Source organism: Harpia harpyja, chromosome 10 (assembly GCF_026419915.1).
Source record: "Harpia harpyja isolate bHarHar1 chromosome 10, bHarHar1 primary haplotype, whole genome shotgun sequence".
NCBI classification, from domain to species: domain Eukaryota; kingdom Metazoa; phylum Chordata; class Aves; order Accipitriformes; family Accipitridae; genus Harpia; species Harpia harpyja.
Window position 1 is genome coordinate 22,047,042 of NC_068949.1, and position 518,759 is coordinate 22,565,800.

At 38.1% G+C, this 518,759-nt stretch overlaps 4 protein-coding genes and 1 long non-coding RNA gene across 14 annotated transcripts; 2 read left to right on the forward strand and 3 right to left on the reverse strand.

Annotated features, from left to right (window-relative positions):
- Positions 1–15,858: 15,858 nt before the first annotated feature.
- On the reverse strand, positions 15,859–314,593 carry ADK (adenosine kinase). Of its 4 annotated transcripts, none has more exons than XM_052799042.1 (11): positions 314,307–314,432; positions 298,344–298,418; positions 277,892–277,945; positions 232,604–232,682; positions 173,524–173,696; positions 166,977–167,085; positions 97,831–98,001; positions 63,701–63,736; positions 56,963–57,077; positions 33,696–33,782; positions 15,859–16,431 (listed from the first exon to the last, which is right to left on the reverse strand). In XM_052799042.1, exons 1-11 carry the CDS (start codon positions 314,360–314,362, stop codon positions 16,307–16,309), a joined length of 1,080 nt encoding a protein of 359 aa, XP_052655002.1. In that variant the 5' UTR covers positions 314,363–314,432; the 3' UTR covers positions 15,859–16,306. The 4 variants fall into 4 exon arrangements, with proteins under 4 accessions (XP_052655002.1, XP_052655003.1, XP_052655004.1 ...); XM_052799043.1 differs by lacking the exon at positions 314,307–314,432 and adding an exon at positions 305,285–305,417; XM_052799044.1 differs by lacking the exon at positions 277,892–277,945 and having other exon boundaries at positions 314,307–314,593.
- Positions 314,594–314,706: 113 nt separating this feature from the next.
- On the forward strand, positions 314,707–334,467 carry AP3M1 (adaptor related protein complex 3 subunit mu 1). 6 transcript variants are annotated; one of them, XM_052799038.1, is made up of 10 exons: positions 314,707–314,841; positions 322,096–322,325; positions 323,538–323,813; positions 324,532–324,703; positions 327,037–327,174; positions 329,147–329,232; positions 329,539–329,672; positions 330,352–330,559; positions 331,962–332,106; positions 333,425–334,467. In XM_052799038.1, exons 3-10 carry the CDS (start codon positions 323,541–323,543, stop codon positions 333,523–333,525), a joined length of 1,257 nt encoding a protein of 418 aa, XP_052654998.1. In that variant the 5' UTR covers positions 314,707–314,841; positions 322,096–322,325; positions 323,538–323,540; the 3' UTR covers positions 333,526–334,467. The 6 variants fall into 6 exon arrangements, with proteins under 6 accessions (XP_052654998.1, XP_052654996.1, XP_052654999.1 ...); XM_052799036.1 differs by having other exon boundaries at positions 314,711–314,841; positions 322,132–322,325; XM_052799039.1 differs by lacking the exon at positions 322,096–322,325 and having other exon boundaries at positions 314,729–314,841.
- Positions 334,468–336,672: 2,205 nt separating this feature from the next.
- Positions 336,673–401,860, reverse strand: VCL (vinculin). 2 transcript variants are annotated; one of them, XM_052799046.1, is made up of 22 exons: positions 401,426–401,860; positions 378,377–378,447; positions 371,922–372,072; positions 369,867–369,975; positions 367,247–367,369; positions 366,812–366,972; positions 360,715–360,805; positions 359,321–359,468; positions 356,760–356,913; positions 355,537–355,712; positions 354,175–354,365; positions 351,279–351,478; positions 350,663–350,791; positions 349,512–349,661; positions 348,797–348,905; positions 347,449–347,751; positions 346,735–346,859; positions 346,243–346,428; positions 343,154–343,363; positions 340,770–340,973; positions 340,007–340,111; positions 336,673–339,285 (listed from the first exon to the last, which is right to left on the reverse strand). In XM_052799046.1, exons 1-22 carry the CDS (start codon positions 401,591–401,593, stop codon positions 339,139–339,141), a joined length of 3,411 nt encoding a protein of 1,136 aa, XP_052655006.1. In that variant the 5' UTR covers positions 401,594–401,860; the 3' UTR covers positions 336,673–339,138. The 2 variants fall into 2 exon arrangements, with proteins under 2 accessions (XP_052655006.1, XP_052655007.1); XM_052799047.1 differs by lacking the exon at positions 343,154–343,363 and having other exon boundaries at positions 401,426–401,857.
- Positions 401,861–402,790: 930 nt separating this feature from the next.
- LOC128146971 (uncharacterized) lies at positions 402,791–451,261 on the forward strand. The gene is made up of 3 exons (XR_008236901.1): positions 402,791–402,889; positions 404,733–404,781; positions 451,159–451,261. It is a non-coding gene; the product is annotated as an uncharacterized LOC128146971 (long non-coding RNA).
- Positions 451,262–455,794: 4,533 nt separating this feature from the next.
- PLAU (plasminogen activator, urokinase) lies at positions 455,795–464,794 on the reverse strand. Its single transcript, XM_052799034.1, has 11 exons — positions 464,718–464,794; positions 463,052–463,163; positions 461,849–461,903; positions 461,566–461,670; positions 460,848–461,013; positions 460,416–460,501; positions 460,092–460,281; positions 459,306–459,460; positions 458,176–458,316; positions 457,445–457,590; positions 455,795–457,012 (listed from the first exon to the last, which is right to left on the reverse strand). Exons 2-11 carry the CDS (start codon positions 463,109–463,111, stop codon positions 456,818–456,820), a joined length of 1,299 nt encoding a protein of 432 aa, XP_052654994.1. The 5' UTR covers positions 463,112–463,163; positions 464,718–464,794; the 3' UTR covers positions 455,795–456,817.
- Positions 464,795–518,759: the final 53,965 nt, after the last annotated feature.

A 518,759-nucleotide genomic window follows, 5' to 3' on the forward strand; every position in this document is an offset into this window, starting at 1 on the left:
AAGAAGCCTGTAGACATTACATGATCCATGTGGATTTAAACGACAGTTGATTTCAGCAGCATCTTACATTTTTCAACACAGCTTTATGAACTGTTGAGGCTTAGTACAAGATTTTTTTTTTTTTTTTTAGATCAAAAGATCAGGACACAAAATGTGCAATGAAGAAACAAAACCATCCCTCATATACCCCAAGAAGCACCACTACATACCAGATTCCCCTGACAAAGGTGTCTTTAGCATGAGTCCAGAAAATGGACACTCCAAACTGCGCATATACTTCAAGACAGGCAGGCATCTGCCAGGGACAAAAGTCTGTCTTCTCTCATGATGAATTGCAATGGAGCACAGCAGTCATTGCAAGTTCAGTGAAAAGGGAGGCTGCATGTGAAGTGCTGCTCAATGGAGGGGCATCAGAAAGACTGAGAACGAGCTAAAGCTGGCAGGTTCCTCAGGGCTTGTGCCTCCAGCCCATGGTTCTGCTTCTGCTCTACCTAGTTCCCTGCTGCAATGCTGGGCAGAAGCAGCTCATCAACTGTTTTAGGTACAAGGCTTCTCTTGTACACAGGGAGCCTTACAGCTGTATTTAAGAAGGCAGAATTATTATCTCCCATTGCTAGACAGATTTAAAACCCCCAAAAGACTGAGGTTCTCAGAACCACATGTATAATTTTAAAATCCCTAATGACGGAGAATCTGAAATTCAGGAGGCCCCGAGTCCAATTCCAAGACAAATTCGAGCCCTTGTGACAGAGACAGATGAGTTACATCCATTCATGGAAAGAAAAACAATTTTATGATCATGCAACTGAATTGTTTCTAATTAATTCATGATCTATATTTCATACTGCTGAAGCAGGGTCTGAGACACACTAGAAAAAATCCTTCACATGGCACATGCTAATGGTGGCAAGGGTACCAAGTCATTGATTCCATCATTAACAAGTTTTCTTGAGTTTGTAACTCATCTCTTAATGTCATTCTCTTGTTCCTGGACACACGTAATGAGTTGTTAGTACAGCATCAGGGAGCAGCAAGGGTCAGGTGCCCTCCGCAGCCCAGGAGCTGAGGGGTATCCCAGGGCTGGCAGTGAGGGAGCAGGGTAGGGCAGACCCTGAGATCAGGGCCAGGTTTAACCAAAGGTCAAGCTCACCAGGCAAGTTTGTGGTGATGAGGCAGGTCCGAGGTCAAGCAGGGCAGTCGATCCGCAAGTCAGCATCTGTATTGGGTACAGTGATGAACAGGCAGGTCTGTGGTGATGAGGCAGGGCCAAAGTTAAGGTCAAGCTGGAAAGTTAGCCTGTGGTCTGGATAAACAGGGCCCATGGCCAGGCACGGGCATGGCTGCAGCTGGGCTAGAAACCAGCACTCCTACTACACAGCCTAGGGTTGAGCTGAAATGGGGCTCCTGGACAGGGGTGGGGTGGTGGGGAGGCCCCAGGTGAGGCCGGTCAGGGCCATTAATGCTTATATGCCCTCATATATAGATGCACTGTGTTTTCAAGTTTTCTTTGTAAATAAATGCCATGAAGAGTGCCATACATTTGCCTGCCACATAGAGCAGGACTTTAATGTTACATAAATAATAACCTGATGCTACAAACCCTTGTATATGTCATTGAGATCTTATTACAGCCTGGGTAAAGGATGCTGGGTGTTTGCACTGATGAGGCTATTTCAATATGATAAGCTGCACTAAGTGGGCTCAGATTTGCATCAGTGGAGTGTATTTGCATATTGCACTGCCAGGGAAAAGAAAACCTTCCATATTGCAAGAGTTTGCCACACACAGAAATGCCGCTGCAAACATCTGAGTATGTGAGCAGTTCCAATGAAGGCAATACTCTGTGAAAGTGCTGTGTTGGTGCTAGCAAGGCTAAATTAAAGGGCCGGTGACATTTCCAGTTTCTTAGATGCTCACTGGACAACTTGTCCGTATACTTTCAGGACTTTTTGCAATATCCATTGCCTTTTGATTTATAAAATTGCACATGGAAAAAGAGTGGCAGATATTTATGGCTGTGAGAATTCAAATAATCCTTTGGAAGAACTGTTATTAGAACCAACCTTAACTACAGCCAAATATTCCCATTCTCTTTCACTTCAATCTTTGATATATGCTTTCTTGTTGAAAGGCAGCCTGGAAGAGTTGTCCATATTTCCATTCTATACAACAACACTTTTTTCTATCAGCTGCCGATTTCTGATATTTTTTTTCATTTCAGATTTTTTCCATTTCATATGTTTTTAAAAAGGACAGAAGAAGCCAAAAATGTATCTTATTTTCCGTTCTATGTTGCATTTTGCAGTTGTGTCTTAAAATTCTTCCGTAAGTCCAACACAATCTTATTCCTAAATTAATACAATTATTTGAGGCCAGGACCTTGAAAAGCTGGCACCACATTTAAAATTCTAAGATGACAACTTTTATATTAAAAACCAAATGACTTCATATCTACATAAAACTGTAGACACATGCTCATACATGCATATGCACACATACTTTTAGTGTAGTGATATGTTATAATGGGTTTACATATAGGCTATTAAAATAATGTAAATGAACAACACAAAGCAGATTACTAGCAAAAAGTGTAGTAACAAGATTAAGACCAAAATTATAATCCCCAAGTAAATTGAGAAGAGAGTCATAACATGAACAATTTCATTCTGCTCCTATGATATTTGTGTTCACTAATTTATCTACAAAAGCTATTTGGGGGAGCAGGGAGAGATCCTAAGGGTCCAAGATTTTTTCTCCAACCAGATTCAGGCTGGGTCTTGTTTGATTGAAGTGGAAATGCACCTTTTGCAACAAGTGCCAAGTCTGAACAAGAGACTCACCATGTCCGTTCAAACAGCAACTCTGACAGAGATACCAATGGGGGAAAGTCCTTCAGGGATTATGTCATGCCCTGGAATTTAAGCAGAACCTCCAATAGACACTGATAGCCCAGTACAACTGCTCAGCTCTCCCTAGGCCATCCTGCAAATAGAGCTAACAGTATGAACCTTCTTCAGAGAAGCACGATGCAGTTTAGCAGGGCAGTGCTGGTGCACAACAAAGCATTACCTTCAGGCAAGTTAGTGGGAAGGAATTAATAAAAAAAGTTAATCATGAAGTGAGAATGCAACAGTAACAAAAATGAAAGTGATTGTAAACTGTGTTAATGCATGGATAATTCATGTAGTAAATAGAACAGAAGAGAAGGCATGCAAAACATTGCTTTGGTGAATGGTGTAGGAAAACCTGTCAGCAATAGATGTCAAATATATCCTTTGTAGCTTCACTGAGGTATTTTGCAGCGAAACAATTGAAACAAATATGCAGATCCTAATTATGGGACAAGAATCTTTTTGTAGTTTGGTGCTAGGAGTTCCCTGGCAGTTTGCTTTGCGACACTCAATTTTTGTGCTGTGCTGGGACTGGCTGAGAGCTCAGAGCCCAAGATCCCAGTTCAGTTGCTAGGTGAGTTTATGTAGCTCAGAGTACAGGAGCAGCTCAGTACCCCTGCTACACAGATGCAGTGAAATTGCTTTCCTACTTACACTGTGCACATACAGAAAGAATTTGGTGTTTTGGGTTTTTTTTTAATTCTTGTTCAGCTGTAACAATGTGCTTCATTTCTGGCTGTTCAGCTTCTGTGGTTTAATATTTATGACTCTGCACCTTGGACTTCCCAGGTGGTCATCCCTCTCACATTGTGCTTAGGGCCAGGGTCCTCTCCATGCTGTGTCAACCAGTATGTTCACCAGCAGGTGCTGAGTAGCCTCATGATTTCCTCAGGCTCCATAGGGTTGGAAAAACCATTTGCTGGACCACCAGGCAACAAGCAGCAGTTATATCTGGCAAGTCTACATCCAAAAGGGAAGATTATGGGTTTTAAAGCCATCAGGGACCACTCCACGTCACATAGCAACTTTCCAACTTATTCCTCCATGCTTCAGCAAGAGCAAACACAGAGAGACACAAGGGCTGTCAAAGGGCCCTGAGAGCATCCCCCCTCCCGGCTGTTTGGCTGCCTGGGCTCAGGGCCAACTTGGAGCTGGCGCAGCTGAGAGCTGCCCCCCCTCCTTTGCTGGCCTTGGAGACAGCGCTGCAGGGAGGAGGCCTCAGCCAGGGCTGATACCACTTCCTGCGGGACCTGCTTTTAAGCTAAGCCCCTTCCATTTGGCCCCCATCTGAGCTAAAGCTCCTGCTATGTCACAGCCATGCCTGTCCCTGGCTTTGGGCCTATTGCTCTGGACAGAGACCCTGAACTGCAGCTGACTCCCAGCCCGATCTCAGACTGGCCTTATCACCATGATCCTGCCTGGTGCTCGCTGGGCTGTGCCTGGACCTCGTTACCCTCACTGGACCTGCCTTGCTCGCCTCACTTGGGGGCTGTGGGACTGGTGAGACTCCTGCCCTGCCAGCTGTGTTGCTGTGCTCAGCTCCCAGCTCACTTTCCCTTGCAGAGAGCCAGCTCTCGCTGCTCCCTGACAGGCTGTTCCTCTCAAAATCTCCACAGTTTTTAAAGACTGATGATCTCGGCAAAAACGTCAACCCTTTTTCCTTCACAGAAGAACAGAAATGGTGGATTCAGCCAGGAATCAAACCTACCACTTACACTACTGAACCACAGCAGGAGCAAAATTAATAGTCTTGCATTGTTACCCCTCTCTCAGCGATAAGATGACAGGGCTAGAAACTTTGGGAACTCTTTTTCTTAGTCCTCTAGCCTTTCTATACCCAAAGCATAGAGACATCCTGGAAATAAATGCCATTAATTCACAAGTAGAAGAAAACAACTTGTGTGAGCAGTGGCACTTACAACTCTTGGAGTCCAGTGGATCTTCCAGTTATGTGCCTTTCCGACCTCAGCTGCAACCTGTATCACACTGGCACCACAAAGAGAATCACTGCACCAGCAAGTGTCATGAGACTAAAAAAAGATATATAAAAAAAAAAATCCTCTTTGAACAGTAGGTCAGAGGGAGTCCAGGGAAGCCGTGGTCAACATGTCAGGATGCTCTTTTCTTCTTCCCCTGTATTCTTCTCCTGCCTTCCTCCCCCTGCCCCAGCTGATTTTGCTGAAGGCGTGGGCCCTGCTCCTGGAAGAAGTCTTTTTGTGCCTATTGCTAAACTCCTGCAGCAGCTGCTCAGACCTTTTCCTACCAATGTGTTGTGATGCAGTCATGATTTTACCACAAAAGTGGTGTTTGCCTGCCATGAACTCCGAGGAGTTCAACACTGATTAGGAAGGAAGGAAGGCTGGCTGGCAGGCAGGCAGCATTACTGACTAAGCCTGGTTTCCTTAGGAACCCAGCCTAAAAGAGCAAGAAAGTAAGAGCATGTGTGTTCTGGTAGGCAGTGAATAATCCATTAAAACTCTTAATTAAAAATTTAAACATGTGTCTGCTAATTACATCACCCTTCTCCTGCCCTCAAAAAGCAGCAAATGAGCATAGCTGCACACCTGCCTGTGTGTTTATTTCCTTAGGATGCTGCTCACTTGCTCAGCAACCCAAATACCAGCTCAGGTAGCAGCTGCCATTGTAAAAACATTCTGGGGAAGAGTGATGACAAATATTTTCTTTTTGGTAATGAATGGCAAAACTGCTCACAGAAATCCTGCTCACTGTTGCTGCATGCCCTGAATTTGTTGATGTTTTTCATATATCAATCCTGATACTATTAGTTCTCATCTCTCAGACAGGGCTATTTAATGCCAGCATTGCACATTCTGCTGGCCAGCCACCAGAAGACCTGTGAAAAGAGGTGGGGTAAATGGTTTAAAAAGTAGGCTGTAAGGATGTGAAAATGAACATGGACATTGTAAACTCAAAAACAGCAGAGAAGGATCTGCCAAGGCTCTAGACCCTCTGGAGATTCTCAGTCCTGCAGGGATAGTGTGGTGCTCCACATTTCAAGCACACATGGGGTAAGGAGCCTCAGCATGGTAAAGGGACAGCTCAGATTAACTGTTGTCCATGCAAATGAGCACTCATAGCAAATGAAACTTGCTTCTCCCGCTGTAAGTTACCCTGCAGTGAATTTCCTCCAGTATACGTAGCCTCCTCAGCTGCTCTGAGTTGGCTGCATTGCAGCCACTTGACATAGGGCCACTTGACATTGGGCCACAGCCTCTGAGTTGGGAAGGCTGTTTTATTCACTGCCTAGAGGAGTAGCATCATGTTCAACATTGCTGTTGCTATTTATTATAGTCATTAATTTGGCAGGAATTAACCAAATTCTGGCAGGTAGCGTATGTCTCTGTAAATTAGCATAACTGTGCTGAGCTATAGTAGGTACACTGGGTGAAAAATCAATTCCCTGATTTTTGGCTCCTGGCAAAACAGGCAGAGGCCAGAGCAGGAGGGCATGTGTGTCCACTGGCACATATATGGTCACTCTCACCAGATGTTCATCCAATATGCTCTCCCTGAGACCTGCCTTTACACTGTGGTCCTACCACAGCCTGCTGAACCTCTTGGGAAAGGGTCCAGCTGGGATGTGGGTTTGTTTCCTTGGGGGCACTGAGAGCCACACTGGTACTGCTCAAGGCCTTCTCCAACTCGACCTAGAAAAGACTCAACAGACAGTAAGAAACTCTGAACCCCTAAGCCCCTGTGGCACTGTGCATCACTAACAAAGCATTGCCTCAAGACTGTGAATGACCCTATAAAATTATCTTTAAAGTGATATTTTAATGCATTCGCTGACTGTTTTAAAGCTTCACAGGTGATGTCTTGAGATGACATACTGGAGAAGGCTTCATTATCCTCAGGGGTACAGCCAAGGAGACAGCTGCCCTACTGCTGAGTTTCCCCATGTTGAGGTCACATCCATCTAAGATGGCTGGAGTCGGGCAACTCAGCTCAGGGGCTGCCAGAATCACTGAATGATTTTTCATGTCAGGTGAAGCATCTGTTATCGCAGGGTAAAGAAACTAACTGGTCCTTCCTTAAAAAAAAAATGGTTATTTGTTAAAATCTGAGGTATATGTAGATTTAGGATGCCATATGGCAAACCTAGGGGCATATGAAATCCCAAGCAAGGCCATGAAGTTAATTGGCTCTAGTCAGAAATATTGGGCCCGGCAGGCCTGGGCTCTCGTCACAGAGGAGGGAGCCCAGGCCTGAAATTCAAAAATTGGCCTGTCTTTATAGGGTGTCAGCTCCCAGTCCCAGGGCTTGGTCACTCCCTGAAATCCCGAGCTTGTCTCTGCTCCTTTTGCCTTTTCCTAACTTGCCAGGAGGGTGACATGAGCATCTGTGTAGTTCAGTGGCAGGACCCTGCTGTATTGCGCTGCCCTGCTACATGGGGGTCATGGTAAGAGTGCTGGGAGGAGAGAGTGGTTCATGCTGAGGTGGCTGTTTGACGTGGACTCATCTGCTCCAGTAAATGATTACAGGTCATTCTCATGGGTAATGTTCACTCTGCTGACCAGGTGCCAGGCTGAGCTTTCTATATTGTTTTTGCCCCCCCCGGAAGACTGTAGTGGCAGAGCCGTTGAGGACCCGCTGTTGCATTTACCTGGTATGTAATCTCCAGCCCAGACTGGATGGCACGGAGTGAAGCAGTGTGGTGGGGTGAGCCAGGGCACGTAGTCACAGGGTCTGGGTTTCTGTGGGTCAGTGTCACTACCCTTTGTGCTGCAGTGGTGGAGGAGAAGCACCCAAGGCTTACACCAAAACCTGTTCAAACTGGGAGTGGGAGGATGTGTCTGCAGTTGGGCTCCCCAAACAAGGCTCAATTACTTTCCATTTGTGTAGAGAATGGGTGCATTTAATCCAGAAACAGTAACAACCAAAAAGTCATTTCACTAAGTAGCAAGATCATGTTTTCATACTTCAGCAAGGAAGAGGCTGCATATTTCTGACTGGAGCAGAAGGCAATCCTATAATAATGCCTCATCTTTACCAATCATTCCAAATTATTCACATGAAAGATCCTGCTTTCTCCCTTGGACTTTAATGAAGCTCCTGTTGAACCAATTATTCACTAGCTATTCATATATTGTCAGAAAGGAAATCGCAGAAGCTTTGTCATTAGGAATAAGACTTGATTGGCAAGGCACATGGCTTTGGGGTGGGTTTTCTTCGCTTTTTTGCTCTAAAGCCATAGGTTTTAGCTGGCAATTTCCACTGCTATAATCTGATGGAAAGTGATAAAACGCATCAGACTGCAGTACTCAAATGAGAAAACACTGCAGATTAGTACGAATATAATTATGTTTTTCATGACATTTTTTATTTTCTAACTGATAAAAGTAAACAACTGGGGGGGGTGGTGGTGCCAAAAAACAACATTTAGACTTTAGTGAGATAATTAACTCAGCAATTAAACATATTTTGTATTCAGCATTTGTCCTCCATAGCACACAGCATATGTGACGTTTGTCCTTTATTCAAATCTTGCTTCTTGCAGTCTTTTTTGTCAGCAGGAGTGGCAGTCGGCAAGAGTCCTGTATGAAGGCCCACTTCTATGGTGCTTTACTTTGGAAGATTAATATTCACAGCTATGGTTTGAAGGGAAGAGGCAGTGAAAAAATCATTAAGCTGAGCTAAAGGAGCAGAACTGAGAAGCAAGAGACCTGTGCAACAGGCATTTGTGTCTGTTTTCTTTTTGCCAGTAGTGTTTAGAGGGGAAGTAAGCCAAGCCCCTTGTGATCCTGGCTGCTCTGTGTACTACTCAACTCTATCCAGCAGCAATATGGGGCTGCAATGTCAAATGCCCTGTGCTCTGATCCCATTCGATATCACAGCATCAGGATGGGCTAGCACATGGGCAGGATATGTCCAAGGAAAATTAAAGGACAAGAATTGAAGACAATTAAAGAGGCTAGTCCTTTGGTAGGGCTGCCTGCTGGTTCAACAGAGTTGATTTCTCACTACAGCATGAAACATGGGAAGAGGCATAAGCAACAATGGATCATTAGAAATCTCACTGGCCTTTTTAGCACAGAGTAGTTATTCCATCATCAGTTCAGCAAGGCGTGAGTGAGTCTTCAGGGAAGCTGATTGTCTCAGAAGGTATGAACTATGATACAGGAAAGAAGTCCTCCACATCACTGCCCCATCTTCATCTCTTTTAGAAAAATGAGGTCATTAGGAAAAAGTTACAAGTCTAGGATAAATAAAACATGCTACTTGAGACTTTATAGGCAGGATCAAGAGGGACAAGCAAACACTGTGTCAGGCAGAGGTGTGCAGATATGTCATGCAAAGGATGACACAGTACTTCTGCATGTCAGCCCAAACTGCAAAGCTGTAGCTGATACTGTGCAAGTTAATACCCAAGCACACTACAGTTTATCTTTTTCCTTTGAGACAACAATATGTGAGGCTTCTTTTCAGGGCAGAACTCTGAGCCTCAGGGAAACTCAAATATCTTCCTACTCTGTGAGATTCCCATGGCCCAATTTAAGCTGCTGCTGCTGCTGCTGGGGGGTAGAAGGGCTAACTTCTGAGCTGGCATAAATTTCTAAAGTAAACATACTATGACAAGTCATTCCAAACTAATTTCTTCCTTTCCCAAGCTGAATTTGTCAGGTTACGTGGTAAAATCTTGTTTCTTGCTTTGTCCTAAGACACTGTGGTGCATAGTAAACATCAAGCCTCAAGAGGCTGTCTCACTGCTAATTTTAGGTAATGAAATGTATCATGTATGTATTCATGATACATACAAATCACCATGTATCTGGAGCACAGCCTTCCCTAAATCCAGGGTGTTCATCTTGTGAAATCTTGTGGCCATTTACAGAATGCAAAAGTTGCACTGATAAATGCTTTTCACTATCAGACATAAAATGTGTTTGTTATTGTACTGACCTTGGGAGATGAATAGGAAAGTGCTTTGTCCTTACCCTGCAAGACAGCCACAGCAGCTGGCTATGCTTTAGGACAGGCCAGACTAAAATAGGTCTGTCCGTGTAATAGGTTGATAGAAGAACCCTGGAAATTCTGCAAGTTATTTGAGTGCGATTAATAGTCCCACCAATAGGTGATATCCCTGAAAATGAATCCCAAAGCTGGATCAATGATTTCATTCATAATTTACTGATCCACAGATATGACAACAATCTAATTTTTTGGAAAACCTATTGTGATTGGTAACTGCTTCAGCCCTTAAAAAACCCCAAACCTATTCTTTTTATGAAGCTAACTGGGACAGGAGGTGTCTTTGTGGGGAAATATTTCAGAAGAGAGATAAATCCTATGGAAACAAAAAGTTGTGTAGGAAGTACTGCCCAAACAGCAGATGAGCAATGGGGTTTTGTGCAATATCTGCCACAAGTATTAATATGAAGAGATTAGAAGAATCATCATTAACTTGCAATCCAAATAATTTTAAGAAACTGAGATCAAGGTAATTTAAACATCATTTTGTTGATGGTTATAGATTTTGCTGCTTTATTTGCCTGTCTGTTATTTATTTTCCCTCCTCTTGCCTTCCTGTGAAAAGTGCAATACCAACAAAGGGAAAAGGCCAGGGAAGAGCAGTCCCCCTCTCTGCTCCCACTTTAGATGGCTAACAGCCTTCGAGTAGTTAGGTCCCATCCTACCTTGTCTCTAGAGCCAGCAGAGGTGCCTGCAGAGCATTTCAGGAGTTGTTGCTCAGCTCCCTGCTCTAACTTGTCCTCTGGAGGCACACTCTCCAGTGGCTACACAGGGAGCCTGGAGAGCATGGCCTTCTAATCGCTTACATTTGGTACTTACCATCACATAAGAACAGCCAGCAAATATATAGGGAAGAGGGAACGTGACTATTCCCAAGGACTTAAAAGTAGGTACGTTCAAAATAGAGCAATTTTTAAGTACAGTGAAGTGTTACTTCTAGAATGAACAGGAAAAATAATATGTAGAATGAGAGGTGATTTTCAAACCGAATCTATTTCTTGAAATAGTCTCTCATATGCTGTTATTGTTCGACAGTAATGCTTCTTTTAGGGCAGTATTTTACACCAGTGTTAACATCTCCATGGCACCATAGACAGGAAGGACTTCTAAGCACACAATTTCTCTAACACTCAGTTTAGGAGCTCTTCCATTTTTCTATGCATTTATGCTGCACCACTGACTTGAGATATTTGATCCAGAATAACGATAATGCTTTGCTTTTCTTCATTCCATCCTTTCCTCAATCTCCTTTACAAACATCAATAGGGAGTAACAGGGCCTCGGGAGGCAGAAAGCCCAGCCAAAGCTTGCCTCTGAGTACCTGGCAAAGCTAGGACTAGAAGACAGACATACTCGATCCTTCTCTCATTTGAGAAGCAGCTCAGGTCAACATGGCTCTAAACTTTGGAGATGATCTGCCTGCTAAGCTATAGCACATTTATGATTTGCGGGTTTCTAATCTGACTTGGCTTCATTTTTTAACTTTTCATTTTCTTTTTAGGGAACCAAACTTTTCACTGGGCTTGGCAGCTGACGGCTATTAACTGTCACACTCCAATAACCAAGGGATAGTTAGAACAGCGTTAAATATTTGCACTGTGCAGCAAGGCTATACTTCATCTCAGTACACATGAATCCCATGCTCTTTTCACACTGGAAGAAAACCCACCTTATTGCTATTCAAATCTATCTGTCTGTCTCTCTTCCCATACTGTCATTACGCATGCAAGGCCTGTCAGTGCCATTGACACAAAACCCCCCTCTCGCTTTATGCCAACACCAGTGACACCTGAAAAAAACCCAAGACACAAAAGAATTACTGCTTTTAAAAATTTTATTTGGCCTTCATTTTCTGATAAAGTCGCTTATTCCATATCTTTATAGAAGTATTTCTCCTGCCCTGCAAGGGTGCATTGTTTTCTCTCACAGGAACATCTTATAGATAATTCTATATGAAAAGTGGGTTTTGATAACTGAGGTTTGTCCATTTTGTATGTCCCTGGTTAAATTGTGAAGCTTTGTTTTGAGCACAGTTTTTTTCCCCTCATCATCTTAACTGCCATTTTGAGTCTAATCTTTTAGGAAGTATCCTACATAGGCACTCCTTGTGGTCTGCTTTTAAAAAGCAAAATTTATTTTGGCCTCTGCAGGAAGCATTTAAAGCACATAATGAATAATGTTTGACACAGGAGTCAGTTAGCAGTCATTTTAGATTAACAACACTGCTCAGAAAAAAACCTTGCAGGGGATTAGACCAAGGGAAAGATGCTTAGGCAATAACCTATGAGCCAGTTGGTTGCTGAACTATTCACAGTAGACATAACTATCTCCGAAGGTCTTAAGTGTGAGAATTATCTCCGGGAAGAGAACAATGAGTTAGTGAGATATAAAACAATAGGCTCATGCTCTAATACAAGCAGTTAGCACCGCACTTGTTCACTTCTCATTTAATCTGCAAGACTTTCAGACAGTAGCAGTTGGTGCCCAAATTAAAACTTCCTCTCTCCCTTTGATCTTATGTAAAAACTAATGAATTGTGTAATCTCCAACACCTCTGAAATCCCGCTGGTTAAAGGGAAACTATCCCTACCTTTCCCATGCTTGTCTCAATTCACTAAATGGGAGCTATATTTAACAGCAGGCCAATCACATGATCGCTGAAAAGGAACAGCACAAGGATCTGTAATCCTAATACTCTAGAGCTGTGATTGCTATAAATCCTTTGCAGAATGATTTCCTTTAAATCCCAAACATGTCATCACACTTTTAATTAACATTTCTTTATGAAAACTGTGGATAAGACCCTTTAAATTAAAGATTGTTCCCAGACTTGTCATCTTCAAACAGTGCGCATTTCTATTGTCATTTTCATGTAGCATATTTTACTTCACTTTATAAGTAAAGCTTTTTTTCTTTCCTTTCCCCTCCCTTGCCTTCCCTTCCTTAACCCTCAAACAAGTAGTAACAGCTAGCACCATTTTTTAAGGGTAAACAAATAGCTTTAAATTAGTTCATGTACAAAAGGGAAAATTCAAATAATCAAAAGACCAGCAAGGAGTACAGGCAGAGATGTGGCTGATACTGCCCTACATGAATTCTTACCACCTTCATCTCTTGAGTTTACCATCTAATTGAGCTTACTATCTTCTTTACAGAGAGAAAGAGATTGAGAGAGGAAAGTGATCTGTCCAAAGTAACAAAGTGGATCACCTGAAGAAATGGAAACACAACCTTTATTTCCTGATTCCCAGCTCTTAATTTTTCTCAGCTATTTAGCATGTGGCTTTCTGAATACCAGGCCTATTTCCTTGCCTGCTGATCTCAGCAGTATTGCTACCCACTTAGGTGGTACTAAAACAAGCCTAAAATGCAGGATGCTGGGCACAGGTTATGCAGTCTTATTTCCAGCAAAAGGGAAGAGTTTTATCTGAGTGAGGGTGATATGCTTTGGCTGGTGGCTAGTGGGAAATGGATTTCCAATATTTGTTTTCCTGAAAGTAACCCAGGTAAGAACTCTGGGTTTGAATGATGACTCAAGCTCAGTGACAGACTCACTTCAGTTAACCCATCTGGGATTTGAGACAGTGTCACATGTTGCTGGCAGACAACTCTTTCAACGATGTTTTTCAGGAAGCCCAGTTTTGTAATGTGCCTCTGTGTGGAATAAGCTGGTAGAGGACCAAAGAGAGAGGAAGAATATTTGTGAGAGAGAATATTAAGGATGGCACCATTATCCATCATATAGATAAAAAACCCCTTCAGCAGTGAGAAGCAGGGAAGAAATACAGATCCTGAAAATAATCCAGAATGAAATCGTCAGGCAATTCGACAGCACAAATTGAAATTATTTAGCATGATTTGGCAATACGTTTCTAAGTAGCTACATATCATGCAAGAATATCCATTGACAGATATTGGAGAAATAATGAATGGCTAAATAGAGCAGGTCAGACTCTGATGCCCTTCCATGAATTGGGTAGTAGTTTTTTCCTTAGCTGCTCACACCGGCTTCAAATTATGCTTTGTAGCTGACACTCAGAGCCAAATGTCAGGAGCCCAAGCTCACCAAGCACGTCAGCGGAGAAGCTCAGAACAGAACCTCTGACTTGACTTTCTTCCAGCTTGAACTGAAAACAAGGAATAGCCTAGAGAAAGAAAGAACGAACCCCCGCTATGACTACCTTCCCTTATATATCCTCCCTTCCTTTACAGTAGTTATGCTGTCTTGTAGTTTCATTGATACAGTAAAGCATGTTTACATATTTATATTCTGTTTTAAATGGGCCATAATTATCTGGCCAGGACATTGATAAAGTTGTTTCAAAAGGAATGGAAACTGTGACAGATGCAGAGCAAAGGGAACAGTAAATTTAACCACTAGACCATTGGGTTTTTCCTTACTGACAGCCAAATTCATGCAGTAAGCATGGTGTGGCATATGTGACCATACATTAAAAGCAGGGATTGCAACACATCCTTCCTCGGACTGTCAGCTTCCCTTGATTAAAATATATTGCATGGAAACATCAATTAATGATTAACCATGAGATGTAAAAAATAACATTCTTCTGATCAACCCATAAAGCCTGAAGACCACGCAAACTGTAGCCTCTTTCAGTTTTGTTTGCAGTTCCATTTTCACTCCAATATATTCATTCCTGTTCCTCTCTCCTGTGCTAGAACATGAGAAATGTAAAGTGCAAAGCTCTTTCAAGAGTAGCACTACGAAGAAACCAGACAATTCATATCTGCACAAAGCTGTTCATGAGTAGGTCCACACATAGACAAGGCCTGTACATGCAACCTTTTTCAGATAGAAACTGTGAGCCTGAGTCCTTGAAGAACAGATGGTACTTACGACGCGGTGACCTGTGCTTGCGACAATGGAGTTTCATGGCCCCATGAGGATTTTCAGAAGTGGCTGGTATGAAGCTCCTGGATGTACTTGCAGGGATCCCACCAGTTGACCCCTAAGACGACAGAGCCTGTTGTCCAATGTATCAAACTGGATACTGGGCCAAACAAAGGAATCGGGGTCATATCCTTGATTTTTCCCCTTGCTCTTTGCAATACACAAACTGTAATAACAACATTCAGTCTCTGTGCATCCCTTGTTCCATGCAATGCAGTGAAGTGCAAAGCCCGCACTGACTTAACATTCTTTGATGAACCCTAGCCATTAATTTTTCAACTCTCCTGTGGTATAAACGCCAAACTGTTGTTCCTTCCCTTCCTTACTGCTGAGATCACCCTTGAACACCCACCTGCACACTGAAAGTCACATAGAAATTGCTGAGATCTAGCATGTACTGTGCATTAAGCACCCATTTCCTGTTCCCATTTCAGTATGATATGTGGAGGAAAGCTGGACACATACCAATACAAAACTGGGAGTTACTGTATGACAATTTTTTATTTATCAGTATCAAATTACATAGCAAAGTAATGAATGCAGTGTCAGATCACCTCTTTGAATACTGTAAATACAAACAAAATCCACCATATTGCTTAGTTAGCCAAAGTAAATTAAAAGTTTAAAAATGTGCGTTTCAGAGATTCTGTTTGGTATATCCTGTCAATATAACCTGCATAAATATTTCTGTACCTCATTTTCACTATGTGTACTTTAATTAAATACAGCCTCTAGAAAGCTCACATGGAGGAGATAGGCTCTATCTGTATGTTTATGATCATCATCAACTCATGCATCTGCCCTGAAATCACTGAAAGTACCTATCTGCCGGCTCACCTGACAGATGAATGTGACTGTACGTAGAGTGGCCAGACCCAAAGCTACTGGCATCAGTGCAAGACGACTGAATGCATGACATCAGCTTTGCATCAGGTCCTTAAATTACTGACAACATAGCTATTCACTTTCATGGAAGCTGGGCTGGATGTGATGGCCAGATCTTGTACACTCAAGTATGTAAGGAAATTCTTGGGACATTTACACCGCTCTTTACACTAGTGTGACTCCACTATATAGAAAGAACAATTCCTGGTTTATAACGTTAAGTGACAAATAAAGTCAGGTCTGTTGATTTCACGTAAGTTGAGTAGGATTTGGCCATAGCTGGATACAAACTAGATAATTCAACAGAAGTATTATAATGGTGTTAATCAGCAGTGTCATTTACATGGGACTTCCATATAAACTGTGTAAATAGAACAATTTTTCCTGATGGATGAGAGAATAAGCTTCACTTAGCACTGGTTCCAAAAGGTAAGACTACTGAGACAGTGTAGTGGTATGAAAAGGAAAACACCATAGAAATATATATTTTGTTTAGAATACAATGAGCAGAAGTACAGAAGCGTTGATGCAGGTAATTGGAAAGGTGAGGAAAGGGAAGGAGGAAAAATTTAGGCAGCAATCCCATGGCAACATGGGAGTTACTCTTGATCCCTCCAATTCACCAGTATCAGTGGAAGTCAGGCTTCTCTGGGAAGGTGCAACCTGAACGCTTGATAATTACGCTGGCTGCATAATGTCCAGCCCGGATGCACTCGGTCACTGGCCGGTCATAGACGAGCTGCGAGAGAAAGCCTGCGGAACAAAGTGGGAGAGAAAGAGATGGAAGAAAATGGTTAGACTAGTTTTTCTGAGTGTATCAGTTTGTCACAGGGCAAAGCACTGAAATACTGGCCCAACTGTATGTACACAGGTAGCCTGGCTAGTTTAAATATAGTATTGCGCTTGAGTGACCTGCTGAGTTGGAGTGCTGCTGCTGTTATTTCTACCTGAAGTCTCCATTTGGTAGCTTCAAGTAAATTAAATGTTATCAAGACTGATCTCTATTAGTGCCCTCAAAATGATTTTACCAGAGTTCTTGCTCTTTTTTCCAGAGAGAACCCCTAATTCCTCAAATACCATTTTAAAAACAAAGAAGCAGTTTTCCCTGCTGAAGAGAGCTCCTTTCGTTTATACTGGCTACAGCTACAGCCCCACACAACTGTCCCTCTGCAAGCTTTTCTCAAAAAAAGAGAAAGGCATATAACAATTAAACTTTATCTATATTTACAGTTACAGGCGTTCACAATGAAAAGCAGGTGAGATATTTTTACCTGATGAGGAAAGGTAGATGACATCTGTTGCCCTTGATTACAGGAAATTTAACCTAAGACTTCGGAAACAGAGGGTACCTCTTAGCATGTGTAGACACCTACGTAAACAGCAAACTGTATGGAGAACCAAGCAGCTCTCAGAATCAGGGCACTTGGTTAACTGCTTTAGCTAACAAAGCCCTGGCTTAGAAAACCAGAAATCACTGGGAGCTGAGTGTTTTGAAAACCAGAGCACCTCTTTAAATGAATATAAGCAGAGAGTCCTAAAAAGGAGATTATTCATAGGTACTTGAAAAAGTTAAGTACAAGTGGCATCAGAAATTTTATGGATTGAGTCCCTCATTTCTGAAACATTTTGTCTTGGCTGAAACTATTGTGATCGAAAGCATGACAGAACTTACGGCAGAGGTGAAATGTGTATTTTAAATTTGGAAGAGGTTTTCAAGATGTGAAAAGTAAACTTAGTATCTTATAATTTAAAACTCCACTCTGTCATTCTAGAGGTAATATTTTATTCACTTTTATCCTGGTTTTAATATGTTTCAGGTGTATCTCTCTTCCTCATCCAATCACAGAAGGAAAGTGAGACTTGCCCAGGAAAATCAGAATTCTAGCAAGCTGAAACACGTTTTTTTTAAAGCTTTCATCCACCATTTCAAGTTCCTGTGTCACACTCTGACAGGCCTTGGGCCTTGACAGTACAAATCTAGTCTTGAAACCATGTCTCTCGTAAGTACTATGTAGCTCATAGGTACCAATTTCTGACATATTACAAATTTTGATTCAAAGATTATATGTTTTGCTACCTGGCTTTCAAATACACTTTCTCTGTTCAGCTTGGTTACTATTGAAACAAAGACTCTACATCATATTGTGATGCTCTCATTTAACCTGTGCTCCGTTTCTAAGTACTTCCTTCTGCGGCACATTAGAGCATATTTTTTAGAAGATGATAAAAGTATTTTATCCTTTGCAATAATGTCTGCTCCTTGAAGATTAAAAATCATGTAAAACATGAAAAATAAGGATAATACTGGTGAGCAAAAGACCCCGTTTTCATGAATTGAAAAGAAGCCTAGTTGATGTATAGTTTTCTCTAAACTGCACTGAATGGGGGAAGAGTTTGAAACTACTAAATCTATAAATCAAGTCCTTTTCATTGGAATAGGGAGGCCATAAAAAGTAGGCATTTTAGTTGACAATGAGTAGAAAACTCGTGTATCTCTGACATCAATACTTTTCTATAGAACTACCAGTTATCTGGAATTTCACAGATATTGACTGACACTAGCTAGGAAAAAATGACTGCTTCACCAACAAAAGTTAAGCACAAGTGGAGAAGACAGGAGTTTTCAGTATACAAAGATGAGAATCTGAAACAGGAAGAATTTGTGCTGTGAGCGCTATCACCGATGGCAGTCAGAGGATGACAGACAACACAACTGAGGCAGGACGGTCCAGCTGTAAAAGTTGGGTAACAGTTGAGAAATTCAAACAGCATGCCTGGCAGAAATCAGACCATTTCTGAATAACGAGATGAAAATGGTCTGCTCTCCGTTAAATTAACATGCATTCTTCGGAGAAACTTTCTTGGATATGTGGAGAATGTCAATCATTAAATTCAAACTGCCTGGGAGGCAGGAGCTTGCCAGTGTGCTTCTGGGTGGTTAAAACTTGAAAGCAAGTTGTAACTGTATGTAAAACGAGGCTGTTAAGACAGTCCATTTCTGACTCAGTAAGTATCGAAGATGCACTGGGCAGGCCTCCAAAGGCAAACACGAGGCTAGGTTTTGTGCAGAGCATGAATTCAGAGAGGGATTTATACAAAAAAGAACAACTGTCCTCTATGTTTATGATCAAGGCATCAAACATAAATGAAGATGAGAAAATCCAAGGAGCAAAGGACCATAAAACTGAATTATTTTTCAATACCAACTAGACTGAGAGAGACTGTCATCACCTCCCGGGCTCACTGTAGTTTCAAGCTAGTATGTATCTTTTGTCTTCAGTGAAGCTACTTCTTAATTTATTCTGATCTAAGTGAAAGCAGAATCAGGTGAAAAAACATCCTGTTCTAATTGGTGATAGAAATGAGAGATCTGTGTGATTTCAGAGTGGTGGAGAAATGACATTAAGTACAGCTGTCATATATGAGATATGTAGAAATGGCAGTGGGGAGTTTGCCCTCAAACCATTCTCTTGTCTGTTGAGTTTCTCTTAAAAGGTATGTGTTTCATAGATGAAATAGAAATAGCAGTATCTGACACAATACCACATCGAATGACAATACAAACACACATATCACAAACACAGAACTACATCGCGTACTAAGACTAGGCAGTTGGCAAAGCAGACCCCGAGGGAACACCAGAAAGCACTGTTGTTTGAGCAGAGAAACAAAGACCTCTATCAGGTTGGCTGCTGTGCTGCAGAATGTTCTTTTTAGTTAATGCAGTAAAGTTTGCCTTCTCCAGTGTATAAGGTACTGTGATGCAAACCCCATGAGTCATACTCTCAAGGCATGGACTCAAATCTTGGAGTTCCAGCTGAAGAAGTTACTGCCCCATCTGTTTTTCACCATTCTTCTTTGCTGCTTGTATAACCTGATACACTGTCAAAATGAGCCAGATTAGTTTAAAGAGTAAGCTGTCGAATAGTAGATCTTTGCTAACCCAGCTGATTTAAACTGAAGTGGGTTAGTGAGTACTCAAACAGCTCTACCAGCGAGCAAGGTGGTGGAGGGAAGATGATAAGCAGTTGAAGGCTGTAATCTCTTTAAGGTGCCATGACTGGAAATGCAAGAAGATAAGTGAACATGGCTTCAGACTTCACACTCCTCCTACAATTTCACAGACAGAAAAGCCAGGATTGAACTCTGATCCTGTATCATGGGCCTGGGATCACAGAATTAGATCATCCCGGCACATACTAAAGTAGCTCAGCAACTATTTTAACTTCTGCCATGGCCTGAACTGGCTCCTGGCTATCACTGGAATGGAGCACCGAAAGCAGTAGTATATTTTGGCCACACAAGGCAACCTCACTTCAAATATTCCACCAAAACAACTTCAGGCAATACTGTCTAGCATCTTCTAATTGCAGCTATTCTGCACTAGCATTTCTACACTGCTGAAGCTGTGGATGGTGTTACATGCATTGTGTACCACTCTCTTAACACTAGAACACAAAGGCAAGAACCAAACTCAAGGCTTTCCTACTTGTCTGCCTCCTGCCCTGACATCCAAAGCATTTATCGCTTGTGGAGTAAGAGAAATGGCAGCTGCAGGATATCTAGTAGGCCACCTTACTGTAATTAGCCATCTCGGTAAGCTTTCAGAGTAGATTGGGATGCCTTTTGTCCCTCACAGGCATGGACAGCCAAGTAACCACGTTGTACCTAGTCAGGATAAGAACTTGTTTGGAACTGTGTCCAGTTCATCCCACTTATTCAGCATCTTCCTAGAAAGCAAAGACAACTTTGCTTCAAAAGCTGCTTTAAACCTTAGAGTGGTACAAAATGTATTTGCATTCCCAGATGATAGAAGTGATTGTAAGACACCAATAGCTATTTTTGGCCCATAATTATTTCTTTTCTGCTCAGTAGAGAAAAGTGTCTCTGACATCACTTCGCTCTGAAAAGTGTGCCTGAAATAATTGAGCGTTAATCCTTATTATCTCCAGCCTCCTTACTACATATGCTCAAAGACAATGTTTATAATTGCTAGGTCTGCAAACAGAATGAGGGATGGAAAAGTCAAGTTGCTTTCTTCCTTTTTGTGGTCACTGCTAAATGATAAGTTCTGTAAGCCAAGTGCCAGAAGTGGTCCTTGAGCCTCAAAATCCAGACCCAAACCAAAGCCCTCACTGAAATCAGCTCAAATCTCTTTGGGGATGTCAATATAAGTCTGAAAAGACCAGCAAGACAGTCCACTGACTGACACAAAAGTTGTTGTCTTTACTTCGTTACTTCTAAGAGCTGAGTAGCACTTAAAAAACATTAAAGGAGAACCAAGTTCATTTTCTTGTGGCCAGCAAAATAGACATTTCAGAGGCAATTTAACTGAAATCAGTAATTTCTTTGAAAGTTTTGTTTCCAGATTATCAGTGGTAGTTCTGAATGAACACCTAGCGCTAGTGCAGTTGGATAGGAATGTGGGAGTCTGATAGCGGAGATTTAAAAACAGTTCTGGTCTGCTTCAGTAATGGTTTAACAACACTTAAAAACAGCTCATATTGAAGCCAAATGTTTCATTTCAAATTGTACACTTGACAATTAATTTTAATGACTGTTAATTACTAATGCTGGCTGGAAATCCGTTTATAGCCTCCGACACCCAGCTCCCCCACTACTCGTCTTTCTGCAGTTTCTCTCACACTTCCAACCTTTATAAAAAGCCCAAGGCAAAATTAATGTATTTTTTTAAATGCAAGAGAGAAAAGCAGAAAAAAAGCAATTATCAAATGCATTAATTATAAACAATTACAAGCTGACCCTGAGTCAGAGCCCCTCAAAACCTTTTTGCTATGTGATGTTCCCAGACAATCCTCCTCTTCCAGCTGAACCCTGAAGCACCTAATATAATCCACACTAGCCAGGCCATTCACCAGCAAAATTGTCCCAGCCACAGAAAGGATCATGAACAGCTGAACTGCCTCGTCTTTTTTGTATTTAAAGTTTCTACAGCTTAATTTGTGAACTGCCTTTTTAAAAATGGTGTTATTCCACCATGGGGGACAGTTGCAAGCACCTTTTCACGCTCTCGTTCATATACAGCATTTATCACAGTTGCTCAAACGCTCATCTATTTTTATGTGATCCCACTAGCTTTCCAGGCCAGCAGTGTGGGAAGATGCAGTTTTCAAGAAACATTACCCTAGCAATTTAAAGCCTTGTAGTTGATATGACTGAGGCTTTTTTGGATGTCTTTTAGCGCTGTTGGAGTGGGTTAATGTTGTGGTAGCACCAGTCTGGTCACTTGTAATCAGGTGGTTAGCAATGCTGGTGCCAAGAGCCAGCCAGCCAACCTAGATTTTGCAAAAGATGTTGGCATCAGATGATTCTGCAATATAGTCACTGAACGACCGTACGTCAACATACTGAGGTTTCTCCTGTTTTAATTTTGTGGCAGATGGTGGATATTACAGCCAAGAACTGTGGTAAGCCAGAGGCCCTGCCCGTTGCTATCAAACTGAATGTTGGCTATTCTAAATGGAAACGTTTTTGATTAAGGGTGGGATTTGGCTTCTATTTTCATGTATTTTGGCACTGTGGTCTGACACATTAGACTTACAGTATATAAGGCAAATTAAATGTAAGCATCTTCAAATACACTATACTTCTTTCAACCTTCACACACCTTAGCACTTTCTCTCTCAAAATATATAGAGAAAATATGTGTGCATCATTCCACACATGCACATATATGTTATTATCTACAAATGTATATGTGTACAAACAAGTTTTTTTCCCTCTCTTTTAAATGAAATGGCTCTGTGCTTCTACAGAACTGTAGTGCCAGGCTAATTACAAGTGAGAGAAAAAAGGTTACCAACCGTTTCAGAAAAACAGTCATTTAAGATGTATATCTAACAAGTGGCAACCTTGAAATCTCACTCTCACTGAAAAGAACATTAGAAAACCCTTCCTGACTATACCACTGGAGGAAAGTTTCAATAAAAACTAATTAAACTACAAAAATCTCAAGTGGTTAACTGATTTTAGGGGCTAAATTTCTGGCAATTCTAATTATCCTCTTGTGGCTTCACTTAGTGTTTCACAACCATGACAGATGACAATGAAAAACTGCAGTTAAATTCATCCTCCCTGACACCATGCTAAGCACTAGCTTCTCCCTCTCCAAGTAAAATCAATACCATGTTTGAGTAAACACATTTACAGCTTTATTAGGATGTCTTGCTTGTTCTGTAACAGCTCCTTGAAGCTGTGGTAACAAATCGACTCAACTCAGTTAAACCCAGAGAGCTGAGTAAGAGGCTCATCGATAAGGTTGTTATAAAAATAAACTGCAGGAGATCAGAAAGCTGGAACAAACAGCCTGGTAAATGTCAATATTTTTACTTCCAGAGAATGACAAAACCATGAGATCATGAATAAAATGTTTCGGAAGTCTATATTTACTTTATTTATAAAATGGTCACATGCTAAATGCATTTCACTGTCTATGTACAACTCTCTTACACAAACTTTTTATTTTCTAATCACCAGCATGAATACTAAACCAAGCATGTCTTCAAGAAAAGCAGTGAGTATTGGTATTGTTGTCCCTATCCCTCTTGTTTTCTTTATATTTATGGACACATTTTGAATGCATTGAATTTCTGTAAGGATCACTCAGATGGGTGTATGTCTTCCTTAGCCTGAGGTTATACAGTCATTTATGGACACATGCAAATAATACAACTTTGCGTTTACTAGACAACTATGAATAAGAGAAAGGAGTGTTTTCAGTTTAGCAGCCTTTTCCTGGAATGGAGAGGAGGTGTTGAATACACAAAGCAAAAAAGAGTTCAGACTCTAATGCTTTAAACCATTACCTGTGGAAAAAGTTAATGAAAGATTCCTGCAAAAATGTGACAATAAAAAAAGAAATAAAACTCCACTATATTCCTGTTATTCCATTAGGAATTAGTTACTCAAGGCTGAATAATTTTATTGCATTGCATATATGATTACCACTGTTTGGACCTACTGGGCCAGCTCACTGCAGCTTATAGAATAAGGTGTCATCGTACTTCCCAAGACCTGTATAGATGCTTGAGGTCATCAGAGACTCTCTCTAAGGAAAATTAGCAGACTTGTTTCTTTGATGCCTTTGTGCAAGTAGGAACGGTGGTTGTAACTCTATAGTGGTTTGGTCCTGAAGGCTGTGCAATGGATGGAGAAAACTTAAATCCTGATTTGAAGCCTACTGAGATTGATGGGAGTTTTCGTATCACTGGCCTATGCTGGTCTATGCCTTGACTGAGTACTGTCCATCCTTTGAAGAGGGAGCAGCCCAAAGCTGGAGGAGAGGCTTAAGTATTTTATATTGTGACACCCTCCACATTAATTATCCGCAGTGGACTCTATTTATAACCTGTTGCATATCACCTCTGTTAAACTCCCCAGCACATCTTATTGTTCAAGAAAAAAATCACTGCAGACTACAATATGCTCCAAGAAAGATGTGATGGAGGAAACTGATAACAAAGTTATAACTTCTGATGGTTTGGTCCTATTTTGTGTTTTTAAGTCCACATGATGAACTTTGGGAAATTCCCTTTCGGATGAGAATCTGGTGGCTTTGGGCTTGTCTCCAACAGCCAGGATCGGGGGGAAACATTTGATTAAAAAAACCCACCCTCCAAGCTTACAAGGAATATTCAAGGCACTGTATATGCCAAACCAAATACAAGTATTTTCATTGAAAGCATCTTCTCTAACTATCTGAAAAAAAATACTTTCCAGGTTGATGTTTCTCTTTGTTTTTTCTAAAAACATTGCCTAGAAGGTTGCCTAGAAGTGTTCTTCAAAAGCTAAAATTCTCCTTACCCATTTTTGAGACAGCAGAATGAAATAAGCTTTCTGTTGTTGGTACCTGAGGAAATTTTCTGAGCCTCAAAACAGATCTGTTGTATTGACATTAAATGGTGCTGATTACTACACCTACTGCTTGGGATAAAAGGAAGAGAATTTCACTAAGTTAATGTAGAAATAATGAAATTCTAAGCATAACAAAATGGAATACTATGTACTATCCTCTATTCAGTTTTTAACATTTTCAAGTACAAAAAAGGCTATGTGAATGTAACTTCATAGATGAGATTCACATGCACAAAAGCTAGGAGACTTGAAGTTGTGTTTGCGGAGCGACCATCTCTCGGTAAGGTTTTTTTTGCAGGTATACTTCCACACAATCAAAACAGCAGTATGCAAAGAGAATCAAAAAGCAACACCCAAGGCAGTGGGAATACGGTAGCTAGACAGCCTATGAATTTCTTGACTTTTGTGGGCTGAAATAGCCTACCCTGGCATTTTATTCATAATGCTCCTATTTTAATACAGTGGCATTTGATATCTTTTGCCTCTTTAAATATCTGTTACAGTCCTGGATTGATACTAATAATTTACTGATCACCAGTAACAGTAATGTCCCTTTAAGTAGAGTCGGAGATCAGCATCAAACCAACCTACAAGCACCGCTACTACCACTGCTTTCAACTGGGACCATGTTTTTTCTTTTATTTCTCTTTTTTATTGCAACCTTGCCATCTTCCCACTTCAAGCACGAGCCCATTTCAGTGTGGGGGAAGTGAACAAATTACGGGAGATGTTACCATCCTATTATATAACAGAGGCAGCTGCAAGTGAGTGAGGATCCTGCTAGCTAATCCCACAGCCTGAGAAGTACCTTTATGGTCATTGTGTCAATCTCCATAGCACCACACTAAGTCATATTAGACGTGAATTAGATAACATATTTCAGTGTATTTTTACATTTCATTGTGTGTTGTTGTATGTCCTGCAAATATAGCATCAGCTTAATCTGACGTATCGTTTCTTAGGGGCCTATATCCTGCCCTGATTCCCAGGGGAATGTTCTTGATGATGCAATCTGACTACTGCCTCTGTCTCTACTCAGAATACATTAAAATAACACAAAAATATTACCAACAGTCTGCGAGCAAGGTAATAATAACTCATTAAAGTAATTTCTAACCTTCCACATGAACATTTTCTTTATCATTACATGATTTTCTAACACATGACACATTAACATAAAATGAAATGTTATGAAGATAGGGATAGTAGGCATGACAAAGTATTTTAAACGGTGATGATTTGCTTTGAGGCGTTAAGTCAATTTGTAATTGTCCCATAGCTATTACAGCAAAAATGGGAACTTTATAATTGGTTTTGAAAATCTATTTTTAACACAGTGGGTTTGTTTTTTAAAAAGTACGCACCTATTCGACGTTTATTTCTCACAAAGCCTGTCCAGAATGTCACTGAATTTATCGTGAGGTAAATGAGGCCTTTTAAAACCCAATTTTGCAAAATATTAATCCTCTTGCTGTGTACTGAGGCTCCCTTCACACTGATGGTGTCACTGACAGGAAAAGAGACACAGCAGCTAGAAGGATCAGGTCTTGCTTCAGTCTAATTAGAAACTTCCGAGGGTTTTTAACTCCATACACTGATCCATCCTGGTGATGGATCTCTCACTTCTACATGTTATTTAAAAAATGACAGCAAGTATACTAATGTTTTGCCTTACATTAATTCTACTATGTATTTTTCTGGATTGCCTTTAAATTGCATAGGTGCAAATGTGAACTACCATATTCAATTTACTCTATTTTGATGAAAACCACATATGTAATAAAATTAAGATGAACAGTTAGAAACCAAGAGGAGGGTAGCAATTAAGACAAAACAATTAAACCAGATTGGGTCACAATTAAATTATACTTGGACAACACTTGCTACCAGTTTTAAGTATAATGCCAGCATAGAAGAGCATATTATTTCCAAAGAAATAATTTTGAATGGAAATTGGTTGAAAGTAAAGAAGGGAATTAAAAAGAAAACAGGAATATTCCATATTTTTCCTGAGTGATATCTATTTTTATGGTTTTGTTTAAGTAGCTGCAATTTAAACTGTGGCAAATTTCTAAATTGTGCCAGTACTAATGTTGAAATTACTAGCGACTGGCTACACTATTGATCAGAATAATGATGTGCCTCTAGCTGAAACTGAGAAAAATCAACTAGGAACACATAATCTGGTAATTTTCTAGTTTGTAGAAGGTCGGTTACAGAGATAATGTGGCCATCTAATAGCCTAGGTTTAGATGTGATGTTTATCTGAGAGAGTTACAAATGCCATCAGAACACATGGGCGGTAAGTCATGAACATGTTGACAGGTTATCCCCTAGCAAGCAAAGATTGATGCCCTATCTGCAGCTCAGCTATTATACTCATGTATGCTGTTTATAAAACAGGAGTATTAAAGATGGGCAAAACAGGCTGTCAGTCAAATGCTGATGACATTAAGAAGGTATTTTTATTTCAAAGCTTCGTATCTCATCAGCCATGATCTCAGTAACAACAGGATTGCTCAGAGGCAATTAGCCACCCATGTTGTATAAATGAAGACTAAGAGAGTGCTGATTTCTGTTATAACATTTATCTTTACTTCAAAGAAAAGACAGAACAATTCAAAGCAGTATCCCCTTGTCTCTTCGCTCGTGAAGTTAAATTTTGTAGCAAAAATCAGGCATAACAAGTTACATGCACATGCATATGTAATTGATATCAGCAAAAAAAAATGATGACAACTTCCCAAGGTATCTTGAACAAGTATAAAAACCTTATGCAAATTAAAGACCACTGTAAGTGGATTAAGTAGCTTCTGATATCTACTCCTGCTGTTCGGTAAAGAACCATTCCTAGTTCCTTGAGCTCCTATTTCAACAAATCTAGAATGTTTTAGGGGTGGCGAGTACTGGAAGGAGGGCAGCTCTTACAACAGAGATTCGTACAGAGATGAAAATACAACAAATAAGAGGAATATTTCATTTCTCTGCGATGTTTTTAGTGAAAACAGATTCTTCTACAATCTTAAAGAGCCCTATAAATCCATTAAGGAAATTTCTTTTTAATATAGTCACAAGCTCACTCATAATTTAGCATTCTGACAAACCATTCAAATCATCTGTCTCTGCTGAAGGCATTATCAGATCTTTTTGGCACGTTTAGCACTCCTGGTATAGCCATATACCAACTATCCATAAGAACTTATTTCACTTCTCACACATGTACATGCCTCCATCCACACAATTCCTTCACATGAAATACATAAGGGACTTAGACAAAGTCATGAATACAGTCTAGCTTTGCCCTGTATCAGATGTATTGTGTGAAGATGGAATTCCCATTGTATAAGCTTCATTTTTTAATTCAGTCAGCTTCTACTCTTTAGCCACCAACACTGCCCTTTGAAGATGGCTGAGGCTGGATTTTTGGAGGAGCAGGAAATGGCACCTGTGAACCTAATTCCTATAGGATTAGAACTCATAGGACCATAACGCAATTTAGGTTGGAAGGGACCTCTGAAGGTCACTTGCTCCAGCCCCTGGCTTAAAGCAGGGCCAACTCAGATCATGTTAAATCCCACCTAGATGATTTTTTATTTTAAAGATTCTTGGATTCCTTCCATAAATGACAGATTCTGCAGAACAACAGCATAAGAATTATTATACTGGATTCAATTCTGTTTCCATTTTTATCAATAGTATACTTGTTTAAATCCACTGGCTTCAGTCAAGGTATTCCAAAGTTATACTAGTGGGTTTGGAAAACAGAACCAGACCTTTTTTAAAAAAGGTTTCTGAACCGAACTTTTAATAGTGGAGGAGTAATGATGAGTAATTATTCTGTGCACTATGGGTTCTTTGCAAACCTATATTTATATTTCTTGTGCTGTATCTTTAGAAACATACATGTATGTATATGTATAATATATTTAAAGAATGTTTCACATTAAGGATAATATTTTAACATTTCAATAATGTAGAAGTACACCAAATATTACTTAGCTCTGAAATCAAAGCTGGATATCACTCTATAGAAAATAATTTGCATTTACCTCATGAAAACAGGCTAAAATTTGAAGATGTGATGAACCTTAGGCAAACTCTTAGGAGTCCAAGGTCTTTATCTAATTTGTAGAGGCATTTAGATTAAGATGGAAAAATAATGTTTAGAATTAACCTCTATATTAAGGATGAGGGAACAGCTTTATTGAGCCAGTTTGGCAACAGAAACAGAAACAAAAGGAGGGAAGTATCTCCACTAAGCCCTGTGGTCTCTAAAGAAAAGATAAGGATGCCATGAGGCACACTATGCAAGGACACGTATAAAGGATGACAATTCTTCTTTTGTTGCTGTCCCTGTCTTCTATCAGAGTAGTTCTCTGATAGCTGAGACAGTAGTTGGTCATCTCATAAGAAGATTCATGCTAGGTTTCACGAGAGAGAGAGAGAGAACTTATTCTGTAAGCATGTGCACCAAAAAAATTCTGAATGTAGCTTTCAAACTATAGCTAGCAGCTTTATGAGATTCCTCGGTACATGGAAGCTGGCAATGAAATTTTTAAATTGACAGGTGGTTTGAGCCGTTCACCTCAGCTTTGATACCAACAGAGGCAAATTGCTATCGGCTTGTATTTGGCACCGCACAATGCTTAATGAAGAGCTCCTTCTATCTTGGGATTTCTTTTCCTTGAGAATGATATAACAACTTTATAGCATGGTGATAAGTAATATACACTTGCTGTGATCATTCTGTCACTGCTTCATCATGCTACTTTAAAATGATTTGTAGTTACATTTCATACTCCAGTACTTTTCATGCAGTATATGACTAAATCATAGTAGATTACTAAGTCAATATATTTATATTGACAGAACCTGAAGAAACATTGATTTTACACCTTCTCCTATTCATTTATTATGAACTCTCTACCCACTTCCACTGAGTAGACAGATTCCAGGAGAGAGATTTAGCAGGGAACAATGGCAGTAACTATCAGAAAAGATGCTTATTGTTTTCATTAGTTACGGTGGCAATGACAAAGGGGAGTCCAAACAGAAGGCAGACCTACTCTGGCTAAAGAGAGCAGGATGGCATAAAGGAAAGCATATGATGTTAAAACTGTCCATATTTCAATCTATTTATTGCCATTAAATATGCTTTGATTATCATTATTGCAAAGGTTCAAACTGGGGCTGACTAGTAATAAATAAATGTTAATTTAACGAGTAATAGAATGTTCCCCAAACTCTACAAACAAAGGCTGTAATTCCATTAAGAGGACTCTTGTGACATAAGCCATGTCAGCAAAGCTCAAGTGATTTGTCAATGTCATCAGAAGCCAGAGATGGAATTGCAACTTTAATTTATGGGTATTTCAGGGATTTATAACTGAAAATCTGGTACCCCTGAAACCCACAAGAGGTGCTGAGATGCTACAAAGTAAATAATTACTGCTTTAACTTCTAAAACATAGCAGTGTTGCTGGAAAGCAGTAAAAGCAGAACTCTGTTGGTGTTGTCTAGACAAGTGTTTTTAGCATAAAGATACCTGCAGCAACTTTAAAAGCCAGTTTCTTATTCATGCATTGCACCCGCCTGAGTGGCAGATGACTTGATGCCTGCAGTAAGAGGCAAGAAAATCAGAGGTATTCCTGGTGCTAACTTAATAAAAACACACTTCAGCTGAAGAATGCAGTTTATTTCTTGTTGCTAGCTGTTGGACTGAGCTAGTTCTCCTTGGAGGCCAGCAGCTTCGTGTTCAGAAATGCTGAACTCATGAATCAACTCACAGACTTACAAGTGCCCAGAAACTTTGTGTCTTTAAACTATTTCATGACTTTAAGGTTTCAAGACCTTCACTACTTAGATAGGATCTAGAAAAAAAAAAAACCAACAGATTTCTTATTTTCCACTTTCACATGGAGAAACACATGAGGAGTGATTTGCCAAGTTGGCATAATGATCGAGAAGGAATTTCCTTACAATCTGCGAGTTATACCTCTGGAAGAGAGTGCCTCCATGAAAGACCTTTCAAAATATGATCGAGTCTAACAAACCTGACCTCCTAATGTAAAATAAATCCTGCTTGATGGGGTTAGTTCTCATTATATCCCACGTTCCCCTCAGCCAAGATATTTGCTCCAACAAAACCACTGTTCAGTCATGTTAATATACCAGTCCCAGAGAAGTATGGGAAGCTTTGCCATGGGAGTCTTATTCTCTGCTGTTTGAATAAAGAAACTACGTTTCCAGAAGAGAGTATTACAACACTGAGTGCATTTTTTAGTTAAGGGATGAATTTTGAAACATTTTACTACAAGGACACTAAGATAAAAATATTACATGTACTGTTGCAACCTGATAAAAACCTCAATCAAAGAAAGAAGCTAGAAAAAACACTGAAGAGAATATAACCTTCCCATTATAAAAATTCTGTCAGGACAATAACACTGCATCTGGCTCAATGCTAGAATCAACAGAGGATACATATGTTGAGTAGTATTACCAACATTACTGCATAGGACTTTCTAGTAAGGAGACAATAAAGAACTTTTCCTGTTGCAAATACGTACTTTGAAAACACATGAAAAGTGTGATATAGATAAAATACAGACATTTCCGCCAAATAAAACACAGACCAAATCAAAGCCTATCCAGTCCAGTATCCTATTTCCTACATATGGGAAGGAAAATGAAATGACTGCATGAAGAACGAGACCACAGTATGTAAGACTAGAATCAGGTGTGTATCTAGACTGTTATGACTCCCAAATCTCCCATCTGGACTAAACTCAGGAAAATCTCTTCCCTGACGAGAATAAATGACCAATTTATTATTTATGGGGTGACAGAGGAGAACTAAGATATCTCAGAAGCTAATGGAAGAACTATGGATATTCTAAGGCTCATGTTGCTTTGAGTCATAGCAGAGAGAACTATGGTGCAACAAGAACCTAAGCTCACGTACTCAGGTAAGTGTCCAACCGCAATGAGATTTCAGACAGATTTGCAACTGCTGACCCAACTTCCATTACAGAGGGGAAAACAGCTGTGGTCCTTTCTTTCCCTGGTATCAAGGGAGAACTGTACAGTGCCATGCTGAACTGCATTGCACTTGTGCTCCATACAAAAAACATCTGATGCCTCAGTGCTATTTGTGGGGGAAGAGAGGAAAATAATGTATGTCCATAAACAGTGATATAGGACCTTTGTTAAGATTACCCCAAATACAGTGAAGCTTGCTGTATCCAGACACATTTATCTCAGCAGACATAGAATGACAAAGGGGAATTGATCTTTTAGAAGACCTATTTTCTTTTCTTCCTTCCCAATGGAGTTTAGCATTTTCCACATCACTTTTCCCCTTGGAGAAAGGAATCTCACAACTGATCCAAGACCAGCCTGACAGGATGTGCCTGAACAACTTGCACTGCTGGTGGAAGGTAGCAGTCTGGAATTGAGTATGATGTGGTTTATATCAGCCTTTCCATTCAGGATGTTCTGAATAATTACTGAAGTCAACGTTTTAGCCCTTCTACAGAAAAACAGCAGCTATGGCAGTACCAGGGAAAAGGATATAATTTAAAGAGGAAGGGTTATGAGAGACCAGGCAGTTCTTAAAGCCTGATTATTTAGTTGCAATAGTCTTCCTGCAGCTAAACTAGGAAAGAACAGAAGTATGATTATTAAAAAAAAAAAAAAAAAAAAAGAGTCCTGATTTCAAAAAAATCTGAAAACCAAGAATAAATACAACCTGAGATAAACATGGCAGACACATGAAAAGCTGCTTCTTGCTGAGGCAAAGCTTGGTTGGTGTCTACCATATTGCCCACCTGGGCCCTATCCAGTATTATTTGATTTTCAGGATCTGAAAACAAAATAGGCAAGACCTTTTATCTTCATCGCCCCCCCCCCCCCCGAACAGCAGCTTACTGGCACAGCTGATACACAGAGCACATGTATATAAGAACAAGCACTTGAAGAAGACCTTATTTATGTTACAGTCACTGTTACTTACTGGTTCAAATTTAGTCTTGTTTGTGATTTAGGAACAATAGAGAGTGACAAGTGTACACTAAAAGGTGTATGAATAACATGTCCCAACATGTTTCCCTCTATTTCTGTCCTTTTTGATTCACGAAAGCACCAAAGCAATGAGTAATAACATTCCTATTTTCAGCCTGATTTAAGCATATACTGAAAATTTATCATTGGTTTAAGTGATGTATTAAGTAAGGAAGGGAATTACTCATATGCTTAAGATTAAGCTTATGTTGAATACTTTCTTGAAGCGGGACACAATTCTGAAGCTTTAATTTGTTAACACACTGCTTGTTATCCTCTTCATAGCTACAACACTGAGCCCTGCGATTCTGTTTATAAAGTCTCTTTGGTAATGTTTCCAGTAAATTAGTGACTAATGGAGCCCCTTACAGCTACTACGTATTGGATATTAGAGCCTTCAGGATGCAATAGTGCATCACAGAACTACATGTATGAAGGTTACAATGAATGACAGAACTTTTGGATTAGATTGGGTTTTGGCTTATATTGAATCATTTTTTAAAACAGGCATAGACATAACATCCTCTTTTTTCCTTAGAGCTTGTGCCAAAAAAAATAGTAAGTTTGCAAATGGATATTAAGCAATGCCAGATATTTTCTGGGTTTGTTTTAACAAATTAACCCTTTGTGTTCTTTTCTGATGTCCAAATAATTGTATTGGAAGCAGATGTTCTACCAAAATTGACATGATCAGAAGACATTATGCTCACTTATTAACATACTGTTTAATATTCACTACAACCTGTTTTAAAGAGCAACAATGTGTTAACATTTAAGCCAGGAGGGATTTCTGTACACTATATAGTACTTTATGCAGCTTGTTTATGCAACAATCTGACAGATACAATTAATCTCATGAAAACGACCAGAGTACAGCATAATGGCATATTATTTTTAAAGTAATAGAATACACTTTCCCTTTGAAAATCAGAATGTAATTAAATCATATAACTTCAGGATGCAGAGAAAAGCTCTAAAAGAGTGAAGCTCATTCTGAAGGACAGTTGAATGAAAAAATGGTAGATTTTATACAGAGAGAATAATAGGATAATCTCCAAACAAGAGAAAGAGGTAAGAAATACCTCCAACAAATGCATCTCCAGCTCCATTGGTATCCACAATTTCACTCTGATCACTCACCAACACAGGGAAAGTAGTCACTTCATTTTCTGTAGTGAAAGGGAAGAATAAAACATGAGTTACTTGGAAATATGACTTTGAAAAGCACAATGAACAGTGAAAATCAAAACAATTCAAAACTGGAGCTCTGACCTTTAACACAATAATTTGGATAAAAATATATTTGGTTTATAGTGCTGTCTGTATTCACTGCATAGGGATATGGGAACACATTTGATCAAGCTATTTGTTGTGGACATTTTCATTAATTACTTCCAGCCTCATTTCTTTTCTTTATCTCCTAATATTAAGGGCAAGAGAAAAAAAGTAAACCAGGAGGAACGACATAAAACACCTGGGCATATGAACAAGACTAAGAAGAGTCCATCCTGCCAAAACCAGTGCTTCCTATTAGTTGCAGAGAGATGATGTAGCCTCCAGAATGGCCAGTCCAAGCCTCCAAAAGTTCAACAGAAACTGCTGCATTGTAAGAACCAAAATGCATGTGAACTACCTAAAATAAAGCCCTGAAATAAAAAGCAGGAACTAGTGTAAATCAGAGTGCTCCCAAATTACATCTTTTTAAACAACACATATATGTAAGAAGCCCTGCAACTTGCCATCTGACTAGATTTGGTTTCAAGATTTCAATGACTTCACCCTCTTCCTTAGCATTTCTTTTTAAAAAAAAACCTTCCTTCTCTGCAACTCCCTGCCCTCTACTGGCACTTGTTAAACCTATTGCAATAGGTGGATACTCAGCATCTTCACCTCCAATTCACTGCCACACCACAGTTCAACATAATTACACCACTTAGGTATGATAACTTTAGAGTTCTAGGGTTATAAATTTAATATATGCCACTAATTAATCAGCTATGCCTTTCCAGGTGGTAATGTCATAATGACGTGATAAAAATATAATTACCACCTTGTCACAATACCTTGTTAAAGTGTAAATTACCCCTGTAACAGAGCCAATGGAAGTTCTGCCTCTGGTAGTCAGTATGCATTAAACTGTCTCAGAGCAAACAGATTGTCCTTTGGCAGACAGCAGGAATTAGAAAAAGGGGAGGGGGAAGAAAAGCCTGTCAACCAGTGAAAATGAAAACCATCAGAGCTGTTTTCTTTTAATTTTTGGTAAAAATAGAAATAAAATGGGAAATAGATCCTCCAGTAGCTGAAAGCTGGAGATGAGTGGTTTCTTCACTGTCCAGCAACAGAGCAGATCATAAAAATCACTCTTACACTGACATACACAGTAGCAAACAAGGAAACCTAGTTTGGGAGGCATATAAAGAATTCACAGTCTCAAATCAGGCAAGTCTGTGTATGCTGCAGAGGTACCAGAAGGATCCTGGTTTCTGTGAAATGCAGTGTATCAGCTCTACTGCTCTTCACCATCTGCTACTAAGTGAACCAGGCAGATATAATGATGCTGCCTCCAGAGGGAACTGTTGGCTGGCCCACCAGGAGGGGAGGGGAGGGGAAGGGAGGGGAGCATTAGCAACAGCCATCCATGAGAGGCAAAGGAAAAAGGGTAACGAAAAACATAAGATGAATATTCCAATTAAAGAACAGGTTTCAGTCAGTTCTCAGTGCATCCTACTCTCTATCCTGTTAAGAAAGCTATTTAGAAACATGATTCAATGCTGTGTTGTGCTCTTAAGATAGTCTTCAAGAGCAATGTTTTTTAGTAATCTTAACAGCATTCATTTGAATTGGAAATCAAGAAAGAAGAGGTCTTACATTAAACTCTGCCAGATGAGCAGAGTGTATGCATCCATTTCATAAGAAGGTATATATGACTTGCTCTAGATAATACTAAAACAATGAACAAATTGATAACTCTGTTGAAGACACATTGTAATAAACTAACCTGCTTCGTTCCCAAGTGTGCATGGGCACACTCAGATGTTCTACGTTAAATACACAGTAGACACTTGCATATGCATACAAATGTATGTGGTTGGGCACAGAGAGTGAATAATGCACAGACATTATATTTTGAATGCTGTAAGTGGGACTTGGCATCAAATGAGACTCTATTCACGCAAACTAACACAAGTGAAAGCTCTCACCATCATCTTTCTCCCTTCTTTTCCTCCTCTCTCTTGATTCCTTCCCTCAGCTCCCTCTAGTACTTGCAGGTAAGTATTGCACTATGAGCTTTATTCTATTCCTTCTGCAGTAGGTGTAATTGTAACTGAATTAGTCCAAAACTCCCCAATACATCAAGAAATTAGGCTGATAAGAGAATAATCTTTTTTTTCTGATCACAGTTTTCCTTCTGTATCTGGGTCATACATTCTGTCTCTATAACTTTATATATTTTCAAGAGGAGCAATAATCTCATCTTTTGAAGTACTGAAGTTTCAGAAGGAGCCAGCATGGCTTTGGAGCATATACTACATTACAAAGATATTACCATCTGCACACATCTAATAGGCAAATTATCTTTCTTTAACCTTAGGAGAACTTCTACTAGCATAGTAGAGTCTACTAAACTACAGTTAATGATAATACATATTGAAAGATACAACAAAGTAACACTGAGGTGTTGGGTTTTTTTTCTTTCCTCCACAATAACTGAAGTCAGTTAGAATTAAAACTGCCATTAAATTACCTTGCTATGTCTGTGTAATAGCATAAAAATAGCTAACATCTCTTACTGATCTGTGTAACAACTAGGCACAACAGGGTAAATTAAGATGAAGCAGAAGTTTCCATTCTGAATATCCTTGCTTTTGTGACTTTACTGTTGCTTTAACTTCATTTTTGTGTGTGATCTATTATGTTATAAAACTCCCAAATCCATCATAGCAAACATAGAGACACCTTGGCTAAGTGCACTGGTCATCAGTGGCCTTGCTTTTCAAAGTCAGTTCTGATTTCATTTATCATTCTGAGAGCTTATGAAATAAGGAATAATTACATAAGTGTTTTGAAGTCCAAGTGCTGCTCCTCGGGGCATAAAATCCAGTGTACTATTTTTAAGCAACAAATATCTTCTATGGTAAACACCCTGGGATACAACACATTCCACTTGGATATCCTTTCCTGGAAGCCCAGAATTATGAGTGCAAATTGCAACAAGGTATCTATAATTAAGGCAGTTTTAGTAACAAGCATTCATGAAATCTAAAATGTTGGGACTTTGTTTCAACTCTCAATGATTTTACATTAGTGAGGTACTCAACTGTTTTAGAATGGTATAGAAATAATCAAAAGCAAACATTGATGTGGTGATTTCATAGGCTGAAGACAATATTCACAGACAAATCAGAAGGAATTAGCTCATTGGTAAATTTAGTTATTGTTAATTTGTTGCACTATGTACATAAAGATGTGAAATCTTAATTTTCTTCAGGCACAAATATGTGCTAGCATATCTAGCTTAAGATATTTTCATAGGTAAAACAGTCTGGAGAGATAATAATTGGAGAGCAATATTAAGTGAAAAAACAGTGCTCCTTCCATTCTACTACATTTAAGCTCCCAAATGAACACAAGCCTATTTCATGATGTTAACTGAAACAATCGAACTCTGATGATAGCTGCAAATACTACAGGTCTGTCTTCAAACCAAATTAGAATCACAGACTACACGTCTACTCTTAGTACAGTAATAAACACCAGCAAGCAATCATTACATCCAATTAGGCTGAGTACTTTCCTTAACTGGGTCATTTACCAGTCTCTCTTGCTCTTAAAAGTAGATTAAATGTGTAAACTTACATTTAATTACCTGTAACAGAACTCTTATGGGCAACATGTTGGAGTGTCCTTAATTTTGTATTAAAATAAAATAAAAGGAAGAAGGGAGCCCTAAAGTATATACAAAAATGTCTAGCTATTTCCTCAAATAATCTTTTGATCCGTGGGCTGGTAGTGGTAGTACAGATGCTTACAAGATGGAGACACATTCAGGTTTCTTTTCTGAGCTTTAACTTGTAAAAAAAGGAACAACTGTGAAACAGAATTCTGTCCCATCTCCTCCCCACCTCCATCCCCTCTAATTTTCTTCAGATCGGGGGCCAAAAACAGATAAAAAGAAAGGAGGAAAAAAAAAAAAAAGAGACAGGAAGAACTTAACAGAACATAGAAACCTGAACTCAAAACCTATAAATGTCTCTGGGCAGCTGTAAGGTAAGAAGTAACGAGAAAAGTATTTGAAACAAGCCCATGTCAGTCAGGATGATTCTGAGCTCTTGCCTCTCTCCAGAAGGTAAAACCTGGAAGCCTACAGTTTCTAAGTCTCTGCGCCTTCTTCAGCACATTAATACAGCTTTAAAAATCATTAGTATAACAACACCTTCTCTTGTTTTTTCTACAGTAAAAAATACTGTTGTTGCTGTACTTCATACAAAGATACCACACTTGATAACATAAATCAAACAGATACCGCAACTCTCCCACTGTATCAGCACAGCACTGTCCAAAGTTATAAGGCAACGTGGGGCAGGGCACTGTGCACTGAACCCCTGGTTAGAAATCCTTAAGACTTCCAGTGATGATGTATTTCAAACCTGGCAGTCCTGATCCAACCTGTCATTTCTAAGCAAACAGAATGAGATCCTGCATTTTCAGGCTGGGACTTTCAGATAGCTGTACTGGATGAACACTCCAGCCCGCCGGCACTTCTGTGCGCATGGTAAGTTTGCCTTGTTTTGCATGCCAACATCTCCTCTCTCCTCCATTTAGTTCCGTGCATTGTTTGGCCTGGTGCTGTAACCATGTAGGGCTTGTCAGAAAAATACGGAATTTATTTGTGCAAGTCAGTGGAGTTAAATAGTATAACAAGTGAGATGCAAGTCAGCCACATGCTTTGGGATCTTTCTAATCAAATATTCTAATAATACACAACAAATGATGCTGTATTCTAATGAATTCAACACGTAGCCAAGAAAACTTTATAGCTAGTAGCGTAGAAGAAGTTAAGCTTTTATTGCTATAATAAACAATGTTACGCTAAAAAAGTTATAGAGTAGTTGTCATTTACAATGCATTTATATGTCTATGGCATGGTACAATTAATATAAATATTAATTTATTTCCATAATAAAAGACCCAAATAGTGCAATCAGGCTAAAATTCTCTTTGCAGCTTGCTAAGCAAAAGTAAGGCCATATAGCTGTGCTAGCAAGGATGCAAAGTACTGTCCCTCAGAGGCAGCTAGTTAATTTTCAGTAGAAACAGAGAAGGAATATGATGCCAAAGACCTTGAATAATCTGTGGCTCTACTCATGGTCCTACAGGTATCTGTAGGGGAAATGACGGTGTGCAGACCCCCTCTTCCCTCTCTCTTAGGAGATAACATTAATCCAAAGATGTTCAGTGAGACTTGTCTTCTCTTTATAGCTCTCCTCAGACATACACATTGTCCCATTATCTAGTCAAAAGTATTTTTATTCAGACGTCATATTCATAGCATCTCACTAAAGTGTGATTCATAGGATTAGAGTTAACAGGGGAAAGAAGGTTCCTCCAAAGGAACTCGTGCACTCATACACATCAACTATTAGCACTGATGTAAAATTAAACACTATTCTTGCACCCAGCATATATCCTTTGAACCTATGTCTGATTCTGTCTGCACTCCTGTTAATTCAACACCACTCCTTTGAAATAACTCTTGATTTATACCAGCATGAGATCAGACTCAGAACTCTGTATCTAGTTACAACAATTGTAAAAAATGTAACAGCATCAACTAATGACTCATGAATAGCTTCTATAGGCCAAAATGTGTTTTGTTTACTTTATAGAAGGTGTGGGAGCCACTTAAATGTCAGTATTTTCTGTATCATCACTGCCAGTGCCATGAGTTGAAGCTCTACTTTATTTCTCATATTAAATAATTCTTTATTTGCACAAGTAAACAAAACACTGTGACTGTGTGTAAAAGACAGGGAAGCAAGAGGTCAACAGAAAATGCCTGTTTTGCTTCAGTTTGGTGCTAATATAATATTTAAAAAAATATATATATGCATACGTATATGGAAAAACTGCCCTAAAGAACAAGCCGCTGATTTTTTCTGGCATGTGTCACAATGTTTAAAGTTTAGAATGGCAATGAACTCTGTTGAAAAAGCCTTTCCGAGCACACAAGAGCATTGCCATTTGCCCGCTAGGCACAGATTTCAGAGGGAGCTGAAACTGCGCCCAGTGAACTGCCAGAAAACGCACTCCTCTAACTCGGTATGGCTGCTGAAGACATAAGGTAGTGTTCAGAGCTAAATCCTTTTCCTGTGATCTCTGTCCAGACCAGGAATGGGGTTGAGGACTCAGAAAAGGCAAAGGGTGTGAAGTCATAGGCACCAAAATTAAGAAAAGCTTCTGCAGATGTTTCACTGATACAACACAACAACAGTCTTGGAGTTACTATGAAGAGTTCAGATCAAAATCAGTCCTGAAGACATAAGAGATAGGTTACAACAAATGAAACCCATGAACTGTATGATCCTCATCTCTATCAAGACCATGGTCTACTGCAGTCAGCCAAGCAACACCAGTGAAATTACAGGGTGACACAAAACCAGATCTGGCCTTGGATATCAGCAAATACAAATATCTCTTCCTGCACTGTAAATCCTATGTGTATCAGTTTGGCCACTGTACATCTTATTTGATCCTTACATGTAAAAAACCAAGCCAACCCCCCCCGCCCCAGCACCAAACTATTATTTTTTGAGCTGTATATGGGAATGGGAAATACAAACAAATCTATTTCTATCTGTAAATAGGTAGCTCAAGAATTGAAAACACACACAAATGATGACAGTTGGAATGTCAATGTCTGATGTAAAGAATAAATCAAAAATGTACATCCAAGTTATGCCGACACATACGTTCTAGCTCACACATGCTCTTCAACCTTCTGAGACTTGGCTATGGGGACTGTGCAAAAATGAAGCGTCTTTCAGTTCAGAAAGCAGACTGTGCACTTCACTTACTGTTTGCACTGACCCACACACTAGCAGGAATGCATGTGTGTTTGTACTCCATTTCATGGTATTCTACAGACGTATTTAAACCACTGCATAGCTGGACCATCACACACTGTCCTATGGGAGAATTTTCTGACAAATATCAACCTATAATCAGGTCAAAGCAATTCCTACTGGAAAGCCTATCAGGGCATTGGCTAAAAAAAAAAAAAAATTATAAGAACATGTTATAATTTGATTTTGAGCAGGACAAAAACTGTATTATGCCTCACATTTTTTATACATTAAGCATATTGCCCTAGCGGGGCAAATGCACCTGTCAAAACTTGCAAGGTTTCTTAGCTATACCTCAGTTTCAGAGTGGTGAACACAGAAATCACATCATTTAAATAAATGCCATGTTACATGACAGCTTTGTTTATGCTACGTGATAATCTGAGAAGCATGAGTTGTCAGTGGAGGCAGAAATGGGCCCAAGGCACTTCTATTTTACTTGAGCATCGGTAAGACTGAAAAGAGAAGGAATGAACATTAGGTCACTACAGAGCAGTTCTGAAGGAGCTTTTTCTTCTGGGAGAATTTATACTTAGTTTCATAAATAAAATCTGTCCATTGGAATGAAGGAGACAGCTTTCCCTAGAAACATTACTAAAAATAAGTTAATGTGTATATATATTTCTCCTTTAAAAAAAATAATTAATTGGATACTAGTTGGACACTGGTGAGGTAGATATACCAAGAAATTCTACAGCATTGCCTTTGAAGATTGAAATTACTTGTCAAAATTTTAATTTTTCATCCTTTTAACTCAGAGCTCAGCTCTAGAACTTTTACAATTATCTTTTTCTTCTCATTTGTAAATTCTGTGTTGCCTTTAATTAAGATCTGCCTAGACTACTTATTTATTTTTGAAGAATGAAACATGCTTGCTAAATGAATTTCCTCAGGATTTTGCAGGTTTTAAATCTATTAGAAGATGTCACTGCAGTGGAGGCTGAAATTTGTTCTAATCCCAATGGGAAAATAGTCTGCTCTTAAAATGCCAGTTAAAACCAGAGCAACTCCACTGTTTTTAATGGAATTCTTTAAGCGTTATGCCAGTCTAGAAAGAGAATTCAGCCCAAAATGAAGGAGTTTATTTTTCCCCTACGTTAGTTGCAGGTAATTTCTTAGATAATTAAATACCCCAAACTATGATCTCTGTAGTATCTCTTCATCAGTTTAAAAGTATTACCTAACAAGCAGGACAATCTACCACCTTTTAAAATAATGTCAAATACATTTTAATGTAAATTTTGCAACCCTGAATTTATACAATTATACTTTTATACAATTTACATAGTGAATTAAATTCATTTGGATACAGTTATTATAATAGCAGTTTTGACAAACAGTTTCTGGCAAGAGCTTTTGAATTGTATATTTGTGTAACAAGCCCTTTAAAGCATGGCAGTAACATATAGGCATTCATAAAGGTAACACAACAGGCTTTACGGTGCACCTGCTGTCATTTAAAGGAAACCCCAACACTATAAAACCAGGCTGCTTGACAAAACCAAGATAACTAACTTAGCAGACAAATTAAAAATTTCCAGCCTCTATCTCTGCAGAACCTTGTCGAACTCCTACTGTTGCCTGTCACTCTGTTACCTTTCTTTAAAGTTTTATTTCTGTAGTGATAAATTGCTGAATCATTCAGTTTTAAGTTATTTCAACCTAAAACCCAAAACAACTCATTGCTCTTCTTTTTAGAAGCAATAAAACATTTTAAAATTAATCAAACTTTAGTTGGTACGTATAGCCAAGTTCAGCTTGTGATCTTTTAAACCTAATTTGTATTCTTGTATTGTCAAGGTGACCACCAAGATACGTATTAGAAGGAAAAAAAAAAAGTTTCCTGCTCTGAAGAGTTTCCAATCTGAAAAGCAAGGTTGGTAAGCAAGTAAATAGATATGTATAAATAAAATGTGGACACTCTGCTGATATAATTAAGTTATGAAAAGTTATGAAGAAAGGCAAGAAGCAGACACTGCTTTAAAAACCAGATAAATATGCAGGAAAAAACTCTTGGTTAGCCTACAGAATGAGATCATTTGAACTGTAACTTAAAAATGTGGAAAAAAAATTGGAAAATGCTTGTTACTTGTTCCTTTTAGAACCATTTCAGTATAAAACATATACTCAATGGTTATTTAGACATACTGCCTGCTTTTTTGCTGTCTTTTCCTAGAGGAAATAAACACAGATAAAAAAAAATAAAAATTAAGATTTTCAATTTAACATTTTTGAAGAAAAACTTTCCTTTTTTATGGAAGCAAAATTAACTTCTGTAACTCTCAACTTGCCAAATTTATACTTGTACCAAGCTTTTACTCATCTTTGCTGCTTACTGTCTTTTCATTCACCCTCTTTCCCCCCTTCCTTTTCTGTTGCCTGTTGATTCCTACTGATTAATGACCGAGGTGTCTACTGGCTATCTGGTGGCTGATTGTAGCCAACGATCCTAGTACAATTTGGATTTTTACACCAATAAAAACTTACAAGGATTCATTCTTTTTCCAGATAAATACGAATCTGATCCGATAGCTGCTACTCAGCAGCAGGAGAGGCGGGAGCAGAGGGTGCCAGGAAGGAACAAAGCTGCTTGGAGCAGGTTTTTCTGCTGAATGCACTTGTCAAACTCAACCTTAGAGCCTGTATTGTTTTACTCATCCAGTCTCTTATTTCCTTGTTCTGATTTTATTCTTAAATGCCTGTACATTTTGCATGTTCAGGCTGAAATCGGAAGAGCGGTGCTTTCCTTCTGTAGCTCCAACCTTTTAAGAGTAGACCTCCAGTTCCCTGTTTACAAAAAACAGGGAATCCACCAGTGTCCCATCTCCAAGGAGAGGAGGGCTGTCACTCCCCACCATTTTATCCGATTCCAGCAAAGGGTGTGCTCCAGCCTAGCCTATCCCTAGCAGTTTGGCTTGGCCTTGAAGAACCAAACCTCATTTCTCTTTATCATCAATTTCTAACATATTTTAATTTCTGTATTCATTTCCCTAAGCCATCTGAGATCACAGCTTCATGTGCTCTCATCTTCTAGACCAGTGCAGTGACTATTCCAGAAGCCAATACACAATACATATCTGGTGTGAACATCTAACATGCTTTACTTTGTTTCTCCAAACTTCTGTTTTGGTTGCACACACAAAGACCATTTTATGGTTTCTGTATTCTACTTTTCACAACAAAACAACTGTGCCTTGATTTTTGAAACATTTAAGCTCTCTAGTTAAGCAGGAAATCCAAAAACAATCTTTACATTTTTTATATTTGGTTTTAGCCAAATATAAAAATGTCAGTTCAAAAACCAGATACTCGTATTCCACAATGCACCAGAGATTAAAGGAAAATTGCATTTTTAGCACTCTAGTAACTACAGTGTTCAACTGCTCACAAACAGATTTTCATATTTTTGTAGTAATTTACAGTGTGCAATAGGTATTGTAATCTAATCCACCACAACTGCGTAATTTTTGATCAACTTGCTGTTGATAAATAATGCAAGTATTAGGTTATTAAATTTTTTACAATTAAGTGACTAAGAAAGCTGTTTATTGCCTTCCGTTATACCCTCTGTTAATAAGATCGTTGTTGCAGATGTTCATGTATGCTGCATTGGTGTTTAATGGTGCATGATGCTCTAGGTGGTTCCCATAACCTTGCTTTGTCTACTATGAGCTGACTCAATTGATATGATAATAAAGAAAAGAGGTCTGAAACAAGCTGGGCTGTACTGGCACAATTTGCATAACCTTTAAATTTGCCATCATTTGATAGCCAACTGCTCCTAAAAATTCTTATTCAGTTGTCAGCAACAACAATATACTGTACAAACAGCATTCTGCAATTGGACAGGTGGGGAGGAAAGAGAGGGCATGCATAGTCTATTGTGCTTTTATATTCTATCAAGAAATGTACTTCTTATCAAATTTATAAAGCCAACAATTTGGAAGAGAGTTCTGCAGTTTCATTTGTGATCAATTGCTATTAGCCACAATGCATGGTCTGGCATCTTTTCAGGTTCACAGTACAATATCACAGTGTCGGATTACAAGGGACATAAATATTTGGTTCCATGGACTCCTCTCTGATTTAGTTTTGACTGCTAATCACTGGGGCAGGCAGAAGAATCAGGATGGATTAGGAGGGCAGTGGGGGGCACAGGGTAGCGGACTACAGCAAACAAAATCAATGTAAGCAGCCTTCCAAACTTTAAATCTGGTTTCCAACGACTCTGTGTATTCTTTTTAAACAAACACTAGTATTATATCATTCAGTAGGTATAGCCAAAACCTAACAATATAAAAATAGTTCATGTTTACTGTATTCACTACATCTGCTGTCTGTATATACTTTGTCAGGTCTGCTTACTTCACTGACTTTATTATTCATGACAAAGAAAACAGCTATGGTGAAAGTAAGCCCGAACCTACTTTTATTCAAAGGGGATCAACTATTTAAACGTTATTTTTGTGGTGTCCAGAGATTTATATCTAAACTGCCACTTCATATTCTATATTATGCTCAGGTGTGTCAAGGCCAGGTCATTGGTATACGAGTAATGTGCACAGCCTATTTTTCAGATATGGCATTTAAACAATTTCCACTTTGGTTTATCTGTAAAACCTACTGTGGAAATCACTGAGCCAAACTGATCATAAAATCTCACAATTCCACTTTTAGACAATTAACTATTTCTGAGAACTCCAATTACCTCCCCCCCCAAATTAACTCTAGATGTTTTGTTGTCTTACACAAAATGAATCCTAAATCCCCAAAGTCAGGCGAAGCAAGACCCATTCAAACCTCCCATTTGTCCACTCTTTCCACTAGCCAGGATCTCTGCTCTGTCCCTCCTGGAGCTAAGGATTTGTCTTCCATTCAGACACCTATTTCCCACAACTTCTATTGCCTGCAACTGGATGCTACAGCAAAGAAACTTCTAATCAAAAGGTCAGTTCCTGCAGTTAATTTTCATCCAGGGTCACCACACATATGCACATTTTAGTCTCCTTCCATTCTGTGCAATTATTTTACAGTGACTATTTGAGCAGGTGAAGATTAGAGGCTTGAAAATGTAAGTTCCATCATTTATGGCAAAAGCATGACATGGATAGCTACAATTTAAACTTTTCTACAATGTTCATTCAACTGTCATCACAAGATGGGAAATAAAATCTCTAAATTAAAGATGATAGGCTATCAGAGTCTGTAGGGCACCTTCTGAGTAGAGATTCTGCTGTTCAAACTCCTCTGTGATGATTTGTTATGAAGTGAACTGCTGCCTAATAAAAAAAGGCTAACACTGCCAAAATAATGGAAAAAAAGATCTTCTACAGAAGATATTCTGCCTAGGTGCCAGTGGTCAAAGGGCCCAGTTCTTTATGCACCACATTTGTAACAGACAACAAAGAAGATACCTTAAGGTAAAATGTGTTATCAAATCTTTCAGCATACATTCGCTTTTCGTATAACCTCTAGGTAGACTACAAAAATTGAATCGGAGATTGCAGACAGGGTACAACACACAAAAAGACACATGGATCAGTATAAACCATTAATATTCATGAATGTTTTAAGTTCTCCATGGCCATAATCGATATCCAATGAAGTTAATGAGATCTTTCCATTGATTTCAAAAGACGCTGCGTCGAGCCTCACAGACAATAATATCACATTCTCTGCAAGCACTCCAGCTGACAACACATACTTTGATAAGTTGCTACCCTCCCATCCAGAATTTCAGCAATGAACAAAAGATACATTATCTTATTTCAAACTGGTTTTGCAAAATGAGCAATATACCATTATAAAACTCAATATGGAGAATTTAATATCTTTAATTGAAGAGCAGTCAAGGCCACAGTAGTAACTTGAGATGTTAATGCCAATATGTGATCCATAAATAAGACAATTGTTATTTATTTAAGAAGGAAATGAAAAAAACCCCTTAATGTGTCATCCTCCCCAAAGGTTGAGATGTTGTTTTGTTTTAACTTTGAGCCTCTAGAAAGCGGTGCTTCAAACTCTTATGTCTTCTAACACATCTAAGCCCATCCAATAGATTTAATTGCTGATAAGTAGAGTTATAAGTTCAAACTGGCCTTGACCTTGGGCAGTATGACATTATCTGAAAACCATTAATGGTCTGAAACTAAAGGAAAAGCTCATTAATAAAAGCAAAACCGTACAAAGGTACAAAGGCAAAAAAAAAAAAAAGAAGAAGAAGAAAAAAGGAAGTTTTATTAAAAGTATTGATCATGACCTAGGGCACTACAGACATTGATCTTGCCACATCTCCACAGGAAAAAAAAAGTTAAGCCAACAAATAATTGATCTATTATGAAACCTGCTGAACAAGCCATACATTTAATTTCTTACAATCTAAAAAATAATCACACCAAATTAGGGTAAAGAGAAAATATATTTCTCTAAAATTTATTGGTAAAAAAAATTACTATCTGATTAATTTCATAGAACAGCCACCCTGTTAGTATGATTTGAACCTAAGTGTTGGGAGGTGAGAAGGATATGCACCGTAAACCTTTAAAGCATGGGTTTCAGATTTCAACTCATTAAAGCATATGCTTTTAAGGAGAAAAGGGTAGAGTCCAATACTGAATATTGCAGCAACGCAGAATGCATGTATAGAAAAGGCCAATGCTGAACATTAAACTTAAAGCATACATTTAATGAAAGGTTTATAGGATAATTATTTTATATAAAACAGAATACTGTAGTTTTGGATTTTCTTCAGTTTGTTCAAAAAGTCAGAAAGATATCTTTAGACTGACATAACACTGTAGCTGCAAAAACAGTTGCTGAAAAACTAAAAGTCACCAGAATTGCATGTTTCGTGTACATGGAGAGGGGTAGGTGTCATTTTCAGAAAACAGGATAACCTTGACAAAGTTGCATCAATTACATGTACGTGTGAAAAGCACAAATTAAACTTGGAAGGCTATCATTAGTTCCAGTGCTTCCCAATTACTGAATGAGCGATTCTGCTGTCTCACCATTCTTTTAATATAGTTCTATGATAAAATTGGTGGTTTTCGGCATATGAGATGTCAAAGAGATCGTTTCCCTTCTGATAGTACATTCATGGCTCTGTCCCCTTATTCTTTGATCATTGCTTTGCAGACATAATTCTACAACATTACCAGCTGATCCTGGAGCAACTTTCCTTCCAACTTTGGAACTACAGTCTTTCCTGCTAGATAGAAGTTCAAAATAAAACATCATGTTTTATGCCTCAGAGTGAGGCTCCACAGCAACTTCAGCCACTACAGTTTGCAGATACTATAGTCTCATCCTTGTCTCCTTCTACTGCAAATGCTGCATTCTCTCCTCCCATGCTGGCACTAGTACTCATCTGGACCCGGCAACGAGCTGGTTCAGAGAGCTCACTACCCTACCAGGCTAGGTTTCTGCCAGTCTGTGCAGACTGCTGAACTGGTTCCCCATGTGGGTGGAGAAGTGCTGGCAGGGTGGGGGAAGAGTAGGGGATGGAAACGTGTGTCCTAGGAGATGCCAGCGATTTCTGATTTTTCTATCAGTTTAAAACTGCCAGGGACCGGAGTCTCAGTCTCTTGTGCTCCGAGGACTGCGTAGCCATAGAACGAATAAGGTGAATCCTCATTCCTTCCATGACTGCCCACAACAGTAGGGGCCTGCCTTGGTAACCAGAAGGCTTAATGACTTCAATTCTGTCTTCTCCGGATTTCTGGTAGGTAGTTCTGTTGCTTCGTGGTTTGAGCAAACAGAACAATATTGTGCCGTTGTAGTTTTTTCTTTACAACCCCCCTCACAACTCACTCAGGTCACCAGTAAAATGGTAACTGTTTTAAAGTATTAGAGCCATGTATACAGGAGGCATCAGGAATTTATGATAAATTAATTCTATGTCGATGCTCTAATTGAGGAATAGGATCACAGGGAAGGCCTCATTTCTCAATAAATAAATAAATAAAGCTACAGTGTGCTAAGGTACTTTCCTTCCTGAACAAGAGTGTTCATTTTGTATTTAATGGCACCTGAATTGGCATCTTACTGTAAATTCATTCAACTTTGCTCTCCAGAGTCAAGCGAGACAGGCCTCAAGTGGTTTAAGAGGTGGCCTTATTGAAATCCCCCTGCCCAAGTCCAGTCTTGATGTTAACTGTGCATACCTGTTATGGGTAGCACCTCCAGGCTATATATACCATTTCTGTGGGGACCCCTTCAGTGTAGTGTGTGCCATCCTCTTGTGATACGTTTAGACTCATTTCGGATAGTAAAAACCAAAGTTGAGTGTGAAGAATTGCAAAAGTGTCTCACACTAATGGGCTATAAAGTTCTTTGTCAATCAATGTAAAAAAGGTGCACATACAAAAAACAATTCTAGCTTTAAATACACAATGATGGGCTCTAAACCACCTATTACCACACCATAATGAAAATTTGAAGTTACAACAGATAATTCTATGAAAATGTCAGATCAACCATCAATGGCAGCCAGAAAAGCAAATAAAATGTTAGGAATTATTAAGAAAGGAATACAGAACAAAGGCAACAACAAAATTAAACCACTTTGTAAACTTCTCAGGCCCTGGCAAGTTGCACATTCTGGTCCCCCATTCACAAACAGTACAGCAGACCTGAGAAAAAGTGCAGTGAAGGGTGGCCCAGGGTGTCAGAATTACGGAGCAAACAAAGAACAAGTAAACAGAACAGGAAAAGAGTCTGGAAAAAAGACTAGTGAAGGGGAGATAAGCAAGAGTTCCGCAAAATCAAAAGTAACAAGACATTGTATATGGAATGATTACAGATTGGCCGTGCAATACAAGCAGGAAGAGATAGCCAGTAACATTCTTAAGTGGCTGAATCCAAACAAATAAGGGGAGGTATTTCTTTACATAACACACAGTCTGTGACACTCATTATCGCAAGACATTATGGATGGTAAAATCCTATTTTGGACTATTAAGCACAAAGACAACATCTCTAGTTCAGAAATCCCCAAGCTACAGATCGCTGGAAGCTAGGAGAGTGTAACATGCAAGTATCACTAGAGATTTGCTCTGGTTTTATCCTTTTTTACAAGCACCCACTACTGTACACTGTTGCAGATACCAGGTTAGACAGACCTTTGGTCTGCTTCAGTCCTGCTCCCACTCTTTCACTCTATATTGCCTCTCCAACATCATATAATTTCTACTACCTAAGCAGTGGATTTGTGTATTAACAGTTATGCCTCTAAAAATCCTTTTTAGAATTATGGTACAAAACCTGAATTCCCAAATCTATATATTTGTACCTGAGAAACAAATACAGAAACTCTTCTGTGTAAGAGGAAGTACTGCCTAGTCCTAAGGAATGGGATAGGGGCCCGTATTTATTGTCCTTCAACAAACATGCATTTTTCGCAGCTTAAAGGGGTAATTTTTCCTCAGAATGCGAGAATGTAAATTCATTGTAGCACCTGAAGTTCCAGCTAGGTTTAATAAGAGGCACAGTTTTGCCTTGAAAATTCCTTATCACTAGTGATTATACACGAAACGGGGATTTCCCAGCTTCACTCTCAATTTCTGGGCTAAACTGGAGCATTAACACATTAGACTAGAAAAGACATTCTTTTCTTAAATTGATATGAAATTACTGAAACACACACACATTCCATATATACATGTATCTATTTACATACATGTATATGCATTCTTTGAGATGCAGCAGTTGATACACTTTTAAGTCCAGTCAAGATACCAGTATCCAGGAACTTAGGTTTTAATAATGTGTTTCAGCTGTCTAATAAAATGCTCAGACCTCCTCTCCCACACAGCATGAAAGCATGAATGGTCTCAGTTACAAAAAGGTATTGCCAGCTTTGCTATTCATTAATCCTTATCAACAACTGCTCATTATTAATTTAGGTTTTGTGGTTTCCTAAGTCACAACTAAACTAAAACTAATTCTGTTGGGCTTTCTGGCTCATTTGTTATGCCATTAGCGGACTAAAATTTCCTTTTTTCCTAAATCCATTTTTGTTTTCTAAACTTTTCTTTCTATTTGTGAATATAAATGGATAGGGAAGAGTGAAAGTGTGTAATCCTGTGAAAAAGAGAGCACACTGTAATATAACCCAACTACTATTTCCCCAGGTCCAAGACACTACTTTTGTTTGTGTAAACACATAGGAAGGCTGGCTGATAGAAAGAGCTAGTCAGGGTTTTCCTGTCTGGAAGGCTAAGCACGAAAGCTGTAAGTAAGGGAAAAAATAACACTTTTTCTTGCTTCTTAGAGGAGAACACACAATACTCAGTAACTTACAGAAAGAGGAGCTGCAAACAGGCCCACCGTAAAATGTCAGCAGTGTCAATAGTAATAAATACTTCTATGTTTTATAGACAGGCTTACAAGGTAACATGCTGGTCTATGATTGCAGCACAACCTGACAAAGAAAACCTACTGACCTCTGTTTAGAGTAAGTTATATGCTTGAACATCAGTCCTTTTTATTCCCCCCAAAAGCATATAGCATCATGCCATTATGATTTAAGAACAGCTCTTAAAATCTCTCTGGTTTCCACAATTTTGACAACCCTTCTAAAACAAATGGTTTAAAAAGTCTCCTAAAATATTTAAGATCTAACATATCCTTACACAGTAAAAGAAGCTTCATCATTCATAAAAACATACTATCCATACCTTTGTCATTATTTTCATTTAGATCAGGTTTGGGTTCTATCCAAACATATAAACTTTTAATTTATGAACATATCTGCATATATTACCTTAACAATGGTTGTACTGGGTGACACCAACAGCCATTTAGCAGATAACAGGTAGAGGCAAAAGCCTAGTATTACTCCAACATCAAAAGCTTAGTACGCAGGCTCTAAAATTTGGTAATGTTGCAAGTTTTATTGCAACATTAATTTGGCTATACTGCACATGCTGTTTAATTTACGGAACAGATTAAATAACAATAATAACAAGTAGAAACTCACAAAACTATTTCAGTATGTACTATGTGGTAGGTGCACTAAGAAATTTTTAAGATGGACCTTTCTCATTTTACCACATTCGCCAGCAATGCTAATACCTTTCCTGAAATATCTCAAGTAATGTATCCCAAAAACTGAAGAAGATGTAAGTGGTTAGTAAGCCCTAACTGAGGTGGCTTTAATGCTTGAATCCTTAAAAAATCAATTTTTACTGCCATATTCTAACAAATGAGGTTATTATAAATGTGCCCTTAACAGAGGTGGTCTTGCAAACATTGGGGGGAAAAAAGAATGGAAAATTCTAGGTTCATGCCCGAACATACCAGATTTCATCATTCATAACTTGAAAAATGCTGAAGTGATTTTCTTTAAATTTGGATTGTTTTTCTTTCCTCTATTAAAGCTATAAAACAAGCCAAGTTTAAAGTTTGTAGCTTCAGCTGTTTCTGAATTATGCAAATATTTCAATATAAAAGTATGTTTTTCCATTGCTGAACTGATTTTGCTCAGACTTTCCGAAGATTTCCCTTTGGGCCAAGACCAGTCATAAAATGTATCTGACTAAAAGTAATTTGTTTAAAAATGTTACGAGCAACTCTGTAAAAGGGATAGCTTTCACAGCATTTGATTCTGACAAATGTTATAGCACACATATAGATATGACATATATGTTCTTGCCAGAGCTTGTGATTTTTGGTGCATTTCTTAAAAGCTCCAGCTGCTGAAATCAGGAGATTGCATGTGTTCATTAACTCTCCCTGCTTTCCCCACATATGTATTTTTTGTGGTTACAGAAAAAAATATTGAAACATGAAATGAATGTATCCCATAAGCTCAGGAACCCTCAGTCAAATCCAGAATCTCAGGCCTGGGAAGAGGGATATAATTGAACAAGGTTGTGGTAGCAGGACAAGAGTCTCAATAGCCAAGTAATTCCCAGTATGGACGAGGAGCATCCACACAAAGAATTAGCCCAATACTGTTCCTCAAATAAACTTTTCTGGTAAGCAAGTCCATAGATCCTATTTTCAGTTAACAGTACATTTCCCAAAGCATAATCCTCTGTACTGAAAAGTTTTGTCACAGGTGTCTCTCACAGGCTACTTTTTTTCAAGAGAGTTTTATCAAAATTCAGTCATGTTGGGGACCGATGCTAGAGAAAATTAAAGCGTTTTTGTCAACGCTAATTCTTAGGGTTACTGAGAAATCCAATGCCTTCATGTTCTTCAATAAAAAGATAACATTTGACATCATCGAAAAATGCACCTCAGGTTGCCCAGAGAGGTGGTAGATGCCCCATCCCTGGAAACATTCAAGGTCAGGTTGGACAGGGCTCTGAGCAGCCTGAACTAGTTGAAGATGTCCCTGCTCAGTGCAGGGGGGGTTGGACTAGATGGCCTTTAAAGGTCCCTTCCAACCCAAACTATTCTGTGATTCTATGACATGAAGAGGAAAACTTGAGACAATGATCATTTGCACATGCTCTGTGGAGTCTTATTAGAAGCTGACAGTTAATTCAGTCAACATTTCATCTGCTGCAGCTCCTGTGTGCCAAGCCTAAACACTCCTTTCCTTCTCTATAAAACACACTGATCACACTCAGCTTGAATTTGAGCTTGCCTCTTCCTTGCAATTATTCCTACTGACAGAGAACAGGAAGGAAGGGGAGAGAAGAGGGGCCTTGGGGCTGGACTACTGTGACAGAGGAGATAGGAACAGACTGTAGAAAGACCCAATGCGCTCCATGATAGAGGTAGAATTTCTTCCTCTGAAAACAGAAATAATTCAGACAGCCAAAGAAAGCAGACTGACAAATGGGAATGGCTTCTAACCGTTTTCATGATCTGCTCCATGTCTATTGCATGGACCTCTAAGTTGCTTGTCAATCCATGCCTGAGTGCCTACAGCTTGTGGTCTGTTTGAGGTGAGCCACCAGTGTTTTTGGTGGGCATTAAACCAATGTTGTGTAAACTGCAGCAATTCGTAAGATGACTAAACATCTCTGCAGTATGGCTGGGCTAGATTTTTGGAGGAAGTAGACGTTTTAGCTGTCTCAGTCTAACCTCTCTCCCTTGTCTGTAAGAGCTATATTCTCAGAACTTTTTGGTCAATCTTTCCTTTTGGTAACAAAATGCGCCTTTCTGCCCTATGCTCTGCTCCTCAAATGCCTGTTGATACTTCCATTCTCTGGAATGTCCAGGAATCAACAACTGTTGGCACAGTCCCTTCCACATGTAATGATTACCTGTATCTGGCCCTCTTCATCCTGCCCCCCCCCCAAAAGAAAATTTCCACATCTAATTTCCAGCACGTATATATCTGTGCCCTTTCATGAATGAGCTGGCAACCTGCAACAACCCCTTTTATCCATCTTATTTCCTCTCCTTCCAGCCAGAGCTGTATCAAAGTGTATCCCCTCATTATTTCCACGACCTGATCCCCCATTCAACCTACACATAACTCATCGAAGAGGTGCACTCCTTCTCTCGTAACCCAGCCCCTCTCAACCTGGCCCCATGGCTGCCTTGTCCTGGACAGGATGCAGAGTCTTTGATAGAGGAAACAGAGCTCTGTTAGGGATGCTCTTACAGCCTCAGTGTTGCCTATCTCATCTTGCCATGCGTGGGCAGGAGGAATGAAAGAAGCAGGGGGTGGCCATCCGGCTGTGTCTCTTCACAGCATGCAGCCCAATCCAAGCCGTTCACTTCTACTCCCATGGCTCACAGTAATGCTGCTCTGCGCTGGTGCTGGAGAGCAGAGACCTTTCCAGGGGGAAAATGGGGAAGCGGAGGAGGAACAAAAGGTAGAAAACCCACAAAGGCCAAATTCACCTTGGAGTCTTTTACTCTCACACTTGCAAGCTCCAGCTCTATCCTGTGCTCTTTCAGACATAATCTAAGACCACTGGAATATGTGATCTGCCCAACAGCTGATGAAGGCTGGTTAAAGGCAGTAGTAGAAGGGAAGAAAGAGTAGAGTCCTTTGCCTGGATATCGACCCCCTCTGGTTGAGTCACTACTGCCAGAAATGCCTTCCAGCTAATAAACATGTTGTTCCTATTATTATTAACCTGGACAAAATATAGAGCAGAAGATACCAAAAAGCATATTCAAATCCATAGCTGACTTTGCAAATACTATTTTAATATAGGCACAAACTCTTTGAGACTATATAGTTTCCTCAGAAAGGCAGGATAAACAACTAAACGCAGCCCGCTTTTTCAAAAAATGTACTCCTCTTCTGTGCATTAGGAAATTAATTTTATACTGATAACCACTCCTAAATGCAGTAATTCTTCCAAAGATAATTTAGAAACTTTTTACACTTTCCACTGCAGGTTTCAAAGCACAACTAGACCTAATTAGTGTAGAAATAAGTGTGTTAGCAGTATTCTATGCCATTCTGTGGTATCATCGTATGCTAAATTAAGGGACACATTTTCCTTCTTTCATTATTATTTTAATGTGAGGAGGTGGGAAAAAGATGATCCACACCAAAGGAAGGAAAAATGGGGAAAACAATAACAAATTGGTATCTCTTTCGAGAATTGCCCCACAGGCCAAACATTTTTATGTTCTTAATCATTATTAAATGACTTAACATGACACACAGAGCCTGGCGAATGATTGCATCCTGACATGAGAACGAATTACAAATGAAATGAAAGATCAAGCTGTATTAGAGGACTGCCTCTGGGAAATGAAAATCTTTAATTCTCTTTTATTATTGACATTTATTTGGCTGCCATGAATAACAACATAGCAAAGAGATTCAGCTATGCTTGTGCACTGAATAGCTTATCCCACGGCTCAAAACTGCCTTAACATTTATCATGTTTGCTTTTGTAGCTGACACCATTGCATACACTCTCTATCCATCTTGCATTTATCATGCATATAAAGTGCATTCTCTAATTTAAGTTCATTTCATAGCGAACAAACAGCTAAGATTAGCAAGTGTCAGTCCCCAAATAAGCTCCCAGTTGTAAAAATATCAAAGAAAGGATTAATGGATTTGTTAACAACTCCAGTTTGAAGAATAAAATAAGTACACAGTGAAAATTAAATAAGAGCACAGGAGGGTTACATATAAGATTTAGGTTTACTACCGTTATTACTAGCTCATGTATAAAAACATTTTTATACTGCTATTTTTCAGCCAAGTGTACAATACTCAAGTGGAGTGCATCCATATGGGCCATTCACGTAATGCAGTAACTTTCTGGAAGCAACACTTCCATCATTATTCAGTGAGATACACATACCCAACTCTCAATGACTGCTTTCTATTGCCTTTAAACCAGTTTGTAGCTAACAAAATAGGGGAAGAAGCAAACTATTGGAGAAATCATTCAAACGGCTGCTAAGAATGATCTATATAGCAGTGACATACCTACTTAGTGCCTAGCCCTGCAGCCACAGTCTGAAGCCAATTCTGATTTTTGGGCAAATATCGTATGAGTAAGCACCAGTCCCTCAGGTGCAAAGCTTCCTCAACTTCACTTCATTTCCAAAGGAGGAATTCAGCCCTGACTAATAACTTACCTTGTGAAGGAATGAATGACTAAAATGGCTTGCCACAGCACATGTTTTTAATAGCTTTATTTAGTCTAGAAGCATAGGTGGACAGAATTAAAGAGACTGTCAAAAGGTAGGCAGTCATGTTTATAACGCTTAAATCTGTGTGTCGTACATCAATTTAGACAGCACAAACTACTTGTATCCCTGCTAGAACACCTTTTTCCCACGTAATCCTTTGAGACTAGAAGAGCAGACGGCTGAGAAAAGCTAAAGTGAGACTTTCTGCTCAAAGCAAAAAAGCCTGGAAATTCACTTAGTACTGGATTTCACTTCCTCCTCTTCACAAATGTTTAAATATACTATACTGTTGCACAGCTGTTCTCAGCAGGCATAGTGTGTTCTTGTTTGCAGCAAAGATGGCTACACAGATAAAATCTCAAGTCATAAAAATCTGAGTAAAAGCAACTGGATCAATATTTTAGATCTATGTTATAAAAAAAGAACTTAAGAAGTTCAGAACTAAATTCTCAGGCATTCTTGTGAAATATTAACTTCTTAAATTCAGAATCTTAAAACAATTAAAAGCATAACAGATGAGAAACATGGGCTAACATCAAAAGGCAAATGCTCTGACTACCATTTAACACTCATAATTTGTAAAACCACAATTTGTAATTGATTAACTAGAGTATTTACTGTGAGCGACAACGGATATTTGAAAAATATACCTGTAGCCATTACAGTGTCATCTTTCCCCTGGGTAAAGACTACGATTCGTTGCCTTTTAGTGTTCACCTTTGGCAGGGCTTGTGTCTTCCGGGCTATCTCTTTAATGTCTTCAGTCTATTCATGGACAGAAAGAAAATTTTTGTTACCAGCATACTAAAGTGGTGAAAGATTAGAACTTTATTAGCAGATCAAAGATTTATTTTCTTATGGCTAGGTATAAAATAGACTTTATTGTCAGTAGAGGAAGATTTTTAAAAGGAGGAATACTTCATTCTCCTAAGGGTTTATGTATTACTATGAGACTATTGTTTTTAATCTTGATAATGATAGTTCAGCTATTCCAATTGCTGCAAAACTGCAAAGCTAACAAAGGAATTACAGAGCATTTCCTAATGAGCAATTAGTGGGTTTCTTTGCTGCTGACTGGATTCTAACCTTACCTATCATAAAATTAGAAATAAAATTGGTAAGAGAATACTTTGGATAAACTCTAAGCCTGATTTTCATTCAATTTAGCCAGGTTTTTTAGTACTATAATCCCTCTGATTTCAGCAGGATTACAAATACTGTTTCTCTAACTTCCCTGCAGCAACTGATCTCAGCAAGCAAACTGACTGTAGACTGCAGCACCTTAGGGGGTGTAGAGCCCAGGTGAATATGCTCTCTGCTCACTGGCTGGTTGCATAATTGAGATGCAGGGAAGCAAAGGGTGAAAGCTATATTCAGTGGGGCACAGAACATCCCCGATTTTCTGCAGTAAGGCTAAGATGCAAAAAATTTCAGGAATCTTTTCTTTGAAGGGACTTTGTACACCATAGTGCATATAGCTGGGAACAGAGGAATTGGCATACTGAACCAAACCTCTCATCTGCCCAATGTCTTTGACAGCAACAAGTCTGAAAGGTTTAACTTGATGCAAGAAACTCTAATAGCACAACTTCTCATTAGACTATTACCCTTCCTATTCTCATAGTTGCCCTATGATCTGAAACACAAGGATTTCAATTTCTAATTTATTCAGTTTTCAATCTAATCTAAATATAGGTATTCCTGTTATTTGCATAAGCATCAAATCCTTTTATAACGCTATGTGGGAAGCTTTTGTTCTCAGATTTATTGTGAGTCAGTAAGTTCTACAAATTAACTCTGGTATATGTAAACTTATTTCTTGCCATCATTTATATGTTTTTTCTCTTTTTGTTGTATTTTTTTAACATTAGGAAAAGTAAGAAAGACTACGATTATTCTCTGTGCTACTTACTATGACCCACTTTATTCATATCTGTGTTAAATAACACCATACTTTCTTCCCAGTTTGCTCTTGCATACAAGCAACTGTAGTGAAACATAGCTGATGTGGTGAGGGCCTAGCATTGAATAGATGAAAACATAACAATACTTTCTGCATTGTTTTGTGTCCTCTTCATTATGAATCCAAACTCATTTTTTAACACAATTATATAATGAATGGAGTCCATTTATAAAGCTATCCAGAGTGGTTTCAAGTCATTTATCAGAGATGTTACAATTAATTTATATTATTAATAAATTGATTTTTATCTTCCAAAATCAGCATACAGTGTTATTTTGAAACGCAGGTACAGTATGTGCCATTTTGACTGCAGCTGTGGATCTTACCAAGAGATTGATTATTTTTTATCAGCAGGTCAGCTAAACACTTCAAGAACTATCATCTGCATACCATTCAGTCCTGGTTACTTGCTGATTTTTGGTAATCTTGTTGATCTTCAAGCACCACCTTTCTTATGGACAGAGAATATGCCTCGGCTATATATTTACCAGTATCTATTTATGTGAAAATTATCTAGCTCTTTTGCAATACTCTTAGCCTCCCTTTAATTTCTCCCCTGACTCTGGTAGTCAGTGAGCCCATTGATTTATACACATTTACCAAACATGAAAATAATTTCCCCTTACCTATTGGTCTCTTTACCTCTTTTTAAAATTCTCTCATACTTTTCATTTCCATACAGTACGCTATCATTTGTGTTATTTCTTCCTTCCTCCTGCTTAGACTGTTAATATAGCTTTTAGAAGGCAACATCTTCCGCCAGAGGAGAACCTCAAACCCCTCTGTGTGGACTGAGGACAGTGAACAGGGGCCATCTTTCCCCTAATTCTCTAAAGGCGAGGAGTCCCTTAAAGGTGCCAGAGAAAAAAATTGAAATTGCTTCTCTTCTGTTTTGAAATGCCTTTTTAAGAGATTTGTGAAGAGAGGGTATCAGCTGGTGGCACAAGCTGTTGAATAGGGGACGGATGGAGAAATACAGCCCTCCAGCTTGGTAATATGTAGGCTTCTGAAGGTTCACCTGAATTCTGAACTATTTCAGGCCTTGATAATTAAGAGATCCATGAACTAGAAAATGCAATAAAGCATCGTGGAGATCAAACAGGAGAGAGGTGTTTAGCTTTTGCTAAGTAGGAAGTGGCTACTAGTGACTTTATTAAGCACATTTACAGTGGAGCAAAGCAGGCACAGAAATCAAAGAGCTTGAAGGTATTCGTGCAATGTATTTACATGCACTTTGGATTTTAAAAGGAAAACGAGGAAGTTAAAATAGGAGAAAATGGCACAATCAAGAGATGATTTCTCCAGTTTAAGGAAGAATAAAGATGAACTTATATGAGGGAAAGAGGACCCTGAGGAAAAAGATTAGTTAAGAATGATGGTAAAGGATGAAATAAAGTAGACAGTGAAAGAAAGTAAAAAGCACACATGTTTTCAGGAAGAATTAAATATATAATAAGCATGTAACAGTAGAAGAAAGGTATTTAGGGGAAAAAAGGCAGTTTTTTAAAATGCAGAAATTTCAAAACAGAGTGGTTTGGAGATGTGTCTGATTGTGCAGACTTTAACAGTAACTGAATAGCATCTTCTGTGAGAATTAACTTGGCCATTTTTAGCCAAAATCACTTTCTATACTAAAATTTTTAAAAGGAAGAGAATAAAATAGAGCTTATATAGTGGAAAAGCTGCAATCTCAGTGTTGAGGAGGTTTTAACTTTTCCACAATATACGTGAATATTTACAGCATAAGACTGAAGAGGTACTGTGCCCCTCATTTCATTGTCAGGCAAACATCATGAAATGTCGTCTTCTATTTCTGTTCAGAATATACATAATATTTTCAAATAGCTGAAATGAATAATACTTGTTTTGCACTGACTCATACTTGCACACTTATCAAGACTTTCTTATACATCCTGTATCTACAGACATGGCTGAATGGTAAGACTGTACTGGTTTGTGGTCCTAAAGCCTCTATAACATGTCCCAAATTCACAGGATATTCACACATATCCAATTATACACTTGAATCTGATTTAACAAAGCTGACATACAAATCTCACAAAAGCGTGATTTGCCTATTGATGCTGCACCTGAAAAACCTTGCATGTGGCATTTGTTCCAGCAAGCAAGTGGAATATATGCATGTAAAGAAAGTACATCAGATATCCCAGGATCAGATAAAAGTATGAGAAAAACTGCATACAGTTAAAACTGCTTGTCAAACTACGTCTTCTGATCTTTGCCTCTGAACAGATACACAATAGCTGGGACTACCATAGCCCTGACCTAAACAGGCATAAATCCATTGAAAACAGTGGACCTGTGCCGTGTACCTCATTAACTTGAAGACCTAAATTTGGTCCAGGGTACCAAAACTCTTTAATTTAGTTCTCCAACCAATACCTACTTAGGAGGAGACCTCTGCCTCTAACAGGAAAAATTATTTTGCATGGCAGCTGCTACTAACCCCTTAGATACCTACTGTTCCATTCACTTCATTTTACTTCTTGGGTTGACAGACAGAATTGAACCCTAAGTTTTATGTTAAAGTAGGACTTTGTTTTCCTAATTCCTACATAGAATAAACAGCAAGTTACCATTTTGTAAAAACAAAACCTCATAAACCTTTGTCCTGGCAATTTTGTTATTTGAAACATATTACAAACATCCAGTTAAAATATACTGACATTCTACCACTTCAAGGGGAACCAAGTCCAAGACCTTCCCTGGGATAAAAATTGTGACTATTACAATGGATTACTGAGATGACTGCAACTTACAATTAGCATGAAGCACTGTCTTCACAGATAGTGAATTTACTATCTATTTAATAGTTTTAAAATGTCATAGACAAGACATGAAATTCACAAAAAAAGAAAACAGTGATGCACTCCAGGAAGAGACTGCATCAGAAGTAATGTTCTGCTTTTGATTATTACAGGTAAGTGTTGGTCAGGAGATAAAATGAAGGAAATAATAGTCTTCAAATATTGTGATTGATTTTACAAGAATAACTTGTATTTCAGCAAAGTACAATGAAAACTAACTCTTCGTAAGGTGAAGCATAAAAATAAAAATTCTTTTGAATGCAGTTTTTCTTGCAAATAAAAAACCAGATTTGTGTAATGGAATTTTTTTCTCCTGCCTATGACAAGGTTTTATTTCTTCAGAAAAGGTGTATTTTTTCCTGAAGTTGACTTGATTGTACTTCTTTTTTTTCAAAAATTGTTTCAGATATACTTAACTCAATCCATGTTTAAAAGATGCATTTAGTCCACACAAACTATTTAAATTACTGGGAGGTAGAAAAGGAGACAATTAAAAAAAAAGAAGCTAGTCACAACTGATTCTCTATGCTAAAAGATTTCTGATTATTTTTGTTAAAAAATAAAATGCTTTCCAGGCTGCAATTCAAATTCAGCTACCAGCAACTTTTCATCAATTCTATGATAAAAATCCTCTTGATTTTTGCCCTGGTCACTCAAGTCCTTTCCTTTAGTTTTCCATGTTTCAGCAGTTTTCTATTCTCAATATAAATCACAGAATCAAGTTTACAAGCTTTTGAGAGTTGCTGGAAATTTTTCTTGGTTTTAATTGAAAGGCTAATTGAAGCTCTTTAAGTTTTTCCTAAGATACTTTATTAGTAGTGTGATTTTTTTTTTGTTGTTTGTTTTTTTTTTTCCTCCACAGCACAATGGGAAAACAAGACTGTGGATACTTATCAAGTTTTACACATCTCTGTCAGTAAACTTGACATGTGAGTTGCTACCAAGCAAGGGGGTAATAAGAGATAAGATCATAATCATTGTGCACTTTACTGATACGCTGTAATCAAATGTGGCAGATTTAGGATGTTCAGAAGGAACTGTGCTAAAATCTCTAAGCAAGCACTAATGGAAAGGTTAATATGATGGTACTTAGCAGACACCAGCAAAAGCAGTTTGTCACTAGAACTGAATTTAAACCAGGCACATTCAAAGTCTTTAGCTCAAGGGGGCAATAAAAATATAGAATGGGTAGACTTAATACACTACTTCCTTTCTTTTTTATTGTCTAGCTACCAGAGGGTACCAATAATTTGTTATGCTTCATATTATATTTGGAGGCATCTGTGAAATTCATTCATTTGATAGAATAAACCCAAAGTGTATTTTTATGCTAATAATACAGATTATACAAATGAAAATTGACAGTGATAAAAAGTCTTGATTTCTACAAAGCAGCCAGATGAATTTGGCAAACATAAAATGAAATGGGACAGCCCACAGTTTTAATATCTAAACCACCGATGGCATTGATGTACCTGCTGGTGTATGGTTCTAAAGAAGTCTAAATTGTAGAACAAAAGCTGTGAGTCTTTCCCTCTTTTTTTATATGCAACCATCCACACACAAAAGTGGCACATTCTTAAAGCGATGCAGTTTGAATTGCGCGGCTTCTCTCATTTATGCAAAATGGGTGTTGAGCAGTCAAACTCCTAGCTATTCTTTTACACTGCAAACAAATCAATTAAGGTGGGTCTTATTCCAGTGAAAAAACATGTAAAAGGATTTATGTCTGTTCAGTTCTGTAATTTAGATTTCAGTAAGATCACTCACTATCTGCAAAATTAGCACAACTGTTGTCACATTAATTATAGTATTTAAAACCTGCCTATTTGAATTCAGCATTAGAGACCAATAGTCAATAGCTCTCCAGACTAAGTTATCTGAATTTAGCCAATGGGAGATACTGTTCAAATAAATACCTCAAGGAGATGAAATCAAAAGCTCTGAAAATCACTGTAAAATCAACTGTGTTTACTTCAAGAAAGTAGAGGATCATACATTTTTAGAGCACAGATGGAAAACACCAACTCGAATATGTTTTGAAACACAAATTCCACACTACCCCTTCTAAAAGAAGCTGTTTGTAGAAGCACGGTTTACATTAATCAGTACCTAACAATTTTATATACAACCTTTCTAAAATTCATTTGCATAATGATAATCCGCATATGGCAGGGTTTAAGTTATTTAAGCGGTGTTATATTTCACTATTTAGTCTTGCTTCATCACTGCTTTAGCAGTGAATCCTTATGGAGTGTAATGCAGCTAATGAGGTAGCTTTTTAACTGAACAAACTGACAGGTCCCATATCTGCAGAGGCAGCTTGAAACTGTGCCCAACCTCTCGGCTTCCCAAGAGGCTTTTCAAAATTCAATAAATAACATCTGTAGGCGATGTTGGGTGCAGACCTAGCAGAGTGCGTCATAACACTGAGCTGGCAGAACAAAGAAACCATGACGACTGCCAAGTTTCCATGGCAACCGCTGCGAGGCTTGGAGAGTATAATAGCACATCAATCATTGTCCAAAAGAACTTCATTATCAGCAAGAAAAAAAACCTTTAGGATCTGTTTAGTGTGCAATTGTGGGTTAACTCACCTCAAAGCCTTGCTCTCTAGCAAAAGTGGCAGCTTCCTGAAATAATAAAAAAAGAACAGTTAATTATAAAGCGCTAGATAATGAAGAAATAACACATTTTGAAACTCATTCAGCCAGTTTTCCTTTTACACGATTATCAGTGTAAACCCATATACAGTTGTTCAATTCTGATAGTCGCACCAAAAGCTTCCCCTTCCTTCCCTCAAGCCCAACAACAGTACAATGTCAACACATTTTACAAGTTCAAATAAAGAAGGTACAATACGTTTTTTTCCAGGCGAGGGAAGTTACTTCTGGAGATAGGGCTTTGACTAGGAAACCACTACTTCAAATCCAGACAAACATCCTTCAGACATATTTTTAATTGAAATTGTATCATATCTCTATCTGTGCCACTTCATGGGATACAGGTTATCAAGCCATTTTAAAAAAATCATTTGTCATCTACAGTGCATTAAAAAAAAAGGATCACAAAATGTGTTCAAACCCTTGTGGTAGAATCAGATGAGCATTTTAAAATACTCTGATGTCTTAATCACTGCTTTAGGCAATTTAACTATGTTCTTTTCCTGCAAGAACAGAGGAAACATCAGGGTATCAGAATGTCCTCATTTCTTATTTATATTAATTGGAGCAATTAAAATCTGTTTTGAAATAAAAGCAAGGAGACAGAAGACAATAGCAATGTTTTTCCCTTACTCACTTTCTACCTTAACATTGCAAATATTGCAGAAAACCCTCAAAGTCTTTATGTTTTAACTTGCAGTCTTCCAGATTATCTTTTCCAAGTGATATTAATAGAGGGATAAGTCTTGAGCCAAAATGGTGAGTTGATCCAACTAAACAAAAATAACTACCATACCAAACCATTTAAGTCCAGTGTCCCTACAACAGCTTTCAGTGCTGCAGAAAATACATACTTGTGGACCTATATGATCTGCCAATTTGGGGGCAATATAAGAATTTGAAGTGGGTACAATTGATTATAACAACAGTAAGTTGAGGTTAATAAAATGTGATAAGCTGAAAAGCACAACTCCTCAGGCTGCTTCACTGCAGAAACATAAGGCTGACCGGGTTAGCCTTAGCTGATGTTGACAGAAAAACTGAATCATGGTCCTGACAATTGGGTGCGGGCAAGGTTAGCCACTTTGACAATTTACTTACAATTGAATTCCTTCTTGTACATCACACAGTCAATGACATTTGCTAGCCTGGCTGTCAAGAAGGAGTGTAGGGTTCAAAGATATCATGCAGTGTTTTCCTAAACCAGCGTATGATTAACAAAGCCTATGCTCATATGAAAAAAGGAGCCTGCAAGCTTCCACTCTAAAGTGATGCACTTACAAGGAACTGCAACACAATCAAGAAAGCCTCAGAAGGGACCAGGACACAGAAAAAAACCACCCCAAAATAAGGGAGTGATAAGGGGGCAGAGAATAAGAAAACAGACTAAAAATTATGTACTGTAGCCAAATTACTTCTTTAACCTCAGGTTTTTGGTCATGCAATTGAAATCGGAAGTTACACTGATCTGTCCTAAGGGGATTTCTTTCATGTCCCAATGCAGCAGGACATTAACATCTGTGTTAAACTATTGTTTGGCCAGGAAACTGGACACCAGTACATTCTTACATCTGTGAAATAAAAACTATTCTAGTTAAGTAGTGTTTCCTTATGTGGGAGACTTTGAGAGAATTCATCTTAATTTTCTGTACTGGGGCACCCATGCATAGCACATGTGGTTTGAAAGACCTGGCCCTTCCACAAGAAAGGATAAATGATTGCACATTTGTTAAAAAGTATCTCATCTTCGGATTTTCCTGTTAGAGCGTCATCTTTTAGCCTGGTCTGCTGCCCGGCTACATGAATAATGGTAGCCAGCCTACAATCATAGATTTTCCTGCAGTTGACCTCTAATCTAAGGGTGTCTGAACGTGCCAAAGAACAACAGCTATATTAATTTTCTTCTCTCCTATCAACCGAACCTCAGAATAACTCCCGAGCAGCTTCTTTCAGTAAGGACTGTGCCTACAGCCCCCTAAGAATCAGCCTCTCTCAGAATGACATCCCTTTAAGAATTAAGGCCCTTCCAGTAAAAAAGATAATAAAGCTCAAAACACACGTTTGGAGACTACAGTTTGGTGCTTGCAAAATGGTGAGAAATGTGAGGCAGGCCCTGAATGCCAGGGACAGTTCAAAGTAAATTAACCAGATAAAAGCGATGAGAACCTTTTAGTATCTATTCACAATAACAGTGAGAACAGGAAACAAGCAGAACCCATCTGTGCAGCCCTAGGGCACCTCATACTGAGCTTCACGTCTCTAATAAAGTAGTCAGGTTAAAATCTAAGTGGCTGTAACATGTGGAGGCTGCTAGGGTTACAACGGCCAGCCAGGGCGTTCCCTGATGCAGGTGATAATCAGTATGATAATCACTATATTTACAGGCTTTCCATTTTATATCTGACATTGGAAATCACGAAGAAGGAGGGATTAAGGAAATAAACAACCTACACAGAAGCTTTACCGCTCCCCAGAGAATGCAGCATTTTCATTCATGCGTGACATGCGACAACAGCAAAGCAAAACAGCCACAGAACAGAATTTTCTTAGGAGGCTTCATTTCACATCAGGAGTTCTTTCAGTTTTGATGAACTTTAGACATTATTCATTCATTACTCCAACTCAGCATTTTCAGAGCTATTTTCCATTATTGTCTACAACAGAACATCTCATTTCATAAAACCCTCTCCCCCACCTTTTTACTCTTTCATACCAAATATATTAAAAACTCACACTGCTTTTTCTATACAATCTTTTTACTAACCACGACAGCAAATTTATTGCTGTACCACCTAAAGTAGAAATGGGATTTGTTATTAGTTATGAAACATTACTTGGCTTATGCAGTTTGGGGCAAAAAAAAAAAAATCCTAAGTACAGTCACGCTGAAAAAAACTGCACACTGCGTTACTTAATGGGAGTAACACAATGTCACCGAAGTTAACACACACCCTCTCTTTGCACAATAGTGAGCAGTTTACACAGGAAAGTGAGATAAATTAAAGAGATAACAATAAAAAAGACAACTTCCGTTAGTACTGGCCTTGCTGTTACGTTAGAACTTGCTTGCTAGCTGAAAACTATTTCCATTCTTCCCTGTATTTTATTGCTGTTGGAGTCCCAGCATTTAGTAAGTTCAGCTGTCTATAATCTACACTGGGGCTATTTGTAACAGGACTTGTTAAAGTTCTGAGTCCTTTTATCACCAGCAATACAAACTATTTTTTTTATAAGTAAACAGAAACATACCCTCCAAACACAGAATCCATTAGCATCTGCATTCCTAGGAGTATGTTAGCTCCCTGTATTAGAAGAATTTTATGATTCTAAAGTTAAGATGGCTCAACTTCAATAATTGTATGTTCGGTTTGCCATAACACACAGAAGGCACACTATGTATTAAATATTCTTGACACATCCAATTTTTTTTTTTTTTTGGTACCAAGGTTTTATGATGACTTGATCGAATTATAGCCAAAATGGTAACAACATGCACGTTGGGTTAAAATTAATTCATGTAGGCCAACACGAAACTCATGCAGTTGCATTGAACAGCATTTAAAACCATGTATCGCCAAAATTAGCTGACAAAGACTGTTTCAAAAGCACCACCAACAGTATTATCTACAATATGCATTTTAACCTTTATATGGAGAAAAGGAGCACTGTAAACTAAATTTGCATTTCATTGCTGAAATCAACATTATCTCATAAAGAAATGATAAAACAGCAGGACAGCAATGATACCCTTGCACACTGAATGCATTTCCCATAATTACACAAGAAAGAAAATGCAGGGGACACTGAGGCTAATCCCTCCCCTGCCATCCTTCTTGGTAGAGGAAACATCTCACAGAAAAACCTAAACTCATATATTACAGTACTACCCTGTGCAGCTCTCTCTAATTCTCTATTTTTCCATGGGGGAAAAGAAAAAGTAAAAAAACCCCAAACCTAGATTTGATTTACTTTTTTTTAATTGGGAGGTTACTGGCAGGTTTTGAGGGAGTTCCTATTGCAGTAACTGTAAACTTCCTGACTTACCCAAAACAAGCCCAATTCACATTTTCAGGAATATCATCCTCTTCCCCTGCATAACAAATCTGTGACTTGGAGACTTCAGCCTGGCCCATAAATCAATGTAATCTTAAGCCCGCACACACACGTACAGCATGTGTAACTGCAGAGGAAGATCCTTGCAATGCAGTGCAGTGCAGAGTGCGTAACAACAAAAAGAAATAAAAAAGCAAACTTGAGTGGAGTCACTCAATGAGAAACAGTAAATGACTATGAGGACCATCCACCTAGTGCCTGTATTTGATGGAACCATTCCTACTGGTACCAACCATGTTTGATTATAACTTGAATAGTACTTCCACCACTACACCTTACAAGACTTTTTAAACTGCTAAAATCTTCTAAAAATCAATCTTAAACATTTCCTTCCTTTCACACATTTCAGAAGTATGAATTGTTAGTTTTCTTCCATTTACACTGTTTCCTTGAACACATTAAAAGCTATGATTATCTCGCTTAGATAATTCCCTTTTTTTCCAGCATAATCAGTACTCTCCATCCCACTCATGAGTTCACCTCCAATCCTGGTATAACTTTGTGTTCTTTGTATCACCTCTTGCTTTTCTACAGATTGCCTTGTTTGCAGCAACAAAGTTAATTTCACAAATCTTCTCTAACATTAAAACCCTGTCATCTAAATGAAATGCATGACAACAAAGTAAAATAAGCAAATGGGGATATAGGGAAGACTTTCATGCAAGTGATGCACACTGATATCTACAACTTAATTCTGTAGAAGACTGACTCAATCAAAGTTGTTCTATATTGACAACCTCCTTTCTTAGAGATAGGTGCTGAAGATTTGTATTTCTGAAGTAGAAATATTAACGATTTCCTAATGGACAGGAACTTGTAAACTACTTGTAAAAAAAAGTACTTGTAAAACTTTGTAGAACAAAACAAAAAAACCACCAACCAACCAATCAAAAATTCATGTATTATTTGTCTCACTGCACTATAGAGACACGAAAGTCTTCTGCTTTATTATAATGTAATTACTAACACTTGTAGTTCAGCTTTCCTTAGGTAGGCACATTTGTCCTTCCTATCTGCCTGTCTCTTCTGTCATCTTTCCCTGTCCCTAACAAAGAGCTTTCTTATAAAATTCTGTGCTTTCAGAGCTATACCCTTAGTTTCATATACTCCATCGGTACTGAGAACATCTGATTTCAGCAGTATCTGTTGTGCCCAGTAATTCTGAATACGGGCCAATAAAAGACATCTTATTTTGTTAAAATCTCCCTCCTTTTTTTGTCAGAAGGTAAGTCATGAAGAATGACTTCTCAAGATCACCATGTGCCCTCCTTTTGGTATTTCCTTGATAAAACACTTGTCACAGTGCAGGAGCTAAGCTAGTTTTTTACGAAGGGGGCTAGTGAGTGGTGCCATGCCATGTTTTCCACTCTTCCAGCTCCAGGCCAGTTTACACTAAATATGACCCTGGAAATGTGGCTTAAGGCACAGACAGGACAATGGATTTTCAGTTGCTGCCTCTGAATTGTAACAAAGATGTCATACGAACACCCACTAACTTCATGACACAGTTGGTGGGGTGTTCTTATATCAAATCCAGGTATTTAATGCAGTCCATAAACATGCAGTAATATGACCTGTCTTTATACCACTCTTTCCTGTGTATGCTACACAAAGGCAAACTAAGTTATACCTGATTTTACTGCCCATCCCAATTTTAAGTGAGAAAATAATAGATGCATATATATACACACATATATATAATAGCAGATCCACAGTTCTTAACATGATGAATTAACAGCATGCAAGAACTATGATTACTTTCATGCTATGCAAACAGGGGTGTTGTCAAAGCTGCGGTAATGCTAATCATGACCTACCTAAGGAATCAGAGGTAGATACTGCTGAAGACTATCCGTTGATCAGTTGAAAACATGATTTCAACAAATGGCCACTATTATTCTGTTATTTAAAATGAATGGATGGAAAGTCTACAGGACATAGTTCCAGCTGGTTTACTAACCTTTAGTGCCAACAGTACATTTATTGTGGTTAGTGGCAAGATACAGATGTTCCTCTTTAATTCAGCACTAAGTAGTTATCAACAGTTACTCAGAACACTAGATTGTCTTATCCAGCCTTTTATGTCATTGTAGTCTGATTTAGACAGGCATTACTTTAAGGTCAACTATTACTACATTTCACTGTGTAAAAGCAATAAAAGCTCATACGCCTTTATTAAAAATAGCCATTTATAAAGGCATTTAGGGCTCGGGAGGCGAATATGATTTTATCCTTCTTCTTTTTTCTTTTCTTTCCCCCAGAGACAGTTGCTTTAATATGGGTCATACGAGAGTTTGAGAAACATAAGTCAAAAGAACCACCCAGCATATTTTCTGAAACAAATGTCTATCTGGTGAAATTCTGCTACAGCTGATAAAGTTTGAGCTATACTTGGGGATGTGTTACATGGGTGTAATGCTTCAGTATTATTTTTGTTTGACAAGCACAGAAGACTAATCCTTGATTTGGTCAGCCAAGTACACCTGTTCACGTTTCAGAGAAGATCAATAAAAGTGGTCACAGAACAGACAGACCCCGCACACAGCTTGAGAATCAACACTGAGTATAAGCAGTATCTGAGCAAGTATCTACCCCTCACTAGTTATTACTGAAGAAAGCACAGCTGGCATCAATTGGATGGACAGATTATCATAAAGGGACACTGTGATGTTTTTTTCCCCTCTTTACTTTTCCCATGAGTACTGCCAGACCCCAAAATTGCTTTTCTTCATAAAGGATAGCAAGAGTTGGTATCATATCCTAAAATATTATTTCAGCTTGCTCCAGTAGTACTAAAGATACTGGTAAATATATCTACACTGCCTTCACCCAGTAGCTGAAAATACAAAATACTAATAATCAGTTCAAGTGAATAATCAGAACAAGTACAAATACCATATAGGGTTAAAGTTGTAATGTTCAGAGGCAGTTCTGGCAGAGTACCAGAGGGTTTTGTCTGAAAAAGCCTAGTGTGAAAAGAATTGAGAAAGAAACATATTTTCTGTCCTGCTCGGGTTCACCCTGGAGCGTCTGTATGACGTACAATTCATTAATATTCAAGTTATTTATTCTCCTATTCAGGTTATTACCAGAACTATAGTTCCTGCTAGAATCTTCTATGGAAAAAATCACCCTGAGTCAGAGCTTAATGCCATTACAGGGTCTGCAACAACTGCAGCAGTGATATGCCTCTGAGCCATTTTGAAATTTTATGATGGATAAAGTGCTATTACTTGTATCTTTGCCTTACATCCTTACCTAAAGAACTGAACTACCTATGACTCTGTATGTGTGTCTCTCCTCACATTTTATAACCATCAAATTAGTGAATGATACTTCCTTACACCGCCTCCCTATACAAATGTGTCTGTATCTTAAAAATAGACGCATCATGATCAGAAGAGAGGGAGAAGAAAAAAAAGACCCCTTCCTTAATAATCACTGAAGCAGGAGAACAGAATAAAAATGAAAACAAATACCTTAAAATTAATTTAATAGCTAGAAGATAAGAGTTTTATATGCATATAAAAAATAAAGAGATGTGCAGGGTCTTTTGAAGTCTGCTTGTTGGATGCTCTTAGTGCTAACTTTCTGGCTGAAGGATGACAAACAGAAATAAAAGATTGCATCATTTTCAACAAGGCCTTCTATGATTGCAACCACTCAAGACTAGCCTGAAATCACTGACAAGATATTCTCATCTAGCAATTTCAGATGAAAAGAATAATCAGATACTATGCTAAAAGTGCTGGGATGCAGCAGGACTTGTCTCTAGTCCAGCTAAAAGGTTAACACATTTTTAGCAGTGAAATTGAGTTGTTTTATACACTTTGTTTGGTATGTCACGCACAGCCATTTAGAATTATAACTAAGGCTATGGTATTTGGAACCCTGTAAAGAGCAATCATCGCGTAACTCTCTACATGTGCTAGGCTTGCACTGCTTGTTAACTCTAGCAAGAAAATAAAATTGCTCTCTGCAACCTCCAGCAATAATGCTAACTTTTAAACTGATCTTAATATTACATGTTTTATTCTTTCAATGAAGTTTTGAACCCAGCTGACTTAAAGATTCTTATTGGAGTTTATTGTGCTATTTAATGCTAATTCGATGATGCATTTATCTGTGTTCAAGACATGAATATTCAAGATAAATTTTTTTTCTTGTATTTTCAGTTTTAGCTACTGCAGCTACTTCATGGAAGGAAAAACCTAGTTCTCAGTCTGTACTAGTGGCGCTCTCTCACAACATGGTCATTGCATGGAAAAACAAAATTTCAATCTGACCACAGTTAGTTCACTGTGGTTCTGACTGAAGAACATGAGCTCTAATTCCAGATGTGACTAAGGCGCTATTTATCATCTTGGACAAGTTGTTAATTTCTTGCACCGATTTTCTTTAAATCAATAAAAATTAGAATTTTCCTGCTTCTGACCATTAAGTATTTGAGGATGAGTGGGTTTTGGTATGTTTGTTCCTTTTCTAAGGGAAGCCAACCTGAACCTGAGATGGGCTAAGACAGAGCAGAAGCTGAAAGAAAAGTCAGGTAACGAAATTAGAGAGATCACAAACTCCAACATATTTTAAAGAGATATTACAGAAATCACAGAGGGGTTGAGGTTGGAAGGGGCCTCTGAACATCATCTAGTCCAACCCCACTCCTCAAGCAGGGTCAGCTAGAGCAGGTTGCCCAGGACCATTGGGTTTTGAATGGAGAACTCCACAGCCTCTCTGGCAAATCTGTTCCAGCATTTAATCACCCTCAGAGTAAAGGGTTTTTCTTATGCTTAAGTGGAATTTCCTGTAGTTGAATTTGTGTCTGTTGCCTCTTGTTCTGTCACTGGACAGTGCTGTGAAGAGCCTGGCTCCATCTTATTTACTACCTCTCATTAGGTATTTATATCTATTGATAAGATCTCCCTGAGCCTCTTCTTGAGGCTCTCAGTCTCCTCTCCTCATACGACAGATGCTCCAAACCTTCAATCACCTTTGTGGCCCTTCGCTGGTATCACTCCAGTAAGTCTATGTCCTTCTTGTGCTGGGGAGCCCAGAACTGGACCCAGCACTCCAGGTGCGTCTCACCAGTTCTGAGCAGAGGGGAAGGATCACCACCCTCCACCTGCTGGCAATGCTCTTCCTAACGCAGCCCAGGATGCTGTTGGCTGCCTTTGCTGTGAGGGCATGTTGCCGGCTCAAATCCATTTTTTTTCCTGAGGTCCTTTTTTGCAAAGCTGCTTTCTACCCAGCTGTTTGCCAGCCCGTCCTGGGACCAACATTCCTCCCCAGGTAAGAGGACCTTCCATTTTTTTTTTGTTGAACTTCATGAGATTCCCATCGGCCCATTTCTCCAGTCTGTCAAAGTCTTTGAAATTTGATATTATTCTTTGCGTTAAGATAGTAGCTACTGACTGCAAGCACGGGACAAAATCCGTGCTGGGGCTAGGCAGACAGGGAAAGACTTTATCAAAGACTTACTGATATACGCAGAAAAGTCAGATGACTGTTAGGATGGAAAAGAAACAGCTAAAGAAACCAAGCAACTAACCACAGCCACGCAGCAGGTGAGGGTAGTCAAGATCTACAAATGAATAAGAACAAGCTTCTCTGACAAATAAGCAGTATTTCTCAGAGACTCAGAAAAACCCTCCATCCAGCTTCTGCTGGCCAAAGGACTGCTAGCATCAGTACAGCACACCAAAGATGAAGAAAACATGGAAGTCAATTAATGTCTTGACCACTGAACTTCACCTAACTATTTCATGTGGGTTATAATATGCTTGGCAGCAGACATTCAAATTATCTATAACCAATTGCTTCAAGCATTCAAATCACTCTCATTTCATTATAATTGCTTTTTCCTTTAAAAATTGGCTTAGGTAAAACGATCATGACTATCCTATTGGTTGCTTTTGTTCCTATGCTTTCAAACACGAAAGTGAGTTTTTCCCAAGAAGTGGGGTTCAGAATTCCTGTGATAGAAAGCAAACCATAAGCTTTTTCAGCACTCCTTTCTATTTTTAAGATACCACACATCAAAAAAAAAAAAGGAAAATGATAGAGTGAGATGCAAAAAAGAATATAAAATGATGTATGAATATGCATGAATACCTATAGAAAAAAATTAAATGATGTAATTATGGAAAATTATATTTCTGCATCAAAGATCAGTAATCTTTCACCTAATACATAACAGCATAATTATGACAACAAGTTATTTGTTAAAAATGCATAGTTTAGCAATGCATTATTACATAGATAACTGTATGCAACCCCCCTTCTTTCAATGTGATCATTTACTCTAAGATGCACTGGATATGTAGCAGTAATACTGATAAGAAGCTGAATCCATAGTGGTTTTGTCTGTCAGGCGTTTGCCTTCCCTGTTAAATCAACTTCATGTACACATATATACACACACACACATATACAAGACTCTCCCAAATGCATATACAGCTCACGACAATACAAAGGTGATCTCCCTCTCTGAAACCTTCTCTATTTCAGTCTTCTACGTGCACCCATTCTCCAAACCGTTCCTGGTTAAATCAATGGTTTTCACAAGCATTCTTATTCACTAGACCTCTAACTAGGGAAAAAATATGTGCCTGCAGTGGCATCACAGCCACTAAAGTACCACAACTGATCGGCACTTTCAAGTTTTCTGAGCACTTGAAGATTATTAACACCTACAGCTGTTGTTTGAGATATACTGGTTACATCACCATTCATGTTAAATAGTACTGATGTATCTTTTTGTTACTATGAAGTAATTTTACCTTGTTAATATAGTTGCAATGAATTATTATCTATTCTCTCTCAAAAATATTATTAGATACATTCACTAGTGTCCTGGTTTCAGCTGGGATAGAGTTAACTGTCTTCCTAGTAGCTGGTACGGTGCTACGTTTTGAGTTCAGTATGCGAAGAATGTTGATAACACTGATGTTTTCAGTTGTTGCTCAGTAGTGTTTAGACTAAAGTCAAGGATTTTTCAGCTTCTCATGCCCAGCCAGCGAGAAAGCTGGAGGGGCACAAGAAGTTGGCACAGGACACAGCCAGGGCACCTGACCCGAACTGGCCAATGGGGTATTCCATACCGTGTGACGTCCCATCCAGTATAGGAACGGGGAAGTGGGGGTGGGGAATCGCCGCTCAGGGACTGGCTGGGTGTCGGTTGGTGGGTGGTGAGCAATTGCACTGCACATCATTTGTACATTCCAATCCTTTCATTATTACTGTTGTCATTTTATTAGTGTTATCATTATCATTATTAGTTTCTTCTTTTCTGTTCTATTAAACCGTTCTTATCTCAACCCGCGGGTTTTGCTTCTTTTTTCCCCGATTTTCTCCCCCATCCCACTGGGTGGGGGGGAGTGAGTGAGCAGCTGCGTGGTGTTTAGTTGCTGGCTGGGGTTAAACCACGACAACTAGTTATATCAAAATGTAAATACATTTCTCTTACAGCGTAATGACTGAGGTTGTTGTACAATTTGCTACGTCCTATTATTCTTCAGTTCATAAATTCACACAGATAACTTTTAAAGCCAAGCTGAAAAGTAAAATTTGGACTCAGACCAAACAGAAGAGAAATGAAAGATTTGGTCTACATTTGAATAAAAGAAAACTTTGAGTTTCAATTGTGCTCTTTTTACAAGAACAGTTCTCTCAATCTCTGCTAAGCAAGGACACTCTCATAGTGGCACCAGTTGTATATTCTAAAGGATCATAAAAATGTATCATAGTTTTCAAGCAGTAACATTTTATAAATTTTGTACATAGGCATACAAAAACCCTACCATCCTGATTCTACCATATGCACATTCTCCACATACTCCCAGACTCAAAGAACATTTTTTAATCCTCACCTATACTTCATAAGAGTTACCATTTTAACCTCTACTTCTGTGTCCTTAAAATGCTACATTTATTTTAGGATTTGTCTCACAACTATTTTTTAATTACTGAGATTACAGACTGACATATTTTAATATACATTTATATATTTGTTAACCATTACTATATGCTTAGTATGTGTTAGCATATTGCAAATGAACCTGAAATTGCACCTGATATTTCTTCTTTTATTACATGACAAATGTAAGACTGCAAATTATTCTGAAGCTGAAATTAGTAGTTGTAGTAATAGTAGTAGTAATTCAGTTTTGGACAGGTTATTTTTAGCTAAGTACTTGCTCAAGCCCTTCACTACAGATTTCTCACACCTCCTGAGTGCTCAGAAGTGTAAATAATCTTTTTTTTTTTTCTCTGCCTGTAGCATTATATTTGTGTTTAAATATAACAGAAGTTATTTCAATCTATTTAGTTTGCCTCACACTTTCCAACACAAAGAATTCCTGTGATTTCTTCCAAGATGCTGTGTCTCTTCCATTTTATGCAAAATTTGAAAAGAGCTGTAGGGTCAAAGCAGTGCTGTTCTTTTGTTCAGATTGCATTCCAATTTGGGCTCCTGACAATTTACTTCTTTCTCTTATATTAGAAATAAATTTTTTGGCCAAACACCAGACAACAAATGAAAGGGAACATTCTAAAACAGTAGTTCTATGCTTTCAGAGCAAAAGTAGTGGCAATAACAGCACACCAGATGCTGCACTGGAAGTTTTTTTAAAAGACAGCTATTTAGGGATTTAGGGAAAAGAAGAAAAAAATAGGCTAGGACCTCTGAAAAGTGGCCCTAATTTGTAGAATCTCTTTAGTTTGAGGTTTGTTTTTCCTAAAAGAGCTAGGAGGAATGTAGTGCTCATATAATATAGTAAAATCTAATTATGTTGTAAACAACAAGCCAGAACAGATATTCAGCACTAACAGATACGTATACATCTTCCTAATTCCTTGTCCCTTGTCAGATTTTTATATCATACACTCCCCTCTTTCACTCAAGTTAATCAAGTCTTCTGAATTATGCTTTGAAAGTCACATATGACATCTACCACACCATGTTTTGAAAATCGCCATGCTCTAAAAGGCACTTTGATCTTAGGTTTAGACCATGAAAACAAACAGTTTATTTGGAGCCTGGCTGGCTTACATGGCAAGCAGTGAACAGTTTGCAGAGGATACTGTGCTAAAAGTGTCACTTTTAAAAAATAATATTGAAACAGTTCTTTACAAACATGGCACTTGTCCAAAGCACATATGGAACATTAAATATAACCATAAAATTTTATGCACCAGATTTGACCAAGGTCTTGAGCTCTAATTTATATTTTCTCTGTTTTCCTGGAAGACTAGCTGCATTTGATAAAGCTACTTCATAAGGACTCTGTTCTCCTAACATTTACACATCACACATCTGGACTTGGAAAAGGATTCTGAGTAAAAGAGCCAACAAATGCAGATCTTGTTTACATTATGTGCAATTACTCTTGTGTCATGAATCTCCCTGGGATATCAGAATGTGCTGAAGACACCCAAAGAATATGTACTTCCAATGAAAGTGCAAAAGCCTGGCTGTTTCTGTCACTATCAATGAGCTCAGTACACATGATCATGTAAGAAAATGAATGGTATTTGTATTTACTAATAATATTGCATTTCATTTTTATTAATTATTTGTATGTAATTAGAGCTGCCCTCAGTGTCTGAAGATCTCTGTTTGGATTGTTTTTCTCTCACAACTTGCTCACTGCAGCCAAGGGAACTAAGTGATGGCAGTTGCAACACTCAATTCAGTTACATAAACACATCTTCCTTGCCAGATTCCCCTGCGGTGTTCCCATTTCATGAAATAAGTCTCTAGCATTTAGTAATGTACTGTACCAGCAAGTTTCTTTTCATGTGATGAAAAATTAGGTCCTCTAATCCTGGCAGCAGAGCAGCATGTGTGTGAGCATCACACACATGGAATCCACCCCAGAGCGGGTGGCTGCACCAGCAAGAGGACAGAGAAGAAATACAACACTCGAGTAGCTACAGAACAAGAATTGGATGTCAGATTTTAGTAGAAGAAAGACAGCCTTCATCCAGAAATTGAGGCAGATTTATTTCTAAGTCTGTTGCAGCGCCAACAAATGTGAGTGTACGTTACACCTTCAATGGTATACAAGATGCACGTGCTTCCATATTGAGTGTATTTGCCAGTAACGATAAAAAACACTCTGGCCAGACTATTCCTGTAGGTGTAAATGGAGCTATACTTTTTAACATCACAGCTAGAACAAACACACTCTTGACAATGAAAGCAGTACGTGGTAAAAGTAGAGACACAGAGTGACCTGATCTATCACACAGCCGATCAGCTGCAGAGAGAGGGGGCTTTCTGGACAAAGTTTCCCACCACACCTGCCCATCAGCGTGAAGCTGGGTGGTCATACTCCATTGACTTGCTGGAGCTTACCCTTACAATGGATAGGTCACTGTTGAAGGCTGTCTGGTAAATTATATAGGGACTAGTACCTGTATGTCTGTGCAAAGGTCAGAGACAATATAAGTCTTTGGGCATGTTTATATCAGGCAGTGGAGCATCACAGAGATCTCAGAACCACCTGAGCCAGCAGCCTGAGCCGGTAATTCATGCAGAGTCACACAGCTTAAGGTACTCCTGAAGCACAGCACTCGCACCAGCAAATTGTATCGTCTAGTTTTGCAGGTCACCTGTCCACGGTCAGTTCAAATGTCTGGCTGAAGAGAAAACCTATGCTCTTAAAGGATTATTTGCGAATTCCACTCGCTGTCTAGATAAGCATAAAAATACTGAAGTTGTGTTCTGAGAAAGAAATATAGGAGAACAGAGAGAATCCAAATAAAAACTGAAGTAGTTAGAATTATTTATTAATGATTACTAATTGTAACACAATGAAAGAGGGGTTTTTTTGATCCTTTTACACAATTTGCAGTCATGTAAACATGGAAGCTGTGAAAAAAAGTTGCCTTCTTTCTAATTTAAGACTTCATTTTCCTTTGGGGGCCTCTGATCAGATTTGGAGAGTCTAAATGGTGGCATTGCTACATAAAGCTGGAATCTGAACCACTCAGTCTCCACCTCCAGTTCAAGGACTTAGGGAGGCTGGATCAAACTTCCCAGCTGAAGTAATTTCCTAACTCTTCCCTACAACTCATACAGATAAACTTAACACCGAACAGCACCATGTCCACTTCCCTACCCAGCCAAGTGAGATTCCTTCTTTGTGGGAAGAATTCTGACACTCCATGATGCGAGGAAGAGGAGATCAACCATTACATGAATGTGGATCAATTTTACTTTTGCATCTTCACGTGGAATTGCTAATGGCTGACTCCATGTGTGGACATGTTTGTTCAATAATTCATGTGCCCTGCTCCTCTTTAGTTAAACACATTTTCAAAGTAAGTTAAACAGGAACAAACCACTCCTATTCCAGTATAAGATTGTCCACAAATGGACACAATACAAATCTGAGTTAAAGATGTTGTGCTTAAAATAATGTGCTCTCTCAGTTCAGATTAATCTTCCTGTGTAGACAAGTCTTTATTAAAGGAGAAGGACTGAAGTGGTGGATTAAGTCTACAGTCCTGCAAATGGCTTTTCTTTAAATACCTGTATTCACAATTGTTATATGTATTCAGGTTATCTCAGACTGTCTACACGTGAGAAAACATAAGTCAGCTATAAGAAGGAGAAGTCTAGATCTGTGGCAAAAGAGTTTTCACCTTTTACTTGCTCACTGTCACAAGTCACATCGGGGTAGCCTGCCACTGCCCTGGTGGTTAATGCTGATTTGGGAAATCCAGTACTTGGCTCCTCAATTCTATTGGTGTTAGTGAGCTGCACCCCAAAGTATAGAAGGTCACTACCAAAATTCTTCATAAATTTGCCATTTCTAAAGTAGAAGAAGCAGCAGGGAAAAAATGCACCACTTCCTGTGATGCCATTTTATATAACATTACCAAGCCGTAAATAGCCGAAAGATGGCTTTGTTTATGAGTTCACACTTCAAATCAGAGAAAATGTCTTCCTGAATACCACACATTATTTTCCTGGAATACTGCATGTAAGTACCAATATTCCACAGAAGACTAAAGGTTAAGTGTATACTAGTGGAGTCTCTGCTGATAGGAGCCAGTGAAGCTTTTCTTTCAGCTTAGTGGCAAAGGATTTACAATACCAGAGATACTAGCGACCGGAGATCCACTTACACCAATTGCTTTTCACCATAAAATGTTCCATAAATCAATGTGTTACTGTTTGTTTAGAGAAGTGTGTGACACTCTCAACTTCTACTTTCAGTACTTTTGCAGAAAATAATCACAGTTCAGGTGGCATATGGGTATTTTGTATTTCAGAACTCACAAAGAAATCTGGTGACATGGTCATTGCTATGGTTACTATACTTTTGTAGTGAACATTGAAGTAAATAGGTACATAAAACATGTATAAGTTGTCACTATGTAAGTTACTGCTGCCCTGGAGCTGCAATAATTTGCTTCCTTTAAAATTGTTAAATCTAGCCATAAATACTTGGTATCTTGCAACGTCCTATTATTTCAATAAGATGACAAGGCTCCTCTTACATAATACTGTGCAAACACACGAGCAGATTGATTTATCAAGAAAGGAACTTTTTGGAGGAGTAATTTATTGGCCTGTAAGTAGCAAAGTATGGACAGGCTTCTGGCCTGCATGAAGAAAACCACTCCCAAGCCCTGATGCACTGAGGCAAGGTTGAGCCGTTGTGGAAAGTTTGAAAGGCTAAGGAAGTTTCTCCATCTCTGGGAAATACAGAACCATTTTCAGGTACAGCTCCATCTGATCTTCTCAAGTCTTCCCCTTATTCTTTGTCTCCTCCTCTCCTCAAATAATCCACCAACGGCTGAGATGTGGAATTAGAAAAGAACAGGCTGGACCCTGCCTCCTTTAGCAAACAGCAGTAATGTGCAGAAAGAGGTTTTGGTCTCCTTTCATGTGCTGCTCTTCATCACAGAGAATGTTTGGCTTAAGGAGGTCCTCCTTTTGTCCCAGCTGAGCAATATAACACAATTGTTAGGTCCTTCATACACAAACTTGTTTTGGAACAGTTAAGTGCAAGCTTAACACATAGCTTAATGCAAGCTTCTCACACATAGTGATGATGAACTGATGCTCAGAGAAGGAAAGCATAGTTTTTTCCAATTTAGACAGGGACTGTAATCCTGCTGAGCAGATAACTGAAGGGACCGGTGTACCCACAGCACAAAATGAAGGAAGACACTGATAGGTCAAGTGGATCCCTTGGGATTGTTTCCTTGGGTTAGATTACATGTATGGCTTGGAAGTCTTATGTTTCTGAAAGAAAGGAGATAGTGTTTTGTGACAGCTGCATTATATCATCATATCAAATGGATTAGGGCGGCCGTGGAGACTGGAAGGCCTACAGAGTTATCACTGATGAGGGAGGTACAGCTGAATAAGTCTTTCACAGAACATATACCAATGTATGTCCAGTGATTGGACGAACATCAACAGATACCGTTTTAAATTAGAGAATCCAGCTGCTGCAAGAAAAAAAAAAAAAAAGGTGGTAATTATATTTTATGTATGAGGAGAAAGCAGCCACCTTAATGTATCATTGATCTTCTGGTCATGTCTCTAACACCAATATTAAGCTCCGTTTTCCACTTAAAGCAGAGATTTGACTTCTGTTTACTATGAGAAATATTGTATCCAGACCTTGCATGCTTTGAATGTACTTTCTGAGAGCATACAAGAACTTTATTTGTGAATCCATTGGCAGCTAGGTCCTTTACCACAGATACCAACATTGGCTGTATCCCAACAAACATGTCATAAGTAACCATCATTTAAAATTTGACATTCAGGCTATATTTAAAGATAGAAATTTAAACAAACTATCAATGATTGTTTTATCTAATTATATCTAGAGGGACTGCAGCAGTGCAGGTAGGTCTAATATGGGATTACTAAAATGCTAGTTACCTGTCAGTCCTTGTCTAATCATTTTATAGATTGCAACAATTTAGCAGCGGGGAAGAAGCTCAGGGACTGTGTTTTGGTTTCTTACTTTTAGATTGACTGTCTCTAATTACATCCCTGTTTAAAAATCATGTGGCTACACCTCCATGGGCCTTTCTTTTAAAATATCCCCCATGCTTCTGCTGCGTTAGCTCCACTGCGCAGAGGGAACCTGAGACAGAAGCTACAAGTCTGAAAAGGGGGAGAACAGGGAGTAAAATCTCCATCTTTCTCTGGCAGTAAACTCCTATATCAACTCAGGCTGCAATATGCAACTTCACATTAATATAACTCAGCAAATCACCACCTTAAGGGTCTGATTCATCAGTAACGCTCTCATTTCATTATGCTGCTCTGCTGATAGAAAAGGTACACAAGTATAGGTTAACAGGTTGGTGCACTGTGGCTGTTTTTCTTATGCTGTTATATTTGTAAATCTGTTCTTAAGAGTCAACATCAATACAAAATGATTTAAGGTTGATACTATTGGAAAGAGATGGGCATGGCTGTGTAATCCTTGGGTTTCTTGTTTGGAGTCCATGTATGATGCTTTAAAAAAAGCCCTAATAATAATCAAGATCCAGGACTAAAATTTATATCAGGTCAATATAGAGTTAAAATCAGGGTACGAACCAATAACTTCAGTATTAAGAACTGCAGGTATGTTGTAAGAATTCTGAAATCCATAAGCATGAATATAAACTCAGGGTTAAGTTTATATTGAAAAAAATCCAATCACAGTAAGATAAAAGCTAGACAAGCAAGTTACTCATACATTAACTCCTACCTGTCATAATAGTATGAACAAAAACATACATGAAAAAAGTCCAATGTCCTGAACACATACTTCCCAGCTAATCTAGTACCACAAACACTAAAATATTTGAGTCATAACAATGGTTACATAGTTTTACTACAGGGTACCCTATCATTACTATTCTCAATAGTAGGACTGAGAAGACACCTCCCTGCGACACAGCTCTTCCATGGCTCTTTTGTGCTGACAGAGGACCAAGTTAACAAAGAGCAACCTACTTCTTACAAATCTTGCAATACACAATCCCTGCTGCCATGTTAAAGTCTAATGTGACAATACAGGGAAGCCCAACCTCCTTTCGCTTGGCTCTCCTGCATAAGACTTAGGCATAATACAGTTAATAATGAGAATGCATTCTTAGCCCACCATCTTTTACTCTGTTCTGCTAGAATCCAACAGTTGTTTTAAAACATGTGTACTACTATTAAAAGTTGCTGGAAGTATTCATGCAGTAAGCTGAAAAGATTGACAGTGAATTTTTTTACTTATATAGCAAAGACTAATTTGTATTTTACGCTGTTTCAGCAATCTTTGACTGTTTTCTCCAAAATCACTGCTCAGTGGCACCATATGGAGCATGTTGAACTTAAGATACCAAGAATGTGTCCAAGATATATCTCACTCCAGTGTGTTAAAACATTCCACCCTGCAGCTGTCATTATAGGAATATAATTCATACCCTAAAGTTTAAAGAAAAACAGTGTAGCTTACTATGCTTACAAAAATACAAGATTTTTTTGGTTCCAAGTAATGGTCAGTAAATGGAGAGCAGTTAATCTTAAATACTGCCTTCTTAAATATTTTAAATTTTAACTGATCATGAACTGCTTTAATTCTGCATATTTAAGACTGCAAACAAAAAAAAAAACCCATGCAAAAGAAATACCAGAAAAATCTATAGTGAACGGACTTGTATATCTAGAGTTAGCATAGCCCATCATTACTTTTTTCTTTTCCGTTGGTTGTATTTCTTTTAAAAATTGATGTATGAGATTATGGGGCAAAACCCTGAGCTACACTTTTGGTAATGGCACTGAGCAAGCATATGATCACTGTTATGACATTTCACCTCTCTCTGGTTGTTACTTCCCCATTCTTTTGTTTGTTATCTCTGTTTAAAATTAAGTTTCTCAGGACAGGACATGTCTCTTACTCTGTTTTGTACAGCGTATAGTACTCCAAACACCTTCTATAAAGTTAACTGCTGTAATAATAAGGGTAGGAGATAGGCAAGAAAAAAGAACACATGATGGTTTCTTAGAAAAGCTGTCTTGGGATGGACACATTACTCAAATGGTCAATTTGCAAGCTAGTAAGGCAAGTTGCCTTAGAAAAGGATCCACAAAACCATTTTAACATGCCAACTCATCATATATTCTGTATATGACATGTTTCAGAGGAAAACTATTTTAGAAAATTTGAAAATTTTATTGATACAATTTTTCATATGCCTTTGTAAAGTCAGGAAGTTGTATGAGGCTCAAGGGAAAATGTTTTAGAAACCTTCTAAGGTTATCCCATAATACCTTATTGATAAATAAACTCGTATGAAAGGCTTAATATCCTGGAGACCTTCAAGGGCAGGCAGTAAGTTCTGTGTGTCTTGCTGGCAAGCTGGGGATCTCCCCTCTACAATATTGTCAATCTTCCATTTACAGCCATCCAAGGACCAAGGGTATTGATGCAGGCCTGAACATTGCATGCCTTATGTCTCTAGCCAGTATAATATTAGGGAGGCATTTCGTATTTGCAGGGAGATTACTGGGAGCAGGAACACAGAAAGGGTTTTCAAGGGGTGGTTTATTATAGAAAGATGGCTAGTTCAGAGCATAGAAACTCGCTCTGTTGAGAGAGAACAGTAACTATGCTCAGTAGTAAGTAGTACTGAAGACCTTGTTACACTTTCCACGTAGCTGAGACAGGCAACATAAGATCCATAGAAGTGTTTGTAAAATGTGGAATTAAAATAGGAAAACATTGCACAGTTATACCAAATTTGCACCCCAGGCTGTTGCTGAGTATGATGTGTTTGATTCCAGAAAAATGGAATGCAAGAAATATACAAGAAAAAAAATGTAGTTAAGGAAATGTTATGAAAAGGTAAGCATCGTAACTTGTTAAGATCTTGATTTAAATCAGTAACATGGTTTGGACAGATTAGTATAGACAAAATTAGTTACATTTCAAACAGTTTGCAGGATGAGTTGGATATATTTCAAATCTACTTTTGGGAATTCTATCTACATGAAGTACAATTTTTCTTACTCATTATCCTGAACTAGGATTTATTGCAAGAGGTCTTGTTAACAGATGAACAAAACAGTACCACTGAAAACAGTTGTTCAACTCTAATTAAAAAGAATTCATTAGAAAACTTTCCACATGTATAAATTGTAAAATGAGAGAGTTCTAATTATCTGGCTAATCTTTTCTTGAAAGAAATATCTTTGTTCAAGGACCACAGAACTGGCCATAATGGACCAGATCAGCTATCTATCTAGTCCAGGGCCCTGTCTGTGGAAAACTGTTATACAGAAAACCGCAGGAAACCGAAAGTTTATAGAGCAGTCTGGTTTCCTGTAAACTCTCATTGAAGAGTTGGCTTTTACCCTGAAAAACAAGTGTTAAAGGATATTAACTATGGATAGTCATATTGTCTAATTATCCAATTCTCCTCATCTACCTAACACTCAAAATCATTACTGTATCATTGAACATACAGATTTTGAAATAGAAAAATTAGGGGGTTTGCTTTGTGTTTCATTACATGAGATAACAATTCTAAAAATTGTTACCTTGAACAATAGCCACAAGAAAGAATGTCTGCATAATTTACTCCTGAATTAAGCATCCTCCTGGTGTGATAACATTCCTTGTTAACCTATCACATATTATTCTCTCAGTCTAGATCTACCCAAATGCCCCCCAAAGTAACCAACTTCTGTGAATTTATGTTGCAGTATTCTATACAGTGCACTTTTAAGTTCCAAATAACAAGAAAGAGAAACTCTAATTTAAGAATAGTAGAGGTGAAGGTTGATTAAAAAAAGATAATTGACATTTAACTTTGTAAAAAAACCAGCTCCAGTGGAAGAGGTGCAAAACGAATAGGTATGCTTTGAATGAAGTCTGTTACAAGGAAGATCCCCCCTAAAATACTTAATATCTTTACCATAAATGACAAGATAACTTTGGGATGACTTACATTGTCAATTCCATGCCAGATTAAAAATTATCCCAAGAACACAGCTGAAGATGATGTTACACTAAATGCTTTGATCTTGATTTTAGCTTGCTCTACCTGAAATATATACATGCACCACTCATCCTGGGACACAAAGTTCTTGTATGAAATATGAAAGAAACTCACCTGCAAGTAGAGTTAATACGGACTCCTGAAACGTATGGTTTCCACGGTGTACTCTGCATAATGGGTCCCCCTCCCACCAGTGCTACCCTTTAGAATGCTCATACGTGTGTCTACCCACCTCTCAGATAATGCATGTTCAGAGATGGGCTACAACTGGCCAGCATAAGGCTATGTGCTTCTTCAGTTCTTGTCACCAGTTTAGATTCTAGAAGAAATGAATTTGGTTCCAGATGATAAGTGTTCTTTTTTGAGCAGTTAGATTCAGTAGTTTGACTCATTATCCTAATTCATATATACCAAGATGCAGCTCCATCCAAATCTGGCATTTACTTTGATGTTCAAATCAAATGCATAGTGTTTGGCAACTATATGTGCAGAATTTAAATTGACTGATCCATTTATCTGAAACTGGTATGTGTCCAAGACCACTCACAGATGTATCTACTGGTCTAGTAGAAATTCCAACGAGAGGAAAAAGACATGTTAATTATAGCTGCTCCAAAATGACATATATATTAAATATTGCGTGCATTGAGACCAACTGACTGCCCATACACAGAGGTCATACATGTTTCAAAAAAAGTTAAGAAAAAACTTCAGGTGAACCGATGGTGAAAGATACCTGCAATTCCATGAAATTTCAGATATTTTTCCAGTTGCAGGAAGGTCTTCCTTTCAGAGCAATCAGAACTGCCCCAACAACACAATTTATGGCTACAACTTCATTTCTCCTGAAAATTCTGGTTCTTTTAAAAAAGAAAGAATGTTGTACAACCTGGAGAGGTCAGTAGTCTGACTAGACAAGATAAAAATGCCCTGGTCTCTCAGAGGAATTCCAGAGCAGAAACACCTTTTGTTAAAAGAGATCCTGAAGAGGACCTAATTCTGAGAGGTCTCTTACCTGCCAGGAACCAAAGATACTGATAATAGCTTGGCCTCTCAGAATTACAAAAATAGTATCCTTCAGAACGACAGCCACAGAGAAAGTAAAATAAGCATGCTGTTGATTGGCACCTGCAGACTGGCTTAGACTCAAAGGATGATAACATCAAGATGAAGAAGCAGAATTTCTCAGTAAAAACTATGTGTTTCCCCTGAATCAATCCATCAATCTTCAGCATCAGAAAAATTTGAAATAAAACTCCTAACTCCAGGAATATTTGGAACATCCTCAGATAGCCTGTTCAACTAGTAAGGCTTGAAAAGTATCACTAAGAACAGATTAGCTGGGGATCCTAAGGATCTTCCATTGGAATGTGTACCACTTTCCCATTGCTTTCAAGTATGCTTCTCAAATGCTAAAGGTTTTTGCTTACTGACAAGGAAAGCCCGTGGCCTTATGGAGCAGGGAGAACCAGCTGGCTCCGAGCTCTGAGGCTCGGACCAGAAGGAGTTGCTGATGGCTGCTTCCTTTGTAAGGGTGGTGAGGAAGTCCTTCTCCTTAGCTGCGGTTGGGAAGAAGAAACTTGTGAAACTGCTGCCTCTGAATGAAATAACTTGAGGATGATGAATACAATTGTTTGTTGAATTCCAAATTCAGAGTAGTGGGTCCCCCTCTACACAGCTAGAAACAACCAAGATACAGACAGGTTTATATATTTCAAAATTTCTACCGTCCCAGCCATTAGACTGCTACAATTCTTTCCTTTAGAGGAAAGCTCCTTCACCTGGAAACTACTTTAGCATGGGAAGCAAACTGACTCATATATGCATGTTTCCCTAATGTCACTGCGTATGTTGCTGGTTTTGACATGGAATTTAAGGTGGCAGATGAGGGTCTGAGGACTTAATGAGCAACATTTTGGCATTGTTACTTATCACGTTTGTGCTGGCAGTACTTTTACTACAGTAAAGGTTTAGTAGATCATTTCTGTGGAGAATTAAAAAAAAAAAAAGTATAGTGACTAGGACAGATGAGTTCTGTTAACTTAGAACAAAAACCTAAGCAAAGCAATTTCTCCACCTTGCTTCCCTGGGAGGTCAATATTTAAACAAATGGTATTGTAAGTCAGAATATGACCACTAAACCTCAAAATATAGCTTAAGGAGACACTTTCATGTGACTGCAAAATTATCACCCAAAGGCTGTTGTAAATGGGGTGGCTTATGTTTATAAATAAGGCAAGGTTTTAGGGATCAATTAATACCTTTGGGAAAACCATGGATGCTTTTATGTATCTTTCACGTACTTTAGGTATGCTGCAACTGTATTCTTTTCTACTCCTTTTCCAAGCTCCTTTCCTAAGTTTCTGACAACTCTTTGAAAAACTATTTAGAAATTAATAAAATATTTTTGCAACCCTTACATATATTTATGACCCATTGCATATGCTTCACAATATAGTGCACACTTAGCTTTCCTTTTAATGCCATTTATAGGAGGGACAAATTATGTTTTAATTGTATAATTAGTAAATTTAATCCATGAAAATGCCCAGTATTATCAGGTCTAATGTCTTAACTCTAAATTCTAATTAAAAATTAAAATACAGATTTTAATCAATAACAGTTTAGCAGAAGTCAGTTCTAAATACCTTCAACATATCTGCCAATGCATGAAGGAAAAATCTTTTTGCATTGTTTACTTACACATAGCACCTTTTTAGTAGTCTTAAGAAAACATCAGTGGGTTACATTTATTCTTATAAAATCTACAAACAGTAGGAATCCCAGTGACAGAAGATTATATAACTAGTTGGAAAGAAGAAAGGGTTCAAATGCCTAGTTTTGCTCTTCTTTGTTGAAGAAAGGCAGAAAAATGAGACTACTTAATAGATTTGTAATCAGATGTGAAACTCTCTTGAAGGAATAAAAATATTATTTGAGCTATATAAACAGGGTGAAGGAAGGTGTTGATAGAGAAAGATAACATGAGAAAAGAAACAGGGTTGAAACTATAGTTTTGAAAAAATAGTGCTATATAATAGTACAGAAAAATATGTTAACATAATAAAGATGTTGCCAATTCTATGCCAAACCCCCCAAACTATGCTTTCAAACTGCCTCCTTATAAAACAGTCTTAAAAACAAAAATCAAAAGCCGTTCTAATGCACTTTCAACGTACTTTTGTACAACTTCACATTTGCATTTTGTACATATTTTTCTTAAGCAGCTTCAGTATTAAAAACTAAAACATTTGCACTCATACAGACAGAAAAACACATCTACTTTTAGTTTCTGCTTTCGTTATGGTATACTGCGTATTTTCTTGAAAAGTTTAGTTTAGAGTAGTTTAGAGCAGCCTCCAGACCTACAATACATGATCACAGGGTTTTGACCACCATCACAGACTTACTACTGGCTCCTTGACTATCCTTCCCTTTTCTTCTCTTTCAAGTACCCTTTATTCAGACTCAAATTTGTAAACACAGGAAGCACCAATACATACTTCTTAGGCAAATACAAGCTCTTCTATAGAAAAACCTCTGTCCAAGAACTTTACAACATAATAACATTCATCTAAATACCTGCAGATAAAACTATATCAAGTGGCTGCATATATAATGTAAGTCAAGATTAAAAAGGATATTGCTGTAAATACTATACAACAGAAATAAAATTTTTAAGTCAGACAATGTCCCCAGCTGTGTTTCTTTCCTGTATTGCTTGGGAGACCCAAACAATATAGACTGGTTAGATCAGATGAAACAGAGAGGTTATCAGGCCTTCTTTTTCAAAGTCCTCTGTATGACCATGTATTACCCTCTCATCTAGTCAGATCTAGTGATCATGTTGCCCGGTGTCCTGGTTTCAGCTGGGATAGAGTTAATTTTCTTCCTAGAAGCTGGTATAGTGTTATGTCTTGGATTCAGTATGAGAAGAATGTTGATAACACACTCATGTTTTCAGTTGTTGCTAAGTAGTGTTTAGAATGAGTCAAGGATTTTTCAGCTTCTCATGCCCAGCCAGCAAGAAGGCTGGAGGGGCACAAGAAGTTGGGAGGGGACACAGCCAGGACAGCTGAACCAAACTGGCCAAAGGAGTATTCCATACCATGTGACATCATGTCCAGTATATAAACTGGGGGGAGCTGGCTGGGGGAGGGGATCGCTGCTCAGGAACTAACTGGGCATCAGTTGGCGAGTGGTCAGCAACTGCATTGTGCATCACTTGTTTTGAATATTCCAATCTTTTATTATTATTATTGTCATTTTATTATTACTATCATTATTAGTTTCTTCCTTTCTGTCTTATTAAACCGTTCTTATCTCAACCCACAAGTTTTACTTTTTTTTTTTTTCCCCAATTCTCTCCCCCATCCCACTGGGTGGAGGGGAATGAGTGAGCGGCTGTGTGGAGCTTAGTTACCAGCTGGGGTTAAACCACGACACCTGGGAAAGCTGGACTACCTCAGTGATTCAATAGTAACCTAGCCCACAGAACTCATTCTTGCTATGGACATAAAATTTGCTTAATCTGACTAAAGGGGGCAGATGAGACTATGTGATGAAGGCAGGTGAGAGAAGTCTGCATCAGCTCATATTTAGATGTTATCCATGGGGATAACATGGCACTGCAGCCTTACAATTCACTGTAAGGACTGTAACAGGAGGAGAATTGCCAGTGTGTTTTGGCCTAAAAGGCTTTAGCATGATCTAACAATGCTCTGAATCAGAAACTGGCTACATCCGCCCCAAATAGGGCTTGAAATGTGGAGTCAGTTGAATAGACCTTAGCTAGACTGGAAAACAAAACCTTTATTGAAACCTGTGTATTTTACCTGCATTGTTATCTGCAAATAGCTCTGTGAAATTAAATTATTCTGGATTTACACTGTTTTAAATAAGTTTTTGTGAACATTTCTGCCTTCATTCTTCTAGTTCTTATCAACTGTGTAACTAAATTTTATTCATACTCCTATTTTCGCAGCTCTTACATTATATATTTGTATTATATTATATGTTTTTGCCATAGGACTCTGATTATTGAAAATGCGTATGCAGTTCACCTTTAAAAGGCTTTCAGAGACATATATTAATATTACACTAAAAACTGAACACCAAATTCTGCAGGTCTTTTCCTCCAGACAGCTGAGTTTTGTCCTAGATGTATCTAGCGGCTGACAACATTTCAGGACACTAACTGAAGAAAAAAGGTAGAACTTGATTTTGCTTGTTCCTGGCTCTACTCTTGCCGTATGACCTTGGGCAAATAACCTCTCAATTGTCCACCTGTAAAACAGAGACAAGATTACACACCCACCTTATTGGTTTATTCTGAGCTTTAATGTTTATGAAGTGTTATGAGACGCTCTGGGAAGTGCTACAAAGTGAAAAGGTTATCAATCATCGTCAGTAAAACACAAGCTGCTGAAATACAGTGAAATCTGCCTTCCCTTCTTGCAGGACATGTTCTGTCTTGTGCTATGCTCTCTCCAGTATTCACAATCTTAAAAGTATCTCAACACTGCATAGCATAAGAAAGGATAAATATCCCTAAGCATTCTGAGAGACTACCACAAAATATTTTTAGCTTTAAGAAGTGAACAATGTTGGAAAATATAAGCTTCTCTTCTAAATACCTGCTTGTTTTCTGTAACAGGAAAAAAGAAAGCCATTTTTGAGATAGAATTCTGAAATTGCTTAAATAACTAGACATTAGCTGAAAGCAGCACTAAATATAAATTTAAACACTTGGCTCTTGATTTTCCTTTCATTCATAATGTACTAGGTAAACTCTACCAAAATAATTACTTGCTTATTACTCATGAATTTCAGTGCAGCAGCTGAGACAATGTAGATAAATAAGATGATTAATTGAAACAGAATGAATCACAACAAAATATGTTGTTGTATAAGGTATGATTAACTCCACAGTGATTCATATCATTTCAGATAACAGGGCTTTTATCAAAGACGGCTGCAAGGTTGGGAAATGATTTAAAAGCATTTTATCTTAGAGAGCCACTGTAGTTCACAAGGGGGGGGGAGTAGAGATACAGAGAGGCACATTCAGTGTCTGCAGCTGAAATAGCCTTGGGCTGTTTCAGCATCCTTCCCACAGCACATCTTTACAACATGCCATTGACATTATCAACCTCCCTTGTGCTAGAGACCCTCTCATTCTTCAGTTGGCCACAATTTATTAGATATTCCAATACTGAGAAAGTTAATTCTATGAATTAAGCAGCAATATTACAATGCCATAGCTTTCCCATAATTGAAACCACAACACCTGCACCGGGAAATAAGTGTCAAAATTCTACAAAGAGATCAAAGAAAAATAATATTTATTTTTCCTCTATTCAGAATTACAATTTTTAATTCCCAGGCTCCCTCCAAAGACTTTGCAGAAATCTTAAATGTAGGATTTATAAAAAGAAATTGCTATCTGTTTACTGCAGTTTAGAAAAGCAAACACCAGCAGCTGCTGACCTTAAAACCTCTACCTGTTAAAATAGAAGAGAAGATGAGATGTCTCCTTACAAAATTTTTTCCCATGTGTATTTAATAAACTGGGTCAGAATATCTGACTATGATTTTTAACTTAACTGCAGACTCCCTGCAGGGGACTGTGCAAACCTCAGTCTCTCACTCAGCCTGCGAAATGAAGATAATTACCCTCACCTGTGGGGCAAGTTTCTGAGAACTGAAAGCATAAGGAAAAGGAAAATACTGGCATATAAATTGAAATGCAAAACACTGACACCCAACTTAATTTCATTTAAGATGATTAATGTTTCTGAAAACTTAATTCAAAATGAGTAAAGATGTAGAGCTGAAGGTAAAGGTTGAACTCATACGGAAGATAGCTTGCAAACAACCACTGACTGAAAATAACCCCTCAATATGGACCAGTTCCAGTAAGCTAAAAAGCAAGAATCAACGTCTCTTAAGGGCTCTTTATATAACATACATGCAAGTTAGCAGTACAGTAAAATGAGCCTCTTCAAGATACTCAGTTTCAAATATGATCTAGTATTTACTTTCTACTAATAATTCCAAACATTCAAAAATAATTTTAAATGCTTACTTGAAAATACTTCAAACATAAACATAAATTTGGTGATATTTATGGCATGACCAGCCATCCTTTGCTATGTTCCTTACTTCTTGGCCCCATGTGATACAGAGGAACAGGCTGAAATGTTTGTCTCCCTTTCATTATTTATTGAAAGTCAAACTGTATGTCCCTTCCTCCACACACCAAATTACATTTGCCACCCGATCTTCTCCTGTTCCCTACCTCTTAATCGTTTCCTCAGAATCAGACAATTCACTAGTGTGAAAGGACATTCAGGTAGTGTAGAAAACTACCTGCTAGGTCTATAAACAGTAGCAACTACACTGGTGTAAATTCAGATCAATTCAGTTATGCCATTATGAATGCACACTAGTTTAAAAAGAATCACCATGAGGCTCATTTATCTTACAAAAGTGATTATGTCTCATTCAAGATTCTTGTGAGCTGCGGGCAGGTTCCTAAGCCTGCAGGTATCAGTCGGGTCCCAGGTGATAATCCAGTGGAGGAAATTTGCAGGCAGGACTGAAGGTTGTCCATAGTGTCATATCTTAATGTAATACATCAAAGTACATAGAGTGAAAGTTGTTTACAAACATGCATTATAGGTTACAGAAAGGGAATAGACCAATTTGTTTGGAAACTGTCATTTAGGTGTTGAACACGGTTTTAAGCCAGAAAAATTAGCAGCATTTCCATTCGCTTCCCTAGTTAAAATAAGCACAAAACTACAGACAGACTGCAAGTTCAAAATCAGGAGCATGTTAACCACTGTTATCGATTTTAGATTTATTTTTTTTCCTTGCCATTAAAGAGAATTTTCCATGTCATTAAAGAGACTTGCCTTTATATAGGCTTATATAGGTTCTTAAATGCTGTGTCCAAACCACATATATTTGCAGGGATGCTTCTGTTAGTATTTGATAACTCACTTGAAAATATTTTAAATTAAGGAGGCACAATATACCATTTTGGTATAATTGTAAGATGAAATGATTACAAGACCCGTTTGATATCTTATTGCATACAAAGGCACCTGTCTTTTTAAAAGCTCAGGATTCATAACTCCAGAACCACCACTAAAGATACTGTCATTGCTTTTTAAAACATAGAAGTCTTGCATGCAACCATCTTTCTTTTCAGCACATTTGCTGTCACACCAGCATCAATTTCCCGATGAGCTTGCAGAAGCATCTGTCTTTGCAGAACTTCAGCTTACAATCCTGTAATTAATTTGTTCAGAGACTGGGTGTTTAGAAGTAACAGCTCTTTACACTAGAGAGGAAGAGGATCTAATTTCCAAGAATAATTGTTTTCTTAGTTTTCTTTGTTATATTCGTGCTTTAGAAAAATCCACGATTTCTCTTCTATATAGCCTCCTCAACTTCTACTGATCGCTGTATACTGCAAGCTATATTCTTTGGTTACATTTCTTGTTGTAAAGCAATAGATGAGGAGCTCAGCATGTGTGTAAATCTAAAGTTTCTAAATTCTAAAATTTCTCAGCCATGTCCTGCCTACATGTAGGAAGAGAACCCAGAAGATCTTTACAACATCAATATCTTAATAAATATTCCTCTGAGTCATGAATGACTGCCATATGCAGGGATGAATCATGTGAAAGCTTTGTAGCATCCCTTGAATTCTGAAAACCTCCACAGAAAAGAAACTGCTATCCAGCTGCACGTCCCAAAATACACAGACCGTTCCCCCCAGAAGTAGTTCCTTCCCTGAGGAGATGCCATTGTAACACACATCTTTTGGGGAGACTGGAAATTGAGTTCAGATTCCTGTGCCCATTATCGACTTTGATGGGTCAAGTATATCAGAGACATCAAGCTTTAGCCCTAATTGGGAAAGCGGAAAGAGGTCTGGGAAAGAAATACATGCAAATTTAGGCTCCTTTACTTGCCTAGTATAATTGTTGAGTAGGAAACATTCCACAACACTGTGTAGAGGGGTAATTTTAAAAGCTTTCACTCCTTTGACCATTCTGTTACTGAAAGTTACTTTGAGTTGCAAAATATGTACTCTAAGGTGAGCTTTTACAGATGAATTAAGCAGCAACTTGTGACAAAGCAGTTATCATCAGGAGATAATTGACCTTATTTGAGAGTTAAGCATCCTGAGGCAAAGTAGAGTGTGCTTAATCCTGGCAGGTTAATTATCCAGTGATTATGGTAGCTTGGAAGGTATTATTGCTAAGAACCATTTGCAAAATGACACTATTAAAAAAACCTTAATTTAATAAAAATTAAAAGCAATGACAATAATCAAGTTCTCCAGTCATGTGTTGCTAGATAATGACTGCAGAATGGCGCTAATTGGTTAGCAGCAATGAACATATAATTATTCCTATTCTGAATGTTCTGTACTAAATTTATTATGTGAAGTACAGTTAATAAGTATCAAAAATCCCAGGCAAGATGTTTGGCTAGTTATAAAAGGGATTTAAACAAATGATCAAAACACCAGTGGTCACTGAGGAAATGCTGAAACTGATACATGTACTGAGTAGTTATCCCAGCATTCGGTGTCTCCACTGCTGTTAAGGGTGTGCTGGCATTTACATTCTAAACTAGAACATTTATTCTGAGAGGTTTATAACTTGCCCATTTTAATTACCATCTGGATGAAACTTGAAATAACCAATCTCCATTCAGATGTAAATTTTTAAGTAGAAGATGTAATTTAAAATCAATTTGCCAATTGTTTTTAGTTTAGGAATGGCAGCAATTTGGAATTTTGCTGTTCTTGGACGTTTTTGCATTACTCAAAAAATAAACAGCTCTGCTTAACAATAAAATTGTATCGGTCTATAATGTGGAGCGAAGATAAATATAGGGAAGAATAAAAATTATGTCTAAGAGTTATTGTTTGTACTAATAAATTAACAACCACACCACTTAGTATGCCTTGCTTATATGTTAACATATGCACTTTCAGTATTTAACTAAACTAGCAAAACTGATGGAAAATGTAGCAAAAAGCAAAAGGAAGTCACAGTAAATGGGCAAAAATTTGGTGTTGGCTAGCTGAAGTGATTCATTGCCCATCAAAGCATATATAAACACAAAGAAGTCCTGAATGTACTTGTAGATGAAATGAATACAGGAGAAAAAAAACAAAAGCAATAACAAAGAAGGAAGCTACTAGAAGGCAGCACATGCCAGAATGAGATTCTCTTGAGTTTTGCAACTACTCTTTACCACAAACCATATGCAGAGAGCAGAAATACTGACAATCACGAGATACAGCAGCTACTAAAAATTAGAAGCACACCATGCCAAGAGCGTAGTTTCAAGTCACACAGAAAGACAAGAGAATAAACCACTGCAAACAGCATTTCAACAACTCAAAAGCAGCAATGGCCAGCTTATCTATCAGAAAGCGAAGACTAAAAAATGACCAGGGTTTCAACTGACTAGTATAAGTAACAAATCATAAGTGGCTGGTACTCTGAATATATGTATGTCCTACCGCCAAGTTTAAGGATGATCTTACCCTGAAAGATACTAAAATGCTTCAGAATTTATACACAGAAAATGCAGGGTGTCTTTCAACTTTAATACACACAACAGTCCTATACAATATTTTATGAATAATACCATAGCAAACTGAAACGGCAGGGGAAATTAAGGTAGTCTGAATATAATTTCTAAAATTGGAATGTTGCCAGTACAGTGGACTATTGCTTATAAAGAGCACAAATATACAAAAAGTAACAACCTATGTTTTATCTTCTGAAAAACAGCGTCTAATGAACCACTGTGATCTGAATTCTCCTAATAGGTCAATGGGGCAATATTTATATAAAAGAGCAGCAAGGTTTAAGCCCAGAAGTTTCTATGAAGCCCTTCCACCCAAACATTGACTAGACTTGGTATTACTTAATTTGTGAAATCTGACAAGATTTTTTTGTTGAGATTATACTGCTATTTAATCAAAATATTCAGTAGCATCTTTGTGAGGACTGTATAGATAAAGACAGAACCAAGGTAACAATTGGCAATAGCAGCAAAATGTCTGGAAAATACTTCTTCTGTATCATTAACTATAGTTAAAAAGGTTTTCCTTATCCTACTGCATCTAAAAACATAGCAATTTTCTTCATTTTAAAAATACTATTTTGGTTTAGAAGTCCTGTATCTGTAACAATGCTAGCCCCTAATGTGGACAACAGTGTAAAAACTGACTTGTGTTGGTGTCACAATCAGGAATAACCACTGACAGGAATAAGTCGCTTTTCCAGAATTTTCCTGTACTAATGTAGTTACCTTGAGAGACAAGCCCACGCTCCATTTAGGTGTGTCACACTTTCCAAGGCTTTTTTAAACTTTTTTCTGCTGAGCAAACTAATAAATATTTAAAAGCACTTTCTGAAGTGGAAAAAAAAAATCAAAAAGTGATAGCACTACCATGAGTGAAATTTGAATTCATTTGGTCTACCACCATGGACTTCCAGGCAGAATTGGTCCATCTATCATAAAATCATTGAGAACCTTCTAAACCAATTAACTGTTTCTTAGTTTTCTCCTCAAAGAGTCTTCTTCATCATGCACATGGACAGTTATTACAAAGCAGCCAATGTGTTGGATATTTTCTCTTTTAACCTAGAGTAAATTGTTCATGTGTCTCTACACTAGAATGAGCAAGTTGTAAACCTCTAACAGGCCAAGTGACATCTCTGGCATCTACTGAAATATCACAGTCCTGTGACTGTGGATTTCATTTTCTAGTGACACTTCACGTGGTCAGTCTCTCTCCATAAATAACGGAGAACCAAGAAGCAGGCTCCTAGACACAAACAGCTAGATGCAAGAGATATAAATACTTCAATGGCTTTTGTAAGACTCACCGTCTCATTTCCAAAAAGGACGTCAACATAAGGCATGACTTTCATCATAGGCTCTTTGTAGAACTGGCTAATAAATGGTGCAGAAAGATTCAAGCTGAAGATCTTGTTGTTTGCAGAAGCCTGAGCAGCCACTTTTAATACTGCTTCTGGTGACACCGTCAGGAAGAATCCCTGCAAGCATCCAAACAAATCAATGTATGTTACTAATTTCATACTAGGAACCACATGAAGTATGCTGCTTCCAGGTCTCCTTCAACCCACCTTTGCCACACCCATGCACAGATAAAAACTTCTGGATAATACTGCCTTTCCATTAAGGTATTATGGAGGTGACAAAGATTCTGCATATGCCTAGAATCACAGCCCTCCAAAATTAAACATAACTCCCTACCTCTGCATTCCATGTAGTACACTTTCCCATGGCAGCTGAGACTAATGTTAGTATTTTAAAAGGTGATATAATTCTAAACACCCCTTTTTAGTAACAGAGTCAATCAGACTGTGCTGCTTAATTCCAAAGTCCAGTACGATGGCTCTATACACAGCTAGGGGATTACTGAAATCCCTTGCCTGAAAAATTATTACCTTGTTTATAATAAATATGTTGAGTGTGCTGTCATTGTAGTAGTTGTTACTGTTTTGCAGGAAAAATCTAGGTGTTTTCACCTTTCTGTACATGTAATTTATTTCCCCCCTTCCCAAAAGTATTGTTCTTTATTCTGAATATGAACATTCAAGTATCAATTGTGAAACCAAATAAACAGAACTCAACCAGAAATTACTATGTGTCTACTAAATTGTGGATGCTGATTTCAACCCTGTAGGAAGCACAGTTCAAGGCTGCCATTTTGAGTTTAGCATTGCAGATGGTTACCTCAACCGCATGTGTTCCAGGATTTGTGTAAAGATCCCCTACAGTTTCATTAATCTACTAATTAGACAAAGGCTTAGTCTTTACACTAATTAAACAAATTTTGTATGTTTCACTTTTATAATCCTAAAAGCAATTTTACTAACTGTTCTCAAAACTCAGTGAGTAATTGTAATTTTCAAGCAAGAGCAGCAAGTGTTAAATTTAAGGCCGGAGATAATGTCTAAGGCACAGTAACAAACAACTTTGAGGAGGGTCTGATAAATAAGACACCATCTCAGTCCTATCTGTAACATCACCACCATGACACTCTAAAACGTGTAATAGTGATACAGTCTTATTTTCCAGTTTTTATCCATATTATTATGTCGTTGGATCATGGAATATCTGTATTTTCATCCTGCATGCTTCAGCTAACAGATCATCTTACGCATTCTACTCACTAGAAAAAATAATGTAATGAAGAGTCTACAGATTAAAAATGACTTAGAAAGTCTTTCTATTTATTTCTCCTTACTCCACGCTCTCCAGTCTAACAAATACATGATCGATTTCAAAATCTGGGCACGATTCGCTACATGACAATAGAAGTCCAAAGGGTGCAAGGATGCCTTGCATCTTGTGGAGTTACTCAGTACCTTGAACGACTGGAAGCCTATAAACATTCAAGCTTCTTTGCTAATTTTACATTCTGAAGAATTAAAATGAACAGTTTATATAACATCTCGTCTCCATAGCAATCTCTACCATCTTTTAGTTTTTCATTTAATGAACAGAGTTGGATTTTTTAAAAACTGTTCCAAACACAAAATAAAAACCTTTCAAGGCTAACATGTTGCCAGCTGTGGATAAATCACAGATTGCTATACAGTGGTCTACGTAAATAGTAACCTGGTCAAATAATTAGGCTTCTTACCAATTTTAGGCTGAAAACTTCATCTGAACTAAAATACATCTGATTGTAATTTAAGGTACAAAACACTATCCCCGTGAGATCTAACTCAGGCCTGCATCCAACTCCCTTTTCCTTGGAAAGGCAAGATAAAATTACTGACATGCAGATAGGAGAGCTTGCTTTTCAGATCCTGCAAAGTAAAGGCCGGGAACTCTCAAAGACTACAGCTCTGTCTTCTGGGTTTCCTAAAAATCACTTCTGCCATTTAATTGCATTCTTCCAAGAGTTTTTTATATTTTTATTTAAATAACTATTTGACATTAAAACATCTAGAAATTAAGAGTTGTGTGTATGAGAACTCTTTGCCAAGTATAACATTTCTTTGCAAAAAAAAGTTATAGCAATACAAAAAAAGGTTGTAGCAGTACAATTCACACAGTGGAATTAAAGTAGGAAGAAAATGTATAAAATATGAACTGAACAGATTTGGGTTTAAAGAAACCTAATTAGACCCCCCCTCCTTAAGTATTTAAGTTGAGATTGTCTCTATTTTTAGTGGAATTCCAATTACAGCTATGGCCAGTATAGTTACAGGAACCCAGCTTCCTAAGTTTGAATTACAACTAGATAAGCCACAGACCATGCTACTGGAGCATGCTACAATTTTGTACAGGAATAAACTCCACTAAAACAAACAGGTTTTCTTATATCTCACTGGGATTCACAGCAAAGTCACTCTGTGGCTTCCTTAGAAGCACAGCCTGCATGCTCTTGCGGCTGCCACTGCTTTTCCTCCAGACAGATGTATACAAAGGAATGCCTAAGTCAACTACTCCTCCTACTCTAACAATTAACTGTTAGCCAACATCGGCGCTGAGTGTGAGAATAAGTGTATCTCGGTATCACTGGTATAAAAGACTGTATTTCACTAGCAAGAAGTCCTATTCCCACTAACAAGAAAGTTAAGAGGCCCCTCAGAAGATATTCTATACACACCCACAAACCTCAGTCTACTTCTGAGAGTTTTGAGAACCTTTTTACCCTCAAAACCCAAAGGTACCTTAAAACCATGAGGAAAATATCTGTAATCAAAGGATGAGACACTTACTTAATATACAGAAATTCCAAAAGCCTGGGAAACTTATGTTGCATATGAAACGAAATTACTGTGTATGTATCTATCTTTGTGAAAGAATGTTGTACACACAAGGACATATGGTAATTGGTCAGTGCAGCCAAAGTAAGTGAAAGGCAGCAATATTGTACTAAGAAAACCTATTAAACATTAAAGGCTATCGTACATACTAGCAGCACACAGTATTCCTTTGGCATGCACTGAGACTGACTATACCAGATGCTACCGCTTCATGATATGCCACTATTTTCTGCTGCTCAAAATGTAATGAGCCTCTTTCCTATGCCAGGAGGAAGGTACCATTGTACCACAAGCCAGTGAGCAAGGCTGAACTAATACATACACCAGGAAAATGGGATGATAGACTGAATTATTTATATGCATGTTTGTATGTATACATGCCCAAAACACAACAATATTTTTCTTATGCACTATAAGCAGTCCTTCTGTTTAGATAAAGTCCTTTGGTGGAGAAAAACATTTTCCTTGTGGGAGAAAGAGAAACAAGAAGGAAGAAATAAGAAAACCCCATTTGTGTATTGCAGACACATGGCTATGGGAGATACAGTAGCTCGTTTGTAACTTAAGAGCTTTTAAAATTCAATATTAAGATGCACATGACAGCAGTAGACAAAGTCAAGAGAGAAAATCATATTAATCTCACTTTTACAATATTCAGGAATTCTTTGATGCACCTTTTAAAATATGCCAGGGTACTGTGAATATAGGGTAGTCTTTTACACTCAAGTCTTTTTTTTATAGACACTAGCATTACTGGAAGGATTTGGTGGGTTTACACACAAGCGATTTGTCTTTGCAAGTCATCTCTCTCATTTTTATCACACGCAGACCCAAAAGGTTTCTTCTGACCTACACTAAGCTCATACAGCACTAGCTATAGCAGATGTGAGGGCAGCAAATTAAGCGTGTCAAAAGTGTCAGCAGCACAGAATCAGAGAGTGTTGAAGCACCTCATGAAGCAAGAACAACTCTGGCTTTGGCAGAAATAGTTCTGTATAAGGTGTTCTGTCCAAACTGAGAAGTCTTGCCATCATTTGTTCACACGAAATAACGTGCTTGCACTGAATTCGTCTGGATTACATACATGCAAAGTTTGCACAATGAGGATCAAGATTAATATTTTTTTTTAAGCCAGTGAGTATTCCCTTAAAGCCAAAACTGAAATCTGTGATCTAGTGTACATTTAGACAAATCCAGGCTGAGATGATAACAAACAGCTTTGCAATTTCAGATTTCTTATTGTTTAACAGCACAGAAGCAATGTTTGCATAAGAACACACAGAGATAATAAAAATTAGGATTGTTTTCAAACCTACTACCCACTAAAATGCATCTGCCCTCTCTTCTTTCTAGTTCTTCCTCTTTCCTTGCCACTCCCATTTGCCGAGTGGGTTACATGAAAATAACTTTATCATATGAGTGACAGGATTTTGAACCATGGTATTCTGAGCTGATTTTGAAATGCCATTTGGTAACAATGTAAAATCAATAAATTGCAAGTGTGAATCAAAATATTTAACTTTCAGAAACACATATGCAACAGTCTGCTGCCATTTAAGACAAATTATATTCTGCCAATATGAAAGGAACACATCATTTAATCCAAAATTATTTTATAGCAAGCATTTACATAAAAATGCAATTATGATGACATCACACTCTCATCCGTCTAAAGGGTGGAATTTTTCAGGCACATAGAAAGTTTGACAATTACGTAGTGACAGTCCTGATAAATACTGTGATTCAGTAAAGCCCTACGGAAAGCATCTAACTTCAAGTATGCTGGCAGTTCCAGTAAAAGAGTGAGACTGCTAAGGTGCCAAAAGAACTTGCTCTGCTAAATGACAGACATAACCAAGTCAGAGTTTTTGGACCTGGTTAAGTTTCCTATATTCTGTACACAAAGAGAACTTCAAGCCATGCACGTGGGCAGAAGAGACTTGCCTCAGCTCTGCTCTGCCATCAGCCTCATCTGCTGCAGTCTAGCAGAAATATCAGGGCTTGGAAGGAGTGAAGCTGCAACACATGGCAATTCTTGGGATGGAGAATGAACCACTAGGTAACTGCTCCAGACAGAAGAACTTACACAAGGCTTCCAGGTGCCTCTACAACCAGAAGAGACTGAAAGACTCTTGCCGTCTAGCCTCTGAACTGCACGGAGCACAGACTGGGTGCAGTCCATGTCCCACCCACTGTGAGACAAGGCAATGAAATCATCTTCGTTCAGAACAGAAACCAGAAGGAATCTTCCTGGAACATTAGAGCAAAAGCTCTTCATCTGTCTTAGTATTTATGTGAGTTTGAAAGAGCAGGGAGCAATTCAAAAACAATCTTTAACACTGAGCTATCTGAGCACGATACTTGGAATGTGCAACACCGTCGAGTTAGCAGACATGCTGACCCCTGACCTCTTCCGCTGAGTTTTGAGCATTTATACTTGCAACCTGTTCCTGCTTGAAATTATTTGTTACATTATTTTCCTTACTGAGATATGACAGAATGGTATCACATGATAGAGATATTAAAATACTCCATGTGGAAAAAAAACCCAGAAATTTTAACAAAACACCACAAATTAAATAAACAACATGACCCTTATTAATGAAGGTGCTTGTGCTTTAAGTAATTTTTTACTTTCTCTAGGAAGGACAAAACCTCTATATAACTATCCACTTGGGAAATGTTCAGTCTGTAAATTAGTGAAATATATCTACGTTATTTTAATCTATGTACCAGTTCTTCATGTAATAGGTCATTTAGTAACGTAGAAAGCACCTACACAGTATCAATTGCATTTTGGAACTATGTTTTATCTTGTAGTGATCAGCAAGTAGGTTACTTAATAAAACAAAACCCACTGCTTTTTGTCCAGTTCCTACTGGAGACAGTTGTTTTAAATCAGGAAGCAAGGACAGCAAGAATGCAACAATTTCTCTGAGTAATTGTTTTGGCTTGTTCCTGTATGCATTGTTTATTTTTATGAAAGTATTGCTTTATAACTGGAAAATGACTAAGCTGTAAGCTATTGTTTTATCATTCTGAGTGGCCAGTGTTTCTGTTTTTGATAAAAGCCAAGTTTCAAACAGTTTTCAGTAACATAGGAAAAAACCTAACTGTCAGTAAATGTGCTTATATTGACCGTGACATTTTCCTCTGTGATGGTGCCAACATGTCAGAAGGAGAGGATTGCTTTCAGACTTGAACAGCTTCTTTGTTGCTGAAGTGAACTCTGATTGCTGCCATATTAGTATCTATCAGATTACAACAGTAGCAGAAAACCTCCAATATATATGTTAAAGAAAATAATTATTTTATGCATATATTAGCAATTTCTTTTTAATTTTAAACAAGTTGGAAATCTTTTTCAATTCTGATTACTATTGATTAAATTAAACACACTCCAAGAAGTTCTTCCAAGCCATATTTAGCACAAAATAATTGTGTGACTTTACTTATGAGATGTATGCTCGCAGAGTGTAGAGATTAGAACTTTAACAATGAGGTGGAGGTGTACACACATATGCGAGAGAGCAGTAATATACTTAGTTTTAGTGTAGGGAAATGTCATCCCAAATAACAAATTCTCTTATTTCCCTGGAAACTACAAAGTTAGTTAAGCTCATTTTGGCAAGATGAATTAACATCTTAAGATGATGGTTTGACATAGCTCTCTAAAGTCTGCCCCTCTGTGAGGGAGCAAAATATCTCTATATTCTCTCTAAAGTTCAGCATACGGTTTTATGTGAGTTTATTAAGCTCAGGGAGGGAGATGTCTATTTTTATTTATACTGAATTTATAACAAAATTTTGGAGGAAGTATTAAACATCATCTGGGAGACAGGAACCTAGAGGTTTTATTACTTTGATTAATAATTCAACCTTTTTTGCCTCTGTTTACCCACTTGCAAAATAGTTATAATGATAAATACACCTCCATTGGCAGAACCAGTGGGAGGTTTAATTACTTAACATTACTGAAAAGACTGAAATTCTGTGTTGAAAGGTGTTACAAAGTATAGGGTATTACCATCAATAAAATATAAGCTGCAAATCAAACAAGCTATGATAAAGAGCAAGCCACTTTTCTTCTTTTCTCCTAGTACCCCAAAAACACCTTGCCACACTTTTTCTTCACTGAAAACCAGTTTAATCCTTACTGAGAAAGCAATGCATCTTAAAATATTTGTTAAATTGTTGATTAAAGAGAGAAACTGTTTCTTTCACCTTTCATCCTTCTAAAATAACTCTTTATCAAAATTAGGTTTGCCTAACCCATCTATTAATATGAGGATAACACTGTGTTTGGACCAAAAAGTAGACTCAGACATACCAATTACTCTTTAATGAAACACTGACCAGAAGTCTAAAAAGTGGTAATTATATTATTTATGATGTTTGGAACGATGAGATAATTGATCTTCAATCTTAATTTCCACCCTTTTGAGCACAACCCTAGGGTCCCTGTCCTGGCAAATAAGCATTTCAGGAAGTATAGAATAAGGTATAGTTAATTTAGGCCCTTGATGATTGTGCAACATTTACTTTTTTGTGTATGGCTAGTTACATTAATATAATTTGGCATCTCATTAATTATGTAAACATCAACCATATGTTGAATTCATTCAAGTTTGGTGTGTACATAATATTTATGGTATATTAGTAAATTGAGAGAATCTATATAACTACAAATGCATAGAGAATTTCTAATTCTCTAGACAGTTAATCCTGTTTGAAAGCGCTATAAGCAAACATTTAAAACAAGCCTATTCCTTGCTTACTCAAATAGCCTTCAACAAGAAGAGAAAAAAGAGAGTATCTTTTTAATTAAATGTGCTTATATCAGCACAATGGTTTATTTTATAAATACAGGAAGAACACTCAAAGACTGAAACAATGACTGACCACTGGTATATTAGTAGATAATCACTGTTGACTGACTGGGTGTCAAAAGGTCCTGTAAAAATGCAGATTATTTGATATGGTTGTACAAAGTCTGTGGAGAACCGTTCAAAGCTTGCATATCGGTACTGCTGACTTAAGAATTTTAATATTCCATGGCCCGAAAATCATAAAAATTCTTCTGCTGTGTACATGCAAGAGACTTTGCACACAAATATTGTGACTTTTGGAGTGGAGGGGGAAACTAGTTTGGGCTTGCCCTGTTGTATTTATAAATATTAGTTCCCCTGCTCACAAGAAAAGGAAAAAAAATCCTCACCAACCTCTTGCTCCATACTAGTATACACTGCTATACCCGTGCCCTCAGAGTGTCAGGATTCCCAGGTGATGCAGAGGAATGCAACTGTTACATAATATAAACAAATACAGGAATAAGCCCACTGCCATGAAAAATAAGTCAACTCCAGCATGACTTCTATACCTTACGGATTTCCCTGTCAACAACGTTGTCATAAAAGGTTTCACTTAAATTCAGGTTAGGAAACAGATATAAGGTATAATAAAACATAGGTATGTTTTTCCCTAAGCACTCTCATACTGAAACACTTAAGCAGAAACCTTTCTTCCCTACCTCCAAGTACCTTTGAGATCTTGTAAATTATAAGAACATAGCAGCATGGGGATTAAATATTAATCAAAGTCATTACCATCATTGTTAGAATATATTTCAAGAGCCCCAAGAAAGAGCATATTATTTCACTAATAAAGATCATATCATCAGAAAGACTACACTGATACTGTAGCATGGTAGGTATGAAGAGAAAAAAGAAATGATCAAGAGGTAACACAAAAGATTTCTGAAGCTTATTGCACTATTCAAATGCTAACTCATCCTTTAACTGAGTCCTTGTTTAAGTAAAGCACACTCACCATGGACAAAACAGAGCTCTATATAGAACCACAGAAGCATACAGTGTATTTACAAAATGTAATTTTGCTGGGGAAAAAATAACACAACAAAAACCCAACGAGCCAAACTCCATAAATTGTATCAGTGAAAATCCAGAGCAGCTCTAAAGCTTCTGTGGCGATCTGAATTCATTTGGTGTGCAACAGGGCTACGCAAAGCGCAACCAATGCACCTGAAACTAACATTGTTCACGGGATCACTTATTCTTTGCATTAAAGTAATGACAAGTTTTATGGAATAATAGGACTTTCGCTATTTGCAAATTAAGGTGTAAATCATGAATAAAACAAATACCCTCTCCCACTCCCTAAGGTATTTCCTAGCTGAATTTAAACAGCCTACATATCCTTATGATATATTTAATTTAATGTAAGCACCACTACTACATAAAATTAAGTGCATAGTAAAATAAAATGCTCAAAAGAACTAAAAAAGTAATTGGTAAAATAATGAAGGAAGTATTTCTTTCAATTTCTGGCTTACCAAGTTTAAAAGTAAGTGTGTTAACACTTCCTTTTAAATATCACTTTTCTCGCAACTCTAGCCCCAGAACCACAATTCCAAAGAAACTTCTTTCACAGCAAATATAACATTTACTATGAACATGCAACTAGGTCCTAATCACTTGGATTAATTACCACATCAGGGTTTACAAGAAAACATTTATTGCTCACACTTCCACACATTAAAATTAATTATTTAAAAGAACATTAATGTTATTGCTTGGCCTTTTAATTTTCATTATATAAAGACTGTTGCATGACTTCGTTTCTGAACACACAAATAAATGAAGGTCAGGACCTATGCTATTCTAATAATTATTAAGAAATATAGTTGAAATGTGGACAGTTGCTAAACTCTAAACAAAGATATTTTCACTTAAATTAATTTGGGTAATAATAATTGTCTGTAGAACACTTTGAATACAATGAGCTATGTAAGTGCTTAGCATTAATTATTATAGTCTGAATGAGTACTTTCTTCAAATTCAAAGGGGTGGGGGGAATACCCCTATTAGCTTTTTAGAGACAAATAATACTTACATTAAGTTCCTGTTTCTAATGAACTCATGAGCTCACACCTCAGAAACCCACTTTTAATAGCAGGACCACTACTGTAATCAAGGAAAGCAGTGTTAGTCTTTTACTCCCAGGTCTTACAACCTGAGGGGAAACTTGTCTGCTGAGACACTATTTTCTGCAATGTCATATTATTGTGGGAGCAGCAGGTTTCAGGCGCTTCAATTTGCACTGCTATTCAAGATGCTTGAATACTCTAAATTAAAGTTCTAGTTTTCTACTGAATATTTTCCATCCTGTCACATTATCTGCCCACCTTTATAGAAAATCAGACTACAGATACATGAACTAAGACTGAGCAAACATTTTTTTCCATTTAATTAAAATGTGTGGTATTTTTAAAAACAATAAAAGATCAAGTTAGGTGGTCAGCCTATGGCAAAGAACTAACCTTTCTTGATGCAGAATACCTCTGAGTTTTCAAGTAAAATGATTCTGAGAACAGGAAACCCCTGAAACTTAGTGAGCAAATACCTATTTATTCCCTAAGAATGTGTGGCCTGTGACAACACCCCTTTAGCCACCTTAGAAGTATAATGCACCCATGCAGCTTCTCAGTCTTCCTAAGTAGGTATCCAAGTTCAATGGGGTACAGGTCCCTTCTGCGAATGTTACGGTGTGTTTAGTGCTGAATGTTCACATGACGTACAGCTTCTGATAGGAACACTTGCAAATCACAGATATTCCATTAAAAACACTAGTGTCTGGCAACATGCAATTCAGGAAATACTGAATGAGGCTGCTCACATATATACATTGTGATGCAATTTTTGATGGTAGGATTACATGCTACTGATGTTAAAAATACTGTGTAATGTTATACCTTTTTTCTGCAACAATATAAACATATGGGCAGTATTTTCTACTTAATGTATGACAGACAAATGGATTTCATGAACTGTTATGTAAGTGAGAATTTCTAGTTCCAAATCAATTTACAGATAAAGAACAACAAAGCAGAATACAAATAACAATTAAGAAAATCACCGGTAACTGGTAATTAGTGACTTCTTAGGACACACTTAAGCCTCCAAAACTGTTACTTTATGGAAAAAAGTTACATTCAAGGAGATATTTCCAACATGGCAAGTCTAGTTTTGGAAGATAGGCCTAACCCCCTGAACCAACTCTCTCTTATTTGTTAGTGCCCAAATTAGTTTATCTGGTTTAATTAAATTTGCTTATTCTTGAAATGTTGAAGTGTACAGGAAAAAAGAAGATAGATTTATATGAGTTTATGCTCTTAAAAAATTGTATTTGAAATCATATAATGCAAACTGCTTTTGAAACTCACGTGAATTTTATAGAAATAGAATATAGAACTTGAAGAAATTTCACACGGAAAAATAATTTTCACAATAGGGGTCAAACATTAGAATATCCTTAGAAATAGTCAAAACGACTGAACATAAATCAACTGTGTAAACTTTGAATTTGCTCTAACAAACCTCTGGTTGTCCATTCCAACCTGAATTATTCTAGAAGTCTATGATATACTAGATCTGTGCATATTTGAAAAATACAGACAAAAAAATATGTGGACAAAGCATATATCCTCCCATGTTCTATCAGCTTCTAAGAGAGTATTTCAGAGCAGAGCATCCCAGATACTGCAGATACCTCTAACAATCATGTAAGACATTAGCTATTTTACCCTGAAATAAACACACAAAAATGTATACACTTTGCAAATGAACCATGTAAATGCATTAGGAGTAGAATAATACCTTAGAGGTTAAGGTCCTCCTGCAGCCCTTCAACTTCACATGGAGCTTCCTTGAATTCCAAATTATGAGGTCAATGAGATCTTAATAATGCCTACAGCCCTATATGTAGACAGTCCTTTGGACAGGAATGAGCTCTGCTACAAGAATATTAATGATGAAAAAATGTTCCCTGCTCTTTTTTGCCCTTTACTTGAATCTCTGCCCATCTAATTTGTGTCCTTGAAAACAGAGAGAATAAGAAAAATATATACTAAAGCTATCATAATGTATTTAATAGTGTTAACTTGTGTGCTAATTTATACACTATAACCATGATTTTCTGTATCAAAATATCAATGAATAGCTTTGACATACTGGACACATAAATAAAGACAAATGAAAAAATACTCCTTTTTAAATCAGCATTTAAGCTCATGTGCTTTTATAAGAAAAGGAAGTTGGGATCTCTCAAAATCACCTCCTCAGTTCTGAGAGTTTAAATCCATTCCTTATGCTAAATAAACATAATTTCTACTTTTTAAACAGCCAAACTAGAACATTTTGGAACTGTATAATAAATAACCTCATTTTAGGGAATGAAAATTATTGGTCCATGTCGAAGTAAAATGCAGCATGCACTCCTCAAAGCAAACATGGAAAGTCTCTGTCTCAATTTTTTTATATATTTTTATTTATCTGTATCAATGACATGCCTTCATTTACAGGAAAGCCTGATGATTCAGTATTTATTGAAGCTTGCTCTCTCTTCAAAACAGCTAACCATGGAAATCAAGGATTGCCTCTCTACTCCTGCTCCTGCAATGCCTCCTCATAAACATCTATGGTCCAACCCAGTCAGGAGTCTAGTAAGAAACCAAACGCTGGCAGAGTGGTATCAAAACACTTCTACAAATAACAGGAAAAGAAAGCGATGATGGTACCTCCAAACCAGAGTTCCAAAGCCATGGATAAATATTTTACATTTCTTCAACTTTCTGATACTCAGAGCTCTAATTTTCTTCAGAAAGGGCAGTGGAGACACACACAAGCTATTTTCACAAAATTTTCCCCGAGAGCAATATCTGTATGACGCTACTTAGAACACCTTCTGCAAAACAAAACTAAACTTAAGAAGCTCGCTTCTGAAACAGATGTTTCAATACTGCTATAAATCACAGGACAACATATTCCCCTCTCCAGTAATCTCATTTATCCATAGTAATAATTGTTGTTAATCAAAGGGTTAAGTAGTTGGTAATGACATGAGCAACAAAAAAAATTACTTGACAAAATTCCACCCTCATTCCAATCTCTACTAAAGCGTCAAATGTAATTATAAATTTTCACCAAAGATGTCAGATTCTTATGTTAATCTTTGCACAATCTGACATTGCCATTCTTCAACTTTTATAGATGTGAACAGTTATCACTTTGTTTGTATGTCACCACAGACAACATAATCAATAGTTTTCATATCTTTCTGTTCATGCTTCTTGTTAAAATGAATTTTGTGAGTGCTGCTTACTTTTGTTCCACTATGAAACTTGTTACTGCTTGAATAGAGAGTACTTAATCTCAACAATAAACATTATAATGTCTGATAAAGCAGTCAGGAAAAAAAAAGGTTCAACATTTTTTTCCAGTCCCCATTTTAACATACTCTGTCCTTATCAAATTAATATCTAGCAACAGTGACACGAAAGCAGCACAATGGATGGCTTTGTTCACTTTAGATGTACTAATTTGAAGCACAAACTGCCTTTCACTCCTTTTCCTTTCATGCTCTATATTTCTGTAGTAAGGAAATCTTACTCCATGAAACTCAATGCAAAAAATTTACAACTGGAAATAACTGGTTTTTAAAATATTATCTGCCCTCATCAATAATTTAAACAGATGGATAGCTTGTTTATTTTTTCGATACCCAAATAGCCACCAGGCAGGCTGGAGAGGTATACTTTCTGACCTGTCACTCAGGTGAAAGTACCACGCAGGCACATTCAGCTCCTCCTGCAGTTCTACAGCAAAACTCCTCTAGCTCTCAGCACAATCAGCACAGTTGCTCTGTACTGGAAATGGACACTGATAGATTTTCATAAAAGTTGCAAATGACACTTGTTGAAAAATTGTTTATTGTAGGATAGTGGCTCCTGTGAAGGTAAATTTGATCCTTAATGTGCCTACCCATATACTTATTCTTCATGGATGCTATGAAGCACCAAGACTTAAAAAAAAGGTAATTTTTTTAATCAGTCACTAGGGCACAAAACCGAAATGTAAAGAGAATAAATTTCTTGCTGGTATAGGCTTTACATTAGCTTTTACAAATGAGCACCACTGTGCCAACAGTGAAACTGGTCCTGATTTTGTAAAGTTTGCTGAACTTGAGTTTAGAAATTTACTTTCTTGACATGCAGTCTGATGGGAAGTTTCCCTTCTGGGCACCAAAACAGACAAAACTGCTCCCAACAGAGAGAACTTACTCTGAATATGATGATTTAGCTTAGGTTTTAGGCTCTAGCTTGACCACATGAGTACTTCAGACACTTAATACCCAATGAAGAGAGTCAAGATTTTCTATTGCCAGCAACCAACTGATTTCTTCCAGTGCGAACTAGAACCAGTTAAGAGTCGGCTTCATCCACACCTTCCTAGCTTAAAATTGATACACATAATCATAGGAGAATATGTTTATGTCACCTAACTGCTAGGGTTAGCCAGAGGTAACTACTGTTACTTACTAGAAACTGCAGCCCTGGCCTTGTCTAGAAGCAGAGAAAGTACATGACTCCTCCTTGAATGAGAGCCTCAGATCTGTGAAGCTATGCACTTAACTCTGTAAATCCAACACTACTGCAATCTAGTCCAATGCACATCCATAACCGCTGAGTAATAATACTGTGGTCTGGTTCAGGCTGCTGAAAAAGCAGACTTGAGACTGGCTTGCAGCACAGCAGCACTTCGGCATACGTGTAAGAAACAGAGTCTGAGGTGTCTTCTGACCCTACTTACTCCTGACAAATTGCATTCAGATGCGCAAGAGTTGCAGAAGTCTTCCTGTGAAGTTGCTTTTCTGGCATGTACTCTCTGCAACGATGACTGCTTGTATCTCACGTACCCTGCCATATCCCTGTCCACTCTAATCTCAGAGCAAAGAAACTTTAGAATATTCACTGTGAATAATAGTCCTTGGAAAATATTCAACAATTTCAAGACTGTATGATACATGTTAGAATTTAGATATTTAACAGCACTGATGACTAGCACTTTTCCACAATTACCATCATAATCATTCTATGTTCTGAGAAGAGGATACGGATGACAAGGAGCTGTTTGAAAAACTAAACTTTTATAAAACATCTTCTGCATGTATGGCATTTTGGTACAGTAATACTTTGTCTGCTTTTCTGACTGCCTGTTACAAATTTGTATTTGCCTTTGGATATTCTTCTTATGGCAAAAGAGTCTGTTCTGAGGAGATTTGTACCTTGATTTTACTACAGTGAATTATGTATCTATTCAGAGATCATGCTCTCCCAAATGAACATCCCGGCCTGTTAAAATAGTCCGCCAACATACTGTGAAGATCTGGGAAATGGCACACCCTCACAAATGCCAGATGTAATTCTGCCCACAAGAAAAGTCAGATGGATTCCTCCAATAAATTCCTACTTCTTTTGTCTGCCTCTTGGTTGATATATGATACCACTGCAGATGTATCCAATTTTATTAAAATTTCTCCCATCAGCTCCGTTCTGAAAGGAGAATTTTCAAATTTACCCTGAGTTTGTGCATGTTTTGTGATAAGATGTTCCTAAGCTGAAACCCAAGCATTAAGTTTTATTTCATTTAGTTCAGCAAGGTCCATTTCTGGTCAGACAATCTTCTGTGTTTGTGACTGTAAAAGACAGCTATATTTCACTACAAGTGCCTGGATATTTGGACTCCCATTTCAGTAAATTTTTCAGTTAGCACTAAAACTGGAATTATTATATCCACTTTGGCTGAGTTTGAAAATCTTCATAACTAGCAGTGGAGTTCAAACACCAAAACCTCCCACAGGACTACATGCAAGACACAAAGATCTCATCACAGCTAGCTCTTCAAATCCTAGCAGCAGAAGCTTTGCTAAAGAACTGAATTGTAAGAATAACATTCTTTAGTGTTTATAGCTTTATATTGCAAGTTTTTCCTAAATGAGTGGCTAATAATGTACTTCAAACTATGGAGATACTGGTAAATCTGTACTTAGAGATGTCACTTAATTCCTCCATTCCAAAGACATACCTAATGTTAAAAAGCATATAGGAAACTCACACAGTTGAAAGCCAATGCAGTTGTCTATGGTCTTTGCTGAATTTCATACTAATAAAATTCTGAACTATTCTGAAAACCTCACATCCTAAAAATCACCACATAGTAGAAAAGTGTCCACTAGAAAGTTAACAAAAAGTAGCAATTCAAAGTAATTTTTTAAAAGGCTTTTTGAGTGAATATTTACTATGAATTTAAGCATCATAACTTACAAGTAGTTATATACACTGGGAGTACAACTGCAGTTGTTACACATTCTAGATTTTCCTAAGGAGACATACTGAGGAGGCTAGGTCAAAATTTTTTGAATTGGGAAGTATGAAGACTTGATATTGAGCTAATATTGAACAATTTTGCACTGAATTACTCATACATTTAAAGACTGATGAAGTAACTCCATATAAATAAGTCCATGAAACAAAACACAGGTGTACAAACATGCTGTTTGTTCTGCACGGCTTCACATATAGAAACTAAGCTTCTAATTCAACTTGTCTCTGTGTAGTATTACCATCCTGCAGAAAAGAGGGTATTTTGTTTCTAAAAATGACATTTTTTGCATTATGCGCAAATTACTTCGAATTCTGAAGATATTGCCCAACAGTCATCCTTCCACTCCCAGTCATTCATTTTGTTATGAGTGTTTGCGGAGACTGATGATCTAGAATGTCCTTTCCGTTAAGTTTTTGCATTCCACTTTCTTCCTTCTCAACTGAGAATATTATAGTTCGATTCTATTCACATTTAAGGGAGCACAGAATGTGAAAGTTAGTGATGCTCACTGGGAGATACTTTTCTGCTTGGAGATACAGAAGGGAAAAAAATATTGTGTGAGAAACAGGGAGATAAATTTTAACACAAGTGTGAAAACGAATTGGGGTAACTATTTTTGTCACTGTGGTGTCACAGCTGGCCCTGTGATAGATGAGTCTTAGTCTGCATATGAAATGAATATACACTAAAAACTTTATTAATAGGAAGTATTAATTACTTCAAGATGATAACATACCTTGGATCTAAATCAGATGCTGCTCAAGGGCACACTGGGGATAACTAAGTATTGTTATACGTGTGTCTTTCTCACATGAGAAAAATATAGTAAAGATTCTATACATTTCAGTTCTTGCACAAAACTATCCAAAAGCATATTGAGGCTTCCCGTAGAAACAGAAAACCTCTAAAAGGGGCCTTTAAAGTCGGCAAAATCAGCAAATTTAATCTATCCACTTTCTTTTGACCTTTAAACCTGACCTGAAAAAAGTGTTCAGCAACATAAATTTGATCTCTAAAGGCCTGCTGCAGATCTCATTTTCTGCTGTTTTTCCATTAGGCATTTACGGGACTTGCTGGTGTTACAGGGGACTAGTAAAATGTCGAAGTAATCCTGCAGTTCCTGTGTATGAATTCAGCTTTTCCCTATGAGATGATAACATTTTTTTTTTCCCTGCCAAGGCTTTTTCAGATACTGGAGTATAAGACTAATACTGTAGGTGTGATGTTATTTTTTTTTCATTTGGTAACATTAACCAGATCTAGCAGTTCAAGTGTTGAAACAAAAGAATTCTTTTCTGAGCCAATAAGGTGGCTTGGTGCACATCTGCACTAATTGAAATCACAGCATGGCTTTTCAGGATAGGAATTGTATCCAAAGCATACAGAGGATTTGAAGATCTTGGTTGTGTGTTTGTACATTCTCTTAAGTGCAGAGGAAACCAGCTGCTTCCATTTATGAACTGTGCTGATACATGTGCCTCAATGTACCAATGACATAATGTGCAACTTAGCAAGCTAAAGATTTGCCAACTGTTTTAACAAGGAAAAGGAAAGGATGGGTATAGAAGGCAAGACAACAGAAGAGAATTTATTATAAAGATATCTTAATTTTCAAGTAGCACATTTTATAATTTATGCTATAATTCATAGGATTAGAGTTAGATGATAAAAATACAATAAAAATAACAGGTTATTACATCATCCTGCCCTTTCATCCACTGATAATGGCCCTTGATTCTTTCCAAGTTCCCCTCTCCTATCTTTTTGGCTATTGCACTGTTTTTCCATAATACGGCCATCAACTTCCAACTCAAATTCACTTTCCACTCCTTTTATGCTATAGTAAATCTTTGATGCAAGTTTCTATCACCAAGGCATAATCGAAGTCTCTAAAAAATTCTTCCCAACTCTGAAAACCTGAGTGCCTGTTTTCTCTTCATTAATCATCTTACAGTAGAATTGACCACATTCTTCTTTCTGAAGCATTCTTTTTCTCTTGACTTTCATAACTTTTCTTTTTTTGATGCTCTTATCTCTCTAACAACTCCTTCAGCACATCTTTTGAAAGATCCTCCTAAATGTTACTGAACATGGTTCTACAGGTTGGTTTAAGACATCTTTACCTCTAGCTCTAGCCTATTTCCAGGTAATCATTACCAAACACATATTTAAGCTGATGGTGGAAGGACCTTTCTTTTTCCCCCTCACTCTCTGAGTCCTGACTTATTCTGTCCAAGCTGAGACCTACACTTTCAAACCACTTTCTCAATTCAGATCTTTTTTTAGGACTTCACTTTAATTCTTCTAATAGTTTCTGCATAACATTTCCTTTATTTTTTAGTCACACAGCTTAAACTGAGCAGACGTCACCTTATTCCAGTCGACCTTGAAAAAGAAATCATTTCCAGTTCATATCTAATCAGATCACTCTTGCTTCATCTCCTTGACTGCCTCAAGTACTTGATACTTGGCTCCTCTTCTAGCCTTTCATACCCATCTTAAACCAGGTTATCTGTGAGCATTCACCACTTGCTACTTCACTTTTGAAACAATTAGCTATTTGTTTTTATCCCATTCCATCCCACAAGCAGGTGAAGTGCTTCCCATAAGCCTCTCCTTTTCCAGGCCTACTATAAAACTTCTAGCGCTGCAGATTCTAGGATACTCAGACCAACATCACCACTATGCTTATTTCTATGTGCTTTCCCTACTGCATGCTCTACAACAGGAAATATTTCTTTGAGTAGCACCCCAACAGGGCTTGGATCTGTCATTAAGGCTCCAAGGCACTACGATAATAGGATGAAAAAAGAAAAAGTTAAGTTTGAGTGACAGGTTATAGAGAAGGTTCCAGGGACAGACAGGAGAGAGAGAAGGGTTTTGATTGTGGTTTTACTTCATGCATACTCACATAATACTGACCAAAGTCAGCCCTGTCCACAGTCTGCACTTGTAGTAAAACAACAAAAGAATTCGAGAGGGGGACAGTTCTAATCCTTTTGTTAAACAGCAAAAATAAAATCAATCATTATTGATTGATAATTTGATCCTGGAAAATCATGAATGCATTTCCATTCAAGAATTAAATACTGCACAGAAGAGGGATGTATAACAAAGACAATTAGGATCCTGACATTCTCACAAGAGAAGTAAAATTTGGTTCAATCAATGACCGAATTTCAGTGTCAACACAAGAAAATTAAGATTGTGGCCACATACGATCATAAGCATTCCTCTGAAAAAAATTTCATATAATTAAAGGTGCTAGTTTCCACATCAAATTCCACTTTAGATGTGGTTAAATTCCAGCTTGGTTAAGTATTTCCTGTCTATTTCATTTCATCTTGTAGATCCAGCTGCACATAGTTATTCTACACTTCCTGTCCTAAACTGTCTTATAGTGCTGTTGTAAGTCATTGAGTGGTTTCATTCTTTTTGATTCTTTATATGATGTATTAATTATGTCATCTAGATAGTGCTTTGAGACTGCCTAAGAAGTTATCAGAGATGTCAGATCATATCCCTAACAAATAACATGTAGTGCAAACTTTAAAAACCCCCAACTTTTAAAAGGTAATATAAGTCAACTAAGAATTGGTAGATTTTGGCAAATTATGCAGAGTCCAATAAAAAATAAAAGCCAAATAAAAATTAACTCCAGAACACAGTTTTCAGAAAAGTTACTTCAATTTCCTCATAATTAGGCTGCAGTTTCTATGGTGGCACTAGAAAAAAAAAAAAAACCAACCAAGGAGATTTAGAAATAATTATACAAAACTAAAAAACTGATAAATGTATTTTTCTGTATTTCCTCTCTCTCACTTCTTTGCATTAAATAAAAAGTAGGTGACAAAAACAGAAGTATGCCCTGTCAATCACTCAGTAATACCCTAGCACTCTAACAGCTCACAAAGGACCAGAGAAACTGACTCCTCAAATAACACCTGGTCTAAAAGCCTTAAAAGCATTTAAAAAACACTGATCAATATATAAAACTGAACCATATACAATCCCCAAAGGGAACCAAGTCACTTTTATTCTACAGTCAGAGGTAGAAATAGAAGTCCTTGACTGTCAAAGGACTTCTTGCCAGCTCCCACAGACTTGGTAAACCTAGGTTGTTGCTATTTACATTTTAAAATTTGTGATTCAGTCAAATAATCCAGTACCAACTGTTCATATTATTCTTCTATTCCCTCAGTTAGTCATGACACCTAAGGCCTCTGTGAACCGAACTTAGACACCAGGATTCTTTGACAAGCAGAATGGCATAAGTCGTCCTTTAAAATCATCTATTGTTACATGCTGGGGAAAGAAAAAGAAATCGTGCTCTAGCCATGAACAGGTAACACTCAAGACCATGATCAGAATTACTGGTGTTTCTAAGTGTTCTCGCCAGGGGCCTCCAACATGCAGTACCTCCCCGGTCACAGGCCCTGAGTCTACGCATGAAACAAGAAAAACGTTTTTGGAGGACAAGAGCGTATTGTCAGTGTGGGTAATAGACGATGAGTAAAACATGCATCCACATGGGACCTGTTCCATAACTCTTTTGTTGTCTACAGCCTGAATAACCAATAGGAAAGTTTACCTAAAGATGGCCCCAATTCCCATCACTTTAAACCCCCATTTCTGATTTTACATCTGGGTGTTAGGCCCAAACTCCTGAAGCATGTTTGTTCCGGCCAGGCACATAAGGAAGTGATGTCCATTCTTGTACTGAACCTGCATCACCCGAGCCTCTGTGTTACAACCGTGACTGGATGGACTCAAAAGAGCTCAATTACCAACGATGCAACTTCAGCAACAAAAATCCTCTGTTGACTGTACCGCACTGATGAATAAATTCTACTATACCTGCATCAATCAGCTGCCTCAATCTCCCCCTTTCCAAAGGCTGTCAGAGCTTTTACAGTGAAGTCCTCAGTGTACATCATCTATAGCCACACAATCTGCCGACTGGCACATGGTTCTTGTGGGGAAGTAAAAATGGATGTAACTTTGGCAGAACGATTCCTCCTGACATTGATTGTTTATTAAAAGGAATAAACTCTTCTTAGTATATATACAAACAATTATGAATTTAGCTCTAGTTAAGACAGGCCCCTGGACACCACTGTAAGAATTCTGCATGAAAGTTTTATATAAATGAAGACTAGTTCGTAGTTACCTTTTTCCCTTGTTAACTGACAGATGAACTTCTATTCTAGTTTCATCCTACAAAACTTACACAAAGTCCATCTACACAGTATTGCCATTTTCTCAAGAAACCTAGTTATACCACTGCTTTTCTTTGACATTGTTAACAAACCAAGATGTCATCATTCAAATGGTTTTGACCAAATTTATGTTCTTAAACAAGTCGGTGCTCACTGTGTCTCAAAACCAAGATAAACACACAAGATCAACATATGCTGCCTACGATATACCATGTTTCACAAGGCATCAGATGGACTGACCCATTTTCTACCAACACCAGGGACAACATGTTAGTAAGACAAATTGCATTCATGCTACAGAGCACTTAAAGTCTGCAAAGACTTGTTATAATTCCTTCAGCACGTTTCAGACTAATGACCCACAACAGTGAAAGCGCTATTAGTTTTACAATGCAGATCAATGCTTATATGCAGTGAACAGCTTTCCTTGACTTTTTTTATACAAATTACAAGTTGCTCTGGAGAAATGGTAACAGCAAACTAAGTAAATGTAATTTCTCTTTCATTTACTCTTCTGTGGATCACAGTACTTGATTACCAATAAAGTTTCTCCACTCTTGAGTGAGAAGAAATAAGAGAGCTTACTAACATCAAAAGTTGCAAACATGTAAATACATGCAAATGAATTCATGAATGTGAAAAAATCCGGACACACTGAAACACAAACAGGGAGACACCAGTTAAGCTATTTTCACATTCAACCTCAAATCACTTTTACTGTAACATACACATAATGCTTTACATCAGTGTAACTTGAAATAAAGTTTACTTTATTCTTACTAAATGTATTTGCTGATGTAGGGAAACATGACAAAACAATGAGTCTCCATTTAGCAGTGGAAACACACAATGATATTTGCTTTTTTATTAAAATAACATGTGAAAGATGTATTACAGATTGAACTTCCTTTTGGAAACTTTAGCTGCCCTGGGAGACAACACAGCCTATAATATTTCTTACTAAGAATATCCATAATAGTTTTGGAAAGGTCTTAAAATAAAATCTAAAATATGCATGAAATATATGTTTTTCAAGAGTTTTTTTTCCCCTGTCTTTTTCTCATAAGCTCTAAAATGCCAATTTTAATGTTTTAATATTTAATTCAATTCAGTTAGTCTTTTCACCCTTTGCCTTGTAGAACTTAGGAGAGAAAGGTTGAAAAGTTAAAGAAAGAGGGAATTTATCTAATTAAAATGAAATCTTTTAATGATGTTATGAAACCACTCAGAGCAATGTTTTAGATTTGCTCCTGCTGTTGTTTGAAGCTGTGGTGTTAAAAATGCCCTGGTTAGAGTTACAGACTGTTCTAAAAAACTGTGAGGAATTTATGTAGGATTTAAAACAGACACATGCTTTTAAAGTCAAGAACCTTCAAATACTACAGCTAATCCACACAATAATTCAACAACCAACCCATGCTCAAATTCCTAACAGATACCATATGCAACCTGTAATAAAAACTGCATCAAGGTATTTCAAGCAATGGGATAATTTCATTTTCCACTTAAGAGACCTATTTACTTTTAATTAACAAACTATTATAAGGTGCATGAAAGCTATTCCACCACTTTGTAGACAATGCTTACACTGAAATGCGTCCTGAAAATATTTTATTGTCTAAAGAGATTGGATTATTAATTAGATGCATTATGATAAAATTAGCTATCGTTTATCTAAATATACTCGAAAACCATATACCACAATGATACTTTCTGCGTCTGCCTTTTCATAACTACAACAAAAAAGGAAGGACAAAGTGACCCATCTGGTTCAGACATAGCATAGGTGTAAGTTAAAAAGCAAGAAGAAAAGCAACCTCCAGAGTTCAATGCCATGTATCTTGTAACAGAGAATGGTGCTTTGACAATATAGGAACAAAATGTAAGGATACACCAAATTTAATGGTTTAGCCTTCACATTTTCCTATCCACTTTTTCATTCTAACATCCCCTCTCTCAACATCCTCCTCTTCCCTGAGGATTACACGTCTTCTGGATTTGGACTTTCTCACAGGAATAACTGTGGTAATAAAGCTGGACCCAAACTCTTGTAGTAGTTGAAAAAATGCACTTCATACAAATAACAGGATGTAATTCCTCTTTTGACTGTTTCCTTGGTTAAGCAATATATTTAGCTGGCTAAATAATTAGGCCATTACTAAAGATTTTTTAAATGTGAATCTAATTAGCCGAAGTAAAGAAGGTATTTCATGGGAAATTATTTTTTTGCCTTCAAGGAGATGATTCTACACTCAGTGAAACTGTGCCATCTTATTAACACTTAGCTTGTCTGGTATAGGTCCTGAATGATTTACTCTTGTATTCTGTTCCAAATTACAGATTCAGTAGCTCCCGAATACTAGCAATCTTTATGAAGATTCTCAGGATTTGTATTAAAATGCTTTCCATTGTAGAAGCAAAAATTTGACAGTGTTAATATAAAAAAAAGGTTCAATAAACCATCTTATTACATCAAATGAAAATTTTCTTCAAATGAATTAATTAATTGTTTAATATCATGATGGGAACATGACACTCTTGAGTGAGGAGATTCAACTTCAGAACAATGAAGTCTGTAACTGCTGACAGCCACAAGCTATCACAATACCATGGAAGAAAGACTTTCTTCCCCCATTTCCTTAAATATTTAGGGAATATCTGACCACTGTCAGATACAGGGTATGTGGCTAGATGGATTTTTGCCCTGATCTACTGTGATAGATCTTGTTTTGCAGGAATGAGCAGTTGGAAAGATTTTAACGTATCCTTGGGCATAGCAGCCTTTTACTCTATGAACAGATTATAATTCAACACAGTGTATCTATTTAAGAAACACAGCATGTACTAAACAAAGTATTTAAACTCTTCCATGAACCACCAAGAGCTTAGCAGTAATTACTGAAGAGAAAATAAAAAGATGATGATACAACTCCAGATAGCAAAAAATCTTGCATTGTCCACCCGAGGTAATCCTAGTATTTTTCAACAACATAGATTCCCACTCAACAGTGCATGGGAAAAAAGCAAGGAAACAACATCAGTAAATAAACCACATGACAAAAAAGAATTTATCCTGATTACATCACTTCATTCCATGGCCTGAATTTCGGGTGCTCACTAGTTCTACTTCTGCCCTGCCACATTCCACAATTCACAAAGCCTTTTTGGACTGTTGAGTATCATTTTCGTTGTACTAACACTTCCACAAACTTCAACAACTTATTAGTGTTCACTGAGTGGAAGCATGATCAGTCCATCTTGACAAGTCTGGTGTTCACACCTAACATATCTTAAACAAATTATTTGGCACATAACACTATTTAGCTGCGACTTTCCAATGAGTTTGCTGCTTTCAGGTTTGCATTAATCCATTCTGAAATGGTGAATACAAGTATCAACAAGAAAGCATGGTATGCCATCATAAACTGATATGGAGATACTTCTGTTTGTTACAGTTAAATTGACTTGTTTAGATTTACAGTATTTTCAACAGTCTTTTATAGGCAGATGCACGTTTACGATTTGGGCGAACTGGCTGCAAGAACAGTCAAAAATCAAGAGTTGGGAAAGTTATGTTAGTGCAGCGCCTAAGTTAATAAGTGTATCTCAGCAAAAAGGTACGTTAAGACAGGCTCTGCGCTGTATAGAATATGGCCTTTGGACACATCAGAACATGGCATAATAAACTTGCATCTGCCTGGAGTACAAAGAGTGAACATGTGTCTGCTTACTTGGGCAGATAATCCTTTTGTTCACTGGAGATTATGGATAAGGGATGATAATGATGATAACTGGTAGTTTATAGTGCACATTTTGCATTTTTTCACTATTATGCACTCAGCTTCCCCACCCCTTAACACCCTCTGCAATCAAAGAATCTTCCTCAAGCTGCAGAATGCAAAGCTTCCAAGATGAGGAAAGCCACCATCAAAACCATCCCACATAACCTTGATTCTGTTCTTTTTGCATATTCAACATTATCATCATTACCACATGTCAAAGCTTTCTGAGAAAGCTTTGTGTGAAACAACCACTTACTTCACAGGATCACTTCCTAATTTAGTGTAGAAAATTAAGCAGCATGGGGAATTTTGTACGTAGTTTCTGTTGTGATTTTGGGGTATAAAATTCAAATAACTTTTTGCATAATTTCAAACATCGTCAGCTATAGTTAATTTACTTTTATGAATGTCATTGCTTCCTTTATCAAATGTAAGATATCTTAGTATTCCACTAAATCCTTGCAAGGTGAAGCTGTCTGAAATCTTAGCATATGCTCATCTGTCAGCAAAAAAATCCACCATTTTCTGTCACTCAGGCATCATTAGAATCTCTAAAGAATTGTTTGACTTATTTTCACCATAGAACTCAATCTTTATTCTGCATCTGACTGACAACATATTTACCCGTGTAACAGCTACAAGAAGTTCAAAGTAAATATCCTCAGAACATTCACTCCAAAATGACCGATGGTGTCCCTCCCTGTCTTCCACAAACGGATGTTGAAGTTCCAGCTCTATGCGACCATTACTTTCTTGGTTTCCCCCCACAAATCCCGTTTTCTTTCCAAGGAAACTAGATTCCTTACCTAGGTGTCAAAAGAAGTTCAATAACTCCCTCTTTGCATGAGATTGTAAAATGAGATATCTTGTATTTTGAACTCAGATGACACTACACATAAATCCTAAAATATCTCTGGAACAGTCTAGTAAGAAAAAACCTCTCTGAACCACAATTATTCAAAACAAAATGCACAAATCAACCCCCACCTCAACACTGGATTCCCTTCATACCTTAAATGACATAAATGTATTTAGAAAGTTTCCATAACTATTGTTAAATTTCATCAAGCTTCATTATCTTTGTATTAAAAGAAAGAGAATTACTTTTCAGAGTCCAAAATAGAATTAAAAATTTCTTATTCTTACAAGTTAAACATTCCAATTAAAGTATTTCTAAATTGTTGCTTAATTCTAAGTTTGAACGCCATGTCTTTTATGTATATATAAACCACTCAATAAAATGGTGCTTTGTCTTTCTTCTGGAGTTTTTTTATGAACAGAGGAAGCAAAGATGATCATAAAATGATGAAGTAATTTCTAAAAGCAAAATTATTGACTTCAACTGAAATGCTTTCTAAAGGTTTTTAATTGCCCTAAATTTGCAAAAACCAACTCAGGAGATCAACAAATTCATATCAATGAACTGCATTATACTATTGAGAGAACCCTTGGCCTCAAGCCAGGGAGAACAAATAGAAAGGACCATTTTCACTCGGCTGCAAATTATCAAAAAGCTAAGAGAAAGCTATGGAGTTAAAGTGACATGTTTGTATGGTGGGAAAAAGATCAAATATTGATCGTCCAAGCTGAGGTAATTAGAGCGGTTGTCAAGGAGATGGGATGCATGTCGTTAGCCCTACAGAAATGCATCTTTGTTTTATATTGAGTGAATTAGCTGTTCAGCAGTTGGCAGTGATTTTTTCTTTTCTTTCTTTAAAAGGCTATACACCATTCAGTAGTAACATATTCCTGTAATTCAATTTTTAAAAAAATAAACATAGACGAATACGTTTTAAAAGCTTATTCTAAATATTGAAAGTTTTTCTACATAGACTTTTATGGCTATTTTGTAAAATGGAGTTGTAAAACATGCATCTTCCTATGCTTTAAGGCTTATACCAGTGTAAAACACCAGACTGTAAATGGAGAGAAAGACGCATGGCATGGAACTGAATTGCCTGCTGTTTTATTAAAACTCTTCAATCTCGCCCTAGGTAGTATGTCTTTGCAGATTAATGTCAGTCCACTGGGGACTGGAAGCTCACACCACTACGGACACCACAGAGACCCATCTGCTGGACCTGGTGCCACTCATGCATTTCATTCAGAAGCTAACTGCTGCCGCTTCCCTAACAGCTCAGCCTGTAATGCTGAGATCTCACAGTGTGGCTCCCCTCTCCTCCAGCAACTGGAGCTGAGAAGACCTTAGGCTGACAGCAGCATCTTCTGCTGTGGGTCCCGCGTTGTCAGTGATCTGCCTGGGACACTGAGCAAATGAACGTCAGAACAGAACATGGCATCTTCTAGAAATATGTGACTGTGCAATGTTACCAGACTCCCCAGAAAGACACGGACCAAACCACTAACAGTTTCACCCCGTAAACTGGATATACCTCAATCATAAAATCTACATCTCTAACAACAAGCAAAATCATTACTGATAGGACACGTAACTTTTGTGACAACTAGGAACGCGGGGACTGCATGTGTCAAGTCTGATCTCCTCACACAAAGAAGTGGTGTTTCTGATAGACATTTACCAGGTATATTTACCTACTAGACTAGTGGCAAAAAAACCCCCACCCCCAAAAAACCAAATCAGCTCCCCAAATGCTAACATAAAGGTGAGATGTAAAAGACCTCAATCCACAATTGTAAAATGCCCCCAGGAAAAACAACCCATCTGATACCTAAGAACTCATATCAGGAACTTTATTTCGTATCTCAGAGATTCCCCTTCAGTGTCATACAACTATCTAACTGGTTTCATACTTCCAATTGTAAGACTGTTGTCAATTGTGTATAGTTTTGTCAGACTTCCCATTTGGGCCAAAATTTGTCAGCGCTGGATGTCTTCTTTAAGCTAAGATAATAATCTTTTCAGGAAGTTTTAAGCAGAGGAAATGAATGGAAGGCATGCAGTAGCTCTGACTTGAATTCAGTTCTCCATTAGGACAACAAACACAGGAGGACTATGCTTTATCCTAATGTGCTGCTAAAATATTTTTTTAAAATAGCAAAACCTGAGAGAAATGAATTTTGATCAAGTCCAGCAAATTTTTTTCCCAGAGAAAGTCACCTCTACAATGCTATCTTGCAGACATTTCTCTCACAAAAATCTGGCCCAAAAACTGTCTGAAGAGAGTACATCAGCCACCTTTCAGCAGAACACTGAACAAAGCTGTGTTTCCTTACCTTGATGATCCCAGATTATTTATTTTTTTAATACTTATCACCATTTTAAAGCTTCAATAGTAAGCACTAATGATAGATTTTTTTTCTCTTATAGCAGAACATTTTCATACTGTTTTCAAAAATTCTGGTAATTTTTTATAAAGAAAAAACAAAACACAGCTGCTCAATTCACCAATAAAAAACCTCAGCATATTAAAATATGTAATGAAATAGCCTGTCTTTACTGCTCTGCCATGTGTTTAGTTTATTCCAGGTAATACAATAAAAAGAACTAGCTTTAAAAGAAGCAGGCCAGGTACTGGAGTTGATACTTTTTCACAAGTCTCTGTTCCTTTTAAGTAGAGCTGTACAGAATGCACAAACCTTTTGTTTCCTTTGGTCATTTACTCTTCCCTACATACAAGCTGACGCCTGGAATTCCTATTTGCTGGAAAAGGAACTCATTATAACCACTTAGTTCGAATACTACCTTTCTTATGAAAGACAAACTAAAGAAAAAACCTGAGCCAAGTGCAATATTCCATCAGTCTAGATGCCATGGGACTCCATAACATGGCAATGCTTTATAAAGACCTACTAAGCAATTAGACCTGAGACTGAGGGACTAGCAGCCATCGGACTGCATATTCTCTCTGAAATACTTAAGTATCTATTTCACATTTGCATTCCTGTCATATCCAAACTGAGAAAATAGTCTTTTTCATTCTTTCATTACAATTTGGTTGAAAACACAATGGTATCAAAATAAAAGCTATCCTTCCGATTATGAAAAATTGCCCAGAAGAACATGTTCAGATCGTTATAGAATTTTATTCCCTTACTGCATATAGAAAGAAAAGAGATATTTCTCATTTGTCATTAGAGTAACAACTTCTCCAGTTTCTCTTAATGGAACCTCAAATCTGATATACCATGAAAATTGAAAGAAAAACAACCCAAAAGACCAAGCAAACTACTAACCCAATAACCATTGAGCTCAGCGCTGATATTCCACTTTCTTAAATCACATATTTGGACAATACTTGTCATATATAGCAGCGCAATGACTCAAGGGAATCTTGTCCTGCTAAGACAATGTTTTTATGCAGTATACTATAAGGTGGTAGTTATCCTTAAAAAAAGACATCCAACAGGTCCAACAGGTGCCACGTAGTGGTAAAAGAGCCATATCACAAAGAATATTGTATGGATTCTCTTAGCTAAATGTTGAAAGATGCTGAATTTTTAATGTGAGCAACTGCGTATTTACTATATTGCCTTCTTGATCAATAATTAAAGTATACTTGTCAGAATACATGAATAAGAGACACAATTTCAAATATCTTCATTTATTATGGTTGTTTACTTGCTTAATCCACAACCTGATCATATTTACTTATTAGTAAAGCTAAGAGTTTCAATTGCACAGTAAATACCACACATTGTGTTTGGCATAATCAGGCCCTTAGATCTGCACACTATTTCTGTTTCAGTACCAATACTGAAATACGATTCCTCTTAACAACATAAGCCAAATTTTGGCTAACAAAAATGTTTCAATAACAAGCAGCTCTTTTACTTACTACGGGCACATGGCAGCTGGCCTCTGAATAGGAACAAGAAAAGGGTAGAATTTTCTTCTTCATGTCCTGCTCACAGTAGTAGACCTTTAATCTTAAGTGTTAAAAACTGCATCAAGCTCACAAATCTCTCAAAAAAGAAAGCCCAGCAATGGGCTCTATCTCAATCTGCTTAACAGCAAGGACAGTTCAACAGCTGCAGAAGAGAAATTATAAGATGGCATGCACTGCCCTTTAGTGGTTGTAGAAAACCTCACCCATAAAGTACACAACTGCTAGTTTATCACAAAGAGGAACATACCTTACTTTACTTTTCTGGAAAAATCCTGATACATTTTCCCCAAAGCTAAAGGTAACAGTAGCTTGCGTACCTCAACAGCATGAAAACTGTTAGTCTCATTTCAACATAACAAATACTTCAACAGGAATGGAGTTTCCTGGGTATGTTGTCTAAATGTGCCATGGTTTCTGACTGATCAAACTGCAAAGCAGGATAAGAAAGGAGCAGGCTTGAGAAGACAGGAGAAGAGAAAAGCTGAAATTAAAGAGAAGAACAAACTTTTTTGTTCATCCTTGTAATACTGGACACACTCTTAAGGATTTTTTAAAAAGAACCTATGCAGGGCTGGCATGTAAGATACTAACTACTTTTGAAACTACTATTGGTGACCATCAGTATTACCAGATAAACAAGTAGCTTTGAGTACTGAACCCTTAAACTTTTCTTTCAGTTTACTGAAATTTTCATTTAGGTAACTTCACATTTGTTTTCCCTCTCATGCCTTTAGAAGGCCAGTGATAACTGTTATCTGACTTCAACAGAATATGTAATGTTTCATTATTGTTCCACAGTTATTTCTTGTACCACTCACAGTTCCAAGATTGCAGCTACTGCAGAAAACAGCAGCATGACCTCTCAAAGACCTGATCTACACTGGCTTTAATATTGTCTGCAGGTCAATGGTTGTCATTGAATTCCTTAGGTTACTGTGAAAATTTGGAAGTTTTAATAGAAGTTTAAAGCTCATTTTAGGAAAACACTGCCATTTCTAGGCTAGTAATAGTGTGAAATAAATTGGGTTTAATTTTAAGGTCTGCTATAGATTAGCTGGCCAGTCATGACTGTCAGGTAAGTTTCGTCTTCTATGTGTTCGCAATATTTCAAAAGTGTACTGAAATGTTCTAACAGAAGGGCTATATTTATTATTATTACTTAAATGATGTATCATGCATAGCAAAGTTTCTGCTCTGAAAAGAAGGGCTTTTATATTAGTTTTGCAACAAATTAATCCACAGGACTGCAGAATTTTTGTCTAAAGTCTCTCATTAACCTTGCACGTGATGAATGAATGAATGCCATCCTGTATTTTCCTTAAAGCTTCAATGAAATAATTTTTACTGTGAAAATCCTAGGTACACATTCAGAACTACAGAAGATGGTCTGTTGGCCCCAGAGATACCAAAATTAGCACCAGTTCCAAACTTCAAGTATGTTGCAGATATGGAACATGAAACTGCTGCATCTTCCTGGTGATTCTTGTATTTCAATAATGACCACTTGGTCTCAGTACATTTCTTCTGCCTTTATCTTACCAGTAAAAACACTCAGCAATTCCCAGAACACAAAGAAAGGTGATGAAAATACAAGTGTATCACATGCAATTTTTCACTGGAAAAAAAGAGGACTGGAAAAGGACCATGTGTGTCAGATTCTAAGTTACTGCTTGACAGTAAATATTTATTTATTATATTATTAGGATGGCACGCAGTTAAAAAAATTGTCACTTTCTAAAAAATTTTATTATTTCTTATTGTGTAAATAGGAGCAGATCAGCACTCAAAGTCTTTGCAAAAACATTTCTTGCTCACTCTGTGACTATGTGAACTATAACACAAACTCTTATTCCCTGTAAGGGACTTGTCACCTGATTTCTTTTGGTATTTCAACACATTTACCCAGATTCTTATTACATAGTGATTTTATAATTTTGAATACAGGATGACTTTCTATGGTATTTATTATGAATTTGGTAAAAAATGGTATACACTGAGAATCCAGTGGCAATTATTATGAATTTGGTAAAAAATGGTATACACTGAGAATCCAGTGGCAACTGAAAATGATGGCAGCTGTACTAGTCATAGTTACATGTCCTGCCAGGAAAAGACCAAGTAATAAGAAAGCTTTCAAATTAGTCTTGCATCCTGTATGTGACTGGAATACTAGAAAATGTTTTAACTTCATTATGTTAAAAATTCTGTTCTAAACCTACATTGCCACAGTACTTTTCTTGGGTATCAAATGTATGCTACCAAAATGAAAGGCAGTTTTACAGTGTTTTCCCAAGGGAAGAAGACGCACCTCTTGTTTACAAAGAAAAATCTTAGATTTTTACAAAACTTGGATTTTCTCTAGTTCTCTCCTGTACCAAAACAACCTTTTAGATGTTACAGAGAAGGGACTGAGACTTTGTTAACAGCATAGCCTTGTTCAACGATGGAATGGAAGCTTGGTTGCTTTTTCCTCTTTCAACATCTTCAAAAAGATAATTAGGAGAAGCAGCATAGTGGGAAGTAGAACAATCTTCATGCATTAACAGGCCATTGACAGGCAGATGAGGTAAGATAGCATGGCTAATTAGTCTTTAAAACATGCATCTTGAAAAACATTATTACTTAAAATAGATATTTGTACTTTTAAAAAAAAAGTTACATGTTCAGTTATTTTGACTATTTTCTCAGAGGTAGTAGTATAGTGAGGCTGGATTCATCTGTTTAAACTCTGCAAAACCCTGCGTTCACTGTGTCCTATTGGATGAGGCACTTGTGAAACAGAGGCAGTCAGCTGGGAACACTAGGCAGAAGGTCTTTGGCAGAACTTAGTTAATGACTCTGGGCCATGATGTCCAGGTGAGAACTTGGAGCATCTAAAGAATACCAAAGAGTTAAAATTATATAAGCTTTAAGTTATTACGGGCTGCTTTCCAAAAAGCATGACTTCCAATACTTGAGCATGCAAGCCAGATTTCATTTCTGGCTCTATCTTGCAATGCTGTAATAGTTTAATTCCGTTGAACTAGAGATTCTCATCTGCTATTAAGAGCAAGAGCTAGAACAATACAAGTGTTTTATAAACTGCAGCAAAATTAATTTGCAATTGATGAGAGTAAAATCAATAGAGTCCTGCAGCAATTCTGCATCTCTGCTGGCTTTTTGCAAGTTCTGCTGGCTGCTGAAAAAAACGAGGTATTGATAAGAGATGCATTTTTTTGTTAATAACATATTATATATTACTATGACTTTTATTATCTTTATCTAACATATGTGTTAAGGCTAGTTGTGTGACCAGGAAACAAAGTTTGCACTTACTTTCTCTCTATGAGTACTTTAAAGTCTGGGAATGCCAAATCTAACCTTCTCTAGAGTAAACGTATCCTGAGATAAAAATGACTGTTATTTCTCATGTCTGAAAAATTATTTTTAAAATTTCAGTCACACTTCTATCATAATAAAGAAAAAATTGAAATGACAGGCAAAACAAATTGTGAACTATGTAATGTAAATACAAGTGTGGTATCTTTAGAAAAAATAAAGTTTGAGACTGTGAGGGATTCCAGCCAGAACAGAAAGAGAGATATATCTGTGTACATGCATGTAATACATCTATACTCTTGCTCATATGGCTGATACTTCCTGAATACGACATCTGTCATACAATCATCTCCTCTTTGAAGCATTGCTCAATGAACGAGTCTTAGTCTTAGGACAGTAAGGCTGAATTTTGATTTTTAATAATGTTACCTATAATTGGATTCATACAGAACATTTTCTTGGAAGATGCCCCTAATTTCTTCAGAAACATAATTCATAGTTTCCTTTCTGAGCACATCACAATCATAACAGGGACCGACAGGACCCACGGGTATATCATATGTCTAACTACCAGTGAATACAAATGGAAATACTTGGCTGATGCAGTTATCCCTGGGCCAAATTGTCAACAACAAGGCAAATAATACTAATACTTTGTGCTTATAACAGAAGCTGAGAAGATTTCACAAGTGTTATTGAATTAAACCAAACAGCAAGCTTCCAAGTCAAGGTTCTGCGAAAAATTCAAACTGCACAACCAGGAATCTAGGCCTTTTTCATGGCTCCAGATTCAGTATCTTCATCTCAAAGACAGCCTTTCTCTCATTCCCTCTCTTCCTCCAAATAGTCCTGGACAGAACAGTTACATTTTGCAATTAAGAGAAGACTCACGTTAATTACATGCTTCCAGCTTTGTCACCTTTCTCATCTTTCTCACAATCTGTCACTGAATATTCAGTCATATTAAAAGTATCAATATCACACCAGTACTGTTCTGTGAAAACTTTGCATATGCATTGAGAAATGCAGTGAAATAATTCTCTTTTTGGTAACAGTGGATCATAAACTTTACTATTAAGGAGTGATGGCTATCCTGAAGAGGCAATGCATTTTATTTAAATTTTTAGAGGTCTCAAATATCATAATGGGCTTGTGCAAATACATTACTTTATGACATAATTTAGAAAAGTAGGGTTTAGAACCATAAAAATGACCTATTTCTAGCCCTCATGGTTCCAGTGATAACTTTAAAAATAAGAACTGTTAAATAATGCAGTAGTAATCTCTTGAGTCAGCAAAGAGCCTTGGCCACCAGCTCTACTCAGAAAACTTCCATCTTCATTGAGAGCTGCCTGAAATGTCATTACTGTAGCTAATGTCATTCCTGATCCTTTTAGATGAAAAAGTGAGAATGTGCTTGAATTTAAAGAACACATGTGAAATAGAAATTATTCTTGTTCACTTTGGGAGGTTTTGTTCCTCTCAACAAAAACCACCTTATTCTTTCTCAATTTACTTATTAAGTGATGTTAACACAGCACTTCTATTCTAGAAAAGCGTTCAAACAAGCAGACAATCAAGTTTAGTAATTCCATTGAAATTCACATCCATCCACAAAGTAACTTAGTGATAATTTATGGAGGAAGGGAAACGAACTGCAATATCCTTTTGCATTCCAAGACCACTGTGTGCCTTAATTTCCCTGAATGGTCCAGACAAGGCCATGCCTAGACAGCTCTTTCTATACTGTTATGACGACACATGGGAAAAACTGAAACTAGTCAGATGGACAAGCTATCAACAGGAAAGCCCATCTGTTATGACAGTGGCAATAACAGCAAACCTTTCATGAATGTTGGGATGTCGTTAGCATCCAGAAATGGAAAGCTGATAAACAGAAAGTCTTCTACTTAAGCCAGCATTATTTTTTCATAAGAGAAACCTAAGAGTATACTAATAAGCTAAGCTTTTTAGTGATGAGGTAAGAGGTAGAGCAGAAGCAAGTGTGGGTGAAATATCTTTCTATTGCTTTTTCAATTACATGGCATTTTCTGATACCTACTATATGAAATGAGCCCAGAGATATTAACCGAAAACAACTGAAGAACATGTATTGAAAGAAACCTGTTGAATAAGAATGAAACTGCTTGACGTTCTCAGAAAACTGAATAGGAGAAAAAAAATATAGAAAGGACCAGACTTTTTTTTTTCCTTTTTAAAAAACTAGTGGGCACTTAAGTCATCTTGCCTCTAAAGGATGAAGAATTTAATTTATAGTTCTAAGAAACTGCAGTTTTTTCAATTGCATTTTAGTAGCTTAAGCCACTAAACCAGTTCCTTATGTGTAGAACAATAATGGTCTGATTTTGCTGAAGTTAAATAAGACTTTGTCCAACTTTCGATGGGACAGAAACAGACCGTAAGGCACATTTTGTATAATCATTTTTAGCACGAAGATGAAATGCACATAGCTTTTTTCTATTCTCTTAAGGAACTGTACACAAATAGACAACATTTTGCCAAATACACACAAGGATTACTTTTTTCTTATTCATTTAGAAACATACTAAATAGCAAAAAGAATCTATTAACGTACTTATGAGCAAACAGTATTATCTACCTTTGCTAAAAACGGGCTGTTGTTTCTGAATCTGGTTTACATTATCTTTCTTAACCTGAAAATACACAGGAGGAATTACAGCACAGAATTTTCTCATGCAAATACGCAAATAAGGTGGGAAATCTTCCCCTCCCCATCCCCAACTACAAGTTTCTTTCATTCTTCTTTTCTTCATTCTTAGAGTGAAAAGAACAGGTTACAGTGACACAGTTAACAATTCATTTTAGTCAATTTAACGATAATTACTCCGCAATCATCATTTATTTACAAACATGTAAATGCTTGCTTTAGTTATGGAATTAATCATAAAACACATAAGGTATTTAATATTGTAATTAAGTATAGATTTATTAATGACACATAACACTTGTAACTAATTAATGCACACAGTTAATCATTAAGTATCTTGCTAAGTGCTTATTAGGGTGTCTCTATCCATGGACAGCTGATATTTCCCTTTGTCATCTGCCTGACATCTTTACATTTCAAGACAGCAAGGAAGGTAAGACCTTTGAGTAAATTATTTTGTGTCATGAGTATTACTTCAGATTTCATTGCGCTACTGCTTTACAATTAGAAAACCACCCAACAGCTCCTGTCTTGGAATGCTTGCAATCTAATAATTTAAAATCTCAAAAGCAGGAAGTTCTGCTAGACCCAGATAACGTGTACTTTGTGTTAGAATATACATGTTTTTTCTTTCAACAGGCATTTGCATACAAAAGTAGTTCTTTCTTAATGACGAAGCCTTTTATTAAGGACATTTCCTCTACACCGGAAATGTGCACTACCTCAAGAAACCTAAAGTTTGCAACTCATCTAAACTTGACATATATTGAATTTAGCGTGGTTGTGCATCCTGTGCAGATGGGCTGCTGTTTCTTATTAATATCATTTTATTATTTATTCATGTTGTGGTAATGTTCAAAGTCTCTGATCTACATCACAACTTCATTATAGTACAGGTGATCTGTACCTAAAGGCTGACTGAATTCCTACCCTAAAATACTAACTTTAGAAAAAATACAAGTGAATAAGATATGAGCTACAAGCAAAGTAATTAAGATCACAGACAAACTTCCTATTAGTTACCTGCTATTTTTATATCCTCCATAAATTTCCTATTGCCTTTCCATTTCCTCCTCAGCCACTGTAAATAACTGAACAATTATGCCTCTCTCTTGATTTCATGTTTTAGCTACAAGAAAAAAGAAAAAAGAAACATACTGCACCAAATGAGAGCTGCTCAGCGCACTTGGTATAGCATTCCTCCCACGCATAGCTGTACAAATCTCCCACAGATTTTTAGTGGCTCCAGCTACCTCCCCCTGTTCAAGAAGTGATGGCTATTGTCATGTATGCTGTGATCAGTCCTACAAAACCATGGAGTTAAGCCAGCTGTTGCTCCTGGTATCTTCTGAATATAGTCCTACCCAAAGAACATTCCTCTGCCTTGCCCCTGTGGAGCACATCCTCCTCCCTAGTTGCTGTTTAGGAGTTATACTTCTTTCTTATACAATGGGGTTTTTTTAATGGTTTGTAAGTGTCAGCTTCATCACTATGAATATTTTCAGTGTGATTTCATATTTAAAGTTGAAAATGTACCCTCTGTATTGCTCGCTTCCTCATCTTTCCCCCTCTCCTTCCTCCTGATCCCTGTCTGCAAGTCTCCTCTTTCTACCTTTGCTATTAAATAATTAGCCAACATTTATAAAACAGTACAAATGTCTGGAAACAGAAAACAAAGTTCAAGGATTGGGAATACAAAAATACCCCAACATAATTGGATACATACATTGATATTTCCATTGGCTCTGAAACCTGCATACATGATAGGGCTTTGTTTAAACAAGCTTTTCTGTAATAGCCATATGAAAGTAACAAATGTCCTCATGAGCTAATTTCACTAGTTAGGGAAATCTTCACTAATATCTTAAAATACCAGTCAGAAATTTATAACCGATGGATCACATATCCTTTACCAACTGCAGAAGACTGGATTCTAGCCTATTAAAATGATTTTATCTTATTTATGAAATGAATACTTCTGTAAGGTTTCCAAATGTTTCAATCAAATCAGTGATATGTTTTTATCAGAAAGCTGAATGGGATGTAGCTGCTTAGTATGTTTAGGTAGGTAGCTTTTTTTTTTAAAAATTAAATTTCCAGTAAAATGGTACATATCCTATAATATTTTTAATACTTTGTCATGAAGGGAAGTTTCACTACTGCAAATGCTGGAATAAATCTTAGTGATATTAATGTGTAATTTATATGACAGTAGCTACATGACTGATGTCCAGAGCATCTGAGATCAAAACACTGAATCAGTCATGAGCACATGCATGTCATTATCTTAAGAGAAACAGTATGCTCCTTTTCTACTTCTGAAGAAATGATTCAAATTTCAATCCAACAATGCAAAATTTTACTTGAAAATAATTAAGTTGCTTTCTCACTATGAGAGAAAACAAGCATCATGAATATCAAACATTAATTTCTATGGTATTGGGTTTTTTAGTGTTTGTTTTTTAATTTAAAAAAAAAACAAACCCTCATGATGAGCAAAGGCTAACAGATGACTAAAATGATTGTGTTCAAATTGTCCAGAGGAGTTTGCCTTGACCTAAGACCTTGCAGAAATAAATACATATATACTTATCTCCCTCTTAGAAAACAGGACATAAATGGATTGTGAGCAGTGCAACACAAGCACACATACAATAATAAAGGCACTGGAGACAAAAACATGTTAAAACTTTCTAATAGAAACCAGTGAATGTGTGAAGCACAAAAGATAATTTTTTTTTTTTTTTAAGGAAGAAATGCATACTTGTGAGACTAGCACACTGATCTCTCTCACCATCTGCAATATCCCCGGCCAACCGCAACATAAGATAGCACCAGATGAGTAACAGGCACTCATCAAGACTCTTTGCCATGCCCACATGATCTGGAATCCCTGAGCTGAGACAGGACAATTAATGAAATAGAGTTAGAATTACATGGTTGATGGTAAAAGACACTAGGACTGGTAAAAATGGCAAGCCCAGCAAGTAATGATAGCTTCACATATACAGACAATTCTACCAGAGAAACACACTTTAAAACATGCCTTACTCACTGTTTCAGGGATGCTGTCTCACTTTGAGCTATTGTAGATATCTTTCAAAAGAACATACGTAAAGTCAAGCCACAGGCAGATGCTCACCCAGGGACTTTACCTGTATTCTTGCAAACTTTTCAAAATGAGTCCAGGGTACCCCAGATAATTTTTAGTTCAATAACAGTTGTGGTGCAATGAAAGAAGAATGCTAGTAATAATAAAGAAAAAGAAATTATTTTTTGCATAACCCACTCAAAGCTGAGTGATACGTTGACGTTAGAGTGAAACATCTGAAGTTCATTTCAGATTTTAGCTTTCTTGTGCTAAAGATTTTTCCAATCATCTTTTTTGGCAAGAGCTGATGGGCAATATATACTGCTTGAATTAGTGTTACTAATTGTACTTACTCTGCAAAAATAGATATTCCACTCCAGCTGAAGCTCTGCTGGATGAAATAATGGGGCTCACATAAAGGCCAGTTTGCAGCTCTTTGTTTGTTCTTATGTAAGCTGTTGGTTTGTATTTTCCCACATCATCTGAGCATCAGGTGTTCACATCCATATTATTCTGCCAGAACTTGTCCTTCCCATAGCTCTGTCTTAGCAAACTTATTAATTCTACCAAAACCAAAGGCAAAAGTAGCAAATGGAAACAAGGAGCACCACAGTTACTCCCGTCAGCTCTATACCCAAGAAAAGTCTCTCTGTGGCATAGCAATTTGTTATAAATCTTTTAATGTTTCAGTACATTCTGGAAACCAAGTCACAACTTCCAATACTGAGCATAAGAATAGCTATACTTGTTCAACTGAAGACCCATTCAGTCCAGTGTCCTGCCTCTAATAATGGCCATGAGTGGACACACATAGGGAAAACTAAGAACAAGGCATGCATTTATCACACTTTCCCCGTGTAATCTTTCAGCATCCAATTGTTGCCAGCTCAAAAAATTTCCTGAGCATGCTGTAGTTTGTGTTATAAGGCACTAGTCAGTGGATCCATCTTCCAAGAACTTGTCTTGGAAGCGAACATTGTGCATATGGAACCACCTTTGGCAAGATGTGCCACATGTCGACTACCTGTATTTATTTCGAATCCGGCTTCTACTAGCTTGACTAAGTAACACTTCAGTTTCACCTTGGAAGAGACAGTGAACAGCTGATCCTAATGTATCCTCTCACACCGTAACTGATTATTTCAGCTTCTGTCATTTCGTTCCTTCAACTGTTTCTTTTCCAAGCAAGAGTCCTATGTTCCTCATACAGAAGCGATTCTTTATAAATCTTTGCTTCTCTTATTGCCTTTTGGAATTGACAGAACCAGAACTATGAGCATTATCCAAGGTGTGGATTTCTTTGATGACTTAATGTTTTGTCTTTTGTGCCTTGTTCTCTAGTTCTTGCTTTATAATTCCTAACATTTGGGTTGCTTTGGGTTGGTTTTTGTTTTGTTTGGTTTTGTTTTTGTTTTGTGGTCCATCCAGCCAGATGAGAACTAGTCCCTGTGCCCTCTGCTTCCCCCGCACCAAACATACCATGAGTGTCTAGTCCTCTGCATTGTTTTGCTTTGAAGATTGCTCCTGTTGTATGGCATTCTTTCCTAATGTAGACATAGCTGTATTACTTGGATAACGCTTACCCACGTTTGTTCAGTCCTTCAAACACCACAAGTCGGATTTCCCTTTGCAGAAGCCATACTGACTTCTCCCAAGTGGACTATATTCAGCCAGGCATTCATTAATTCTATTTTATTATAGCCTCTACTAAATTTGCCTGGTAAAATCCTCCAGCTTACATGCCTATAATTCCCTAGAAACTTCAGGGATTGCTTAAGCAACAGGATTATCTCTAATAATCTAAAACAAAATGTTTAAATACTTACTAGGGAAAATATTAATTCAGAGATTCCTTTGTGTATGATTAGAATCCTCAGACAATGTTTTCTAAAAGACAAAAATACTCCCTTTCTCAAGGAAAGGAAATTATAGAGATGTTTCTATCTTGGCCTTAGATAAGGTGGTAATAGATACAGTTGCCAATCAAACCAACAGAAAATATTTTTGTACCTTAAGCATATTTTCCCTTTCAGCTTTCTGCCCCCCAAAATTACTTTTTAAATTTATTTTTAAAGTAGGCATAGGACTGAATGAATACAAACATTCGCTACAGATGTGAACAGAGACATGTATGCTTCTTCTACGTCAACATTCAGGAAGGGAACGATTTATCTCTGTTCTTCAGCTACCACACTACATACTAAACTTGCATTTTCTGGTAGAAGGATGAAATACAATTGCATCATCTCTGCCACAAAGCTGCAGCTTGAAGGCATGTGGTATTTATTAAACACAGCCAAAGCTACTGAGAAAGTCAGAAGCAAATATATCTGACCAGGATAACATTTATCAATATTTAAGGAAAAAAGACCTAAAGGCATATTTAAAAACAGTTCTGAAAAATCAATTCAGTAGTTCATAGAAGGCCTTTTCCAATAAATACTCCCTTACTCACAAGAACAAGGTATTTGTTGCTTCTAAAATGTTGTTCCCAGCAGTTCTGTGCTACTCACGATCATCCATAGTTAAGAGTGTCTGATTAAGCCTGGTTTGGTTGGAGAGCTGGCTATGTACAGGAGTGACACAGTTGTGCTAGTTCTTTGCTGCAACATAAGCATCTATCTGCTTCCATGTGTCTAACTGGATGAGATCTTCTGTGTGCACCAACTGTTATCATAGGACTTTTATTTCCATTAAGCTCTCAATGAAGGCTCTTGCAATCTAATTTTACATATGTTTTGTGTTAGTCACATTTGCAATTACCCAGGTTATCCCCACCTCCTCATTACTCCTCATTACATTATTATAATTGAGAGTTGACTAATTGAAACCATAGGTGCAGTTTTAGAGCAAGACATACTTTTCCTGTAATAATATACAACTCCTCCCTCCTTCCTCTAAGGAAACCATAGGAAATTCACAGCCAACACTCTTCAGCAGAAAGCTTTACATATTGATCATATGCAAAAAATCTACTGATAAGTAGAGGAATCATCATTTTCCTACCCTTCAATTCCCCATTCCCCAAAATATCAAAAGACAGAAATTTGGCAAATAGACACAATACCTTCTCAGGAAGGCATCATAGAGGAGATACAGTGGAGAAGGGACATCTACCTTTGCACCTCACATAATTTTTCACTTCCCTGGGGGATGGGTGAGAGCATTTCAACATATGCCAGAGCAGTGCTAATTGCTGCTCTAACGCATGGTGGTTACCTTCTTTCAACAGCTGTTCTACAGCACAGAAAACAGAGTTGAAAGTGCTCCATCCTTTCAGGCCCAGATGCTCCCATCCCCTCCCCCAGCAGACTTCCAGGCTGCAGTTTGGGAAAGCCATAGGGGAAAGTGGCTCGAGGGGCTTGTTACGTTGCCTTTGAAGCTGAAAATATACTGCAAAATGAATGCTCCACTACAGACCTGCCCTAACAGACACTGCATAAATAAAGGCAAGACCAATTTTATAAGTAATTAAAAAAACCCCAACAATAATGTGTAATTTTTTATCTCATTATGCCAAATAGCAAAAAGGAAAAAATATAATAGGTGCATTTCTTTGAAATCTTTCAAATTTAAATCTCTCTGTATATACCAGTTTTTACTCAGCTACTACAACAGCATCTACCCACATTTAAATAAAAAGATATTTTTAAAACCAAGCAGTACATTAATGTCTTGGAAGTCCAAAATAATGAAATACAAGCATAATGGTATGAGAAGTGGGGGTCAATAAATATGCCTCACATGCATCCTTTTTTCTTTACTAAAAATGTAAATGTGATATACACAGAGTTAGGCCACAACTACTTGCACACTTTTATTATCAGCAGTGCTAGGGCAAGTAATCCCTAACCTCCGCCTTGCACAATTGATCATTAATATACCTATACCATGGCCAGTTTTATGGGAGAACTGTTTGTGGGGTTGCTAGGAGACTGGCTAAAAAAAAAAAACCCCCAAAAAACCCCCACAACCTTTTTTTTTTTTCCTTTCTTTCACTTAGCTCAGTTCCCTGCTTCAATTCAGAGTGCAGCCCAATAGGTTATAATACTAGACAAGTGAAGACACGAAGTAAGATGTCCTGGTTGGATCAGGCTGGGAGAACACGCCTGAAATTTTTTCAGAAACAGAGATTTGAAAACACTGCTGTCTTATTATCTTTAAGACTATATTGTCTGTCATGGAAATGTAGTAAGCACTTTTTTAAAATAATGAATTTGCACATAGTTAATACAATCACACTCAACCATTCAGCAATTTTTTTTCCAAATGACAAAATGAATAGGGGCAGAATTCATAGCTTAAGAACTGAAGGTGTAAGAGAATTAGCCCAGGTAGGCCCAGACGGTTTTCTGGAGCAAACCACCTGTCACATTTGGTGACAGACACAGAAGCAAAGCAAGTGCACACTGCAGTGGTATCCCCTCATCCTGGCTCGGCCTCACGATGTTTGCGCATCCCCTTCAGCTAGCAGACTTTCAAGCCCAGTGGATCCTCAGGACAATCCAGCTGCCCTAGTTGGACTCTGGTCCTTCACACCAGCCGTGGGCTCAAGGCTTTGCTGCCCCTGAAAATGGTTCAGACTCAGGATGATGTTTCCTTCTGTGCCTGCTTCTTAACAGTGTTTCTTTCAAGCCTCAAGTCACTCTTGGGGACTCCTGTAACCTTGAGTATTTATGGCTTATTTGGCCCATGCACCCCTAGTTTTTAATATGCTAGCAGAAATCTGTTTCAGCTGCCATTGCATAGAGCTGCCTTTGGCATGCCCCTCCCTGCTGGCTGGGCCAATTTAGGTTCCTACCTCCCCAGGCAAACCGAAGGCAACGCTTCCCAAGAGGTCGGTGAGGAAAAAATGCATCACTTCCTAGTCCTCAGGAGCTCACATACCAAAACCTATTAATTACACATGAAGTAAGAATTACTATTATATTAATATTCACAAGACCAGTGAATACAGTTTATCCCTAGCTCTAAAGTGACAGCAAACAAATATGGAGATGAACGTTAATTTGGGGAGATGACACCTAAATATGGACACTGGAACTGGAGTGGGGAAGAAGTGCACTGTGAGATTTCTTATAGCTCCCATAGCCTGAAACAGATTTGCATCTGTAGGTTGTACAGGTACACACTTGGGATACAGTCAAACCTTTAAGCTGGCACTAGTTTTTTATGAACAAGTGTAAGTATTGTCTTCAAACTATCTCTTTATAACATAAATACTAATAAAGTCTTAAACACTGTAGAAGGCAGTCTTACAAATAAGGAATAAGGTATAAGATGTTGCACATTTCTAGGTAAACGCAGAGTGCTTTAAGCATTGTTAGAAACATAAAGGTGACATCATTTTAGCCACCAGAAGAGGTGTGAAACTTGTTCTCATCTACAGTATCTGAGTGCTACTATGTAATATATTTTCGAACATCCTTAAAATGAGGCAGATCAGATTAACTGCACTCACGGCAGCACTGAAGCCATAAAGAAAACAGCAGTTCCAGCCAGAGCTCTAAAATTATTTTATAATTCTGAAATTAGCACTATCACGTACTTAGGACATACTTGCCCACTATATTTTAATTTTACAACTAGTTTTCCCTGTTCCCCCAGGTACTGGTAGCTTTCCAGATAAATTCACTTATAATATGTTATGGGAACATTGTTATTTCAGGTCAACATTTTCAATATGAACTCATTGTCTCCATGAAGCAAAGAAATATTAGAATCCATTAATATCTCTTTCAACAAAAAGGATGAAATCTTCCCCTGGTTAGGCTGATAAACACTTTGGTGTCAAAACTAAGCCTCTTTATCGTGATAACCCAGAGTAATGGTCTGCTGCTCCAGGCACTTTATCTACTTTACAGATGAAAAATCAGTTCTACTTTCATGGAATTAGATTAATGCCATAACAGGAAATACTTCTGGGGCTGAACTTGCTTCATGCCTTCAAAGCTGGCTGTAAATTTAAAATACTTCCTGAACTCAAAAGATAAGACAGGAGAGAAGGAAAAACAGTGGAGTGACCCTCTTTCTGAAGAAAAATATTGCTTCCTGAAAAAGCTGTCAAAAGCTACTTGCTAAGGGCATTGTGCTCCAGAAGGCCCAGGGCAAGTCTGGTTTAGTTGAACATGAGGATTCTGGGTATATATCAGACACTTGCCATAAATCTGTTCCTTCTGTAATCCCCTCTGATAAACTTTTCTTTTTTTAGTCATCTTCCTTGGCAAAAGCCGAAGTAATAACTTTCTCAGCTTTTAGCAAATACAAAACAGCTTGCTATTTTATGTACAATATTTTTCAAGGATTACAGTTTTGCAAACTTTGAAAAATGCTGACCCCAAGCCTTAAAAATGAATTTCAACTCTGAAAATGGACAACGAACAGCAAATTCAGTAACACCTGTATATATAAATAGCCTTACAATAAAATGTGTAAGGCCTTCTTAAGAGTAATTTCACATTTATAGTAACAGAACCTGAAGACTGATACAAAATATTACTATAAAGGCAGACCCTAGGGAATTCTGTGTAAAGTTTGTCAGGATAGGGAAGGTTTTCTTTAGTTCCCTTTTCCATCAAACAGTATATACTAAAGAGTCACTTGTTTTTCCATGTGGTATGCATTTAAACACATGGAATATCACATCACTAAAAACTCAGGATCAAATATCTCAGTAAATTTTACAATTAAGTACTGAATAACAATAACATTTACATACTCAGAACTTTGAGACAGAATCTGAGGAAGATAATATATGTGATTTCCACCCATTCATCTTTTGATTAGATCAACAGTTGTGCCCACTTGGGCCAACATTTTTATGGATCATGTAATCCCTTTTGCCTTTTATGTTTGTTGCACTCAGTACATTCCTGCAGCTGGAGAAAAAAAGCACTTACTGTCTTGCCTCCCTGTTCAAACTTCACCTCTGTAATACTACTAGACGCATGGGCTAGTAATGTAGTATCACACCTGCATATTTACCTGGGCAGCCTTATGGAGCAGAACATAATCTTGTCCACTAACTTCTATGGAAATATTTTATACTGATGTATATTTAAGCATTTATTCCTGTGCCAAGGCACTCTTCACTTGATCATGAAGCAAAATTGTTACTGTGAAACAGTAAACAGGAAAGGAAGTTTATTGACCAGCACGAATCTAAAACCAGCACAAAAGGGATGGTCAGCTATCTTCTTGTAAGCATCCATGTTCAGGCTTCCATGCTACATGTCAAGAGCTGCATGCTATTTCTGAATGTCAACTTACTCCCAGGTTTGAACAGGTAAATAAAAAGCCCATCCACAAAATCACCATCAGTCTTCAAAGATCACATCAGATCCACAAGATGCATAGCCTGCAGCGCTCTACTCTCTACTCATCTCTAAGCACCAATTTAATCAGTAGGAATAACTACAGAGGTTTGCTAAAGATGAGTGGGAAGTGAGAGAATGCTGTGAAAAGGGCATGTAAGTAATGCAACCAACTGAATTTTATGACAGAATTGTGTAAAGCATGCATTTACACATTTTTGAGAGATCAGCTTGAAGCTGAAACACGCACACAGTTGTTTAAATGTTCAAGAAGACTGTAACAAACCAGATGCTTTTCTTAGTAGATTTTAACTGAGCTTCTCACAAATTATAATTGGATACATTATTCTGCTAGTTCTTTCTGTAATACAAGACTGCATGCTGAAATAAACAAGCACCGTGCAGGTTCTACCATCTAGACAACAATTCCACCTTTGACTTTAGAGTACGCTCAAAAGTCCAGGAAATAGAAAGAAAAAAACCCTCAAAAATTTGTTTTAAGATCCCCTCACTATGAATTGTACCCTAAATGCCCGTTATTTCGCCTACCTATGAAATCCATTCATAATAGGCAGTTCTCAGATTTTTTGGAAGGATTGCAATATTGCTACCAGTATTCTTTTTGCTTATAAGTCTTCAGGATCAAGTGCTTTTTCCTGAACAGCTTACACTATGGCAGAAACATACTGCCATTCAGGGACAAACAAGCTTAGCACCAGGTAAATGCAGTATTTCAGACTAGCCTTACTCAAGTAAGATAGTACTTTTAAAAACTACATTTAAATTCATGTACTAAAATTGTCCTGTGCACCAACTGCCCTGTAAGGAACTGTACGTACAGGGGACCAGTTAATGCAACGATAGGACTACCTGCTTCTAGGATGAAGCAATCTTGCTAAACAACACATCACTGGCATTTAACTCCTTTAATGGCTATACTGACTGATGAAGATGGTTAGACAGACAGAACTAGAGTTTTAGTCCTGTATGCGTTTTTCCTGTCAATGTTTTATTTACTCATAAGACACATGGAAACCACAAGATTCAAAGGGAAAATGTAATAACACACCTGCATATTTATCTGGGCAGCCTAATGGAGCAGAATATAATCTTGTCCACTAACTTCTATGGAAATATTTTATACTGATGTATTATTAAATAATAATAAGAGCATTGACCTCACTAGACAGTTAAATTAAGACAAATTAACAGTGTTTTCTTCTATGAAGCAGCAAATATATGAAAAAGCTAGTCACTATTAAAAAAAAAAAAGGTAGAATATTACAGTAACAAAAACCAAAAAAGGAAAGCCATAGTAAGAAATAGAAACTAATCGGTAAACTAATTGTCTTTGGTGTTTTTTTCTGTGGGTTTTGGGTTTGTTTTTTTCTGAGGGATGGTTTTGTTTTGTTTTATGGAAGACACACTGAATCTGAGACCTTGCATTTTCTACAAATAAGTATGTTAGCTTTGATGTTGGGATTGCTGACAAATAGGGTTCCCACAATAGGCAGCCATCGTGCTCTGAGACACTGGTACGGGACACCAGCACTCCAGAAGTGTCAAGTTTCCATAGAACTCTCTACAAAGTTACAGATAGCATTGCACCCTATCTCTACTTCCACAACACTTCCTTGCATTCACAGACATCTGTTAGTTTTCTCTTTCTTTCCACAGCACAGACATTGATCTTGCTGCTATGTGCTGAAGACCACACATGAAAATACTGAGACTACACAGGCCATAGGTCACTTGAATGAAGAACCATTTGGATTTTTGTATGCAAAAATATGAATGAAAGATACCGCAATGCTAAATGGCACATTTCAAGAATCCACTCATTTGTTTTTATCAGAGTGAAAAGCATCATTATGAAAGAATTAATCTCCTTTGTGAAATGGATCCGTCATGTAGAAACTTCAGTGGGAGACTTTAGCCTTATCAATTATTCACATGTGAAGGAAATTTTTATAAATTAACATTGCTCCTGTCAGAATGTTGTTATATTTGCATGTGTTTAACAAAATGCTGCCTTCTTCCACCTACACTCACTAGAAATAGAGCAAACATTTCAGTGTTTTCATAAAAAAACCCACAGAAATGCTGCTCTCCTAAACTTCAAACCCTCAATTTAATAAAGGGAGGCATTTCAAATCTGTGTAGAAGCTGTATCTTTAACTTCTTGAACCTTTCACTGTGAAGTTTATTACTTCAATTATTGTAATACATCAAGTCTAGAGTAAGACAAGATCCATAAGCAGAACATGTGATCACGACAGGCACCAGCTGTAACACTCATTCATCTACTGGTGTCTGTATTTGTTACAAAAGGGGTGGAAGACTTCACTTGAGTGAGCTCAAACAATCCTCTTCTGTCCCACATGGATACCACATCAATATCCACTTTTGTGAGAGACTAGTCTCCCAGAAAATATTTGTTTTAAGAGAACTGGAATACTCAATTTGTTTGGCATATTTAAGAAAATATTCTTCAGATTTTTCCCCTGAGAACATACACTTGGTATTTATGAGCAGGCTTGCTGTACTATGAACAATGATTCCGAGGAAAAAACAATTCTTGAGGTGGCAACAACGTTACTGCTAATCATTGGCCCTTTCTATGGATGGAGTTTTTTTACATTTCAGAGTTCATTTCAAAGTATGGACATTATCTTTTGGAGTGTTGTCCTGTGGGTGGTAACCTACAAGGAAGGAGAAGACTGTCACCTGGATGCATTTTGCCACAGCAGAAACTGTTATGACACAATATACAATAAAATTCAAGCTAGAACAACTCATTTCCTGCTAACTTAACTACTCTGAATGTGGATGCTGACAAGCTCCACGGCAAGACTTCTAATTCTTTGCCACATACAATTCTGTGCCCCAAAAGGATCAATTAGCTTCAACATAACTACTTAGAAAAACATATGGGATAGTGATTTAGCTTACTGATTTAGCTAACACTAGGATGAGCCCCAGGAACCTCTGTGTCACACACAAGATACAGTAATGATAGGGCATGCATAGTAACTGAAGTGCTATTTTGCACATTATGTGTCCACCGTCACTCAGGATAAGCAAACTTCAGTCCATCAACTTGAGCTTAGAAAACCTGACCTAGCTTCGTAGTGCAAATGTACATGATGTCCTTGCGTAGTAACGCAAAGCCCTTTTAGGGAGCACTCTCAGCCTAAGTGCAAAAATTCTACTTTAAAATTTATTACTACCACGCTGTGTGTGTAAAGTTACTACCAGGTTATACTGACAAATGTATTCCTGTAATTCAAGAAGAGACATAAAGAAGGTGGAAATGTTTTTGGGGGCCAAAACAGATTAGCAAATCTGTACAGAAAAAATCCTAGAAAAGGATCTCAGAGCAGCCAGCCAGGGTAAAACACCTGGACTGTTTTATACTGTGGTGCCACAAAGACCATATCCAAAGAAAAAGAAATGAAATTAGATGGTATCTGAAGGCACACATGCTCTTCCAAGGCCAGGGCAGAAATACAGCGCACTCACACTTCATAAAAGCCATGCTCAGACTATTTAAGAAACCAGCAATACTGCAAAAAAGGCATGCCACAAGGTACCACTGCATGCCCATGATGTTCTCCTCCACTTGCCACTATTTTCTTTTTAATGTATTTGTTGATTACTTTGTTATTTATCTATAAAACTAACCTTACAAATCATAAGCATTCTGCACAACGGCCTGTATGAGTAAGAATATTTGCTTCTGTGAAAACATAGAATGGTTTCTAAGGTTGATTTTATATCCTCATTTTGAGCAAAGCTACAGGCAATTGTGAGGGTTAGGTGTAGGAGGGCATCACTGTGATAAAATTCTTTTCAGGGTATTACCGATTCTTTGCAAATCACTGACTTCTGGCATTAAGCCATGTGTAGCAGCCCACATTTTATAATTACCAAGTTGTGTTTTGTTGCTGGTTTGGGGGGGGCGGGGGGGGAAGTTGTGTGTTTGGTTATTTGTTGTTTGGGTTTTTTTTAAGTTACTGCTACTGGATATACAATAATCTTAGGTTTTTAAAGCAGCACAAGTTTACACTCTTGGGAGAAAGTATACATACCCATGTACGCAACTCTGAGTTGCCTAAACAATGTAAAACAAAACCACAAAACAACAACTTCTGTTTTAAAAGAAACAATTTGCATGCCAATTCAAAAATGGGATAAAACAATGTAAGCAACATTGATTTTTCTTTTTTCATGTGGGATTTTCAACTTCACAAAACCTGATCTATCTAGATACCACTTACAAAACAGCAAACTGATTTTTGGGAAGCATACAGTCTTTCTTCAGCTTGCCCTCTTCTTCACCAGCAGCACCAAACCAGACATACAGAATCAGGCCTCAAGACAGGTAGTATTCTCACACGTTGTCAATTGTTTAATTCCTTTTGTCTTTACCCTCCCAAAATCTAGATGACTGGTTTTTTTTTTTTCTTGTATCTTTTAATCTCCAATTCTCCATCACTAGAATATTTATACAATTGTATCCTAGGTCTTCCACAGCCATTCAAATGAGTAAAGAAAGGTTTTCTGTTTTAGTATCAGGGCCTTGAACTAGAAAAAAAAAAAAAGACACTCCCTCAGGTTTTACCTACTTTAGAGAAACTCATTGCTCAGCAACTACAAAAAAAGCAAAGAAAGAGTCTATATTAAGTTTAGGAAATAACGCTGAGTAACTTACAATCATACATCCTCATCTGAAACAGAGTATTCAGCTCTTGGGAGCCAGAAGCAGGTCTCCATGATTGCAGGCAGACCCAGTGTACGAAAAGAGACCAAGAAAACTAGGACCATGAAATCTAGAGCCAGGATGCCACAAACATGTGAAAACCAAATATTACTCACAAAATTAAGAGACACTATTTAATATGAGTGAAAAAAAGGAAGAATAAAGTTACTATGAGAAAATAGAAATCTATGCACAAATGCTGTATTTGGGCTTGTCCACACTGGATAAGCTGGAAAATAAACATACAGTAGGCCAGATTGTAATACAGTATGTACTCCACAGTAACTTCTGGAAAGGCTATACTTAGAGCTTGTCTGTGTTTTTAGTATGAAAGTACATCTTCCAACACCTTCAGTGTGGTGTGCATTCAGAGTACTCATGTAATAGTAGAGCGACTACCATGCTGTAAACTCACACTCAAACTCACTGTTTCCTAGTTTCTGCAGGCAAGCCTTAGGACTCTGAAGCCTTTGCACACATTAGCCTATTCCACTTCAAAAGTTAGATGCGTTTCCTCACAACCTACCCACACTAACGAGATCCATATGGCGTCAGCCTGGCATTCTACATTCGTATCACTGCTCAATCCATGTCGACCATCCCATATGAACAGACCCTTTCTAGAACAAACAGCTAGCTTCTAGTGTCAGGAAGGGCACAGAGAACAATTGCTCAGTGTCTTTCATACTATGGGGACTAAAGGACATCAAATAAAACTACCAGGTGGCAAGTTCAAAACAAAAAAATATACTTCATACATATACTACTGAAGTGTATGACTTATTATTCCAGTATGCCACAAATGCAGAAGTTCAAAACAACTATTATTTACATTTACTTGGGAAAAAGTCATAAACCTCAAGAACTCTTGAGCAACATGCTACCACCTTTACCTGAGGAAGACCTTGGCCATGATCTCCGACTCTTCCCTTAGAACTTGTCTCACTCTATCAACTCACTCTCTCATGAGTTGTAAACGTCGCTCTTGTTTTGTCCCACAGTTTTATTTCTCATTTATATTTCTCTTTGTTATTCTGTTGAAAAAAATATTGTAAAGAAAATAAACAGTATCTAAATCCCAGTTTTATGTATGTTTAAATATCTAAGGAGAGTGACATAAGAGGAAGGGAAAAAAAGGAGTTTATTTAATCATCATTGATTTAAAGCAAATAGAGGGGATGAGGTTAATTCTTATTTTTGGACTTAAAAGAAAAATCAATGACAATAACTTTGTACAACCTATGCCTGAACAGTTGTATTAAACAACCTCCCCATAACTTTGGAGAGTACCTTAGACTACCAAGATAAATCAAAGCACAAAGTACTCCTAAACAAAGCATTGCTCAAAGTAGCTCAACTCCCATTCAGCTAAAACCAACTGTCAATACTCCTGCTATGTCACAGCGGGAGCAGCATGGCCATCTCTCAAAGCAGACTTACCCAACTGCTTTCAAGCCAGTCGTAAACTGCTACAAATGCATGCAGTATCAGCTTTGAAAGTGATAATAAATGTTGTGCATTTCATAGCAAGTTAAGTAGTTTTCTTCATTTCTCTCACGTACACCACTTCCTGGGAGAATTCACTTAAATCCACAGGAATTTCCCTAAATCTAAATCCATTTTGACAAAGCAGCAACTTGAAAGTGTGCTTAATTTTGCATTTGACTTGCTAGTATCTGAAAATTTATTTTCTGTTTTTCTTTTTTTTTTTTTTAAGATTAGCTTGCTGAAGTCAGATGACAAGCTGTCCTTTTATTGAAAGAGGAACCCACTGTAACATTTATATTAAAAATTCAAATACCCATTATGAACATATGACACAGTGTTTAATAAAATTTTAACAAAACTTTAACTATTAAGTATACAGTATAGTCAACATAATGCATCAAATATTTAATTCTAAACTCATCAGGTGGTCTTACTAGCATATAACAAAATCTGTGAGGTATATAACAAAAATATGAGCAAAATATGAGAAAAATTACACCTGGATTTACTGCTACATTTGAACCACCAACCATATGCACTCACATTAACGCAAGGCAAATCAACCACCGCTAGTCTGGGGCTCTTAACAGCCAACAGTCACTGAATGTCAACCACACACGTCTGGAGAGAATGATTTGTTTGGTTTATTGTGCTTAACCAATGCTACCCTTTCAGGAAAACCACACTGTAAACCAAACGGGGTATCCCACATCCTAACAAAGTATCTTAAATATGTTGAATAAAAACACGAGCAGCATTACCTACAGTGTACTAAACTCCTTTATAACATGCTCTTTGCCCCCTCTCATTTAATTGCCTTCCCTATTGTGAAAAAAAGTCACACCTCCTACATAGGACAACAGCTGCAGATTGTACTGTTACTGCTTTTTAGACGATTTATGAGGTCCATGACTCAGTTTTAAAGGCCCACATGACTGTGGGCTACCGACCTGCAGCTCATCAGCAGGAGAGATTCTGAGAATGACAAGACGAATTTTTATATTTTACATCAAATTACAGTAAGCAACAGAAATCTTCCATGTGGCACAAGCAAATTAAAACTACAAAATAAAAGACAAAGTATAGAGAACATTGTCATGAAGAAGGTTGAGGTCTAAGGAGATTAAAAAAAAGCATCTCTCTCTGGAGTTTAAACCAATCACCTTTGCAGCCTAAGTCCTCTGCTTCCATACACTTGAAATCCAGGATTTTATCGTCAACATGGCAGTAATCTTTTTAATGTGGCAAGTTAGAGCGAACAAAGATGACAGAAGAATAAAATCCAATTTTTCTGACCCATTATTACCAAAACAGCAGACAATATTTTGAGGCTGAAGGATCTGTGGTGTTCCATTATTTGAAACATTATGCCAAACAAGGCTATACAAAATAAAACAAAGACAGATCAAGCATAGATGTGTCCTTTCATAATGCATTTTAGACAAAAAAAAATACTTGATATCAGACATTAGAAGCTAAGAGCTTTTAGGAAATAAACAAACTATAAAGTTCAATATAAAAACCAGTGTACTGAGAAATCTTGGGAAAGCTGTCTTCTCATCAGAGGTTTTGGTAATGAAAAAACTGTATGGCAATTACACAGCAAAATGAGTAATTAATAAAAAATCTTTAATGTCTGGGTAGAAGGGTAGTTTATTACAATATATTCTCAAACATTTGTGGCTCTTGTGGCAATAAACACTACTGACATGGAAGATGAACCCACAATGTTTCACAGGGTTTCTAAAAGCTTTTCATTCTTTTTAAACAAGAGAGTTTAATTTGAGAACTGCTTTTACGCCTGCTCTAAAACTTCTTACTCATTTGTTGTACCAGGCAAATATTAACTCCTTCTAATTCTCATAGGGCTTATTTTTGAACCATCACCCATTTCAGGGCAATCATCATTTCTGAGTACCGCTAGGCAAACTTATCAGTGAAGGCAAACAGAACTCCAAAGCAAATATTACTCACATAGAATTTACAGCTAACATGCTTTACGTATTTCATCAAAACTTCCATATTTAGCCAGAGCTCTTCAACTTGAACGGACTATAGACACATTCTAGATTCAGCCCAAAAATCTGTACAGAACTGTCTCTAAGATTTTGCCTAATTCATAATGCAAATTTTGGGGTTATTGATGTCATAATAAGTATTTAATCTTACATCAATTAAAAAACTAAGGCACATATGCAAAAATAAGAGCACACACAATGTAACTGATTTTTTTTATTTAGCTGTGGGCTACTGTTGCCCTTCTGGTATAGATGAGTCACTCTGCAACACTGATTTTTTTGCCAGCGGCTGTATCAACAAACCAAGGTTCTTTTTACCTCAATCCCCCTCTTCTTGTTGTACTAAAAACAGAAATTGATTTCCATTGGACATTTTGAATTGGCAAAACCAAGAACACACATATGCTACCTAAAGGGCACATACACTTAATAATATTAAGACTTTTGGGGGTTTGTTTTTCTTGTTTTAAGAGTCTTCCAGCTACCAGTGGAAGTAGCTTCCATGAGTTCCAAATAAAGCTATGTATTTCCTATTCATTTAAAACTAAAGCCTACCTACTGTTAAAATCATAAAAATTTAAAACTTAGCTGAATTGTAACAAGACAACAATACAGTATTGTAAAACTGATGCAATATTAAATAGTATCTATTTACAATAAAATGTAGGTGACTACTTTTAGCATTAAAATATATATGGTACTAATAAGAACAAAAAGACAAGATGATGACTGAACTTTGTTTTTTGGAAAAAACCTCTTACTGACTGTAACAATATCGCTCAATTATTGTTAGGAGGAGAAGATGACTTTCCAAATCCCAACTGATGCATCAGTTGCATATGCACAAATACATTTATGTTATGAGTAGAAAGGAGGAAGCAAGAGCAAAGTCTAAGGTTCACTACTCTCTAATCTAACTGGGCTGAAATGAGGAGAATGGGGGGAAATGTGGCAGTGCTCTTCCTTTCTGACAATATGTCACTCAGCACCAAAATATCCCGTACTCTGTCAGTTGGTATGAATTATTCTCCCAAATGGGGAAACAAGAGGAGGCAAGAATGACTCTGACTCCAGGTTAAATATATATTGACTGTGATTCAATGATAGCTTTTTAGCTATTACAGCCATGCATAGCCTTCAGCTTAGAAAATGGAATTCAGGCCCCGGGTAGCCTGCTAGGTGTTGCCTTCTACATGTGAGTCTAAACCCACCCTTGAATTTTTGACTGACTTACATATTATTACATTGTACAGTCAGAATTAAAAATTTTGCCTTCAAGGCAGATATTAACTGTTGAGTCTCTTTCTAGTTGGTAACACAGACTTAAGACAATTAATGGCTTAACAAAATCTATTTTCAAATCTAAAACCAATAGCTTGAACACTGTGGAAAAAACAGTAAATGCTCTGCCATGGTTCACAAATGTGTGAGCTGTGCTCTATTGTATTACTATTATCACAGTTTTTCTGAAAACAAAACATTAAAGTATGTGTATTCTTGTTATGCAAAAGAGTAACAGACACAATCTTATAACATGCCCAGGAGCATTTTCATTTAACATCTAAAGATTTATACTTTCCTTGTTCGCCTCTAACACTTTTGTCTTACTTTTCATTATTGTTCACGTTTTTCTTCTCTCACTAGGTCAAAAATCAAGAATGAGAGGTGCAAGCCATGAACCTTTTGAACTTAAAAGCTGCCATAGTAAATTAACAGCTCAAAGTTCCTCCTAGTACAGTATTGCATCCCAACAGCAGCCACAAGTGGATGTCTAGACAAGAGTAAAACAAGAGAAGGACATAAAATACTCTTCCAGCTGCCAACTCATTTCAACTCAGAGGATATCCTACAGAGATCTGCAGTTGCAGAAAGACTCAAGTACTCTTCTTTGTCAGGTCAGTGGTGACATGACTGCTAGTGATATGAAAATTAGCAGATGCAATCAGATTATCTATTCATTGGTAAGCTAACCTCCAGAGTTGTATCAGTCTCAGGTTCCTCAGTTACACAAGTTCTACACATCATTCTAAAGTGTTTTTGCTGCAGTACCCCTACCCTCCAACTCATGATACCACTTCATCAACAGAGCAGCCAGTAATAGCTTATTTTAAAACCAAAATTGAAATTAAAGATGAGATCAATTCAACTAAGTGCTGGGGGAAAATAAAAAAGATTATTCTAGCAAAGAGATATCCAAAAGGCAGCAGCATGTCTGTAATTCTACATTCTATAAAATAGCATATTTGGTTAGGGAGCATGACTGAAGTTTAATATAAAATTGATGTGCTAGAAGGACTGAATAAAGCAGAGAATGTGCCTCCAATTACAGGCTTTTTTAATACCCTTTTCTGATACTTATCTACTAAATGATAATATTGAATGTTTTCTGTTGTTCCTTTTACCACTGTACAACGCTTGGTACCAACTCTGCAATTGGGCAGATTACTATGTGGACATTTTTGCTCAAAAGAAAAGAAAGATGACACCTGCTTTCAATTCTACTGACATAATTTTATCCATATATTGATAAAACTAGGAACTTATTAAATTCATATTCTGAAGGTTTGGGGGCTTTGTAATAGAAAGAAGTTCAATGTTTTCAAAATAATTAGAATCTGATGGTTTTATTTAACATATTTACAGTACAAACATTCAAACATTTGATTCTGCTGCAATACAAACCTCACAGTATTCCATACAGGAGGCCATTCTAAAAAATTTTAACATTTTCTGTTCCCCTTCCATGAACTACATTTTACACTGCTGCTGTTACTGAGAAATGCATTAAAGGCGGGTCACATGATTTCCCTCATGTCAACAAATGATGGCTCAATTAGGCAGATAAGAATCTACAGCCCTCAGCAGAAACTCTCTTCAGCCCATTCTCAGCAGTATAAAGAAGCACTTAGGGACAGCAGTAGTTCTGGGGAATGAATACTTGCTATCCTTTACACACATACTCATTGAAAATTTCTCTTTTTCTTCAAAGAAAATTGGATCCTTCGTGTTGTTGAAAATTTTCAATCACTTATAGTTTGTAAATTTTTTTTCTACATTCAGCTACAGTTCATGATTAAAAATCAATAAAATGGTGAGGAATTTTAATTTTAGCACATAGCTGTACTAATTCTAAATTGCCTCTTGGAAAAAAGATACCTTAATAAGTAAATGAATAAAAACTGTTAAATTTTGACTCCAGTCCTCAAAGGACAGGGGAAATTCATATTTAAGGATGAAATTCATTCTTGCCTTACTTTGCTGTGATCAAGTGCCTTAAGAACTCCATATACAAAAAGTGCCAATGATAGTAAGCCCAGCTATAAATGCCAATATTCTCCTGGGTGCTCTCAATAGATGATAAGGTTGTTTCTGCTTCATTCCAATTGCTTCCATGCCCACTACCTGCCATTGTTTTGCTGAATTTCTTAATTTTAACCCTACTGTGAAGAGACATCTATTAAAAATACCATGGTCTCTCACTTCAGGTTATGCAGAGAGAGCAAGACAGAATATTCAGTACCTCCCTTCTTTCTCCCATTTCTTCCATTTGTCTCATTCTTTAAGGTTTTATGACTCTCTAATGCTTAGCCTTTACTTTTCACAAAACACCTCAATGTTGTTCAGCACCAATTATACTCCATATGGTCTTAAAAAGACATGTTCAGAGGCATATGCTCAGGCATATTTCATGCTAAATACTGTTAACTGCTGTTCCCCACCACTTTCAAAATTGCAGGAAAGTATTGTTATATTGCATCTGGCAATAGCATAGTTGGCAAAAAACTATTAGGAGCAGTGGCATTCTGCAAAACAACTTCAGTAACTTTAGCATAAAAACTGGTAACAAGACAGATCTTCTCATCTACAGATCTTCAAGGGCTAGAAATTATTAGCCGCATACTACATGTGGGAAATCTTGTGATTTAGAAAGGGCTTTGCAATATCTACAGATTATGAGGTCTGAGTACGCTGATATTTATGGTGAATATTATGGCCAGGTATTTATTAAATGATTTTGCCCAAGCAGCTACATTATTCAGAAACATGAAAAAAACACATTGTCCTCAACGAACATAGTCCTGCCATTAAAAACTTTGGTGCAAGTATGATTAGTCTGGGAAGGTGAGAGCATTTCTGCTGGTATAGCAGCTGTTATAAACTGTCTCCACATTAGGGTGCTTATGCCAGAGAGAAGTGTAAATCCCCAGGAGAGTTTTCCACAGCAGCTGCATCATCAAAATCCTTCTATTGTGGACAAAATCTAAGTGCCCTTAGTTTTTGTTTGTCGAACCTTTGCAACTATTAGTACTGGCGTTTTTATCTTGTTCATAATGCTAAAATGATATTTCATCAGTTAAGCCCTACCTGCTACCATGATGGTCTGGATATGCCTTAGAAAGAAACAGTGCCTACATCTATTTCTCCAATGTGGAAATTTCTTCTAAAACAGCACTCATTACTTATTCAGAGAAGTTTGTATTTCCTTAAGTATTCTATCCTTAATTAAAGGAAGAAGAAAAGAAAAAAGGAGCATCTTTCTATTGACCAAACCAGACAGCCTGAAGCACATTTACCAAGCAGGTGACCCAGCACACTGCTGATTGAGCATTAGCCCCACGACTAGAAGGATTAAAGCCACACCACAAAACCTGCTCAGCCCTATCTTTAAGGCACAGTTCTATTCTTTAAAAAGAAAACTCAGAAAACACCACAAAGAACTCAACTAAAGCAGATGTCCCCTGAGAAAGAGGAAAGGTCTTTTCCTCTGTTGCACCAAGGCCAATCCAGGATCTGTCTTACGTCCCGTAGCCTCTTTCAAATGAACCTCCAGAGCCTGTTTTTGGCATTAGTCAATTCCTGTTTCAAATAAACCCAATAACAAACAAGGATGGCAGGACTCAGCCCTTCTGCCTCCTAAAGGGCTGAAGAATCTATCAAAAAGTTGTAAAAAGCCCAATCTGGAAGGAGTACTATTAATGTGTTTAGTATGTTACCACTGAAAATGCAGAAGCGTTTTTGCAAAATACTTTTTTACTCTAAGTACACAATTGCTAAGCACAATGTAGCACACAAATTTACTTGACACAGATTTTTGGATATTGATTAGCTATGTTGTAAAAACATTTTTACTTTTTTAAATGATAATTGTTACTTATAGAATCAAAAAGTAGCCTTCAGGTTCCCATCCTGCTTGCAACCCCTGCTATTTCAAAATGCCTGTAGTCTACAGTGTAGATCAATGCCATTCAGTACAGTTCAGTTTTCGAGCTAAGAGGAAGCATATAGGAATCCCCTTGTACTATGTATACATATTCTAACATTCTATAATTTTAGTGCAAAAGTTACTGGCTTTGAAATAACAATCACAAATGTGATCATTTCAGAGTGCTCATTTCAAAGCAAATAATTAATCGTAACTTTTTGCAAGAAAAAAAAAGTTTTGTATTTAATCAACTGCACTGTCCCTATTACACACGTAAACAATAAATGAAACTACAATTTCAACTTCACACCAAGTAGTGGGCTACCATAAATAGCTTAACTCAGCCCTCAAGTAACACACATGCACATAGTTTTTGCTGTTAAAAAATTAACCTTCTTGATGTAAACCAGAGCACAACTGCTGTAGTATTTATACGCAGTTTTTAATGCAGCAGTTGATGACACAGACACAAAGAATACATATTCCAGGGTTATGCAGACTATGACATCACGTGTTAATGAGATCAACTCCTTTGGAAGAAAGGTGGAACCCCAAATTTCAATCAACTGTACACAGAGTGGTGACTACCAATTTATTATAAATTTTGGTAGTCAGTATCCAAAATAAGCAAGTTACCTCAAATTAGAAAAATTCACAAATTTCAAGTTTTACTCTTTAGCACAGTCTTAAATTAATGATTCTTTTTAAACCTTATCAGAGAAGTACTGAAACAAAAAATAATTCAAGATAGAACCAATACTGTTTCAGTCAGAGCTTCTAACTCCTCAATTTGCTGGTGCTTTAGTTTTGAGATTTTGCTCTAACAAAGTTGACATGGTAACAGACAAAATTATTGTGCTGTTATAGAGCGAGCATCTAATAAAGACTGACATGCAAGAGGACCTGCAATAAAAATTTCCCTTCAAAATGACTCACCTCACCCCTTAGAGTATGAAGGCTTCCCTTTTTAATTTACATTTAAATAGTGTGTTAAATCTGCCCAGACTTTACATATGATTTGAGACTCAGTGTCCCTAAAGGCAGAGGCATCTGGGAGCAGAGGTCTCTGCTGTGGTCTGCGGGCGGCACGGCGGGTCTGTGTCCCTGGTGGCAGAGCTGGCCCTCGTGAACACCTCTTCTCACTGCTCTCCAGCCTGCTCCAAAGCCCAATTCAGCCTTTGCAGACAAGTAGCTTGTAACCAAGAGACTGATTTGGTAGTATTTCAACAGATTTACAAATTCTACTAATGAAATAAAAGCATGCCCTTTCCCCTCTTTTTTTTTCGCCCCCCTAAAAAGCAGTATATTTTTAAAAGGGTAATGCAATCACAATCATTATGTCAATGAAAATTACATGCTGGGTTTATCTCTGTAGGTATCTGTCAAATGCAAAAAGCACACAACATCTTTGGAGTAATAATGATGTTTTATCATTTTAATTACAAACACTTTGAAAAAAATCCCTAAAGTGTACCAATTGGGGTGGTCTGAATTAACAGTAGCTTGATAGCCCAAGGGTAGCAAAAATAGATTGAGCTACCAAATTTCATAGTAGTTAGAGCAGCTGTCTTCTTGCCTCAGGGAACCTGGGTATTTAACAAAGCAGACAGCTTGGCATTGGCATCTGATTAGTGATGTGGGTATTGTTGGACAGAATACTCATAGTTCTATTGTTTCACTGTTTGATTAGGAATTTGGAGAGCTATGGCATCATTTAGCTTTTATAGTTAGCTTCTGTATGTTCACTTACAGGTACTGTAAAAGGGTATTTTCTCACTTATCACTTGCTGCAAGTAGGGAATATTGTCTTGAACATGATCAATGAAACATGACAGGATTTAAATGTTAGGATCAGTTGCCTCCCCATCTCTGTGCCAAAATTTTGTTGAACCAGCTGCATAAGTTTTTCTAATTGGGGAGAAAAGTGAATAAAGTGAAAGCCTGTTCTTCTCTTACAACAGGATATAAATTATTTGGAATTTAAAATCATTTTAAAGCATCATTTATTCCAGTTTAACTTTACAAAGGAAAATTTCTCTTCACAAAAGGAGTCTCAGAGGAAAAATCCAACTGTTGGTGTTTCTGGGAGAGGGGGATTGATTTTTATTTTTCTGAGCCCGCAGTAGCCTAACAGTTTGGATAACCACTGGGGGTAAAAGAATCTCCGGTTCAAAACCGATCTGCTTAATGGTAAAAATCTTAGTTAACATGCTTTATCTAAAAAGGCATGATCTCGTGGAATAACCTTAGCACAAACAACAATATTACTCTGAGATTTGCGTTTGAACTTCGTACAGCCGAAAAGACCCCCCACGTGGCTCTTCTCTCTTTTGTTCTTTAAGTATACATCACAAATTATTGGTGCTTGTTGGCAGAGTTCAAATCACTGAACTCATTGCAAATAGTCTACTTCAGCTAGAAGTACATTCTTTTACTCTATCAAATCCATCTGAGGTAATAAGACTTGATGTTTTATTCAACAGAGCTGAGGAAAATTGTTGCACAATAGGTTAATTCAAAATGGCAGCATAGAAAATGCATCTGTCAGTGGGGATCAAATTACAGGGCAAGCTCCTCTCAATGCTTAGAAAAACAAGTCTGCAGTTCTACAGATTATGTGCATGTGTGTGTTTAAAGGGGTGGGAAAGGAGCTAAATATCTGAGCTAACCTCCAATTAAAGTCAATCATAAAAACAGCCAATTTAATGAGTACGGATTTCTTTGGGTAATTATAACACCAACTACTTTTTTTCTCCCTCTCTTTTAAATCTGTAATTCTGCCTTCTTGTTATTGCTTGCTTTGTCATTAATCGCCTCAGGAACTTGATTTCCTAGCAACAGACTCTGCCACCAAACATTTGGCTCCTGTTCAACATTTTCTTTGTGAAAAATGGCACTGCTATTGCCGCCTGGCTGTTGCAGCTAGACTGGCTGTTAAGTGCTCTAATAATGCATTCTTCTGAAAAACACCCAAAAATCACATGATAAAAGGAGCGATGACTGAGCTTCACTAATTACTGTGGTGAAGAAGCGTATCTGCAATTTAAAGGCTACTGGGGTAGGAGGAGAATGACAGGAAAGGAAATGTGTATATTCTTCATATAAATAAATATAATTAATAACATAGAGGTGAACATTTAGAAATAAATATTTTTGCAATGTTAGACAGATTCTCATTAATTTTCTATTATGGAAAAAGGAGGTACAATCTTTCTTATAAGTTGATGATGCATTTTTCTGCATAAAGTACAAAGCATTCATCTTCAAAGAATGACATCTTGAGGATCAAACTTCGTAAAAAATAAGAAAAAAAAGTTTCTAATTCACTTTTCCACATAAGTTGAGAAAACACTGGCAAAATTGTCTATGCACGAGAAGTTATACCTGAAATGGTAGCATAATGCACACAACATCCTAAATACATCACAGAATGACATAACACATGCTGGTGCTGATTTAGACAAAGCTCTTTTTTGCATTTTGATCAAAGAAATAAAGCTGTGAATGTCTGTATTTATGAGAGAGAAAGTATTTTTCCCATATTTGTTTTGGAAGCCAGTAAATGGCAGATTTGCTTCCTGGTTAGATACAGAGTCCATCATCTCTCCACAATGAATGCATCACACTCCAGCTATAACTTCCAGAAAACACAATATCTCAAGATGGTGGGTTTCAGGAAGGCGATGTTATCCCAGGCCAGCAAAACAGGCCACAACTAACTGTTGCTAGCTGCAGCCTCTTTATGGTTAAGACATTCAGAATGGTGTTTTCCTGGCCATAAAACCTATTCATTATTGTGAGAAATAGTTTTGCATGTCAAATGGCATACATACTGATGCCAGAACACTATGGCAAAAGTTATCAATGGGAAAAAAAGCTATTGTGGAGTTATTCAAACAAATGTCTTTTTTCGGGGGTATTTTGATTCCTGTCAGTGTCTACGTCTCTCGCTTCCCAAGAAGTGCATACAGACCTAGCACATCTCAAAGAAAAAAACCTATCACAATCCATTGTAAATTATCATAGTCATCATAGCAGTAAATTACAATAAAAATGCCTTCATTGAATATGACTCTGAAAGGAGGAGACAGCACAAAAGAAATTTCATTTATACTTACATTGTTATAATAATCAGCATTTTTTCTCAAGTAGAATAGCCAAACCCCATGTAAAATACTGTAGAACGTTATTTAAGCTTCACTACACATTGCTGACATCAAGCTTATGTTTTGACAGACTCATGTTGAAACCAGATAATTCTGCCATCAAGCCCACTACGCCACTACAGTATCTCTCTGCTTAGACAAGCACTTAGGCATTAAACAAAATAAATACAAAAATACCACAGTATTTGTTGAAATATACCAGGGTGCTGGAGCTTTAAAAACTTCTCCTCCAGCAGATAGGTATGTTACATTGGGTTCGTTATGACATGCTGCAACATGAGATTTCCTACTTGAAACTCAGCCTAAGACCAGAATACCTGGTCTTGATCAGAATGTCATTAACATCAAAATAAACTACACTTACCATTAACTTTGTAAACACAGAAGAGATGCTGAAGGTGGCGAATGAAATTTAACTGTGGGCTAACAAATCTAAGCAGTATTAGAAAGCTTTATACTGAATGTGGTACAACTGAAGGGCATCACCATTGAGAAATTTCTATTATTTGCTGCATGGAAGGAGGAGAAAGGAATGGTTTAAACTTTTACAGATGGTGAAATAACAACAGCCCATGCAAAGCTGACTAGGTGAAAGTGTTATCTTCTCTGAATAAAAGGTTATATGGCAATACTAAAAGCGAGCAACCCAAAATTCAGCTGCATAGAAATAAGTCTTAGAGCTACAAAAAAGCTTCATTCCTCCTCTACTCTACCTACAACAGGTAGCACAGGAGCTGAAGCTTTCAGGCACTGTAAATTCAAAAAGCAAAGACAAGAGATCATAATGCATAAAGTATGGTGTAAAAATGGGCCCACGTCTCTTTAACGAACACAGATAAGCACGAGCATCAGCAATGCCATACCTATATGAAATGGCTAGGCAAGGAATCTATGTAGATATTAATGAGAAAAGCTTTGAGAGACATCACTTATAACACCAGCTTTTTAAGCACACAAACTATACCCACAAAATACAAATTCAAATGCAGTCCCAAAACAACAATCTGCTATTTTCCTTTGTACAGAAGGGAGACAAGCATTTTATTAAAGGAAGATCTGTTTGGGTTTTGGGAGCTACTTAACTGATCCATTCTAAGCAAAGACTCAAGTTACTACAGATGGGGAACCTAAGTGCAGTCAATACTGCCATTTCATATGCTTAGTAAAGGAAAATATGTAAGTTAAAAAAAAAAAAAAAAAGAAAACCTGAAGCACAGAAGTAACTTTCAAGAACCCATTTATTACTTTAGCACCAAGATAATATTAGCATCAAATGACAGTGTTTCACCCACCTAATGCCTCCAACTGCAAACATTAAATGAATGCAGGTGTTGGACTGAAGAACAAATTGAGTAAAGCTAAATAACTGGCAGAAATAAGGATGGCTAACTGGAATAAGAGAAAACACACATCTGGGAAGCACCACACTTGTGGCAATAATGTTCAGGTAGAAATTTAAAACTCAGCTGTCTATATGAGCAAGCAGTATCAGTCGTCACAGAGTTAAGATTTCAGAAGGTTAAGTGCAGCTTTCAATGAAGGAAAGCATTTTCTCCTCTTCCATTTTTCCTCCTGTTATGCAAGTGCAAAATTCCTTACTCACATACAGTAACACAGAGGTGCTCTCTGGAGTCAAATGACAACTAAAATTCTCCTCAAGTTTTCTGCTCTCCTAAGTAGCTCTTATCAGCAGATTATTTTTTAAATCAAAAACATTGATAATAAAAATATCTTTGCATTCCAGGCCTTTGTAAGATATGAAAATTAATAGCTATATACTGCAAGTTGTATTAAAAATGTTAAAATGTTTGTGTGCAATGTCAAAGAAACTGAGTACCAGCAACTCCCATAGATTTCAGTTGGCACTAAAGACGTTGATGATCTTAAAAAAAAAAAACAAAACAAAACACACCACCACAACACAAAAAACCCACAACACAACACATGTTATAGAATTCTTATAGATGCCTACCTAAATATAGTACTACCATCAGTTTATTAAATGCCTCTGAAAATAAGACAAATAAGGTGCCCAAATATAGAGTTTTATCACCCAAGTTTGTAAGATGCAACTCTAACACATAAGAATTCTAAAATGCAAGTCCTGACAGAAAGCATAGATTCACAGAAAGAAAGAAAAAAATGAACACCCCCCCACCCTCCCAACACAATTTAAGATCATTTTCATGTCATCAGGTTGTGTCCCATTCACAATTTCAGAGGCAGAATGACAATGTTTAGTGTTATCATAACTCTCAGCTTATTCTGAAATAAGGGAAATGTCTGAGGAAGGAGCATTTTCTAGCCCCAGTAGGAACCAAATAAAATCCCTCACAGTGAATTCTAATCAGACACCAGCAGCACAGCTAGCTGATCCACAGTGAAATGAATATGACAGACTGGAAGATATGATGTCAATGGTAGAAATTACTGCAAGTATATGAATTATATCTGGAGAAGGGAAAGAAATTGCATAGCATTTGACAGTACACATAATCTATCTTAAATCATACAAAGTAGAGTAATTTTTAAGGATTAAAATACACCTTTAAAGTTTACCATCTTTGAGAAAGCTGGGGCAGCCTCAGTGTTTTGCTTCTATTTGTGATTTACAGGGTCCTATTCTTTGCTAGTCTTTCTCCAATTTGTCTGCTGGATCTGATTACCAGATGGCTAAAATAAATGTATTGTGTTCATTCATAGTAACAGAAGTTGTCTTTAAGGGTTCTGTCATGGCTTCACTATCTTTTCCTTTGTACCTACTCCTCCCTCTGTGAATTGATTAGATTTCAGAGCTAAGTTTCATCTGAGGGCCATTCTGCTGAATGCTGCATTGAAAAGCATATTATCTATTCTAGGAAGCACATACAGATGACCACAGGATATCACAGACCTGTCCTAAAGCAACAACTGCCCTACTCTGCCAAGAAAATAGATTGTTTGAGAATCTCAGGACACGCACTTCCAGAATAAGTATCTGTCACTAACATACATTCTAATGCAATCCAAGAAATAGGTGAAAGTTGGATAGAAAGACGGAAATGAAAAGCAACATATGCACAGTGCAAAGCCAAGAAAGGTAACAAGACTAAAGTGAAGACAGAAAACAGTAGACAAATTAATGACTCTGAGAGCTACCCTATACCTCAGGAGTGGTAATTTTTTACTACGTGGTTTTGTTTAATCTGGTAAACCGCCACAAACCTATAAGTAAAGAAGTTAAATGAAAGAAAAGGGCATGAATGCACTGTAGCATGAGGGAACGTGTACAGTTCTACACATTGTCTCCTTTCCTTAAGTAAAGTTCCACACGCAATCTGTAATCTGAAGTGATAACACTGTCCTAGAAATCTCTTAGATGAACCCATCCACGAGTGCTTTTGCTACAGGTGTGAACCAGGTTCTTTACGCAACAGATCTCCTCCTGCAATCAGATGTTTCCCTAATCTGACTTCCATTTTGCAAATATCTCATACAATTTATCAGCACTTCAGTGTTATTTATTTATCCATTAACATATGCGCATCTTGGGTTTTATTTTCAGTTTAGTACAATAATTCTCTGTCTTTTAGTCAAAGCTTGGATGTCACAGAACTGGCATCTGAAGAACAGCTTTTAATATATATGAAAATCAGTGTAGTGAATCACCTAGTCAAAACTTAAGTGATCAAACTGACTCAACACAGAAGAGTGGCTTCGGAACTAAAATAAGATGAAGGCTATATTTTAAAAAACCCAAACCTTTTTTTCACCTCATGTAACATTTTCCACTTTTCCTGAAGCAGCTCCACTAAGTTTAATTTTTCTAAATTGTATATTGGAAACTTAATTGGTAATTATATATAAGCATGGTTAAACATAAAAACATTTAGTGCAGTATAGCTTTTGGTAACATTTGTCATTCTTTTTCTTTATTTAAACTATACTCTTAGCCTTTCAACATTTTTTTAGCCAATAGCATTAATTCCTAAGCATGCCATTTGGAACAGACTGAGGTATAATTATTGGGAAATAAACTCAGAACACTTGAAAAACAGAAATAAAAAATGAGTAGACAATACACAGATGTATTTTTTTTAACTGCAGCACAAACATATGGTCATATCAGTGGGATGTATTTTCTTTGTATACTGAGAAGGTTATAAGTATTTTTTGACAGTTATAAAGGGGCAGTCTTGGCCATACACAAGAATCAATAACAACCATGTAAAGCCTACAGCAGTGCACACTAACAGGCTGTAGGAGACATTAACACTAGCTAAAAGAAGTAAGTGTATTTTCAATGAACTTGCTCCTCCTGGATAATCAATTTTTTACACTTCTTACCAGCTGTTCCCACATAGCTCAGGTAGCGGAATGGAAGCAGCTGTCATACAGAATCCATACATTACATGCATGTTATGAGGTTTTAATCTGTCATAGTTGTTTTATGTTTGCTAATTTTGATCAGTCATATTAACTTGAGAGCAAGATGAAAAAAAATTCACCACTTCTATGTAGGCAAGATGTAATCTACACAAATACACTAATCTGGCTTGATTCATTCTGGATGGTAAAAAAAGAATACTAATTGTGAATCTACTAATGCCCCATCCTCAAAACCCCTTCATTCCAGAAGTAAGATTTCATCATTAAAATCAGTCTGCCCCACCGCCCACATTCAAGAGATTTGTCACAATCATTGTTTCTGAAATATTGAGTTATAAGGTGCCGTAGTAATTACTATGGAATAAATAGCAATTAAGATTGTTCACACAAATAAGCTCAAACTGTTTGCAGTGAATAATTATGCTAATAGTGTTTTTCTACATAATTTGTGCATCCTTCACAACAATTTACTAGAAAATGTGAAATGTAAATTTGATGCACTACTACAAAAGCTCTGAAAATATGTTTAGTTCTTATGATTTTTCCCACTAATTTAAGAAGGCACACAACTAAAACATACTTCTATATTTGTACATTTAAATTCAAAGAAATCAAACTATGCTGAAATTGAAGCAGTCATTTTCTTTCATTGTATTCCTACGAAATCATCCTAAATCGTATGCAACAGACGTGCTCACTGCTTAAACCTCACAATGTTGTAACACAAATTTTACCAATTTGAAAGAAGCTGAACTTACTGCTATATAATAAACTTTGGCCTTTTCCACCAACTTCCAGTTCTTCTCCAGATCAAGATGCTTTTCCTTCTTATAGCAATTAGCAGCAGCAAGGTTAGCTACAAGAGACCTGAAAGTGATTAAAAACCAGGCATTAGATCCTCTTTAACTAACACTACTGCAAACTTCTCACAAAGAACAACATTCCTCAAAGATAATCAAAGATCCTAAGGAACATAAAAGCAATTAACAAAGAGCACCATAAAACACATATACTTTATTTGACCATTTCATAATATTTAAATAATATCTTTTAAATCATATATTAAATACAATTTAAATGTAAACCATTTACTAAATAATGTATTTTAAATCCAGCTACATAGTTTATGTAACCTTTCACTATTATGCTGTTCACGTGCCTTCATTTGCTTATAATCAACCTGTGTTGCATTTTGTGATCAACTCCCTCTGTATGGTATAGCATCTGCAGATTTTCATTAAAACTTTTCTAGTACTGTCCTGGTTTCAGCTGGGATAGAGTTAACTGTCTTCCTAGTAGCTGGTACAGTGCTATGTTTTGAGTTCAGTATGCGAAGAATGTTGATAACACTGATGTTTTCAGTTGTTGCTCAGTAGTGTTTAGTCTAAAGTCAAGGATTTTTCAGCTTCTCATGCCCAGCCAGCGAGAAAGTTGGAGGGGCACAAGAAGTTAGCACAGGACACAGCCAGGGCACCTGACCCAAACTGGCCAATGGGGTATTCCATACCATGGGACGTCCCATCCAGTATAGGAACGGGGAAGTGGGGGTGGGGAATCGCCGCTCGGGGACTGGCTGGGTGTCGGTCGGCGGGTGGTGAGCAATTGCACTGCGCATCATTTGTACATTCCAATCCTTTCATTATTACTGTTATCATTTTATTAGTGTTATCATTATCATTATTAGTTTCTTCTTTTCTGTTCTATTAAACCGTTCTTATCTCAACCCACGGGTTTTGCTTCTTTTCCCGATTTTCTCCCCCATCCCACTGGGTGGGGGGGAGTGAGTGAGCGGCTGCGTGGTGTTTAGTTGCTGGCTGGGGTTAAACCATGACAGTACCTAACACAAAAAGGAAAGTAGCTACTCCAGTTTATCTTCTGAAAACTATTATACCTCACTAGAACCAAAAAGTTGATGGATATGTATGTCTTGCCTTTATCATTTTCCAATGAATAGTTATATTATTTAAAAAGAGGTTTGTTTGCGTTTTTTCCCCCGTTACGTTCATATTTTCCTTTAGCAAATGAAAAAGGGTCACATTGCTACTTTTAGATGATGAACTGTTTAAAAAACCCTTGGCTTAGCTGTGCATTACTGGAAAACTACCAAAAACTCATTTGTACTTCATTCTTTCCTAACAAGTTATAACACAAGCCATGGGACACAACTTCCATCAGCAAGAACAAAAAGTATCATATTTACTTTGTTACATGTAAGATACATTCTATTTTAAATCCTCCTTTTCAGACATTCAATTCAGCCTTATGAAACACACAAAACTTACAGATGTACTCCTAAAAACAGGTCATAAAAAGATGGTTATGCACTGGCTCTCCACTCTGGCTACCATGACCAAATCCTTCTGTGCAATTTTACTATGAGAATGTTCAATAACACCCAATATTTAGAGAAGAGGAGTTGGGGAAACAGGCACTTCCATGTTGGCATACAGAGTTTTAAATTTAATTTTCAAGATTTAATAGTCATAGGATGCATCTTTAACATTAACCCATCACTGTTTTGTGTTAAGGATATTAGCCAGATAAATAATGTCTAATTACACATACAACATATGGCTATTGCAAACTTTTGCCTTCTCCACCGTGCATGCAACTGATGTTGTATGTATCACCCTTTTCCATATAAATGCTAGTACAATCCAGAGACAGTGGGTCAGAGTGAATTGCTCATCTGCGAGTTATGCTTTTGCCCCCAGACTGAGTACCATCTACAGCCATTAGGAGGCAAGTAAACTAGGAATTCTTAAAAATTTATTCCACCTCAAAACAGCATCTTTACACTATCACCATTTCTCTTTGTCCTATTCAATAAAAAACAAACAAAAGCCCAAAAGAATCTTATGAAGACAGCAACCAAGTCTCCCTGTAAACTTCCTGAAGCACTCATCAATGACAATCCCTGTAAGTTAAACATAAACATAAATAAAAATCAAACCAAAAATTTAGATTAACTTTTTTCTAAATGGATCAAAATACATAGCAGAGTTCTGTGTCATTTCATCCCAGGAATATGCTTGGGGCATGTCTCTTTAATTCTAAAGCCTAAAGGTGACGAGAAGTAATGTGAATTTGGAAAATTTAAAAAAAAAAATTATAAACAAATAAACCAAGCCTCTGTAGCAGTACACGTAACAGGGCAAGAAGTTTCATTCTTGACGAATATTATCATTGCAATGACAAGAAGTCCACCGGAGAACCACATAAAACCAAGACAGACATGTGCATAACTGTAGTAATTTTCTGTAAACCAAATTTAAAAAGCACATTAAATCTTTCAGTTTTGTCAAACCCATCAAGGACCTAGCCGGAAAAATCTTGTCTGTCTACGTATGTTGCTAAGTAAAAAGCAGTTATGTTCCAGAAAACTAAGCAAAGACTCTCTGTATGTTTCCTTTCACTTACCACATGCCCCTGAAACTGTAAACCTAGCTCTCTGTGGCTACATCCAACTGTAGAGATGCTCTGCACATGATGTGTAATAAAAGATTTACACTGAAGACAAAGCACCAAGATTTTCCAAATTAAAACTGTAAGTCTAACAGCATTAAGTTCAACATGTGGGACACAGAGAAGGTAGATGTTTTTTCAATGAAATATGGTAACTGGATACAGCCAGAGTGCTTCAAACCAAACAGCTTAATGGAGACTCTGTGCATGTGGGTATTTCTGAGCAGAATGCACAAATCAAAGTCACAGATTATGAGGGAGTGTAGGTAATACTTCAGAGTTTAATCACGTGTTAGGATTTTCTTGAAAAGCTCTGAGAAAATGTCGTGGTTTAACCCCAGCCAGCAACTAAGCACCACACATTCTCCCCCACCCAGTGGGATGGCAGAGAGAATCGGAAGGAAAAAGGTCAAACTCGTGGGTTGAGATAAGAACAGTTTAATAGAACAGAAAGGAAGAAACTAACAATGATAACAATAACAGTAATAAAATTACATTAACAATAAAAGGATTGGAATACACAAAACAAGTGATGCACAATGCAAATGCTCACCACTCGCCAACTGATGCCCAGTTAGTTCCCGAGCAGCAATGCCCCCCAGGCCAACTCCCCCCAGTTTATATACTGGGCATGACATTACATGATAAGGAATACCCCTTTGGCCAGTTTGGTTCAGCTGTCCTGGCTGTGTCCCCTCCCAACTTCTTGTGCCCCTCCAGCCTTCTTGCTGGCTGGGCATGAGAAGCTGAAAAATCCTTGACTTATTCTAAACACTACTTAGCAACAACTGAAAACATGAGTGTGTTATCAACATTCTTCTCATACTGAATCCAAAACATAACACTATACTAGCTCCCAGAAAGAAAACTAACTCTATCCCAGCTGAAACCAGGACAGAAAACAAAGCGTATTAGTATTGCTAAGCTAGAGAATTCAGAGGGGTAATCACAAATTAGGTCAGAACCCTTTCCTGCAAACAGCTAGACAGAGTTAGCAGAAACAAGGAACATTCACATCAGGGCATCTGGAACATAAATATACACAGCCACTTACTGGGAAAACCAGAGTGCTATTAGCCAGCTCCTCCAGAAGAGACAAGAAAGCTGAATTACCTGAAGGAGGAAGTTAGCATGTACCTCAACTGGAACAAGAGATTAATCAGTAAGTAGAGTTATCAACTGGGGCCAGGTTGAAGTGATTCTTACAAATATAGAAAATGCTGGAAACCAAGAAACAATCAGAGGGTAATTAAAGATTGAGAATAAACTTGCTCTCACTAGAAGAGGTGGGGTTGCACAATGAAGTCTTTAGCAGCAACCATCGGCCATTTTTTTCTATCTCCCATGGAAGGAAATAAGTCTCTTTTACTCCCTGCACACTCTCAAGCACGCTCTATAACAAGTGATTGAGATTAAGCCACTGTCTCTAGTATTTGAGCAAATGTTTGATATTAAGAGAAAAAAGTGTTTTATGTTAGCAAATCAAAAATATGGCTTAATAAATTAAAGAAGTACTTGTGGACATTTTTATGAATAAATTTACCTAAACTTTTAAATTCCATTGAGATGCACGGCAAAAGATGCACATATTTTTCCTGAATTTATGATGTATGTCTATTGACAGTCTGACTTCAGTTTCCCATCATGTCATCTAGGAAATGGTGATTGCTACAGGATGCATACACAGACACTATGTGACTGAAGAGAGAGAGAATCATAGAGCAGAAAAATCTTTATTGCTTTCTTTTCTTTGAAAAACTGAATATGGATCCTGGAGATGAAGGGGGAAGTCTGCAGACATAATTAATGTCAAAACTCCAGATGAAGATGAATGAACTTCCTTCCTCCACTGAGTATGTACATTCATTCCTGAGAGTAAGACATTATGTATGACATTAAATTGGGAAGGACAGGTTGATAAGCTGGAGGACAGGGCTGCTGTCATTCAGTGGATCTTCAATAGCCTGGAGAATTGGGCTGGCAGAAACTTGAAGGCAAATGCAAAGTCAAGCAACTAGGATGGAATAACTCCCACGCAACAACATAGGCTGAATGTTGACAGGGTACAACGCAGCTTTGCAGAAAAGGAGCTGGAGGTGCTGGTGGACCACGCTTGAAACACGAGTCAGCAGTGCACCTGCACAGAGAAGGATAATCGCATTCTGGCTTATATGAGCAAGCACGCAGCCAGCAGGACAAAGGAAGTTATATATTCAGAACAGAGGAAAACCTCTGTTCTGGTCTGCAGACCTCATCTGGAGTTCCGTCTCCACCTTTGAGCTTTCCATTACAAGGAAGACACTGACACAATGCAGTGAGTCCAGCAGTGGGCCATCAAGATTATGAGGGGGCTGGAACACTTAAACGAAGAAAGGCTTGGCTGAGCCTTAAGAAGAGGTACCTAACGGGTGACCTTCCTGCCATCTTCAAATATCTAATGAAAGTTTACAGAGAAGATGGAGCCAGACTATTCTTGGACACAAGAAAGAACAGACACAAGCTGGAAGAAGGAACATTCCAGCTGGCTATCATCAAAAGAATTTCTCCCATGAAGAGTGGTCAAACACTGGAACAGCTTGCCCAGAATATCCTTGGAGATATTAAAAACCCAGCTGGACATGGCCCTGAAAAACCTGACCTAACTTCAAAGCTGGCCCTGCTTTCTGCAGGGGTTTGGACCAGATGTTCACTCTAACTAAAATTGTTCTAGTGTTCTACATGTTATATGGAAAATTCTCCCTCCTCTGACTCTCAGTTCAGTTCATGTTGCTGCCTATTGCCTTTGCTAATTCTGCCCAAAACATTCACCAAGAAGTTTGGTGTGGATTTTAATTACGGGACTGCTATCTTACCTTAATAAATTCTGCTAACTCCTGATACTGCTTTGAAAGGGAAAGAGCAGTTCCTCAGGATCAATGGCACTGAAAGCCACAGAGGTAAATCACAAAGGATAGTGACAGATATTTTGCTCTTATTCAGAGCCCAAAAGAAAATATTCTTCAGGGTAACCAATAACATTTTCATTATTGTTTCAATATCTAGTATCAGAAAATTTAGATATTGGCAGAAATCAGGAAAGGTTCGCGTGTGCTGGTAACATCTCAAGGTTAAGGCAGACCTGACTGGCTGGTTTTGAAACCTTTAAAAAGTCATGAGGAGGTAATCAGTAAAGAAGTAATACATAAGTTCAAGTGTTGTGGGTGGAGGGAGAAAGAAGAAAGCAAAGGGCCATGCTCAAGATAAAAAAGTAGCAAATGAAAACATGAAAGACAAAATTCAGAAGAAATTGTTAAGATGTAGACATACAGAGTTACAGCTATTAGATGAACATCTCAACAACTGAAACAGAAAAAAAAAAATCACTTTTTTCTTCCTCTTGTATAAAATCAAATGAACTTTTTCAATCAGGCTATATGCTGACACCTATCCTCTTTAAACACATTATCACCTGAAGTATATTCCTCATTTGCCAATCAAGTATATGCCTTACATGCCAATCAGCTTTCCCATATGCTGCATAAACATACTTGTTAACCAGTTTTTGTCTCCCACATATTTTCTCACTCCAGAGCAACTGGAAACTATAAAGTTCAGAAAGAAGTAGTATATTATTATCTCACACTTTTCTGCCGTAATAGAACTGCTGTTCTCTAAAAGTATATTAATACCACCCAGCCCCAACCTATGAGCCAGGCAGTCCTGTGTTGTCTCAAACCAGTGCTAATACTTCCTTTATCATTCAAATAACAATTTTTCAAGGCCAAATATTCCAAACAAATTAGGCTCCACATACTATGCTGAATGCATTTATATCTTCAGAAAATATCAAAGGCCCCTGACCTGTTATCACTAGTGATGCAGGCAGCACAGGTTCCTGTTGGTTCTTCACTCTGCTCATAGTAATGGGCATCCACATGAGCTTCCTCAGCCTTCTTCTTTAAGATCTCTCCAAATTTATCTTTGCCAATGCACCCAAAGAAAGTTGCAGCTTTGTAAGGGCTCTGAATCATCCACTGCAGATTGACAGGGAAAACAAACAAACAAACAAAACCAGATACAAAGTTAGCATGCCTGGTATATTATTTTTTGCCATTTTTTTCTCTCCACTTTCCATATTTAATTCTGTGCTTACAGAGCACTGTGACATACAGAACACTTCTATGCCTGAAGTAAAAAAAATCTGGTACATCAAGGAAGGGAAGGTCCAGCAAAGAATAAAAAATTTACCCTTAATGATCCCGCTAAGTGTTTAATACCTAATGTAAAACTTAAATACATATAGTTCACTATCAAATAAAGTAGATTAGTATGTTTTTACAAGGTATTTCAAAAGAAGTCCCTTGCTCAAAGGAGATGCCCCTACACTTACATTTAATCAAGCAACGTATGGTATCTTTAAAGAAAATTTGTAGAAAAGAAAAGACAAAAGAAACACCCCCCCACTCCACCCCCAAAAAACCCAGAGAGATAGCACGTAAGGAAAACAATACATTTGAGAAACCTAAGAGGAAACATTGTGCAACATTCACAATATATATAAAAATTAAATGGTACTGAAAATAACTATTTGTGTCTACCATTTAATTATATGCAAAAAAGGAAATGTTCCCCATTTACATTGTTAAACCACGCATGAAAATAGCTACCTCCAATTTTATTAAGAGCAGTTCTGTCACTTGAATTGTAAAGAAAGAGTGTAGCTGCACAGTGTTGCTAAGGTGCCAGATTATTTCATAAAGCTCCTCTTTTATTAATACAAAATATGTATCACTCAACTGTAAATGCAACTCCACTTTGTACTAAGTTAAAAAATAGCATTTAGCAGCACTGTAAATCAAAAGTGAACTAAAAAATCGTGAAGAACCAATCATAGGCCCTACTCTGCTGGTAGTGAGTCAACCAACTGAAGTGATTATAATTCACTCTAATTACAGTCAGAAAGCTTATCCACTCAATCTATAGTATGAATTAAAGGCTACATCAATTTACTGCTATACTAAAACCCTACTTATAATTGTTTCCTAATCAAGATTTAAATAAACGATAATGTCTCCATTACAAAGCAGCATTAATGGTAGCTGTGGGTTGTAGAAAAGTCAAGTAACTGAGTTGGAAATACATGCTTAGTCACATCTTTATTACTTCCAGCTCCAGAGGAGAGAAAAAAAAAAAAAAGAAAAAATCTTTAGTCATGTAAAAGTCTTCATTAATAAGGCAAAGGTGGACAAAAGTTGCAAGGCCTCTTTCCTGCAGTAATTTAATATATATAAAGTTTAAGTACAAAAAAGACTCTGTCGTCAGATGGTGGCAGCGTTCAATCTGTCATTCATGAAATGCACGCTACATATGCTCTGCTAATGTATTCCATATCACTCTAAATTAATATAAATTAAGAAAACCCCTAACAAGAGAATTCTCTATGATGTCCTTGTATTTTACATACATTTGCACATACATAATATGCATTTGCACAGTGTTCATTCAGGATGTCTTAGGAACAGTAGTCTTTTATATTTTGAGGTATGGTTAAGTAGAACAGATTATTTAACAAGACTAAAGATGTTGTGACTTACTGTAAGCAAATATGGAACCAATTTCCACACTGATAAGAACAGAAGTACCTGAAGCCTTGTGTCCCATGTTGAAAAGCATGCTTTACTCTCACAAATAACAAGAATTGATAGAGATCACTATGAACAGCATTTATCAAAGCATCAAACCCCAACAATTCTTCAAAAAACATAAGACTTCAAACTGCACCTTAGGCTTACAACATTTTATCAAATGACATAACTTTTCCATCCTTTATATATAAAGTCTGACAACATTTGGAGCAACAGTAAATAATATTTCACATCCACCTCGGGAAAAAGAATTTCTGTTCAAGTATCACAGTTTTGGCTATTGGCAGCAGCTCAGTTTGAATTCAGATGTGATACATGCCGTATATAACTGTCACAATCCTTACTTGAAATGTAAGTAAAGTTATTCTTGAGAATCAGGGGTCACGAGCTAGGATTTCTTGAGGTGAACTTCTGTACATTGTGCAGACTACTTCTATAAGCAATGGTTCTGCTCACACTCGTGATTATTTGAAACACAGGTTTATATGGTGGCGGAATACTCCCACTATATAGATATTCTTTTCATTTGAACATCTGAGCTAAGTTAGCCAACACTGAGGAAGATGGAAAAGTAGTTCAGCAGTGTTTCTGGAAAGATCCTCTCATCACAGATCTCCAGTTACAAATACTCCTAGCTTCTTGGAACTATCTCCCACATATTCCCACAATAATGGTGGTGAGGTGTTGCTAGTTGCAGAACTCCTCCAAACTGTTCCTCTTTTCCTCAGCTAAAAGGCTACATATTAGTAAAGGCAAAAAATGGACACCACATCACAAACCTGAAACTGAACTATAGAAATATCTCTGTGGTATCGCATTGAAGTTGCACCTAGTGGAATGAGTCACAGCAGACATTTTTTGCATACATGTGAAAAAGCAAGAGACAAAATAACATCTTCAAGGTAGACTCTGAAGTACTATTTAAAAAATTTCACCCTGGATTCGAGTTTAATTTTGAATAACCTGATATGGAAAAAACAGGCTTCTATGGGCTATTTCACACACCGTTGTTATTGTTGTTATTAGCAACATTTTGGCTAAAACACTCTAAATGGGAATGGGGGTCAGTCATCACAAGACATTTATCACCATGAAACAGTCATGCAGCATTATATCCAATATTAAATGAAGGCCAATAACAAACTGCACACATAAATGCAAATTCATTTTATAGATTTATGTGGAATACAAGATTTAATTGAATGAAAAAGACTCTAGACAGAAACGGAAAATGACCCAGCTCAGCAGGGACTAGCATAATGAGTTAATTATCTAGGGTTTGGCTAGGCAGTGAGGCAGCTATTAACTAACTGTATTGACAGTCTGGTCAGGAGAGGCTGGCACCTGGCCACACCATGAATCCTCATCATCACCCAAGGGAATCTGAGGCTGTTAATGGCCCAAAGACAAAAGTGTCAAAAGTAGGAACCTATCATGAAGGAGCAAGACAGCCTCAAGAGTGGGATACCACAAAGGAAACTCAAAATCTAGAGTGGTTTATGAAATCTAATGTGTTTCTCCATCCTAAAGTTTTCTTCTGTCAACGCAGCTTGGATATCAGTACACACAAGGACAAGCCCTGACCTTTTCAGCTAGGATAAGCATCCATGACAGAGGAAGGAGCATGGGAAATAGAACACTTTTCAGATGTTCTCGAGTTAAACAGATTGCATTTGCCTTACATTTTGCTGTACACAGCCTGGTAAACTAAATGTGTTTCTTGCCTTTAGTATAACTCTGTCTTAAAATTAGGCTGATTTCAAACTAAGCATCATCTACTATCAGATTACCCTATCCCTACAGGCACATTATTCCTTATGATCAAATACTGAAGCCAGCACTTCTAAAAGAGGCCAGCACCTTGGCCACTCAAGGATATATTAGAAGGTGACAGAACACTTCTCTCCTTATTTCCATGAGGCTAACTTGGGCTCACAGTAGTATCTGTTCAAGTGTTTTTTCATGATCAGAGTTAACAGGGTGAACTCTTTGGCATGCTTTAGCTATCAGAGAAACATAAGAACCTTTGTTCCAGGGAGTGGGTGGCAATTGCAGAGAATGGCATTGTCTTTTCTTGCAAGATGTTGGGACGCCAAGAAAACTTGGTAACAAGTAAAACTTCTGAAGACTCAATTGTGACTTTGTGAGACTGCTTGGAGTTAACTATGTTGAACTCTTTCACATCCGCAGGCTCACCTATCTCCTGCTGGTTAGCAAACGGCCTTGGAAACAACCTTTCCTCTGAGTTACAGAAGCACTTCTTCCAACACTAGAAGGGACTTGACTGATTGGCTACTCAATGCTGTCTTTTGAGAACAATATTCAAGATGAGATGACAGAGTTACCTGAATGGTACCTTACACCCAAAAAATAAAAAAATGCCCCTTCATACTATGTGAAAGAAAACTGGTGGTCTTAAAGAATTAAAGAAAGAAAGGGAGAGAACTGAGTTCTTTGCTTTGTATTTCCCAAGCTTATCCTATTTAGCTTGAGAATGCCATGCTTCTGCCACAGGGGCAGAGTCCAGTACCCCATATCACAACACTTGATCTGCATTCAAAGCTTTTCTTTGCTGTTCCTGCAAAGTTCAAAGGAGGACCTCTACTTGAAAGGCAAAAAGCAGCAAAACTAAACAGTTGATCTCATTTACTTTACTATTTCCAGTTGCAAAGATACTTCCCCTGCAAAAGAAGAGTTTGCTACTGCTGGGTCTCAGTACACAATCCTGTAAGACTTAAAAAGAAACTTCATACTAATGAAGCTTAAGACAGCTTTATAGCCCTCTGACTAAAACAAAAATCATTCAGGAATTATTTCATTTTATTCCAACTCTATGCTTTGTTGTAAGTGCCACTGTTAACTAGACAACGTCGATAATCAGAACAAGGAGTCTGACAAAGACTCTTGCTATCGGTCCCACATTGTTCTCCATCTGAACTCCTTAGCTCCCGAATTCTTTTTTAAAGCTGCAGCCAGTAGTGCATTTCCACATCTGTCAGTTGTCTTAAACTAACAATGCCAAAGCGTATGAAGCTTTGCTTAGACTGACATACCTTCTGCACATAGGAGTTTTCAGCTGTAGACTTGAATCCTAAATGCCTAGGAACTGACAACACAACAGGAAGCATTATGCCCCTTCACAGTGAAGGATCTTCAAAACTCATTAACACTGAATACAGACATCTGAAGTGCATCTGAAGTGCATTATTTGAAGCTGGACTCTTCTCTGCATGATCTGTCAAATCCGATCTTATTTTAAATTGCAGCTCACAGAGGAGAGGACTCCAAAGACCTAAAATTAGCTAAGACTTAACATGCTTGCTAAAATCTAAACAATGTTAGCAACTACTCATGAAGCACTCTTTTTTAGTAAATCAGAACAGAAACGGCTTCTTTTTATACAGTGCTATTTGGATTATCTCTTATTTTTATATTCTGGATTTTAAAATGAGTCCATTCACTTTTCAGAAGGTTTCACCAGTCTCTTGTACCCCTAGGACATGTTCCATCACCAATTATATACACAGTCCATTAAAAAGCTCTTACAAATATTTTTAGAAATATTTTAGATGCTAGAAGAAAATAAATCACATCTCATCTTAGAAAACCAGATAAAATGAGAAAAAGTGGGATCAAAAACTAAATCATTATATATACCTTAAAAACATGAGAACCTGACAATATGCAAAACAATCCTAAAAAAAGACATTAGTGCCACTGTTCCAAGTGAGCTTACTTATTTCTTGTGAATGATGTGATACACCTCAAGTACAACTAGAATGCAATATTCTGTTACCACTACATATATTATATCATTTAAAATTCCTACCATGGTGGGTTAACCCCAACCAGCAGCTAAGCCACCACCCAGTCACTCTCTCAATTCTCCCTCCTGGGGGCATGGGGGAGAGAATTGGAAGTGCAACAGTGAGAAAAAAAATGCATGCATCAAGATGAAATGATGCAAAGGCAATCATTCACCACCTCCCACCAGCAGACTGATGCCCAGCCAGTCTCCAAGCCATGGCTACCTTGGAAAAACTCCCCCTCCCTCCCTGCCCCCACCAGTTTTATTGCTGACCATATTCCATACGGTCTGGACTATCTCTTTGGTCAGTTGGGGTCAGCTGTCCCGGCTGCGTCCCTTCCCAACCTCTTTCCCACCCCGCAGCCTACTTGCTGGGGCAGCAGAATGAAAAAACAGAAGCGGCCTTGATGCTGTGCAAGCACTGTTCAGCAATAGCTACACATGCTGTGTTAAACAACACTGTTTTGGTGACAAACCTAAAACACAGCACCATACAGGCGGCCATGAAGCAATTTAACTCTGTCCCAAGCAGACCCAGCATACCTACTACAGAATCACTGTTATGAGAACACAGCATCAAGACCCTGGAAAACAGATGAGATACTACAGTTTTGTTCCAACATCTTTGGTATCTTTTTTCCTTTTCCTTTTTTTCATTGATCAACATTTAAAGATTGCAACAGCTATTATCACATAATGGCCATGTAAGAAAAAAATAGAAAAGGAAAAAATAAGCTTATCTTTATAAAAGCAGGCTTGCAAAAAGGAGCCCCATGTCCTGTACAGTAATTCTTCCACCATTAGCTGAAGCTGCCAAATCTTGCGTGAGGAAGCGATATTGTTAAAATATATTACAACACCCTCAAGCAACTTCCAGTCAAATGAGATAAAAGTGATAATATTTTTTAAAGGAAAAGACTAGCTAAAGCCTTGCACTGAGACCAATATCTAAATCTTATCGGGATTTGGTTCAACATGTACTATCCAAATCTCTGCACAGGAATATCTATTAGCTTTAGTGTGGCGCCACAAGTTACATTTTGCTATAGCTTTTCAAATTAAGATGTCTATCAAAACGTTAATCATCCAGGAGCAGTACTTCATTCACTTCTACATTTAAAAACACAAAGCTAACAAACTGCCTCTTAACAAAATCTGTAATACAAATAACTATTTTCAGTGCTGCTATTCTTTTGTATTCCATTTCCTATTCTTTACCTCTTGCTCTTCAATTGCTTTTCCGCTGTTTTATTTTTAATCTCGTTTGTAAGCTTCTTGCTGTACAAGGAAATACAAGCATATTTTCTGTAATTAAACATGTATTAGCCGTATTCCAAAGTTTCAGTGTGGCCAAAACCTAGCTCTCTCTTTTATTGCACCCCTTAAATGTTGGCCAGTCTAGGCACCTAATTCTAATATTCCTTACTCCATCACCCTATTATCCTGTATTTATAATGCTACAGTTTTGCCTCAAATACCTGAAGTGCTGCAGCCTCTCTTCTGAAGCTCAATATATGTTTCTGAGGCCAAAGGCAGAATGTCTCCTGCAAGATCTTACAAGGCACATAACTGAGACTGCAGCTGGCCTTGCATCCCTTCCCCATTTGAAGCACAGAACCTGAGACATTAACTACCTCCTCGTTGTTTGATCTGATGTGTCACTCCCTTTCCCTTTCCACAACATTAATGTGGTCCCTGCTCAAAACCAGGTAAAAGATGATACACCTACAAAACAGGGCTGGTCATGCCCGTTCTTTATCACTCAGATGACAGTTACATGAAGGGTATCACAACAGTAAGAATTCCAGGTTTACTTGGGAGTCTTCTGCAGCTGTTTCAGTGTATATAATTATTTATGAAGAAATTTGCTAATATTACAAAGCTATGTATGAGGTAAGGTTTAAGAGTATCTGTATCAGTAAAAGAACTCAAAGATAGTAACTTCCTTGCTGAACACTGTGTGTGAAACATAGCAAAGTGGCAAACAAAGTACAACACAAAAAAGTCTTGTTACACTCTGTCTAGAAGCTGTAGTGTTAAGCTGTTAATGGAAGCATATTAACAACATGAAAATGGAACATCATACTTGGGTACAGTTAGACAAACTCATCGGGCAACTATACGCTACTGTTAACCCTGCCTCAGCTTTCTCTACCTGTAAAGAATTAGCACTCGCTTCCTAGAGATATAGGGAAGACTGATAAGCATTTTAAAAATGCCTTAATGTGAAACACCGTATATGTATTTAAGTACTAACCTGTACGTGAAGTTGATATTGTTGCAAAGTGACATTTTAGGATATTTTGCATGTGCTTTTGCATATCTATAACCTCAAAACAAATCTTCCTTTTCAAAATGCATGCATATGTCACTCTCAGTCCCCAGCTAGATGATGTGCAGTCTCAATGAATACACCCACACTCAGAATGACAGCAAAAATTCCACAAGTGAAGAGACTTCTTTCATTGTCTGGCAGCACAGAATTCATAAAGCGCAAACTGTAAACAGCTGCCTATCAGCTTCTATCAGCAATAGTATCAAAAACAGATGGCAAAGGTCAAGTCAAAGTTTATTGACAATGATGAACTTTGACAGCCTCTATTAAATTACTTCTTCCTTTAAGGTGTATGTGATCAAAGCAGCAGAGAGATTTTCACTCAGTCACATAACAAGCTATTTGTTGAGATTGAAACATCTGGTCAATATCTTCTAACACTGCAATTTCATGCACAGTTAGCAATAGGGTACATTTCTTCTCTTCTTCTTACAGGGTCCATAAGGGTGGCACATATGGCCGATCATTTCATTCAAAAAGGTTTCAATTCCAGGCATTACATACAATTGTCTCTATGCTTTATAGTATTTTAAGTCTACCTACCATCGTTTTCCATCATCACTGCTGTCTGCTCTACTTGTTGCTATAAAAGCCCACAGATATGACAGAGCACTTAAAGCTTAACAGCTTTTGACTACTGGAGTTAGAAGGCAGTTAAGGCAAGGGAGTTTTTAAAGTGGCAGGTCTTCAACTATCTGTTGACAAGAATTCCCAATGCATTAAACTATTTACCAAAGCTCTAGTAACACAGATTATAATTTTTGTTGTAATAGCAAACCCTTCATTTATGAGGCATTCCCAAGCAATTAGAGATCGCCCTTTTTTCTAATTTATAAATTACTATACATTTTACACACATAACATACAACATACATTTCAAGTGAACGTGTGAAAATTATAAGAATTTGATGAACCATAATCCTATTTCTCAATCTGAAATAGCAAGAAGACACAAAATGTTATCTATCCCAAATGCTGAGAAATGCTTGCCTTTAAAATTATGCATCTGTGTTGCCACAGCAACAAGTAGGGGGTAATGTAAAATGTACTTCATCCTTCCATTTCTAAATCCCAATCTTTTTGGTCAAAAGAGAAAGAAGGGCTAGTTGCAAACATGCCTACAGAAAGTACATTCCAAAGAATTTTCAGTTAGTATTAAATAATCTCCATTTTTATTCAGTTAACAGTTGATTTCCACATCTCATTCCCATACTGGCTGACTCCAAATAGTATCTGAACCTTAAAATTTACCTAGCAGTTGTAGGAAGACATTGACTCTAAAACTCCGCAATATAATTATGCATCTTGCCCAGATGCTGCACCAAAGGCAAAACAGAGGGGTGGGCAGAGAAGGGAGAAGGTAGATAATCTCCATGTGGGAAAATCTACAAAGTGCTTGAACAGAGACATCCCTCAGAGATGTCACTGAAGATGCCTGGGCATCTGGAGAGTGTGCTGACTTTCAGCACTATGGCATTTATACAGTATTATCTCATTGTTCTGAAGGAATGGGGTATGTAACCTAGACTTTAAAAAAAAAAAAAAAATCAGAATTGTCCACTAGAAACTGATGGGTTTCATATAAATGTCAGGATATGGCTTACAGGTAACAGAACATGTTTACAGGTTGTAAACATGAGCCTAAATAAGAGCCTGTCACACCATGCCACAAAGGCAGACAATCAAGTCAGGAAAGCAACTAATTAGCTGTCACTTAGCACTAACAGCATTGGTGTAGAAATTAAGTAGTTAGCTGGATTCTAACTGTTTTCTCATAGGAGTGCAAAGGAGGAAATGTTCCAGGAGCTCCAAACAAGTTCAGAAGTGACAGGATTAGCACTATTAAATTGCAATCTTTTTTCAAAGAAACCCGCAACAACCCCACCCAGTTGCAAAGGGTGTAAATTCAGCCTAAACTTTATTGTATAGGTACAGCAAGGCTTATAGCATTGTGGTGGAGCATTCCACGTAAGCTGGTAAGGAGTTTATTTCTTCCAGAGTTAATAAAGAAGTTTCTCCAGACAAGATTAAGAGAAAGAAATTAAAAAAAAAAATAAATCTGGTGTCTCTCCTTTAACTTCACTTTCTCTCACTAGACTAGGAGCCCTCTGAATGACCAAGACGAAACTTTGGAAAGGTGATATTAGGCTTTGAGTTGACCCCATTAGGAATTAATATTTCAGGATTGGCCTCTCCTAAGTGTTATCCCGTATACTCCATCCACAGTTGCACGTGGAAATGCCCTCCCTCCAAGGTTCAATATTCTTAAGGAATGATCCCTCTTCTAAGGAAGAAAAATGTGAACGAACCGAAAAATTACTGCCTTAGGACAGGCAAGTCTCAGAAAAGTCTCTGGATTCCTCACGTGTGACTTCCCACCACATTTAGTTGGAAATGCTCTATGCTCACCAAAGACTGTGACCGGCACACAGACCAGGCCGAGATTCCAGCGGAATACTGGATCCACAGCGTGCATCTGAACAATGATTTGGAGGAGAACTGACACATGCTCTCGCAAAATAATAAAAGTAATTGTCATAGTATTCCCAATAGAAGTACTCACTTCCTCAAAATCATAATGTTTTATGTTACTGAAACAAATCCATTATTATGTTTATTGCTATGTGTACAAACATTGGTGCCCTACCTTTAACAGTTCAGAAAGGAACAAGAAACTTTGGATGAAGTATATACTTCCACATTTCTAAATTACCTTTCAGCTTCTTATTCCAGTACCAACTAGATACAGGATCAATACAGAATATTAGCTGCAAAAGAAGTATTTATTTCTTATTGTTTCTTGCTTACTGACATCAAGAAGTCTGGACAAACTGCTGTTGCACGTAACACTCCGTTTGGTCAGTTCTTCTGCAGAGATGATTCAACAGGTCTCAAAGTTCTCGGTCCCTGCGCCCATACCCTGGAATCCCCCTGCTCACCCACGGAAAGCCGGACGCAGTCGGAGCACCCGGGACTGCCCACGCACACACCAGCCACCCGTGCGGTGCATAGGCAGGAAGCAGGTGTGCTGTACCGGGCACCCTCTGTGCGCGCTGCACGGCTCTGGCTCCCTTCTCCTCCCCAGGACTTCTGGGATGAAAATTTTGTAGCCCAGTGCAGAGAACTTCTTCAAGCCTCTGTGTCAGATGCTTTTGCTAACCACTTAGGGGGGAGAGAGTATGCTGTTCCTCTACAGTAGTTAATATTATCCACCCATGCAAATAGATGGTTTTTATTCTATTCGCCAATAACTGAATGGCAACGATCTTATTTTTCCTGTTTCTTCATTTCTTAAGCATATAAATACTGTATCGTATTTGCCCCAGCTCACAAGAATCACTTTTCCCCTTGCCAGTTTCATCTGTAACGCCTTTAGATTTGCTGTGGTGGGATGAAAATACCTTTGTCAAAATAATTTAAGAAGGCTTCTATTTGCCATAAACTCTAAAGACACTCCATTCTGATTCCCAAGATATCAAACAAAATATTATAACTTTTGATTACTTTTAAACTGATGTACTCCTTCCTTCATGGTAATTTTTATATTCGATAGTAACAAATGTTAACTTTTTTTTTTTCTTAAATTTTAACAAAATGTATGACAGAAGTCACGTAAAATTATGTGCAGTTGAAAGCAGCGTTTGGCACTACCTGAATTTCTTGGCACATAGCTCAAACGCTCTAGTAAGTTCAAATAATTTTCACAGAAGAGATAATTTAGTCACCAAATCCTGTGTACTTCTCAAAAAGAACTGCAAATTGCTCTTAAATTTGTTTTCTCCTGAATTCAGTCATGGTTAAGACACTCGACACTTGACTCCCATGATCAGCTCAGCCTCAGCACTAACTCCCAGACCTAATTTGGCAGAAGTGGAAGGCAAAGGAAACCTTACGTTTACTAGAATGCTGGGTTTGATTCAAAAAAGAGTCAACTCTTTTACTGTTGGCTTCAAAAAATCACAGGGCCTGATGAACTTCACTTTCTCTTTTGTACAACAGGAATTTTTTTTTTCAAACTCTAAAATCAAAATTAACAGAAAGAAGAAATATGTACACGAAACACTAAGGAGAAGATGCTTTGCTGACAACTGTACAGCCTTGATCCACTTAATATTCTTTGAGTAAGGTGTATTTTGAAGTTAATGATTTCCTTTTCCAGTTTCCTCTGAGAAGCTGGAAAGCCCAGAACCAATTGTGATCTCAATTAATCCAGTTTTATATTGATGTAAATTTATTCACTTCAATAGTTGTGTATGATTTATGCAGATGCAAATGAAATAAAATCAAATCCATACCTAGTATGACTCTGTATATATTATCCTTTCATTTGGTAATTAATTTTTTATTTTACCTAAAGAAGCATCTGCAAGTATGCGTGTATAGCTTCATTATTTCAATGTTTTAAAAACCCCTCCAATATCATCGTCTAAAATGCATGTATTGACCACTGTTAAACTATAATAGTTAAGATAAGAAGATCTATGTCAGGGATTGACATCCAGTGCAGGAGACACTTAAAGAGTACCACTTGAATTGCTTCAAGTAAAATAAGGAAAGAATGTCTTATCTGCATCAAAGCATGTGCAACAATAAAATGCCAAATTTTGAAAACCAACAATTTATGAAACAGAATATGGAGTATTGTCTCTTTCCTTTTTTTCCATGAACATGGCAAACCAAGAATAAATTATAACTGCAATTCCTGTAAGGTTAAGAAACTATAGTAATTTGTTTTTAAAAATAGTAAATAGAACTTCACTTTAAAAATATGTTTTCAATACAGCCACCATCCCAAAATATTCAAGTTGCAGGAACGGCTCCCTAAGCATCTTACTTGTGTATTCAGATTTGCTGAAGATCAGGTGAATCGCCTGTCAAATCACTCAAATACCATAAACCACTAAGTGACCACAAGTGACTCTCACAAAAACTTAGTGATAGGCATTTCAGTTCAGTCTTATGATCCTACTGGTAACAAGAACCTTTAGATATGGACAAAAAAAGCATCTCTGCAAATGTGCTTATCTTCTATCCCCCAAATTCACATATTTAGGATCTTCTCATTTAATTTTTTTCTGTATTTTGGAATGCTTGCTATTGATGAACGTTGTACTGTCAGGATGAAATGCCAATTCACAACTTAATTTCAAAAGGCAAGAGCTGGAATAGCTACCACTGAAGAAAGGAAAAAAAAGAATCAAAGAACAGCCAGAAGGAACTGCTTTCCAAAACATACTCTAGGACCTTTTTGTTCCTACTAGCATCATAACCAATAACTGTTAAAAAAATATGTATAAAACTAAATGAAAAATCTTGTGGCCAAAATTTGGTGTGATACACTCTTGGCCTGTACGTGTCATAGAGGATAGTCAATGCTATTAAATGAGACAGAAATCTTTAGCTGATGCATTAGGAATACAGTAACTTTATTAATTGTTATAAACTTGGATTTTTTTCCCTCATGGGCAATTCCAAACATCCAGAATTATCTGCTCTTCTTTATAATAAATCTGTCATAAAATATCTCCATCTGAGCACATACAATAGTCCATTTACTTTTTAAAGAGATATTTTTATGTATGTTTTATAGAAGAAGACAACGTAAAATAGTCTAAACAATGTAATTCAACAATCTCTGTTGTTTTCTGCTCAGGGGCATTTACTGCTTTCAGCAGCATCAGGCAAGCCAACAATCCCCTATCTTGCTTGCACTGGCTGCAGGATATGCTAATTGTGAACCCTGAAGATCCAACGTATTAGACAGCATGTACTTAATCTGAAACCCTAACTGCATATCTGCTAATTAACGTGGATCTAAAATTATCATATTATTACTTTGGTATTTTGTATAATCATTTTCTGTACAGCACAAAATCTATCATATTGAAAGTGCACAAGTATAAATGTATTTAACTTAACATCTAAGGAAAACTAAAATCAAGTGTTTTCAAACTATAAATATCTTGGGATATTTTCCTTCTCAGAAAGATAAAAACTGCAACATAATTTTAGGGATTCTTTCTGGAGTTTTTGGATATTGTCATTATTGTTAGCTGTTCTACTAATGTTAATTACATCATTACATGATTTCCAATAGATAACAACTTGTAATTCCATCTACTTATTCTCTATAGAGGCAGAGGAACACAGTAGATTAGGAGGCTGTCAAGATGATAAAATGACATCGAATGCAAATTTGTATTTGTAATACAGCATGCAAGATTTGGAAATGCTACTTAAAACAGAAGCAGCAAACTAGCTTCAGGCACTAAATGTATGCTTCAGGCAGCGAATGTATGAAAAAATGCTAATACATTAGAATATCTGAAGCAACAACAACAAAAGATTCTATCTACAATAAGAAGAGAATCTGTCAATAAATCAACTGAAAGATAAGGACAAGTATCAATATTAAAACACTCACCAGTTATAACTGGTATAACACCGTTTCTCTTGACGCAAAAGCTAACAAGTAATGATATAAAAGGTTAACTCATTAGTCCTTACTTTTAATTTTCCAGAACAAATTCCTAAGCCTTTCAGATACTTTTAATCTAAAAGCCAATTTTCTGCACATATTTATATTGATGGAACCTGACTGATATCAGTGGGATTACACCAGTATGGATTAAAAGAGAATTTGGTCCTATTATCTTAATTCTGGTAAGTTGTTAGTTGTTGTACACAGTATATGACTATTCAAGACTAAGTCCTCAGGATACAAATACATTGCTCTATTAGTGGGCTGTGAGGCCATTTATTAACTGTGAAGCAATTTGAAACTGAACAGACCAGATCAATGCTAGACACTGTTATGAAAGTACGGCCTCCGCATATGATTTTAAAGCCAGCATCAATACTTGTTATTCCTAAAACACAAACACATTTCTTTTTACCAGTTTAGGTATAAAAACTACTTCTATAAAACCAAAGCAATTTAATATTAAAAAGAGCAAGCTGAAATAAAGTTAGAATGTCCAGGTGTTAACAAAAATTATTTCTGCAGATCCATTATTTTAACAATGTTAAAAGCATTCATCCCTTTATTAACATGACATAACCCACACTCTGGGAAATGCTGTAGAGTTTTGACAAGTTATCCCAATTCTTTTTTTTTTGTATTGAAACTAGAGAGGGGGTTGGTTTGTTTTTTAATATTCTTATTAATATGGCAATGTGATTACTCTTATTTCAAGACAGCCTAAAACAGGACTGGACAAATTGTTACTGAAGGCTAAAAGCAGCCTACTACTGGCCAGTGGCAGCAAGCCATCTTTGTAGATATCCAGGTTTATAACACATATATTCCCATACTTACACTTTATTGTACCACATATCAATGTACAGGGGTTGCCCTGTGGACATGTATTAAGAGATGGCCAGGATGGGCTCTCTCTCTAGGGTCTCACTCTCTAGGGAGAAGGTATGGATTGTGTACTGCCACTTCATCACATCATCTGACTAGGGGCTAGTTACTATCACCGCCATTGCTTCTATTTTTATAATTTTTATTTACCCTTTCTTTTGCCTTTTTTAATTTTACTATTATTTTCCAGAAAACAAATGTAGCTGTCACATAAGGATAGACTGATTTTTGAGAGGCTGAAATCTGTTATGCTCTAGGTTTCACATTGCAAGAAATTTCAGAGGAGCAAGACCACAAGCATCAACTTCTCAGAGGGCCTGAGGCGTATTTACAACATTTAAATTTAGCCTAACAAAGCTAATATTTCTCCTGATGAGATGCAACATGGTGATGAAGATTCTTCATTTTCAGACCTCTCCAGTTTTCTCCTGAAAGTGCACATCCACTTAGATTTTCGTATACAGATTCCATATAGCAGACAAGAATTTTCTTTCCTCATTCTATTTTATGGACCACTTAACAAATCCATGATTACTTTTAGATCACTTGAATACCCATAGACAAACAGGAGGCAAATACTAAGCAATAGACTCCTTCAAAGGGTAGGTTAGAAATGAACCCAAATTCAGTTCAAGTTGGCATCTTCAGTAGCTGCTCCTATTCCACCACCACCCCAAACACAACAGAAAGTTACAAAGGAAACTAGCATTACCAGCATACAGCTAACCTTTGTTAACAGACCAGTGTGTCATGCCCGGTGTGTCTAAATCCAGATTTATCAATTCTCCAGGTTGCTCCCTCAAAAAAGAGAAATAATTGCCATAGTGAGGATTCCATCTAGATTTAGCGATACTAAAAGCTTGCCCTTTGGCAGCAATGATTTTGATGAGTTACCTCTCTACAACTGAGCCCCAGCACCAGCATACTGTCTTCTAGAGATTTTTACACACAAGCCAAAATAAACACTTTATTTTCCAAAATGTATTTGTTAAAATCCCAGTCTAACACAGTATTTTAACATTTTGGAAAGTTTATGGCGACAAATGTAGGAAAACAATGTTGTTACAGTCATTCCTGCAATTAAATATGACTTACAGTATAATCCTGTCAACTTTTTCTTTTTAAAAAAAAATTTTCCTCCCCTAAAAGCCAAAAGTAGCATTCCTAAGTCAGGGAACTGTATCTAATTTCCTTGCTAATCCATTACCCATTTTAACAATTGCTGAAGTCTGAACAAAAGATAGCAATGTTAAAAAAAGAGAGCTAGAAATACATCAAAACGATTATCTTGGACTGTTTCAGAATTAGGTTTTAAAAAGACAACAACTTTACAGTTGTGTAGGCTGCACATCCAGAAGATATTAACGTAGAAAGCTGTAAAAATCCTTTCAACCCTGACCTTACCAGAGATCACAGACATAGCAAACTCCAGGTGTTACAACATTAAGCTAACCCCCCACCCCCCAAAAAAACCCCCCAAACCCTCAACAACAAAAAACCCACAACACTGATACAGAAGTCTAAGCTTATTTCTCAAATGCTTTAGACTCCTTAAAAAACAAAACAAAACAAAAAAACCTCAAACACAAACCCCTTCTTAAATTGTTACTAAACTGTCAGTCCACACCACTGCCAGTTCGTACATACCATGTTTAGGATTAGCAGATTGCATTCCTGTACACTGAGAAAGAACTAAAACAGAGAAAAGAAAATTCAGAGAAAATTCTACAGCACAGCAATGAATTCTGACAACTGGCAGTGTGCAATGATGGATCCCACTTAGAGAGTATTAAGAAGTTCTATCAAGTATGTAGAAATCAGCCGATTCATGGAATTCAGAGTTTAACACTGCACATGAAATTTCTGTTAAGAGAAAAATCCAGTGTTTTGGTAAGATGTAAACTACCTTAAAATAAGGAAGCAATTATAACTACACTGCACATATGACTGAGCATTATACAGTCATTCAATATTTTATTTTGTCACTTTCTTTATTGTAACATACAGCTATCGTACAACAAACTTTTTATGGCAGGAGAGTACTTTTTGCTCACTTACAAGCATGTTACCAGAAGATGACATTCACTTAGCTGATCTCCGCAGTAAAAATCTTATTTTTCTGTCTGGGAGAGCACATCACCCCAAAACTTCCTACTGTATCTACTTGGAAAGCGATCACAAATTGTTCTCCCTTGAACAACCTATTATTCCAAAACAAGGTCTCCTTGAACTGTAGTAATGAAACAAATGTACCTGGAAGAAAATCAAGCTACTGTTACTAGTACATGGGTAAAATTTGTTCAGTCAATCACAATAAATTGTTCCCAGGTATGCGTATAAAACCTTGCTGCTTCCATCAGAATACATAAAATCATTGTCTTCAGCATACCCCTAGAAATTTAAATGAAAGGTAAGTGTTGATAAGCAATTATGAAGCAATTTTCCATTTGTATATTTTGTACCAAACTCCAGTGAAAGCCTAAAATTTGGTTCAGAAAAGATGGCAGATAATAAACTACTTTAACATTTACTTCACTATCCTGTAAAGTGTCATACCAAAAAGAAAAAAGATTCTGCTTACTCAAAATTGGCTAAAATAATATTCACCTAAACCAAACAATAAATACTATATATGCAACCAGTATTATCTGTAATATTTATTGTGTTCTCAAGGCAATGTCTACCACAAGGCTCAGTAAAGATGGAATTGCACCTTGTATTTGGAAAACAAAATTACTTCTTCCAAATACGCAGTCTGAGAGCTGGATCACTCAGTGAAACCTTCTACATTCACACTAACAGGAGCTCCAGTTATCTGCAGTCTTCTGCACAAATTGTAGGGTGTTGTATCATATTGTGGTTTGTTTGTTTGTGGTTTTTTTTTTTTTTAAAAAGCCGCTCTATCTACAAGCCCAATTTTTTCAGATCATCACAGCTGCACTCAAGGCAGCATTGACATTTTTTTCAGACACTACTTAAAGTAGCAGATGCATGGTGGAGAGAAGAGCAGGTTACAAAATCTTCAGAACAACCAAAATAAGTTTCTGTTTCATAGTCAGGCCTAGAATAGAGCCAAACAGAATAGAGCTTAAGAACTCTAACTATCCATAACTATCCGACTCAACATACAGAGAACAGAAAAAATGAACACAACACTATTAACACCAAATGGAGCAGCAGAAGAGGTTTGAGTATATAACTCAGTGGTTCTCTTTAATTAAAGTTCTCAAACTATTTCAATGAGTAATTCTTCATGAGGTTACTATAATCACGTTAGATGTCAAAATGGCTGGCAGAAGCAAGTCAGATTTTTCTTTATAAGTGAACTTCAATAAAGCTCTCATTTCACCTTATTTAATTGCACAAATAAAATATGCTCCTTTTACACCTCACAGAATCAGTAATGGAATTCTGCTTTTTTGTCATGCTATACATTCACCATAATTGTACAGCAAATATCCAAAAATTAACTGATCTAATAGCTCTGCCTTGGCAAATCAATAGGGTTTTGCACAGTACAAAGTAAACTAGTACATCACTCAAATACTTTTTTTCCTTTGAGTCTAATGATCACATTTCAGTAACCAATGAACCAAACACAGCTCAATTAATTCCTTTACTGCATTAAGAAGTTATTCTTCTCTTGACATTCAGGCATAACTGCCATTAATATTAATGGGAGTTATGCATGTTTATCACAGTGACAACAAACTCTTTCAGATACACAGTATAGAGTCTGCAGGCAAGTGTGAAGATCCTTTGATAATATACCATACTTCCCGACTCCAACACAGAAAAGCTGTATGCTTCAGAAGCTGAACTATTTAGTCACATCAGAGACAACTCTAAGTGGGGATAGTCATTGTAACTGCTAGAAACTACTTCTGTTTGCTTGTTTTAAACAGCTTACTTCTTTAATTTGAGGGTCATACAGAAAAACACTGAAGAGGAGAAATTCTTTCTTAACTTTGAATGTGTTAAGCAAATGCAACTTGTAACTTTAAAGAATAGGAAACAATCATATAATGGGACAAAAGTTCCAGGTGGGTGGATCTGTAGTTCTGAGGAACAAATAAACAGTGCAATGTACCAACAGAATAAGGTCTTGGGGAAGAGGTGGAAGTGGTGTTGGGGGGAAGAAGCCACAACGGTCTACAATATGAAAAGAACATTGCGTAGATGAAGATGTTATAATGTTCTACACACTAAAATAATGAAATTCACAAGTTTGTCACTGAATTTAACTTGGCTAACGGACAAGCTTATCTGCAACTACCCCATTTTTTTTAATCTGTAATTTATGCTGTCTTTTTCTGAATTTATTATTTCTTCAATCTAGAATACTGGGCAGAGTAAAACAAAGTTATATAGAGGGTGAAAAACTGTGGCTTTAGATTTCTTGAATTTAAGTTTTCAGAATAAATTAAACCTAATAAATTTTTAAATACTTCATAAATACTGTGATACTCATGTTCAATTTTAGCACTACAGTTTGTATTATCTAAACTTAAGTTATTTTTAAAACACTGAATAGAAGACTGGATTCTTTCAGCTACAAAAGAAAAGTTTCTTTGAAAGACTGCCAAAAATACTTTTATAGCTGATATGTAGCTGACACGTTAACTTGCTAAATGTTTGTGGAAGTACTAATGACTAAGCAAGGGATATCAAAGACAGTGAATAAAAGAACAAACAGCTGCCAGTACTTGGCATTCCATTCTGGTATCATAGCTAATATGATTGGCAAAGGAAGTTACACCTACTTTATAATAATAATAATACTACATTTGGCAAAGACTTCTTAGATGGAAGTATTCCAGCACTCAATTTTCCGAAAGGTGTTGTATGATTCATTAGAAAGATCAAAATAAAATATACTACTACTGTAACTGCAATACTGCAGAGAATTATAAAAATAATGCATCCAGATCAGCAGTCTGCTAAGATATATAATTAGTATTATTTTCACACTGATATACTTTTTACTATCATCACATTGTGACGTGGTTGAAAGCATTCAGTTAAATACATACGAATGTCCAATTGACTTGGTGCTGAACATTTTACTGAAGAGTGTCTTTTTGGATACTATGATAGCATAAGAGTCCAATTTTAAATAACCCATTCTACATTAGTAATGATAGGAAATATTAAAAATTTCAGTTGACTATCCACTGAAAAAGCATGGAAATTAACATTTAAGAGCCACTTACAGCTTTGAAAATCCCCTGAAAGATCGTAAGTTTCATTTAAAGCCAATAAAACTTGGAGTTTCTAACTTACTTTTACTATTGGTCTAGTAATTATTCTACTATACTCAGTGTAAAATGGAACTCTACATGTTTATGATGATCAATATTTATCTTATGTTAATTCTTCCCCAGTATGTTAAACTTTAATATATCTTTGCTTATACCTTCAATATTTAACAGATTTCAAGTACTGATTCTAAACTGTTACAGTAAGTGATTTTTTTAAAAAATACTGGTTTCAGAATATGTAGAAAGTTGTTGCAAAACAGTTGCTTACAGAATCATTATTATGCAAGTATCGTCATAAAACAGAAAAGATTATGCAAAAATTGACCTTAAATCAGGGTTACCAAAGATATTAAATTAGTCAGATATAATTGGTTTAAGAGAGTAGGATAATGTAAGTACAAATGATATAAAATGACCACTTTCAGATAATACAAGGAGTTTGTTTTCAGCAGGTAAACACATATACTAAAAATTATTCACATAAAAATCATATTTTAAAAATTAAACTTTTAAATTTTGAAAGTATTACTTTAAAAATCTGAAAACTGTAGTTTAATACGCTGTCGTAAAGTTCACAAAATAATGCTTCCTTAAATCCTTCTTTGTGGAACTTATAATGCGGATGAGCATTTGGAAACACTGTCTTTAGTGGTTTTGTCTAACTTACAATATAAATAGAATCACAATATCATAAATATTTCAGTAAATGCACAAACTAAAATTCCCAGGGCAAAACATTGTTTCGTGTACTTAATTGTCAATACCTTCCTGTTAGGAAGCAAGAGTCTAGGGATCTATTACCCACAAAAGCACTATCGTCCCAATGTGCTTAATTAGCTTTTGATTGGGACCAGACAGGACAGTAATAATGAGCTATGTATATTTATTCTACTTCAGTGTTTGTACCATGCATGTTTACTAATGTAAGAATTGATAAAATGATAATTCATATTCAAACACAAGGCACCAAAGGAAATGGGAGACAGCTTTACTCCTTGTTGAACACACATAAGGAAACAAGTCAATCCCTCTTTTCATTAAGAAAAATGGCCAGGCTCCCTCTTGGATAAGGAAAAAGCATAGTGAGTTTACAGCAAAGGACTTGACTTGGTGTCTCTGGAAGACTTTGCAGGGTACACTAACTCTAATAATGACTCACCTTCACGGAAAAAGTTGGCTAAGGGGAATCTGATGTGCAGCTCTATGCGATGCAGTGAGGGGTTGTCAGCAGCTCCCCATCACTCACCCTATCTTACTCCGATCTTAGCTGCACACTCCCATGTGCCTATCTCCTGCCAGATCCAGCAAGAGCTTCCTGGGCTTCTCCCACAGAAGCAGCAACCACCTTATGGACATGTATTTACATAATACTGTGCCCAACAGCTGCCTGAACTTTGCTTTCCTGCTAGTTTTCACCTACACTTCACATACCTTGTTTTCCAGCTTTATTCCAAAACTGCAGCACAGCATTATAAGCATTTTGGGTAGGAAGGCACATAATTTCAAGTGGCTGCTTTATAATGAGCATTCTAAAATAAAAGCCATGTTCACCTGCTCCACCAACTTCTTGACCACCATCCCATACCCTCAAAAATCAGAGTATTTTCTGAGGTAATTTCTTTAACTTTTAATTTTTTCTTAAAATTTGTCTTAAATAAACCAGTAAAGATTTTACACCACACACTACCAAGTTTTCATCTCTGCACTTAGGAAAGCTTTGGAAGTGTTTGCCTCCAAAACAGATACATAACAACTCATTACAGGATAAAAATTATGTTTCAGATCGAAAACTTAAAAAAGAGCAGAATTCTACTAGGGAAAACAATCAATCTCTCATTTAATTAAAACTACTACAAATTTACATAGTTGATGAAGTAAGGGCATGGAAAATATGCACAAAGAATTTTTAGCATAGCTATTGGAAACATGATCAAGTACCTCAAGTACCATTTCTTATAGAAAATGTCTGCTTCAGAGACTTACAGCTTTTTGCCTGCAGGTATTAATTGCCATCTATAAAAAATTATAGGATACAATAGATTGACTACTGAAACACCATGTATTGCAAACATGGGGATCAAGAAAGAGTTCTTACATTTAAGAAAAGGGAAAACATGATATAGATAACTGAAGATGTGCAATGTGACCTCAACATCATGCAAGATTTTAGGCACTCTTCTTGAATAGTTGAATGAAACATATGGAGGTAAAAGTGGGGAAAATGCCACATGGACTTCTGAAGGGTAGATTATGCCAGACAAATCTGACATTTTTCTTTGATATTTAATATATCTGGACTTGAGTGAAGTATTTGATTTAATGCTGTAGAGGAAACTATTAATGAAGCTGCAGAAATGGAAATTAGTAGTACACAAATCCCAGGAAAGTAATAGGCAATGGTGCCTGGCAATGGGTTATGCTGAAATAGGGATCATCAGGCTTCAAGCAAGTTAACGCTGGAGCTCCTCCAGGATCAGCCCTAGGACAGATCTTATAAAACACTAATGACAGACAGCACAGAACAGTGCTAATGAGATTTGCTTACAAAGAAGCTCAATAGAGAGGAAAAGCAGAAAACCTTACAGAGGAACCAAATTACTTCAAGAACTATTCAACTGTGAAAATGAAAATAGTATGAAATGCTTTAGCATGAAATGCAAGATCACATATTCAATGCCCGATAAGTTGTTTGGGTTTTTTTTTTTAATATAAAGATAGGGGCTTATTTGTTGGAGAAAGATCTGGACGTGATAATTGATCACAACCTGACTTAACATGAGATGCCTTAAAAGACACTATTTTTTTAATTAAGAAAAAACAAAAAGCATTTCCCATATAGACAGTGAAACATTAAGTCCATTGTAAGAATCTTTGTTATGACCACAACCAGAACACCTTTTGCAGCCTGGTCACTGGTTTCAGAACAGAAAAATAAAAATTGAACAGAACAGTAAGATCATGAGAATGAAGAGAGTATAAAGGGATCCTAAAATAGTTCAGCTTTGTATAGCTTAATAAAACAAAGGATGACAAAGATTGTATACATTAGACTATACATCCTTCTACAATGAGATTACTAGCTCAGTGAATGAAGGCAGAGCAAAGGATGTTGTTCATCTTGACTTCAGCAAGGCTTTTGACAGTTTCTCTCAGAACATTCTCAAACGATGATGTATGGCCTACATAAATGGACAATGAAGTGGACTGAAAACCACCTGAACTGCTGGGCTCAAAGGGTTGCGATCAGCCCAGTAAATCCAGCTGGAGACCAGTCACTGGTGGTGTACCCCAGGGACTGATCCTGAGGACAATACATCTTCATTAATGACCTAGATGATGGGACAGATTGCACCCTCAGCATACTCGCAGATAATACAGAACTGTGAGGACTGGTTGATAGACCAGATGGTTGTGGGGGACTTCGACAGGCTGGAGAAATGGGCCGAAAGGAATCTCATGAAGTTCAACAATGGTAACTGGAAAGCCCTGCACCTGGGGAGGAATAACCCCATTCACCAGGACAGGTTGGTTGGAAAGCAGTTTTGCAAAAAAAGACATGAGGTCCTAGTGGACAAGAAGTCAAACATGACCCAGTAACGCACCCTTGCAAGAAAGATTACTAGTGGCATCCTGGGGCTGCATTAGGAAGAACACTGCCAGCAGGTCAAGGGAGGTGACTGCTCCCCTGTACTCAGCGGGACACACTGGACTGAGTCCAGTGAAGGGCCACTAAAATGATTAGGGCATTGGCACACCTGTCATGAGTAGAGGTTGAGAGAGCCAAGACTGTTAAGCCAGGAGAAGGTTCAGTGGAGGTCTTCCCAAGGTGTATAAGTATGTGATGTGAGGGAGCATGGAAGTCAGAGCCAAGCTCTTCACAGTGCTGCCCAGTGACAGGACAGGAGGCAATGGATACAAATTGAAATACAGAAAATTCCATTTAAGCACAAGGAAAACACTTTTTACTGTGAGGGTGGTGGAAAGCTGACACAGGTTCTCCAGAGAGGCTATGGAGACTCCATCCTTGGAGATATTAAAAACCTGACGGTCCACAGCAACCTGCTTTAGCTGACCCTGCTTTGAGAAGGGGGGTTGGACTGTACAGTCTTTCCAACCTCAGCAATGCTGCAATTCTGCATTGAATTGTAAACACCAAAATGGCTACTTGGAGGAGATTCTTGACACAAACATGGAAGCAAATTACCCAGGAAAAACAGGACAGAAATTACAATATTATTTACTTTGGAACAGCTTTTCAGAAAAAGCAGAGGAGGGTAGAAAACAAATCAGATGGTTTTTAGATGAAGCTGAAAAATTTGTGAAGGAGAGTACAAGACATAATTGCCTGTGGTATCTAGACAACTTCACGTCTTTCTCTTCAAAGAGAAAGATAACTTCATACCTCACATCTGCAGCTACCATGAAATAATACATCACTGGATATGTACACAATTGAGCATTCATTATTTCAGTCTCCACAGATGTGCAACAATCTTTCAGCAGCCCCAACTTTAGTGAATCCTGTCCTGTATTAAACGAAATATCGTCTTCAGGCAATTACAAGTTTTACATTTAAATAGCATGCTAAGTTCTGTTTCTTTAAGCAAAATTAACCACAAAATTTTAACTAATTAATATTTCCAAAACAAAGAGCAAATCGTACATAGTCTGTGTCTCACATGACATCTTTGACATTCACAGAGAATGACAGGATCTCAGTCTGACAACTTACAAAGCCTCCAGAAGCCAAATTACTTTTAAGTGCTGATATTAATATAATACTTAATATTAAGTAACTGTGACTGGGGCCACTAAAGTACCTTAGTCCTTACTTTATTTACCTTAGAAATATTTTAACTAACATACCTTGCGAAGAACTGGAATTGTTAATGACTTCTACCAGCTTCAAAGAAACCAAAACCAACCAAGTCCTCCCCCCAACCCCAACAACAACTCAAAAAAATGAACAAAACCCCCAAAACACCACAGTCCAAAATTTCTATTAGGATTTTTTAAATGTCTTCCTTTAGTATGATTTCTGCAACTAAAGAGAAAACTCTGAACTAATAAGCAAGAGCTAAAAGATGTTAATTTTCAAACCTAAACCTGCAAAAGTTGAAACATTCAGAGCAGGCTATGTCACCTCTCCTTCTTGACCTCTGGGTCTCAAGATCATTGTATGCAAGAAGTCTATCTTTTGTTTCATCTATTTTCCTCCAAAGCAACTTCCGTGCCCTCCCTACCAACCATGGTATATCACATAACTTCTGAGCAACTGATTTCATGGCAACAAGCAATAAAACATACTACTAAATAAACATTCAAAACCTACATCAGTTGAGGTTTTATTTTATTTTTTTATTTGTAGCAGATTACCAAGTTATCTATCTAATGTATGACTGTAATAAAGGATGTATCAAACAATTTATTGCATGGAATAATAACTACTAGTCATTATAAAAAATGTTTCATGCACAAGAAAACAATTTTCTATGTACCACAATTTAAAACTCTATGTCTACTGAAATACCTTCAAATATAGTAGTCTATCAAGTTATCCTGCCTTCTCATTTGGCAGTTTTAAACTGCTATCACTAGATTTCCTCTCCTGTAAACAGCAGCTGTCCACACAATACACAAAATTGCATTGTAATTATTTTGAAATGGCAGGATTTTCTTACACATGACTTAAAAATTTGACCTATGTTGGCATTCAACATATGCTCTTTGTTGGCTTTTAGAAGTTACCCTACTTCAAGCAGCGTAAATGGACCACTACAAAGTTAAGTAAGAATTTGCAGTTACTACTTTATCACAGTGCCCTCCTAGCAAGCTTTTACTATCCCCTGATCTTACAAAATGTAAACACCACACAAAAAAATCCCCCTTCCCAAGCCTCATAACACTTACGGATTCTGTTCTATCTCAGCCATAAACTACAAGTAACCATGAAATGCCTGCTGTGGCATTTCCATGCTTATTGTATCTGAATTTAAACTTTGATAAAACACTTCAAAAAAATGCTGAAGTATCTACCACAATGTATGTTTCCAAGGAGAATAAATGGATACTCTAGTTACAGATGATGTGTTATTTATTCTTGCTAAATCAGAGCAGTACTTCTGCCAAATACTTCATTTGATAACATCCTGCATGGAAATATGTCAAAAAAGCAAATATATAATAGATATAAGCTAAACCCGACTGCAAGTCAGAAAAAAAAGGACCTTGGGGAAAAAGAGGTATATTTAACTGCTAAGAAGCCATGGGACAACTATATTTCACTTGAACTGATAACACCAGAAACATCTTTTTTTGACAACTAACATTTAGAAACTGTCAGTTCATGTGTCTAGTAATCTTTCATCTCTGTAACAATTCTTTGTAGCCATATTTTCAATCCTTAAAAGAAGGAAGCAACTTAACTTTTAAGAATGCTTTTCTTCACTAGAAATAGTTTCTGTCAGCATTTCTTCAGCGTGAATAAAGACTCATGAAAATTTTCAAGTCTACATGCCTAAATCACTGAAGTTAGGTATTAAATATACTGGCTTCCATGTTCAAAAGTATTAGATAACTCCAACTTCTATTGATATTGATTACAGATAAAATATTGAATGTCTACTGTGAAAGCAAGGTGCTCAGTGGCTCTGAGTATTTCTGTGTGAACATTTAACAGGAAGAGAATATGAAATCTTTCATAAGAAGTTCCTGTTCTCATGTATGGTATAACCAATGCTCTTCTCTGACACAGCTGAAATTGGCTATATCAATCTCCCATTTGCCAGCAGGATAGAGGATTTAAAGAACTGGGATCGTGAAATTTGATTCTCATTTAAATAGATTCAGGTTCTTCCAGCTTCACTGTTAAAGAGTGGAGTCATAGGGGCATGCAAGAATCATTTTATACCCAAAATATATATAAAATTCCAAATACAACTTCAGATGTTTTCTCAGCTCTACAGAGGCCTGAATGGTTCAGAAGATAGTAGTCAAAAATTAAGACAGGAAGAAGGGTTAAACGGCAGAAATCCCCTTGTACACCGGTGTGGATGCTTAAAAAACCTACCAAACAAATAAAAAGCCCCAGATATGCAAGAATGCTACTTCAGCCACAATCTGGAAAGACCAAGAGAAAAGACAAGGGAAGCCAGGGAAGCGCTAGCCAGCAGGCTGCCTATTTGTCAGATACCTGTTGTGCAGAAATGTGCATCTCCATGACTTCTCAGGCCTTTTCCTACACACGTCTTAAGTTGAATCTAGCAAAGATGTCCAGCATGAAGATTTCTGGGGTATGCCACCCAGCCTTATTCTTTTAAATTATAATAATCATTATTTCTCCAGAACAGGTGGTCAGTATTCTTCATAAAAAATCACAAAACTACTCAAAAAAGTTCCTAAGTCAATTTGGCTACCATCTACTGTGAATCTAAATTCCTTTTTACTTAGTCAAAGAACTGAAATCAGCAAGCCCACTAAAACTGTACTTTAATAATTTTCTGTGACATAAGGTAAATACAAGCAGAATTAATACTGAAAAACCATTTCTTTAACAATCTTCAGAGTTAGTTCCTATTCTGGCAAACGAACAGTGTTAAAACCACAGTGCCTCTTTTAGTAGCACTGTGGACTCCCTACTCTTCACATTTTAATGTTCGGTGCAAAGTTAAGAGAGACATGATCCTAGGCTCACTTCGGTTCCTTCTGCACTGCAAGTATATCAATAAGCTACTTCTTATAATCCATTCTGTGCACTTCTAACATTTAAGACAAAAGTACTTAAAAACAAAATGAAGACATTAAATATAATGCACTTAATCACTTTGATCTGTAATATGGCCCTCCTAGAAGACAGCTTTCCTGTATGCATAAACAGGTATACCAGTATTTTTTTTAAATTGGGACATGAAATCATTGGTTTTGGAAAAATGGAAGAAATAAGATTTACCCTGACCTGTATGCAATGCTCTCAAATAATATGTAATTTTATTGCTTTTTGAAAACGTTAGTTAAGAAACAAAATTGATAAAAAGCAAGTAAAAACTGCACGCCACTGTCATAGTTTTTTACTGAATTACCAATAACACACACACTGAGAAAGACTGGTGTTGAAAAATTACTGCCTGCTAAAATGGATTTAGTACAAACCAGAATGCATAGTATAAAAGAAAATTGATCACTACTTACAGAGTGCTATAAATGAACACGGTGCTTTACAGATAAACATTAACAGGGTTCCTTCCCCTTAAGAGCGTATAATTGAACTCAAATGGGATACTCTGAATGACAATTAAGGTTTGTGAAAATGAGCAGAGGCATTGTAATTGCAAAGATGAATATAGAAAGAAACAACAGAGACTTGCATACTCCCTGCTTGATTTCCTGCAAAACCTGTAATTCACACACTGCTATTGTTCTGATGGCTGTATGGATTTGTTCGAAGGAAAGACTACATACCTGTAATTTAAAAGGTGGCAATTGACTATTAGAACTATCAGATTTGATATTCCTTTTATTGATACAGAACATTTAAAGAAAATATAAGAATTCTATAATTGATGTGGTTCACTGCTTAGAGTGTGACATTATTTTTCATCTCAGGACAAATGAACATAGCTATAGCATGCATTTTGTTCAGCTTCTGGTTGTGGTGGAACAGACTGAAAGCTGTCTGACATAGCCAAGGAGATCAAAATAGATGAGATGACAAATGACCACCAGCTGTGTAGAGTACAACACAAATGCAATAGACAAAAACCAGAAGAGAAACAATCAGAAATAAATGACATGAAGTAGGAAACTGAAAAAGTCTTTGTCAAAAGACAGTCTTAATATAGTTCTCTCAAGGGTCCTGAGACAGTTCACAGAATGGAACTATATGTGAAAGTTTAAAAGTAACCCATAATAGGACAGCTGGGCATATTCCTCTGTCGCTGGCAGCACTGTAAAATTAACATAATCACGAGCCAGGTGAGTGAGGTAATAGGCACTCTAAAAGACAAGCTAGGAACATTTTGATGCAGATGCTGCAGTTGAGAAAAATCGCATCAGATATTTTTTATAGCTTTAGTAACTTAAAGCTACTCCCTATTCCAGCATCTATTCAGAATGCATCTGAGCACAAAGAATAGAGAAGATGATCAGAGACCTTCTGATAAATTACATAAGAAGGGATAAATTCAAAGATTTCTTGAAGAGTTCCAATACTAGACTGGGAAGAAAACTTTGAGGGAGCAAATGGCCTGCTTGTTAATATGCATGATCACACCTAAAGAAAACCCCCAAAACATTGTAAGATATGAGAAAAGAAATGTAAAGCGTAGGTAAATGTAGAACCATCACACCAACAAAGCAGGCCTGAGCGATGAAGTAGTCAAGTTGTTTGAGAAATACTCGAATAAAAGCTGGTTTGGGGTTGGTTTGGGGTTTGTTGGGGTTTTTTTTGACAAACAGGAAAACCACTTGAAATAATTAAGCAAGAAAAGAAATATTGAAAAAGCAACAGAAAATACTACTTCTTTTCCAGTCAAATCAATTTAATTTACAAGCTAATGTTTAGGTACCCACAGAGACAAGAGAGATGTATGAGTATCTGAAAATTTTTCAAACAATCAATAAATATAAAGTATTCTTAACCACACATTAAGATGTTGAGTTTCAAACATTATTCTTTGACACAAGGGGAAAAAAGCCTATTTTTAAATGTCCTCTTTTCTTGTCTGTGAGATCTGAGAAAAGGAGTCCACCCACATCTAACAATGTACAAGCGTACAAGAACAATCCGACCACTGAAAAAAGAACATTGCTGTGGGATCATCCAAAAATCTGCAGTGTCGTCACTTATGACACAGAAGGCAAAAATTAAGGTGAAAATTATGTATACAGTTGTAAAAGTTAATATACCTCTTGTTAATTGTTTATAGAACTTCACTAGACAAATTCACTTTTCCTCCTTAATATCAAAAAGAAAAGTATTGCAAATTTCTTGGCCGAAAGTGGAAAATACATATGTATGAAGAGAACAAAAATTCATCAATAGTTATCTTAGAGGTAAACTAAAATACAAATAGCATTCCATATTTCATCTGTCAGAACAAAGGAACATCTGAAAGGGGTGGCAAGGGAGAAACACAAACCCATAAGATTAGGCAGCTGATGTTTTTACAGTGCACCTTCACACGCATTTATTCTGTTAGTGATAGCTCATCTGTTTCTGTAAGTGCTTCTGGTTTTGCAACTAGGAATTCAACACCATGAGATGCATATTTAACTATATAGATGGGCAAAATAAAGCTGTAAAGCAGAAGCAAATCTGCATTATTGAAACATGAGACTACAAGTAAGAGTAATGCTCTCAACTTTTGCATTATCATAACATTCAGTACAGCATCTATACATCAAATCTCATTAGTGCTGTTGCTTTAAGCCTTTTCATCTAAAGTAGGTCCTGAAATAATACAAAACTTGAGGAAAAGCTGGAGCGCTATTTTAATAGGAATTTCAGTAACCCAGATTATACATAACAGAAAGTAGACGTTACAAGAAGGGGCTCAGAGGTGCCAATATACCAGTACTATTATTCATTTACTTGAGAGGAAAACAAATTTTTTGGTCTATGATTCCAGATTGTCTAATCTCACCACAGAATTTCAACCGTAACCTGAAATAATTCCTTCAATGTACAACTGCAGCGTAGCCTTTAAAAAAAAAATTGAAGCAGGTAAGAACAATTTGTTCTTTTAGTAAAATGCAGTGGCAGGCTGGTAGAAATTTAACCATTTGGGGATTAAAAACTAGTTAATACATAACAGAAAGCAGTGCTGGCATTTGCAATGTTTTTATACTCTATCGCTGTTTCTTTTTGAAAATAAAACAGAAATGTGAGCAAGTTTTCACTGAGTTTTACACACAATAATTGAACCGAAGACAATACTTTTGCTAGAAGCAAATCACTGAGACAAAGAACTGCATTGAAATTAACCACTGGGAACAATATATATATTTAGACGGATGTGCACTGAAAATGTCATTTCCTTATGCTATTTAAACATGTAATAAAAGCAGGCTAAACATTCCAGCTTCATTCATAGAATCCGTTTTACAACACATTACATAAAGTGAATCTAAATCTATCTCTTAATTGTAGCAGATGCAAAATTAGTGAAAGCTCATCCTTTACTTATTACAGGACTGCCCTCATGTTCATAAATACTGGCTTCAAGTGACAGTTATATTATGCAAAACTCTCAGTTGTAAGAATCCTGATAGAAGCCTCACTGTTTTTATTGGGTAATAAAATGCAAGTCACTCTAGTAGAACCTTTAGAAGAAATTTCTTTAATATGTCATTAACATTACCTCATAAACTAAATTGTTGATTTGAAAAGGGTACCAGTAAAACTATATGCATTTCATGCTGGACAATTTACACCTAAGAATGCAGAAATAAGAATTAATCAATATTTTTTAACGTAAGATATTTCAGAAAATAATATTCCAAATTGAAAGGCAAAAATAACAGAAGCAAAAGTCATTTTATCATGAAAACTTAAAGACATTGATGCTAGAAAATGATGATTGTTTCTAAACCTGAGAACACACAATGGAAGAAACCTAGTATCAGTTCATTAATATTACACTGTGAGGTTATGCAAATAGAAATAAGCAGAGTGTAATGAGAGTCCAAGATAGTGGAGAAAAGCTGGAATCTAAACAGCCTCCTGCAAAGTTTAGATCAGCTTCACAATTTTTTCCAATTGCATTATACCCAGAAGAATTCTTGCAAGAGTAAGTGGCAGCTGGAGAGTCCTTGCCTGCTCCAGGTAAGCTCCTGAGACATTGGGGAATGCACAATGAAGTATTTATAAATTCACTGGAATCATGATGGACTCTGAACCATGCTTGCCATAAGTATAGCTCTGAAAGCAATCCAATACTCCTATGGTTTAAAACTGGGATGTTACTTAACACAAGGATCTCACTCTGACATTTTGAATACGAAAAGTATAGCACATCCATTTCAATTCAAGAACAATTTTCTCAATATAAAAATAGTCTTTTAAAATAGCTACACAAATATCCATATCTACATTTCATTGGAAGTAAATAATCTTAAAAATTAAATCAATGCAGAGCATTTTAATCTCTTAGCAACTGGATTTGTATACTATTCAGAAAATTGGTATTTGAATCTCAAAAAACAAATTATTTTGTTATTTTCTCCCCAAAACATATCAGTCATACTTTTATCTGTATGATGCACATACACACAAAGAAGGCCAGAAGCTCCATTTGGACTTCTAACTTCCAATTTTTGAAACACCTCCAATACTTCTTAAATGATTTACTGAATGTAAGAGTCCACTCAATACATTCAGTTTGATATATCACTTATTATATGTATTTACTTGTTTTATGCTGGTTGTGAATCATTAAAACAGAGTCTTTATTCCTGTTTATGTGCAGCTCTTAGGTTCTACTGTGGCTATTTTAGTATACTATGTCATGGCCATGATAGCTTAATGATTTTAAATCATTTTCCCAGCTGGATGCCACAGACTTTTCGCCTTCCTCATAAAAAAAAGTGTATTGCATACCCATTTAATGCACACTGGTAAACATGCATTAAATCTGGAAGTCTTCCTCTATTTGTCAGTATTAATATTGAGTTTAATATATGGAAAAAATATCCTCTGAATAACTACGTGATTCCTGAAAACAAACATAAAACCAAAATAGCTTAAAGGTGATGGAGACAGTGTTCCATTCCAAGTATACCTTAACATTTTTATGGCCCAGATCCCACCATTTTGCAATTCTTGCCACTAATACAGCTGGTTACGGTAACTTAAAATATTTTTCCATCTTGCAATTAAGAAACTATTAAATATTGGGACATGTTAATAACTCTCTCTCATTACCACATTAGAAATCATTATTGTCACCACCCAGTATAATGTAATGCTGGATTAATATAGTGGAAAATTGCTAATCATATAATAACATTTCAATGTGTTTACTACATTAGCAAAACTGATTAAGAATAAAGTGTAAACAGTAAATAAGACACAATTTTACAAGCAAGGAGAGAACTACAAGCAAAATGACAACACTGAGAATGCTGCTATACCCGATAATATAAATATCAATTATGTTATGCTTCTGGCTAGAATTTAAAATACTTCAGAGTTGCTGATACACAGCATTTCTGGAAATCAGATCTACTCTTCTATATCTTAAATAAAACTAAAAATCGTTATGGTCTTTTCTGATTGCAATGGAATTTGCAACCAAATGGGAATTATTTTAAAGGTTGGAAACCTACTATTTTAAATTCTGTTAAATTGTACACATTTTTAACCACTACATTATAGTAAGAAAGCTAGCAGGTAATTTCAAGTTTTGGCTAAAAAAAAAAACCTGTATAATTTTAATAATCCCCTGTAGCATATTTAGATATTACACTTTTGACTTACTATGCATGAAATGGAAAATACCAACAGGATTCAATTTCTGTTAATACCCAAGTAGTTTTTTCTAAGGACTTTCAAGCATCCACAAACACTAATTTTAAACATCCTTATTGTAGCATACAAGTTCCAAAAAGCATGATGAAATATGAGATTACAATACAAAAGCCTATACCTTTTATCAAGCTTCATTTTGCATACTCTTACAAAATATGAGAGAATTATTATAAATGGATTCACTAGTTTTTAAATATTCTAAACAGCACGTCACTTCAAAACCAGTTAACAGCATATAATCAGATGCATCTGTAATTTCTTTTGACATAAAGAATGCAAAACAGAATTGTAAACACAACTTTTACTAATTCTAGCAAGTCTACTGTAATTCAGTTTACAGACTTGCAAAATGAGTTTGAACTAATCCGAATTAAGTATAACTAATCTGACTTAAGTATAAACATAATTTTAACAAATATTTAAAGATAATCACAGAATGCTGCTTTAGACTTTTATTCATTTCAGTAAAGATGTTTTTAAAATATTGAAAAGAAGAAAACATTGCAAAATGTTTTCTTTTCTAACTCACAGACAATAATACTAAGTTAATGAAAGTGAAATTTTGATGTCCCCTTGCTTACAGAGCTTCTCTGCTAGATTGATAATAAATTACAGTACAAATGAGGTATGTTTCCACTTACAGTACTATACCGAACTTCACTATGCACCTCAGTCTCGGAGTCCAGACAAGTTTTTGGCACTCAATTACCGTCAGAAGTTAACTCAAGTTCCACAGAATGCCAATATCCATTGCATATTGCTCCCCATTGTTAAAGAACCCTCTCTTCTCACTTGGTTTTAAATTAGAGAAGAAAGTGGATCATGAATGCAGTAGACTGGGAGTTTCATTTAATTCCATTTAAGACTTCTCATTAAGAAAGTACTGTCTCCCTGAAACCAAGGCATACTGCAGAAAGGTATCTTTATTTGACAAGACTTTTGTCAGGAAGATTGCCTATGATGAAAATGCATTTCCTCATCAGAGACACAGACCTGAGCACACCCAAGACTTTTGTTGCAGATCACCTAGCTAGGGTGCTGAGAAATGGCAAAGCACATTCTGAATACAGGTTTTCTGCATCCCAGTGACTGCATGGACTACTTCAGTATTCCTGGGATTGACTATTGCTTATACTTTTATCAATTTTTTTCTTACCCTGTCAAATTTGGCTCAGTTGGTAAAGGCTCTTGAAAAAGTTAAAGATTTCAAGAGCCAAGTGTTTCACAGGAAGGAAAGAGTATTTGCTGACAAAAGCATATCTGAGAGCATGAACAGTCACAAAATACCAGTGAAACTTCATTTTATGACAGAGGAAAAGAAAAAGTTTCTCTATATTTTCTTCCTCAAATCCATAGACATACCAGTCTTCCTCTAGTAAATAGCAACACTAGGTACTTCAGAGTCTGAATATATTTGTGATTCTTACACCCATGTCAGACAGTACTAAGTTTAATACTGATAGAAAACCCTGAGAAATACAGAGGGAGGAGTAACAGGAAGACAATTCTCTGAAGAATCAAACCCTGTATTTGCCAGTTCTTAGCTTACAACTTTGAAGTTCCAGTCTTGTAATGCTTAAATTAATGAGATTGAAATACATAAAAAGTTACCTAAAAACAGCTTCTGAAGTAAACCTAATTTCAAATTTCATTGCTATTAGGAGATGATATTTAAAATTTTATCTTCCAGTTCATTTTCAGAATGAGATATTTAAATACTCATCTATCCTACATTTCACTTTCATCACCATGCTCATTCAACTCTTATTCAAGAAAAAAAACCCTAAAGCCACAAAACTGAAAAAACTTGCCCTGACATTCATCATGTTAAGTTACATTACTAGCAGAAGTGCAGTATCTGCTGACTAGGACACATTACTTCCTTCATGAAAGACTGGAGTAATGAAATTAAATCAGTAGCTGACCAAGGTGGCTTGTATTTCGGCATAGGGTTTTACAGTTTATGGATTTTTATCTCAAGTACAATCTCAAAACAATGTTTTTGTGAAGAACGAGGTAATACTTCCTGAAATTCACAGGAACAAGGGAAGACTTGATAGCAGGTACATAACAACTCCTTTATTCTTACAACACATATTTGTAAACCAATCATTTTCTATTTATTCAGATAAAAACAACCACTTAAAGTATTGACATAATAAAATTCCTTCCATCCTGAAAAATAATTTTCCTTTTTTATTATATTGGTCCAAGTGGCAATTGAAGAGGTTATGCAGATGCTGACTTGCTGTAATTCAAAAACATTGCCTCGAATCTAGCTTACCTATATAATCTCCAAAACATCACTGATTTTAAATTAGAGGTTTAATAGATCCCTAAATGATTTTGTCATACAAAAGATTGGGTTTTCAACTTACACAGAGAAAATATGACACAAAAAAGCCCCGACTCGGAACAGGCATTAAAGGCCTGAGTTTACCAACAAAAGCAAAGGTATCCTAGCTGGAAACCTCACCTTAATTGTGTGGTGTCTAGGTAATGCACCACATTGCCATACATAAGATCAGTCACAGATGTAGAACTGTTACAACACCTAGACACAACACACTAGACTGAGGAGAGCAAGTAGGTCCACATTGAAAATCTGTTACATGTGTTCTCAAGATGTTTTACTGTATTTCCTATTAAAGAAACACCAACAGTTTTGAAAGTGAAGATAGCAATAGATTTGAATAAAAACATGCAACTGTTTTGTTCCATTACCTAAGAAACCTTAACCTATGAGTACAGGCAAGTAAAGCTGCTACTATGATTAAATAATTATGCTCTAGTACCACAAATTATGTCAGTCAATGTTGTTATGCCTGCTTAAGTAAGGAGAATGTCAAGCCCAGGCATGTTTTTGAGAAATTTTGCAGTATTGTGGACCAATTCCACCTGTAAATCTTTTTATTCCTCTCTAAGAAGTTACTGGAAGTCTTTGAAAGAGATGTTATTTCTACAGTAAATGCTCACTTTTCTCATCTAGTACTTCCCCTCCCACCATCACCTTGATCAGAAATTGATGGATGCACATGCAACTTGATTTACTGAGACACATGTACGGAATGAGACTAAAAAAGGTCAAAGAGAAAGTAGGTAAAATACAACTGCCTGACAACATTCTACCAAAGACACTCCACTTCCCTAGGAACAACTATTTTTACCTTCTAGCCCAACTATAGAGCTAAATATTTCTAAAGGTACCAAAAAAAAAAAATCTTTATTTTCCCCTCAGTTGTCTTCCACAGTCTTGTCTGAACTCTTAACTATGTTTATCTTGCTTTACGCTTAAATCTGTTGTTATTTTACTCCACAGAAAGCAAGAAATGAAATGGCCATTATCATAAATAGTTACTGAAAAGGCATCAACATTCATGAAAGTGGAAGAGTAAAAAAAGATCATAGAAGTCTGGAATTCAAAACAGCATGATAAAAACAGTTGAAAGAAACACAAAGGTATAATAATGGATTATCATTTTTCATAGAATCATTTAGGTTGGAAAAGACCTTTAAGATCATCCAGTTCAACCATTAACCTAGCACTGCCAAGTCCACCACTAAACTATGTCCCTAAGTGCCACATCTATTTTAACTACCTCCAGGGATGGTGACTCCAACACTTCCCTGGGCGGCCTGTTCCAATGCTTGACAATCCTTTTGGTGAAGAAATTTTTCCTAATATCCAGTCTTCAGCAAGGCCTTTGACACTGTCTCTCATGGCATACTCCTTGAGAAGCTGGCGTCTCGTGGCCTGGATAAGTGCACTATTCACTGGGTGAAAAACTGGCTGGATGGCCGAGCCCAGAGGGTGGTGGTGAATGGGGTGAAATCCAGTTGGCGGCGGGTCACGAGTGGTGTTCCCCAGGGCTCGGTGTTGGGCCCTGTTCTGTTTAATATCTTTATCAATGACCTGGATGAGGGGATCGAGTGCACCCTCAGCAAGTTTGCAGATGACACCAAGTTGGGAGGCAGGGTCGATCTGCTTGAGGGTAGGGAGGCTCTACAGAGAGATCTGGACAGGCTGGATCGATGGGCTGAGGCCAGTCGTATGAAGTTTAACAAGGCCAAGTGCCAGGTCCTGCACTTCGGTCACGGCAGCCCCATGCAGCGCTACAGGCTTGGGGAAGAGTGGCTGGAAAGCTGCCCGGCAGAGAAAGACCTGGGGGTGCTGGTTGACAGCCGGCTGAATATGAGCCAGCAGTGTGCCCAGGTGGCCAAGAAGGCCAACGGCATCCTGGCCTGTATCAGGAACAGTGTGGCCAGCAGGAACAGGGAGGTGGTTGTTCCCCTGTACTCGGCACTGGTGAGGCCGCACCTCGAGTCCTGTGTTCAGTTTTGGGCCCCTCACTACAGGAAAGACATTGAGCTGCTGGAGCGTGTCCAGAGGAGAGCAACCAAGTTGGTGAGGGGCCTTGAGCACAAGTCTTATGAGGAGCGGCTGAGGGAACTGGGGTTGTTCAGTCTAGAAAAGAGGCAGCTGAGGGGAGACCTTATTGCTCTCTACAACTACCTGAAAGGGGGTTGTAGTGAGGTGGGTGTTGGTCTCTTCTGTCAGGTGGCTGGAGATAAGACAAGAGGAAATGGCCTCAAGTTGAGGCAAGGGAGATTTAGGTTAGATATTAGGAAAAATTTTTTTACTGAGAGGGTTGTCAAACATTGGAATGGGCTGCCCAGGGAAGTGGTTGAGTCACCATCCCTGGAGGTATTCAAAAAGCGAGTGGACAGGGTACTCCAGGGCATGGTTTAGGGGGCATGGTTAATGGTTGGACTCGATGATCTTGAAGGTCTTTTCCAACCGAAATGATTCTATGATTCTAAACTTACCCTGGTACAATGTGAGGCCATTTCCTCTTGTCCTATCACTTGTTACTTGGAAGGAGACACCGACACGCACCTCCTCACAACCTCCTTGCAGGTAGGTGTAGAGAGTGATAGGGTCTCCCCTCAGCCTCCTTTTTTCTCCAGGCTAAACAATGCCAGTTCCCTCAGCCGCTCCTCATAAGACTTGTTCTCCAGGCCCCTCACCAGTTTCACTGCCCTTCTCTGGCCATGCTCCAGCAACTCAATGTCTGTCTTGTAGTGAGGGGCCCAAAACTGAACACAGGACTCGAGGTGCGGCCTCACCAGTGCCAAGTACAGGGGAACAACCACCTCCCTGTTCCTGCTGGCCACACTGTTCCTGATGCAGGCCAGGATGCTATTGGCCTTCTTAGCCACCTGGGCACACTGCTGGCTCATATTCTGCTGGTTGTCAACCAGCACACCCAGGTCTTTTTCTGCTGGGCAGCTTTCTGGCCACTCTTCCCCAAGCCTGTAGCATTGCATGGGATTGTTGTGACCCAAGTGCAGGAGGTGGCACTTAGCTTTGTTGAACCTCATACAATTGGCCTCAGCCCATCGATCCAGCCTGTCCAGATTCCTCTGTAGAGCCTTCCTACCCTCGAGCAGACCAACAGTCTCACCCAGCTTACTGTTGTCTCCAAACGTACTGAGCATGCACTCAATCCCCTCGTCCAGATCATTGATAAAGATATTAAACAGAATTGGCCCCAATACTGAGCCCTGGGGAACACCACTTGTGACCAGCCACCAACTGGATTTAACTCCATTCACCACAACTCTTTGGGCTCGGCCATGCAGCCAGTTTTTTACCCAGCAAAGAGTACACCCGTCCAAGTCATGAACAGCCAGTTTCTCCAGGAGAATGCTGTCCGAAACAGTGTCAAAAGCTTTACTAAAGTCTAGGTAGATAACATCCACAGCCTTTCCCTCATCCACTAAGTGGGTCACCTTGTCATAGAAGGAGATCAGATTAGTCAAGCAGGACCTGCCTTTCATAAAGCCATGCTGACTGGGCCTGATCACCTGGTTGTCCTGTACATGCCGTGTGATGGCACTCAAGATGATCTGCTCCATAACCTTCCCCAGCACTGAGGTCAGACTGACAGGCCTGTAGTTCCCCAGATCCTCCTTCCAGCCCTTCTTGTAGATGGGCATCACATTTGCTAACTTCCAGTCAATTGGGACCCCCCTGGTTAGCCAGGACTGCTGGTAAATGATTGAAAGTGGCTTGCTGAGCACTTCCACCAGCTCCCTCAGTACCTTTGGGTGGATCCCATCTGGCCCCATAGACTTGTGCATGTCTAAGTGGTGTAGCAGGTCGCTAACTATTTCCCCTTGGATTACAGGGGCTTCGTTCTGCTCCCCATCTCTGTCTTCCAGCTCAGGGAGCTGGATACCTGGACAACAACTGGTCTTACTATTAAAGACTGAGGCAAAAAAGGTGTTAAGTACCTCAGCCTTTTCTTCATCGTTTGTCACTATGTTTCCCCCCACATCCAGTAAAGGATGGAGATTCTCCTTAGCCCTCCTTTTGTTGCTAAAATATTTATAGAAACATTTTATTTTGCATACTGCTTCCTCCTATTCAGCCACTATTTGTGAAAGCAAAAGAGCACACTGCTGCTTTTTTCATCCCCATACTTTTTAATATACTCCTTCCTGCAAATTAAAACCTGAGCATAACTAGTAGCAATAATTATGCTAGTAGTTACATATACATACACGTGCTTCAGTACAACTCTAAGTTGGCTGAAGTCACCACCACTGAAGGTTTTGCACCAGAAGTTTCTAATGCATAGCATCTGGTTATCTCCTCCTTTTAGATCCCCCAGAACTTCAGAGAAATATATTTCACTGAAATGAAATTAAAATATTTAATAATTAAGGCAGTCATTAACTGTATCATATACTTCAATCTACAAATTCAGGCTGAAAGATGCCACTGACTGATTCAGAAAAGAAAGATCCTAGAATGTGCCTTTATCAATGAAGACCATCTATGCACTGCCACTCAGTGCTCTTAGGAGCAGTAATTTCCATCAGATACTGATACACTGCAATAGGATAGGAGAGGGAATCAGGAAGCATTTGTCTCATTCTTATTTCTGATACAATTTTGAACAAAGGCCACAGGCCAAAGCAAGGCAAGCAACTACTTTAGACCCTGAAGACTTGTGCCAGCTCGGTAACTCAGAGCTCTCCTCTGGTAGAGTGCTGTACGTGAAAATAATCTCTCTTTCCAATTCAAGTATTTATGGCCACATGTAACTATGGTATATCCATACAAACTAAAGCAGTCAACAGAAATCACACATTCTTTCATCCATCGTGGATTTATTGGAACCATTGAAAGTTTACAGGTGCATCAGAAGGCAGTAAGATCTGAGGTCACTAATCTCCCTTGCAAGAAAATTTCTGTAGGCTGATCATCGGGAGAAAAATCTAGGCCACATTCAGAAATGATATAAAATGCTCATAAAATATATTGCTTTACATTGACTTGACTCAGTTGTCCTCTGTTAGAATGTGTAAGTTAGAGATCATACCTATAAATTACCTTCTTCTATCTCCAAATTTGACTATTTCTTTCCAGATTTTGCAGCTGTTATTTTTAATAGCTCCTCTGTTTCTGAAGAAGACAGCCGTTGTGAGAGAGATGTTTACTGCTAAAGGAGACACAGTCCCCTAGGTAGTCCAGTCAGCTTTGATATTTAGTACCATGCTCTGGAGCCAGTTTCAGTATGTAATGGAGAGCAACTGTAGTTTAGAACTGAAGCTTTCAGCTCAACCATTGCCGTATTCTGGACCAGATAGCATTATTTTAATCCTTCGGTATTTTTCAGGTACATGATTGTTAGAGTAAATGAGCATGCAAGCCTCAAAGGTAAGATCTGTATCTGTCAGAATGACAGCACAGACTTGTAGTCAATAAAAAGCAACTTTTAAAGCTCTCTCCTAAACTGAAGACGATCCTAAGCCCCACATCATTTTTAACGAAGTCCAATAACTTAAGCACTAACTTCTAGCAAAGGTTTCATCTTTCCATTGGTATCACTTCTACACTAAGTTCAGTCCCGATATATTGCTTTTCATTTATGTTCAGATTTCTCAGCAACTTAGAGATGATGCTCCTTGCACTGACTTAAAGGAAACATACAATTATTTCATGTCTGCATACCAGCAACATTTGATAACCCCCTGGGGTTTCATGTAAATTCTAACTACCATGGAAAAGAAAACAGAGGTCTGGAAGACTCCGTACAAGACAGCTCATGGAACAAAGACGTCAGTTCCATAATATGTAGTTACCAAACAGTTTGGTATCACTGCTAATGACAGTAGCAGCAACATTTGGATCTCTGAGCTGTGAGCCAAATAAATAATGAACATGACTGTGGAAAGGCTGTCTCCATCTCTTCTTTCCTTACTCCTCTGATTACACCCCTAATATTAGTTCTGTTAAAATGAATGCTTACCCACATTCAAAGCAACCTAATGGAAGGGCCAAGTGAAATAGATCCACAACAATGGCAGAAGATGGGCATTTTTTTGAATTGTCCTTCAATCTGTTTCTGAAACAAATTCCTCATAACTGAAAAGCTATTGTACAAAGAGAAAGATACAGAAGCATCAAGTGCTTTTCTTTTTAATAGTCCTTTAAATTTAAATTATATTTTGTAATTGTATGTTATCAAAAATTGGCACTGCTGGTGTCCTTAAAAGAGATACAGATGTCTACAATTCAAGCATGATCCTACAGGACAGGTTGGACCCTATGTCTTACCACAACACTCCCAAAAATACTCCAAAACCAAAGCAATAAAGCAACAGTTTTGGAATGAATTGTAAGGTACTCCTTCCATAAGGACAGTGGGTCATGACACTTGGCAGAGAAAGCAGCACCTGACAAATTCCGCATTAATGAAATACCTAGTACTATTCAAAGAGCCATCAGCTCTTCCTAAGCAGACTGTCAAAATAAAAAGGAAAGCTTCTAGTATATGACATCCTTCCACTGCACTATGAGTCCCCTCTGTTAGAAGAGGAGGGGTATTTCTACTTTCCTGACAATAACGTGGAGCAGCTCGCTTGGAAAAAGAGATGCTCCCTTCTTAAGTTCCAAATGGGGAAAACAGAAAGGAAAAACAAGAAAGCTGGAGAACAAGGAAAGACTACAGACTCCCAAGAGGTACAGTGAGTTTGTATTAGAGAACAAATCCAAAGCAAACACTTGCAGAGATCTAGGGGTGAAGAGGAAATCACACAGACTTCGTCTAGTGTCAGAAGCCATTTGAAGTTCCCAAACTAGCAAGCAAAACCATTAAAAAAGCCCTATAAAAATGGAACAGGGTGGGATTTGTTTTTAAACTTTTTATTTAATCTGCCTCACCAATATCATTTTAAATCATAGCTTTAGAACTGGGAACATTTGGCATCTTTCAAAAGCTCACAAAAAAAGTCAAGGAAGGGGATTGTGGAAAGCGGAAGAGGTTAATTTCTTGTTAAGTCAGACACACCATAAAAGAGAAGTTCAACTTCAGTGGTCAGACAGTAGTTCAGAGCATGAGCTAGAAACAAAGTTTTTGTGTCTTTGGTTGAACATAAGATTTATTTTATGGTAGTCAAAACCCTGCTTTCAGCTGTCTAAAAGCATCCTAAAGACTAGACACTTCTCATGATGCTAGTAAAATGAGAAAAATCTGACAAGAACACAGGTCAGATGATGGTCAAATTCTTCCCCTCCTTCTACACCTTCTGGAAAAGATGAAAGAATAATTAAAACTCACCTTGATAGGACTAACAAAATAGTTCATCAATATGTTTCAAAGAATGGATGGGAAAAATGAGAAGTTCTAAAACAAAAACCAAGAACCCCAAATGCCATCTCACTCCATCATGTTGCAATTAAAAAATAATTAGTTGATACATGTTCTTTCTTGCTTGACTTGGAACATACTCAACTACTATACCTCGATATTTTTAACAAAGCTTGCCATGTTATTGTCTATTTTGTAAGTGAAGCTGCTTTGGAATTTAATTATTAATATTTAAATTGATTCTAAAATTTAACTTGCCCAGGATATTTACCAAAAGGAAACCTGCATATCAAGCCAGTGCTGCCTCACTAATTGCTGCATCCAGCTTCTTTTATTTGTAAAAAATACTAGAGCCATTGACATAGGGGTCTCTTGACAGGTAGCTTCATATGACCAGGTCAGTTACCTTTTCTTTTAAGTACCTTAGTTCTCAGGATCTTTAAACCTTTGAACTGTATGTCAGAGTTAAATAAAATACCATCAAAAATCTGTCATACACAGAAGCCCACTTTTTTTTTATTAGCATATATATTCTGTATGTGTACAGCTCAGACTTTAAAACAGAAACCTGTTTTGTTTTTAGCAGGGCAGCTTTGAGTCATCTAGTCTAAAATTCTAGCACAGTTAGATTGTCACAGAAAATCACACTTGGTCTACTTCACAGCAGTATTCCCAGCATAAAGCCCAAATTTACATTATGTATGTAAATTTAAAAACTGTCATTGCTACAGTTTTTTAAATCATGTTAGTTCTTCTGAAAAAATTATATTTGTCATACCTAAAGCCATTATCCATCCATACCAGAAATAGGGTAGGAGAAAGAGAATATTTTCTTTTCATTCCTGCCAACTTGCCCTTATTTTGTGATCCACCAGACCTGGCTCTTGCTACGTCACGCTCTGGATCCTAAAGCATGCTTAGTGGCCAAACAAGGCATGCAGTTTCTTACAGGTCTACTGCAAAGCATTTGAAAAGTAGATATATCTTCATCAATAGCGATGGCAAAACTTGATAAATTGCCCAGTTTAGAAGGTCAAGGACTAGCTTGTAATAAAATAAAAAAAAATAAAAGAATTTTTTCATTAAAAATGAGTCTGAAGAAACAATGTAACTAAATATTCAAATACTTGGACAAATGCTTATTTGAGACTAATTATTTGAGAATAATTCCTTTGCCTTTAGTAGATGTGCTTTTCCTCAATTTCATATATTAAGACTCCCTCAAAAGAATGAGTGCCACTTCCTTTTGCTCTCCAGAACTGGTTCCTTCTGAAAAGGGAACAGAATGTAAAGCTGACAGAAACGAGCTTTCAGTTCCATGACTCCAAAACATCACAAAGACCTGTTTCCTATGGCCAACTAACATTGGACAAGAGAAAACACAAAAAAATTTTAAAACAATTTCGAAAAACAGATTTTTAACGTATTCTAAAGCACGTGACTGTTTAAAAAAATTCAATTAATGATATAATTCAGTTTAGTGTTAAGGTATAATTGTAACCTAAGTGTATTCCTGCAGTGCTAACTTCTGTGTATTTTGAATATTTCAATTCAATCAAGTTTTGAAAATAATATTTGAAAAACTTCACAGTGAGTTAAATAGGCAATCCCTAAACTTCTAGATTTGGTTAATCAGATACATTACCATTTTATCTCATTTATAAAAAAGGGGGGGATTGTTATAAGCAGCAGTATTTAGCAACTTTTCACAGCAATTTTAAAAGGTAATACATATCACCATGTTATCAAGATATCTGCATTTCACATATGACAACCGTTCGTAAAATTAATTTGTGGAACAAAATTCTTCAGTTATTGTAATTAGACTAATGGTGAATTTTGGACTACCTTGCAATTATTATTAGCTATATCCATAAACTGAAGATCCAATAATCTGAGATCAAATTCCCTTTCATAATAGGGTAGGGGCCTTTACAGACGTAGCTGGACACCACTGATAATGATCCAGACAGATTCCTGTAATGTGTATCCTCTACATAGGAAGAGCTAATTTTCTGGGCTCTCATGTAGGCGTAGAGCTCTGACTTACGAGCAGGAACAGATTTCCATAGGAGACCTTAGTGGTATTTAACCAGCAGACTACCGATCCCTTTCCCAGGAACCCTTGCCCTCACTGCAGGAACAATTCAGTTGCTCGTGACATATCTACTGAGCTACTGCAGCTGACAGCCTGGTAAATTAAAATAAACCAGTACCTATTTTCTCTTAGTATTCAGCCTGCAGGTTGCAGCAATTCAGCAGCTGTTACAGAATAAGCTGACCCATCTTGAGATCATAGGTGAGAACCGCTGAGGCTGCACAAAAGTTAGCTTTTTTGATCAATCACACCCACTGTAGTCTCAACCCGTATACAAAGTATTTTAAAAACTTGAACAATGAATAATAACAATATTAAACATTTATGTCAACAAGTTTCCTTCTTTATTTAATAACCATCTACTGTACACTATGGAATTAATCTACAGTCATGCAGAATTTCTTCCACATAAGATGCATGAAAAAGGCAGAAAAATCCCAGCTCATCTCAAGAGTCCAAGTGAGCTCTGGAACGTTGCCTTAAAAAAAATCCTTTTATTTATTTTATTTACAAACTAAGAATATGACATCACTGTGATTTCAGGTTGTATTTTTAAAAGACAAACCAACCAGCTTAATTTATCTTACAGCACATTTGTACCATTATAATGACAGGGAAAGAAGGACTTATGTTCTTAGGCTTTACAGATATATCTCAATGCATTAATGCTACCATTGACAGCCTAAGAGTAAATAAATTTCTTGAATTAATTCATTTATTTGTCAGACTGTAATGTCATGAAGAAATTCAGTGTAATTGGGCGTAGTAATTTCACTTTACTAGGATATCTAAAATTACCTTTTCTTACACAGACTAGTATGTAATATAAAGTATATCTTTCATAAGTAAATACTACTCAATTCTAAAATGCACGCATGTAACTCCTAAAGATGTCTTAGTAAATCAGAGTGGTCTTCTCCTTAGAAAAATGGAAAATATAAAACCCTGTGTAGAAGCAAACAAGTTTACTTATTTTGTTTCCTAGGGCAAATGTATAGTGATTTGGGAAAAATAAATGCAAAAATACTTGAAACATTGTTCAGTTAGTCCCAATACTGTGACAGGTGTGAGGATAGGGAAAGAGTCTAAGGTAGATATTGTGAATAGCTAGGGAAAGCATGCAGAATCTAGCTATTATGCCTACAGGACCCTTCCTTCACTCACAGGTGAAAAAAAAGGGTTGAAAGCAGAACAAAAGAACAGGATTTGAAGTGAATACAACACCATCAACTTTCAATGCTTTACTTTACTAGGTACAACATAACAAGAAACTAAGTGGAGCTGCTGCATATGTGTTTGCGCTTTAACAAATTCAGGGTATACAAGAAGCGTACTTTTCCTTTAAGGTCTTGTGACCGTTTTGAACAGAACCCCAGCAAAATGGGCTAAATATTCTGGTAAATATTCTCCTACAGTTGTTTAAGATGATAATAGGCCAAATCCATCCAAATACTGTTTTGCAGCAAGAATAATTAAACTGTGAAACTCAACACATATCAATGAGGTCAAATTTTAGAAAGTTCTTTTTTAAAAAAGACTAGACATATATAACAATAATGAGAATACCTACAGGCCAACTCTAATGGGTCAGGCTGTAAGTTAATTACTGGTAGAGTAGTCCTAGGATAAGACTTCCCTATTAGAAGTTCATTGCATTATTCCATATCCTTTCTTTGAACAGAACAGCACATAATGCTAGTCACTGCAAAAGCCAGTGAAACACAGATTGCTGATGTGATTGGTAAGGCGATCCTACATGTTCCTTTAAAATAATGCTCAGGGTCCTAAAATAAAAAGCACTACTGTAACTCCTGATGAACCAATCAAATTACCAGTCCTTATCCCTTTGCATTATTAAAAAGACTAGGTAAATTCCTACATTAAATTTCTATTCTGATAAACCACTATCTCCATCATATACATAAGAAAGAGAAAGGTATACTAATCTACTATATGGTCACAATGCAAGTTAGCAGCGAAGTCAAATTCAGAACTCAAAAGTACAAAACCAGACATACATACACTTGGATTGAGCACAAGTTATTGAAAGAGAGAGAAGAATGGGTTTAGGCAAAAAAACTGTGAATATATCTAATAAATGTGCAAAGAAACTAATACATTTAAACTGAGGAAAGCACTAGGTCTCCAGGAATAGTATATTATAAAACCTGCACAGAGTTGTTACCTAACAGCAAGATTTTCAGTGTCCTTGTTCAGGAAAAAGAAAAAAAAGTACATTCAACAGGAAGTATTCTAGAGATATGCAAGAAACCCCTGTAACTTAGCATTTCAGATTTCCAGAGCAATTAACTCCCCACTGTATCACATCACTTAACATTAATTAATTGCTAAAGATGTAGTTATGTAACTTATTGAGCTGCTAAGGATAAAACACTTCCCGAGCTCCCAAGACTTGAGTGGCATGCCAAATTAGTATCAGTGAAGCACAGGGATTTACCCTCTCTTCTGAGATTGCCAAATCAAGCAGTCATTCTCCTTCCAGTAACAACTAACGGGAACAAGTCAAGTAAATGTCAGTCAACTATTAGAGTGCCATCAGCCCACCACTGCATGGACAGCCACATGGAGCGAAAGGTTCTGAGAAAGCCCCATTGTCACTCTGCGTACAAAAAATGTTGGAGGGTTCACAGCATGGCACCCCTGGAACCAGGTACCCTAAATGTGGCTCACTGATACTTCCAGCTGTTTATTTCTTCAGGATATGTCCCAGCCTACATCAATTATTGTGCTACCTGGAAACATCTTTATTTTCAGAATAAGCATAAATTAGGGAATGTGCTAGTTACTCTAATATACAGCATGGTTTACAAGTTAGAGGTGGCATTGCCTCAGGGGAAAACAAAACCAAAAAACAATGCAGTTTGAGTCCACTCACTCAGCTAGATATTAGCTTCTGGACAGAGCTGAAATTCCTTCATTCCTTTTGAAAAAAACTGACAAATTTTTACAGCTCAAAAACATGGTACTAACATAGCTAAACAGGCATAGAAGCTGAGTCAAGTAGAAGGCAGCTGAATTGCACTCCCAGGAAGAGCCAACTGCTACCACTTATATTGTGCCTTCTGATTCCATGTGGGTGACTGATGTTTGATTACTCTGGAATATGGAAACAGTTTTTAATCATTTAAATAAATTACAATTTTGGAGAGATGAACAGAGGCTGCATATGTACTCTGAAGCTCACTCAAACACAATGAGAAGGAGAGTTTCAAGGTTTTATTTGAATGGATTTAAGGGGAATGTGATTTGTACAACTCTTCTTACTGTTTTTCTAAAGTGATGTTGGATGTGATGTATTTCAAAGACATTCTTCCCACAATCCTATTGAGGTTGCTGGCCAGTGACAAGGCCTGAAGAAGTAAGTGGATATGGTTCTGGTGCATCAAACAGGCAAGTCCAGGAAGCCAGCAGCCAGCCACTCAATTCCATGCCAAAGCGATGCACATAAGGACATTTGTCTTGCAATGCTTAACAGTTACCATCTGTCTCATAACAAAGTCTGTTGTAGAGTGACGATGGTGTAACTGAAACTGCCTCATTTTCAAGAGAACAAATTTAGGGACATGGCATTGCAATCTGAAAAAAAAAAAAAAAAAAATGCCACAGGCTCTTTGGAGCTTCATTTTCTGACCAACCTGGTATTTCTTGAAACTATATTCCCAGGCCTATGAATATACAACAGAGAGGTTGTACACAGTTACTCCCGGTATGCAAATCAGTACCAGAGTGCAGAAAAAAGCCTCACTATCAGTAACTTTGAAAAGTTAGGTCCTCCAGCACACTGCTGCATCATTTACTTTCAACATCTGACCCATAACCATAGAAACAATGTATGGGCTTCCTTCACAAGCACAAAAAGGCTTGAGAAGTACCCAGCTTTATAACCTGGGGGAAATTTGCTTAGAATTTTGCAGTTTGCCATAATGATAAAGTGATTTTGTTGCTTTTCTGAACTGTTCCAGGTAGCTCTGAATAAGGCTTTGAAATTGATCTTAGGTACAGCGGAATAAAAGGTCTAGCAATCTTCTCTAAACCTTTAAAAAAAAAAAAACAAAACAAAAACATAAGCAGCTCTCAAATATTACAGAATTTCTTTGATATCTGTAACAATCAGCTTCAGCATTACACCAGTTTCCCAAGCTGCATGTTATAATTCTGAAGAGGAAAGGCTGTCTGTTCTGTCAGAAGTAGAGACACGTTACTGTGGTGTTTGATATGGGCTAATTTGGAAACATACATGAATGACAGAGTGCAGTTGAAAGAATAAATAACCTAGGAAATTGATGTCACTGGCACATGACACTGTCCACCATGACGCTATCAATAGGACATCATCTTTGCAATAGTGGGAATAGCCATTGTTGTATTTCCAGAGAGACAAACTTAAACAACAATTTTTGTCAGCACTGAGGCATGTTTTGCTATTCCTTCACCAAGTACAAGTCTCACTCATTAGGACTGGCTACAGCACTGGGGATAGATGTTTAAGAGATTCAGTTTACTGGCTAGTAGCATATAAAATTCAGGAAGTTATAAATAAGAAAAATTTAGCTGTAAGTCCTAACTCTTTCTCTGTCTTATCTTCTATGTTGAATAGGCTTGAGAAGCAGGTACATGCACTTGCAGAACAGCACAGGGTGCCAGCGTTGTTGCTGACAGGAGATCACACTGGTGGAATGCTACACTGGTGCAGCACAGCAGAAACACACAGGTGCTGGCATAGAAAGGAACACATGCCTCAGGATTGTTGTCTGGCAGAGAAAGTAAGGCTATACCCCTAAGTTTATTAAGCCATACCAAACAGAAAATGGTTTAGAGAGCTTTTTCATAGTTTTTCTTGAAAGCTGGATTGAACTATTGAAAATATTGGAAACACATGTTTGCTGGGGCCACCAAGCCCATCTGAGTAGGGGGATGTAATGAAGCTGCTTAAGGAATATCAAGCATAAGGCCAAAACTAACTCTGAGGAATTTAAGATTCTGACCCAAATGGTTCAGAAAGCACAGAGCCTACCTCTCTCGGAAAATGTGGTGGGTTGACCCTGGCTGGATGCCAGGTGCCCAACGCTGATCTATCACTCCCCCTCCTCCTTAGCTGTACAGGGGAGAGAAAACATAACGAAAGGCTCACAGGTCGAGATAAGGACAGGGAGAGATCACTCACCAAGTACTGTCACGAGCAAGACAGACTCGACTTGGGGAAATTAATTAATTTATTACCAGTCAAATCAGAGTAGGATAATGAGAAATAAAACCAAATCTTAACACCACCTTCTGGCCCACCCCTCCCTTCTTCCTGGGCTTAACTTTACTCCTGAGTTCTCCACCTCCTCCCCACCAGTGGCACAGGGGGATGGGGAAATGGAGGTTGCAGTCAGTTCATCACACGTTGTTTCTGCTGCTCCTTCCTCCTCAGGGGCAGGCCTCCTCACACTCTTCCCCTGCTCCAGCATGGGGTCCCTCCCATGGGAGGGAAGTCCTCCATGAACTCTCCAACATAAGTCCTTCCTACAGGCTGCAGTTCTTCATGAACTGCTCCAGCTTGGGTCCCTTCCACAGGGTGCAGTCCTTCAGGCACAGACTGCTCCAGCGTGGGTCCCCCATGGGGTCACAAGTCCTGCCAGCAAACCTGCTCCAGCGTGGGCTCCTCTCTCCACAGATCCGCAGGTCCTGCCAGGAGCCTGCTCCAATGCAGGCTTCCCACAGGGTCACAGCCTCCTTCGGGCATCCCCCTGCTCCGGTGTGGGGTCCTCCACGGGCTGCAGGTAGATATCTGCTCTACTGTGGACCTCCCTGGGCTGCACGGCGACAGCCTGCCTCACCACGGTCTTCCCCACAGGCTGCAGGGGAATCTCTGCGCCGGCACCTGGAGCACCTCCTCCTCCTCCTTCTTCACTGACCTGGGGGTCTGCAGGGTTGTTTCCCTCACATATTCTCACTCCTCTCTCCAGCTGCAGTATCCATGCCCCAGCAACTTTTTTCCCTTCTTAAATCTGTTATCCCAGAGGCACTACCACTGTCACTGATGGGCTCGGGCTCAGCCAGCGGCGGGTCCATCTTGGAGCCAGCTGGCATTGGCTCTGTCGGACATAGGTGAAGCTTCCAGCAGCTTCTCACAGAAGCCAGCCCTGTAGCCCCCCTGCTACCAAAACCTTGTCACGCAGACCCAATACAGAAAAAAATGACCTATTTCCATCTGGTCAACAGAAACATACAGACCTAAATGTTCTCTGCTTCACCAAGTAGGAGGAAAAAGTTGTTTGGCAGACTTGCTTGCACTTTCTGGCAGTGCTATTCCAGAAAGAGTTTTTGGAAAAAGGTATTTGTGGCATAAGTGAATTTAAGCACACAATAAGCAGAACAGAGAACACTTCTAGTTGATGGCATGATGGATTCCATAAAATGATGATACATACTGCAAAGCTGCATCAACATAAAAAAATATAGAGTATGCTTGGGGTGACCTCCCTGATAACTTTTCCATTACTTCTCTTCCACTTATGCATATTCAATACATTTTGAGGCCTGCTCCCGAGCCAAACCTTTCTTCCTGCAATGCCTCAGTCTAATCAATTGTCTAGAAGTAATCCAGAAATTTTTTACAAGTGAGGAAAAGATTAAATTTATTAGTTATAGGCCCATTTATATAGAATGACAGGGCAGTGAAGAGGAAATCACTAAATGACTGAACACTGAAGAGCTAGTATGCGATGGACTTTGTAGATTTCATACAATAAGTAATGTTTAGCCAAGGGTACTACTTTGCAAATACATACAAACTTAGTTTTAAAAGCATGGAACCAGTTGCAATGAAACTAGTTATATGTTTACAAGACTACAGCTTATATTCTTTAAAAAATGCAGTTCTGCCTGCAAGTATTTTTCATAGATAGATTTTTAATTTTACCGACTGTTTTTTGATTAAGCATGACATGACCCAGCAGACACATATGTTTAATATAAATCCAAGGTTTGGCTAATTACTCACATAACAAATAGTAAAAAATTAAAACACATCTAAGCCTTCAGCACATACAGTTTTTTATAAAAAAGCATGAATCTGTTCATTTTTCAAAATTAAATTCTCAAACTCATCAGTTTATTAGGATGCTAAAAAGCACAATCACTTTAAATTAACAGATCAAGTTAATCATCATTGAAGAATAAAAATTGGGATGAAGTTACAAGCTCTTGAAATACAGGCTGATACTGGGAAAGTGTCATACTTCCCTGACGTACAGAAGACGGTGGGACTCAAATCTCAACATAATTTAGCATCAGATTATTCTCTCTTAGTGTTATCCCTCATTTAAAAGTCATTCCAATCAACACATTATTAAAAGTAAATAAACACATACACTAGTTTTAAGCCAAGCTTCTTTAAAGTATCTAACAACAGTATGTAGGCTTTTTGCAAAGATACTGCACAACCACAAAAACCCAAAAGCTTATGATTAGATAGCAAGAGGTTGTGCAGAAAAAAAACAGGGAGTCATTACGATTTTCTGAGTTATGTATTTTAAAAACATTATTGTGAAGTGTCAAGCGTATCTATATGAAAGCTTCCCGAGAATTGTAACTTATGTTTTCCCCTTATCTGTCAGTCCTACAAATTCAACGTGAAATGTGTCAAGCTATGTTCTTCCAAGGTCACATGGCATCACTCATAATAAAACTCGTGTAATGAGAATTTCACAATTCTTCTGAGGATGAATAAATGGTAGAATATAGCGTTCTCTAACTGCTAAGTTAGATCCACAGCAATAGCAGGATTCTTAGAATGAAAATAAGCCATGAAGAAATTGAGCATAAACCAAGAGCACTCATTCTGAGGATAAAGAATATGGCATTCTTTATATGAACTTCCAGAAAAACAAGAATGAATATGTGCTGTTTGATGCCAAGGTTGTGTTGTTTAAAATCCCAGTTATAAAATTCTATCAAGTTAGACTTGAAATCCAGCACTTGAGTTAGAAAGATAAAACGTCAAAGAGTACTTCTTGCAGTTTTAACCTCACCACTCCAAAGTCAAAATAAACACTGATAAAAATCATGCAAATATGGCCTGGTCAGCAATACTTGCCCTGTCTGCACATGTAAGCTATCCATTTTAGATACTTTAAAGTCACAAGCCCTATTAAAAGATTCAGATTTTTTTTCCCTTCCAGATCAACGTCTGTTGTTAGACAGGCAAAGTCTTAATTAAAATTACAGAAGGAAGCTGAGAAGTAGTAAAATACTGTCTTCACAAACCAGAATTTAGTTTGTTGGCAGAACTCTAAAACAATACATTATTTATGAACTGCATGCAGTTACATGTATGCATATTTTATAGATTTAATATAATGGATCCAGTCATTTGGAGGGATTGCAAGAGCTCAGATTAAAGCAAGATGTCACATATCATATTAGATATAAAAGCCAAAATTTAATGAGACAAGTAAAGGTCAGAGCAGCACACTGCAGTTTCAATTTGATACCCCCACTCTCCTCCTTGTTCTTAAGCATGCATCATAACTTTAACTTTAAACACAAAGCAAAACTAAAAGTTAGTATAAAGGGATAATTCTAATGCCAAGATCACTAAAGCAGACAGAAAAGTTAAACTTTAGTTTCTATTCTAGAAACCAAATGACTGCAATTCAGTTCATCATCTCTAGTCCTCATTTTCCAAAGTACTATCAAGCAATTTTCAGTGAATGACACCTGATTAATTAAAGCTTGATCCAGCAAAGTTATTAACGTTCCCTACTGGTGGGTTAAGGAAAAAAAAAAAATCCCAACAACTGTGTCTAATAGTAACACAGCACCGCTAGAAGTACATTACCTGCATTTTTACTGATAATCTGGATTCCAACTGCTTTCTGTATTGTACTGCACTCAGGAAAGCCCTTTATCATTATTCCTCTTCCCCTCTCCCCATTCTTTACAGTCTGTCTCTATATTTCCACTCAGTACTAAAGTCTTAAACAAAAAGATATTTATTTCAATAAGACTTCTCCTTAAGGCCTTAGAAGTACTCAATCTGTTCTGGTTAGCCATCTTTTCTTTTCCAGGTGAACAAATTTACACCCAAGAAAGATCAGAGTGGACAATGAAAAGCAGATTGGTAAGGAGGAAACAAGGATGGGACAGTGAGGGACACAGAATCAGAGCAACATTGGGATTTTTATGCTGTTTTTCCAGATTACTTATTTCATATCCTCTCAAACAGTTTTGTCTTTTCCCTCACACACTTTTCTGCCTCTACCTTCTTCACTTCCTCCTGTCACTATTCCTTTCCTGATATGAATTAGTATTTCCAAGACATAACTTGCTGTGAATTTAAACTCATTAAGGAATGACTAACCTGTAATCTCATTTACTTTATCTTTTCCATTTTTATACCTGTTCCTGTTATTTCTGGAATACATCAATCACTTCCCCCCCCCCCCCCCCCCGCGCCTCTCCTTATTCATAACATGAGTTAGGTCAAGCCAAAATAATTTTGGCTTCCTTGCTCTTTCCAAGATCAGTATATGTTCAAACAACTTTAATATCCCAGAGAACCTGAACATAAACATCCCATCTCACTGGCTTTCATACTGCTCTTCATTACTTTTATATTGCTCTTGGTACTCCCTTTCACAATTTTCAGATATTTTTAAAAAATAATATTGTACTTATAAAAACGCTTATATAATACACTTCTGAAAAGTAAGACTGTGATATTTCTAGGTTTCTGCCCCTTTACCATTTATCTTCCATCCTCTCAATTTTTAATCCAACAGTCTTCTGTATTTCTTTTGCAACAGAATAATTTTTCATTTGCTCCTTTCTTTCCTTTTAAAGAGCTTTCACTCTAATGTATGTTTTGACTCTGCTTCCGCATTTCATTTTTTAAAAATCTGTCTTTTCCATCATATATTAGAAGCATTTCTACAAAATAAATCCTTTCTGTTGTCCCTGATACATCCAGACCTTTTTCTTTTCCTGACCCTGCTAAGATACTCTGTCCACCTAATGCCCACTTTGGGCAGTCAACATTCAGTTTTTTGATTCTCACAATGCTCTCCAACCATCCCTCACTCCTGCAGTGTGCCACACGCTCTACTTCTGCTCTGCTGCAAGTCAATATTAAAAAAATACCAAGATTCCCTTTAGTACCTTACCTGCCAAATTCTTTCTTCAAGGCTGCACTTCAGATCTTTCCTTTCTGTTAACGTGCTAGGAAAAAAAAATAATCTAATTCTAGTCTTCACAGCTTGACTGTAATTTTGGTTAATTCTTTGTAAACTTCTAAAATCTTCATTTCCATTATAGTTGCTGCTGCCTTAAATTTTAGTCGCAAACCCCATGATTTAAGCCTTATTTTCTTCCCAGTTTTCTTCATAATTCAGAGCTTCTTCCTATTGCCTCTTTCTGTGATTTCCATCTCAAGTTTCTCACACATGATAAATACAGTATTTCTAAGACTTTTTCTCGCCCCCCCCGCCTTTTCTTTTTTTTTTTTTTAAGAAGAAGTTGGCTTATCCTTTTCAGGAACAGAGAGTCTTTCTTGAGTAGCTCTGACTATCTTTACAAATACGAAAAAAATATCCAAAAATGTATGAACATGTATAACAGAAGTGAGGATCATCATACACCATGTAAGCAAGCATATGACAGTTTCATTTTTCCTTTTTAAACACATTATATACTGTAAGTTTCCCCATTCATTTTGCCTTTAGGTATTTTTGTTACAATATACTGTTGCTTTTCTGACCCTTAAAGCAGCAGACTATTTGAAACAAACAATTCAATGACCCTATTTGAGTTGCTTCTTAAATTTTTCCTTTTTTTATTCCAATCATTTTATTAATGGCTCTGCAATTTTCTCAGTTTTTAGCATACTTTTTCAAGCTTTTGCCATAAAGCAACAGAAGTTGAGAAATTAATAAGAGCTTTATTCCTAGGATTTCTTCCCCACATATCTTCTCACAGAGAATCCACATTCACTTAGAATGTGGCTACCTCAGAGCTCTGAAATTATTTATTGGTCCTTTACTTCTCAACCACCAGTCAGGCTTCCTGAATCAGGCTCTGCTTTCTCCTATTACTTTCAACAAATAAAAATATATTTAAGTTATTCAGATCTAACATTACTTACACACTCATTCTCTCCAATATGCCAATAAATATTGCTGCAAAAATTCTTCCAGAATTTCTAGTTTAATTTTTGGTTTACATTTAAACTACTTTTTTTCTATCCTCACATTTTTTTCTTCTGCTAAAGCTTACAGAGTAACAGCTCCTTTCAAGATTTCCCGAATTCTGTTTTTCTCTCGCTCATCCTCCCATCCCTCTTTTTAAAGCCTCTTAGTGATGTTATGTTATTCATGCACAACTGTCTGAAGTTTCAATCTTATTTGAAACAAAAACTAGGAGATGACAACCCTTCTGGAAGGAAATACAATTCCAGATGGCAACTGGAACTGAATGAAGCACCCAACTCAGAGCCAAGGTAAAGGAAAAGTTCACTGACAAAACTTGATCAGTATAAGAAAGCAGCATTGACATAGAAACTCCTACATTTCATTGATTTAAATTTCACCTATTTCATTGACTCTGTATAGGTTCTGTGTACTTCATAGTATAATTATTGAGCAACACCTGGACTGATAAAAAGACAGTTAAGTATGAGACATAGTTTACTAATAAATTAGCTGATGCCAAAAAGGTCACTTCAGGGAGAGACAGAAGTAAAATCCTGGGCTCTTTGAACACTTCAGAGTTTAGAAACTCTGGGTCTACCACATGCACTTGCTTCTAAACCTCCTCAATCTAGATGCAGGAATGGAAACAAGAGTTTCATGCCTCAGAACTAATAAACAGTTGCAGAACTCCCTCCAAAAAGTTGACCTCTAATCAGCTGTCATGGAAGAGGCACCACCTCTACACCATCTCCATAGGTCAAGCAACAGTCATACTGACACAGAATGAATCCAACAACTTGAGCTCTCCTGATCAAGAGGGTTTTTTAAAGTATAAGAAGCAAAAAATTGGCTTGACCACATAGTAAACGCCCCCCCAAACCACAAAACCAAAAAAGCTCTGAAAGTTGTCTGTATTTTAAAAACATAACTATTTCAGAATTACAATGCTATATACAATAAAACACATGCAACTTGGGTTTTTCCCTGTTGTGAAATATTTTTATCACAAATATTTTCAAGACATTTGGGGTTTCAGAAAATGAAAACCTTAGTAAAGAAGCAACTATTCTGTACAAAGGAGCAGTGATCATTACTATAACGAATTTTTTCTTTTCATCTGCAGGGGCAACCTTTGTTAAATTTTAACTTAATTTCTTCCAAATGTGCATTTAATGCTATCTGGCAGTACGTTTTAATTATATAGGAAATCTGGAAGTTAATAAGCCAGGATCATTAACAAAAAGGTTATAAATACAGTTTATATATTTTTATTTATAGGATTTGTACATCTATCACAATCTAAAAGTATACATACAGGTATATGCTTAAGAGTATTGTGACAAAAGGCATACTTTAGTTACAGAAAAGCTAACATACCTGAAACCCAATTCATCATTACTGTTATTCATCATACCCATAGACAGAAACATTATCTTTGTATAAAAAAAAAAGTTTTACATTTCAATCTTTTATGGACAAACTTTCAAGTTCTTACAGGATAAACATGGTTAGAATTACAAAATGATGCAGGCTAGAAGGGACCTCTGCAGGTCTCTAGTCCAACCCACCACTCAGAGCAGGGCCAACCTCAAATTTAGATCTGGTTGTCCAAGGACTCATCCTGGTAAGTTATGAAAATCTCCAAGCACATAGATTCAACAACTTCTCTATATAACTATTCCCATTGTGACTTTTTTCTACTCATTGGAAGATTCCTAACTGCAGCTAGGGACCTTGTCCTTGCCTCTTACCCTTTCACTGTACACCTTTGACAAATGCCTGCCTCAATCTTCCTTAATACCCCTCCCTTCCACTCCTAGGTACATTGTAGTTGTAACTATAACATTAACAGAAAGTGTGTGAAAAGAATAAAAGAGCACAACTACAAAATAAATCATGTCAAAAAATACAAGCATAGTCTGAGCAACAAAATCACAAGCACCCACTCAACAGTACTCATGACGAACACACACAATACAGAGCATCAAGTTGATTCAAACCCAACACTTCAAATTATCAATAATTCTTTTTTAAGAAAGAACAAACCTGGGCCACTTTAACGGAATTTTGAGTAGAACCACCAGCATGATATTCTACTTTGAACTTTTTCACAAGTTCTTCAAATCTGTTAAAAAAAAAAAAAGGTGGAAAAAAGTTAAACTCTATAATTTTTTTTTTTCTTTTCAGAAGAAGACTTGAAGATTAGAAGTAGATGATGTGTTATTTGAAAATAAGAAATTCAGATACATTAGCTGTTACACATGATGCAAGGTAGGGACTTGTATTTAAATTTTTTCTAAATTACAAAGCAAAGAGTGACATCAACTTGAAACCTTCACCTTAAAGTTGTGAGTGAACTAAATAACTGAAATAAAACATTATCTGAAGCATAAGCTCGATTGCAGTGAACTGTTAGACTGATGAAATATATGCTTGAAGAAACATAACTGAAGACATTCAGATACTTAATTCCACCTCATTAAAGCTAGACACAGAATGTAAAATTAAGTGAGAAGATAGAGATCTGGTGTCTATTTCAAAATTAACTTGACCCAAACAACGGTGCTATGGTTTAAGTTTTCATATGAAATAGTACATTTTGACAGGTGAAGAACTTTTATGAACACATCTACTAGTATGTGAGAAAATCTGATAACAGAAAAGCCAAGTGTTTCCAGATGAGCTTTCAAATCCTTCAAGTCATACTACTATGAAAATATAGCATTCTCTGGTAACATTCAGTAGTATATTATTAGGTTTGAACATTAAAACAAATATTTAAACTTTTAACAGAAATATCTACCCTCACATTTCAGATCAAACCTTAGGGTTAAGACCCAGATAGAGTTCTATAAGACACTCTTCCTTGTCTAGGATATATTTTGCATCTCTGATTATAGTACACCACAGCTTAAGAACCAGCCTTCTCTCTAGTCACAGGCTATAGAAAAGGGAAATAAAGTGTCACAGAAAAGGGAACTAGAAAGAGGGAGTTGTGGGGACTGCAGGGAGGCTATGCACAAATATTGCATCATGCTTTTAAGTTCTAAGCACACTTCAAAATGAGTGGATTAAACAGCAGGATTAACAACCTCAGAAGATATTAAGACTCAGAAGGAAGTACTCCTGCAGGCAAGTTAAAATGTTTACTGTAAAATTTGTTTGCACATTTGAGGTTCAAAATGACCTTAAGGTCAACCCTAATTAATAGCATAGATTTGCCCTTAAGGTCTATTAACTTCAGATGTTTACCTTTAACAAATGAAGCTTGCCCAGTTAGATGTATTTCAACATGTTTTACTGTATTCACCTTTAGCATCTTTTAGAACAGTGACACATCTTTATTTCAGACACAGTGAAAAATGAACACTATCTACCAACCCTACCCTTCCTCTCCCCCTCACAACACCAATCTCCTTATAGTATGTGAAACAATGGCTTTGGGGATAGATTTGTCAAATAATGACTTGTTTGTTTAAAAGGTCCTGATTTTCAATACCATGTTACTAATAAGAGCATTTTTATTTCTATAGTACTTTGCATTTAAAATGTTTGAATAATGAGCTACTCACCCTAGCAAACTACCGATGGGCAGACAATTAGAAAGAACCAAGAACTAAATTACTACATATGCTTTTCACAGTTATCTACACTACTAATTATCCACCAATTTTATGTCAAGCAATTGAAACCTCAAATGATATAGCAAGTAGCTCAAAGTGGGGAAAAAAAAAAAACCCACACAAAACAACAGGTCTTCTAACAACAGCTTCTCAAGCAGACATACAAACCATCATGAACTAATTCAGTATTTTGGCAATATTTTTTCTTTAATTGACATTTTACCTTTTCAATCAATTTCAGTGTGTACTGCCCAAATCATATAGTTATTTTTGTATTCTTGTATATCTACAGGCATGCCAACTGGTATTTTAGCAGCTCTAAATCTAGATGAGTATGTATTTAAATACTTATCTTGTAGTTTGAATGAATAAAATAGGTGGTATCTGAATTTGGGGAAAAAAATTAGAAGCAGCCTTAAAATACTATATTATGAAGATTTCAAGGTGACAGCTATGTAATCTAAGAAATAATCTGAACAAATTATTTACAATTACTTAATAGAATAAGACAAACAGTGACTGTCTTTCACTACTTCAGATTGAACATTAAAAGACTTAACTCCTGTTCTTCAAATTAAGATAGTAAACTCAACACCTCTGAAGGTCTGTTGTATAAAACATAATGAGTTTGTATACATGCAAGAAAAGTAATTTTTGCTCGTCATTTTCCATGACACATCAAAAGGACAATATAAATTGTGTTGTTTTAATCCACAAGAGCCTGATAACCAAGTTGTATCAAGAATGACGTCAAAATTAAGAATGCCAATAGCTTTTTATCTTAAGATGAACAGTTAGGTGGACATTTTTCAAAATGTCAGCAGATGGCACAGGCAGCGTGGGAACACTGACTTTGTCACTGTCTGCTGTATGTCTGACCTGCAGAGAGAAGACTCTCTCATTCCAGCATGCCTCAGAAACACGGTATTTGCTTTTATAAAACTCTCCATTTTAAGGAAGGAAGTTCAACTGTAGAAACTGCTCTGAGCCCCAGGAATGCTAAACAGAGCTTCTGTGTGTGCTTCAGGACTAAGCTGTTATCACACTTAGGATAATTCAAGAAAATTAGAACCTTATGAGCAAGACTAAATAATATTTTTGTTTCACATTCTGCACTTGTTGGTCTTTCTGAGTATTTCTTAAGGCTGTGCTATATCTGAGAACTGTGACCTTTCTCCTGACCTAGCAACATACCATTACCTTAAATAACAGAATAATAAATCCCACAATCAGCACCATATAGAGGGGCCCCTATTTTTGGTACCACGAATTTGTTCACCACATTACAGCATATTTTAACAAAAACAAGTTTGCATTTGCAGCAGCATATGTTTTCAGCTGTGATACTGCTGATCAACTCTAGCACTGACCAAAGAGGATATGTTAATGTTTTGCTCAATTATACTAAAGGCAAAAGCACTTCTGTCAGTTCCTTTTTTTCCCCTCCCCTTTTTTAAAAAGGATTGACTCCTAATTGAACTTGATACAGAAAGGTGAGCCTTTTCAGTAGCTTCACTTTTGACAGAATTAATGGGTATTAAAAAAAAAGTGTAAGAAGGTAATGGAAGAAGCTATTTTATAAAAGAATACAAACAAGAATGAGAATAAAATTTTTACACTTTTTTTTTTTTTAAAAAACCCAAAATACACCCCCTTACATTACAGGAGGCAGAGGCTTATTTTTAAAAGGCACAGACTCCTCTTACATATGCCATACCATTACCTCAAACTGGAGGCAGCTGTAAGAATTTCCTCCCAGTAAGTATCACTGCTGACAATTTCACTACCCTGTTTGTCACTCAAACCATTCATAACCTGATCATTACTATCCATCTTCTCTGTGTCCTTTTACCAAACTATGTTTAAACCTTACACTATTCCTTCATAGCACCTCTTAAAAAGCACGATTTCCAGTACTATACTGATAAATGCACTCATCTTAATATCCAATCCATGCATACAGCTGCAAAGATCATCTGTTTCAGCTATCCCTCTGACTGGCTAGCCTCTCTCCATGCCCCTCTTCTAGCCCCTTCTCAGTCATTTCAAGCAGAAGCCACTTCTCTACATTGTCAAGGCCCTGCAAAGTGTTATGGCACTGAACATACACACTATCCTTCATTCGGTATATTCAGATTTACAACAAGCCTCCGGGCACAAAGCGGTCAACAAAAATACCTTTTCTCTCACTAACCCATGATATCATCCAACGTCTAGTTACTAGAATTTTCTGTGAATATTAGCAAATCTACCTTAAATCTTCTTTCAAACTATCTTTCACTGTAATGTCTAAAGAAAGTCATCAGTAAGGCTGTGTGATTTCCCGAGGCTATTCTCCAGCCTAATGACTGGCAATCCTCTCCTGGATCAATACCCATCTCTCATAACTCATTTTATACACAAAATCTGAAGCTTTTTGGAGCTGGAACTATCTTCTTCTTCTATGTTACACAGCAACAAATACAGTCATGTTTGTCTCACCATGGTTTCAAACCCAAACTGACAACAAAAATAAGCACATAAAACATTCCCTACAACTGAAGGCAGACAACATAAGGCAATGGAGCTACAGTAGGGAAAATTAAAGCAATTCAAGTAATGCTGTTAAGTTTTTGGACACAATTTATATTAGACTACAAGAAACTCTTTTTGAAGAGTAAAACGGCCATAGAATACCAACATTTAACTGTCTTTATACAGAGACAGCACCAGGAAAAAACACTTCTGATGATATGTCAGAAGATACTTACCAGCAAGAAGTAGAGAAAAGTAATCCTTGTTTTTCAGCAGGGTGTATTGCCCTGGACATCTTTTGATATATCTGCTTATTACCTAAGATGTACTCAAAAGCATACATCAGCATAGAGCTACGTGCTAAAAAAAAAAAAAAAAACAAAAAAAAAAAACCAGCTACCAGAAACTGCTAGAGAGGAGAAAAAAATAATTTTTGCCCTTTTTGCTTTTGTACGCCAGATAATGACAGCCTGAACCTAAGACAAAAATCTGGTTATTTTATATAATAATAATAATATATTTCCAGTGGATTGTACATTTTTGTTTGGTGTTATAAAAACCTTCAAAGACACCAAGATGGAAACGTCTTAAATAATCAATAAAGGGTTACAAGTTACACATAAATCTGTAACTTCTTTTTCTTTGGAGGTAAATTGGGGCTGCGGAGGCAGCCTTTGTTGATACCTCTAGAGAGGAAGGCAGACTAGGATTTGGTATGTTTTCAAGCTATTGGATGAATTTTAATTAGATTCTAATTAAAAATCATAATTAATGGTGATTCTGACACCTTTCCCAGATATTTATTCTTAGTTGCAAGAAGTAGTCATATTAAGACATGGCAATAGCTTAGATGTTCAGCTGTGAGAAGAACCAGACCAATACACTGACAGTTAGATGTTTGATCCTTTTAATTACATTTTTTAAAATCTACTTAAATCTTCAAATTAAGTAACCTGTGTCAGAATGTCTATGAAATCACTCCATAAATTAAAGAAAAAAAATGTGAGAGAGTGAACATATTATACAACCTGTTTTAATAATACTAAAAGCTCAGTAAAACTACAAAAAAGTACCAAATATTATTTCAATTTTTTACGAAAACCCTCAAGGAATAAATCAACACAAACAACTAAATAATGCCAAACCCGCATCCTGATTGTTTTGCAGGGCATGGCAGAAGTAGTTATGCATACATCTGGACAAGCCTGTCATCTGTCACATTCTCAGTTTCATCACAGCCTGGGCCAATGCCAGAACGATGCAGGCAGCCACACCACCAGGCAGATGGGGCACACGTTGTAGAAAGACAACCTTCCCTGGTCAGTGTTAGCAGGCAAGCTGAAGCCCTCACAATTTGATCCTAAGCAAAATCTAATTCAGATTTTAGGAAAAGGTCTAGTCTTGAGAACCAAACATTATAATTAAACCACAACGTGTTATTTTTAAACAGAAGTAAAAGGCAGAATACTTCAGGACAAGTGCTGTGGGTAAAGAGAAAAGTAATCTTAATAATCTTAACTCTAAAGAGTGTACCTAATTTCTCTATCTAAATTTTACAACTCAGTGTTCAAAGTTCAAACCCTAGAAAGGATAGTTATATGAACTATTTCATCCTTAGTCTTTGACATATAACCAATTAAGATTGAGATGCAGATATAATTGGTTGTTCTTACTTAAAATTGGACCGGAAAGAGCAAAAATATTGCCTTTTAGAAATGAGGTACAATCACAGAGGTACATGAGAAAACTTTATAACAGCTGCTTGGCAGTGACTAACTTTACCCAGAGCTAGTTCTTCTCCTTATTAGCTTGGCACAGAATTAAAGAGCTTGGGAATGGGTAGGGGAGTAGAGGGGAAGAATAAAACATGCTAAAAAGGAAGTATTGGAGACAGGTTAGCACCATGGACATATAATACAACAGAAAGTTAAATGTGTTAGGAATACGATTGCTACAATTGAATCTAGCAGATTATTGTATTTTTCTCCTTTATTTACTTAAGTTCAGAAAACAGTGACTCTTCATGGAACTATTTACTGTTGCAAACTAGAATTTCACATAAAGTATTTTCCTAATCACCTCATCAAAACAAACAGCAAATGAAAAAAACCCAGTAATTCCAACCAGGTTAGGATTATGAGTACCAAATGTTAATATATGAAAGATGAAAAAAAAAATGCATAGGCAAATTGCAAGATTCATAGCTTTGAAATATTTTACCACAAATGTTAGCGAGGTTGAAAAAAATGCACTTAAATGTCAGTTTGATAAAAGCCAAAAGAACATTTTCCACATGTGTTTGCATTTAGGCATATTGAAACAAGATGGGAAAAGTAACAGTCATTCAAATGTAAGGTTAAAACATCAGCTCTTAAGGATCATGATTTAAAGTCATTTCTCAAAGTAATTTTTTTTTTCTTTTCTCAGCAAAGAGTCAGGCAAATTTATGCAAGTGTTCTTGAACCCCCCCCTTATTCCAGATTATCTGGATATCTTCCTCCTGTACATTATCTCAAAAATGTACATGATTATACTTAGAAGCATCGGCCACCACAAGGCAAGTTTTTCTGTTGATATTCTGAATGCTGTAGGAAAATGAAAAGAACTATACCACTAGATTATTAAAAGATTACACTTCTGATTCTATCACTAAACACTACATATACATACACACATTCTATATACACGGAGTACCTTCACGAACCTTAAAATATGTGTATTATATGATTACTATAGTATAGGTCAAGAAGACTAAAATTTCTCTCCCTCTATTAAATTTCTAATAAAAACATTTTTAAAAATAAGTTTCATCTAGGATAGATAATCAGAAATACTAATTAAAGAATTTTCCTCAGTTCAGTAACTCACTACAAGTTTATGCTTTCCTCCCACTGTCTTTTTGGAAGATGTTCAAAAAGATCAGCCAAGACTCAAAAACTTTGCGGATACATCTAGGGATTTGCACCATAGTATTTGTTGCAAAACACTGTAGCCAGAAATAGCTCCCTGCCCTCATGCATAGCCAATAAGGATCAAAAGACATTGCAGGCAGGGAAAAGTATGTAGCATTTACCTTCTTCATCCTTGGATGTGCCAAAGTATGTTCTGGAGCACTAAGGAACAAGGTCATTTCCTTTGTTATTTCTCAGCAGTATTACAAAAACATTTACACTTGCTCCTGATGTTCCCAGTATACATTTGGCAGCTTGTATATAAGAATACAACTTCCAAAAAAACAGTGTCATTTTCTGTTTGCTTCTCATAAGTAGCATGGGAAAAATACATGCTTTGAGACCTACCAGTAAATTTTACATCCAAATTTCCTTGCTAGCTAACCAATGAAAGGGCAACTCGTTTGTCATATTAGAAAATAGTGTACTACTTAATCCTTTTAACATCAATAACTTTGTCTATCCTAGAACAAAAATGCAGGAACACAAGTAACACTGACTGGTTTTGAAAATAAGACTAGATTTACAAAATTAAAAGCAAATTAGAGATCATAATCCTAATTATGCAACAATCATATAAAACTGCAATAGATGCTTCCCACTTGGCACAGTAGAGACCAGGTGTTAACTGTCAATAAACCTTTAGTGAATGCTAATTGAAACTGCTGTTTCACAAGCATCAACTTACTACAGCTCACATCAAAGTGAAAATTTGTTTAACTTAATAGAATATTTGCCAAGAATATTTTAATATTAGAAGTATTCAGTCATCAAGAGTTCCTAAACCTTATCTTTGCTACAATTTAAATTATCTAAAGCTGTAGTACTTACTAATCATATTAAGCTGCCTGTAAAGAGCTGACAAAAAAAAAAAAAAAAAAGAAAGAGACATATGCACACTCACACCTGGCAGAGAGAAATATTTTACTATAGTAACTTTACAATTTGTACTTTTACCTATAAATACATCAAAACAGTAAAACAGTAAAAAATAAATTAATCAAGTTGCAAAGTTTGGGTTCCGATTCAGAGTCGATAAAGTATTAGAAAGTTTTGCAGAGCTATTCCAAAACCAAATCATAAACTGATTGTTTCCATACATCACTCAGATTAAGCAGCATTTTATCTGAGTAATATTCTCTATTAACATGAAGTCCAAAACAACGGTGACAGTTGTTAACCACAAACTAAATAAATTTTTGCTCTTTACAGTAATAAAAATGGTTCATGTCAATTCAGCTACACTGCTAAAACACCTATTTTTCTTCACCCCTAGTGCTATTTTAATTTCTTTTAAGTCAGTAACCAGTCAGTAAATTTAAACCAAGAAAACATTAAAAATACATCAGGATATTTAAGTAGACCAAGAAGACAGTATACGTCCACTCTAAGGTCCTATTAACACACTGTGAACTATAATAATTTTCCTCATGAATGGAGAATGAGCACAGAAAACCCCGCTTTGAGCACAACCAACAGTAAATATCAAGTAAGATTTCTATTTTAGCTCTCTTTAACCTCCCTGTTTCTCAATACAGCTTTGTTTTGAATATCCCTTAAGATAGTCACCTACTGATAGTGGGTAATAACATGAATTTCTGTAGCTCAAAAACACAGGCAATATATATTTACAAAAGCACATACGCATACTCCCAAATATATTTCTTTTTTGTAAGTTTTTGGTAAGTACGTAATCACGTGTCCACATCTTTATTTTCATTAGGTGGCACTGGAAACTACAGAAGGAATCAACTGTTTACTATCAACATCTTAGGATACTCAGGGGGAAAAAAAAAAAAAGGATTTAAGAACGAAGGAACCAAAACCATTCAGAAGGGATAACATGGAAATACATTGCTTTCACTTCCATAAAAGACAAAAATCTGACTCTCCTAGAAGGAGGACAACTTACACTGGTGGGATGATATCCAAGGACTGGATACATAGAATAGACTGCTACCTGCGAAGATGCATGATTTGCCTACCAGGGAGACAATTACAGGACAACCTATAGAGTGAGCATACTGTGCTCAAATGAGCTATAAACAAATGAGATTGGGATTTGGAAGCAGCCTAGGCACAGCAGCCTGATGTTTAGGAAAAGTTAATTCTTTCTGCTAAAACACAGCGTAAGTTTTCCCATGCAAATTTCCATGCTACTGCAGTTAAGTTGATTCTTATACTTACATCAGCTTATTTATATGTTTCTCAAGTGTTTTGACCACAACGCTATCGTCTGCAACGTAGATATATGCCAAATTTCTAAAATGTAAAATATTAATCTTGACTAACCCAGTCTAAGCCCTGTGGGTTATTTAGGAGCTGCACACACTGGTAATATCAGAATCATTAAACTTGACTGGTTTAAACCATTTTGTACCACAACCACAGCAATATGAGAAGATGGGTTAAAACAGTATAGGTTGAAAGGTCAACAGGTGCTAATAATGCAAAAATATTTATCTGAATGAGGCAAGATAAAATGTTCTCTCTCTATATTCCATTGATAATTGAAAAAAGCAAACCCAAATGGCTAAATAGTCAACAGAGAGTAAAAATTATTAGCTCTAAAGAAAACATCCTCTTGCCACCAAAACAGAAAGGCCTCTTCAGACTTGTGATATGCTTTGCAAGAGGAAGATGTGTAAACAAAAGAAGGTAAACATACATATTGTAAGTGGCATTAGAAGTAGCAGAGGTGACAAAAAGACTTGACACTGATGCTATTCTTTAATTCATTTACTTTATAGAATAGAGTTTGGGGGTCTGTCTTCCCCTGTCTTTCATACAGTTCTCCCTAAATCTTTGCAAAGGTTTTTTATAAATGAATTGTTTACACTACCGAATTCTGGAATTTCAATAATACAAAAATGAAGCAACCAGATTAACAACTTTGATTAATTAGTCTTACATTAAGGTTTTTACTTCAGCAGCGATATTTTCAGCTGCAAAACAAAGCCTCCTGCATTGTATCAGCACAAAACCTTCAAACCTTGAGGGAAGAGGTCAAAGGAAAGACTATGAATTACGCACAGAAATAAAAAATTAAAAAAAAAAAAAATTAAAATATAGTCTTCAGTAGGGACCAAAATAAAGATGCTGGATAATCCTTAAAAATAATAAACTGAATGTTGATGAATTTGGGATTCTCTCAAGGACACAAGCCTTATATATGGCTTATCTAGTTAGGAATCTTTGCAGAAGATTCCTAGAACTCGATAAGATATTCAGATTCCAGGAAGTGAACCATGCTCTGAATTAGGAAGCAACTATGTATTCTTCTTTACTTGTAAAAGGTGACTATCTTCAATTAACCTTCTTTCTCAGAAATGTTTCACTATTATAGCATTACTAGGCTCTTAATCAGTCTTCCAGGTTTTGAGATTTTAATATACATCATAATACAATAATAATAACAACAGTGAGTGCATGCTTATTCTTACAGAGAGATGATAACTCTCTATTTCACCAAATTTTCTAGTTGAAGCTGTAGTTACTTGACAGAATATCTCCTGCAGAGATTAGCCTATTATTATTTGCTACAGACCCTCTCTGAAAGCAAGCAGCCCATTTTCTCCAGATGACTCATTAACAAGCACGACAGAATGAAGTGTTCCAGCCTGAAATGCCAACAGCTAAAAATAACTCATCCCACAGCCTATGACAATTCAGTCCATCTCTTCACTCCATAGGCACAATCTCAGAAGGTCACCTTTTGGGGAAAAAAATTAGTATATGCCATGAATGGGGGAGGGGAGGGGAACACCCCAAGATCACAAGTTACAGAAAAGCTGCAAGGGAATAGTACTGCATAAATCATTTCAAAAAGCAACGTTCAAAGCAACACTAAAAGGCTAATTCCACAGCAGAACAACAATACATGGATTGAAAGGAAAAATCCAAACATTTGACCCAAATATGACAACACTGAGACACCCCCTCTGATAAACCGGTCATTTTGACTTCCCCTGTCTGTGTACAGCCTGCCACTACAACACTAACAAGACATGTTCAGTGATACCCTGCGCCAGTCTTCATGCTATTATTAAGAAGCTTATGGTCAGCTGTTAAATTTCACAGAATCACACCAGCTCTTTTGCTGAACAGTATTTCTAAAAAGCAGCATTTTCTCACAGGAGTTGCACACAAAGGAATTTATCTCCTCTCCCAGGAAGGCTGGAATGAAGGAGGAAGAAACTTACTTACCCTCAGCCTTGCAAAAACTAGGGAAGAAAAAAAAAAAAGAAGCAGCTGTCTTTATGAAGCACAGAAACACATCATTGACTGGGAAATCATAGAATCGTAGAATAATTTGGGTTGGTAGATCAGGTTGCTCAGAGCCCCATCCAACCTGACCTTGAACGTTTGCAGGGATGGGCCATCTACCACCTCTCTGGACAACCTGTTCCAGTGTTTCAGCACCTGCATCGTCAAAAATTTCTTCCTTATATCTAGTCTATATCTACCCTCTTTTAGTTTAAAACCATTGCCCCTTATCCTGTTGCAACAGGCCCTCCTAAAAAGTTTGTCCCCACCTTTCTTATAAGCCTCCCTTATACACAAGGGGAAGGTGCCTGAAGGTAACGGAGGATCAAAAATGTAAATATCAGTCAGCAGTGTAACTCCATTGCGGCAGCTAGGGGACTTGTCGGGAGGAGGAGGGCATATATTTTTCTAGAATATAGTAGTAAAGATGACAAATGTTAGATGCAAGGAAAATGTACTCTTTTCTACTCAATAGTAATGAAGGCCCCAACTGTCAAGTCCAATTTTGGTAGCCTACTTTGAGATGAAAAGCAGTCTGGAGAATTACTTGGAAGGCAAGTAGAGTAAGAGGTATTAAAACATGATGTATAAGAAAAGATTGAAGAAATTGAGTTTAGTCAAGAAAAGAAATGTCTAGAAACAAGATGGACAGTTGAATAATGACTCTTACAAAGAAATCAAACAACATTTCTTCATATCCCTTGCAGGCAAGAAGAAACAAGCTTAACTAAGACTTAGACTATACATTACAGAAAGCTAACCACATGTAGTGAGACACCCTACACAGAGGGGGGGGAAAGTCTCCTTCACTCATATTTTGAGAACACTTAGGCAAACTTTTAGGTATTCCAGCTACATATGTTTAGCTTGCTGCTATACAATGGATTTGAGGCTCATACCAGCCCTCTGTATCTATTAATTAAAAGTGCAGGAGAAAACTGAATGACATTTTCTAAGTTTTCTTATTTCTAGGTTGAACAATCCTTTAATCTTCTACACATAACAAAAAAGCTCCCACAGGAGAGAAACCAACATACAAGGAGATTGCAAAGGAGCTCACCACACACTTTTTGGAGAAAATGAAAGTCAACAACTCATTTCATTTCAAACATAATCTTTCACATTAAGGTCACAGAAGATAAAGAATACCCAGCTGCTCAAGAAATCAGGCAACTGTAATGAAGTTCCATGGAAACCCAAAGCAATCACAACCACTTCACCAAGTGGTAGAAACATTTCTTTAACTTTCCCTTTCACAAATAAAGAACAATATTATAAAAATAATAATAAAACACCCCCTCAAAACTGTACCTAAATCTCCTGTTGAGGAGAGGGAAAAAGGAAAACACATGTAAGAATACAACCCTCCCCGCCCACAAAACAACAACAAAAAAACCACCACTACACACATCTTTTTGTAGTATCTGTAGACATTCCAGTAGTAAGCATGATGAGAATGATGCAAGAGCCCACAAAGACTAGAAAAATAGCTCAAAGAACAATTTTGAATACCAAGACAAGACCAGAATGAGAGAGTTTCCATGGGCAAATCTGAATGTCCTGAGGTTGATATGAGAGACTAATTTTAGAAAGTGTATTTTTTAAGAGGACATCAAGACTGAGTGGTGTACAGGTGTGAATGAAGTAAAAATAGTCCTAAAACAATGAAGGACCCTGACATAAATACTACTGCTCATGTATAAGATCAACCAGGTTGAAAAATCTCAATGTTATGATTGTTCTCCGCTCCTCCTAATGAAAATGGAGGCCATCATCATGCCAGAGTGGGAAATCAACAGTATGAACACCATAAGCAGTTTTGGTCCTCATCATCTTAAAAGGGAAACAGCGAGAGACTGAAACGTGTACAGAGAAGATCAACAGGCATAATCAAAGTAATAGAAATACTTTCACATTAATGAAGACAACCAGGACATGGTCTAGAAGAGTTAACTATGGAGAGAAACAATCAAGATGTATAAATTCATCAGTGGAATAGGTTGTGATTATTCACATCATCTCATAATACAAGAGATAAAGGGCATAAATGAACCAAGCTAGTGACAGATTCCAAAGATGGCAAAGAATATACTCCTACAAGATGTACAGTGAAGCTATGGCACTCTTTCCTTAGCAGACCATGAATGTCAGAAGCATACTGGATTCAAGAAATGGCTGGATAAATGAATGGACAAAATATCTAGCAAAATGTATTTGTTAAGACAGACAACTGCCCCTTGTCCCCCCAGTTCAATTTCAAAAACTGTCTAAATATTATTTCTTGTAAGCTGGGAGAATATTCAATACAAATATAGAAATTCAGTCATGCTTGCTATTTTTCACAGTCCTTCCCTCCAGTCTCAAATACTAGTAATTGAGCCTTTGAACTGACTAGATGTGACCATAACTATGTTCTTACATAATACCAAGCAGAGGTACATGAGACATTTCAGCTGGTTTAAGTAGCCTTTGTCACTATGACACACTGCTTTGTTATTGCAAAGACGTGGGCAGAGCATTACATTTATGTCAGTGCGGCTGAACCACTTGCAAAAACAAAAACCAACAAAACAAACAAACAAACAAAAAAAACCCCAAAAAACAACCCCCCAAAAAACCAAAAAAAACCCCCAAAAAACCCCAAACCAAAAAACATTTGGCCCTTATGCCAAAGGCTGGCCAGTGATGTTCGCCACATTACAGCAATGCTACCCATTCAAACACACTTCAAGTATATTTTCTGCAGCGCATGTAATCTTGTGGGATGATCCAGAGACCATTATTGAGTGGACAGCTTAAAGAAAGTGTCTCTACCTGACAGAAGATGGTGGGTGACTCCCCTGTAAGTTTGAATATGCCACTCTGCAGAGGAACACCTCTGCAAGAGCTTGACTTTTTTCACAGACAAAGCCTATCTTTTTCTAGCAGGAGCTCCTGACTTAGTCTCACCATAGGAAAAAAGTCTCAAATTTTGTAAAATTATTTCCCTCTCCAACATTTACTCACTACTTATACTATAAAAATACTAAAAGTATAAAAAAAGGCCTCCCTCCAAAACCTTTCTGAGATTAGAAAAGGCAAAAAAAAAAAAAGGAGGTTGGAAACATATTCATCCTGACTCTCTCTAGCTAAGAATGACTAGTGGTAGTGAGAAAATTAAACTTTATAAATGAAACATGCCTGAAAGTTTTCTGTTATAGAGCTGTTATTTGTATCAAGACCATACAGAAGTCAGTAGGAATGGAAATGCATCTGATCCAAGAACAAGTTGAACTGAAGCAACTTGCAACATTTTCTCTTTTTGTATGCCATGTAATTCTTTGAGTACAAAATTTTGACCAAGGTGGATTAAGACCAACAATTAAACCAATTTTATATCTTTTATATCAATCCCTAAAGATTTAGGCTTTTAAAAAATATGTTCCAAGTACATTATTATAAAAGTCACAGTGAAATAATAAATTCAAAATTAGAGTTTTCAATTTTAATAAATAGTTTGATATCATGGTGAATTCTAATTTGTTTGCTCGAACAGGATCTTTTCCTAGTGGGTAGGAACAAAGCAGCTTTGAATTACAAACAATGCCCTGCAGTCAGTAAAACTCATGAGGTATTAATTTACAGTTTCATCTGTGATCAGTTAAACTGTATGTGAAATCTTAAACATCCTTTTAAAGAAACACCGCAAATAGCTCAATAAGATATTTTTTCAACAGTGCTTTAACAAAAACCATACAATATTAACTACTATTGTCAAAACAAATCCAAATGCAAGTTGTGTTTAAAGCCTGCATACTAGTAACCAAACAATACTGAGATGTTATCCTTAAATAATATCTAAGGAGCTGATACAGAAGTAATAAATATGGTCTCCAAAACCACTTTACTCTGCTTTTTGACTCATACAAGAATAATATTAAAAACAAAAGTAATAATAAAAACAAAAAACCAAGTACCAGGAAAAAAATTATATATGTGTACGTATCTATAAAATATATCACATATAGCAAAATAAATCCAGTTTTTTGCTATAGTGTATATATCTATCTATATATAACAATAGATGGCAGTTTAACCAGTCTAGAATCAGAGTATTGTCAGCTTACACTCTTATGTCCCCGATCTCTTCTTCCTCTGGTTTAAAAGTGATTGTGTTGCGGCTTTGTGCCATGCTTGAAGGATATTTGCAGAACTTGGTTTTGAGGGAGACAATTTAGCAGTGCTATGTAATTGAGGTCAACTGTGAATACTGGAAACATCTGGAACATTTATACTCCTCTAAAAACATATTTATATTGCTAATATGCATTTATTTCTAAAAAGCAACTTTTCATAACTGTTGAATTAACTTTCCATAATTGTTGAAGACTGTGTCCATTTTACAAAACTTTGTCTTTAACAAAGACTTTTATTAATAGGTTCTCATTCATTATAGAGGGAAATTATAAAGTTAAGCTTGAAATAGAAGTCCATTATGAACAATGTACATTAATATAAAATACTTGAAAACATAAAGAAACTTCTGCAGCAGTCTCAGAAGTAGCTAACATTCTTCACACATTTAGAAATGTTTTGAAAATATAAGACTTTAAGCCATCAGTCACAAAGGTGATTTAAAACAAAGTTTTCACAAAAGTTTTTACTTCCCACTAGAATTAGGGACATAAGTACATACACTTTTTACTGCATAAACATAGATGCTAGGAAGTTAGCATAGATCATTACTTAACTATTGCCTTTATATCACACAGATCTAAACTCCTACTGTGGAAGTGACATTATCACTTGTTACTTTTCAATGACTTGCAGTGAGAGCTACTGGAATGCTATACAGAATATTCTTATGCACAGTGGCACATACCTAAGAGCGTCAGTAAGTTATGCATGTGTGCATGCTTTTTTTAAAAAATGAACTCCTGAAACAACTAGTTATATACTGTGAACATAATTATACCATTATAAATTATCACCTCAATAAAATAATTTGATTTTCCATTCATGAGGTTTTTTCTCCACTTGTAACTGTTCTCCTTTACTAATTAGTAGCAGAGTTGAAGTCATTCATTAAAATATAATATATAATATGTATTTTGAGATAACAGGTAACGTTACATAATTATTAGATGTCTCACAATTCAAATTACATATATGTAACTACAATTTAAAAAAAAGGAAAAAATGAACTGTCAACACATTTCAGCTAATTTCTATTTCCTGGATTTAAGGCTGTGGATTTCTCAGTTGACTGATCTATTCTAATGCGGAAACAGTTGAACTTCAAGCAAAATTGCTACAGTTTCAAATTACAACAAAATGCAAAATGGGTTTATACCCAAAAGAGAGCTATACAAAACATATGAAACTGTATTAATGATGCACAAAATCCTTATGTTAAAATCACTCAAGTTCCAAGTCAAACACTTAAAGTTAGGAAAAGCTGGAAATAAGACTTTGGCTCATTCTTGTGTGTGTTGCTTTCTATTTCATCTCCCTATTCAGCTTGTGGCCCTACACCTTCTGTATACACCACTTAAGAAGATAGAATTATTGGCTTTCTCAGCAGGATTTTGTGACATAAATTTCTACAGTGAAGCACTTATATTGAAGTATAAACAAATATATTTTCATAGCATCCCACCGAGATTAAAGGTATAATTATCCTTTTTCTGTGGGAGCAAAGGTAAAAATATATGCTAATTTTGAGTGCTCAACTTGTTATGCTTAGGACCTATTTTATTCTGTAACCAGGTTTATCTAGTACCTAACATGTTTGAAGTATATCTTCCATTCATCTACTTACAGTCATATGTACTCAGCACATTACGATCACAAGTCAAACACTTTGGGGGGGGGGGGGTGGAATCACCTGTGAAAGTCAGAAAACTTACACAGAAGACTAGAATACAATCTTCCAGGAGATTATTAAATTCTGCTGGAAAGGAACCCTGTCTTCCCTTTCCACTATGTCTCTTCTCATTCATCTTCACATATCCCATCTTCCACAGCATAGGATGCTCTACAGACAAGGGCATCTTTTCATTACACAATCACCATTCTTTTCATATTGTGCTCTGAACAGTTGTACGTAAAAAATAGTGTATGATCATATTGCCAGAGACCACCGGCATAGAGATGCACGCTTGTTATCAAGACTGCAGAATTTAAGACAATCACACAGCTAACGGTTACTGTCACCTTAGTGGAGATGGCAATAACTGCTTGTATAAATGTTGTTGGTTAGTTTTAACGTAAAACAAGGCAGATTACTTTAAATTACTTTCAGAGATAATGATTAGGCACAGTCACACTAAAAATACTCCCAAAAGTAAACTCCTATGTTTCACGAACAATCATCACATTGTTATTGGAACTGATGTTTGACTGCACATTTGTTAGCTTAATTTGTAGAAAGGACAAATATTTCCTCAAAATGTAAATACAAGATATCACTGGACAAAGATAAATCCTGATGACATAAAATGAAATATACAATATCCAGAGAAATTTCAAAGACCTTTTTTTCCTCCACAGTTCAGTTTCACATCCTGTAACAGAAAAGTCAAACTTGGCTGGCAAAGGTTATTAAGCTATATCAAGCCTTTACAAATTAAAGAGCTCTAAAAGGCTACCTTGCAAATCTCCTGGAAAAGTGAACTGAAGTTGCTGTTCATCTTCTGAACGCATGATTTTTTTAATATGCTTTGTAGATTTAGGACAGGAATGTGACAGCAATGGCAATGACAGACAATCATCAATGCATCACATACAAGCCTCAAATTAAGATTCTGGAAAACAAATAAGTGTATTTTCCAAAGCCTTTATTGCAAGCCATCTAGATTTAGGAATTTTTAAATACACATTTTATCAGAAGGGATCTTAAATATGGACAGACCAAGAGCATATATAACAAAAGAAATAAATCCTGGTCATGGGTTTTTTGTACCTGAACAGGCAGAAAAACAAAAAGTTCTTTTTCAGTTCCCTTTGTTTGTAAAGATGCATGTTATCCAGAACAGCAGGACTGAGGATAATGACCATTATCCGTGTTTTCTCCTATTCCTGTTTTCCAATAATGGTTTCCAAAATTTTTTTCCCCAACCTAACTGTCCTCCTGCATTTTCTCTGGCAAAGATATCTGAAAACTTATCATACTTTCCTCTGAGTAAAAAAAATTTAACTTCATTTATTATTCAATTTAGGTTTTGCCTACTATCTTACCTTATGAAATACCTATTGAAGTCCCTTATTCCCCTTCAACCCTTTTTTAGTTAAACTAAACTACTTGTGAGAGGAACAGGGGTTTTGAAGTGACCTCATCTGCAGACCTTGTCTCCTTTTGTTTGCTGGGCTGTTTCTTTTCTAAGAATTTTCTCTTTGTCTGGTTAATGTCTTCATTTGTGAGCACTTTTGGAAACCATATTAGCTTTGTGTGACATCTGTATTTTTCGAGTGAACTCCACCCTGCAACTCACAAACTTTTAGAGAGTCTCCAGGTGGCAGATTTCAGTCATTCCTAGGCCATGCAAAGGGAGAGGGAAAACACAGCATGTAAGACAGCCTTCTTGCCCGTGTGGCTACCTACATAAGAGCCCATCAAAACAGCAGTCGCACTGGTAAGAGCAGCAGATAAGTTAACTTCTACAAAGAGTTACATATGGGTAAAGCTTTTAGAAGTCTGAACAGAACAACATCTGCTTGGCCACTAGCTTTTACTGTTCTACCACCAAGGGCATTGCAACTTGTGGCAAATTTAATTTACAACTAATCATTTAAATAACATTAGAAGTGAGACAATTGCCTATATTAGATAATTAGCTAGAGCATTCAGAACAACCACCATGATCTGCTTAAGTGTATTATATTATCAGTGGTTTCAGCTCACACCAATAATCTGCTCACAAAGAAAGAACCAGTTTCAGTTACACTTCCCTAAGGAAAAATGAAATCTTTTGTAACACATTATTGATAAGAAAGTATTTATGTACGCTGTTTGGCATCATGACTTCTTTTATTTCTGCCTACTTGAATGCACCAATTTTTTGGTTAATACAGTAAATCTGTTGTATTAAATCTGAACCTGATTAATGATGCTCTGTATCAAGCTAAGTAGAATTAAATTAGTGTATAATTGATTAGTGTGTAATTGGAGCAGAGCTGTAGATTTACCAACTTTAATTAGGATGGCTTATTACAGATAATTTACATTATCATAATATAAAACAGAAAATAGAAGTACTTGGTTCATCAAAAAGCTTAGCTTAAGATCAGGTGGACAGCCTCATAGATTAGAGGCATACAAACTAATGCCTTGCAAAGTTCTTTAAGACAAGTAAATCATAACAAGCTAAGTCCTTTAAAGAAAGGCAAATTGCTGATTAACCTTTTACCCTGGATCTCCTAAGCAATTAGGCTGTTTATACTAATTTACTATAATAGACCATTCTAACAGAAGAGGGTAAATCTACAATGCTGCTACAATTAAACATCAAATCCTTTTAGTTAGTGCACAGTATTGCCAGACTGAGAACAGAAAGATGATTACTGCTCTCAAAAATGGAAAAAAAAAGAAAAAAAGGAAAAAAACCCCACCACAAACCTTGAAGATTAAAGCGTACAAAGCATATGCATTTACTAAAGCAGCAGAAGGAAATAAGCAGCAGCACCTCAGCTACCAGACCTCATCCATATTTTCTTAATACTCCTTTAGATGGTAACTCCAGTCTAGACTGAAGGAAGAACTGCACATTCCCCTGAGTCCACTGCCACAGTAATTATGTTCATTATCTTGCATGCTAACAACAAAAATATAATAATCTACCAGTGAATAATTCATACACTGTCAGGTCCCTCTATGATGTTCATTACTAATGGTACTACTTACAGTGCAAGTTAGAATGCAATTTTTTTAAAGATGCATTTACTACATAAACAAAATCTTTGAGTTAAGTCATTTTTACCTTCTTAACCATTAATGAATTTAGCAACCTGTAGCAACATTTTTTAAAAAATCATTTCCTTATATATTTGAATGAATACCAAGCAGGGTAAGTGGAACAGCCAGTGGCCAACTTCACAGATAAACATAAATCATGATTTTAAGACGTTAAACCTTAATTTTTTTTTTATTGTAAATTAACAACAAGAGTCAAAAAGCTTTAATAACAATCATTGGTCCTCCCCCCACCCCGCCTCCCAATGTTTGCTTTATTCACTACCAAGATTAAAACATCTTTCCACTAGTTTTATCTAAATCCTGCTCACAGAATCAAAACAAACATCAAATTTAAGCAAACACATTAATATAACTGACCTACTTGCCTACTATAATCTATAATTACAGTATTTTTCTATTATCAGAACTAAATTCAGTATCTCTATACCTAAGATTTTGCCTCCCATTTTCAGTCGCTTTTATAATTTTCTTTCATTACATCTGCTGTATTTAGCTTGAAAAAGTTAAAATGAGTGCATCTTAATCCATTTCAAAAATTGTTTCAGGTTCAGAACTGCCATAACTTGTCTAACAACCTACATGTATTACTCGATTCTCTGAATCAATGTACTTAGCTTCAGTGACTTCAAAACAATAAGGTACAACCTCCCCCTCCCCCTGCCCAACTTCTTTTTTCCTCCCCCTGCTCTCCTCAAACGTTGTACTGGTCCCTCCCAAATATTTTTATAGGCTCACAGTTTATCTAATTTAGACACATTTTTTACTCGTACAGCTTAGCACCAGCATTGTTCTCTGCATACACAAGGTATTAAGACTATTATGAAATTCAGTAGTAATAATCGCAGTTGATCATAATGCTCTGATTTACTTTTTGTATGCTGATTATGGCACTTTCAACAAATCCATTACACTAAATAAACACAAAAGCAGTTTTCTGTTTAAGATAATCATGAATAACTATCCAGTTTCATTAGCCCATGTAACAAACATGGTTTTGGCAAAATGAAACACCAAACTGATGAAACTGATAAGAAGTTAATTCAAAGCATATGTATCACCAGTACCCTTCAGCATCAAGAGAATATTTAGCAGAATTAATTGGTTCTCAGGCTCCCCTCACATATTTCCATGACCATTAATGGAGGATGCTATTCTGTGCACCTCCAGGCAGTCCAGCCTTACAAAACCTCTAGCCTCAGTAAAGCACAGTATTAATGTTAGCATGAGTCCCCTGTAAGAAACTGGACATTCACAAATCCAGGTCTATTCTTCACACCATTAAGAATCTAAGACAAGTAAGAAAAAGCTCAGTACCAAGACATTCAAATTCAATTGTACACAGAAATGTTTAAAGTTTAAGAGGACTCTGTGGATCAGAGGTCACAACTTACAGGAACAAATACATTTGTTCTTACTATTAATTGATTATCTGAGGAAACAGAATTAACTCCCTCAAGTGGTTAAAAATACTCCATAACATAACAGTATTTGTCTACATCATATACACTTGGTACTCTACCATTTACATTGCTTCAAGACTGCTATACTCTAAGTTTGTGCAATTCTGCTTTGTTTGATTAAAACACAAGCAGTGCACATTTCAACATGGGCTAACTGCATTTGCTGGCTCCACAAAACTAGCCACAAGATTAACAGTTTACCCAAAATAGTACCACCAGTTGTAAAGGTTTAGAAACAAAAAGAGAGTTGAAATTTTACTTTCACAGACTTCCCCCACCTGTTGCTTCTCAGGGTAACGTCAGTATCTGACACCTTTCTAAACTTTCCAGTATACTAAACTTCTGAATTTTCCTAATCAGCATCTTCTTCTGAATATATTATGCTAGCATACCATCTCATTCATAACAACTGGAAAAGCCTTTTATTTAGAAGGTTTTATTAAATAGACACAATGCTTGCCAACCAAAGGTTCAAAGCATACTAAAAAGGGAAAGATGCAATTGTTAAAAACGTGACAGTACATTGAGACACATTTTAACGAGAAATTCAGAAATATTCAGGTTTTCAATGGGTTACACTGAAATTCTTCCCTGAACAAACTGTGATAGCCTTTTTACTTCTTTCCCAGCACTGCCACCTCTCCATTATCTACTTTATTATACGAGTACTCGTGCTCCAGTTGGTCTCTAAATAAATCATCCTCCCATAAGTAAGAGAAACTAGTTCCATTCTTAAATTATGAAATTTAGATCAATTTTCCGGCACTTTAAATCAATGTAACTAATGGTCCAATTTCAAATCAATTTGATGCATGTAATTTACAATAAGCATGCACGTCCTTCCTCTGAAAGGCTAACAAATGAATTTTACGACCTCACCATGATTACCATAGGCATTTAAACAAGTTAAGAACACTCAGCTATAAGTTGTTTGTTTTTTTTTTTAAAAACAAAAGACATATGCCTCCACCTCCAAAATCCCTTGAAACTTAATCCACAAGCAGCACATAAAAGGTCAAAGTGCTGCTCTTCACCACAGTGATCCAAACATACTATCAACCCCCTCTCATCCACTGAAATAAGTCAGTTTTGGTCTACTGACAATTTGATACATGTTGGTACTTCTTCCAGGAATTTAAGTGATTTCTCTCTCTCTCACTCAACAGTGATACAATAACAATACTCACCAGAAATTCAAGCTCACTGGTGACTCAAGATATGGTAGACATAGAAAAAAAAAAAAAAACCAAAACCATTTCAGGCTGAGGAATACAGTTGTCCAAAAAGTTTTAAATCCTATACACTAGAGAATCAGGCCTCAGTCCAGATGCTGAAGGCTAACTTCAAAAACAGAATTCACAAAACCAAGCCCAAAGGAACAGGTTATCAGTACAAGAAATCTGAAGATGAATTAACAGGCTCCAAAGTAAATAGAACATAAAAACTAAACCTCAGAGAAGACAGTAGATGCATCACCTAACAACTTCCTCCTTCCCTCTGTTAAAACTCACATCACTGTCTCTCATGTATGTCAAGAGTTTGGAGGGCTGCAATTCCCAAACAAGGCTGCTTATTTCACTCACAACTTGGATGGTACCAAGACAGAACTATTACATTTCTTTCTTTTGCTACTCCCACCAACAATTTTTTCCATGTTCCACTGCTATTTAATACCTGTGAACTTTGTTTTATTTAATTGATTTTGCAAGCAGCAATTACTCTGATATCTAAGTAGTGCAAATGAAATTAAAAATACAAACGATACAAAAAAAGCCCTGCAGTGATATTAATGTCTCTCTAAAAACAGTGTGCTATTGCTGCCATGGCACATAAGTTTGAAATCTCCATTACATGTGCTGTTTTTAAAAACATGCTTTGCAAAGGTAATTCTTTTTCAGCAACTCTAGTGATAGGTAGCCTTGCTCTCCAATTATTAAAGGCAGCAAAACATCACTAAATGATAAAATGGAAATACAAAACAATACAAGAATACATGGACCAATTGAATTAAAGTACAATCCTCTCCATAGCTGTAGGCAACCACAGATAAACCAGGCTGGCCAGAGAACATACACTTCACAGACCAAAATCCACACTAGGATAGATACCTTCCTGCTGTTAGCCTGAACTGTATCCTAACAAAATATCAGGTTTGCCATAGATGGCAGGGGGCATCAATGATCAACAAAAAATGGTAGAGAAAGAAGGTATTAAAAAATGCCTTAAGTTCTTGCAGTATTAAGAAATTTATTACATGACCTAGGGGGCTCCACCATGTCCCAGAACACATAAGAAAGTGAAAACCAAACCAGACGTGCACATGAAATGTTCTTGTGTATCTCATTCCACATCAAGTGTGTCATTTATACAACTTCAGTTCATGAATATGATGTGCCTGACAGGCACAGAATATATTTTAACACCGCTAGAAGCACAGCATGCTTTGCCTCAAACCTTCGTGCACTAGAATTACCACTACCATTATCTCCAACAAGTCTAAGAGACATAAATGCAAAACCAAGTTATGCACGTGAAGAGAAAGTCTCTCTTAGTTACTGCAGGCAGGCAAAACCCTAAAGGATTAGAGGAATGCAACAAGAAATGTAATTCAAACATAAAATTGAACATAAGCTAACACAGCACATCCCACAAGTTGACTGGTAAACTGATAATTGTTCACTTCCAGGAAAAAACAGGTACTCCCTCAACTGTACATTTAAGGCTAAAAGTAGAATTTATCTTGAACTGCAAGAAGGGGAGCAACCAGGTATTACTACTCCAGAAGCCAGTTTGAAGAGCAAACTTTCTGTAAGATCTTAACTGTATGGAAACATCCCTAAACAAACAAGCATTACTAGCAGCCAGTGCATACATTCCAGCCCAGTCCTGATTTTTCTCTTCTCTTTAAATCCCACATCGGTGGTTATTCTTTTCCAAGAACAGAGTGGTGAACTCTTCACCATGTCTTCACTTGTTTATTCTTCAAAGAAGATAAGCTTCCTATATCCATTAACCACTATGAACTTAGAAGCAGCAGTCCCACATTTGAAAGGTTTAACAGTGCCATCATAACTATGCAGATAGCTCAATGGATAGTGCATTGCCCCAAGAAGTCCTAGGTCTAAAAATAATTTCAAGCTTGTATATATGGAGCCAATGGTAGAGCCAGACAATTAGCTGGGTTTAGGAGTAGGCATGCACTGTACAAATATTTCAGGGCACCTGTCAGACTAGCTCTTGCCTACTCCCATAGCCTGAGTTCATCACGGCAGTTGGGGTAGATAGGGTATGCTCCTGGAGCATGCTTTCTTTTTTGTTTGCCCCAAAAGAATTCAGTTCATGTGCTCGGGGATCACTCTACAATGGGAAGCCAAGTGCAGTAAGTGGGGACAGTTGGACGATTCAATTCAAAAGTAGAGGAAATCCAAACTAGAAACTAATGTAAATGCATCTATGGAACACGTTAGTTCAATCTGCCCATGCAGCATCCAGATTAGCTAAGGGTCTTTTCCTCAAAGGCTAATTCCCTGCTGTGTTTTTAAGATTATATATAACATCCATCTTCCCAACTACTATTCCTGTATGTAAATCCAATGAGTCAGTTTAATTAAGCACCCTTCATTTATGTATTACCACTGACTGGCTCAGATAACCTACAGTCTACTTAAACCCAAAAGTGGCATTTACATGAACAGGGCTGATTTACAGAGCTGTAGTAACCAACTCTATTATAGGTAGCATTATACCTCAGACAACCACGATACTCTCTTCTCCCGAAAACATAGACATAATCTCACCTTTTCACTGCAGAGTACACAGAGGAGATAATGTTATAGCAGTGACTGCCCCCAAGGTACATTGCTCGGAGTAAATGATTTGCCACTCTACCAGCACCAGAAAGGGTTGGGCTAACAGCACTTTGCATCCTTTAAGGCCAAGCCTATACAGCCTCATTCCAAACCTACATTTGCATGATGAAAGAGCAGGAAGAAGAAGAAAGTCCATAAAATGAATGCTTCTTTCTGCTAGGAGAAATTGAAACATCGAGTACAATTTGGAAAGCAGTAAATACACTCTTTGGGCTAACAGAAATTTGCACATCAAAATGTAATACACTAAAAATAGTAATTTTAGATTGTTTAGATATACATATAATACTTGCGAACATTTCTTCAAGATAAACACCAGTTTGAAGTCTCCACTTAATATGATCAAATGTTCCTCATTAGGATCAAAGTTCGTCCAATTCAATAAAGTTGTTTTAAATAATGCCAAGTATTCAGAGACAAGTCATGATGTAATATGAGAAATTTACATACTGTGTTCCCTCTCATTGCGGCTTTGGGGGTTTAATGCAAAATATAACATCTGCATATGCTTTCCCCTGCCCCAGTTTATTAAGGACTTAACAAAGAAAAATAATTTGTTTCATAATTGTCAAGATACCACTTGCAGGATTTTCGTTCCTTCATCCAACCATCTTACCAATTTCAGCATGCCTCATTTTAGATCAATTTGCATGTCTTAAGCTCCCAGATTGGTTTAATCTTGGGTTGCTTCTCTTTTATACTAAAAAACACACTTCCAACACTCTGCTTTTTCTCCCTATCAAGATACTTGTAGGCTGTTGTCAAGCCTAGGACAACTTCTCTAACACTGAAGTTTTTACACCAGAAGAAGAGGACAGCATATGAGGCAAGCTGTTTCTGGCAGAACTCCAAGGTCTTCACACTCCTCTTCTACTTGTGCATATCTCTCCCCACAGTGAAAGGCAGAGCTCCCACAGACAGGAGCCCATCATAGCATGACTGAAATGGGACAACTCCAGCAGCCCATCTTTCAGAGTGGAACAACAGGATAACAAATGAAAGCCAGCTTACAGATTTAACTCAACTTTGATATGGAGAATAGATGAAGAAGAATCCAGGATATACATAAAAAGAGATATCAGAGGAGCAGTATAAAAGGCCAGTTTTCCCTCTCCTTAAAATGCACCTATTAAGGATTTCTACTCTTACAAGATAGAGAGTTTCTATAGTATCCAAAGTCATAAGGAAGAACAAAGAGGTAACGTGGGGCACTAAAGCCTAACCCTGAGTTCTAACTGCTTTTATGTAAGAAAATGGATCAAGAAAGCAAAAAAATGATAGTTGGGAAAGAAAGGTTAAAATAAATTGAAAACTGGAAAAAAGTTGGAGAAGGGACTTCTAATAATCAGAGAAGATTCATCAGTCTACACTAAGATGATACTGGACCCAAAAACATGAGGCCTGAACAGATTGTATCTTTAAAGAATACTCTTCATTTATCAAATGAAGCTGGATGCTCTGAAACAATATCTGTTTTATGAAGTCTATCATGACTACTGTACGTTATAAATTTTAAAAAAGACATATGCTACTACTACATCTTGGTTGTTGAACACCCTATCTATATTCACAATCACACTGACTAAAACATGAGTTTGTGATGTGTTACCTCATTACAGTCAGAAAATGAATCTCTAGTAATAAGAATTTAAGTGAGACAGACCTATGACGCACTGAACATGAGAATTCCATGTGGGAATGTATCTAGGATTCATACTCCTTCAAACAAGTGATAATTCTGCTTAGCTATTTCTTACAGAAGCTGGAGGGCATAGTAGCAGTCACATAATAAACATAATCACTCTCTCACATGCAGATCCGATAATCAAGAAAAACCCTGAAAAACTGATGTATATCTGGAATCATGTACCTAGCTACAGTGATTCATATATTTCATTCCAATTACTGAAACTTTTTTGTATGGACAGTTCATTTTTGGTTCTATCATATAACATGAAGAATTTGAAAAAACTTCAGAGATACATTCCACCCCACCACCACACCCCCCATTAAGATACAGATTATTTTATCCTGACTCTGCAAGTGATGTTAACCAAAGTATCATCAATGAAATCATAAAATATATTAATCACATTTCATTAATAACTCACACAGACATGACACTGTCCAATAAACACTCCACAGAAGGCTTCCCGCCCTCAATTACAAGAACACAGGTTCTTGCAGGTATTCGATCTTGTAAACAATCTCAGTTTGTCCCAGGGAGATGGACATAAAGAAGAACACAAAGGCTTTTTTCCATTTTTAATTTCTGAAACACAATCTTCAGGTATTCAGAAGATGAAGAAATAAAAATATATCACAGTAAAAGGAGTCATCCAGCTTACATTGCAGTGCCTTTACATGCAGTAAGGTTAACATTAGTTAAGATCTTTACTTTACTTACTTTTAAGCATTTTAGCTCTTTTGGAACGCCAAGGGATTTTAAGAAACTTAAGTGAGAGTGGAAATTTGAAAAAAAACCCAAACAGTATCTTTAGCTATCCATTCACTTGTATCAAGCATGAAGAGTTACATATTCTATTAAAAATATTTAAACATTTCTACCAGCTGCTGTGCAGAGAACTGAGTAATAACAAAGGGGATTTTCAACTAGAATTAAATCTCTTCATCTTCTCAAGCCTCAGTGCAAGAGAAATGGATCCAATAATTCATAATCCTTTTAGATTATGTCTTTGACATACTTAGCCTAATACTTTGGATCTCTTTTCAACTTCTACCACCTGCAACATATCTATACATAGATAGCGCATTTCAAGTAAGTACATCCCAAAGCCTTCAGCCCAACAGACACTTCAAGTGCAAGATCAACACCACTTACCACTGTTGTAAAAACCTCACATGAAGCTCCAAAGTATGCTGGCCAACTTCCTGTCAAAACTGCTGCACTTCAGTTTCCAGCAGGGATTCCCTGCTCCTTCTCTTGCTCCCCACCTGGCACCAAGGATCTCCAGTTAGACCCAATAGTACTGCACCATGTCCCCAAGCCTCTGAATAGTTTCCAAGACTTCTCTCAGAAATAGTTTGTCTGCCCTTCAGGCCAGCTCCTCACAGTCTAACTTCATCCTGCCTCATACCAACACCTGTTCTTGAGCAGAGCTCTAGGAAGAAAATTGCCTTGTCTCAGAGAATTCAAGATACACAGCATTGCTTTGTATAAGTATGTACTTACTGGTATCTCAAAAGTTTAAGTCACCATCAACAACGTCCATGCTAAATAGAGCTAACCACTACAACAGCAAGCAAAATAAACACAGTAAAAGCATTAATGGGTTGAGAGAGAAAGAAAAAAATAAACAGTAAGCATATGAAATAATTGGACCAAAAGAAGCAGAGTGAAATCTATGCCTGTTAGAACAGAGACTTGGAACAGGTTGTCTGACTAGTAAAAGAAATTTAAAAAAAAACCCAAAAACAAACAAACAAAAAACCAGATAGCTACTTTTATCTTAGAAAAGTACAAGTATTAAAATGAAAGAACTCCAGGACAGACTTAGCAGATGTATCATAAACAAACTAAGGTCTTCCAGGTGCAGATGGAGCAAGCAAACAGGTTCTGATTTCAATAAGTAATGACCATACCCAACAAGTAGCCTCCTGAAAGGTATACCTGCTGAATATAAAACTGCTTCTTACGGTTCTTGATCAGAGAAATAATGAAGTCTGGTTTCTTAAGAAAGCATATTCCATAGTTCCTACCGCAATAGCCTTACTTCTCTGTCATGTCCCTGAAGTCCCACCACAGTACCCTAGCTGTTTGGCTGATAAAAAGCGAGGACCTGCTGATTTGGGGTTCCCTGCATCATGGTTGACTGAGTAGCACCTATAGGCTGTTCCAGCCAACTAGACATAATGCTGCTGGGAGCAAATAATGTCCGAGTTCTACCCACCTTTCCCTCCATGGGACTCCCTTCTTTATCAAGCCACTAACTTGCTTGAAACCTGAAGTAACTTATTATCCTGCACATTTTTGCTGCCCTGTCAAATATGGTTATGATATTGCTCACTGAGCTTAAGAACTGTTAGAAGACAGATACGGGATAGCTCAATTGGTAAAAGCGATAGGTTACAAATACACAAGATGGTGTCTTGCCAAATCTCATAATTTCTTCTGAAGTCAGGACTGACAGCAATAGTTTTCTTAGGTTCTAGGGATATTTTTTTTTTCCTTCCTCTCCTCTGCTATACCTCTTAAAAAAAATTTACTCCAATTGCCCTCAACAGGTCAAAATATGTGAAAGAAAATGGAAGGGGGAGAAAGAGCAAGCACAAAGAAATAATTCGTTTTTAAACCAGCTTATAGGAAAATTGGAGTACGTTTCCAATTGTTCATAGCATATTCAAAGATTAATTTCAAAAATTTCTAAAGCCATTTTAACTCTCAAATCTCTAGCTTATCAAACTGCAATCTTTAAAAGAAGGTGCACCTTTTCAAGTAGTTATTTACTACTTGAAATGCAAATTTATAAGAAGAATTCATTTTCTCCCCCTCAAAAAACATGAAGGGCTTTCAAAAGCTGATTTACCTTCTCATTTATACGAAGTAATGCAGTATATTTGCATAAAACAGTCAAAACTTTTTTTTTTTAATGTAATAGGTAGCTAACTATGTAACCCCTGCCGTTTTAAAAGACAGTCCCCTTGTTAAGAAACTGTTCAAAGTGACAATTTCAGTAACTCAGCATCTCTTTCTGGATAATTAGATGTATTATGAATATGCAGATTTCACGGTGCTGATTGGCTCAAATATGTCCCATTCCTCAAGAACATCACATTCCATAAAAACAACTGTATTACCAAGCAGCAGGCTGTCATCCAAACTTGTATTAAACATTCATCTGCAAAGCTCAAATATGGATCACACCAGATAGAATTACCTTTGCCCAACCTCTGTGAAGGTACAGGTTACGGATGACTATTCTCCTATTGGTACTGTGACCTGTATACACAGGATTTGCTTGCAGCAGGTCTTTACAAGATCTTTGGGGAGGACAGGAGTGGAGATTTCATGCCGTCCACATTATCACAGAATGCAAGTTAAATAACGTAACAACAGCACCATCCAGTGGCAATATCTTCCCTTTAAGAAGTTCATCACTCGCATCACTTACAGTGATCCTGCTGGAGCAACTGTAGAACAGCTAAGTAGGGTATTTCCACTTCTAATAGCAGGTTTTTTTGAGCAGCCAGCACCCCAAGAAAATAGGGATCTTGGTGGGAAATGCAGTAGTAGCAAAGTGTCTGAAAAGAGCAACTGCACATACAAATAATTGTGTAAAAACAATACTGAACTTCCAAGTATCAAATGTAAGATTCTGCAACTCGTAATGTTTACAAGATCCGTAATGCAAGTTTATTCCAATGCTGAAATCCTGCTGATGTATTCACTAAAGGTTGAAAATCCTTTTTTCCTGAACTAGGCAGCTCCTTATTACTTTTTAGGTAGAAAATGATTCAGTGTCTTCTCAGTGTATACTAAAAACAAACAAACAAACCAACCAACCAACCAACCCCCAACCACAAAACAAAACACTCCCCCCCCAAGAAAAACCCCAAACAACTGTTCTCTGTGTATTTTATGCCTGCTTATTCCTCCCTCTTTATTTTTAATTCATATTCAGTTAGGTTTCTCCCTTCTATTCATTTGGTTGATGTCTCATTTCCTTGGGAAACAGAGTATTTTATATTTTTGGGTACCAGAATAGTGACTTCTACTCATGGTAAGCACCTGTGGCAGAGCCAAAAGAAATCACAAAAGAAAATAAAGGGGAAAAAAGGTTGCTGTACAGTAATTGCCATCTGCAATAACCAATATGACAAGAATAGAGAAAGAAAGAACTGGTTTTGAAGACATTTGCAGGGTGTTTTTCTCAGAGTAGAGACAATAAACAAACAGAGTCACACAGTTTAATAGTTCAGTGTTCAACCCTTGACACAGGCACATCCTTCCAACTAAGGAAAGACTCCCATAAATTATATCAACCACTAACACATTATTTGGACAACTATGATGGCATGATTTTCTCTTCATTGTGAAGCGGGATGTTCACACACTGGGAAGTTTTAAGAAAGCTGCTGTTTCAAAATATTCCCATAGCTGCTGCTAAGATTATAACCCAAAACTTTTTGGTTTTTTTAAAGAATTCAGAAATCATTGCAGGACTATGCCAACATAAGGGAATGCTAGGCTTATTCACTGTTGCATTCAGACATGTTTCACTGTTGCTGAATGCTAGAAATGTTAGCTGAAGAGATCACCTACTTCAGAAAAGTTATATGAGTTCAGGAAGCAAATCAGAATAGCCCATCTCAGCTTTCACCAAATCTGTAAGATAACTTGTCACTACAGTTTAGAAGCACAGTGTTTACTGTAGTTGTATATCTTGTTTAAATATTCACTTCCAGCTTAAAGCACTCAACACATTTTTGCACTAATACTGAATTTCCCAAAATACTTTTTCCAATACAGTGGAAGACTGTGATTCTATCTTCCTGTCTTTGACAGTCCAATACAAGAACTGCACACAAGTTGCTGACCTAAATCTAGGACAAGCAGGATGGGAGAAGGTGTGGGCGTATTCATTTTGGTTTATGTAGATATTAGAAATTAATAACTGAGATGAATTAATATCCTTACATTCTCACTGTCTGCAGCTCTATTGTTACTCCCCTCACGATCAGAGCCAGCTACATCAGTTAAAGAGACAAGCCAAGGCCACATGTACTGGGGGCAGGGTGCTTAAGATGCTTAACTGGCACAGGGAGTTTATCTCCATCACCTCCCACACACTCCTGCACCAGCCTGAATAATGTATATTGGTTTCAGCTGCTCAGCAGAGACACTGGCATCTGCAGCTGCAACTGCACCAGCTGACTCATGTGACCAGAAGGTACCACTGAATCCCTTGCAGCAGCTGCACTCCATCTGTGATCACTGGTTTGGGGACAGAAGCTGCAGTGTGTCAGTCACTGTTTCCACTTCTTGTAAAGCAAGGTCATCTGGTCATACAGTTAGTATGGTATTAGGGCAGGAGACACCCTTCAGAATAAGCAAATGGCTCTGTGGTTAAGGCCCACAGCTTCTGAATTTGCAGCAAGTTTCACATGCAATTTGGAGCCAGCTATGTTCCCTATTTGCTTTGGCCACAAATCCATAAAATTACAGTCTTATCTAACAGAAAGCTGCAAGGACAAATAAATTTAAATGTCTGAGACACCCATATACAATGACTACTGAGCTATATAAGTATGTAGATCAGAGGATGAGATATTTCCTGGGAAGTCTTCAATGCTATTCATGATCAGCAAGAAAGCAAATCAGCTTTACACTAAAACACAAACTTATCTCCCTGCAAATGTAAAACCACATATACCTACCAGACATATATACTTACACTGCTAAGCAGGAGCTTCTATATGTCCTGATTAAATCAGACAGTCAACCTTTTCAAGTGATCTCTTTCATCACACTACTAAAATGGTTTAAGTCTCAATATTTGCCTCACACTACAGGCTGCTCTATGTTTTTGCCTGTAGGGGTGCATAGGTGCACAGATCCTTACCCTAGCAAATATATATGCACATTGTCTTTGCATATGGCCTTGTCCTGCCAATCCCGCACTGTTCTGGCTCCCCAGTTTAAAACCATTGCCTTTTTTCCCCATGCCATTCCTATGCATTCTGCAATCTATCCAACTCCCTCTTCACTGTTTTTTCTCCACTGTTCAGTTGACTTATGGGCATTAGTTCTGTGTTTCATCCTGCAAGCCCTCTGCCACTTCATGCTCTTACAGAAGATTTGATGCAAAGGGAAACTTCTGTAATGAAACAGAACTGCCAAATTTTGTACCGTGATTTCTTTTAACAGGAAGGCTCGTCCATAACACCTACTTCAGAAGTAAAAAGAACTGTTCTTCATAAATAAATTAGATACAACTTTGATCATTCCAATTTGAAAATGATGACAAACTGCCTTCGGCTCATTGTCTCCTGCTTTCGAGGAGGCAAAGAAGAATGATCCACTCCCAACAACACCACAAACTAGCAGCCATTCCAAAAAAGCAATTTTCAATTCTCTGAAGCCACATTAGAAATTTGAGTCACAAAGAAACATTTCCAGGAATTAAACATGCAACATTATTTTGTTGTTGTTTTATGTAGTGTATCCAGGGGACTTCTGAGAGTCAATTATCTGAATTGTTTGAAGTATCTACTTTCTTTTCCTGAATTCATTCATTGGGGGGAAGGGTTAATCATATTTGAATAGGGGTTAATTAGTAGTGCAGTTACTCTTGAACTTAAAAAACCTAAATCCTAAACATATGAAGTAATAGATGCTGTAAATTTTAAGTGGGTTTTTTATTAGTCTTGTTTCTTAATCAATCTGAATGTTATTAACAAACTAATTTTTAGTTCTAAGGCATACCAACCAGCATCTCCACTCTGTCAGCTTTGAGTTTAATATGTTTTAATTTGATGCCTTAGGAATTCCATACTACATATGGCAAGGCCACAGCTGGAAGACTGCATCTCATTTTTGGCAATACACTTCATGAAGTACCTAAAACAACTGGAGGGAGGCCAGAGGAAAGCAGTGAGATCGGGAAGAAGTTGAGATTATGTGGGCTGCAGGAAGAGATGTATCCTGCATTCTCCAGTCTACAGATGAGGAGAAAAGGACAGACTTGAGAACATAAAAATAAAACCAACAGGAAGGGAATAATCTGTTCTCTGTGTCAGTGGAGAATAGGACAGCTAATAGAACTGAACTGTATCCAGAACAGATTAAAATCTAGATTTAGTGTGGGGAGGGGAAACTTTTCAGTGGGAATGAAGCAGCTCACCAATACAGATTATGTAGTGAGATTGCACTATCTCCACTTGACATCTTACTATTTCCAAAGACCTTTAGAGGAGGCTAGACAAATATCTGCCAGGAATGACAAAGATGTATTTCTAGCTGGATTAGGGGAATGAAACTAAATGATTTCTTGAGGTCTCTTTCTAAAGTTCTATGAAAGGAAAGGCAATTAATGGACAGCTACTAAATTATTTTCACACAAGCCATTTAATCTGCTCTGATAGATGATCATCTCCTTTAAAATAGCAGAATCCACTATTCTGAGCACTAATTGGTACTCTTGGGGTTAAGCTTAACCCAGAAAAGACTGAATGGACAACAGAGACTTAGCTATTCTTTCAGTTGCTGATAAACTATACAGCTTATTATATTTTTTTATTTGGGGCACTTATATGTGTAAATGAGGATACTTTTAAAGCTAAATTAGTGAAGAGAGTGATGTTGCTTTAGCAGCTTTGGAAATGGAATATCTTATGTGATCATGCCTTTTTTACAATAGCATAACAAGCAAGGGCATCAGCTGAATGTCTCTGGCTATTCAGTTCTAAACAGTCTCACTGAAAAAGATTTTAAATGAGAAAATTGAAGTCCCAGCACTAGAAAAACATATACCATGTTATTCACTGAAAAGCATACAAATGTCCAAGAAGAGCACAACAGGACTTCACCACAATACAGCTCATTACCTGATTACTTAGGAAAACAGTGGCATTATATCCTGACAGAATTATGAAGAAACAATAAAGTGCAAACTTTATGCTTTTAAACAGAACACAGACACACAGGTGCCACCAAGGAATAACTTCTATTTTTAAAATTCTATGAGTTCACAACAGCCTCAAGCTATTAAAAAATCAAATGAAAGATGTCTGCATTTTAAAATTCAGTTATAGCACATCTTCTGCTACAGTAGATTTTTTCATTAAAAAGCAAAAATATTGAAAGCTTAAATTCTCCATCTACTCTTAGGAATATCCAAAAAGTGAGTATAAACTAAATAATGAATTTTTTTACTTTCTTTTGCATTGGCTAGCTTTCAGAGAATCATACCAGCAATATGTGTAAATTATTTTAAAGCACATCACCTCAACCACATCATGCCAGTAACAAAACAAAACAAAAACCTACAAAACAAAACTGAGTTTAGAGAAGAGATAATTAAACTATCATTCTAGGTTTTGCAACTTTGCCTATTATAACATAATCTGTTAACATAGTAATCTGAATACTAAACACATTTGTGGTCTGTGTCACAAAAAAAAAAACCACACACAATTTGCTTGCTGTACTCAGGTGCATCTTATCTCAAGCTCAAACTGTGCACACACATGATGTACAACAAAGTATACATCTCTTCTTTTCATTGGTTTTAAATAGTCTCTATGAAAGTAGTAGGCCGCCTCATCTCAAGCTTAGAAGTATTTAAAGAAAAAGACAACAGTGCACTGCCAAGTACTTTAAAGTGGCTTAAAGCTTTAGACATTTTACATCTTTTACTGTAGCTTTCAGTTAATTGCCATGAAGCTAGCTACCACATTAAGCTCCACCTTGTGGCAAAACCAGTACTGACGGCATGTCCTTTTTCTGGGGCTTTCAAACATTGCCGCAATTTCGACTGCTTTGCTGTGTATTTCATTAAAATCTGAACAAAAACAGAATCGAAAAAGGACCTGCCAAAAGAAGATTTTGTGAAGATTCTCCTCCACACACACTACATTTATGAAATAAATGAAGTTAATGTAATTTCATAAAATGCTCGGGCAGGTATTAACTTTTTTCTGCATCTAGTGCTGTCTCCACAGGACTGTGAGCAAAATATATCAGAAGCACAGTGAAAGAATGGAATAAAAATCCCATGTTAAGTTAAGCTCTCATTCTATCTCTCAGAATACTTCAAGCTGCAAGATACACTGCAGGAGCTGCATAAATAAATTACTCTGATGGCTCAAACCCATTCCATAGCAGTATCTTCATTTGCATTCTCTAAGAGACACAGACAGACGGTACATCTTCCAAGTTAGTAAAACGACCAGTTAGTCATTTCTAAACTTTAGAAAATCTCAAGTTTAGTGCTACATTGCATAACACACAAAAATTAATACTCTAAAGACAGATAACATCCAACTCTAAATTGTGCGCTTCCGTGCAACAAAGATGCAGAAGCCTTTCCAGCTACCTTAACTAAGAAATAGTGATCCCAGAAGATTTTGTATGCTCTGCAGCTTAAGATTGCATCTTATTGTAAGTATGCACCCCATTCTCTATCTGAAAGAAATGAATACAGTGACAGAAATATGCAGCACTGGAAAAATTAGTCTGCATATTCAAAACTCAGTCTTCAAATATGTCAGTGGTAGCATGCAGTGATGTCACTACTGTATTAGCACCACACTTTGTGCGTACCTGGAGTCAATGCAAAGTACAGTTAACGCCATTTTTCACACCATTTTTTAATTTGTTGTAAAATAAAAGTGTCAAGAGAAGTGGTGAGGAAAAAGTCTCCTTCTTCTAGACAATCATGCCTCCCTGACTGCCCAAACTGCATTTATTGAAACATGAACCCCAGGTGGACAAGAAGGGGCAACTATTTCGTGCTGTTTGTGAAGCCTTTGCTATGAACAGTTGGCGAGTAGCAAGCTGAAACCCTTTACAGGAGTTCACAGAATACCTGAACCTTCTAAGTCCAGGCATTCAATTTAGTGCTGTGGGCTATTAGCTCAGCCTGTGCTTGAGGGTGGTTTCAAGAATAGGCAGCAAAAGGAAAAATGTATTTCCTTGCTTTAAACAAAGTATGTAGAGTACATACGAAGTAACAGTAATTACTATCAGAAAGAGCGATAGAGTTAACTCATCTAATTAGCTGACTACATAGAAGAGCCAGGCAGGTCCATGTCAATCCATCTATTCCTGCATAAATTTTCAGAGTGTAAGAAATCGTAAAGATAAGTTTAACTCAATAACCAGTACTGTGAGAGCTCCTGAAAGTTCTCAAATTTGAGCTGGAATTACAGTTTGAAATATTCCAAAACATCTTTCCCTTGGAGGATCTTTTGATATCTCTGCTGTACCAATTATAATACGGTAGTGATGATCAAAGTAGATGACACAGGTCCTTGAAAAACATCTCTTGAAGGTAAGAGAAGAAAAATTAATATATGAGATTAAGTTACCTAAGAGCAAGACTACAGAAGAACAATAAATCTGACACTAGGAACTTCCATATACCTTGATTTAAGCAAATTAAGTTTTAATCCTCCAGCAGCTTTTTTAGACCTTTCGCTTCTGGGTTCTCATATGTCACACACAAAGTATTTTGGATTCTCCATTGGCTTTCCCATCCATCCTTCTCTTTCCCCTCCAGCTCTCCTCCTTCCCACTACCATGGAAGTGTTGTATCACACAACAGCCTCAGATAAGCAGCTCAGGCTACAAAACCAAGCTCCCCAGAGGAACATAAGCCTTGTTCTTATCTGCCAACCATAGCTATTATCAGAAGTTTTCTTCTATTTTATATCAAATAACCACTGTGTCATATAAGAATGAATCAACACTAATTTCCAAGAGCTCCTTAACAGTAAAGAATATCCTAACAGAGCCTATAAAGCTACGTAGCAAAGTTCTGCTTTAATACACTATATGCACAAAATAACGTAAAGAGAGGCAGAAGGCTTAATTACAATACTGCATTGATACATAAGCACAATTTAAAAATATTGATCCAATATCTTTACCACCCTGTATAAGTAACCTGCAGATTCCTTATATCATCAACAGCAGGATGGAAAATGAAATTACAATATAATTAACACTTGCAAGTTTTTATTTTAATTTTAAGCAGATGTAAAGACTGCCTCCATCAAAGAAGGAAAAAGCACTTCTGCTATATTTAGATTCCTAATTTTTGGAAATTTTACGCAGGATTGTCTGTTACCAAGAATTTAATGAGATGATTCGTGTAACACTGATTTGCATTGGTGCTGTATTCAAAAGAATTAGGTGGGGGGTGGGCAGGCAGAGAACTGAAGGGGAAAATAGAGGGAGGAATCTGTAACAGAAATTTTGTAGCTAACCATAAATCATTCTTTTTCTACATGTGAGTCAAGCCTTCATATATACACCACAGAAGTGATAAAACAATTCTAGAGAAATCGAACTGCAATTTAACATAATTTCTACAGAGGGAGCCAACGACCCAAGGAACAGTATTAACAAAATGCATTCCAGATCAGCAGAGTTCTTCCCAACCATCAATCTCTTTCATTACATTTACATGTTTTTCAAATATCCACAGCACATCATCCAGATTGTTACTCCACAGAATTCCCAAGCATTAATGAAAGTTTACTTAAAGAAGTGCTTGATTACACATCATAGAATAGTAAGTGTCAATATACAACAGAATTTATATTTGCTTTTGGAGAAGGTAGCAATTTAAGAGACTGATTATTCTAAATTACTATTTATTCATTAAAAAGAGTAGCTTAGAAGTTTCGATTTGTAGCAATTCTGAAAATATTAGATTTTGTAAAAATGAGTATCGATTCCACAGTAGACATTTTTATTGAAGTTTTTATACAAACCTCTACACCAGGAAACAGGCCAGTATGATAGCTTGATCTAAAAAAATGAGGAGGAAATCTAAAAAAAAAAAGTTGTGTATAGATGACAATTGTTAAGCTTTTTCATAAAGCTGGGCACCTTGTTATTGCCATAACAGTTTTCCACATTACTTCATTGTCAAATCACATTTCATATCATCTAATCCACTCAAATGTAATTACAAGTGATGAATATTATATAAAGTAACTCAACAACTTTGACAGACATCTGTGACAGGTTCATGCATCACCCCAACCATACAAATCATCTACGTTGTCAGCATGTCGAGCACAGCAACAAAAGATTTAAAGCTTTGTATTTCTGATATTTTAGTATCTCTTTACCCCAAAAGAATTTTCTACCCTCTTTTTTAGGTTTGGGGGGTAACAGGTGAATAAAAAACAAAGGTATTTTAGAGAGACTACACACCAACAGGACACCAAATCCTAAAAGCAAAGTATACGGAAAGATTTTTGAAAGTTACTGAACATAAGCTACACCCTCTAGTGGCACAAAATACTGAAGCTTGGTTGTTTCCAACAGCATTAGACAGTTGCATCTCTTTATGGCCCCAGCATTCACATCTCTCTCACTCCATGTTGAGCCATCAGGCATGGTTGCATAGTAAACAGGTCTGGGGTTGAGTCCCTTAGCTTTTGCACTTAAGTACTGCTATAGTGATTTACACATGGTAACCCCCCCAAATACAAGGAAACTCCACTACAACATTCCCATGAAGATGTTCAAATTCTTTTCACTCTAGCTTTTAACATACCCAGACTACTTCTAAACCCCTACTGTAAATTTCTCTACTCTTTCCAAAGGATCATATAGGCCATCTGTAATCCCGAAACAGGCCTACTATGCTCCCAAGATTCACCCTTCCAATACTCACTTACACACACCTTGGCTAAGCAAAACTAGAACACACACACAAAAATCCAGATGGTACAGATAATTCAAAACTGCATCAGTCACCCAAATAGCTGTTCTCAAACTTAAGAGTCCCTCACTCCCTTGTTCAGTTTCACTATGAAAAAGTATTCATATAGCAAGTATGCAACTAAGAATGAAATACCTGAACAAATTCCTATCAGCAAACTTCCAGCGGACCAACACATCCGCCCTCCCTTCTGACTGCAATACATCAAACAGCTGACTGAAGAGAAAGGAAGCTTAGATTTATCTTCTTCCTCTTTCTCACTTCATGGCCTTTATCTCTGTAAAAAGATATTTTATGGAAGCAGAGGTGGCTCTGGGGCACAAAATAGCTGCCACATTTCCTACTTTCTCCTTCAACTAACTTTTTTTGAAAGTTAAGCGTTCCATCATGGCCAAAACTGCTTAAACAAAACAGTTTATAAAGTTGTACAACCAGCAGTCAAAGCTGTATTAAAACAAGTGTCCTGAAGTATTGCTTACAGACTCAGTGGTACCACTAAGCTCCAAACAATGCTTTTAAGACTCGCAATGAATATATTTCAGTCACCTATTCATACAAGCTAGTCAAGCTACCAAGATTTTGCTACAGCCCATATTTTAGTAAAAGAGAATATAACTAAAAAAACCACAACACCTCTGCCAACACTACTCTACACAGTGAAAATGGACTCTGTATTGGGTATTAGGTAAACAAATTAAGTGTTTCTACTTTAATATCAAGACAACTTAGGTCACACTCCATCACTTGTTGCAGCTAGCTTGAATTTATTCTCCTCAAAAACTTTTGATGTGGAACCATAGTAAAAAAAAAAACAAAACCAACAAACAGCCTAGGCAATAACACATGCATGCACACACAAAGAAGTCTATACTTGGTTAATATGACCTTCAAAGTCATTCAGTCCAATTCTGAGAATTAAAAAATAGGAGCAATTCTTGTAAAAGGACTATACAAACGGTCAGGAGAAATACTTCCATTTTTCTCAGTTTATATTTATTTATTATTCTCAGAAGGAGAAAAACATATGGATCATTAAGGCCTCACCAACCTTTTATGTCCAAGTTTCCTCAGCAGTCTTCCAGGACAGAACTCTTTTTTTTCTCCTCTCTTCAAAGTCACAGGGGGTTAGTTGGGTTAAGGGAGGTGGGAAACATCTCCAGCACATCTCTTCAGCCACAAATGCATGCTTACTTTGTAAAACACCCGTGCAAATGGAAAATACTACTGTTCCCCCATCTTTGTTATTCTCACTGCAGAATAACAAACTCACCAGTGAAAACAAATACGATTGCTCATCTGATTCACTATGACATTGGCATGCTTGCCTTGATCATCAGTTAAAATGGTTTGAACTAATCTGCTAATTTTACATAGAAGCAGGCTAAGGAGCCTCCACACATTCCACTTCCTGGCTGAGCTGCAGGACAGTAACCCTCCACCTTGTGTGCATTCAGGAATTGACTGAGGGGGGCGGGGCTAGATATTTCCATCTGAATTCTGAAAAGAATGTATATATGCACCAACTTACAACTTTAGGGATAACAAATTCCTTTAAGATAAAAAAAATGTACACTAATGAAAAGACACAATTTTAAAAGGCTGCTACAGTCAAAGTGAATTGGAAGCAGGGAGGAAAGAAAAAAAAAAAGGTGATCTTTCATACCTTAGCTCTTAAAATAGAAGTACGATACCATGCCTGTAAACCAACTCCAGTCTGTCTTAGTGACTGTACTTATCTCTCCAGATAACTAAGATTCAAAGACAACAGGATCAAGCCAAGTCAGGGTGTAGCTGGCCTAATTACCTTTGGAGATAAGGCATTCATTATTGAACAGAATTTAGATTTTTATGAAGAACAGCTACATAGAAGTGATCTTTAAGAAACTGAAGGACATCTGACAGTCAGAGAAATCCTTGTGATACTATTAGAGGAAGAATGCCAAAAAAGGTCTTCATTACTAGGTAAGTCAATATAAAAGCTGCTGACATTTCAAAGACTGGAAGATAAAATATTTTAAGCAGGGGGATTTTGGCACTGAACACAAACACGTACAGCCTAACTTTGTTTGTATTTGACTTAAAAACATTAGGACAGGTTCAGAAGAACACCTTAGTTATAAGGGCACTGAACCTAAGAATAAGTTTATAAACAAATCAGCAACAATTACCCTAGTGGTAAGTTGTCTTGCACCATTCCCTAGAACTGGCACTTTTTTTAAATACGAAAGCCTATCTAAATATCAGAGAAGGATAGTTAAGTATCTAACAACTCATCTATAAATTAAATCAGATAATTTAGCTTGAAGGACTGAAAGTGCTCTGAGGTTCAACACTATTTAATCTGTTCTGTACCGTACAGTTAACATGGTCTGAGAAGAAGACAACACAGCATATTAGAAAAGTTCCAAAGATCTCTCCTGAAACAACATGACACTGACTTACAAGAGTTTTTCCCCAGTCAAGTATCCAGCAACATTCAAGATGCCAAGGTCAATGGCAAAAGCATGTTCAAACTCTTTCATTATAACCAACAGCATATAAATCATCTTAAGATCTACTGTAGTGGTAACAACAAAAAAACAAAGAAAGGTTTGTTGCAACTGATTCATGTAAAACTTCAGTTTTACTGAATTTTCTTTATTTAATCAAAGCAGTTTAACCCTCTGTTTAAGAAGTGACTATGCTGTAAACATAACAGTAACTAATATGCAATTAAGTAATATGCAACATACCTAATAAAGAGCTCAAACATGATTTTAGTATGTTTAAACTACTTCAAATGAAATACCTCACATCAAAAGGTTCAGTTTAATCAGTATCTATTGTGCAAATACAGCTTGTGTACACAGCGTAACTTGTACTGTCCAAAACACAGACCTGTATGTCATTTAACTTGTATTTAGCCCCTCAACATGCTAGTAATTTTAATACTTCTAGCTTATATCTTTTTAAATGATCTAACACATTTAATGGGTTAATCATAATTATGCTGTCCACAAGTACTCTGTTATTAGAGATAGTGCTCTACATAAAACCAGTCTTATCTACCAATCAAAGGCAACTGCTGTTGCCTGTCTTTTGCCTGAAGCTCAAGCAGTTTTAATGTCACAGGTACATTACCACGATGTTCAAATGTAAGTTAAATGTCTTTTTCCCTCCTCTGAAAGAACACAAAAATTTTATTTGGCTAGTAATTTAATCACTAAGGCTTTTAGCAAATAACTCTTTTTCCAAAGGAATTAAATCTTCGTTACCAGAACACATTTTTACTGTTTGAAATCTATGTCCTTACTGAGAAATATCCAAACTTTTAACATGGGAAAACCTCACAGCTATAGATATTAATTCATCTGAAACAGTTACCTGATCTTACACATGGATAAGCTGCTTAAGTGTTTTAGGGATACTATGAAATAATGCAAAATAATGCTAGTGTAATAATGAATACAGACAATCATGTGCAAGCACTGAAAGTTTAAAATAGAAAAGGAAAAAAAAAAGGTGTTTTTCTTATATCTAAGCATGCAGATGCACACAAAAGGGACCAAATACCCCACACTCTCTATCCTGAAAGGAAGAAATGTGAAAGTAATCCTAAAAATCTGTACCTTACTCAGAAATACGACTTTTACATAAATATTCCTCTAGTCATCACGGAGAAGACACTGAATAAAATTATGTAAGGGCTGACAAGTGAAGCATTTTCTACAGTCTTTCATACCAACTACCTATCTTCAAAAAAAAGCAGTTACATAATACAGATTTCAGGGATGGCAAAGACGACATTCACACAGATCGTTTTTCAGGCAGCTCATAGAGAACAGTGAGTGAATGAGGCAAGAAGAAAACTGGAGTTCATGCACTGAGTATAGCTCTTCAGCCAGTGGTATTAATGTGCAGTAATTAAAAACAGCAGTAATAAAAGAGACAATTACTTCACTTAATGAAGAGCTTTAAGAACAAGAGAATTTTTAAACTAAATTCTGAAATAAAAAGTATTACAGTATTGCCTTTATGTAACCTGTATGCTTACACATACAAAAGCAGGAATGTTCCAATTGTGCCATCTTTTATTTAGTGAGTACTTTTCACCTATTTAATATAGTAACTCTTGATTGAACTAATAGGTCATCACAGAAAGCATACCAAGCTCTAAGTCCCCTCCACTTTCAAAACATGTATACAGTTCAAAAGTCAGTAACTGGGAAAATTTCAGTATCTGCTTTAAAAGCTACCATAACTGGGGGAAAAGAAAAAAAAAAAACCACAAAACCAACAACAACAAAAAACCCCAGAAAGGCTTCAAAACCAGGCATACTAACTCAATCTCCCTCCCCCGTATCTAGATAATATGCAGACAATGCCTACCAGTCTTTTTACTTTGCATTTTCCAAATATATATACACATGCTTATGCACAGTACCCAGTATTTGCTTTCAACTCAGTTGTAGAGCTTTTGTATTTCTAGTACATGGTGTGCCAAAATAAAAAAAAAATAAATGTTATTTTGCCTGACCATGGAAGACTATCTAAAAATCGGAATAAATCTGAACTTCAAGATTCTTTGGTTTGGTCACATCTTTAATGAAGGAGCAAAATAATTGAATATGCTGTTATTGCAACGTTTGATTAAGCTTCCCATGGCTACTTCTCCTGCAAGACAAAAGAATACTTTTTCCCCAGGAACAAGAGTTTTTAGACTACAAAATCAGATTAGCCAAAACAAGCCATATTTCAATATAACTGACAGGACACTGGTGACTCTTGGCTACATTCCACACCACAGCCCAACTGTGTTGATGTGAATTTGTGAAGGTGGGAATGGCCATGATATCACACGAGTACGCAAATTAAAATAATGAGTCAACACTGAACCTGAAAAAAAAAAAAAAAATCATCTTCTTCATTTCTGCCAGATATAAACAAACATTTCACTTACACACAGACATACTGCAGGCAGGCACTAGCTGTCAGTGTAACCACTGTCATACATAAAACCAACTAGGATGAACACCGAGACATTTAAATTGCATGTGTACCAACTGCAGTTAAGAAAAGAATTTTTAAAACAAATCAAGGAAAAAACTTTTAATTTTTTTTTTTAAACAATTAGTTTTCAGACAAGTTGTGTAATTTACAGCAGACAATATTGAAGAGCAGAAGCTATTTATGAAAACACAAAATTTTAGCTTCAGGTCTTTAATAATAAGATATGTATGTACATAGAAAAGTAAATACATGTAACATGCATGTATATCACCATAAAAGAGCTTACAGTTCTTTGTGCTTCTCCTCTGCCAAAATTTGGTCGTTTGGCTTCAGCCCATACCTTGGGAAAAAAAACCACAAAACATAAAGCAGTTAGTCCTTTGAGAATATACCCATAAAATGTAGTTTTCTAGTTTCAAACTGGCATATTGTTAAACTATGTAATATTTCTTGATTCAGGTACCTCAGGTATTACAAAGACAGTAAAGTTTTCAAAAAAATTTTTTACGTGTTTATTAAAGTTAACATCACACAAAACTTTTGCTTTATATCACAGCTTCAAACTATATCAGATACTTTGGTTTACTATATATCCAAAATCATCATACTTCATACCATAAACTGTACGTTGATCTTATAATTTGGATCTGACACAACATTACAGGAATACAGACAACGTGAACACTAAAACCAGCTGTAGTGTTTCCTCCTGTACCAGATAAAACTATTATAATCAATACCAAAAATATTTTATAGAAAAAAAATATACTTTAACAACAGGCTATTCAGGAAAATTTCTGCAGTCCATACAGGCAACCTCTGATGAAAGCAAGAGCTTGAGAGAAACTTTCTTTGCTACCTCAACCTAATAGGCAACTTAACAGAATAGGCTGCCTACACTGTCTGAATCAGAGGGAAAAAGGAACCCAGTCTCCCCCAGCACAGGCTACTACTAGTCATGCTGCAGGCTGCACTGTCACTCACTTTGGAAAACCTTTAAGAAGTGACCTCGCTTTTGTTCTGCCTCAGAGCAAAATCTTTTGCCATCTCAAAATATTCCACAAATCTAACTGCTATGGTTTTCTGCGGGGTTTGGTTTTTTGGGTTGGTTTTTTGTTTTTGTTTCGGGTTTTTTTGATTGATTGTTTTGTAAGACAGTCATACATAATGCAAGCAGCTAAAAGTCAAGTGTCCATTTGATAATTCTCCAAACAGCTAACTGCTCACACTGCAGAAGGTTCCCACTGTCCCTTTGCCCTCTGTTTTGTTCCTTGCTCCAGTCAACTGCAGAACCATAGATTACTCCTCTTGAGGAAAGATTCTGGTCACCAGCCAACTACAATCAAGCTATCTTGCAAATTGATTTTTGTTTCATATAAACAGATAAAGTGTATGTTCTCTATTCCTTATAGCATTTTCTGATGATACTCTCTGAAACTTGATTTTTCAGCATCCATTTAAAATGCAGTATCAACCCCGGACATATTCTCAAGCTCACTAATGCTGCACTCAAACATACAAGACACCGACTGACTGACCTATTTTTCTTGTTTACATATGCAGAGACTGCCTTAGGTTATTTGCCATAGTATCACGCTGACTTGCATCCATTTATCCACTTTGCTGCTAAACCCTTCATGTAGTCACTTCTAATCAGGATACAGTGGGGTCCATCCACATTCTCTTTCTAAACGCAGGGTTCACATTTGACTCTTACAGGAAGCGGACTATACTGTAACACACTGTTCAATAACAGATTCAGGTCACTTGGTTTAATTGCCAAGTCTTCTTTATAGTTTACCATACTATCAGTCTTTAAGCCACAAATTTTAACTGTTGTGATCTTACATTTACCTCCAAATCAATGTTTTCTGTAGTGAACAGTATCAGGCTCTTTCTTTAATGAAAAAGGGACTAGCCCGATACCAGTCTCTTCATAATGCTGCTACACCTCCCCAATATCTCAATTTGTCATGTCTTAATAAGCATTTTATTGATAGAAAATACTTACGTATCAGAGAAAAAGCAAAGAGCTACCAGGAAATTCTAAAAGGAACATCTTTCAGAAGTCAAAGGACACTAACTCTTCTTATGCAACTTGCAATCATACTTAAAATGAAATCAGGTCATCTGTTAAAAGGATCTGCCTGTCAGACAGATATACCCTTGGCTAATACGCAATCCATTTTGTAAATGGAGATAATTTTGCCCATTAAAAAATATACCCACATAAAGTCACCACCATTCTTCACTAAAAATAACACTGCATGCTTTTCCTCTGACCAGAAATCAGACTACTTCAGCTAGAATCGAATACGATTTTATCTGCTGATGATACAGAAATAATATCTATACTTGAGCTTTTTAAAGCTTCCAGATTCCTTGTTTCTTCACTTTTTTTTTTAAAACCACAATTTAACCCCCACAGTTATTTAGAGGAAAAACAACAAATAAAACCCTTCACTACTTACTCAGACTAGTAAATCAGCTACAACAGAAACCATGTAACATAATGGGAATGCTGTTTAACAGATGTGTGATTTTTGCCTAGGGTATGTTACTGACATACCACAGAGGGGTGCGGGAGGCACACAGTTGCTACCCCAAGGTTTGCAGAATGGTTCCTTTGGTGAACCTTAGCCTACCCCATTTTTTTCACCACACCCCCCTTCCTTCACCATGAATATGGCATTTTTCAAATATTCTTCCTTGACCCCTAAAGATATTGCTTTGATAGCAACTTGTCAAAGGAAATTTCCCATAAAGGAACAGGCTTGTAGAGTTCAAACTTTTATTAGTACTTTATACATTAGGACAGGATGCATATTATATTTCATACACAGCTGCTGAAGTATTTATTAAATTTAAATGTGCAACTAGCACAGTGACCAGCTTACATAATATTTCCCAACATGTGTTTCGTAGGCAAGATTGATAAGCACCACTTGGCTCTTCCTAACTGATGAAGGTTAGATTCGGGAGAGTTTCCCTAAAAAAACATTTTAGGAGCCAAGGATACTAAATACAAAATTGAAGTTAAAGATATGCAGTCAAAAAATTTTAAATAAGGACATTTAAAACAATCTAAGCAACCAGAACAACATATTGTACATGTATTATACGTTGACATACCTAGCATTAAACTAGTAAGTAGAAGAGAAGCAAATATGCTATGAAAGTGAGCAAAGGAACTGAAGGGACCACAACTTCACTTTTTTCTATTTTCTGCCCTGTGAAATTCAAAGTTCAAAACATCCTAGAACATTAAATAATGATTATTCTTTTCAACTATCCAGTACCAAACTGTGATACAGTTTCAAAGTCTTAACAGTCTCTTCATCACTGCTCAAGATCCTGTTTCAAAAAAGGGGCCTAAGAATAAAAACATGCAAGGGTCTACAGAAAGATTGTATAGGTAAGTGTCAAAACAAACTGTAGTACATTTCAAAAATGATACATTTAAACACTTTGATATGTCCTTCAGACATTTAATCTGCTGGAAGAGTAGCCAGTGTTCCAGCCACCCCCTTCAAAATGGCAGCTGCACACAGTCATGAAGATGGACAGAAAAAGTGCCCCAACTGCAGCTATTATCACACCACACAGCTGCATATTTCCACCAAACTGGTGCAGCTGCCTGCCCAGATACACACATCCCAGCCTCTAAGCATCACAGCTGATGGCTTCTGACAGTCAAATAGGCTGATTGTACCTTGGGTAAAAATTCCACTTTTGGAAGACAGCAGCTTTCTCCCCACACTCAGTTCATTACAGAATTTCTTATGCCACAACATCTTGGTCTAACCTCTAGATGTCATCAACATGACATAACCTCTAGATGTCATAGTCATTCCAACATACCCTATTCTGATCAAAGCTCAAGTGAGGTAGCTGTAGATAGGTGCTAACAAAGATCATTATTCTACCATCCATCCCCTAATCCAGTTTAAATGAGAAGTTTCACAGTGCTTTACACTACTCTTTTCAGTGTAGAGATAATTTTTTTTAAACAGTATTCTTTCCAACCTGGTTACAAAAAGGCATGTTTAGGCATTTAACTTACCAGGACAAATGAGCAAGCTAAGCCCCCTAGGTTTCATCAAGAAACAAAGACCCAACTTCAATTCACACTCTGGAAAAGCAGTCTCTGTCCTTTCACAACAATGGGGCGTAGTGATACAGAATGTCTAAATTAGCCTACTGAGCAAGGTCATTTGAATGCCTCCCATTAGTTCCTAACTCCATAACTTCAGAACATTAACAAACAGGATATATTTCAATGAGAAAAATCTTGAAATACTGAATTTTAATTATCCAGGACATTTTCAACTTCCAAAGACAAAGCTATCCTGAACCCCTCTTTTTTCCTCATTTGTTTACTGTAACCAATAACTCTATCAGAACTCAGATCTGAACTTCATGTTAGTTTCTTCCTTCCTAATTATGTTTCCAGAACCAAATTTTATGTACATGCAGATACATACATAATATCAAACTTAGCCCCCTAAAACATTAATTATAAATTCACAACTACATTAATCTTAAATATTTTTCCTTTCCACAAGCCTGAAAACAAAGTAGCACAGACCCAGACTAAAAGATTGTTGCAGGCATTCTGAGGACAGATATTATACACAGTCAGAACAGTGTTAAGGAAATTTGGCTGTACGTACAGCTAAATATACTCTATCAAAAAAATGCCAAGACCACTTGGAAGAGTTTTACTGTGTGTAACAGCTTGACATACAACTCTGACCAACATGTTCTATTTGGTTACAGTGCTACAAAAAAACCCCGATGAAGGTAGCATACTCTTCTCCTCTTACATGTATATGACTTCCCTAGCATTCACCTACAAGTTTATCATCTCAATTTTGGTTTTTGCAGAAATGTAACATTTTTATTAAATGTCTGCTTTTCATTTTTTAAGTATACTAGAACCTGCAAGTTCAGCTCTGACTTATGCAATACATTTTAAATATCCTTCTGAAATGGTAATCCTACAACTCAACACTTTTATTTCCCAGCTCCTAATATGAGAGAGCATGAAAATTAATGTGTTTGGACTGTAGTCAGCATTTTCACAATAATGCTTTTAATGTAACAAACAGCCATAAGGCACAGTTCCCTTCAGGCAGAACCCAATTTTACAAAGCCTTAACCAAATTAAAAAGAAAATACAGCCTACGCTAAGAATGTACTGGTGAAAAACTCCAAATTAATATCAAGTTCAGATCTGCTCTATGAACGAGAGTTTCCTCAAAAGCTTGTAGAACTCACCTGTCCTAAAGCCCAAAATAAAAACTGGTGATGAGCAAACATGTTTTAAAAATGGCAATATTTTCATAGCTTCAAAATTAATTCACCTTTCAAAATTTCTGACTTGAATCCACCAACCTAAGCAAAAACTTATGTAGAAACAATAGCTAAAAATTGCACATACATTAAACTAAAAATCAGCACAGACATATACACTGCTGCTTGGGCCAGAATAGCCAAGACAAAATCTCCATTATGCAGACTACACAGAAACAAAGAGGTACAAAAAACTGCACACATATCAGAGTAATATTTTCATCAATATTTTCAAGAATACTTGTGAAGGAACAAGATGCTAGAGATAAAAGAATTTTTTTGCATTAACCATCAATGCGAGTAGTCAGCACAAAAAAAAAGATTAAAACTGTTTCAGTAATACAAAGTTGTGACAGTAAAACAACCTAGGAAGCTCTAAACATATATCTGCAGACATTCCTCTGCCTTGTTTGATACACAAATCAATACAAACTTTTTGCCACAGTGCAAACCTTGCTCCCCTTTAAATGCACTTGGGCTTTGCTATTCCATAAGCTTATTGTACTTGACACGCTTTGCTGCAGTTACTGTTTTAAGTATTTCCCAGATTGATTAAAAATGGAATGTATGAAAGGGTAGGACTTCCAACATGTTCTTTGAACTCTGCAGAAAAGTCATCAAAAAAAGGAACAGAGGGTGATTTCTGTCAGAGACCTAAAGCATGTTGGTTGTATTAACTGGACAAGACAAGTAGAATTTATGCTATACTAGGCTACACTTCATCAATAAAAGAAAAGACCTTTTAAGACAGAGCTCTGCAGAAGCATTTCTTCATAAATTTTCAAAGCCGTTAAGAAACCTTAAGGACTGCAGTATAGTCATCTTGTATTTCAGATTAATCTAAAGAAGTTTCCATAAGAATGATTCAGCAATGATGTCGCTTCAACTTTCAGGTGATGTTAAGGCTACTTTCACTGTTCTAAAAAAAGAAATGCAGTCCTTTTTCTGTTGGTTTTTCTTAATTATTAATCTTGTAAAAACTAGGACAACCAGCTTGTGGGACACTGGTGCCCACATGTTCTTTTTCAGGCTGTATTGACTACTTTCTACCAAACGCAGTTAACACATCCCACAAGATCTTTCAGGTCAGAAACACAACTGTATGTGAACCTGCTATGACAGTGCATCCTCATGAGCATTTACAGACCAATGCACACAGCAAACCCAAGGAAAAGCTCCCAAGATATTTCTAACACATCAGATTTATGGGGGATGGGTATAGAAGGTCAGCCTGTTTCTCAGCTTCTATCTGCAATTTATCAGACAGATTGAGTAATGCTGCCATAACTGCTAACTCAATTTCTTCTGACTTGATCTATATACATAGGTCAAAAGGCAATAAGTGAACTGCTTTTCCTACAAGAGTAAAATACTACTTAAAGCAAGGCAGTATTTCTGCATTTTTGACAAGGCTACAGTTGCTTAGAAATTCCAGTTAAGTCTAATGTAGCCTTACTCTTCTGAGTAGCCTAGTAGTCTTTTTCAAGCACACAAATATGGAGTGTAAGTACCATGACTTTTATTTGTTTGGATCATTACTTTAAGCTTGCTAAGCCAGATTCTGGGGGCTATGCACTTTCTAAATCAACATGAAAACAAAAAAAACCACAACCCAGACCATACCTTGTGTATAAATTCAGCAGCCAAATTCATCATGGACCAGATGCAATCAGCTAAACCAAAATTAAAGTTTTGTGTAACTGGCACATACATGCACCCTAGTCCAAATATTTGTTTTAAGACATCTTTCCCCCCCCCCCATTAAAAAAAAAAAAAACAACAAAAAAACACCAAACCAACAGTAAAGGGCTTTCATTCATATCCTGAAAGTCTCGGTCTCTTGCCTGCCTTGCACTGTTTTTATTCCGCCAATTTGATATATTTACTTTTTCATTTTTTCCATAAATTCCTCTGTTGCTTTGCTATAGTCTCCCAGCTTCACCATCTGAAAGGTACCACAACTCCCCATTCCCTCAAAATCTCTCCCCTTTAGCCTCTCTCCTATTCCGTAAGAGAGCAGCTGGTCTCCCCTACCTTTTTGCATTCTTTCTTGGCCTCAAATGACAGCAAAACAGGAACCCCTTCTACATTAATATCTGGTTTTAATGACAGCTGATCATCATTCATTGTTACTCTAGGATGACTTTATAAAGGTTAGACAATTTTAGAAAATTTCCTTACTGAGTAAATGCTGCTTTGTTGCCAAATATAAAATGCAAGTCCAGAATCTCTTCCTTGAAAAACTGAAGGATTAAAGAGGGATTGTATGATAGCAATATGATCCCAAAGAAAGCCTGCTTCCAGAAAAATCTAAGTTTTGCAATAGTCCACTTATACCAACAAAAGAGGAAACTGCCTAAAAGACTTTTCAGACATTCCATTAGGAAAGTATTAGGGCTGTGAGAGAATGCACATCTCAGATTGACTTCAACACGGATCAGCGCTAGACCGAACACCATGCCACACATTTTTGAGTGATCTAGAGTTAGGTACAGTAGCTACTGATGAAATCCATAGATGAAAGCAGACTGGCAAGGGCATGTAGTGACAACACAACATTCTAGCAGACAATGAGACGAACCCATTCAAACACAGTAATTTGAAATTACAGACAGATGCAGAGCCAAGTAGGTAAATAAAAAGAATAAAAATATGGGCAGGGGTAAAGGCATCCCAGAGAGTAGTAACTTGGAGAGGGAAGAAACCAGGCGTCATGATCTGCAACTAACTCAACCTGAGCTTCCAACTTATGTCAAATATTGAAGACATCAATGAACTACTTCAATATAGAAACAGGAAAGAGCAAACAAACAAACAAGGAGCGAAACCAACAGAGTGAGCAGTCAGCCTTACTAATTATTTAATCCCTTCATATTCTTAAACAGAAAAGCATGTAGCTAAAACATTTAGCTTAGGAAGAAGAAATGCAGGTAGGAGTAAAGCACACACTAGTGGTAATGAGAAAATAGCAATAGAAGGTTAAGATGCTTCTGTCTGAAGACTGCTGAAAATAAATTACTTCATAGTTATCAATGACAAAGAATCAAGTCCAGCTAGGGAAAGAACATGTAGCATTGTCCTGGCAGAGAATTACACTGCTTAACAACACAAAAGCATCTGCTTAAGGAAAAGTTTGAGTGCAACTCCAAGCACAGATCTTGGCCATTTCATTTATAAAAAAATTCCAGACCTTAGAACACTGCTACTGGAAAAGAAATGTCAGGGCTGAGAAAACGAAGGACCATCTTGGAGAACCCATGGAGGAATTTCTGGTGTTTTCGTTTTTACCCAGTTATTAGTACCCAGTTCTTGTGTATTAGTATGACTGGAGTCTTATTTGGCTGCATCATATCCTATACAAACCTCTGTTTTTCAGAAAAAAACTTGGAATTTCTGGGTGAAAGGGATCCCAAAAATATTAGCAGAAAGATTTTTTTACCACAATACTTATTATTAAAATGAAAGATGGATTTAAATTTCAACACAGAATTAAATTAAAATTACAGTCCTGAAACCTAAAAGAAAAAAGAAATACAGTTATTGATGTCATAAGTTAGAAGCATTTTGTTTCCCCAATTTCTTGCATGGATATGATCACTAATTTAAATATAAACATTTCTAGGTATAGTTCTGGTGTTTCTTCTTTGGGATTTCCCCCCCCCGCCCCTTAATCAACATTTTCCTAAATAGATTTTTCTAAAATATTCAGTGTAATAAGATAGACTTCCCACTGATAATATGGTTGGAAATCAGGACTTTAATCAGCTATTAATATTGTAAGACAGATTTAAAGGGCTTTTGAAATTGAAGTAAAAAAAATAATAGGTTTAAATGATTAAAAGGGATTAAGAAAGCCAGGAAAGTTCAAAGCCTGTTAATCACCAGACTGCAGAAAACTATGATCACTTAATAGGGTCAGCCCTATCACTCTGGACTTAAGCATATAGTAGTGGCCTTGTCAAAACAGTTTTCTTAACTATAAACTAGTGAGCTAAAAATTTAAGACATCTAAACACTTCCGGTATACAGCTAAAGAAAAATGTTTTTTCCAGTAATGATTTTTTAAATATCTGACTGCAAGCACCTTCTAAAAAGCTGTACACACTCTGTACATTCTTTCGGAAATCAGTATTCTGAATTCTATACTCATTACACTGGTAGAAATATACTTGGTTGACCTTTAGTAACTCCATCAAGGAATAAAATATTAATTCAATTTATGCAGAACTACAGGCAGTTCTGCTTACAGACTGATATTCTTTTAATATTATTTCTTTGAGCCTTCAATATTTAAACCATTTCTTTAGTCATACCACTCATTCTGCATTGTTTCTGTTCTGAAATCATAACCTAACCTTTACATACCGATTTTCTTCAACCAGAAATAAACATTGGTTTGTGGTTGAATTAATTTTGATTATAAACACAAACCAGCTTTCACAATCTTGCGTTAAAGTTTCATTTGCATAAAAACTTACCAAAAAAAACCCCAAAAAGTAACAAGTACATAACCTGAACAGTAATAAACTGAAGGGTTCCTGTTCTCTTCCTAGTTATCCACAATTACTTGCTATTATCACTTTAAAATTTATTGTTTGGACCAACTTGTACCAGTTCGACAACAGATCCTGTCAGCACTAGTACTGAAATTCCCCAAATACCTCACTGCTGCATAAGCAGCTCAGCTCTGAGAAGGAAATTCTAAAAAATATAATTCAGCTAAGGCAGAGTAGTATGGTTGTGGACGTGACCCTGAGATTCTCCTACCTAGATTTATAGATTATTTTAATGATTTCTTCTAAGTAAAGACTCTCTGTATGCCATACATGAACAGCACTGCCAGCTACTCAACTGAACTTCTTTACGCTCGAAAACGAATCCTTCATCTCCTTCTTCTAAGGATAAGACAGACTTGTAAAGTAATGTGCTTTAGGTGTCAGGATGAAGTTCAAATGGCTCTACTTCTACAATAAAATACAGGTTAATAGTTTGGACAAACTAACAAAGGCAGTAACATTACACTGTTGCAAACTTAAAGCAACAGTGTTAGGCTCCATCAACATGCAATACATTTCATAACTGAATTACAACTTTGTCCCCATACTAGATCTGTTCTGCTTCTATCTTTAAAAGAAAAAAAATGAAAACAGAATTTCTAAAATACAATTATTTTAATATCTCTAGTAAAAAGAAAGAAATGTCACATCAATAAAAATCAATTAAGACGCAGCAAGAGACAAGTATTCTCCAGTGAAGAACTCATAAACCACGAAGTCAGCCCAGAATATTACTTTCAAGCAATAAAATCCTCCAAAAGGATAATAGTGGAAGTGCTGAGGCTGTATTGAATCTTGATTGATGTTAAATACTTTATTGTCTTAAATGTGCTAAGAATTTACCTTTTCATCATTCATACGGACCGAGAAAAAGACTGGTGTAACATATTTAACACAAAATGCATTGCTCTATTTAGAAATCGTAAGAAAACTAACAGTGAGTCTTACATACCAGTTAAAACTTTTTTCTTATTTATTTAAAAAAATATAGTTTAAGATGTATTCCATTTTCCTGTTACACAACTTTATGGATGTCTTTCTGTTTGTGACAGGCTAGGCAAAAGTTATCAATTCCATGCTATTATTGCAACCTAAATGAGTCTTCGTGCTGCCTAAAATCTAGATCTCTTCCATCATTTGTCTCTGCACCTGAGCACTTGTTACAGGACAGTTCAGCTTATAGAAACTTAAATAGGGAATTGTCAGGGAGTTTGTGTGCCTTAATTTGCCTTCTCTAAAAATGATTTTTAACACTGACTAGAGCAAACAGCAAGCTACAGACAAGTGTTGCAGCTACTGTGAAATTCCAGCCCTGCTGAAAAAACTTGTCCAAGCCACTAAAGGCATTAGCTTTATTGGAAAAAAGTAGCATATGGAAAATGGCAGAGAAGGTTTCTTTACTGCACTGAAAATTTTAATTTCATCCTAAAAAATGAAGGACCAATACCAAGATGGAGGGAAAAGCTCTTGAAAGATAAACTCCTTGCTCTGCTACCACAAGAGGATCAGACATACAGAAAATAGCAATTACTGCTTCTGAGAACTGTTCCTCCCTTTCGCCTCTAGCCATAGCCACTGTTTTGTATCTTAACCCTTCACCCACAGTGGTAGCTGCAACATCAAGCCCAGACTTCCAAGGATCTGGCAGAGGAAAAAGGGACTGAGGTATTTGGACAGTTCCTGCCATTTATAGCCCAGAAGAGCTTCCTGCTTTGGCTGAGTAACAGTTTTGTCCCAGGGCTGGTTGTAGAAAAAGGTGTTTTGAGTATTTCTGAGTCAGCAGAAATTTGAAATTCAATATCCTCCTATTTTGTAGGGTTGCCAGGCTTCTTTTATTAACTTTGTTCCTCAATTTACATATAAAACTTGAAATGTCCTGCTTTTGAAAACAAGCCAGCTACACCTCAGATGTTCTTGGCTAAAGCAGGAATTTGTAGTTGGCGCTTTCAAAACAATAAAAAGATAGTAATTACTAAAGCAGCTTACTCATATTAATTAATTAGGTATTTGAATGGTGGAATCTGTTGATACAACTTTACAGTTTGCCTTAGCTCATATATGCTAGCCATGTCCCTAGCACAAAAGCTGCTAAAGAAAGAAGTCAGGGATTTTGCAGAGGCTAACTTTTGCAAAGGTGGCAAGATTCACTTTTTTTTTTTTTCCTTAAGTAAAGAAGATAGGTAATTCCCAGCCCACAATCCTCTGAAATGTGATTTCCAACAACTCCGAGCTTGTAGAATCGCAATCTAGATTAAAAATACTACAGACATTGAAACTGAAACCATATCTAACCAAGATACACTCCAAACGCTTTACCTAACATAGGCCAGCTAACACTTGTGTTCTGTTTAGTACTTGTTGTTTAGTACTGCTGTACATAACATCACAAGCACAATTCAAAACCAAAATAGCTTCAATGAAATACACCAGAACACAGTCTTGCAAAAATGAAGTTATAGCAATCAAATTTGGGGGAAGGTCTTCAATCTCTTTTCCACATAGCAACTCTATGAAAAAAGTTCCCAAGAGATGCATGAGATTCTAGAACACTTTGCCTCTTCTACTGGAAGGCCAGGAAATATAAAGATTAGAAATTAAAAGAATAACATTGTAACTACAGTTCCTGTCTTGAAAAAGAGCAGATGAAGTATGAGCTTGAAGCCACATAAAACACTGGGATTAAAACATCTGCATCACCATATACCATTTTTGTTTTTCTATTAACTTAATATCCATAGTTGAGAGTGCATGCCACCTTTAGTTGGAGGGGTCAGGCAGTGAATTTGGTCATAGTGTCACTTCTCATGAAGGAAGATGACTGTACACTTCATGACTAGAATGACAGCATAATTTTACAGTGATCTTTGTCGCCTATTTTCCTACCAGTGGGAAGCTCCTGTTGCCTAAAAAGAATAAAACCCAGCCTCAACACTAAAGACAAATAGCCTCAACAATACAAGGATTGAAAAAACATCCCTGGTAATATTTGTATTTCTATAACTTCTTGCTACTGTCCACTTGTTACAGCTTGTTGTATTAGGCAGTCGTATGCTCTCCTTTACACTGTCATGTGCATCTCATTCTTGCATTGAAACTTGATCACTTTTGCTGTGACTTCATGACATGGGAAAAAATGCAAGGAAAAAAAAAATTAACTGGAGCAAGCTGGAAAAATAATCACCCAAAATTGTTTAGCCATAGCTCCCTAGTCTTCATGTGATAACAAGACAGGCATAAACCCACAAGTTTAAAGTTGAACTACAAAATGAAGATAATTTGTACATTAAAAATAATTCATGCAGCTTGCAAAAACACAGGGCTTTTCTGAGTGCAATTTTTGAGTTGTCCTAGAAGATATAGCATTGTTTTATAGGATTTGGCACTGGTTTAAAATAAGAATCTAATAGCAGGACACATACCGCAAACATCTACACCAGTGACTGATGAACTCATAATTGAATCTCATTATAATAATTAAAAAAAAGAACACATAACACTTTCACTGAAATACCCTATTATCTTCTTAAAGAGGGGAATCAAAGATTTATGAAATGAAGGATCTTTGACCCCAGCTCTGCATTTAATCTCAGCTTATTAGGGAACTGCAGGCTTCATGACATCCTGAAATCTACAACACCGACTTGGTCTCCAGTAACTTGGGAGTATTGATGGTTCTGCCCTGACAAAAATAAAGTAAAATAGCACTCAAACAGCTGGTTTACCCTTCTGCAGCCCATGACGAAGGGAAAACAAGAACACTGGTAATTAAAAGGAAGACAGGCTGCCTCCACCCTCTCCCTGTGGCTACAGCAGAGACCACAGGTCCAACACTCCAGAAAGGAACAGGACAAGAAGAGGCAAAGCACAGAGCAGGCCTGGACATGGTTATGTGACACAGAGCACAAGCATAATATCGGGGATCAACAGCGAGTGGCACAAGCACTTCATAACATAGGTTACAGTTAACAGTAACACTGACATGGTAATTGCACATTCTTCAGGAATAGCCTGACGAAATAGCAAGTTACTAAAAAGAAATATTAAAAGTTAGTATTCTTCAGCTCACAAGTGATCAAACTGTTTCACTATATTACTATAGTAACTAGAAAAAAAAACCTCTAGCCTTTCCTATGCTGTTGGAAATTTCAGTTTGGAGAGCAGGATGGGAATGGAATGCTATTAAAATCGCATCTTATTACCCTGTAATTAAAAAGAATGCCTGCAACCATACCGAAAACGTGAATCACAATTTTTATCTACTGTATCCTAAATAAAAATCAATCCTGTAATTCTGCAATCAGGAAACACTAAGATGAAAAGTTTTTCAGTACAAACAGCAAGTACCACTTTCAAAGAGAAACTTTTACCATCTAGTTTGGATGAACTCCAGTTCTCTACTGAAAAACCCAGCTTCCTCCATCAAAGACATCTTCAGCAAGGGTCTTTTCATTTAATGTTATTGCCTAGTTAAAAAGAGACACTTAATTCATAGAGCTCTTCCACTTGCAGTTCCTTGTTTGCATGGAGGAGGCAAATGGAACCCAATATTTCATCATTTGCCTTGTAATGCAACTCCCAAAGTTTTGTTAAACAAATTTTTACTTGGGGCTCAAGGGAAAATACAGATAAGCTCTGTGTGTGTGTCAGTCTGTCATGTGTCTCAAGGTTATTTTAAAGAAAACCACTAATCCAAAAACTGGACATATTCTATTGACATGTATTAAATAAGCAAGTTTTCTGAAGAAATGGAAAAATAAAAAAAATGAAGTTATGATTTAGAGTTTATTACTAGGCAAGTATTTAAGAAAGTGAAAATACACAATAAAGAAGAGATAACAAGGAGTGGAGCATTTCCTATTCATGAACATCTTACATCTTATTTTACAGGTAAATAAGTAGTTACAAGCTCTTCTATAATCATTGCTCAAGCTCAGTATACCCTGAAAACATTACAACTCCTCATGCAAAACTCTGTCATTGCATAGGTAGATTTTTCAAATAGCCTTTTCCGAATGGAGCTTAACTAAAATCTTTCACTCATTGAAACTACACATTTAACTAAATGCACTAGGAGAAATTATCAGGCTTGTAGAAAGCTCTAATTATGTTGTCAGGAATACTACCAAATTTATATGTGCATTAGTACTGAGAGGACCTTTTTAAGACAGCCATCATTACCCTAAGTTTTTGCAAGCAAACACTGAAGTTTTTATAATTTACCAGCAGTTAGATGATGCAATTTGGCTCAGAAGTTTCAACAATGTTCAGACCCTGAGATAAGCTAAATTGACTTCTACAGATACAACTCAAAACCACAAGGTAATAATAAAACCCTCAGCTGTTCAACTTCTCTGCCAAATGAGCCAATGCAACAGATACTTTTAGTAGCAATCTTTTATGAGGATTATTGAAACAATGGAACATCATATAGCAAGCTATCTTCTTAAAAAAAAAAAAAACGGGTTAATTTTCAGGGAGAAGTCTTAAAGTTATTACTATATACTTTCCAAACATTCAGCACTGTACAGACAAATAACACAATCCCTAACTCAAAGCAATACAAAAACCCATTAACCTGTCCCAGAGGGTCGATGAAGCACACAGAGTCAAAGTAAACACATTAGTGAAACTGAAAAAGCTGTAAGTTTGGGGGTTTCTTTCCCCACTTAAATCTTTGATCCTGAAGCCTCCTAGTACTGAATCACCACTTGTCTTTCTCAGTCTTCAAGCTCACTCCAGCATGTGTTTTTTGGGAAGGGCTTGTTTTGCATTGAAGCCTTAAGACTGTGTTGAAACCTGAGTTTGGTGAACAAAGAATCACTTCTGATTGTGTAAAAGCTATTTACACCCTTTGCCACTTTATTAGAGTTAACTGCATGAGTGGTGTTTTGTTTTGTTGGGTTTTGGGGTTTTTTTGTGCTATCAGAAGTTACAAAGGCTTCTGTTGGATACAAGCAAAGGTAACAAACTGAAAATGTTGAGAGTAACACATGATAGAACGGCTAAAGCCACAGTTACACAGACCAACCTAAATTTAATTCAAGTAAGCAGATGTTTTTCATTTCAGCTGCTTCTCAAACCTTTTCCTAATTTATAATGCAAATTCCCACAACAGTGGAAAAAAGATCAAATATGTACATCATCTTCACTTATATCACAGCAAGCACTAAACCAGTCTCAAACTAGAAAGTTTAATTTACCAGATGCCAACACTGCTCTGTTAATAAAGTTTGTGTGTAACTAATCCATCACCCTCCAACAGTACTCTGCAGTGAAGAAAGGTAGAGAATAAGCAAGCATCTTGGGATCTCCAGTAATGACCGAACCACTTCCAGTGCTGCAGCCAAGTTGGTAGCACAGCGCAGGAGATCCCTACCCATACTTGTGAAATTACAGATCAAAATGACAGCATTTCTTCCTTCAGTGTGATGATGTTCTCTTTTCATACAGTAACCATCACCACCACTCCAAAACACAAACACACTTTGAAGACCCCATTCATTCTTCCTCTCCCATTTCTTCAAACCTGTTTTTCCAGTGAAGAATAAAAAGATTATAAACCCATTTCTTGGTTTACAGATAGTTTGTATTTACAACAGTGTCACAGAGAAGGCAGGGAAGAGAACTAAGGAGCAGATGATACAGGGCATGAAAGCTATTAAAAACTACAGATCTTTACTGAGCGCTTTCAATGAACTTGTGCAAAGATTGCCATAGACCTGATTTTAAGTAGGAAAAAACCCAAACACACATAAGGAGAAAAAGAATTGGCTGCTTTGACAACCGATAAGTAATCAAATAGCAACTTGTAAGCCTGGACAATGACGGTGATCAAATAATCAGTCTAGAGTTGATGAATATAATGGAATTCCGCATTCAGAGTAGTAACATACCTCACTTCATGAGATCATGGCTCTGGTCAAGAGCCCAGAAAATAGAGTGAAATAAAGCAATAAGCATCCTTAACCTTGATGTGACAAATAGGACATATATCATAATTTCCCCTCTATCTCCAGTCCTTTTTTAGAGCATGGACTGAAAGATATTTACATGCTTATACAGGTGCTGGCAACTACAAATATTTTCCTCACCTTCCCACTGGCTAATTAGGGAAGATACAAGGTTTTCACATATTCAGAAGTTCCAAAACTAGCATAACAACTCTGTCAACATGAATTTGCCAATAATGATTCTCTCCGCCTCCTCAGTTCATGCAGTTATAGACCCAAATGTTGGACAACAGCAAGAGATTTGTCCGTTCTGTGAACACGATTCTCAACCACTGGATGTGCACTTGAGGTGACAAGTAATGACCAGATCTCTACAGCATAAAAATTAACTATATAGTTAGGTAAGTGTCAAAAATTAAATATTTGCAAAACAGAGTGCTCTAGAGGGAGCAATGAAACAGATGCCATTTCCTAACTTTTAACAGCAGGACATTGGAGTATTTACAGGAGTCAACAGTACTGAGTTTCTATGGAGTCTTAAAACATCACTGCCATGTTAATCAGAATTTCTTTGCCCGCTTTATTAGAGTTTAATATGCATAGTGTAGATTAAATTATTCTTAAATGCCTGTTATAGATTCAGTAGGTAAAAGAATAATTCCTATTAAATGTCATGGGTAGAACCGAGTACACCAAAAGCCTTAATGAATACCTGTTAGCAAAATTACTTTCACAGATTAGTGCAGCTATAGTTAGCAATTCACCCAGAAAGCATCAATCCTTTTTCTCTTCTTTCCCCTCCCACCCATAAAAAGCTGCTCTTTGAGCCACCACCTATATCCCAGAAAAATTAAACAAAAATAAATACTGTTAGGTTATGGAGTTAATGCAAATTAAGGGCGGGGGGGGAGGCATTTCTGATATTTCTTTCATGTAGATACTCATAAAAACCCAGGACATACAATGGATTATATTTACTTCAAGACTGCTCTCCAGCTCTGTGAACAGAAACTGAAGTGGTTTTGGGTATCACCAGCTTTCAACAGTGCCATCAACATTGCTAACACTTTTTCAGATTGTCTCCCTGAAGAGAGATATGAAATGAGACCCAGAAAACGTAACTACCTGCAGAGGCCAAAGCTCCTCTGACTCGGGTAATGCCAGACTGCTGATGTGGTCTGAAAAGCTCAGACAAGCACAGTGAAATTCTACTGTGATATAAATTAAGACCACCCCTCCCAGAAATAGTCTAGGAATGGCTTAAAGCTTTCCAAAACTTGTCAAGAGAGCAAAAGACTTTGGAGCCCAGATTAAACCAAAATCCACCTCGAAAGAAAGGTTACAGGGCTGTGCTAACAACCCAAGCCAAAAATACCCACCCAACCCTCCAATACTGCTCATATCCTCAAACCAGTATTACATGGCAGCAAGCTGGTTTGAATCTGGCAGGGGCAGGACTGCATCACGTATTCATTTTCAGGTTTATTTATAACAAGGATTGTGGGCCATTTAAATATTGTTAAAAGGACCATTTGAGACTTCCTACACAATCTTATGCTGTTTCCATGTGCATTTTCTTAACAGAAGTTACAAAAATAATGTAATGTCCTGGTTAAAGGACTCATTTTAATACTCTCTCATTTCATTGACAATATACATTGAATAAACTTGCAACATCAAGTCCTTTATTCTGAACAAAGGTAGTTAGTCTTAAAACTGGTTACACAAGAGAGGATGATAAACTAACAGAAACAGTGAAAAAATTAAATGTATAGAATTCTTATAGGTGTTTACCTAAACTCTTTCCTCATTTTACTAAGCTACCTTCTCAAGTCAGAACCTGGCTGGCCTGATGGCCCCATTAAACATGTCCATCCAGTTGAAGAGGTGAGACACAGACTCCAGTTACCTGATCACTGCCAAGATACCAAGAGCTGACACCATGTGGCTAGAGGTGGATGCACGTCTTGTTTGACAAGAAAAAACAGAGAGACTAGTCCGGTATGACCAACAATTTCTCTGTCAAATGCTTCACAGTTCTGAAATGCCTATGTTCTTGCACCTCCCTGCAGCATTTGAATAACTTTATTCTAGCAGTTGGTCTACAGCTGGGTTTTCTATTTTATCTCCCTTCACAAGCTGAGGAAGCGTGGGATTTGACTCCCATTTCAGGAAGCATTGCAAAAGGTAGTTGGACTTAGAGTAGAACATGCTCGTCTGTTTGTTAAATGGACTACTATGCATACAGTCACAAATAGGGAACTAGAAATAAAAATCAGGTACGTGTGAAGAAGGTAGACAAGCTTCTCAGTTTTCAGGTTATTACAAGAGCTATCACACTATCAGCAGGTCCCCTGTGAAACTGTTGTTGGAGGACTGCTTATTGCTTTAAATAATGCAATACTCCACAAAGGCATTTTGGCAGGAAAGAAATGCTCACAGAGCATATGCTGTTCCAAGAGATAATTTAACTTGTCTGACAGGACTCAAATTTTAATACATAAGACTTCTAATTTTTAAATTAAATTAAATTCTGCAGAGCACATCAGGTCCAGCAAAAAGCACAATGCACTCTTGCAGGATTTCAGGGCTGCAATATAGATCCCACCACCTCTTTTATGACAGCAATTTATAAGGATTAGTTGAGGGGGGTATTGCTGGGCAGGGGCATTATTTATGTTCAGAGACTGGTTTTCAAGTTATTTCAGTAGAAACATAAGGCAGAGAATTACATCAGAATAATTTACGTTTTCAGAAATCAAGTCTGTATCTCGAGTGCTCAAAGTTCCAGATGTTTTTGAGATTGATACACTCCATTACATTTTTTGCCTTCAGCTTATAATATTCAGGCTCTCACTTAAACACCTTTAGGTAAAACTTGAGTGATAAAATATCCATTGCAAAACAGATTACTGCTATTATTAAAAGCTTCAGAACAAAAGATTTGTGGCTGACAGTACACATTCACAAATAAAAACTCTGCACCTGTCCTTTATTTGGTAATGTGAAATTCATTCTTGATCCAGTACTCCCATTAATAACTAAAAGAACAACTAGAGAAAAAAAAATCAGTAACTTTAAAAATTAAGAATTTGGAGCACTCTGAAAGATGAAATCAACTTACTGATCACTTGCAAACAAGAGAAACAAAGCAGCAACAACTGGAAGAAAGTGAGCTCATGCAGAAGGATTTAGAAGAGCAACTATAATTTACACCTCTGAAAAGACACATCTCTAAGCTGATCAGAGAACGAGCAAGCTTAATGCCAACAGCAATACACAAACAGCAATTCAGCAATATGGTTATATGGATGGTAGCATAACAACTAGGCTTAAGCAAGATAACAGACCACGTGATAAGAAGTGGTCCTGTTCTTGACTGATAAATTGGAATATATTTTTTAAAAAAAGAAGGTACACTTGCACAGCTTTCCTTGCTGTGTTACAGAAATGGCTTATTTGCCCCAAAGTCATCAATGAAGAAAGAAAAGAACACTGTAATAGTACACCAGAAGTAGCACACAAGTATTCATGCAAGAGCTACCTACATCTTACTGACATTGATGGTTGCTTCCAATTAAAGGCTGGCAAAGACAGCGTGAAGAGACTAGAATAAACAATTGATAGAAAACAATAAACACCAAAACCACATGAAAACACTGAAGTTTTTCATTGAGACCACCACCACAGCTTCATATAGCTAGAACAATCAAATGACTGATACAATATTGGCTTCTTCCAGCGTAAGGCCAGAATCCCAGAGAGATCAGCACAAACTTAGCATTACACAAGCAGGTAGTCATCCATTTATTTATAGGCATCATTCTGGAAACAAAACTGACATAAAAAAAAAAAAAAAAGAGACATCCAGACTTACTTGTCAAGGAAGTCCTTGTCCACAACTGCACAGATATCAAGCAGAGGATTTCCCATTCCAAACAGGACATTTTCACTGTAAGAGAATCAATTATTTCAAGTTAGCTCAGCATTAGTTTATTGTTCTAGTATAATATGTTGAAGACTACTTTCTATTAGAGAGATACACATTTTGCCCAGCGCAGTAGCCACATGGAGACCTGACATATAGACAGAGTCAAATTTGAGTGAAGTATTATCCCACAGTAATCTTTGATCAATACACAGACTGCAAGCAGTCAATGATATATAAAGGTATATATTCTGTTAAGCTATCATTCACTCAGATAAAGAATTAGAGCTGCATGGTACATTCTGTTGTTTTAAAGGATTGCATTCAGGTTCTAATACCAGATTTTAGACAGGGGGAGCATCAGATCAGGTTGTAAGAATTTCACTGAACAGACTTAGTTGCTGGGTTTACTCTGCTACTGACCAATAATTAACAATTTAAGTCTGTTTTAATAAACTTAAGAGACTAAGGATTCTGCATTGCCAGCCATCTTAAACAGCATAGCCATCTACTGATAAGAACATATGTACTTTTTAATCAATTTGAAATTCATTACCATGACTTCTGCCACATAAAAACAAGACATCAGAGATACTGTAAACAGCTGAAAGAGCCAGCTTTAACTGTTTTTTTTAGATTCATTCAGAAACCATGTGTTACATTTTCCTGACTAGCATGTAGTTGGGTGATAATGCAGTAATACCAAAGGATTAGATATGTGGCCTAGTGTCAAGTAGGAGTTAGTGCAGCTGTTCTTGAAGGCTGCCTAAAACTGCATCCAAACCCATCACATTCCTTGCTAAGCTAACACCTGCTGCCTCCAACTGGCAAGGCAAGCCCTTGCTCTATCCACCAAAGGTAGCTTCAGTATGACCACCAAATACATCTCCCTCTTTACTACATCTCTATCAAGTATTTGCAGAGAAAGCATATTCCATCCCTCCATCCCCCCAAAAGTACTACTGTAACACTGCAGTCAGATCCAAAGTTTATCTGCAGTTGGATCCAAAGCTGCGTAACAGTGTCAGCTGAATCTCAAAGAAAGTGAGCGAGTTTTCAATTGTTCTAGCCCATTTAGAGCAAGATAAATGTTTTAGACTTGGCATCTGCCTACTAAATGATAGATCTTATTAATTTCTACTCAGCAGGATAAGAAAAAAAGAAAATAAAAGAAGCAGAAAGGGGATGATACAGAACAATCTCATGAATTGTGTCCAACAGAGGTTGGAAACTCATTCACTTATTTCCTCTCACATGTGCTATGAACAGCCCTTAGCTGACAATTATTTGTCAAATTTGAAGCTACTTGTCGAAAGTACACAGTCAAACTTCTTCCTCTTTACAATGCCACATTAGCTTCCATTAAATGCTGAATTCTGAAGACCGGAAGTGAAGAAGTGGAAAACATGATTAATAACCTTGATATTGAGACACAGCAAACCACACTTTATGTATCCTATTTTTTTGTAGTAGTTTTAAAGACAGGCCTTTACAGCCTATTTCACTGTGTGTAAAATGTGGAAGACCCTGTTTTGTCAAGACAGAGCCAGAAATCCAGCTCGCTCCTGAGACAGGTAACATCTGCTTAGTAAAAACCTGTAAGACTCACTAAATACTTTTGTCAGTGTGAAAAGAAGTACTGATTCTTCTAAATAGCATAACCATAAGTTATATCTAGCTAGAAGAAAAGAAGAGGGAGAGATGGGTGACAGTTAAGAAGACATAAGGATAAAGGGGATTGCAGCTGGAACCCCAAGATAGGACATTCTCTCCATTTTAAAAACTAAGTATTGCATCAGTAGTATTGTAGGACAATGAATGAACAAGTCAGAATTCTAAAAGTGCTGAATGCAGATTTGTCCCAAACTGTACGCTTCTGTACTTGATGTTTAGCTGATTCTCACATTCTGTGAAATTCTACACATCAATAATTTTATACCTACACTTAAGAAAAAAACAATGCGTATCATGGGTAACTTCTATATAAGACAAGTATCAGCACTTAAGTGTATGGCATGCCAGAAAACAGCAGCTGGACTTCAAAAACTCTCTGAAACACAGCTGACACGTTGACGTCACTACCTATGAAGAAGTTATTTTGTTCAATGGAAAAGCAAAATAGAAGCTACCAAACATTTAACAAGCTGCAGGCTGCAGAACATACTGGTCAATATACTTGAAGGAGCACGAGAGCAACTTTGTACTGGTTTAGCATCCACAGAAGCTCTAACAAGCCAATAATGTGCATACAAACTCACAATATGTCAGCAGCAGCAGGAACTAGCACTTTCAGTGTCATTTAATCCAGGCAGCTCTTTACATCACATACAACATGTCCTGTTCCATCCCCAAGCCTTCCTCCTCCCACAGCATTTTATAATCATCCCCATTCAAGTATTCCAGAGGCTGTGTAGTAGGGTGCCATCTGGGATGGAAAGTTTTAAAAGCCAAGGTAGCTATCACTAGGCTGGTAAGTATATGTTCAGAAACATTCCCCTGAAACTTCTGGGCACACTCTCCCCAACTTCAGTATAATTGTTTCTCACAACCAAATGTAGGATAGTAGAACTTGACAGCTTTTCAAACACATAAAACTTTGAGTACATTAACTGTTTGATTTCTATGAAGAAAAGAAGTGCACAGGTTATAACACAAGTTATTTTTGCAAATAATTCGAATACATGAGCTAATATATACTAATAGCTAGCCTTGTGTTTTCAGTTAACATGTATTTCTACTTTTTTGGTTGTTTCAGCTAGATGTTTGAATTAACTAAGTTCCAAGGTACTAGAACTTCCATGCTTAAAACTAGATATTAACATTCCATTGGCAAAAAGGAGAAAAGTCCATACACTCCGTTTGTACTGGAGACTGTAGTTGTGTCATTCCTTAACTGACAGGACACTGCATTTGGTAAAAAAATACCTTTCTGGGGAAAATGGGAAAAGTCTAAACAATCTCTTTTCAAGTCACAAATTTTAAAAATTCAACAAGTTTAAGCAGACATTTAAGATCACCGCTGTGATCAGTGTTTTCTAATACAAGCTTTGTGAACCACAATCTGGAAAGTCCAGTGTTTCTACTGTTAAAGACTTGTCTATGTAAATCCTGAGCATGTTCAACCTGATTAACCCAAAACTGGCTACATTTCAGTGCAGTAGAAATCACCCTTTCCTTCTTGAGGGGCTGCAAAGTATCTGCACTGTTACACTACTACACTTTTTTGTGGCACAACATTAGCTATAGCAGTTACCTGGCTACAGTTTGCTCCTCTGTAAAAATAAAAATTAAAAAATAAAAATAAAAAAAAAAATCACATATACTCTGTAAAGCCGCATATTGTAAAAGCATAAAATTAAACATAATATTTAGGATCCTGAAGAATGCTAAATTTACAAGTCTTGGGAGCAGGAAACTGAGATGTTAAACTGTTACATTCTCACCAAGTTTAACACATTCAGCAGTACATGTGAACCTTATTGGCCTTATGTTTGCTGTTCAGTCACACTGGATACCTCCATTGATCAAAATTTCACAGATTATTTCTAACCAACTAGATGTGAAACATAGTGAGGAAGCAGCAATAGTTTCCCGAAATGTGAGATTTCACAATACATAGGTTATTTGGGAAATTTGTCTCTGCAACAGACACTGAACAAACATTTATGTACTCCACAGCCTCCTTGACTCTCTCCAGTCCCTTCTCTTGCATGGGAGTACTGGTATCTAATGATCCGAGAAGGATGTTCTTGCTTAACTTGACTAACCTATTGCAAAAGAGTATTTGGCTCAGCTCTTCAAGAAATAAGCAACGACTCCACCACCTGCACAAATTAAGGACATATAACTAACACACTCAGTACATATGTGTGTGTGTATATATATATATATGCATATACATACACACAGACTACATATATATATATGAACAGTATATAAACTTTTAAAACTCTAAACTAAGAATAAGATGTTCATACAAATCTAAAGCTTGTTTGGACGCAGAAATAGGCTGTCCATCTAGCAGGCAAAACTACAGCAACAATGGTAACTTACTTTACAGAAAGCATAGATGTACGCTGCATTTGCATTCTAAATTTTTGACAACAAGAAATATATTTTATGAGTTTGTTATTTAACTTTGGACTAGATGAAGAGCGAGTTGTAATTATAAGTTCAAGCAATATAATTCATTAAATATAAATAAATCTTTACCTGCCAATTACGGCATTTTGTTCGATTGATTTTTCACAAATAGTCAGTGTTCCACATATTACTCTTATCATAAGTTGCAGAAGTAATGAAATGAAACCAAACTGGATAAAAACAAACCAAAAACTCAACAAAACAAAAAACCCCACATCAGTACTGAGCTACCTTTTATTCATTTTTAAGAAGTCAACAAAATTAACTGTAACCGAATTATCTGGAAAGCTGTGTCCAATATCATAGTTATACATTACTAATGCTCTACTGTTGCAGGCATTTTTAAAAATAAGGTCCTGTTCCAAGTTGGCTGCTGAAGATTAGCAGTACTGTATCTAACTATCATACAATATTGTTATCATCCCATGCTACTGTGCACTTCAGTGGAAGTGCAACATCAAAATATCAGTGAAAGCATATTATTAGCTACTGGCACAGAGACAGAGGAATATTATGAGCCTTCGGACACTGGCATGTCTTGCTTAAAAAAAAAAAGATATCCCATTATTTCTTAAAAAACATTTCATACTTTTTCCTTGTTAATTGCTGCAAAAAAACCCCCTCATCTACATAATAGTAACTAATAGTAAAGGAAGCCAAGTTGAAAATTTCACCTTTTTTATTGCTCTATAACAGCCTCATACTGCTGTGCAGCTGTAACCTACACTTAATATTAAATTCTTATGCTAAGATATTTTACAGTCAGAAAGCCTTAATAAAACACGGTTGGGACATCTGGGTGTCCCAATTGCATGACAGCCTGCCTAGTCTTCCATTTACAAATATAAGGTATGGTTTCATAAGATCTAAAATGTTAGTACTTCTATAGGGTTTGATTATGCCCTCAAAAGTATGGCCAAACAAGGCATGTTTTAACCCTGTTCTCAGCATATCCATTTCAGTCACAAAGGACCATAGTTAAACCCCATATACACAAGATTTCAATTTATCAAAAATCATTTATACATGTAGTTAAAACAAAACAGCAATAGTACCAGATTCATAGCATTTCAATAGCTATAAGCTCTCGACTAAGAACATCCTTCTCTCATCTCACTTACCTACGCAACATAAATGTGAATGAGATGACATTTACTGTTAACCATAACTTGTCTGACACTAAAAGTAGCTCAGAACTATTATTCCATGATTCCAGAGTTCAGACAATTTCCCTTGCGTCACTCGTCAGCAAATCACTTTAGCGTATAGACCTTAAACATACAAGTAGCCTGTAGGACTGCTCACATGCTTTCCTTACTTAGGTATTAAGTAAATGCAATATTTGGCTAAGGAGTTACATGTTGGCATACTGACTTAGAGAAGCATCTTTAGTGAAGATTTCAATCATTATGAAACTTTCGGAGTCTTCCAGAGTGACACATTCACAGGTTCCAACTTAGAAGCCAAGCCTAACAGCCTTGGCCTTATGTAAGCAAGGCTGCCGCAGAAAAAAACAAACTGTTCCACCACTACCAAGCTCCTTACACAGCTGCGCTAACTCCACAAGCTCCGATAGTGAGATACTACTGCAATTTCAAAGAGTTACCATCTGTACTCCTCGGTCAGAAACAGTGTGAAATCTGATACATCGAGTTTTGAGGGTGGAGAGAGGAGATGGGAGAGTTGCCTTGAATCATCACTGAACTCGGAGCCTATAATTTTAGGCATTTCTTTAGCAACTGAAGGACTGATCAAAATAACTACATGATGAAGGCTACCAGTTCACAATACCACCCCATCTTCAGATGAAGTGTTTTAGGAGGCAAAACTGTTTGTAATAATTTCTTTCACTGAATGTTAATGGTTTGTCGTTCTTCATTTATCGCTGATAAACTGACACCACCGCAGCTCCAACAGACTGCTAAGAGCCTAGCCTGTCATCATTACCCTGGTTCTCGTTATTTGGGCTTCATTTAAAACCAGGTTCCAGTCATGGCACGCTACCGCGATGCTTTAAGGTTCAAAGGCGGCTGCCGGAGTCCCACGACATCCGTCCTCCCACCCCCACGGGCGGGACCCCGCCGCGGAAGGTGGCCGCCCGCGCTCAGGCGCTACCTTTGACAGCGGCACCGCCGCAGAGCGACGCCGCACGAAACCCCCGGCCGCGCCCCGGCCGCCGCCCCGCGCTTGACCGCCCGCCGCCCGGTCCGGGAGCCCGGCGCGTCGCTCCTCGGGGCTCCCGCCCGGGCAGGGGCGGGCGGCCGCGCCGGGGCTGGCCGGGACGGGCGAGCCGTTGAGGAGCGGCATCGCCCGGCGCCGCCGCAAGCCCCCAGCCGGGGCGACCGTTGGCGGCGGTCGGCGACGCGGGCGCGCGCCCACCTGCCCGCCAGAAATAAACTCCGCGTGCCCCGGGAGCGGGTGACCCCCCTCAACCGCGCGGGCGGCCCGCCGGGCTGAGGGGCCGGGAGGGAACCGGCACGGCTCTCCCTCCTCGCCCTGGGGGCGCGGGGCGGCGGCGTGCGGCCGCAAAACCAACTCGCGGCGGAGGGAGGGAGGGAGGGAGGGATACGAAGCCGCGCTACCCCGCACCCTAACTGCGCGGGTGGAGAAGGAGGGAAGAGCCGAGCTCCGGCGGAATACCGCGCCGGGCGCCCCCGCCCCGCGACCGGGAGCGCATCAGCGCCCACCGCCCCTTCCCCCGGGGCGCCGGGCTGGGCTGCGGGAGCCGCGTCGGGGCTCGGCGTTACCTGAGGGTGGGCATGGCTCCCCGCCCGGCCGGCGGCGGCGGCGGCGGCGGCAGAACCCCGCTGGCAGCGGCGTCGCCTCTGCTCCCCGCGCCCGCCGGCAGCTGCGGCCACTGCGCCTGCCGCCCCGCGCGCCGCCCGCCTCGGCCGCGACTGAGCCGCCGGCCACGGCTCGGCCGACCCACCCGCGCGCCCCCGCCCCGCCCCGCCCGCCCGCGCGTCCCGCCATTGGCTGGGCGGCCGGCGGGGGCGGGCCCGGGCCCTCCGCGGCGGCGGGGCGCGAAGAGCCCCGGAAGGCGGCGGCGGCGGCGGCCTCGGGGCGCTGGCGACCGGCCCCGCGCCCCGGTTCGGAAGCTCACGGTACCGAGCGGCGCCGCCTGCCCGGCGCCCTGGGCTCCCTGGCCGCCATCTTTGGTACGGGCAGAGAGCACGCGCCTCCCGCACACCTCCTCCTCCTGCTCCTGCCGCTGTCACCTCCCTCCCCCGGCCCGAGGAGGCAGTGACGGTCGCCAGTGCTAATTAAAAAAAACGTTTAATCGAGGTAGCGAAGAGGTGCGGAGTGCCAGCCGTACTGCCCACATTAAAGATGGCCAGCGGAGCCCCTGGCACCGCCGTCCCTCAGCTGGCCCGGGGCCGTGGAAATTGCTGCGCTTCCAAGGGGACCGCAACCGCCCCCCGGCCGGGGCTGCTCCCGCCCCGGGCGCCTGCCCGCCGCCCCCGCCCCCCAGGAGCGCTCGTCCGCCCCGACCGCTGACTGACGCCTCCCCCGACACGCGAGTGTTACACACGCGACAAGACCGCGTTTCCACTCTTTTTATTTGCGTGTCGGGTCAGACTCTCACGCCGCCGCAGGTGACCTTCCGGGAAGCCTTCCTCCTCAGCCGCCGCACCCACGGCCAGCGCAGACCACGTCCCCGCGCAACCGGGTGCCGGGGCAGGGCCGGCTCACCCGGCGGATGCGGGCTCTCACTCCAGTTCCCGGGAGGAGATCTACTGCATCCCCGGGTCGCTGGAACGGCTGGAACACCTGTGGGACGCGGCTACCGGACACGACTCTGATCTTTCCAACCTGCCAGAGGGCAAGAGCGGAGACGCGGACGAGATGTGGGCCTGTTTGCCTCCCTTTGCGGGGAAAAAAAGGGCAGCCCTGCGTTGCCTAACCTGTTTCTTGTCCGCCTGTCATTCAAGCAGAACTGCCGTATCAGAAAGGAAAAGCATGGGTAAGGCCAGGTTCCTATCCTGGCTCTTTCTAACCGCTTGCTCTTCATTTGACTGTCAAAGTTACTGCTACCCCCTGCAGATTTGGCACTTACTTTGTTAACTTACCAGCACCAGAAACACTGATTCATGAAACTGATGTCAGAAGAGGTTGTTTTCGCCAAAAGTGAGTTCTGTTGTTCTGTTAAGTATTGCTGTGTCAGTTCTAATTAAATATTTAAAACTTTACAACTTCCTAATCATGTGGTTATTAGCCTTAGTTTCCCTTCCTCTCCATCTACAAAATGGGAACATTGTACTTAGAAAAATTAGAGCCAAACTTTTCAACTGTTTCTGATTTTTGGGTGTCACAAAAGAGACGATGCCAAAATTTGAGATGTTCATGATGCTCAAGGACCTAGAGTGTCACATGAAGATAACAGGAATATTTATGTTCAATACCTGATGTGGGACAAATTTCCTAGATTCTCTAAACTGGACACTCAAAAATTAATCACCGCTTACAAAATTCTTGTTATTAAAGTGCATCAAGGGTCTTGAAAAGTCAAACTGAAACGCATCCACCCCCTTACTGTTGCAACACACAGCACAACAGGTCCCCAAATCCCAAAGAAGGATTTTGAACTCTAATAAAATGTAAATAGTATATTTCGATATATAATGGCTATATCCTTTGATCCATGCTGAACAATAGATTATTCCTAGTTTAACAATTCCAGTGCCTAATAGCCAAACCTCTGTTTTGTAACTGAAAAGGGGGGGGCGTGGGTCAGCCAGAAATCCCAACACAGACAAACATAACAATAGTAGTAACACAGCTTGGTCTTTTGGTCCCATCACTGTATTTTAAATAATAAATCTAGTTTTAAAAAAATCAAGTTGTAGATTTCCTCATAAATAATTGCCTGGCTTTAAGAAGCACATAAGAATATGTAAAGCAAAATATATATAATACATTAACATGATCTATATTTATAGTAATTTGTAACATACAACTGCATATTATGAATATTAAGCCAGAGTCCAGATGAGGTACCATCAAATGTTTCTAACTTTTTACCAGTTCAGCAAGATAGGATCAAAAGGGTGTTTTTCTAAAAAATTAAACAGCCTTTTATGAAATAACATGTACGATACCTCAGCAGCATTTGTCAATAGCACTTTATAAACTTTGAACTACTCCAAAGTGCCCAATCATCTTGCTTGTACTATCACATACCCACAGGTTCTACTGTTACTGACATCTTCAAGGCATCACCTACCACTATGGGGTTTTTTTGTTATTTGCCAGGGAACTTCTAGACTTCCTGATACGTAAGTGGAGCAATAGCAAGCAGGGTACCCCTGAAAAAATGGTCATTTGTCGCTTAGGGTCATTCATAGATTAACTTTATGATGCTTGTGCCACAAATGCGACTCGCAGTCACATCACATGTGCTAAGCAGCCAGCCTGAGTTTGTTCAGCCTCCCTAACATCTTCCAAACTTGCTCTGCTTGCATGGGGCAGCTGATCTGTGCCTTCACATGTGTTTTGGCTTCAGAAATTTCTAAAAGAATTACAGAATTCACAGCTTTTGCACCTAAAAATACATAATACCTGATAGGGTCTAGCCACAATTTCTCTTGACTGCTTCTGTTACTATGCAGTAAGGAAGAGGTCTTCATGACCATGTGAGTTCCTCTACATATAATGAACAATTATTCCTCAGGTGATTTCACTAAAACGCTTCCTTTCAAGCACGGTACAAATTAAAAATGAACTCCACCCCTACCTGATATAACAACAGGTAAGCATGCAAGAATTTTTAAAATTGCACTTTATTGAAGTAATCCATGAAACTATACATTTTATACGTTTGTAACTTGTGTAGCCAAGATATAGGCAATCTAGGCCTTAGCCTTGGACTAATGTGTTATGTTTTACACCACAAACATTTGGTATGAATTGTCCAGTTTACAATACATAAACAAAAAGTTCTCCATTAACCCCCATATTTCACTCAATTTCTTCAAAGTACAAAACTAAGGTTAATCTTAGATAAGCTGCCCACTCTTCTATCTTTGCAAGAGAGAAGGATGATCTTTTACGTAATAGCCTCAGCAGACATTATAAAACGGGACTACCAAGCAGGAAGTCCAAAATTCTCCTTCAATAACAGCGTTTTGCAGACCTTGCATGTATTTTCTACCAGAACAGTGGTTGTTTTGAAAACTTTTCTACAGAGAAAATTTAATATTTTGCAACATAAAATAAGAAGTATTTTTATCTTGTATGGATCTACTAGCAAAGTATTAAGAAGATTTATTATTTTAAAATTCCATAGCATAATCCCATTTCTTTTAATGTAGCTTCACAGACCATACAGCTGTAAGAGCAAAGGAAAAGTCTATAAATCTGCTAAGTCTTCATCATATTGCAGACAGCTATACTTTTTTTTCTATCTTATTCCAGTCAAATAGCCTAGCCCTTGAGACAGTTACAACTGCTTTGTACCACTGAATGTACAAGGAAAAAAAAAAACCACAAAAATATTTCACTGTAAATGAAATCCCAAGGTAGCATAAAGCCAGCAAGTAGCTTTACGTTACCATATCCTTCGAGCATAGAACAGCTTTGACTGTGGTCAAACAATCATTACAGAAATGATTACAGTTCAAAATGGAAAAAAAAATCCCTTTCCCTTCACTGAATTCTGAGTAATACCCAGAGACTTCTCTCCTTCACACAAAATGCTTTGATATTTATATTAGTATGTAAATTGAAATTATTTAAGAAGCAATTTATGTAAATAAAAAATGAACAGCCTTCAGAAAACAGTGTTCACATTGTATTTGCAAGTTTAATTTACTTTTTTCAAGAAGATAAAGTTTTCCGATACATTGTCAGCAAATACTAATTAATGACCTTTACATAGCAACCCATTCCCTGTTTCTGAAACTGGTTTTGTGAAATATTTGTGTACCATGCCTGTGTAAGTAACTCCTCAAATCCAATATCACAACCTTGAATCACAAGCCAGAGTTTTACTTCAAACATTTCCACATGAAATATACCTCAGCAACAACAGAATAAGCCACGGTGGTGTTCTACAGAAAACACATTTCACACTATTGCATTGACACCATATTCAACTAGCCCTACATTCACTCAAGTCTGCTTTCCGGGCATCCTCCTTTTCTGTTTATAAGTAATATTAGTAGATCCAATTAGATGAGTAATTCTACACAAGCTGTTTCATTAGCTGAAAAAGAAGGAACTTGCAAGTCTCAGAAAAATTCACAGAAACTTCAAGATTCATGATGAAATAGGCATATTTGCACTGGCTCCCTTCCCACAGGTAATCAAGCATGCAAGCAGCTCTAGGGACAAGACTAGTCCTGTTGACTGCAGGGAGGCAGCACGCTAAGTCAGAGGTATACATTTCTGTGGGATATCAGCAAAGACTATTACGTCTAAACTATTGTTGTTTGTCAGTATGACTCTTCTGGCCAGGTGGGCTGCAGGTAACATCAGTAGCAAAAGAAAGAGACACCAGCCATGCTCGAGGTCCAGAGCAGAAAGAGTCTTCCCACGACCTCCTCTTTCCTCAGGTTACACTCTCCTTCCCGTAAAGCAAGGAATTACTTTAACTAAAAGGATGAAAACACCGTAACAAGCTTCTCCAATACAAGAACACAAAACTGTGGAAATACGACACACGCTGTGAGAAATCCAACAGGATTACATCAAAGGCCAGGTGAAGACACGTGTCAATCTAAACAGTAATTTGAGAGTTACATATCTGAACAATGGAAATGGGCACCTGAACAGTAAGAGCAAGGTATTTTCCATGCTGCAAATCATTCCAGTTTCGGACATACTTCTGTCAACACAACTTTGAAGGTAAGGTTGCTGCTATTATGTCCTAAATAAAGCAGAATTAGCAAAGTCTGTTGCTACTGTCTTCAAAGTATTTGTTTGCTTTCTACGGAGGTCTAAATATCCATCTGAAGAAAAAGCCTACTGCTTTTATTCTTCTGGGAGCAAACAGAGCAAGGTGCTTGAGTTTCAGATCTTCCTTTGCACTGAAAGGCCATTTAGAGTACTGAGATGGAAAAAGTTACCCATATTTGCAGATATGAGAAATTGGAAAGCGAGAAAAGTATAAACCATGAAGACAGAAACTGAAATGAATACAAATGGGGAGCGAGGTGAAATTAAAAAAAAAGCACCAGGAATGATAAAAGCGAAAGAAAAATTATTTACTGAATTCTAACTGAAAGCTTTGTCACAGCTAATTTAAAATGTTCAGAATCTTCTTTCATTTGTAGAAAGCTGATGAAGGAATGAGCTAAATTAAATGCCAGCTTATTAAGAAAATTAAAAATGCATGAAATTAGCAATATTTTTTACAGTCACCAATATCAAGCTGTCTAAAATCTAGTGGAACAGTAATGACAAAGGACTGCTTTTGATAACAATTACCCACAGAGTGTTTGATAATTTATTCTGAAAAGATGTATAATAGTAACAGAAGAAGAAGAATATTGTACTTTGTACTTTTAGTATAAAGTATTTGTCAAATTCAATGCTTACGTTGTCTTCATGTAGATAAACTCATTTGTCCAAACAGCTAGCTACGTCATGACTATTCAATCAATACAGCAGCTGCAGAACGGCCAGAAGGCCATAATGCAGCAGAGGGGACTTCACAGCAGAGGATTCACAAGTTTTTTCATTTTTTTTTCTTCTGCACACATGCATATTTCTAGAGAGACATGTATATTTAAGCTCAAACATTTCTCCAGAGAATATCCAAATTCTTTCATAACTGTACCAGTCTGCTAACAGAAATCTGGTTGTGGTTTTCACAGACTTCAAGATAAAACCGAACCAAACATAAAAGGACACAAATCCTTAGTAATTCTCCTCTAAAGTAATGCCTCATGATGTTTCTAGTAAGTTGATGCTACCACTCAGTGACAAGCCATTTGCAGTTTTGCAAGCCTATTTTCTGTTCAAACAGTACAGTTTACACACACAATGATATTTTATTTCACACAGCAGAGATGTAGTCAGAAGCCTGAAACAACGCAGCATGCATTAACGGCCTTGCCTAAAGCCCGTTGGTTTTAGCAGGGATTTGCACCCGTCAGTAAAGACAATGCAAAACCTGCTGCCCAGCAGATTAACGTCAGCACAACGCATTGTTGAGCCGGGAACGCTAGTTTGGGTCTCAGGCTTTGTGTTCTGCTCACTGGGTGGCAAAAGCTGGCCATCCTATATTGCTTTCAAACAACTTTAGCTGAACCTGGTCAGCTTTGCCTACCTCGGGAGGGAGCAATATTTGCTTTCCTTTGCCTGAAAGGATCAAAAGGTAACAAAAAAAAAAAAAAATGTGTATCCATGAAATCTCCCTGATGCCACTTTGAGAGAGAAATTGATGAAAAAAAAATATAGGGGAAGGAAACGTTTGTTATTGTTGACAAGGTAATGCTTATATTACAGAGTGGAATTTAAATTTTTTATGTCATTTTTTATATTAAAATAGCTTTCGTGGTAGCCACAGGAAAGATTCAGGTTCGTATCACATGGGAGAATAAATTATGTACAAGACCATCCTTGTTGAGTCCATTAGACATGGTCTTCTGAAGAGGCTGGAGAGTCTCAGCTCTAGATGCTGAGAAAAAGGAATTCTCCTCTAATTCTTGGTATAACAAATATGACATTATTATTTCCCAGAATTTTCAAGTGATTTTTCACATCTTTTCTAATCTGTAGGTTAACTGTTTCCAATACTCCTGAGCATATGTAACAGTGCTTTGCATTAATAACCAAACCTCGGTACAAATACAACAAAGGCAAGGAACCTCAACCATTCTGGTACCTTCTGTACTGGCTTTTAACACAGGACAAAGTCCCACAGCAGCACTCAGCCAAACACGTTCTTGCTGCTATGTTCAAACATGTGCAGAGGTCTGCGAAATCTAGTCCAACCACCTCACCCACTTCACGAGTCCAACCTGTGGCCCACAGCACACATTAACTTTATCTGATCACCAGTTAATTATGACATTTCTCCTCTTACGAAACAGAGCTAGAGTCTAGTTTACACTTCATATTGAAATAACTTGAAACAGAATTAGAGTAGACAAGTTCTAACAATGTTCCTCATGTTTTATCTATCATACCTTACAAAAAATATTATTTTCAGTTTAATCAGTTATTATCAGAACATGTCACCATGGCCTTCCATTCCATTGTAAACGTCCTTTACGTTTTTAACTCAGTACTCCAATAACTTTCTCAAATTTTTGAGTTTTCATGTTTATGCTCGAAGCAGATAAAATGCAGTTTCCTCTATTAAGCTTTATAAATAGAAACACTGCAATTGCCAGTTTCTTGCCCCACCTTGCTTTAAGGCCCATGGAAATAACTGTTGGTTTTTAATTACAACCTTACACTGCTGCCTGCCATTTATTTGCTTTCAGAGCTCAGTTACATTTTTCCTCTTCCACTATCTGCAACTGAGCTTGTCAACTATTATTAGACTTCAGAAGTCACTGAGCTGCCAAAGGAGTAAGTACCCTGACTTTGACAAATTTAATAGGATTAGTTCTTTCAGTAAGGACATCAGTACCGAAAGGGACTGTCCTCACCTCAGTACTAAAGACCATCTCTTTTATGCTATATTTGAGCAAGTTATCAGTTATCGCCATGGTAATTTTGGACCTTTCAAGCCTTATGTCATTAATCCTCTTCCTATACTGAATACCTGGAAGGAGATCAGCTATCTTACAATTATATTCGTGTCTGAATGATCCCAAGAAAACAAACCAGAAACTGCACCAACAAAAGCTCCGCTACAGCTCTCTCAGTACTCATTCTGACCGTGCTTCCTGCACTGAGAAGCCTTATATTTTTTCAGCTATGACATTTAAAAATAAATGACTTGTTTCGGTGCAGGCCATCAGTCACATGGGATTCAGTCAGTGATATTATACAGTGAGCACACAAATAAGGAAGTATAGCAAATGGCACAGATTATTTCAGTATGAAAGCGTTTAAAAATATTCCACGTGTCCTGAAGAAAACGTTATCTGTTAACGAGGATTTTCAGATAACTAAGCTCCTAAGGGGGACAGTGAGACCCCCTCAAGGGTACTACTGGGGGCTTTCGGAGGCTCTTTTCAAAGACGAGGCACGCGGGGTGACAACCCAAGCTGTGTTTCAATACCGGGAGCCGTAGCTGCAGGCAGTGCTCCCTTTCACCGCGCCACCCCGTCCAGGTGCTCAGCAGCTCATTCGCACTAACCGACCCCAAGGCAACACGAGGGCCCCGCGCACCCCGCGGCTCGGCCCGGACCCCTCGCCCCCCCCCCCTCCCCCCGCCACGGCAGCAGCGCTCCCGCCCGCCGCCGCCCCGGCTGCGGGGCGTCCAGCACGGCGGCGCCCCCGGGCAAACACCGGGGCCGGGCACCGGTGCCCGCGGGGGGGCAGGGGGGTGGCCGCCAGGACGGCGGCGGCAGGAGCAGGGGCGCCGCGGCAGCGCAGCGGGACGGCCCCGCCGCCCGCCTCCACGTGCGCCCGGCACCGCCGGGAGGGGAGCGCGGTCCCGCGGCGGGGCCGCCCGCACCGCACCGCACCGCGCCCAGCCCGGCCGAGCCCAGCGCGGCGCGGCGGGACCCTCCCGCCGTGACTTTGGCCGCGCACCGCGGCGACACGTGTCTCGTCCTCCACCGGGGGCAGCACCGACGGCACCCAGCGACCCTCCGCTATCCGCTGGGGCTTCTTGGTGAAGAAGAGCCCCTCCCCGCCGCCCGTTACCTCAGTTGCTTTTGCTCCAGCTTGAGCTTCTTGGCTTGCGGCTCCCCCGCTGCCATCTTCGCCTGGGCGGCGTGCGGCACGCTCCGCTCGCCTCGGCCCACCCGCCCGCCCGCCAGCCCCGGCCCGGCCCGCCCCGCCCCGCCGACCGCGCCGGCACCGCCACCGGGGGGCGGGGGCGGCGGGGCGGGCGGCCGCGCGGGGCGCCTGACGGGGAGGGGAGGGGAGGCCGCGCCGCCCGCCGCTCCTGCCCAGCGGTGCGCTGCCGCGCCGCCCGCCCGCCCGGGCGGTTTCAGCGCCTGGAGGCAAGCCCCGTCCTCTGCCCGCCGCCGAGGCCGAGGGGCCCCGGCGGGTGGCGGGCGGCTGGCCGCGGCGGCGGGGCTGGCGGGGGGGGGCGCCCGTTGCTCGGCGCTCAGCGCAGGCAGCGCCCCGGCCGCCCGCGCCTCCGCCGGGGGGCGGCTCCGCGCGCGCTGCCGGGCCTCGCCGCCATCTTGGCCGCTCTCCCGGGAGCGGGACGGGCCGCACCGAGCCGGGGGAGGTACGTGGGGCGGGGGCCAGGGGCCCGGGCCGCTGAGGGAGGCCTCACGGGGAGGGGGAGGGCGCGGGGGCCTTGGTTTCCGTGTTCGGGGGGGAGCGGCGGTCGTCGCGGTGGGGCGGGCCTCGGCGGCGGCCGCGGGACGCCCGCCCGGCGGGAGCCGCCTGTCCCCGGCCCCGTACGCAGCCGCCGGCCGTTGTGGGTGGCTGGAGTCGGACCGGAGTGACATCCCTGTCAGCGGTGGTAGCGGGAGACTGCCCCGTGAACCCGAGCCCTCCCGTCTTACCTGCGTCCATTGCCGTTGTTCGGTGTCCATTTAAATAGAAAATTATTTCCGTGTTTGAATAAAAAACCCCTGTTTTTCTGGGCTCTGGTGCGTGTGCAGAACAGCACGGCTTGCGCTGGAGCCGAGGCCCGGCCGGCGGCGGCTGTCAGGGCTGCCGGCGTGCAGGGTCTCGGCGGGAGGTCGGGCGAGGAAGCGGCTGGCGTGCCTCCTGCTCTGGGCTCTCCTCGGACCGGTGTCCCAGTCCCAGGGGGATCCACGTAGGTTACTCTCTAAAATGATCAGCAGTGATGAGAAGGCAGGATTATACCCACGGCGGTCATTTAGTTTAGTTTTAAGGGGAGATGGCACAGGGCCTGCAGGAGGGATGAGGCAAAACCTGCAGCAGAGCCGGGGGGGGGGCTACAGGAGGAGTGGCACCCAGGTCACCCGAATCTTTCTTCAGCAGCATTGCTGCAAACATGGTGGTTATGGTCGTGCTGTACTTGCTTAATTAGTAAGGGGCCCTGTGAGTGTGGATTTGCATAATATGCGCTGGAAATTAATCCGTTACCATCCACCACTGTGCCTTGCACAATGGCTTCTGCCCTGTTCAGTACCTAACGGTAATTGAGTGGAGGTTGTGGCTTCTTTTGTTTCAGGCCTAACCTGCTTTGAAGTAGCAATGCATTTTTACCATCTTTTCAGTGTGATGAATGATTTGTACCCATTAGATGTTGATGAAACTGGAGGAATAGCTTCACCATTAAATGTAGCTGTTGTATAAACAACCAGGCAAAAAAATCATACTTGAATAATGAAAATTCGTGTTCATAGGAGGCAGACTACAGTATGGGAGAGGAAAACCTATTCTGCAAGAAAAGCACAAGCAAATTGAATTACTCTTGCAAGAGGTAAAATGATGGAAGCAACATTTTGCAAAAGAACTGACTAGACCAACTATGAGAATGATTCAGCTGGCAGTTCCCAGCAGGTTTGAATTGTACATAGCTTCTCATTTGTTTAAAAAAACCCCATCTGAATGGTATTTCACTGTAAATGTCTGGGACTTAATCTGTGGTGTGTTGGGTGCTAACTCAAAAACTCAAGCAAACCTGGTTTTGAGAAAAAAAAATATGGGACAAGCAGATTCTTTCCCATCTGTGTGCACATACCTGAAAACTCCTTGCAGATGGCAAATTAAACATTAAGACCACTCCACGCCCTCTAGTGCTTAATTTTACTGTCCTTGTCCAGAAATGAAATCTCCTGTTGTGCAAAATAGCTATGCACCAGCTAAGTCCCAGTTACTCTTTCAAACAAAGCTCTCCTTACAAGCAGTTCTGCATTAAGAATCTTAAATAGAAACCTTGTCGTGAGCATTCATGAAAGAGAAATTGAAGTCCTTGAGGTAGAGAGGTCTGAACAGCAGGTGACAAGTAGCAGCTGTACTTTGTGGCTGTAATAATGGGAAGAAACCAAATTAAACCTTTTTAAAATGTTAAGGTCCTTCCTCTTATTTCCCTTTTATTTTCCACCAACTTACACCTTCCCATATAGCTTTCAAAACTTAGTTAATACACAGAAAATAAGTGACCGTTTTTATGCTTATTTAACATAATGCATGAGAGGCTGCTTTTTAACAGGAACTTCGTAGAAGATTCTTTAAGGCTTCATATTCGAGAGCCTGATTTTATTCATATAGGATGGAAGAATTAAAAGTGTGCCTCTCTGCTCCCTTCTCATGGAAGAGAAAGGAGGTAAAAATGGTTATATGCCTTCTTTCTACTGTATGCATTTGGACTAGTTGTGGCGGAATGCACACACATTAGTAAGAGCTGTCAGTTACAGCAGGGTTTCAGTGATACTTGTTGGCTTTGATCTAGTATTTCAGTAGTGCATAGCTCTTTGGCACTGTGCTTGTCCTTTCTGGAACCTTGAGTGCCTCTTAAAATAGAGCCTGTGAAAAAGAGCAGTATAAAGCTGGTAGCACTGTCGCTCCGGCCTGTCAGACTTACTGGAGCAGTGAATTGGGAGAGCACAATGGAAAACATCTTCCCAAAGAACTACTGAGATGAGGCTTTTATATCCTGTGATTGAATCCTGCTGCCTTGGCCGTTCATAGTTCTCCATGGTTTGGCTGGAATATGAGCCTAATTATCAGTCTGTTCCTGAAAATCACGTTGACAGTAAGGGCCTGACAAGATATTCACCTTACCTGTGTCCATTTGGTCCTCTCTGTCTATTCAGTACTGCTTTCAGAGAGTGAATTTCTTCAGTCGTCCCTTAGTAGTCCTAAAGCAATGAATTTTTAATTGTTTTGGTGGGTTTTTTTTCCTAAGAAACTGTTGCTTTTTCAGCTTTTACAGTGAAGCTTTCTGTTCTTGCAGGTCCCAAAGGGAACTGCAGTTATTCAGGATCTAATATTGTTCTATTATTCAGGATCTAATATTGTTCTGTTGGCAAGAGATGGAACTATCTTGCCAGCAATTAGAAGTAAATTGAACAGAGGCACCATGCAAATGTATTGTTAGAAAGCTCATCAGTCAGTAGATGAAATGCTGCACAAATTCTTAAGCAGGCTGTGATTGTTATTGGTAAAAGCATGGAGGAAGTTGGAAATTTTGTTACGGATACCAAACACTGATTTAAGACAACTTCAGAGTATTCTTAAAGGACAACTTCCTTTTAAAAACAATTCTAGAAAGTTACTAACAGTGTTTTAAATGAGAGTAAAGATATATAAATGTATACTGAGCATCTGAGAAGCAAAGTGTTTAGTCTTTAATAGGGATGATCTTGCTGATAAAATATGCATCTGAGTAGTTGCACAGACACAAGCACTTCATGGTGTTAAATTAGAGTTGATTTGGTTATGGGAGTTTTGCTTGACTAACAGAGAGGGATACCAGGCAGTTCTTCAGAAGGGCTGCAAAAACATTTTTACTTTAATGTGCAGATACGTAAGCCATGGGCATCTTATAAGTACAAAGATTAATGACACTTGACCAGCAGCAGTAAGATATGCTAACAATGTTAGGAGCCTTACAAAAACTGTGAAATTACAGAACATTCACATTTTGGTAAGAACTGAGACTTCCAGGTGTATCAGTTTGAATCACAAGTTCTAATGTTGTGTCAGGTTGGTCTAGCCAGTTATACATATGTTCAGAGCTGCCATACATGGCTGTCTTGAAAATGTCATTCAAGTATTTAATAGAACTTCTCTTCATTAGGTTTGCTGTTTTAAGAGCCAGTGAATAGGGTTGGGGAGGTGGGGACGAAAGGTTGTCTAGTTTTGCCACATCTGTGGCACATCTGTGACACATCTTGAATTTATAGGAAAAAGCTAAACTATCGACCAGCTGGTTGTGACAAAAATACTAGCTTTAAAATAGAAATAGAACTGCCTATTTTAGCTTATTTGTTTCTCCAGATTACTTTAAGCATTTGACTACTTTCCATTTGCTTGTCACTAGAAGTTCATTTCCACAAATACATAACAGAGGCTCAGACAGTCCACCACCACTAATCCTTCCACCCTTCAGAGCAGCTACACCAAATGCAGGGAATGTGGAAGCTGTGGAATACTTTCCCAGTGATGGTCCCATTTTGAGCCGGTTTCAGTAATTATTGCTAGCTCTAAAGGGCATTGCAGAGGTCAGTGATAAATTCTTCATTTCCCAGTTTTCAGAGCTTTCACTGTAACTCAGCTTAGTGTTACGGAAAAGCAGCTGGTAACAGTATTTCTGCATTAATTGCATTTTAGAGTACTTAATTGTAGCTAAGGACAAGCATGTGCAATCAGTCTTTTTCCCATGCTCGCAGCCTCTCCCTCTTGCCAACGAGCTCCACTTTTGTCTTGTGAGCCTGCTGTGACTTCAGTCCAGATGTTTCTGTGCCAAGAGATTGAAAAAATAGTAACATTGCAAGATCCAGATTTAGTTAAAAGAAAAGATACAGACTTGGAAACAGCATATTGAAGGCGCCTTAGTTAAAATATTTAGTTCTTCTGTGAGGACTTCAAATTCTGGTAGGATGGAAATGACTGCAGAGAATCAAATGGAGTTTTGTGTGTCAGCAAGAATGGGAAGTCTGTGAAAAGAAGCTGCAAAACCTCTGCTGGGCTGCTTGTTGCTGCAGTGCCTGTGAGATGCCTTTCAGTCAGGCAGTAGTATGGAAGGCTGTCAGCCTGCTAAAAATGAACTTGAATGGCTTGCTCTGGACTAAAGATGCAAATAATAATAATCCATGTACATCTTCTGTCTGCTTCTTAGGTAGGCCTAAAAGCAGAGAGATGGGAGGCATATTTCTGAAATAGTTCTAGAAGCACACTTTCAGTATTTACATAGAGTGCTTTTATGCTGCCATCTCAAAGTGGTGTATGTGTACGCTGCTGCACAGGTACTCTCACGATTCTTAAATTTTGGTGGTGAGCTTTTGCTACTGTTTTTTTAAACTTACAAACTTTGATTCAAGACCTTTACCCTCAAAGTGCTGCAGCTCTTAATGTGCTTTGCTGTTTGGCCACAAGTATTAACTTGACCTGTTGGTGTGAGGAATCTTACTGTTACTAGATTGATTTTTTTATGTTCAGCATTATTTAATCTTTTTTTCTTTGCAAATCTAATGTTCTGATGAGACAGAAGAAGGTAGGGTACTGAGAAATGAATTCAGGGATGTCTACGTGCCTGAAATGAAATCTGGCACTCAAAAATAGAGTAGCAGAGAAATCTTCAATATTGGGAGCACTGTAAGTAATTTTTGTTAAATAATAGCTTACATAAGATATTTTTGTAGTAGCACTAGTTGTAAGATATCCAACATGAAATCCATGTTTAATTGGCTGGTGCCAATTGCTTGACACTGTGTGGGATAAATCAAATTACTTAGTTTTGTGTATAATAGACTGATGTCCCCACTGCTATAAGAGCTTCTTTATTCTAGTCAGCACGGGGAAGCGTACAAACTGAGCTGCCTGTTGACTGATAGGGCAGGGCTTGTGCCCATGGGTCTGCCTGCTCTATATTTAAGCTGCAAGGAGAGCGCTTCGATTTTCAAGAGCACTTCAAATTAGCAGCAAATTAGTCTACTGCTAAAACTTGTGAAGAAGGAAAGAGGGTTTTTGAAGCGAACTCTTACGCTAGAAGCAGAATAATTATATATCGTGGGAAATCCTGTAATCCCTATCATCCTACCCAGAAGATAGGGTAGGCAGCTAGGTGAGATTTTACTGCTGAGTTTCCACAGATACTGTAAAGCTGTAATCTGCCAAGTGTGGTCCCCTGGATCAGTTTGCTACTGCAGTTCACCAGGAGGCCACACAAACACTGGTATGAACACAGCTGGTACCTGGGCAGCTTGGGGCAGATGAGTAAATAGGGACAGTGGTCCAACGCTACCACCCTTTCTGGCTACCCATGCCCTCCCTTGATTGCATATCAGTCGTGGTCTAATGTCCTAAGTGGAACTTACTGCAAAAGAAGAGGCCCTGCTAACACAGCCATTTTGTGCGCCAGGAGCTTGCTGCAGGCACAGTAGAACGAAGTGGCTGTGTTTATGTAGCCATTATGTTGGCCTGCTGCACGGCTGTGCTTGTTAAAAGTATATTGTGGCAAATGCAGTAATTTCTGATCAATAGAATCTGTATGAGCGTTAACAGCAGGATAATTGCTAGGGCTTAAAAACACTGTCACAAGTATCTGATATACTTTGCCAGAGTATTGTCCAAAGCTGCCTACAGTCCAGCATAGCTTCTCCACAGTGGGCTGTAGATCAAGTCCTCTGGAAATGGAGCCTTAGCAGGGCTGCTTGTACTGAAACTCTCCTATGCAGCTTTGTGTGCATTTATGAGGAATTGGGTCTTATATTTATTAACAGATATGCTATTGTATCCATATTAAAATGTACAGAGAACTATTCTAAGCTTTATAGCTGATCACCTTCATATGTTTAGGCTGGCTTGGTGTGGAACAATACTGACATTCAGTGGTTGATTATACTTGCCACTACTGTGTGACTATCCAGGAGATTTTGGAGGGTTTTAATGTTCAGCACTGGCTAAATTCAGAACATGTTTAGTTGAACTGGATTAAAGCAACTGTGTCAAGGCTCTTTTATAAGAATGCTGTGCTCACAGTATTAAAATTGTCTGTTTTTTCAACAAACTAAATTGGAGATTAATTTGGTCCAGGAGAGATACAGTAGAAACATGTAATAATGCTTTGAAGCTTTGTTTCCTTTCCCACTCTTAAGCAAATTGGCAATCACAGTTTCCAAAATAACTTCCTTTTGTATACCATATTGGCTTAGTTGGATTTTTCTGTCTACGTTTTGACTATTGGTCTTTTTGTGTCTACCACCAAAGACAGTGTGCTCTTAGCAGGAGGTATCTAAGACCTGGCAAGGCCCCAGTGAAGATGAGCACATTGCTGTTATGCATGTGAAGGAGCAGCTGGAGTTCAGAATTTGAAAAGCTGGATCTTGGCTGCCTTCCCACATATGCTGACTTAGGTGGAGGGAAATAGCATGCTAACTACCTTCTGTAGTAGTCCTTTTTCACCTTCTCTTTCACCTTTGGAAGACATACTTTTGTATTGTCAAGATCCGCAGGGCCAGACCATTTTTCAGTGTTACAAGTGTGATGGGAGGTCAGCCTAGTACTCTGGGCAGTTTAGATTCAGACACAGCATCAAGAGTTCACTCTGGATGGAGCTAAGTGCTTATTCCAGTATTTTGGAATGAAGCTTAATAATGCAGTGTTTAGACTTCTTAAATCTCCGTGGGACTGGGCCATTTACATCTAGATGCTTCTGTGCGGTCTTCACATTTGTGTGCCAGAGTTAACATTAGCGAAGAAGCAAATTTTATCTGCGTTTTATGGCATGATCCTGGCCAAACATCCCAAGAGTAATGAAAACTATGATAGGTTTTATGGTAGATGTGTCTGGCTTCTCTTGGACATGCAGAGCTGATGGTGGTCTTCCTGTTTCAAGGTGTGGATGCCCAGTAACTGTTCGGTCTCTTTCCAGTCATGGATTCCTCCAAAGGCTAAATAAACTTCAACTGAGGATATCTCCATTGCTATCATCTGCCCATTTCCGCCACCTCCTCTGCGCCAGCTGTAGCGCTCTCTGGCAATGTAAAAACTTGCATCAGGAAGCTGATCAGACCAGAAACTCCTTTTTCTGGGTCAATTTATGGCTGGACCAGTTTCCTAATATAGGTAATTGCAGAACCACAGACCTGCTCAAATCAATACCAGGCAAAAGGAATGAATAGCCAGTGGCAGGGGCAGCTTCTTCGACTACAGAATGAATTTTTGCAGGATGTTAAGTACCAAGGTTAACTTCACCTTGATGAGCCAGTGCTTGGGTTACATTTTGTTTGTTTTCTAAGCCTGAGTTTAAACTTGGACCTTATTTTTGTCAGATGGTAATGCTGCAAGTCAGACAAAGCATTATATGTGTCTCATGTAAAGGCTAAAGAGATAAACTGAAGTCTAATAGCATTTGTCTCTTCTGTAAATGTGGAGCAAATGGTTTATTCACTTCATTTGAATCAACAACTTAGTTCACTTAGTATCTCATTGAAAGTTAAGAAATAGACTGGGAATTAGTTTTTAAAAAGGCAAATAAGCTTCTTGTCCCATGAATAAAATGAAGGATCAGTGGCTGAGGCATGTTATTTGTAAATCTTTAAAGATATAAGAAAAACCAGTTACTTTCCTTATCTGCAGTTCATACTCCCCTTTTTCATGAGTGAGTTTTTAAGTGTAAAACATTTTATGTAAACGTATTTCATGTGTCAAGCACATTTGAGGCAATTTTATTCATGAAATCAGTTTTAAACTCTTAGTTTTGTGTACTTTTAATGAATTACAACCCTTTATCCAAGTGCAGATTGGCATAGATCATAAGTAAAAGACTGATCAGCCAGCAAATAAACACTTTTCTAGTTCAGTAGCTGAAAGCTGACAAGCTAAAGAGCTGTATCTTTAAGATAGAGCAATTCTTAATTATGTGTATAAATATTACACAAATTCCATCATAGGAAAATTTATGTGTAAGTTACCCTTACATGTTGCCAAACATGTTTAAGTGAGTGCCAACTCATGAAAGTCAGCTTTTGTTTAAGAAATAAATTACAAATACCAAATAGAGACGAAAGTAGAAATCAAGGGTGCTAGCTTCTTGCTTACTTTGTGATATATGTTAGCGACTTAATCCACTGTGAAATATTTTGTGGTGGAACATTCCTCTAAATAAAGCAAATGCAATTTAAAAAAAAGCAGCAAAGCAGATCTTTTTTCTTAAATTCACAGTGCATGTTAACAAAGAGTGACCATTGTAAGAAAGGGAATCTGGGAGAAAAAACAGTGATGTCAATCCTTATATCCTTTTGTTCATTTTAACTTCTTTGAATGTGTTTCCAACAGAAAATGATCCACAGCCTGTTTCTTATAAACTGTTCTGGTGATATATTCTTGGAGAAGCACTGGAAGAGTGTTGTGAGCCAATCTGTGTGTGATTATTTCTTTGAAGCTCAGGAGAAAGCAATCGATGTTGAGAATGTGCCTCCTGTCATCTCAACGCCACATCACTACCTCATCAGCATCTATCGGGATAAAATCTTCTTTGTGTCTGTCATACAGACAGAAGTGCCACCACTCTTTGTAATTGAATTTCTGCACCGAGTAGCAGATACTTTCCAGGTCTGTCACCGTTAAATAATTCTAAAATTGAAATAATTCCAAGGGAATTTTTGTATAAACTTCTTTTAAAGGAAGGTAATAAACCCTCTTGTCAGTGACTTCCCCTTTGCAATTTCTAAGTCAAGCACTAGTTTATAGAGTACAAAGGAAAAGAAGGTGTATTTTGTGTATTCATTTGATTTATAGTTACCAGTGCACATGCACTAAAACCCAAATCACACTTTGTAAATGCTGTCTTTTTTCTGTAAGCTTTTGTACTGTTCATGTTATGTAGATGAAAAGCAGCATGCAGTCATGAAGCACTCTGTAGGGAGGAAAGAGCTGCGAAGCGTGAGTCAGTTTTCAACCCATTTCACAGATACTGTAAATAAAGGAACCTCTGTGAAGATTGAGCATTGCCAGAAGACAGTCTCCTTATTTTATGAGTCTTCTGGCTGAAGATGTGTTAATGTTCACAACTGGGAGAACCTTTAGCACATACATACTAGTAAACCAGATTACATCAATTTCACTGTTCACGCTGTCTTTATTTTTAATTAGATGATAAATGTAACCTTAACATATGATGCCACCAGACTACAGAAGTAGCTAGTCAATTTAGGCACTAGAATTCCTCGATATATTGGGGGGTTTCTGTAAGCAAAAAACCAAACAAACTTTTGCAAAGCAATTTAACAGGAATAAAAATCCTCTCCTTTGTAATCCCTGATTTGTTTAGGATTACTTCGGCGAATGTTCTGAGACTGCAATTAAGGACAATGTAGTTATTGTGTATGAACTTCTAGAAGAAATGTTAGACAATGGTTTTCCACTGGCAACAGAATCTAACATATTGAAGGAGCTGATTAAGCCTCCTACAATTTTGCGCTCCGTTGTCAACTCCATCACAGGTATGAAAATAAATAATTTTCAGTGGTGACTGGCTGCTTAAAAACAAAGGCCCATCATGCTTTATAGCTAAAAAATAATATCATATTGGTGTGAATCTGTAAGGTGAGGCCACTGTCCTGCCACTTCTCACAATTAAAAGTTGAATAAAAGCAACTTCCTCCTTATTTGCAGTTTATGCCTGGCCCTTTTGATATCCCCAGTAGCACTGTCTGGTCCAGCCACAGCTGCTGAAGTCCCTCAGGAATAGCAGTTCCCAGCACAGGGAGCACATAGTGGAGACAGGTGCTCTGGGATTGGTACAGAGCTAGTCCTAAGCTTTGAATAACTGAGTTGCATTGGAGAAGGTTATGCATTTTATAAGAAATCATTATAGAAAGGTATATAACAGATACCCAATAAATCTTTGCTGGCTAGGAAGAGATAACATGAAGGGAAGCAAATAGCCTGTCCTCAGCCTCCTCCCTGCCCCCACCACCATTAGCACCCATCAAGTTCGGAGCTGGTTTCTGGCTGTTGTAAATGGGTATGTCTCACACTGACAGAGCCAAATGTTTGTCAGCTGAGCTGGTGGAATCTGCTTGTCTGGCAAGCGGGTGCAAAGGAGGTACGCCATGAGGTGTCACATGGGTCAGAGATATGCGAGATGTTTGCCTGTACATTGTTGTGTTAGAGAAGGGTAGTAGGTGGGCCGCAGGGCCACACAGAGGTAGTGCTCAGAGGAGCGGGTCTTTGAGGTAGCACATGTGGTTTAATCTTTTGAGTATGAATCTCATCAGTTTTAACTTTGGTTTTTTGGGTTTGGTTTTTGTTTTTTTTTTAATGTGGTTTTGGATGGTAGTAGTTACGAAAAAAATCTATGACGTTACTGGACTAGATGCACCACTGTAGGGGGAATTAAGACTCCTGAAGCCAAGGGTTTCAGCATCAAATCCTCTTGTTTTATTTAAAGCCTTATTAGAATTCCCTAGGAGCCTAAAGCGCCTGCCCAGGCCAGCCTGCATCTTGTCTCTGTCAACAGCTCAGCGCTGAGGAGGTGGGAAACAGCAGCCTGAGAGCTCTTCCACCTGCCTGGTCTGGCAGCCCAGCCTGTGTAGCACTGCTGCATCCTGCAAAGCTGCTGAGGGACGCAAGGCACGGCCACAGCCACTGTTCCCCTTCAGAGATACAGTGGGAGTGAGAAAATGGTTGCAACTTGTCCCCCGTGTGTTATAGCACTGGGGTGGACTTTAGGGAGGGTTTTTTCTGTGTGAGCTATTTTACTAGCTCAAAAGAATGAAAACTTCTGTTTTCTGCCTTCTAGGAGAGGGCCTACCCAGCAGGTTGTGTAGAAATGCTAACCACTGGCTGCCAGCCTCTCAGCCAAGGCAGGACACACTACCACATTTGTTGTGCTAAAGGGCACAAGCAAGTGTGAGCTGTGGCCCTGTCCTGAGACCTACTTCTAGCAGAGGGAGATGTTTCTGCTATACTGGGATTCAAGATCAGTCACCTAAGCCCCAGAAGTGATAAGATTTTTTTTTTTTTTTTCCTTTTTAAAGAGTCATCAGTTTATGTTGTAACTAGGTAGCTCAGGAAGCCCTTTTCTCACACTGGGTGGTATGAAGAACTAGGAGCCGAGGGTGACAGCAAGGTAGGCAGGGGCAGAGGCATCACGGATAAGGAGCCCAGAATTTGAGCCAACAGGTCGGTCAGGATCAGATAAGGGGGTCATCTACAGTTCAGTGATAGCCAGGAAAATCCATCATGATGAGATAGGTCAAGCCAGAAAGTCAAGTCTATGGGCCAGGGTCTGGATCAATTTGGCATGTGGTCCAGTGTAGACGTGGCTGTCATGTTGCTGCAAGGTAGCTCAGATGGGTATCAAGGGTGAGAGCCTCAGCCTAACAGCTCCCAAGCGAAGGGGGAGACAGACCTCCCTAAGGCTTTTTCCAGGTCTGTCTTCATTACAATTCTTACTGGTAAATCAGCCCTGAAGGCAGCCAGCTAAAACTCTGAGGAGAAGAGGGAGATGTCCTTAAGGCCCTCACAAGAAGCTGTAATGCCTTGAATTGTAGTGATGAAATGCTTCACAGGATCTAGCCCCACATCTACTCCCACTCAAACCTCCTGCTGGCTTGAGCCTTGTATTTTGCTGTGCAAAATATAGTCTGAAAACCGTAAGTCTGGACACATACTAAAAGTGCATTCACGTCACCTAATGAATGAAATTTTAGTGGTCCAGGTTCTAGTCTGCAGTTCTTGGGGGCAAATCTTGCTTTGATTCTTAATTTTGGCAGTTGAAACGTTCCTCTAGTAATTAATTACTGATCTTGAGTTCCTTTTCATTTTTAAGGCAGTAGTAATGTGGGTGACACACTTCCCACTGGACAGTTGTCCAACATTCCTTGGCGCAGAGCAGGGGTAAAATACACAAACAACGAAGCCTATTTTGATGTCATTGAAGAAATTGATGCAATTATAGACAAATCAGGTAAGATGCCGTGCAAACTCATTTTTGTTTGTTGAATGTGTTTACATCTAGCTACTGATGTTTGTCTAACTGCTTTTTTGCATGTGTTTTATAGACATGAACCTATATCTTAAATAGAAATACACAATTTAAAATGACATGCCCAAATGTATTTCTTCAGTTTATCTTAAAATAGCAATATGCTCTAGGCTGCTTCAAGAACATCCACAAGAAATATTCTGTACTTAGATGTTTTCTGTTTGTATATTAATTATCTCTCAGAGATATAAATGGAAAAATAGTTGAAGTTTTAAATGTGATGAGAAAATTTTCTTCCATTGTTCCTGCCAACAATTTACTGTAGTCCTCATAGGCCCTCAAATGAGCAAGACAAAAGCTTTCATTAGCTTTCTTCTGACAGCAAGACAAAACTTGGTGCAAAATAGCTGGACAGTATTGTTTTCCTTATATATAAACTGGAGCCAGGTACTATGAAGCATAATAATACTCCTTTCTTTTCTGTAAATGAAACATGATATCTTCAAATAAAAAAATCTTTAATCTGAGATTTAACTCTGAGGAGGAATCTGATAACTTTTGTGTAAATGTTGGCAGTGCCAGGAAGTAGAAAAAACTGATGCAAAAAGAAAACTGCTATGCTGTGGACAGGAGCCTGCTGTTTTGGCCATTGGGGCCATCAGTTACTAAAACTGAAGACTGCATGACTCTATTTTGTGGTGGTACGGGACAGGGAGCAAATCTCTGATTTCATTCGGTGCTGCTGTTGTAGCAGTAGTCAATGTTGGTTTGGTTGCATACACCAGTTTGACAAACGCTTTGGCCACTGTTGAACTGGATAGTCATAAATAGCTATTGTGCAGCTCTTAGTCTCGGTGTCTTGAAACTAAAAGAAGGTAGCAATCACGGTCAGAACACCCTGATGGCTGTGTTACGCTCCTAGCTCAATAGGATTCCCAAGACTAGTATGAGTGCTTAGTCTGAGGAGTTATAATCAAGACCATATTTGTATTTCTGTATGTATTTCAAGCCCAATCAGTGTCCACTGAGCATTTAAAATTTCCTACTGAAGATCCACTGCAGCAGTCATAGCTACTCTTTTCTGCTCTGATCCCTTGGGGACTAGCAATGCAAGAATCTTTCTTCCTAACCTTCACTAGGACTAAGAAGTAGCTAAGGTTGCTCCCCTAGAATAGGGATGTTATCTTGTTTCATAGGGATATAGTTAACTGCTCTCATCTGAAACAGGATCCCTTCTTTTCAGGCAAAGTATTAACCTGCAGTTTCTCCTTCCCCTTGACTAGATCAACAATAGTTTCTACATATCTTCTAAAATAACCTTTGCTTGTAGGGCTAATTAGTCCAGAGTCCTGCTCATGCCTTTCTGTCTTTATAGGGCATTTAAGGAAATGAGCCATTCCTGGATAAGATTCTTGGTGTTCTTGCTTTGGGGTTTTTCAGCTATAGATTTATTTAACATCAAGATGAATATGTAATCCCACTGTTAAACAAGCCACGCTAGTGAAAGCCAAGGTTATCTGGAGCTTTATAGCACAAGCTTACTGTGTTTTGATGTTGACTGTTTTGATGTGCTTCACCTTCCCTGCACCACTATACAACTTGCTAGTTTTCTGGAGACAGGGGACAGGGATGAAAGAAAGGAAGATTCAGAGCTTGTATATTCTGAAACTCTTATTTGCTCATTGCTGGCAACCAGTTCAAGCACATCCAGTACAAGTCCTGTGTAACAGCTGGCACAAGTATAATTAGCTGATTTGGGACAAGCTGTTTGCTCTGGCTCATGTATGTTAGCAAGCTGCCCAGGCCACAGGTAACTGGAATGACCTTTCCTATCTGTGCTTGGCGTGTTCTTGACTGTTGTGCAAATGTCATCTGTGCCCTCTAGCTGCACTTCACAATGTTTGTTAGGCCCTTGATAATAATGTTAAGTATCTTTTTTTTTCCACCCCCACAGGTTCTACTGTCTTTGCAGAAATCCAAGGTGTTATTGATTCGTGTATTAAGCTCTCAGGAATGCCAGATCTCTCTCTTTCTTTCATGGTAAATTTAGCACATATGTAGGAATTTTAATTGCTCACAATTTATTTTTCTTAATGATCAGAGTATATGAATTTTAAGAGTGCAATCGCTGCTTCCTGTCTTACACATACGAAAAATAACCTAAGTTTTGCATCGTATTGTAGAAGGTCAGACCAGAAATCCATCTAGCTCAGAACCACGTCTTAGATAACGGCTTAGATAATGATACTTAGAGTCTAAGAAATAAGAATTCTGTAGAGTTCAGTAGCTAGTTCAAACTGCTGATACTTGATGAGATTTCATTTACCACTTTGCCACTACTTACAGAACCCACGGCTGCTGGATGACGTCAGCTTCCATCCATGTATTCGGTTCAAACGCTGGGAGTCTGAGAGAGTCCTTTCATTTATTCCTCCTGATGGGAATTTCAGATTGATCTCCTACCGTGTCAGTTCACAGAAGTATGTTTCTGTTTAGACACACTGGTTCTTCAGATACACCATCTACCACTTTCCATCTGAGTAACTGCAGATTTCTCCTTGTTATGGGGGGAATTTGCATTGTTGATAAAATGCATGTTCTCAGGTTTTTTCTCATCTGTTGCTCTGTCCCCTCTAAAACAAGAAAACAGTTTTCAGTTTGCTGCTGATACTCAGCAATCATTTTTCAGTGGGATAAACCACACATGACAGTAATATAGGGCTATTCATTCCTCGTAATCATTGTTGCTGCTAGATGCTTTGTGGCTAAGTCTCTGTATACATAGAGGACTCTGATCTTCATAAAAAAAATAAAGCAAAAAAGTCTAACCTGCAGATATTTGCAAACTAAGTCTGATTTGGCTGGTGACTGTTCTGAGTATTGGCTCAGGGATATTACTTAAAAAAAACCCAAACAGATGGAGGGAAAGAGATTAGGACAAATGATTTGGAAGAAAATATTTTTTTCCTGTAATTCTCTGCTAATAAAATCACTTAAGCAATGATGTTGAAGAGTTAAGTATCACTTTTCATTTCTGAAACAAACTGGTTCTAACTTGAATACCTGCCAGAAACACAAGAACTATTTATGAGAAAGAGCGTTATTTTCTCAAGCAGAGAAGTAGCCAGGATGCATTCAGCTACTGTCTTCTCTTTTCAGCTTGGTGGCAATTCCTGTATATGTGAAACACATGATCAGTTTTAAGGAAAATAGTTCTTCGGGAAGATTTGATGTTACCATTGGACCAAAACAGAATATGGGGAAAACAGTAGAAGGAGTTGTCATGACAGTTCACATGCCAAAGGCCGTACTTAATATGAACCTCACTGCTACACAAGGCAGCTATACATTTGACCCAGTTACTAAAGTAAGTCTTTAAGTTTTTATTTATTTAAATATCTAAGATGACATTAGAACAAGTCATACGTATTGCAGAGCACTGGAGCAGCGTTCCACACTTCACAAAAAACTTTCCCTTCAGCATATGTTTATGAATTAAAATCTTCTCTTTAAAATTTGCTTTTACAAACTTAGATACACACCACTTGTGACATGTGGTATTATCAGTCTCCTTTCGCTTCCCTTCTCTTCCCCTCTTTTCCCGTGCTCCTTCACCCCCCTAACATTTTTCTTTAGCGGATGCAGCAATATTTTGCTAGTGGTTTCAGCTATGGTATATTTTGTAATTTATGTTCTTTAAAACATACTTATCTGGAGAAAATGCAGTAGACTTGAAAATAGGTAGCCAGAAAAACAGGGAGCGGGAGATAATAAAAAAACGTCTTCCAAAAGATCTGCCTGAAGACACACAGGAAGGAAAGCAAAGGGTCTGAAAAACAGTATCTTGGGACTCCTGCTTTCTTGCCTCTGAGTTGGGGTTTGAGACCTAAAATTCCTAAAGCTCCTGAAGCTGTTTAGTACCCAGGAACCATTTTGCTGAAATGCAGTCTGAGCCAAACCATTCTGCTAGCTCTAACACCCTGCTCTGAGCTTTCTGCTGCCCTTGGAATATCTCAGTCAGCAATTGATTTGAATTGTAAGTGAAAGCTCTCCAAGTAACATTTTGTTTCAAAAAGAACAGACCTTGATCTTTTAAAAACAAAAACACTAACAAAAACACTTGAAGTCTCCTTTCCTCTCTGCAGATATAAATTATACTGTGTTTTTATCAAGAGTTGGGATAACTAGGTGGACTGTAATTGCAAAAATTTGTAGAAGTAGGGAGAACTGAGGTTTTTCTGCATTTATCAACAATTTTCAGTTTATGATATGAACAAAAAAAACCAACTTGTTGGGTGAGTAAAGGGCCAACTTGGTTCCATGTATCTTCTTTAAAGTGTAAGAATCAATGGGAAACAAGTGACCCTTAGAAAGTTACTCTAGCTTAAACATCTTCTTTTGCCAAGTGCCTTGCTCCTGTCTTCCTCATTCTCGTGTTCCTACGACCTTTGTGCTGGTTATTCTCCTTGCTTCCTGGATCTAGCTGTCCCACTCTGACAACAGGAACAATCACCATTACTAAGGGAGCAAGATGTATGAACTACGTAGACTAACTAAGGAATGCTGACAGGGCAAAAGAAATGCTGGGAAAGAAAGGACACCATACCTGCAGGAGCCCTAACCATGGCATCTCCCAGGCAGTGGGCTAATTGTCAGGGCTACCAGGCTACTTTCTGTACCCAGCCTGCAAACTAAAAGCTTGATATGAACTTGACCTTATAGGTTGTTTCCTAGAAAGCTACTGCTACTATTCTCTCTTTTCTGACAAGGTGTTAACATGGGATGTTGGCAAAATTACCCCTCAAAAGCTACCAAACCTGAAGGGCATAGTGAACCTGCAGTCTGGAGCCCCCAAGCCAGAGGAGAATCCAAGTTTAAACATCCAGTTTAAGATACAACAGCTTGCAATTTCAGGTGAGTGCGTAGGTGTTACGTGAAATTGGTACTGACGGAATGAGTAGCAGTAGGAAATGAAGTGGGAAGCTGTTTATCTTTTAATTGGAGATACTGCTCTGAAGTCAACTTGGTCCAAACCAGTAAATTCTGATTTACCTAAACTTGACAGTTACCCTTGCTGGAGGACTCCCTTGCTGGGAATTGTGAATTCCCAATTGTTTTGCTTAAGACTGAGAGAAGTGTACAGAAGAATGGATTTTTCTTTGTTGACTTCTGCATTAAACATGCTAATTTATCCTTTTAGTGAAGAGTGATGGATGATGATTTAGCATGCTGCTCTTGACTTGCCTTAGCCTTGTACCACTAAAGCCCTTTTTAGGGGTCAAAAAACTCAAAAACTCCATTAATTTTAAAGAATGCCCTTCCTATTCTTTCCTTCTGGAGCTGATTAGTTTTTCATCTTCAAAACAATCTACAAGTAAAATCAGAGTGAAGTCTATAGCGTTAAGTGCAAGAGTAAATTTAAGGCAAACAAGGCCTCAGTCTGCAAACACTTAAATCATGCGAGCTGTCCATGTGTAGAATGCTTCTGCAAGCAAGCTTTGCAGGATTAAGACCCTAACAGAGCGAAGACTCACATTTGGGAAGAAGGAGGATGACTGAAGGCAGTAGATGAGAATCGATGGTAGTGCATGTAGTACCCTTCTAGGTAGGTACAGCCTATGGTCCTTTTGCTTTCTAGACTACTTTGCTGGGTAAGTAACAGTTAGTTCTTGTATAGGAACAGAATCCTGCAGTTTCCTCTTAAACTTGCAACCCACTAGTTTAAATCTAGCAAAACATAAGTGGATCCAATGGCTGGATGCCAGAGATAAAAGACCTGTGAGAAAGCAGGGGACAACCTGAAATTGTTAGGTAATTAACAGCTACTGGCATTCCTCAATTAATAGCAGAGGGATTGCTGGTCCCTGCAATTATGATTTAGAGTGAAAAGAAGGCTAAAACTTGTCCTTTGCTTCAGCTACATTATTGGAAACGAGTGCAGTGTACAGGAGCTGTGGAAGATAAACTCATTTGTCCAGTAGTTCATCCCTTGGAAGGAGGATGTCGGCTCACTGAGAAGAACAGAAAAGAACTGTTGCCCTGCCAGGGCAGCTATGATGAGGTGACAAGAATGGTCTCTTCTGCTGTTTCAAACCAGATGAACTTGTGAAAGGAAGGAAAATAAGCTTCCTAACCAATCCTAATATGCTTCTAGAAAGCAGGACTTTTAAACAGACTGACATGATTTCTAGCATTCTGCTTTTAACTTTGTACTTGTTTTTGTCTTTTTCAGGACTGAAAGTGAATCGCCTAGACATGTATGGAGAAAAATACAAGCCTTTTAAAGGTGTCAAATATATTACAAAAGCAGGAAAATTCCAAGTCAGGACATGAGAAGATGCTCTACTTGCAAGAGGAAATTCCCCTTAAAAAAAACTTGACTGCTTAGTGACTTATGTTGCTATTAATTAGGTGCCAATTAATTAATAGACACTGATTAGTTTGGGATCAAAGCATTTGTGCACAGCAGCTCTTAAAATGAAAGCATAGCTTAGTCTTTCTTAATACAGCTTTAAAATAAGGTACTTTTTTTCTAATACACCTTCACTCTTTTTTTACTGAATTGTTGCGCTGGTGAGTAGTTTGATATAGGTGATCCACAAAATGTCTCAAACACTACACTGCCAGTTGGATACCAAAGCCCAGAGGCCAAGCACATCATGAAAGCCAGCCAGGCCACTGGAAGAGTCTTGTGGTGGCACGTTTTGCTGCTGCAGCTGCCTGCAAAGAAAGCTCAGCTATTCTCACAGCCAGCTGCAAACTGGTATTCCACAAAGCATCATGTAATCCCTTCAGAAATAGAAAGCAGCAGTGAGGGGCAGCGGTCCCACAGGGGCCTGGGACATAGCAAGTGTCACTCCTGAGAAAGAGCTGATGAAGAAAAAAGTAATTTCCTTGTTTACAAGAAATCGCCTTTCTTAAGAAGCATTTGCCTTAATCAGCTTTCATTTGTGCCATCTGCAGATGAGCTGATAAAAATAACATTCTGCATTAAATCTGGGAGGTGATTGTTGCTTCAGTAATCCACTTTCTTTCCACTCAATCTCATCATTGCCATCATGTTTTTTTAAGAATACAGTTGCAGAGAGTAAGATCTATTTTTTATGTGAAGCCTTTGCTTTGATTTAAATGTTCCACTTGTTCAAAGTGGATGCCACCAGATTTGTGCCATGTGTACATTGGAGCGTAGCTTTTTAGATAGCACAATAGAAGTGTCAAGTGTATTTAATGGTTGTGTGCTTTAATGTTATGAAATAAAGGGAACTCTACTGCAAATACATCCTCATGTGAAACGTTCACGCTATTGTAAACTACTCATGATGCTCTTAGGCAGGAGACATCTGATATACAATGAAACGATGACTATTTGCTACATCTTTACTAACCTTGATCACTGTGCAGCTATTTAAAATTTAGAAAGGGCATTTAGGACCATGGCAGGTTAGCTCACTTTCATTTTTTTTATTTTTAAATGGAGCAAAATTAATGTTTAGATTATGACATTTCAAAGACACAACAGTGATAATGCAAAGCTGAGTAAACTTTTCCTTATACACCAGCATAAACTTGTTATCTCTGTAACCCAATACGTGTCCCACAGTACCCATCAAGGTTTCAAACCATACATTTGGTCAGTACATGGTAGGCTGAGGAACCCAAGTTCAGAATTAAGGAAGGGTGAGATACTGGAGAATCTTTCTTTCCCTAACCTGTTTGGCTTGCAAATTGATGAATAGGTGCTACCTTCAGATGAAGAATAGGAACTTAAGTCATTCAGTAGTCAAAATTTCAAATAGTGGGACAAAAAATGATCCAAGTCTGGAAAAAGGAGGGGGAACCCATGGGAACACTGGCAGCAAGCCAGTAAGAAAAAAAATGAGCATATATTCTCTATTGGTAACTTTGGTAACGTCACTAGGGGAAACTTGGCCACTGACAACCATTTTGAATTTCTGAAATTACAGTAGATTAAGTGTAGATAAAACAGCACTTTTAAGAACCAGCACCTATAAGAAAGCCTTGTGTTTGGGTAGGCACAATACCAGGTATTAAAAGCTACCAACCTTATAGTCTACCTTTTCCAACTGGAGATACATCCATCAATTCATTACTCATGCTACCGTTCCGCTCCATGTTTCAGCAAATGACATCCTTCAGTTACAGTAATTTTACTAGAAGTCTTCTCTTCACATGTAACTGATAACATCCCAAGCTTAAGTCTGTGTAGCTAGAGCTGCTCTCTGCATTAGCAGCCTGGAAATGCTGCAAGATCTCCTTTCAGAACTGACACCGTTGCTGATACAGAACATAATGTAGTGTCAGAACTGGCTAGTCTTAACACCAGTGCTTCCCTTCAGCATGTTACAGAACAAGCCTTGCCAACCTTCTGTAACTTGGGCACCAGGGAAGCATGTACAAAGCTTCTGCCTCTGGAAGAGCTTTGATCCGTACTTCACAGCACACCACCAGAAGTCATTGTCAACAAGAATTACACTCACCTGGTAGGAGACCACCCTGAACATGAAGATGGTTTTCATCAGGGAAACAGTGCTTGTCATGTGAGGCTTACACCTTTTGCTGTAGGTGTGCTGGCTCCTGCCACTTCTCCAAACACAGGAAACTCAACTGCAGAATCTGCGGGGAGGTGGGGGGCCATGTTCATATTCTCCCACTTAAAAAAATTGCACCAGCACCTGTACAGTTAGTACAGCTTAAGAAACCAGAGGACGTCATTATTGAGGAGTTAGTACTGCCAACTTCTGATCTCTGCTTCTCTAGGTGTCCAGCTCTGGGAGTGCTGACAAAGGTGATTGTCTCTCAAGTTTTCATCGTCCCTCAGATATGGAGAAAGCTGTGTGAACAGTATGAAATCTGAATTTTACCTATTATTACTAAATCCCAGATGCCTTCTGGCACTGTGGGACTATATGCGGTCCTACAGCACCAATAAATGTTCGTTCCACAAAGTCAAAACATTATGTGTGCTGGTAGAAGTTTTTAGCAAGAAGAGGTGTTTATAAAAGGTTCTTACTCTGAAGGAGAGAAGGAAACAGGACAGTGATTCCATGCTAATCACCCTTGCATTCAATTTGTGAAGTAAAATTCAGATTTATGAGGTGTTGGCCAGAGTAGCAGTTTTTCCCTTATTGACAGGATCAGGCAAATCCCATTTCAGAAGTTTTCAGAACCTTGTTCAGTGCTACTAGAACAGATGACCATCAGGCCTCTGGAAAAACTCCCATTTTCTCCCACTGGACCACAGCTTCCAGTAAGTTATTTAAATACTAGTTCTACGGGCACAAAAGACAGAAACAACTTGTTTTAACCTTCTCCTGTTTGAGAAACTTCACACTTTTTTCTGTTCAGAATATGCAGAAACAACTGTTCTGCTTTAGTATTTCAGCTGCTTTAGCTTTTTGCTCTTCTTGTTGTTACAGTGTTATCCACTGCTCCGTTATCATTAATGCTCACAAGCTGACATTTGTACAAATGCGTTTTTATTGTTTTAACAGAACCAGAGAAAGGTTGAAAACATTAGACTATACAATACATTTTGTTTTATAAACAAAGTTTTATAGTGGTAAAACATTTCTAAGTGACATTCATGGTCTTTTTCAAATTTTTGCTGCATTTCAGGTCCTAAGACCAGTAGTGTTCAAAAATGCAGTAATTGCATAAGGTGGACAAGTATCTTAGCTTCTACAAAACAGTTCAAGAACTTAGAGCAAACATTCTGGAAGAAGATCAAAGGCAACCATGATTCATAACTTTCCTGCAAACATTCCTCAATAAACAAAAAGTGATCTTTGGCATAAACAGTTATGTATTAAAGGCATTAGTAATATTGCATTAATATCAGTCAAGCAACTAAAGAGTGATAATAAAAAAAAAAAAAAAAAAATTCACAGAGAAGCCTGAACTGGGGAGGAGGAAATGTGAGGAGCGTTGAAAAGTAATACAGGAAGACTATTTAGAAAATCCCTTAAAAATAACCCCTACCTATTCAGTGTTATTCACTATTAAATAGAAATTACTACATTACAATTATGTTAAAGATCTGGTATAAACCAACCAAATGCAAGACGTTCAGGTTAAGGCTCTGGCACCCCTTCCTTCCTCTTCCTGTTGCAGGTAATCGCAGGAAGAGAATACTAAGGAAAGATCTTAAGTACCATGTATTCATAATACCCAGGTACAAGGAGTGAATTAAAGACGAACACATGCTTTCTCTTGCTAAGGTCAGTTTGAGGCAGATGTATTATAATCAGTTTAACTTCCCTTTTTAGATAACAGTGCAATGAAGGGGGGGTGGAGGGGAAAGAGTCCAAGTGTGGATTAACTGTTGCAGACAGGTAAAGGACAGCTGACTATGTTGTGTGTCTCTTTCTGCGAGGTGTTAAGACTGAGCAGTTTTTCCACAAGGGCACTTCCATTAAAGGTGGTTTGATCATGCAACAATTTTCAGCAAATTAAGAGGGCATCATGAGATCAGCGCTTATCGGGGCAGAAGTCTGCAAGTGTTCCTTGCAAACGTAGAGACTCATTCTAAAACAGTAGTTCTCCTTTCTGTCAAATGCCAAAAGAAACTATGGAACAATTAAATTTATATATATATTATATATATATATATATATATATGAAGCCAAGTTCAATTATGGAAGGATAAAAGCATCACAAGTCTATTTTAGTAAGGGGGGGGGTTGTGTGGTTTTATTCTTGTGCTTTTATTTGGGTTTCTTTAAAGATACAGTAACAGTTTGTTCAATTCACTATTGCTTGAACTTGAAAAAAGATTTTGAGCCTCCAAACTCAAAACCAGTAAAAATATCCTAGTATGTTTAGCATTAGGAAACACTGTTTGCTGGTAACCATCAGACTACCTAAAAAGGGTTTCATGTCCCTGCAGTGTTTGGGTTTCAAAAAGCTTATGCATTGTTGGAAACAAGGGCAGTGAGGCAAAAGGTCTTTTTTAACTGAACAGCTTTATCTTTTAATTTCCACCTTGAGTGGCTGGAACAACATTAGATGGAGGGAAGAGGAAAAAAAAATAATTGCATGTGCTCATTTGATTTTCAAAAGGAAAGAGCCAGCATGTGGCATTTTCTGGTCCTGGACATGCAGCTAGCTTAAGAGAACCAGGATTTTTTCAGCTCAATATATTACTGAATTAAGCAAGAAGGAAAGAGTTCCACAATTTAAGGTCTCCAGCCATAAGTCTCAAGCTGCAACAGTGTGTGCCACTAAACATTCACTGCAAAGCATTTCGGTACAGTACAAGAGTTCTGGAATGCCTACCTACAGGGTGACAGGAAGGTGACAAAGACAGCTCCAGTTTTTGTTAAAGTACTGTTGCCAGGCAAAAATCAAAAGCAAAAAAATATTATTTCAGACATGGAATTTTAATCCTCAGTTTACAACTGTTCTGCTGCTCCTCCGTCCACACTTTTAATTAAAAACCCCACACCTTCCATCATTTCTGCATGGTTTAAGAACAGCCAGCTAAAACCCCACTGAAAAGTTGAATATTTCTGTATCAATGATTGTCCCTAAAAAACTGCCAAGTAACCAATAGTGTCCTAGACTCTCAACACAAGCTTAAAGTGAGGTCCATGTTTTATATCATCACATGGAAACTACTGGAATATACAGTGCATAAATGAAATGTGCTTCTGGGAGTACAGAATTCATGAAAAGAAGCTTCAAAAGCAAAACAAATAAAGGATAAGAACTGTCTATAGTCGGAAGCAATTTTGAGGTGTTCGGTATCAAATGCATTCCAAAGACATTTCAAATGCATTCTCTTATAATTCATACCCTTAGAATGGGGCATTAGCATAAGGTAATCTTAAGCTCCTGTATACAGCACCTTTTGCTGTTAATATATCTCTTCTGTTTCCAAAAAAAGGCATTTTATGTTACAGAAAACAATACTTATGTGGCAAGTGTTTACTGATACCATGGGGTCTTTCTGACCCAGCGAAGAGTGAATCCAGCATCTGTTCTTATCTTGATGGATGCTGCTTCAGCTTCTCTCACAGTTTCCTTCACAGACTGCATGAGATTCTGGGCATTATGAACCAACATCTCAGTTGCCTGTCAAGAAAAGAAAAATTTCCAATGTATTAGTAAATACCATGTTCAGGACAGTAGCACGGAAACCCGTTATGCACGAGGACTCCCAGGACAAGCATCTTAAGTCAGTTTATTGCTGACTTAAACTATGACAGAGTAAATGAAACAACTAACCTCTGGAAACCAGCAAGTGTTATCCGGACTCAAAACAAGACCTCCTATTTCTCACTGTATATTTGTGCAAAATCTAAATAAAAGTTTAGCGTCTCAAAGTAGAATAATCCCTCTCAGAAGCCAAAACTGCAGGATTTCAACTGAAAACATGCATTTGGAAGCTACCAGAACTGCACAAGTACTGAAGATGTTGTTGGGAGAAGACATTTTCACTACAATCCACCAGATGGTGTTACTACTCCTCCGATGTCAAACCTGCCGTCTTTGTAGAAGCAAGTTCCTTCATTAGCTCGCTTTTTACTGTTAAATCAAGGAAATTAACTAGTTGTTCATACAAAAATTTGAACCAGAGTAGCTTTTTGGCTTGGGAAGGATTGATGTTCCTCTATTAAACTGTAGCTTTTCAGCCAGAAACCAAGGTGCTATACTAAAATTATCATCACTAAACAGCTGAGGTAAGCTTCCAAACATCAAGTTCCCAGAACACATCTGATATTACATGTTGTATATTTTTCCCCATAAAACTGGTCAACAATTCCACACTACCATCAATTTTTACACCTCTTACCTGTTCCGACTCTTCATCGCTGATATTAGTTCTGCCCAGCATGGTAGCTTTGACAGTGGAGAGAATTTTCAGTTGTGTACTGATGGTTGGGATTCGCTCACAGACCTAAAGAATGGGGATAAAAAAACCCACTTCACATTGCAAACTAAACAAATATATTATCTACTGTTTTTTTCAGATAAACTTTTTAATTTTGTTTTACTATTAAATAAGGAATAAGCATAGAGGGGATCTTATAACCTTCAAGACTTTCTGGCAAATATGGGTAGGATACTTGAATCTTATTTTACTTGCTTTGGGCATTTTTGGGGTGGAGCCAACCAACATTTTTCTGTTCTGCCAGATATTCCTCAAGGATCTACTTGGTTAGGAATGGGATGATGTCTATTCGGCTGAGACTGAAAAATTAAGGAGTGTTGTATTTCTGCTGCTATTCTTTGATACCAAGGAATGAGTAGATGAAATACAAAGCAATGCAGCCTTAGGACAGACCAGTGTTCATAGCACAGTATTTTTCAACATCTCTTTGGACACTAGCATCTTCCACTCACCTGTAAACAAATCCTGACGTTACAGAATATATATGGCCATGGGATCTAAAAACAGACATAGAACTTGACAAAACTTTGTAAGGCAAGGAAAGATGCACATGGTTTACTGCCACAACTCCTGTGCTCACTCACACCGAGAGAAACACGGAAGGAAAAGAGAGAAAAAAAAAAAAAAAAAAAGTATTTGAGACATTTACAAGTTAAGTCATTACCTGCAAGAGGTTTGTTCTAATGCGCTTGTCAGTGCACTGCTTTGCCACCTCTTTGGCTAATCGAGTGACTTCATCTGATGCCTTAGCAATATCCTTTGCACACTGAATAAGGGCACGCTTGTTTCCACTACCTCCTCTCACCAGGCGCGACATCTCTGCCATTAGCAGTGCCATTCGTTTAGCAGCAGCAATGATGTCATTACCCTGAAGAGAATAACATAAGTTAGTGTTCATGCCAGGACAGAAGCTTCACAGAAGTCACGACTGAATGATAGTCTACATTTTGGTAGCAACCCTTTCAAGAAGTTAGGGATGGAAGAGCCATTTATGAACACAGAAGAGATTTCTTCAAGGAACAGGGAAGATCTGTATTAATTGTAAGTTTCTGACATTTTTCTTCCTAACACTCAGGAAGAAAGTTCGCTTCAAAACTGGAAAAGAAGTGGTAAAGTGTTAGTTTGTCCATGGAATAAGTTACTGCTCTGCTGGCTAGGTTTTAAGATAAAGCACGTTATTAGCATTTGAAATTCCAGATTTCCCAAAAAAGGCTTTTTTTTTTTTTAATTAAAAAAAGTGTGCTAAATAGCTTGTTAAACCAAATAGCGCTAATTAAGTTAAATAGTGTAGTTGTAACAGTTGAGCGAAAGTGAAGTTGTTAAAGCATCAGCTATGCTGCTATAATGCTAGAGGATAAATGGAAAAGAATCTGTAACATACAAAACTCCTGTCACAGGTAATGTGGAAATGAGATGCAACTATTTTTTTTTTTTTAAGTTATTCCTTGAAAATAAATCTTCCTTTTTGACAGAATCTCCCCCTTTAAAATAAAGCTTCCAGGAGAGAACATGATAGTTCAAAAAAGAACCTAGTAACATTTCTTACATTAAAATCCTGGTTTCTTGTACATCAAAATTACAGTCACAGAAATACTTGAGAAATATTTGAAACATGAATTAAGTATGATCAAGTAAAATCATTTCTTATACACTGTTCTAGAGAGAAACCTAGTGCAAGAAAAAGTAGACCTAGATGATCAATTGTTAGTAGTCTGTTAGTATGTTTAGATTCACCTTTGTAGACAAAGTTGTAAGACAAAAGTGAACTATTTGGTGCCATGAAGCATTCCTATTGTGTGGATGAAATACTAGCAGAGTGAGTTAACTATTAGCACACTCTTTCCTTGGTATAATTCCACAGTTAACGACCGATGAAGTTCAGAGCAAAGAGTACACAGCGAGAACCCAACTTAGCAAATGTATTCTCTATCCCTGTGCACATACTTCCATGACTCACTACTAGCAAATTCAAGAAGATATGCCAGATATTTTACAGATACAGGTGACACAAAAAGCTGAACTATTCATTACCATGACCTAATAGCTAAACAGTTTGCTAGTATAACCAGTTAGGATGCAAATGACATAACACAACGCTTTTCCATGTTTTCACGTAGGAGGATCAAGAAATTAGGACCAGTGTCATTTACGAAGCCCTCTAACAAGTTATCCAAGCATCAGAATCTGAAAAGGACAAGAACATTTTTAAAGCCCTTTTTATTGAAATAGTTTAGTATATCTATCTATGTAAATATATACACACAGATACATATACAAACACACATACCCCCTAACCTTTGTTTGTTATGGGACACCAACCTTATTTTTTGCAGCATGCTATAAAAAGTGACCAGTCTTGCAAACATTTGTGCTTAGATAGAAGAGACAGGCTACTTGTGAATGTCTGAACCTCATGTTAGATTTCCACTGGTTTCATATAAGCAGTCTCAATTCAGCAGCTAACAGCATTCAGTGCAGCTTCTTCATAAAAAGAATTCTCTCAAGACCAGCATTTGCAATACAGCCAAGTGCAAGCCAGCAGACAGTCAGTCCTCTTTGATAAACACTGCCATACAAAGCCATTCCTTGTTGTAAGGTATTTTAATTGATGGCATCAATGGAGGCAAAAGCACAATAGACATGTTAAATGACTTCTTGAATGCTGTATACTCTGCTGTATCTGGAAGTCATTAAGAAACCATTAACCATGGCTTCCCAGGTAGCCCAAATGAATGGAAAAAAAGAATGGGGGGAGGGAAGACAACTCCTATTAAATTTGAAAACTGCCATAACAAAGAAGAACAGGCAGATGCAAAGGGAGAGGAAGCCTTTGAACATTAATAAGTGACTCAAATCAAGCTTCAATCCGGCACTGACAAACAGATCTAGCAAACCTGTGAAGCCACTCTCAGTCCTCAAAATGAAGTGCAGACACACTTATTCATTCAGAATGGCAGGGCCCAGCAGGTATCAAGAGTGATGCAAATGTGTCAGCGTTCCAAATGGCTGGATGCACACGGATCAGTCCCCGGGGAGACTCAGGAGTACCTTACTAGACCACTTGGTTGCTTCACGATGTAGAGACTGAGCAGCAGCCAGAATGGGCTGGTTAACCGGCTGATTGGTTGGCATTAACAGCAGCTCAGGCTCGTAATCATCTTCAATGTCAGAGGGGAGAGTGAATTCAACATCTGCATCATCCTCCTCATCTATATCTACACCAGCCTCAGCCGCTTCATTAATCACAGTCACATCAGGCTTTGCAGGTGGCAGCAAGGGTGGAGAAACAGGGGACAGTTAGTACAAGAAGCAGAATTTGGTAGAAGAGCATGAACTGAGCTGTTTTAGTGACCAAAACATCCTCTTGGTCTCTCAGGATCTGACAATGCAGCTCTAGGGTCGGGTCAGGTCATAGGGAGGAGGGGAAGGAATACAAGATTAGCAGAAGGAAACAAACATTTCACCTGTGAAAGAAAGTTATCAAAAATATTAAGAAGTTACAATTCAAAGATGCAGCAACATTTTTCATCTGAGTGTACAGCTTCTACAGACAGAAGCTGACTGGCAGAACAACATTTTTCTGGCAAGACAATGGTGAAACGAATGGATTGTCTGTTTCAATGAAAGCCGTTTTGACTGCATAGAAGCAGGCACAGCAGCTGACGACTGTGGTATTTGTGCCGCTAGAAAGCTTTGTATGGAAGCCCTTTCACATATATGTGATAAGAAGAGATAGCAGCAGGATCACAGAAAAACCACTGACACTGCTTTCTGTAGAGTAAAAAAAATAAGGCAGGACAAGAGACACTGTAGAAGTGAGTATTGAAGTACTGCAGATAACATGGAAAAGAACAAAATTGGGCTATGAAAAGTGCAGGTGATAATGTTATGAATGCTGTGAATATTACAGTTCTTAAAGACTGAAACACAATTAGTAGAATAAGAGGATTATGAAGCATATGATACCGTTTTGCTACAATATGCTGTATCATTACTTTCAGAAAAAAAAAAGGAATCAAATATATTGTGTTAGGATAGATCACAAGGAACAGGTAAGTGGTATAACAATACAGGCATTTACAATACAGCAGCATTTCAATACAAAAACATTCTACAAGTTTGCTAACTATTTCTTTGACTAAAGCCAAGCGTGACAGAAGTCAAACCATTCTTACCAAAAACTATACATTTCCAACTGTTTTGCTTAAAAGACGGCCTTTTATAGAAATAACTTCTACACCAATGAAAATACACAGAGATTTTGGAAGGAAGTTGTAACTTTTGTATACTTCCAAATCAACTCATCTTCAAAGACAACTTCTATTTAAGTCTTAATCTAATGAAAAGTTTCCAAATATCCCTCATTCTCTGTTTTAACCAAATGAGGGGGAAAGGCAGGGAAAGCTAAAGCAATAGACAGTGTACAGTTTGTGCTCCATGAGAAAAAAAGGAGTACATAAAAGCCCATAATCCACTCAGTGAAGAGGAGTTTGTGTGAAGAAGGAGAAAAATCAAATCAATTTTACATCTTACAAGAATGAAGAACATTGCTCACCCCCCCATAAGCATCCCATGGTAAAGTACCAGTAGACTAACTTAATTAGGTGAAAAAGCAGAAGACAGTTGACAGTCTATTGTGATTTAGTATGAGCAAGACCTTATATTTCTGTCTTTCCAGGTCTAACCCATATTCCTCAGTAGTACTGTTCATCGATCCCTCTTCCACCCAGTAAGTGACTTCAGAGACTACAAAAATATTTTAAATACTTCTTCCCCCAAAACATACTGTCAAAATAACTGTACTCTTATTGCTAAAACGGGACTGCTAAAAAGAATTACAAGGACAAATGCTAGGCTAACTTACTGGTTTGTTGGTCTCAAATTAAAGAAACGGCAATGAAAATAGTGTTTTATCATCTAAAGACACTAAGCTTAGATCTCTCACAATCAGCAAGGAGTTTTAAGGTCTGCTGCTTGGCTTTGATAAATATTTTAACAGTTGCACTATTTAATTTCGAATGTATATAGTATATATAGGTAATTCAGTATGTACATAGTAAAAGCATTTTGTTACCTATTGTGTGTTGTTTAGTTACCCATTTTGGAATTCAAACATCAAAACACTTTTAGGAAGCTGAAATTAAGGCTTTTGGCCTCAAAACTACCTTCTGAGTAATACATTCCACTACTATCCCTTTAGTAATACAAATATGTATTTGGTATATCCAGAAGTATGGGGAAAAGAGAGCTTTTCATTTTATGGAAGAGACACTCAAACAGATTTGAAGAACTTCGCTTGTATTTTATCTGTACTTCCAAAATGGATGTTCCTTAAGCACAAAGCACTGAAGTTGATTCTGTAAGCTATTGAAGTTTATCTTCTCATTCACCATCTAATTTGGTGGAGAAAAAAGGGTGGAGATTTTAAGAGCCAAATTCTGACCTTTAATTTATACCTGCAGAAGCTAAATCTCAAAAGTTCTTACTCAGTTGCTGCCAGAGGAAAAACATAGGGTTTTGAGGGGAAAGCAAAAAAAATTATATTAGCATTTGTAAGAATGACGACTTCACACTGCTTTGTCATAGCACTGAAATGGTAAGGAAATGAAGGATTTTGGCCTTGATAGCATGTGACTCACTACAAAAAAGAATGAGACCAGGCCATCTATATACAGTCACTTTTCCAAGCACAAATGCACCAGATTAACTGCAAAGTAACTTGCAGCTCCTTCCAGAATTAAAACAAACCAGCTCATGATTCCTGCAGCTGGCATCTGCAACATCCATACAGACCTTTCAAAGTCACTTAAATATAGCAATCAGCTTGTCAGCCTAGAAAGACGTAAGTATTAGTGGCTCTCTAGGCAATACTAGCATCAAGGATCACAAACAGCTTAGCATACACGGCATATTTGTGTTTAGAGGTATGTTAATAAAGCGTTCTAGCAATCCTGAGTATTAGAACAGTTGACCCTAGTTCACTCCAAACTTGAAAGGGTTTCTAATTCCTCCTACGGCAGTGTTTTTACTTTTTGGTCTATAAAAGACTTTCTCTGTCATTGAGACAACTGACTTTGGACCAAATGCACTGATCCTAAAAAAAAATTAAAAATAAAAAATAACACGTAACTTCTTACCTTGCTAGACCATTTCCGGGCTTCATCATGCAACTGCCTAGCAGCCATCATCATGGGCTGATTAATAGCTTCTCCTGCTTTCTGCTCTGGGAATTCTTCATCCTTTTCTTCAGGTGGTGGTGGTCTGGGAGGAGGAACCTCACCTTCTGGAAGTGGTGGTTTTGGAGGAGCAAGCTCATCAGTCAGCTAAGAAAGGCAAAAATCTTATTGAGTGCAATGAAATAGTACACAGATTAAGTAAAGGATGGTGTCACGGCAAGACATGATTTCATGACCTCATGCCTTTTTCCAGTTTTTCAAGAAATATTATGTTTTAATCTCTTCTTTTGAAAGCTGAATTGGTATTTTTGAGACTTAAGGTTACTTGTATGTATGGCTGGCCAGACAATGCATTTTATTTCTAAGGAATGAAAATATACTCGATTAATTTCAGTGTGCATTCCATATGTCGGTGACAACTGTGTATTGTATTACAAACTATGCTGCACTTACATGAAGCTGCTCAAGGTCAGGAGGAGGAGGGGGAAAATCTGGTTCCTGAGGCTGGAAGGCTTCCCTGACTTTGGCCACAGCTCCCAGAATTCTGTATCCAGAATCCAAGAAACTCTTCTGCAAACCTGAACAAAAAATCCCATTACCAGTTTAATAGCATTCTGTAATATTTAGAACTGCAACACTACCCCAAAAAATTACTTCTATAATGTGCTATGCCGAGTACACTTATATCTGTGAAAAACAGATGTTTAAAAACTACCAAATTGTTTACAGTGGATTTATGTTTGAAATATTAGTGTCATATGCAACATGCATAAAATAAAGCCCAGGTTGAGTAATAGTCACTATCAGTAGCCAAAGTAATTCCCAAAACAACTTTTAGAATAAAAGAAATTATGTAATATTTTGTTATATAAAGTAGTACTACTGACAACTAGTAACAAATACTTCTAACAAAGATTATGAAATCACATAATAAACTAGAATGCTAAATCCTTTTCCCTTGAACATGCCAAAGGTCTTTGATTGCATTTTAAAAGAGCAGGATTCAGCGGTTAGTGGTGTGACCTTAATTTCACCATTCTGGGATTTAAGTGTACACAATATTTGCATAAAAGGCGGTACACAGCTATACAAGACAAAATGAGCACTACTTCACATCATCTTCAGCCAGTAAAAAATACATTTGAAATCAGCTGACTGAATCCTTACCAGGGTCAGAAATGTTTCCTGCCACAGCTTTAGCATCCATTACCATCGGTGATATAGTTTTGCTTAGCTCATCAGAGGCTACTTTAACAGCCTCCCGGAATTTGGGGTCTTCTGAATTTTCAACCTCCCGTTTTGCTACCAGTAGGATGCGGTTTGCTCGTCTAGCAATGCTGGTGGCACCAGCTACCAGCATCTGAGGTTGCATGTTGGCCATCGCAACTTTACATTTATCAAGATCTTTCTTAATAGCCTCTTCTGATGCATCCAACAGAGATTTAGTGTCAATGGCTTCATCCACCAACCCTAAAATAAAAGTTAAACACATTCATATTCTAGTTTCATCTGTGGAAAGGGACATTTGGTATTCCAGAGACTGTTCACAACCAGAAAAGTTAGTATTTCCAAACTGGGGGCAGGGGGAAGGGCAGAACACGACGACGATGACAGGGACGGACACGGACAGAAGGGGGCATGAAAATCAGACCAAATGTATTACTACAGTTTTACTTCTGATTATGTGGTACCTCTATCACAGTAACCACGGTCAAGCTTGCTCCCACTAATGACATCCCAAGCTCTTACTCACCTACTGTGGAATGTTGCTTAAGTCAAGAACAGGCTTACACAGTATATGCAGCAGAGATTCCTTCCTCCCACCAAATTTCTTTAAGCATATTCAGTACTTTTTGTACCTCTCCCATTTATTCAAAAGGAAATATCCCTCTGGCTGTGCTATTACTTAAGGGTGATATATAGTGACAAGGCAGTAAGATTTAAAATACCCACAATTTAATTATGGGGATGGAGAAGGAGGTAGTACACAGTCAGGAGATTAGCAGACCAGCACAAAGAATCTGCACTTTGGAAGGACTGAAACATTTTAAGTGTCTCGGCAAGATTCAGTAGATCAGTAGCTTTCTTTTATTCACTGCTTTAATCAAGCTGTTACATCATTTTGAACATGTTTTCTTACCCTCACTTAATTATCTGTCCTCATTCAACTTGCCGAGATTATGCAGAAAAAAAACCTCAAGTTGTTACAGTGATATACTGCTAGAATAGCAATCACAATAAAAAGTAATGGTATTGTTTTTCCGATAAAAGAACTAAAGCTGAATTTGCTCCCCTACATATCAAAATTAACATTTATGAAGCGAGCTATTTTGTTTACGCTGTAACATACACAGATTTCTGAAGACAAGAGAGCACATTCCCACTTCTCCTCTTTCTTTTTTTAATCAGTCATTACTGTTACGCATGTTTCATCAATCCAAACAGAATGGGGGGAAAAAATCTATACCAGCTAGTTAGCCACATATATAATCTTCAACAGAAATTCCTGCTTTACCTGTCATTTTTTCTACATTATCAATCCATTGGTTTTTCATAGTCTCAAAATGTTCATAAGCAGCTTGATTTCCAGGATTTCTCAGGAGGATACGAGCAGCTGATACCACCTGCCAATGGAAAACGTTTTAAATTATGGAAGTATCAGTATATAACGACATCACACATATTCTTGAAAATGCATTTGTTTTTTCAGGACTGGATGTGTAGCCCCTTATTTGGAATACTAGTTCATTAATTCTAGTTCAACATCTAGCTGCTTGAAGATTTACAATGCTTCTAGAATTTGTTGACATAAATACTTCTTTTCTGCAATTTCAATTACATGGTAATATATCTTAAAAACACTTCTTGAAAGCACTAAAGTACAATACTTATTACACTACCAAAACTTTAGGCGAAGTTTAATTTGGAAAAAAAAAAAATATTAGAGTGTTTTTTCCACTTACATATTTTACTAAGCCTCAAAGTAATTTTGTTTCAAGGGTAAGTGACTAACACTTGTGTCCAGAAGTTGAAGAATAAGACATGTCATTTAATCAGTTTGTTCTACTTGGTATCATGCACACAAATATTTGTCATTCCCCTTTTAAGAGTGTCAGCACTACGTTCCTTGCTGGTATTAACATCATTCTCTGAGAACAGAAGCATAAAGAACATTCTACAGAAGTCATCCCCAGCCCTTTTAATAGCCTTTCGAGACTAAGGAAGCAAACCTGTGGGGTAAGTTCCCTTGCTGATTTCACCGTTGCCTGAATGCCCTCCACAGTAGTTTTATTTGCAGTTCCAACTGCAGCTGCTTTTTCTGCTGTAGCTCCCAGTCTAGCAGCATGGTTTTCAAAGTTTGCTGCTCTTTCATCAAACACCTAGTTGTCAGAAGAGAAAAACCATTAAAAGAGCCTAACTTTCCTAATAGAATACACAATTTCTTCAAAGCATCAAATATCAGGGACACTTTCATAACATCCAAACTTCATTCATCTCCTGACAGAATGCAAGAGGACACAAAAGCTTTGAAGCTGTTTTATTTTTTTTAATCTTTACATTTGGGCAACAAAGGATACTACCACGCTTTGAGGTATTAAGTACACTAATTCCTGATGACTACTGTTGTAACAAATACTGTGTTAAAGCTATTTTAGCTCATACATTAATCTTTAAACCCATAATCCAAAAGGAAATATATTTGGAAAATAAATATATGTTTTTACCCTAAAAAATAAAGCTTCATATTTGAAAAAAATTCCCTCCTTCCATAGTCCTTAATTATTCAAGGCACAGAATACTTTGACAAAAAGCTCTCCTGTCATCAAGCTAAATTCCCCAAGGCCTTGGGAATCATTTTGATCATGTTCAATTTGACTAGTCAAACAGAGCTGCCAGACACAGAGTTTTAGGTAATTCATATGCAGCCAGTTGGTTTGAGGTACAGGAAACTAGCTAGCAAGAGAATAGGTTAAATCTGTTAATCAATCTTGGCATGAATTTGACTATATTAATCAGCTTATATAATGTTGAGATATACAATCCACTAACTAGTGTGTCAGTGATTTCTGCACAAGAATTTTTAGCATGCTGAAGGCAATGTGGTAAGAACATCAGAGTGAGAAATCTTTGCCATTTATTGAAGTCCAGGGCAATACAGTTTCCAGGGATATACAGCACAATGTGCAATATCCTAGAGTCCAGAGAGATTTGCATGGCAATCATTACGCTGTCAGAATTAATAAGCATGTATCACAAGCTTAAGAAAAAAATATCAATTTGTTTTTCAAAATACTGATTAATTTTTCAAAATACCAATTCAGGTAAAATTAAACAATAACTGAAGCTTCACATAGGAAAAAGACCACCTGTGTATACTTGCCTCATCTCTGTTGGGAGCATCAGAGGGAGCAGTGGCTGCTACTGCTAACAATTTAATAGGAGTTGTGGTGTCACTAAAAACATCAGAAACCTCCTGGGTCATTGCCTCTTGCATCCGTGTTTTAAGATCCTTAAAAAAAGAAAAATTGTAGGCATATGATACAGGAATATTAAGTTTGTAGGGATTCAAATCCCATAAAACCTCTTTTGGAAAAAAAAAAAGCAATCCCATTACAATGGCAGCCATTAAGGTAAAACGATCTTAAAACCACCTTTTAAATAATTTGAAATACGAGAAGCTTACATACCGCTCCTTGAAGCGGCATCAGAAGCTATGAACAGCACAATTTGAGACCTTGCCCCTCAAATTTGCATTACTAGCATGCTATTTTTTTTTTTTAAATGAGACTTTGATTTTTCTTCTAAATTGTTCATTTGGAATCAATCCCTACGGCATGATATCAAGGCCTTCATAAAAAGTTTGCTTTAAGCATCTCAGCTAAAACAACAGGATTTTGCTGCACTTTTGTTTCTGTTGATGGCTCCCACACACAAGCACTTCATCAGAGGAGTATTCAGCATATCATGTGTTTCACTGCACAAGAGCAGATTTTTACCTTTAGTGAATCCTGAAGCTGAGCAGCAATTGCCCTGGCCTGAGGAGATTCTCCCTCCCCTCTTGCTGCAAGGTCAGCTAGCTGAGCAGCTAGTTGGTCTACACGGTCACATTTGGCAAGCAAGTCTTGACGATAAGGTCCCATCATGACATTGGCTAAACGACGACCTTCTGCAACCAGACCACGAATTGCTGCCTGGCCTACAGTGGAAGATGTCATATGGCATTAATATACAGTGGAACAAAAAATTGAAAGCGTAGATCAGATGCACCATGAAGTAAGTGACACTTCAGAATTCTTGGGCTTTTAAGAACACCCTTATGTAGTGGAAAGTATCTTGTGCAGTTTATCATTGAGTAATTGCAATTCAAACCCATAGAGGAATTCAACTCTCACCAGTTTCTTTTTGCTTATTACAGCAACTCTGGCTAGAGGTGCATCCTTTTTAACTAGGGTGGTCTGACAAAAGTTAAACATTACAGCTGTCAGGAACTCCTACATAACTAATCTGTTGACTCCAGTAGAAAGCACTTGCAAATTCCAAGTACTGCAATTCATCTCCACATCATTACAAGTCATTAGAAGATGAGCAGTAAGAGGGGGACAAAAGCCAAGTAGAAAACAAATGAAAAAGCAGAATACCCTCTCCCAGGATTCCAGAAATCATGGGTAAGAAGTGTCAAGTGTCCAGGATGGGGAGGGGGGAACACCTTACAAAGCCTCCACAGTGTGTTGAAAGTTTTTCTGTAAAAAAATTTATTTTTAGCATGGGTGATTTCCTTCATTCGCTTACAGAAGCTTCCTGTTCTTTCACAAAAATATGCTCCCCTGTTCTTTCAATGACACAATAGTAGTATTCTTTTAAAAGAAGTCATCATATATTAAGTCCTTTAAAGACCTACTGAAGAATCATTTTAAACCAATGCTAACACACAAGCAATCCAAGTTCATGATCAAGCTCAAAATTACTTAGAAGGAAGTTGTCACATGACCTGACTATCCAAGAATCACTCAGCACTGCCACCATCATTTTAGAAAGCTTATTAGTGTAGCTAAGTTTGCTGCTGTTGGAATGTTCCAAGATGTTTTTTAATGGTTGTTTTGCATAAGTCAAGTGCAGCCAAGCAAGTACACTTCACATACCAGTTTAGTATTTCAAAACATCTTGCCTAGTTTGTACCTGCCAATTACAATTACTTTAGCCATTACTTAACTAGGATAATTCATAATATGACTGCATGTAAATATTTGTAGCAGCTAACACTACTGAAGCAGCTCATGTGTTTATAAAATAAAATACACTTTCTGCCTTGTTACTTCAAAATTCAGTTCATGTTGAAGCACTACCCTGGGATGACTGCAAACACAAAGTTATTTCTCACATGGTGCATACTGCAGAGAACACTAAAGTATTTTCACGTTATTGTAGCACTGAAAATATTAGGCCAAATTCTACCAGAAGTGCTGTCCAGACTGAAGAGAGCACATACCCGATTTATATTCTTAATACACATTTCCTATAAGCAACCTGCCAAGTGCCTATGCAAGTGAAAGACATTTAAATTTAAAAAAATTGTACAATGACTTCAAGCTACAGAATTTTTTTATTAAACTAGAAACATTAGTTACAGGATATGCGACATCTTGCATCTCTACACACATTTTTGTCATATATATTGCTCCATCAATTGATTAAATTCTGTAGTATATAGCCAGTGTTGAGAAGCTTCAGTTCCTTCAGCAAGCTTTGAGTATGTATACAGGCTTCATGATTAACTATGCACATACAGGCTTCAAGTGGGATTTAAGTTACCTTTGTTTCTTTTCAACTAAAAATAATAAAAATTAAGTTTAGGTTTTGTGCTTTTTTGAGCCAACCGCCTCACAGGTTATTGTGTTCAAGAGAAACATCAAGATTAGGAAGTTTTGGCAGTGGCTGAAAACCATCTACTGCCTACCTACCATCTACTGCCAAAGACCTACCTACTGCCGCCTTAGTCATCTCATTCTGTGTGCAATTTGCTCATCAGAAAATGTCAAAACATGGAACTCCACTATTCTGTTTAAAATATTGCATATAAATTTGCACTGCGGAAGTGTCCAAGCTATGAACATCACTAAATCTTTAATTCAAGGATTGGTTATTCACACAACAGAAGTTATCTTGACACACAGGGAAAGGTGTGAGAAAAAGAAATTAAAGGTTTGCAGTTATACTGCTTCTTATAAGGCATGTTTCCACTCATCGTTATCAGTTGCACTGCTCAGACTTAACTGCTATGGAAAAAACTACTGAATTCAGTTTTCAAGCTTCATCCACCTACTTGCAATAGCATCAGAAGAAGCTAAACAATAAATTCAGAAATGGTTTACAATAAGCTCTCAGTAGAGCAAGGCCTGAACTATAATTATATGCTCGTCGATAGCATGCTTGGATTCTCAGATCACCTTTCTCTTTGATTAAATAGCATTCTCCTCAGGTAACCCAGAAATCATACAAGAAGTGATATTTTTCGGTCAGATTTATGAATGTTTTTCTCCTCTCTGAAGGACTCAATTTGCTGGAGTAGATATAAATTCAAATTCAAGATACTATATTGGCATGATAATAAGAGCAAGGAGTAGTCTAAAGTTTGTTTATTCTACAGCACACATTCTCCTATCCTTCATCAAAGCTGTTCTTTCAAGAAGACAAAGAGAATCATGGGCCAGCTTGATTCAATAATATCACAGCCAGGACTTGGCTCTAAACCTCCAGCCACAAACTGCAGGTCTCCACATCAGTGAAGAGATTTCACACAACCTCAGCATCTCAGGAGCAGTAGTTTCAGTCATAAAAATTACTAACGAGTTTAACCATAAAACTATGGGGGGAAGAGCACACGGAAACACTTACCTACTCCCCGATCAGCAACTGTAGGATTGTCTATCCACCTTTGAGCTTGCTCAATCTTGCCTTCCAAATGGACAGCTGCTTTAACTGGCCTAGTATTTGCTACAGCCCTGTTTGTTTTGGACTGCAAATTCTGAAGTGATGTAGCTATTTGCTTAGCCAACGCACGGGCCTCAGGAGAGTCACCTTTCCCACTAAGTATTAAAAAAAAGTATAGTCATACAAAGATCATTTACAGCTAGTCCCAAATTCAGCAGGAAGACACAACAAAAGGTACTTCGTCTTTTTAAATAAGGTTAAATTTGACACTTGAGTCTCAGAGCAAATAGTGCAAATCTGTCACCCATAAATCCCCACCTCACACTTCTCTGCTGTGGTACCTGGATATTATGTATGTTCAACACAGCACTGAGGTTGGGGAAGGCATGGTACTGTCATTGATAATACTGATGTATGACTTTTATTTCCCATACTCATGGCTGTTTTATGAGCAACCACAATAATGCCATACAGATTACAAGCAGAAAAGTAAGCAGCAACAGACCCAAGGCTATATATAAACTTGAAAAAAGGTAGCACATTAAGATCTGCAGTAGATAAATCTCAAGAAAAACTTGATTAAAGTGTCTAATGAAGAAAGAAATGTATTCGTCTCCATATTGCAACTGGCCATTGATGAAGATCACAGTTTATACAATAACTTCCTCCACTTCCATTCTCAAGCACCCTCTTTGCAAAACTGATATAGAAATATAATTTCTGAAAGTCTTATTTTTTATACAGTTTGCAGTTACAGCTTAGAACACTGACACTGGCTGAAGGGTAGACATTCTACCTTGCCATTTAATAAACAGCTTAGCAAAAAACAGTGATGAAATTTCACATTATCTCGTTCCTTTTAAGTGCTTTGACAGTTCACTTTTGACTTCAGTTTGCCTGTCAAATATTCCATAGCAGCAGAAAAATTATTTTCTAGGTAATACAACCGTAGCTGGTTTTGGGGTTTTGGGGGGTTTTTTTGTTGTTTTTTTTGGTTTTGGGTTTTTTTGAGGAAAATAGTACAAGTTGGGCTTTGGGATAGAAATCATTAGACTGACACATTAAAAAGAATACCATATTTTATAAATTAAATTTTTGTAAAGGATGTTAAAAATTTAGCTTCCCCCCCCCAGGAACTGAGCAATTCCTCGCATTCAATTTTTACTAAATGCAGGATTGAAGCTCAGACGTATAAGATGCCAATTCCCAGTTCTTGGAGGAAAATATATTCCCCAATTAATCATCAATATTCTGATTTTGCTCAGTACTTTGAACTTCAAATGGAAGTCATTCAAATAAATTAATTATGATAAAACTAGTACATACTGTCGTCGCAGATCTGACAGCTTAGCTGTCAAAGCAGAGATCTCCCCCAGGGAACGAAGGATATCATCTCTTTCTTTAGGCTCCTCACATAATTCTGCAACTTTCCTTGCTTCAGCCATAATCCCCCGAATATGTTCTTCTCCTTCACTGCCCCCATTAGGATCTGCAAGCCAATTCTTAATAGAAAAGTTGTGTTTGAGTCAAGATAAACAGTAACGCTATTTCTACAGAGATTTTTAAACAGAAAGAAATACCAATACAGCTTTCAATCTGTATTTAACAGAAAATACTTTTCAAAAGCAATTTCTGTTTATTAGATACCATGAAGTTGTTCTATTGTCTAGCATATTTTCTGTTTTGAAAAAGATATCGAACTAGATGAAATCTACCCAAAGATTTTACATTCTCCCCCCAACATTTGCCAACAGTATTTTCAGAAGTAAAATTTAACTAGTGGCTTTAGAGACTCATCATCTGACTTTCAGAAAAAAAAAATGAAAACAGATGCTCTTGTGCACAGTGTGGCACTCTTTACAGAGCTCTTCCTAAAAAGTCTCATTATCATTTAATTAAAAAATATATATGTAATATTAATGTATATTTATCCATATATATAATTCTATACGCACACACATTTAGATAAGGTATATATAGAATGTTCATTATTTGACGACCATCATCATCACTGACTAATAGGCTGACCACTGAGGAAGATTAAAAGTTACAAAAATAAAAGATCAACTAAAAGTAAAAGTAGTTTCAGGAACATTGTTTTGCTTTTGTCATGAATATGAAGTTCTAAATCCTGAACTCCACTCCCAAAACAGAGCCCAAGGAAAGGCTCTGTTTTTACCCAGAGGGGTAAAAGGGCTCTGGTTTTACCCAGAGATAAATCCGTGCAGTCTGAAACCCCCCTACTCTTTTCTTTAGTAAGATCAGTTTATGTCCAGATTTAGGGTGTTCCTTCATTCTAATGTCATACTTGAAATGTTTAGCAATACTAAGAAAATTATTAAAAAACTGTCATAAGCTACAGCAAAACTCACAGCACCCTGTAAATTACTGAATTTAAGATTTTTCTTTGTAAAAGCAAGTATTCCCCATATGTTCTTTCTAATGAGTAACTGCGTTGTGTTTGGAAACAACTACAATAGTTCAGTATAACAGCTCTAACAGCAGTAATGTAATCATGTTCTAAGTATTTATTACACCATTAGTGGTACCTGAGCAGCATCAATCTTCTTAGCAATTGCCTGCTTAGAGTTTGTCATGGCTTCCAATTTGCGAGCTGCATTCTCCACTTTTGCAGTGAGCAAATCCAGACCTTGTGACACCTGCTGTGCTTTCTGCATAGCCATGGGTGTAGCACCCTGTCCTCTGCCCAAGACAAAAAAGAGCATCACAGATTCAGCTCAGGATTAAGCAAAGCTCTTTTCTAATGAAGAGGCAACAAAAACTGTTTATGAGCATTCCCAACAATTATTGCAAGAGATACAGTATTTAATCGGATTTTTTTTTTTCCCTCACCCTGGAAAAACAAAAATAACTGAGGAGGAACACCACAACAAGAAAAGTTTAAAACTAAGAGCATATTTTCCCCTTTCCAGAATTTAACATTTAGCATCCTCAGTAGAACAAACATTTTTTAAGTGTCACAAAGTAAGACTATTTGAGGATATGGTTCCATTAAAGTACCCAGGGCAAGGCCTGTTATCTCCTCATTTATAGATTGTTGCAGGTCAGTCAGAACCTGCAGGAGTTATGTCTCACCATACAGACTTGCTGTCCTCACTTAGGTAAGTGAAAATAAGATGTCTTAGTTGCTTCAGTCATGTCAACAAAGTAGATTAAAGGTTATGGGCTATTGGTAAGACTCTTCAAAGTGGTGAAAAGGGTGCTAGCAATACAAATTTACAGGGCTGTATAAAATTTGCAGCACTACCACTGTTTGTTCAAATGCCGAGGAGTTAAAAGTTGGATAGAAGGATTACTTCAAATACATATGCCTGAGAACATTAGTTTTGCATAAGAAATCTCACAATCCATTTCAAAATAATCTGACTACTGGAAAGCTTTTTAAGCATGCTAACTTTATCAAACTACTAACTTTAAAAAGACCATAGTAAGTGGAAGGATGACAAGCATGCTACTGAGATGCTGAGGTATACTTACACAGTCAGGCCAGAGTCTCAAGGTATGTTTCTTTTATACCTTATTTCTCACAGGCTGAGTTGAAGTTATTTATGTATTAAACCAACATCTAAATGAACCGTTTGTTAGTAAATCTTAGTCCTGTCTCTTCCTCCACCTCACCTCCAAAAATTTCACACAATACAAAGCTGACAGCAGCCGCTGCTTTACAAGAAGAGTAAGAGTTTAGCCTAATTTCTAACACTGAAAAAACCATTACAAAGAAGCTCTTGCATTCTCTCAGGTCAATCAGCTGGAAATCCAAGCGAAGATAAACTAAAACCAGCTTCTCATCCATTACCACCATTATAGCTAATATGCATCATATTAATGACAATATAACAATTTCTGATTTTTGGCCTTTTTAGCCTTTATATTGCAAAGTAACAACTCTTCAGGGAAATAAGTTATAGAACTATTCCAAGCTCGTGTATGTATCATTGCAACACTTCAGAGCCTAGCAGTCTATGGATTTAAAGTGATGGCAGGGACTTTGTTCTTAAGGTAACTCAAAACACAGTTCTCCAATTAATTTGAATTTGCTCACTTCCTGCACTTCACTAGGGCCTTAAGTCAGAAGAAGCACTTACTTTACCTAAAAGTTTTTGGTTGGTTTTTTTGGGAGGGTTTTTTTGTTTTTTGACATAAACTCCTAACTTGCATTGCTTTTTCTGAAAATTTGAAAGACACATTAACATTTAGGAGAAAATTTTATACCACGAAACCATTACCTGTATCCCTAATGGATCGCAATGAATAGCTTTCTAGGGTTTCTGGGTGTGGTATTTTGAGGGGTGGGGAGGAGTGTTACAATAAAATAAAGAAACCAATGTTAGAGCACTCTAGCTTAACAATTTACTACATTGATAATAAGCTGAAAAATTCCTTATACTCCAAGAAAACTGGGTTATAGTGTTCAAACTACATGGAACAGGTATTTCTTAGCGCATCATCTTTATGCCTTCACAAAGGAATATCATACTTTCTACTTTCTGGCAAAAGAACAAAAGGCCATAGTACCTAACATCAAAAAAATACAGTAAATTTAAAGAGACTCATCTGCTACCTAAAACCAAAACCCCTTAAATTCAAAACACCAATTTCTAATGAGGCGGCAGAAAACTGATAAAGGGCTCTCGTTAAATAAAACTAAGCAAGAAATGCACATGAAGTGCAGCAGAATTTAATCAGTGACTGAAACGTCAACAACTACTGCTTGTGGTCTAGCATCCCAATAAACACCTAAAAACTAGAATATTCATGTATCTTACAGTCCATTGGGGTATATCCTCTTAGGAGAACAGACTTAAACCATACAGTTTAAAATTTCATTTCTGCCTAATTTGGAGGAAGGTTATGTGTTTGACATTGAACAAACTCTAAATTATCTACTTGAGCAGTTTTGCTCATCATGTTAAATAATTAAGGTTTCACATATTAAAACATACTATTCTTATCAGAAGAGATGGAAGTAAAACAGGCAAAATACAGCCACTGGCCTGCTCTCTGACAGGTTAGGAAATGACACAACTGCAAGTCAGAAAATCTGGTTTAATACTACTGGAAAACTGACCATTCGAAGTAACAGATTTACCTAGCTCGGAGATCAGCCAGTTGATCAGTCATCTGGCCCAGCGTTTTGCATGTTCCCAGAATCTCTCTGCGTTCTTTGCCTGCACACAGTTCTCCTGCTTTTCCAGCTTCGTCAAGGATCTGCCTTATTGCTTGTTCACCAGCATCCCCTAAGATGCAATCAGTTAGTAAAACAAACAAGACATTCCTTGACATGTATGAGTAAACTGCTAGTCTCATCATGTCCCACCACATTAACTGCACTAGGTTCAGCATGAAAATATATTTATCAAAAACTACGAGATATACACCAAATGTGATAATTATAATGGGACAGAATTTCTGAAACAATATAGCATAACCTTAATGTGCATCACATGCCGTGTATTTCAAGTCATTTAATCGTTCTGTTATCATAGCGTAATTTCTATAAATACTTCATTATAGAATCTGTAATTTAGGCTGAGAAGGTAAAGAGCAACATGGCAAGATTCATGTAGCCTTAACTTACACCAGTTGCAAATCTGACTTGATTTTGGCTAAGAAGATGCAAGGACAACATTCCTTTTACTTGCAACCCACCCTAATCCCATAAGTAACACACCCAGTAAAATCTGATTTGCAGCAAGATCTACAATTACCTTTGCATTTATCCTTAGCTACTGAATTTTTAATAGTTTGTGTCATTAATTGCCATTCTCAATGACAGAAGGCTCTGAAAATAACTTTGAGGTTTCTGGAATTGAGTGTGGCAAAAGGAATGAGGTCAGAAGTAGTATAAGCAGCAGCTCCACAAATAACAACAATTCACTTCAACTTTTACAACTCTATTATTTTGGCTTCAATTTCAGAGGAAGTCTTTCAGATAAGCTCCTTCAAAGTCCAAATGAAACAGGCTTCAATCTGGCTTTATTTGCTTTAAAGATGCATAACAAAGGCAAAATCTTTATATAAGTAAAGGTGACTGCAGTTACAGTATTTACGGCAGATTTTCATATTAAAAATTTTATGTCAAGTGTGATAGAGAAATGCTAAAACAGATTTTTAGGCAAATCTAAAGTTACACGAATGTGAAAATACAAGAGGAGGGATTTTAAGTGTTAGCAACCACTGCAGTTAAATACTGTTCAATGCAATTTATGGGGTTTTGTTTTTACTAGTGGAATGCAAAGGAAAACCATGTATGTTACACAGAGTATATTATTTAGACAACTGAAAACAAGCAAAGCTTTCCAGGTCATAAGACACAACTTGTTCAATCTCTAGTATGTAAAGAAAGGAATAAATACAGGCTCCTTCAGAATGATTCCCTATGTATGGGTTATTAATGCTTACAGGCAATTTTTTCTTAAACAGAATTATTCAGACCTTTAAAAATCAAAATACTTTGTGCTGTTCTTTTTTTTAAAATATTACCTGGTGGTGCATTTGGATCTCTCAGCCAACCTTTTGCTTGATTCATCTTTGAATCTATTAAGGCTAAAGCTCTTTTCATGGCTTCAGTGTCCTTTACAAAAGAGAAACCACCAAAATGATTCTCAAAAAAGAAAAAAAAAAAAATCAAAGCACAAATAGTCAACGCAGCCGAAGCAGACAGCAGTTCTATAAAGCAGAGTCTACTTACAGAAACACGCCCATATAAGCAGCTCAAACCCCATTTTCAAACGAGCAGATCATAATCACTCCTTTCCAATTAAGACAAACATTTTCATTTCACTCAAAATGCAGAAAATATACATGCAATTTTAGTGATTTTTCTACTCTTTATTTACTAGTGTTTTAATTTTTGAAGTCAGAGCTCTAATAAGCACACATCTTGGAGTTAGTTCCATTTTTTTCCTTAATGTACATCAGGGCACATAGGAAAGTTGTAACAATGAGATTAGAGTAAACTTTTCAAAAATGGAAATTGGCCAGTGAATTTTACTACTCACTCCAGTGTAAGAGGCTGCACATCTGCATTTTTCACCTGCTCTGCTGCTTAAAGTCAAACAGCTGCTGTTTGCAGAAAAATAGACTGCCAACTAATTCCTGGAATTCTCAAATATGGAGTTAAATGTCTTAGGAGACAAACACATGTATTCACATGTGGTTGTTTTAAACTCAGAACTCCTCTGCCGGGAGCATCAGAGAAGCTCCTTCTTTGGCTTTTATGCTGCTATTATCCAATCCCTCTTTGACTAGAGGAGATAAACCCATCCAGTTCTCATTTCTCTGCATGCTCTATTAATTGTTCATGTGTCATCTCTCCACTAGAGGCCAGAAGTTTTCTATCTTACACAAATGGAAAGCCAGCGAAAAGAGTAACAAGTACCTTAAGTAGAAAGTTGGGAAAAAGCCAAAATAGCTTTTTACCACACATGTCATGGAAATAATTTGAAATGCACCTAACATCCCATGACTAGTATACAGGTGATGAAAAGAAGCCTGGCTATAGCATAATTAACTGAATTGGACTGTCCATGTCCAACACTTATGAAGAGGAGCCTACTAGCATCAACGATCAGTATCTGGTACGGCATGTGATACCCTGACAACACTAAAAAGCTGCCACATTTTTGTGGAGTAGTTTATTCTGCATGCTTAGCGTCAAAGACACATCACTGTAAATATTTTGGCATTTTTTTTCAGGCATGTTGGTCTGCCAGCTATTCATAAGGTGCTATAACAAAATTCAGCAACCAACTTTCTAAAAGGTCATGCAACAGTCTGCTGGTTATTTTTAAGGGCCCTTGAATCACAGCCTGAGAGGGCACACCAAAAGCAGAGTCATTTTCACCTGGATGATTCATTCTCAAATCTAGAAACTGGGTATCAGAGCTTAGGTCAGGACCTGTTTAAAAAAAAAAAACTTCAAAAGGGTAGGATATGCAGCTAGGGGTGGAAGGTGGGCACATTCTTTTAAAAGTCATCTTCTCTATAGCTTGAGAATTGTGCATTTAATATATAAGAGAGAAGGAAATAATCACTTAAGTATTCAAATGTATATAAAAACCTTACTCGCTATGAAGGTAGGTGTTAGTTTTCTGTTGTTTTATATATTGGCTGAAGCTCCTTTAGTTTGGAATGAATGGTCTACTGCAGGCCTGTCTACCCAGAAATAATTTGAAACAAAGAACTAAATTTTTAAAAAGGCAACAGATGTTGCTTAGTGTGTTGATGAGTTGATAGGTGTGGGATAGCTGAGAAAAGGAGACTGTTGGGAAAACTGTCTTTGCCCCTCCCTTTTTACTAACACAGGCTTTTGTGTTGTCTCAGCTGCGTGCAGAGTTGCAGTTTCAGCAAAATTATATAGAAGCCTCTGAATCTGAAGTCTTATATCAGGGGACAAAAATCAAGGGTATTTTATCTTTTACACTCATGATTTTGTAATTACTAGCGCTACCCAAGCATTAACAGGATCCATCCGTCCTAATCATATGAAGGCTATAGAAATGGATTGCTCTGCAGTGTAAGCCTTGCTATCCTGTGTGGCTCTGCACTCATGTTTGCAAAATACTGTCCCCTTTTCCTATTTAAAAAAATCTGGTAAAATCCTAGTGTAGCAGTCGAAGTGTTCAAGGACAACTGCTCTTAAGCACAGATTTCCCATCTTCACAGCTCACACTGCCACGGCAAGGAATGTCTCAGCTTTAGCCTCATAAGGAGTTTTCATTGCAAAGAGACAAGTAATTTTTAAATAGGAAATTAGAACACATCCTTAACTAGGTTTGTTGGTACTGCACTTTTGTTTCTGCCACAGCTGTGTCTGGTGTCAGATACTTGGCAAGTGACAAAGGTGTAGCAATCCTGAAATGTCTAGACTTATCCACCAATTCAGGCTATTAAGCAGGAAGACAAAAGTAGAAATAGTCAATTTAAACAAAACAATGCAACTTGCTCAAGGTCTTACTGCTTCAAAGTGTCTTGATATTCCTGATTTCTGGAGCAGTTTAAATGTCTTGTTCCTTCCTAAACAGCTAAGTACGTTTAAAGTTCTACTCTTTGGGACTTGCCAGCAGAATATCAATTGCAATCAAGAAAAAAAAATCCTACAGCTATCCTGCAAAAAAGTTTCATATAGAGTAGTTTTATCAGCAAAAAAGGATTATTTCCCTCCTCTCCCCACACTTCCCCTATCGGCAAAAGGAATTTCATTAACAAAAGCAGCACTATTACCTTTTCAGAAGAGATAAACAACTTCAGTTAATCAAGTTAAACAACTAAGGCAACATTGTCTGAAGGGAAAAAAGAGTAAGTTGGCTTTTTACAAATCAGTTCCTAAAGCAAATGAGCACTTCAAGATACCTTTATGCATCACTTCTGCCACTACCAAGAATTTTGAGATTATTCATGGAGCAGGTGGTATTGGCACTGCTTTGAAAAGGAGCAAAATAAATCCTGCACAATCCCTTGTTGAATATAAAACACAACCTCTGACTCAATAACGTGGTCTAGTCTAGCAATATCTGCATTTCATTACCAAAGAAGGCAATGTTGAAGGAAATAGGCAAAGCCAGCCTTCTGGCAGAATAGATAGCTTAGTCACCATCCAGGGTTCAGTCCTGCACGACACTAGATACTTCTCAGCTTCCCACAACTTTTAACTCCCTCCATTGCTATAGAAATAGAAGATGTTTGAATTGAGTATTACTTCAAGTTTATTTAAAAGTAAACACTAAGAATATACAAGAGAAAGCTAAACTCCTTTGTAAAATGAAAAGATCAAGGAAAAAAAGGTACAAAGCTATGAATGGAAGAAATAAATACAGATTTCCCCCCCCCCCCAAGATTTTGTCAGAGATTATTATTTGCTTGGTATTTCAGTTCTAAATCAGTATACTATTTTAAAAAAATCCAGTGTTGGTGCAAGCAGAGATTACTGCAATCCAGTAACAGTAACATGCATTTCAGAGTCTAGAAAGACCAACAACATAGTTTACAAAAAAGCCTACAACTCTGGCTCCATATACTTGCTCATTCTCCACTATCTCTAGGTAGATTTTGTGATACTTCAATGTATAAACAATTCAAGATAGAATAATAAACATAAAATTAACTCCAACATCAACAATAGCATGTACTACACAGGTAAAAATTCAAGGCTGTGCATCCCCAAACACACCTTACTTTGCTCCAGAAAAGCATGGGGAAAATCTCTTTCCCTTGACCACCAGGCACAAAATGCATGCAACAGTAATCTCAAGTGGAATTAAAGAACTCCTCCATCTCTGTCCCAGAAAAATAATGAGTAAGTCAACCGTTAGATATATATGCAAATACAGGAAAAGGTCTGTAATGGGTGGCCATTAGTAAATTGGTGCCTGCTTCTTCATCCCACTGCATTTTTCAACTCAAATTCTTTGTCATAACTGTTTGGTTAATGCCCAGTGCTACAGTTCCAAATTGTCAGCGTACCTTAATTCAAAAACAAAATACAATGAAGAAGATGATCTCAACTCAGAACAGAATGATACTTCGATTATACTAGTCCACAAAACATATTTATGCATTACACATAATGACAATATTTTCTATTTGGATATACTGCTAATACATCAACTATTTTCTTAATAAAATCCTTTATTGATCTGCCTTGCTAGCAAGAGGAGTAAGAATTTTCTAAGGCTAAATTGCCAACTTTTTGCAACAGTCATTTTTTTTTTACCAGAAAAATTTTCAAATTTGTCATGTAAAGTAAAACTGTATTTGTCTTTTGTAAAATACAGGAGTGCTTAAATCCAAAAATAAAACTGAATTGAAAAAATGCACATACAAAACTGAAGTTTTAGGCCTAGACCTGAAGAACACAAACCATTTAAACTGAAGGAAGGCTGCTGGTAAAACACTACAGAATCGACAAAGTTCCTGATTTAATAAAGTTTTCTGGGCATGCAGAAAGCTTGTTCCTGCATGACTGGATCCTTTATTTGCAGCTACAGAGACTAGTAACATAAGTTAACACAAAAGCATTCAGCAAGAATGTGCTTGGGCTAACCTTGGGCTAACTCTAATCAGACTCAGACAGACAGTCTTAATGCAGTTCAGCTTGCAGTTACCATTCTCTTAGTGACAGCCAATTCTACAGATAGCTAGACAGAGCTATTAAGATCCTTTTAAAACTTCCGTGTATATATGTAAGTATGGTGTCACAGCTGGCACAGAAATAAAAAGTTGCACAGCACACAGTCTGCACACAGCACAAAACCCCACATACATGCTTTTTTGGTTTTAGTACAAGGTAGAGGTGTAGGGTGTGGAAGAAAGCTTACCTTCTAAAAGTGAGAAAAGGGTAAGAAACAGGAGAACAAAAACAAAGATGCACAAAGTAGTCATAATAAGGAAGTGATAGTGACAAAATAAATCAAAAGGCAAACTAAGGGTCAAGTGCCAAACAATATAGACCAAAGTGATTTTAATGCCTATATTACATCAATGTTAGATTTTCTGAAAGACTTAATTTGTTAATAAGTCTGGCTTCAGGTCTCAATATTTTCTTTAAATATATTTACAGTTACTTGTTGCTCACAGCACTAACCCTTAAAAAAAAAAAATCCCTTCAGCAATTTACTTCAAGGTACTCCAAAAAATTGGCAGGAATTTCAGTTATGCAGCTACATTTATTTGTAAGCCCACAACAACACTTTTACAATTCTGCCTGTCAGATCTGTTTTATGGTCTGCTAGACATTTCAGTATCTTCAGTGGATATCACTTAAGAGCACCACTTAACTCCAGGTAAGCAGTTGCAGTCACCACACAGCTTAACACTGAGTTGTAAGGAACCAACACCATCCATATGCCAGCTTCACAGACATACTTATCCAAAAAGGCTGTTCAGTCTAACATATATTTCTTTGAGACAAGGCAGACACTTGAAATTTACTCCCATGTCCAGACTAAAAATGGGGCAGGGGAAACGGGGAAGGTGTTCAAGGAGGGATCCTCAAAAATTGACTCAAATTTCTCAACTTCAGGCCTTTTGCACAAGGAATATGACAGCAGCCTATCTTTTCTAGTAGCATCTAGGAGAATAATCTCGGGTAATCTCACTTATGAATGCCTAGCTACAAGACCAGTTTAATGTATAGAACGATAACTTTTAGACCTAGCTTTCTTCTGTCAAATATGATTATGTAGGGTAGCTATATAGGGGGGGTGGGGGGTGGGGTGGAATATTTCTCCAGGAGGAATACGCTATATTCCAGAATTTCCTAATCATGCCAAAACTAAATCGTGAACAAATCTAAGTCTTCTGTTTGACCAGTCAGGTGCAGTAAACTACTGAGCCACCTTCAAATGCCACGCTCCTTTAACTTAGCTTATGGAGAGAAAGATAATTTTGAAAGATATGTTAATACAATCATCTCTGAAGATGTTCTTCGACCTTGAAGAGATTATACAATGTGATTACTTAGTGTTACAAAACTGATGCACAAATACGTATTTCAACAGTCTCAAAAACAAGTTTATAAGTGTATAACACAGTAGATAAAAATTAGACTTCTATATGCAAATGTACATGTGAAACGTACCTTGCTCGCCCAGGCATCTTCATCCCAGGAAGTGAGTTGTAATACACGAATTATTTCATTTATCTCAGCACTCATTTTCTCTACTGTGAAATTGCGATTTTTCAAGGCCTCTTCTATTCCCTGGCTTTTAGAATTTTTTGTGGTTACGAAAATCTTCATAGCTGTGAAAATACCATAGATTAGAAAAAGTTACATGCAAGATACAATCAATGCTCAAGGTGACCTCCTACTGCATTTATATAAAGGTAATGCATTTTCTTTTGCATGGACCATTTTATCTCAAAGAGACTAGTTTTAACTCAAGAACCACAGTTATTTGCAATGAGTACAGAAGCAATGTCCAGGCTGTTATTTTTAATAAACATAATACTTGGGAACTCCAGTTCAAGACAGACAGCAATTCAGAGTGATATTAAATATTAAAGCTGAAAATACCTGAAATAAGTACTGGCAATAGCTCCTTCACGGTATTCATGGAGTTTACCAGCATAACCCTATGTTCCTGATGAGTTAATTCCTGTTGTCTCTCATCAATCATTTTGGCCATCTTTGTCATTCCTAAAGATTAAAGTAATTGAACATAGTCATAAATAAAGAAATGTAGTATTAAGTCTAATTTGCAACAGTTGAGCTTTCTAAACAAGAACAAAGTGTAATGAGTTATGACAACTATATTGAAGTTTAAAAATTGATTTTTATATTAGCAGCTGTTACTTAAAACACATTCCAGATGCTTCAGAGAAACCACTGATTCAAAGCCTAGCCATTATGCAAAGTAGAATGGACTCCTCAAAATTCTTGATTTAAAAGCCCAGTAATAAAATAGGAAAATACCTGAAATGACTGCTTTAGGACATGAAGTCACTTAATGAACTCTGGAAGCTAATTTACAGGATGTATTTCCTTTTCTGTTAAGACTTGATCAAAGCCTTACACGTGAACAGCAGAAAAAGCAAACATCAGGGTTTTGTTTGTTTGCCTTGAGTTACTAAGAGAGTTCAAGAACTGTATCTATTTATACTTCAGTTCTGCTAGAAATATTTCAGTGCTCTAGAAGTGTGGAAAGAATTAAATTTATTCTAGAGCAAATCTATTTTCAATAGCTAAGATTCATGAGGTTTACCACATAGCACATGTGGAAACTTCAGACAGCTTCATAAAAATTTAAGCTGATTTAAATTGGTGCTGTTGTGGTTCTACTCTCTCTCTCCTACAGAGGAAAAACCTGGGAGAAAGCTGTATACTCTTTGGCTGAATTACTTTTCTGCTAGTTAGCATCTTAGGCATCTTAATATAACAAAAAGGTTAAATGAGCTTTAATGACAACACTGGAAAGCAGCAGAATACCCACACCAACAGCATAGAGAGGGAAGTTGGGCAGAACCACTTTTCCTTTCAAATGAAAAAAGCCTAAATAGGTAATCATGTTCTCCTCTCTACTTCCAACATAAAACCTATAAGCACTTTGTTGATTTTAAGTGTACATGCTCCTATTTCTGTTATTTATATAGTGCTCACATTAACAGTTAAGTTCAGATGCCCACTGATATAGCTGAAGGGAACAAGGACTACAGGCATAAAAAGTTTTGTGGGCATGGGCTGTACGTGTTGAGCAGCATTTGGCTCAGGCAAAGACAGTGCTTCCAGAGCATGCCAAAAGCACAAGATTAGCTACTGATTCAGAACAGCATGAGTTTAGAGAAGATTATTTGCAATAAAGGTACAAGACTACATCTCATTCTAAGAAATTAAGACACTTGCTCCACACCTATTAACTTTATCATACACACATAATAGCAAATTATGTCTGTGAGGTTCAATGAAAAGTCCCAAATGCTTGTGACTGAGCCAAATAGAGTAAACTGAAGTTTGGGGAAACTTCCATTTGAAAGACATGGAAGACAATGACCACAGAGAAACTGAAATTGTATATACCAAGTCAAAGAACAAGTTTCACGGAAAGAGAAGACTGCCCTTTTTGCTTCATCTTTTCCTGTTCAAAAATGAGGCAAATTATTTAGTTGAAGGTAACTTCTCACAGGACACAAAAGAGTTTAAAGAATGCTATACCTTCATATGGAACTTAAAGTTTTTCACATCTAGAAACAGGGTAAAGTATACACGTTAAATAAAAACAGGATAATCTACAAACATGCTCTGTAACATGACAACTGCTTGTCAATTCATTTATCAGCTAGTTATTCTTACACTACATATGTATTCTTATTTATATAAAAAGTACTAACTAGATTCCTGCTCTGTTTATATAAGCATTCTTCTGTTCAGTGTAACTTTAATTCTAACATCTTCCTACATTACCACAACATCTAGATTTTATAGAATGCTTTTGTTAAATACCTAAACTACTTTATGCTTGCTCAAACTAAAGCATTTGGAGTAGTAAATGACAGAGATTAATGGTAGGTTTCCTCTATAGCAACACAGTGCTTCACTTACCAATCACTTACTTTCACCAGTGAAAGTGCGAGTTAACACAGTGAAGTAACAAGTAGAGAAGGAGCATCAAATAATGAACAAAAAGAATTTCTGTAACAGCTGGGCTTTTGTATTACACTGCAAGACAGCTATTTCTGCAACCTCATTAAGATGCTAATATATGACATGTAGCTTATACTACCCCAAGAAATTCCTACTAGGCCTAACCATCTCAATTAGTGCAGACATTTTACCAGCTTAATGGACTTTATAGCTGTGAGTGCTTAATTACGCAGCTTTTTCAATTTTTTTGTTTTACTATTACTAATGAATGCTTACTTCCCTCATATAATATTCTGTAGGAAAAGTCCAGTACATATCATCTGTGTAGTACATATCATTTACCAAAATCTTGACTCTTCTGCATTCTTAAGGGAATGTGAATCAGAAAATAGTCATCATTCACCCTCTAGTTTAAAACTTGCCAACAGACACTTTCAAAGCAACTGCTTTATCATTGTCCAAACACTCGAAACAGGCGATGAAGGTGCTGGGGGAAAAAAAGGTAGTGGAAAAGACTATACTCAGTATGTTTATGATAAGCTGTAGCAAATCAAACCTGGCCCTAGATTCTTTGTGTATGTCACCAAATCCTCCATAGTCTCTACTACTTCCGCCACAGTCAGATATTCCAATATTCCTTTGCAGACACGGATGATTTTACGGACCTAAAAAAGGAACATTCCATCATTTATGAGATGAAGCTAAGTTACACTTGAATTAGAAATGCAAGCCTATTATTAGAACAGAATAGGTATAGCATCTGCCAACATGACATACAGGCAATCACAAAGGTCTGGGATACTAATTAAGTTACCCATAATGCCATTACTCAAGAGTGCTGTATTGACAAAGACAATATTTAATCAGCATTCCACTACACAGAAATGCAAAATCCTACTTCCAGTGTTTTCTCTTTGTATGATAAATGAAGAATAACGTTGAGAGAATAGGTTATAAGGAAGTGCATTTAATAATGCTGGAATACTTGAAGTTTTTCATTGCAATTTCATCAATAAATTTTTTTTAACTTAAATCACAAAGCAAAACTACATAGAAAGCAGACTCCAAGCTTTCAGAGGAAATATTATTCACCACACAGCTTTACATATGGATAAAGCATTATCCAGCATTCCAGCGGGAAAGGTAGATCCAACATCTTAAGCTTTCCAGAAAAATCTGTGAAGGCTGTACTTTATTTACCTCTGGACATCTGCCTCAGCTTAACTTTTTCAGTTCATACTTGATTCCAAAACAGAGTTCTCTGTCGGTTAATCTTCTAACCTCCTGAACCACATTATTTCTGACAAGACCACATACAATTCTAATTGAAGAATGAGTTAATTAACATTTAATTCACACCAACCACATGCAGTTTTCAGTCCCTAGAACAGATTATAGTTTCCTCTCAAACTCATTTCAGTTTTGTCCCAATGTTAGTTTATCTTGAAACATAGTAGGATAGAGACATGCCAACTTTTGTATTTGTGAAAAGTCAATCATTCCACACTAATATTTTTCTTTTGGTTAACATGCAGTTGTCAGATTAGTTCAATGAAGCATTAACTCCACAGAAGTTAACTCATTTCCTAAACACTGGAAGCAGGGAGATTAAAAGCTCTTAACTTCCTTGCAATTCTGTCCTATAACACTTCATAGTATCTATTAAAAACCACTTAAAATAATGAGTAATCACAAGTGCCAGTGAGAAATCCCATAGCATTCTCCTCATTTCAGAGGAACATGCTAAGAGTACCATAAGCTGATTAAATGAGAGACAAGGATGCCATGTTAGACTACTTGGAACAGCAGGAAGAGTAACACAATTTCATAGATTAACAGATTGTTGCACGGGTAAAACTTAGAATTAACATCAGCAGTTCTAACAGCGTGAGCTTCATTTCCTCATAGTAGCACGATATTCGCTATTTAGAAATGAGCATGACTCCACATTCCCAGAAAGAGGATCACAAGAGTAAGAAAGATTTGTAACAAAGAAACATTTTCAAATATGACACTCAAAACCTCCTTTTTAAGTTTCTTTGCAACTCTGGCTTTTTTGTCCATCTGAGGATGGACAAACAGCACCTCTGAGCCACTTTTTGGCTTGTGCAGCAGCCAAAATGTAGCAACTGTTACATCTATCAGAAACATCTTCTGGTCGACCAGCCAGCCAGTCCAAATTCGTATTACCTCCCATGCCCCAAGGCTAATTAAATTGCCACAGCTAATGAGTCAGACAGACATGTTAGGAGTGGCCTAGGGCTTTTCAGTGAAGGGATACAGAGAATATAATGATCACTAATGGGTATGGTGAAGGGAATACAGAAATGTGTCAGGAAGATGTAAGACAGGGTTGATGGGGTCTGGCTTTTTTGAGAAATAATCACAGGCAACACCTAAACATGTCATACAAAGATGCTCTTAAAACAAAGCAACAAGCCTAAGCTCCTTCTGACAGAAAGGAATGCAAAATATGCTTCCAATCAAGCTAAAATGATCAAAACCACATTCATCTACTCAATAGTTTAGATTAGCTAATGCAGTTCAGTGAATATTTGAATTAATAATACTATTGTGCAGATAACTATGTCAGTCATGTTGGGTTTCCTACCTCTGCTTCATCAAATGTCAGAAGTAAGTCTGACGTTCCAGAAAGGATGCCTCTTGATCCATCAATTAGATAATCACGAGCTGGTACTGAATAAGGATCTGCTTGCAGCATCTGGGCTGCCCGAACAAGTTTGGTGCAGGCATTCTCCACTCTGTGGAAGGTCATCAGACAAAACTTGCTGATTAGTTTCTGTCTATATGACAACAGACTTGAAAAAATGCTAGATTTGTTTTTACCTTTACTACTTAAAGCACTGCAAACTGATCATTCTACACCTTTATATTTTAAAAAGATAGAGTATTTATTTTAACAAGAAAGTAACCAGCAACTGTACAACACAGTTTTTCAGAAGTCATGCAATCTTCCAATGCAGGGAATGTTGGAAGTATCCCATGTACAGCAGTCAATACAGTGTCATTAAGACGAGCTCCCAACATGGCGAAGCATCCTTCATTCTTAACGACAAGGGCAGAGGACAAAACAATTATTCCTTTAGGACTTCACAATCAAAGTAATTGCTAAAATTTATCAGGCTTGTATTTGCATCGTCATTCAAGAAGCAATTGCTATTAATAAATATTAAATGATAGCTATACATTAAGACAAAAGAACATAGAATTAAGAAAATCAAGACACCGTGCCCTCGTCTTTGAAGCTGTAGTCCAGCTCTTCGGAGTGTTAACACTCATGACAGAAATAGCATTTTAGATAGCCACAAGATTTAGTGATAAGGTATGAATTTCAAATGCAGCTTGCAATTCCAGACTTAAAAACAGAAAGGAGGTTTTGCAAGTCATTACAGTAGGTAATAACAGTAACACAAGATACTAGAATAAGCGAATGAGCTCTGAAATTAGGTTCCATCAAGCCATTTAACACAATTTTAAAACATCAAGAACTGGAACATTGAAAAGCTTTCAGTTTTGTTCGCTTGATGTAATTACTTCGTGACAGCTTAGAGAAATACAAAATTCAGACTTCACTTCCATGTTAGCTATGCTACTCACAACTGCAGTTGTTGACTACACTGACCGTGACTTTCCTCCATTCTCTCCCATTTCTTTGACAGAAATGTAAGTGTAGTCTAATACACAGTCTCTATGCACGTTAGTGCCATGTGCTCATTCAAGTTACACGAGGTTGCAACAAATATTAAACCCTTTTATTACAGCAATACTATCTCTTTATCGCAACTTTTTTATGCTTCTCATATAGCCCATTTTCTACTGACTACTTGGACACACTCTTTTATCATACTTTCAGTTAAGTACTATTGGAAAGTTACACTGTTATCCCATTTTCTCCCCTACATCCCTTGTTAACAGAAATGGCAGAACTTAATGGTTACATCTATATTTAACTATACTAGAAATAAGACACTTATTACAGGAAAACACACTTTTTTCAGAAAGTAAAGTTTTCACCTAATGGCTCCCTAGAGTAGATTGAATTGAGCCAGCTGACCTTACAACCTGCTCTTCAGTGAGACATCTGCTCAGCACATCAGGTGGTGGTAACTCATAACTGAGTAAGAAAATACAGGAGGACTTCAAGGCAGAAAGTGCGAATGGTCTGCTCATTACTATGCAACATACTTAGTTGTATTATCAAAGTCAACTGACTTCACTATATTAGATTTCCGTGCTTGCTTCTCAAATTTATTCTTTTCAACTCCGCCAAGAAAGGGATTAAACAAATCACCTATTCAGCCAGCTCAGAGCTATAGGCTCAGAAATACTTAATTTCCTACAGTTCAATTTCATGGTCATCTGTTTAATACTAATAATTATCTCAAGGCTAGCTTTTTCATTTGTAAAGAAATGAATTATCCTAAATGTGTATTACCCCAGAAGTCACCATAATTAACAAAAATTAAGTTTCTAAAGATTAAGAACTGTAAAAGAAAACTTTGTAGAGTTGAACCTCTGAAAGGTAAACTTTCATTTTGTAAAATGTCTATTTTGTATAAACTTCTCAATGCTTTTGAAAGACTTAAGGAATGTGTGCTACATACAAAAAAGCAGAGTGGTGTTTAAGAACCAGACACCCTTCATCCCCTGCAAACATACATGCTAGGAAACAAAGATTAGAATTTTGGGAAAAAAGTAATTCCATTACTTTAAATTAAAAAAAAAAACACCCACACTAAAAATATTCACTGAAATGAACTGCTTGTTCTATGACAAAAATCAAAACACATTCAAAAGTTTTGAATAGAAGTTCATTGCTATGGTGAATTTTCCAATCCCTGTATTATATCGCAACCTAAAAAAACCCCAGCTTTATAAAAAAACACGTATTTATTTTTGAGGCATGATTACAATAAAGCTATGTTAACACCAGCCAAATTCTTTGTGAAGACACAGGTCATGATATTTCCAACCATACTACTTTTGGTAGTCAATCAGCTTCATTCCTGTTAGCGTGTTCCTTATGAAGTGTGAGGAAAACAGTTTAGCTTATGCTAGACTACCATTTTAGTTTTTAGGTTTTAGGATTGACCTCTGTTTTTCCCGGAGATGCCTGCCCAAAAATACCAGACAATGCCTTTGATGCTTGAACAATGCTTGTTTCAATTTCTAATCACTTAAATCACAGTGAGTTTGCTCACTACAGTTAAGATTACTTACAGTTCTAGAAATATAAATTGAAAAGCAAATATTTTACATTAATATTAATTTGTTAATATAGTTACCAGCAATGCAGCTCCAGCTTGGCTACCAAAATAATGTTGATGTAGAACAGCATTACTGCTTGATTTATTTAATGAGTTTGCATGTGCAAGTTAAACACAGACAAATTTTTATTCTCTGTGTAAACGAATCAGGTGTTAACCTACTCTTTGACTACAGATTACAGTTTTTTCCTTCTTTACAAGAGAAGCATAACAAGAAACATGAACACATTGCAAAACATCTGATATAAATTATATGCATTACTCATACTCCCTGGTGATTAAGACAATTAAGATAAAGAACACAGCATTTTTTAACTCTAGGTCAACAGTTCCAAGGTGGTTTATGTTAGTAGCAAGCGAATGGATGCATGATAGCTTCTCAGCAGCCAACATATTTTGCTGCACCATCGCGCTCCTACTGAAGAATTTTACAGATTACCGTCATATACAGTCATTATGAACCCTCAATGCCAGTCTCAGGCAAGACAAAACCCAAGTCTTTTCAAAGACTAAACAGATCTTCTCCCTCATCCTCCAAGAGTGGTTCCCTCAAGACTGGTGGTCCTTTTGAAAAGAAAATATGGACAGGGAATGCAGTGCTAGTGCACACGCACTGCTCCTTACCCCATCATCCATGTGCAGTACAAGATCTGCTGGAGCATTCCCTTAAAGAGAAATGCCAATTCCTGAACTAACACTTCAGAAACAAAACCCCCTTCTCTCAGGAAAGAAAAAACCCAACCCTCATCTGTTTCACTTCCTGCATCCAAATCGTGCCCTTTAATGCAGGAAAACATAAGACTCCCTTGGCAGCTCACTTGTGACTGTCACTTGTCCCTACAACAGGTATCAGTGACAACACACTCCATAGTGTTAACAAGGAACTGTTAATGTGTACTAGTTCGTTTTGATATAAACCACAAATTAACAAAAAAACCCCAACAAATGCAATAGATTATCATTCATAAAGGCCACTGAACATTCCTAACTCATGTTACTGCATCTAGGACAGTAAGTACTCTATGAAGGAGGCTTCATTACTGTGATAGATAGCTTTGTTTCCCATTTTTCATTATATCAAAAATCAAGCAATCATTAATTGCTGCAGAAAAAGTTCTTGCACCCAGCGTAAAGTAGTACTATTCAGCAGTGCTTGTATCAAATTTCTACAGTAATTTAACTGTTTAAGTCTCCACAATCTGCTAAGTGATGATCAAAAGGCTGGTTAGAGCACACCAATTAAAATCTCTTCTCCTTAATCCCTTACTTCTCTAGGTGAAGAAGCAGCTGGAAATTAACTAAAACTCTACACATCCTAGAAAATGAGCACAATCAAAATTACATGTTCATATACAACTGATCAAGAAGCAAGAAAAAAGTTTTGATCTCATTTCAGTACATAAACACTCTCCTCAAAAAAAAAAAAAAGTCAAGCCCCTCTACACCCAAACCAGATCACACACCAGGAACACAGCATAACAAATACTGTAGTGGATTGTATCAAAGGCCCATTTAGCTCAGTATCCTGTCTCCAAAAGTAGCTGCAAGTAGATGACTAAGGAAGGTTAAGAAGAGGACAAGCATTTATCATACTTCCTCTGGGCGGTCTCCCATCCCCCAACTATTTTCAGTTCTTGGGATTTCCTGCTGTTTGTCTATTTGATAACCCGCAGTGGATTCCTCCAATAACTTATCTATTAACCTCCAAACCCATACAAAGAATTTAACAGTACATGACTTGCTGTACAAAGAAGCTCTCCCTATTGTTGGTTTATAAACTACTAGCTTAAAGCAATGCCCCCATCAAGTTCTTGCACAGGAAGAGATGTTCAAGTTTCCATCTTCTCCATGCAACTCATACTTCTTTAGACCTTTGTCAGGGCCTCAATCCCCTCTGTCACCTTTTCCAGGCTGAAGAGTTCCAGCCTACTTATCTTTGCCTTATACAGAAGCAATTCCATACCTTCTATGAGCTTCTTCCAGTTCTACTACAGCCTTTCTAAAATTTAGGGACCACAAGTGCACACAGTATTCAAGATGTGGGAGAAAAATACACAGTGACATTTTGATCTCTTGTTCTTTGCTTATAAACCTAACATTTGGTTTACTTTTTGACCACTACTGAGCATACAATGGATGCTCTCATCAATGTATCACAGCTTTCAGACCTTGCTCACTATTGGTAATGGTCAGTTCAGAGTCAGTCATCCTATCTGCTGCTCTCCAATGTGTACATCGTTTCAGATCTTTCAAAATAATTTCATCCAGACTTAGTATCAAGTCACTCAGTTTAATAAGGTCCTGCAGTGGAGTCATCCACTAATCTCACTACCCTGGGTAATACTTTGGGTCACCAGCAAGTACTTTTGCCTCACAGATCATCCTGATTTCCAGGGCATTTGTGAATATGGTGAAAAGCACAATCCCAGCGGAGATCTCTACAGCCTTACTGGTTACCTCCTACCACTGTCAGGGTTAACCATATAATTTTTCCTTTCACCTTCAATTTTCTCTTTTCCATATAAGAACTTTTCTTAGTACTCTGCGGCTACTTCATTTTCTTAAAAGCCTTCAGACTTTGCCAAAAAGTTTAGAAATCAGTGTAAATTGCATCACCTAAATTACCCTTATCCCTGTTTGTGGTATTTCTAAGAACACTAACAGATTTATAAGGCAGAATTTCTCTCCACAGATACACTGTTAATTCACCCAAAGCAAATCATATATATTTGGAATCTGTTAATTCTCTTCTCTAGGACAGAATTTCTAGTCATTTGCTCCAAAGGTATGTCAGACCTATAGACCTCCTGTTCCCCAGATTCCCCTAGAAAGCTTCTCAGGCAGTAGCATCACCTTCATTGACATACCAGGCACTCTCAAACAAGACACTGTAATTCACTAATAATTCAGCTATTTCATTTTTGAACTCTTACCCTAATGCCACCTGGTTCCAGGCATTTTTTTATTATTATTCATTTTGTCAACCTACAATACAACAAACTAAATCCTTTTTTCACCGCCCTAATATAAATTTTCTCTTTAGACATCATGTCTGTTCTCATTTTTAGTATTTTCTTGCCTCAATACTTTGTTTTGACTATCTACCTGTTTTGTGTTTGGTAATACAGTAAAATATTCAGTCATTCTGTACAGATTGGACAACACAAATAAAGAGGTCACTACGTTCAGTAGGTTGTAGGGCAAAGTCACTTCAGTGAAAGTTTATCAGTTAGTAGTAAGCAGCTTGGCAATTCTACGACAAGAAGTGATGTATGATTTTTAAGAATTAAGGCAGTAGAAGGAGGAAGTCATTTGTCCTTGACACCAAGCCATGGAATTAAGTGTCAGTCACTGCTCTTTAAATGTCTTAGATTTCCAGGCAGTTACATCATGCATCAGCTGTCTGTACTGACAAATTCACAATTTTCCACCAACCAAATTAATAGAAAAGATTGAGAAAACCACGTTATCTCTGACATTATTAGGCAAAAGTACAACAGCACATAGATAAGTACCATTGTTACCCTGATTTTTTTGTTGTTGTTATTTTTAAAGGAAAAAATACCCTAGATATGTACCTGTATATACAGAATGTAACAGGAAAAGTCACTGCTGGCAGAAAGGTCATTCCTAACAAAGGTCAGCCTTGAGACCCCAAAGAGCTATGCAAACATAAAAGTATTTTCTAATCTGTACAGTAGAAATGAGTAACAGTGATCTATCATTGGAACAGGTTTCCTGTACCTACAATAGAAGATTTACAATAAAATTACTTTACTTGATAAATGCTGGTGGCATATCCCTTTTCAAGATCTGGTCTTCTGTTGTCTGCACAGTCTCTTTTCCAACCTGCAGGAGAAAGAAGTCACATTTAAGATTCAGAATTTCACTGTAAAGCCTAGATGAAAACAAATAGCAAAATAGCAACAACAAAAAAATTATTTGTACTAATGATAATGCCTTTCACTAGGTTTGCTGTGTATATTTTTGAGACCACTATACACTGTGGTTAGTCTAATGCTTTAGAAATCATGTTGTTTCATGCCAACATCTCTACTAAATTAACCAGGGGACACACACTCTTCCCTCTCTCCATAGAAACAATATTATTTGTTTGCTACACTTGGTCGTAAAAACTTAATCACCGTGAACTCTATAGGCTTCCCCACCTCCTAATCCCCACAAGTCAGAAATCAAGTTCAAAGTTAAAAAAAAAGTTACCCCCATTTTGCTATTCAACCTAGTCTATTAGAAAAATGTAGTTAATTATTGAGAATACACCCCACATGCACATTCACACTATCCTTTAGGCAAAAATAATTATGCAGAAGCTAATAAAGAAAGAGATAGAGTAAGATCTGGAGTTTTCTATATACTAGCTCTTGTGTTATACAATAGAAGTCTTTATAATTGGTAGCTGGCTCTCTGAACTGTGAGATCACCAACTTGACAAAATATTTCCAGCTCCTTTGTTCACTGTATTTTCCAGCTGAATAAGCTATTCAGAAAGGCATCACAAAGCAGAAGGTCTTTAACCCAGACACTAGTTTGTGTTTAAGAGCTGCCAGGCCTGCTCAAGCTAGACAAGATAGCCCTGAAAATCCCTGATCAGCTGGTGTTTAAAGATTTGCTGGGTTTTGACAGAAGTTGTAGTGTGCCACTATGCACAGCACTTGCCAATTCTAATGCTATATAGCCTTCCAGAAGCACCATTTCCTTGAAAATTTATGCCGCTTGCTGAAAACTGTGGCTCCCTAGTCTGGCCCTTTTCAGAGTGGCTTTACAAAAGTACATTGACCCTAGTATTTTAGTTGGATCAAACACAGAGTCAGCCTAGCCTACCTTTTTTTTTTTTTTTTAATATATTAGTACTAGACTCACAAGAAGCCACATCGATATTTGCAAGTAATGAAGGGAAGAGCAGAGAGGAAGTTAAAGGTCATCAATTTTATGATAGGTTTCTGTCTTTTATGTTCATTGTAGGCTCACTAACAGCCATGCTCCCTCCTAATGCACAGCACTGCAGCATTGCTTTGACTCCTAAATTTCATGGCTATGCCTCAGGAGCACAATTCTAAATTTATCTCACGCCCTGTTTCTTGGGATAGGGTTACATGACCCACCAGAGGATAAGCCTGCTTTGTTCTAATTATTTCCATTGCACTTATGAAAGACATGTTTATAGTTCTGGCATTTGTATGCACACATGCATGATAAGGATGACACAGAAAAGGAGTAATTTGCATAAACTTTGGACTACACATCATTCAGACAGAAGGCTGGCACCAGGTGAAAATGATGAGTAATACTTTATTTCCCAAAGAACCAGGCTTGCAAGATTTCTCTTGCAGCTGTACCAATTTGCATATAGTTCAGTATATTTAAAAAATTTATTTCTGAGGATATACAGTTTTTAAAGAATGCATGAAGAATAAAGTTTACAATGGGGGGCTTCAATTTAAAGGTCATTCTAACAATCATTATTGGTATTTTATATTGAACAGTCAGTCATGAGCAACCAAGAAACAACTGCTGCTCAAGTTACAATACATCAAGCATCAAGGGTAAGTTACTTCTATTTTTATTAGACCATACAAAAAGCATTTCTTCCTTTAGTCTGGAAAGCATAAGTCTCTTCTGTAAGAGGATATATATAGGTTCACTACTCAAAGAAGCATTATCAACTAATTATAGATAGATATGTTCACACTGTATATATGCACTTTATATATTTATACATACACATATACATATGGACAGTTATATATGGCCAGCTAGGATCTTTAGTCTTCAAAAGAAAGTAACATATGGGATACGAGTCAATTCCCATTTTCATTTTTTGTGGGGAGTTTTAACCTCAAAACTGTCCTAAACTCCAAAGACATTGCTCTTCCAAGTCCATCACAAAGCAGAAATACTCATTCCTCCAATATCCTCAGCACTATATAGCACACAGACAGGACACGAGATTTTAGCCAGTTCCTGTGAGGCCTCAATTAAAAAGGTCCCCTACCTTTCCAGAAGAAAGGATTTCTTACCATATTTTAAGCACCAATACAGCACACACTCACTGGATCTGTTTAAATATAAAACCTTGTGCCTCAAAGGAAAGCATTTCATATTTACATACTATTAATTAACCTTTCCAGAAGTTGCTCTTTGCATTTGTAGCCAAGGTACAGAGATGGCATGTAAAGAACAAACGTATTCTACATACCACTTAACAGGCAAAGTCTCAAAACATGAAGCCACATTCATGACTAAAAATATACAACCCCAAAAGAGTTTTGTGGGCTTTCTTTTTTAGCCTTGCGGTTAGGGGGATTTTTTTTTTTTTCTTACTTTTTGTTTTAATAAGATCCTTTTTTTCAGACTGAATTTTTACACGGCCTAAGCAATTTTCGGACACACTGCAGTGTAACACAAGGTAGAGATTCACTCAGCTCTACCTTCCCCATACTCCAACACCAACGGAATAAAGACTTTTTTTTTTTTTCCTTTAAGATGTAATATCTACACATTCCCTGTTTCAGACAGAAGGCTTGTCAAGCTTCATGCTAATACAGAACAATTATCTGGGAAACCTGTATTTTATTTCTATCCAACAGTATACACGTGGAAAAAACAGGATTCCTACTTGAGTTTCAGATACTCTTACCTCCCAAGACAATCTTTCCCTAACTAATTGGGAAGCAACAGTCTCCATGGAATAGAAGCTTCTGCTTTTAATTAATACTGAAGTGGCCATTACTCACAGTTCCAAAGACACTGCACTAGTTAACCCTGTAAAGGGACCATAACTCCTTGAACACTGTACCTGCCTAGAGGAGCACAGAGTAAGGGAAGCTCTCAAGCAAAACTTAACAAGACAGCATCATAGTTAGAACTTTTCCCCATCCATATTCATTTCCATACTCTTTGGGAGATTAGAGGCAAATCAGCTGAACAGAGATAAAGAATGAGCTACTTCCCTGCTTGCTCCCTGCTACTCAACAACAGGGAACAAGAGGCAGACAAGTCTAGAAATTTAAAAGAAATGGACACACACAGGTCAGAGGGCATATATGGCCGCTGAAAAGCCTTCTAGGAATGCAGCTAGAAGAACCAGGAAGCGATTGAGATTTCCTGCTGGTTTTGGCTTTTAACTTTGCTTGTAGGTCTTATGCACTCTTATCCGCCACTGATTAGTAGAAGATCAGTATGTTTTAAACTTCCTGATGGGGAGTATTTTCTCCATGGAAAAGCAAGAGGAAAACTTTCTGATCAGGCTGAGGTTTTTCCTTATAACCAGTTTCACAGCTTTTTGTCATGTCTGCTTCTACTGCAGGGAAGACAAGACATAGGCACCCACAAGGTCCCTTTCCCATCTTCTTAGCCTGCTGGATATAGCAAAGAACAGCTGTTCAGTGAGAAAGGGAAATAGTTTCAGCTTCTGTAATTCTCTAAGAGTTTGTTTAAACAAAGACACCACAAACACCCAGTAATATCTAGTTCTCTTAACTTCTAGAAGTTTGAAAGTACAAACTGCAAGTATCATATAGAATAAACCACAAATATTTAAGATGAGAGTCCAAAGTTTATTGTTTGGGGGTGGTTTTATTTGTTTGGGTTTTTTTTTTTAACAAATATTCTTCTGAATACCTATATTGACAATACCAAATTGACAATTTGCCAAATGCTGGAAGTTAAATCTTCCTTGCAGCTTACAGGATTTCCCCAGTTAAAAAGGAAGACGACCTTAGAAGAATTAGTTCTTGCAATGTTCCAGAAGCTAATTTAAAACATCTGCCATTTTAGCAAGGAGCCTAAAACTAAAAATATTCCCACATCATCATCCAGTGAACACATACAGCCCTGGCTGCAACACTATCAGAGCCCCAGGTATCTCCCAAGAAATAAGCTACAGTACGAGTTTTGCTTGACAAATCAAAGTACCACACAAAGTGATCTAGTCAGTATGTTGTAAAAGCAACTTCAGCATTAAAAATCCAATTGCTGGTTTACACATTCTTCTATGTTTTGCAGTCTTCCAGGAAGAATAGTGACATGACAATGGGAGCGTTAAGTCTCACATCAAAAATTTGTTATACATTTGTTATACATCAGTGCAGTTCCATGAAGCTCTCAGCAACTTCTTTCTCAATTTCTTTAGATGTCTGTCCTGAAAAAATAAACTTAAGTATTTGCTATAACTCTACAATGACAGTAGTTTCTACATTGCATATCCATGTCTAGAATCCATCTCAAAACAGAGTTGCCAGTCCTTTCCCCCCACCCCACATTTTAAGAAAGCAAAACTGGCCTAGATTTCAAGACTACGAACAATCCATCAAGCAGAGCTAGAAGCAAGCCAAAGTTACACCAAATTTATGCCTACTCCTTGCTGGCATAGATGATGTACATTTCAGTCCAGACTGAAAAATAGAATATTGGCATAGAGAATTAAATCTTCATTAAAGCATTTTGAATTCACATTACATACTGATGGGTCTTACTCACGCATGACAACATAACAAAAATGATGACTGAACTTAATGGTATCCAGTTGTATATCCTATACCTTTCATAGAGTTCATCCCTCCCCCACAAGGCATGTCCATTGCAGGTGTAGAAAGCAGGTCCTTTATCTCAAACTGAGTTCAGAGACAGTTTGTCTCAGTGGGTTCCAAAGTGGCAAGGGATCAATAACTACTTCACAACCGTTCAGTTTTCCTTTTGTGAAATCAGTCATTGGAGCCAAATTACATGGTAAGCTTTTGGGAAGGACCTCTCTGGCAGCAAAAGAGAAACAAAACAAGACTTAGCTGTTTACCTTCATTGTTGTCAGTCACAGTATTTTGATTGTAACCCATGCTCTGTCTTTAAACTTACAGTATGAAGTAGATCAGTTGTTGGTATTTCAAGCTATTTCTCTCAGTTCTTTTAAAAACACAGCTGTTGGAGTGAATGTTGTTTTATCATGCCACGTGGTAAATGTTACCAAAACAGAATTGCATACATCCTGGCTTAGCAGCAAAGCACAAAACTTTGCCAGATGCAAGTCAAACAGCTTTGGGGCACATCATGAAACTTCTTGGTCCCACCTAAAGTTGACAAGTCACTCAATCATCATCAGATGACATAAACAGTTTCCAGTAAAAAGAGACCTTTCCACGAACTGTGCACAGAAGTGGCAAGCAATGTTAAAATGTTTTTAGAAAAAAAAAAAAATCTAAGAGAACATGTTTACAGGTCACTCCTCACAATGTAATCCTTCTCATTCAATAGGACTGAAAAAAGTCAGTTATAACAAGATACAATTTTTTTTTTCCCCACACACACAAAACTTTGTTTTTCCTTCAAAGGTTCTATTGGAAACATTTAACAAAGCAAATCTCCAATTTCTTCATCATTCCACTCTCATCTTGCTTTGAATTAAAAGTGTGATTGATATGTCACTTGCAATTAAGCGAGTTTAACACTGGTGTAAGAAGCTTTAATTTTTTCTACTGCTCTGTAGGGGAATAGGCCAGTGCAATTAGAGACTGAAAAATAAGTCCAAAGAAATATGAAGCTGAATTCTCTTTCTGCTTCTATTTTACACCAAAAGAACAATGCATATATACTACCAGTGACATCAGTCAACAAGACTACTCTTCCTTGCAGGCAGGCATGAACCTAAAGAGACTGCTGAATCAGAGCCTATCCACTTTGCCTTTCAGTTAATATGGAAGCTGTATACTGGCTCCTGGTTTTCTCATGATTACCCTGGAGACTGCATTCCAGGCATAGCAAGGTACAGTTTGAAAGCCATCTGGCAATAAGTCAAGTAAATTAGAACACTCCAGCCATCTGGTCCCCAATAGCAGCAAACTGACCTACCTGTCTACACTGGCGATTAAGACAAATTCAATTGGCCTGAGGCTAAGGAAATCCTGCTGTCCAAGTAAAATACATAACTACAAAACGAGAACCATATGGAAACCAGAAAGTGACATCATTTGGGTACCCAAAGACTTGTAGTCATGCTGCTAATGCCTACTAACTCTGTTACCAGTACAGAGCTGAGGCTTGGATGGTTTAGTTAATTACAGGATGCACAACTTAACAAAGGAAACAAAAGCACATACTGATTATGTGAGACTTTTTACAGAACTATTATGATTCAGCAATCAGTTCTTTTATCAAGAGAAGAGTTTCTTCTTCTAAACCAGTACTTCCAAGTTACAACTACTTTAAGACATTATAACTCCACTGCAGTGAAATAAATCAGCTCTGACCTCTGAGCATACACAAAACTCACTTGGGAAAATAAGATACAGCAATTGTCCTCTACAAATGAGATTCACAGCTGCAACTAGCTACTTTTACATTACAAGGAAGTCTAAGGACAGTCCCTCATATCAAACAGCATGAAGACTCCAAAAGCTCTTCCAGTTCATTTCCATGTACCCAGACCTGCAAATCACCACTAAGTTTCAGAGTGCCTCTTAACATAAATCCTGCTGCAGACATATACACAGATTAGTACTGTACTAAAAGGTAACACATGTGCTATCACAGAGCTAAATTCTCTCATTATTCAGATGCTTCTCTGAAAGCAAGCAAACACTGTGATGCTACTGGTAGGTTTGCATCATCTTTGACAATCTGCTAATATCTGCATGTTGGAGAAAATCTTGGTTGATGAGGATTTCCCTCTCCCACCTCAGTAACTGAGATGGATCCTGTCTCCCCAGCCTTCCAAGTGTTAAGTCAAGTAGAAGTATCTGGAAAGTTTACTTAAGATTAAGGCTGTTGGTAACAGAGTAAAAAAAAAAAGTCTCACCATAGGAAGTTCATAGATCATATCAAGTGGAAGAAAGATTTCTTTCCAGATACAGCAGCAGCCTGTGAGAATCTGTGTTTCTAATATAGATAAATATTGTACTGCACAGACAGTCTCTAAACCAACCCAAGGTATAGCTTCACATAGGTAGTAATGAACTTTCTCCCCAGGCTATTTTTATCCTTCATCAGAATGACAAACTAAATTGGGGGTGGTCTCTAACAATAATATTAAATTAGTATTTCACTTATACATGTGTTGGCACAGAAAATATTCAAGGAGCTGAAGAAAGAAAAGACAAATTCATATGTACTCTCTGTTACTTCTTGAGTAAATTTCAGATGCAGAACAGTAGAGAATTTTCTTCCTCTCAAGTTTCTGAGATGTCTGACTAGATCAGGTGCCAGGCAGCTGTCCACTATAAATGCCTTAAATTCACTTTGATATTTAGTTAACTACGAAATCTGTTGCTACTTTTTATAACCCATTTTACTTGTGGAAAACACTGCTAATTTGACAGGTATTGTTAACTAAATGAGGCATATTTAATATAATACCACAACTGAAAAATGTAGGTTGGCTACCAGGCACTGAATTTTAGGATCTTCTGTTTGTTATATGCAAACTTGTACTGACTTCTGAATGCCAGACTGTTCAACAATGATTTTCCCCCTTCCACAGAAAGAAAGGGCAGCACTGCTTCCCTTATGAGCTCCCTCCCAGAGCATCAGTTGTTCCAGAGTAACAGAATTTTTTTCAAAGTTCAAGACACCAACAGTTTCCTGCAGGAAGACAAAATTATAAGCATGAGAAAAAGCAGTTTTGAACATCTCTGATAGCAGAGCGAGGAGAAATACCAATCATCATTGATTTTAAGACACAACAAATCAGAATAAAGACTCACAGCACCTGATGGGCAATGCATTTATCAGTAGATAAACAGAATAAAACTCACCACCCCACCATTTACATGACACTGCTTTTTAGAATGTTCTAAATGTAACTATTTTGCCAAAGCCACTGTCGTGAGACCACTCTTCATTCTAAGCAATTCTGAAATTCTTATGATAATTCCCCCCACCTCTTCCCATGACACAGTTCCAAGTTACTGAATTTGTTCCCATCTGCCTGTCATCAGTGCTGGCTTATTTATCTGCAGCCCTGTCAAGCAAAGATCTATTTCCATTACCCTGATGGGTTACAAAATCTAAATTGGTTTAGTGCTAAACAATGTACTGCGGCAGAGAAGGAATACATAAGAGATGCTACTTTAATCTATTTACTTAAGTCAACCTGCAAATGCAGGAACTAGACAGAGTTCTGTCCCTCATTGACTTTGTTTAATCCTAGTATTTCCCTCAAGGGAAACATACTTTATCAATAAAGGTAATTTTAGATGAGTAGTATTTTTCACCAAGTTTTCAATATTATATTAAAAATACCTTCATGTGCTCACTAATATATGGTTGAAGCAACAGCAACTCACAGCATTCATCTTTTGGCATAAGCCCTGCCACAGTAAATGTTTCTTCACCAGCAAGTTATGTACTAACATGGTATTTTATAGTTATTATCCACCTTCTGTAGCATATTGGTCAATTTGTCTTTCATAAGAGTCTCATTTCACTTGACTAACAGTTAATTCAAGTGTACAATAAGTTAATGGTGTAAATCATTGCTCACATGTTAAATGTGTTGTTTTAATTAGCTACAACAATATCTAGTTACATTAAACAGAATAAGGACTAGGAATGGTGGGCTGTTTTCCAAGGGACAGTGCTCATTTACAGCACCATTAAAAACCTAAGTGTGTCAGAAACTTAATATTATGTGATTGTTTTCCAGCTTGATTTTGCTTTCAGTACTCATGACCACTTATACCAGCTCTGCAAGGAATTCAGCATGTAGAAGATGACCCACTTATGTGCTGAGTCATCACAAAGAATTTGAAAACTATTACAAAGCAGCCACTCAGCAGAAATAACTGATAGATGATATAAAAACAATCAAACAAATAAGTGACTGATCTGGCATTAGTTCTGAGTTAGATGCAGACTTACTCAGCTGTTAAAATTAGTTTTTAATAAAACTTAAGCTTACTATGTGGTCAAGTAGCAAACTACTGTTCACATCCAAAAAAGCTTTAAAAACAACTACTTTCAAGAGCATTTGCTATTTAATTCTTGACTCACACTGAAAAAGAAAATTATTCTTTGAAGAGATTAAGTGTTTTTTGTGGTAAAGGCTAATAAACTATGGCACAGCAGCAGATGTTAACAATGTAGTCAGAATCTTCTCCTATGGGATGACATAACCAATAAGAGTGGTGTAATCCAATTCCTAGGTGTCAGTGATTCCTTTGAAAATTCTTATGATTTAATTCATTCTACAGACCTAACTTCTCACTCAGAATAATTATTATCTTCCATGCCATCTAGCATAGAATCTACTCTCAGCCACTTTCACAGCCTACATTCAGCCATAAAACCTATTTCCACCCAAAACGGTGCTGGAACCAGCCTACTTCTAAAACAGTGCTTTGGACTAACATTAATATACATTACATTATACTTCTCTAGGTTCACCCAATTCAAGCATTATGAAAGCATTACTCTTACTCTTGCAGTCGCTACTGGAAAGCTTAGTTCACATAATACCGAAATCGGTGAGACTTTTCTTTGTACCAATGGATTTGTTTGGCCCTATTACTCCAGGCAGTAGTAACTGGACATGCTTGATGGGATGGACAGACTTTCTCAGTGTAGCTCTGTAACATGAAGCTACTATCTTCAGTTGAAACAAAGGGGGAAAAATTAGGTAGTGTAAGCCAGCAATTTGAAGGTTACAGTCCAGTACCTACAAATATCTAGGCTAAAACTGCTTATTTTGTTAAGTTCCCATGACTGGCAAAGCTGGCCAAAGCCTGGCTTCACCTCTTGCACACAAAAGGAATAATCCTTGTCACCGTTAGTTTGAAGTTGTAGAGAAGTAAAGCCTCTATAAACTTGCCTTAAAAATTCATCTTTAAATTTGACACTGAATCATAAAGGGACATCAGAAAGTTCAACTTCTTTAAAACAACGTAAGTTTTGTCACTGTAATTTGTTAGCATTTTAGAGCTCCATTGTGCTAGGCACTGTATAAATACATAATATTATCCAGTTCACATGTAACAGCAGACCATTGCTGTGTCACATTAGAAGAATGTTGACAAATCAACTCCGCATTAGGAAAAGGATATTAAAGTGCCACCAGTAATTGATAGTATATAATTGCTACCACTTTGAGAAGTTATAGGTACCATTTCTAACTATTAAAATCCTTTCAGAAGTTTAATAGAAATCAATGAAAAAAATCTTTTAAGTCTTTGTAAGGTAAACACCTTTAGAGATGAAGTTCCTTTACCTGCTACAAGAATGTGGTTAAAAAAAAAAACCAGCAGTATTGCTGCAAATCTGACTAAAAGCACCTCCTATAAGAAGCTACAGTTGTTACCAACAACATTTTGTCCTGTTTGAGGAAGTTGCTCCAGATTAGAAAGCAATGGAACAGAAAAGAACACTCTTCTGAGCAACCGTTATACTATATTAAACAGAAATACAAGTTTTTGGGCCAGCTAACAAGCAAACTGGAAAACATGTCTGAAGAAAGGAATTGTACTCAACTGTGAAAGCAGAAGCTAGATCCATCAAATTCACAAACCCCTTCACAGATTACTTCCTACGTTGCCACACAGTAACAAGGTTAGTTATTAGCATCACCAAAATACTTAAAACTAACAAGCCGTATGCAGGGAAGTTTGCTCTTTGCAAGAAAAAGGTGCAAGACAATTATGTAAAAATCTGCCACAACAAAGGCTAAGCAACAAATCTTTGTAGCAGTTAGTAACTGCTTCAGAGTAGCAAAGTTTCTTTAGCATTTCACTGTCCTGAGTAATTGAAGAACAGGTCAGAGATTCCAACTGCTTCCCCCCCCCAAAAAAAAAATTGCCAGAGCAAAATTGTTATGCCAGAAATTAGCTTGCAACTGAGAGATAAAACACTTTATATTCTATAGCTTTGAGCTATGATAATCAGTGATGTCAAGCTGGGAAGAGGAAAAAAAAAAAAATCAGATCAACAGAAAAATACATTCCTTCCTGCTGCATGGGGGGTGGGGTGCACTCAGCTGGTCTGACAGCTCAGGTGCCAGTGGAGTCTAGTCGGAGAGCTAAGGAATGCAGGTTTTCTCCAGCATTAACTTAAGAGAATTAAAGGAAATGTCATGCTATTACTTTTTTTTTTTTACCCTCAGAGAAAGACTGAAGTCAAGCTGAAACCTACCTAAAATTTACTGAGGTTCCCACTCCCCACCCCTTGATTTTTTCAGAAAAAGGGAATTTTTTATAAGTGTGGCAAATAATCAAGCAGCACTTCAGTTGCTACAGTTAAGTCAGTGGTTTGGCAGTTACTAGCCCTTCACAATCCAGTTTTTTCATCATTGTATCAGGGCAAGCTAAATAAAAAGTGACCTTTTCACTACCAGTATGGAGTCCATTTGTTTAGCTCTTATTCAGCACAACTATTATGCTGTAAAAGCTGCAAAGACAGCTAAGCTTGTGAAAGTGATTTTTAGTTTAGTCCAAACACTAGTCAGTTTACTTACTTGTTCTCTCACCTAAAACCTTGTAAGAGTTACACAGTAATTTAAGAAAGTGTTTTTACACTTGAGAATAAGTTTTCTTTCAAGTATTGAGTGGTTTTTGTAACCTGTTTGTAACCAAATCAGCTTTTGAAGACTTAGCTGAAGTATATTTAGACACCTGTATACACATTCAGAGGCTGAAATGGGAAACATCTTGAGATCAATCTTGAGCAAAGTTACAAAGAAAAGATTCTAAAAGCAAATACGCACACCAAAGTAAGTAACCTTCCCAGTAACTTCCAAGTAGATGCTTGAAGCAGATTTTTTTTTTTAATAGTAATAACTCTTAACATAAAGATTCAGCACATCACACACTTCAGTATTAAAAACCTCTCCTAAGCAAGTTTAGATGACTACATGGATGTATTTTAGCAACTGACAAGGTTTCCATAAAGTTTAAATAGGAAGGTTGAACATGCCAGCTTGCATACAGCTAAACCTTAGCACTAATTGTTTCATTCAATTATGTACTACTATCCCATTTGGAGATTAACAGTTTAACCATTCGTTGCCTATGCACAGACAGATATTTTACTTATTTACGAGAAGTCCATTTCTTCAAAACATAACCGAATTTGTGGTCACCAGGAACCAAATCCACCCAAATACTCTAGCAACTTACAAGTTATCTGGCTCTCACACATACTGACTATCAGCCTGGTTGAAGTCTGTTTCTGCTCCTTCCAAGGAAGTATTTGTGCAGGCAAATAAAACAAGGCCTGCATAAGAAAAGAAAGTTTTATTAATGTTTCCCTCCTCAACAACAGTCACAATATGCAGCCTCTTTCAAACTCAGGAAGAGGTTTGAAGACAGCAGAGGAAACAACTCAGCTGAAATAACTGAAGTTCCAGATGACAGCTTTTAATAGCTTCCCTGCTTGACAGGAGGAGTCTTCAGACTCTTCTGCAAATGACAAGCTGATACACAGAAAATGGCTGAAAGACTAGAATGGGCAAGGAAGTTGATATGGACTTTCCTGGCTCAGCCTTTAATAAGCTTCCCATTTTGATGCACCAGCTCCTTACATTGTATAGCAACTATTTGAATAGAATTTTAAAAAAACTAAAGACAGAAGAGAACAGTCATTACTGTTTGCCATCACACAATGACTCAGCTAATGTCACTTGTGACTTACCCAGTACAGGCCAGAGTGCTCCTCATCAATTCAGAGGTTACAGATATAACCGCCATTTCTTATACTGCTACTTTGGCACTTCTGTGACCATACCTGTTTAAGAAATTAATTTCTCTAGCTATTGTGCACTCTTCAGCATTTAAGGAGGGACAGGGCTTGACTCTGTAGTTTATGCAAAGACTCAGCTACTAAAATGCAGTTCAAGTTTAATACCATTGTATTTTACTATTCCCACAAACAGAAGATAAACATCGAAAAGAACACATAGCCTGGCACTGCCATCAGTGTGTCCATTAAAAAGACAAGACAAAAAGCAACCTTTTCTAGCACCTACTTTAAAGAGATGTATTGCTGGATAAATATCATCACAAGAATATCAAGTACTCCTGAATGTCCTTATGAATTGCAAATGCAGTTACATCTATATTCATTGCAGAACAAGGCTTTTGGTCTTTGCCTACTGCTAACCTGAACTGAGACTGCCTTGAACTAATCTGTACCTTTTAGGACAGTTAAAGAATTTAGACAATTTTGGAATTACCATACAAGATTTACTGTATCCTAGTCAAGGGACTGAAAACTGTCACAACTCTAGTTTGTAGAGCAGTAAGACCAGAACAGTTGCAGCATACCCCAACATTTTAAGCTGCATACACAAAGACATCCAAGCACAAAGCTTGTAAAACTAGCCAAAGCAGTACTTTTTCCTTGGTTCTGTTATTCATCATTTCATTTATGCACCATATGTCTCTGAGGACAACGTTTAAGCATGGTAGTTACTCAGGTCAAACCTTCTTAGGCTATCACAGAACATCAGTTTAAAATGACAATTGCTTACCTCCACTGCAATGAGAAATACTGTATTTCTATCACACACTGTAAACTCTAAGTATCGTCTTTCATTAGTAGATAGGTACAGGTTGAGGAGCCAAAGACAGGAGGCACTCTGCTGTTAGAAACAAGGAAAAACTGGTTGGGAATGCAAACATCAGGCACAACCTTAGCTACAGTGACCATGAGATCATGGAATTTAGGATCTTGAAAGGAAGAAACAAGACAAATCAGACCCTGCGCTTCAGAACAGACTTTAGCCTCTTCAGGGACCTACTTGGAGAAATCCCATGGGATACAGTCTTAGAAAGAAGTGCAGCTCTGGAAAGCTAGTTGATTTTCAAGGATCACCTCCTCCAAGCTCAAGGATGGTTCACTCTGATGAGCAGGAAGTTAATCAAAGGTGGCAGGAGGCCTGCATGGATGAACACAACGCTCCTGACAAAACTGACATGAAAAGTAGTCACACAAGAAGTAGAAGCATGGACAGATGACTCGAGGAATACAGAGATGCTACCTGAGCATGCAGGGATGGCCTCCATCCCAAAAATCTCGATAGAGTTGAATCTGGTGAGGGACACAAGCATTTTTTGTTGTTCTTCATGTAAGTACAGCAGCAAAATGAAGACTAGATAAAATGTGGGCCCACTGCTGAATAGGTGGGGGGCCTGGTCACAGCACAGAAAAGGCTGAGTACTCAGCACCTTCTTTACCTCAGTCTTTACTGAGAAGATCTGCCTTTGGCAATCCCAGGTCCCCAGGATGCACTGAAAGTTTGGCACAAGGAAAACGTATCCTCGATGAAAGATCAAGTTACACTCACTATTCTGTGGGTGTAACCATTGATGGAAAATGCAATGCAGTTATTATGAAAGTCTCTTCATAAGGATTCTAAGCCAAAAGCAACAAGACACACAAGTTTTCTACAGGAATGGCTTGTTTCTTTTCTCCACTCTTTACCGGAGAACCCTGACATTAATCATCAGTTTCCTACCCTACCCATGAAGTCAGGGTACTAGGAAACTTTTCCAACACATGTTGTCTCAGTGAGAGAAAGAGTTACAAGATCATCATCCACTGAGAGTCAATATGAGCTGACAGTTTCAGTAATTATGGAAAGCCTTTGAGAGTTAAGAGGGTTGGTTTTTTTTTTTCCTTCTTTCCCCTTTCATAAGCCAGTATTTTTATCCAATGATCATTTTTCATAATGTAAATAATTTTTCTGAAGCATCAGAATATTATTTACTTCAGAATAAGAGATATGTTCAAAGTGAGTTGTTCTGTATATTTTCACGGAAAACTTTGGTTCTAGTCTCAGGATAGGGGCAAGTACAAGTCATACCTCAGTAGACTTGAATTATTGAGCAAAGTAAAAAAGGAAAGGTTTGCCATCTCTACTGATTTTCTATCCAGTTTCATATTCTTACAGATACAGTAGGGCCTGAAATTACTGCAGGGACAAACTAGACCTACTTCCAAATATTATGCACATGGCATGTGTCATGTGTGTCGTCGTGTCCCATCCCCCCCCCAATTCAGTTTTCAGCTGTTAGGATGCTAGGCTCACATTTTAAGGAGATATTATTGGTGAAGTATTTGTAACTGAAAAAGAGATCCAGCCTTTATTTCATCATTTCATCTCTCCATGCAGCAAGTCATCTTGTATTCACAAAGTGTTTTCTGAAATGCAGGTAGTTGCAATAACCACTTATTTGTGGTGTATTTCCATGCATCAACACAAGTTGCTACTTTAGACTCCAATCACAGGACACTATTTAGGGTTAATTCTCTCTTGCCTGTTGTCATAAAAATTAAGGAAGAAATTATACAATTAAACATTACAATTAATTTAGCGGAGGCACTTCTAACAGTTATATAGCTATAAAAAAGATACTTTACTGTTCAAATAAGTTAACAACAGTGCTCCTTAGTAAGAGGTCCTATTGCTGTGTTTAAAGATAAATGCCAGGAAGGTTATAATTTTGCAGGAATTAAGAACCATGGCCAGAGGCAAGTCCTGTATCAAGAACTGCTTCTCAGCATTTGACTGATCAAGTGATAGAATAGAATTTCTGTCACTAAAGGAAAAAAAAAACCAAACAAACACCACATTACATTGCAACATTTCTTACGGTACAGTTTGCCAGTCTGACTTACTTTTCAGAGTGAGAAATGGCAGGAGATTGATATTACTAACAGTAGATACTTTGTCTTCATATTTGAGGTGAAAAAATGCAAAGCCAGTAAGACTTAGTAAAACAATGCAGTCACAAACAAAAGCTTAGGAACAACACATACAAGCTATACAACAGAGAAGTAGGGATAAAAAGCTAGTCTTAACTATACATGAAGCCACTACCAAAATTAAGCAGTACGCAAGGCAAGGACTGACTAGGACTGGCCTATTGTCTCCTTTGGAAAAGTAATTGGGGAAAAAAGTGTCATTTGGCTTTTAAGAATTCTAGCAGATTTGGAACAAGAAACATAGCTTAGCATTTACAACAACCGGTTAATGATCTCAGGCATTATTTCCAGTAACTAGCATTAATACAACATTTGCTAACACATCTTTAAAACCACCTTTAACACACACACCCCCCACTCCCGAGTCCTCTCAAAGACTTACTTCATCAATCCAAATTTCAACTATACTGGGAAGAGGAAGACACCTGTAAATTACCCCACTTATGTCCTGAAGCTACACATTTCTAAGTGTAAAACATACTGAACCATATCTTATTTGGTTCATTGTTTTATTAAACTCTATAAAAGAAATTCCATGTCTACAGTCCAATACCACTACACAGAGAAAAGTAACTTCTTGTTTCAAAGCACAAAGCGAAACTCAATGACATTCTAAAGTTACAAGAAGTCAGAAACAAGAATAAATCACTGAACATTGGCCCTTAATATGGATTTAACAACTCCTCCCTCACTGGTGTAATTCACTTATGCAGCAGAAAGCATATGTTAAGTTTTCCAAAGCAGGAGTGCTATATGCCATATTGTTGGCATATGGAATTTTTTAGTCTGACTGCCACTTTAAGGTTATCCATTCCACAATAATGTTCTCAGTTTTTATGCCCAAAAAGCAAGCTGCATGTAATTACTAATGGAGGCATTCACCATCTCTATGCACACTTAAAGGAACAGAGAACAAATGATTCCTTTTAAAGCTGATGGAAGAGACTGGTATAAATTAACTTCCAAACATAATACAGAACAAAGAGATTTTTCCATTCAAATCGGAAGCTGATTTATCACTTATGTAAAGATAATTCCTAACAGATAAAAGCAAGAAAAAAGTTTCTGATGTGCTTTTGTTATTACAGAGTTGCTTTCTGTCTGATTAATCATTAATCACTCTTCACCCTGTCCCTCCCATGCACACATCCTAATGGGTTTTATCCACTTTCTCAGAGCATATGGCCACAGTTCCCACAATATGGTAAATTATCCCTAAAGAAACTTCAGGTAGTAGAATGTTGTATTTCAAAAAAGAAGGAAATTTTTATTATTTAAAAAACACTCTCCTAACACTAATCACAAGTTTCTACTACACATAGGCAAGACCTAGAAACCTATAATGAAAAGACTTACTCTCTCGAGATCATCAGGCCTCTTCTAGTACTCTCATTGTCACAAAGTTCTCAAATTCTGTAGAGTTCAGATGAGCTGCTGTAAGAACTCATTTCTTTCAGCTCAAAGATATTCCAATACAATAAACTGGAGATGGGGGGGTGCAGATCTATACATATCCCATGACAAGTTACAAACATCAAGAAAAAACTTCAGAAAGTTACTACAACCCCTTGAGAAACATCTTTTGTGCTGTGAAAATTCTGCAAGGAAAAAGCTTACCTTTTTCCTTTCTTCTCCATCCTTTTCCAAGATACATAAATGTAAGTATTGCAAACTAATTTTTCTCTCAAAAAAGAGAAACACTAAGCTGTCCTCGACAGCTCACTCTTCTCTTGTGTACCCTGAGATACAGGCAAGTCAGCTATGCCAGGAGAAAACTTAGGGATGAGGAAGCTGTTTTACCATCCACTCTCCACAACAATCAGACCATTTCTCTTCACTTTAAGTGTTTAGCCATGTGTTTGACTTTTGCTGCTGCAATCATGACAAGTATTTCAAGGCAGGCAGTATTTTTCAAATTCATTTATATAGGCAATTTCCAAGCTGGTGGTTTGCAGGTGTTGATAGGCAATTCACAGCCTGTCCAGGGAAAAATGCACAGACCTTTCTGCACGGCACTACAACCCCAGGCAACTTTGCAATTCACAGAGGCCCATGGATATGCACCCAGAACATGCTGATTACTTCAGGTGATTACTACTTCTTCATCTACTAGGATGAGATAGGACAGATGCTACAGCTACACTAAATGCAACTCTACCACAGTTGAGGTTTGGTTTTTTTGTTTGGTCTGTTTTAAACTTTATGTCACTACCTAAGTACTAGTATAATTTTACCTGTTTTGAGAGTAATCTCTGTGGTTTTAGTTGTGCTTAGATGGGGTGGGTTTCAGCTGGTGGTTAGTTTAAAGAGACTGACCTCACAACTTTAGGAAGTGACAAACCTATGACATGAATGACTGTTTGACCTAGCGCTATAGGGTGTTGTTCTCATCAAGTACAATCTCCAGTTAAGCTTAATTTTACTCCAGATTGCATTTATTTACTTTTAAAGATAGTGCTTGGCCCTGCTCTGCTTAAAGAAAACGGCTGATAAACCATGAGTACGAGACAGGATATTTATATGCCAAGAGACCCTTACTGATGATTAGCCTGACCTGCTAGTTGTGGTTAGTGACTGAGATGCAGGAAGATGTCAGTATAGCTTCATAAGCCTCCAAATCTCAGTAGGTAAATAAAGGCATATCACAGCATCCACCAAGAATACATTCTTGAGAAATGTGATAGTTAACAATTTAGAGAGTTAAAGAAATTTTTCCCCATAAAAAAGAATGTAATAGAAATTGGATGCATGTAGAGACTTATGAAACAGATTCAAATACAAAAGGACAGCACCTGTAGCATGGAGGATGGAAAGGCAGAAGCTGCATCATCAGCTAGACAACTGCTGGCCTTTCAGAGCAGGTCTCTGTTCCGAAAGATCTCAGCCACTTCATTTGTGACCGTGTCTTAAATCTTTCATTATGAGCATTTCACACCAGTGTCACTTTCCTCAGATGGCTCAAGCTCAGTCAAAATGAAGAACAGAAAAACAGGGTAATGGTCAGGCATTTGGTCTCAAGTAAAGCAGGTCAGATCTTTCAGAGCATGGACATGGTTCAACAACCCAGCCTCTGAAAAGCCAACATCTCCTTGAGTTGCTGATCCTGCTCCAGTATTTAAATTATGTGTACTCCTTAAGTCCCTTCTCAGGTTCCCCTCTATTGCCTTAATACTCATGCACAGGATTACTTCCCTATCTGCCAAACTCGGCAGCTTCACCATGGTACTGTTTGTATTTGGCAGAGCAGAAGCAACACTGCTGTGAAGCAGTTCTGTACAAAACAGTGGAGAGAAGTGACAAGAGTGGGCTATGCCTGTACTGACAGAAAGCCAGAACCCATACAAGGCAGTAAGTGAATGGAGTTTAAAATGGCAGAGTAGAATTTGCTTTCTCTGTTTGGCAGTAATAATAACATTACCCTGAACATAAATGCTTGTAAATTCACTACTGGGTAGTAGAGATTTTTCTCCCCCATGAAATGAAGTTTTTTTATATAATGTGTGTGATAGGTTTAAGTTTTCTTCATCATCATTAGTCATCTTTGATAGAAATCCCTCTTTTTAAAAATAGGCTAAAAGTCGGATGAATGTTTTATTAAAAATTAGAAAACCACCATACGGTTCACAACCTCTCAGCAAAGTTTGACCAGTTAGAATTCAGAATTTCATTTCACTGCCCACTAATAGTGTATTTAGCAAGCTCCAAATTATTCCTTGCCTGTTGGGCTTGACTATTCTCCCCCCCCCAACCAACTCTGTTGTCTTACAGTGTTAAATCTTTAGCTACAAGGAATACCAAACAAAACCCCAACCCTCACATAAGAGGCACACATCCACTCCAAGTATCAGACAATAAAAACATTAAGATCTTCTGTTAAAAAAGAACTGATTTAGTACATTATAATCTTGTCATATTAGTATGAAGCCTCTGCCTCAAACTCTTGGCTCCAGTCAAAGGTTATTTTTGTGCAAAAAAGCTTCTGCTGCTTACCTCTACATGCAAAGTTTTTGCATGGGCAGCACTTACCTTATCTCACAGTTAAGAAATTTCACCAGATTACTTCAAAACAATTTCAGTATTGTTCTGCAAAAGCTATCCCCAACATGAATATTCAAGACACAGTAGAATCAAACTGCAACATATTGGGAACTAATACAGAAATACAGAATACCAAGTCTTTGGTATTTACCATGGGAAAGAGACTAACTTGTAAAGATTTACTTATTTCATTAACTTCAGCAATGACTCGGACTATGTCTTACCTAGGATTACTTTACAATTAGGTTCTGACAAGGAAGCATCCCTACAGTAGGTCATCTTGGGCGTGCAAACCCATGAAACTTAAGGTGGCTTCAGGCAAACTTAAAATACAGCACATGCATTTCTGACAGAAAATATAGAAATGCATGCTGAATGGCAAACCGAAGGAAAAGTTCTCATATAGAGGTCTACATTCAAGTTATGTAGGACTCCCTTTTAACTCATCCAGTAGTCTTACTTTAAGACTCTCATATCTATCAACCTCTGTTCACTCTTGGATATAGTGTATTGTGTTAACTCCATCTCAGGAACATCAACAAAATAAACTTTTTTTTAAGTTACTGCACATGACTCCTTCCTCAGTGATTTTCTCATCTCTAGCCCATTTCCCCACACAGCACATCTCCTAGGCCTTGCAGAAGAATGGGTCTCAGCACTTCAACTATTGTTACCAGCAGTTACTTACAGGTGCAATAGTTAACATGAATCAAACATTGCACCTTCCAAACTGTGGAGTCCTTTACTGGGGAGCTAGACAATGGTACTGTTGTGTGTAAAAAATTATCAGTGAAAAACTTCTTTGCTGGTCAGTATTTACCGTCATGTACACTTTGTGATCCTCACGCTACATGAAGAACCCTGAGCAGACAGGAAGCAACACAAAGAGCCAGCAGCTACATTACTGTCCTGGTTATACTGGCAATTCCATCTTTGCTGTCACCTGTGAAGCCACCAGAAGGCTCACAATTAGATAACCTGTCTGCACAAATATCCCTGCTCCTGTGAAACTGCAGTTTCACATATCACCTTTACACTTCAGAATGATGCACTGAAAACACAGCTCCAGATAGGAAACTGAACTTTATTCCTGTATTTTTCCTAGTATAGTCAAAGCTGTATTCTACCAGATCAGGGCATCTTCCTTGTTAAGTACCACCTCAGATTACACCACTTCTATTTGCTCTTTGTGAATTAACACAAAAAAATAATTCAACAGTTTTTCCTTCTATCTAGCTAGCAGGCAAGAAAAGAAAACCAGAGGCTTCCAAAGCAGTCCAAAATGAAAGAGCTGGCATTAGCAAGCTGCAGAAAGAAACTAATTCCGCATTTCTCAAATGCTACTTTATCAGATCAGGTTTCTTTCGAGAGGAAGGGGTGGGGGGAATAGTCACACAACCCAGCCATACAGGCTAGGCTCAGAGAGGCAAAGCGTTATGCTAAAGTCTTCCTTTCAAGGAAAAGTATTTCATACACTCAGGCTTCACACCCTTACAGCCAATACACCTACTACATCAGTTCATCACTGCAGACCAATTGTTTTTCATAAAAACAAGAGTTTCAGCTGAACTCAGCAAGAAGCACAAGTATTCCAGACAGTACATCCTGTAAAATTCATTAAGTCATGGGGACTGAGAGTTGTAGTTACACTGTAGTAAACTGCAAAACCTCAAAGTGGCAAGTTATTCTAGCAGTAGCAAGTACTACAAGCCAAAATCTGATAAACACATCACATATATTAGTCATCTTGATAGCTTCTTAAGCCCACAAGCCTCGTGATTTCAGTGCATTAATACATCAGTTAACAGTGACACAATATTTTAACTGTATGTAGCTATTTCATTTTAAGGTATAAATTTACTGGCAAGGGATATCACTTGCCACAAATGACTTAAGCGTTTTACAGGATTCAAAGCGAGCAAGTAACATCTGATGTTTAAAAATTAACTCAGAGTATCTGCAAATGAACTTCACAGAAGTGCAAGGTAAGTATTACCAGGTAATTCTTAATGAAATAAGTACGCAACATTGCAGCACTTTCTGTGTCAAACAAGACACTTCTGCCTTGCAACAGTTTGCTATTCTTCTGATGCAGTTGGTTATAAAAGTACTAATATAATTAAAACATTTCAAATGTATTAGTCATTTGCACTTCTCAGACTGAAATGCCCATATTGCAAATACTCGGATCTTAAAGAGACATGCTACCTATAGCTGCTTTCAAAAAGTTGAGAGATCCAAGCCGATTTTCAGCCACCTTTAGCTTCCCACAAGCAAACTATTAACTCACACTCGAGGCTATGTAACAAACAAAACAAATTACAACTCCAAACTTTGCCTAGAAGCCACAGGTCTGTCTCTCTTCGACTCCCGTGCTGATAACGAACTGCCAGCCTTCACCAATATAAAAATCATTATCAAATGCCTGGGAGGTTTAGGGTTTGGGGTTTTTTTAGGACAGGATCACACCAAGTAAGCGTTTTGCCTTTTATAGTGCATACACTTAAAATAGGAGTTTCCAACACAGCAAAAAACCACACAGCGTATCAGAGACATCTGTGAGGCGTTTCAGGGTGCACTCCGCACGGAGAGGATAGGACGGTACAAACAGCAACAATTACAGCCCTTCACTGCGCTTCAGCGTGCTGCTGTCCCTCAGGCGGGGAAAAGGCAGACTTTTTCAGTCACGAAGACGACGAACAACTCGCTGTTCCGGACAACTCGTTCCTCCGCAGCACGGCTCGCCGAGCTCCTTCGCCGGCCGGGGCGGGAACAGCCGAAGGCGGCTTCCAGACAGGAGCCGCAGAGGTCCAGAAAGCCTCCCAACTTAACCCCTTCCCGGCCCCCGCCTCCACATGGTGCCTCCCTAGCGGCGGCAGCGCCGGGGAAGCCGCTCCGTTACGGGGCGCCGGTCGGGTGGCCAACGGCCGGCGCGGGGAGCGGGGCGGGAGGAGCCCGGCGCACCTGTAAGCGACAGGCCGGGGCGGGCGGCGGGCTCCGCGGCCGCGGGACCACGAAGTTGGCCGCGGCGGCCAAAGTTGCTCCCGTGAGAAGGGGCGGAGGAGGCGGGCCAGCCGCCGCTACTCACCCGCACCAGGTTGCTGACAGCGGCCTGCACGGCCGACACGGGGGCGGTGAGGTCCGGAATGGCCTTGCCGTCCACCTCCCCCTCCTCGTGCATGATGACCAGGTGGGAGATCTGCTGGGCCACCGGCTCCAGGATGCTCTCGATGGTACGCGTGTGGAAGACGGGCATGGCGGCGGCGGGGCGGGGGGGGGGGGGGGGCTGGGGCCCGAAGTCCGCACAAACTCCTAGCAAACTCTGTCCCTGCGGGCTGGCGCCCCACAGAGAAAGCCGCGGCCTCCGCGCAACGAGAAGAATGAGGAAGAAGAGGAAAACAAACGACTACTTGGACCTCCCTCCCCTCGCCCCTCAGCGGATTGCGGCAGCCCGGAGAAGCGGCTCGCGGAGGCAGGACTCGAACCCGCTGCCCTCCTGCCTCCCCCTAGCAACACCCACCCCGCACTGGCACCGCTCCTCACCCAGGCGGCGGCTTTTCAGCAACCACAACCTACCCCTCCCACGGCTCCCCGCCCCCTCGGCCGCCCTTGCCCAATAGCCGAAGGGGGACCGCCGCTCCCAGTGGCGCAGTGCCACGTCCATCAACATTCCAGCGCTTCCCTCCCCCTCCGCCCCCCGCCTTTCCCGCACCACCCGCCTTAACAACCAGGCTTGGTTGCGCGGGCGCTGGTTTCCCAGCGTTGAGATGACGTCAGACATTCTGGTGTCCATATAAGGAGACGATTAAAGCCGGGAGGGTGGCTGAGAGAGCGGGGGATGAGGTGGGCGGTGGCGGCGGGATTCCTGCGCCCCGCCCCTCCCGCGGCAGAAGTTTGCTCTGTCGGGCTGAGGTGGGGCCGCCCGGCGGGGTGCGTGTGGCCGGCTGTAACCGGGGCGGGGGCGTCCCTCGCCCGCTGCCCCCGTCCCTCGCCGCTGTTTCGGGCGGCTTCTTGCGAGGAGCGCTCCTCACGTCGCTGGCGCGACCTGTTTCCCCGCCCCCGCGGCGGCTGCCGCCCTGACGCGCTCCTCCGCGGGCGGAGGCCCGCCGTCCCCACAGCCCTCTCCGCAGAGCGCCCGCAGCCGCCCCGGCCCGCCCCGGGCGCGGTCCCAACCGCTTCCGCCCCCCCCCACCCTGAGGAGAAGTGGCGGGAGGCGGCGGAGGCCGCTGCGTGGGGACCGCTTCCCGCCCGCGCCCCCCGCCTGAGGTGGGGAGGTGTGCCCCGGCCGCCCCGCTCCCCGCCGGCCGCCCCTCTGAAGCTGAGGGGACGCGGCTGGACGGCGGCCCCCGCTGCCCCAGCCGCGCTCCGTCGGGAGAGCTGTTAGGCGGCCCGCTGCCGGGGGTCAGTACCGGGCGGTGGCGGGGCGCTGAGGCGGCGGCCTGGCGGGGCGGGCCGGGCCGGGCGCGCCGAGTCGGGGGAGAACGGTTTTTACCGTTATAACTCCCGGTGATAACAGCGGCACGGGCGGGGGAGCTCGTTTAAATACATTTAGGTGAGCGACGTGGTTTCGGGGGAAGGAATACCGCCGTAGCCGGCGGGTAACATAAATTCCCGCTTTCCCGTAGCGCTCACGTTGGAGTACGGCTGCCGGCGGTTGCTCCGCCGGGGGTGAGGTGCCACGGCCGCGCGGCTCGGTAGCGGGGGGCGGCCTGCCGCCGCCGGCTCTCCGCCTGCCGCCAGCCGTCGGCGGCCCGCTGCCCCCCGCCTTAAGGCGTCGTTATTTAGGAGTGTGCTGTCCTGAGGCCCCTAAATGCCATTGCCAGCCTTAATAAAACTTAGGGTGTGAGCTCATACAGAATGCTACGTTGCCCGCGCTCTGCCGCTGTCTGGGCAGTGTCTCTTTTGACACTGGGAGTACTCATGATAATAAAATAAAGTGCGTGAGTAAAGGGTTGCAGGGTTGCAGTCTGTACTTCTTCCTTTCCGTGATAACGTGAGCACAGAATTAGATTTGGAAAGTTATTACTGGCTTTTAGGTATTTTTCTCTTTGTGCTGGTCCTGCTATTTTAAGCTATAAATGAATGTTCTTGTCAGACTAGCTTTCACTCCTAAATGTTTCAGAGCAAACAGTATGCTTTCTGTGCAGTTTTTGAACACAGCCGGTCCTACCAGCAGACATGGGGACATATAGAAAGAGCAATTAAATCAGTAAGGCTTCTGGTGTGCACGAGGATCCGTCTTAATAACTTCTGGTACCAGAGTTGCCGTTGTTGGAGCTACAGGGATAGTTACAAGTTGTAGGCCTAAAGAGCTAAGAAGAACAGGTTTTGTGCAGGGTTAGAAATCTTAGCAACACCTTTAGCTCTGAATTTCTTTTTTTGTTGTCCTCTTTTCTTTTAGTATGCTGGGAATTGTGTTTATGTGTGTGTATTTATTGAATCTGCAATGGTAGAAGTCAAACGACTAATTTCCATGTTGTACAATCCAATTTTGTTTGGAAAGAGGTATACTTGTAGGCTTGATAACAGATAATCAAATTATGTTATTGGCAGTGAAAACATACTTAAAATATCAGCCTCTCAGCAGTAATGGGTGAATTAAGTGACTTGAACTATGCACCGTAAGAGTATTTTATGTTGTTAGCTATTGGCTATGTAGCATGTACTTATCGTTTCTAGTATATGCATTCCCAGCAGTGCTTCTTTAGCATACTATGGATCGGTAATAATGAGCACACATAAAAATCCTTCTAGATAGTAATGTGCAGCAGCTGGGAATTACAAAAAGCAATTAGTCCATGTTATGAACTAATAATCTGCAAACCCAATAAACCACATGTTCAGTCATTTGTGGGACTTGCATATAAGCTGAGTTCTCTGATTAAAATTAATGTCTTTAAGTCTGGGATCTTGTATACTCTGTTCTGGCTGAAATATGCATGTGCATGCATATGTTTTAAAGAAAAAAAAGTGTTATCTGATCGTTATAAAAGGCTGTCTTGGTGGCTCTAATATGTATAGTTACTACAGGCAAACTAAAATATAGAACATATGGACATTTCTGGAGGCCTTCTGAAACTTTACTCATCTACAGGGCCAAAATATGTGTGTTTGTATTTGTATTTGGGAGTATGTTGGTATTAAGAGTTTGTTCCACTGTTTGGGTTATATTGGTGTAATTTTTGCACATGCAAAAATCAATTTTTATTGTCTGTACTATCTGAGCGTACTGCAGGCCCATCGCTGAAATTCTCTGCCTGATATTGCTGTGGTTACCTAATTTCTGAAGCCACATCTGGAAAAAATTCCATGTCATTAACAGCAATACATGTAGCACTGCTTTTTTTGTTTTTTTCCAACTATCACCCTTACAGTGTTTTCTCTTTCCTTTGCAGTATTCATATCTGTCGCATTGATGTCATGTGAATAACAGCTTTGCAGCAGGTACTTTTTAAAAAAAAAAATCAGTTTCTTTTGCCCTTTGTACTATTCAGTCTGTAATTATACATTAATTATGCTATGAGATTGCTTCTCCAGTTTATACAGTTTCATTAACTCTCCAGGCCTTAACAGATGGTAGAAAGTAATGATAGATTTGATCACAATATTTTCTGTTTATTGAGCCCAAGGTGGAAATGTATGAATTCTTTTGTCCTCTTCCAGTATGGTATTAAACATGCAACAACCGATTTCCCACTGAGAAAAAAAGAGATGCTGTAACTCCTTTCCTTTCCACACACTCAAAATCTTACCATTTTTAAGAAGTAGTATCTATTATTAGCATGACAGTGGTGACTAGCATCTCTACTAAGTTAAAGTGCTTAGAATGAAAGGATTAGCTCTTAAAACACTCTTTCCATGTCTTTTACTATTTCATGAGAGCTCAAGTGAGTCCAGTTGAACCCATTTCTGCAGAGAACTTGATGTCAGCAGACTCTTCTGCTTACAAAAATCTCCACTGACTTTAGGGCCATAATGTCTCTTTGTCCCAGATGATCAGATAATACATTCTCCTTTTCTCACACATGATGGAATCTTCTAATGAAGCAAAGAAATCCTCTCTTTACTTCCACTGAAGTGAGATGTATGAATACAGAATTAATAGGCTTTGATAGAAAAAAGGAGAACACTGTACTTACAAACAACGTAGTTGCAATGCAGCCTCTTCTACAGTATCTTTCAGAGAGTTCTGTACCCTGCAGTCAGGGTACATGGCCCTGCAGCTGCAAGTGGCAGGAGCAGTGGAACAGAACTATTTTCAAAGAGCTTCATGAAATTGCAGTTATCTGTAATTACAAGGTGTTTTGCTAGTATTAATACTTCATTGAAGTGCATGTGTCTGGTTAGCTCTGAGCACTAACCTACATTTTACAGTAGTTATTTTCAGTATTAGGTACCACAGCAGAGAAGGATTAGGTTCTCTAGGCAAATGCACTTGGCTGTGATTAATCACTTTTCCCTGGAATGACCGGATGTTGTACCCTGACTGTGCCAACTTCTAACTTTTCTGAGTAATACCTGATTAGCTGCCTGAAAAAGTTTACAGAAATGCTGTATTCATATAATGCATAAACTGGATTGTGTTACTGTCTTGATCCTATGAAGATTTAAGCATATGTTGAAATTTAAGGATTAGCATCTCTTTTTATCAGCTTCTGGAGGATTGGAGGCTACTGTTGATCAGTGGATGTAGACTGTAAAGTCAATGCATTCTGCACTTCCCTCTTACCAAGCCATTAACTTTGGGTAATCTAAGGAGTAAGCGATGGATGATTGAAGTAAAAAAAAAAAAAAAAAAATTTTTTTCCTTCTGTGATAATGTCTGCCTTAAACATAAATTCTAAATTTTTCATGGGTTTGTTGTAGAATGGTATTGCTATATTGATAGCTGTAGTGTGTAGGTGACTGGCACAGAATGAACACATTTCACACCTAAGAAATGACGACCTAGGAGAACAAAAGAGCAGATTACTAAGGAGGTATCACAGTGTAACTTCACCATAATAGTCTGTCAATGTGCCTTGCCATTATAAAGATGACTTCTGCCGTGAAACTAGGTTAGGTTCTTTTTAGTTCTGGGTCTTGGCTGAGTGTGTTCTAGGAACTGCAATGAGACCAACACTTCAGGATTTTTCTATGCTGACTCATCATAAGTCACTGTCTGAGCTAGATGGGAGCAGCCTATTAGGATTGGAAAATTTAAATCACAGTTGTCAGCCATCTCCTGAATAGGAACTTTGTTTCATCACACAACGCTGATTGGTTCCTAACTGCCCTTCTATAGGTGTGTTGTGTTCTTAAAACATAGTGGGGCTTAGATCTGCAGAGAATGCTGCTACCAATTTACAGTCTCCTTCAAGGAGTTTCTTGCTGGAAGTTCTACACAGCTATGTAGCGTCTGCTGGGAAACCAAAAGTGCAAATGTAGCTTATTTTTTCATCATCTTAGTTACTGTGCCAACTGCTTTCAACTCAAAACACTAACTACACAGCATTCTTGAGTGGTTTATTGTGGAGTATCACAACAATTATAACAACGCAATTCAAGGAATGTTTTTAAGAACATAAAACATGTAGAAAAGAAAGATAAGCATATTAAATACATGTGTGTGTATATATATATTGTTTATTCTAGAAATTGCTAACTAGGAATGAGGTTCAAAAAACCAGATTTTCTTACGTTTCTTCTGAAAATTCCAGATGAGAATATATTATTGTATATATGCAAAGCGCATATATGATAGTGTATGTGTAGTTAAAATTACAGTCTATTCACAGTATATGCAAACAAAAAGTCTTTCTACTCCTCTGACAACATTACTATGAACCTACAGTAGACTTTGGTTTTTCAAAAAGCAACAGGAGCTTGACTCTGTGATTGGATAGATAAGTACCACTACAAGAAAAAAGAATTGAAAAAACTATTCCTATATATCCCACCAAGTATCACATTTGTTATGGCAGTGTTCTTTTAAATAACTTTTTTAGGCAATGAGAGATGTGTATTTGTGTTCCAAGTATATGTATGCTGGCTCAGAACTTGTCAATATAATTGAGTATGTGGTAGACAATCTAAGTGCTTTATTCACAGTAGGTGACCATTTTAACAGTCTAAACATTCATTTTACCACTAGTGATTTTGGTTAATATTTATGGTCATGTCTACACATGGACACAGGGAAATTGAGGCAAGTAAACTGAAGATGTTAAATGTGTTTAAGTTAAGAATATTAAACCTCATGTGGTTGCTGTCATTCAGATTTAAATGTCCTTTGCTGCACCATGATTCTTTTCTAAGAACATGTTTTTTGGGAGCAGTAAGACTCTTGTGATCAAGCAGTTTACAGAGCTGCTGCATCTACCAGCTAAGATGTGGCAACTGACTTCTTGTATGCTCTTTGTGCATTTCCTTAAAAAGTGAAAGGTCGGTTTAAATTGCTCTTGTTGATCAGTTTAAGCTTCCATGTTTTACTTTGCACTGAAATGGACAGATACCTCAGCTGAGATGCCTACAGTAAGTTCTTAAATTTTTTTATCTGCCTTGCAAGAACACATCTTGATACTCAGTCAGTTCTTGATTAAGTATTTTTGCATGTAATTATGTTAAATTCAGTTTCAAGGACCCCTGTATCCAAATCAGCCTAGAAGATGACCTATGCAATACTTGCATTTTTTTGGCTACATGTTTACCAGTGCCTCTGCAGGCTTTTTCCCCCCCATAATATTAGGTGCTTGTATGTATCAACTCCTTTCCTAGTAGTTCCTCACACTGGATTTGATTTACCGAAGTATTAAAGCATGTGTGTATTGGTAAGTGTAAGATTAGTCTGAAATTTTAAGTGTTTTGCTGGTTTGGAGTCTCGTAAATTATTTATATCCCTAGTGCAGAATGAACAGGCTCAGGGGTTTCTGCAATTTTGTGTACATTCCAATTCACCACAAAGCCAAAGTCTTTGGACTGGCCAAGGCTTCTGGAAAAGCCACTGGCTAAAATTAAATAATACTATATTTAGTAATAATGAACTCTTTGAATATATTCATATATGTCATTGCTTTTTTACTGGATAATTGTGAAGATCTTTAACTCTTTCGTAGATTCTTTATGGCTTAAATAATTATATTATTTAGCATGCATACTAAAGATTTGTAGCTTTGTATTAGTAGATATGGGAGTTTACTGCCATCAGCAAGTACTAAATGGCCAAATTAGGCAATACTTAAAAAAGAAATTGCTAGATAGCACCAAATTTCTCTATATATGTATAAACTCCTTCCATATACAGCAGAGGTACAAATCCACAGAATAAATCACATTGACATACTTTTGAGTTTCTTACCTGTGCCATATTCATTAATTCATCTCGACTAAAACTTTTGTAGTATCCCAGACCTCAGGGGAGCTTCAAGTAATTACATTAAGGAAAGAAAATTAACCTAATACAAAAATACTTCCTTCTTCCTGCCTTGAGATCCTGAACCTACAGTTCACATAATTTTCACATAATTGGGCCTTGTACTTCCAGAAAATTCAGTAAGACTCATTGTAAGATTGCTCTGTGAATATATACATTTTGTTTGCTGTTCCTCATAAAAATGCAGTGGTGTCACAGAAAGGACAGTGTGTATTCGACAGTGTGCTACTCATAGGTTTAAAGATCATTAGGACTGTAGTGAGAGTTTTATCCTGTTGCAAAGGGAAGAATCCAGAATTACGTTGATCCATGCAACATTTCTGGGCTTGAAAAGACTGTCCTCATGACATGTTATATGTATAAGATTTGTTTTAGAATCTTTTTAAAGTGTACTGAAAACATGATCATCTTTCTCTTAGTCTCCTCTACAGCTAGATTCATAGCTATTAAGAATTAAATTGTGAATCTCTTACACATAGAGAAGATCCCTGTGCTTTGCCTTACTTTCCTGTAGGGGTCAAGTGTTAGTGGACTGGATTTTTGCCCCATTACACAGGTGACATTACCCATGTGAGTATTCAGAGATAGGAATGAGAGGTTCATAAACCCTCTCCTAAAGGAGCTTGGCTATAAACTATTAGTCTGTTGGATTATTTTAAAATCATTCCTGTTTAAGGTATTATGTTCCATATGATATCATGTATTCAGTCCACTGACAGAAAATAACACTTGATTAATAAAAATTTTAACATTTTTTGAAACTAGTAGATGTTTGGGTTCTGCTGTCTTGGAGCTGCTGGAAGATGAGAAGCAAAAATTAAGGGCTACTAAGGTTGCTGCAGATGCCCTAAAATTTTAGGGGTGAAATGAAATTCCTGTTTAGGTTTTGGGCTCTGTGTATAGAAAAATGCCCCTGATGCCAGGCAACAATCTTTTCCATGCAAGTGTGTCAGTCTTTACTGTTGCATACTGTGTCAGCATTGCCATTTAAATGCGGTACACAGTGGTAAAGTGTGTGCAGACTGCTGCCAAATGAGGGTCAATAGCCTCAGCAGCATCACACTGCAAAGCATGCTGCGCTTGTGAAACATTTTCTCCTGAGATAAACTTTCTGCATTCATTACGGTTTCCCTTGCAAAGCGGTTAGCCAAGACTATACTCACATTTTTCACTCATACTGTATTTGATTTACATCAACTGAAGGAAATGGTAATGTGCAACAGTGACTCTGGAATTTAAACAGAAACCCACAGGGGATCTCCATACTCAGGCCAACTTCCAAATATGGGAGAAGAGAAGCAGCCGTAGTAGCCTGGGAAGCCATCCTCAGCACAGCAAGGGACAAAACAGTTGGGAGTACATGAGCTTCTTGGAATTTGTTCAGAAAGGTAACTGCTGTAATGCTTTAGTCAGAATAAAGGAATGAAATACAAATACTGTGATAGCAGAAAGAAGCATTGTTGAATGTTAACTGCCTAGGGCCTGAACAACAGAAGTGCAGCTATTTTTTTTCAATTCTGTTTTTCAGTATGTAATAGTGCACTTACCCCAAATCCAAATGTGTATCCATACTCTGCCAATACCAATCTGTTGGGTTTGCAGATTTATCAGGAAGACTCATAAGAAGAACATTTGTGAGAAGATTAGTGGGGCTTACTACCAGGTCTGGTTGAAATTTTGCCAGAACAGTCTCTCTCAACAGAACTAAATTCACCAATATTTAGACCCCACATTCTGCAAATCCTTATTCAAAGGATTAACAAGAGCTTTTAATATACATTTAGTATATGGAGGACCTTTAATAAAAGCCCCAAGAAAGCAGAGGATCAACAGATTCTAGCTACTAGCTGGTAGATTCACTTGTATTTAGCTGTTGCAGGTTTTTGAGGCTTCTGACTTCCATAAGTAGTGGTAGCTGTGTGTCAGCCAGGCACATAGAGCAGCAGTGGCCTACAGGCCAAAAGAGTACAGAGCCAAACCAGCAAGGCCAAGTCTGACAGAGTAGAGGGCTGCAAAGTGGTTCACTTTTCTAGTGAGCCACTGTTTACAGAATACTTTGTAAGTGGTACCCTTATTGGCTGCATTATAGACAAGTTTTAGGACCTTTTGTTAGCATGAGGATAAATGTGGCTTTTAGAAACAACCAAGGAAAATGAAGCCAATGTCTTACAAATTGAAATGCCATTAGAAAAGCCCTCTTATGGGGGTGGGCTTTTTATGAAGGAAAATAATTTGTAGGCTAGTTTTTGTTACTCATTGTGAAAGAGCTGTGAATTTTCTAGAATAGCTCAGGCAAGAACGGCTGTAGAAGAGATAGGGTGCTTGTTGTCCTGGGAGACTCTGTTAAGGTGAAGGTAAAAGATTCTGTTTTTCTTTCCAAACTCCCCATAGGAAGAATCCTGTGTTCTGTTAGCAAAAGAGATTTGATTGCCCTGTGCTTCAAACTTCTGAAACTCACTCTGCCATCTGAACAATTGAATTGGAGTTTCTTCAGGGTGGTATATTATGGTGGTATATATGAGAGTATATTATTTATATGTCATTAGGCAAAACCATCAACATTTCTCTCTGCGGGTTCTAAAAAACTTCTTGTGTGCCTTCATGCCTCTCCTCTACCACTACCTCCATGACCAAAATAAAGATACCATGTGCAAGTTGTAATGGGAAGGACTTCTGAATTTCAAGTCATAAGTCTCTCAAATTAGGACTTTAATGTTTAAGTTGAGTCATAGTGATTCAGCTAATGTGCCATCAGTGAAAGATTTAGTAGGAGTGCTACTAAATTACACCATTAGCTTTCAGAGCTGTCTGAAATAGGAAATGTTGCAACTTTGATTAAATTGTTTCTGTCTAACTGCAGAAATTTTGTACTTCATTCTGTAAGAAGACATTGCTTTGGCTGCTGTTTGAAAGATGTATTTTACCCCTCAAAAGGCTTAAACCCTAATGCCTGATTTGGTTCCGCTTTTCATCTTCCATCCTGTACATGATCATGGGGTCCGAAAATGAGTTCATAAACACGTAAAAGGCTGTCCCTCGCAGTACGTGCTTAAAATGCTCAGACTTTAGTTGGAGATTAAAAAAAATAATTGTGCTATCCATAGCTGTGAATGACAAAATAAAGGATTTTGAATGTTAAGTGCTTATAACTTTAGTAGACAGATATTTTCACTTTATCATCATAAAAAGATGTTATTGATTCCAAAAGTTTATATGGAACAAAGTTCAAAAGTAAAAAATGGTCAAAAGCTATTTGAACAAATTCACAGTAGATAATCCCATCAGGGTCTATTAAACACAGAGACACTACTTCTGGCTCAAGAAGATACTCAGCTTTAGATTTTTCAGCTGGACACCTGTACTTTGGGAATTGTTATTTTATTCTTGCCCTGCTTTTGTACGCTTTTACAGACATCTACTGTTGACCACTGTCAGAGCTGCGACAGTGTGCTAGATGACACACATGGCCTGATTCTGTGTGTCTTTATGTTGTTCCTGTAAAATGGTTCTGCTCTAACACCAAAATTAGTGTCAGGGTAATGAGAAACTTCAGAGTGATGATGTGCAATACGGAAGTAACTTGTTATCTGCTGTTGCTGTTGCTTCCTCTTCTGTGTGACTGAGCTTTTCTTCTGCTAGGATTGACTCATCTCTGTTACAACAAAGATACATGTTGTATAAACACAGCACTGTTCCTATTTCAAAATTAGTGATAATGTGAGGGAAAACAGAACGCATGCTGCATCATCATGTCCTGACCCTATGGACAACTGTGGACACAGTGATCTGGGAGGCACAGCTGAGGGTCAGGTCATGGCGTGGGCTTGCATCTAGTCATGTGGCAGAGACTGGCTGCTGGACAAACCTCTAACTGCCACACATGCTTTTAGCACTCAAAACATGAGCTGTAAGAAGAAAATTGTACATATATTAAGGATACCCATTTGTGTACTCCCATGCACCTTATTTCCATGCTTATGACACTCTATGTGAGATACAATCCTTGCATCTCCTTCCTGTAAGCTGGGAGTAAACTTGTGGCATCTCTCTTCCAAAAAAGAAGCCTGGAAACAACCTCCCATGGCTTCATGCAAACCTATTTTCTTTTCAATTTCTAACCATTTCTAACTAACATAGCCTAAAAATTCCATGAGTCTTTAATTATGTTTGCATTGCTCTTGGAGACTGGGAGAGAGGACAGAGAGAACATAATGCAATAGAAACCCAGGGAAAATTAGATCTGAAAATGAGGTAAAGAAAACAGACTATGAACAAAGGACTGAGACAGGGAGAAAAATTCTTTGGGGAAAATCATATAAGCGTTCTACAGACAGGACTGCTTCAAGTATCCAAGGGCTTTCATGAAGGGGGAAGATTTTATTTTATCCATGAAATGACGGTGAGCATAGACTTCCTTTTAGCAAAGGAAACATGCCTTCTATATTTTAATTTCAAAGTAATACTAAAGGAGAGGAAGAATATGGGTTTAAACTGAAGCAAAACATTTTAAGAAATCCCCCCACATCTGAGCAGATACAGTTCATGCATCCACAGCACAACACCCTTGGGAGGTTAGCTTCCTTCAGCTCCCATAGGAAACCAGTACTTCTATAGCTTTCAGGAAGAGTTAAAAATAGTACCACTAAGTGTATTTCCAAATGTGACTATCAGTAGGGAAGGCCCTATGCTGCGCTTGCTGTTGTCAGTAAAGCTCTGGACAGGCAATGTGTTTCTGAGAGCTGGTTGTGGTACTTGATGGCTACAAAATGTATCACCTCGGCACAGTTGCCTTCCAAATCTTGCAGCTGAGAGGATCCTGGGGATAACACAGTACTGGACACTGGACTCTGGTTCTCCTTTCAGTGGTCTAGTTGCAAAATATGTGATCAACATCAGTTTAAGATCTGAAATATAATGAGAATCATGGTTCACAGATTTGCATGGCTCAAACCCTAAAAGCAAGTACCTTTCAGGTGGTTATAGAAAGGGCCTCCAGGGCTCCTGACTCTTAACAGGCTGGGGACCCCTTTGATTGCATATCAAACGTCCAATGCCAAGATGAGGTATAAATGTTAATTGCCACATGTTATGGTAGGAAGTAAACCTGCCAGTGCAGGAGCAGATGGCACTACATGAGGACTTTCTTACACGGAATGCAAAAGAGAGATTATGATGTCCAGGACACTGATCACCTGGGGAACACAACAGATAACATGGTCTTTGGATTTGTGGATTTGTATTTGCAGATAGGCTTTACTGAAGAAAATTTTCGTTCCATTCTGCACTAGCAAACAAGTGTTGTTATTCTTCTAAAAAAAAAAAAAAGAATGCAAAAGGAGCACAAGTATTTTTTTAAGAAATAATAATATCACAGATGACCTATGTCACAGTGCAAAAATCCAAAGCAGTTATGCTGATTATAGTAGTGAGAGGCCTGTATTTACTTTTTACACACAGCCTTTAATAGTGGGTGCAAGCAGATAAACTCAGAGACCCTGTCTGAGCGGGAGACTATGGCCTTTGCATTGAAATCCTGCAGATCATACTGAATCATGCAATGGTCTACACCACTTAGAGGAGGAAGTGTAAATACTCCATCCTGGCCACTGCCATTCTGCTCTGTCCATCACCCACAAAGTGGGAAGAAGTAGAGTTGCAACCCAGGCCTGACCTTGGCTTGTATCTCTAAGAGAACATTAGGAAAAGAGCAAATAAAACTAAAAAACAAAACAAACAAAGAAAAAAGCCAAAACCTAACCCACAAACAACCCAATATACTGAATCTGCATAGCTTAGATTCTGCTCAGGGTCTCTCCAGTCCAGGATTGGAACTGCAGGAGCTGCATAAAGGCAAGAACTTGAGAGGCCCAGGAGTAGAACAAGAGGGAATGTGGACATGCAGGGAGCAGAGAGACAACTCCCTAGAAAATCCAGGACCAGAAGAACAACAGGTGCCAGAGGTCAAGGTTTGAGGTGCCTTGTCACAGAAGAGCTATTTAAAGAATCTTGCCCAGCACCTGTCTATAGTGTCCCAGGCGTGGTTGTTCTGTGATAACATCTAAAGCTGCCAATATGTATTTAAACAAAACAAAAACAAAAACAAACAAAAAACCCCAAAAAACAAAAACAAAAAAAAAGAAAAAAGTAGAAAAGACGACAACAATGATAACAATGATGACATTCATTTGGAAAGAGTCATTTAGGCAAGCTTCAACTCTGGGACAAGCTGAGACAAAAAAAAGAATCCTCAGGAAAGAAGTAACCATTATGATAAAATCATTGGTTTTTTACTGACAACAAAATAACTTAAAAGTACATGCAAATATAAATTGAATTATATTTAAAATGGTGACAATTGGCTACGATCAGCTTTGAGTCTGCAATAAAATATGTTAAATACTCTTAAGTTACAGCTTACTTTCAGTACATTTGAATGTATGGACACTGCAGGAGCACGCCAGGGAATTAACCATGCAGCTGATAATACTGCAGAATGGAGAACTGTGCTTCTTCCATCCAGATCCACTATGTTGCTCTCCCCTGCCCCACCCCAGAATCAAAGGAGTTTTGTTTCTTTCTGCTGCACTGTTTCCCCTTCTGCTCTCTGTAGGCCAAATTTCAAGCAGGGCCATACATGGGAAGCAAGGTGGCGTTGTCCCCCCAGCCTGCAAAATTAGAGAGATGGCAGTTGACACCTTAGATATGTATTTTCTTGCAGTTCCCACAGTCAGAAGATACCCTTTACAGTGAGAAAAGAGGTAATATTAAAGAATGAAAAAATGTTTATTTTTAAATAGTCTCAGTTCCTTCTTTTCTAAAATAAGGACTTATTCCATGCCAGCCTCAGAAGAGAGCACTACATATTAGCTAATATCTAACACATCCTTTGAAAAATACATAGTGCTGAATGAACTTGCAAAGAACATCGAAAGATATAAGTAATATCATTACTTGCAGAGAAAAAAGAACATCCGCACTACTGCTAATGCTACTGCAAATGTTTCCATATGCATGGAATGCTCCAGAGCTTTGTGAAAATCTCCAGGCTTCTTCTCTTTTCTCTTTTATTCCCAGCTAGCACCCTACAGCCACACTGAGTTCAGACTTGGTATTCCAGAAGCAGACAAAGATACTTTTGTTTGATATAAGAAATAGAAAATACTTCCTATTTATATTTTCCTAGGAGCACAAATACTTACACAGACTTTTTGTAGGAAAGTAGCAGTTGTCATATAGATCAGACCACTAACCTGTCAAGTCCAATCAGATTGTGGCCAGTCCTGACACCTTCAGAGGAAGGTGTAAGAAACCCCACTTAGGAATTCCCACCTAAGGTGGAAAACTGGGGGTTTGACCCCTGTAATGTGGCAGTGAATTTCTCCTGTTACTTGTCTTGTAACCTGAAAGGCTGAGCAAGCTACTTTCTGCCATGAAATAGTACATGCTGGGTCAGAATTTAGATGCTTGCATTCCACTACATATGAAAATCCTACTAGGGTAGTCTTTTTTACAGGCTGCGTGATTCACACACTGGCAAAATGACATTCAGAAGTATCTGGACTTACAAAACTGCTGAACTCACAAAACTCCTGTTGTAGTCTATAAGATACAGACAGAATACATAATGATTTGACATTACCAACAGTGAATAGTCCTATCTTTTTGCCACCAAAAATTACTATTATAAGTAACTGAAAGTATTGTTTAGCAGTGATAGTAATATCAATTTGTCTGCTGGTAAGTTGATCTCCCTATTTGCGGATGTTCTTTTGTCTCTGCAAGTAATGATATTACTTATATCTTTCGATGTTCTTTGCAAGTTCATTCAGCACTACGTATTTTTCAAAGGATGTGTTAGATATTAGCTAATATGTAGTGCTCTCTTCTGAGGCTGGCATGGAATAAGTCCTTATTTTAGAAAAGAAGGAACTGAGACTATTTAAAAATAAACATTTTTTCATTCTTTAATAGTGCCTGGAAATTCCTAAGTCATATTTTTAGGCTTAGTCTGTAGACGGCTCTTCTTGAGCCATTTTAGAGCACTGTTTCTATGTGCCTTTATCTTATGTGATTTGACATGAACACAGTAATTACACAGTTGAATGTTGATTGCCTTACTGTTAACGCATTCAGATGTGTTGAAGTGGTCTCAGAGTTAGCTTCCCAGTTTAATGCTGTTATGGGTTTTAGCCAGTGATCTTGGATACAGCACTGAATTAGCACCTGAGTACACTGTTGGTTTTCTTCTGCCGATTCTGGATATTCTAAGCTGATTCTTTCAACTTCTCTAGCTCCACTAATACATGCAGCTGAGAATCCATTCTCTTGAATTTTTAACTTTAGGTTTTAGATTCCAGATAGAGATGATGTGATACTACTTATGTATCTTTTCCTCCACACTCCCATTCCTGAAATGTTTGGCATAGTTACAACTTCCTTACACAGGGATGATTTATTTACTCTGTGCAAATCATACTATTGTAAGACTTCTGTATGTCTCTCAAATGCTTATAGGAATGTTTGAACATATGGGAGAATACTTAATATTAGTTACTAGTTGTACGTAGACACAACCCCCCCCCCCCAGATCTTATACCTCAGTCTTTCATAATTTCCATGTAAGCTATGATTTTTCCCAGATTTCTTAAGTACTTAGCCCAACTTTGCAAAATTTTATCCAAGTCCTAAGCATGCAAGGAAATATCTTTGCTGAAATCCTCATCGCACTGAATTAAGTAGCAGAACTGACACATATTTTAATAGAGCAAGGAATTTATCTTTGAACTTCAAAGAACTTATGTGACCTGGAAAAAAATCCACAAACTTTTTTCCCATTTGAGCATTACCAGAGCTTTTAATTTTGAAGAAACTTGCAAAATTAATGCAACAGAATTATATGTTTAGGTACGTGCACATTATTCCCAAACACATTCAATCTAGACTTAAACTCATGACAGTCCAGAGGTGCTCCTGGATATTGCAAAGGAAGCTGTGAAGCAGAACAGGAGCTGCCCTCGGACTGTGTACATAAACACTCTGAACATTACTTAGTCTGTTTAAAACTAAATCCAACTTTCTGCAGCAAATAAATTGCTTTTGCTATACAAGTTCCAGATACTAGCTCAGCTATAGATGTGGTCAACAGTGTTTGACCACAATAAGTAGTGATATGGTAAAACATAGTGCACAGTCTCTACTAGCTCATCCTTTTTGCAGTAAAGTGATTAGCATACTGCACAGAGGTTGGCATGCATGAGGTACCTTTATGAAGAGCCACAAAGGAATAAGTAATGTATGGGAGGCTTTATAACTATGGTGGAAGTTGGGGAACATCCATTCAGTCATGAATGTGGTTGATGAGATTTAACATCTTCCAGAACATCTTCCAGTGTCTCCAAAGTTCTCAGACACTCTGGGAGATGACAAGCAGCTCATATGGGCCTCTAAGACAGAATTTATATAGTCTATGACATTCCAACATGCTTTTTGGTAACAATAGTCTATTACCATTACAAAACTGCTATTAGCATTCTCCTGAGAGGTGGGCATATCCCCTTGGTTATGTTTAAACCCCTGATAGGAAGTGCCTCAACTGCAGTTGGGTGCAGTGCCACCTATTTGCTAACAATTTACAGAGTTGTCACAATGTACAGAGTAGAGCTGTAAATTTTTCCTAGCAGACCATTTATTCTGCCTCCCCTAGGAATAGTCTGCCCACTTCATGTGGGACAATATTAATTTTCTATTTGCCGAAGAACTGGGCATACCAAATAGCACTCAGAAGGCTAGCAGAAAGACAAGTATTTCTTCTTGCAGTGGAAACTGTATATAGTTACCATGAAAAAGTCAGTAAGACAGTGTAAACTATGATTTTATTTACATGTTGTCATCTGTAAAGACACAAAGGCCTGGTCTTTATTTGGAATTAGACCTGCAGACACTGATATAGAGGTGTGCTGATTTTGGCTGGGATAGAGTTAATTTTCTTCATAGTAGCTAGTATGGGGTTATGTTTTGGATTTGTGCTGAAAACAGTGTTGATAACACAGGCATGTTTTAGTTACTGCTGAGCAGTGCTTACACAGAGCCAAAGCCTTTTCTGCTTCTCACCTCACCCCACCAGTGAGTAGGCTGGGGGAGCACAAGAATTTGGGAAGGGACACAGCCGGGACAGCTGACCCCAACTGACCAAAGGAATATTCCAGACCATATGACATCATGCTCAGCATCTAAAGCTGGGGGAAGAAGGAAGGGGGGGATGTTCCAAGTGATGGCGTTTACCTTCCCAAGTAACCATTACATGTGATGGAGCTCTGCTTTCCTAGAGATGGCTGAACACCTGCCTGCCGATGGGAAGCAGTGAATGAATTCCTTGTTTTGGTTTGCTTGCATGCGTGGCTTTTGCTTTACTTATTAGACTGTCTTCATCTCAACTCACGAGTTTTCTCACTTTTACCGTTCTGTTTCTCTCCCCCAACCCACTGTGAGGGAGGTGAGTGAGAGGCTGTGTGGTGCTTAGTTGTGAGCTGGGGTTAAACCATGACAAGAGGAAACAGTACAACCTCTGGTCTTGTAAGAGAGACAGCAAACTTGTGCTTTTCTCAGTCCTGGAGTAATCTCCACTCATAGTATTTTTTGTGCCTTTTTCTTGTGAGTTTACTTTGTACAGGAACATAAGAAGCTGCAACTGTGGCTTACTCTTTCCATGTAGCTAGAACAGACCAGATAATGCCATAGATTTCAAATGATCTGCAGTGTTGCCACAACGTGGGCTGTGACCTGAAAAGTTTTTGAAGAGCAGCAGCCCAAGGTGTGCAACTCATTGTGCATGAGATGAGTTCTCAGTTGTCATTTAATATGGAGTAAAGTTTTTAAAAAAAGAAGTAAAAATGAATCATGTATGAAAGCTAATTTAAAATCTCCTTTAAAAACAAGTCACCTTTAATCTGTTCAGAAATACTGAAACAGTTCATAGCTATCACTGGGAATTCAGTGACAAGTCATGAGACAGGCTCCCTTCACGCCATGTGTGTCATCACTCCCATTTAGCCCATTGGCTAATCTAGTTGTTATTAACTCACAGTCTGAAACAAATTCATCACCCACATCTGTACTTCTTAGGCTATAGCTTTCTCCTGAACTTGACATGATGGTGTGGAAGAGGCTTTAAAACAAGATACTAAAGCAGACAACTCGTCTCATCATGCCCACAAGCCCCAGTGTCAGCCAGCTAAGCTTTAAAGGAGTTCCCCTGTGACTGCAGTGTGTTCAGACACTCAGTAGTGTTTTTTGTTTCAAGGCTGGAGTGTCGTTGTTAGGCTTTTCTTTTGAGAGGCGTAATTTTGTCTGCTTATTATCTAATGAAAAAACCTGATTTCATTACATCAGTTTAGGTAATCTTCTAATCCCCACTAACTCAGTATTCAACCTTACTGATTCTAAAACTTTAGAAGTTTTCTTCTTAGCCTCACTATTATTACTAATAGAGCACTAGTTCTAGAGTTCTCTAATTATTTAATGCCATACAAACTGTTAAATGAATATATCTAATTCCCATATCTATTTTGGGAAGAAAAGCTCAGAAATGCAGCACTCTAATTCTAAAATCCCAGAAAGTAGTATAAGTCACAACACTTAATTACAACACTACACTTAATTACAATGCTACATGACTTTTCAGGATCTGACTTACTTTCTGTTGTCCCCATTAAATGCGCTAGTTTACTAATGTATTTAGTTTGCATTGGGCTAATCTTTATCAGTGGCCAGTACAGGCCTAGGAAGGGATTCAGAATTTTCCTCTATTTAATGTCAACTATTTTTGTACTATAGATAATGTCTCTAAATCTGTTGCAAAGAAAGTTACTGGTACTCTGTGCTTCTGAGACTTAATAATCTCAGAGATGGTGACTCCTAGAAAATACCTTATATAGCTTGGGAAATGAGCTTTTCAGAGCAGGATGCTGTAGTTCATAAATATGAACTCTACTTCTGCAGGAGTTCCTGGTTTTGGTTGGGGCCTTGAAGGTTCTACAGTGCTTCCCTTACTGAGAACTGTCAGGGAAGCTGTATCAGCTTTTCCATCTTCAATTTAAAGCTGTGTGATAGCAGAAAGCTAATGGCTAAACTTCTACAGAATCCATCAATCATTTTTATGATGGTTTTTTGGAAATATTTCTTTGAAGTGTCAGGTCATTCGATGGTTGAAGACAGTTCGTACTTTTAAAAGTACTCTTTTGAAGTGCAGTTTGATTTTGAGAAGGGATTATGAAGTGGCTTTGGAACGTTCTGTGTTTGCACATTGGTAGGTATCTCAAATCTTACCTGTTTATAAATAAAATGCTATTTCTGACAGGTACTGTTACAAATTCTGATTAGAAAGTGAAAGCCAAGGAGGGTTTTCTTCCCATTCATTAATTCCTTGCAATAAAGAGCTCAAGTGCATTAGGAAAGATGCAGCATGAGAACCTTTATAAAGACTGTCTATTTGAAGCCTTGGTAGCCAATCAGGAGCCAGAATAAAGAGCACTTCTCCAGAGAGAATACAATGTGCAGGTACTATAGGAATAAAAGCAGAAGATGCCGATTTTTCTTACCAGTGTTCATAAACCTGGTTTGGAATGTTCCTTTAAAAAACAAAACCAAAACCAAGACGACAACAAAAAAAAACCCAAACCAAACAAACAGATGTGCTTGGGTTTTAACTGGCACTTTCAGAAGTAATGAAACTCTTAGTATAGAAAGAACCAGGTGTCTTTTGCTCGGGAAATTGGCTGTAGTGTATTCAAACACAAACTTAGCCCAGTCTCTGGCTTGAAGCTATCTGAAATAGAGCATCAGGAATGAGGTGGCTGTTGTAATTTAAATTTTGTAGGACACTGAGTTATTATAGAGAATCCCTGGATTACTACAATCTTTTGAACAACCATTGATTCTAGCAACATGTGTAGACAACTCATCAAGTATTTTCTTCCAGATTTCTTGCAAGTGTAATGCATGCTAATTGCAAGCTTCCTCTTATTCAAGACTACCGACTGTTATAACAACATGATACACTACAGTTGCAGAATTGTTCTATGTTTCTGAAATCTGTAAATCCACACTTGCTAGCAGTCATTGCACAAAGTAGGAGAAGGACTCAAAAATAGTAAGGCTGATGCAGATTGCCATAAAACAAAATCAAATCCAGTTTAACAGCAGCTAAAGCTATGAGGTTTTGACCATCTGATGTTTTTTGCTTTAGTGGAAAAAAGAGATTTGGGATCTTGTAACATCAAATCCTAACTTTTCATGCCACTAAATGATCTGTGAAAATAGTTTCCGTAATCTAAAATAAGATACGCGGACCGGAAGTGTAAAGCTGCTGTTTTTCTGTGGGAAACTAAAGGCAGATTCAGAGTTTCTTGAGTCAGGCTTTTTGCATTGTTTATTTGGAAAGACCTGGATTTCTGTTGTGTTGCCAGTGTAAGTCATACAAGAAGAAAATTCATCAAAGTGTGATAGCTACATGGAGAATAATCCCTTTTTCCCACTCTGTTTCACTCAGCTGTCACTGGCTATATAACTGGCACATGCACAAATGAACTCTCCTGCCCCCGGAGAAAAGCCTTGGGGGAATAGCTGCTAGAGATATTAAAATTTCAGTTTGTTCCTGTTTTCCTTTATCTGTTGACAAAAATAAGATGCTTGCATCTCTCTCAGGCTAATTATTAAGCTTCGCCAGGGTTTGTTGTTGTGGTGACACGCTCTGTCCCTGTCAAAGGGTGTATATATCAGTACTGAATTCTTTCTGAAGTTTTAGTTGCTAATTTTTTTCCCTACAATGTAAAGACTAGTTCAGGGTCAGGAATGATCATCAAATAGTAGAGACAGAGTCGCCTGCAGTCCCATTTGGAAAGCTATGCTGTCTTGATACCAGTATCTTTGCCAGAATGTCATAGGCTGGAGCTGTAGTGTCTCTTATATGAGAAGTGAATTGTTTATCTGTCACAGATTCTGTGTGTCACAGTGGTTGCAGGTTATTTCTTATTTTGGGGAACAAAATGGAAGGTGGGGAAATGGGGCATCTGTTAACAACTCCTAAGTAAGTATACCTTGGTTGGTACTGTGATCAGAGCCCTTGAGGATAACTCAGGAACTGACTCTAATTCACAAGACTTGGCACCACACAGCCCCTCAGTAGGCCATAGGTCTTATATGGTGCTAAGACCATGTACTGGCTTTGTATGAGTGATGGATATCAGCACCCCTGCTGTGTATCAAGCTGAGCAGTGTTGATGAGGTCATACTGCTAGTAACTGTAGGAAACAATATGTGTATGAGCAGTGAGGGTTAAGCCCTTGTATTGGTGCAGTCTCCATTTTGTCATGGTGTAGCTTCTGAATTGTTAACAGTGAAAATTGCCCTCCATCTAGCTTCCTGTCTTCCTCACTGAATTGTATACAGCTAAACTATGCTCTGTCTTGTGATATTCTTGATTCTTGCTGTTGTACACTGCTAGGAAATTTTCTTGAGCTGCCACACTCCTAAGATAAATAAATCCTTCCCAATCTCCAGCCCTACTGTATCCTCTTTGATATGGAATCTTTTATGTCAAAACCAAAGCATTTTCAATTACCTTTCATAGCAGATCTCACTAAATGAATGGTTATATATTGCTGTGGCTTTTTTTCTGTATACATACATTTAGCTTACCAGCAGTATTATCAGGGCAGGAGCAAGACCTCATCATGCGATGCTTTTCTGGACTGCACCTTTTTTCTGATTCTTGGAAAACAATACTAGTGCTCAATTAGTGCACAGTTACCCAAAATATTGCAATTACTTTGTCTGTCTTACCTCTCAATGATAATGGCAATCTCTGCATTAACCAGAATCACTACCCTTAATATGTCCCCTGATATATAACTGCCATGATTTTATGACTCCAGTAGCCAAATAATGTTTAAATTCAGATAGGTTTGACTCAAGAAATTCTAGAAAGTCATGACATAATGCTGAAAAAGACAGAGAATGTTATATTAACCTTATATAAATTTTAAAAAAAGTTATTCCATTTTGATTTAAAAATTGTAAGTTGATAAAAGTTTGAAAAGAATTGGGAGCACAGTATGGGAAACAGTTGATTTTGACTATTGTTTCAGTAATAAGCCTTCTGCTTAATTTGACATGATGATTTAGTATCGTGATGGCTAGGGCATTAAGAATAACCTTTAATAAATAAAGTCCTGCTAAATGTTCATTGCTTCTCCCCTGCCTTGAAATCTTTTGCAAAACTATTGCAGGTAACTTGAGAACAGCCTGAGAGCAAAACTTGTAATGCAAGAACACGTGAGTAAATCCCACAGTGATCAGCAAATGTGACTTTCCCAGTGATCATTATTATGATCTTGTGACCAGCAGGACGGAGAAGCATGACTTAAAAATCACTAAGGTGTGCTACTGACTGATGCAAACATTTTTTTATCTTCTAGAAAGCAGAGCCTGCTGCTCCTATTTGGTGATGTTTTCCTTATAGTGACTTATTTCTTGAGATTACTCTCAGAGTGCTAATGTTTCTTTCAGGTAAAATAAAAGTCTCAAGAGTCCAGATTTTTGTGGTCTCTTTTCAGCTGTGCCACTGATGTCTATTATCAGACAAGTCTGAGCCTCCATTGATGAAACAGGTTTAATATTTACACATCTCAGAGCAATGAGTCACATCTTGGTTCTGTCCAGTAAAGCACATAGAGTTCATCATGAAATACAAAGTTATTTCCAGACAGGGCCCCTCTCTGAAAAATGTTAACAGGTGGAAACCCTAGTAGATAAATTAATGTCTGCTCTTCAAGAGAGGGTTATTTTTACCACCAGCCTGAATTTGGTGAGCGCAAGTGTACCATGCAATGATATACAGAAAGCATTTATAGCTAGAGTGCTCTGGACCTGTCCCTCCCCCATTTCTGAAGGAGAAGAGGCAAACAGTCTGATAATGTGTGTGCATTTGTGTATTCATAACACCTACATAAGGAGATTATTTGATTTCTAGGCACAGAATTAATTTGATCACGCAGACTGAGAGAACTGGATCATGAATAGAGGGCACCCAACAAAAAGTCCATGGGTGCTTTGATGAAAAGAAATGTACAGAATGATTTTTCATGAAAATGCAGCTTGTCTTTGTGGGGTTACTGATCACAATAAAGCTTACAGCCATATGAACATATCTAGAATTTTCATATGCTTATATATGAGAAGTTGTCTAAGGAAAAAGGCATTTTTCTCCCTCCCCCCCTTTTTTGCTTGGGGAAATACTATTCATTTGTAGATTCTCAGAAAATCTATGCCTTTTTCCCAGTGTCTAGCTTTGGTTTTTACACTTGGAGAAACATGCATGCCCGTGAAACTGAAGAATTTTTATGCAGAAAGTTAAGCTGGCAACTGGATGCAAAAGTCTTGTCTGCTGGCTGCTCTGCTGAGCAAGAAGACCTGATCACTTGTGGAATTCCCACTGTCTCAGCCCAAGTGGATGGGCAGTGACCTGCACGCTCCTCCTAGCCAGGCAGCTTTGGTCGTGGCTCATTGTAGCGACTTCAATGCCTTTGATACCACTGTCTGCTCAAGCACTTGAGGCTCACCAGTGTCCCTTGTGCGTGTAGGATAGCTGTGTCTTATAAAAGCATGATACATTCCGACAGTGTTCTTGATAGAAAGGAGTCCAGCTTCATCTGGGTCCAGTTTTATGGGGAAGGACTGTACAAAAGAAAGCCCATGACAGCAATGTAAAATGGTAAGTCGCATTGTGCTATAAACAGAGTTTAAGTTTAGGAATGAGGAATTCAGTGGTGAATCACCTGAACTCTCCTTCCCACTTACTGAATATATTACATGTTTTTAGAAATTTTTGCATTAGTAATACTATAAAAATCTGCTTTTATTCATGGATTGCATTGCATATCCACAGCCGAAAAAAGGGAGGTTGTGCTTCCCACATGCTATTCTAGCTAGGCCACTAGTATCACATATTTTAAGAGAACTGCTCTGTGTATTTTCATTTCTTGGTCTTTTCTGAAACACCCAGTATGAATGCCAAATAAAGGCATGTTTTTGATTAGTATCTTTTCTTTAGAAACTGGGCTGAGAGCCACAAACTTGCTTCCAGTGAACCACCAAAGCTTCTTTTAATTTGATGACCTAAGTTGCTGTTGAATTTGGATGAACTCAGACAAGTTTATATGTGAAAGTGTCTGTCTTTCATTGCTAATACTTTGAGCTATTCAGTCCTTTTAAATCCTCTTCTTCTTAGGCTTAAAAAGGCTACATGTCTATCCAGACAAGTTCTGCTTTCAGTACTTAAAAACACATTTCAAGGCTCTTCCTGTATTTAAGATAATACTGATAACTACAAAGAAATCTTTTTAGCAAAGATGTTTGCAACATCAGCCAGCATACAATATTATTTTTATTGAGGTATAGATGTGCTTAATTAACTAAAATACATTGCTTGCATATTTTAAAAAAAACTTTTCTAGGAAAAGACATGAAGCATGTAGTCAGGTTATCTGATGTCTCGCTTAAAGAAATTCTCCACCAATAAAACATCACAAAATCTTCTTTCAAGAAAGGAGTCAGCACATCATGTCATGATTTTCTAGGTAACATAACTAGACATTGGAATACAGAACAACAGCAATGAAATGGAATAACATGCCTGAGTTCAGAATAGTCAATGCTTCATATAAATAGGCATTGAGACAGGGGTAGAAGAAAGTTTCATGTCATGGGCTCTCACATGTTGAGCACACTTTGACACTGCAGCCTTCTTTCCAAACCTGGGCACTTGGAGGGGTCACCACTGTTGTGCTATCACACTGAAGAGAAGCTCCAGTTCCCCTAACCAAGCTACTTCAAGCTCTAACGTGTCTAAATTTCTGAAAAATTACTTCCCTATTTATGAATTTTTTTTCTATTTTCAGTTCTTATTTAGTGTCAGGTTGAAACAAAGACCTTTGATGATTTTAACAGTCAAAAAAAGTATAAGTAAAAAAAGTGTAAATATGAAATTAATAACCTAGTGGCTACTAAATCAGCTAAGTTCTACAGAGTTTCAGTGATACTTAGTATCTTCTGACAAAAGATTCCCCATCTTCATCTTTAAGCTTATGACTTGAATTGAGATGGTGATTAACTCAGGTAAATTTTAAGAAAGATAGATGGTGACATAAAAGGGATTTTTTTTCTTTTTTTGCTTTGCTTGTTTTTAGTTAAAATCGAGCACATCACAGAACATAATGTATGTTTCCATTAAATTCTCAACAGCTGAAGTTGCCGTCTTTTACCGAACAAAATACAACTTCTAGATACTCACAGAAATTGTTCTTAGGATACTCTTTTAAGGTCATGAAGAGTAAAATGTAGTCAATCAACCTGGAAAATGGAGCCGTGCAGACTCAGAGAATCTGAAATTGTCTGCACTTGTCAGCATAGGGAACTCTGTGCTTGCTTAGTGTGAAATAAAAATGTTTACAGCTACTATGAGCAGCAGGAGATGGAAGATACTTAATTTTTTCTGAACTTCAAAAAGCATTTTAACAGACACTCATATAAGTGCTATACTCATCTGGTAAGGTGGCATGGCGGTAGCATCTACTGTCCTTATCTGATATTAAGTTACTAGGCAAGCATATTCCTACCTCTTACCATGTATTAAAAAGGTATCAGGAAATGCTACACTCAAAAATGGAGAGGCAGTTCAGCCTTCAACAGGGTAGGCTTGCATTTTTCTGTGGCAGAAGTCAAGATCTTAAAGAAATTACCCTTAACCTTTGGGAGACTCCAGAAAGAGCTGCACTGAATACAGACTTGCTTTAGTTTTAAATCACTTCTCTTACAAGTGCCCCTCCTACTACAGTACGCAAAATCTGATGCTTACAAGTCCAAAAGCTACAATATGTTTTACATACGGAAACAATCATCTGTGCTAGCTGTCGACTCTGTCATGGAGATTGATGCTAAAAATCTTGACACATCCTTCACTGTGAAACACAATATATTAAATAAAAAAGAATAGTTCAGTTTAAGGCATGGTAACAGATGAAAACAAATGTCTGAGAAGCAGAGCCTGACCTCCCTAGTGTGTTTTTTTCTTCCTATGCTTTACATTAGAAACTTTAGCAAAATGCTTCCACATATCACAAAGCCGCCCTTGTACAGATGAAGAGGGAATGCCCCATTTCCGTGCACCCTGGGGGGCTCCCTGAAACAACCCTGTGTTGCCCTGCCTCACTGGAGCCCTGGGAGCAGCCCAACTGAGCGGAACATCAGATTCGTTCCAGGCACTGCTGGCTGCCAGCACGTTGTAGGACTAACTTGCAAGGAATGTTCCCCTTGGCAGGCAGCCTCCTCCTGGCATGGGCTCCAGATGATATCAACCATAATTGTTGCTATTTATGATTTTTCTTGTTGTTTATATGAATCACTGCTAAGACAACGAGGTTATCCCAAATCTTTGAACAACTCATACAGAGGGAAGCCTGACAGTAGGTAGAGGATAATATAAATTATTTTGAATTGAATCTGCAATTTTTTGAGCTGAGAGATAAAAGCACATTCTGCTTGAGCTTGGAGCTCCAAATCCAAGAACTGCTGAGTCTTAGGACTCCAGCATCGACACTGTCTCACTATGTGTCCTGGAAGAAGTTTCTTCAACATTTCTCTTGGCTTTCTTTTACTTACACTTTACTCTATTTTCTGTTAATTTGCTTTTTGTTCAGCTGCTTTGAAACTAATGTAAGCAAGCAGGCCCACATGTAAATAAATACTTCAGCATTGAGAATAATATCACCTGTATGCAGTGGGTCTGACTGTGTGTTAAACCCTGAGCTTCTTTGAGTGTGATGAAATATATAAATAAAAATACTAATTCTGGTTTTGGCTAAAACTAACAAACAACTAGAAACATAACAATAACCTTGCCCTTCTATTTCATTTTTTCTGAATAAGCAAAATGCAAATATACCAAGGAATATGTGAAAATCCTGAACTGGACACCACTGTAAGGGCCCAACAGCTCTGATCCGGGTTTGCACTTCCAGAAACCCTGGGCATGTTCACTGTCACAGGCCTTCTGGAAAGTGTTGAGTAAAACAGCTCTGCATACACAGTAATTCTGGCATGTCCTAAAAGCAGGTGACTTTACTGTGCAAGTAGTGTTGTCTGAATGCAGGCAGCTTTGATCAGGAAATCCCAAGCAGAAATGTATTTGTCCTTTTCTGTGTGTCACTACTAAAGCAGACAAAAAAATCCATTTTCTGTAAAAGAGTGAACATTGTATGCAGGGTGCTCCTGTGGGGGGGGGTTGGATGCCTACCATGACAGCACAGGCAAATAAATCTACTCTTCGGTGCTGTAGAATAACCTTCTGCAGCACACATTGGCTATTAGACACTTCCATGGTAATACTTGAACGATACTTTAAGTTCTAAACAAGGAGGTGTGTAAGTGTTTTTCTGCACTTGTAACTGACTGTGGGATAAAACAGTATACACCTCTTCTTGCATTGCACAGTGTGTTTAGTGCCTCTGCAGTTATGTTATATAAATAATATTGCTCATTTTAAACTTATATAAGGTTGCTGAGTGCCAGTAATACTCATGGCAGGGTTTGAGTTTTGCAGTCCTTTTAGCTACTACTATGCATTTAATTCTAAATGCAGTACTTCTTATTTCATTTTGCAAATGAGAGGCACCTATCAAACATCACTGTTTATGATGACAAACTTATGAAATGTACTATTCAAGTAAAATATAATGCTCATTTGAAGTTCAGGATCTATATAATCAAAGAGGGCAAATTCCAATGTGGACATATAATGCAACTGGGACTATCCCCAAATATGTGCATTTTCATCAGGTCACCCTAAGCTACATGAAGAAATGGGTTGTTAGTCAGTGTAACAGACAGACCACAGATGTGAAGCATCCGGAGACCCAAGAAAGCAAGGCACCACAACTATGTTACGCCATCAGAGATCATGCAGCTTGTACAGAAATAGAAGGGTTGGTGACTTGGAAACAAGAGGCAGAAGGTTTGAGCTGATTAGGGACACCCTGCCAATGCCAGTGCTTTCTGTTGCCTTCAGACTGGCATTGTGTCAGAGCAGGCACAATACTTACTCCGTGTAGAAAGACAGGATATTGCTTAGTACAAGGCATGCAGAGAAGTGAAAAAGTTTTTAGGTACACCCTGTGAGTGACTTGCTCAGAGGAAAGGATATGATAAATTTTTCAGTGTCTCAAACTTAAGACTGAAATCTGGGAAAGCCACTAAGACACTCTGAATGCATACACTGGGGCAGCAAGCAGTGCCTCTACATCAGCAACAGAGACTGTGTCACTGTGCGTCCTCGCTCTCGGTATCTAAAGCAGCAGTCTCACGCTCAGATTGCAAAAGATGTACAAGCTCAGTTGTTTGCTGTCCTGACACAGTCACTTAAATGCACAGAATTATTTATCATATCTTGTTTACTTTATTCCAAACTCCAGTTAGTGCAGAATTCTGAAAACACAGTTTTGTGGAGGACAGATGAAATGCTTTATTATGATGCAGTTGCAGAGTCAAGAATCAAAGGACTCTTTGGTGTAATCCTACCTAGAAATTGTTGTGATACAACTGGGAAATCTTCATGTTTCGTAAACATGAAGTACAGAAACAAGAACCAGTCCATTAGTTTTGAGGCCATTCTGAATGAATGGATCTAGACATACTGATATTTTAAATAGTAACCAACCACAAACTTGCTTTTACTTGTTCAGGTTCCTCTTCCTTTTTTTTAATCTTTGTAATTCTTAGAAAACAGAATGTAGCCAGGGGAAGGATGGCAGGGAAGTAGTGGTTCCTTTGGTAAATACTACACTGAAATGTTATTTCTGTCTTTTCTAGTGAAGAAAGAGCTTTTCCAGGATTGAAGTATTGTTTTTCCCAAACCTGTAGTAATGTTTCAATTAAATTACCATGTATGTTAAATTTCAGCAGTTGTCTTGCCCGCCCAGGAACGTGAGTCTTCTGGTTTCCCACTGTTAAGAGCTTAGAGCTAAAACTCTTCCATATTTTAATTACTGCAGATCTATCAAAGTGCCAACCATCTAATCATGACTAGTTTTGGGTTTTTTGATTGTTACTTTAAATGTTTTGTCTTCAATTAACTTTCCTCTGCCCTGAAGACAGTATTCACCAGATTGCAAGGTCTTGGCTGTGTGGCATTATATATGGTCTGTTCAGGTGTACGTTTTTCCTTCATAAGAACCGACTTTCTGCTGCTTTAGGCCCTGGATGTTCTCTGCTGATGGTTGTGACAGTTTTGAACACGCCAGGAAGGCAGTGGCCAGTGGAATGATTTTGCTTTACCAGTGTATTTCTCAAAAGCCATCCAAATGCCGTAGTGATGGATGGCTTTGAAATACATATTTAAGCTCAAAATTTGCAATTAAAGAGCCTATCTGTTATGCCAGAGCATGAGAAAAGTCTTAGAAATCAATCATAGAAAGGCTGAACTAGCCACAAGCCAAATTTTGGTGCATTGGCCTTTCTCACTTCTGCCTCTCGTGTGGTGGTTCCTAGTGACCAGACTGTAACAGAACATAACATTCTTTTTTTTATTATTTTGGTTTTTTTTTTTTCTTGAACTATTCTGTTCTTTATAGAACTCTGACCATATCCTTTTCCTAACCTTTTTCGCTAATGTCATTTCTCTTTCATAGTATTTCACAATATCTGACCTGAAGTCAGTGAGGATACAAAATCTGAAGATTATTGATGCCAAAGTATTAGAGGGTTAGAGCTGTATAGAGAAACATGCAAGCTGGAGCAGGGCTGGAAAGCGAACCAAAAAAGTCAAAATTACTAAATGTTGTCTACACAAAACTACTGTCTTGTACATGGCTATTCTCATTTTACTATAAAATTACTTGCATCAGAAGTGCAACTCTTGCATTAGTTCTTGTCGCAGGCCACAGTGTTGCTGCTTGTTTCCACCACACAACCAATTAAACAGAAGGAAAAAGAGAACGGGAAGGATACAGACTAGCCTAAATTTCTCAGGTTTCTGTTCAAAGTCATATTCAGGATCCTTATTTTGACAAGCACTGCTGAAATTGGGTAGGTTTACTGCAGTGCTGTGGAGCTGGCTTCATTCTGTTTCACTTGCTTACAATAAATTGTAGCTTTCTCTAATCTGCCTTTGTAATTGTACTGAAAATGCTGCTGGGCTGTCAAGGACACTTGGTGAAGAGCAACAGTTGCAGGGGTCTCCACAAATACGGTGTAGCACATATGGCTTTGAGATCATAAGTATCTAGGTGTTTTAACAACCCGCCTGACTACATTTTGCTCTTTAGAAATGTATGTTTAAATAGAAGTATTTTAAATTAATGATATCTTCTTTTCTTGCTCTTGATGATTTAGGAGGTTTCTGCACTTTAAACTTGCAAACTATAGTCTAGCAGGTAGCAACAGCACTTAAATACAGCATTTTTAGACCATGGATTATAAGGCACAGAATGGAACAGCTGGCTGATAAATTACAGTGCACACTAATCAGCACGTCATGGTGGAGGGTTTACATGGTTGATAGCAAGTGCCAGCCAGTTATAAAGTGAATACATCACTATTTCTGTCTCTTCAACCAGAGCACTGTCTGTATAGTAATTTCTTTCTGCACCCGCTAAGCTGTAATTTCCTAGTCATCTGGAGAAAGATGCAATTACCAATAGGGAGACTGATTCTGGAGGGAGAAATCTGAGTGCGCTTGGACATTGTAAGCTGAAAAATTTAAAAATTATGTTCATAGTTCAGCTTCAGGAAATACATTTTTACCTTGATTAGGAGATACTGTTTTTTCCATTTGTGAGATGGCACAATAATTCTAAGAAGTGACATTGTCTTCCAGATCCTCAGAATCAATTTATGATGTGCTCATTGTCTGAGTAGATGCTTGGTGCTTGTAAGAAGAATCTCTGCTTCTGTATCATACAGGAAGCCAAGCGTCAGACAGCATGTAAGTGTGTGTGGCACATGCACAGAAGAGATACGCTGGTACACAGATTTCAAAGTAAAGTAGGTGGATAAGGGCGGGAAAGATGACTTACAAAAAACAATTAACAATGAAACAGAGCTGTAGTTTGTGGTTTTTCTTCATGGTTTTTGTTGTTCACCAATGGCTAAAGATTTCTTGCTGTTTGAGGTGTTAGTCCTGGCAAAAGAAAATAGTTTCTATAGCTCTTTAGTTGTTGGATGTGCTCAGAGTACTGGTGCATCTTAACACCTGTAGAATATAATGCTTCACTTCTCATTGTAGGAAAAAGGCAGAACTCTAATATTTGGCTTTGATTTTATATTTTGTCTGGTAATGGGCCATTGTGTTCTTCTGCCACTCAGCAGTGTAATACTAATTCTGGATGACTGATGAGCAATGCTAGCTCATTTAGCTAAGTTTACAATTACTTTATGCTGAGCTGGGGCTTTCTAGGCATCGGTAGAACTCTTTTTTGTTCCTGCCTTGTGTACGTGCTGCTAGGCAGCAGCACAACCAAATTTCAGATCTAAACCTGCACTGACCAAAGAACAAGTGAGGAGTGGAAGTCTGAAAGGGGGAACATTTCAGTTTCTGATAAAATTTCACTGCCTCCTTAAATGATCAATTAGCTAAAATTGTGTTTGTGTTGGTTCTGAAAATTTCCACATATGTTTCCACATATCCATATATGTGGATCTATACTGCTGATGAGACATAAACTTGTAAGGAAACGACTAAGCCACGTTGTGGTTAAAGATGGTACTGGGTGGATGTGAATGTGCAGAAATATAACATACTGCTGAGCCCATTGTGGCTGAGGCTTACCAGTCAAGGAGGACAATATGTGTCAATCTGCTGAAGGAAACAGAATGAAGGGATGTTCATGAGATATACTGTATTTCTAAAAAGGAATCATAAATGACATTTCATTTGTCTGACCTTGCCTTCACTTGCCTTCATTTTGAAATCTTTCTGTCACAATGAATAGGGGCTCCCACTAAAATCCACTCACTAACTGTTGCCTTATATATTTGTTTTAGACTTTCTGATTTTTTGCTTATGCTGTCTTAAGTCTGGATCCATAAGCAATAGCTACACAATGGTGCTGGAGGAGAGAAAATGAATGTACTTCAATAGATAAGTATGCTGGCCTCTTACTACTCGACATTATGAGAATTTTATTTAAGGAATGAGTCACACCACATTGACACAAGTTATTAGCTCAGCTCAGTGGTTCAGCTGCTGTTATGTCTGATTTTGTCTATGCATGTGTTGCAATGTCTAATTTAGGGAAAAAAAGCATAACACTCAGTTATGTATGGGAAATTATTTCTGAGCTAATGGTGCTATGGAGCCTCATTTGAGCTTCCAGGAGTGCCCTCTGACTTCAAGGACTACAAACATTTGCAAACATAATTAATAAAAAATTATTTGGAAGCATAGACGGAGATGAGAAAAAGGAGCACTATAAAATTTACTTCAAATCGATGTTCCGCCTCTGCGTTTGTAACTAGACTCTCCTTAAAGCTAAGTCCATGGAATTGATGTGGGTGTCATGTGTCTCATAGGGATCTCCAGCAATCCCAAGGGATTGCTTCAGGGTTAGTTAAAAAATGTTCTTGCATTATTTACCAATGACTCATTCGTAACCATCTGCCACTCCTCTTCCGTGAGTAAATATTGGCAAATGTTGCTGAAAAAACAACAGTCAGCTCTACATCACAGCTTTTTCAGATACTGGCACAATGGCTGTGCCAGGATAAGGCAAAGAGCTTATCTGGAAGCTGTAAAACCATCTGGGGCTTTCTCACATAATGTCAGTCAGAGTAACCCTAAATCTGTGCCATCTGATGATGGGAAAATCAGGACCAAGGTCAGGAAATAACAAGGATCTATCCTTCAGTTGTTTCAGTTGTGCCAGAGGACCTGGTCTATTTTACCTTAGCTAAGGACAGTTTTCTGGCTTGAAGAAAAGAGCAAGGGCAGATGATGGTTCTGTGAAATCCATTGGGGTTTTCATCTCTGGGGGAAGCTTTTGGATGCTAGTGATGCCTAGTGTTCTTGCTTTCTTCAGCAGGACCATGAAAGAGAAAAGACCCCTCATATATATTTTACTTTCATGCTGTAACATGCAATTTTATATAATTTCTCTGCTTTCAGCTTCTCCTTCATCTTCATTGTAGAATTATGAAATTCTCTATGACCTGATGCTGTATATAGATTATTCAAAGTGGCATCCTGGTATAGAACAGCAGACAGTATTTTTTTCCTACTTTTATGAGTCAGTCTGTTTTTTAAAAATGAGCAGAATACCTTTTCTGCATTCTTACTTAGAAATTAGTGATCTAAAATTATATCTTCATTGATTTGGCACTTACCAGCTTTCCCAAATAAGACATTACAAGATCCTTAATGGCTGTGCTTTTGAGGCTTAGTAGTGGACTGGCTCCTTCTGTTTGCTTTCAAGGTAACCTTTCATGTTCGCTACATTTTCAGAACACTTTAAATATGTGCCCAAAACCACCAAAGACATTCATCCTGCCCCATCTAACTTCAAAGGCTATTTTAGTCACTCTCTTGAGCAAGTGAGGTTGTTGTAAGAAGATGATTTTTCTGTCTTTCTTCCCTCTACACTAGTACTTAGTCAGTGCGTACCCACTACCATGCAACGCAGCGTGGAGGTGCCCTGATAAGTCTGGGCAATTTAGCTTGTCTACTGGAAGAAGTATGGTTATATGATTGAGTGTGTGGCTTCATCTCAGCTAAAATTCTCAGCTTCGTGTTTGGCCTGCTCATGCTGAATAAAGTGTCAGTAGAGTGAAATGCTGCCAAGCCAACAGGAGGAAAAAAAAAAGTTACTCTTTCATATTTTGATGTGTTATTCTGGTGGATTCTGGTGGTAGGTATTGAGTCATTGCAAGCTGGCTTTTCAACTAAGACGAAACCAGTGATGTGGAAGTCTGCTACATTCTTGCTACACACAGGCCTAGAAAACAAGCTTTTCTTCTAAGACTTAAAACTTGCTTGCACATGAAGAAAAAAGGTTTTTAAGAGACAGTGATATTGCTGGGTAATATGTAGAGCTAGTTTGTGGAAATTAGATCTTCAGTAAAATTATTGGGTAATATGAAAATTCCGAGAAATAGGCAGAAGGAGATATTTAAAGACTGAGTTACAGACTGCTGGTTGGGTTCAGCTTGAAAAGTAGGGCTACCGGCATGGTGTGTGGAAAAGCCCATTTAAAGCCATGGTCTGCCTGATTTAGAGTGATGTGGGATGAAAATCCACAGTAAATACCCATAACCCATATTCAAATATTAGAGCAGGAACTTGTATCAGATTTTCCTGAACCCTTCCATTATTACAAAAGTATCAAAAGGCTTTGCCTGCTTTCATTGCAAAGGGGAAATAACACTAATTTGGAGAGCTTGAAAGATTGTGCAGGACAGAATTAAGATAGGGTGGTCTGGTTCTTTATTCTTGTTATTGTGGTGCAGCACGTAAAAGTGAAATGCAAATGTTAGCAATATTATAACCACTCAGGTTTGTCTTCTGTTTGTTTAGGCTTCCCTGTGGATGATCTTTAAAATACATTACATCACAAATATACAGAGTTCAAGTATGTTAAAATTGTGCAGACTTCTGTATCCCTTCTCATCTCTTCTCTCCCCCATCATCCTGTAAAATCATGGGCTTTTCTTTGAGATTCATGAGATTTTTTCATTTCTTTCTTTGTTTTGTCTGAGGAAACACCTGAGTCATGATTTTACTTTTTTCTCTGCAACCATGAGGGATACAATTTTTCTTATAAATGAAAGTGTAAATACCTCTGGGCTTTGAGCAAAACACCAATTATCATTACAAGTTCTCATAGCTTTTGTTATCCCACTTTAGGATGAATGGTATTATTTCTAACTAAACACACTGCTAAGTACCATTGGTGCTTCCTTTGGCTCTAGAAACTCACAGAAAACTATTTAGCTTGTTCTGCAGTACAGGATTCTTGTTGACTAGGCTGCTTGTTTTAAACCAAGTCTTACCTGTGAACATGAGAGAGATGCTGAGCTGAAGGAAGACAAGAACATTGCAGGTTCAAACCTCATATCTTTGTAACCAGAGAACGGTAAGTGAAATGGGGAGCTAATTTTAAAGTTATTTTCTATACTTGACACACCAGCCCCAGCTGAGAAACATAATTGCAGTTGATTTCATTGATGTGTCATGATCTTTCCCAGTATGATAATAAGCATTTAGTGGCTTGGTGACACCAGGATAAAGTTGTCTTAGAAAGCACTCTGTGGTTTTATTTGTCAGTATCAGGGGTGCAGAAGCACCCTTTGGCCTCTTTGTATACAGATAATTGGAAAAAAACCCCACATTTTTGCTGCAAATTATCTTCCGACATCAACACTTACCTGTTCTGTAAGCATGCAGGCTTGCATCATAGCCATTTCTCAAAGCTGGCATTATTATAACTAATTCCACCAAGAACAATGTCAGCCAAAGGAAGAGCTGAAGGTTGCTTTGATTGTTAGTATTTGCAACCAGTCATCAAGCAGTGTACTAAAGGCTTGTAGTCCCACAGGGGAATGGTCACTCATGAAATCTAATTCCTCATTCCTTTTGGTTTATATGGCTTTTAGCTTGTTTCTTAATTTAAAAAATATTGATAATGGCTAACTGGGATTGACAGAATATTTTTATATGAACATCTGTCTTCACAACCAATATGCCATTTTTTAATGCATTAACTGCCCTTACAGATTCCAAATGGAGGCTCATCTCCGTGCCCGTTTCCTTTTTGTTGGAATTACCTGTTTTAATTAGTCTAAATGCCTGAAGAATTTTATGTCTTCATACACCACTAAGCTTATTTTCCTTCTGAACATACAAGCAACCAGCTAGGTACAGAATACATGAGATTGCAATGTTGCTTACCTGACTTGGTAGTGCAGCTTTTGCAGCAAATTCAATTAAGGCATCAATTTTAGGCTATGCTGATGATAATAAATTCCCCACTTAATAGAAGTTATGCTTTGATGGTTTTTCACATGTCATTTTAATTAATCAGTATAAGTGCTAACGAAACAATGAAGTGATTTGAGCCATAGAAAATAACTATCTTCTGCTAAGTACTACGCCAAAAAGAATAACGGCGCTTACCAGACGGATGCATAAATTAATGTGGCCTCCCTGAGTTTAAGGTTTTCAGCCTTTTTTATTCTGTATTTTCATTAGTCCTAGGAATGTGTTTTGAAAATGAAAACTACTAAAAGCATGAAAGTCTAATGCAAAAATTTAATGCTTAAGTTGTCTAATTACAGTCAATAGAGGATATGATTTTGTAAGTATGATTAGTTCTTATTGAATAATCTTCCACTATGCCTTGAAATGGGAGTCACTACTAAAGCCAAGAACCTGCACGAAATGTAGCCCTTTACTTCCATCATAGCTTTGAGAAACAGAGGAGGCAAGTTGTCTGGCCTTTGCATGATGTGCAGGGCTTCCACTCTCAGTGCACGTCAGTTTCAGAAGCAAAGCTGGGACCACAAACATTCATCTCTCAGTCAGTGATTGAGCTCCATTCGCTGCTTGGAGCAGGGGAAAGTTGCAGCCAATTTGGTGACTAGTTACCAGTCCACATGAAGCTGGCAATGTTGGCTGTTTGCTTCTGGTAGGCTTCAGTTGAGTGCAAGCACTATGTAATTAGACGTGGAGAGATCTGTTGAATTATATTCCCTTTGCTCACTGAGTTGATGCTCAGAGCATGAATCTTTTAACAGATACTGATGCTGACTCATGGGACTCTAGCTGATGAGGGAGAAGGTTGTGCATCTGGCATGCTCAAGGCCATGTCATGGATTCACGTGTTTGTGGGAAAGTGCAGAGCTGCTACGCTGCTGCCCAGAAACTGTGCATTGCTGCCACGTCTGCTCTTTCTGAAACCCCATGAACAAGGCACAGCAAAGAGCCAGAGGAAAATCCTGGCACTACAAATACATGAAATGCAGACTCTGTGGCAGAAGTGGGCAAATGCATAAGCTGAGGTCTAACTGAGTGAGTCATATGCTCAGAGCAATGAGACTTGACAGGTCTAAGTGAGGAAAGCCCCAGAGGGGCTCTTCAGAGAAAGAGCACTATTGCTACAGCAGTTCAGTTCCTTCTCAGCTTCTTGCTAGAGCTGCAGCCTAGCCTTGAAACTATGACTTGCAAATGTTTTCAAAGTATAAACTGCATAGGAAGTTCACACTTGTGCATTTTGTAGTGTCTTGAGTCTCTTGATTGAGAGTTGTCTTTGCAGGCATTTGATCTCACTGAGGTATATTTCTATTTCATGACAATCTGAACTTCAGGGTAAGAGAAAGTTGCCAGTACTTGGTGCCTGTGAGATTCAATGGGAGCTGCTGGCATTGAGGAGGACAGGACTGAATATTTGGGCTTGATCCTGAAAAAAAATTTAAAGTCCTGCTGTTTTATTCATTAGGACATTATCTAGACAAACAGGATTTGCAGAGGATTTTTTTTTTAATGTGGGACTCTTTAGCATGTATTTTATTTTTGGTAAAATAGCTGTTTGAAAAATGATGTGCAGCATAAATATAATTTCTGAATTTGGCTCCACCTGAGGGAAGACACATGCAGAGGAGATGGAAAAAGATTCCTAATGAGAAATCTGACCTTAACTTACTCCCTTGCTGGGTGCATGCTCTTTTACTCAAGAGAGGCCCATGAATAATAGATTTTTTTTAAACATTTAACTTACATTTTTTAAACATTTAACTTAAATCACCAATGCATTTGAATAAATATGTTTAGCCATTTCTTTCTGACTAACAACCGCCATGGTGTTTGGTTCCCCAACACCGTGCTGTTAAAGCAATTGCAGGCTAATCTATTCTACACCTACCTGAGTTTTGTCAGTTCCAAGTAGTCAGGTAAGTCCTACAGCTTAGTTTTATTCCTCTCCTGTCACAGAGGCAGAGGAATAGCCCTGCTGCTAGTCTTGTTCAATGATGAAATTGCTCTTGAGTCTCATTAATATAATGAATCAATATGTTCTCCTGAACTGGCATGTTTTATGTTCTTAGTCTCTGCTCCCTAGGAAGGCACTACTATTTAGGGAACAAATCTATCCAGCGAAGTAAAATGAAGTAATTTCCCCCCCTCTTTATATATTTTTCTAGCTAAGGAGTATTCCAAGCAGCATTCTAAATAATTCAAGACTCTGTAGCCTGTGGAATTTTCAATCTGTTGGAAACAGCTGAAAAATAAAAACCACATGCTCCACTGGCTCTGCGTACAAGAGTCTGCATTTTAAACCAGAGCTGCTGCATACACTGTAGCTTGTGCCTGTATCGTTTAGTGTTGACATCTGCATTATGATGAGGGGAATTATTCAAAGCCAAATTACTATTCAGGATGGTAGTGTGAAACAATGAAAATGAGATTGCTAGAGGGGAAAATATATGCAACAGTTTGTATAGTTAGGAAAGAAAATCGGGTTCATTTGCTGAAGCACTGCTTTCCTCTTTAGCAGAGTTTAACCCTTTTACAACAGCTAAAATAAAGCTGTGACATGTTTCATGACAGAATACAAGTGTTTTCTATGTGCTTTTTTAACTGACATAGTTATATTGTTTATGGACCTAATCTGAAAATGTCCTGCAGAGTAGTAAATACTTGGTTTAGACACGGGTCTACACCTTGTTGGAACAGTGGGAATAATTTGCATCAAAAAGTAAAATACGACAAAAAACCACCTCTTTTCCTCTTACTGAGCTGTGAACACACTTATTTTATTTTTTTGTTGCATATGTAAAAACTTCTCTTTAAACAAATACATCTTGATCTTTAGTGAACTGGGCCTGTGCATTGTGAATATTCTGCCATGTCCTGTATTGGTTAGCTTCATAGCTTGGGATATTAATTTCTGCCCCTAAAAACATTTTCTTCCTTAGCTAACCAAGACAGTCTGACTTGTGAATAGTGAAGTATAGTATTAGAACTAGTGGTTGGTTTCTACAAGTTTGTGCTAGTCTATACCTGCTTTAGAAGTAGGGTCCCAACATTGTCTAGCTACCCAACCATTCAGAGGTCCTAATAAAACTTTTGGAAAGTCATTCTCGCCTTGTACCCTACCTCTGCAGAGCTTCAGGAAAAGAAAAGAAAGATCCATAGATAATAGATTCCTTCCTACACTTAAAAATTATCTACAATAGCCATAAATTAAAGAGCTTCTCTGTAAATCTTGGTCAGAAATCCAGGTTTGCGTATCACATCCTGCCCATGAAACAGGCTATTTGGAGCCCAAAGCTGTTTTACAGCTCATTGGCAGAGCAAAATTTGCACCCATGCTTGGAAGGTTTATGCCAAAGTGTAGCTCTAGCTTGATTTGCTGCCTCTGAGTCCCCCCTCCTTTTTCTTGTATTGTCTGTCCAGTTATTTTACAAAGTGGCTTCAGTATCTCAGGGCTGGGGGCGGCGTGATAGCGTTCCCATTTAATTTCTTTACTTCTTGAATTGTATGCCAGACCAAACACTGGTGTGTGGACACATTTGAACCATATGCTAAATAAGCAATAGACACTTGCCTTTCTCTTTGAAGGCTGTTTGCCTACCTACAGTTTAGCTTCACTTACCTGTCTTTTAACTGGTGGCAATAACAGCTTTCATGTGTGATTACAGGAGCTCACAAAATTCCTTACTGACCAAAGAGATGATTCTAAGGAAACCAACAAAGAATGGGAAATTCAAATTTAAGACCTGAGACGAATTGACTAATGCTTTTAAGGCTGGCTTTACTTTTATTAATGTTTGGTTTGTTGATTTATTGAGTCTTTATTTAAACAAACAAAAACCCCTGAAATGAGTTGTTTCTTTTCCAGCAAGATGATGTTTTTATCAATGTACATTCACAACAGGGGAAGAAATTAATTGTTACAATTCTCTGATTACTTGAGAAAGGATTATAAGAAGAAGATACTCGGGTTTTTTTGACAAAAGAAAAGACAGTGAAGAACAAGATTTTTTTTTTTAAATCTGGTCTTCATGGCACATAATACCTTTTCCTCTAATGGAATTCTGCACTTTCTTATAGTAAGGAATTCTATTCTACGTATATTTGCATGATGTGCCTCTTATGTGTAAAGGTAGAAATACTTATCCAGTGAATAGAGAAATGTAGCAACTGTTAAGCAATTTTTTGAGAGATGGACAAACACAGAAGCAGAAGGGAGACACACAAGTTAGAGTAGGTTCCGTGCTGAAGAGACCAGGAGTACATCCAAAGAGTACAGGAGATACACCCCAGGATCTTGCAGTGTCTGTAACTACTCTTAGACTGACCATCTGATACTGAGGTTTGAGAACTGAATGTCTGATAGCTGAATACGGACGTATCTGCACTGTCTTGCAAAAGATCTGCAGATGTTATCAGCTATGTAACTGCTATGAAAGGCACAATAAGCTTTGATCTCAGAGAGTTGGAAAATCAGGAGCTGTCCATGAAGAAAGACACTGATAGATGAATTAACTTACAGGAGCCAATAAGTGTGTGTTTGAACTAAGGTGCAGAATTCTGTTTTCATGCATATGCTAGAAGATAGCAGTTCTCTGGACCCTTTTGAGTGTCCCAGCAATACACGTTAAATATCCCTCATTAAAGCTGCAGCTTTAATAACCTTCTCACAGATAGTGAAAGGCTGCCATGCAGAGAGCAGCCTGGGCAGTAACAGTAGGAGCTTCTTCATTAAACCTCATTCTCCAGCAGGGCCTGGAAATGACAGCTATTTAATCCCCATCTTTTGCATGGGAGAGATTTTTCCTGTGTAATGCCTTCTTGAGTTTATGTAGCATATATTAATAGGTCAAATGCATCTTGTTGAGGAAATTAATTACTTGACTGTTAGCTTTCATTTAATTTGTAACTGAATGCTTTAGAAAAATTTCTTCTACACTAAATTGTCTTCACATTTTCAGTCAGAATTTATCCTTTAAGCAAAAAAATTCTACTTACTTATCCTTGGCATCTGAACCACTCATTTTTGTAAAAGATATCAATTCTAGAAAAAATTTTGAAAATTACTGAAGATTATGAAAATTATCTACCTCCTCCTTTAACTTCTGATTCAATGCTGATTGCCACAGCTTAATCTCATTTGCTTTGAAAACATGGTATATCATATACTTGTGGTAGAAATGACTATAAAAGGAATGAGTGATTTGGCATCATTTTACAATGTAACTGATCCATAACGAAGATCAATATTAACCTACAAACTAGGTAATTTTTGTGTGCTGTGTTCTTGTAACAGTCTAACAAACTATGTAACAAACCTATTTAAATGTTACAAAACCAGTTTCTAATGGGGGTGGGTAAGTTGCAAGAAATGCAGAATATCTCAGGCATTCTGACGGATGTCATGTTTGTTTGACATCTGCAGAATGAGATTACATACCTGTTCAGTTTTGGTCTGGAAAAGTAGCATTTGCTTCTTTAACCAATATTGAGTTCTGTTCATATGTCAAGGAGAAAATAATCTTTAAAGTGGTCTTCAATGGCATGATGAACTATGATTTTTTTATCTTTGACATACAGTTCATATTTCTCTTACAGCAATGTATTAAAAAAAAAAAATATTGATAAATTAGAGCCTGAAAAAGTTTCTTGGCCTTACAATGCATGTTTTCCAGTCACAGGTGTTTTAACAGCTTCATGTTTCCCAGATCCAGAATGATAAGGATTCCTAATGTTCAGGTCATGGGCTTCATAAAATTTGGCACCGAATGATAACACAGATCAGACACCTGTAGCAAAGGGGTGTGCAGACTTATTTGTTAAACATATGCAAGTGCTTTCTGGCTGGATGTTCTGTTAACCTTTGTGTTACACCTATTTTGATATTGTAATGCCATTTTTACTTTCAGAATGGGACAACTTGAACAAACTGATAAGATTTGTCTTTTTAGCTGTGCATTGATGCCTGAATAGATTACAATAATTACTCAGTGCAAAATCAATTGTGTTTTGAAAATGTTCATACACCTTCTGACGGAAGTGCATTGTCAAAAGTCATTTGACAGTACTTTGCTTCCCTGCCTGAATGTGCCAGATGTCAGATGTGAAGACCCATGAAAAATAAATTATAAAAAAACTTCTGGCTATTACCTGAGTATGTCTGCATTACCTTCAGAAAGCAGTCAAGGACTGAGTTCCCCAAGCACCTGTAGAAACTTCGTGGGCGTTGTCTTGAAGTTAAAACTTTCAGCATCCAAAATCCAAGAGAATAAACCAACTCAAAGGAAATCGCAGTATGTTGTAACTTGGGTACAGCAAAGTACTCGTCTCTGTTTGTGTGTAGCATGCAATGAAAGTGGTCTGGAGAAAACTGGCCGAGTGTTAGTCCCAGGAAGACCTCAGTGTCATGTTTGGGATGCCACCTCCAGCCTCACCAGCATGTCCATCCGAGGAGCAGTAACATTTCACAGCTGTCAGGCCAGAGCACCGAGCTGGCTCATACTTAGACGTGGCCACACGGCCTGAGGTTAATATTTTCATAATAATATGAAAACTAATATTTTCATAAGCGGGGCTTACAGCCTCGCATCACTGCGGGTGTCTGGGGTGTCCCGGGGAAAAGGCACCTTCCCCTCCCTGTGGGTTCTGTATTACAGCACGCACGCCCGGCTAGCCTGCCCCGGCCTGGGCTGCCCGGCTCTGTCCTCGCACGCCCAGCCGACCGGGGGCTTCCCTTCCCCGCCGCCGCCCCGGCCCCGCCGCCGCGAAGCGCGGGCGCCCCCAGCGGAGCCGCCGCCGAGCGGGGCGGCGGAGGGGGATGCTCCCAGCAAATGCCCGGAAGTGGCAGCAGTTGGCGGGCGTGTTTTAACCATCTAGCGCTTTAGAGCGGCTCGGGGGAAGATCACTGTCATCACTCCCACTTAAAACAATAATAACTGTTACCCTTTGGCAAGATTTAGTATTGGCGTGTTTGCTCGTATTTTTTGTGCCGGTTTATCTTTGCCTATGCTATTTTAGTGGATCTCATGCATTGTTGGAGGAAAACGGTAATGTACTGTACTGCGCTTTTGCAATTTCTTCTTAAGCAATTTCCCCGTTTCCATGCCTTCCTGTGAGCGTGATGTGAAATAACTGGCCTTTTTTTTTTCTTTCACGAGGGCTTTGTTGTGACAAGGGATTCTCATAAGGGCAGCATTCTGACTCTTCTGCTGCCGTGTAGTGTGCTAGATTTGCCTGAAATCAGGAAGATGCAAGATTATAAATGTCAACGAGGAATCACAGTCTTGTTTGGCAGGGTCACAGTAAGAAGTGCGGGGTTATATACGTAAATGGCTGAGTACCTACTGTTTATCCCTTGCTCACCTTTTCATAACTACTGAGGTGGAAGGGGAGCAAAGGTTATGCTATAAAGAAAACCACTTCAGTGTGATTACGTGCATAGGCTCAGTAAATTGTTTGTGCATTGGCTGTGGGCGACAGCATCTCCTTTTCTGAGACTGCTGCCCCATCTAGTGGCAGTTCTGTACATTGGTACCGTGAGAGGAAACGAGATGCTGGGTTATCGATTGCAGGCACATAACTTAAAAAAATAGATTTGAACAAAAGCAAGTGCGACCCATCAATGTTTGAGTGTATCTAGGCCAATCAATGAAAGACATAATTACTTTTTCTTCAGATGTTCATAAAAGTTTTAACAGACAATAGTGGCATTTAAGGACAGGGGATCTGCCCTGTCTGCTGGGAGCTTTGTAGGTATGAGATTGTTTCCTGTAAAACAAGAGATGAAGTTGGCCCAGGCAAGTAGGACTAAATCTGGAAATAAGAATTCAATTGCTCCTGTAGATCATTCAGTAATAAAGGTGTCTTTTGGAGGCTGGGGACTTTCCTCAGTGCTATATTTACATTTTCTCTTTAAAACATTATTTCTCTGATAGCTCACAAATCCCCACGTTGATCTGATTACCCATATCTTTGATCTGAGGCCTTTTAAATTTCATTTCTGTTGCTGAATCTGTATAAAGACTGTCTTGATGCATCTTTGTTTTCATGGCAAGATTCTGTAACTAAAAATACAAGACTGAGAGCTCTGTTTGGCAGTGGTTTTGTTAATAGGAAAAATGAGCCATTGGCTCCTGTGCAGTGATACCAACAACATGGCTGGGGTACTGATAAGCTTCTAAGTAAGAAAGCTCATACAGAAATGCTATTTGCCATTCAAAGAGCCCACAGACTGTAAATTTAGGTGCAGTGGCTGGACAAGTATAACAGATAACCAGACACTGAAAAAACAATAATTAAATAGCATCTGATCTTGATTGTCCTTGTAGAAACCAGGATATACCAGCAGATATATCTACCTTCTCATGCTGTTGAATGCAGGAGCTCAAATGCTAGAGATTTGCAGGATCTTTTGATGTTAAATTGGTGAAATACATCATATATGTATGTAAAAACTTCAGCCTTTGTCATGAATGGTTGGTAGGAAAAAATGTAGCAGAAAAGCTCATGTATTTCTGAAGTTCAGATCTTGTTATCACACAGCCTTTGTAGCTGTAAAATTGTCAAGCAGAGAAAGATGATTAACTTTTTAAAACCAATGTAGTGAAAACTATAAAATTTCATTATACCTGTATACTTGTCTCTTTTCTTATACTGACACAAAGTCTGTCAGCATCAATGCCAGCATAGGTATGTATAGCCTGGCACTTTAGTCTGGTATATTTTCATTGAGATATTGTATCTAGTTCCTGAGAGGTCTTCAAACATTGCTGCCTCATGACGTTTTCAATGCTGCAATTATTAATAAATCTTTTTGTTATTATTGCAAGTTTATTGATTTAAAAGCCTGCTGACATAGATTACAGTCAGGTGACAAACTTTATTTTTAAGCTTTGCAATTCAAAGCACTCATAAGCTAGCATCCTTGGGAGGCTGGAATCCACTGTCTCTTTACCTGCTTCCCACCATTTGTCAGCTTATATATTTGATAGCTCTGTTGCCTCTGAACAGTCAGTATTTTTCCAGTCCATGTGATTGTTTTCATGCTTCAGGAGGACATGTGTATTTTAAGACTAGAATATGACTGTAAAAACAAAAATCATTCCAAAATTTTTAGAGCAAAGCTATTAGCTTATGTAATTTCCCCCTTAAATGTTCTAAAAGTCCCTTTAATGTAGTTTAAGGCTGAGTCAAGTTGACCATCTAAAAATATTTCCATAGCCTGGTTTCAGCTACAGAGTATGATAAATTTCTCTGATTTGCCTCCCCAGGTAATAAACAAAAAAGCTCTTGATACTGCGTGTCTTAAAACAAGCCCATATAAGACAGAAGTGTCCTTAGATGCCAGAAGATTTAATATGTAGGATAAACCTAGTTGCAGTTATTTTAGATGAAATTGGTTTGTTCTGGAAAGAGATTTCAATTTTATCTGTTTACATCTAGTTTAAAATGAAATTAGCAATCGTTCTTAAACATTGTATACATGAAATGTGACGTCTATGATCAAATACACTTGATCCCACATGCAAGGTGTGTAAGGGAAATGAAACAGCCAAGCTTAGATTCAGTCTCTCCAGTGATCCTCGTATAAAATTGAATACTTTAAATATTTCTTTTGTGCCCAGTCTTCACATGATAGACTCAATGATAATTTCTACCCCATGTTTTTGAGGGATTCTTCCACCGGTTTCCACCTCCACGCCCCATTTGGCATTCAAAGCCAAATCAAACACCCAAACAAGGATACCTAGGACATATTCTGTGAAGAATCACAATTGTAAAATGACAGCTAAGATCTTTCCAGAAATAAAGCAGAAGCTGTTAACCACATAAGGAAGTAAAAATGTCTTCCCACTTGAGTGATGGCACTTGAATTCTGTCGTTGATTTGGGTCTGATAGTTTCTCTTATTTTTCTGGAAGATTATTAGTCAGAATAATTTCTGAGACAAATCAATTCATTTTTGAATGGCAGCTGCTTAAAGCTACTTGTTGTCCTGCAATGTTGGCTCAGGTTCTGGCTAGCAAGTTCTAGAGCAAAATACGACTGAGACAGTCAAGGGTATCTGTTCAAGGCAGTTCTTCATGAGGCTGGGGCTGCTATTAATACAGCATGTAAGCATGTTTAAAAATAAAAAAGTTACCCAATCACCCCAATTTGCAATGTGTCAGACTTTACAGGTGGATTTGAAGATGAAGGAATTGGAACATTAGTGAAGATTTTTTTATCATGGGTGCTGGTGTGCTGTAGTAATGCCAAGTACATGCTGTGATCTTCATGGAACAGCTGCAATTTCAAGAGCTGTAGTGATGTTCTGATTTATGTCACTTTAGGGTGTTTTGTTTTAACTTGGGCTAAAGTTTTGTGCCACAACACAAGAAAATTTAAGGAAGAATTAGTAAATGGTGATTCTTAATTACTGCTGCTGAAGTTCTGAATATACTGAACTTAGAACATCTGAGCTGTGACTAGCAGAGATACTTTGCTTCATTTCTAATAAATTATGAAACTGCCTGCGGATGTTTTTTATTTGTAAATGTGTCCATCTGGTTTTCTGGAATTATACTGTCACCAAACAGGCATCAGATCCTAAAATGCATAAGCCCGTGACTGACAAAATCGGGTGGTTGCCTGTGATTTTCAGCTTCTTTCGCGATTGCTTCCTTATGATAATACTGTGCTTTGGAAGGTTTTATCACACCCAGAGGCCTCCAGCCAGAAACATACTGAGGTAATTCATGCGTATGATGCCAAGTCATAGCATTACGTACAAAACACTTTCCAGTTATTCAGTAGAGAAATAACTTTTCCACTATCCAATGGGGGATAATAATTTTACTCTCTTGCCAGTTGCACATGTTATTCATTGAAAATATTTTGCCCAGTGGGACACGGAAATAATTAATTTGATTCTAGTTCTGACTGGAATATTATTTTGTTAAGAGTCACTGAAAAGTTTGCTCAAAACTTTTTGTAGTTATTAGTCTGCCATTAAAAGGTTTGCCTTTCATTGTTAATTCAGAAATCCAGACTATTTTCTCTCACAGGAGCCATTTTTTTAAAGCCACTTTCTAAAAAGACAGTTAAATTTTGTAATACTATTTCTAAACTTCCCCGTGGTGTCTGCATTTTCATGTAGTCATCTCAGTCACTGAGCATGTTCATTTATTTCATAATAAAATAGGGAACCTGAGATTAGATGATTTCTCAAAATCTCTTCCAGCTTCATTGCAGGAGCCCAAACCAACCTCTGTCTAAATTGTTCTGAAAAATTCCAGTGGAGGAGGTTCAACGCCAGTCAATGCCATTTATTGTCTTGCTTCACTACTCTTACCAGTAGCGTAATTTCATAATACTCCAATTGGGTTTCCCTTCCTGCAACCAGGCTTATTGCTTCTCACCCTATCTCCCACAGACACAGAGGACAGTTTATTCCCTTCTCTGCTGTAGCCTTTTCCCCTTTGAAGAAAATGTCCCTTGTAGATTTTGCTTTTCTGGATAAAATAAACCAACTACTTTCAGTCTTTTCTCCTTGTCCTGTTCTAGACCATTGATCATTATTTTTCCGTTCTCATCAGGAATGAAGCTCAAAACAAGACACAGCTGAGTATCTGCCTAGTCCCTAGGTTTACGAACTGTGCTCTGGTGTACGTGTCAGCATGTTTATATTTTTTTACTCAATACTGTTGACTTAAATCCAGCTTGTGGTCTGCTATGCTTTCTGGATCTCCTTTAATACCAGTTGTCACTCATCTACATCCGTGCGTTTGGTTATTCCTGTTCGTCTTTATTAGCTTGTTCATTTCCAATAACTCTGGTTTGCTAAGCTCACTCTGAATTCTGTTTGGATGCTGGCATACTTGCAGTCCTTCCAGCTTCAAATATTGTTAGTGTATCTTACCAGACAGATGCAGCCTTAATCTGAATGAGTCAACTAGTTGGCTGTAGCTGTGGAACAGGACACAGGAATTGAGCATGCTGCTCATGTGGGTCTGCGTATGTTTTCATGCTTGACTTGTGGGTCTACATTTCATTTTACTGTTCATGCAGTACATAGCACTTGTTCCACAAGTTTATTGCATTTTTACTTCTTAATATTCCACTTCCTTCACTTGCCAAAAGGTTAAACGACACAACCCAAATTCTGCTCAGATTGCCGATTCCTATAACTGCATGTTATGCAATGGATTTGGAAGGGGTATTCCAGACCAAGTTCGAACTCAGATTTGGTCTTTAATGAATATGCATTGTTTCAAGTATGTCACTTGTTTTTTTTACTTTGGCATGAGATGGAGGTATCTGAAACTTCAGATTACAAGCTTAATGAATGCAGAAAGGTTTCTCTTTTTTTTCATGGATAAGCTCTGTTCTCATTTGCCCCAAAGCAAGCACTCTGATTAAGTGTCAGAAGTGAGCCAAAAGCTTGGTGACCAAATAGTCATATTGCTCTTTATTAGTTCAGGTTTCGATATGCACAAACAACATCCTCCCACGCATACAATTCCACATGGAAGTGGTGTAACATATGCAACGAATAGGTGACTCTATATCATGTTTCACCATAACTTATTTTATTTAAAACAGATTTTATTTTTTAAAGTGCTTTGAGTCACATTTTAGTTTCACTTCCATGAAGAAAGCTTCAGCTATATAAGGTAAAGTGGTCTGTCCATTCAGGATGCATCACTTCCTTGTAAGAGCTGACAGGTTAAACTAGCTTCCTATGCTCCAGACACATCAGATACTGGTTTATCATCATTGCTTAATGTTTCTTCTGTGGACATATTGAAGATAAGTAGGGACTTGAGTTCATATTAGTTAAGCTCCTAAGGCTTCTGAGAATATGATCTCTTTGGCTGATGCCCAGCTCTCAGCTGTTTCTAAATGCTTGTTGGACTCCCATTCTACTCCTTTCTGTTGCCTGCCACATATCTGAAATCAAGGAACGATATGCTTAAGAGCAGATTTGCAGGAGGTAGAAATAAATGGACGCTTGTAAAGTTGAAAGCAGACAACGTTTATTGCTAAAACACACACATATTTATAATCACATATTCTGCAAAGTCACTGTACACGCGCACAAGCATAAAATATGATTGGTTATATCAACTCTGTACACGCGCATAAACATAAGACATAATTGGTTATACCAAGTCTGTACACACGCATAAACATAGGACATAATTGGTTATACCAACTAAAACATGCAAAACTTGTCTCAGTCTAATCGGTCAAGATAAACTGCTGAATTGAGGTTCTTTGTGCCAAGTTCCCTTTATCGTGGAATGCGCACCTGTGTTCTAATTGGCATCTTTCTTTTTTTTGTCTTCTTGTTTATTCGGTTCAAGGTCTTCTAAAGGCGTCTGGAATGCTCTTGCGACCATTAGCTAAACATGTGTCCACACAGATTTATGATATCAACATGTGTTTTGCATGTATGTTAGTATCCACCAGATATCTAATATCTTCAAAAAAAGTCCTCTCTCTAATATTTCTCTTGTCATTCTGCAGTGGTGTTTGCCAAGCTCCATACACAGTTCTCTAAGCTGTTTCTCTTCATCCTCACCAGCACCGCAACCTGGATTGTCCTCTGCTCACTTTCTGTAAGGAGGGAAGGAAAGTGTTTCCTGTGGATTCTGTTGCAGGAAGAGAAAGTTTTGCAAAACAGTGTTCTCATCTTCTGCCCTTCTTTTTCCCAGGGTCTGATAACTAGCCAGCCAGATTATATTTGTGTTGGGTCTGTGTGACAAGGTTTTGGAAGCAGGGGGGCTACAGAGGTAGCTTCTATGAGAAGCTGCTGGAAGTTTCCCCTATGTCCGACAGAGCCAATGCCAGCCGGCCCCAAGATGGACCCGCTGCTGGTCAAGGCCGAGCCCACCAGTGACAGTGGTAGCGCCTCTGGGATAACAGATTTAAGAAGGGGAAAAAAAGTCACTGTGGCACAGAAACTGCAGCCAGAGAGAGGAGTGAGAATATGTAAGAAAAACAATCCAGCAGACACCAAGGTCAGTGAAGAAGGAGGAGAAGGAGGTGTTCCAGGTGCCGGAGCAGAGATTCCCCTGCAGCCCGTGGTGAAGATCATGGTGAGGCAGGCTGTCCCCCTGCAGCCCGTGGAGGTCCACGGTGGAGCAGATATCCACCTGCAGCCCATGGAGGACCCCACACCAGAGCAGGTGGATGCCCGAAGGAGGCTGTGACCCCGTGGGAAGCCCACGTTGGAGCAGGCTCCTGGCAGGACCTGTGGACCCGTGGAGAGAGGAGCCTATGTTGGAGCAGGTTTGCTGGCAGGACTTGTGACCCTGCAGGGGACCCACGCTGGAGCAGTGTGCTCCTGAAGGACTGCACCCTGTGGAAGGGACCCACGCTGGAGTAGTTTGTGAAGAACTGTAGCCTGTGGGAAGGACCCACATTGGAGAAGTTCATGGAGGACTGTCTCCCATGGGAGGAACCCCACGCTGGAGCAGGGGAAGAGTGTGAGGAGTCCTGCCCCTGAAGAGGATGGAGTGGCAGAGACAATGTGTGATGAACTGACCGTAACCCCCATTCCTCGTCCCCCTGTGCCGCTGGGGGGGGTAGGTAGAGAATCTGGGAGTGAAGCTGTGCCCGGGAAGAAGGGAGGGGTGGGGGGAAGGTGTTCTAAGATTTGGTTTTATTTCTCATTACCCTACTTTGGTTTGATTGGCAATAAATTAAGTTAATTTTCCCTAAGTTGAGTCTGTTTTGCCCATGACAGTAATTGGTTGAGTGATCTCTCCCTGTCCTTATCTTGACCTATGAGCCCTTGTTATATTTTCTTTCCCCTGTGTTGCTAAGGGGGGGAGTGGTAGAGCAGCTTTGGTAGGCACCTGGCATCCAGCCAGGGTCAACCCACCACAATATTTTAGTTGTGGGGCCAAAGTCATGCAGAGAACATTGAAAGAGAGTATATGAAATATTATAGCAGCCAAAGCAGAGATATATGTACACTATATGTTTGTTTAAAGACTTCACTTTTGTTGGGGCAGTTTATTTAACATAAACTAAAGAACAAATAAGATTGCACACCCAAAACATCATCTAAATTTCCTCTGCTCTCAAGACTCTATCTTTATTCATACTTTCTCCAGAGCTTCCTGAGTTTCAAAATGAGACCTAAATGCAAATGTTGTTTATCATCGCTCCGTTTTCATTCTTACTTATAATCATAATGATGGGAATAAGTTGAAATTTACATTGTATTGACTTTATTCATAGAAAAAGCCCATAGAAGTCAATGACAAATGTGCTGTTCATTACAAAGATAATAATATGCAATTGCCCTGAAGATATCTATATTCTCCACCTGTTGGAAATCTGTTGACTTTAGTACTTTGATAAATGTTTAAATGAAAGAAATACCGAAGTGAGAAAGCTGTAGCATCCTGAAAAATATGATTAAAACATAGTATATTTTTTTCTAAAACTATATTACCTTTGCTTACTTGGTGCCCAAAGTATTCTCTGCTAACACTGGTCAGGCTGTCCTGTTAGTTACTGTCTAGAAAAGCAGTGGAGAGGTGCCTTCCTTCTTGTCTTGCAGTCTCCAGTCTCACAGTCTCTCAGAGGAGATCTCCAGCTCGTTCTCTAGAAACAATGCAATTTTAACTCCCTGTGCAAACTTTAATCAGCAGTCCACAAACAGCATGCTTTTGCCAAATAACTCTACCACACACAGTGGTAACCTCTACTGATAAATTTCTGTTTGCAGGTCCCAACCACAAATCGTATTGCCAAACAGTTCACAATCCAGTATTGTCAGTAATCATTTTGTGTTTAAGTAGTGCTTGCTGTCCCTGTACGAGACTGGGATGTCAACATGTTACTCACAGAACATTCACACGGTTGTCAACTCTTCCTCCTCCTGACAAATCATACCCAGGCAGATCTGTGGGAGAAAGGAAGTACTGTCCCACCCATTTTATAGCAGGGAAATTGAAGTATAAAGACATGTGACTTTTAACAATAACAGAGTTGTAAATAGTCCAGATGTTACATGCTTCAGTCTTGAGTCTAAAGGACAAGAGTTCATTAAGATTCTTATTCCTATCATTCCATCACCAATGTGCAAGGTTCAGGTACCCAGACTACAATAAGCTACAAAATGTAGCATGCTTCTTACAAATACCAGTATGCTTTTTGGAAAGAGAGAATTTAGTTTATGCATTTTCCCTTGATTTTTGAAAGGATTGTTATAGTTGAATTTGTACCTGAGCAACTCTGATGTCTTCACTTCATAGCAAGGCAACTGTGAAATCAATCAGTCTAACAATGAGTTGAGTTTATCTAGCTCATCTCTATTTGATTTTAAAAAAAAAAAAAAAAAAAGGAAAAATATGTTTTTCTCTTTGGAGGTTTTTTACATTCTTCGGTGTGTATAACATGACAAAAAAACATTTGACCAAAGTGTTACTATACATACTTTCTAAAAAGAGCCAATTCTGCTCCTTTGTAGTCAGAGCACTGCTTGTAGGTCACAACACATTTCTTGCTCAAGACTCTTCCAAAATGATTCTGAAATCTGTAGTCGTTCAGCATCAAGCAGCTAGTGACTGAGACCACAAGGTTTGTATGAGAGCTCCATAAGGAATGATTGCATATACACATCTGAATTTTTTTTCTGAAATCTTAAATGAACTATAATGAGTAAGTAAACATGAATATGGTCTGATTTACAAAAATCAGTTAAATTTTGCTAGAGATCCTGTAATTTGACCCCAAATTCTGCATTAGTGAGAGGAGATGAACAACTAACAAAACATTTAGGTACTAACTTTTTTAAAAATAGGCCAAAAACTAGCAAGCCAAATTGCTAGTCTGAGATCTTTTGACCAGTAACTACTGGAGTATTGCTGGCTCACTGTGTTATTCAGTTAGGATGGATGGGACTGCTCACTTCAGAAATTAGCCTGCTAACTAGGCTGCTAATTTGTTCCACAATGGCCATTTCAGTGCAGGAATTAATTTAATGCTTGGCAGGATATTGTTATATGTGCAAGCCTTTTACTTTCACAATTACAAATATCACACAAATCTATGGTATCTAGATGCTGTGATACAAACTCTTCTCTGTAAATTTGCTATAAACACAGTTTGTAGTACTGTCTCCAGTCTGTCTCATCTTGTAGCTTCCTTAAAAGAACCAAAATCAAAGCAGACAGCACATGATCTTTAGGATGTTGAGGTGGTGCTAGGATCTCACTGTGTTCCCTCAACCACCCAAAAGAGATCTTGAGAATATTTTCTGCCCAAACAAAAGAATGTATCATCTTCAGCAAGAACTTCCTTTGAGTTTAATTGTGACATTTTATCCAGAATTAGAAAGGGAATTGGCTTTAAGTATTTCTTTGCTCTTAGTGCTCTCTACTATGAATTCTCTTCCAGTTAAACTTCTTTCTTGAAAATGAAAATGAACTGAAATATAAATAAATCTTGCTCTTCAGGTATAATTTCTACTACCTAAGATTTCACTTAGCAATACTTGAGGTTAACTGCAAACACTTCTTTTTGAAAATTAGTGTCCACAAAGAAGTACTGAGGAAAGCTGAAACAATCTCTTTTAGCACCTTTCTATGATATTGCTGCATTGCATTCTTCCACATGCAGTAGCATTTTAGTTAAGTTAATGAGTGAACTTTTGAAACTTATCTCTTAATCCCTCGCATGAAGTGATTTGGATCTTATTGCAGAGCAGTTCTGGAGTATGAGAAATGTATTTCCTTAGGGTGAAGCCTAAACAGCATGGATATTAGGTCCTCAGCACTGTTGCTTATCCTATGCTGTCTTGCTAGTGCACACATAGTTTTCTAGCACTCTAACCCAGAGTAGAGGACATTAATTTCTCATATGGAATGCTTTAATAAATAGAAAGTTCAAACATTTATGTTTTACCAGTTCAGATTAGAACTTAATAATGGCAGTTCTTCCAAATCATACCCTTCCCATTTCAAGAGAGGAGAAACAGATACATAAGAATAACAGATTTTTTTAATGATATTTTTTCTTAATACAAATAATAAATTAAACACAGTAAAAATAATTAAATAAAGTTTGAGGTTCCAGCCCTCATACAAATAATTCAAATCTGTAAAACAAAGACAAGTTTAAAAATAAAACCAGTAAGTCTTGGGGAAAAAAAAGAAGTAGTTTGCATATAATATCAGGTAAATGAATGGAAGTAGAATTCTGACTTTCAACATATGCAGCATTCAACAGGTGCCAAGTCCTTAAATCCTCTCCTGGGTGCATAGGAACATGTAGAAAGGTTGCACAATCAGACTTTCCAGGGGACCCAGACACCTTCAGATGTGACCTGGAAGTCCAGTCAAAATTCCAGTTTGCCGCCTTGCAGCACAGTTTTTAAGTGGAATACATTGAGAGTTTGTAATGCTGACAGCCACACGTGCCATCCATCAGATTTTGCTATACGTTGGGTCTATAGCAAATGACACTGTACACCAGGCATTGCCTCAGTCTAAGTAGACTTTGGTCCTTCATCACACATTAGTGATAAGAATGCTGATGCAGTTTCTTCCACTTTCTGATGCAAAGCCTTATCACCCTCTCAGTACTGGTCTTAACAGGTTAGGTTTCTAGGACTTGAGTCTTGGTATTGTTCAGTGTGATGAGGAAAGATTTTAGACTCGGGCCGTGTATAAAATGAATACTTGAGTTAAATAAATTAAAACTGTACTAATACTTCCAGACCAAATGCCAATTCATAAATGAAGTAGACAGATAACTTGATATGCATAGTATCATGCATGGGAATAATCATTTAAATGTTAAATATTTTAGCTTCCCACTGAGTGGTTTTCAGGTAATTCAGAGTAGTAAGATATGTCAACCATCTCTCTGCCTCAGGAACACTGATGTGAGCGGCAGATCACACAAGCATTTAAAAGAAAAGCCTCATGACATTCAGGACTTTAGTGTCCTGGCATCAGTATAGGCTTAATTTTGTTCATTTGAGTCCAGCTGTAGAAAAAAAGGTCACTTTGGTTCAGGAAGAAAACGACTCTTGGCAATTACCGCATTCATATTGGAATCAATCCAATTAAGGTATCGAGTAACTCTGGTGTAAACGCCAGGCTTGTTTGCCTTTGCACAGCCATCTCCCCAGCTGACAATCCCATAAAGCATCATCCTGCCATTGTGCTCACAGACCATGGGGCCACCGGAATCTCCCTGACAATGGAAAGAGAACATATTAGGCCATTTTCTGCAGATGGAGCCTTTATAACAGGGAGCCTGTGATTATTGTTGTTCTAGAGTGAAACAAGCTAGTAAATACCTCTGAGCTAAAGCTATGATTTTTGAGAACACTGCATAGATGGAGCAGAAGGCTCAGCATCTGCTGTGACTTAAACACAGTCTGTAAGGTAAGCAGTTCTCTAGTTCCCCCATAGCAGGGCACAGAGAGAATGGTTACCTTGCACGCAACACTCCATCCTAAGTTTATAATCACAGATATTAGGCTAGTGATAAAAGGTCAAAGCCAATGTACCAAGCTACATAGAGACACTCTTCTGACTAGTAGAATTACAAGATGCCACCAGCTGATCCATATAGTGTACATGCATTTAAAATTCTTCAGAAGATAAAACAAACCAGTTTTACCTTGCATGCATCAGTCACCCATGCAGGATCTCCAGCACAGACCATGTTGTCAGTTACTCTGATATTGTCATAGTATTCCTTGCATTTTTCCTGTGATACTAGGTTTACAGTGGCCGACATCAGTCTTTGAGCATAGTAGATGTCATCTGCAAACAAAAGATTATTTAACTATTTTCACCATCCAAGACAAAAAAAACCCCAAAAAACGCCCATAACACACACTTTCAGCACTTAAAAGAAATTAGCATAACTATTCCAGTTCTGATTTGAGGCTCTTATTTCCAACTTATGCAGTATTGGTTTACTTCTACTGTTAATTAGTAAGTTTTAAAGAGAAAAACAAGTGTTCCAGATGCAAACTATAAAGCTTGGGTTTTAGAGAGAGAGAGTTTGATAGTTTTTGAAGGAAGTTCTGCACAAATGCAATCCTTTGTTAATACTCCAACACAGCTTTAATTTTTTTCTATTCCTCACCACATCAGGAATGAAAAAATTGCTGTGTTTTACATCTTGGCTTACTTTATATGGTTGACAAGCATAAGAAGCATCAGATAAGAAATGCCATGGACAACAAGAGAAGATGATAGCAAAGATCATCTTTCAGAGATGCACATGGAGTACATAGAATAATAGAAAGAAATCTTTTTAATCCTTTGCAGATCATAGTATAAAAACCATCCAGTTCCCGCACTGTGGAAATACAACTTTGGAAAGAGAAGTCATTCACTTACAAAAATCTTGTTTTCCATAGCCAGATATTTCACACCGGGTATTGTCTTGTAAGTAGAGGTTCTTCTCTGGCAAGCAGACTGTTCTGACATATTTGGATTCTACTGCACACTGTCCAGAAGTTGTTCTTATCCTTATCAGAGCTAAGAAACAAGTCAGAGAAGATACAGTTAGATACGTAAAGCAAGTTTTTCCTCTCAAGTTCTGACAGTAGGAGTATTGGGTACAGCTAACAGGAATAGTTGCAATTACATTTAGTTCTGGTTACATATGGTTCTTCTTATTGCTTTTGGAATGACACTGGGTCATTATATAGTAACAATAAAATTAATTTCCCAGCACTAAAATTGCCAAACATTCCAACTTGAACTTCCTTCCTGAATGGATAGGGGCTGATAGCTCAGGGAAGATTCTTTGGCAAGTATGTCTTCAGATGTTTTAAAACCTCAACTTCCTGACTGGCTGTAGAGGATGGCACCCACTGCCTTGCTGAAGAGGGGGCATTTTATATTGTTCTTCTCAACAGAAGGGCTTATGAAACTATTCTTCAAATCTTTTTCCTTAGCAGCAGGAATTTGGACAGAGTGGTAGAGTTGTAAGTGTCAAGTGCAGGAGTGGCAAGTCTGTTCTGTGCAAGTTGCAAAAACCCATCTCTGACTGTTGGTTTAGGGATAGGCTTGTGAAAGCCAGAGAGACTTATGGAAGTCTGGATTAATTCAGGATAACCTTCAGCTAATGTGGTACCTGATATGGCATTCCCCTACTATATGATGAAACCTACTGTGCATGCATTTTTTCATTATTTATTATACATACAGTGTGATCTCTGTAGACATAGAATAAGATGGTAGAAATGGGAGGCTTATGGAAAAGCCATGCCTTGTACAGATCCAGAGATAAGACAGGCTTATAGTTGACTGTGTGCCAGGTAATGTGCCTGACATGTGCCACAAACCAAATTTATACAAGTGGAAAAGTCTTGCTCAGCACAGGCCTAGTTCTCAGAAACACCTAGTTCCTGTTCCCCTTCATCTCATCTCTGATTCTACTTATTTTAGAAGATGTGTGCCACAATTATGTAGTCTTCAGCTATCCTCAGTGTTTTTAAGGCTCATATTAAGATGACACTTACCAATATCATTCTCATTGCCACCTGTGTCATCTGTAAAGTCAGGGTGAGAGATGATGTCATCAACCATGAATACTTGTTCCTTATCATCAGTAACATTCAGTATGGACTTTCCAAGGAAGACTTTGTAGATGGATTTGTCTTGTGGTTTTTTTGACCTGAGTGAGAATAAAGAGATTTGTGAAGACTACTAGTTTCTGAGAGTGAGGTCAACAGTTTAGATCCAGTCCCAGTTCCATTTCCTGTTTACTTTCATGCTGACAAGAAAAAGCAAGATGTAGTCAGCTTTGAAAGTTGATCACTATGCTAAAAAAAGCATCCAGATTTTCCATTTGAAGGGATTAAGATAGATGTTCAGGCATTTTGAAATGCACGCCTAGCTAGCTGCTACTAATGCCAGGCATTGGTGATGAGAATCCTCTGCAGGATGCCAGAAGGATCACCTTTCCACAGATAAGACAACAAAAACCACCCATAAATTTATTGCTCATCACCTTTCAGTACAACTTCTAAGTTTTGGGAACAGCCAAGGTAAAATGAAACCCTGGCTCCAGTTTAGGCTAAAACTGTTTAAATTGCACAATCCACCAAAACGTTAGCATCTTGCTATCTCATTATGCTAGACTTGGACTCCCAGAGGCTTAATGTTTATGGCTGCTCTTCTTGTTTTGCTCAATCAAAAGAACACTCTTACTATCATACATTTTTAAGGATTGCTCAGTGAGTGTCATGCAAAGAAATCAGTTGAAGAAACTCGCAAATAAGAAGGATGTGGAACTGTAAACTTACGGATTATGAAAACAGTGTGCTGCTGTAAGCACCCAGCAAGGGTCAATGAGGCTGCCACCACACAGAAATTGGTCGATGCCCCTTATGTTTTGGAAGATGCCAGCTATCCAAGGCTGAGACTCAACCTCTGCCTGGCTTCCACCAACAATCTTGAAGTATTTGCTGATGCTCCTTTGACCACATGCATGCCCTATAGAAGGAAGAATTTTGTTTAGGTGTCGTTACAACTAAGCACCAACCTTGTGCTATTAAAAAAACAAAACAAAACACAAAACAAAACAAACAAAAAAACCAACCAGTTGTCTTGAAACTAATGTTACTTACCACACTTCTCTATGTTGCAGGGTGTTTCTTGAATGGTGAATCCCTTTTTGGTGTAACACCAGGGCCTGTTCCTTCCATTTGGATTTCTAGAAGACAAAGGAAGTGTTCTTTTCATAAAGACAGTTTAAAAAAAAAATTCTAGTATCTTAGAATTCTAACTGTCCTGAAAAGGCCAAAAGTGTTCGGTTGCAAGATATGCCAGAGAAAATAATTAAAAACTGACTATTACATACTGTGAATTTTGCAGTACGATCAGCTTCAGTAGTAAGCGAGAACTCTAGACACTTCAAAAAGTCACATTCTGAATATTTTTAGTCAAAATTAATCTCTGTAATATTTTACTATTTTTTTTTAAAACATGTACCGTCACTTGAGGTACTTCTGGGGCTGTGACAATAGAAGTCATCCCAGGAAGAGTAATGCTTTTCTTACCTGCAGTAGCTGTGTTTGCCCAGTCCAAGCTGCAAAGCATTCTTCAAGCGAGCATGGTAATGACCCCTACTGATTACTGAGGGAAGGTCCCATGGCAGACATTCGTCTTCTGTTGCCATTCCTCTGTAGTCCTCCCCATTCTCAGTATAGCATATTCTTTCAGTGTCTGAGAAAATAAATCTTTTGTTAGCAGCACGTTCTTGTTTATAATTGTTCTGAGACAGAAATAATCTGTATGGATCCTTCTAATAAGAAAAAAGTTCATGCATTACACTTGAAAACAGATGATGCAAAATCTGGACTGTTTATATATTCTTATTGAATTTGTTCTAAATGAATTTTGAGCATCAAGTATCTTATGCTTTAAAGCATGCATATTGCTTCTTTAATAGTTTCAGTGTACTTCACAATATAATCAGTTCTTCTGCTTCTGAACACTCCCAAACAAGTTCACTTTTTTCCACCCCAAACTAAAACATTTGGGAGGTAGGCAACATTAGTGAGGAGACAGGGACAAAAAAAAAAATTAGAGATCCTGATTTTGCACCAATATTTAGTTGTTCCTCCTCACTTAGCCTGTTAGCATAAGGTGCTAAAGGATTTCCAGTCACATGTTTATGGGTAATACTTTCACTTGGCATTTCATATTCATGATTTGCCTATCTTTTTAGATCTTTTTAATCAATTTAGTTAGTATTAAAGAAGATAGATACTCTACCTAGTTCACAGTGAATTCCAGTGTATCCTTCTGGGCATATGCAACGATTAATTCCGCTGAAGAGGTAATAGGTAATGCAGGTTCCTCCATTCAAACAATGGCATTCTGCAAGCAAAGGACATCACTAATTAGACACAAAACATTTGAATGATGAAGTGAAATGTAGTTGCAAACTAAGTTTTAGGTGTTTAAGTATTATTAAGAGTCTTCCTTCTTGTATGAAGATGTAATTGCAGGATAACAAGGGGTTTTTTAGGTTCAAGGAGAACAGGCAGATATTTACCCTTGCGATCTGATCTGTGTTTATATGACAGCTTGTAGTGTTTCTTGCTGTAAACCTAAGAGAAAAGAAAAAAGGATTTTAAGGAAATGGTTTCTTTTATGTGGTTTGATCATCTTTTACAGGCCAAAGTACTGTTCCCTACTGCATACCTTCAATAGTTTAGGTTTTTGCATGTAGTTAACAGCTGAACCTGCTCTGTGGTATCTGGATGTGAATAATCAGTGGAACTCTACTTGAGCAAAGCAGAATGGGTGGGGAAAAAAAAAAACCAAAACCACTAAACAACAACAAAACCCACACCACACAAAAAACTTAGAAAAACCCCACCAAGCTGGTCCACTGCATCAGGTCAACACTGCAGTTATCTCTGCTATAGTACCTAAAGAGCTCTCAACGGTCAGTGTCCTTAAAACAGGCAAGGGAACTTCTCCCTCTCCACCTCTCAGCCACCAAAGCAGTGCAGCAAAGATGCAACATTCTCCAGCTGCCTCTGTCATTTTGGTGACCTTGGTGCTTCATGTTTGTGCCATGGAATAAAAGCCAGTAGATTTATACAACAATGGATTCTTGCCCCATACTTCAGGTCCTGCCTCTGCTTTGCAGGCTGGATATTTCTTTCTCCATGGAATTAAATAAGATTAGGCTTTTAGTATGCTTTTCCCAGAGGTCAAGTGGGCTTGCCTGAGCTAAAAACAAGTAATGGTAACAATATAATTCCATAACGTTGGTGAATGGCTCTGCTGATAGATACCCACTGTCATACAAGTTGACAGTCAAAAATATTCAAATTCATATCTGTTGCTCCTTTTTTAGTATTACACTTTCAAGTAGGGGAGATGGAAATTTAGTTAAGACCTAATATCCACCTCCATGAAAGACCAGTGAGGTCTTGATACTCAGTGTCCAGATCTAAACTGCATTAAGAAAAAAAACCAGAAAAGCTAGATTTCTTGGTTATTGCACAATGTCTTCACTATTTGAATGCTAGCAGACATCTTAGGGTGGAGCAAAATCAGAAGAAAACCCAAAGTGTTCAAAACCATGTTTCTTGGAGGTATATATGCTGCAGATGTATATGTACATGCAAAGGAAGCAAAAACGAAAATTCAAGTTAAAAGCCTACTACACTGTCCAAAGCAGAAGTATAATCAAAGCCAGAAGCTGTTCCAAGTGAATCCCCCCACCATTTATTTCAAAACTTACAGAATCTAGTCCCATGACAAGTGTGCCCAGAGTTACTGTGAAGAAGATGAGTAACTTCATGTTGTTAGTTAACGTCTCACTTTGTTCCTCTTCTATCTGTATTATTTTGATTCTGAAAATAAAAGAGGAACTTAGTGTCATGTTGTAGCTTGCAGTGTCAGCTTTCTTGCTTCAGTTGTGTTCAGCTGGTTTCAGAAGAATCACAACACGATTGACAGAAGAATTAAGCACTGACTTGTTGTGGAATATCTGCTCATTATTTCCATATATTAAATTAGAGGTTATTGTTTGAAGTTTTGGGGTTTTTTTTTTTTTTACATTTAGCAATACAACCAGATTTTTTTAGAGTCTAAATAAAGTCGGGAAAGGGAAATTGGAAAAGTCCATACTCAGTGTCTGCAGTGTGGACTAACACTTTAGTTGCTGTCCAGCTGTTTGTACCTATTTAACCGATTATTACTACCTTGCAACAAAAGCACTGAACATCCACATTTAGGGTATGAAAGGGAAAGCTCCTTTCTTCATTACCTCTATAGTTGCTGACTGCATCTTGTTGTTGCTAAGCTCTTACATAAGCCTGGCCACCTCACTGAGTGCCTCTGACCACTGCAAACTCTTGAAAGTCTGGTCCTGATGTTACCTCACTTATTTACAGTATTAGAGAGGCTTAGAACATATTCTGCCTTGGTTTCTTATATGCAGCTGGATCTTGTAGCCAAGCATATATAGCAATCTTCCCAAGAGTGACTGTTAAAAAAACTAGCTTGTAAAAACAGTGGGAGAAAAGAGCTATAAAGTACCAATATGTCTTTTTCTAAATTGCAATCTAAGTCATGGAATTTTTATTTTTTTTTTTAAGTGTCCTCAGTTCTAGAAAACTGGAAAACTTGATTTTTAAAAGATTCCATGGGAATCTTAGTTATATTTACATTGGCAAGCAATGCAATGCAGTAGGAGAGAGTATGCAGAACTGAGTTGGTGCTGAAGACCTGCTCCACACCATATCTGTTTCAGAGGTTTCTGCGTTGGACTAGTTCTAGTTTGGTCCTGCAGACTGAACACCTGCTGGTACCTGGAATGCATCTTCCCATTTGGTTTTCTTTGGAAGAACTACAGTGCAAGTAGTCTGAAGCCATTCAGTGGCATGAACCAAAACACAGGGAATAGAGAGGATCACTGGATTCATTTGAAAAAAGCTGGTGCGATGCAAACCAAAATGCTAATGTAGATAGATGCACCCTTTGCTTATAAGCAGGTTTCATGATGCAAGAAAGCAAATTGTGCCTCAGGTACTTGGACTTGGTAAACCAGGCTTTTCAGATTCAGGTGTGATTTCAGCAGATATCTTTTCCCTTAAGCATTATTCACATTAAGATAATAATTTTTAGCACATTCAGCAGCTATGCAAGTAATTTGTTATTTGTGACCAAAATTAGTTTCTCAGGCCCAGCCTTAGCATCGCAAATAGCAGTACCATTGCTTTCTTGTGAAAATTACGATATACTGTAGCATGTAGAACAGATCGTCCCCACCGCTGAAATACTGCATCACATGAGATCGTACTGTTTTTTTAAATTTAAAGAGCAACCACTTCATTCAGTTCGACTTAGACCCGGCTTTTTTTGCCCTTGAGTCATAATTCGGTTATTAAAGGCATCGCACTTACCAGCGCGGGAGGCCGCGAGGTGAGGAGATGTCGAGCCGGGGCCGGTGCGGGAGGGCAGGCGCAGAGCGGCGGCTGCTGGCGGCCCCGCGCCGGGCGGGCGCTATAAAAGCCGAGCCGGGGCGGGGCGGGGCCGCTGCCGCTGCCACCGCCCCGGGGCGGGGCCGCGCCCGCCCGCCCCCCCCCCCCCCCCCCCCCCCCCCGGACCCGCGAACGCCTCGGCGCTGACCTCGCTGCAAGGAAAAGCTGCTGGCGTGACTCAAGGGGGAAATTTTAAATGCTGCTTTTTTGGTTTCGGGGGGTGGGGAGCACGGTCAGGGCGAACAAACAACTTCGTTCGGAGTTAGATTTCTGTAAGGGGCTCCTTGGCTTCCCCGCGGCAGCCAGCAATTTCTTAGAGGCATTTAAAAAAACCAAAAGAGAAATGTGAGTGACAGCTATGAGAAGAATGACTTGTGTTGAAACACGCCTAGAGATACGAACACGCGTGGTGTATTTTATTCATATGGGACTACCCATAATGAGAGAAGCACAAATGATTTATTAATTAATAGAGGATTAAATTGATTCAGGTGTGGGTTAAACACAGCCCACTGGGAGGGGGTATTGGGCCAGAATGCGTGCTTGAGGCACTGAACGTGTTTTCAGAGAACAGAGAGCTGCCTCCAGCTGAAACACAGGACATTCGGGGCGAGCAGAGTGCATTCCTTAAGCCAGCTGGAATCTATTAGGACACGGGGCTCACAGCAGGGGCTAAACTCATCTAGTCCAAAGCTGCTTACAAGCTCCCTTGCCCCTGAGCAATCTTCAGGTCCCAAAACATTGGTCGTGGTTTTCCCATACTTTCTGTCTTCCAAAGAAATATTCAGAGCGAGGTCATTTCATAAGATGTGGATGGACATGTGAACTGATAGATGTCTACCTAAGAATGCAGGCCCAGCAAAATAGATAGTATTTCCTAGCCCAGTCAAATGTGATTTTTCACATTATGCTGTGACGTTGTAGCAACGCAGTGAATAACAGCAAACCAGTACGTAGTATTTGTGGGTATATTCATAGGGTTTACCTTCAGGTAGTGCAGGTGACTAAGCTGAGGCAGGTCTCCATAGGCTATGCAGCTGATGAAGAGCAGTTTCTTCAGAGGCCAGGTCAGAGCAGGAGTTGACCTGAATTTCCCCCAGAAGGAATGTTTTCATAACTGGACAATTCATAGCTTAAGGAGACCACCCTTTTATGTTTGACATCTAACTTCACTAGTATGAGTATGGCTTGGCTTTCTTCTTCCCTCCCCACCTTCTATTTGTGTCAAGTCTGTGGCATAACCATACCTTTATTTGGGTACTGGTGCTTACATTCTCTATTCCTTTCTGTTCAGATCTTCAAGCTCACGTCAGAACAGACCTCACATCTGCCAAAAGCACGCTGAATTCACTTCACTGAATGGCACGAACTAAGTCAAGAGAAACAGCTCAAGCTGGAAGTCCAAAAATGAACATAGGTAAGGAACAAATTTTTCTGAATTTCAGGAGAGTCATTTTTCTCTCTCTCTGTGGTGACTGAATATATCAACATCACAAGCAATTAGATCCTCTTAAGAAACAGGGCAGAAAATATCAAGGTAGAATCCCCATGGCACTCTCTTTACTTTAGAGGACTGGCTGTGGAGTAAACTTATCCTAGGGAATAAATTCCAGGGGGGGACAAATAATCCAGATTTTAAAAGCAGTCTGGAACATTTACTCACTTAATGAATTTTAATACACCAAGCTTACACATAACACATGAAGAAATGGGTCATAGTTTGATTCAGCAGGGAGAGCAGGGAAGGGACAAGGTGCAAGGAAGAGAAGGACTCCTTGGGGCTGGACAGCTCCTCTCCTTCCTCCTCCACGCTCCCAAGGAAGAGGTGCTAGGCCTTTGTGGCTTCCTCAAACTCTCTGGAAAAAGAGTCAACCCTAGAGCATCTGGGTTCCCTGAGAAGTGCTGTAGTAGTGTGAGCAAGGATCTCCCTGAACCTTTGACCAAGCTGTGTAGATGTCCCCTGTTCCTCATTTTCCCCCTAAAACCTGATGGTTCATACTTGTTTCCCAGGTCCAAGAGCCAAAACCTTTTGTTATCTGCACTCTGGCACAAGGTACTGCAAGATTCAAAAATCCCTTTTTCTACCATTTGTCATATACTTAGGTTTTACTGAAGTACTGTATTACTTTATTCTCAGTGATAAAATATATATAAAAGGCCACCAGGAGAAGTGACCTGGGGTTTTGGTGTCACTTTGTTTCCATCGAACTGGTAACAGTTACTGATCAGAAACTCCTATGGGTTTGCAGTACCACTTTAGTGCCATCAAATTCCTTTGATCTGAATATTTGCACCTAGACAGGTGAATGAATTATAGCTGAATGATTGAACTGAAACTATGGTTTAGCAGAGAGATATCCAAGCTAGCCACAAATGAGTTTGCTTTGATACTGCAAGTAATCTCACAGCAAACAAGGCTGCATGATCTCTATGAGCATTAAGTGACTCTTAGGGAAGCAGAAATGGATGAGATAATTTCCAGTGCCTGAGTTCACTGAGCTGGCTAATGGCTGGCACAACAAGATCTGAAGTGAGGTTTCTGGTGAAATAAACCCTTGGACCCTTGCTGTGTGTGCTGCCTTAAGACAGAGACCTTGGAAAATCTGTAGCCTGGCAGTTCTGGCAAGACCGCCACCTGACCTGAAAGCTGGACCTGCCTCCACAGATAGGAAATGCAGGAAGTGGGAGGAGTGAAACAGGACCAGTTCTGCTACCAAGGGACTTTCGGTAGCTTCAGGGTCAGGATTTGTTCTTGAGACATGCAGTAATGAGTTTAGAAGGGCCCTGTTGCAAGCCATGTTATCTCTCCAGAATAAGATCGTGATAGGACAGAGGAAAAGAAGGTCTTCACAACTCAAAATCAAAGTTGTTTGGGAAGAACAGTGAACAAAATGAAATGCCTACTGAAAGACTCTCAGTGGACCTTATTTGCCCAGAAGGTACTGATTAATGACAAGCCATGGGGCTTAAGAGAGAAGTTCTTGTACAGACCCGTGAACAAGTTTTTTATTTTGAGAGCCACTTTCTGCTTTCCACTCTTTAGTTCTTTTTCCTTATACATGTCTGTGGTTTCATCACTTTGGTCTCTTATCTGAATTTGGCAGGGGTGTGGGCAAGGTGGAAGGGGGGAAGACTTCTGAAGAAAAGAGAGGTGCTACAGGAAGTGGTATGGGTGACCTTGTAGAAGACACTTTACCGTCTTAGTAGAAGTACAGCATCTAAACGAGAAAATACAGTTCACAGTCTAAAGTCATTCTCTCATTTACATAGTCAGGGCTGTTAATAATAGGGCTTTATATATGTCTCTTGTCTGTACCTGGATTATAGCACAGGGTAAAGAAAATGTATACACCTATTATGAGCTGCTCATGGGATCCAAGTCTGTGAACGCCTTGCACTTGTATAGTACTTCTCTCCAAATAGAGGTCAGATACAGTGGATCCAGCCCTGAAGAGCTAGTAGGATCAGACCCACAGTCAGGCAGTTCTTGGTTTACTGTGATTATGTGATTTAGTTTTCGGTTACCAATAAAAATCTTGCAGATTCTTTTATTTCATAGTTGAAGTAACTTGAAAATTTCAGACTAATTGGCCAGCTTGACTTAGCAACTTTAGAAAAGATAGCATTCCATTCCAACTAGATGAGGACACCGACCCTTTTAAAGAAATACAGGGCTTTTATCTCGTGGTGGTGCACTGAAAGAGATTGTGAGGTTCACATTGTTTTGCAGAAGTTGCCAGCGTGGAGTCATTATTAGTTCCAGTGTTCATTTTCACAGCTGATGATAAAATATTAAAACTAAAGAAAAATACCATCTACCACACATTGATTCTGGTGGTCCATCAGTAAACCCCAGGAGGATAGAATTCATGAAGAGTTAAGTAACCCTTAAAATATTAGTAAAAAGAACTGCCACAGAAGTGCTGTTCTATCAGAAAAAATTTCCCTTACTGTGGTACCCTGATATTCCACACTGATTTTCTCAGTCAGGGACACTCACTAGTCTAATAGGAATCTCTACGCACTTAAAATTACAGCCATACTTAGAAATCTTCCCTAAACCTGAAAGCCTGGCTCTGTGAGCAGGCACTTCTGCAAGCCCCCACTGAAGGTGATGGGGCTCGTTGCAGGGGGAGCAGTCCCTTCTGTTCAAGGGGCTCTCAGAGTCAGAGCTCAGATACACCTGTGGCTTTATATTGCCTTAAGCATGGTGGTTGTGTGGAGCACAATCTGGTTTGTATCACATATAAGTAATATCAGAATTAGTCCTTTGACTAGTAAAATGTCTGTTTTGCCAACATGACTTCCCATGGAATAGAAAAATCATCTGCAAGTCCTCTCTACTCGTGGTGCATTAGGAACAGAGAGGTCTGAATTTGCATATGAGCAGTTATGTGTGCCTAAACCTCTGTCATCTCACATAAAAGAGCAGGGTTAAGCCTCACATTCAGTATTTAGTTAGTGATCAAGAATATAAAAGCTAGAGAAAACACCTTTTGACATGACCTGTCATCTCCAAAATGGTAATAGTTTGTTGTTGGTTTTTTTTTTTAAAAAGAAAATAGCTTGTCACTGAGTTAAGTAGCCCCAAGTGTGGGTATAGAATATGAAGAATATAGCTATATTTACAACTGCTTTGTGTATTGGAATGCGGCTTCAAAATCAAGCAGTATTGGGCTACAGTAAATTTTGGATTACGGCAGAAAGGATTTCAAGACAGTCATAAGATGTGTTACAAGTTTAAGGGAAATTTTCCAGTATAAAGTTGTTTCAGAATATTCTAGCTTCACCTTTAAAAACACAGGCACTTTCATTTTGTATTCTCCCTTTGATATTAGCCAAGTTAATTTTTTTAATCAGTTTACCTCTAGCTCTTTAGATAATAACAGATATGACTGAATAAACCAATAGATTTTTAAATGTAAACCAACAGATTTCAAATGTTACATTATCACCATTCGCAAAGTTAAAAATATAGAGCTCGGTTTTTAATCTTATTGTCTCAAATTACAGCTTGTATGAGTCCCAGGAATTTCCAGAGTAGCTGATTTTAAGTCGAATGTGATTCATAAAAATTCTTGTACTTTAATGACTCTTGATTACTTGTCAGTTTGTGGTTGGAATCTGAAGCAAATGGTGATCTCATTTCCTTTAGGTATAATTCAGCTACTCAGGTTTCTTTGTTTATTTAAAATTTTGTTCCTTTTCCTTGCTGCCTACTGTTTTTCTCTTATCTGTGTTATCTGTGTGGGTAGAAGTAGCAGAGTGTATCAGTTGAGGGCCACTGGACTCTCTCCAGATGCTTGTTGACACTACTTGTTGCTTTGCGAGCAGCAGGAGTATCCAGCCTTTATCTCTGAACTAAGACAGTATGATCAAAAACTTGCAAACATGCTTCAGTCACAACAAGCAACCAACTGCTGTTGGCTCAGCTATTTTATTACACTAAGAGAGAATGTGGTTGAAGCTTTAAAACAATATGATCCCTCTCAAGCACAGTTTTGTTGGATACTCCAGCTGCATTCTTCAAAATAACTGACTGTGCTAGAAGTTGACTCTTCTAGGTAGAGGCTGAGCATCTTGAGCACCTGTGAAATCCCCTGTCACTAGGCCCACTTCATTCATGCGTAGAAAGCAGCTACTTGATGAATGTTCTTTTTTTGTATACAATGATTTGTTGTTTCAGTGAGCTGTCCGGATACGGATATTTTTTTGAACAGCAATGATCACATGTGAGGATTTCTTCATCAGCTTGATGTGCACCTGCTTTTAAACTATGTTTTGTATCTCATGTAGCATTTATGAAAATCCATTGATTATGAAAATCGCAAATCTCTCTGACATTTGTTGAAATTGCTCAGTTGAGACAGCTAATATCTAAAGCAAAGATTAGTCTGAGCTACAGATGTTGCATCCAGATTCTAAACAGCTTAAAATGATGTTTGTGTTTAGGTCTAGGCCTGTCTTTAGTTTCTAGTTGCTGGTAGCACTGGGGGAAACCCAGAAAAGAAGTCTTCTGAGTCTAAAGCTAGAAGGCAGAAAGCAAATACAGAGTTTTTTAGGGATTAAACTGTGCTTCTTTTGGTGATCTCAAGTTCTGAAGTAGGATATTTTTCAAGGGAATCCTATGTGTGCCTGCCATTTACTGATCTGGAATAGCACACTGAAATCTAACATTGGAAATTTACAGAAACAGCTGGCTTGCACTATTATTTCTCCAGTGCGTCAGTCAATCAGATTCACATTCCACAGGAAAACCAACAAACTGAGAGCGTGCCAGTTGGCAGACTTCTGGAGAAAATAGATTTGCTAAAAACTGGGAAGAAAGCAAATTTTATGGGATGAGTTCTGCATGCTGTATCCCAGTGATGGTGTATCCAGGGAAGCAGCACACCCTAACCCCCTGTACAATACAGCCCAGGTGAGAAAACTGGCACTGCTCATCTCTGCAAGAGGCTGCCTGGGAAAATCATTTATGATTCCACTCCTTCCTCCTCTGTCTTTGGCTTTCCTACTCATGAAGGAAGATAAATGCCTAAACTAACAAAGGCAGTTCCTACCTACAAGGAAGGAAGTGGTGATTTTACAGGCTGCCCTGCCAAGCAGCACTAATACCATAACAAATGTCTTAGTGGAGAGACAATTAATTGTTCCTGCTCTCGGTAGGGTATGACACTGCCTTCTCTTATTAGTTTGGCCTCTAGGGAGAAAACAGCATATTGTGTAGGTCTCACACCTCTCGGGTCGAATCTAGGGGTGCAGGATAAGTGGCAGGGAGCCCTGTCTGCCCAGAGGGTAGCAGCTAGGCTGAGTTGCTGCTCTCCAGAGATGCAGATTTCTTGCAGCCATGGCAAAGAATTGTGCTACGATCCTTAAAGGCAGGATTACTTTGACTGTAAATATCCAGGTACCATAAGGGTGGGCAGCAGTATAAATTTCTAAAGCATTAATTATCTAAATAAATACAAGCTACAGAAAAATAACTCTGTAATCATAACATTAATGACAGTAGTCATGGACTGTTCTATGAAGTACTGAAAAAGCTCTGGAGAAAAAAAAGACACCCCTGTGATTTTACAGCTGAAGGAAAAGGATACCAAATGCAGAAAGATGGGAGTGTAGAGAGCCCACAGTGTGTCAGGCAGAGTCTCAGTACACTTGCAAGTGAACAGCTGTTAAACAATTCAGAGGAAAAAGAGTTTTAAGGAGAAAAAATAAGTTGCTTCCTGGGTGCTGTTGAAGAGCAGCATTTTTCCTGCATAAGCTCATAAAGAAACTGCTGCGAAGAAAGGGGAAACAGAATTAACTTGGGTACTCTAATAATAGCGTGTATCTCGGGTGCTCTAATAATAGTACTTATCTTTTCTCCCACTCCTTCGGATGTTTTGGCTGCAGTCTTCCTTTTTTTTCTAGTTGGCTTCCTGTAATTTATTTCTAGTACCTGTAACTTATTTCTAGTATTGACACTGTGCTACTTTCCCTAATCTTTGTTTGCTGATTGTTGTTTAAAGTTTATGAAGTTTAAGTAAATACATCTCTAAAGAAAGTTGTGCTTGCTCTCCTGCAATAACTTTAACACCTATCCTGTCTATGGCAGTTCAGCATTTATTGATGGACAAAGAGGACAAAAAAAAAAAAACCAAGAAAAAAGGAGAGATTACAGAGCCTTCTCGTGTATGATAAGCACAACAGAAAAAAAGTTTTTAAAACACTTTTTGTTTGCAAAATAGGCCTTCTTTTCTTCCTTGTGCAAAGTATTCCAGAAGGAAGTTCTGGCATGTAGTAACCTATCATCAGTACCACCAAGGGTATTCCTGCCAGAAAGCAGAAATACTTACTTTCTGCCTCCCTCCTCTGTCTCCATGGCTTTTTCTTGGCAACACTGACCACTTGTGCCATTCTGTGATTTTGGTTAGAACTGTTGGAAATGACAATATTTTATTTCTTCTGAAATGTATGTGTTTTTTGAGCAAAGTATCTCAAATTGAGATACAACAAAGCTTCCATCACTGGGAGGTTTTGAAAGAGCTTTGGAGTGCATCTTCCCTTTGTTCCCCAAGAGGTGGCACGAGTATGCTCACTTGTCTCTGTGGACCAAGCAGTGAGTGAGACAGACATTTACAGGGGAGATGGAGAATGCAAGGTGTAGGGCAGAGTGCATGCTAATAAACCCGTAAGGCTCAGCATCTTGGGCTGCATGCTGGTACTGTTGTAGTCATGATCAGAAAGGCAGGGTGGAAGGTGGTGGAGGGGGAAAGGCAGTGTTAAGTGTCATTTGCCTTTCAGAAACTGCTGTGGTTTAGCCAGGAAAAGGGGAAGAAAGAAGTGTTATTAAGTAAGTAGTTGTCAGAAATGGAAGGAGAACACAGTAGCAAATGAAGGTTGTGCTGGAAAAGGTTGAAAGCCACTTATCCATGGACTTAATATCAGAAAAGTTGGTAAGGGGACAGTGGAGGTTGGCCACGCAGGTTATTCAGGAGTCAGCATCCAAAGGATGAATGTGAGAGCATAGGCCTAGAGGGCATAGGTCATGAGATGCTCTGAGAGTGAAAAAAAATTATGTATGGTTGACTCAGTTAAGAACAGGTGGATCATGCAGGATGACTTGATCAAAGAGAATTCCATAAGAGAAGTCTTTGCAGGACCTTTTCTGAGTGCAGACAAGAGAAGTTGAATTGAATTTGTCAAGGCTTCTGGCAGGCAGAAAAGTTGCATTGCTTTTAACGGTAGAGAAAGGAGGTGGGGGACAGTGGGTTTGGACCCCAAAGGACCAGGAAAGATGGAGCTCTGTTATAATTAAGTTGAGTTTGTTCTTATGAAAGGTCTTACAAAAGCTGATACCAGAGAGATGTGTGAATTTACTCTTTGACAGAGTGAGGGAGGTTTACAGTAGAGGTGTAACATCACCCACATAGACATGGCAAATTAGTTTGTTTCCAAGTGAGATATAAAATGAAGGCAAAAAGGGAACCAAAAGAGAGCCATTTCAAGGCAAGAAGTGTTGACTTAGAAGGGTACGAAGAGAGGCAGTGAACGAGAGAGCTGTGGAATGTGGCCAGTAATGTGTAAAGGGAGTGCCCAAGCCCAGGAAAACGAGGACAGAGCTCTGCTTCTGAACAGTTCTGGTGAGAATAGCTTCCACTCCATGCAAAGGACAGAAGAAGACTGGAGAAAGCCTAAACTGGAGTTGGAGGAGAAACTCCACTGTTAAGTTTGTATTTGGTGAGCTCTGAAGTGATCAATGTGTGAAGAAGTTGCAAGTAGTGTAAAGAGTGGGATATTGTTAAGGTAAGACAGACTATAGGAAAGAATTAGATTTTCCCTCCCGGCACCTGGTGATGAACATTCATGTTGTAGTCCAATAGGAAAGCTTTTGCCAGCCTCTGTGAATTCCCCTGAGATAAATGGAAATTTCTAATATAGTCTGTGTAACACAATTCATTATATGGAACCACTTCTGTGAATAAGCGTTACTCAGTGGGAGTAAGGAATGTCAGGACAAATCCTAGGCTACTGTATTATGCTGTACTTAAAAACTACCTTATGCTGCAATAAATATTATTTAAAAGAAAACTAGCTTAGGGAGATCCTTGTCTTCTGTTCATTTCAGTGGAATAGGTCTGGGTACCAAAATACCTACTAAATCAGAGATACAAACCCTTTTCTGAAATACACGTCTATAAGCTCAGTTATGCCATAACATGTTTATATTGGTGTAACATGGGTCAGCTTTTGGGCCATAGTAACTCATCACTGTTTTGTTGTACCCACAAAATTATACAAAAAGTCCACTGCAGAACATACGTTCCAATGGAACAGCTTTTCCTGGAAAGCTACCTAGTTACTCATTGTCTCTTGGGCCTCATAGATCTCCCATTTCTCTTTCTGCAGCGCCTCATTCTCATCAGGAAAAGGTGGAGAATGACTCCTGGTTAGGCTACCCTCTTCACTGTAAAAGCTAGAAATCCATGCTGCAGGCTGACAAGAGCCTGGAATCCCAATCTTTCCTTTCAGGGTAACTGCAAAAAGTGGGTGCTCCTACTGCTGGCTCTTTTGTCAAGCTCCTGCTCTTAGAAGATAACTTGATATGAGTCTTAAGGGGCAAAAGGGTGTTTCTAGTGCAGGCACTGAACGTCAGTTGTGCAAGGGTTCTACAAAAGCCTGAGCTCATATACCTTAGGAGCTGTTAAATGTTTTTAGGAATGCTCTCATGGGACATAAGGACATGAAATACCTACCTCAGGCATTCTTAACCAGGCCAAGCACCTTTTTTTTTTTTTTACGTTTCCATGCCTAAATTTGATAGCTGTGGAAATGAAGCTCATAAGAGTGATGATTTTCAAGCTAAATTCTAATAAAGGCAATGTAGGCTACTAGGTCACTTGCTTGATTCAGATAGTTTTAGGTGATTAATGCTATTCCTCTGCCTTTTGTTCTTGCCACTATGTGATTCGTATTGAAAAAGGAATTTATCTTGTCTTTGACAGTCTGGTGATATATTAGTAGGTGATTCCACAATAGTATTCAGTGCCAGGCAGAGGTATTTGCTTTGATCCTCAAAGCATGTCACTACATTAACATGAGATAATTCCTGAAAGTGATGTTCATTAAACTGACAGCGCTGCACAGTTCTGGTTTCACAGGTCTCAGTTCTGGAGCAAGGTTAGTTGGCACATTTGAACCTCTATGTTTCTCCACATTGCCTTCTATAGGCATGTTTGACATTTTCTCCCTAGCTGTGATAAATACTGAGAGGACTGATTCCTAAAAAAAATGAGAAAATACAGAAAAAGAGCAAAGACAAAATCATTTAAGGAACATAAGGAAACCACAGTTTGAGCATGTGACATTCAAGTCTGTGCAAGCATATATCAAGTACTATAACTTGAAACAGTTTATGTAAGTAACTTCAGACGAGACACACAGGCAAACTTTACCTTAAGTATCTTCAAAAAACTATCAAAAATATAAATATAAGCTCTAATATATATCTATGTAGTACAGACACTTCAAAAGGCAAAAGAAATACTATAAGGTATGTTTTGGTTATTAAGAAATGACATGGAGATTTTCCAGCAATTTAATAAAAGTGAAAATAAGAATATATACCTAAATACCTGAGGCGACTCTCATGTTATGAGGTGATTTCTTCAGATGTTAGATGGACCAATGCTATTAGAACCAGTAGAGTCCCAGGAGCTGTGACTCCTCAGGAGCTCTGAGGCACCTTTGATTTTACAAGTAGTTCTCTGAACCCTGACATGAGATTTACCTTTTGAAGCAATAGTAATACTTATTTTAAAGAAGTCTTTCTAGGAAGAGAAGGATCCAGAAAGCTGAGCAGCTGGAAGTCAACTTCATGTTTTCTTTTTACTTCTTGACAAAATAAAAATGTTTATTGCTCATAAGCACTGCTTTTAAGCAGGTGATTAACAATAGGAGTGTGTCCTTATCTGATACTCTATCCCAAAGCCTCAGAATGGTGCATCTTATGCAATGACTGAAGGAAAGAGTGAAATCATGAGTTCTTGTATAGTACTATTGCCATCTCACCTCTGCTGAAACCTGTATTCCACAGCAGGGCAATCTTCTGCAGCATCATGTTGGGTTGTGCCTATGGGAAATTCCACAATAAGGTACTTAGAAGCTGAAGTTTTGGGTGTATAGGAATACTGTGAATGCTATGGATCTATTCAGGCTGCCTATATAAGCTAAAAATGATATCCACTGCAAAAGAAGTGGTTCAGATCTTAGTGCCTGCCACACACGCAGCCCACCTTATGTCATGTGAGAATTTCTGATTTGAATTTTCAAGTTTGCCTGTGGTTCTTTTTTTTCGTCATTCAGGTATGGGATAAGAGGTCAGTGGTGTTACTCTACCAGCAAAATAATGTCCTAGCTCCTTGTGCAATAAACTTAAGAAGGAAATTTGAATGTGCTAGCAGATCATGGTCAGGCTTATACAGTTGTCTTCTCATACTACTACTCTCCTTTGGACAAACTTCTTCAGAACTCTAGGTAACTGAGCCTCCAGACTAATTAAATCTTTAGTCATTCTTAGAATGAAAAGTGACTTACTACTTAAAGCAGATACTTGTGAAATATTGCCTTCTTTGGCAGACATGCAAATAGTCAAATGTATTTTAAATCAGCTCTGAAATGAGAATAGTTACAGCTGGGCTAACTGAGAAATCTAAACAGAAGCATCCATTACTTCTGATTACAGCTTTATTTCATGCATATTCCTAGTACTTGACAAACATTTTTATAGGCACAACTTGCCAAAACTTTTGCTAATGGAAATCATAGCAGGAGAGTCACAAAACTGTAGGAGAGTGCTTAGGCTTGGCTGTGTTGCAGAAACAGCTCTGCTGTCCCATGTACAGCTGAAGTGGTTAGCACTGGCATGCGAGCATGACCTCATGATAAACTCACTGATCCTCACTAGGAATTAACCATTTAGCTACTTGCAGCCAACAGTCTATCACCAAGAGGAAGAGACCGTTGTCTTTCACATATCATAAGGAAAAGTACATTTATCAGCATTATTGACCAGAAACTTAGCAATGAATTATGAGCTGAGGCAGTCATGTGCAGTATGTGCACATGAAATTATGTGTGTAATTTCTATTAATAGTACTATGTAAAATTCCCCCACTAGTACTTTATTTGTTTTTAAAATGTGTAATATTACAGTGACCTAAGAGTTGCTTGTTTTGTTTATGTCTGTTTCTAAAAGTGTTGTCCAGCCTAAGATATGGAAATCCAACTCTCTCAGAAAGTTTTAGCTATCATGACTTCCTGATAAGGAAAAATCATCCTCTTCAATAAGATGTCTATTCTGTTATAAAGAAATGCTTTGCAGTGCCATTGAAGAAAGACACAAAGCACGAGAAGCATAAAGATAGACATGCTTTCTGTTTTTTCATTTGAAAAAACTTAGTTTATCTTCCTAAGAAAAATTAATATTGTATAACTGGTATGAAATGCTACTGCATTTGAATAACCTCATTCAAAGTCTGTGGGATGGAGTAGTGTATTTTGTTCAAATGCTACACAAACTGCATATATTCTGCAACTTTGTTGTCTTAAGTTGTGAGGTTGATTCTAAGCTAACCAGCCAAGCACTCCTTCAAAATACTACAGGCAGAAACAGTCCTGCAGGAAGTGGTATTTGTGATTCAGTAAACGGCACCTAGCCCACTGAGTCAGTGTTGAGCCAGTGTCCGAATGTGTTTCCAGAGTGTGGAATATAAAACTAAATTCCTGACTGTGGCCACTGGGAAATTCATTGAACTATTGATGAGAACAGGGTTATTAACCTCAACATCCCTGATTCCAGACAGGAATAATTACAACTTTCCCCCACTTACTTCATTGGGAGAATAATTCTTCTCCTTTCCTCGAAGCTTGTACCTTTTTCCTGCACTTAGCTGGTCACCGTCCTCTAGGCATGTTGGAAGGATGACTCCACAACTCAGATGTGCAGTCTGCCTTTCTGTGGGCACTGCTGGAAGTGCCAGGCTTGGCACCTGCAGTTTTGCAATCCCGTGACTTATCCCACTTGGAGACTGTCTTTCAGACAGACGCCATCACTGTAAGCTGTCTGAGCTTTTTCAGCTAGTTCAATTTTGCAGCTGAAGGGATGCACTGAGGCATTTGCCATACATTTCCTCTCAGGACTCATGACCCAGTAGATGTGCACAGTGACTCAGAACAGCCTTTTCTAAACAAAGTCTTAATTTATGGACAGGAATTGAACAAACCTCAGCAAAGTTTAAACTGAAGATGCTCCGCACATGTGAACTTTCCTACTGGATCACATATCCAGTACAGAATTGTTCTCTAGTCAATAGGTTTTCTGTTTGGTTCTTTTTTTCATTCCCATTGTTACCTAGAAAAAAATCCCAACTTTACAATTTAAGAAAAATAAGTCCTCAAAACAGATGTCTAGTGTAATTTTTCCACACACTAATTTAAGTGAAGGTTTGTGGCAACAAATTTTGGTACCCAGATTTACAAAGTAATGCCAGAAGCTACTATGAAAGGTCACAGCTTCAAATCTGAAGTTGTCCAGCAGGCAGTGTAGGTGCTGTGATCCCGCATGTAGTTGATGACATAGTGCTTAGAATTGTAAATCTTTTTCATGTTTAATTGTTCACAGAAATCTTTTTATCATTTTCCTGATTTTCATTTTTTGTAATTATGAAATACTATCTACCCACATTTGACTTAATTTTAAAGAAATTTTAGTAGGAGTCTTGGTAACACTCGTTTTGGACCTGCTAGCATTATTGTTAAAATCATTACTAGCTACAAATAAATGATTCGAATTTTGTAGCAGGAAGATGCTTTTTGGACCATTTAGTTAACCCCTGTAATCTGTATGTAATGATTAACTGATTTCTGGAGTTATGGAACATATTAAATGTTAGGTAGCTCGTTTAGCAAGTGGATGTAGGTGGAGTTGTTTGTCAACATGTGAGTACCTCCATTAATGTTGAGAATGTGTTTAAACATTAGAGGTATCTTAGCAAGAAGATGCGATTCATCAAGGGTGATGCAGTAGCTTCCACAGCAGAGAAAGGGACATAAGCACACAAAATTCAGTTCCCTGGGCACAACAGTACCAACTCTGAGCACCTGCTGGAACTGGGCTTGCAGGTCCAAGCCCCTTTGTTCTTAAAGGAATAAATAATTCCATCAGAGTGAGGAATAGGATATTACTCAATGTGAGAAACAGTGGTAAGATTTCACTCTGAAACGTGATCAAGAAGTTCTCTTGGTGTCGTATAAAGAGCACACTGATCATACACAGCACACCAATTAATCCGGTCTCTCCCTTTCCCCTTCCTTTATCTTTCCTCCACCCTCCAAAACAAAATTTTCCACTTGATCGTGAAGGAAGTGAGGGAGCCTGGATGCTACCCCAGGAGAGAAAGCTAGAGGAAGGGCTGGGTCACTTAGTCAAGCAAGGGGAAGGAGAAGGAAATGGTCAGTGAAAAATAAGGTTCTAAATACAGGGCTTTGGACTAGAAATATGTTGAAACACTTCTAAAGAAATGAGGAAAGGGATAATATAGGCAAAGCAATTTAATCATATGCAATTAGTAACAGGAGCTTTCAAAGTCTGCGACCTTGTGAAACCATCTGCCAGCAACACAATATAGAGTGCCAGTTCTCACTATCTATTGAACCAGAAATGCCAATCATTACGAAATGCCTGGTATCCCTTCACCCTACCTTCCACCCACATAGCAGCCTGCCTGTGCTGAAGCTCATTAGTTGACCATAACTCCATTTTGATCAGAATCCTTACTGATGCCTTCATCTGTCATATCCTGCCTGTTGCAGCACCTTTCTTTGTGGCTTCTCTGTCCCCCTCAGATATGATGATTTAGGCTGTCTACATTCTGACAGTTTAAAAAACATACAACAAAAGAAATTGATTGTGTCATATCCAGTTACCATATTGGTGTACATTGCATGTGTATATTAGTGTCTGTTTATTTAAAAAAAGCAAATAATTGTTCGTCTTTGTACTGTGCAAACATACACTAATGTATTTCATGTTAGCCCATTCTCAGCTAAGTAGCTTTTCATTAAATTTTTCAAATTTTGCTTGTTTTAAGTCTTGCTTTTAGGGTGTTTCTTCAACTAGCACATTTTCTGCCTGTAGTTCTGTGAACAACCATAGAAGCCAAGCAACCTGTTTGTGAGCATGTTGGGGTTTTGTTGGTGTATTGCTCTCACTTTGTAATACTGAAAAGACTTAGGCAGTGCAGAAAATTAAAAACTTTAAAAAGCTCTTCAGTCAGAAATGCTGCTATTTTATACCTGTATTGCTATAGTGTGGAAGCTCACAGAGCGCAGGTGATGAGTTGGGCTAGTTGGCAAGAGTTGTGGGATCATAGACAGTCGAGTCCCTCTGCAAGGACTCTGGCTTCCTGGGAAATTCTGCTCTTAGAGACTGGCAAAAGAGAACTGAAAAAAATAGTAACATTGTTATTTTGAGATTTTATGACTTGACTACCTCTTTCCTAGCCTTTGGAGAACTGTGAAGATACCGATATCATGCTGAAGCAGTTACTCATTTGAAGTCATGGGGAAGGGTTAGTAGTTGAAGACTTACTGGAAAGGTCTTACATTGCCAAGTAACTAGGCAGCTCAAATCCCTTCTAACTTTAGCTTTAGGGAGATTTTTTACAGCGTGTCAGTGAAAGATCATTGAGCAAACAAAAGGCATTGTTCCGTCCTGTATTGAACCTGGTTCATGAATAGGATTTGTTGCCACTTCCTGCACTCTGCTATTTCTGAGCCTCGTGGGATCATGAACAGGCAAAACTGTTGTGTGTCTGATTAAGAATGGAAAGTGCAGGCTTATTTCACGCTCTTCTTGGAACTGCAGGTTGAAGATAAAATGGCTAGGACAGGGCTTTTTTACTGCTTGAGAATTCAAGCATGTGTCAGTGCTTATGGTTTGTGAGCATGCACTGCATTTTGCAAGGAGATGAGTATCTGGCACCCCTCCTTGATGTCTGCTTACATGGCTTTTACACATCTCATTTGCTTACAGTGGACCTCTTTGCTTTATGCAGCCTGATCAGCAAGCAAAAAGTGGATGGTGTCTCACCTAACTGTAAGAGTTTTAGCCAGGGTACACACAGCTCTGTGGGATGGAGATTAAGAGAGACTGAATGTCAAATATTGAGAAGCATGTCTTTTACCCAAAGGTCTTTTTAGGTATATCAAGGCAACTTCCCCCTTTCCTTCAGACACATAAACAAGAACACCATGTTTAGTGGCAGCAGGAAGTTTCTGTTTCTATCACTTCCTGGGAAAGTACTTTTCTTCATTCTTTCTTTTCTGTTGCAAACAAAGCTCTGCTAGCAGATTCTTCCCCAGTGGTTCACCCTGGTGAGAAATGCTTGTCAGCTCATTCTCTGGAAGCAGCTAATTGAGGTGGTTTGCAGCTGCAGATAACATTTTCACTGTTGCCTTTCTACCCATGAGATTTCTTTCTGAAGTGTATGGCAGTAGGCACAGTCACCAGATGTAGACCTCTGTCATCCATATTACTTGTTATCTAGCTGAAGATGCTTATATAGGAGCATCTTGCCTGACTCTGCCTTAAACATTTATTTGCCTTACTTTCCCCCTGCATTTATAGATAAGAAGTTAAATTTTCAAGGTCATAAGCAGTCAGGGTGAAGTGTAGGACAGAGACCTGCCTTTTATTTTAGTGCTTGAATTTTAAGCCAGACTTTTCCCAAGCTGCTGCCTGAAGAGGGCTGGGTTATTATTTAGCACAGGTCGTCTTTCTGTTATTTCCAACTGCCTCAGAAAAACCCTCAAAACTTTTGACCCCTAGCAATGTGAAAACATACAGAGCAGCCAAAGAAATGGAAGCAAAGCTCTACCGTCTCCCCTCCACCTCTTCCTCAGACTTCAGGGGAGAAGAAAAGTAATTTTCAGGCCCGTTGGGTATATGTACCCATCAGCAATTATCAGGAGTACCACAGATAGCAAAGACAGGGAACATTAATTTTCTTGAAGCTGCTGGAAACAACCATATCTTTAGCATTACAGACATTTATTCGTATCACTTACTGCACTTTTCTACTACTTTTTTGAGTTCCTATGGGTTGCTAGAGAGGTCGTGAATGTGAATGAGAGGTAGGCATGTGACAGCAGCTATGAAAGAAAGTAAGCGTAGGGCAAGCTCCCTATTGAGGTGTGATTCACTTGATCAGGATATTCCTGAAGAGTTCATAAGACTTTGATTGTCCATGTTTCATGGATAAAAAGTCAAGTAATTTAAAATGGATATTAAAAATTAAGACAAGTTCATTGTCTCCAATGGAACTTCATACAAACTTAGTTCCTTTTCATTGTCCTTGTTTCAAAATAAAATGTTAGAAATGAAAGTCCAATTTTGACTCTTTCCCTCTAACTTGGCAGAAATGAGGTCTGTTTCCAAGTTTCATTTTTAAATGCCTATGAACATCCAGTTTCAAAACGTGAGAACAAAGAGTTGATAGTTTTGACCTTACAAGAACTGGAAGGTGCCAGACATCCTGAAACCTGTTCAGTTTTGGAGGTGACCAGGCAGGAATGAGTTTCACGTTGTGAAATTGTAGTCCACTTCAATTCTTTCTACTAGGAAAGTGAATTATTTTGCCTGCACAATAAATGCATTTGATTGCTTTCAAGAAAAAAGCATTACTCCTTTCACAGAAATAATTTCAGGAAGGCCTTCTAATAAAAACAATTATTTTTATGCAGCTGCTGGCCTGAAAAAGTAGCAGAATCTTCCCCAAAGTATTATTCCACAAAGACAAAAAACATCTGCCACAGCTGGAAAAGATGTAAAGAGAAACAGTTCCATGGAGGAAGGCTAGGGCTTTTCTCTCCACTGCACTGGACTGGTAGGATAAGAATTAAACCTATTGCCAGTGGGATCTGTTCAGGAGGAAGTGTCTTTTCTTGGAGTTCCAGATAGATCAGTAAAACAGCTCTCACCTGAAAGTAAGGTGTAGCTGGGTATTGCCACACAAGCAACAATAAATGAAAGAAGTTTATCTTTCTCATATTCATTCTAGAAACTATCTGACATGCAAGAGTCATGGGTTGAAATGACGTCATGTCCTTACAGGGAAGAAATCCTGGCTTACTCCAAAGACATGCAGAGAGAGGAGTTTCTGTAATATGTTTGAAAGTAGTCTGTGATAATAGAATAAAAAAATTTTGAACTCTAAAGCAAGGGACTTCATTACCTGGTGTTGCATTAAAAAGCAAGGTGCACAACATATTCTATTCTATCCTATTATGCAAAACCATTTATTTTCACCCTTCCAAATGAGCCAAAATTTGCAAAGGGATATGTTTCAGGGAATGCTAGCAGCATGAATTTCTCAATAAAATGCCCTGTGTCTTCTCACTGCTAGTCTGCAACATCTCAGAACTCACCAGTGCATCCTGCTGCCTGACGTTGCATGAGCATTTGGTCACATCATATTTGAACCCATTCTGTGTAAACGAGAGGGGGCTTTTTAGTTTTGTTTAGTTTTTAAAGATTTTTAAAGTATGATGAGAATACTCCAGTGAGCTGGAATAAATTCCCTGTGGAGTTCAAAGTAATTGTTGATTTATCTTGTAATCTAGAACTCATACTGACAAAAAGCATGACTGTAAACACAGCTGAAATTAATTAAGATGTCTTCTTGGTTAAAAAAGGAAAGAATAAGGTTTGGGCTGGCTTTTTATATTTTTTGAAATAAAATAGTAGAAAACAAAACAATTCTTAGAATTCTTTCATTCGTAGCTGAATAACCAAAGTGACCATTCAAATACAGGAAGATTGAGGCAGGTAACCTCTTAATTATTGTGAAAAATATTAAAACAAGCAGGCTTTGGAGGAAAGATATGTAGCTGTCATGCACCACGTCCAGTTCTTGCTACATTTCACACACATTAAGAAACACGGCTATTTTAGGGCAGAATCTGAAAAGAGCTAACTAACAGTAAACATTCATTTCACAGGGTGTTATTGATTTGTATGCCTTAATAAACTGCCTGCAAACTGTATCTGAAATCTCCCGTAATCCAGATGGGAAGCGCAGTTAGTGTAGGCAGCTTTACATTTGCTAACTTGGCTACATCGAGCTGAGCTGCAGGGGCATTTAGTTTTCACCGTTATACCTGCAGTCCCTTTTGGCCATGAGGTGCTGAAGCTGCCACAGCTATGCTGGCAGCACTGAAGATTCATGCTTAAAGCTTCTTAGGATACGTCTACACAAGTTGCAGTGCCACTAGATTGCCCTGTAGACAGATTCAAAAGTGTGAACCCCACTCAATCATCTGTTGCACAGGCATCCAAGCTACAACCACTTCCAAGTTGCTTTTCTGTGAGCTGCACCACTGTCTCAAATCTGTAGAGCATGTCTTGTTGATCTCCAGTTCTCCAGCATATCTCTTATGCCAAGGCTCGCAAACAGATCCTCTGAGCAGCACTATCCTGCTGTCTGCTGAAGTGCCAACCTAGTGATGCACTTCCAGGCATAAAGGTAGTGGGGTGAGTTAAGTTCTCACCTAAAGCATGTGTGTTTCCTTGTCCTACATAATTTTTGTATCTCAGTCCCGAAATTAGTCATGCTGTATGTGCTTCTGCCATTCTGTTTGCTGAGGTACACGTAACATATTGTGTTGGAGACGTACGTCATAACATGGCTTGTTGACTTTATAGTGCAGGAAGCTCTTCATTAAATCAGTAACCTAGAAGAGGAAAAGCAAGGTAGTATGAGCAAAACAACTGAGTGATGGAGGACTATGAATTACTCATATTTACTGTAGAATGTCATATTTACAGTAGGATGTGTTCCTAAGATAGGTGTCTGTGGGTGCTGTTCTCTGTGAAATTTATGTGAAAGATGTTGATGACTTGTCCCTTTTCCTCCTACCTCCTGTCCTATGGACAGTTGTCTTACCATGTTCAGCTGTTTTCCCCAACTATCTCATCATGAACAATCCTTCTGGACAGCCCAGAATATAGTCCCACAAAGATACCCTTGTACTATCAGAGGCATGCCCAGCAAAGACCGTTAACCTAACTACCCTTTCATCAGCTTCCCCCATCTCTCATGGTTTTTGCTTCCCTCCTCTCCTCAGATTGTTTGCCACTTGTGGCAATCGTGGTTGTTTATATAAATTGTTTTTCTGGTCTGACTGCTGTGTGGATCTGTGAATGTCACGTTGTGTCACTCCACAAGGATGGGGCAAAAAGAAAGGGTATCCTTTACTTCTTTCCTAGGTGTATGTTAAATGCTGCTGATTTGGGTGAGCCACCAGTTTATGCACAATAGAGAGTGACTACAAGAGTGAGGGGATCACAAATTTCAAGGCTAGCAGGCACCTTTCAGCCTGTTTTTGTAAGGTCAAGTTATTATCTTCTATCAAATTACAAAAGAATTGCAGGGTTGGGTTTTTTTCTTAAAGCGTGAAAGTTTGGAACAGTTAAGGTTTCGTATATGTCTTGGTTTCCACCTGTGCCTGAGCATTTCTATGTGATGATAATTCTGCAGACAATAACCAGTGTAGTTCTGTAAAATAGATATAGTGAGAACTCTTGCTGCTCTTTTATAACTGCTGAAGTAGAGGTAGAGCTCAGAAATGAAAGAAATGGCTCACATTACCACCTGGGCTGAAAACTCAGGAACACCAAAGTTTTTGCCATAGTACCCAGTCCCCAGATAGCATTTTAGTGAGACACCAGTATTCACAGATGGACTAAAGAAGCTGTCACATTGTCCACAGTCTTAAGTTATTTAATAGACTCAACCAACACTTGTGATTAAAAGTATATAAACAGCTTACCTTTTTAACTTTCAGGTGTTTCAAAAACATCTCAACCGGTTATATCTGCAAGTTCCTGCTTATTGTTTCCCTTGAGCAAAGATTTAGCCCAGGGCTGTGCAATCTTGACAGCTGGCAGTGATTTTGAAAAGATACTGTGGCACCACCAGATATTGTGCTTGTCACACTATGTTTTAAAAGTAAACTATTCAGTGCATTATAGGAAGAGAGCAGCATTGCATTTTTGTTACAAATGTATGAATGTTACTTAAATAATTCGAAAAATTTCTAGAAAAATGGTAAACGTCTTCCACTGTGATGAAGTAGCTCAGTATTGGACTGGTCATTAGACTGATCGCTTACAAATAGTGAGTCAAAATTTGTCCCTAGCTACACCCTCACATTTCCACTGACGTCACAGTTTGTGACCTTCGAACAGTTGTATTCATAGCTATTGATGCAATTAGGAAATGTAAAGATGGTGGTAGTGTATGCTACTTTTACAGACTCATTAGCTGTAATAGTAAAAGCTCTGGTTATAAGAATACAATTAGTGGGAGGAAGTAGCACTAATAGTCACAGCCTCCAAATACTCTTCTGTGGTGCTTTTGGTCAATAGCGGATCCATTTATTTCTTTTTTTCTGTAATGAAGATGACTGACTATTTTCAGTCCCTTGAGATTAACTGGGAAGAAGGTAATACAAGTTTCAGCCTGGTTTCCAGTCAATCCATTAAAAATTTCTACCGCTAAAAATACAAATAAAAGTAGTATTTTATTTGCCTTTCTCATTAAGCAAAAATTAAAGTATTTAAATGCTTCCTAGCAGGTCAGCTCTTGTTTTGCCCTTTTTAAGAACAAGAGACAAAATGAAACCCACGTCCATAAAACTGGCATACACAGTTCAAACTGGAAGAGAGACCAACTTGCTGCTTTTGCTGCTCCCAAGTGTATGTGCGGGATGGAAGGAAAGCCATGGCAGAGGCTGGTATAGCTAAGTGGATATATTCCCCTCACTGCCAGCTGGAGCTGTCATCTCCCATACCCTGATACTTCCTCTGAAGACAACCACAGACGCACATCTGATTGCTTGCAGCTCTGGTCATTACTCATTTCCAGTTGTGCCCTAGCAATCACGTGCTCTAGGCAACTGCTGGCACTTTACCTATACCAAAACTGACCCCACTCAGAAATGTAAGAAAAAGTCTCCATGCAAAGTCTTAAAGTTCTCCTGAATAGTCTTAAAGTTAAATTTCCATAACACATGGTCTAAACTAAAAACTCTGATAAACACACTACATTTGTAAGGGATACCAGCTGTAAATTGCATCTGGTATTCTGGATAGACAATAGTATGAATAAATGGTTTAGCTGGAGGAACCAAAAGTTTAAATTATATTGCTTATAGGTCAGTGGGAAAACAGGGTGTAAATCTAAGTCTTGTGAGTTCCATTCCAGGGCTTTACTTACAGGTATCTTCAGCAAAATCACATGAGCATTGAAGTGCCCTGGGGGCAGTGTGTGTGACTGGTTTCATTATTTCCATTTTTAATGGCTCCATAGTGAAAAAATACCCTCGACTATTATTTCTCTCTTTCAGAGAATATTAAGAAAAGTATCCTGCTGTTCTAGAGACTACAGAGTAGCTTTGGAAAAATTCATAAAGAACAGAAAAAACCCTTGAAATTAAGACTTTATCAGACGTCCATATTTCTCTGACTTCCACATCAGTCTTCCCTTGGAAACCTTGGGCTTATCATTTAAAGTAGATGATAAATATTTGTCTTTTCATGTTGTTGCATACTCCACGTTCTTTCATGGCATTTAATGTGTTCCAATTTGTAAATACAAGTTGTTACAGGAACCTTTAATACTTACTAATTGGAACAGATTTTTTTATTCATGAAGTATGAAATAAAGTGGCCTGTCGGTCCAAAGTATACAGTTTTCCCACAGCACTTGGGACATTGCATTTCCTTGCATGCCTGCTGTCTCTAATGGAGTCAAAGGAGTTCTGGGTCATTCACAGTAAATTAGTTTAGTTTGGGTGTGGAGTAATTTTTAAGATTCCATAAAGGACCTCAATATGTGTGGTCTATATTTAGAATAAAAAAGCTAGCGAAACTCATGTGCCATGCTAACAGGTGATTCAAGTCCATGAAGTGTATGGAATTACCTTGAGTACATTACAAGTGCTGAATTTTTTTTAAATGTGGGTGCTCCAGTTCACCCCTTTCAAAGATTCCTGAGGTGGCACTTAAGTTTGATGAAAAGTTGACTTAAGTATCTTAACCTGACCACCCAAAAACATATTGTATCTTTTTTTTTGAGGTATTTTTTGAAAGCTGTTGCAATCTATACCTATTTTCTGGGTTTGGTCCTTCAAAGCCTACAATAGAATAGGATTTCGTTGTTTTAAGCATTTTATAAATGCATAGAAAGTAATAATTTCAAAAAAATCACAATTCAACTAAAATACCATTATTTGGTAGGACAGCAAATGAGAAACTAAGGTATGGAAAGTTCAGCTGGCTAGATCAAGGTCATAAAAATGAAATCTGGAAAGAGAAATCAATGGCAGGCCTAGAAAGATTCCCCAAATCACTTTCATGAGCTGCAAAGTCAATTCCTATATATCTCTGTTCTCTTAAAATGAGCATTGCTCATAGACATCTGCCCACCTAATAGATTTCAGGAGATGCGTATTGGAATATTGACAAATTGAGATCTCCAATCTTAAAGATGACATGTCTATCAAAACCAGTCTTTGCTATGGTATGATACAGTGTTAATTTCTGTGGAGATTAGGGCTTTGCGTTTGATTGTCCAGTATATTAACTCAGTTCCTCTGTCTGAGATGTTAGGGTAAATCAGGAGATGTTTACTTTCTGCTGATACGTGGTGTTCTAGCTGGAATGTTTACTGGCTGCCAAAAATGTATTTATGTGCTAGTTGTTTGGAAAGCACAACACTTGAGAAATGAAACGTCAGGCTTTTGAAAAAATATATAATTTTTTAATAATTTTATATTTTTCTCTGTCAGATATTTTACAGATCCTATGTCTTTCAAGCAAAATGTAGCTCAATTTAAGTTGAAGTGTCCTAAAAAGAGAGCCCTGTTAGTAAAAACAGCTTCCTGTGTGGAAGACAAAGTTCAGCAGCTGGTAATGGTGACAGCGTATCTATCTGATCACTGAAATGATGAATAAATCCATAATTTTAACTATTTGGAATAAGGACATCCACAGAATACAGATGTTAGAGTAACCAAGGCCTGTGTTTTATGAAAATTACAAGTGTTTTCATTTTCTGGTTTATGATGATAGATGTTGTCAGCAGCAAAAAAAAAACCAAACAAAAAAACCAACAAAAACCCAAAACTTATGTAGAATTGCTGCCCCTGACCTGGAAAGATGGGTAAAGAACTTCTTCCTGCACGTAAATCCCTATCATTATACCCTTAAACCTCTACAAAGTTCATTTAACAAACATGTCTCACATGCCAAGTATCCAAAGGGATGGAAGAACTTCAACAATTCTTCTGAACTCCAAGATGCTTTGCTTTGAGAAGAAAAGATACTTCCCCAGGCACCTAACAAGGGTAATACAAGGATAATTAGGAGATACAAACTGAGCAGTTTTCCTCTGCCTTACATGCACAAAGACTCGTCAAAATCAGTAGGGGCATGTTGGAAGAAAGCAAATATCATGTCCTACTGGGACAAAAGAAGGTACAATGGAGATGCTAGTGCCTGCTAGAAAGAGTAAAGAGGTATGTTTGGGGCCTGTTGGGAGGAAGAATAGTAGTTCAATTTTGATAAAACCAGCATCATTCTGAAGTCTGGATAAACATTCAGACCTTTTGGACCATGGAAGTTGAGTACTAACTTGCAGAATCTTTATGGTTTTGTCAGAATGAAGCTAAACACAATTTGAAACCAATTTGCTTTCATCAGTGGTCAAAATAGTGCTTACTCCTCTTCCACAATGAACTGCTTGCTTCTGGTACCACTCTTTAAGGCCCATTTCCCTTTTCTTTCAGTGTTCTGCTGTCCATTATTCTATCTATGTATTTAACAGAAAAGAGTAGTGTAGCTAAAATAAAGTACAATAGGAGTGGGTTTAAATTCCCATCTGGTTCTGTATTTTCTGCAGTAACTTCCACTTAGTGGGAGGGGAGCGGCAACATAAATATATACAGTGCACTGACACACATCACATGCATTGTCCTGCAGTGAAGTACTGCGCGCACTCAAGTGGAGAACTGCATTCATCCCTAGGAAGATGAAAACTAGATACTTTTTGTATCACCATTCCCATTTCCTGACTTTTAGTCATTAAAAATCTGTAGAAATTCTGAATCAGACTTCCACTTCTGTGGAGATGTTAATTTTAATGAGGAAGACAAAAGAATAGGATATTGTGTTTGCTGTTTGGCTGATAAAGTTATCCCTTCTTCCAATGCTGATAAGGATTTCCTTCCTATGATTAATATCTCTATGAGATGAAAAGCTGGACTAGTGTTTTTTGACCCAGGATCTGTCAATATGGATAGTTTTATATTTCTTCCTGTCTGTTATTTCACAGATCCCACGTATTTCACGCAAAAGGCTGTTCAGCATGTATGCAAATTATACAGTTAAAGCTAGAGGTTCAGAAGATAAAATTGTCACACTTCTTGCATTAATCCTTTATGCTTATTTCAAGTGAGCTCCTGAATGAGCTGGAGTTCAATGAGATTTATCATACCATTTTCTCATGTTCTTTAGAAAATCCCTGCCTCTGGCCTAGTTTATTATAGAAATTTTTATTTGGAATACTTTGCAGCTTGAGCACATAGTAATTTTGTGAGCAAAATAAAATATATTAATATCCTTAACCCTCTTCCATTCTAGCATAGTAGTACCTGCACAAAGACTTCTACTGGTATAGAAATATCATAAAAAATTCCTACTCACTTGTCTACTGGTAACAATTTCTAATGCAACCTGAAAATTTCTTTTCATCTGAAATTTTGCAAAGTTAAAATCTGTAAATCTTACAGATGTATTCTTAGGTTGTACATAATACTGATCCTCTTGCAACTCTCAGGGAGGAGTAATGAACAGGTGCTCTTAAACTAGTGTATTTTATTAGCTTTTCTTCACCAAGAACAACACAGGATTTACGTACGTTAAAACTCCTTGCTTTCTGAGAATCATACATGCTAATTAAACTTACAACACTTATTTGAGACCCCAAAAAGGGTCTTACTGATAGAGTTAAGCATCATGAACTCCTGTATTGCTTGGAGCTCTGTGTTCTGCCCATGCACCAGACCTGTCTCTTCTCTTTAACAATATTGAAAGCCTGTATGCTTTACTGTCCTTGTCAGGAGCTAATCTATAGGATTATTTTGTTGTTGCTGACATGCAGAAATAGACTCTGACACTTGAAGTAACACAGCTGTGTGAGTTTTACCTACCCCAAAAATTTCAAGGGGCAGATTTTTGTTCTTAAATACATACATTAAAATCTACATTTGAATTTATTATATACAAAAGATGCAGAATTAAGTTCTGAACTTTAGTAATATGAATTGGGGGAAGAAGAAGAAAAGTATTTAGATGATGTCCTTGCATGAGTTTCTTCTGATGTTTCATAGATGTTTAAATGTATAGTGAGGGTCTGCTGTGCAGTACCTTTTAGTACCAATGTTTCTATTGATGTCAAGAGGTATGTAAATAAGATCTTGAAGTGCAACTATTTTACCAATAGACTTCATGACATGCCAGATCTGGGTGAGAAAATTGGATATAATACTGTGGAAGTACAGCTTAGTAAGCAACCTTCCCCATGTTTGTGGGCAGAGTGATGATAAAAATCATCAAGGTGTATAGAGATGTGCCTCTTTTGATAGTAACAGTGCCAGAGCAAAGACTGACTTACAGTTTTCCGTCCAATTATCAAAGAATTCAAAATCCAAGTCTTACATGAGTGAAATATTAATTTATTTAGTTGTACCAAACTCAGGATCTGAAGAATAAGGTTGCCCTTCATAGTACTTCTTGACATTTCAAATATATAGGAAATAGCACAGCTCTTCTGAAACATGTTACTGTATCTCCTTAGAAGGACATACCATATTGCCTCTTCTCAGGTGTCACCTTATCTGAACTTGCATCCACAGAAGAGTACAGTCCAGATGCTTGCGACACTATTAGTTGTCTCATTACCCATATGACTCATTCCTCAGATCCAACACAGAACTAAGCTTTGTTTACATATTTAGTATTTTTGATGGCAAGGAACAATTTTTAGACATATCTGTCCCTATGCAAGTTTGCTGATCGCCACAGCAGTGAAATGATTGCAATAGTGAGAGGACTGCCTAACATCAGTCAGATTTTCAACATATTTTTCACGCTGCTTCCTTTATTTACGCTATTGTAAATAAGTTTATGCAATCATGACTTGACGCTAAGTCTGTCTTGCTTTACATAACTGTGGGCTGCATTTCCAAACAAAGTAGGATGTGACTTAAGTAACTTTTAAGACTGAATATGACTATCATCAGCCTTGTAGGGTGATCTTTATTCATTTCCTCTGCATAGATACTGCATACCGTACATTGTAGTCTCTCTTCTTCTGTTATTTGCAGTTTGTTAATGACTATTAACCACCAGCCAAATTGCATTTTGTCTTTCTTTTGAATTTACAGCTCAGATTTTGGCTGATACATGCATGCTCCTTTCTGAACTTTGTGATTTTGTTTTGAGTTTTTCCCATCTGGCCTGCCTTTTTTAGTAGCCCACTTCTATGGCATTGAAGCTTGATTTATTTGACACCTGTGCTGTTTCAAAGAGGCATTGCATTGGTATGACAGGGTGATATTTGATCCTGTATCCATGCTTGCTCGATTTCAGTTAATTTAAATTCTTTTAAAAGGCATTGGAGTGAAATACAGAAGTTTGAAAATACATTTGCCCCATTCCATTTCAAAGAATTATTTTGGCTACATGATGAGGTTTGAAAATCCACTAAAGCCACACTGACGTCTTTGACAAATGAAATCAGTAAACTGGATTATAAATTATGACAGGCATTAAGAGGGAATATATCATTACAAATAATTCAGAAAATGGTGAATGTTGTAAAATCAAACAAAAGAATCATGTGCCACCTTAAGTTTATCAGAAAAGGCAAGCCCATGACCAATTTGGTTGGCCTAGTGGATCACAAGGTATTAGGAAAGACAGTTAGGAAATTTGGACAATTGCTGTGATTGCAAACGAACTTTCTATATCTATCTTTATTAATTTTGGAGAGAGACCTGTCTTGGACCTGCTTGCTCCTTGTAATATATATGAAAAATGAGATGTCAGAAAGAGGGGTGCCTGATCAAACTAGTAGTTCAGAAAGAAGGAGCACTGTTAGGAGGTAAGCAGCATCTGAAACTTCTGAATGAACTTTAATATGAGGCACGGGAATGTTAAAAACAATGCTGCTTCTTAACCAAAATTGCTGCTGCTGAAGAGGATCAGAATTACTATGTATTGCTCTTGTGTTGAAAAATATTCCAAGGTTAACTCACGAGTATTGTATACCAAAAACCCTTACATTTATTCCCAACAATTATTTGAAACTGTAGCTAAAACGGAGGGAACACTGGAAGATGATGTTCTCAGAGTATGAGAGAATACAGGTTTTGCAAGTGTAAATCTTGCTTCTCTTATTTGACAATTCTTTGAATGTGTCAGTAGAATGAGGAATTAATATGAACCAGATGATGTAGTTTAATGTGTTAAAGTTTTTATTTTAATATCCTAAAGAAGTTAAATAATCATGTGGTGAGATCCAAAAAATACTTGGAATGGAAAAAATGAATGGCTTTGTGGGCCTTCCGTCTTTCTTATCACATACCAGCATGTTTACAGATATTGATGTGGAACTAAACCATGATTATATGGGTTTGTTCTGTCATGGAAATAGTCTTCCTCTCAGATTTGGCTTCAGCTGTCGGTTTTTCTGTCAATTGTTTATGCAATTCATGGCAAAGCTGCATATTTTGGAGACATGTTCAGAGACTTAGCCTAACCTAGGAAAGAAAATAATTCTCCCATAAATTATGAGTATATGGAGAAGGCTGTCAAGTTGTTTTCTTTACTAGTTTTAAAAGCTCAGTATTGATTATACAAGTCATTCCCTTTTCTGTATTAAATACAGTGTGATAGTTTGAAGTATCTTGAATGCAATTCTGGTGTTCCTTAATGTACATTTATGATTACAACAGTATGAATGCTGGAGAAAAATGTGTTGAAGAGGACAAATGGAGTTTGTTCAATCAACAGTGCAAATACTGTAACACATAGAAGCACAATCGTTTGTAAGATTTCATTCCAATAATTTTCAGGTATTTGTGAAAATGTTACAATATGTTCATATGACCCAATGACTACCTCTGAAGAAATCAGAACTGACTCATGAAATATTTGCAAACCAAAAAAGCCTTCACTGTAAATGTTACAACCAAACCTATTTGCAGGGCAGTCCCTCTTTCACTGGGCTATAATAGACTTCTCGCTGTATGCTAAAGCATGGTATTTTCATGGTAGCCATTGTTACAGTTAATATTATAAACCACCTTGTAATGCCCTTTGTTCTCAGATACTGGTAATATACTGAAAAAAGAGATGTTTCAGGCTAAGACTGTTCAGAAAGACTTTTGCATTGAAAGGGGCATTCAGGAGTACACACTCAAAAGTTAAGGTACACTCTTTAAAGTCTGATACAAATCTGAATTTTACTATTTGAACTTCTGTATAGGTGAAGCAACTTTTCCTTGCCTTTGTCAAAAGAACTTGGGTTAAAGTGAATCTTAAGAGGCACAAATGGCCTACTGGGCTGAAGCTGGCATGCTTACAAGTCACTTGTCTTCAGCTTATTTCAGCCAGTTTAGCCAATGGAGTCCTGTATTTCCTAAACTCTGTTCAGTGTTGTCTGAGATTGCCCAAGAGTAATTTTAAGGAGTTTCATAAAAGATGAAGATAAAATCTCCAAGTCTGGCTTTTCTCCAGGATATAATGCAGATGTGCAGTAGTTTACTTGGGAACTTAAACAGCTCTCCATGAGTCAATGTCCCCAGTATTGTTCTTGGCGCTGTTTTCAGTACTGAGGTTGCTGGGTCTGTCCTCTGTAACCATCTCTGGTTTTCTGTGTTTTATTACTTCAGAGGTCTTGTTTAGAAAACCATTCCTGTTTGGCAATTTGTCTATTAATATCCTTACATTTAAGAATATAGCATATGTTTGAAATTTCTTGTATGTTACAAGAAATCTTGTAACATACTTTGATCTGAAGAGGCAAATAGGAAAGTTCATTCAGAGTCATTATTTCAGATGCAGAAAGGTGTGCAAAAGTAGTCATATTACCACACCAATATTTCATGTCTTACAACTGTCTTAATCAAATTGAATGAAGGATAACTGTCTTTTCAGACAGATTTTTCTAGGCAGTAGAAGCTCTGTCCACGCTGGTGGTCTCTCTTGTCTGGCCAAGAACCCAAGAGCTCCTGGGCTGCAGGATTACAGTCCATGTTCCCTGTCAGAATCTGAGTTCTTCTACTTCTTGTAGTACCTGCACCGTGTAAAGCTGGTTGCTTAGCAGATGGTGGGAATGTCTCTATTTCCTTCTCTTCTGCAGCCTGCTCTTTGCAGGATTATAATCAGTAAATGAGGTTCAACCCCTTGATCCCAGTATCCTGAACCCTGAGTCTGGATGAGACTTATATATACTTTATTTTTTTCTTATTTTGAATCCTCAGTCAGCACAGAAATGCTCCCATAAGGATCTTCATTATGGTAATACTTCCAGCTGTGAAAATGGATCTTTAATTTCAGATGTTCTCATGTGGAAAATATGTTTATTGAATCTAAATATCTCTTAACTTATGCAAGTCGTTGAGGTTCTTTTAGCAATTATAGCAGCCATTTTTACTAAATGAAAGAAAGTGAGGAGTGATGCTTTTCCTGGTTTTCAGATCCTTTTGAGATTTTATGACTACTGGAGGCATCTTCCAAATAAAACCAAAACTAAATGCTGCTAAAGTATTGTTAATTTTAAAAGCTGTGTGTAATAGGAGTAGCTGATATGCATTCCAGCCAACATACTATCTAGCCCATTCCCTATTTTTTGATGTATTGGCAAGGAAAAGAGTGGTTTAAGTATATTGTGATGTATCTGTTTAGTGACTTTTCTTTGACAGTCATGGTTTTAACTTTGCAGTATTCCCAGGAAATAGGGACTGAGGCATAGGGAAATTAGATAAACCTGCAGTCATAGCAATTTAAAAAGATTAACTAATTCCTAGGTATCTGAAGGCAGTGTGTCTCACAGAGGCTTTGGGCTGCGTAATGGATTATAATGTTAGGCAAGGAATTAATTTCTGGAAGGAGTAATGTTTGTTAGAAAGATTTGCAGTTACTGTGTCAAACACTTCTCCACTTCCATAATAGGCATAAACCAGATGCATTTTTTTTCTTGTTGTTGGACAGAAGTAACTTGTGTCAAAGATTAAAGAGGAAGAGGATGATTTGCTTGAGGTTCTTTTTTCCCATGTTAATATTTTTATATTTATGCATATCATAACAGGAATTGATAACATTCACATCCGCATGGTCTTGTGAGAAGGAAGTTGTCTGAGAGGCAGAGGGTTGTACGTCACTTTTTTATATTTGTTTTCTTTTATAGTCTTAAGCTCAGGAATGAGCCGTCTACAATACAACATCCTGTGTTACTCTTTATTTCATTAAATTATAAACCAAATCATATTCGAAGGAACCTTAGGTTCATCCCTCTGTCCAAAAGCAGGGTCACTCTACCTATGACATTGTTTCACCTGCTTTAAAAAACCTATGATAATAGAGACAGTGTATGCTCCTCATCAATTTATTCTAATGAAAACTTGGATTACAGTCACTGCAACTGAAATCTATTAGTTCTTGTCTTGTCTACCACAGGAATTTAAACATTTTATTGTTACACTCCTTATGTACTTTAAGACTGCGACAGCATCCCCTCTCTTGCCTTTTTCTGTGACTGAGGCAGTGTGTCTGATTTCTGCTCACAGGGAGTGTTTCCTGAACCTCTGAATGCATTAGTTGGTCTCCTTCTGTCTCTTACTGGCCCATGTCCTTGGCACCTAGAGCTGCACCCAGTGCTTCAGCTGAGGCTTTATGAGTGCCTAAGTAGATAGCGAAGCAGGATTATTTCCTGTGTTGTACAGGCCATATTCCAGTGTAGACACTTCAGTATAGTGCCTGCATTTTTCACAGCAGCATGATGTTGTTGACTCATCCTCTGTGAATGACTATAACCCTGAGATCTATTCCCACAGAACTGCTGCCAGGACAGTAGTATCCCAGCCAGTGCCATCTTCTCATTGCAGCTCAATTTCTTGTGTTCACCAAAAGAGATTTACATTCTTTTTTTTTTTAATTGTTTTTCTAGTTTGCCAAAATTGCCTTAAGTTCTAACCTGATCTTCACCAGTATTTGAGCCTTGCATGTTGAATAATGATAATATCTATTCCACCCTTCCTGCTGTTTTGAAAATATAGAACAGTCCTGGGTCACGGACAAACTAGTTTTTAAAACCCCAAACCATATCAACTCTATGGCAATTAAAACAAAAGCCAAAAAACAGGTTTCTCTGGTTTGCTCTGAAGAACATTTAGTGTGCCAGGATAAGAAATCTGCTACTTGTCTATCATGCAGGCCAGCTTGCAGAGGCTGTGCTACTGATTACTGAGAAAAGGAATGGAAAGAGCTGCCTCCATGCCTGAAGTGGAATTTAGGTATGGCTCTAGGTTGTCACTGCTGTGATGGCTCTTCTCTTCATGGTGAGCAGACTGAGTTATAAATGTTGGCACAGAGGACTCACATATTCTTTCACAGGTCTACAAGTACCGCAAAGGAATAGGTGTCCTTGGCAGACAAAGGCAACCTGACATTCTCTATCCATAATCCTGATAAAAATGTGAGACTATTTAGAATTACTGCCATAACTGTCCCAATGATGTTCAGTAACATTAAGTTACCAGTCTTAACACTTAATGTATAGTGTATAAAAAGGAGGAGGAATCTGGGAATTTCCCTGAGAGTTTTGGGAATGTATATCAATTTGCTTAGTGCTTAGTGCTGTGTACATAGTGGGGAGAAGAGGTATTGCTTACAGCAGAGAATTTAAAGTCTCATGATCCGTGTTCTCTCTTGGCTCTTTCTAGTCTGTCTCAGCTTAGGGAAGTCATCATACTTCTGTGCTTGTATTTTCCTATATGACTAAAATGATCCCAGAAATGTGAAAATGAAAGGGAACTTTGAGAGGTCATGTAACCTCCTCACTGCGATAGTATTAGTTATAAACAGATATAAACAGTTACAAATTCCTGAGACACATTTGTGTTCAAATCTCTGGTGAATGGGACTTAAAACCTCCCCAAGTAACTTCTTTAAGAGCTTTTTCCATAGTATTGCAGTGTTAGTACTAACCCTCAGCTTCTGCATATTATACTTACTTCTTGTTTTCCTACCACTAAAGATGGAGAAGAGTTCATCACTATTCTTTTTATAACATCCTTTCATACATTAGAAGCCTTTTACCTTTGTGTTTCCTCATGGTTCTTCATAGTTGTCTCTTTTCCAGACTCTATCACCCCAATTTCTTCAACTTTTCCTTCTAGGGCATGTTTTCTAGTTGATTTATCATTCATGTTGCCCTTCTCTGGACTTTGTCCAGTTTGCCTACGTCTTTATTTTGTTTGTCTTTAGAGTAATACCATATTCCTCTTCACCAGCACTCAGAAGCATAGGATTTTCACCTCCATTCTCTAATCTACAACAATTGATAATTTAGAACAAGCTGAGATTTACCTTTTTTGTCGCCATCACATTATTGATCCCTATTCAGTGTATGACATTTTGCCCAAATGCTTCACTGCTCTTTCACTAGTAAGCAATTATTCTTCATTTTGAATTTGTGTGCTTTCATTCTTTCCTCTCAAGGGTGGTAGTTTGCGCTTCTCTTTCTTGAGTTTCACCTTACTGCGTTCGAACTTTCTCTTTTCCTAATCAAAATAATTTTGAAATCTTGACCTGCTCTGCAGAGCACTTGCAATTCCCCCAAGTTTTGCACTGCAACACAAGTTATAACTGTAATCTCCAATATGTCATCCAAATTGTTAACGAAAACGTTGGCTAGTACCAGGCCTGTGGGAACTGACTTAAAAGGGTTCTCTGTTTGCCAGCAAAACACAGATGACTACTCTATGTATGCTTTTTCATATCGTAGGACCACTCCATAGCAGTGTCCATCTAGAGACTGTATTTCACTAGTTTCCCGATGAGAATATCATATGGGGTTGTGCTGGAAATATATCTATTACCTCTCCTTCGAGAGGTCAGTAGGGCTCCTGCACCAAGAAGGAAACATGGTTTGACATGATTTGTTCTTGACAAAGCTGTGTTAGCTCTTTTTAGCATGCTTTAGGCTTACTTGGGAGCAGAAATGATTTCTGCAGTGAACCCAAATGAGATGTACTTAAGGGCAGATGCTACTCCAGTAGCACAGTGTGTTAGCTGAAGCCCCTTGTTGTAGGTTTATAATTACATGACTAGGGAGGTACTGCTAAATACCTAGCAGCCACACAGGATGAAACTGTAAATATACGGAGGCTGAGAGAGTTAGGGGGAAACAGTCCTGTTTGCTTAGCCTGTTCCCATTCCTGTGAAGATGTAGATTTTATAATCCCTGTTGGAGAGGATAGCGGGGGATATGAATAGCCTGACCTTCTTCAGTCATTATTATATAGTGAGTGGGACCCTTTTGCATTCCCCCTTCTCTGTTAGCATCATCTCAGTCTAGAGCTCTGGGGAGCTGCAGGGTGGCACAGAGTTGGATTAACCAGCTCTGTGGAGCCCAGTGGGATTGGGAGGAGAAGCAGCTGGGTGGGGCTGTCAACAGGACTGTGGAAGATCCCCTGTGTATATAGCACAGGGACTTCAGGGACAGGACTGTGGAGCAGTAGAACAAAGTGAATGTTAATAATTTCTTCTTCAGTTTTCATCTCTGATTTTCCAAAATTAAACATCATTTTAAATTTGAGATTATTTTATAATGAAGTCAGTATGGTATGAATGCACTGTGTAATTATAATGCATACTGTCTTGGTTCAAGAAATCACGCCTTTTCAGACCAGCCTGTAAGTCACATGTGTTGAAAATGAAAAATCTGCTTAAATGCATTTCTGAACCAGGGTTTATGCATTTAAAGTATTTTAGTTGGAAAAAAAAATCTGCAGTGTTTATACTTCGTCATGATACTGTGTAACTCTGGCAGTTTTAGGAATTTCTCCTCAAATTCTTGTGTATCATCTATTGACTGTATTAGAGTAGAAACAGTTTGATTATTTTTAGCAGCTTGCCTGCACAGCCATGCAAATCTAGAGGATAAAGTTGTCAAAACTCCTGAACATAAGTAGCGTGGAGTCGGGCTGCTACTGCTGCAACAAATGGAGAAGCGCCAGCACTGTCACTGACATTAGGGCAGCCAGACATTCAGGGTAAAGGTAATTGTTCATTGTAGAGTGGCTACAATGGAGTGAGCAATATATGTAGTGCAGAGGTTTTGTATTTGGGGAAATTTTTGTTGCCTTCTTCCATATTTGCTCTTGCAGTCATGACAGCTGAGAAAAACAGGTGAGACAATAAAACAGCTCAATGAAGGATGGATAAGATTTTTTTAAGTCTTATGTTCATGTCCATATTCAAGTTTTTATTCATAGTTCCCGTTCAAAAACCCACTTGTCGCTTTCCAGCCATCCTTTCTTTTGAGAACAGACATTGGATCATCAATGACTTCTTTCCAAATATTGCCCCACCATCTTTTCACGGTAGAGATTCTCTATTTCTTCCTATTACCATTGTGTGATTGACCTCCTTAGACACAGGCTATCACTTCTTTCCACAGAAATGGGGAGGAAGCGGTCAAATCACAACACATTTGAACCTCCTCCCCATCCCCTGAGAACACTTTTTACAGAAAGAGCTGGCAGCATTACAGAGTTTTTAGAATTCTTCCTTTCTGTATGGCTTGAATCAGACCCTGGCCAAGAAAACCCAGCCAATAAAAACAAGCTATTATAATAGAAATGCAGCTGTCAGATGTAACATTAGGCCATGAGTGGCATTGTAGGTGGTGCTTCTAAGTAATTGCTTTATTATTTCACTGTTAGTAAAGAGCTTTGGGCTAAGGCTTAGGGAATGTGCCCTTTAAGGGACCGTGTCTCCTCCCATGTAAAAGTCTTACGTTTACCAAGAGAATGTGCCAAATTTGCTTGACCTAAGTTTTGTCATCCAAACCATTGTCCAGGCACTATTGGTCATTGGTAGTTCTGACATCAGTGTGTTACTGAGAAGAAACCACGTTCTGCAGACATTGCAACAGACCTGGTGCATAGATGCGTTAATGATGCAGTAGCCCCTTAGTAACAGTGGAATAGAGGACACACTAATAAAGAACCTGTTATTGGCTAATGCAGGCAAGCTCAGTGTAACTCCAAAGGAGCATTGGTATACACGTTGCATTTTAATGGTTTGGAGGGCTTTTTTTTTTTCCTTTCCACAGGTGAATATTACAATGATGGACCTATCTTAGTGCTGGTTATTTGCAGTGGGAGGGAGAAACAGTGGTCAAAACAGAGAAGAACCAGCATGGCAGAGCACTAGATTGAAGAGCTCTGAGGTCTAAGAGGAAGTGTTCCTTCTGGCTGCCAAAGCTGGCGCTCCAAGCAAAGCACGTGCCTTTTTTGGAGACAATTGCCTGTTGTTAATAAGTGGAAGTGGTCTGCAGGGGAAGTGATGTGTCTGTCACAAGTTTGAAAGCCCAAGGATTTGACTAGCAGAGTCTGAGGACAGCAGTCAGGACTGCAGCTAGCAAATCAGAACTATTGTGCAAAATTTGGTTTCTAATTCACCACATTGATCAGATTGCCTATTTTTGTTCTTTACCTTCTGAACATGTCACAGTTCTTACTTGCATAGGAAAGTCAGAGGTTCTGCTCCCAAACCCAGTTACAAGGCACCATGATCCTGGGAAAGGAGTAAATTAATCAATTAAATCAGTCACAATCACGTCATGCAAGCCACTCCTTTCTCCTGAGGCTGAATACACGATATTTGAAGAATTCCCAAAACTAGCTGCCCAGCAATGTTGCACCCCCACCTCCACCCCAGCAGCACAGACCCAGGGAACACTAGAAGGGGGAAGAACAGATTTTAATTTCAGAAATTATGAAAGTTACAATAAAGAAGGCAAAAAACCCCAAGAATTTTGAGTTCATGCTGGCTCGAAGTCTGGTCATGTTTAATAAAACCATGGAAATGTTTGAGTTGTTACATAGACACCATGTCACAAAGTGGGCCCAAAGGACTCTGTGTAGTAACCCAGTCTCCTTCCCTGGCTGGATGCTCCTATGAGCTAACTAGGAGGGAGCAGCAAGCCACCGTCCAGTTTGTCAGGACTGCCAAATTTCACAATTTCATGGCACCACTTTCTACGGTTGCTATATTACTTCAAGGTTCCTTGGTGTATCCGAGCAGTGGAGAATCTCCATTATATTTTTTTACCATCCCGATTATTGGAAAAAGGCTTGAAGCATGAATTCAGATATGAAATCACAGGACCCATGAAAATGTCATTAGTTTAAGCAAAATGGTTTTTTTAAAGCATTTGAGGTGAGAATTTTGCTCCCTGTGGTCATTATCAGGCTCCTGATTGATGCCGCATACGATACAGTGTATTACAGCAGGGTAATGCCATGTCACGATAAAGTAATGATGCAAACTCTTGCCAGCTGAAGATTGCAAACTTGAACTGGTGACCTATCTTCCTCTCTTGGGCATTGGTCAGTAGAGCCAGAGAATGAGTTGGCAGGGATGAATCTGCTTTTCTATGGGTTTCGGTTAATTTTTTGTAAATCCCATTTCAAATTCAAAACCACCAATATTCCTATAAACATGTTTCCTAAAGTCCTGGCCTCTGCAGCAATGATTTTCAAGAACAGGCATCCACCAAAGTGCTTATAATCAACAGACACCGCAGTGAGTCACCAGTATGATTCACTGACCTAGTTGTAGTGCACGGGATTGTAAAAACAGGGCCAGATTTTCCTCTGCCACAGGGAGAAGGTACACTCTGGCTGTCAGCTTCACTACACCAAATTGAGGGACATGGCCCTGGATGGAGGTTCTAGTAGGAACACACAGCCTGTCCTCGGAAGTTGCTCCACAGGCTGAAGTTAAATGAGATGCCATATGAACTTAAAAGCAGAGACTGCCACCAGCAGTGACAGAATCTTTACAGTCCTGAGCATACTGACCAGTGCTGTATCACCACCAAGAGTAACCAGTGTTATCCTTACATTTTCCAAGGTATGGACAGTTATGGACACAGCCAGATGGGGCTGTCAGGCAGGTTGTACAGTTGCAGTTCAACCAGCTATTCATTTACAGAGCTTTTCTTAGTGTTACAGTACAGTGAGGGAGGCAGTGTCCTTGGGCAGCTATTTAAATGGCAGAGTTATCCAAGAAGACTCTTATCTATAGGTCACTTTCCCCCTTACCTTTCACTTTCTCTTGTAAATATTTCTAAAATGATGGGCAAACATTTTGTCAGTTGCAGACATATGTTTGGAGTCGGTAGAAGTTTGATGTAAACTAGGAGGTTGATATGAATGGTTGGTTACATTCTGTTTACTTATATCCAAGCTTACATCCCACTAGGAACTGGATTAACCATGTTTCACAAATACTGTGGAAAGACCACAGTATTCCAAGCATCACTCCATGAAAATCTGCAATGAAAAAAAGCAATGTGGAAACATATAGTCAAAATACATGCATTGAACAGACAATGTACCAGAAGCTGCACAGCACTTTGGTATGAAAGAGACCATGGAAGGAGATGAGGCTGGCCAGTAGGAGGAAGAGGCTCACAGAAAAGACAAGACAGTGGAAAAGAAGGAGCTTAGCTGCAAAAACAGTCAAAGGGTGAATGTTACCGTGTGATGCCCATTCACAGACTAGATGCTAAGAGCTTGACCACCAAATTGCTAGACAGTGAACTCAGTGAATCACACAGATTGGAGCAACCAGATGTCATAATAATTAATTCCAACTGTACAGTAATTGAAAACAGCATAGAGACAGCAATTTCTTGTTGACAGCATTAACACAACATGATTTTTAGATGGAAAAGCCTCAGGTTTTATAGTTCTGGGTAATACAAAATTATCAAATACTTCTAAAGGGAAGAATAAAGTTCTAGATTCTGAGACAGGTTTTGCTATGAGACAAGACCATATTCTTTGCATATCTCAGAAGGGACTAGCTCAGCATCCATAATTCTAAAATATCCCTTTGAAAGCATGTGTCCATGTTAAGGCAGAGCTTCTTCACAGGCATGTATCTGTCTGTTATGAAGCAACAATTTCAAATCCTCTTTAATAAAATATTTTGAAATTGTATAACGGAATTCCAAGAACTTTGCCGTGGGAACACTCTGCTTCTTTTATGTCAGTTCTAACTTTACTGCTTAATGTAATTATCCTTGAGGCAAATGATTCTTAGGCTGCTTTTTTCTTATTTAAAGGTGATATTTTGGTAAGCATCTTGGGGATTTAAATGCCCAAATTGCATTGAAATGCCTTAGGGCAGAGCACACAGTTCCTCTAAAAACTGTTGCCTCTATTAGTATCTCCTCTGTTCATAAGATCCAAAATGTGGCTTCTTACGTGTATATTCCTATTCTATTCCTCATTTTATTTGGTTGTAACTTCTCATCTGTATATTCCTCTTCTATTTCTCATTTTATTTGGAGGATGTTAAAAATGAGGAAGACAAAGTTTGTGCTTGTTGATATGCATAACAGTGCATGAAGGGTGCTGGAGCTTCCATTTTTTTAGGATGAGAGCCTTTCTGTAAAGTAATAAGACAGTCATTTGCATCTGATCTATAATGTTCAGCTCTTTTAATTGAGTAGCAAATTATGGTTCCTCAGGATACAACAGGAATTTAATTAAGTGGAGCTACTTTGTTTACACAGTGCAAATGAGAGCAGAATTCACCTGCAGTTGAGAGACAATTGAGAGGTATTTTCTTCATTAGAAGAATACTATCACTTCTAAGATTTTTATGTAGTTAATTGTAGATAGGTTAAGAAATTGTTCATTAAAGACTTAACATGTAATTGTTGTAATTCCACTCTTTTATCCTGTCTAGAAGTTTAAACGAATATGTCATAACTGTTTTACAGTTCTTATGTTTGCCACAAGAAAGGGGGAAATGAAATAGAGAATTAATTAAGGCATTAGCTTTAATGGGGTTTGGGGGGTTTGGTTAATTGGGGTTTTTCTTCAGTACAACTGATACTTGGTACCATGGAAAACAAAAAAAACCCCAACCAAAAGCCAACAACAAAAACCAAACAACCCTCTAGCACTTAGTATCTTTCATGTAATAACAAGCTCATCTTCTACAGTTCAGCATTTGTAAGCAAACCTAGAATAGCAAACCTGTGCAAACAACTCGGATCTTCTGAGAAACTTTGAAGTAAAAAGTTATTTTGTGCAAAACTCAGCATTTTGTGACCATTCAGACAATGGCAAACCAATGTTCTCAGCTCAGCACTCGCCTGCTATTCTGCAATAATAAGCCAGTGTGAATGTATGACGGAAGAAAACCACTTAAACAAAGATTTCATTTCCAAGTTCACAATGACTGAGTAAACCCAGATTTTTTTGTCATTTACAAATAAATTTTCTTATATACAGAATAAAGTGCAAAAGGTTATACCTGGGCTTTTGGTATGCTGCAATACTCGTAGTTAGTATGGGAAGATGTGATTCTTTTTTTTTTTTTTTTAATTTCCTTGCCAGAGTCCTGAGGCCACATTAAGCAAGGAAGGGCGAGGCAGGCTGGGATAACTGACAAGCAGTGATTAAGGATTTGCTCCTTTTCACAACGACTTTGGGGGTGCAATTCTACTGTTCACTCAAATGCTTTCAGGGCGCCTTTCTGGCTTTTAGCTGTATGCTGCAGGAAACCATTTCAACTTGTGCTGCTTGTGTAGCAGTGTGACAGAGACAGCTGGACTAACTGCTCAGGTCTAGAGAGCTTTGTTCCATCCCCATCCTTTTCCTGGTCTGAAACATGACTCTCCTTTTCCCATATTCTCTCTCCCCATTTCTGACTCATTCCCTGTTTCTTTTTATATACAGAAAGGAATGATTCCAGTGCAGGAGAGGTCAGAGCTGCTTCTGCAACTTTGCACTGCTCGTACAAAGGCAGTATCTTCGTATCTCTCATTCACACGGTGCTATGCAGACTTGTGGGACCAAAGTATCTGGCTCACAGCAGATTGTTTTCCTGCAGTATTCAGCTCCTCTGTATGTCTTGTCTCCTCCTGGTGGCATTGGGAGAGGGGAGGCTGTGCCTGGAGGGAGAACAGAGCAGCTGGATTGGCATCTGTCACGCGGCAAAAAAAATAGCAAATCACCATTATGATTTCAGACACAAAATTATTATATAACCCTGTTATACACGATTCAAGTTTTTTTTCCTCATGCTCATGAAAGTGACCTTTAATGACTGTTTTCTGGTCAAATAAACACCAAACTTTCGGAAAAGGAAAGTCCAGTTACGTACTGAATGTTCTCAGCTCTGACATAGAGCTGGGAATCTATCTAACAACTGGTTTAATGATGAACCATCATAGTCAGAACCTGTTTTACAAACTGAAGTTAGCCTGTGGAGTATTTGTCAGGGATTTAACCAGAAAAAGGCTGGAAATTCACCTGGAACACAAGCAGCCTTTGTTCAGCAAACTGCTGACATGTTCCTTCAGGCAAATTTTTCCTTTGGCTGGATTAGCTAAGCAAATAACTATGCAGAGTCCTTATTCCTGGGTTTGCAAATCTGAATGAAATTTATTTCCTTTACAGGTGCACTGTATATATGAGTATGTCAAGACAAGATCAAAGTCTCAGTCTTTGGGACTGTGTTTTGATTTAGTAAAGCTCTGGTCCTTTGAAACAGAGGGGAACTCTGGTTCTGACTTATCATCAGGACTACTGGTGGTCATCACCAGGTGGTTAAGAAACACTTTTGATACCACTGAAGTCATGTTCATATTTTCCTCTCCTTTAGACAAGGAAACAAAATTGAAATCAGGGACTCAGTGTATTTTAATTCCAGACTCCTGATGGAGGATGCTAGCAAGCTAAAGAGCACTTGGCTGTACCAAGTAACTCATGAATACACACCAGTTTTCCCATAACTGTAAGACTATGAGCTATTGAAAATATGGCTTTGGAGAGCCCTCTAATAGTATAAGCTATAAATTATGATTTAGAAATCCTTTAATAGACAGTTCATCAATTCAGACACACAGAAATCTGCATGTGCAAGTGAGCTAGCTCCTGTATAGTCAGAGAAAAAAAACACTTTTCTCAGGAAAAATAATGTAATTCTCTCTGTATGCCTTTTAGGAGTTCACAAGGGAATGCCAATACCAGTAGAGTTGCCTCCCCTTTCCTGAAATACCTTAATATGTTGGTAGCTCTATCTTAGGTATCAGCTTTGTCCAAAGGTGTCCAGTGGAGCCTTCATTTAAGTAAGTCTTAAAGTGCAGTCCACAAATATTTGGTAAATGGTTAGTATAGGTTTTTCTTTCTTGGCTAAAAGTCCATATTCTCCTTTAACCCAAGTTGCTGTGTTATGTTTTTAATGATTACCACTCTATTATACTTTTTCAGTGATGTAGCAACTGTATATTCTTTTTCTGAAAGTGTCCTGTGTACTTGATTTTTTCACACAGTGTTTCACAGATTCATCAATTTAATCCTACCCCCTTTGCCATTAGGAAACTTATAAATTTCCCATGTTACAGGTGCAGATGTTGGTGGGAGGGGTGGCACTTCTCAAAGTTGTGGAGGACATCAGTAGCCTGAATGAACCCTTAGTTCTCTGGATGTCTGATCTTCCATTTCAGTCAAGAATCCAGGACAGCATCTCAGATCACAATCACTCACAAGTGCACACTCCTGCACTGAAATCCTCTGGACTCTGAAATAAAATGAAGTGCCTGAGTCTCTCAGATACCTTTGAGAACTGCAACCCAGAAGCCCATTCTTCATCATAGGGCTGTTTTCTGGCAGCTGCCTAAAACCAGCACAAAACTACGGGAACTTATCCATTGTCTGTTGGTAGGAGAAACTATAGATATTTTATGGGCTGAATTTTGTAGCTAGTCTGTGGATTTCTAGAGCCATTCCAATTTTTGCTAGAGAGAGAGTGAGGTATAGTAAGTTACAGATGGGACACACTTTTTTCCTACTTCTAAAAAAAATTAGTAGAGAAGTGAGCTTGAAAAGATTTGTTGTTGTTACACTGTGTTATTGACATAACAAGGCAGTGAAAAGCAGCAAGAACAAGGAGAGAAACAGAAGCATGCCCTAATCAGCCTGCATAGGTTGTCTTGGTAAGTCTTATGACCTAGGGATTAATCTGGGACCTCCTCACTCCACACCATGCAGGTGATTCTGTGACCACTACAGACCTGCCTGTGGCTGCTTTTGGACTTTGGCAACACCCAGGTGCTGTTCACAGGCCTGAGTGATGCTCTGACTTGTCTGGGCCTATGTCTTGTTCTGCAGCATGTACATTGTGCATCGTATTGTGCAGCTCATTGCCCCAGCTTACTTCCCCTGAATTCCCTTCCCCATTGCCTTTGGTGGCTCAGAGTGGCAGAGCTGAAGTCAATGAGACTAAGGAAGGAACTGGTCATGTCTGCCTTTCCTGTTGAGCTTTTTCCCTTTTACAGTTATAGCAGACCTATTAACACATTAGAGAAAGCTGGGGAGTTGTTTGCTTTTACAGAGCACTTGCGCACACTGTAATTGAGATGTTTCCCAACACCTCCGTCAGGCAGAATGATTGTGAAAACATGCCTGGGTCTTACAAGGGGATTTTTGTCTGAGCATCACAAGTCAAAGTCCCCGTTAAGGTAGACAGGGAACAGAGATGCCCAATCTTTCAGAAACCATTTTGAAAGTCATGAGCAAAGCAGGAAAGCAAATAATAAAATAATGAGAATGTACTAATGCAGACATGCCCTGCATCCAGGTAAGAGGAGTTAACAATTAAATAGGTGGTGTGAACTTTGAGGAAGGGCTCCTCAAAGGCTCTGTGTGGGGGCTAAAGAGGTTTATGAATCTGGAGACATCCACAGAGCATGAACAGAGGAGAGTGCAGATCATTGTCTCCACTTGGGACTGGAGGGACTGAGAGCTCTTTGGAAAGAAAGTGGACTGTGATGAAAGCAGAGCTCAGTGACACATACACGAAACAAGACAGTGGTCTGCAGAAAGCTGCTCATGCTGGCTTTTGCAGAGCTTCGTTTGGATAGGGACACATAAGCAAGTTCCCTAAGGAGTACACGGAGAGAGAAGGGTAGCAAGCAGGATTGATCCATCAGGGAGGTAAATGGTCTTATCCTGTGTCTTGCTCCACAGACACTTCACTACATTTCTCCAGTCTACTGTACCCCATGTACGCTGCCTTTCAAGAACCCCCACCTCCTCCTTGGTTGTGTGAAAGGATCACACACACAGGCAAGGTATGGCTGAAGGGAAAACAACAAATGAGCTGGGATCCACATCCAGGAGAGAAGAAGTCCACCTTCCTGTATTTCTATATCACATCTTACTGTTTCACACCTGCTCTTCATGGCTTTGTTTCCTACTGAAAGTTAGCTCTTCCCCAGCTGCAGCTGCCTTTTAGCAGATGTCTCATAGATGCCCACATTGCTCACTCTGTTTGGCCAAACTGATCTTTAATCCTGGCAACATCCAAGCTCTAGTGTCATGGAAGCCAGCACTTCCAGGATAAGTTACTTACTATCTCTACCTGTATCTCTGTGAAGAGAACTGAGGTTACAGGGTTGTGGGGAGAGAAGACAACGGTAACATAATGGAAACTAGACAGAAATCCCGCCTTCTCTCCTCATACATCTTGGCAACCTGTTGGGATTGTAGCTCTTCCTCCAGCTCTGGCTGTCTGTGGAAGGCACCCTAGCAATGAGAAGTTAATTCTGACTTTTAGGCTGTTCGTCCTGTGTCCTGAGATCTAGCTAAAGAGGAGGCCTTATAATCCACTTTCTCTTTGCAGTGTAGAGTATTGCAGCTCTGTGTGGGAAAACCTATTCCTTTCCTTTGGTTATTGGAGGCTTATTGGCTGTTTGGTTAAGAAAAGCTCAAACAAGCAGATGTGTTAAGGTAGGTGTGGTTGTCTTACCTAATACACAGGCTTCTCTGATCAAAAAAGACTACTGAGGACTAACTTTCTTTTTAGTGTGTGAGACAGTAGAAGCTGTCTGGCTTGACTCATGGGTTTGACAGAGGAGTTAGTAAGTTTACCTGAGGACATTCTGAAACATCATGAGACTTTCAGTAGCTAAATATAAGGCAAATCGGTTGGTGCCACCCTGGGAAACAGAACTAATGGGTGGTGTGGTACAGACATAGCAGAGCCTGCTGAGAAGAGGCAGACTTTCCCACTGACTTCTTGCAAGGTGTCAAGGCAATCAGGCTCACCCACAGTTGTAGAGCTGTGGCTGGAGCTCATAGCCAGTATCTGTAGGACATTGGGGAGGTGAGGAGGAATGATAAGAAGATGCAAGAATTAATAGGGTAAGGAATACAGATAGTTGAAGGCTGAGAGCTTCAATGGATTCCAGAGTACTTAGGATTTTCCATCTTGACCCTGGGATGATTCTTACTTGAACTCAACACACATAAAAATATCCAGAAAATAGACTTCTGCTGGCCTCCTTATGGACTGTATATTGATTTGACTAGCTAGCCCATAGCAACAATGCTGTAATACACATGGACCCAGATGTTTTCTGATAATAAAACTGTAGTTTGCTAAAGCTTAAGGAGGAAAGATGCTGGGTCTTTTCCAGGAAGAGAATGGTTGTGTACTGCAAGAGATGTGGCTTAATGCAGCTGGAAAGAATTAGCCAGCCAGAGTATTTGCTATACAGAATAAGCCAGTCTCAGCACCAAATAGCAATCTCCAAAGCCAGTTACTGTATTAAGCTTCTGTTTGTCATAGGTGCAAGACGTGTTCTGATTTTAACCTGCCTCAGATCTGGCCTCCAGTAATGGGTGTAGAGGAACTGTGTTTTGGAACTTGACCCTACCTGCAGCTAACTCTCTTTCACTGAACGGTTCAAGAATTTAACTAGTCTAGCTACCTCTGAAAGTCTTGCTGTGCATATGTACCTCTTGAAACTGACCTTTAATATCTCTTCAGATTGATTCTCATCTATCAAATTGGGCTACCGGTGCTTCCTTTCACCCACTACTTTCTTTACTTTTTCTTTCTTATTTAGAACCTGAACTCTTTGAGGTTTACATACTCTTGGCTAGGACATAGTACTTCAGCTTCTTATTAGCACTTCCAAAGCTTAATGGAAGAAACAGAAATGTGCAGCAACGTGAGCACATGTGTGGATATGACACTGTCATCAGTGAAGGCTCACGTAGAAAGGCTTGCTCTTTCAGTGACCCCAGAAAAGACATGACCATCACAGCTTGCAGGTGGGACTGTCACCAAAAGAGAATAAGAATTCATTTTTGCCTGATATTTCTAGTGCCTGATCACTGAGCTGCATGAACAAGTCACAAAGAAAGCAGCTTCCATAGTGGAAGATAAAGCATACTAATTTCCTAAATTTGAAAATACATAGTTTTTATTATCTTTTGGCCCAGACTTGAATTAGGGGAGATATCTTGAAATACAAGTAAAAAATCAACTAAGTATCTGAGTATCATGTGACATCTGTCTTCAGCAAGCTACCAGAGGGTGGGTAGGCTCCCATGTTAGCAATTGCATGAAAATTACAATATTCAATGGCAGCACCCACAGAATGTCCATCTTCCTGTAGAAACTGGTTTTGCTGCTACAAGCACATTCATGTTGAGATCATTATCTACTCAACAGTTCCCGATTCCTTAAGAGGATATGCCATATCTGTTTTGAAGGTGGATGGCAGAGAATATGAAGACTGACTTTATTTACAGGTAACTTAAAATAATATAGCACATTTATTTTAAACTGGAACACCAATAGATTTTATATACACCATCTTACACCAGATTCACTCTATCCACCCCTTCTGGAGTTAGAAGAAGCAGTGTTACAGACATAGGAGATATAAAATTACATTCTTCTGTATGATGGAAATATATATTTTAGAACAGCTGTTATTCAGGACTAGCCATATCTATGGCCTTTTCTTTCAAACCTCTCCAGATCTAGTTATTGGAATGACAATCCCTAGGTCTTCTCTTTTTTTCTGGGTATAACCATGTTTCAAAGGTGTTTTCAGCCTATAGTTCCAGCCATCATTGTTCTTCCAGCTTTACTCTGCCTGACCACCTCCAAACAACTTGTTTGGAAGGGACCTGTGATTTTTTGATGGTACAAGGACACAGAAAAACTTACTTATTTCTTATGCATCTAGAGGACAGGAGTCACAGAAGAAGGACAAAAAAATAAAAGGCCAGCATGCAAATTATTCTATTAAGTGCTTAGCAACTTCCTTTGCACTGAAGCAGGCCCCATTTATCCAAGTGTCACTGCTCACAGGAAAACAAAATTTCAGCTCTTGCTCCTCCTATTCTGGACAGGTCTTCAAAAATTCCATTAACAACTGCATATCCTGTAGTACTGTTCCACTGGAGATGTGTGGGTCTTGATCAGAGGCCTTTGACACCTGTTTTGCTATCAGTTACCTGAAATCTTTTAGGTTTTTTCATGTGGGTATATGAAACTACCATAATTAGATTTAACTCTTAGCACCTTGCATGCAATGCAGTAGCCATGAAACAGACAAGAGAGTCAGCTAATGATCACTGATAGTACCCAGGTGCTTCACAAGGAAGCTGCATAAAAGTTTATTATTATCTCCTGCGTTACCTTTAAGGTTTTGCCTGGAGGCCAGTGCTGAAATCAGGCTTCTAACCTGCCAGAAAATTTACAACTACTTGCTAAGTCACCCTCCCTGCCCTGAAGACTTTCTGTTCTAAAATGGCACTCTTTTCATTTTATAGATAGAAAGGTGATGCATAAACCCAATACAGAGTTAGATTTTGCAGCAGGTTGACACTGACTTGCCTGATGTCTTGCAGAGCATCCGTGAGAGAATCAGAAATGTTTTCTGGAAGTGCTATGAGTTTTAGCCCTGTGCCGTTCTTACCCAACCTCCTTTATAGGCCAGAAAGACATGGAGTAGTGAGTGACTGAAGTTTTTAAGTCATCCTAGTCAGTGGGGGCACTTATGGTTATGAAAAACACCCCAAATTGCAGATACAATGGATATGCAAAATCCCACTGAAAAAAACTTTTAGAAGTTGGTATCTCATTTCAGTTCCCATAAGAATGAATATTCTACCAAACATCATGTTTTCAACGGAGATTAGATTGGGTTTTGCTCTGTGTTTTCTTTTTTTTTTTTTTTTTTTTTAATCATCTATTGAGGAGAAAAACTCTCATGGAAAATCATATAGTTTATTTCATCTGTGTGAGAAAGGGCAGGATGTTTTGCTGGTTAATTCATCATGTGTGAAAAATAAAATGTTGCCAAAACCTACATTGAACATACTTCCTTAAGAAAAGCAGGTTAAATTACATTAAGCCTCAGGGGGTTTTAGTCACTGTAGAAAAGTCAGTCTATAGTTTCTATTATAGGAGCAGGTTGGAATGCCCATACTTGCTCAGATAATCGCTTCTCTATTATACTGCCTTGTGAGTTTTATTTAACATGCTAGTCTTCGTGATTACAAAATTTTTTTTTTCCTTTTTCTTTTTTTTCTCTATATGTGATATTTTTTGAAAACTCATCTAAAATCCTTTTAGACAATATTTTATCTTTCTATCTACATATATCAAAGCTTGAGCCAGAATTCCTTAAATCTTCTTAAATAGCTGCACATGAAAGGAGCAGATAGTGATGAACTAGAAAAATGCGGAGGATTGATAACATCTCAAGTAGTTCTCATATCTTTATGTTGTTGGGACATAAAACATGAAATGGCACTTATAACAGAAATTAGGCATCTGAAGGTGATATGTGTTTGTTACTCAAGTTGTTTAAAATTTTTCTCAGCTGTCTTGATGCCTGTTTTACAGATGCAACCTCCCATCTTGCAGACAATGCAAATGGTGCACTCGGTAAATGTACTTACTACTTAGAATAGAAGAATGGTGCTTGCCTCTGCAGACATTTATGTGAGTCATCCCCATGATTTTAGTGCAGATTTTCATGAAGAACCTGCATGACAAGAAGTTGGTAGAATCAGCCTTTAATTCCTGAATGTATTTTAAAATTTCTTTAGGATTTTCCAGGGTGAAAAAGGCTCTAAAAAGACAGAAATACAAATAAGTTATCAGCAGTGAAATGTGGCAGTTGCAAATTTTATTATTTGAGTGCTGACAGGTCATTTCCCCTTTGCCTCTTGCATAGGCTGTAATATTATCACCAGTCAGCACCAACCATTTGGCTTGTCAGCAGAAGGGCAGGGAAATCACACACCAGGCAGGGAAAGCTTCTTTGTTTCTTTCCCAGGGAAATCCATGACAGGAAACAAAGGAAGAAATTATAAACGATGATCAAATAAGATAGAATCATCCACTCAGGAATCTCATTCTCCTTTCACTGGGCGATGAGAACAAAAGGCTCAATGTTCAGCTGCTCTGATCTTGAGAGAGCCAAGTCAGTTCTCTGACTGAGCACCGGGGCTTTAATAGTGACTAAAATCAAACACAGAGAATGGTTGTGTTCCAAGGGGAGGACAAGTGGAGCAGGCTGGGGATGGACTACACCTCCAGCAGCTATGAAGCACTATTAAAGAAACCACCTTTGCAGATAAAAGTTTGGCTAGAAATTAGGCTTTTTTCTCGGTGCATGTCAATCTGACCTATGAAACAAGGTGCAGCACTTCAAATGCACAAATATGTCACTAGACCTCAACAAAGCCCTTAATTATACAGTGGTTAGGGAATTATTGCATTGCTAGGAGCATGAAGTGCTCAGTAATATCCCACAGCTGTCTGAAGAAGCCTTTGTGCTGCTGCCAAAGAGTTTGTGGGGACATTAAAACAAGCAGTGAATTCTCAGCAAAAAATTAAGCTGAGCTCCTTTACCTATAAAGAGCAGCAATGTTTCTGGGCTCCAGATCTGGGCAGTCCTGCCCTGGTGCCCATGCCAGTAAGAGAGAAAGGCTCTTACATCTTTTCTCTGTTCCACCTTCTGAGGGGATGCAGATACCTCTTTGATCTCTGCTTATATTGGTGTGTCTTGGCCATTTATGGTGTGTCTTGGCCATTTATCTTGCCTCCTTTTCTAATACCGTTAGCATGCTTGAGTCCTTATGTAGGCAGACATCAACAGCTGGAGTGTGGACTCCAGGGAATTGATAAGTTATCAGATGCAGAGGACATATCCTCATCAGATATGATTTTAAAATTTTGTTCAAAGCATGAAACTAGTGGAGACAGAAACTTGTGAAATGCAGACAACTTTTTTGAAACATAACAGTTTGATTTTTTTTTAATGGCAAGAAGCCTATGATTTCCAGCCTGGCCAGTGTAGAATGGGAAGATCCCACACATATGGAATGAAAAGATTTGGTTTCAGAGACAAAGTTGAAGAGTTCTGCTAGTTAGCCTAAAAGAGTAACATCAAGCAAAGTAGGAAAATGTTATCATCTAGATCCAAATTGTTTGCTACCATCTTGTTTTGTTGCTTTAGGTAAGTCAGAATTTTTCAGTTTCTCACTATACATATCCATTTAGTGGACTATAAAGCTTACTTACCACCTAGACATGCTGCGTAGTTTGACTAATGACTATGTGAAGAGCATGCTGCTATCCAAGATAGAAGATATTTTACATGTGCAAAGCCAAAGGTGTTTTTAACAGAGGAGACTTTGAACATCCACGCTGTTAAGGCTTGGTTTTGTTCCCTTTGTAAATCTTTTTGACAAACATGTGCAGATCTTCAGTCAGCCATTCTCTGAAATAATGAAGAACTAAATTTAGCAATTAAGGGGCCAAATTTTGTGATGAAATAACCTGACAGTTGTGTCAACAGCACTGTCAGTCACCAAGCATCAGCCCTGGGAAGGTCAGGTGATGTTTCCTCAGGGTTCCTGCTGCACAGGATAAAAAAAAAAGATCTCTGCAGGGCAGAACTGTTGTAGCAAAGTAGTCTTTGATTATATGCCTCTATCCCATTTTGGCTCTGTACTGTCTTTTTCAGGCCTGCCACTCCTTGCTGACACATCACTAGGTCACCTCCGCTTCTGTGCTTTTGCTCTCTTTTTCCCAGGCAGGCCACCCGCCAGGTCTTTTTGGACAAGTGGCATTCAGAGAGCCTAAGGAGGCCTCCTCTGCAAACCGGAACTATTCTTCAGGCCAGATAGAAACCTACTAAAACTGCTGGAAATTTCTAACTGCTTTTAAGGGCCATCAATGCAAGTGCTACACATACTCATATCCTTTCACGGAACAATACATATGGCTGCTTGTGAGTCAGAATGAATTTTCTTGGCAACCAACAATGTTCAGGAGGTGAACTTGCCAAACCCTAAGTTATTCAGTGTCCTGTCTCTGGGGCATTTTAACCTCTGCAGCCATGAGGCTTTTGAACGAAGTGTTTCTGTTAAGCAGCATTCTTATGAAACAGGAAGATGGCCTCTCCTCCTGCCAGTTCTCAGTGCATTTCCTGCTCAATTCTCTGGCACTACTCAGAAATAATTGGTAAAGTGGCCTTACCTTGCTTGCATAGGTTTCTGTTGTCTATGGCATGAGTACAGCTGGGAAAAAAGCACCAAAATGCAGGTCCATCTTTGGAAACTCCCGACTTTTCAAATGTCTTTGCCTTCAGTTTGTTTCCTGTCAAGATTTTGCATGAGTTCCATAGGATACTGTAGGAGTTGATCTCACCTTATAATGTGACTGATAATGTGACTCCTAGCAGCTGCAGCTAAATACTTGCCCTGGGAATGAATAGTATGGTGAGTGTGTGGTTTTAGGAAGAAATCCTTCCATGTTTCCTTTCACACTGCTTTCCAACAAGATGATCTTACTTTCCTTCATTGTATTTATTGCTGATTAAAGGCTTCCTTTATAGGATGGCTTATCTCCTTCCTCCCTTAAGCAGTGTTTAATCTTCAAGGAGCTAGTTTGTTGCAGATGTGAAGACACATATATTGCAAGTACATTCTTCAGTTTGAGACTTCATGAATATAGAGTAGCAGTATATCATAATATGCTGAATACCTGGTAGTGTGCCGACTGTATTTGGAGCTCTCAATGTGTTCTGTGAATGGAAACCAACCAGAAGACCAGGTCTACTCCCACCTACTCTGCTGGGAAGAACATTGGTGGTGCAGATAATTTAATCCAAATCTATGCCTGAAAACTGTTAATGGAATTGTAAGGAAACAGAACTCAGACACATCAACACTCTGTGCTTTAGTGTGTCTGAAATGGAAATTTGGGCCTGAATGTTATAGGGGAAGGATATCTCTAATGAGAAAAACAATGAATGATTCCTTTTCTTCTGCAGAGACTGAGAAATTCTGGCTGCAGGCTAGGACCTTTGTACACAACTGTCAGTGTAAAGGTGAACGTGTTTGACAGTGCTGATTCACATGTTATGTGATATTGCATTCCAGTTTCGTTACTGACAGTGGCTTGAGTAAGTGACTCTAGAGAAACAAGAATATCTGTACTCAACTGATCAGCTACTTACGACTTTATTTATTTAACTAATTTATCTTTATGCCCGTTCTCAGGCCTTGCATTTGTTTGTGGTGAGGTTTAGCATGTTCCTATAGAACTAAGGAAAGGTTATGGGCTGCTGAAAAAACAGTTGCATTCAGAAGCTACTGTAGTGTGATTAAGTAATTTTTCATACCATATCAGCCTTTGAGAAGGAATGCCTACCTATTTGACCAACCATCTGTGGATCATACTCTTAAAACGAGTGAGTCATTGAAATTCTTTAATGCGTAATGAATTGTGAGGTATTTTTCAGTTCTTTTTTTCTTTTCCGAAGGCAGAAAGTGCCTTAGGACGTGGGTATGCAAAGAACATATTCACTATGTTCAATCATTTTATATTTATTGTGCTTCACTTTATTGCGGGATATCTGTATTGGAGAAGGTCAGTAAGCAGAAAGGTACAGTTAGTTTAGCTAAATGCTGAACCCATTTAATGAAGCTGCTGCAGCTTCAAGTGTAAATGTATTCAGTCACTTTAAATCTGGTTTATATAAAGTTAGCTTATACCTGTAAGTGACAATTTAACTTATAGTTAGACAAAACATGGGGACACGGATCCTATTCATAAACACAGAGTGGACATTAAAAATTACTCTCCTCAGCTTCTTGCTTGAATCTACTCCTTGGTTGCTTGGTGGCTGGTAATTGGAAAAGCAAAGCAAGTAC

Coding starts and splice junctions, on each gene's coding strand:
- PLAU (XM_052799034.1), bottom strand. CDS start 463,111: ATGAAGTTACTCATCTTCTTCACAGTAACTCTGGGCACACTTGTCATG. Junction 461,014..461,565: donor TGGAATTCACTGTGAACTAG/GTAGAGTATCTA, acceptor TTATTTTCTCAG/ACACTGAAAGAATATGCTAT. Junction 459,461..460,091: donor GCACACTGTTTTCATAATCC/GTAAGTTTACAG, acceptor ATTCTCACTCAG/GTCAAAAAAACCACAAGACA.
- AP3M1 (XM_052799038.1), top strand. CDS start 323,541: ATGATCCACAGCCTGTTTCTTATAAACTGTTCTGGTGATATATTCTTG. Junction 324,704..327,036: donor CGTTGTCAACTCCATCACAG/GTATGAAAATAA, acceptor TTCATTTTTAAG/GCAGTAGTAATGTGGGTGAC. Junction 330,560..331,961: donor CATTTGACCCAGTTACTAAA/GTAAGTCTTTAA, acceptor TTTTCTGACAAG/GTGTTAACATGGGATGTTGG.
- ADK (XM_052799042.1), bottom strand. CDS start 314,362: ATGGCAGCGGGGGAGCCGCAAGCCAAGAAGCTCAAGCTGGAGCAAAAG. Junction 298,419..314,306: donor CTGGAGCAAAAGCAACTGAG/GTAACGGGCGGC, acceptor ATTCTCTTACAG/TGAAAATGTCCTGTTTGGAA. Junction 63,737..97,830: donor TCCTTTTTGGAAATGAGACG/GTGAGTCTTACA, acceptor TTATTATTTCAG/GAAGCTGCCACTTTTGCTAG.
- VCL (XM_052799046.1), bottom strand. CDS start 401,593: ATGCCCGTCTTCCACACGCGTACCATCGAGAGCATCCTGGAGCCGGTG. Junction 366,973..367,246: donor ATTGCCAGTACTTATTTCAG/GTATTTTCAGCT, acceptor GTATTTTCACAG/CTATGAAGATTTTCGTAACC. Junction 349,662..350,662: donor ATGCTCCCAACAGAGATGAG/GCAAGTATACAC, acceptor TCTGACAACTAG/GTGTTTGATGAAAGAGCAGC.